The sequence below is a fragment of the Castor canadensis genome, chromosome 11, assembly GCF_047511655.1.
Source record: "Castor canadensis chromosome 11, mCasCan1.hap1v2, whole genome shotgun sequence".
Classification (NCBI taxonomy): Eukaryota; Metazoa; Chordata; class Mammalia; order Rodentia; family Castoridae; genus Castor; species Castor canadensis.
Genome location: NC_133396.1, coordinates 84,029,110 through 84,576,891, shown reverse-complemented (window position 1 = coordinate 84,576,891; position 547,782 = coordinate 84,029,110). Strand labels below are relative to the sequence as shown.

Here is a 547,782-nt window from a genome sequence, read left to right as displayed (position 1 = left end):
AACCTTCACAAAAAAGGGCTGGTGGAGTGGCTCAAGCAGTAAAACACCTACCTAGCAATTGTGAGGCTGTGAATTCAATCCCCAGTTCCACAAAAATAACAAAAAAAAAGGGAATGGATCCCTGATGCCATGGGTGGGCTGCAGAGTCAGGCTGGCACTGAAGCCCTGCCTATGTCTAGACTTCCAGCTATGTAAGCTTATGAGTAGGACTAGGTTCTGTTGCAAATAACCAAACCCACATAACAACGGTTTCAACAAGTTAATGGTTTATTTATTTTCCAGGTTAAAAAGAAAGAAGTGCAGAGATAGTGTACTGCCTACCTAGAAGCTCTGCCATCTTCACACCTACTTTATTCCCCTAGCCCAAGGTGGCTTCTCCAACTCCAGCTATCACACCTGAATCCTGTCAGCAAAAAAGGAGAAAAGTGAGTGATATGTTCCAGAAGATACACATAGCACTTCTCTTTGTATGCCAGGACTTAATTATACAGCCACACCAACTTCAGGCTGAGAAACCTTATCTTTTCTGGAAGACCACATGCCTGGCTAAAAGTAAGGGGGCTCTGCTTGGGGATAGAAGGGGGAAACGGATGTTAGGGAGTAACCAGCAGCTACAGCCACAGTGTGTCTGTCCTTTGTCCAAAGCAGTCTGACTTGGGTTCCTTTTACTTGCAATCCTAATTGATACAGCCTCATAAACTTCTTACCTGCTGTCTTCAATCACCTGCTGGAGGATAAAAACAAGAAGCAAGGCCTTCACTGGAGCATCTCAAGGTCTTTCCTTATTTCTCTCTCCAGTCTTGGGACAGCACCTGGCACAGAGAGGCACTTGCTACATATTTGCTTCATTGAACAAAATTAACTTAAGAGGACTCAAACAGAGGGTGTTCAACAGAAGCTTGGCTTTTTCACTTGTCAGCTCTGGGCTTTGGCCTGGCCTTGGCTTCCTGCTGTAAATGGGAGAAGTAATGCCTACCTCCACCGTTGTTATAAATGCTAGTGGCAGTCCAAACTGCCTGGCACACACCCACATGACTGACACACACACATCATGCAGAGGAGTTTTTTCCAGGTATAATTACTTACATTAGATGTTTGGAAGGAGCTTGGAAGTTGAGAAAAGAAAGATTTCTGGCAATGTTTCAAACACACACAAAGTTTGCAGGCCATTATTAATTCTTAGGAAAATAGAACTGCCAGGTTCAAAGAAAAGAAAACTCTGCAGAGATTTTTTTCATTCAAGCTCTGAAGACTTCTTCAATATCAAATAGTTATTTAGTGAGAAGACTGTGAATGAATCAGAGCATATGTATTGAATTTATCTTGGAGCCCTGTGGGTTTAAAACATAACTAGAAAACATGCTTTGCATTCTCTTGCTGTCTTAGTGCTGGAAAAACCAGAACGGTGATCTGCTGAACCCAAAATGACCAACCTTGAATTCAGCGAACAGACCCAATAAGAAAGAAAATGATGAAGAATCCCAGGCCACTTTGCAGGGCATTTAACACACTAAGGGCTTCACAATTTGCTATAATTTGTCAAATACTTTTAAAAATTGTTTTGTGGTGACACTGGGGTTTGAACTCAGTGCCTCACACTTGCTAAGCAGGCACACTTACTATTTGAGCCACTCGGCCTGCCCTTTTTTTGTGTTGGGCCTTTTTGAGATAGGGTCTTGAGATCTATTTGCCTGGGCTTGTTTTGAACTGAGATACTCTTGATCTTGGCCCCCTGAGTAGCTTTGTCATTTTGTTGTTGTTGTCGTCATTTGCTTGTTTTTATTGGTTCGGCTCAGAAACCTGAGGGAAAAAAACAAGATCATTCTGTTCATCCATCATTCACCCGTCAAGGTCTGTGAAGATGTTCCGTGAGCTGGGCACAGTGGCTCACTGATATAACACCAGCTACTAAGGAGGCAGAGATCAGGAGGCTCAAGGTTAGAGACCAGCCCAGGCAAAAAGTTAGTGAGACCCCATTTTAACAAAAAAATTGGGTGTGGAGGCATAAGAAGGAAGATCATGATCCAGGCTGACCTGTGCAAAAACCACGAGACCCTCCTCCAAAAATAACTAAAGCAAAAAGGGCTGAGGTATGGCTCAAGTGTAGAGTGCCTGCCTAGTAAGCATGGGGCCCTGAGTTCAAACTCTAGTACTGCCAAAAAAAAAAAAAAGCCATCTGATAAGAAAAGAGACCTCACAAATATGTAAAGAATTCAGAGTTCGCTTTTAAATCACTGTGTAGTTAAAGCTTTTAGTAAGATAGGTGAGAAGCAGATCTTAGAATGCTAATAGGGATCATCTGGTCTAGCCTTCCAGTTTGGAATTAAGGAAGGTGTCCCTCTGAGAGCTGACTGCTCTCAGGAGGGGGCCACAGCCAGCTGACAGAGTGTCAACTACAGGCAAGTCTCTGATGTCATAGTCTAGTATACGCTGGCAAGAATAGGGTTTAAGAGCTGGCACTGGTGGCTCACGCCTGTAATCCTAATGGTAACAGTAATGGTAGAGTCTCTGGTCAGAAGATTTACAAATTCTTTGTGTCCCACATGGAAGAATCTATGGCAGGACACGTGGATGGAAATGGAGCTTATTAAAAGCTAGGGAGGGGAATTACAAAAGGGAGCATGGTGGGGCCAGGTGGAAGCTGGAAGCAGAGAGAAAGTCCCCCTCTTTCCAGGAGTTTTTAAAACTTATGGTTACCTATGGGAAGGGAAGAACCTGGTGATTCCTAACCTATAATCAATGAGTGGGAAGGAGCACGGGTGGTCCCTGGACCAGGTGAAGGTGGTTTGATTTGTCCCAGGGTGCAAATAACCTACACTCATTTGCAATTGAAAAGAAGGCTCAGAGAAAGAGGAGAATGTTCAACCTGAAATACAGTATTAAGTCATATTTGTTCTAAGAGTCCTGAATTTTCCCTAATTCTAGCCTGCTTCAACTAGCTAGAGGCAGAGATCAGGAGGATCATGGTTTAAAGCCAGCCTAGGCAAATAGTTTGAAAGACCCTATGTTGAAAACACTCATCACAAAAAGGGGCTGATGAAGTGGCTCAAGGTGTAGACCCTGAGTTCAAACCCCAGTACCGGAAAAAAAAGTGTTTAAAATGAAAGGAAAAATCTATTTGCAAAGGCAATGTATTAGTTTTGAAGGGTTGCCAGTGCCCTCAAGTCTATGAAGTCTTTCCTCCTGGTGTTCCACACTGACAAGCCAGATCTCATGCCCAGAGGGGGAAACGAGCTGAGAGAGGCGAAGGGACATGACTGAGGTGTAAAATCTGCTCAGAAGGGGGTCCGCACTAAACACTCTTCTCACTCTACACACAGACATCACAGGCAGAACTATTTTGTCACTTCCGGTTTTTTGGCAGTACTGGGGTTTGAACTTAGAGCCTCTCACTTGCTAGGCAGGAGCTCCACCACTTGAACCACTCTGCCAACCTTGTCCCTTCTTTGAAAGAAACTCAAATTTGTTGTTCTGATGCTACCAGCTCCACTTGTTGAATGGCTTTGGGAGGCAAAGTCCCTTTTCAAATTAGATGAAAGGACTTACAGATGGTGCTCACTATTGTTTGCTTGTTTATTTATTTATTTGTGGTATTGGGGATCGAGCCTGCGGCCACACCCCCAGTCTCCTTTCCAGAGTTTTACTGATGAGGATGCTGCTGACCTCCTCAGCCTCAGGTAAGAGGGTCTGTGGTGATGCATCCTTTCTTCTCCCTCATGCATTTCCTTCTCATCTCCCTGTCACTCCCCCAAGGCCCTCATCACCTCACGTTTGGATGTCATAGTAAGTCCCCTGGGGCCCCTTCAGCTGCAACACTCCCAATGCAACACTATACAATGGTATTAAGTTCAAGGGTCAAATTTGACATTAAAATATCAAACTGTCACCAAAATGATCAGTGTGTTCTAACAAATGGGAGCAGCCCCTGTCAAATTGTTTCTCCCAGTACCTCATTTCTTCTGTGTTTTCTTGAACTTGTAGACCTAAGCCTTAATCTCTTTCCCTAAAAAAAGGCTCTGTTGGCCTGGGGGGCATGGCTCAAGAGGCAGAGCAAATAATTATAAGAAGAATAAAAAATAGCTCTATCCAATGAGGCTCTGCCCCAAAATGACTTTGCAGTACTGACAGCCTGTTGGTGCTTTGGGGACTCATGGAGGTTTATCTTTCCTTGGCCTTCAGTTCCAATGACCAGAACCAATGATGTGGTAGAACTGGTTCATATAGACTCATGGGAGCTGACCCTTAAATTTTCAGGAATATGGCAAAAGAACTATTTAAAGTATCCACTATTTCTTCCTTCCCAGTCTCCTTTTTTGAGAAAAGACATTCTTGTTTAAGATACCTAGATAGGGAGTTTCAATGGGACATTTCTATGTGTGTATGTACTGTAGTCATAATTGGTTCATCCCCTCTATTTTTGGGGGGAGGGAGGAGGATATAAGGAAAGGGTGTAGGAGGATGAACGTGGTGGAAATATTGTGTACTCATGCATGAAAATAGGAAAATGAGACCTGTTGAAACTATTCCAGGAATAGGGGGAGCGGGGATAAGGGAGAATGATGGAGGGGTGAATTTGACTTTGATATATTGTAAGAACTTTTATAAATGTCACAATGTTCTCCTAGTACAACAATAATATAATAAAAATGAATTAAGCAAAAAAGAAAGAAAATATTGACTATTAAAGGAAGAATCAGAGATTAAAGAGAAGTAAAAATAACTATAACTCTTTCTATATATATGTGTGTGTGTGTATACATATAAATATGAACCAAATGGCAAACACAAAAATGTCTTAATAAAAACATGAATTTATTAAAAAATAAATAAAATATCCATTACTAAATATTGAATGATATAAGCTTACAAATAAATCATATTAAAAACAAATATTCAAAATGCATAACTTTTTATTTTACTAATGCCTCACTTACTAGTATTTTACTCAGATCTAATATCCACTACCCTGAGATTATGTTGGTCTATTATGCCTGCAGGTGGAGATACCATAAAATAGTGTAAGGCAGTGTTTCCCTCCCCAGCTCCATATGCAGTGATATTACACTGGTGGTTGAAAATAGCCAGAAATCAGCCAAAGAGAAAGAATTTGCCTCCAAGTGTTGGCAAGTAGAAAACACTAAAATGAGGACTCTATTTCAGAAAGTCATTTTTTACGCATTCACTAGAACTGACTGCAAGGGACATGAGCATATCAAGATTACTGTTTTTAACACTCTTGTAAAATCTTGTTTATAATACCAAACCCTGAAGTGGCAAGAATGATCTTGCCAAGACAAGCAATAAGTAGCATAAAACAAGGGTGCATTTGGGCTCCCCCTTTCTTTCTTTTCTTTTCTTTTTTCTTCTGGGGATTGAACTCAGGGCCTACACCTTGAGCCACTCCACCAGCCCCTTTTTTGTGATGAGTTTTTTTGAGATAGGGTCTCATGGGCTATTTGCCCTGGCTGGCTTTGAACCGTGATCCTGCTGATGTCTGCCTCCTGAGTAGCTAGGATTACAGGCATGAGCCACTGGCACCTGGCCCCCCTCCCCCTTTCTTTTAATATAGATTTTAGTGTCTGAAACCACTTGTAGACAATGTGGACACACCCCTTGCCAGAATTAGCAGCAGATGTAGTCATATTATGAAAAACTAGAACAGAAAAAAACAGTTGGATTTGCCCATTTTTAAAAATGGGCAAATTGACTCAGTTGGTAGAACACCTGTTTTACAAGTGTGAGGCCCTGAGTTCAAACCCAGTACCACCAAAAAAAAAGAGTTTAACTTTAATCACTAAAGACAGTACACAAAAGTTACTGTCTAGGGCAGGCAGTCACCATATTTAAATGATCAGTGTCAATATGGCCTTTGATTCCTTCACTGGTATATTTGTGGCTAGTTTATCCCAGTATACACATAGAGAACAAATTGTTCTGGTAACCCAGGACTGGGGAAGTTCTTTACCTGACTGGTGAGTTTGGGAGGTGAAACTAGGCAAGCATGCCCAGGCTCTCTCTTCCTCTCTTTGGTCCTCTCTTTCTCCCTCTCCTCTCTTTTTTCCTCTCTCCACCCCTTTGGGAGCAAGCACTCATTACAGACCACATGTTGTCAGCTTGACTTTGTCCTACTTCTTTCAGAAGCCTGTGCTGCCCAGGTACTGCCTAGGATGGACTGTGAAAGGCTGTCTAATTCTAGGCCTCGGACCCAGGAAACTCCACAAACACAGCCCCATTTCCCAACTACAGATGCAGCCTTGCTCCCATCTTTGTCTTATTTCTTGATTGGTTCAGAGGAGCTGGGATGTGGCTCAGTGGCAGAGCATTGCCTAGCATGCACAAGGCCCTCAGTTTGATCCACAGGCCTGAAAAGGAAAGTCAGTGCTAGGAATCCAGCAGGGAAGGGGGGATTTGTTTTGGGACTTTCTGAACCCATCACAAGGCAAGGGAGATGTGGCTCAGAACTTAAGTATTCCAAAAACACTACTAAGAAATGTCGGTGAAACTGTCAACACTTGTCCACAATATATCTCAAATTAAAAGTGTTAGTGTTGCTGGGTGCCAGTGGCTCATGCCTGTAATCCTAGCTACTCAGAAAGCAGAGATCAGGAGATCATGGTTCGAAGCCAGCCCAGGGAAATAATTCTTGAGACCCTATCTTGGAAAAACCTTTCACAAAAAGGAACTGGTGAAGTGTCTCAAGGTGTAAGCCTTGAATTCAAAACCCAGTACAGCAAAAAAAAAAGTGTCCATGTTCTAGCAGGTGGGAATTTGGCTTCTTAATGGAGTCCTGGGTCTTGCTGGCCCAGCCTCAAAGCTAGTTCCAAAAGAAAATCCTGACTTTTCTTCATACTCCCTCACCACCTCCCCCCTACACACACACCCTGGCAGCTCAGCTCCAGGCAGGGTGGGGAGGCCTTTGATCTAAACAGGGATCCTGTCCAGATCCTTTTAAGTTTCACACCTGAACATTACCCCCTCCCACATGCTCAGCTGGGTTTCAAAGCAAACGCCTCTGCCCACAGTGGTAAATCCTGAGGTCCAGATGCTTGTCAGAAAAGAAAGCCCAGGATTGCGTTCTCCCACTTCTCTGAAAAGGGATAATGCTTTAATATTTGCTGTAGGACGTCTAGGAGGATGTCCAGGTAAACTGGACAAGTGATTTCACCTCTGTGTTTGTTGTGAAACTGTCAATGGGAACACAGTTAAAGCATCCTCCAGAACCTGCTGTCTGTGGACCAGCAGGAGTGTCTAGATCTTTGTATTGGAGAGACTGGGAGGTGGCTTGCTTCTTCTTCCGTCTGATGATGACTTAGGTTCCACTTTTCCATGTTCCCTCGGCTCTTGGGAGGCTACAGTTAAGCCTCAACCTTGCAGCTGCACGACAGCAGACACTCTACCAACACATACCTGCCCTTCTCCTCTTAGTCATGCTCTTTCTTCTTTTTCTCCCTCCTGTAGTGATTTTTTTTGAGATACTGGGATTTGAACTCAGGGCCTACACCTTGAGATCATTTTTTGTGATGGGTTTTTTTTGAGATAGGGTCTGGAGAACTATTTGCCTGGGTTGGCCTCCAACCATGATTCTCCTAATCTCTGCCTCCTGAGTAGCTAGGATTACAGGCATGAACCACTGGTGCTTGGCTCCTTTATTGACTTTAATATATTTATTCCTTATGAAAGCCATTTAAAAATTATTTTGGAAATAGAAGAGTGTAAGTAAAATTAAATGATTCTAAGATTATGTAAGGCCAAGGGGAGGAGAGGCAAAGGAGGAAAGAGGGAAGTTTTGAGACAATAGAGTTCCTGTATCTTGATTGTGATGGGGTACCTGGGTGTCTGCATTTATCAAAATTCATTAAAACTGCCAGGTGCCGATACCTCATGCCTGTAAGCCTAGCTACTTGGAAGGCTGATATTGGGAGGATCGTAGATCAAGGCCAGCCTGGGGAAGCAGTTTAAAAGACCTCATCTCCAAAAAAACCAGAGTAAAATGGACTAGAGGTGTGGCTCAAGTGGTAGAGCACCTGTTTTGCAAGCACAAAGCCCTGAGTTCAAAGCCCAGTCTCATCACACACACACAAACACACACACACACACACACACACACAAACCCACTGAAACTGAACAGTTAAAGTGGTATATTTTATTGTAAATAAATTATACCTTGATAAATTTGACTTATTCATCCAACTAATATCAAGTTTTTATATTCTTCCAGGAACCTTGCACAATGCTGGGGAGGAAGAGGGTATATAGTTGTATAGGTTGTTCACTGGACAGTGATATCTGGCCAAGGAGCAAGGAGGGGCTGAAATCTAGGCTGTGTCTGGCTCAACAAATCAATGCTCAGCGAGAGGCTGACTCAGAGGTAGAAGCAGACCTTCCGATTTCTTTTTTTTTTTTTTTTGTGGTACTGGGGATTGAACCCAGGGCCTTGCATATGCCAGGCAAGCACTCTACCACTGAGCTATACCTTCTAACCCCAAACTTTTCTGTTTCAGAAAAGGCATTGAATGGGTTCCTGGAAGCCTGATTCTGCAGCCAGAGTATAAAATGGATAATTCTGGACGGCTTCTACGGAGACAGCATTTTAGCTGAGGCCCCAGTGATAAGCAGGTGTGGGAGGAAAGAATGCTAACAAAGTGGCAGCCAGAGCAAGTGCTGAGAAGCAAGGGAACTTGGTTCACACAGTGAGTGAGAAGGCTGCTCTGGCATGGAAGGAGCAGACTAGAGGCTTCAGGGCAGTCAAGGGCATGACTAACTCCCAAAGCTTGAGAAATGACTTGGATACTGATAGTGCTTCAGCACATGTTACTTCTCAGAGATTTGGGAGTTGCAAGAGATGCCAGAGGAAAAAAACAAGGCCTGCCACCCTCTGGTAGCTAAGCGTGCAGGGAAGATTAGAACCCAGACTTGGCTTCAATTCCATCAAACCAAAATTTGCTGGTTGGTGCTTGTGTGAGGGCACCTCCTCCCTCCAGTCCAGAGCTGTTCACACACTGCAAGGTTCAAACATCAGAACAACTGGATTGCTGGGATTCTGTGGCCAAGAGAAACAGCTGATGTTTGATCACTGGAGGGGTCTGACCTGAGGATTAGCTCACAAGACGTTTGTCTTATTTTTTAAAAAAAGTTTCCATTCCTAAACTTGAGATTTAGCTTTTGGGGGAATTCTAGTTTTAAAGCAGTGAATTCTGAAGCAAATCCTACATCCAAAGATGCAGACATGAGAACCCGGAAGAGAATGACGGGTGGAAAAGTGTCAAGGACAAGGTCAGTGGGGGACAGTGCTGGTGATCTGACTCAGGAAGCCCAGCATCCTCTTCAAAATCCAAGAAAAGCAAGATTGGAAGGGAAGCCTTTAAGGGCAAACTCAGGGGCCACACTACAAGCTGTACCAGTCCCCATGTGACCGGCCAAGGCACTCACCTACCACGTGCCTTCTCCTGCCCCCATGACAGGTGAAAAGACTACCTGCCTATTCTGAAGTCACTGTTGGATGATTTGCTGGCTCACAAAACCAAAAGTCCTTAATCTACCTTTTCATTTCAGGAGCTACAGCTGTGCAATTAAACAGCAGAACACCAGCCCACAGAAATACACTACTAACCGCTGCTTCCCACTCTGTCTGCTTCAGTTCTAATACCGCAGGAATTAAACCTCCCACCTTCCACACAAACCTCAGTCTCCTACTCAAGCAGGTGAAGAGGTAATTACAAAAGCAAGGTTGCTGTTACAAGAGATGTTTTCCCCTGAGTGTGTGAACTTTTTGTTTGTGGTACTTGAGATCTGCTAGGTGAGCGCTCTGCCATTTGGGCAACACACACACACATACACACACACACACACACACACACACACAGTCCTTTTGAATTTAGTTTGTTTTTCAAATAGGGTCTCTCATGTTTGCCCAGACAAGCCGCAGACCACAGTCCTCCTACCTATCACCTCTGCCTCTGAGTAGCTGGTATTACAGACATGTGCCACCACACCTAACTTGTTTTTGAGATTAGGTCTTGCTAACTTTCATCCAGTCTAGCCTTGAACTGTTCCTCCTGTCTCCATCTCTCGTGTAGCTAGGATTATAACGTGCCTCACCATGCCTGGCAGGACTTTAGTTTCTTTTATTTTTTGTTTTCTTTTCTAAGAAAGTCCTTTATTTTTAGCTTGCAAATAGTTTCTTAACTGATTTCTGATCCAGACTTGCTCCGTGATGTGGAGCCTACACTAAAACAGCTTCATCCTTGAACTGAGTAGAGGAATTTAGGTTGGGCATCTTCAAACTTCTGCTGGTCCTTCCCCTCCAAGGGATGTAAACCTTTCCGTCTCAGCTGGGCTGGCCTCCTAATCCTCCTAGATGTGTGGTGGATTTCTTATAACTTGCTGCCAGCATCTCTTCTTTGTCTCCCTTTCCCTTCTCCATTTGACTGTCTCTCTCTGTCACTCTGCTCATGTGGCAGAAAATGGCAGTGAGGAAGTTAGTCTCTCAGAAGGTAGGACTCCTGTTTGCCATCAACAAGGTGTCACTGGAGCCCACAGCAGGGTTGTGGATGGGCCTCAGGAGCTGAGTGGGCCAGGGCTGGAATAGAGTGTGAGCAGAAGTCTCACTCTGTCACTGCCCCCAGTTTCTTCTTACCCGTCTGTAACGGTCCTCTCTCACTGTAGTCTAGCTCGCTCTATTTCTGTCCCCCATCTCCTAACATAATGATGGTCACAGTCCCACAGCTCCTCGGTTACAAGTCTTGGGTTCAAGAGAGCAGTTGTACAGAGCTGGAATCTTAGTCCAATTCTAAATTCCTGGGGAGACCCTTTGATGGCCTCTCCATGCCATGTCAGTGGTTTTCTAGACAGTCAGGCTATATGGACTGTCCCACACATGGCAGGACATTTAACATACTGGCCTGTCCACTGACTGCCAGTTACTCTCCACCCTACTGATTGTGACACTTGTGACAACATTCTTGCCCTCTACCAAATGGGCCTTTGGGAGACAGTGTTACCAAAGTTTGAGAACCACTGCAACTCAGCTTGTTGGACTTGGTGTCTGATTCTTAGACAATTCTAATACTTGTCAAAAATCTGGAGGGATTCCCCTAAGAATATGTCATAGAAGACAGAGGTGTATGAAACCCAAAATAATATTTTAATTTCTTATAGAGCTTTCTTTTATACCTTTTTTGTGGGGGAGAGCGCTGGGGTTTGAACTCAGAGCCTCACACTCACTGGGCAAGTGCTCTACCACTTGAACCATACCACCAGCCCAATATTATCATTTCTTTGTATTCAGTTCCCTGTGTTTGTTTCTAAGAACAAAATGTGTTGAATTTTTTTTCAGTCACGTCTTACTTCCGATAAATAGCTGCTTTGTTTTTCTCACACAGTGGCATAATGATGAAATCAAGGACGTGGTAAATGTTTAGTTCTCTTTAATCAGATAACGTAATTAGTAGACAAAACTGGCAAATATTTACTTGTGAGCTGGCATTCTCCTTTGGACTCACGTGGCCCATCACCAATGTAAACCAAATGCTCCTCTGTCGGGTGCCCCAGGGAGGATGGTGGAGTGGCAGGACAAGCAGAGGGAGGTCCCTCCAGCGGCGGAGTCTCTCACAGGACTCCGGTTTGGCCCGGGCCAGCTCTGCCTGCCTGTTTTCCCATTGTGAGCCTGTGATGAGTCCTGCCTTGGCTCAAGGACCACAGTTGAGTGTGGCCAGGTTCTGCATGCACGTGCACCTTAAGAGCACTCGTGGAAATGATGAACGCGTTGGCTTTAAAACTGCTTTTTAAAAATTGCTACTATGACTCTGAACATATGATTCTGAGCCATAGCCCTAGGACCCCTTAAGATTGCTGGGACTCCAGGATGGACCCTGAACTGACAAGAACTGATTAAAAAATCCAATTTGGCTCTGTGTGTGGGGGGGGGATCTTTTTTAGTTTTTAAATTATTGCTATCAGAAAAAATTTAAATTACACATGTGGCTTTCATTTACAGCATGCATGATATTTCTGTTATCTCATTCTGCTGTGGTATTTTAACCCTCTTAAAAATTAATTTTTCTGGGCACCAGTGGCTCATGCCTGTAATCCTAGCTACTCTGGAGGCAGAGATCAGGCGATCACGGTTCGAAGCCAGCCCAAGCTCAAGACTCTATTTCCAAACTACCCAACAAAAAACAGGGCTGGAAAAATAGCTCAACTGAAAGAGCGCCTGCCTAGCAAGTGTTGAGACTCTAAAGTTCAAATCCCAGTACCGCAAGAAAAAGAAATAACTTTTACTTGAAAAATAAAAACATTTTTCTATGTACATTATGATGTCTTCAAATACGATGACAGGTCGCATAGCAATGCTTTGGTCAGTGATGGAGCACATATGTGATAGTGGTCCTGTGAGATTGTAACAGAGTTGAAAAGTTCCTATCACCTAGCGACACTGTCACCATGGTAAAGCTATGGCACAACACATTCTCATGTGTTTGTGGTGATGCTAACAGTTTATACAGTTTCCATCCTGTACTTCTGTCTTTATTTCAAGTGTACTTTTTCTCTTATAAAAAGGTTATGTTGATGCAGCTTCTTGCATCTCATGTTTATAGCATCTTTGATTGCACCGAGAGGGCAGTCCTAGTGACTGGCCTGTAACTAGTGGGTTTGTGTAAGCATGCTTTGTGATGTTCACACAATGATGAAATTGCCTAAGAAGCATTTCTCAAAATGTATCCCTGTGGTTAAGGCACATGTGACTTTGTCAATTTTGTTTTTGAATGCGTGCAATAAACTAATAAATTATTCCAAATTGAATAGTGTCTTAAGTGACAAGGCCATGTAGTAAAAAGAGAACTGACTTGGGTAGTAAGAGATAGGAATTCTGAAATTAAAGAAAGACTCCATCAGTCCATATTGATATGAATGAATGGGAGAGAACTTTTCTGTGTGGCAGTATTCCACTGGACAAATGTAGAAGAAATTATAGATTGGAGAATGACCACTTGGCAATCACAGCATTAATAGTTATTTCAGGCAAAAACCACTGACAGATGATAACATTAGTGAGGAAAGTGTGATAAGAAATAGACCTTGAGGCAGGTATGGCAGGATATGTTTGTAATCCCAGCACTTGGGAAGCAGAGACAGAAGGATCTCAGATTCAAAGCCAGCCTGTCTCAAAATCAAAAAGAAAGAAAAAAGAAATAGAAAGAAAAATAGGTATCTCTTCACAAGATAATTTTTAATTGCAAAGATGAAAAAATGACAACATTCTTACAGAAAAACCAAGCACATACCAAGTGCTCAACATTTACAGCGCCAGAAATGGACAGATCAAGTTCACGTGCCTTCTGATATTATGCCTAAGATGGATATTATATCCCTGCTGTGGTATAAGTGTGTGCCAAAAATTCAGAACTTGAATTTAATCATAAGGAAACATATTTATAAGCCCAAATCTAGAGCCATTCTTCAAAATAACTAACCTGTACTCCTCAAACATACCAAGGTCCTAAAAGACAAAGAAAGACAAGAATTATTCCACATTAAAAGAAACTGAGCCAGTGAGGGTGGCTCACGCCTGTAATCCTAGTTACTCAGGAGGCAGAAATCAGGAGGATTGAAGTTTGAGGCTAACCTGGGTAAATAGTTCTCAAGACCCTATTTTGGAAAAACCCATCACAAAGGACTGGAGGAGTAGTTTAAGGTGTAGGCCTTGAGTTCAAGCCCCAGTACCACAAAATAAAAGTAGAGGGGACTGAAGAGATGCAACTAGATTTTTGTGAATCTGAGTTGGATTCTGAGCCAGGTAAAGAATTTAGTAGGATAAGTGACAAAAGGTTAATAAAACCCATGGAGTAGTTAATAGTGTTGTTTAAATGCTAATTTCCTGATATTATAACTAGACTATGATTATGAAGGAGAGTTTTCTTGCTTTTAGGAAATGCATGCTAAAGTATTTAGAGGTGAGGGGAAGAGAAATTGAGATTCTAGTTCCAGATCTATAAACTAGGGAGTGGGGGTGCCTAGGACAAAATATTTAATCCCTGGGCCTCAGTTTCCTCATTTGTAAAATGAAGAGGTTGCACTAATAACTGGTCCTCAAACTATGGTCCTTCTAAAACAACATCAGTTGAGAGGTTGTAAGAAAGGCACATTCTCAGACCCCATCTGAGGCCTGAATCAGAAACTCTGGAATGTTCTAGAAGCCTCAGATTTGAGAACCCCTCCTCTTGTTGAACTCTGTAGTTTTCAAGTTCTGTGGTTCACATTTGTCACTCCTACCAAGGACAGCCCTGAGTCCAAAAGGGCACCCCACCCTCAATCCATTCAACATTTATTTGGTGCTGACAAAGGGCTGGCCAGAGACCTGGGAGTGCCAGAACTGTGAGACACAGTTCTCCTCCTAGGCATTCCCACTGAACCTCTGCTTGCAGTAGGTGCCGATTAAATGTAAAGCACTTAATAACGCCACTTGGCTCAGGCAACATTAAAGAAAGCAAGTGATGCATAATTAAATTCCACACAGTGACTTGCTTGTCTGCCTTGGCCTCTTACAAAAATGCCTTGGTAGGTGGTTGCTGGAGGAATGGGCTGTCACTCATCCCTGCACCTTTCTGCTACCAGCAGTAGAAATTACTGTCCTCTCCACAAGTCATTGTTTCCTGGATCTTGCAGGTGCTATGAATCTCTCCTAGTGCCTTCTAAGTACTTGTACTAGTGCAGAGTTCACACTTGTCTGTTAAAGCTGGGACCTAAGAGACTATCAAGCTTGCTTCTGATTGACTAACTAAAGCAAAACTGAATAAAAATCTCCCCCAGCCTCACTGATTGGGTTAGTAGTGTGCCCCCATTCCTGGAAGTTCCACCCTCACACTCACTCCCTTGTCCCCAACCCCACCTGACCCCTAAAACCACTTTTTCAGTCCTGATCTTTCTTTAACTTCAATTTCTGATTTTACTTTTATGATTTTATTTATTGAAATGTATACATTCATATGAACAAAGGTGAAAAGAGGCTCTATAGTGGAAATCTGTATGTCCTATACACTTTCTTCTCCTGACTGTGCCCTACTATCCTCCAGCTTCAATTTCTGATATAGTTATATTTATTTTATATTAATCATGTTACATATTATATTATACTCTATTAGATTACATTATATTAATTATATTATTTGAGAAGGGATCTCACTATGTTGCCTAGGTTCACCTAGAACTCCTGGCTCAAGCGCTCCTCCTGCCTCTGCCTCCTAAGAATCTGTTAGTCAGACCTGTGCCAGGGCACTTAGCTTTTCCCTTCATGTCCTGAACCTAATCCCTTTTTTTCACACTTCATTTTTCGTTTTTATTTATTTTTGCACATTTGGTAATGAGAACCCAAACCCTTTAAGCCTTTTTTGTCTTTACCTGTAACATGGAATAATAACAGCACTCTCCTCGTAGGGCTGTTTGTTCCGCATAAAGCCATACTTACCAGCTTTAGCAGGGCCGTGCACACAGTAAGCCCTCGGTAACAACTCGTCACGGTGACACAGTGAGAGTATCAGGAAATGCTTCTTACACTGAATATTTGTGGATGGTTCCCCACCCACTCCCAGTTCCCTGCTTTTTCAAAATGGCAACATCTGGAGTTTACTTTTTCCCTTTCCTTCCCTTCATTCCAGATATTTGGCTTCATCTATCTTTATGCTGTCTTTCCCATTGGAGGATTTGGAGGGGTCTAGAAGAACTGGGAGAATTCCCTGGTGGGCTGCCTTGTTCTTGCAAGGGTTCATGGGCTAAGCTGCCAAGAATATTCAGCTGATGGGTCACACACTGAGCCCCCATGTCCCTCCCAACATGGGGTCTCTCAGTCTCTCTTGCAGGATGTCGCTGACATTAGTTCATTCCTGACATTGCTGTTTCCCCCTGGGCCAAATGACAGAGATGGATATATTTAGACACACGAGGTTTCCTGGCTGTCATTAGTACGGCTAATCTTCCCACTACGGTTTACACTTTCACCCTTGAACTTCGACAAACAAAAAGACAATTTTCATTTTCACACTGTGAATGTTTGTATGAAAAAAAAGTCTTTCCATATGTCAAGTATTCTAGTCCTTAAATATAAAGAACGGCTGTCTTGACCTTGAGGGTGGGGAGGGCCACTGAATGGCTGCGGGACTGTCCTCAGCCTGAATTTCTGTGGAAGGAAAGATGGCGCAGATGCTCACGCTTCTACATTGTAATCTGCTGTCTTGTCTGCTTTTCCACTCTTAGCAAATGGGTGTCCCCCACCAAAGACTGCATTTAAATCAATTGGCTATGCCATCCAAAAGTTTCCACAGTTAAGTCCTTAAATTAAGAAAATCTTTCTCATCCTCATGATATGTACTAGAACTGAATCTATGAGTACCTTCACCTGCTCTGCTCAATCACACGTGGACAGGGTGGAGGAGGACTTCCCCGCTGAAAGAGAAGTCTAGCAGAAACTTACAATCTTGCCAGATGAAGGGGTTAAAAGAGGAATGTCTTCTGAACCCAAGCTAATGCATCTGTCACCTGGTTGTAGCATTTCATATTTGATTTCTAGGAACATTACATTTATTATGTCATGGGCTTCAATTTTGCTACAGAAACTTCCTTGGCAGGAATACGTTGGATTCTGGCATTTCCTCTTCCAGGAAGCCTGCCTTGACCCTGTCTCCCCTTTCTTGGCCTCAGTTATTTTCACTGGGCTCCCATAACCCATAACCAGTACTAGACAAAAGGGACATACCTTGGACCATGTGTTTTTAGAAGCTCCCCTCTGACTCTCCCCTTGACCAGCCCTCCTTACAGGGCAAATAGCCCATGAGCCACAGGGCTTGATTCACTCAGAGCCCATTCTCTCTTTTCTGGACCATTCTCTGGGAACCCAAGACCCCATAAAGCCATCCTCAAACAACCCAGAGCCCTTTTCTCCAGGTCCATCCTAAAAGTGACCACACATCTAGTGAATGTACCCCATAAAGCCACACCACCTGAATGTCGCACTACTCAAGAGTGTCACCCTGGGGACCAAGTCTTCAACACATGAGTGTCTGGGAGCACACTTAACATCCAAATTACAGCAGCAAGATACTCCTAAATTTGAAAACAAAGATCCTTTCTGAAAAAGAACATTATGAAAAGTCAACACACACACACCCTTAAGCTGGAAAGTTCTTGATAGAAGAGACTAGGCAGAGTGTGAGGAAATTCATGAACCTAAATGTGGGGTCTCGCTGCTTATACCATACCTGCCTTTGGCAAGAGAGATACCAGAAGGAGTTGAGCCTTTGCTGTGTCTATAAGCAGAATGCAAACATCAAACGTTGTCCACAGGAGAAGGTCCAGACGACTGTTCTAGCATCTTTGGCTGTTCCAGCATCTGATTCGGAAGCAGATGTATCAGGCTATAGTAGCCTGGCGACAAGAGCCATTAAGACCATTTTCCATTCCCTTTGCTGTGATGCCGTGCTCACTTTTAATTGTGCTTTGGCTGTTCGTGCAGCTTTTGCATAGCAAAATAATGAGTTGATCAGCCAATGCAAGGGTTTTAGTCCACATGATGCTTCCTCTTCATGAATTAGTAATTTGGCATTCTGGCTTGTGTATCAACATCTCGGTGGGGTTCATAAGTATAAGCAAGTAACTAGAGCAGGTGTTCTTAACCTGGATAACAAGAACGGGCTTCAGGGATCCACTAAGCTCTGAGATTGTATGCAAGGGGTGTGTGTGTGTGTGTGTGTGTGTGTGTGTGTGTGTGTGTGCACATGCATGCAGTATGCATTTATCAAGGAGAAGGGTCAATAGCTTTCACCATGTTCTCCTAAAGACTTTCAAATGTACTGACAAAATAGAACTTCTGTGCTAGTAGCTGGTAGGGACTGGTGGAGGGGTCAAGTGGTAGAATGCTTGCCTAGGAAGCATAAGGCCCCGAGTTCAAACCCTAGTCCCACCAATAATAATAAAAGAATTTCTGTGCTTGTAAGACTAAAGTGACCACAATAAGATTTTATGCTGTACAGCAACAATGCCTGTGGTATCCCCTCCCACCACCTTTTTGGTCTTACTATAATCTTATACTAAGAGGATTATTTCATAACATAGTTTTATTTTTCTTTTATCTTTACAAAACATACTGGGAATATTTTTTCATGCTATTCTTTTATGACTCAGTTTTTTTAAAAAAACAACTTCCTAGAATTTGATTGTCAAAATTCATCACCTAAGAAAGATTTTAAAAGCTTTTTCACACCTAACCTCTAAGAGGCTTAAGTTCTAGGTGAAATGTTGACTTAGTTTTATTAATAGATGTCCAAGTGTGAGAACAAATGGCAACCACTATTATTGACAGCTGACATTTATGAGGCAGTAGTTCTGTCCCAGGGTATGTGCTAACTGCTTTGCATATCATGAGCCTTACCACAGCCCTGCCTGGGAAGTGGGTATTATTTATTTCCATTTAACAGCTGAAGAAACAGATACAGAAAACTTCATGAACCTGGTGAGGTCACATTCCCTCAGTGATGGAGCCAAGTTGACAAGCCACATCTGTTGGCCTTTTCCACTAACCATGATCTTTAAGTATTATTTTTAACCCTTAAGCTCCACTGAGGTGCACTTCTTCCACCCAAAGTCATTTCTCCGTTCTTGGAATCCCTCTGGTTCTTCAGCTGGTTGCAAACCTCCCACCCCAACACCATTAGAGTATTATCTAACTCAGGGGCCATCAAACTTTTTTCCACAAAGAATCAGTTATGTTTGGTTTTATGGCCCAGATGGCTTCTGTCACAACTACTCAACTCTACTGCCCACTGTAGCATGAATGTGACTACAGACAATACACAAATTAGTGAGTGTGGCTGCATTCCAATAGAATCTTATTTAGGGGCATTAAAATTGAAATTTCATAGAATTTTCATGTGTTACAAAACATTCTTAATTCTTTTGATTTTTTTCAAACCACTTACAAAATAAGCCATCCTTAACCCATGAGCAATACTGCCCTGTGGCTCACAGTCTGCTGTTTGCCCTGCACTTATGTGTTTACATAAGAAAAACCACTGAAACAAAATTAAAGTGAACAACTATGCCTTAAGCCTGTACTTATTCACCACAGAAGCTACGTTCAGGGCTAGACCCAAGTTATTTCTTTTCTCTTTTCTTTTTTGGCTGTACTAGGGTTTGAACTCAGGGCCGTGGGCTTGCCAGGCAGGTTCTCTACCACTTGAGCCATTCCACCAGTCCCTAAATTCATACTTAAATACTCAACAAATACTTGACTTATACTATTGATGTCTTTCATTCCCAAAGCCATATCCAAGAAGCCAGAAATCCAACTATGTGGCCTTTTTTCCACATAGGGAAGTTCCTTCACCCTTTTCCCTCCCTAATGAAATCTGCGAATGATCACAGCACTTTTTCAGCTCTGAGCACTGATAAGAAACATCCATGTGCTTGGCTAGCTTAAAGGTCAGAGGGATTTTGGCCAGGGGCCAAGGAACACAGCTGGTGAGAACTCAAGCTGTCACACACTTGTCACTAGCTCTGGTTTTCTAGTTCCTTCCTCATGAATTGCTAGATTATTTATCATCCTGATTTGTTGCGTAAGTAATCATTTTTAAAACTGTAATCCCCAACCAGGAGATATGTCATGACTCGAGGGGCTAACTTAGGGCCATGAGGACCGTGCTCTAGGACAGGCTGCTCTGCATCTTCTTGGGGCCTTCATTTCCTCATCAGTGTGTGGAGGGAAATAACAACACCCTCTTCTATGGCAGCACAAGGCCAGCTGAATTGGCACTGCGGACAGATAGCGCAGTAGCAGCTGTCAGCTCCTTTGTCTACTGTGGTTCACCAGGATGAACCAGTGCTGGCTCTTGGTATTATAAGACGGAAATATGCTGAGCTCTGGTAGATAGAGGAATGAGAGCTGTTTTGTTTTTTAACTTGCTTTAAGGCCCTATCAACAAGTTATGGAATTGAGCTGATATGTACTATTAAGCACACCTTTAGAAAAGCTGTAACATATGTCAGTGAGCTTTTTGTTTTGCCATTTCCATGTGAATTCACTGAAACCAGAAACTATAATTACAGTGATCTTTTTGCTGTCCTACCATTGCTCAAATGTCACTCTGCTGAACAGCCTGTGAAAATGGAGGCGTTGTGCCATTCTTTGTTAAGGATGGCTTGTGACATGGGTTTCAGGACAGATCTAGTGAAATCTAGATTTTGGAGAGGTCAGCTGTTCTGCAGGAATGGACTGCCGGTCTGATTTATTTCTAAGGTTTTTTTGTTTTGTTTTGTTTTGTTTTCTGTAAAGAATTTTTCACTAGAGTTAGTTTTCACCCACTTTTCAGATGCCTTAGAATAATCTGGTGTTGAAAACTCATCCAACAGCTGCCACCTTGCCTAGGAGGTGAGGAGCCTGCTCCCTCAAGAGCAAAACATCACTTGGTGTGAAAAATGTTTAAAACTGGTGAAGACAGAAGACAAAAGACAGCTTTATCACTGTTTGTTAACTCTAGCAAGGAGAAACTCTACTTAGGAGGCTCTGGACATTCTTCAGCAGATGGATGTCTTTCTGCTCCCAAAAAGACAGCAATCTCCTACATGGTAGATAATAAGAGATGGAAAATCGGTGGCTCTCAAAAGATGTTCTTCCAAACCTCTACCCACAATTACCATGGAGAAGGGGAGGTAGCATTTGGCTTTGTAACAGGAGCCTCAGTAACAACAGTCCAGGGCTCAAGGATGGTAGCAGTTGCCTTCTGTACCCAAATGCTACCTCAAGCCACAGATGGGCTAGGTGCACCGATGTATACAGTTTATAACATTTGTTCGGCGCTCGTGGCGCCTGAATGAAAGGTGCTTATAGGAATGTTGGTGATAGCTAATTATTATTATTATAATATTGTGGATAGAAGGTAGTTGTTCTTATATAAATACCTGCTTTGATGTTAGATACTCCCACCAGCAGTGACCATAATTTTGGTTGCAATCAGCTGTGGTTATTGGGATGCCTCCCCTAATAACCCCAAAAAAGCAGTTTACATGTTTCTCTGTGCCTTAGTCACTGAATCATTAACCAACCAAGAATTGCAGTCACTGGTATCACAGATCTTGTCAGTGTTGCTCACATGTGAAACCAGCTTCGCTGATGGTCTCAGGACACAGATGAACATGTTTTTCCCAAAATTTGGATTTGCAGTACTTGAAATTGAAAAGTCCACAAACTGTTTTCATTGAAAGTTAACCTAGGAGCAACTGGGTGCCAGTGGCTCATGCCTGTAATCCTAGCAACTCAGGAGGCAGAGATCAGGAGGATCGCGGTTCAAAGGCAGCCCTGGGCAAATAGTTCACGAGACCCTATCTCGAAAATACCCAACACAAAGCAGTGCTGGCGGATGGGTCAAGTGGTAGAGCACCTGCCTAGCAAGCGTGAGGCCCTGAGTTCAAACTTCACTACTGAAGACAAAAAAAAAAAAGTTAGCCTGGGAGAAAAAAGAGAAAGGAAGGGAAAAAAAACACAGTTCAGGGAAGTCTTAAGTTGGTTTTATTATTTTAACAATTATTGAGTCCCCACTGTGGCCAGACATTGGAGATACAAAGTCACCAAGGAGACTGCAGTGTGGAAGGACACACTCTTTGCGATAAGTGCCACAAAGAATCACACATGCAGGGATGCACACACTAAGAACAGCAGAGGTACAAAGAAGAAAAGGACTTTTCTATCTCTAGCCGAGTGGGCTAGTCTAAGTCAGTGAAAGACCAGAGTTTTGAGAATTTTGAAAGATGGATGCAATAGGTCCTCCAAACATATAAGCTGCCCTCATTGCACAGAAGCAGCAGTGAGAGCAATGTGTGGAAGTGAGAAACAGACCAGCCTGGGTGATGGTTGAAGAAACAAAGGCAGAATTCTGAAAAATGCCTAAGACCTGTGATCATATGCGAAGGGAACCCACCGAGGGCCTCTCCAACTCCACACCTCCCTGAAACCCTCTGACTCCTTCCCTTCCTGTCACAGTTGGACTGTGTCTTTTACCCACTTCCCACCTTCCCCATTTCACACGCCTTGGTAAGCAGCAGAAGGAAGGCTGGGATAGGTCTCCATAGAGGTGGGTGACACATTATCATGACTGTCAATCCACAAATACAGGGTTTGAGTTGAATTGACCTGCTCAGTTGGATTCACTCAGGTGCATGGTACAGATTATTTTTTGTTTTATATTTTTTATCTTAAAAATTAAAATTTGTAGAAAAATTATAAACAGTAGTAGTACTTGGTGCTCCAAACACTCTCCAAACATTCAACTACTCCATTAGTAGTTACCTGGATTACCAATTGGTACACATTACCACATCTGCTTTGTGCTTTCTACATATACACACATACACACATTAAAGTTGCTTTTTCCTGAACCATGTGAGAAAAAGCTGCAGGCATGGTGCCCCCACTCCAACTGCTTAATCCTTCAGTGTATATTTCCTATCGACAAGAATGTTCTCGTACAGAACCATCAATTAACATCATCAAGTAACCAATCAAACGATTAATATTTATCCAGCATTACCAAATAACTCACCAACTCCGCTTGAATTTCTTCTATTGTCCCAATGACATCTTGTGTAGGCAGGTCCCTTCAAATAGCTATCATTTCTTTTTAATCTCCCTCATTTTGGAATTGCCCTGTAATGTGGGTTTACATATTTCCTCATGATTTAGGCATTTGTAGCAAGCATTCTTCAGAACCATACTTTGCTCTTCTCATCACATCATATCAGGAGGCACAAGATGCCAATTTGTCCCATTATTGGTTTTCTTAATTGTTTTACTCAGTAAAGATGGTGCCTTCCAGTTATCTCCACTGAATGACTCCTAAGAGTCATTCTTAAGCGATACCTTAATGCTTCTTCTGTAAGAGAAAGCTTTCCTTTCTCCTCCATTTGTTCATTTAATTTTTACTGATGCAGCCTCATGGATTCCTTTTGTACTCAAAGCATCAAAGTCAGTAACTATTGCTAGGCACATGCCTGTAGTCCCAGTGACTTGGGAGGCTGAGGCAGGAGGAATGCTTGAGCTCAGGAGTTCCCACCAATCTGAGCAATATAACAAGATCCTGTTTCAACAGCAGCAACAAAAATATACAATAAATGCAAACCAGTAACTACTATCTATCATGACACTTCGATTGACCAGACTTGACCAGTAGGAGCTCCTTTACAGCTGGTCTGATGTCCTTTTGCTATGTCTCCATCATGAATTGAACATTTCCTTACTTTATAGTACAACCAGATATCCCTGTCCCATCACTTATTATTCCCACTCCAGCCCTAGAGTCAACCATTTCTTGGGTTCCCTTAAATGGAGAATAATATTTAGAAGCCAGGGTAAGTATGCTGGGTGCCATGAGGATATCCTCGCTTCCAGCCCTCCCAGCAGGTAGAACTAGAAAATACAAGTCTCTATCTACATATGTACCTATGTGAATGCCTGTGAGTATTCGTCTCCATGTACACACGTGTAAACACTGCACACACTCATGCTCTTTCACTACCTTTATCTATATCTATGTAAAGCTGTGAGTCCACACTGGCTCCTCTACTTCAGCCTAACACCCTGGGTTTATTTCTGGCCTTTCCCTTTCTCTATTTGTAATTTGCATCTAACAAGCAGCCTGACTCCATCATCCTCAATGTATTTACTTATTTGCTCAGTCATCCCTGTTCATCCTCAGGCCTCCTCAAACAGACACGTCCTCTCCTCCTCATGGGGGGAACTTTGAACAAACAATGACTTGCAGTGATCAGAAGGAACACTCTTGTGAATTCTGTCTGCTTCCCCGACTGTCTGGCCCCTGAGAACCAATGACGATCACAAGGTTTGCTTTCTTGCTGTTGCTTAGCAGAGTGAATGTTATTTTCTTCTTTGCCATGGTAGTGACCCCTTTAAAATGTGGAGTTGTTTTTTGTTTTGCTTTGTTTTCCTGTTTGCTTCTCTCTACTTCTCTAATTACTCATGGGACAGTAAAAGGATTAACTGGAACCATTCGAAGATATATGTAGAGCTCCAGGCTTCTCCCAGGACGAGTGCATTATAAATATTATATATCTATAAAAATCCCAGCTGGAGGCCAGAGGTCAGCTGATCCCAACCCATAGCTGCCAGATGGTTGTCTCTTCTAGTACATTCTCAGAGACTCAAACTCACTTCCTAGATATGCTCCTGAAGTCATCTTCCACAACTCCACTCTTCACCAGCCTCAGGGAAGATTGTAACCTTGGAGGCAGTGGGTTCCCTGTGCTACAGCTGCTGGTCAGAGTCTCCTTAATCTGTGTAGTGTGGCAATGGAGAACGCTCCCTCACGATGTCCTTACTGTCCTTAAGTGCAAAGGAAATCCTTTTCCCAGAGCTAAAGCCTCCCAACTCATTTAGATGTTTCCTCAGTCATTAAAACCAGATAGCTAGGTCACACCACGTTTGCCAGATGAAGTTGAAAGTGCAATTTCTACAGTTACTTTCAACTTACATTGGTAGGGAATTTGAAGAATAAGGAAGCCCATGGCCTTTTGCTCCAGAAGTGACTCTGAGAGCAGTGCAGAGAGCTGGCTGGCAGCACAATGCTTCACTGTGCATAGACTTTATTTACAGCCAAGGCTGGAGTAAAGGAACAGATGGTGAGAAAATCGGATTTAAGGAAGGGGCAGATGCGCCTGCGTGGGGAGCTCGGTAAATCTCCTGCCTTCTGTTGGGCATACCAGGGTGAAGTCTAGCTACCGTGTGGTTGCGTCCCACTTTGCTGTTGAGTTTGACTTGTTTGGATCTTGTCTCCGAGGATGGTTAATGCATCCCATTACAAGCATTTATCTCATCCCTCCCACGGGGAGTGTGTTTTTCCAGGGATTTGTGTGTGTCCTATCCTTTTAAGGAAAGCAGTTTCTTCATCATCCGTGTGATTGCATATCTAAAATCTCAAGAATATTTAAGCTGTCAGCCCTGCTTGTCTGTAGAGGGTGGGATTACATTTCTGTGATCTTGAAGACATTTACAAGGAGCTTACACAAGGAAAAATAAGCATAGGCATTTTTACTTGACACATTTATAAGCATGCAGCCCTCCCCCACCTGTTCCCACCCCTGCTTCATCTGTCTCTGATGCTTTTCCCTGTGAAGGCAAATCCATTCTAAGATGCTGACCCCTGCCATGTGTAAAATCGCTATTATACATGCAAATACTAAAGCCGTCCAGGATTACTTATCCTTTCCCCTAAAGAAAGTATATATTACTCTTCAGTTAAAATTTACAGCTGGACCCTGGGGAGCAGGAAGGGGAAGGGGAAGGGGAAGGACACACATATTCTCTTCCAGTGATCTACAGTTACACTCAGCCCCCAATTGTTCAATGCTGGCTAAAGTTACCAACATTTTTATTCCAAAATGATCCTATATACATTTATAGCAATTCTAAGGCCTTCAGAGTCACCTCCCCCAGTCATTTTCCTACATCACACACCTCAACAAGAAACTCCACCATTCCTGAATGTTACCAATTGGTCACTCCTAAGCAACTTCATATTCTGTGAAAGTCACTCTCAAGTTCATCCTTAGTGAAATATGGAATTATTTAAGCAAGACTGCTATCTAGTATTAAAATAATAGCCATGAGTTAAAAAAAAAATAGAAGCAACCTACAGGATTGACTGCAAAGTGCCATGAGACAATGTTTAAATGACATCCTTAGAACTGGTTTGACTTGACTCCTTGCCTCTCAGTCTGTGTCAGGCCAACTGCAGTTCTTGGGCAGGAAGCGATTCTTTTGGATGGTATCCAGGTTGTTCTCTTCAAACAAACTCCAGGCCTGCCTCAGCAGCCCCCTGGACCCACCTGGGGTTGTTCTCTGGAATTTCTAGGCAGCCCTGACATAACCAACCTTTAGAAAGCAACACTGGGATCAGAGGCCTGTAGCTTTCTGTATCCTCACATCCCATGGCACCTGGGTTCTGGCACATCAGTGTGGCTTCCTCACCCCGACAGCAGAGGACACAAAGGGCTCCCTGTTCCAGGCCTGGCATCTGAAGGCCAACCGAGGCCTGTCATGTTTCAGTGACAATTTGCCACTCTTTGCTAAGTGAGTTACTTTCTTTTACTGTATCCTCCCTCTGAGGCAGCCATCACTCCAATCCTCTACCTCCAATGCACTTCAGTTAACTGAGAAAAAAGCCCTACCAAGAAATCCAGGAAGAACCCATTACAGCCAGCATACCTCCTCACATACAAACGATCCTGGTATATTCAGGGTAGTTCAGGTCAGTGGGTCAGTGACAAAGAGGTCAACACAAGGACAAACCAAGACTGTGACTGATCCCATTCGGTAGCTTTACTTTTTTTTTTTTTGATGGTACTAGGATCTAGAACTCAGGATTTGTGAAGCAGGTGCTTTACTGCTTGAGCTATGCCTCCAGCTCTTTTTGTCTGGTTATTTTGGAGATAGGGTCTCCCTTTTTGCCCAGGCTAGCAATCCTCCTATTTCAGGCTTCCTGTTGTTGCTGTGGTGACAGTTACACTGCCATGCCTATCTTTCTTCCATTGAGATGGGGTATCGCAAACTTTTCTACCCAGCCTAACCTGGAACCAATCCTTCTGCCTCCTATGTAGCTTGGGATGACGGGTATGTCACCACACCCCGACATTGGTTGAGATGAGATCTCACAAGGTTTTTTGTTGGGCTGGTCTCAAAACTCGATCCTCCGGATCTCAGCCTCCTAAGTAACGAATATGTGAGAGCCACTCGTACCCGGCTTTTTTTTGAAGAGGGATTTGAACTAGGGCCTAGTTCAAACTAGGATTTGAACTCAGGGCCTCAGGCTTGCTGGGCAGGCACTATACCATTTGAAACCATTCTACCAACCCTTTTTTAAAGATAGGGTCTCAAGAACTATTTGCCTGGGCTGGCTATGAACTGCGATCCTCTTGATATCTGCCACTGAGTAGCTAGGTTTACAGGCATGAGCCAACAATGAATGCCCTGTTGTGCCTAGCTTTTAATTCACTTTTGATGCTTGAAGTTCACACTGGCTTCAAAAACATCACAGATTTTGAGTCCTTGAGTCCTGTGTTCCAGGAACTGCTCACTGCTGTGGGACTGTAACTTTCACTAGCAACAGCCACCTGGCAGGAAGCAAATTATATGCCTCCTTTTTTAGCAATCTTTTCTTTACCTGACACAAATATCCCCTTCATTCTGTGGAGTACAAGTTCACATAAGGATCCCTCCTGGTATGCTTTTTAAAAAATTCAGATTCCTGGGGTCTCCCTTGCTTCTACCATTTAGGTTCAATAGGTCCACAGTGGGGCCTGGGAACAATAGGCCCTACAGATGAAGCTGATGACAATGGGTTTGCAGGGGAGGATCCTAGACAGTAACCTTTGTCTTATCTTTCCACTTAACACAGCCCTTTCCTACTTTTTTTTTTTTTAGGGGCAGTTAGTGTTAGTGTTTGAACTCTGGGCCTCATGCTTGCTAGGCAAGTTCTCTACCACTTGAGCTACACCCCCAGTCCTATTTGTTTTTCAGATAGGGTCTTGCACATCAAACATCCATCCTCCTACCTCTGCCTCCAAAGTAACTGGGATTATAGGCACATACCACCACACCTGGCCCAACTACTTGTTTTAATTATCACCTGTATGTTAATAACTTCCAAATCTATAGACCTATTGTCCTAATCTTTCTCTTGAATGCTAGATTCCACGCCCAGCAGATACTCCTCTCTTAACATCCTGCAGATACTTTCAAGATAAGTTATGAAAGTAGATTCCCTCCCAAGACATTTGACATGAAAGGTCATTCTTTGAGGGCTTCTTAGTAAAGAAAGGTCTGTGTTTGGCCAACATGTGGAATCCACTCAAGGTAGAGAAAAACTTGTTTAAATTTCATGGAAAGTTTTAAATATGTTGCTAATAACTACATAACTCTTGCCACTCAGACCAGAAAGCAGTTTGCTTCCACACCCTCTAAATTTAGCACTGGTCTCATGCCCTCTGATGAAACTGTGAACAGATATTGAAATGAGTTTTCGCCTTCCTCCCCAAAGACAACTGCTAGGTCTAGAAGGGCAGCATTTGATAAGTCTGGGTATTTATTATCTGTCAGTATTCGTGTGTGTGTTGCTGGGGATCAAACCCAGGGCTTCCCACATGCTAAACAAGCACTCTACCTTTGAGCTACTCCCACCCCCAGCTCCTGGTTCTTTATTCTTTATTGCTTTTCAAATCAGTGTGGTGGTGATCCCAGCTGGAGAATCCGAGTTGCATTCACTTGTGGATCCAAATCTGCAGTAATCAGACTCCATTGTTGCAAGCAGCAGAAACTCATTCTCCAGTGCAAGGAGTTTATAGCAAGGCAAAACAGGGGAAAAGGAGAAGAATGGCCATGGAAAGGAACTGGACATCTTCAGATCTCAGCACCAGCTCCTGTAATAAAGTCTCTGATAGCGCTGAGCACTGCCTACACTCATTGACTTGTCTAAGCCTTAGTGTTATCCCTGCTTTGCATATGGGAAACAGAGGCAGGGGGTAGTAAGGTGATGTACCCCCCACCAGTATGGCTCCAGAACCCACAATCTTTACCCCCCTGAAGCAATTGTACAGGTTGTCCCCAGAAACAGACCATCTGGAGTGCCCCTGTGGGGGTGACTCCACACCTCCTACTTGGCTTCTCCTGCTCCTGCTGCTGCCAGCCACCACTCCATGACCTTTGCCTGAGGATTTTCACTTGCCTCCTCAGCACCTGTGTTTGGAGCGTAAATTCAGGATGGTGTTGAGCAGGCATATTTGGCAGATGCAAGGGGCAGCGCTGGTGCCTGTGATGGTTAGTTTTCTGGGACCCAGGGATGCCCAGATGGCTGGAACTTTATTTCAGGTTGTGTCTGGGAGGGTACTTGCAGAAAAGAATTGTATTTGAATTCCTCAGGAATACAGGTGGGCTTCATCCACCTTTTTGTTTTTGGCACCATACTGGGACTTGAATTCAGGGTCTCATGCTTGCTGGGCAGGCTCTCTAATACTCGAGCCACTCCGCCAGCCCTTCATCCAGTCCTTTGAGGGCCCGCAGGAGAGAAAGTTGCCAGAGGACCTCAAGTAGCAGAAGCAAATGCTCTGTCATAGCCACCATGCAGGAAGCATGAGGGACACCCCTTGTGCATTCCTGGGACCAGTGGGGAGAAATCTGAAAGGGCTGAAAATTCTGTGATAAGGAGGGAACAGGGGAACCAAAGAAATGTTGCTTTTTACTATTTTTTTTTTCAGTTTTATTTTTCTTTAGCTTGACAAATGAAAAGTGTATGAACTATGTTCTAGGCACTAAAGACATAGAGGTTAACAGAGACAAGGTCCCCGCTGGAACTTTGGGGTTGAAACAGACACCACCCACAAAAGGGGCCTTGGGGAGCCTCTCGGCCATTTGCACCCCGAGGCAGAAGTCCCCTCTCCGGAAGCCTAACCTCCAGGCAGTGACTCTGCTCCACGTTTTCACTGCAGGCCCTTTTGCTCTACAGTCAGCCTGAGTGTATAGAAAGCACTGGCCTAAAAGATGTTGCGATCTAGTCTCCCATTCTTTTTATTGGTCTTGGTTTTGTCCTCTGGACGTAGATAAAATAGGCCAAATTTCCTTTCAGCTGAAGCCCTTCAAATATTGGTTAATCTATCGCTCCTCGTCCTGGTTTCCTCACCACCCCCCTTTTTCTAGCACAAGCCAGACCTCCTTTCCTTTCTTACTCCCAACTCTTGCCACCTAACTTCTTTCATTCTGAGAGTTTGGCATTGGAGGACTTTTCTTTTTGGTGGGATTGGGGTATGAACTCAGGGCCTTGTGCTTGTAAAGCAGGCACTCTACCACTTGATTCACACCTCCAATCTGGGGCTTTTTTTACATAGACTATTTCTTCTTCACCTGTGCCTGTCTCTTTCCTACCCCTGCCATCTTAGACCCCAGCTCTTGGCCTTTGGTTTCCATCTCTGTTTATTGAGCTGGTTTATTGAGGTCCAAGACAAATTGGAATTGGACAGGTTTGTAGTAAGTGGTAGTCACAGATGGGTGACTGCTTTTCCTTTGAGGGTTTGTTTGTCCTCGGCTAAGCTTGTTATTTCTTTCCATTCAGATTAATAATTCCATGCAGAATTATTTAAGAAACCGGATCAGAGAATTCGTAGATGGTAACTCTTTAGATTACTAAAATAAAGTTTACTAAAGTGTATCTACCAGCAAGCCCTTCTACAGAGAAAGAGAAATGAACAAATGGACAGATGCTTCCTTGTTCACGAGTCTCAGTATCAATGTGATCCACTTTGGGTTTATTCATACTCATACCAAATAGATAAATAAAATGGGTGGTTTTTTCAGATCAAATTAGCCAAGTTTCAGTCATTACACTGCTAGCTTATTAATATTAAATAATATATAATCCCATCACACTGTGTAACATAATTAGCAAGAATTTATGCTGTGAAGTCATGACCCAGTTTCCTGAAGACATCTGTTTTCTAAAAGGCTTATTATTTTTTTTAAACTGAGATTAAAAGGAAGTACTCAAGTAGGGTTACCAGATAAAATGCATGACCTTCATTTAAATCTGAATTTCAGATAAACAGCAAGTGATTTTGTAGTATAAGTATCCTTATAGTGAGAAGTTATTCATTGTTTACCTGAAATCCAAATTTAATTGACATTCCTTTCTTTCTTCTTTCTCTCATCTTCCCATCTCCCTTTCTCTGTCCCTTCCTTCTTTCCATTCTTTATCTTTCTGTCCCTCCGTCCCTCCTTTCCTTCTTTCTTCCTTCCTTTTCTTTCTTTCCCTCCCTATCTCATTTTCTTTCACCAGCCCTCGTGCCATTTCCTCTCCCTCTCTCCCTCCCTCTCTCCCTTAAATCTGACAATCCAGCATCCAAGGCCTTAATCCAGTGATTCCTACTCCTCCACTACTAACCTCCCCTGCATTCTCTACTCTTTCTTTTCCCTTCCCTTCCTCCCTCCCTTCCTTTCCTCCGCTCCTCTTTCTTTCTTTTTTTTTTTTAATCTTCCTTTTCCAGGAAAAAAAAGAGACAGACTCAGATTTCTGCTCTCCTTTGCATGAATGGCCTCCCTAGGTGCGCTGAATGGTCTCACACCTGTTCCAAATAGCTTTCAGATTTTTGTCTTCATTGACAATATCTAACAGGTGTGTAGCTTTGTTGACTTCTATTGTGGGACTTTAAAATATATATAGGATAAACTGGCCGTAAAACTGTTTAAGCAACCTCTAAACTGATGACTAACAGGGCAACAGTTGCAAACAGGTGAAACCAGTCTCACTGTACAAATGATACAAAATGTAGCCTGGGTGGAGCTCTGTGACAGACATGATTCCTTGTCAACAGAGAGATGTGTGCTGAATGTTATCACCAGTGATCTAAAGGCCAGTTTAGTCAACCTGTCCCTTTTTTTCCACCTGAAAAAGATTCGTTTCCCTGTTTGTTTAAATGACTCCATCTCCTTTTCACCACCTAAGTTCTTGACCCCATCTGCAAAGGTTAAAGAATAATCCATGACTCATCCTCTCTGAAGGCCCTGGGTCATCCCACACATCAAAAGGCTTTATCTCTCCCAGCGTGAGGAGTGCAGAGCTGAGACTTGCCAGGGACCAACTCCTCCCAGCCAGCAAGGACCCATTGATGTCATTGTGCTGGCCACACTGTTTTTTTTTTTTTTGGTGGTACTGGTATTTGAACTCAGAGCCTACACTTGCAAGGCAGGCACTCAACCACTTGAGCTCTCTGCCAACCCTTTAATGTGTTTTTTTGTTTGTTTGCTTTCAGTACTGGGGCTTGAACTCAGGGCCTACACCTCGATCCACTCCACCACTCCCTTTTTGTGATGGGTTTTTCTGAGACAGGGTCTCAAGAACTATTTGCCTGGGCTGCTTGGAACCACAATCCTCCTGATCTCTGCCTCCTGAGTAGGTAGGATTACACATGTGAGCCACCAGCACCCAGCGAGGTGTTGAGTATTTTTGAGATACCGTCTCACAAATTATTTGCTCGGACTGGACTTCAAATCTCATCCTCCTGATCTCAGCCTTCCTAGTAACTGGGATTACAGAGTCACTGGCACCCAGCTGGTTTTGTTTTTAAGAAAGGGTCTCTCTATGTAGGCCAGTCTGGTCTTAAACTCACTGTGTAGCCCTGGCTAGCCTGGGAACTCTTGCTATCCCTGCTTCACCTTCCTGAAAGTGCTGGGATTACAGGCGTGCACCACCACACCAGGCTTCATTATTGTCGTGTGTGTGTGTGTGTGTGTGTGTGTGTGTGAGACTGTGGCTCAAGGCCCTGGTCTGGCATATGCTCAGCCAGTGTTCTACCACTGAGATACATCCAGCCCCTATTTCATTATTGTTTATGAATCTCAGTATTGAAACCATAAACAGAGGGAAAGAAGACATGTTGTACTTGTTGAGAGTAGGGCTGTACAAATGTCTGTGGTGTGGCTTTAAATTGCTAGATAATATTGTCAACAGTTTAGACAATACAAGCTGGTTCAATGAGCAGCTACATGCTTCCATCTCTGGAGACAATAAACTATATGCAGTAAATTGCTACCTAGGTTGAACAAAACATGACTAAGTAGTCTGTGAGACTAATAAATTTACTAAACATATGGTGCTTAGAAATGTTAAAAATAAACAGCTTAGAGCCAGGTGCCAGATGCTCACACCTGTAATCCTACCTACTTGGGAGGCCGAGATGGAGAGGAAAAGGCAGCCAAAGCAAAATGGACTAGAGGTGTGACTCAAGCAGTAGAGCTCCTGATTTGTAAGTGTGAAGCCCTGAGTTCAAGTCCCCCCCAAAAAAACAAACCTTAGTAGATCTCTGAACTTCAAAGAACAAACTTAAAAATCCAGTGAAGTTTGGTTCTCAAAATTTCATATACATAAAAATGCCCCAGAGATTTTTCTAAATACAACTACTGCCATGCTTCCTTCCAGGAGATTCTGTTTGGCAGGCAGTGCAGCACTGTATGGGAGAGCAGGGGTTCAGGATCCAGACTCATCTGCCACTCTTCTACCTATGCGACACTCAGCTCTCAGCTCCTCATGTCTGAGATGGGACAATAATGTCTATTGCGTGGAGTTGTGAGGAGTATGAGTTTCCATTTGTAAAGCACTGATTCTATGATCCATGTGTGTTAGCAGTTTTTTTAAAGTGGCACTGCAGGTGACCAAGACACTGACAATGCTCAATCCACACTTCAATGAGCACAGCACTGTGGCGTCGGGCTGACTGCGGACTCAGTTTGGACTGTGCATAACTCAGCTAATTTCTCTGTGCTTCTGTGTGTTGCTGGTCAAGCCAGACGAGAACTCTTAACTCACAGATCCAGTCTTTGAGAAAGGAAGTAGTCCCATTTCCCCCCAGACCTGGCAGTGCCCACCTTGCTCTGTGAGAAAGCTTGGAATGCTAAGAAATACATGACGAACAAGAACCAGGCCAAGACTGTGCACACCAGTAACACTCTTGTGGAGAAACACGAGTGGAACAGGAAGTTTGCAATCTTGGTGGTCAAGACAAGTCTGTCACACATGAATCTGTCAGCACACCACACGACACCTTGGACATGTCTCGCTATGTGGGTTACCTTGATGGCCTCAAGTTCAGGATCCCTCTCCAAATTCTTTTTCCCAGGGTCCCCCTGCTAGCTCTTTCTTCCTGACCTCTAAATGCTGGTGTGCCCCAGGGCACTGGCTTCTTCTCTTCTCAATCTGCATCCAGGACTTTTGCTTTAGATGAATTAGATGAAGCTTGTGTTTCTACTTTGACCTCTTGTTGAACTAGAGATTTTTATACATCCCACCATCTACTTGACCTCTGCATACCATGTCTGAGGGCTCTTATATTCAACCTATCCAAAAAAGAACTGAGTTTTCCCTCCAGCAGTACTCAGGCTTGAACCCACAGCCTCTGTTTTCTAAGCAGGTACCCTATCACTTGAGCCACTTCACCAGCCCTACTTTGCATTGAGGTTCTTCAAGATAGGGTCTCGCAAACTGCTTCCCCAGGCTGACCTTGAACTATAATCCTCCTGATCTCTACCTCCTGAGTAGCTAGGATTACAGTCGTGAGCTGCCAGTGCCCGGCTCAATAAGGAACTGTTAAGTCACATCCAGTGGTTCTTCTGTCCTCACAAACCTGCATTCACTCCTTTCCCAAGCGTTTTCTACCAGGAAAGGGCACCGTCATCTTCCCAGGCGCTCACACTTAACACCAAGAACTCCCTGTTGATTCTGCTCTCCTCAGAGCTGGCTATGTTCTCACCCCTGCCTTCTCTCCAACCTGTCACAGCTCCTACTACTCTCCACTTCACGTTAGCCTTATTTCTGTTCTGCCACATCTTTCCAGAATGTTTATGCCTCAGAAATTTCTCTCCTGGTTCCCTTTTCCTGAAACAATCTTCTCTTGCATTGGTTCATGGCTGGTTTCTGTTCCTATTCAAGTGGTAAAAAACTCCTCAACGAGGCCTGCCTTCCCCTGACACCATATGGAAAACAGCCTCCACTGTCGTGGTCATGCTCCAGCCCTCCACCCCGCCTTTTCATTTTTTAAATTATTTTTTACTTCTCGTAGCTCATTTCTCAACCTGAAGCTACACCACTTGTTTATATACATCTCTGTCTTCCACACTATAATAAAATTCTCAAGACAATGAAGACTGTCTTACTCAACCAAGTTCTAGAATAATGGCTAACTCATAGTGGGTTCTCAGGAAATACTTGTTACAAGAATGAATAAATGAGTATCAGCTATTAATAAGTAATACAGGGGATTGAGAAACCAGAAGAATCGTGAGTGTTAGTACACTAAAAAGAAAACAATTCTATTTGATCCTTGAAGGCAGAGGAGAAGGAGAAGGAAGAAAGGGCAAAGCAGATAAAGAAAAGTATAGGCAAAGTGCAAACATGATCCCAAGATTTGTGTGGCAATAAAAAGAAACTGACCTATAGATGTAAAGAGCTAGTGACAGATACAAAAATAAAACCCAGATTGTCTAGGTAGAAGAGGGGCAGATGAGAGCAAATGTTGAATGTGTCACCCATAGGAGTTATGTGATGCTGGTGTGACTTTTTCCAGTGGGTTGCAGGGTGTCAATGACATGTGTCTATCAAGTAGTGATTCTGGGAATAAAGCAATGTTCTGTCCCCAGTCCAAAACTTGGGCAAGCCCCCAGGGGAGAATAAAGGGCTCTACAACTCATTTCTCCATAGGCTGAGTAGAAATCCCAGGAAGAAGTCCCTTTGCTCTTGTCTCAGAAACTAGAGGTCACAACAGAATCTGAAAATGGGCCCAGCCAGAAGGATCTCTTGCGACTCCCATGGTCAGGCTGTAGTTGGTGTTGCCAATTACATTGGCATAAACATTGACTTCTCTCTGGGGGCACTGGGAGAAGAGGTGGAATTCCTGAAAACACATTGGAGATAGTATTGGGGAACTGCCAGATTTTTAATCACCAAAGTATGATCACAAGAAGATTTCAAATGAATCATCTCCCTGGTTTTTGCCACAGTTACCTTAAAAACATTGCTTTAGGAAGTGGAGTTTTGTTATGATTCAAAGTAATCCTTTGCAATCTTGCTCTGAAGATGCACCTGTGACCTTTTGAGAAAACCTGTTTCCTTCAGATGTTGTGGACTTGTATCAGTTGTATAGAATTGATTTACTGTGGAAACAACCTAGGTAAGAATAGCAAAAGTCCAAAGGACTCAGTCTTTTTTTTTTCCTATTAAGATCAATTGACTATTGGATGACAAAACCTGCTATAGTCGCCTGACTTCCACCTCCCTTTATAGATGAGAAAGGCATCTCACTAAATAGCACCCAAGCAACATTTTGAAGAAGGCTTCCTCGTTGCTTTGTTCCCAAGCCTGTAACTGGGGCACTTGAAAAAGACACAGGTCCACAAGGTCCTGAGTCATGCACCATGAGTGGTGGGAACACTGGGCTTGTGCTGTCCCCTTCCAGGGCTCCTCTCCCCCATTTTCTGATGCATTAAGAGGAAGAATTCATCTCGTGGTGTGACATCATTGGGTATCCATCCTCAGCTGGGTGCTTCATATATTTTCACTCAGTGAATTCTCACATCTGAAGGAAATAACATTACATCCGTGTTACCCCAGAGGACATTTGCTGTCCAGTCTGTTTATGTCCAATAAGAAACATCTGAACTCCTGGAACTTCCATTTCTAGACTCTGAACCTTTGCAGTAAGAATAGCTCTGTCTACCCCCATACACATGGAACCCTTTGCATTGAAATTGCTATCAAACCTAGAAATGGCTAGATCTCAATTATTTCAAACTAAAGTCCAGACAACAAAAGAGTATGCAAAGAATAAAGAAAAACGATCCCTTCCTCCTCCAGACAGGGGCCACATCTTCTTTGTTATTGTATTCTCAATGCCTAGAGTAAAGAGAAAATGTGTAGATTCATATGGTAGCTTTGGGACCCTACATTTTACAGTGTGGCCTGGAAGCTCCCTCAGACTACCTCTGAACTAAGTGACAAAAGGATCTAGGGCTGGGTGCTGGTGGCTCATGCCTGTAATCCTAGCTACTTGGGAGGCTGAGATGGGGAGAATCTTGGATTGAGGCCAGCAGAGAAATAATTCTTGAGGCCTCCATCTCCAAAATAACCAGAGCAAAATGCACTAGAGGTACAGCTCAAGCGGTAGAGTACCTGCTTTGCAAACATGAACTGCTAAGTTCAAACCCCAGTCCTACCAAAAAAAATTAAAAAATAAAGGCTCTGGTCCACCTCCCTGAGGTATAAGCAATAAAAACAACAAGTGGATTTAAAATAAAATGAATTTGGCCAGGTGCCGTGGCTCACACCTATAACCCAGCAACTCAGGAGGCAGAATTTAGAAGGATAGTGGTTCGAAGCCAGCCCAGGCAATAGTTCTGTGAGACCCTATCTTGAAAAACCCTTCACAAAAGTAGGGCTGGTGGAGTGGCTCAAGGTGAAGGCCCTGAGTTCAAACCCTAGTACCACAAAAGAAAAATGAACTTGATCCTCACCTTCTTTTCTATGTCTGTGTGTTTTAAAAACAGTGGCGTGTTGGTAGAATTCCTGGATGTTCCCACAAGCAGATGGCAATGTTCTCTTATTCTCATGTTACAGAACCAGCAGAGAAGAGGACAGTTGGGGGAAAAAAAATGATAGGAACAGGCTTAGACAAAGCACATCTGGCCAATTAACAGTCCTCTAGTTCTGACGGCTTTTGAAGACAGTATTTGCAACTGGGCTCCAGTGGCAGAGATCAGGACTGTGGTTCAAAGCCAGCCAATGAAAATGGTTTGAAAATACCCAACACAAAACAGGGCTGGTGGAGTAGCGCAAGTGGTAGAACGCCTGCCAAGCAAGTTCAAACCCCAGTCCACCAAAAAAAAAGAAGACAGTTGCAAGAATTATTTAACATTATCATCATATCATTGCAGTCTTCCAACAAATACTTGGTCAGTGCCTAACACAGCAAGCTTTGGTCTAAGTTCTTATTTTATAGAGATGAACAAATCAGAGTACTTGCTAGCAACTAGCTCAGAATGAAAACAGTGCACATATCAGAATTTCATTCCTTTTCTGGGCTGAATAATATTCTGCTGTACATTTTGTTTGTGCATTTTTTTTTGTAGCATTGGGAATTGAGCCATGCATGCTAGGCAAGTGTTCCACCACTAAGCTACATACTTGGCCTTTAAAAAGGGTCTCACTAACTTGCCTAGGCTGGCCTTAATTTGTGATCTTCCTGCTGCAGCCTTCTGAGTAGCTAGGATTACAGGTGTGTGGCACCATACCTTGTTGTATTCATCTCTTGATGAATATTTCAGTTGTTTCCACCTTTTGGCTATTATGAATAATGGTCCTGTGTGCATTGGTGTATAAAATGTGGATTTTTTACATGAAAATAAATTAAGTCATCATGCAAAATTTCCTGGATTTGATACCTGTACTGAGACTGTATCAGAAAAAGCCTACGGAAATGCACATTGATATATTAAGAGGCAAAAGGGCCTGATACGCACATCCTATTCTCAAATGCTTCCAAAAAAAAAAAAAAAAACCAAGAGGAGGATGGGAAAATGTTAAAAACTATATCCCCAATATAGTTAAGGTGGTACAGTGTATGTTAGGTATATTTTATCACATTTTTCAACATCCATGTTACAACTCAGTGACTTGTCCCAATAATGTCTATCATACCATTCCCCTCCAATCCAGTCCATTCCAGGACTGTGAGTTTTACACTTTGCATTTAATTATTATGCTTCCCTTAGTAGGGTTACCAATTCATCCCCGTTTGTCTGGACTTACTTGTTTTCAGCACTCAAAGTCCTGTATCCTGGGAAACCATTCAGTCCCAAGCAAACAGGGATGTTAGTCACCTTACTTTTGTTTGAACTAGAGTCTGAACTCAGGGCCTTGCACTTGGTAGGCAGATGCTGTACCACTGGAGCCACACTGACAAATCTTTTTTGCTTTGGTTATTTTTTAAATAAGGTCTCGCTTTTATGCCCTCCTTGGCCTGGATCACAATCCACCTATTTGTGCTTCCTTCATAGCTGGGATGACAGCCATGCCATCATGCCCAGCTTTTATTGGTTAAGATGGGGGTTCTCTAGCTTCTAGCTTGGGCTGGCCTCGAACCCTGATTCTCCTGATCTCAGCCTATCAAGTAGTTAGGATTCCAGGTGAGAGTCATCATACCCAGCCCACCCTACTTTTTAGTCTCCTTTGATCCAAAAACAATTCCTCAGCTTTTCTTTGTCTTTTAAACTTTTTTTTTTCAGTACTGGGGTTTGAACTCAGGGCCTCATGCTTGCTCGGCAGACCCTGAGTCACTCCAGCAGTGACTTTTATCATACCACTGTTTTTTTTAAGAGATCAAGCCAGTCATCTCATTGAATGTCCCTGTTTGAGTTTGCCTGATGTTTTCCCGGGTTGTATTTAGGCTTGGAATACTACATTGGGAATGTGTCCTTTTCAGAGTCTCAGAAGTAGAGCACACCTGCCCTGCACTGGTAATGTTACTTTTGGTCATGGTCAGGTGTGTGCCAGTTTCTCAGTCATGCCTTACTTCCTCCCTCCCCTTCTGTACTTACAGGGACCACAGTGCATGTCTCCTTGAAAGAGCCTTCACAGACACTCAACACTTTATAGAAAACATCAACAGCATCCTTACCCTTGACCAAGGAAAATACTTAAGAATTCTTTTTCATTGGTCATTGCAGAGTATAATAAACCAGTTTATCTCTCATCTTGGCCACTTTAAGTTTTTGAGATAACAGACTTTCCAAAATGAAATATTTCTTTGTAACCTCCCCTCTTTTTTTTAATCAACACATTATTCATGAAGAAGGCATGAGCTTCTATTTGAACTCTGCCTTGACACTTAACCTCAACGTGAAGGCTGTTTGGCAAAAGCACACCATTAAGTGTGGCTGAGACCTTTACACTTTTTTATTGACAGCCCCAACTGCCATCAAAGTTCACTGGGTACTCAGTAACCAGTGAACCCTCCGAATTTGCCAGCAGTCATAGGAGGCCCAGCTTAGTGGGGAAGAGGTAGGAGAGGAGCAAAGGCCTTGGGGTATTTGAAGGACGGAGGCCTCCGATGTTGGGCACATGTGCTCGGGTACTAACCACACGTTTATCACCTGAAAACAAGCCACATAATCTGTTTATTGTGTACACTGTTCACTTCCTGCCTTTCTGCTAGAATGAAGGAAGCTCCATGAAGCCAGGGAGCTTTGTTTTGTACACAGATGGCAGTAGTTGCTGGAACTAAGATTTTCTGGATGAAAGACTAAATGAACTTATTCATGAATGTCATCAATGTAATAAATTAAACTTAACATCATTAAAGCAGGAGATTTTAGGGCTGGGTTGTGGCTCAAGTGGTAGAGTGCCTGCCTAGCAAGCTCAAGGACCTGAGTTCAAACTCCAGTACCTTGAAAAACCAGAAACAAGAAATTTCATATTTATTTGATGAAGCAAATTTTTTCCTTAAAAAACCTGTCACCTGCCCTGGGGTGCCGTACTTGCTATAATCTCTGCAGATCTGCTCCTCTCTGGAATCAACTACACCAATTCCTTGGCCCAAGAACCAATGGACGATTGCTCCATTTTAAAACACCTCATTCAAGTTTTATTTAACTTTTCAGTTTTTATAGGTGAGGACAGGTGAGTTGAAGAAAAACAGCCTCTTTGTGTTTAACCTTTCTTGCGTGTTTTTCTTCATAAAGGCTCTTACCATTACTGCTTACAGAGATTTGAAGAATAGAGCTCTCAAACTCTAAGATTAGTGATGTGATCATTTTGTTTTCCCACAGGGAAAAAACCCATCACAATAAAAGGGCTGATGGAAGGGCTGAAGGTATAGGCCCTGAGTTCAAGCCCCAGTACCAGAAAAAAAACTTACAAGGTTAATTCTAACAACTCCAAGAGAATGATTTTATAACCATATTTTATTATAACTATTCATTTTAGTCAGACTGTCGCTACTGTATTTAGTTTTAACTGTGTATTTTGATTATGGGTTGCAATAAAATGCTGAGTTTGAACAAAACTCAGAGACATGAGCAAAAACTTTGCAAAAGGAATCAGAACTACTGACTCAAGAAAAAGAAGTAAAAAGCATCCACAGTGAAAAAGGAAGAAGTTAAATTGTGTCTGTGATGATACAACCTTATATATGGAAAACTCTAAATATTCAACCAAAAAAACTGTTGGAAATAATAAACAAATTCAGTGAAGTCCAAGTGTATAAAATCAACATACAAAAATCAGTTCAATTTCTATACACTGAAAATGAACTATCTGAAAAGTAATTAGAAAACAATTCTACTTACAATAGCATCAAAAAATATTTAAACCCCGACACATATAGCTCACACCTGTAATTCTAGCTACTTGGGAGGCAGAGATCAGGAGGATTATGGTTCAAAGCCAGCCCAGGCAAAATGAAAGCAAAACCTTAAAAAGGGCTGGTGGAATGGCTCAAGTGGTAGAGTACCTGCCCAGGCTGGCCTCAAACCTTGATCCACCCAATCTCAGCCTTCCAAGTAGCCAGGGTTACAGGGGTGAGCAACTGATGACTGACTGGCAGTGATTTTTTTACATGACACAAATAGCACCACAACAATAGCAAAAATAAGCAGTAGGATTACATCAAACTAAAAAGCTTCTGCATCACAAAGGAAACAATGAACTGAATGAAAGGCAGCCTACAAAGTGAGAGAGAATATTTGTAAGGCGTGTTTCTGATAAGGGGTTAATATCCCAAATATATCCAAACTTTATATCTGATAAAGTGTTACTATAAGGAACTCAGAACTCAACAGCAGAACAAACCACATTACCCAATTTAAAAATGGGCAAAGAGCCAGGTGCCCATGGCTCACGCCTGCAATTCTAGCTACACAGGAGACAGAGATCAGGAGGATGGAGGTTCGAAGCCAGCCTGGGCAAATAGTTCACAAGACCCTATCTCAAAAAAACACATCACAAAAGTAGGGCTGATGGAGCAGCTCAAGATGTAGGCTCTGAGTTCAAACCCCAGTACTGCAATAATTAGTTAAAAATGGGCAAAGGGCCTGAATAAACATTTTCCCTATGAAGATATGTGAATGGCCACCAGGTATGTGCAAGATGCTAACCACCAGGGAAATGCAAATCAAAACCACAAATGATATGTCTATCACCTCACCTTGCTAGAATGGCTGTTATCAAAAAGATGAGAGGTGGCAAGTATTTGGGAGCAAAGAGGAAGGAACCCTGATACAGTGTTGGTGAGGATATAAATTGGTGCTGTCATTATGAAAAACACTTTGGAGCCCCCTCAAAAATATAAAACTAGAGCGAATGTATTGTCCAGTAGTTCCACTTCTGGGTATATACTCAAAGCAAATGATTGGTATGGTGAAGACACTTCTGCATTTCCATGTTCATTGCATTACTCACCATAGCAAGATATGAAACTAACCTAAGTGTAAACAGATGAATGGATAAAGAAAATGTGAGATATACACATATATACATTCACAATGGAATATTATTCAGCTATTAAAAAGAGGGCCGGGAGCCAGTGGCTCATACCCATAATCCTAGCTACTCAGGAGGCAGAGATCAGAAGGATCGTCGTTTGAAGCCAGCCTGAGCAAGTAATTCTAGAGACCCTATCTTAAAAAAAACAAAAACAAAAACCATCACAAAAAGGGCTGGTGGAGTGGCTCAAGGTGTAGGCACTGAGTTCAAGCCCCAGTACCGCAAAAAAAAAAAAAGAGAGAGGGAAATCGCACCATTTGTGATGAAATGGATCACCTGAAGGACGTTGTACTAAGGGAATTAAGCTAATCTACAACCTCTGTTCTAGGGCCATAGTAAGTTACTAAGGACACAATAGCAAGGAAGACAGATGAGGTCTCTGTCCTGTCCAAACTGTATCATATGATTACATCATCAGTAAACAAGTAAATAAATGAAACTATCACAGATTGTAAAAGGAAATAAGGTGCCTTAAGAAGAGAATAATGAGGTGGAAATAGGGAATGTGTCCTAGCATGATGGAGGCCAGGCTCTCTGAAGAGCTGACCATAGAAAATCCAGCCAACCCACTGTGTTCTTCTTAGGAACCCCTCACAGTCCTTAGCACAGAGGCTGAGCACATAAGGTTTGCTAAATTGAAAAGGAAACTAGGAAATGTCTAGCTTAAAGTAAGAAGAAAGGCATTTTGGGGTTGGGGAATTTAGAAGTAGTGGTTAAAGGAGGCCATATTCCTTTGTCAGTTTTGAAAAAAAATCACTTAGCAGTCATTAAGAAAAAATGTGTGACCATAGGAACTGCAAAGTTCACAGACTTTAAGAGGCATTCCAAAAGAAGCCTCAGAAATAACAGTCAAATGTGTCACTGCCATAAAACCCACTCAAAACCAAACCCACAACAAAAGGGAGAAAAATGAGGCTGTTGTATGAAGCATCACAGAATTTCAAGGCTTCTCTGACAATCCAATAGTCATGTCTGTTTTTCTACAAATAATCTCCCCTGGATAACTCTGCTTGTTTTTATGAGCAATAAATAAGTAAAGAAAATAAAATTTCTATTTCTAGATGGCTCTTAAAAGATTGCATGTACCCATATGTGATCTTTAACCACATGGTCACGAGTGTGCTCTCTCTGTTCTTCACACACACAACCACACTCACGCACACAAAGGCGGGGGCCTGTGAAAAGGACAGATACAACTGGCTCCCAATTCTGGTTCTACAACTTCTCAGCTGTGTAATTTTAAGCAAGCTATTTAACTCTTCCTGATCTAATTTTCATCTATAAAATGCAGATAACATCAACTTCATCGTTTTCTGAAAGTTTCATTAAATGAGAGATGTTGAACCCTAAGTTATATGTAAACTCTCAGTAAATGGTATTTATTTATTTACTCACTTAAGGCTCATTATATTCCTAGGCGTGGACAAGACATAATCTCCTTTTGATTACCCTTTATAGTGTATGAAAAGAACAAATTTAGGATACTGTTAGTTTATGATTCTGATTGTGCTAGAAACATTCAACAAAAGCAACTATTTCCTTGACATATCAGAAGTAAATTGAAGCACAAAGAGCTATGAAATAATTTGAGGAGCTTAGATCAGAATAGACAAGGGGTAAGTTTAATTATTCCTGTGTAAACAATCAACCCCAAATAACATCTAGTCAGACCAGTCTTCTAAATGACCGGAGGGGCCTTGAGGGTCCAGTGAATGCTGTTGCCTGCCCTGGTTCTGCTCCCTCCTACATCCATGGCTCTAGTTCAGGGGTGCTTGTTGACTGGACTGCCCTTCACCTGCTCTCATCTAAATTCCATCCTTCTAAGTTTACCTAGTTACTCCATCTGCCATCATTGCTCTGTCATTTAAGGAAAACGGGGCTTCACGGTTTTTGTAATTTTATCAACAAACAACATTTACTGTGAAAAGCCTTAAACTTTTCCCACCCTTTGTAAGTTCCTCCCTAACTCCCCACCCTAAATCACTCTGCTTCAAATGTGGAGTAGTTGAGCCAGACATGGTGGTGCATGCCTGTAATCTCACCACTAGGGAGATAGAGGCAGGAGGATCACAAGCTCTACGCAAACTTGGGCTACATTGCACACACACACACACACACACACACACACACACACACACACAATCCATGTGGTTTCTTAGTTACTCAGTGCACATCCCATCTAAAGTCGAGATCATCTTTAAGATATCCTGCTTGGCTGGGTGTGGTGGCTTACATCTATAATTCCAGCTACTTGGGAGGTGGAGATTGGCTCAAGATCAGCCAGGCAAAAAGTTAGTGAGACCCAATCTCATCAAATAAGCCAGGTTAAGGGAGGTATAGATAGAAGGAGCAAGGTCCAAAGCCAGCCCTTGGACAAAAAAAGTGAGACTCTGTCTGAAAAAAAATAACTAATAAATAGGGATGGGAATGTGATGCAAGTGGTAGAGGCCGTGAGTTCAAATATAGACACCCCCCCCCCCAAAAATATATATATACCCTGCTTAAAGAGAAGAGATTGGATATCAATTCTTTAAGGTATAGCCAAGTCCTTACAAGTAGGTCTAATCTTAAGAAATGCTTTCATTAAACAGTTCATTGAGGTTTTCTATGGAGATAGAAGGAAGTGAGGGGTAGGGAAGGAAAGGGAAGGGAGAAGAGAGATTTTTACACTTCATTTTATACCCTTCTGTTATGACTGTAGCTTTTTCCCTTGTGGATGAATTATTTACATTGAATGAAAATCTGCTTCTCCCTCAAAGGACCCTTCCAATCTTCAAAGACAACTCTCTTGTCCTTTTTATGTCTACCCTTCTTCAAGCTAAGGCCCCCCACTTTTATTTTTCATGTTCCTCATATAAGGAAACACCTATCTTTGTTGGTTGTCTCTGCAGCCTCCATTTCTTCTTCCCTTTTCTCACTAGTCCTGGTTGCCACGCTGGGCTCCATGGTTACCATTCCTCTTTCCTGACTTCAGGGGTGGACGTTTGATCTAGTCAGTTGGATCAGAGCAAATCTCAGGACTTCAGCTAGAAATGCTGGCTCTAAGGCATGGAGCCTTGGGAATGGTTGATATCTGTCTTGGCCCAGGAGGAAGGGCCTATCCAAAAACCTCAATATCCAAAAGGGAGGTGGAGAGATGGAGAGAAAATCCGAGTCTTTCTTATATTGTGTGAACTTCTAGAAAAGCCTTGTGTAAAGGCAATGGTACTTCAGAATGTTGTGATTTCAGTTACAAGTCAATGAGTTATTTTAAGCCACATTTAAGTCACGTATTTTAAAATATCCTGACTGACACTTGAAAGAAGGTTCTTTTCCATGGCTTCCTTCCTTTGGACAAACTCCTCTTTGTAGATGACTGTCTTCCTAGTTTCTCAGAACAGAGCCTACCATTCCACATGGTAACTGACCAGTGACCATCACAGAAGGCCTGTCATGAGCCTGGATTAGAAGGTAGTGTTATGTCTGAACCTAAGACTGCACCTCCAATTTTGTACATCCCAATTCCAATAACCCTCCCCTGAAAACTACCTATTTTCACAAATGGTTTGTGAACACAGAAGCCCTAAATACCTGGAAGGACAAAAGAGAAAAGTATATTTTGAACTACACTGTCAACTTGTTCCTTCCCTAGAAAAAGTTTCAATGTCCCATCTGTTTCTGCTTCAGATTTCAAAGGAAAACTACCAAGTGCTTTATTGGTTCAATGTTGTCACATGTATTAACAGACTGTACTTTTTCAAATGTATAATTACTATACATATATGTTTTTTAAAAATAACATTTTTCTAACCAAAGTGACCACTGGGTTTTATAGCCATGTTGAATGGTTTCTGTCTACCATGAGGTAACAGACTCTTTAGTGCCTGGGAAAGAACACAGTTGTGTTGGGGCTCTGGAGTGACTTGTCCTTTGACTTATCAAGGTGTGAATTCTGGACCTCAGCTGGGCAGACCCAGTGAAATGCTCTCATGAAATGGATGGGTAAATCAGAATGCCAGTACGTTTATTTTACATGGAAATGATACTTTCTGGAAGGAGACAATAACCTGCCTGTCATTCAGAACACAGACATTTAGAAAGCTGAATTAGTTATCAAGACAATTGTCAAAGAGCATGAAATTAATGGAGAAGGAGCGTCTGTTCTCCCCTGGTAAAATCATCCTCTTTCGGGAGAAGCGTGGCATGGTCCTTGTTGCCTAATTTTCCTTTGCAGAATGACAATAGCTAATTCTTGCATACATGACCAGTTGTAATTCCAGACATCTTACCTATTAACCAATTTAATCTTTATAATGAACCTTTGTGATCTGGGCTGTTACCAGCCCCATTTTACAGATGGTGGTACTGAGTCACAAAAGGAATGAGTCACTTGCTAAAAGTTGTATGATTAAGTATTGAAACTGAGATTCACGGGCAGTTTGGATTCAGGATGCATTCTTTATGCTGTTATACGACTGTGCCTCTTGAGCACTGTGCTTTCTAGGCTGCACACCCATCTCTGTTGCTGCCTCATACAGAATATATCAGTTCCTTCATTCCCTATTTGGCACCACTCTCTAATAAATCTGATTCCTTATAACATTTTGTGTCTGAGATATTTTTCTTGAAAATTAAACATATCTGTATGTCATATACATAGATAAGTATATAACACATGTCTATAACTTCTAAAGAAAATAACGTAAAAAAAAATAATGTGGCCAGGTGCCAGTGGCGCACACCTATAATCCTAGCTACTCAGGAGGCAGTGATCAGGAGGATCGAAGTTCAAAGAAGCGGGCAAATGGTTTGCAAGACACTATCTCAAAAAACCATCATATTGGCTCAAGGTGTAGGCCCTGAGTTCAAACCCCAACACCACAAAAAAATACGTGTGTGAGAGAGAGAGAGAGAGAGTACACTCTTCATATCCACAGGTATATGATTCTAAGGAGACCACTACTGAGGAAAAACCACAGATGCTCAGGATGCATTCGTTCAGCACTCTAAAATTACCCAACTTTACCTATTTGGTATGTACAGTAGGTCTGAGCACCTATAATTTGAAGCCACAAGGCGTATGCTACATTACCATATCAAAATTACCATTGAGTACATTAATACTACTGACCAAAAACTAGATCTTATTTCATGCTCTTTATCTCAAACACTGTGGTTCCTTGATAAATTTTTCCCGTAACTCCACCCAATTTCCATTAAAGTCAACACATCTCACATTTTTACTTTATTGCTTCAATTAAGCACGTTTGCTTTTACCTTGCTTTGGGGCACCATTTGCTTTTTGGGCACCATTTTCACAAAATGAAGGGCTGGAAACACTCAGCAGATCACACAATGGTTTAGACAGACGTCAACCCAGGACTGACTGAGCGCTTCTCCACATCCACTGAGCTGTGCAATGCGTGCATGGGAATTTAATTTCTTCTGATGTATTTATTTGTTTCTTTATTTTACTGCCCCTGGTCAAAACCACATGCAATAAATCTGTGAATAAGGAGGGTTTAGTGTATAAAATCCTTTATCGTTGCCTCCATAGATACGAACGTACACCAACAAGTATGAGTAAAACCATGCTAGCATGGGCTGTCAGCCAGGACAGGAACTTTGTTTTACTGAACTGGACAGTGTGATGACAGCTGTTAGGACAGAAGTCTGCCATACTTTATCCTTCCCCAAAAAATGAAGTATGTTTCAGAGAGGTATTTGTAGTTACCATAAAAAATATTAAGAGCAGAGTGAGGAGTACACACTGGCATGATGCTTGGGTCTCCATCAGTGTGCCCACACCCTTGGCCATGCTTTCCCCACCCCCAATCTCTGCAAAAGGCCAAGGTTAGGTCTGGATTTTACAAAGCTAATCAGATCTTTGTTTCATAAGGATTGTTTTTAAACCACTGTTGTCTCAAAAACAGATTCCCTTATTTTTTTAAATGTAATTCTAAAAGAGTAGATTCAAAAGCCTAAACGTACAAAAGTGTATGCAGCACAGCAAAGTCTTTCCCACACCTAAGCCCTCCACACTTGGGTCCCCTCCTGGGAGGCAATTAGCAGTTTCCTCTTTAGCCTCCTAGAGATACTGTTATCATTTTCTTCCACATTTATTTCCCCCCTGGAGATACAAATACATACCTGGGGCCTTTTCTCAAAATCTTGTTTCGTCATACTTTCCTCTCTTTCCTATCCCTTTTTAAAAAAGACAAGATCAACCCTCCCTGGGGGCTTTTATTCCAAATGCCAGCCTGCTGTATGTAGGCTGATTCCATTTTCTGTTCCAGCTGGAAATAAGTTTGCACATGACAGCTGGTGGTCCCTATCACCTTCTGATGCATGATGGATGGGACCAGGAGGAGCACCCATTCCCTAAGATCATTAATTGCAAGATTTTTGCAAGCTCAAAATTCTACGAGCTGATGGTTGCTTCCAACTGTTCCCAGCTGTTACACTAGCTGAGGGATGGGGACACAAATGTCCTTCTGCAAACAATCTAGGCCAGCAGCCAGCCCACTGTCCATCTTCTGCTACAGCCTCTATAGCACTTTTTTCTGAACTTCTTTGATCTAAAAACAATATCCTAAACTCTCCCTGTCTGTTACTGGCCATGTGACCTGGCAGGAGTAACTTATCCTTGGTACTAAATTTTTGCGTGAGAGATTAGGAGACAGACTAGTCGCCACGATCTTTCAGTTGGCAGCCCCAAAATGCCATAAGAAAAATGGGATCAGTTGTGAATAGAATCAATCCCAGTCCTTTTCCCAAAGCACCTAAAATTTGAAAGAGTGAAGAATCTGACCATGACTTTGAAGCAATAACTGATATGCTTCCGAGAAGTTTAAGAACAACTGCTAAGGGGCTTGCCATCTTTTGTCTTAAAGGTTAAGAACTGCTTGCCACTTATCAGCAAAAAAGTTTTTGCCTTTTGCTATAGTTTGTCCCCACCAAAACTCTCATTGAAACTTAATCCCCATTGTGATGTATCAAGAGGTAAGATCTTTAAAAGGATTAGATAACAAGGGATCTGCTGTCACGATGGGGTAATTCACTTACGGAGTAACAGCTTGTCTTGATAGTGAATCTGTCATAAAAACTACTTTGGCTATCTCTTGGACTTCCCCATTCACTGTGTGATGCCTTGGAATTCTGCCAACAAGTAGGTGTTCACTAGATGTGGCCCCTCAACCTTGGACCTGCCAGTCTCCAGAACAATGAGCTGACTCAACTTGTATTCTTTGTAAACTCCCCAGTTGAGGGTGTTCAGTTATAGCAAAATAAAACAGACTAAGACACCTGAAATACTGGCAAGTAACATTTTTTTTTTTATCATTTCAAGATATTATGAAAACAGCTGGGTACCAGTAACTCACGTCTATAATCCTCCCTACTTGGAAGGCTGAGATCACGGGGACCATGGATTTAGGGCAGTCTGGACAAATAGTTCACGAGACCTCATCTCAGAAAAAAAAAAAAAACAGAGAAAAATGGACTGGAAGTGTGGCTCAAACAGTAGAGCACCAACTTTGCAAGTTCAAAGCCCTGAGTTCAAACCCTGGTCCCACCAACCAACCAACAAACAAAAAGCAGTTATTATGAAAACAGCATTAATTTTTTAAAAGGTGTAGCAAGGCAGAAGAAAAACCTTACCTGCATGATGTCCAGTTATCCTCTAATTTTCACCCAATATGAACATGATTTTGAGTCATCAGAGTGACAGTTTCAAGGTGTTCTTGATGCTTTAACTGCATCTCTCTGGGGAAGGCCAACCTGGTTGCCGTAAGGCTTTGTGGGTGGCAGTACACTAGGGTGCCATGCTTCCATGTGCACACTGGCTTATGAGTTCTGAAACTGAGTGTTGCCAGGGCACTCTGAGTGTCAGGTTGTCAAGATCCAGCTACACAAGTGGAACTCCCAAGAGACTGGTGTTCAAACAGGCTTGACAATTCACCTATTTGTAGTGGGAGATGTACTTTCTCCATAACCTGGAAAAGTAGGTCTGTTGTCTACTCAGCTCCTCTGAAACAAGGAAACTGGGGAGATGTTCTTATCCAGAAGAACATAGGAAAATGTTCATATCAAAAGATTCAATGAGCCGGTAATCAACGAGGTGAAGAGGATGAGGGAGGAGGATCATGAGTTCGAGGCCAGCCTGGGCTACAAAAAAAAAAAAGATTCAATGAGCAAGGAATGAGTAAAAGGACCCACATAGATAGGATAAGATGAACAATTCTTATTCTACAAAAGAGAGATCTAGACTATGAGGGTCTCGCATTTGATCTATTTATTTATTCAGGAAATATTTGGTAAGCCCCATGAGCAGATTGACTAAGGCTATCAAAGTGTAAATTTTATAGCCCCACCCAAAGGCCCTTTTCAGATCATTGGCAGGACCTTGGTAATATGTGCACACATTTCTACTGTTATGTAAAATTTGCAAAATTAAGTTTTATTGTTGTCATTGGTTGTTTTCTTTGGGGTTGAGGATTGAACCCAGGGCTCGTGCTTGCTAAGCAAGTGCTCTACCACTTCTGTTTATATTTTGTTTTTGAGATAGGGTCTTGCTCATTTTGCCTGTACAGCCCTAGACTTGCAATCCTCCTGCCTCTGCCTCCTAACTAGCTGGGATTACAGGGGCGGGACACCACAACTGGTAGAATTAAGATATTTTAAGAGCAGTTATTAAGACTACAGTTTCTTGGCACTCCAACTTCCCTCAGTCACACTTCCCTTGAGTAGGGTGGTGTTAAGAGCAGTGACAGGTATTTGGAGGATTTGGCAAGGGAAGAATTGCTTTCAATTGAGGATAGATTTTTGTTGGGTTTAGAAGTGGGCATCTCTTCTGTTAATAGTTAAGCGATTGGTGGCTTCGCCAAGTCAGAATGGTTCCTGGAAATGCTTCTGCTTCTCACTGAGCCAATGTCTACAGGCACTGAGATGCAAAGGTACTAGGCTGGATGCCATATTACAAATACAAACATACATGGAATGAAAGAGAAAGAAAGTTCAAAGCAGGAGCTAATTTGTAGGAAAATTTTCCAGTTGACACACATGTAGCATTGTAAGCAGAAGATTAATTTTTCTTTAATTAATACCCATTCAAAATGAAAGTTTTGGGCTGGGAGTGTGGCTCAAGTGGTAGAGCACCTGCCTAGCAAGTGCAAGGCCTTGAGTTCAAACCTCAGTACTCCTAAAGAAAGAAAAAAAGAAGGAAGGAAGGCGGAGGGAAGGAAGGAAACAAATTGAGAATGTAAACCTGTTGTTATATCGAGATATCTGAGTTTTTAAATGCAGGAAAAATGCATAGAAGTATTTTAGGCAGTTAATTAACAATGATATCATGTTGGGGTTTTTCTGTATTTTATGAGTATTTGTCAACTTTTAAAAATGCATTCATAAAATAAATAAATAAATAAAATAAAAATCCATTTGTGGCTGGGTATGGTGGTTCATGCCTGCAATCCTAGCTACTTGGGAGGCAGAGATTATAGGAGGATTGCGGTGGGAGCCAGACTACACAAATAGCTCTTGAGATCCCATTTCAACCAATAGCTGGGCACGGTGGTGCGCACCTATCATCCCAGCTATGCAGGAAGTAGGAGAATAGTTATCCAGGCTGGCCCTGGCATAAATTCAGGACCCTGTCTCAAAAACAACCAAAGCAAAAAGAGGTGGAGGCATGGCTCAAGTGCTAGAGGACCTGCCTGGCAAGTGGGAGGCCCTGAGTTCAGCCACAAAAAAAAAGAAAACTGCATCTGTGGTGTATTATTTTCTCCTTCAAAATAATTTGCTTTTGTAGTTAATATTGTATTTCCTATGTTTTCTGTTTCTTAAAGAAAAAATTTCAGGTCCCGCAAAACTTGAATCTGTCTACACTTGATTAAGCACTTGCCTTTTGCCCAGCTACATGTTATGTTTTAGGAGGCAGAGATGAGAAAAACGCATTCTGTCACCATCAAGTTTGCTTTCTAGTTGAGGAAGCAGGCACGTACACAAGCAAAGGTGGTGCAGAGTTGAAATTTCTCTCTGCAATACAGTAGATATGATCCTTGGACAAGACAGGCGTCTCCACAAGAAGTATCCAGTTTACTTCCTTTATATCAGTTCAACCCTGAGCCTCTGTCTTCCAGGCTGAGAGGAGATTCCAGGGGGGACCCTTTTCTTACCAGAGATGTGCAGAGGTACAGAAGCTTACCAGATACCTGGAAAATGAGGAAGGGTCTCATGGCTCCCCCGTCATAGTCACCTCTGTCGTTCTCATGGGCCCACAAAGGCCAGCAGTGCTCAACTTCCTCATGCCCAGTGCTCAGATTCCTCATTTTGGCTGAGGCTGGGCTCCTGGTGTTGAGGTCCTGCCCTCTTGGATACAGAATGTAGCTGGCCTTTGCTGGTACTTCCTGGGGAGTGCTGTTGAGCAGTGAGGGTCCCCTTGGCTCTCCTCCTTGTCAGTTCTGAGGGATTTCTGTACCACTCTTCTCCAAAAGTTTATATATATATATATATATATATATATATATATATATATATATATATATTTTTATGGAACTGGGGTTTGAACTCAGGGCTTCACCTTCATACCTGCAAAGCAGGTGCTGTACCACTTGAACCACACCTCTAGCCCATTTTGCTCTGGTTATTTTGGAAATGGGGGTCTCTTGAATTATTTGTCTGGCTGGCTTTGAACCAAGATTCTCCTGCTCTCAGCTCCCAAGTAGCTAGGATTACAGGCGTGAGCCACTGGTACCTGGCTAAAAAATTTTAAAGTTCTTTAAACTTTCCTCCAGGACAAGTAAGTATGAAAGGGCCTGTCAACCTACTCCAAATAGAGAGAAATAAAAAACATTGAAAATACAAATTAATATAAACTGAAAACAGTGGAGGGGGTGTGTGTGGGTAAAATAGGAATGGTGTGTAGGGGGGGTGGGATTTGACAGATCCACACTGCCAAATTCTCGCTTGCTGCAGTTCTTTAAGACAAGCTAAGCAGATTTTTTTTTTTTTACATTGCTGGGGTTTGAACTCAGGGCCTACACCTTGAGCCACTCTACCAGTCCTTTTTTGTGTTGTCTTTTTTCAAGATAGGGTCTCGCAAACTATTTGCCCGGGCTGACTTCAAACCCCAGTCTTCCTGATATCTGTGTCCTGGGTAGCTAGGACTACAGGAGTGAGCCACCGGTGCCCAGCTTAAGCAGATGTTCTGCGTCTAAGGCCCTTCTGGAAGTCCACCAGTCAGTTAGTTCAGGTTCTGTTTCTTACAATGGTTTTCTGGTCATGCCTCCCTGAGTCACCCTTATGAAATTCAAGGTGCTTTTAAACACACACTAAGTTAAGAAATTAAGAATTAATTAACCTATGACTCTTTCCCGTCCCTGCCCCCTCAGAGGTAAGGATTATCTTGAATTTTATAAACACCATTCCTTTGCATTTCTTGATTGTTTTATCCATACATTATCCCTACACACTAGATCGTTTAGTTTTGCATGCGTTTGAACTTTGTATAAATGGAATTATACGGTAGGTATTAATCTGTGACTTGTTCTTTTGCTAAAATTGTGTTCCTAAGATTCGTTCATATGCGTACAATTCACTGATTTCTGCCACTGTCTGGTGTGTTGTATGAAATACACCCCTATTAGCTTACCCGTGTTACTACTGTTGCATACTTAGCTTGTTTCCAGGTTGGCGCTTTTATGCATCATGCCACACTGACACTTCTTGCACACCTCTCTTGGTCACTAAGGTATTTATCCAGCAGGAGAGATGCTAGATTATAGGTTAGGCACCTTTTTAACTTTATTAGATAATACTAATCATTTTCTAAAATGATTTACTAACTCACAAGCTTATCAATCGTACAGGAGTTTCTTACTTTTGCGCGATATGCTTGCCGACAGTTGACATTGAGAGACTTTTGTTTTACCTTTAGTCAGACTGGTTGTACAGTAGTGTCACATTGTGACCTTTTGAGGATGATTTTGAAACAGGTTCCCGCTATGTAGCCCAGGTTGGCCACACACTCGCCATCTTCCTGCCTCAGACCCTGAATGCTGAGATTACAGACCTGTGCCACCACACACACAGTACATTATGGTTTTGTTTTGTTTTGTTTGCAGTACTAGGGTTTGAATGCAGGGCCTACACCTTGAGCTACTCCACCAGCCCTTTTTTGTGATGAGTGTTTTGGAGATAGGGTCTCGCGAACTATTTGCCCCAGCTGGCATTGCACTGAGATCCTCCCAATCTCTGCCTCCTGAGTAGCTAGGATTACAGGCGTGAGCCACTGGCACCCAGCTACATTATGATCTTTTTGTTTGTTTGTTTTTGTTTTGTTTGTGGAACTGGGGTTTGAACTCAGGGCCTCATGCTTGCTGGGCAGGCACTCTACCACTTGAGCCACTCCACCAACCTTCCATTATGATCTTAATTGACATTTTCCTGATTGCTAATAAGGTTGAGCATGTTTGCATGTTTATGGAGTATTCAGGCCTTCTATGAAATGCCTGTTGTAAGTTTTGCCTTTTTACTGTTGAGCTATGTGTTTATTTGCTTTGTAGGATTTTTAAATACATTCAGGTTATAAATTATTTGCCAGTTATGTTTACAACTATGTTTTCCATGCTTGTGGCTGTTTTTAACAACCAAGGATCTTTTTATTGTGATTAAACATATTAATCTTTTTCTTTTGGATTTATGTTTTTAATATCTTATTCAAGAAATCTTTCTCCACCTGGAGATCATGAAGATATTACTTTCTAAAGTTTTATAGTTTTGCCGGCACGGGTGGCTCATGCCTGTAATCGTAACTACCTAGAGATCAGGAGGATCATGGTTCCAAGCCAGCCCTGGCAAATAGTTCCACAAGACCCTATCTTGAAAAAACCCTTTACAAAAAAAGGACTGGTGGAATGGCTCAAGGTATAGGTCCTGAGTTCAAACTCTAGTACCAATTTAAAAAAAAAGTTTTACAGTGTTGCCTTTTACTTTTAAGTGTTTGCCCCACTTGAATTTGATTTGGGGGTCCAAATTAATTATTCTCTTACAGATAAGCCACTGTTCCAGCAGCATTTGTTGATTCTCCATGACCTTCACATCTGTTTGTCTATTCTTGAACTGATACCACACTCCAGTTTTATAGTGAGTTGGAAATTATCGTGCCTCAGTGCCTCACTTTCAACCCTGTTTTACTTCAAAACAGTTCTTGCCTTCTTGTTTCAGCACATATATTTTAAAATTATCTTATCAAATTCCCAAAAGGAAAAAAATATGCTGTATTTCTTTTCTTTTTTTTTTGAGTATGAACTCAGGCCTCAGGCTTGCTAGTCAGGCATTCTCACCGCTTAAGCCACTCCACCAGCCTTTTCTTTGTGATGGGTTTTTTTCAAGCTACGGTCTCTACTTGCCAGGGGCTGGCTTCAAACTGCCTTCTGAGTAGCTAAGAGTACAGTATGAGCCACCAATGCCCAGTTATGTGCTGTAATTTTGACTGAAATTGCATTGAATTTTTAGAACAATTTGGGTATCTTTCCACTTACAAAGATCATCTTTAATGACTTCAATAAACATAAAAATAACCTTTGAGATATATATATATATATATATATATATATATATATATTTTTTTTTTTTTTTTGGTAGTACTGGGGTTTGAGCTTAGGGCCTCACCCTTAAGCCATGTCTCCAGCTCTAGGGTATTTTCCAGATGGGGCGGGGGTCTCACTTTTTGCCCTGGAGGCAGCCTTAGACTCTGGCCCTCCTACCTACACCTTCTGAGCAGCTGGGATGACAGGCAGAAGCTACCATAATTTTGCTTTTTCTATCTGTTGCTAGCATATAGTGATACAATTCCTTTTTTATCCATCAGTCATGTTAAGCACTTTTAGAAACTCTAATAGTTTTACTAGTTCTTTCCTTCCAATCTTTATATTTTCATTTACTCTTTTCTTACTGCTCTGGCCAGGACCTCCTTTTTGATGTTAAATAGAAGTGGTGACAGGAGTGACTGTTGGTTTTGTCTGTATCTTTTCTTTTTCTCCCAGTACTAGGGATTGAATTGCATACAGTAGCCAATTGCTCTACCACTTGAGCTATATCCCCAGCTTGTAGAAATTTTAAAGAGAGTGCTTTCAGTGTTTCACCACTAAATATGATTATTGCTGTAGTTTTTTGTAATCTCTACATCAAAGTTACCATTCCAAAACATACTAGCTTTCATGCACAAGCATTTCATTATTTGTCATACTCCACGGGTTGGCTGGAGAGTTGAACTGGAGCAGCTCTTTATCCTAGCTAGTACTGGTAGAGCTAGCTGCAGTTAGCACAGGAGAATCCAAAGTGGCCTCCTGCAGCTGAGGTGGTTGGACTACCAAGGCCACTGTCTCTCCTCATGGTCTTGCTTCCTCCCGGACTCCTCCCTCTGCCTGGCCTGTCCAGCAGGACAGTCTGAACTTTCTTGCCTGATAGTTAAGGGCTTCCAAGTAGTTGAAGGTGAAAGCCATAGGCTTCAAAGCCTAGACTCAGGAATCACACAAGGTAGCTTCCATTGCATTCTGTTGGTCAAAGTAAGTCATTAAGAAGGCTTGCTTTTAAGAGGAAGGAAAACAGAGTTGACCTCTTGATGGAAGGCAAAGCAAAATGCTAAGCCCATGCTTTTCCAACCTAACACATGTTGTATCTTTGGTTGACTTGCTTAAAATTATTCTAAATGAACATTGGATTTTAGACAAATCTTTGTCTTTTATAATAATTCTATGATTATTCTCCCTTAATTTGTTAATGAGGTGAATTATAGTAGTCAAAATTTTTAAGAGTTGGGGAATGAACCCAGGGCCTCAGGCATAAACACACACTCTACCACTGAGCTAACCCCCAGCCCTATTGTCTGGTTTTCTAATGTTAAGCTATCTTGTATTTCAGGGATAAATACAACTTGTTGGATTCAGTTACAAATATTTTGCTTAGTATTTTTGCCTTTATGTTTGGAGGCAAAAATGGAAACTGTTTTAAGTTTTGTTTCTTGTTCTGTCCTTATTAGTTTTGATTCCAAGGTTATAATAACCGAATAATCTAAATTAGGGAATATTCTCTATTGCTATAATCTTGAATAAGTGTTAAAGATTGGAGTAATAGATGACCCAATAAAAGCTGGCTCCTGCTCCACCTCTTCTCCTCCTCCTCCTCCTCTTCTTCCTCCTGGCTACCCAATTTTAGTTAATGGTTATTTTCTCTCAACTTATTCTGACTTCTACTGGTAGTATTGCCTAATTTTTATTACATTTTCTCTCTCCATCATTTAAAAAGATCTTTTCTTTGCTGATCTGTAGTTACACTACATTTCAAATATGGTTTTTACACTTTTCATTTATCTGGCTTAGGATTTTTAAAAACCTCACGGAAGATGTGAGAAGAGATCAAAATTAGAGAGGAGGTTGAGAGTTAGATTATGGAGGCTCTTGAGAGTCACACTAAGAAGGTAGAGTTTTTTTCGGTAAGCAGTGATCTTTAAATTTTATAGTTTGTGCACATTACATAAGAATTTTTAAAAATATGTTCTTTTGTATATATATATATATATATAAAAGTTGGCATGTACAATTTGCATCAAAAGGTTAAATAAGCTTATTTCTTACTAATAAGAGAAATATATTAACTATTTTATGGACTAAAGTAAGATGAGGATTTACTAAAATTGGAACATATTTTATGGAATGCCTTGGGTCTATCACATTTAATATATATTTATATTTTGGTAGGATTATATACTATTTGAAATATAATTGTGTGCTTATTGAAAAACACATGCTAATTTTTAAGTAAATCATATATAACCTTTACATCACTTTTTTGAAATGTCTTTAAAATTTCACACTTTAAAAGACTAAGATTCACTTCAAATGTTTTGAATTTAGAATATCCCAACAAGAAATCAACACTGCTTCTAAATTGAAGCAGTTTCACCCTTCACTATAATATGGGTGAAATCCAAAAAGGCAGGAAGACCCGTGGATTTAGGGGGCTTTCATTAATCCTTAAGGAGTTTTTCCTGAAAGCAATTATATAGTTCTAAACAAATTCTACAATGTCACAATGGTTTTAGCTTGTGCATGTAAGAATTTCTCTTCTGATCTGGATGCTGGTGCCAGTCCGGGCAAATAGTTTGTGAGGCCCTATCTAAAAAAAAAAAAAAAAAATCACAAAAAAGGGCTGGTGGAGTGGCTGAAGTTGTAGGCACTGAGTTCAAGCCCCAGTACCACAAAAAAGAAAACCAAAAAATTCTCTCATATCTCTTTGTTTCTCTCAATCTCTCTGTCTCTCTCTCTCTCTGTATCTCTCTCTCTCTCTCTCTCTCTCTTATTCTCTTATGCAAGCAGACCTAGACCACACATTTACTTTTTGAAAGCGGATCCATTATTTTAAAATAAATTCTGGTTTAGATGTAGCTTGTTGAAAGTGAGCATGATATGGCAAAATGATACATTGTTTATTAAAATCCAATGTTTTTATTTTCAACCATGTAATCATGATTCAAGGTTACATGTTCTAGATTCTAAATGGCATTAAATTGGGCTTAACTAGCATTAAAACAAAAAACTAAGGGAATCAATAAGTTATCTATATTTTTCATAAGACACCAAGGTACTTAAATATTTTGAAACATCTATAAGATTTCATGAACTTTTCACTTTTTATTCAACATTGGTCATAATCACGAGGACAAACACTGAAGTACATTAAATATACATCCTAAAGGCTGGTTCTGATTTTTTGAGTTAACCCAATGTGAGCTATATTTTGCTAGTTTCTCTAATCTTTTAAGTTAGATAACATTACATATTACAGTTTATGATACAGGGGTTTTTAAAATCATTTTTACATTTACTAACATGTGTATACATTGTGTGGGCCAGTCACTCCCCTCTGCTTCCTGGCAGAACCTGTTTCACCCTCTTGTTCTCCAATTTTGTTGAAGAGAAAACATGAGAAATAATAAGAAAGGCATAGCGTTTTTGCTAGTCTGAGATAAAGATAGCTATACAGAGAGATTCCTAGCATTGCTTCCATGCACTTGTGTATCGTAACCCACATTGGTTCATCTCTACCAGACCTCTTCACTGCTTCCTGGTCTCCTTCCCATAGTGGCCTTGGCCAGTTTAAGATTACTACATTCGCTTCTATTCAGTGAGCACATCAACCACGTTCAAGTTTTAGGTTTCTTTCCTTTTCCCTATTCTTCCCCTGTGTATTTTCCCCTTAGCATGTGACCCATGTCCAAAAATATTACTCAATTGTTTTAAGTCTATAATCCGCATATGAGGGAGCACATGCGATTTTGGCCTTCTGAGCCTGGCTGACTTCGCTTAAGATGATGTTCTCCAGTTTCATCCATTTACCTGCGAATGACAAAATTTCACTCTTTGTGGCAGAATAAAATTCCATTGTGTATAAACAGCACATTTTGTTAATCCATTCATCTATAGTGGGGCATCTTGGCTGTTTCCATAGCTTGGCTATTGTGAATAGCACTGCAATAAACATGGGTGTGCAGGTGCCTCTGGAGTAACCTGTGTTGCATTCCTTTGTGTGTATCCCCAGGAGTGGGATTGCTGGATCATATGGCAGATCTATGTTCAGTTTTTAAAGAAGTCTCCATATTGTTTTCCAAAGTGGTTGTACTAGCTTATATTCCTACAAGCAGTGTATGAGGGTTCCTTTTTCCCCCGAATCCTTGGTGGCATTCTTGATGATTGCAATTCTAACAGGAGTGAGGTAGACTCTTAGTATGATTTTGATTTGCATTTCCTTTATGGCCAGGGATGGTGAGCATTTTTTCATGTGTTTGTTTTTTGGCTATTTGGATTTCTTCCTTTGAAAAAGTTCTGTTTAGTTCAGTTGCCCATTTCTTTACTGGTTCATTGGGAGTTTAGTTTTTTGAGTTCCCTGTATATTCTGGTTCAGTCCCTTGTGTCTGATGTATAGCTGGCAAATATTTTCTCCCACTCTGTGGGTGATCTCTTTTCTTTTGTTCTTTTCTTTTCTTGTGCAGAAGCTTTTTAATTTCACATAGTCCCATTTGTCCATCCTTTCTCTTAGTTGCTGGGCCACTTGAGTTCCACTGAGGAAGCCCTTGCCTATATCCATTTCTTCCAGAGTATTCCCTGCTCTTTCCTGTTCTAACTGCAAAGTTTTGGGTCTGATGTTAAGGTCCTTAATCCTCTTTGAGTTGATTCAGGGTGATAGGCATGGATCTAGTTTCAGTTTTCTGCATGCAGCTAACCACTTTCCCCAGCAACATTTGTTGAAGAGGCCGTCTTTTCTCCATTATATATTTTTGGTGCCTTTATTAAAAACAATTGGGCATAGCTGTGTGGATTCCAGGGCCTCTATTCTGTTATACTAGTCTTCATATCTGGTTTTGTGCTAGTACCATGCTGTTTTTTTGCTATGGCTCTGTAACATAGTTTGAAGTCGGGTATTGTGATACCTCCAGCATTGCTCTTTTTGCTGAGTATCGCCTTGGCTATTCACAGTCTTTTGTGTTTCCAAATGAACTTTAGGGTAGATTTTTCAATCTCTGTGATGAATGTCATTGGGATTTTGATGGGAATTGCATTAAACATGTAGATTGCTTTTGGTAGTGTAGCCATTTTTACTATGTTGATTCTGCCAAGCCACGAGCCTGGGAGATCTTTCCATCTTCTGTAGTCTTCCTCAGTCTCTTTCTTCAGTGGGTTGTAGTTCTCCTTGTAGAGGTCATTTACATCCTTTGTTAAGTTTATTCCTAGGTTCTTGATTTTTTTTGAGGCTATTGTAAATAGAATTGTTTTCCTGTATTCCTTCTCAATTTGTTCATTGTTGGTGTACAGAAAGGCTACTGATTTTTGTAAGTTGATTTTGTATCCTGCTACATTGCTGAAGCTGTTTATGGTGTCTGGGAGGTTTTGGGTGGAGTTTTTTGGGTCTTTGAGGTATAGGATCATGCAAATAGGGATACTTTGACTATTTCTTTACCTATTTGTATTCCTTTTATTTCTTCTTCTTGTCTTATTGTTCTAGCTAGGAATTCCAGGACTATATTGAATAGGAGTACAGAGAGTGGGCATCTTTGTCTCATTCCTGACTTTAGAGGAAATGGTTTCAGTTTTTCCCTATTAAGTATGATGATGGCTATAGATTTGTCATCTATAGCTTTTATAAAGTTGAGGTACATTCCTTCTATTCCTAGTTTTCTTAGAGCTTTTATCATGAAGTGGTGTTGAATCTTATCAAAGGCTTTTTCTGCAACTATTGCAATAAAGTGGTTTTTGTCTTTGCTTCTATTAATGTGCTGTGTTACATTTATTGATTTGCATATGTTAAACCATCCCTGCCTCCCTGGGATGAAGCTGACTTGGTCATGATGAATGATCTTTTTAGTAAGTTGTCAGGTTAGTTTGCCATTATTTTATTGGGGATTTTTGCATCAATGTTCATTAAGGAGACTGGCCTGTAGTTCTCCTTTCTGGGTGTGTTCTTGTCCAGTTTGGGGATGAGTGTAATATTGGCTTCATTGAATGAGTTAGTCAGTGTTCCTTCCCTTTCCATTTCGTGGAAAAGTTTAAGGAGTGTTGGTAACAGTCCTTCCTTAAAGATCTGGTAGAATTCAGCAAAGAATTTGTCAGGTCCTGGACTTTTCTTTTTTGGGAGACTCTTTATTGCTGTTTCAATTTCATTGCATGTTATAGATCTGTTTAGGTGGTTAATACCTTCTTGGTTCAGTTTTGAGTGGTCATAAGTATTAAGAAATTTGTCCATTTCTTCAAGATTTTCAAATTTATTGGAATATAGGTTCTCAAAGTAGTCTCTGATGCTTCCCTGAATTTCCTTGGTGTTCACTTTTCATTTCTGATTTTACTAATTTGGGTCTTTTCCCTCCTCATTTTAGTCTTTTTTTTTTTTTTTGGCAGTACTGGGGTCTGAAATCAGGGCCTTGTGCTTGCTTGACAAGAGCTTTACCACTTGAGCCACACCACCAGACTTTTTTTGCCTTAGCTATTTTTTCTCACATTTTTGCCCAGGTTGATCTTGAACCATAATCCTCCTGTGTCTTCCATGTAGTTGGGATCATAAGTATGTGCCACCATGCCCAGGTTGTTAGTTGACATGAGGTCTCACTAACTTTTTGCCTGGGCTGGCCTTGAGCTGTGACACTCCCAATCTACCTCCTAAATAGCCACTGTACACCACCTAGATGATATAATTTTTAATTGCCCATGAGTCTACCTTTATTTGGAGCACTGTCTCTTCCCATTTTATGAGAACTTGGGGCTGACAATCACAGCACTCCTGCTGATTGTCACCCTGCCTTGGTGACAAGTAAATGCACTAGGCCTGGCTAATCAAAGTAATCCAGCTTCTCAGATACAGTGATTGGCTCACACAATCCTAAATGAGCCAATCAAGGGCTTCCCTGTTACTTCAGCTAGAGCTAGGATAGAAGTCTACTTCTTTTCAAGAACTGGAAGGAAGTGCCTCTGGGGCACTCTCTTCTCATTTGCAGAAATATGTGAGGTCAACCCAGTGACAGACGAAGTTCTGAAAGGTGGAAAAAGGGGATCCGATGATGTTGCTTGGGCCTCTATATTTGGTTAATGTCTGCTACTGTGTCCTGGCACCCCAACACACATGTGTTCTAAAAATAATTTGAGCTGAGTTTCTGTCACTGCGACTGCAGGAGTTCTGATAAATGCAGCTATTGTTCTGATTTATTCATAGACACAACCATTAACTTTGAAAGTGAATACATTACAATGAAGCACATTAAAAGCATGGTCCAAGTGCCACTCGAACCCAGGCAATATAACTCAGCAATTAAGAGGTAGGAAATGGAGTCAAGTTGTCTGCTTGTCTGAATACCAAAAGTCACCTGGGACTGAGCAGCAGCTGCCCTTCCATAGGGAAGAGAAAGATAGAATAAGAGAATTTAGAAAATTGGGAGAGAGCTTCTCCCCCATCTCCATGATTGAGAAGAGCATTCTTTTTTTTTTTTTTTTTTTTTTTTTGGTGGCACTGGGGTTCAAACTCAGGGCTTCATGATTGCTAGACTGGCACTCTTACTGCTTGAGCCACTCCACCAGCCCAAGGGACAAGCATTCTTATGGGAACTTGGGGGAAAGGATATAATCTAAGGCCCTACAGTGAAGTTACCATTTCATTCTTTTCCATTACATACTATATTTGCAGTTTCTACCTTGACCTGGTGGCTGCCCAACCCAGAATATCTTTTCTGACACTACCTGAATGGCTTTTACCTCTCTATGAAGCTTCTTAGGATGGAGAGATTCATTTGGGATAAGATGTGTTCCTTTTTTTTTTTTTTGAGGTACTGGGTTTTTTTTTTTTTTTTTTTTTGAGGTACTGGGGTTTGAATTCAAGGCCTTGTGCTTGCTAGGTAGGTGCTCTGTCATTTGAGCCATAACTCCAGCTTTTTTTTTTTTTTTAACTTTACTTATTTTTCAGGTAGGGTCTTATGGTTTTGCCTGGGTTGGCCTGCGACCTCAACCCTCCTACTTATGCCTCCCTTGTAGCTGGAATTACAGGTATGCCTCCCATATCTGGCTGATGCATTCCATTTAAAGTACAAATCCTCTGGGAAGGCTAGTGAGAACATAGGCTTCAGTCTCAGACTGCCTGAATTAAATCCCACCTCCATCACTGACTACAGTATGATGACCAGGGCATGCCACTTTACTTCTCTGTGTTTCAGGTTCCTCTTTGTAGAACAGGCATCCAGGAAGCTCCCTGTGCCAGCTCTTACTGAGTTTAGCTGTTCATGGATCACTTAAATCAGGCCTCCTGACTGGTGGAGTGGCTCAGGTGGAAAGAGCACCTGCTTTGCATGAGGCTTTGATTTCAAACCCCAGTGCCACCAAAAAAAAAAAAAAATCAGTCTTCCTTCTCCCTAATCCAGCTGAGGACAGCTTCACTGAAGGAGTGGATGTTTAATGGGAGGACAAGGATGGGGGAGACTAGAGAGGCTAGAGATGAGGGGATGGAGATGTAGGAGTAGAGGAAGGGTGGATTGGAAACAGAGAGGATAGAGAAAGCTAAGAACTTTGCAAAGGGAAGCAGGTCTGCATGGGATGCTATAACTGGAGACTTTGGGCCCCTTGGATAAAGGACATTACTAATATGGAAGAGAAGAAGGGACAGGTGCCCAAATAAATAGAACATATTTCAAAGCATTGTCTAAGAGTTGACTTGCATCCAAAGATGGAGGAAGAAATTCTTTTTCCTCTCTCTTACTCTTGGACTAGTATCTTAATTTAACTACATTATAAATGATGTTGGAGTCGGTTGCTGTGGACAACCCTGAGATCCCACCCATCTTTTATAATGTTGTTTCAACAGGAACTATTTTCTGAGTTCCAAATAACAGGCTTCAGTGGTCTTTTGGAACAAGACCCATTTATAAGTTGGGGCCTGCCTGTTTGTTGAGTGGAAGGCTGCAGCTGGGCAAGTCAGATAGAGCTGGTGTTTTGCAATCAAACACTCTGGAGTTTGCAGTGGTGACTTGCCTGGACTAGTGACACAGCTAGAACTAGAGCCCAGGTTCCCAGGTCCCCACATTTCTAGTTAGTAGTTTTAGCTTTGTAATCAATGCTGTCCAATAAAATAAGAATAGTGACATGCATTTAATATGCCAAACAGCACAATGTGCTACTGAAGTGCTTAATTTTTTTTCTAAAGGTAAGAGAATCTCAATTTATGAACAGTTTCGGCCAGCTAGAGATTGGTAATTGGAGCTGTCTTGTCTTGTCTTCACATGAGCTGCAAGGTAGGCGTGAAGCAGAGGCTGGATGACATTTTGCCATTCTTTGTAGAGGGATCCAAATATCAAGTAGGAGGAGGTGAAAGGGGGGAGGAAAGTAGGAAGACCCTCAAGTCTTCTCCAAATGCAAGATTCTTTTATTCTATACTGCCTGATTTTAGTTGTCTTTTTCCCTTTGGGGTACTGTGAAAAGCTGGATCATGGTTATTCCTTACTGACAAAGATCAATTTGTATAATCTATGTAGGGCCTGTAGATATAGGAACAACTTTGCAGTAGGAGAGTGATTGGGAAATTTTCCATTTTCATTTATTCTTTGTTTGCAAGAAGTAACCCAAGTTCAATATTGCTGTTCTTTTCTCTTCTTCACAGCTGTAGAGCTAACCAAGGAAGGTGAAATGACCAGCCACCTCACAGCAATTCTCTAGAGAGACTGGGAGCTAAAGCCATGATAATTGGTTCCATCAGGGCACTATCTTCACTGATTAGTGGGCCATGAGCATCAGTGAGATTTATAATCTGATCAGTTTTAACAACAGCACAAGAGAACATTTGGACCAGCAAGCTCAGTGACAGGGCAAACCTTTAAGAATGACTGTATGCTATAGTAACACGTGAACTACTGAGAGAATAATAACAGCTACTATTAATTGGTCACCTACTTTGTGCCAGATACTGTGTTAGTCACTGTATATACATCCTTTCTGAACTCCACAGTTCATCCTGATGGAGATTTTATTGCCCCGTTTTCTTTCTCTTATTTATTTATTTATGCTTTATTGGGGCTTGAACTCAGGGCCTATACCTTGATCCACTCCACCAGCCCTTTTTTGTGATTGCGATCCTCCTGATCTCTGCATCCTGAGTAGCTAAGATTACAGGCGTGAGCAATGGCTGTCTTTTTTATTAGTGTACATTCATTGTACAAAAGGTTTCGTTGTGATAACTCCACACATGCACATAATGTATTTTGACCAAATTCACCCCTTCTATGACACTTTCTTATCCCACTGAAAAACTGAGGAGTGTAAGATTTCTGTGAAAAACAGAAACTCATTATATCAGCAAGGGAGATATTTTAGGAATATAAATAGCATAACAAATGGGGCAGAAAAATGTCTTCTATCTGATTTTAGTACAAACTATGGTTTGCCAAAAATCAATGAACAGGTTTATTAACCTGTTTAATAAACAGGTTAGCTTAAACTAGTTCAGGAACCCAATATGATGTTTTCTGTCCAAGGATGCAGTAAAATGGGAGTGGTTAAGACCATGGGCTCTGGAGCAAAATTGTCTCGGATCAAATCTGAATGCTCCCACTTCCTAGCACTGTGACCTTGAACTAGCTACTTAGTCTAGAACTGATCGAATCCATATAGAGTGTGTAAAAGGCACCCGGTACAGGGAAAGAATTTGGCAAAGATTAGTTAGCACTGTGCAGAAAAGCAAATGAATGATGTGATGAAACTGAAGGCATGGCTCCCCACTTTCAACAAACTTAGAAACTAACTAGAAAGAGAAGGAATGTGTTTCTAATATGTCTTAGGAATGGCTACAGCACTAAAACAGGGCTTTTAGTCAAGGTATACACTACTATCCCTAACAAAAACTGAGGAAATAATAATTAAAGATATAAAAGGATAAAGGGAAAGCTTTCTAGAGAAAGTGATATATGACCTGGATTTTTACCACTACAGAAATTTTAATTCAATGACTTTGGTAAAGTGACTTGTCCATTGTCAGTATTACTCATGTTAGTTCATTATATATTCAATGAAAAATCTTCTCAGCTTGGCTCCAGGAGCTTATAATTCTAGCTACTCAGGAGGCAGAGATAAGAAGGATCCGCAGTTCAAAGCCAACCCTGGGGCAAATAGTTCTCCAGACCCTATCTCAGGGGGAAAAAAACCACCACAAGAAAGGGCTGGTAGAGTGGCTCAAGCAGTAAGAGCACCTGCTTAGCACGTGTGAGGCCCTGAGTTCAAACCCTAGTGCTGCAAACAAACAAACAAAAAACTTCTCTGTGCAAGACACTGGGATTGTGGTAATAAAGAACTTCCCTCAATTTGAAGGAAACTTTATCTTCAAGGAGCTCATAGTCTCTTATAAGAAGTCACACATAGCCAGGGGGTAATGGCACACACCTGAAACCCCAGCTATCTGGGAGGCAGAGATAAGAGGATCATGGTTTGGGGCAGGCTGGGGCAAAGTTAGTAAGACCTTATCTTAACAAGCTGGATGTGGTAGCACACATCTGTGGTCCCAGCTACTTGGGAGGCAGAGGTAAGAAAATAAAGTGAAAAGCCCTGAGTTCAAACTCCAGTACCAAAAAAAAAAAAATATATATATATATATAGTGTCATGGAAGTATGATACCTGCTGACAACAGAACGGTTTCCAAAAATTTTATTAAGCACATTTTTAAAAATGGGTTAGTCTTTAGTTCACAAAGGAGCCCAGATACCAAATGTGATAATGTATATGAGGGGATGTAGTTTTAATTTTTTTTGGAAGGGCCTCTTGTAATACAGTACGTTTGGGGACTAGTTCTCCCTTGATTTTGCAGAATGAGAAATTTAATTAGGTTGCTCAGAGGCTGATGAGACCTCCACTAAATGAGCAAGAGATGAATCAGAATGTGAATTTATTAGATTATCTAACTAAACAACAGGATCAATCCTCTATACAGCCCCCAATTCTCCTCTCTCCACCTCTGCTCCTCACCATTCCTAGAAGACAGATTCACTTGGAGAATAATTTACATTCCAAGAGATTGATAGGTGATAGTCAGCTTGATATTTTTGAATATTTGTTTTAACAATATGACCGCTTTTGTGTATGGACAATTACTTTTCTTCTTCTTCTTCTTTTGGCAGCACTGGGGTTTGAACTCAGGGCCTCACACTTGCTAGGCAGGTACTCTTAACACTTGAGCCACTCTGTCAGCTCTTGGACAATTTCTTTTCTAGACTTCTCTTTATATAAATATATAAACACATTCTATTTATATAAATATAAAAATATAAATATAAATTATATTAATAATATAATAATATAATTAATATATTATATAATATATTTATATTTTATATAAATACATATATATAAAACACATTCTCTTTTCATTTGAAGAAAGTTTTTCTTGTATGTTTCAATTTCCAAGTTTCTAGCTTATTTTACATTGTTTATATTTTTAGTTTCTTTCCAATGACATTCAAAGAGAACATTTAATTTCTTATCAGTAAATTCTAAATCCTACTATAGGATGGGATATGTTAAAGGGCTTGCTATAGAAAACAAATACTATCCTAACTAGCTGAATTTCTTATTCCTGAGGATTCCATCTTCTTCCTGACTTCTTGTTTCTACCTCTTGTCCTAGATCTTGGATACTATTTTTAGACTTAGACTTCTGTTTGCAGATTATGTAACAGATTTTATATGGTTAATTGAGTAGGGTTCATATCTCATTTGAAACCTCATCCATTTGTAGCTAAGAATCCATTTGGCTGTCCTAGGGGGTTTAATGAAACCTGAGAAAATCATACTGGTGCCCTGCCTAATGTGAAATAGTTATTTGTATTCAGGTAGTATAAAATTGAAATGAACATCAAAGGAAAAGAAGCCAGGAAAGAACTCATGCCATGCTCCTAAGAATGGGATGGAGCTTTGTCCTTCCTGAAGTGGGAATGGGTGTTGAAAGATGAATAATTTTTCTGACACCACCAGGTAGCTATCTCTCTGAGACATTGCAGAAATATAGTAGAAGAGATTTTACAATGTGAGTTTAGTACCTAAGATGGGCTTATCATATGAACACTCTGGAAACAATGGGGGTGTGTTGATTAAATACTGCTCAGATAAATTTATCTGAATTCTTTTGCTAGGCAAGGTGGACCTACTCGGGTTTCTAGGAGCCTGGCCTGGACATGAGTAGGGCAGGGCTAGCCAGGGTTTGGTGCAGCAGAGAATTGGAAGCCATTTGAAAGACAGTGTCGAGGGACAGCTCTGGAACAAGGCAAACACATTCCAGTCCCAGCAATGATCTCATGGTCCTGCGCAACAATCTGGAAACAGAAAGAAGAAAATGGAGACACTGAACTGTGCAAGTCTAGTAATTTCATGTTAGCACCAAATTAGCTTCAGTGATTTAGAGAAGTGCTCAGAAATCATAATTATGACACATCACAAATAATATTACTTATAATACCTGACATTTAAAATACTGTTCAAAGACTTTTGCTTCTGTGATATTATGTAACCCTCAAAATAAAGATGTATAAAGCAGATGGGAAAATATTATTATCCTAATCCTGAAGTAATAGTAACTGAACACAGAAAAGAAGATTGAGTTGTTTACTGTGGTTTACTGGAGAACGATGACTAACTCCCAGATCACCATGTTTCCACCAAAATATTATTTCCACTGGGATAAATAATGTAGTATTAATAAATAAAGGGTCAGTTGTTAATAACGAGGATCAAAGTAATGTATGCATCACAGTTGATGTTCTAGCTTGGGAATGGTTTGGTGCAAGAAATAGAAAACTAGTCACACTAGCTTAAGAAACAGACATGGCTGACAACCACCAGGATATAAAAACAAGGAAGGCCAATGGGCCTGGAATGGGAAGCCTGGAATCATCTCTCATATGGCTTCTGTCCTTACTCAGCCTTGTATTCCTCTCTGGAGACAGCTTTCTTTTCCTTGTCTTTTTTTCTCGCATACATTGAGAGGTTTGGCTGCCAGGATAAGTGACTGTTTTAAATGATCCTATTTCAAATTTCTGGGAAAAGCAGAAAGGATGAGCACTCTTGAGAATGGGGGAGGAATGTTTACTGGTTCATTTTAGCAAGGGCTATTAGTGTTGACAGAAGTGGGATTAAATGGTGGGTCAAGGATGTAGCTCAGTGGTAGAGCACCACTTGCCTAGGGTTTGTGAGGCTCCAGGTTCTATCCCCAAGACCACAAAAAAATTATATGCATAATAACTAAGATAAATATATGATCAAAGCCATTAGTATTGCCCTATAGTTAAAAACTGAAAAAGAAGACAGTGTGTTTTCACTGATTATAATTAAATGACATTCAATTCAACAGCATTGTCCATTATAATACAGGATCTAATTTTGAACATTTCAACCAAAAATATCCTAATAGATTTAGTAATAATTTAGAGGAGAGCTACAAACTTAATTTTGCTTGAAAATTAACACATTTTTAAAATAAGATAAATGGAGGCACTAACTCAGTAGATAAAAAATATTTTAGCTGGGGCTGGAGGCCTGGCTCAAGTGGTTGAGCACCTGCCTAGGAGCTCAAACCCCAGTACAACAACAACAACAAAAAAATTATATATATTTAGCCAGCACAGGTGGCTCATACCTAGCTACTCAGGAGGTAGAGATCAGGAGGCTCTCGATTCAAAACCAGCCTAGGTAAATAGTTCACAGAACCCCTTCTCAAAAATGCCCAACACAAGGAAAGGTCTGGCAGAGTGACTCAAGTGGTAGAGCACCTGCCTAGCACCAGCCTAGCAAGTATGAGGTCCTGAGTTTGAACCCCAGTAATCACCATAAAAATTTAAAAATAGATATAAAGTTTAAAAGATGCAAAATGATACACAATGAAAAGTCTCTCTTTCAGCTGCACCCCCAGTCACAAGTTCTGTTTATTAGAAGTAATCACCATTATCAGTTCTGGTGTATTTTCCTAGAAATATTCTCTCTGAATATAAGCACATGGTTCCACATATTGCTTCTTCTAGTATATATTAGAAATTATTCCAAATGAGGGGCTGGAGGCATGGCTCAAGTGGTAGAGCGCCTGCTTAGAGGCCCTGAGTTCAAACCCCAGTGCCGCCAAATAAATAAATAGGGAAAAAGACAAGGGATGTTGGGTTCAGTGGTCAAGCATTTGTCTAGATATCATTCTATGTAAGTATAGCTACAGCAGCCTCGTTCTCTTCATGGCAGTACAGTGTTCCATTGTATGGATGTAATGTAAGTTTGGGGCCAGTGTTCTGTTGACGACATTTAGTATATTTCTAGTCTTCAGCTATTACTATTCTTGTATATGCCTCTTTACATACAACTGAGTGTATCTGTAGGTTAAAATTCTTGGAAATGGAATTTTATTTTATTTTTTTTTGGCAGTGCTGGGGTTTGAACTCAGGGCTACACTTCATCTTGAGCCACTCCACCAGCCCCCCCCCTTTTTTTTTGTGATGGGTTTTTTTTGTTGTTGTTTTTGAGATAGTCTCAAGAACTATTTGCCCAGGCTGTCTTCAAACTATGACTGTCCTGATCTCTGCCTCCTGAGTAGCTAGGATTGCAGGAGTGAGCCACTGGTGCCCTGCAAGCCCTTGTATGGTAACATTTTCATAGCATCCTAGTCTTATCTAATCAATGAGATGGTGTATCTTTCTATAGATATTCAACTTTTAAAAAATTTCCCCTTGTTCCTGCATTTTTTAATTTTTTTGGAGGAGGCAAAGGGCGAATGTGGGTGCAGAGTGTGGAGGGGAGATGGCTCTGTTTATTATGCTAGAGATTTTCCTAAAATGCTTGATGGTCCTAAACAGCTTGTTCATATTTAAGAGTCACAGACCTCTCCTCAGTCTCTCTGGTTTTATCCACCATAGAGCCAGAGTCCATTCTTCCTTTAGGTAGCATGATGAGGTTGAGTGGCTGATCTTTAGTCATATTTTTATTCCATCCCATTTTATAGAGGAATTTCTCATCCCTACTTTCTTCAGGACTTGGTGTCTTCAATTGCTAAACTTTCCAGATATCTTCTGTGCAAATTATAGGGCTCCTTTTTGCCTTTCACCTCTTCAGACAGTTTATTTTTCTTTGCTTAGCTAAATCAATTACTATTTATGACCCCTCTTCCAAAATCTCTCATTTGTTATCTTCTTTCTTACTTGTTATCTTCTGTTCTTTATTGTAATTTTAAGGAGTTTTGGAAGACAGTGTGGATAACATGTATATTCAATTCAAAAAGTTGGTACATTTAAAAACTTTTTTGAGACAGTGTCTCAATATATAGCACAGGGTGGCCTCAAACTCATGATCCTTCTTCCTCAGCCTCCCAAGAGCAGTGCCTCTCTTGTGAGTGTATTTCAAAACTAATAATATTGATTGGAAAGAAAACTACTGAAGCTTATGTAAGTCTTTGCAAGTATTTGTGTTTCATTGTAACCAAGCCTAAAGCCTGTTAGTTTTAAAAAGGTTTTATTTAATGTTCAGTGTGTGTGCTGGTAGTGTTTATATTACAGTGTGTATCAGTCAATAACAATTTTTGAAAAGTTAATATATCAGGCTGTTTTTATTTTTAAAGTCATTTTTTAACTGAAACTACAGTTTGAGAGTCAATTTGTGACTAATTTTACTATCAGTAGGCTTTCCCAAGTCTAATACTCAAATAATAATTACATGTTACAGATATGTTGGCTTTTAATGGCAAATATAATTGTCAGAATTCAACACTGAGCATCAAACCTGGGTATGTCGGATTATATGATAAGCAAGAAAGTCTCTCTTGCTAAGTGAAATCCCAAATACACTCAATACATGGTTCAGAAAGACATATAAAACAGTAAAAAATATATGAAACTTATTGGTTGCTCTAATAGAAGTACTTTAAAATGCTTATGTTACTAATTTCCAGAAGGATTAAGAATATTCCTTTCTGGAATGTGAAACCACAGATAGGATTGCATCTCTCCAGGGAATGGGCTCAGTGGTTATGCAGTAAGCCTTTCTCAACAGTAATGTGATAACCAACTCTATTACTGTGCTACTTTAGTAGAAAATTATCTCCTGCAATATATTTTTAATACACTTGGGTGGACAAAATGAAGCATTGAACCTAATGTCATTTTTCCCCTTTATTATAAACATATTTAGATTTTGAAAATAATTCAACACTTTGGAGCCCTTAAGTAAGCTTCCATAAGAACTAAATTATAGAAGTTGCTATTTCCAAATTAAACATACATTGTGTATCATCTTGGACTGATTATTGTTAGTCCAAGTAAGTATTGTTATTCAGTAAGTATTTTCCAAGCCTCAGTGATGTATGTGACATTGTGCTTTTAATTGACAAGAACACATAGGATGCACAGGTTTATAGGGAGGCAATATGGTGTGGAGACTGAGTCACACTACTTGGATTTGAGTCTCAACTTTGCCACTTCTTAGTAGCATGACCTTGAACACGTCATTCAACCTCTTTAAACCCCATTATCAAAGTGAGGTAAAAAATACCTACCTTTCAGGGTTGTTATGAGAACTAAACGAGATAATACAGGTCAGGCAATTACTGTAGTAGTTATCTGTTAGAAGTGCTCAATAGAAATAAATCCAGAGAGTCAGAGATTGTGCTCTTCAGGAACTTAGTGTGTAGGGGAAATGTAAGAAATGCACACATTGATAAAACTGTTAAGACATTACATTATAAGTTGCCCAAGTGAGAAAATACTAATTATAACCTTCACAGGGGTTTGGAGAAGGGATTTAGTGACATCCACATGGAAGGAGCAGAGGTGGGTCTTAATTCAGACCCTAAAGACACAAAGAAAGGTGGGAAAAAGCTGTGTTGGAAGGAAATGATAGGAATAGGTCATATTTGGTGAAGAGAAATGTGTTTGCTTACTGAATAAATAAGTCAAAGAATGGTTTGGCTAGTGTGTAAAATGGTTAACGAGGTAAATTAGTAGGATAGACTGAGGTTGTAGTAGTCTCTGGATGCCGTTTTAGTAAGTCACAAGGAACAATGGGATGGGAAGGGGTTGAACTGGGAGAAAGGGATGGGGAAAAATACGTGATATAATAACAAACAAAAAAAAAACTACAAAAAGCCAGAAGTAATCTTAACAATAAGGTAAAGAAAACAATATAAATATACTGATGGTATTAGAATGAAACATGACTAACTGGAAAGCTGTCATATCCATAAATAAAATGGAAAAACATCATATTCATATCAATTCTTCCTAAATTTACCAGTGTGGTATATTTTCAATCAAAATCCAAATATAACAGTTTTTAAACTTAACATTATTCCAAAGTTCTGAAAGAATAAACGGAAAAACTAAAATGTATTTAAAAAAAAATGGTGTAGGAAATGGTTTAAACAAAAGGCGGGGGAGTGTAGAGTTGCTAAATCTAAATCTGTTAGAAATACCTTTCTGCACAATTGATTCAGGCTAATTGCAAAAAATTTTAATTTTTAATTTACAAGGAGCAGAACTAAATGGATAAAGGATGGAAAGAGTTAAGGTGATTCTAAAGCCTGGGAGAGAGAAGAAATAGTGGGAACAATGATGTTAACAGAGGGATACTGACAAAGGTACCCCTTTTTCCAGTTAAAAAGAAAGCATCACCTTTCTGTTATTGTTTGGATAAGGAATATACATAGTTTGAGTTTTAAAAACAACAATAGACAGAAATATATGAAATAGAAAAAGTGCAAGTTCTCTATCCCATCCCCAATTTCATTCTCAGGGAGTAAGCCGCTGCATAGCTTCCCAGCTTCTTTTCTATGTCCAACCAACTTAAAAGACGAGGAAGGGGAGTCCTAGTATAAATAGTTCTCTTCAACCTTTCTCCTCATATTGGTTCATATGAGGCATCTTTTCATTGTATTGCATTAGTATTTACTCATTTCCCCCCTTGATGGACAAGTAGCATTTCAAAATTGGCTATTATGATGATTAATGAGTAGTCTTAACTATCTCTTTGAGAATTATATTATCTTTGTAGGCAAATGTTCGTGTATGAAACTGCTGAGTCAAAAGCTATGTACATTTAAATTTCTTCTCTGCTTTGGTAAATTGCCCACCAAAGAGATATGCTCATTTATACTCCCCAAGGTAGGAAAGACCTTGCTAAAACAATAATACAAATTTTACTAATTGGGCAATCTATGAGGTAAAACATAGCTTGCTTTAACATGTATTTCCTTGATTTTCAGTATAGATGAGTGTATTTTTCATGAGTCTTGTCAGGCATTTAAAATTTTCCTTCCATGGTATATCAGTTCTGAAATTTCAGTTCTGAAATAACCTCTGTAGTTCTGGCCTTGTAGAGGTCAGAGGAATGTCCTAATGTAGGCATCCTGGAAGCAATCAGAAATGTGGTACAGAAACCTGGGTGGGAATTCCAATGGAGCAGTTGATAGTTGTCAAAGTAAGCTCATCTGGGCTCCCTGAATAAACACAGAGAGAAGAGACTACAAAGCCCTTAGGAAATTCAGTTAGGAAGAATAGAAACTGCTTAGCAGTTGTAGAGACTATCCTCTGTCATAACTAGTTAAGGGAATTTAAATAAACCTCTTGAATCTTTAAGTCTCAATTTCCTCATTTATAAAACAAAAAGTTGAATAAAATAACTCTTCAGTTACACAAGTTCTTGTTTCTATCATTTTAATCTGAGATATGAGACAATTTCATAGAAGTAGTAAACAATTTAAAAAAGCATATGGGATTTGGCAGTGATGTAGTAATTTAAAATAACCATGATGGAACTAGGGCTAGAGCTCAGTGGTAGAGTGCATGTTTAATGTGCCCAAGGCCATGGGTTTGGAAAGTTCCCCAGCCCCACCTAAAAAATAAAATTACGATATTACAATCTATGTTTATTTTGGCTGTTCTTTAAATTTTTTTTGTTTTGAGAGGTCTTGCTTTGTAGTCCAGGCTGACTTTCAACTTGACATGTAAGCTAGGCTGTTCTCAAATTCTTGATCCTCCTGTCTCATCTTCCCAAGTGCTGAGATTAGTTGTGTACCACACTTGGCTCAAATTCTCATCTTTTTAAAACATTTTTTTGGAAATAACTTCAAATTTATACAAAGATTACAAGGACCACCCACTTTTTTATCCAGAGTTGCCTATTGTTAACATTTTATCATTGTTTTCTCTCATTACATATTACATATGTAATTAATGTAAATACATTTATTATATTTATGTTTTTTTTTCTGAACCATATATACATCCTAGCCCTTTACTTCTAAATACTTCTGTGTGTATTTCCTAAGAATAAGGACATAACCACAGTAGTTACCAATTTTGGTGACTTTAACATTGATGCAACACTTTAATCAATCTACCACTTGTTTTCCTATTAACCCAATAATGTCTTTCATAGCATTTTTTAAACTCCTCCAGGAAAAGATCCATTCTAGCATCTTACATTACATTTAGTCATCATGGCTCTTCAGCTGGGATATTTTCACAACTTTTGTCTTTTATGACACTGATATCTTTAAAGAATACAGCACACATTCTCCCCACCCCTTAAAAAAAAACTAAACAGAACACTCCTAGTTGGGGATCAAGCTGGTGTTTCCTCACTTAGATGCTGTGTCTTAAGAGAAGAACATCTACAAGCAAACAATGTCTATTTGCCTCTCATTTGTGATGTTCATTTTGGATACCCAGTTAGAGTTTTGTCTAATTTCTCCAATATACAATTACTCCTTTCTTTCAGCTAATAAGAAGTGAGAAAACCCAGTAAGACCACACAAATATCTTGCCCCTCTTCTAAATTTCTTTCTACATTTAGATCCATTGATGGTTCAAACCTTACCCAATCTTTTCCCTAATGGTTGCAAAGTGATTATTTTTTTCCAATTCCAGAAGCCTCTCAACATTCTACAAGAACATTCACTTTTTCATTCATTTTATCTACTTATTTTTTTTTTAGTGCTGAGGCTCAAACCCAGGGCCTCATGTATGCTAGGCTGTGCTCTACCACTGAGCCACATCCTCAGCTTACCTACTTAGTATTGGTATGGATTTATGAATTCCTTTTCAAAAATCCTAACCTATTTTGATATGTAAAAAAGAAACTATGGTGATAAATATTATTGACCAAAATCCTTTCCTTCCATTAAATATGAAGGATAATGCTTAAAATTTTCATGAGGGAAGGTGGACAAAGTGATAATTCACTTATCTGCAAACAAAGTTGGCTGGCAAATGCAATTATCCATAATTTAGAGGGAAATATGAAAGTAGGCAAAGACTTTTACACTAAGTAAATGCCCCCAATGTATCAGAGTTATTTTAGCATTTTCTCCCTTTTCATTTGTACTTCAAACTATTGGTCATTTGAGCTGGGCGCTGGTGGCCACACCTGTAATCCAAGCTACTCAGGAAGCAGAGATCACAAGGATCATGGTTTGGGACCAGCCCAGGCAAATAGTACATGAAACCCCATCTCAAAAATACCAAACACATTTGCTCCTGGGTTTTGGCACCAAAAAAAACAAACAAGCAAGCAAAACCCCAGCACACAAGAAAGGCTGGCAAAGTGGCTCAAGTGGTAGAGCACCTGCCTAGCAAGTGTGAGACCCTGAGTTTGAGCCTCAGTACCACAAAAAAATTGGTTTCTCATGCTACTGTAGCACGAGAACACAATTCAGAGGTGTGTGTGAATATGAGTGTGCAGGGTGGTGGTGCAGCAACAGATGCAGGAGGAGAAGGATGCAGAAAGATCAGCCACAAGTACTACCCAGATCTGTGACTCACAGCAACAGAGTAGGCCCTGACTACCCATCAAAGGGCAGGGAGTTCCTCTTGAGGACATCTTGGTGTCATGACTTTGGTTTCTCATTAACATACTTCTGGGTCATTAGGAATAGATCCAGCTATGCTGTATTTTATTAATTTAAGGCAGAGAAGTTAGTGATACTTTAGGGAAAGAAATAAAAGTGGTTTAAACTGTTTCTAATGTTTGAAGATGAAAACATGGTTTATCTAGAATATCTAATTATATCCAACTTCTCCACAGCTCCTTTCATAATGCTGTCAGATAAATGAGTGTTATGGAAACTGTCTTTAAACTTCACATTGAAACTTACTAGGGCATGCATTTATTTTCACACAAACTGATCTCCTCAAGAGTTGTTTTAGGGAAAGACTAATCGTCATTAAGTAAATAAATCCCTGCTGACCATACCCGACACAGTACCCCTGTGAAGAGTGGCTTAATTGTAAGTGACAAAACTAACATGGCGCTCATGCTTAAATGGACCGTTGATCATCTTTGTTCTTGGTATTTTAATACCTGTGCAATGTTTCTCTCAACTGGGAATCATGGCAGGCTGTCTTTGTATTTGTGTGACAGTTTTCTGGAGAACATCTGACTATCTCTTCAAAGTCCTCTTACTTATACTTGCCCTCAAAGTGAAGTTTGGGTATGGTACTTTGCCTGTATGTTAAATCAGAACACTGAAAATGTAAATATATAATATATATAAAAACATGTTTTTATATGATATATAATTGTCTTGTCACTATATATATGTATAATATAAAATAAACATTTGGAAAAAGACGTTAGTGGCTAGAGAAATAACAGAGGTATATTTTATTACTGAAATTCTGTTGGTTGTAACAGAATTCTTAGTAATCTTTCTTTACAATGCCGGTTGTATTCTGTTTTGACAGGTATAATAGGGTGAAGTGTTTGTTGATTTGTTTCTTGCTGTGGTGGGCTCTTGTCTTTGAACTGCTCGCTCTGTATCTAAATTAGTTCTTGGGCTAACCCCTTGGAAATAAACTGATAGTAATAAAATTGTTACATAATGATTCCTCTGAAATGACTTTTAAGCATATTGAATTCTTATTGATTTCTATTTTATATAATGGCACTTCTACTTTATACATTAGCTTTTTTTGTTATACTAAGACTTTGCATACTCCTTATCTTTTGCCAAAAGCTAATGGAACCCATAAAGCAACTTACAGAATTTAACTGTGATACAAGCATTCTGGAGAAGGAAATTTGGTGCTGGTATTCATTGTTTTAATTTACATATCAGTGGACAGGAGGGGCCATAACTTTGTAATATAACTCTCAAGCTATAGCCAAAAAACAAAATAAAACCAAAAAGGTTACTGAGAATGAATTTTTTTCTGTATTTTTAAGCAGAAACTTTGAATCTTATCAAGAAATTTGAATTTAACACAATTTGAACTCAGGGCCTAAACTTGCTAGACAGGTGCTCTACCACTTGAGCCAACCCTTTTTTGTGTTGGGTATTTTCAAGATATGGTCTCCCAAACTATTTGCTCTGGCTGGCCTCAACCCAGGATCCTCCTGATCTCTGCCTCCTGAGTAGCTAGGATTACAGGCGTGAGCCACAGAGTTGGGCAACACAACTCTTAAGGTTAATAACAATATGATTTTACAGGTTATCAACATGAGAAACAGATTTTGGATAGTTATTCAGAACTCAGAAATTCAGTAGGCAGAAGAATTTAATATAGCCATGGCTTGGCTCATGTGTCATATGCCTTTTTTTTTTTCAAAGTCTGAATGAAAACTTCACTGCTTTTACAGTAAACTGTGAAAATAATTTGCAGATGTAGGAACAACAGGTTCATTTGTTTTTATGAACTCTAATACAAGTTTAAGTAAGTCCAAGATATTTATACAAAATAGAATTCTCTGATGTCCCTCAGATTTCCTATTTCATAAGAGCGGTTAATTATTTGTGATAATGGTATCTATATATATTTATAAAATTGTGTTATTGTTGGCACACATCCAACCACCTTTTCCTTAATCTTTTACTAACACTAAAAAAAGAATAAACATTTACCCAACTCAATAGCTGGAAAGTTTTTTTTTCTCCAACTGCTAATTCAGTTTGCCTGCTGTTTCTTTGGGACTTGAATCAATTAACACCTATGGGAAAATTTCCTACATCCATCATACATGTGTACCCAAATCTTTACCAACAATCTATTCCCACACAAGCCCATTTAAAAAAAAATACTGTTTATTTTGTGGGACTAGGGTGTGAACTCAGGGCCTACACCTTGAGCCACTCTGCCAACCTTTTTTGGTGGTGGGTTTCTTCCAGCTAGGATCTTGAGAACTATTTGCCCAGGCTGGCTTGGAACAGTGATCCTCCTGATCTCTGCCTCCTGTGTAGCTACAATCACAGTTTGAACCACCAGCTGCCAGCTCCACCACAGTCTTTTTTTTTTTTTAAAGTTTATTTTTCATTTAAACTTTTTTTGGGGGTTGGCTTTTTTTTTTTTCTTACTTTGGTTTCGCTACTTCTCCCAGTGATTTTCCCCACGATGGGAGGCTTTCCTGAAAGTAAAATGGAACATAAATGAAACACTATGAACTGTCTTGCCTATTCTTGTTTTGTTTCTGTTTTTTACTTATCTTTGGGTGGGAGTGATTTATAGTAACTACTTGAGAGAAGGGTTCAAGGGCATCCGTGCTTCCCCAACTAGAGTAAAAGGTTATAACAGAAAGTAGGCAAAAGAGAAAATGATTAGCTTTCTTCAACATACAGGATTAATCAGTTCCGTTTAGTGGTTATTACAGAAACCAAATGGGAGCAGTCAATTTTGGTCCTTTCATGTTTTATTCTTAATGCTGGTACACAATTTTCCTTCCACATTCTCCTACTGCACTCTGCCTAGAGAAAGGCCTGCAGATCTGATTATCACATAATCATCTACTTCCAAATGGTCTAAATGACACCGTCTACAAAGGTGGTTCACTGAAAACCTTCCGCTAAGTCACACTGCATCAAAGGGTGCTAATTTTAAGTAGGCCACCCATAAGCTGTGCCCAGTGCAACGACATCCTTCTACCAGTTCTCTCATGCGCTTGAAATATTTAAGAATCACGTTCCTGCAATGATGCGAAAATACTGTTCAACTGGAACTCATCAATTTAAGATGGGGGGGCGTGCATGTGTGCCAAATTTCTGTCATTTGCTCATTAAGTCAAACGTAGCACCCAGCTTACACCTACAAAGGCCCGCTCCTAACACTTCCGGAATCTTAATGTGCCAGAAGTATTGATGGCCGCAATTTATGGCCCTAGGGCAGTGGGGTGACGCATCCCATTTGGAGCCCCTCGACTTGTGCGCCACGACTTCTAAAAGCACCGCCGGCGTGGGCTGGATATTTGATCTTGGGGCCAAGTGTTTCCAGACTTTGTTCTCGGGGTTGGCCTTAAAGGTGAGGTGTCGGGGGGGGGTGCTGGGGGAGCAGACGCCCGGGCGGGGTGTCCGGGCTGCGGCGAGGCTCCACCTGTCGGTCCCGGGAAGCTACCTCGCTCTCAGCCGGTGGGGCTGCCGCTGGCGGCGCGCGCGTGCGCGGCAGACCCGGGCAGAGCCGTTGGGCTCCGCAGGGCCAGGGGGCTCAGCGCCTGGAAGCGCGGGGCCGAGACCCCGGCGGCTGTGTGCTCGGGGACGCGCGAGCGCTCTCGGTCGGTGAGAGCGCGCGCCCCCGCTCCGCCCACCCGCCGGCGCGCGCCCCCGCCTGGCCCGCTCTCCTCCCCCACCCCCGGCGCGCACGGGGTGGATCCAGTGCACTCCCCTCCCCCGAGCGCCAGCGGCTGGCGCTGAATGAGAGACGCCGACTGCTCGGGTCGCCCGGCGTTCCCCCTCGGCGGCTGCGGGCAGTGGCGGTGGCGAAGCGTGAGGCCGGCGTCGTCCTTCCATCCCCTGAGGCGACGGCCAGGGCTGCACAGGTCGGTGCTGGGGCGGCGGTGCAGTGCGGGGGAGGGAGGCAGGCAGGGAGGGAAGGTGGGTGCGCTGCGCCCCCAACCCGGGCGGCGCGGGGGAATGGCGGCGGCGGTGGCAGCGGCTCCGGCGCTGCACTGTGGTGCTCTGCCGGGTGCGGGCCCCGAGGCTGCTCGCTTGCCCGCCTGGGCGCTGGAGGGCTGCGGAGCTCGGGCGGAGGACGCCTCCCAACGCCGCTGGCCTAGCGCCGGGGACAACGGCGACCCCCGCAGCCCTCCCCGCTCTCCCCCTGGGTGGTGGGGGTTCCCCCAGCCGCTCCCCGCACTGTCCCGGCGGCGGCTTCTCAGGTGAGCCCGGCGGGACCCGCCGAACCGGCCACACCCCCTCCCCTCGCCCCAGCGGCTGCACCCCGAAGCCCGGCCGGCGTGGGGGGGCCACCCGCGGACTGGCGGTCAGGATGACCTGTTGCGGGGTTCCTGCAGCCCGAGTCGCCCGGGGGCCCCCCCGAGCCGGGCGTGCGGACCCGAAGGGAGATTCCGGGCGTATCTGATCAAACACTTGTAAAGCCGCGATATCGCTCTGCAAATATCCGGGATGCAGGCGCCGCGGTCGGGCTTGGCGTTGGAGGGGATTCGGAGGTGGGGGGGGGCGGGGGGCGGGGGGAAACTCGGGTGGGACCCGAGCCTGAGTCTGCGCGCAGCTCTCCCGCCCCCCGCGGAGCGCCGGTCCCTCGTCCGCGCGCGGTCTAGACGCAGGCCGGGGTAGGGTCCGTGGGCGTGTTTGGGAAGAAGCTGGGAGCTGATAGGAGGCACCTTAGCACAAATGGTAATTTGTTTGAGCAGGGAGGGAGGGGGATGGGGGCGGGGAGAGAACCACTGAGGCTGGCTGTGGAGGAGGGGCAATTGAAACGAAATTTCTGATAAGAGAGCGCTAAGAAGTATTGTTTGAGATCATAAGGTGAAAAAACAGGTAGCAGTTCACTCAGCTGTATCTTGTATGTGTCCTGATTTTCTTTATTCCCTAACGCTTCGTTTTTTAACAGTGTGTTTATGAATTGACTTTTTTTTTTTTTAAATATTCATCAGATGGCCTGCTGTTACTCTTTGAAGATGGCACCATTAGTATTTGGGAAAACTTCAATCTGTGAACACTGAGTATTGCAGTGACAAAGATCATAGCTTGCTAGCTAGCCATGAAGCCTGTTCAACCCAGATAATTATGCTTCTACGGCTGGAGCATCAAATATAATAAGTGTATTACGGTCACTGCTGAATATCTTAGTCTAGACTTTAAATTATGAAGGAACTTGTATCGAAACAGTATTATTTTATTTAAAATAACCTCACATTAAGCTTTTTAGTCATGAAGTTTATCATGTAACTTTGAAGATTTGGGAAATAACTTGTCTTAGTAAAAACTGTAGATCAAATGTATTTTATTCATTACATGCCATTTTCAGTAAGTAACATAAATGTTATTTTGAATGTTTAATTTTCTCTTTTTAAATTTCAGCATAATTTCGAAATAGCGAGACCTGTCTTTTTCCCGTTATATTCCACCTTTCATTGATTTAAGGAATTTGACTTTTCAAAATACTCTAGTAGACTTGGGAAATACTGTTCCTTTTGCCTCATTATACCAAATTGCAACAGAAATTGAAACGTAGTGCTTACATACCAAGATTCTAATACACTTTTCTGACATTGATTTGTAGTATCAGTAAGAATTACAACACATTTTCTGAGAGAAAATGTAATTTAAAAACTGGCTTTGTGAATCATATTCACATGTGAGTAATGTATTCGTGTGTATTTAGGTACCTAGTATGTCTTTTTCAGCTTATGATGTCATTACAGTTGAGACAGCAGTTGTGTGTAGTGAATGATGCATTAAGCATAATTAAGCATTTTGCAACTCAAAATGCTTAAGCTTTTGTTCTGAGGTGTAGTTTATGCATTCATTTATCCTTCATTCTGTTGATAGTAAGTGTCTGCTTGGTGCCAGTCAGTTCTCTAGATGTTGGGGATACAGCAGGAAAAAGACATGACTGGGAACTGATGGAGCCTCATTGGTAAATGGGCGAATTCATTTAAAAGTTTATGAAGTAAAAACTCTTCTGATGCCTTTTTGATTAAGGATATTGCTTATATTCTTCCTTCTGAGAAAAGAGGAAATTATTACTTTTAGTGAACACAAGAGGGAATTATTACTTTTAGTGAACAAAAGCATTAAGACAGTTGTTTTAAAAATATGCTTGTATTTATACATACTGGGTATCTGCTTTCCAAGTATACCAAAGACAGATACTCCACCTGAAGTCAGATGATGCATAGTTTACATGTGGCTAAACAACTTATTTTTTTGGTTTATATAGTTAGATGTTTCCTGAAAATATTCTCTCTTGGCAGTTTTAATAAGGGAGTCCTTTTTTTATTGTTTAAAAAATTTATCGCCTTTTTTTTCTTAGTGAAACAGTGCCTTCTTGTTCTTCCACAGAATCAGATAATTGTAGTTAAAATCAGAAAAATCTGACAGGAACTGATCATTTTCTGTTGTGATTAACATATGACAAACATTGGTGTAGATCTGTGCAGATTTCAAAGTTTTTTTGTGTGTGTTATTTATATTTGAAGATTTTGTTACTTCTCACGGGGAGGGTTGTCAGTCATTATCATTGACCCCCATATAGGCATTATCACCTCCATTTAACTTGGGGAAACTAAGGTTCAGAGATGGTAAGCATGTTGCCAAGAAACCAGTAACCCAAATCCAACTGTGTAGCTCTTGCTAGAATGTGATGTTCCCCCTTAGGAGTGTAGAACTTAGTGGGGGACATCAGCATCTGGAACTAGCTCAGCAGTTAGATTACTGCCAGTCTGCTTTTCCAGAACCTTAACCCACACTGGTAATTGAAATTTAATTGAGTTTCATTTTGTTTTCTTTTTGTGAGTTAAACTTTAAAACTGTTTATTTTCTCTAAAAGTACTGATTGCTTTTGCTATATAAAATACAGGTAGTTTGGGTTTACCTTTAATGGTCCAGTTTTTGACAATATGTATTAAAATGAATCCTATTCTTTAATAGGAGATTTTTATTGTCTAATGACTGTTTTTGAGATCAAATGGTCACTCTTATCTGTCTACTATCCCTTTTTTGTTGCTGTTAGTTTTTCAAGTTTCAATCAAAAGATAATTCAGATACTTGAAACCCCCTCAGCCTGAGTGAGGTCCTTTGCAAAGGAAAATAAATGCATTGCATTTCCCTATAAATTGTTTCTTTAAATTCCCATTGATTCCTCTTTTGTGAGAGAATGAAGATTGTGATAAATTTTAGTATCTTGGAATTAAGCTGGAATCTTATCTTTTTTTGATGCTTTGTAATGGTATCTTTTTTTGGTTTCTCAAGTTTTATTTAAGAGCTTATACAAAATACTCCAGATAAATGAGGTTTTTTGGGGGGGGTTGTTTTGTTTTGGACAGTACGAGGATTTGAACTCAGGGCTTCTTGCTTGCTAGGCAGGTGCTTTACCACTTGAGTCATGTCTTTCCCTTCTACCCCAGCCCTTTTTTAAAAATTGTTACGCTGAGTGGGGATACACTGTGGTATTTATAAAAGTTTTACCCCAAAACCCTTTTTGCTCTGGTAGCTGGCATGAGCCACCCAACCAGCCCAGATAAATGAGTTTTTATTTTCTAATTTTATTTATTTATTTATGGTACTGGGGTTTGAACTGAAGGCCTACACCTTGAGCCACTCCACCAGCCCTTTTTTGTGAAGAGTTTTTTTGAGATAGGGTCTTATGAAATATTTGACCAGGCTGGCTTTGAACTGCAATTCTCTTGATACCTACCTTGTGGTCACTTAGCTAGGCTTACAGACATGAGCCACTGGCGCCCAGCTTATTTTTTTATTTTTTATGGTGGCGCTAGGGTTTGAGCTCAGGACCTCACATTTGCTAGGCAGGCACTTTTGCAGCTTGAGCCACTCCACCAGCCCCAGATAAATGAGTTTTAATCCTCATCATCCTCCTCTTCATTGTCCTGATTAATCTAGCAGTAATGCAATTACTCTGCTGTTAGCAATTACAGACAACCAATCACATAGGTTATTCTTCAAATATATTTGGGCCAGATATTTAAATACTTTTTGGACAAATACACCTCAGTCACTATAGTTACAGCCTCTTCATGGAGATTATCTTAGAGAAACTGCTTGGATTTGGCAGCATCTGTGATTCCATATTCTACAGGGTGAATTTCAGAACCATCTCTACCCCGCCCCCCCTCTTTGCCACAAGCTTTTTCACAGGTGCCATGATGGCAGCAGATTGATTGTTTTAGTCTGTGAGAGGCTTAAAAGTGGAAACTTTACCTTGAACTTAATTATACCCTTTTATTGTTTTACTTAGTCTTTTTTGTCTTGAACATGTTTTCCTTCTAAGTTTGATTTCCTTTGGTTATGGAAAGGCCTTTTCTGAAAACCCTCCCTAAATAGCATCCCCATCACACTATCTTTCCCCAAAGTACTGCTTTCTCTGACATTAAATTGTATATATTGTATTATATCATAGTTTGTAGTATATGCCTCTAGAAACTTTTGGTATGATTCTTGATTTCTTTAGTCTGCTTTGTTTGTTTTCTGCTTTCCTCTGAATATAGGGTTTATGAGGACTTGGTTTTGTTCACTGCTTTCATACTCACACATAGAAAAGTACCTTAGGTATTTGGAGAGTGAGTGAATTAATTGGTATTAAGTGGTTAAGACCACTGGGTGTTCTTTTTAAAAAATTAATACTTTAATACACTGTACAGTAAAAAAAAAGTTATGAAACTTATCACAAAAAGCTTATTCCCTGCCTCGTCTGTTTGTCATTCCTTCTTCCCCCAGGTACTGCTTTCAGAGTAGCCATTTCTGATACTTAGTTATTTCTTCTGATTCTTCCATATCTTAGCATTTTTTTATTTTCAGTCTTGAATGCATGATTCTACAGTTTTTCACTTTTTCATATTATTAATTGGCTTTATACCATGGAAGATGGGTCTGCTTTAGTATTCTTAATGCCGCCTTAAATTTCCTCTTACTTTTCTTTGCTTTAGTTTGTTGTATCATTGTATTGACTAATCAAAATGTACCTTATTATGACTTTGTAAATATGTTAGTAGTTGAACCTTGCAATATACTATGATTTTCTTGGAGTTAACTTTTTTTCTCTCCTATATTTTTCCTTTGTTTCCTTTTTGTCTCTCATTTTTATCTAAAAACTGTCCAAATACTTTCAAATGCATCAGGTAATTGATCAGGTTTTTTTAAAAATTGGGAAAGTCCTTCTTGAGAGTCTATATTCTTGCTCACATCTACCCTATTGCTCTGCACCTAGGCTCTATGCCTTGAGCTTGTTACTGTCATGCTTCTGAGAATTCTGCCTTTTTCCTGTATTGGAGCCTGTGCTGTCTGGATCCATGTTGTCCTCTTTTTCAGTTTACTCTCTTGTATTGGTGAGTTGCATCTTTTGGTAACTTAAAGAGTGTATGGCAAGGAAAACTGAGTTGTTATATTGCCGAAAATATTTTTCTTCTACCCTGACACTTTGTTAATAACCTGTCTGGGCTAGATACAGAATTTCAAGGTAAAAATAATTTTTTTCTTAAAGTATGAGGGATTGCTTTATAATTTTTTAGCTTCAAGTGGTTATGAAGAGTCTTAATGTCATTCATAGTCATCATTCTTTGTAACTTTTTTCTTTGTTCCCATTTGCTTTAGTAGTGGAGTTACTATAGAAATGAGAGACAAGGCAGAATATATAGAGACAGGATGGTGTTATAGAGTGTTCCTATTTACCTTGGTGTATGGGAATCAGGGTCATAAGCTGAGAGTAAGGAAGAATGGGAATATGGAATGGAGGTTTGAGCGACAAGAAAATATGACAGTCATTTATCAGAGAGTGAAAAGGGGAATAGAATGGAGTGTGATTGCCAGACAGCACAACAGGTTGACCTGAGAGAGGTCATTCTGAATTTCATGTTTCTGACTTTAATAGGAATACCTCTAAATTTCATGAAGTATTCTGTCTATTGACTTTTAATATGTTACTTACGATAACTTAAGGCTTTTTTTTTTTTTTAACTTAAGGCTTTTTTGATAGCGTTTTTAAATATATAAGTGTTGAGGTCATCACAACATTTCTGGGCAGCTCTTTGGAACTGTGCTGCCACCTTCTCGTTGCTACTGATCTGCTTTCTCTTCTGTTATCTCCTCTTCATGTTAACTAGATCAGCCTGTTCTACCAATGATAAAGCTCAAAAATAGACAAGAAAAGACCACTCCAGAGAAGTCCTTTAATGGGCCTAATTTTACAACACAGGAGGGTTGTAAAACCCTCCTAGCTGACTTGAGCCATTCACCCTGCTTACATAGCCAGAAAGTATTGCAAGAGTATTTGCACCAATCATGGCACAGTTCTTCATACAAAAAAAATCATAGGCTTTTCACTGGGCCACCTGGGAAAGTGCTCTCCCGTGGCCTTGGGTGAAATTGGTTGCTAGAGTTCACTGAGGCTTGTGATGGCATTCAGTCCTGCACAAGCTGCTTGAAACATTTGTGGCTAGAATAGTGTCTTCTGGAGCTGGAGTTGTGCTTCTGCAGCAAGCAGCTGTAGTCTCAGTGTAGTGTCCTCAAGATGTCTGAAGTGTTCAGAGCAGCTGGGCTGTCAAGTAGGGCTATTCAAGTTCTCTGCGCAAGACAACTGGGCACTAGGGAAGAGTTTAACAACTGTCCATTGGGGAGTCAAATCACCTGGCTTTCAACATCTTAGCTTATTTAAAGGAATAATAAACATTAAAAGGGATGTTTACAATAAAGGACTATTAGTAACCTTTGCAGTATTTAACAGTGTTCTTCTCTAGCTGAATACCTCTGGAGATAGTTGGGTCATTTTGCCTGTCTTCTGTAGACTCAGTAGAAATCAATATATACATCAATCAAAACATGTATATTTGAAGGAAACATAGGGGTAAATCTTCATGACTTTGGAATAGGCAAAGATATGACACCAAAAACAAGAACAACACGATAAATTGGACTTCATCAAAGCTAAAAAAAAAACTTTGTGCTTGAAGACAGCTGACAGAATAGGAAAAAAATATTTACAATATTACATTTGATAGGCATATTCAGAATACATGAAAACATTTAGTAATAAAGATAACCTAGTTTAAAAGGGGGCAAAGGATCTGAATAGGCATTTCTCCAGAGAAGACAAATAGTCAATATGCATATGAAAATTTGCTTGACACTGTTAATAGGGAAATAAAATCAAACCCACAATGAGATATCATGTTAAAACACTAGGATGGCTCAAATAAAAAAAGTTAGGCAATAATAAGGCAAGGATGTTGAGAAATTGAAACCCTCATGCATTGGTGGGAATGTAAATGATGCAACTCATTGGAATATGACCTGGCACCTCTTCAGATGATCAAAGTTACCATATGACCCAACAGTTCCTGTCCTAGATACGTAACCAAGAGAAATGAAAACATGTACCTATAAAAATTCATACTTCATTGTTTTTAGTAGCATTATTCATAATAGGCAAAAGATGGAAACAACCCAAATTGCCATCAACTGATGACATACCTGTGCAGTGAAGTATTACTCACCATAGAAAAGGATAAAATACTGATTCATGATATGGATGAGACTTGAAAACATTGTGTTGGATGAAAGAAGCCAATTACATAAGACCATGTATCATATGATTATATGTATGCAAAATGTCCAGAATAGAGAGACCTATTATAGAGGCAGGAAGCAGATAACTAGTAGTGTAGGGCTGGAGTAGAAGTATTGGGATAATGGCTAAAGGATGGGATTCTTCTTTGAGATAATGAAATGTTCTAAAATTAACTGTGGTGATAGCTGTACACATCTGTGAATATGCTATAAATCATTGAGTTGTACATTTTCAGTGGTCAAATTGTGTGATATGTGAACAAGATCTTACAAAATTAAAAAAAGAAAATGGGAATAATCAACAGATGCTCAAGTCCCTTGTATAAGATGGTATAGTGTTTTTGTATAACCTATTATACATCCTCCTGTATACTTATGTCATCTGTAGATTACTTATATGCATAATACAATGTAGATGCTATGTAAACACAAACAATGCAGTATTTTTGGGGAAAATGAGAAGGAAAAATTTGTACATGTTGAGTACAGATACAAACCTCACAGACCTGAGTATACAAGCAAGACCTGAGGGGAACGGTGCTCAGATAGTGAGTGCTGGAGAGACCAAGGATCTGTGAGATGGTGCGCGATTACAGCAGGATATGCCAACAAATCAGTTCGTTTGCTTGGATTTAGCATGTGCTCTGTGTGCAGCAAATTCATACTTTGCTGTTTGGAACTTGGTAGATTTTTTTCCAAATATTTTCAATCCATGGTTAATTGAATCCACAGATGCAGCATCTGCAAGTATGGAGGGTTGATTGTGTAACAAGACCTTGGTTTTGTAAAATGTGTGATAATGAAAATGTTAATAGTAGTTGTCTGTGTGATGGGATAGCAGATACTTTAATATCTTTTTGGTTGTTTGATCTTTTTTGTTAAAAACAATTAAAAATTGAGAGAGTAAAAGTAAATTTTGAAACTTCAGAACACCAGGCATGGCTGGATGCCAGTGGCTCATGCATGTAATCGTACTTACTCAGGAGGCAGAGATCAGGAGGATCATGTTCAAACCAGCCTGGGCAAATAGTTCGTGATACACTATCTTGAAAAAAAAAACTGTCACCAAAAGGGCTAGTGTAGTTGTTCAAGGTGTAGGCCCTGAGTTCAAACCTCAGTACAGCAAAAGAAAAAAAGAAAAAAAAAAAAAGACATACTACAGAGCCTTAATGACCAAAATAGCATACTGGCAAAACAAACAAACAAAAAAACCCCAAAACACATGCAGACACATGTAGTTTGATGTAATTCCATTTGTCTGTTTTTTCTTTTGCTGCTTGTCCCTGTGGGGTTATAGTAAAAATTAGTGCTTATACCAGTGTCTTGTAGTGCTTCCTCTATTAGTCTCAAAGTTTAGGACTTATATTTAGGCACTTGATCTATTTTGAGTTGAATTTTATAGAGTGAGAATGGTCAAATTTAAGTCTTCTACATATAGGTACCCAGTTTTCCCTGTACTGTCTATTGAACAGACTCTCCTTTCTCTAGTGTGTGTTTTTTGCACCTTGGTTGAAAATCATTTGACTATAGATGGGTGGGTTTATTTCTGGGATCTTGTTCTGTTCCATTGGTCTGCATGTGTTCTTATGCCAGTATGCTTTGTAGTATGTCTTGAAGCCACATATTGTGATGCCTCCAGCACTGTTCTTTTTCACTCAGGATTGCTTTTGCTGCGCAGGGTCTTTTGTGTATCCACATGAATTTTAGGATTTTTTGTTTTCCTAAGTCTGTGCAGAATGTCTTTGGAATTTTAATGGGGATTGTATTGAATCTGTAAATCTGGATAGTAAGAACATTTTCATGGTATTAACTCTTCCAATCCATGAGCATGGGAGGTCTTTCTGGTGTCACCTTTAATTTCATCATTTTATAATTTTCATTGTAGAAATCTCTGACTTCTTTGTATATGTTTATTCCTAGTTTTTTTTTTCTGTTCTGGATTTGAACTCAGGACTTTGCCCTTGCCAGGCAAGTGTTCTATAACTTGAGCCACACCACCATTCTATTATTTTATATTTTGTAGCTGTTGTAAATGAGATTGCCTTCATGATTTCATTATCCACAATCAGTGTTGTTGTTGTATAAAAATGCTACTGATTTTTGTATTCTGCACTATTAACAAACTGAATTTGTTATTTGGTTGTGGTATTCTTTTGGTGGTGTGCTTAGGAGTTTTTTTGTTTTGTTTTTATGTAGTGCTGGGAATTGAACCCATGGTCTCGTGCGTACTTTATGTATGCACTCTTCTACTGAACTATATCCCAAGCCCAAGACCTATTTATTTATTTATTTATTTAGGTGATACTGGGGGTTGAACTCAGGGTCTTGCACTTGCTAGGGTAGGTACTCATGCTACCATTTGAGCCACACGTCCAGCCTGGGGATTTTCTTCATACAGTATATCATCTGCAAATAGAGATAATTTGACTTCCTCCTTTTCTATTTGTGTGCCCTTTTTTTCTTCTGCTTAATTGCTGTGCCTAAAACTTCTAGTACTGTACTGAATAAGAGTGGTGATCATGAACCACCTTGTGTTGTTCCAATACACAAGCTTTAACCCATTCAGTATGATGTTGGCTAGTGTCATTAGTAAAAACAATTTCCTATGTCAAAATATGCAACTGATTTACATCCTTACCCCAGCTCCTTTTTTAGTAAAATGGGTACCTTCTATAGGATCATTGTAAGGCTGAATTACCGTGTGAATAAAGTGTTTAGCTGAGTGAATTCTTCACTCTTATCTTTCAGGATTTTGTGTAATTACAGCATAGCTTCCCTCATTTCTAGGGTACTCTAGATTTCTAGGGTCTCTGGATCTCTTCTAGTTCTGATTTAGATTTGTAGGAGTTGACTAGCACTTTTCTGGCCTTCTAGAATTAGCTTACCTGATACATTTGTATATTTTCTGTTGCACTTCTGCTTGTGTACCATAACCTTTATAGACAGTTTAGGGGTTTGTAGGTGGGTGATTAGTATATATTTCAGGTTTGATTGATAGAACTTTTATTCTGCAAGTTGTCATTAAGGTAAGCTCTGCTATTTTTCTCTTACAGCTTTGATTTGCTGATATATCTTTATAGGTTTGTGTGGTTTCTGTCTGATTATCTCTAAACTAGGGGGAGTAAGTCTATAAAAGAAACATTTTGAGGATAAGTAATTCTGCTTTTAACTTCTTTTAAGTCAGTAGCATTTTTCAGTGTTTTCTGTGAACATAGTACTTGAGAATGTTATCATTGATCATTGTTCACATCTTGGTGAAAGTCAAAATCTTATATGTGACACATGGTTAATAACATCAGGCAATGTATAAGATCATTAGCATTTCACAGGAGAGTAGCCTCAAAGAGGAAAGGAAGAATCTTTAAGGCTTGTGTTTCATTCATGTGGAAAGAACATACTAAATATTGGGAAACAGATGACTGAAGATATGGCAACAGGATTAGGCTTTAGATTGAAGTATTTACCATTGACAGGGTAGAAAATGTAGTTTTGTTTGATAGGTAGGACTAGATTATTTCAGCCCTTGGAAATAAAGCAGAGCATATTAGCATTGAAATAATAGTACATACTGCTGACCACTGACTTTCAGCTTCTTGCTCTATTTCCTTTTTTCTCAAGGCTTAAGAGAATTTGTGATTAAAGACTGTATAGAATGTAGCATTAATAATTTTTATGTTGGTTTTTTTTCTATTTCTATTACTTCGTCAAATTCAAAGCCTTCCTACTGCCATTAAAAGAGCCAGACGGTAGAGACAGGAACTTGTCTGCAAAGGTTTATTTATTTACTTTTTTTTTTTTTTTTTTTCCAGTACAGGGCCTAACACATGCTAGGTAAGTGTTCTACCAACTGAGCTAAGTCCCTAGCCCCTGCTAGAGGTTTTTAAAAATACCTATTTGGAAGTTTGAACTTGAAGCAACTAGCAATACTATTGAAGCCTTCTTTGCTGTACTTGTTTATTCAAGCAGTGTGAATTGGCTGTAGCATTGAAGTCAACAAATCAAGCTCTCTTATCTGTAGCAGTCCAATGTAGCCTAACAGATAGAGCTACAGGAGAGAACAGGGAATGATACTACTCCTGTCGCTTGGTTAGAACTACAAATGAGAGACAACAGTAGGTTTTTGTCCTGTTAGTCATAGTACCTTTGACTCAGCAAGCTGGACTTGTGACTTATGTCTTATGAATGTGATGATGTGGATTTTACGGTAATTTCGGCAATAATCAAAATTTGTATTTATAATTGCTTAGTTATTATAACTAGATAGATTAGAAGTACTAACCCCCCAGATCAGTGGTAATTTGTCTGACTCAGTGTCCTGGACATGTCATTGGTAATTCTGGCCTACCCTCAGTTCCTTTGAAGGAAGTCTACTTTTGCCACACTATAATTGGAAAGCAACAGACCTCAGTATCTGTTTTGTACTGTATTACAACAGATTGGTCCAACAGTAGGCATTTGACCCAAGGGCCACTAACCCAAAAGCCTTCTAACAATTTAGCATAGTCTGGTTAAGAAGATCATAACCAGTTATAGGAAACATAGTTAATTTGCCATTAAGTCATGGCAGCTAGAGGTAGAAAGGTGTTTTGTTGTATGGTCCCATAAAAATAGTTTAAGAGAGTGGAAAGGAGGTGTAAGAAGAAGGTGTGAGTTATGGAATTGCTAAAGGAGATGAGGAAGCCATTTGGTAACTAGCAAGGAGTAGGTCATATGTGCCTAGACAAGTACAAAATTTTGAGAGGAACCATGTTGTCTGGGAGAGAGACAGAGGAACAACATCATGATTTCTGGTTTTGTAGATACTGTTCTTTACTACTAGTTTGGCACCTATTCTTCTGGAGACCACATTCAGTTTTTTCCCTGGAGAGATTGATTCAGCTTTAGTGTCAGACTTTGGGCATTACAATTCTGGCTCTATCTTTTGCCAGCTGTGTGACAGTGGGCAAGAGAAGTTTTACCTCTATCACATCTCTCATCTGTAAAATGAACATTGTAGCAATATCTTACTTCATCTAGGTGAGGTGAGAATTGAGAACAACACATGCAAAGCTTTTAGAACAGTGCTGTTCACATAATGTGGAATAAATAGCAACATTAATCTATATAAAATGTTGAGTTGATTTGAATTGTTTTTTGCAACTCTAAGTTTTTTTGTTCTTTGGTTTTTTTGGGTACTACAGGGCCTCATGCTTGCTAGGTGGTACATGACTCACTGTACCATTTGAGTCATGTCCCCAGCATTTTTTGCTTTAGTTTTTGAGATATGGTCTCACCTTATGCCTGTGCCAGCCTGGTCTGCAATACTCCTTTACACTTCTTGTGTAGTTGGGATGACAGGTGTGTGCTATCATGCCCAGCTTTTGCTGATTGAGATGGGATCATGCAAACACTTTGCCCAAGCTGGCCTCAAACGATGATCCTCCTGTTCTCTGCCTCCTGAGGAGCTAGGATTACAAGATTGAACCACAGTGCTTAGCTAACAGATTCTTAGCTAGGGTTAATCTGCTTGCAGATTCATTTAGACCAATAAAACATTAACAGTGTGGGCTGGTAAGCAAAATAATATATAAGGCATTTAAAAATATTCTTTATAGTATACATAATAGCATTTGATATTGATTGATTGATCATACTGGTTTGTACTGAGTTCTTATACTTGAGCCAAGCCCCAGCCCTTTTGTATTTTGTTTTTGAGGTAAGGTCTCCCATACTTTACCTGGACTGGCCTCAGCCTCAAAATCCTTCTGCCTGTTTCCAGCTAGCTGGGATTACAGGCATGGAGCACTTTGTTCAGGTGAGTACTTGCTTTTATTTGTTGAGCACTTAGCAGATGGTTGGTTGTGTTCTAAGCATTTTATTTGTTTTAATTCATTGGATATTTGTGATAACCTGCTGAAGTAAGTACTGGTCATCTTCATTTTGAAGATGCAGAAACTGAGGCACAGGGAGACTAATCAACTTGCCCAAGGATATAATATGTAAGCAGCAGAAATAGGATTTGAGCCCAGGTAGTTTAGTTCTGGAGTTTCAGTTCTTAAATGTCTAATTCCTTATCTGTTCTTATTTACCTCCTTAAATGAAACTGGAAAAGTCTTTGTTACTATTATTTCTTCTGTACTTTCTAATGCTTGCTTTTCTCCTATTTGGACAAAGAAGAAACATACCTCAGGTACAGAAGCTTAGATGGGCAAGGTATGATACTATGTAGTATACTATGATAGGTTCTTATACTGTACATGATGTTGTACATGTACATAATATCACTTGAAGGAAGACTGGTAAGTTAAAGGATATATTCTGTAAACCCTAACTAATCCTATAAAACAGTCAAAACAAGTTATAGCTAATAAGCTAACAAAGGATGTGAAGTGGAATCAGAAAATACACTCATTAATTCAAAAGAAGGCATAAAAAGAAAATAGAGAACATTGGACCAGTATAAAATAAATAGATAATAAACTTAAAACTAACCATATCAATAATCATATTCAACATAAAGAGTCTAAACACATCAGTTAGAAGGCAGAGATTGTCAGGTTGGATTAAAAAAAACCCAAAAACAAGACCCAACTTTCTATTATCTGTATGAAACATACTATAAATATAAAGACACATAGTCCAAAGACTTGGACTGGGCCGACAGTCATTAAAAGAAAGGTGGTATAGTTATATTAGCATCAGGCAGTGTACACTGCAGAGAAAGCTGTTTCTAGGGAATAAAGGATATCTTTTACCCAGTGACAAAGAGGTCAATCAACAGAACATGACAGTTCTAAACATTTGGGCCCCCTAATAACAGAACTTAAAATACACAAAACCATCAAATAGAACCATCAAATCTACACTTTTAGCTGGAGATTTCAGTACTCTCCTCTCAATAAATGATAGAACAGGCAAAGAGAAAACCACAGGGATATAGTAGACTTAAACAATACTATCAATCAGTTCAAACTAATGATTCCAGAATCTCCACCCAATGACAACAGAATATTGCTCTTAATTCTTCTCAGGTTCACACAGAATATTTGCCATGACTGACCAGACTTTGGTCCACAGAGTATGTTCTCTGATCACAGTGGAAACACATTTGAAATTATTAACAAAAATGTTGTGTTTCTAAATAACTTACGGTTCCAGAAAGAGATCCAAAGGGGAATTGGAAAGTATTTTCAACTGAATGAAAATGAAAATGCATCAGAATTTGTGGATGCCATTTACATAGTACTTAAAGGAAAAATTTATAGCTCTGAATGCCTATATTAGAAATACAGAAAGATTTCAAATTAGTCACTTTCACTTCCATTTAAGATAGTGAAAGCAGATTAAACTAAAAAAATTGTGAGAAAGAAAATAATAAAGGTAAATATTAAAGTTATTATTTTTCTCTTTGTTTATTAGACAAAATCAGTGAAGCCAAAAACTTGAGTTTTTGAAGTAGAAGATGAATAAAATTGATAATGTAGACTGTTGCTGTCAGGAATGATGGGGATGACATCCCTGCAGAGGCTACATTAATAAAAGAATACTAAGGAAATGTTATGAATACCTGAATGCTTATAAATTTGCAATAGATTAAATGAAATACATTTTTTGAAAGACACATATTACAGCACTTCATTTGAAAAGAAATAGACAATCTGAATAAACCAGTGTTTGTTAAAGAAATTGAGTTTGTGATTTGGTGATTTAAATATTATCCCAAAACAGCAACAACAACAAAAAACACTTCAGGCTCAGGTGACTTCACAAGTAAATTCTCCTAACTGTTTAAGGAAGAAAAAAATGCCAATTCTATAAAAAAAAGAATTCCAGAAAATTGCAGAGGAGAGAATACTTCCTAATATATTTTGTTAGGCTAGCCTTATGCTAATACTCAAACTAAACAAAGATTTTAGGAGAAAAGATTACACAGAAATAATTCACATGAACAAAGATGCAAAAATTCTAAACATGTTGTAACAAATTTATTGCAGCTTATTATAAAGGTAATACATCATAACTAAGTGAAGTTTACTTCAGAATGGTAAGGTTAATCTTAACATTTAAAAACAGTCATTTGGGTTCACTTTATTAACCAACTTAAAACAACAACAAAACTACCACACAGTCATTTTAGTACATGGAACAAACAGCTGACAATTTATCATTCCAGACAGTAACTGAGCAAAATAGGATTAGAAAGGAGTTTCTTCAGCCCAATAAAGGGCATGTCTAAAAGTCTAAAATCTAGATAAGATTATGTTTAATGGTGGAAGATGGAATTCATCTCCCTGAGACCAGGAATAAGACAGGGATGTCTACTGTCACTACTATTGTTCCTCAACCTAATAGAGGTTGTAGCCAGTAGTCAAGCAAGAGATTGAAATAGAAGGTATCCAGGTTGGAAAGAAGTAAAAAGTGTAGAAAATCTGATGGAAATCTACAAAATCTCTAGAACTTAATAAGTGACTTGAGTAAAGGTGGAGTTTACATAGTAGTTAATATGTAAGCATCAGTTACATTTCTTTAGCAATAACAGCTTCAATTAAATTGAAATTAATAAAATCAATACCGTTAATATTAGCAATATGAAGTACTCAGAATGATACAGCATTGCAGAAGGAAATCAAAGATTTTAATAAATGGGGAAGTGTTCCTTATTCAGGGGCCAGTGTGGGCTAAGGTGATAGTTATCCCCAAATTTATCTGCTTATTCAATGTAATTGCAATCAAAATTCTAGAAGGCTTTTTTTTTTCTTTTGGTACAAGTTAAGCTGATTCTAACTGGAATAGCCAAAATAGCTTTGAGAAAGAACAGAGTTGGAGGGTTATTACTGTCTGATGACACAGTTTATTTTATGAGCTAAAGTTACCAAAATAGCATTGTATTGGTGTAAAAATGGGAAAATAGATTAATAGAACAGAATCTGTAAATAGGCCAATACATATGGACAACTGAATTTTGACAAGGTACAAAGACAATTCAATGAAGAAAAGGTAGTCCTTTAGATAATGGCAGCACAATTGAATGTTCATATGCAAGTAAATGAGGTTAATGTATGTCTTATACCGTATTCAAACATAAACTCAAAATGAATTGTAGACCTAAAGGCCAAACTTCTAAAACTTTCAGACAAGAGATAATTTCTTTTAAAATTTTCTTGGATCAGACAAAGGGCTTTTTAGGTTTGACACCAAAAGCATGATCAATAAAACATGCTAAAATAATTATCAAATTAAAAGCGTGTGCTCTGTAAGAGATAATGTTAAATGAATGAAGAGACAGGCTGCAGAATGGGAGAAAATTTTTGCAAATTAAATACCTGATGAAGGACTTATATCTAGAATACATAAAGAACACTCAAAACTCTGTGTGTGTGTGTGTGTGTGTGTGTGTTGTGTGTTGTGTGTGTTTTTTAACTGGAGTTTGAATTCACGGCCCACACCTTGAGCCACTCCACCAGCCCTTTTTCATGAAGGGTTTCTTCGAGATAAGGACCTTGAGAACTGTTTGCCCAGGCTGGCTTCAAACTGCGATCACCTGATCTTTGCCTCCTGAGTAGCTAGGATTACAGGTGTGAGTCACCAGCACCCAGCTTATAATTTTTTTAACTGTCCAAAGGATTTGATAGATATTTTACCAAAGAAGATATATATTAAGTACATGAATAGATGCTTAGTTTTTATATTCTAATATTATTAGTCACTACAAAAATGTAAATTAAAATCAGAGTGAGCTACTACGACGTACCCAAAAAGACCAGCCGTCCCAAATGTTGGCAAGGGTGTGAAAGAACTGCAGTTCTAACCCTTTGTTGTGGGGCTTATAAAATGGTACAGCCTCTTTAGAAGACAGTTTGGTTGTTTTACAAAGTGTTATAACTATTTCATTTGTAGGTATTTGCTGAAGAGAAAGACTTGAACACTAATGTTCACAGAAACCTTATTTATAATAGCCCAAATGCCCATGAACAGGTGAATGGATAAGCAAATTGTGATAGTCCATAGGACTTAGAAATAGAGAGGCGTGAGCTGTTGATAGATAAAGCAACAGAGATGAATCTCAGCCATGCTAGGTATAAGAAGCCAGGCGCTTTAGCTGTGTATATTCAGTATATTTATTGAAGAGATTTTTTTTCCCATGGGTGCATACTATATATTTTGAACATGTGCAGTTTATTACATGTCATTTGTGTATAAATCTGTTTTAAAAAGTTTAAGAAATGATACAGTAAAGATGCTACTGTATATATGAAATAAGATTATTTTTAAAATGTATAATATGCATTATTATGATACTTTCCATATAATCACTGCAAATACAAAGTAGAAAAAGTTGAATGAAGGGTTGTTCTTAGAAGTAATTAAGAAATAAGATTCATTTGGAGCACTGGCTTTCAACCTAGAGGACATTTGACTTTTACAACCATCACCAGCATCTGGCAGATGGAGGTCCGAAGTACTGCCAAACAGCATGCAGTGTACAGCAAACTCCTCAACAAAGATTAACCAGTCCAAAATGTCAGTAGTGCCAAGATGCAAACCTGGGTTAGAGCATCTGAAGTCCATTTAGCTGCTGCTCTTTTGATTCCTGTTATTATACAGTCCTGTGTCAGGTATGTTATGGGTGAAACAAATTGCTAAACAAAAGTATTCAAGAAAATTGTGTCTTAGGTCTTAGAGAATGTGGATGATGTGTTTATAAGACTCTTTGATTCATGAAATAATTATTTTCATATAGGGAGTTCTGTTTGGATATGTTGCAGCATTTGTTTTCATATCATGTGAAAGAAATGTTTAAACATTACCACTGCTATACACATAATTCCCCAACCTGTCTAATAGAAGCCATCCATAGAGTTTAACTTTAATTGATGAATTAATATTTAGCTTTTGTTTTTGAAATAGTGACTGTTTGAAGTTGAAATTGTTTCAGTCTGATTAATTTAAAAAGCCTATCTTTAGGGCCAGGTGTGGTGGTACATGCCTGTAATCCCAGCTGCTTGAGAAGCAGAGATAGGAGGATCAAAGTTTGAGGCTAGTCCACGCAAAAATTAGTAAGACCCTATCTCAAAAAACAGCCTGGGTGTGGTGGTTCACAGCTGTAATCGCAGCTTCTTGGGAAGGCAGAGGTAGGGAGGTTTGTGGTCTAAGGCTAAAATCATGAGACCCTATCTGGAATAAACTAAAAATAAAAAGGGCTGGGGGTGTAGCTCAAGTGGTAGAGTGCTTGAGGCCCTCAGTTCAAACTTAATTAGTCAAAAAAAAAAAAAAAAAACAAAAACAAAAATACACCAAAAGTCAACCTAGTTTATGCAGAGGCCAAGACCCTAGTTCTCAGGTGAGAAACTTCAGCAATTTTATGTGGTGACACTTAGATCTTAATAGTTTATTCTTTCTCTATTTTCTTTTTTTAATTTAAATTTATTTTAACTGGTATATAAAAATGAAAAATTGTACATGTTTGTGGGGTACCACGTGATATTCTGATGTGTGAATACATTGTATAATGTTTAAATCTGGTTGTGCATCTCTGTCTCAAACATTTGTCATTTCTTAAATACACAGTGCATTATCATCTTTTTCCATTTGAAAAGAACCTTAAGCACAGAGAAGGTAGATTTGAGGGGAAGAATAGGGAACGGCACTGATTTGGATTGGGTTGAAAACATTGGCCCTACAGGTGTTGTTTGTAAGGAGTGATATTTTTCCAAGTAGAGTAATACTTGGAATTTTGTGAATTGATTAGAATCTAAGGTACAGCTGGCTGCTACTGCAGACTTTTCTGTAGCTGCTGTGGAAGGCAAGATTTGGTTCACGTGTAGAGTATAGCATATTTGTGCATATTTTGAAGAAGCGTCTGCCTGTTTATGTTTCAGAACAGAGGTTGGCAGACTTCCTGTAAAGGCTTAGAGGGTAAATTTTCTAAGCTTTGTAGGCCATACAGTCTGTGCTGCAGCTATTCACTTCTGGCTTTGTAGGGTGAAAGCAACCACAAACAAGGCACACACATGGATGGGTGTGGCCGTGATCCAGTAAAACTTTATGTACAAAAAGGAGGCTAGATTTAGTTTGTCAACCCCTGCTTTAGGTCATCAGCATTTCCTGTTTGGGACATTTGGTATTTTCTGGTTAGTTTTCACAGTTGCAAATGGAGGAAAAGGATACCCTTTCACTTGTAGCTGTGTGCTGCATTTAATGGCTTTTACTGATGGTGGTATGGATTAACTGAATGACCTGAACTTTAAATGAGCAGTAGAATGATAAAGCAGCCTTAAGCTCCGTTCTCTCTCACAATAGGCGGGATAGTCAACAAATTCTGGTAAATTTACCTTTAAAAAAATTCTCTGGAATTAAGGTTTTACCTAATCACTTGGTTGGAGTAAAGCAATAATCTGATAGCTTTCTCCTAAGTTTCCCTCTCTTACCTATGTAATGTTGCCTAAGCTATCTTTCTAAAATAAAAGTATTGTGGCATACTTCTCTCCTTTTCTATACAGGGATTCCTAGTCACCCAGAATGGTGCTTGTTATTCCTGAGTCCCTTTAGAAAATCATTTGATAGCTATGGGCCCAGGGAAAGGAGAGTTTTTCAGATATGTGCTCATGTATGTAATTCTTGTACTCCTGGAGAGTTGGGCTGCTCATAGCCCTGGAGTGTCACTTATGATCTTTTGGTTAGGAAATCTTGACTCAGAGAACAATGCGCAGTCTTCTTTCTGTGCTGTTAAGTGCTTCCTGAGTCAGCTAAAGGCTACCTTTGCAGTTCACCTTTCATGTGCACATGCATACCTTTGTGGGTTTTCTGCAAAGAACTGACCAACATTCTCTTGTCATGCCAATTTCTTCCATTCTTAGGGCTTTGCAAACAGTATTTCCTTTTGCCAGTGTTATCCTTAACCATAAATGTCTCTTCTATCTGCTCAATTTCTACTTGTTAACACTAATCTCAGATAGGAGATTCTCTGTGAATATATTCTTCACATCTCCTTGGCAGACAATTATGAAGGAATTCAAGCAAATGAGACATGTAAGGGGAGGAAGAGGGAAGGATTGAAGAGGAAGTTTCTAGGAGTAATTCCTTGATCTTCTAGAGAGAACTCCTTCTTAACTTCTCTGGGCCTCAGTTTCCTAAGTTGAGTAGCACAATATTTATCTTAAAGTGCTATTAGAACAAATGAATAGTATTCCAGTCTCTACAGCACCTCAGTATTTATACAGGAAACTACCTTCTGGTCATTGCATGGCCAGGAACTTGTGCAGGAATAAAAGCATCTTTACATACTTTTGTACTGTCATTTCTCAATTAAAATGTACTAGTGGAAAACATGCTGTAAATGTATTAGAAATCTTTTGAAATTCTTCTGCTGAAATTACTCTAAGGTTTGTGTGTCCACAAGTTACTTCGTGAATACAGTCATCCTTGGTGTCTGTAGGGAATTGGTTACCAAAATCTACAGATACTCACTCATGACTCCTGTTTCAAATGGTGTAGTAGCCAAATGAGGTTGCCTACCCCTGTAATCCCACATACTCATACTTGATAGACCGAGATAGGAGGGTTGCAAGTTCAAGGCCAGCCTGGACAACATGTTGAGACCCTGTGCCGAAAAATAAAAATTAATTTAAAAAGTGTCATATTTTCATATAACCTCTTCACATCTTCCTACATACTTTAAATCATCTCTAAATTACTTATAATACCTAATCTGATGTAAATAGTTATACTGTGTCATTTAGCGAGTGATGACAAGAAAACATTTGTATATTTTAAGTTTTTCTTCAAATATTTTTATCTGCAGTTGGATGAATCAGAGAATGTGGAACCCGTAGTTATGTTATTATATGCACTGTTACTTTCAAAGTAAGTGTCTTTAATATTTGAGTACCTGATACTATTTTGCTAGTCAAGTGCTGATAGAATGGATCTCTGGTTCTTACAAATTGACACATAGGTTTCACTGCTCTGTGAGTGACCAGGAGAGGGGATAGCCTATCAAATTCGCAATTGTGCTGAGCACAGATTTGATCCTCGTTTGCCATCTAGTAGGCACAATTTTTAATCTCTACTGTTTCGTGTAGTTTTTTGTTGCCAGTACTATCTTCCTGCTTGCTCAAGGTAATCCCTAGAGACCAAAGAGAAGAAAATTGCAGTAGATCTAGAAGGAGGAATTTTGGGTAAATTAAAGACTAAAATGTAGACTTTGTGGGCAGTCTAAATTCATGAAGTAGATGAGTTTACTTTATAATACTTACGGTGATATGAATAAGTATAAGTTATCTCAGACTTTTAGAATCATTAAATGCCTGTAGGAGTAAAAAGAAAATTATACTTTAATGTTTTATGTGCCATGCTAGTACTCTCAAATTTGGGGATTCTTCAAATCCCTCATATCAAGACTCTGTTGTATTTGAAGTCATTGTGTAGGTATCCATTCGTTCAACCTTATGAATTCAATAGAAATACGTGATACCACCTCAGTCTCTTTCTCTGTGTCTCTGCTTCCTCTTTGATTCCTGCTGAATGAAACTTGTAAGATCCTTGTAATTTAGAAGTCCATTTATAAAGACTTTTTGTTGTTGTTGTTTTTGTCTTGTCTTGGGTACAAGAGAAAGTAAGTGAAGACTTTTCTTTTTCTGTCACAGGCATCACCCTTTCTACCTCTTTCTCCAGATGCAGTTCTTAATGCTTCTCATCTCTTGAATTTAGCTACCTATGTTGTACTTACACTATTGGTAGCCCTCTGCTGAGAAAGGATTTCATCTGTCCCAGCCTTTGTACATACTATTTTCTTTGTCATCTTGTTCACTTAGTGAACTATTAAAGTGGAGAGAGAAACTAGGTATTTCCTCTCTGTTATTCCCTTATTTCTCCAGTATTTAAACATTCAAGTAAGGATTGGTAGGGAAAGATAGTTTAGCTTTGCAGAAATGCACCAAGGATTAGCAAACAGATGTACAATTAAGACCTATCTCTGGTCAGGCAACTGTGGTGTCTGTAATCCCAACTACTGAGAGCCCATCTCAAAAATACCCAACACAAAACAGGGCTGGTGGAGTGGCTCAAGTGGTAGAGTGTCTGCCTAGCAAGCATGAGACCCTGATTTCAAAAAGAGATGGCACAGTAGCAATGCAGAGCTGTTCATATTAAGTGTCTGGGCCAACTTCGATTCCTATCTCCCCAGCAGCAGCAGCAGCAGTAATTGTTGAGTGAAGAACACTTGGGGTTATTTGCCCAAGATTCTGAATATCAAGATCTTCAGTGGTAGCTCCCACCAAGATTTATCCCAGAAAATTGCTGACTCTCTGGGCCTGGAGCTAGGCAAGGTAGTGACTAAGAAATTCAGCAACCAGGAGACCTGTGTGGAAATGTACATGAAAACTTCTGCATTGTTGAAAGTGGCTCTGGTAAAATTAATGACAATCTAAATGGAGCTTTTGTTCATGATTAATGCCTCCAAGGCTGCTTCAGGCAAACAGGTTACTGCAGTCATCCCATGCTTCCCCTTATGCCCAGACTCCAATCTTAGCCAAGCTTGTCACTAATATGCTATGTGTCAGGTGCAGATCACATCATCACATCACCATGGATTTCCATGCTTCTCAAATTCAGGGCTTTTTCGATATCCCAGTGGACAACTTGTATGCAGAGCCAGCTGTCCTGAAGTGGATTAGGGAGAAAATCTCTGAGTGGAGGAACCAAACAGTTGTTTCACCTGATGCTGGTGGAGTTGAGAGTCACTTCCATTGCAGACTGGTTGAATGTGGACTTTGCCTTAATTCACAAAGAATGGAAGGCTAATAAAGTGGACTGCATGGTGCTAGTGGGAGATTTGAAGGATTGGGTGGCTATCCTGTATATGACATGGCTGACACATGTCACAGTCTGCCATGCTTCCGATGAACTTCTCTCAGCAGGATCCACCAGAGTTCATGCTATCTTGATTCATGGAATTTTTTCTGGCCCCACCATTTCCCGCATCGACAATGCATGTTTTGAAGCAGTAGTAGTCCCCAATACCATACCTCAGGAGGACAAGATGAAGCATTGCTCCAGAGTACAGGTGATTGACAGCTTCATGATTCTTGCAGAAGCCATCAGGAGAACTCACTATGGGGAGTCTGTTTCTTAGCTGTTCAGCCATGTCCCTTTATAATAGAATAACTTCTGAGGCTTTTTAAAAATAAAACCAACCCCACCCTCTGTTTTCCCTTGGTATTTGATGACAAATTAAGCAAAAGACCCAGCTTGCTCCTGTGTAGCTTTGTACATCCTACATCAGGTATATTAGAATTCATTCTAAATTGGGGAAAACAGACTGAGATTAATTGCTGGGATTTCTAAGCTGAGTTGTCTCATTCTGGCTTCCTTGGTGATTTTGTGAATCTGCAGCTTTAACTAGAGCTCAGCTACTGTGATGTTTGAGACTTTTGAGGATGTTCTGTACAGCTGTTTTGATGTGGTTGGCAAATCTCAGACTCCTTTGCATGAGAATGCTTGGGGGTTTTTCTTTGTTCAGAACAGTTATCAACAAAGCCAGCCCATGTGTATCAAGTCCTCCAAGGTCTATGCAACATTACAGCAAGAGCCCTGAGCAATGCAAAACCTAGTCTAGGTGGCTGAGCACCCTGGGAGGCAGAAACAGGCAGCTCAGAGTAGCTGTCAGGTGGGATCTTGAGGGGAAGAGGAGGTAGGTCATTGTACCAAATGTTTCTTGGGAGGAAGAAGCTTAACTGTGTAGCTTGAATTCTGCTTTGTACCTATGCCTTTCTACTTGGTTTCACCTTTAGCCATCTTGACCTTTTCTTGGCCAAATCATCTTGGGCCCAACTGATCAGTACCAGCCTTTTGGAACACACTTGCTTCTTACTGTGTAATTGTCAACGTTCTCAGCAAATTATATAATTTGCTGTAACTTAATCTTTAGTCTACTACCACTATGCTAGTAGGTTTTAGGTGGTATCGTAGTCCCTTTTGACTAATTTAAGTATTTAATTTTCATCTTTCCTTGCATCCATTTGGCCTCTCAAATGACCTAAGAGTTGGTTTTTTTTTTTTTTTTAGTAAAAAAGGTCGATGTCATTGTCTGTTATACAGGAAACTAATAAAATGTCTGTGTGTCAAAACAAAACAAACTAAAAGCCCAGTTCTATCTCTGTCATTAACTGATTGTGTGAGTTTGGTCAGATCATAAGAATTCAGCATTGGATTTGTGTTTTCATATGTATAATCTGGAGATTGGGATAAAGCAGTGAATTAGCAAACTTTCTTTTTTTCCTTTCCTTTACCTTTTATTCCTTTTTTCATTCTAGCACATTTGAAAGCTATGATACTTTCTCATCACTGTAAATTCCTACAACCATGATTTTTCATGGAGATTGGGGGTAGGGAAGGTGTGGGGGCGTTCTTGGAGTTTTGGGACAAGTATTAAAATGAGGGAAGATCAGAGATTTGAGATACATCCCAAATTGGGATTTTTTTTTTTTTTGGGTGGTACTGGGGTGTGAAATTAAGGCCTTGTGCTTGCTAGGCAGGCACTTTACCACTTGAGCCACTCCACCAGCCTCAAGTTGAGATCTTTAAAGTACCTTCCATCTCTTAAATAATATTCATCTGTATTATTCTGTTAGCGTGAGTGAAAATATTTGTATGTATGTAGCTTAGTTCCAAAAAGCTGTTCGTGAGCCCATTTTGGCTTTCTAGTCCAGTTACCAAAAGTGACCACTATTGCCATCTGTTGGTAAGAATTGTACTTTTTTTTATTGGATGTGTAGTTTTCTTAGTTCTATGAAATTTTGCAAGCTGAGGAGCTCATGTATATACTTCAGGAGAATTTACAAAGTTTTTCTCTTACCCATCCCTTTACTTTGAAATAGTTTCAAAATAGTAGTAAAGTTATGAAAATAGTTTATTAGGGTACTCCACAGAATATATACACATATATACACATGGGATGTGTGTATATATTTGTATGCATATCCACTCATTATATAATAACATACATTAATTTTAATATGTAATTGCATATAGATGAAATTACTATATCTATTATTTTTATATATGCACACATTGTACATGTACACACACATATATATATAAATAAGGAATTGGCTTACATGGTCACAGAAGCTAGGAAGCCCCAAGATAATGCTGTGGCAAGCTAGAGACCTAGGAGAGCCGAGATGTAATTCAGCTCCTCTAACACTACCCTGCATTCTCTGATGGTCCATTGTGGCACACTTTTGCCAGATATTTAAACCTATTTCTGATTCAGTTGCATTTTCATGCTTTAATTTCCTATATAAGCATGTTGGGTTTTTTTTATTTCAAATATGCAATATTACGAATTTAAAAACTTTTAAGGGCCAGTTTTTTGAGTAGAGAATCTGCCCAAAATGTACACATTCCTGCCAGAAACAAAAACACATAAAACAGAAATGCTTGAAGCAGTTTATTTTTTTTTACTTGGAACGTCCTTTTGTTATTTGAATTACCAGTTAACTTATATTCCTATTTGGCTCAGGTGACACAAGAGATCTGAGTTCTTTTTGTATTAGAATTATTTAGTAAATTCCCTTCACTGACTTGTACGAAGAGATAAAGCATATTCTTTAAATTCATTCTAGTATAGTTCTCTCCATGATATTCAGACATTTGAAAGTCTCTTCCTGTATAAGTTATTCAATTCTAGGCCATTTAGGTAGGTATAAGGAAATAAAATTTTCCACATAGATGTGGGCTAGTTTACACATGGATTAGCCCATTACTTATATAATTTAGTACAAACCCAACAGAATTATATCTGGAAAGGCTTATGTGTAGAATCTTTCTAAAATTAATATAAAACAATTTTAATTCATTGAATAAAATTATTGTTTTTGCTTTTTTAGAGACAGAGAATCTTGTTGTGTAGCGCATGCTGGGCTTCAACATGCATCCTCCTTCCTCCTTCCTCCTTCCAAGTGTTGGGATTGCCTAGCTACAGGGGTGGTATTTTTCATTGTTTTTACTTCTTTTGCTTTGACTTCTTACCCTTCGGCTTGTCTTCCTTTGCGATTGTAAACATTTCTTCTGTAGAAATCATGTGACTCTTGAAGTTGACTCATACTGTAGGGAGTTACAGTATCTCTGGATTTTGCAATCTCTACTGTTTCCCCCTCCTAGCTATTTTTAACTTGAACAGAGTAGGAACAACCTTTTCAGTTCCCTTTTTGTCTCTTTCTGGATCTCCTCTAGCTGTTCATCTCTACTGTGTAAGATTAGCCAAGTTTTTATTGTATATCCTGCTAGTAGAAAACACCCCCAAAACTTTAGCTTTTATTATTATTGTGCTATATTGTGTATTCTAATGTTTAAAATAAATGATAGGATTGTCTGTAAAAGGAGTAGTAGTTTATCTCTTTTATATAAAAGCATGTTATTTAAAAAAAAAGCTATGGATAGAAGTTAATTTTGAACTTTTAAAACACTTTGGCAATGATCCAAAAATATTAGTCATCTTAACAATCTTATTATCTCTTCTAACTTCACTTTCATCTGCTATAAAGTTAAGCAGAAACCAGGACGGGTTTTTCTACTTTGAGAATTGCTAGTTTTTCATGTATGATTGCTTACTGGATGGACCAACTTTTTGGTGCATTTTTTGTTTGAGTTTTTATTTTTCCTCCTGTTGATTGAGAATATAGCTGGGTATGGAATTCTGAATTGATGGTTATTTTCTCTTAGCACTTTGAAGATACTATTCCAAGTTTCTGTTGGTGCTGTTGAGAAACTTTCAGTTCAGTTTTGTTCCTTTGTAAATAATTTGCTTCAACTCAACTAATTTTTAAAATATATAATATATACAGAGTATGATTCTATTTATCTTTCACAAGATTGATTTCTGAATAAGAAAAGTTATGTCTTGCACAAGTTCTGGAGGCTTCTCAGCCTTAATCTTTTTAAATATTGCCTTTCTTTCATTGTCTTTCCTCTGGAATTCCTCTTAAGATGGTGTTAGATCTTTGTTTTTCATTTCTTATAATCCATTCACATTTTCCATTTCATTAAGTCTTTGTGTATGATTTTTATACAGTTTAATTTTTCTGTTTAGTTCATGCATGCTCTCTTCAGTAGTGCTTAATCTGATAGTTAATTCTGCAATGACTGTTAATTTTAACGTTTACTTTTTTTACAGATGTTTGTCTTTATCATGATGTCTGTGTTTCTGATTTCTTTTTTAAGGCTAGTGATTTTAATCTTTCCTATTTTATGTACTGTATCTGATAATATTTTATGTGACGTTCTTGGGAAGTAATCCTAGTAAAAGTTATTACCTGTATTTTACTCACAGTTGGTTGTTTGCTTATCAAGCTGATAATATTTTTATATTGAGTTTGTGAGACTCCACATTTCCACCATATGTCTTGAGTTCCAGGAGTCTCACTGGCTTGTGAATGTATTTTATGTGAATTTCTTGTCTTGAAGGTCAATGTTAATAACATAAATTCAAATTCTATACCTGTGTGGGAGCGTACCTGGTATTATGAATTTTGAGGGTGGGTATCTTCTAGCTTCAGCATTAATCCCAGGCTAACACAGACAAAAAAGTGTCCTCATCTTGCTGTATCAGGATACATTTCTCCCTACCCCCCAGTACATCTAATCCCTGATGAGTTAGGCTTTGACCTCTCTGGCATTACTACAGGTGATGTATGGGGATGGGGTGGGAAGGAGAGAATATTTGTCTTAATTCCATTGCCCTTTCTTAGTAGCCTTCTCTTTTCTTTCCATCTGGTATCAGATTGAAGCTCCTGTTCTAAATTTCTCTGAGAGTCCAAAGAGTTTAAGATTTTTTTTTTCAGCTGTATTTCTGCTGGAAATAAAAGCCTCATCATACTCTGTTAAATCAAATTGTTAACGGCACTGGTGCAGTCTGTGATCAAACGACTTCCAAATTCTTTGTATCCCACTTGGAAGAATCCACGGCAGGACAGATGGTGTAAACTTACCAAAAGTTAGAGAAGAGAAATACAAAGGGATCAGGGTGGGGCCCAGTTGGAAGCTGGAAGCCGAGAGAGCATGTTTCTGCTCTTCAGGTGCTTTTAAAACCTATGATAAAAAGATAAAGTTAGGAAACCCAGTGAGTGGGGAGGGGCATGGGTGGTTCCTGGCCAGGTGAGGGTGATTCCTGAGCCAAAGTACGGTTAATCTAAGATGTAATGTTTTTTTCTATGAGTCCCAAACTTTCCCTACTTTAGTCTGCCTCAAAATGGCATCATTTGTAGTCTTGTGTGTGTTTTTTTATTGTTATTCTTCCTGTTTTGTTACTCTAGCATTTAATTTTATCCTATGAGTGATTGCTTTGTTCAGTCATTTACTTAAGTAGATAATTGAAGTCAAATATGCTGTTTGTTCCTGAATGCAAAGATGAAAGTTTTTTTATTGTTGCAATTTTTTTAAATAAGGGTTTTTAACGTTAATGAACTCAAAGATCTTTAAGGAGAGATAACAAACAGTGAACATTCATTCAGCAGTAGAATTTTGACAAAAGACCAGTAGAAACAAAGGCCTGAGAATAATGAACTCTGGGGGCAGCTTTGGACAGGGAACTCTGTACAACCCCAGATATATACCAGAACCTCTTCTTTTTAAAGTTGTTATTATAAATTGAACTTTTAAATGAGTGGCAAATAACAAAAGTAATCTTGCTTATTCCTGTACCAGAAATGGTTTTATGCATTTTCTATTAAATTTTTTTTTAGAATACCTCAGTACTATCTATGTCAAAAGCAAAATCTTCTCTTTGTTGCTCCTCAGCATTTTGACGGCTGTAATTATTGAAACAAAGTACTGGGAAATTTGAGACTAATTCCTCATTTTCTTAGATAAAAAAATAAAGCAATGTAATTTTACTTGTCACACAGTCTGAAAGTAGGTTTGCTTGCATGACACACAGGCTATTTACATCTTTGAGTCTCCCCAGGAGTGTTACTTAAAGTATACCTTTAATTTTTATTTAAAAATAAATACTAAAAAAATAAAAAATAAATGTTAAAAGCAAATTCTGTAGTAACTTTTAAATTCTGAATTGCAATTATGGTGTTCTAATTTTACCCAATTGTTTTTTTCTCTTGAAACTTTACAAGAATATTACAAGAAAATTTGTTATTCAACCTGTCACTGCCATTTTAATGTTTTTTACTTGTAATTGTCCCTTTGAATTTTTAAAATGTAGGTTCCCCCCCAACCAGACTTAAATACTTCTTAATTTGTGGACTATTGTTCTATATCAATTCCATTAAAACCTGACACCAGTTTGTTGTTGTCAAGTTAAGCTGGAAGTCATAGGACTAGAATGCACACTCTTACAAGTGTAATTCAAACACTGAGACATGAAGCATTCACAGGTAAGTTCAAATTATTTTATAAAGAAAAGCAGCCCACATATTGCTCTCATTTACAGATACCCATGATTTTAGTTAGTGAATTGTATACATTTATTGTACAACATACAAAAGAATAAAAGCTAAGTCTTACCGAGGTATTTTAGCAGTTGTAAGAAGAAAATCCAAGGGCACAAACTTTTAAAGCTTTTGTGTAAACTTAAACACTGTTAGAGTGGAGACTGGGAGGCAATAGAAATGTGTTATTAAACCAGAATTTAGAGGTTTGTCTAGTCAGATTTATAAGAACTTCCTCAAAACTGCTTCAAAAAGTGCACACACTGCAGTGGTTATTTGTCTCAAATCAGACAGTTAAATCTACTGCAGTAGTAAACATTTAAAATCTGTGTTCCCTAATGACAGTATTGCACTGTAGAGTTCAAACACAAGGGAAAGAGAAAGGTGTAGACTCAGGTGCTAAAGAAAGTAAAAATGAACAATAATGTCTCATGTACAAAGGCATTGAAGTTGCTTCTGACTTTCACTGTTAAAAAATAGTGTTTAAAATAGTGTTAAAAATATTGATTGAATTGTTTTACATCTTTTTCTCTTGTGAGTTTAATAAGATCATTTTCTAGAACTGAGATTTTGGACCAGCTGTTAATATGAGTATGTCAATTCTGTATTGTCCAAATGTTTCCAAAGAAATTGTACCACTTAATTACATTTCACTGCCAGTTTCCTTATAGTAGAAAACTGCTTAGCTTTTCTAGGGTTTTGCATAATATTTCTAATGATGATAGCATAATATTTCTAATATTTAGCATAATATTTCTAATGATGATAGTATAAATTATCTTAGAAAAGAATATGCAAGCCAGCCGCCAGTGGCTCATGCCTATAATCCTAGGTACTCAGGAGGCAGAGATCAGGAAGATCGTGGTTCAAAGCCAGCCCAGGCAAGTAGTTCTTGAGACCCTATCTCGCAAAAAACAACATAACAAAAAGGACTGGTAGAGTGGCTGAAGGTGTAGGACCTGAGTTCAAGCTCCAGTACTGGAAAAAAAAAAGAATATACAACCATTGTGGAATAAGATTAATAAGTGAGAAATTTTTGTTTTAACTTAATTCCTTATTGATTTATTTTAAAAAGCATTAGTTTCTTGTTGGGAATATCATTGAGAAGGTAGGCAGTTAGGTGGCTGAATGATTGTGCCTACAATTTGATAATCTGTTTCTGTGAACTCAAGGAAGAAAATAAGTCTACACATTTCAGTATTTCCTGTTTGGGGATTATACTGCTTGGAAAGAGCCAGTATCCTTTTTTTTTTAAAGGGGAGAGTGCGAATGCCAGTATCTTTGTTTTGGAATTTAAACCTCAAAGACAGCCAGAGTAATGATCTTTAGAAGTTGAAGCAGATGAATTTAATGAAGAAAATAATTGTGGTGCTTACAATATATCTTAGTTAAATTCACCCCTCCATTATTCTTGAATAACAATTTAAAGCAGGCAGAGAAAACTTGATTCTGTCTGATTATAGTTTATAAATGCGTTAATGTTATTCCTACTTATATTACCTCTTTTCAGTAAATAATACTGATAGAATTTACGTATTTAATATGTAAAGTAGGTTAAAGATGTTCAACAGTTTAAATAGAATCTTTTTCTTAACACTAGGGGGCACTCTTCATTTATGCATTCATGTCATATGTAGTCTGCATAGAATATGAAATTATTTGAAATCATTTCATTGCAAGTTGAGTAGCTACTATCAGAGGGAATCAGAATCAGCTTTTTTAAAAATTAGGATATATTCGTTGTGTGGAGGCAGGGATTCATTGCGACAATTCCAAATAGGCTTATATTGTACATTGGTTAGATTACCCTCTCCCCATCCCACTTCAGGCAGTTGCAAGAAGTTTCATTGTTCTATTTCATATATGAAGTGCATCCACCATATTCCTCTCCGTCATTCACCCTCTTCCCTCCCACAAGTACCCCACATACACTGTACCAATTTTACAGTTCTGTCTGTGGTTATTAACTTCTAAGTCCGTGTTCAAAGGGGTTTCTTGATGTATTCCTGCTGTGATTAAACCTTACTTCGGTCTGTTCAACACCTTCCATTATTCTCCCTTACCCTTTTCCTCCCACTTCCATCTAGTTAGTTTTGTATAGCAGTGTAAATATAAGTTGATTCTCAATAGTATTGTCAAGAATAACTTTACTGAATGTGAGCTAGTATATATTGGAGGGAATTACAGTACTTCTGTGCTTTATTCATTTTCACATTGTAAATAGATTCTAAATGATTTTAAAACCATATTCAAATATATTTCCTATTTAGAAAAATTTTAGCATGATTTATTACTAGCAGGTGTTTAGGCTAATCTGAAGAAATGAAGATAAATTTAAGATGTGACTGAGGCTGTTATCATTAGTAATAATTTTAAGCATTTGAAAACCAGGAGCATATTTCATTCCATCCAGGAAACAGATTTTAGGCATTATCATTCATTACATTTGTAATTAGAATTGTAGTGACGCTCACCATATATATTTCTGATTGCCAGAAGGACATTTCTCAGGTTTTGTCTTCATTATTTAGAAGTATCTGTGGAATTAGTAGGTAGTAATAAAATCTGCATATTCACAGCATCATCATCTGTGCACACTTATTATGAGCCAGTAGTTTTAAGGGCTTTTGTGTGTATTAGCTCATTACTCCCCACCACAGCTCTTGTGAAGTAGATACTTATCGTTATCCCTGTTTTATAGATTAGCAAACAACACAGAAGAGTTCGTTTACTTGGTTCAGATGTAGGCATCCTTGTTTTGGAGGTTTTTTTGTGTTTTTACCTCTCCATAGAAAGGAAACAATTGAAGGATTATATTTTTGCATTTCAAACTCAGTTTTTAGTTTGAGTGTAGTGTAGAATACCTAATTTAGTGTAGTGTAGAATACCTGATTTATACACACTTAAAATTTATCTTACGGAAAACACTGTAGAAACTTAAAGTTGAAAAGGGACCTTAAAATCTATTCATTTCTGTCATTTTATAGAGAGGAAGAAATTCTGTGAGAGAGGTAAAATTTTACTCAGTGCTATATATAGCAAGTTAATTTGTGGAAAGATACTAGAATCTTAAATATTCTGATTTCTATAAAGTGGAAAGAAATGCAGTGCTATGGAAAGAATATTCAAGTAGAGTTTTAAATAGCTTGAGTCTTGTTCTTGGCTCATTATTTACCCACCTTTTATCCCCAGACGCTTTGCTTCTCGTGTTATATGGGAATAGTAGCATTATTGTTACATTATGTTGTATGAATGTAGTTACATCTTCTCTACTTAGTGTTACTTGTAGTTGTGAAAATCAGTGACATAATGGATTGAGGATATTCAACAAACCTTAAAGCCCTGTAAATATAGACATGCCATATATTTTGGTATTTTTGTGACATGTCTCATAATGCTTTTAAGTATTTGTGATACCTTGGTAAACTGGGTCATTAGTAATTGATTTAGACATGTCATTTGAACCTCAAAGAATTTATTCTGTATGACATATGTTTCTTTGCCACATGGTTTTTATACTTTAGTTAAAACTAAAAATGTGGGGGGGGGGGGAAGGGGGAAGAAATGACCCAAACACTGTATGCACATATGAATAAAAGAAAAAAAAATATTAAAAATGTTACGCAGTTTGATTTTTTTTTTTCTCACTGTATTCACTTAGTGAATGAAAAGTACAATAACAACTACACTGCCCATTTGGTGTTTCTAATCATTTGAAAATAGCATACACAATTGTCCTCAACCTAGATTCAGTGGCTAAAATTAAAAACAGAGTTTAGCAAAGTTGAATTATTTTTTTCATGTGGTGAGCATGGGTTTGTTTTCGTAAACTTGGGAGAAGACACATTGTAACTTGTCCTTTTTTTTTTTGTCGTTTCTGTTTTTTTATAGGAATAATGTATTTGTGGCCTTGGACATGAAGTTATCAGTCCTCTGTTGCTGTTAACATAGGGTCAGGGACTGATGAGGGAAGCATGGACCTAATGAACGGGCAGGCAAGCAATGTTAATATCGCAGCTACTGCTTCTGAGGTAAGACATTTAAGAAACCTCATTGTAAGGTTTCTTACTTGGCTTTCTGAGTTTTCAAGCATTATAGTTGGTCACATTTTAAAATCAGGATGTGAGAAAAAGAACCATATAAAGTTTTTAACTTTTAATTTTGCTATTCATATGTTCACTGTATATCATAGAAACAGTTAACCCTTATCTACTTAAGATACTTGAAAAATGCTTAAAACCCTTTCTTTGGTGGTATTAAAAGGAAAAAATTCTTTTTAGGATATTCTTACATTTTTTTTTTTTGTCTTTTCTTTTTTGGTGCTGGGATCAAACCCAGGGTCTTGCGCATGCTAGGCAAGCGCTGTACCACCAAGCTACCCTCTTACATGAATTTTAAGGACAATAGTACAAGTGAGACAAAGAAAAACTCTTTTATGTGGAATAACTAACTTTTAGACTTCATCTGGATTCCTTGATTTTAATCTGGTTGGAGGAGATCAAAGAACTGTCAGGCTGGAAGATTGGAAGGGCTTCCTCTGCTGACGTAGCTTAGATATTTAAGATGGAGATAAAGTTTAAACTAGGTGTTTACCTCTTTTGCTCATGAATTATGATTTTATTTCTGCCTCACCTTTTTCTTCTTTGCTTTGTCTTCAGATTTTGAGTACTTTCCTTAATAATTTTAACATCTGTTTTCTATATTTGTTTTTTTTTCCTTTTCCTGTATGGAAAAAGAATACTGTTTATGACTCACATATTTTTACCTCACAGTTCTTTAGTAGCATTTCATAGTTCAACCTTTTTTGTTTGTTTGTTTTCTTTTGTGATACTGGGATTTAAATTCAGGGCCTACACTTTGAGCCGCTTCACCATCCCTTTTTTGTGATTTCCCCCCCACCCCACACACTAGCTTTGAATTGTGATCCTCCTGATTACTGCTTCCTGAGTAGCTGGTACTAAAGGCATGAGCCACCAGTTACTTCAACATTTGTTCTCTCACTTCTGTTAATAGCACCATATTTTTGTAGCCATCGCGGTTTAAATCTTTAGACTTTTGTTGTTTACACCTTTCCCCACCACACCGTTTTCTCATTACAGCAGAGTCAGCAGAAGGTAGACGTTAAACTCTTAAGGAATATAATCACGGAAGTGACATCCCTTCACTTTTGTCATATTCTGTTAATTAGAAATAAGTCACATACCCTGCTCACACTGAGGGGAGAGAATTATACAAGAACGAGAATACCAAGAGGTAGAAATTCTTGATGGCTGTCTTGGAGGCTGCCTGTCCAACATACTTCATCTCTAACTTTGTCACTTTAGAACTACTACCATCCTTGTTTGGTCATTTTATTATTTCTTTGTGTAGACTATTGCAGTGGCCTTTCAGTTTGGTCTTTCACTTTGATTTTCTGTTGTTTCTGTTCTTTTAACTGAAATTTACCATAAATATTTTAAAATCCTAGGTCTTAAACTTTATCTTGTCCTAAAACTGTTGGTGGTTACTCATTCATTGCCTACTGATTGAAGTTCAGAAGCCCCCACAGCCTTTCATTCAAAACTTTTTCTCAAAATGGCCCCAAATTTTCTTTCTGATGTATTTAGTTTCCACTGATGATCTATTGAAAGTTAATGTTGTATTGAAAGAATTAATACATTTTCTTACGTTTAGATATTTTTCTAATACTTAGAAAAGCCATTGGCTTTTCCTACTTATGTTACAACTTTGCCCCATCAGTTTTTCCACCTAGAATTTCTCTTCCCTTTCAGTGTGCCTCTTCCTTTCACAGCACAAAAAAGAAATTTTGTCTTTCAAAACATATTTCAAATGCTGTATTTTTAAGAAAGCCTTTTCTAATCGCATAAATGGATGCAAATTTTCCTATTTTTGAAACTATCACTTAAAATTGTTTCTGTATAAATTTATGCATAACTTTTCTTCCCCCTTCAGACAGGAATTACATTTGTATATATATTTACTTGGTGTATTATCACCATACTTCTTGAATGTGCTATACGTATGTATTTGTTTAGTATATTTGTAACTATATAGAAACACATAATCTAATAAGTGGTATACAAATGTTTATCAAACAAAATAGATCATTTCACTTGCATAAAATGTTCTCTTGACTTTCCTAAAAGTGTATGAATTATCTCAAATTTCAGAATAATACAATTTGGTGTATTCAAAGTAAGGGTGAAAATGTCTGCCTTTTTAAATACTTCTGCTGTGGCAAGAAAAATTAGAATAGGTATTTTCAACTTTCATTTAAGATACAGATCTATTAACACGTCAATATATATATTTCTCAAAAAAGTGGTAAACTTATAACTTGGTGCGGTCAGTACCATCTGTGTTTAATCTGTGCTTAAAGCTTCTGGTACCCATAAGAGAGCTATAGGGAACTTCCTTTTAGACTTTTAGAACTATTGTTTTTGAGCCTTGCTGTTCTCTTGGTGAATATTTTGCTTAATTACTGATTAGTTTCTTATCATTATCTCTTTATTATTGGTATTGGGGAAGCAGGTTGAAAACCATCAGTAGTAATTTTTTAAGCCTCCATTAATGACTTTTAAGAAAGAAAAAGGGGGTCTTGGTGTGTGACTCAAGCAGTAGAGCAGCTGCCTAGCAAGCACAAGGCCCTGAGTTCAAAAAATAAAAGGAAAGTGCGGAAGTGCTTATTCTTATTTGATAAGCAATAAATTGCCTTTTGTTTTGTTTTGCTAATTTGTCTTGAATGAGTTAAAAAATTGGCAAAAAATACCAGTTTATGTTCAAAGATTAATGTGTTTTCCTGACAGAATATAAATATAGTTCTTTGGACAGTTACTGGATTGGTGTCTTCACTAACGTTAACTAGTATCTATCTATTTGAATAACTAGTAGAATACTACTCCAATACTTAACATTGTGAATAAATTTCTATGTTAGTCTTGGGACATACTGTAAAACTAGTCGTAGTCAACTGTGACTATAAACAAATCATAATGAAGGAGATTGAACACAGGAAATAAAATATTCTGTCTTATTTTGGGAACTTCTGGCTTCTGCTGGTAGTTATAAAGAGCTTCTCATTATTTGTTCCTTTCTTCACCATAGGAAAAAACCTGAACAAACTTAGTCTGACTCTGCTTCTTAGCTCTGTCAGAGAATTGCTGTTACAGACCATACTGACAGTGATGACCTTGAAAACTAGAGAGATAGGCAGATAGAATCATAGCTCATCAGGAGCGGAAATCAGTGGAGCAGGAAAGGCTATGAATTAACTAATTGAGGAGTTGTTAGAGGTTGTGTGGACTAGGTTGAGAGCTAAAACTCCTAGGGGCCTCGTCTTGGGCTTGTTTCACCTTTTTTAGTGCCTTTAATCACCCCTAGGTTGCTCACCAGGTTTTCACAGTGAAGATCACAGAAAAATCCCCTAGCCAGGTGTGGGAAAGGGGTGAGTGGGATAGCTATTTTGCAATACACTCAGAGGAAAATAACCATTTAAAAGTGCATGCCTAGAGCATTGTGTTGTCCACCTACCCTCAAGGGAAATACCAGGACCTAACCTACTTAGGGAAAGAGACCCAACTATTAGCCTCTTTAGGCTTCCTGTCTTAATCAGAGTGAGAGGGACAGAAAAGCACTTGTGAAGGTCAGAGTCCAGGGACCACAGGCTCAACAAAAGACTAAAACCTAATCATAGGACCATAGAATGCTTCTCCTCACCCTACACTTTACCATCACAGCAACAGGTTTCTTGCTCCTGTATGGTAACATAATCCTACATGGATTAGAGCTGAAAAAAACTCCCAAGGTTCAGAATACTTTAAAAAAAAAAAATAAGAGTTTCTAGAGAAACCCAAATACAACAGAGGAGAAAAAACAAGTAAGGATGTGATAGGAAGTTGAATACTGAGATATCTATAGCAAAACAAAACTGTAAACACACAATTCCTAGCATATAAACACAAAACCCTTACATGAAAGGCCTATTTAACCTCAGTTTCTGTTACACAATGTATCGTATCTGGTGTTCAGCAGAAAATAACAGAGCGTACTAAAAGGTCAGAAAAAACATAGCCTGAAGAGGTAAGTCATGCACGAAGATTACATTGTGGAATTATCTGACAAGACATTCAAATGACCATTATTAATATAATAAGGATTAGAATTAAAAAGTAGACGGTAGCAAGAACAAATGTAAGAAGGGATATTGAAACTTAAGAATCACAAAAAAAAAATGCTAGAATTCAAGAGCATTGAGACAGAAATGCAGAATGCTGTTGATGAGGTCCCTAGTAGGTAGCCAAGGAAAGAATCACTGGGATTGAAGATCTGTTCAGTAGAAACTTCCCAAAGAGAATAATGCAATGGGAGTTAGGGGAAAGGAGTAGCCAACGACTGTGGAACAATGATACCAAAGTATAAATACATATAATTGGAATATGAGAGAAGAAAGAGGAGTAGGTGAAATATGTAAAGTAATAATGGTTGAGAATCTTCCAAAATTACGATCCCTTCTATTATAATTGTCATGACTTCTTACTTGATATTTAGCTGCTAAGTGAAAATGAGGTGAAGTAAAATTAAGGCATAATGGCAAGGGCTCAAAACAGATGTATAAACTGATCATGGTGACACATGGCTGTGATCCTAGCACTTAGGCTGAGGCAGGAGGATTGCAAGATTGAGGCCAGCCTCAGCTACATAGTGAGATTCTGTCTCAGGAAAACAAAACAAATGTGCAGCCACTGATGAGTTGGTGTATGTTTATATTTACTCTCACTATTGAAGCTGTTTGTGCATATGTGTGTGTTGCTAACTTGTAACCTGATATCCTACCACCATTTAAAAGAGCCTGTTCTAAATGTTCTTACACTACTGATCCTCTGAACTCAGCCAACTGGTACAGAATATGCTTACATGTTATAGCACAGATGAAATAGAGATTTAATAGTAATAAGATTTTTAGGCTCCAAACTACGTTTTGTTCTGCATGTAGAAGCAGCATATTCAAACTTTAAAAAAAAAAAAAAGCACACTAATTTATAAGAAAAGGAAGGACAATACCAATTGTACTACCAAAAACAGGCATCCCTTAACAAATAAGAATGTAGAATATATAATGGAGTTCTGAATATTTTTTTATGGCTTATGCTGATGAAAATCAGTTTCCAAAATTATAAATACAGTTATGCCCTGCATAACTGCATTTTGGTCAGCACTGGGTTCACCATACATAACATTGAATTTCTGTTGAGATTCTGTTGAGGTTCTGCTGAGATTGTGTATGTAGTGATGTCGTAGCCATTTTAGATTGTGTAAATACACTCTGATATTTACACAGTGACATAATTGTTTAACAACACACTTTTCAGAGTAAATCTGTGTCATTAAGTGATGTATTACTGTGGATGTATAACCTCCCCTGACTCCCCCCACCTCCCACCCCTGGTGCTGGGGTTTGAACTCAGCGCCTACATCTTGAGCAACTCCACCAACCCTTTTTTTGTGAAGGAGTTTTTCTAGATAGGGTCTCCTGAACTATTTGCCTGGGCTGGCTTCAAACCTCGATCCTCCTGATCATTTCCTTCTGAGTAGCTAGGATTATAGGCATGAGCCATCAGCACCTGGCTCCCCTGTTGTTTCTTTACTCCATTTGAGAACCACTGAAATAAGTAAAATATTTTAATTCTGTAGCAAATGACAGGATGTCTGGAAACCAACACATGACAGAAGGACTTACTGAAGAATCTGAAACTCTAAACTCAATGAATGGTAGATTTGAAGTTGCCTGGTCTTTAGCTAGTTTTTTCCAGCTAAGCAGCATGTTCTCCTCAGCTTTTATACAACCTCTATTTACACACTGCTCTTAGTTCCCAGTTCTTAAGGCCAGTCTAGTTCCTATGTCTCACTGTAGTGTTTTCTTTCAATTTAACAGAAAAGTAGCAGCTCTGAATCCTTAAGTGACAAAGGTTCTGAATTGAAGAAAAGCTTTGATGCTGTGGTATTTGATGTTCTTAAGGTTACACCAGAAGAGTATGCGGTAAGCCTCCTACCTCTCCCTTCTCCAGTTTTTGTACATGATTTACTAATTGGTTCTATTAAATTAGAATTCGAGGCCCTCATGGAGATTTTTTTTTTTAAGTTGAATATGGGAATTGTTGAGAGTAGCATGATTATGGAGCAAGCAGAGGACTGGGCTGGTGGGCAGGTGGAGAGTAAGAAAACTGTAGTCTTATTTGAAGCCGCTTCAGAAGTTAGGCCTTCGATTTTGTAAGTAAATAGTAAGTACTTACTTTTGTTGCTACCTGTACTGTCTCCCCAAGCTAGCTGTACTTTAACAGCATATCTGAGGAGTATTTTTTACTGTTTTAGAAATTAAAAAATTAAGAAATGAATATGAAGGCATCATTGGAATACTATGAAGCGTATCTAGAAAGTTTATTGTTTCAACTGACATAAATGTTCACTTATTTACCTTCTTATTCTGCTTTCATTTGTTAATAAAATATATTGATTTTCTGATATTGAAACTGCTTTTGCATTCTAGGAATAAATGTGCTTAATCATACATGTAATTCTTTGATTTATTGTTGAATATTGTTTTATGTCTGCAACCATAAAACATAGCATGTAAAGTCCATAGATATAATGTATTGCCTTTATTGTAGATTCATTACTTTTATAAATTAGTAAGAAAACCTTTTTATTGATACCAGATTTATATTACTATGTGAGGAATAGTAATTTAATCATCATAGCAGGAACACCCTATGAACCAGTAGATCTGATTTCATTTTTGATTTCGACTTAATGTGTTTACAGTGTCCAAATTTTTTATTTTACAAATTTTCTAACTTTTGTTAGCTCAAGAAAATACAAGTGGGCATGAGATAATTAGAAATAGTTGTATTAAGGGCTAAGTTTTCATTTTTCTGTGAGCCCATATAAAATTGAGTATTCAATAATATTTCAGTATAGAATAGAGTTTTTGTTTAGAATATATGTTACATCATAGAGTTCCAAAGAAGAAATTGTTATTTTTTTACTTTTATTTTAGGGTCAAATAACACTAATGGATGTTCCAGTATTTAAAGCTATTCAACCAGATGTAAGTAGTTTCAAGAACGTTTTTTTTAAATGTAGAAAATGATCAATTACAGTATCCTTAATTAAGAAGTTTAAGAAATGTCCAGTTACATTTCATATTGATTTTAAAATGTTTAAGGCTTAATGATGGAACTGATCTGTATTATTCAGGCTTTAGAAACTCAAGTGGTACCCATACCTGCACATTGAGTCATAAATGGGACTATTAGAATCATCTTGGTTATTTCTGCTGGAGGAAGGAATAGACTTAAAGAAGTGGAATGATTTATTCATGGCTTTGATGCTTTTTTATGGGAAGGCAGAAATTAGAAACTGTGTTTTGCCTCCCTTCAGTAATCTTTTCCCTTTATCTTATGTAACATGACTATTGACAGTTTAGAGAGAAGGTACCAAGGAACATATTTTCTTTTCAATTAAAAGAACACTATGTATTTACTCACTGTAAGCAATGTGTGTACTTAGTATTTGTAATATTTTCATAACTTAGATATGATAATACTTCCATTTTTACTGATGACAGTAACATTTACTGACGGCAGTGACAATTGTCCTTGATACACAGCTGTCTTAGTCTGTTTTGTGCTGTTATAACATAATGATACTGGGTCCTCTGTACAGAAAAGAGGTTTATTTAGCTTACATTTTTGGAGGCTGTAATTCCAAGATGAAGAGGCTTGATCTGTTTGGCCTGCAGGAAGGACTCTCACAACATGGTAGAAAAGTGGGAAAGGAATAGGCTGCATATAGCAGGGCCAAGCACACTAGGCAGCTAAACAACCTGCTTTTGGGAGAACTAACTGACTTCTAGAGTCTAGCTTAATTCTTTCTGGGGGTGGTACTCCAATGACCTAACCACCTTCTATATGGCTCCACCTCCTAAAGCTTCTACCACTTCCCAACGCTGCAGTACAGGAATCTGAGCCTCTTGCACATGAACCTTTGGGAGACACATGCAAACCATATCTGAACCATAGCAACAGCTATGGAACTGAGTTTCTGATTCTAAAAATTTAACAGTTTTTCTGCTCTTACCAATTGTGAATATAAATAATGATTTTTGTACCCCAGACTAAAGACTCTGGTAATCCTGAAATTCAGTACTATGATTATATATATATATAAATTTTTTTTTAGTTCTTTGGGAATAAAATGTATATTTGTTGTGGCATATATAAATCTATAGTGGTCCTGACACTGAAATGACTAATGAATTTTCATCTTTTATGTGATATGAATAGTATTAGTCATGTGATTTTTCAAGTCATTTATTTCATATGTTAATATCTCAACTTTGTTCACCTATAAAATGAAGGGGTGGATAAAAATGATTTTCAGCCCGTTATTTCTACAAATCTGTTTTCCTAACTTTTCTCCTGTACTATAAAGGATTCTCAAGATAGAACTATTGGATTAGCAGTAGACAAAAAGGAGCAATATATTTTATAAACAATGCACAAATAGAAAATGGTTTTTGTATTGAAGCAGAAAAAAAAGCTGAAATATTCATCTCCTCACTTCCTGAACAAAGCCAAATTAAATTCTTTACAAAAATTACATTCATGTCATCTTAGACATGTATTTCCTTTCGATTTTTTTTTTCCCTTTGTTTTTTGCGGCATTGAGGTTTGAACTTAGGGCCTCATGCTTGCTAGGCAGGTGCTCTTACTGCTTGAGCCCCTCCATCCAGCCCTATTTTTCCTTTTGAATAAGCCACATTTATATCACTGTTTGGCCTGAGGGCAGTGCTGACCAATGGAAATACAATGTCATTTCTATAGCTGAACATTTTCTAGAAGCCACATTATGAGGTGAAAAGAAGTGAAGTCAATTTTGAATGATTTTAGTTTTTTTGTCTTGAAATCAGTAGAAGATTATTGAGGTACATTCTTTTTCTGTATTAAGCCTTGAGTAACCTCATTTCAAGTGCTCAATATTATGGCAAGGGCTTCAACATTGTAGATCTCTGTTATACTACTAGAAGACATAGACTTCACGTCTAAGGGAATTTGGTATTCCTCTAGATCAGTGAACAGTACTTTGTGAACTTCCCTTGACAACCATCACAGTGATTTTTTTTTTTTAACCTTCTCAATGTCTATCCAGTCTCTCCTCTACTTCTAACCTCCCAATCTAAGAGATCATTTTCTCTCCACTGAATTGCTGCAGTACCCTCTTAACCTGACATACATGCTTCCACTCTGACTCCTCAAAACTGTTCTCTACCCATCAGCCATGGTAATCTTTTCAACATGTAAGTGTGCTTAAAACTCTTCAATGATTTCCCGTTGCGCCAAAGGTAAAGGTAAACCATCATAACAGGATCTCTAAACCACTTCATAGTTTTGCCTTTTCCTTCCTTCTCCAACCTTATTCTACCTCTTTCTGGTCTAGCTACAGTGGCCTTCTTTTAGTCCTTGTCACCACTGAGCCTGTGCACATCCTAGTTAACTCCTCATCTTTCAGTTCTCAGATCAAGGTTGACTTTTCCAGGTAAGCTTTTTTGTTTTTCTTTAGGCTTTCCTAGCATTGTCTACTTTTTCAGTGTTCTTAGTTGCAGTTTTACATTGGTTTATGTTTCAACAAATGTTTACTGAACACCTGTTATGTTAGGCATGGGTTTAGTTGTTTAGCATTTAGTACCATGGATCTAATATTTGAATGAAGTATACTAGGCAGTGTCATGAAAAATGTAAAGTCGGGGGAGATAGGAAATGAGAATACTAGAGTGCGAGTTGCAATTTTATTTATATTTTTGTTTGTTTACTTATTTTAATTTTGAGGACAGTATTGGGGTTTGAACTCAAAGCCTCACTTTTCCTTTCTCTTCTTTAAACTAGTTTGGGGGCAAATTACTGTATGTTTTGCTACCTCCCCTCCTTTACATCAGTGTCCAGCACATAGTTCTGAGTGGTGCTCTGTGAATTTCTTTAATTTTACTTATTTTAAAATTTTGAATTACAAAAAGTGTTGAAATCATATGACAAGGAGCCAGAGGACTCCTTTGCCATTTGTGAGTTGTGGCACTAATATGTTTCTTATCTTTGACGTAATTTTTTTTTTTTTTTTTTTTCCAAACCAGAAGAACGGATATTTGGGCTAGCTGATCTTTAAAGCACCTTCTAGATCTTTGAGAAATTTCTGGAAGTAGGTGACTTCAGGATAAGAGCTGCATTTTGCTCAAAATTGCTGGGATCTTTAAGAGAAGGTTGAGGGGAAGTCACTAGTCAAATGTTTATGGATCGGGGTCTGTCTGAAAGTTACTAGTCAAATGTTTATGGATCGGGGTCTGTCTGAAAGGTAAATTTCGCAAGGGCAGGAACCTTAGTCTGTTCCATTCACTGGTGAACCTAGTACCTGGAATAATACCTATTACCCTGTTCAAAATTCAAACTTGATAAATGGCCATTCCAAAGCTTCATACTGTGCAGCATATAGGCATACCATTTCCCATTGTTTATCATGTTTGGAGTAATTTCTGCAAAAGTCTGTGAACAATCCAATGTGACTTCTGTAAAGTAACATTCTTTTTGTGGAAAATGAAGTTTTCTTCTGTAATTTAGAGTATTTTCAGTTTTCTTTTCTAATATGAATTCTCCAGTGCTGAATAGGGCAGAAGTTTACCTGAAAGGCTTTGCACATTCATTAATTTCTTGTGTGATTTTAATATTCAATTGAAGCTTGGCTCTCATTGAAGTTTCTTCACATCTTATGTACATGGATTTCCCTAATATGATTTCTCTTTTGATGATGGTTTATTTTGTTTTAGAAACCTTTTACACATTCATAGGACCACTCTCCGTGAGTTCTTTCAAATTGAGGAGTTGTTGATTGTATTCTGAAGGTTCAGCATGTTGTTATATTCATGGATTTCATCTGAAGACTTTGCCACATTTATACCAACAGGGCTTTTCAGAGTGTGTTTTATATCATTCAGCTCAGGCTGAATTATAACAGAAAGGTGGCTTGCAATCCAATTTTCTCTTCAGTAGCAATTCTCTAGGCTTCCCCACACCCCCCATAAATCTTAAAGGATGAACTGTGTTTAAAATCTATACTGCAGTCATTACAGTGGGTAATGTTTGCCTTTTTTACAAGGTTCTCAAGTGTTAATAAAGTGACAAGTTCTTCCTGAAATTCTTCTAATAGATACTATACTCAACAAGGAAAGTTCCACATTTTAACTCTAGTAGCTCAACACAGTCATTTAAATTACATTTCTGTATCTGCAGGTTCTGCATCCAGATATACAAACAACCACAAATTGAACATACTTGGGAAAAAAATAAACCTGTAATAAACATGTACAGACTTTTATCCTTGTCGCTATTCTTTAAGCAAGGCAGTATAATAGCTGCAGGTTGACAATCCTTAATCTGAAATTTGGAGCATTTTTGGGTTTCAAGTTTTCAGATTAGAGATGCTCAATTGATAGTCTACACAAATGTTCCAAAATCTAAAAGCTCCAAAATGTGAAATACTTCTGGCCCCAGTCATTTCAAGTAAGGAAACATATTAGATAGCAACACTTCACTGAAAATGGGAGTGTAAATTTTTTCAGACCTTTAAAGTTTAGGAATATTTATCATCCCCAACATTTCAGACAGGGAACATTCAGCCTGCATTTATATAACATTTACATTATTTTAGGTATTAGAAGTAGTCTAAAGATACTTTACAGTATATGGGAGGATATGCATAGGTTATATTCAAGTACTATTATTTTATATAAGAGATTTGGTATCTGAGGGTAGTCCTGGAACAGTCTCCCAGTAGGTACTGAGAGAAGACTGTATGTTAGTGAGAAGACCTTAAATACAAAGAATAAATAAGTCCCTTCTGTACAACTATGGTTCACTAGAGATTGAGAAAGAATAATGGTTAAATGAGGTAAAATGTATACTAGTTAATTATGAATCTTATTTCTGAGACACAATTGAGATTTTTCTTAATGATATGTGTAAAAGAGCTTTCTTTGTGTAAACTTTTTTGTGTTTGCCAAAAGACTTCTTGTGGCAACATCCAAAGATCTAGCCAGCATCAAGTATATCATAATTCTGTCCTGCTGTCATGAAAGTTATGATTGCATTATAATTAAAATGTAAGCAATCCACAGATATAGTGAGGTACCTGAAGATAGCAAAGACATGTAAATTTGAAATTTTTCTTATAGTCTGGAGTAAACTGTTATTGTCAGTTTGTATTCTTGCTGTTCGTTACTATGAACTCCTTAGTATATAGTAAGATAAGGTTTGGATTAGGACTAGAGAAAGTAACGAAGAAAATTGTTGTTTTAAAGAGTAGATACATTATGGCATCCTGGGAAGAAGAAAATAGTTCTTGTCTGTATCTCTAATCTCATTATTGAGGCAATTTTAACATACTGAGAGGAGGGAGAGGAAGAAAGGGTGAGTACATTAGAAAAGAGAAAGGGTATTTTTAGTTTATCTTATTTCATTGGAGTTGTATAACTTCAAAATATGTTTTGAATTAAAAATACTGGGATGTTAGTGAGTGCTTTATGTGTGGCAGACTTCTTTCTTCCTGAATGCAGATGGATACACAATATCCCTTTAAAGCTTTCTACTTTTGAGTAGAAAGATAGCTCAGAAACAGTTACCTTCTCTTCATGTCCCCTATCACAATTGCTTCTCCCACCCACAGTCTTTTGGACTCCATAGCTTTTCTTTTCCTCCCTTAATCTCTTGTCTACATGCTATATTGGCCTTTTCTCTTCTTCTGTCTATAGGTATCCCTACATCATCACCCTTAGAACAGTCCTTTTAAGAGTGTTGGCACCTACAAGATGAAATTTAGATCAAGAATTTCACTTTACAGATCAAACCTACAAGACGTAAGAGAAGCTGTGACTCCTGTGAATTCAGTAATTCTTTCATAGGGTAGGTGGTGAGTGATCAGTTGTGGGGTTTTACCTTCCCATGTGCTTCCAAATAAATGCAACTGAATTTTGGGCTAAACACTTTCATGGTTCCAAATGGATCCATGAATATTCTTTCAAATACATTTCAGAGGCTGCTAGGAAATTGTCTTTATATATCTGCATTATTCAAAGATTCTCTTTACTGCCTGAACTTAAAATTGCAAGTTAAATACATTGGAACAAATTTTAAGGAATGTTAAGGCTACTATGTATTTCATTTAGCCTTTGGAGGCTTATTTACATAGTATATTTAAACCAGTCCTATTTTTACATCAGATCCTATAAAAAAGCATCTTTCGTGTGACTAAGTTTATTCAACTTTGTGCTGTTCATGTGAGATGTTTTAATATATAATATATCTTGTGACCAGGGTGAAAATTTTCAATATGAAGATGACAGTTGTGACAGAATTTATTTCTGAGATTGTACTCTAGTGTGTCTTGGAGGAAGAGCTTAGAGTCTGAGACAAAAAGAGATAGAGACTATAGGAAAGTTTTAAATTTCTCTTTTTCCTCTGAAGACACTTAGTAATTTTAGTACATGAAATAAACTGATAATACATAGATTAGCAGGAGACAAACCAAACAAAAATTTGTTCCATGTATAGGTATAGGAGCCACACCCAAAGTATGAGTGAAACTCAAGGAAAGGGCCAGAGGATTGATGCTTCCATACTGTATTTACATTACACACAAAGTAATAGGGTGGGTGGACGCGGCCACAGTAAGTTCAGGAGATAAACTGCACAATCATCAAAGGTTGTCTTATCTATGTAAACAAAGTTTTCAGGTAGCAACCCTCTGAAGATATTCATGGTCATCTGTTTGGGCCAGATGTCAGATCCCCAATTTCTTCTTCCTGTGAAAAGATCTCTTGTAGACAGAAAGAAGATCTGCATCCCCTGCTTACTTTACTAATACAGATTTTTATTAGTAAAATGTTTTGCTTTGTTCCCCAGGTTATCCTGTACTTCTAGGCTCAATCAATCTTCTCACCTCAACCTTCCAAGAAGCTGGAACTGTAATAGGCACGCACCACTATGCCCAACTCAAAAAGATTTTTTTTAATTTCTAAATTTTATTTGCAAAAGGATATTTTTTTCAAAGCCATTCCTATGACTGCAGAGGTCTGCAGTTTCTCTGAATAACCAACTTGAAATATACCAAAGAAGTACATTTGGATGGCCTGTTTTGATCTCTCTTGAGACAAAAGTAAAGCAGTATTTTTCTCACATAGGAACTTAAGTGACTATTGGGAGGCAAAGCGAAAAACCTTTTAAGACTGGGTAATCCTGAATGCATGTCAAGATTTAAGAAAGTAATCAGTGAGTTCCTGGAGTCTTAATATAGCTTCATAATCCATTAGATGATTTTTGTTATTTTTTAAGCCTTTTATTGTGAGATAATTAAAAATCTATAGAAAGTTGTACTATAGAAAGTTGTAAGATAGGAAGTTGTAAAAATAGTGCAGAAAATTCGCATTTACCTTCCGGTCAGTTTTTCTCAACAGTTAGTCTTTCTTAACTGTAGTACAATATCAAAATCAGGAAACTCACATTTTTAAAATATATATCTATGTAGTTCTATGACATTTTATCTCATATGTATATGTTTGTGTGTATATATGTATATTTATACACATACAAACACACACACGCGTTTGTCTGTACCACCACAGTCAAACAGATGTGTTGACGTGTTCATCACCAGAGTTCTTCCTGTGCTACCCTTTCTAGTCCTACCCATCCCACTACTCCCCACACCCACCATCCTTAACCCTTGGCAACCACTGATTAAGTCTCCATCTTTCTAGTTTTATTTGTTGTTGTGTCAGATAGGGTAGTAATTTAACATTGTTTCAAAAGGGAAAATGTTTTATGGAGTAGAAACTATAGCCTTACCAGTTTTGTTTTTAAAAACCCTCCTGGTTTTTTTTTAATTATAAGCATCTTTAGAATGGAGAGCTCCAATAGCATAGTAAACTGTTTGATCCCAAATATCATGACTGTTCATTGCGCTCTTTTTTTTTTTTTCAACCCTCCTCTCTGTTTCCAACAGAGTTTTCTTAAAGTGGGACAGCATTTTTTCCATTAAATGAATTATGCTAAAAAGTTCTAAAAGTTGAATGGATTTTCTAAAAACTTAGGATTTTTTGAGGAGTCAGAAAAGCATTTAAAGGGGCTAGGGATATAGTTCTGTAGTAGGGGCTTACCTACCATGTGCAAAGCCCTGGATTCAATTCAGTACTTCCCTCCCTCCCCCCAAATAAAAAGGAAAGAAAAAAAATTTTTTTAATGTTAAAAATGAAGCCAGGTGTGTTGACACACAGCTGTAATCCAAGCATTTGGGAGGCTGAGGTAAAGAGGATTGTGAGTTTGAGGCCAGCCTGAGTTACATAATGAGACCCTGTTTTAAAAAAAAAAAATAGGTCATAATTCACTAATATTTCTGTCTAGGTCTCTTATTTATCATGATATATTGTAATTATAAAGATAGGATCAAATGAGTTGTTATGAATAAAGCACTATGACGTAGTAATTTCTGTGTATTAGTATTAGCTGTTCTATTACTGCTTTTATTAAGACATCTGTTTTCAGGATGGAACAAACTTTTAAAACATAATCAGTGTATTTAATTACATAGGACAGGACAGGTATATTGACTACTCTAAACGAATAAAAAATGGGCCATATACACATATGTAGAAGACTAGGAAGATATTTCTCTATGTTTTCTTTGAGTGGTAGACTCAACAGGTGACTCACAGCCCTCTCCCTATTCCTGTATTTCTCTGTTTGACAACAAACATAATTATTCTCATAATTGGGGTAATTGAGGCAATAATATATAGAAAGAGAAAGAAATATACCTAGTTTGATAAGACTGTTATGAAACTGACAGTCATTGTTAATGGTAGTATAAATGATTCATTATTTTGGGAAGGGGGTGCAATTTAACAAGTTTCAAAACATTAAAAAGGTTATGTGCTCTTTGACCTAGTGATTTCACTTCTAGGACTATATCTTTAGGAAATCAGAAATGTCAGAAAAGATATAAGGATGTTCCTTATTTGTAACAACATTGCTTATCGTTGGAAAATGAAATCACCCTTACATGTAGATATCTATAATTGTGTCAGATGACTACTTTGAATGGTTTTGATAAGTTTAAATTGTAATCTGATGGACACACTTTGATTATTGCATTAACATAAATTTAGAAATTACATTAATTTTATCTGGGATTCTTATGATAAATCATAATAATAATGGATCAAACTAGCTACTATGTATAAAGCACTTAGGTTGACATGTAGCAGTTATCTTGAGAAGAATCCACCAGTATTTTGTCTACAAAGTATGTTTGCCTAAGTTATTTTAGGCAAGTGATTTTACTGTCCTATATTTTCTAATAAAATTTGCTTAAAGTCATTTCAGAAAAGTACAAATTGTCTTTAATGTTTGAAATTCCTTATTATAAGAAAACTGGACTGTTTTTTAGATTTAATTTTCACCTTATTTTTCCAGGAGCTTTCAAGTTGTGGATGGAATAAAAAAGAAAAATATAGTTCTGCACCAAATGCAGTTGCCTTCACAAGAAGATTTAATCATGTGAGTTGTTTATAAAATTTTGGTCATCTCTGAAATTTAGTTCCTCAGTAAATAAGTTTTCTTTTGTCTTTTCACACCAGTTATAGAATATTTTCATTTTATTTATTTATTTATTTGGAAGCAGTGGGATTTGAACTCAGGGCCTCATACTTGCTAGGCAGATACTTCACCACTTGAGCCACTCTGCCAGCCCTGTGTTGTGAAGTATTTTCAGCCAGTACTTCTTTAAATATTGTCTGTATTTATGATCTGTACCCGCCACCCCCAATTGCTATTGGAAATTTGTTGGAAATTGACAGTCTTGTCTCTTAACTGTCTCTATCTTTTGTTTATCTCTGTGCTCCATTTGGAGGACTTCCTCAGATCTGAATTTCAGTTCACTAATTTCCTTCAGATGTGTGTTGGGGGGGGCGTTGTTTTGTTTTTGTTTCTGGTTTTGTTTTGTTATTTTTTGTGTGTGTGTGCAGTGCTGTGAATCAAACCCAGGGCCTCACGCATTTGAAGCAAGTACTCAACCATCAGGCTACCCAACCCTTCAGATATGTTTTATCTGTTTGTCACTATGTTCCTTTACCTTAATGTCATGTTCTTTTCATATTTTTTCACTTTAAAGTAATTTTGGACAACTTATTGTTTCTGTATTAATATCTGAAATCCTTATGGATACTCTTTTCTCCATTTTTTTCTGTTAATCCTTACTCATAAGAGCTTATTTGTTAGGAGTTTCATAAGTTTAGATTGAAAGCTCATTTCTGTATAAGCTTTGTGGTCATTGCTGCTGTCTTAGATTAAAGGTATATCCTTTCTGGGAGGCTATTTGGTTTTGTAGTACACAGGTCTATCACAAACGGAAGACTATTTTTTATGTTAAATTTTTGGTTGGAGAATATCTGTATTTCTCTGTAATGGAACTTTAAACTCCAAATGTAGCTAAGGTCTTTTATGAAGGACTAATTTTTTTCTCCTTGACTACCCAAAAGCCTAGATTAATATGAACATCTGTGTTGTCTTCCCTTTTCAATAGGTGAATGGTTTTGTTCCAGTTTTTACTGAGATTGCAGCCCTTGTGGAATCCTTAGATAGAAATAGATGAAGAAGTGAGAAGTGTGAGGTCCTGTGTCTTTTTCTGAAAGAGTATTAAGTCCAAGCCTGTACATCACTAAGACAGGAAATCCTCCAAGGACAGTTGCTGTATCCACTCTTGTAACTGATGCTTTGCCTTTATTTCCTTCTTTGTGTTTGGCCTCAGCAAATCCTTTATTGTCCTTCCAACTCAGATTGTGTGTGCATGTTAATTTTGTTATATTTAATCCAGCATTTCTAGGACTTTATAGTGAATAGATTCTCAGGTTATTTGAGTCACTGTACTCCCCCAAATGGAAGTGAGGTTAAGCTTTTTAAAAGGAGATTGAAGCCGTTAATAGGAGCATAGGAAGAACATGTCTTGTACTGAATTGGTTACTTGAGCTATATAATAGTTATTTAAAAACTTTTTCTGAGGTGGTCAGGGTTTATCATTACAGTAAAAGTTTTTTTTTTGCAGGATGTCCTAAACTGTTAATATGCCAAAGTGTTTTGTAAATCTTCAAGAGAATTCTAGAGTGGCATTTTCTAGGACTGGTAGAGTGGCTCAAGTGGTAGAGCACTTGCCTAGCAAGTGTAAGGCCCGGAATTCAAGCCCCAGTACTACCAAAAGAAAAACAAAAACAAAAAAACCCCGTGATATAGAGCAATGTTTTCTAAATGTCTTTGGCCGTGTAACTTTTTTTAAAAATTTTTTTATTTTCTTTTTGAATTAGCATGTATTAATATACATGGGGGGGTTTGTTGTGATAATTCCATACATGAGCACAGTATACTTTGAACAAGTTCACCCCTCCATTTTATTCCCATCCCCTGAATAGTACTCACGAATTTGACATTAGAGTTTAAGCAGTCATATTATTCTTAAGTAAACCAGGTTGTTAGAGTCAAGTATGGCACAATACACCAAAAGCTTTTATTCTTAATCCAGATTGCAGTTGATCCCCTAATAAGCCTTATTATTACATATACTCCATTACTCTGTTATCTAGTAAGGTGTTACAAGAGATCTGAACTAGGAAATTAGAAAGGACGTTAGGAAGAGTTGTATAGAGACACCTGTCTGCATATTTACTTTTAAAATGTCTCAGTGGACAGCATCCAATTGGGTCTTACTGTTTATATACAGTCTGACAATCTTGCCTTTTAACTTGGACTTAGGAAAAAAACGAAAAACTAGTTCAGAGAGTTTCCATATTCTCCCAGCTCCATGTCAGCATCTTCTATACCAATAGTATAGTTGTCAGAACCAGGAGATTCATGTCGGTACAATGCTGTTAACTAAAGACCTTACTCAAATTTCTTCAGTTTTCTCAGTAATACCCTTTTGTAGTGTTGTTCTAAGATACTGTTTTGCATCCCACATTGCACTTAATTATTACTAGTTTCAGCAAAAGGGTTATTTTTCATTCCGTCTCTTCTTAGTTTTTTTTAATTGACAAATTGTATACCTGTAGGCAAACAACATAATATTTTGTTACATGTCTGGGTTGTAGAATTGATTAAATCAAGCCAGTTAATATCAGTCACCTCATGATTACATTTTTATATTAAGAGCACTTAAAATCTGTTCTCAGCAAATTCATGTACATGATACATTATTATTAATTGTCATTAGGCCATATAATAGATCTTTTTTTGTTTGTTTTTGTTTTGTTTTAGTGGTACTGGGTTCAGACTCAGGGCCTTAGGCTTGCTAGGCAGGCACTCTATCATTTGAGTCACACCTCCAGAATTTTTTGCTTTAGTTATTTTCTGATAGTGTCTAGCATTTTTTCATGGGTCACCAATAATGTATAAAGGTTCCTTTTCCCCCATATGCTGTCCAGCATTAGTTATTTGTTTTCTTTTGGGGTCATACAGGAATTTGAACTCAGGGCCTCATGCTTGCTAGGCAGGCAATCTACCACTTGAGCCATTCTGCCAGCCCTTTTTTGTGTTTGGTATTTTCAAGATAGGGTCTTGTGTACTGTTTACCCAGGCTGGCCTTGAACCTTATCCTCCTAATTGCTGCTTCTTGAGTAGCTAGGATTATAGGTGTGAGCCCCTGGTACCCAGCTATTGTTTGTTTTCTTAATGGTTGCCATTCTGATTGGGGTAAAATTAAATTTCAGTGTCATTTTGATGTGCATTTCCTTTATGGCTAAGCATGTTGAACATTTCTTCATGTATTTATTAGCCATTGTATTTCTTTTGAGAACTTTCTGTTCAGTTCTTTTGCTTATTTGCTAATTACATTATTGTTTTAATGTTGAATTTTTAAGCTCTTTATATATTCTGAATATTAATCCTTCATCTGGTTAATAGCCTGAAAACATTTTCTCCCATTCTGTGGCTTGTCTCTTGATTCTGGTAATTGCTTCTTTTGATGTGCAGCTTTTTAATTGGATGCAATCCCATTTGCCACTTCTTGCTCTTATTTCCTGGGCAGTTAGAGGCCTTTTCAGAAAGTAATTACTGATGCCTATATTCATCTGTTTTCCTATAGTAGTTTCAAAGTTTTAGATCTTACATTCAGATCTTTGATCCACTGCTTGGAAGCGAGAGGGCGGGGGGAAGGGGGGAGTAATGACCCAATCATTGTATACATCTATAAATAAAGGAAAAAAAATCTTTGATCCATTTTGAATTGGTATCTTGTACAAGGTGAAAGATAGGAGTTTAATTTTAGTCTTATCTGTGTAGGTAGCCAGTTTTCTTAGCACCATTTGTTGAAGAGGCTAGCTTTTCTCCAATGTATGTTTTTGCTCTCTTGTCAAAAGTCAGATGGGTATAGCTATGTGGGTTTATTTGTAGGTCTTCTGTTCTGTTCCCTTGGTCTGGGTGTCTTTTTATGCCAGTACCATGTTTTTTTCGTTTTTTAATCTTTTGTTATTGTTATTGTTGTTATTCTGGCTCTGTAGTATAATTCGAAGTTCAGTATTGTGATGCCTCTAGCATTGTTCTTTCTGCTCAGAATTATTTTTGCTATTCTGGGCCTTTGTATTTCCATTTGAGTTTTAGGATTGATTTTTCTTTTTCTGTTTCTGTGAAGAATGACATTGGGATTTTAATGAAAATTGCATTGAATCTGTAGCTTGCTTTTGGCTGTATAGCTCTGTGTGTTAGTAGTATAGCATTGGTATTAGTTCATTACAGGTCTGGTAGAATTTGGCAGTGAATCTATCTGGTCCTGGGCTCTTCTTTGTGGGAGACTTTTTATTGCTTCAGTCTCATTGCTTGTTGTACACCTACTTAAGTGGTTTATATCATCTTGGTTTAATTTTGGTAAGTCAAATGCATCCAGAAAGTTAGCCATTTCTTCTAGATTTTCCAGTTCATTAGAACATGTTTTCAAAGTATTCCCTAATGATCCTCTGAATTTCGTTGGTGTTTGTTGTGATATCCCCCTTTTCACCTCTAATTTTATTAATTTGGGTCTTCTCCCTCCTTTTGGGTAGTTTGGCTAAAGGTTTATCAATCTTGTTTATCTTTTCAGAGAACTAACTTTTTGTTTCATTAATTCTTTGTATTTTCTTTAGTCCCCCTCTGATTAATTTCTCCCCTAATCTGTATTATTTTCTCTGCCTACTAGGTTTAGTTGTTGTTTCTAAGAGTATGAAGTGCATCATTAGGTTATTTGATATCTTTCTGGTTTTTTAGTGTAGATGCTCATAGCTGTAAACTTCCTATGTATCCACAGTTCTGGTAAGTTGTCTTTCCATTTTCATTTGGTTCTTGGAATCTATTTTTTTTTTCCTCATATTTTTAACAACCCGCTGATCATTCGGCAGTGTATTGTTTAGTCTCCATGTTGTTTGAATTTCTTTGTAGTTTTTTATTGATTTCTAGTTTTATTCCTTTGTGAGCTAATAAAATATAGGGAAGTATTTCAATTTCTTTATATTTGTTAATACTTTTCTTATGTCTTAAAATTTCTGACCTAGTTGGAAAAAGTCCCATGGTCTGATGAGAATGTTTTATGTAGCTGTTGAGTAAGATAATCTGTAGATGCTATTAGGTGCATTTGGTCTATAGTGTTGTTTAATTACAAAATTTCTTTGTTGGGTTTTTTTTGGTTTTTTGGGTTTTTTTTGCTCTGGATTACCTCTATCTTTTGGTGAGAGTTGGATATTGAAATCATCTACTATTATTTATATCCAGTAGTATTTGTTTTATGAAATTTGGTGCACCGTTGTTCAGTGCATATATATTTGTAATTGTTATCTTTTCATGGATTATTCCCTTCAATATAAAGTGATCTTTGTCTCTCTTGAATAATTTTGGTTTGTAGTCTGTTTTGGCAAGATACGAGTATAGCTACTTTTTCTTGCTTTTAGACTCCATTTGCTTGGAACTTTTTTCCTTATCCCTTTTTAGCTTTTGCCAGTGTGTTGTGCTTTTTATAGTCAACAAATGGTTGGATGTTGTTTTTCAGTCCAATCATTAGTCTATGTCTTGATTGAAGAATTGATAACAAGATCATTCAGCATTATTATTGAATGGTATGTAGTATTTCCTGTCATTTTGTTGTTATTGTGATGTTTGATTCATTCCTAATCCTCATTTGTTTATCTACTCATCTAATGGGATTTATTCTTTCCCGAATTTTCCTCTTTTCACTTATCCTTCCCTTCTGTGCATATGATTCCTTTAAGTATCTTCTGAGCTGGTTTAGTGACCATGAATTCCTTTAGTTTTTGTTGATCATGGAAGATTTTTATTTCTCCTTCAATTATAAAAGGGAGCTTGCTGGATGTAGTAGTGTAGGTTGATGGTTGTTTTATTTCAGAACTTGGAATTTATCATTGCATGCTCTCTTTCCTTTTAGAGTTTCTGTTGAGAAATCTGTTGTTCTGATGGATTTTCCTTATATATATGACTTGTTCCTTTTCCCTTGCAACTTTCAATATTCTTTCCTTGTTCTGTATTTCCAGTATTTTTTACTATAACATGCCTTGGAGAGGTTCTTTTGATCTTACCTGTTTGGTATCCCAAAAGCTTCCTGTACTTGAATAACTCTTTCTCAAGATTGGGGTAATTTTCTGCTTTTATTTCATTGAATGTTATCTGTGCCTTTAGTTTGTACTTCTGTACCCACGATTTTTAAGTTTGGTCTCTTAGTGGTGTCACAGAGGTCTTGCGTGTTCTGTTTTTATTTTCTTAGTACTTTGTCTTTAAAGTTATTAAACTTTTCATTTTCAGAATTTGTTTAATTTTTTTCTCTGAGTTTCTGTATCTTTATTGAAGTCCTTTCATATCCTTCATTGTCTTCCCTATTTCATTCAGCTGTTTATTTGCATTTTCTTTGAATTCATTCAGGTGTTTATACATGTTCTTTAAAATTTCATTAATCATTCTTAACATTCTTTTGAGTTCATTGTTTGAAATTTCATCTACTTCACTATCATTCTAGTCCTTTATTGTGGAATTGTTGACTTTTAAAGAAGATGTGTATTAGAAATAAGGGCAAAATAGTTTCTGCTGGGTATTGAGGCAGGGGAGAGGGAGGGGGTGGAGTGGGTGGTAAGGGAGGGGGTGGGGGCAGGGGGGAGAAATGAACCAAGCCTTGTATGCACATATGAATAATAAAAGAAAAAGGAAAAAAAAATTAAATAAAAACAACAACAAAAAAAAAATAAAAAAATAAAGAAGATGTGTTACATTGTTTTTTCATATTACTTGAGTTTCTTTGTTGGGACTTACATATCTGAGGCTAACTTTAGATTGGAAGTTTTAATCTTTGGTGTGCCTTCAGCTGAACTATTCACAATGTTTAGACAGGACTGGGTTGTGGTATATTTCTTTACACTGGACCAGTGGTGTGGTTCAGTAGTCAGATATTAACTCATCATATTCAAGACTCTGGGTTCAGTCCCCTTCTCTACTCATCTAGTGCAGAGGCAATCACAGTTGAGAGACACACCCACTATTAGAATACAGTAGTCCCTAATGAAGAATAATCACAGCCATTACTTCAGTATCTTTAGAGGAATAAAGGAGCAAAGATAGTACTTGGTCAACTATGAAGACATTAGTTGGTGTCAGCAGTAATGGAAAGAAGATAGGGATAATACTAATGAACAGCACAAAATTATAAGGTGGGGGATGAAGGGAGGATACTAAAGTAAATAGAGAGGGCTAGTGAGAAAGAAGGAGATAGAAAAGAGCCAATTAAATGTATAGTGAGAAAGGGGAGTAAGCAATCTGTCAATCTAACAACCTGCCAAAAATAATGACAAAGGAGTGTGAATGAGGAGACAGAGAAGAACAGATAAGAGAGAGAGAGAACTAAGGTAATTATAGATGGAAAGAAAGTAAAATTGGGGGAGGTTTGTACCAGAGGGAGGTAGAAGAGATGCTTAAAAATCGAATGTTAAAAAGTCAGTATTGTGACTCATGTATAATTACAAAAAAAGGGAGAAAGGAGCAAAATAGAAGGCAAGAAAGAGAACAAAAATAACCCCAAACAAAAAACCGGAAAAAGACAAAAAACAGTCAATATTTTCTTAGTTGCTGGGGAGGAGAGTTGGCTACCTATCCTCCCAGGCAAGGTTTTTTTGTTGTTTTTTGTTTTTAAGTCTGAATGGGTTAGGTAAGCAGGGGCTGTCTGGTTTGGAGATTTAGCTCAGTGGCAGTGTGACCAGGGTGCCAAATAGAAAAGTAGACTTAAAATTCTGTTTGTAAATTCTTGTGCTGACTCTCAAGGGCCAGGCTGTCAACTTCCCTAATTCCAGTTTCACTCCTCACTTGACCTGTGGTGTCTTCCATGTATATCTCCCATACTCACTCACAGGCTGTTTTTCTCTAGACAAGTGAGTGCAGTGTTGGCCTCTGACATTGCTTATGGTCTCTATGATCATGCCATTTAGTCCACACCTAGATTACCAAGACATGCTTGTGACTAATGGCAGGGCAGTGCTGCTTACCAGGTCTTTCTTTTGACATAGAGTCGGCCACCCTGGCCCAGGATGTCAACTGCAGTAGCTGCACTCACCGGCTCTTTCCTGGATACCTCTGAACTTTATGCTCATTCCCGCCAACTGGCTCCCTTCGGTGTGTTTGTGAGATGAACTGTGCTGCCAGTTCTGATTCCCTTAGCTCTTGTGGAGGAAGTTTGGTGTGAGAGTAGCTGTTCAATTTGGTGCATCTGTGAAGAGAGATTCTAGGGGGTATCATTCAGCGGCCATCCTACTGCTATTCTGTATTTCCTTATTTCTTACTTCCTTTAGACCACTTACTATAAAATAAAGCATAGATCCAGACAACCACAAAACAAATGTAGTATTTAATGAATTACTGTCAGGCAGTTATCTTTGTAATCACCATCAAAGTGAAAATAATTACATGTCCAGAGTATTTCCTACTCTTTCCTGTATCAACTTTAGAGTCTGTGGTCTGATATTAAGATCCTTGATCCATTTTGAGTTAATCTTGGTATAGGGTGATATACATGAATCTAGTTTCAGTTTTTTGCAGACTGCTAACCAGTTTTCCCAGCAGTTTTTGTTGAAGAGGCTGCTATTTCTCCATCGTATATTTTTAGCTCCTTGTCAAAGACAAGTTGGTTATAGTTGTGTGGCTTCATATCTGGGTCCTCTATTCTGTTCCACTGGTCTTCATGTCTGTTTTTGTGCCAGTACCATGCTGTTTTTATTGTTACTGCTTTGTAATATAGTTTGAAGTCAGGTATCGTGATACCTCCAGCGTTGTTCTTTTGACTGAGTATTGCCTTCGATATTCGTGGCCTCTTTTGTTTCCATATAAATTTCACAGTAGATTTTCGATCTCTTTAATGAATGTCATTGGAATTTTGATGGGAATTGCATTAAACATGTAGATTACTTTTGGGAGTATAGACATTTTTACTATGTTGATTCTACCAATCCATGAACATGGGAGATCTCTCCACTTTCTATAGTCTTCCACAATCTCTTTCTTCAGAAGTGTATGTTTTCCTTGTAGCGGTCATTCCCACCCTTTGTTAGGTTTACACCTAGGTATTTGATTTTTTTTGAGGCTATTTTAAATGGAATTGTTTTCATATATTCTTTCTCAGTTTGTTCATTATTAGTGTATAGAATGCTAATGATTTTTCTATGTTGATTTTATATCCTGCTACCTTGCTGTAGGTATTGATGGTGTCTAGGAGCTTTTGAGTAGAGTTTTTTGGGTCTTTAAGGTATAGGATCATGTCATCTGTAAATAGGGATATTTTGACAGTTCCTTTACCTATTTGTATTCCTTTTATTCCTTCTTCTTGCCTAATTGCTCTGGCTAGGAATTCCAGTACTGTGTTGAATAGGAGTGGAGATAGTGGGCATCCTAGTCTAGTTCCTGATTTTAGAGGGAACAGTTTCAGTTTTTCTCCATTAAGTATAATGCTGGCTGTAGTTTTGTCATATATAGCTTTTATAATGTTGAGATACTTTCTTTCTATTCCTAGTTTTCTTAGAGCTTCTATCATGAAATGGTGTTGGATCTTATCAAAGGCTTTTTCTGCATCTATTGAGATGATCAAATGGTTTTTTGTCTTTGCTTCTGTTGATGTGGTTTATTACATTTATTGATTTTCGTATATTGAACCATGCCTGCATTCCTGGGATGAAGCCTACTTGGTCGTGGTGAATGATCTTTTTGATGTGTTGAATTCGGTTTGCCATTATTTTATTGAGAATTTTTGCATCAATGTTCATTAAGGAGATTGGCCTATAGTTCTCCTTTTTGGAGGTGTCTTTACCTGGTTTTGGGATAAGTGTAATACTGGCTCCATAAAATGTGTTAGGCAGTTTTCCTTCCCTTTCTATTTCGTGGAACAGTTTAAGAAAGGTTGGTGTCAGTTCTTCTTTAAAGGTCTGATAGAATTCAGCAGAGAATCCATCAGGTCCTGAACTTTTCTTTTTGGGGAGACTCTTGATTGCTGCTTCAATTTCATTTTGTGTTATAGATCTATTCAGGTGATTAATATCCTTTTGGTTCAGTTTTGCATGGTCATATGTATCTAGAAATCTGTCCATTTCTTTAAGATTTTCAAATTTATTTGAATATAGGTTCTCAACGTAGTCTCTGATTTCCTGGGCTTCCATGGTGTTTGTTGTTATCTCCCCTTTTGCATTCCTGATTCTACTAATTTGGGTTTTTTTCTCTCCTCATTTTAGTCAGGTTTGCCAGGGGTCTGTTGATCTTGTTTATTTTTTCAAACAACCATCTTTTTGTTTCATTAATTCTTTGTAAGGTTTTTGTGGTTTCTATTTTATTGATTTCAGCTCTTATTTTTATTATTTCTCTCCTTCTATTTGTTTGGGGATTTGCTTGTTCTTGTTTTTCTTGGAATTTGAGATGTATCATTAAGTTGTTGATTTGGGATCTTTCAGTCTTTTTAATATATGCACTCATGGCTATAAACGTTCCTCTCAGGACTGCCTTTGCTGTGTCCCATAGGTTCCGGTAGGTTGTGTTTTCATTTTCATTGACTTCCAGGAACTTTTTAATTTCCTCTTTTATTTCATCAATGACCCATTGTTCATTAAGTAATGAGTTATTCAGCAATGACCCATTGTTCATTAAGTAATGAGTTATTCAGTTTCCAGCTGTTTACATGTTTTTTGTCTTTACTTTTGTTGTTGAGTTCTAGTTTTGTTGCTTTGTGATCAGATAGTATGCATGGTATAGTTTCTATTTTCTTATATTTGTTGAGTCTTGCTTTGTGCCCTAGGATATGATCAATTTTGGAGAAGGTTCCATGGGCTGCAGAGAAGAATGTATATTGTGTAGGAGTTGGATGAAGTGTTCTGTAGACATCAAGTAGGTCCATTTGATGTATTGTATATTTTAGATCTAGGATTTCTTTATTGAGTTTTTGTTTGGATGACCTATGTATTGATGATAATGGGGTGTTAAAGTCTCCCACAACCACTGTGTTAGAGTTAATATATACTTTAGGACCTTCAGGGTATGTTTGATGAAATTGGGTGCGTTGACATTGGGGGCATATAGGTTGATAATTGTTGTTTCCTTTTGGTCTGTTTCCACTTTTATTAGTATGGAATGTCCTTCTTTATCTTGTTTGATCAGTGTAGGTTTGAAGTCTACTTTGTCAGAGATAAGTATTGCTACTCCTGCCCGTTTTCAGGGGCCATCGGCTTGGTAATTCTTCTTCCGGCCTCTCATCCTAAGCCTATGCTTACTTCTATCAGTGAGATGGGTCTCCTGTAAGCAACAAATTGTTGGATCTTCCTTTTTAATCCATTTCGTAAAATGGTGCCTTTTGATGTGGGAATTAGTCCATTAATGTTAAGCATTAGTACTGATAGGTATGTGGTGATTCCTGTCATTTAGTTGTCTTAGTTGTTTGAAGGTTTGATTGAAGTTACTCTCTACTTTCTTGCTTTTTCTTTTCCTGTAGTTTGGTGCTGCCTGCCCTTTCATGGTTATGTTGGTTTTCACTTTGTGTGCAGAATCCCTTGAAGGATCTTTTGTAGTGGTTGCTTTGTGGTCACATATTGTTTTAATTTCTGCTTATCATGGAAGACTTTTATTGCTCCATCTATTTTGAATGATAATTTTGCTGGGTAGAGTATCCTGGGTTTGAAGTTATTTTCATACAGTGCCCGGAAGATCTCACCCCAAGCTCTTCTTGCTCTTAATGTTTCCATTGAGAAGTCTGCTGTGATTTGGATGGGTTTACCTTTGTTATTTGTTTTTTCTTTCACAGCCTTCAATATTCTTTCTCTCCTTTCTGTTCCTGTTGTTTTGATGATATGCCATGGGGTACTTACGTTTTAATCTGGTCTGTTTGGTGTTCTGAGGCCTCTTGCATGTATGGGAATAGATTTCTCTAGATTTGGGAAATTTTCTGTTATTATTTTGTTGAATATATTACGCATTCCCTTTGCTTGCACCTCTTCTCCTTCTTCAGTGCCCATGATTCTCAGATTTGGTCTTTTGATATAGTCGGTGAGTTCTTGCATTTTCTTTTCACAGGTCTTGAGTTGTTTAACTAATAGTTCTTCTGTTTTTCCTTTAATTACCATTTCATCTTTGAGTTCTGAGATTCTGTCTTCTGTTTGTTCTGTTCTGCTGGATTGGCCTTTCATTTTGTTTTGCAGTTCTGTTTTGTTCTTTTTTCTGTGGTTTTCTATATCCTGAGTTGCTTCCTCTTAAATGTTGTCTATTTTCATCCTGAGTTCATTTATCTATTTATTAATTGTGTTCTTTGTTTCACTTTGATGTTTATACAGTGCTTCTATGGTTTCTTTTATTTCTTCTTGTGCTTTTTCAAATTCTCTATTTTTGTTGTCTTGGAATTTCTTGAGTGTCTCCTGTACATTTTGGTTGACCATATCCAGTATCATCTCTATAAAATTCTCATTGATTACCTGTAGTATTTCTTCTTTTAGATTGTTCTTGTGGGCTTCATTGGGTTCTTTGGCATACTTTGTCTTCATTTTGTTTGAGTCTGGATCTGAGTATCTGTTTTCTTCATTTCCCTCTGGTTCCTGTACTAAATTTTTGCTGTGGAGAAACTGGTTTCCCTGTTTTTTCTGTGTTCCTGTCATTGCCCTTGGTGTTGTTATTGTCCCTGTACTGTATGCAATTAAGTATTTTCTAGCTTGTAATAATAGCAATGGTGATATTTAGAATGGAACAGTGAGAGGACATTGAAAGCAAAGAAGTTAGAAATGGAAAAACAAATAAGTAGAAAAAACAAAACAAACAAAAATTTCAAAGATATCAACAGGGAGAGATAGTGTACTAATCAACAGTAAGCTGCGCAGGCATTAGAGAGACAGAGGATCGAAAAAAATTATAAAAAAAAAATCAATGAAAAAAAAATCTCCAAGTTCAAATGCAATGAAGTTTCAGTCTTAATAATCTTCTTCTTAGTTCTTTAGCCTCCAGTACTGGAGATGGTGTCTCAGAAGTAGTTCTGTCATCTCATCAAAGGGGAAGAAAATTGAAAACAAAACAAAGAAAAAGAAACCCACACAGTGTCCCAAGTTCAAATGCAATACAGTTTCAGTAAATTTTTCAGCATGCAGGTGTAGTTCGGTTGTTGTTTCATCAAAGGTAGGGAGAAAAAAAAAAAGACCCTGGAGACAGTTCTGTGAATGGTATCTGAGGCTGGGGCTCACCTGCCTGCTGCTTTCAGCCTGCTGTTGCTGGAGGCATTATTTATGCAGATCTCAGGATGGAGTTTAGCACTCACCTGGCCCCGTAGGCTTTGTTTACTCAGAGTTCTCCTGTGTGTGAGCCTCTGCTACAAGCTTTCCCCTTTCCAAGCACACTGGGGGAGGTGACACTGCACTTGCTTTCTCAGGCCTGCGTGTTTGTTTACAGCTCATGTGAGAAGTAGGTCTTCCCCACTCTCCTGTGGAGTTTTCCTCCCACCGCCACTTTTACAAGCTTTCCCATTCCTGGTTGCTGGGCATGTGCCGCTGCTCCTGCCTTCTCCATCCGGCTTGTGAGTGATTTCCCTTCCCCCTCTCTTTGGCACTCAGGGCACCCCAACCTCTTTTCTACGTGTCTTTTTTGTTGTTATTGCTTATTATTCAGTTTTTTTTTTTCTTTTTTTCCCTGGGTGGGGGTCGGTCCGTCCAGGGGGCTATGCTGATCTGGCCCAGGGTTGTCTGGGGGACTACTGCGCGCCGCTTAGCTCACCTTGTAGTCTGTGTCTTGTCAAGCCATCTGGTTGCTGCCATGTGGTGGTGGCACAGGAGCCCTCCTGGTTTCTCCGTTTAACGTGAAGTGAAGATGCTATGCACAGGCTGGAGGTGTGGAGGCGTCAAAGTTTTGCCTCTTCTTGGTGGTTTTTCCTGTAAGGTGTATCTCCAGCGTCTCTCCTTTATTTTGCTTTAGGAGGCACGCTTTCTGCTTCCTCCCTCTAGCCGCCATCTTGGAATCTTGTCTCTAAATTACTGTTAAACAAAGTCTTGGTGTTGGTTATTCTGGCTCAGTCTTCTCAGGTGTGGTTGGTGTTAACCAGGAGTGTTTTTAGAGCACATATACTTAGCCTTTTCAACATTGTCTCAGAAGAGTCGGACTTCTTAGATTGTAGCTCAAGGTTCCCAGAGAGAATGTTCCAGCAATTAACACAGGGGCTTCATGGTCTCTTAGAGTTCATTCTGGAAGTCAATATCAATTTTATCCTCTTCATGAAAGCAGTCACGAGCTTGCTCTAATTCATTGAGAGGTGATACACATCACAACTTTTGATGAAAGGAGTGACAGAATTAATGTTTTTAAATCACCCAAGTATTAGTGTGTTGTTCAATTAAAGTCAAGTAACCATGCAGTTTAGATTGAATTCATAGTTATATTTGCTAAGGTTTTTATTTAAATAATTATATAACTTGATTCTTTTTAGAAGTAAGTCTTACTAGGATCAGGGAGATTTGTTACCATTTGTAGCTCAAAATACACACATGTTTATAGATTTGCATATGTTGAACCACCCGTGCATCCCTGGGATGAAGCCAACTTGGTCATGGTGAATGATCTTTGTGATATGTTGTTGGGTTTGGTTTGCCATTCTTTTATTGAGGATTTTTGCACCAATACTCATTAAGGACATTGGTCTGTAGTTCTCCTTTTTGGCTGTTTTGTAATGAGAGTAATGTTGGCTTCATAAAACGAGTTAGGCAGTATTCCTTCCCTTTCTATTTCATGGAACAGTTTAAGGAGGATTGGTATTAGTTCTTCTTCAAACATCTGATGGAATTCAGCAGTGAATCCATCAGGTCCTGGACTTCTCTTTTTTTGGGAGACTCTTAATTGCTGCTTCAATTTTGTTTTATGGTATAGATCTATTCAGGTGATTAATGTCCTCCTGGTTCAGTTTTGGATGGTTGTAAGTATCTAGAAATCTGTTCATTCTTCAAAATTTTCAAGTTTATTAGAGTACAGGCTTTCAAAGTAGTCTCTGATGATTTCCTCTTATGTTTTCCCTCATATGTGGTCTTTAGATCTAGGGGAAATACAGCAATGTTGTAGGACTTGGGTTGCATGACAAGAGGAGAACATATACAGGAGGTACAGGGTTAGATAGAAAACCCAAAACATGAAAGCAGTTGATGTCCCCACTCCAGAGGAATTAATACAGAAACTTTAAAGTGACAAAGGTCAACATGAGAAGGAGATCAGGAACCAGTGTAAAGATCAGTTAGAGATGAATCAACCTGGGTTGTAACACACTTGTACATGGAAGCAATGCTAGCAATCTCTCTGTATAGCTGTCCTTATCTCAACTAGCAAAAACACTGTATCTTTCTTATTATTGCTTATTTCTACTCTTCAACAGAACTGGAGAAAAGCACAGAACAGGTTCTGCCTGGAAGGGAGCAGGGAGGTGACAGAGGGTGGGGGTGGAGGCTGGAGGGAGAAATGACCCAAACAATGTATGCACATGTGAATAAATGAATAATAATAAAAATTTTATTCAGACACTTTTCTAAAGAAAGTACATATTGAAAATGGAGAAAGCTTAATGTTAGTAAGCAACAAATAAAAATTTGCAAAGTAAAAAATATATATATACTGTTGACACCTGTTTACAAATGAAAATGGCAAGAAAAACCTGAAATACTTGTCATTTTTAAAAGTGAAGAAATACAAGGTATGACATACCTTTTGCACTAAGCTTTCTAACCACATCCTGTTTTTAGATTTTTGTAAAATTGAACCATCTTAACAGTGCTTTGCTTTTATTTTTGTAGTACATGACTTAAAGTGGTAGTTCATGATTTATGTATGTATTATATCATGTAATAGGCAAACTGTATTAGATTATTTAGTAATATAATAAATCTGTGTCTTATGATAAATGATTTTTAATATTTTTAACCATGAGTTTTTTGGGGTTTTTTGGTGTTACTAAGGTTTGAGCTCGGAGCTTCATACTTGCTAGGCAGGTACCCTACCACTTGTGCCACTCTGCCAGCCCTTTAATGTTTATAAAAGAAACCAAAAAGTTAGTTTCATTGAAATAGAAAGCATTATAAAATTTTTGAAATGCAACCTTAATTTGAGAATGCCTAATTTGGATATCTACTTTTTACATTTTATTTTAGTTATAATAAAACCATACCAACATACACACAAACACACATTTTTTTTTTTTTGTGGTACTAGGAGTTGGACTCAGGGCTTCAGGTAGGCACTGTACCACTGGAGCCATGCCCCCAGCCTTTTTTGTGTTGATTATTTTTGACATAGGGTTTCATATTATGCCCAGATCAGCCTGGACCTTAGTCCTCCTATTTGTGCTTCCCCATGTAGTTGGGAAGACAGGTGCATGCCACTATTTCCAGCCATTGGTTGAAATGAGGTCTTATGAACTTTTTGCCCAGGCTGCTCTGGAACCACCATCTTTCTGATTACCACCTCCCAGGTGGCTGGTATTATCGGCTTGAGCCACTGTGCCCAGCCAATACCTGGAATCTTCAAGATTCTGCTCAATGTAAACAGATGGCAGTGTAGGGTTTCACAGCCACAAAAATGTGTAAGTTGTGTCAAACAGTGTTTGATTTTAGAGCATACCTAATTCTGCCAATATGTTTCAGAATATAGCAAAAAAAAAAAGACTGGTGGAGTGGCTCAAATGGTAGAGTGCAAGAGTGAAACCCTGAGTTCAAACCCCAGTACCCAAAAACAAACAAAAAACCTTATTTGTATTTGCATATAAATTTTTTGGTTTTGGTGGCACTGGGTCTTGAGCTTAGGGCCTCATACTTGCTAGGCAGACACTCTACCACTTGAACCACTCTGCCAGACCTTGAATAGATGCTCTTGATGTACCACTTTGATTATGTTGCAGTCTCTTACAAAGCTCTTTTCCCTAAAAATTTATATTAACTTTTACACATTAATGAAGTTTTATATGTATGTACACACACATCTTTGTCTCTTAATGTGAAGTGTATACAATATTAGAAGCTTGGTTATGTCTTGGTGATGAGCCAAGGGAAAGAAAACATTTGTAAGCACCCATGGGAAGTTCATCAAGTACTTTCTATCATTAATCCTGTCCACCTGTTTTTTAATTTCCATCTGCAGGTAAGCTTTTGGGTTGTTAGAGAGATTCTTCATGCTCAAACATTAAAAATCAGAGCAGAAGTTTTGAGTCACTATATTAAAACTGCTAAGGTAAGAAAAACTTGACTTTTTTTAGTTCAACCATTCAGAAATGTTGTAAGTGAATATCTGCCTATGGTACTTTATTGCTTACTGATGCTGGAAGGTAAGGCTTGTTGATTAACTCAAGTTTTTGTCTTTGTTTTTGTTTTTGAGACAGGTTCTTGCTTACGTAGCCCAGGCTGGCCTTGAATGCCCCCGATCCTGCCTCATCTTCCTGAGTGCTGGGATTACAGGCCTCTGTCACCATGCTGACTTCATGTTTTAAATTGAATGCCTATTTTCTCTGTGTTATCCTTTTACTTCTCTTGTTTTCCTCTCGTTTTATATGTTTCTTCTCTCTGAGTAACTAAAATTTATGATTTACTTCACTGAGTAAGTAGGTGGGCCAGATTATGATAAGGTATTATTTATAAAATACTAGGCTATTTTGAAAGTGATAGAGAAAAACGTACAGAATTCAGTAGGAGAATACATACAATTTTTTTTCTTCTGAAATAGATCACCCAGTCATACGGAGAATAGACTTTATTCTAAAAAGAACAGTATATGTGATGTTACCAACCATGTTAACTGAGCAGTTGCTATATGACATAGTTAATAAATACAGCTAGAGAAACAGAGCATGGATTTCAAGGATAATCAGAATTTAGAGAGGAGAATGGAACAGGACATTCCACAAGAGGGTACTGAGGGTACTGTGACAATTCCAAGTTTATGTTAAATTCACTAAGAGGTTTGATAACTATAGCCATATTTATTCTTCATGATTGTTATAATACATAACTTAATTCACCTGTAAACAAAAGATGGTAGAATAAAGTGAGAATACCATGTTTACAGTTGTAAGTCATGACTCTTCTCATACTGTACTTCAGCACAATGGTATTCTAACATTCTGTGGCACTAGGTGGCAGAACTGACCTTTTAAATATAGAATATTTTGCAGGCGTGTTATAAAAAATGTTAAGACATTCTTTGTGATATGTTAGATAAATATTGGTTTTTAGCTAATAGAAATAAATGACTTTTTAAATCAGTTCTGAATTTCCATTATTTATTGATAGTTTTGTTAGTTTTTTTTTCTATTTACTTGCATGTTTTTGCTCATCAGACCTATCCCATATTTCTCATCAATTCGCGTAATTCTTCTGTATTCAGTTTGCTATAAAACTAAAAGCTCTGTCTTTGGTCGTATCAGTTGGTGGTCTCCAGAGACATTGCCAGTAGCATTCTTTATCACCACGTGTAAAGAGATTTAAATGTATGAAGAGATTTGAGGAATTGATTCATGTGATTGTAGGGGTGGCAAATCTGAATCCTGTGGAGCATTGCCAACACATTGGAAACTCATGTGGGAGTTGAGGAGTAGTTTTGGGCAGAATTAGTTTTTATAGTTCTTTTTCATTTTTTTTGCAGAGTATAACATGGTGCCTAGTCCATAGTAAATGCTTAACATACATTTATTGTATGAATAATTTCCCAACTAGATAATATAACCTGCCTGTGTGAAGGTTTATGTCCTATTTCGTTATATATTATTTTGGTTTTATTTGCTTTCTTTGAGTCTTCAATTAAATGCCCCACCCACAGCAATTTTTAGACCAAAGTTTATCTGGTAGAATGGTTAGGACAATTCTAAAATGACTGATTTTTAGGCATTACCTTTGAGATGTAAGTATCAGGCAGTATGACAAAAAAAAAAAAAAATCAGGGAAATTGGCAGTAGATGTCAAGTGAATCTCTTGGCAAATTGGTAGAAGCTAGGAGTTTGCTATCTGCAGAGTATAAAAGCAGTGTCCCAAAATAAATAAGAAACAGTGTCTGGGTTTTCAGAAGAAGAAAGCAGGAAACTGAGGAATCTATAGACAGTAGGAATGAACCCTAGCTCTGGAGTGATAGGACACCAGATCAGGATCCTGGGTAGATACTTTCTTGAAATTTGGAAGGTAAAGCAGAGGCTTAGTAACATTTCAGTTTAAAGAAGGAGACTGCTTACTAGGGCCAGAGTACATGATCATACCAAGCTGTAACTTTGGCTTTTTTAAATATATTACCCAGTTAGAGGTAGATTAGTCCCAGAGCTTAGGGATAGTGCCAGAGTAGAATATGAAAGTTCTGTTGTGGGCCAGAAACAATTTACTAATGCAGTGGATACTCTAAAAGACAAATCTGAATAATGAGAGTAATAAACACTAGAACATTACCACTTTCCTAAATTGTATATTATTCTGTATTTTTCTTGTGTCCATTTAAAAAACTTTGTCCTTCTCCCCCTTTTTCTTAAATCTTCAGAAATTGTATGAGCTCAATAACCTTCATGCACTTATGGCAGTGGTTTCTGGCTTGCAGAGTGCACCGATTTTCAGGTTGACCAAAACATGGGCGGTGAGTAATCTTCCTTAGTTAATGAAAGGTTAGACTTCCTGTGGGAAGTAAAGATACATTTCTTTTGTAATTCTTAGTAAGAGTAATGTTATGGTAATAGATGAAAATTTTTAAATTACATTGCACTTTGTTCTTTGAAGCCTACATTTTCTCTTTTGCAGCATTCCATTGACTTTGTCTGGTAACTTGTAGGTAGATTACAGTTTGGTGCTTTGCTTCTGCTCTTTAGAGAATCATTAAGTTCTTTGGCAATTAATTAGTGTTTCATAGTCACATAGGAAAGTATGAATGCAAAAAAACTTGCATTTAATCATGCAAAGATTATGCTTTTTGTAAGTTTGAGGAAGATCTAAATCTTTCAGAAGATTTACTAATTTCAGCTTCCATTAGTTGTTAGTCTTAAACCTTAGGCCATAATGGAGAATTTGATGGCAAACATGGAATTATGCAGTGTTGCTGTATATTTTGATATTACATTAATCATACTTCTATTACTGTGACAAGGTTAGAGTATGAATTTTAATATCTGCAAATGTTTGTATCTTCATCTTTGAGTATATTCAATCTTTCTAGGTATTTTTCGTTTAGATTTTACACAAATAAAATAATAGATTCATTCAAATTTGTTACTTTGTGTGTGTGTGTTTTGTATTTTTAAGACAGAGTCTTACTGTGTAGCCTAGCCTGGACTTGAACTTACATTCCTCTTGCCTCAGCCTCCTGAGTGCTGGGATGACAGGTGTGCAACACCATATCCAGCTTAGAGTCTATTACATTTTTTTTAAACAAAGGATTAATGTGTTTTAAAGGTTCTGTGCTAAATACATTATTGGCTTTACGAACTTATTTTTTGTTACTAAAATAGTACTATTTTTAATTAACCAAGTACTCCTTTGCTTTTCCCAGTGTCTGAAGAGACTACACTGGGTAGATTTGCATGTCAGGGCAACACTAGTGTGGAAGAGCTTGAGATCTTTTCATTTGTATCATAGAAATACCCAGATGGAACATTTTCCAACTCTACAAGTTCTTTTTTTTTTTTTTTTTCTTTCAATAATGATGGGCTTATTCTTTTCTTAAAATTTTAATTTCATGGAGTAGAAATGATTACAAATATACAGATATTAATTCCATCTTTAAAGTTTCAGGGAAAAGTATAATACTCTGAGTTATATTTTCATTTAGAAATTTAATACATTTCCTTCAAACTAATTTTTATTTTCCTTGAAGGTATTTTTGTTAATCCTCATGTATTTGCTGGAAAAGAATATTTTACTTAACAACAGCTCCATTAATCTGAAGTAAACTTTTGGTGTTTGTACTTTTTTTGGTAAATATTCCAAATTGTGTCAGATACTAAGTACTTAATGTATAGTAGTGAATGGTATACAATTCCATTCTTACATAGCTGACATTCTTCTAGAGAAAAACCAACTCAGTAAATGATACAGTGACAAATGTTCTGAAGAAAAAATAAAAAGGATAGAAAGGAAGGCAGGATCTTAGGCAAACAAAAATGTCTTTTTCAAGAATGGAAAACGGGTCCTGTCTAGGGGTTGGTAACTGTGTGTGTGTGTGTGTGTGTGTGTGTGTTGAGGGAGGGTGGATATAAGGAAAGGATGTTAGGAGGATTAATATGGTGGAAATAATTATACTCGTGTATGAAAATAAAATAATGAGGCCTGTTGAAACTGTTCTAAGAATGGGGGAAGGGGAGGATAAAGGAGTATGATGGAAGGGTGAATGTCACAATGTATCCCCAGTAAGACAAAAAAAAGGAGGGGGGAAGGAAAGCAGGACAACACTGTTTTATATAATATGGAAAGAGCATCTATCATTGACAGTTAGGTAGTATGTTAGGCAATTTTCTAATACTGTAACAAAATACCTGAAATAATCAGCTAAAGGAGGAAAGATTTATTTTGGCTTGCACTTTTAGAGGTTCCAGTCAATAATTGATAGGCCCTATTGCTTTGGGACTATGGCAAGGCAGAACATCATAATAGGAAGGCTTCTTGATACTGGTCTAGACAATTATTTTTGGATATATCCCCAAAAGTACAGGCAACAAAAACAAAGAAAGAGATTGCCAAGACATTCTTAAGGAAGGAAATGGGGGGTGAAGATGTGGGCACTTGCCCTAATAGATGTCAAGATTGTTCTGTAATTTGGGCAGTGTTGGATTCAAGCAGGTTTAGATTTAGCTACCAGTGAAACAATATAGAACCCAGAAATATATCCTTGCTTTAGAACTCTGATAATTTATAAGTATTACAAATTGGTGAAGAAACGAGGGACTATCTATTAATTGGAGCTGGAAAATAGGTTATTAGTTTGGAGAAAAGATGAACTAGAGCACCTGCATCATTTAAAAAAAATCATTGTTGATTCAGTTAAGGACTTAGATGTGAAATGCAGAACTTCAAAGATTTTAGGGGAAAACATAAGCGAATGTCTTGCTGGACATGAATAGTTTTCTTTTTTGGCATAGGCAGGGGAGTTTTAAAAGATACGATGCTGAAAGCTCCAGTAGTGAAAAAAACGATGGATATAAGTTTTGCCATATTCAAGTGAGAATTTCCGTTCATCAAAAGATACTTGAAAGAAAACTGAAATGATGTCAGAGGAAGAGAAGATACGTACAACAATTATAACTGAAGACTTTATATCCAGAACATATAAGGAGCTCTTCTAACACAAAAATAAATTTAAAAAATTTAAATGAGCACTATAAGGATATTTTGTGGAAAGAAAGTACACAGAAGCAATGAAAATGAGTCAACTGTAGCTACTTAAAATTTCATGGCTGAAACCTTAATATCAAATGTTAAGTAAACAAAGCAATTGTTAGGTTAGTGTATAACTCAGTAGCAGAATGTGCTAGTACCTTGGCACCACCCAAAAGAAAGCAACTACCAAAGATTATTGACAATATATAATACTCTTTAGTCAAAAAAGAAGTAAGACTTAAGGAAATTATAAACTCAAAATAGTAAAATGATAAACCTAGGATAGTGGTTATTGCTTACCTCTTAAAGACAATCAAGGGAATTGGATAGGAAGGAGTATTTGGTAGGTGTGTTATTGGTATGTAGGTAGGAAGTACTACATGTATATTTGTTACAAAGTTGAAAAATAAACCAATTTAATGATCCTGTTAGTCTGGTTATTGATTTATTATAAGAATTGCAAAGTGTTATTTACAGATATATCAGGCCATATAGTTCTTTTCCACAATTTTATGTTTTCCCCTTAAGAGTTCTAAGTAATTACTTTCTCTTGATATTGTTCCAGTGTTTGAATGACCGATTTAGGGGGAAAAGAATACAGATTTATTGTTACCCTAACACTACCATAACCATTCCATAACTGTTTTTGCAAGTCTATGAAAAATGTATCCCAACTGTACTGTTTGTAATACTGGAAAGAGCAGTGGATTAGGTGCAGAATACTCCATCTCCACAAACAGACTTTGAGACTCTGAAAAAAGAAAAAAAAAAAAAAAAAAAGAACATGCATCTTTGTGAGTAGATGACTGAGAATATTAGTATATTTCTCTGCTTGTGAACCCTGTGATCACCTTTGACTCTCAGTCTACTTATTTCTAAATTAATACTCAGACTTTTCTGTGAACCCTGTAGAAAAATTAGTAAGAATTGTATAGAGGAAGTGTTTAATATTTCAATCTGAAATGAAGTCTTACTACATACATAACAATGAAGTAGTAACTATATGTTTAAAGAAGAATATTTCCAGTCTTTTGAAGTGATTCAGAAACATTTCCTGAAATTTACAGTTAATACCATTATGCATGACTGACCTTGCTTATCTTTGTAGCCCTTTGATTATCTACATTGATCTCAAACAGGTAGGCTACAGATTGGTGCCTTAAGCTTCTTAAAACAGCATGTTAGTTACGCTGTATGTGATAAAGCACTGATCAAGGGGAGAATGTCAGAAGTCTTAAAAGTAAGGAATTGCAGGTTTTAACAGTTATTATTGGACTAGCCACTGGTAGATTTGTTAAGGAAATTGTTACTTACTTCACACAATTTAAGATTTCTTAATGATTATGTAAGAGTTATCTTTGAGGAGGCGGTCAAATACAGTATTTGGGCATTTGAGCTGAATGTGAATATATGATTATTTTAAATTAGGAAAATATTCAAGAAAGGGCTACAGGCATAGGTCAAATGGTATAGCACATGCCTAGGAAAATGATCAACAAAAATAGTAAAGATGAGAAATAATGTGCTGTAATTTACTAGTTAACTTGTGTAGAACCAGCTACTTTATAAATAATTTGAGGTTTTTTTTCATTTATTCATATGTGCGTACATTGTTTGGGCAATCTCTTCCATGTTGTATACTAATATAATAAATGTATAACAAATATATAATTATATAATAAATAATTATATAATTAATTCATATTGTATAATTAATATAAGTAATTATATATAAAGACATGTCTGACTTTGTTTTATTTATTACCAAAATATAATTAAGGAAGGTATAACTTTGAAATTAGAATCCAATTTATAGTAAATACAACATCAGTTCACATCTTTGCTGCAGTAAGATGGGAGTTGTATATAACTTAGGCTTTTTTTTTTTTTTTAGTTATTAAGTCGAAAAGACAAAACTACCTTTGAAAAATTAGAGTATGTAATGAGTAAAGAAGATAACTACAAAAGATTGAGAGACTATATAAGTAGCTTAAAAATGACACCTTGCATTCCCTATTTAGGTAAGTTATGTCACTGTTCACTATTCTCGATTGTTGCTCTTCTTAATTGGTAATTTATATGAAACTCAGAGTTTTAAAGTGTGTATTTTTTCATTACTACAAGATTGCTAAACTGAAAAAATTGACTAAAGAGGTAGTTACCTTATTGCCTGGAGTGTATTTTTATATTAAATAAGCCCTTGAGATTTTTCATAGACTATTATGTATCATTAGCAGTGGGCCATATGGTAAAATGATATCTTTTAGCTATTTTAGTTAATACTTTTTAACAAAAGAACCAGTAGTCTGTAATGAAGTTTAATACATTAACTGTGAAGACATTAATTAAAGTTCTTTTATAGTTGGTACATATTTTAGTGCGAATTTTGAAGAATAGTCTCAATGAATATTGGTGGTGGTGTTTGCATGGGTGACATAAGTTATTTAACTGAAAATTTAGCTGAGTGCTGGACTCTTCTGTATTTTATGCATCACATGTCTAATTTATGTCCTTATGTGTATTTTACAGTATTTACCCATTCTAAGAACTATTTAATCAATAACATAGATTATTTCCACAAAATATGAATAATTTCTTTTGTTAGGTATTTAGGATTTGTTAGGATTTATATATAACTAACATGCATTAAAATAAGTTAATTTGATCCCATGTAGTAAGTAATTAAATGATGAACATTTGTTTCTTTCTAATATCCATGCTTTTCTCCCCATTTCTGTCTTTTTTTTACAACTATCCATAGTTAGATTTCAAGAGAGCTATTTCTGAGAGTAATGTGAAAAGTCTGCTGTTTAGGCGACTCTACAGTGGTAACTTTGAAATCGTTACATAACACTGACTGGAAGAAAAAGGACCAGGGAGCATGGATACTTCCCTTGCTGTAGAGTACCAACATTAGTTCCCAAAGAAAAGTTGAACTCATTAGAATATTGTGGGGGCACCATAGAATATTGTGGGGGCACCATAGGAATGGGGACATGTTGAGTAACTAAGCATAGTATAGTTAATGGCTGTACAGTATGTATTCCATTTTTTACTATAGCCTTGGCTGAGCCCATATTTGAAAATGTAATTTTGGAATAAGTTAGAATAGATGAGTTTTGAAAGTTACATGTTCTTAATCCACAAGAACATAAGCTTTTTATAGCATAGAGAACGTTAGACTCAGAATTGGTGATCCTTAGTTGCAAAATGTCTATATTGTACTGAGTAGTTTTCAAGTCATTGAGTTGCCTTCTTTGTACCTTGTTCTGTTTACCTAGAAATAGCATGCGTAGAATCAGAATCATGGTCTTTTGAAGGCTGAATGGGGCCATATTAATGTCTTTTCATTCACTTATTTCACTTTTGAGAAAAACCCATGTCCAGAAAGGTACAAACCTGGCTTATATTCCAAAGACCTAGCAAGTGACAGGTCTGCAATTCAGAGTCTTGACCTAGCCTGATTCAATCACACCAGCTAAACTCTCATTCTAAAACTTACTCATTTTGTATTTGCTTTTTCCCCTCATTAAATCATGTTTCCTCACTAAATTTTCGTAATTTATCTTCTAGAAAAGATTAAAATTTCTTTTCATTCCAGTTCATGGGTCTTTGTTTTATATTGTTCCATAGCAAAGACGTGGTATGAACATACAGCTCTGTATGTGTGCATGTACCTCTTGTATATTCATGCACACTCATGCACATACAGAAAGCAGGAATGAGAAGAAACCACTTTCATAGTGGTTCAGAAGAATCTGGAAAGGCTTTCCAGTAGAGACCATACCTCTTCTCTCCCAGTCCTGGTACCTGAGGCAAACATTGAGGTGCAGGTGTTAATTTGGAGAAAATATTAAAACCCTTGTGTTTTCTTTCTCTTCAGTTTGGTTTCTAATGAGTCCACCTTAGCTCCCTTTCTTTTTGCATGTTCTCATGACTTAGAATCTTATTTTTCACTATCCCATGTGTTTTACTTGGTGCCTTACTCTTGATTTCTTTTGCTCAGCACACTGTTTACCTCCTTTCACTCAGTAGAAATTTTTCCAAAATTTCATAGTTCTCAGACCTCATCTTGATTTTGTTATTGACATGTTGGATAACTCCTCCTTGGAATTCTCCACAAGCAGTACCCAGCTCTCTTAATTTACTTTCTACACTTCTGGCTTTTGTTTTATTGATTGCTCTTCCTCTGCCTTTCTCTTAAATGTATTCTTATAAAAGTGTCAGTCTACCTCTTTTATATTATAATCTTAGTGGAGTGGTCTCATTCAGGTTTTTTCCATATATTGCTTGTATCCTGGATGTATATATTGTATCCTGTCTACTTAATTCTGGGGGCCTTAGATACTAAAACATTGATTAAGGTGACCCCAATTCAGCATATGCACCAACATGTTCATCTTTCCCCCTTCCTCCAAACCTGATCCTCTTGCTTAGTCTACCAATGATCATATCAGATTAGCACTATGTACTTTCATACATCACAAAAGTAAGCATTTAATAGATATGTGTTGGTTTGTCTAATTAAATGATCTCATTCTGGCTTTTCTTGTTCTAGTAACTATTTGCTTTAGTTTATGTTTAAATACGGTAAATGTATTTGTGTGGCATATTTGCATGGGTCAACTCTTTACACAGTCCAAACTTTCTTTTGGTACCTCCGATGGCAACTTATATTTGTTTAGCACTATGCTCGTTGCTCAGTATGTTTCATGGAATAAAGCAGACTTTGTCCTGTCTCTATGAAATTTAACATAACTAAACTACAAAATCTAGGGTTCACTGCATTTCTTGTCCTCCTTCTCAGCTTTTTATATTCTCTAATAAAATTAGATACATATTTCTGAGGGTTATTGTAGAATTAAAAAATAAAAGGGAAAATGGTAGAAAACATAAGATGATAAAATGGAGAACATATACTTTAATATCTGCGTGGTTTTATATATTGATAGTCTTCATGTAACTTGTTCCCATACTTTTATGTAAAGAGTATCTAGACCATTTGGCATAAACATTTAGCATACTTGAAAAAGTAAACATTTGTCATATAAGTTACTATGACTGTTTCCTGCATGAAAATTGGCCTTTTAATGTAGTGACCATTTTATTTGAAGCAGATCTCCAGAGTAAATATAATTCAGTCCATCAAAACATTCTTGCTTTTCTTAAGAAAGCAAATCTCTTGTACAACTTACTGGCTATTTGATTTACATCATAGACAGATGTTTCATTTTTCTTCATTCCTGATCTTTAGTACTGAAGTGTGTTGAAGAATGAACATGTCACACTAATTTACTGACTTTCTCATATTTTGTTCTCATTTAAAATTAATTTGGACTTTTTTTTTTTAAGTTGTGCTGATTTCACAATCCTTTCCCCAACTGGCAGAGTGGCTCAAGTGGTAGAGCGCCTGCCTAGCAAGCGTGTGATCCTGAGATCAAACCCTAGTACCACAAAAAAAAAAAAAAATCCTCTCCTATTAATATTAAAATAATCCTAGCAAGTTGCTAACAACCTAAGCCTTAATATGATGCTGTGTATTCGAACTTGCCCTGAAGGTAATTGAAATATTCATTACACAAATTGGTAGCTTCGTTTAACTATTCTTCAGGTGTACAGAATTTACATAGTGCTGTCCGTCTATGTAAATTATGTCTCTAGAGGTTCTCTAAGAATGTATCAGCCGAAAGAATCTGTAACACATAGAGGACAGGTAATTGCTAACCATCTCTTTCTTATTGTGTGAGATGAACTCCAAACTAATAGTGTTTTCCCTGCTAAAAGTAATAACCAAAGCCAACCATTCTTTGTGAAGCTTATAAAAGGTGCAGGGGTTTGTATGATAAAACTCTCATTTCTGTATTGCCAAATGTATCTGTAATTCAATGTGGATTAAATTATAAGAAGTAGAAAATGTTTTCTTGGCTCTCCACTCGTTATCTCTTGAAAAATTGTCTTTTCTGTTGGTTTGCATTCAAGGTAAAAATTAGCTTGGACAGTATAGTGAAAAATTCTTAGAACTAGGATGTAATTTGTCTAAAGAGGAATAGTTTGGCAAATCTCGAGGAAAAAAATTTTTTATGAGGATTATTGCTTTAAATCTGAAAATCATTAACAGCAATCATTTGTTCTTGTCACTGGACCACAGTCTTAAGAGGTTTGTTGAAAACTTCAGCATGAGAAGTCTTGCTTTGCTGTAGAGAGAAAACTAGGACATTATACAAAAGTAGTTTAGTACTGGTGGAATGGCTCAAGCAATAAGAGCATCTGCCTAGCAATAGTGAGGCCCTGAGTTCAAATCCTAGTGCTGCAAAAAAAAAAAAAGTAAGTTATATGAAGCATGATAAATTTGTTTTCTAAATTTCATTTCTACTTTATTCATGTAACAGAAAGATGTAGTGGCTCAACCAGGTTAGAATGCTGTCTGGGAAAGAAGGCATATTTTTAAAACTATGAAAATGAGTAAATTATTACAGTTCTGTATATTACTTCCATTTAAGAACCAGCAGAGTTACAGAAAAGTTTTTGTAAAACTATTGTGTAGGATTCGGGTACACTGTTTTGATGTCTTATAAAGTCGGCCCCTCTCTTCTCCCCACTTTAATTTTCCGTTTAAACATCAGGTCTTCAGGCATAGTACAGTGGCTCACAGCTATAATTCCAGCTGATTGGGAGGCAGAGATTGGGAGAATTAAAGCCAGCCCTAGGGCAAAAAAGTGAAACCCTTCCTAAAAAATAACTAAAACAAAAAAGGGCTGGGGTCTGTCTCAAGTGGTAGAGCACCTGCCTAGCAAGCATGAGACCCTGAGTTCAAACTCTGATACCACCGAAACAAAACAAAAAATCAGGTTTTCATGGAGGGCTTCTTTTGTTTTTAAAGAGAAAAGTTCTTTTATAATCCTCCCCCCAACCCCTGGCCCCGGTTATTTAAAAAAAAAAAAAAAGTTTTATTTCTGTAATGATATTTTCACTGATCTTGCCCCAACAAGAGTATAAGCCCTTATTTGCCTTTGTTCAAAGTTTTATAGCATGTAAATAAGTATTTAATGTATACTTGTTGGTTCATCTTCCTTTTTTTCCTCCCATTTGTTCCTTCAACTTTGTTTTAATTTCCATTTAAATAAATAAATGTATTAGTATGGCATATTTACAGCATAGGTCAACTCTTTGCATCCCCAATGAAGGTTTCTAAGGCATACCTAAATTTAGCAGGAATCTTTAGACTTTGATTCATTTTTGTTTTTCAATAGATTTTGCACATACTGGTTGACTTGGTGAATACTGATTTCTCAGATTACAGTTTATATTGTTTTATATTGGCTTTAGAAATTACTAACCTATATTGCTATGTATTTTTGAAAATGATTGTTCTCAGTCACAGATAATTCAGCCAAGTCCTAGTCTTCTTAATATTTTCCTTTCACTTTGATAGAATTTTACTTGGTTAAATAAATATATCAAATACTCTTGATGGTGATCTTAAAATGCCTATTGGTGAGAAAATGTCACTGGTTGCTAATGTTTTTAAGAGGTTTATTCCGTTTTTGTTTTTTTTAGTTTAGTAGGTAGTATACACTGTGGATTACTTGACCCTGTTGTTTTGATTATGAATTGTACATATTGTACTGTAAAATAGCAATAGAATGCCTTCATTTTCTCTTGGATCCTGAGGATGAGCTCAGATCAAATGGCAGCTAGCCCTAGCTTTTTCTTTGACTAAAATTACATTTCCATTTTCCATTACCTCACTATTATTTATATACTTAAAATTTCTCTAATGTTCTTTTTTGATATATTTCCTGAAGATTACTTTAGACCAAAGACTTGTGGTGTAAAAGAGTTCAGGATGATACAGATGAGTTGAGGATGAAGTTGTGTTAATTTCACTGGTTCAGTTCTTTTTTCTTTAAGAGCTTATACCTTAAAAAGTAGCAGCTGTATAGATATGACGCTTATCATAAGCAGAATCAGATTCCTCCAATTTCAGCAGCTTTGTTGATGTTTCTATTTGCCAATACTTCTATAATTTGTTTATTATAATTTTTTTGAGTATGCCTTAACAGAAAAACAATAATTTTAATAACAATCAGCATTTAACCATATGTGCCTGATACTGTGTAGTACACAGTATATATATATTATATATATTGTCTAACACATCTTATAAAGTGGGTGATAATTATTATTTATATATTCAAGTGAGGAAATTGATGCAAGGAGGTTAAGTTGACTTGCTAGAAAGATATGTGTTATGATTACTTCATATTTTAAGGAAAGCATTAAGGAAGACATTAAAATGTTGGGAGTCTGGCTAGATAAATTTTGGTTTATTCATCAATCTTTCTATAGAATTGCAAGTTGGTAGCAGTTAACCTCATAAAATTGCAAAGGGACGCCTGGCTTTGTAAGTGGAATCACTATTGTTTTCACTTGTTTATCTTCACAGGTGCAAAATAAGGCTGAAAACTGTTAGGGTATGGAAATAATCTTTAGCTTACTATTAAGACTGATGTAAATAACTATATAAGTCATACAGTTAATACAGATTACTAAGTAATTTAAAGCATGTTCATGATTACAGAAGCTTTTACAGACTTGCTGTGTTATTACTAGGAGTTCTAAGAAGTAACAGTGCTAAAAGGAGTGGCTCAGAGTTAAGTGTACATTAAATTGAAATTCTGGACCATACTATCATGGTTGGAGTCTGATAATGTTTATTTGTAATTATCTACAAAATTGCAAGGCAATTTTCTCAAGTTTTAGAAATCTGACTCACATTTGTAATCTCAGCTACTTAGGAGAAGAAAATTGGGAAGGTTACAATTTGAGGTCAGCCAACACAAAAAGTTAGACTCCCATCTCAACAAATAAGCCAGGCATGGTAATAAACATCTATAATCATATCTAGATGAGAGAGGCATAGGTAGGAGGATTGTGGTCCAAGACCAGCCCCTGGCAAAGTGTGACACCCTATCTGAAAAATAACTAAAAAAAAAAAAAAAGTGTGTGTGTGTGTGTGTGTGTGTGTGTGTGTGTGTGTGTGTGTCTGTCTTAGGTGGTACAGCATCTGCCTAACAAGCTAAAGCTCTGAGTTCAAACCCCAATACTGCCACAAAAAAATCTACTTTAGGCAAACCAAGTATTCTAGAACATTAATGGTCTTTCACTGAGTATAGAGTAGAATCTAAATCTTTCATAGGATAACCTTCATTGCATTTATTAATAATAACTGAAAAATCCACCTATAAACTAGCTTGAAGGCAAGGTTATATGAAATCAGTGTAAGTAAGGCAACTCCATCTTTATTCCTAGGTAACATGCAAAGTAGCTAGTGGTTAGTCCTTACCTACAACACAAGTGGCCTGACCTATTCTCTCAATACTCCCTAGACTGAAGTTCCCACTTCAGATTGTTGTTGCCTTTATTTTTCATTTTTAAACGTTTACTACCTGTTCTGAGCATTGGTGTCTCACGCCTGTAATCATACTAGCCTTTCTTGAAGCTGAGATCAGGAGGCTTGAGGTTCAAGGCCAGCCCGAACAAATAATTCTTGAGACTCCCATCTCCAAAATAACCAGAGCAAAATGGATTGGAAGTGTGGCTCAAGTGGTAGAGTGCCTGCTTGACAAACACAAAGCTCTGAGTTCAAACCTCAGTCCCACCAAAAAAAAAATAGTAACTATCTGCTATCACAGTTGACATAACTTTATTAGGTTTTCAAGTGAAGATGGCGGATCAGTGTAAACTCATTCCCGAAACCTGGATATTGTTTATTTTAGCACATTCATTGGTCACTTAGTCTACGCAAGGTGTCTCTGATATTGCAGAAAGCATGGCAGTAAGCTTTGTGAGAACTGTGGAGCGGGTCGGCATCAGCTCTGTGAAGAGTAGAATGGGTCCAATGAGTAAGGGAATTTAACATTCAGCCCACTCTTTAAATCTGTATATTGAGTTACATCTTATTCTAGTTTTAATAATATTCTCTGAAAATTCTATTAGAATTGTCTTTGATTGTGTTTTGGATGTTTAAGTCAAATGCTTGAAGATCTGTCAGTAAATGGGATGCCATGCTAAACTTCATTCAGTTAAGATTTATAACTATTAAATGCCCAGTTCTTCCTAGGAATCTTAACAGCAGATTTTTTTAAAATTGGGAGTGGGGTCTGGGAGAAGGGGTAAGAGAGACATCAAAACTAGTTTAAGATGATAATAGGTGAAGAAAAGAATAATAATAAGGCTATAACTTTCACCACAGGTTTTATTTTGAGCTGTGGCAGATGAAAACCGTTGATCTAGTTGATGAACTTAAGTTGTTCATAGTTATCTTCCGGTTAAACCATTCCTGTGGATAATTTGCCTCACACACTTTAGTTCTGGTTGGATTTTCTGTTTGCTTGAGCAAAAATCTTGAGAGATTTCTTTAAAACTTTTAACTTTCAAATTTTAATTAAGGAAAGGTAAGCTCTACGCAGTGAGTATGTTTCCAGAGAAACAGTTGTTTCACAAGACCCTAATAAAGGGATGGATGGCAAAGATGAGTTAAAGGCAGCATGAGGCTAAGCACTGCTTCCACATACTCTGAGGTGGAGTGAGCAGTTTGGACCAGTCAAGCCCCTGTTTGTTTGTGGGTTCTACTCTGAAGCTATTGAATCCTCAATATTAAGAAAACATTCTTAGCAATTTCATGCAGTTGTTTCAGTGCCACCTGTAAGTATGCACTTAAACTTGTAAAGCTGTCCTAGCTTTCTGACTTGAGGAACAGATAAGACTTTTGCTCCAGTACTGGGGTCAAACCCAGGACCTCACACATGCTAGGCAAGCTCTGTACCTCCCCGGCCTGCAGACAATTATAGGGAAAAAGATGTTAATAAGTACACCTAGAATTATAATTCAAGTATATAAAACATTGGCACATTGAATATTTTACATTTTTGCAATAGCAGTATCTTAATGATTTTATAATTACATTAAAAGGCATTTCAGATTTTGGTGTTCAGCATATATGAAAAGTCAGTTGCAAATTTGTTTTTAGAATGCATTCTTCTATGTATTTTAATACTCTTGAGTCACAATTCTTTTGGGAAAATCATTATTCTCAATAGTTCAGATTCAGTCATTACATGTGAAAGGCACAAGTTCAATTTGAAATTTCATTCAGTGGAAAAATGAATTTTTCTATGGGCAAAACTAGAGATTTCTCTAATTTCCTGTCTATATTTTTATAAATAAAATGCATTACTTGGCTGAAGTCTTAAAATTATTTTTTCATTGCAAGCTAGAGCAGTTTCATAGTTTTTAAATAATTGTTAACTAGAACATGTTTTCAATTTTGATTTACAATAAAGCTAAGATTTGTTTCATATTATGGCAAATATTTACATTTTAGAAAACTTTACCTGTATTCAGTCAATAAAAATTTTAAAACAACTAGGATATGCATACAAATAATCTTCTGCAGTACACTGAAGGAAGAGGAAACCATATTCATAGATGCCTTTGTAAAATTCATTTTAAAATCACATCTGTAGAAACTGCAAAGTAAGAGACATGTGACACCTGCATTTTGGAAGCTGAGAAGTGGAGTTGTGTGTCACTTAGGTCGGAGCCACCTCAGTCAATAGGTTTCACCATCATCCGCACTGCTCGCAGGGAGTACGACCCGCCTCTGTACTCAGCCCAGAAGATTCCGTCCTGGTACTTGCTTCTGTAGTGACCACCTCTGTACCACACTCCATTGAGGTTGGAATGTGCACAGGCATTGTACCACCAGCCTCCTTTGTGAAAGTGGGCACAGTTTCCTTTAAGGAAAAAAATACAAACATCAACATAAAAGTTCCTTCTAAGTGTGTTCCTTTGCCAACAGTCAAAAACTTGTGCCTTTGGAACAATTTTAATTTGAGCTTCCCTTACTGATTTCAGTTACCTTTAACTTAACTTTCTTTCATTTATTCTTAAAAGATCACTTGAATTTCCTTTTTATTTTACTTTTTGCTTGCTTAATATGTGCTTTTTAAATAAATAAATTTAATATACATGTATATTAAATAGTAAATATAGAAAATATATCTAATGCATATAGTAAATATATAATATAGTATATAAAACATTAATATATATATACATGTATGTTATATATTTAAATTTTTAGGCAGCAGGATAAATAAAATGCAGTGCGTGTGAGCTATACAGATAAAGAGACTAGGAAATAAAAGATAAAATTGCTAAAGAATATGGTAATGTTTGGGAAAATTTGAATTCTCAAAACAAAATACCAAAAAAAATAAAATAAAATATTGGCCAAGCATGATAGTAGCTACAGGGGAGGCAGTGATTGGGAGGATCACAGTTAGGGGCTAGCCAAGGCAGAAAGTTAGTGACACCCCATCTCAGCAGAAAAGCATCTGTAAGCTCAGCTACATAGAAAGCATAGATAGGAGGATCATGGTCTGTGGCCAGTCCTGGGTATAAATGTATGACCCTATCTAAAAGCAACTAAAGTACAAAAGGATTAGAGGTATGGCTCAAATGGTAGAGCACCATTTAGCAAGTGTGAGGCCTTGAGATCAAACCCTGATACTGGGGGGAAACAAAAAGTAAACAAATAGCTCTACCAATAATAAAATGGATTTCTGTAAGCAAAAAGACATGTTTTATGGTGATATCTCTCCTCCCTCTTTTACCTTCATTGAAATAGATTAAAAGAGGGACTTAGGCGTTAATTACTAAAAAATAACAACTGAAGAGAAAAGTCAGTTTTATCAGTGCTAGAAACCTGAGTTAAAAAGACAAAATACATGAGAATTGAAATTGAAATTATATGGATGATCTAATTATTAGCTTTTTGTGTGTGTAGTCTTGTCTAATTAGTTCATTCTAAGGAAAATATTAATTTCCCCTTTGAATTAAGTTTCAGTGTCATTTTCCTGTTCCCTTCTAAGAAGTGCTCTTCACAGTGTTCCAAGTCACCTGCCTCCTTCATGTCTATAGATTTTTATTCAAATGTTGCCTGTTCATAGTGGCCTTTCTCAGACACCCATATTAAACAGCACCCACTCCAGGCTGTGATGCCCAGTACTTTGTTCCCTTACTTGGTTTTATTTTTCTTAGGGATAGATACCATTTCTACCTAATAACCCTTGTTAGAAGTAAGCTCGAAGGGGCAGAAACAGTTCATTGCTTTGTCTCTAGCACCTATAGCATATGGCATAAGGTAGGTGTCTAGTTAGTATATGAATTTGAATTGGAGTTTTATTTCCAAACGAATGTGGCTTGGCTTTATTTTGTTTTTTCCTAGAACCTGTTCTTCCCAAAGACCACACTTTGGAATCACCTTATAGAAGACATCCTAAAAGCTAGGTTATATTCCCTTTGTGTCCGAAATGACCTTTTCTGAAAAAATTTTAGAAGCATATACTTTAACAGTTAGGTTCTACTCAATGCATAGAAGGTGGTGGTTGTACAAAATTGTGTTCTCTTACCTGCATACATATCTTTGTCTCTGTCCAGCGTAGTGAATTGTTTGCCATTGTGCCACATCATGGAATCCCCCGCATTGCCCTGGTAAGTTCCCAGGCGCAGTCTGTAGAATTCACTTTCAGGTTCCAGATGAAAGCTGCTGTATTCTGCATAGACCTTTTTATCACTCCAGTCTTCTAATTCAATCAACAGTTTATAATTATCTTGATTGCTAAGCATGTAGATATTTTCCAGTCCAAGCCAATATTCCCCATCAATATTTCCAAACCCTTTCTGTTAATAAACAAAGAAACAGATAAATGTAGTGAAAATTAACATTATTACAGAAAAGTTTTAAACATTTGATAGTGTACTTTTAAATGGTAATGTGAGTTTCTTTATAGTGGATCACCTGATTTTTATAAACTCCACACTCTTTTACATTCAATCAAAATGATAGGTGTTTTAGAATAAATTATCTTCTTTAGTTAAATAAAATTAGTAGCTATAAAAAGATAAAGTACTACAGTAATCTTCAATTATGTTTGAAAAATAAGTTAACTGTCCTATTTCAATAGGTGTTTGACATTGCAGAATTGCAACAAAATAGATTTAGTAAGTCTGATCTTAACATTGTAAATGTGTCCTCAAGTGGATCATGTTAGAGGATTTTTCTGTCACTTGTGCAAATTCCTTGTTTAGAAATTTTATATAGCTTCTGACATAGTTATATTAGAGTAAATCCTTTGTTGCCAGTAAAAGTTCACCTAAGACTGAGTACAGTACAGTAAGCCCACTTTTTTCTTGAATTTAGTACATGTCGTTTTGACCAAGCATGGTCAAAAAATAGTAATAAATTTAAAAGATAAAAAAAAAATTCAAATAAAGTGTTAAATTCCCAAATGCACATTAGGCACCTCAGTTGATGCCAAGAAGCTGTCAGTCTGGCGGCATCGTCAGGTGTGTTTAAATCATCATGTGGTCTGATGGGTGTTTTCCTGCCCCTAATTTTGTGACCCAAAAAATAAGGTAAAAGTAAATGTGCAAGTGATAAAATGCAGTTTTGAGATTTGTTGAAAGGTCGTGTGTCTTTATGGAAGTTGGATGATGTTATGTGAAAAATGAATCCGATATCTGAAGTACAGCACTGAACTCCTGCTTCCTGAGCATTTTTGGTTTTTCCTTAACAGTGCTCTCCTTAGAGCCATATACCTGCCAATACTAAGGCTCTACTATAATCACATTTCTAAAATACAGTCTTTCTTGCCATCCTTAAACTAAAGTTGTAGATGTATATACCACTCATAAATTTAGAATTAGAAACATCAAAAGTATTAACAAAGATCGGTTATTTATCTTTCTCAAATTGATATCACATGATCTGGTTCTATGTGAAAATCTAGTTGTATATCATTTCCAACAGCATTCATCATTCCATAAACTTAAAATGTGGTTGTCAGAAGTAATTAGTCCAAGAATGGAGGTCATTTTTAAGTCCTGTACTTCATAGCGCTTAAATGCATTTGATGTTACAAATATGATCATTAAAAAAAAAAAACAGCAGTTGTCTTAGGAAGTAGAATTAAGTAATCTTTGCAAAGTGTAAGTATGTGTGTCATCCAGACTGAATAAGGTCATTTTAAAGTGTAGTCTTAGTTTCCTTTTTGCATTTTAATTTTGACTTTAAAAGCTGAAAATCTTTTTCTTTTTGACAGATACAGATAATAAAAATCACCTGGGTAGTTGTGTTTTTAACAGTATAGCTCATTTATTGTCTTGCAAGGCCACTATTGCAAGAGCCTACCTGGTTCTACCTCTGTGAGGTCTGAATTCAGTGATTTACCTTATAATTTTCCCAGTTTCTGAAGAAGTTGACAGAGCCATCTGTTCTTTTCTGAATAACAGTCCAACCTCCAGGATCCAAACTGTTCTCACACCATAACTGCATTGGTCCATGGCTGTTCTCAGGCTTAATCATGTAAATCCCACTGACGGAATGCCCAGCTTCTTTTGCTCGCTGACAGTCTTTGAATGGTCCTGTAATTTAAATATCATGCATTACCAAGAAACTTAATGTGAAAAGAAGGATATTAAAATAGTTTTTATTCTCAAGAGTCTTTATGTTGCTCTTTACAGATAACCACTTTTTATTGTGTACATAATACTATAATAAAAGTTAGAGTAAATAAAAGGATTACTCCAGTCTCCATTGTTCGGAGCATTAACTTGTTTCCAGTCTTCTCTGCTTTGTCCGTATGTATGCATATTTATATTGTTATAATCCTAAAATATGTAGAAAATTTGATTCTATATTTTTAATTTAACAAACACTTCCATGGAGCAGTAGTCTCCATTCTAGCACTTCTAATGCACATTCTAGCTGTATAATGGTCCTTGCCATTGATCTATCAATGTCTTTTCCTCTATCATTGCACTTTGAAGTTTCATTCGATTTTTGTCATTATAATTAATACTGTACAAAGTGACTTTGTTCTTATTGGCTTCATTTTTTTTTTTCATATTACACAAATGCCATGGAATTGATCTACTGGATCAAGGAAGCATCAACATACTTACATATGCTCATAGTGCCCAATTTACCATTTCTGAAATTTTATTTCAGTAGAATACACTTGTCCCTTAAGATACTCGATAAGAGTGAAGTACCACAGTCTATGAAGTTTTAGAAATGCTAAATATTATATTTCCCTGTTGGAAATTACAATATACATTCATATACCAAAGACTGAGAAGCCTTGAAATAAAGAAATTAGTGTTTCCCAAACTTAGATAAGTTTCCCCATACAACACTTACCAACAGACCATAAAGAATACATTTCTGGAATGTTAACCTAAGCACCTTTCCTAAGTGTTTGGCAATTTCTTTGGAATCTGACAGTGACCCTTTGATAGTTTTCACATGTTCCACACATAAAAGAGGTATGTTTAGCTTGGACTTAACCCATTTTCTTTTAATCCCAGCACTTGTGCTCTGGACCGCTGTGCTGCATCTTCTGTTCTCTTGTCATTTCATAGTTTTAGATACCCTTTTTATTTTTAATCAACTAAGATGTTCTACCATTTTCTTTTGGTGGTACTAAGGTTTGAATTCAGGGCCTCGTGCTTACTGGGCAGGCACTGTTACCAATTGAGGCTCACCCCCAGCCCCTCAAAATTTTTTTAAGTTTCAAAGCATTTTGTAAACTCATTTGTAAAATCTCTCATTCTTGAGTGTGTGATTTCCATATTTTGGGATCTAGAAAATGATAGTTTCATCTTCACCAATGATTTTAGTCTTTTTCTTAGAAGCATGAGAAAAAAATGTTTCAGAAATAAGAATTAACCTAATGATCAATTAGAACAGAAAAAACCCATAAAAATTTCAATTGTCAAATGTTATGTTTTATTAGAAATTTAAAATTTCTGACATGCATTTAAAATTATATGAAAATAGAAGTTAAGTACTTATAAAGATTTCTGTTCTATAAGATTAATAGGATTGCTGAAATTTTGAGAAATGTTTTATATATATTGTGTCAAGAATACAGTGTCCTAGCCAGGCACTGGTAGCTCCTGCCTATAATCCTAGCTACTCAGATGGCAGAGATCAGGAGACTCAAGGTTCAGAGATCAGGAGGATTGAGGTTCAAAGCCAACCAAGGCAAATAGTTCATGAGACCCTATCTCGAAAAAAATCCATCACAAAAAAAAAAACTGGTGGAGTGGCTCAAGGTGTAGGCCCTGAGTTTAAACCCCAGTAGTACTGCCAAAAAAAAAAAAACAGTGTCCTTTTGGGTCTAAGTCCCAAAAATAAAATTAATGTCATTAAATGCTTAGGCATCTATATAATTAGAAGAGATTCTTAGAAAATGTGAACTCTTCCTTCTAGATTTCTCCTTGAGGCTGGAGACCATTTTTGTCTTCTGACTTCATGTCATGCTGTTTCAACTCCTAGTGGATCAGTAGTTTTTTTCAGGAAATTAATCAGTCTGCTCTCTCATTTTATTTTATTTTTTATTCACATGTGCATACACTGTTTGGGTCATTTCTCTCCCCTGCCCCCCTCTCCCACCCTCTCCTTCTTTTTCCTCTCTTTCCCCCTTGCTTCCATGCAGAACCTGTTCTGCCCTTATCTCTAATTTTGTTGAAGAGAAGACATAAGCATAATAAGAAAGACAAAGCGTTTTTGCTAGTTAAGGATAGCTATACAGTGAGATTCCTAGCATTGCTTCTGTGTACAAATGTGTTACAACCCAAGTTGATTCATCTCTAACTGATGTTTACACTGGTTCCTGATCCCCTTCTCATGTTGACCTCTGTCAATTTAAGTTTTCTGTATTAGCTCCTCTGGAGTGGGGACATCAAACGCTTTCATGTTTTGGGTTTTCTACCTATCCCCATACCTCCCATATGTGCTCTGCCCTTATCATGTGGCCCAAGTCCAACCACATTGCTATATTTGCTCTAGATCTAAAGTCCACATATGAGGGAGAAGATACGATTTTTGGTCTTCTGAGCCTGTCTAACCTCACTCAGAATGATGTTCTCCAGTTCCATCCATTTACTTGCAAATGCTAAGATTTCATTCTTCTTCATGGCTGAGTAAAATTCCATTGTGTATAAATACCACATTTTCTTGATCCATCCATCAGTATGGGGTATCTTGGTTGTTTCCTTAACTTAGCTATTGTGAATAGTGCTGCAATAAACGTGTGTGCAAGTGCCTCTGGAGTAACCTGTGTTGCATTCCTTTGGGTATATCCCCAGGAGTGGGATTGCTGGATCATATGGCAGATCTATGTTTAGATTTTTAAGAAGCCTCCAAATTTTTTTCCAGAGTGGTTGCACTAGCTTGCATTCCCACCAGCAGTGTATGAGGGTTCTTTTTTCCCCACATCCTCACCAATACCTGTTGTTGGTGGTGTTTCTAATGGTGGCTATTCTAACAGGGGTGAGGTGGAATCTTAGTGTGGTTTTGATTTGCATTTCCTTTATGGCTAGAGGTGGTGAGCATTTTTTCATGTGATTTTTGGTCATTTGAATTTTTTCCTTTGTGGAAGTTCTGTTTAGTTCAGTTGCCTATTTCTTCATTGGCTCATTGATTTTGGGAGAGTTTAGTTTCTTAAGTTCCCTATATATTCTGGTTATCAGTCTTTTGTCTGATGTGTAGCTGACAAATATTTTCTCCCACTCTGTGGGTAGTCTTTCCAGTTTAGAGACCATTTCTTTTGTTGTGCAGAAGCTTTTTAATTTTATGAAGTCCTATTTGTCCATTCTTTCTCTTAGTTGCTGGGTTGCTAGGGTTCTATTGAGGAAGTCCTTGCCCATACCTATTACTTCCAGAGTGTTTCCTGCTCCTTCCTGTACTAACTTCAGAGGTTTGGGTCTGATATTAAGGTCCTTGATCCATTTTGAGTTGATAGTAGTACAGGGTGATATACATGAATCTCTTTTCAGTTCCTTGCAGACACTTTTCCCAGCAACATTTGTTGAAGAGGCTGTCTTTTCTCCATTGTATATTTTTGGCACCTTTGTCAAAAATAAGATGAGTATAGTTGTGTGGATTCATATCCAGGTCCTCTATTCTGTTCCACTGGTCTTCATGTCTGTTTTTGTGCCAATACCATGCTGTTTTTATTGCTATTGCTTTGTAATATAGTTTGAAGTTGGGTATTGTGATACCTCCAGCATTGCTCTTTTTGCTGAGTATTGCCTTGGCTACTCACTGTCTCTTGTGTTTCCAAATGAACTTTAGGTACATTTTTCAGTCTCTGTGATGAAAGTCATTGGGATTTTGATGGGAATTGCATTAAACATGTAGATTGCTTTCGGTAGTATAGCCATTTTTACTATGTTGATTCTACCAATCCATGAGCACAGAAGATCTTTCCACCTTCTGTAGTCTTCCTTGATCTCTTTCTTCAGGGGTTTGTAGTTCTCCTTGTAGAGGTCATTCACATCCTTTGTTAAGTTTACTCCTGGGTATTTGATTTTTTTTGTGTGTGTGTGCTCATTTTAAATTCAAGGAAATTAAACTATATGCAAAAATCAAGAGAGCCTCAGTTTCTCTACTCCATGTTTTGCTTCATAGATATTTTACTGTTTTACATTTTTAGAAATTATCATGTAATATTCGTAAGCATTACAGATTACCAATAAAAAATATGAAAAGACTTATGATATCTTTCTTGGTTTATATTTGCTATTACATTTTTTAGTTTTAGAGTTTCTGTGCTTCATTTTTCTCTGAGATTTCCTTATATTTGCATTCATTTTAAAGGCCTTGGAAATAGCTATAATAATTACTTTAAAATTCTCACCCTTTATGTTCTTAGTTTGCTGAGAGTTTTTTTTTTTGATTCCCCCATGGTTTATTTTTGTTTTAAGATAGTCTCCACAGACACATAGCCTAGGCTGCTCATGGTTCTCCTGCCTCAGCTTTCCAACTCCACCATGCCCAGCTCAGTTCTGAGCCCTTAACATGATGACCAACAAAGTGATCATCATCAATAACTGTTAGTCTCTTCTTTTCTCTTACATTCCTGCTTATTTAATAAGTAGTATTTAACATACATATGCTTATTTAATTAAGAAACTATATGACTAACTTGAAGATTAATAGTCATTTCACAGCAGAGAAATAATATATTTCTGAAAAACCTCACATTTTACAAATTCATGACTAGAAATAGCAAATGATTATAGCCAGTATATACTTTGTATTCATCTGCAGTTACTTACAGCACAAAGCATTAATATGCTTGGGGGAAAATCCCATATAAATGCATATGACCTCTTTTACTAACATTATTCTTCTTTTCTCCCAGTCGTATATTAGCCATTTCACATCACAGAGGCATGCATTGCAGTCAAGTCAGAGAAGGGTAGAGACTGTATTTCAGGTAGGATAAAACGTACAGGGCTTTAATTTTTGTATATGAGAGTGAGGTAGAAGGAAGCAAAGTATGGCTTTCCACATTATTTTTTGTAATACAAGGTAATACATTGTTTGCTTATAGGCAAGGACATTCATTACCTTTTATTGTGTCTCCACAGTTTGAGTTCACTTAGACATTCATGTATTTGTTGAACTAAATGATTCCTGGTTTTAGAAATCTGCATCTACTACAGGCTAGATTATTTAGGCTCAAGGGAAAGAGGGTCAACCTTAAGAGTCAAGTGGGAGGTGCCAGAGATGGCAAGAAAAGTGCCACTTCACTGTAAGGCAAAGTATTTGATGGAGTTGAGCAGAACACACAGTAAGAACCTCTAAGAAGTAGCTAATAGAATCAAGGGATAGTTTGTTGTCTATATCTGAGCAGATTTATTTGTTTCTTTGTTGTTTGCCTTGCCGGGATTTCAACTCAGGGTTTGTGCTTGCTAGCTGGAACTACCACTTGAGCCATACCTCCAGCCCCACAAGCTGAATTTTGAAGAGTAAGAGTTAGGCTGTTGAGGGTGGGGGCTGTGATCAGGACCACATGCGGGTAGCATATGCTGAGGCCTAGAGATAGAAGAGAGCTTAGTCTTACAGAGCAGTTGTAGGTTTCCACTGTCTGAAATACAAATGATGAGAATCATACCTAGAGCTCTTCAGGTAGGCTGCAGAGCCTGTCTTAGTCATTTGCTTAATTGTCTCAGTTTAAAAGTGCAGTTATGGTTATTTCTAAAGTTAGCAATATTTTTCTCCTAAGCTGTCACTTTCAGAGAAGTCAAGGTCATCTGAGGAATGTTGTTGTTATTTTAAAACCTCTTGGTACTGTAGTTAATGCAATTGAAGTGGTTTTGTTGCAATACACAAACATTTCTCTCAATTCAGAATTTTGCATATTCTGAGTTACCTTTTTTATTGCTTGTTCTGTGACTGTCAAGTTAATAAATGTTTACTATATGTTCATTTGAGTGTAGTTTTTGATAAGTTTACATTTTACGTCTAAGTATATATTCACAAGTTTGAATTGTATAATATTTGGAAAGGTCAAGGTTTTGGATATAGACAGAAACCAGGTTGAGTACCCCTTATCCAAAATGCCTGGGACCAGAAGTATTTCCAATATTGAAATTTTTTTTGCGGGGGGTAGGGGGTTAGGGAAGGGATTTTGGAATGTTTGCATAGACTTTACTGACTGAGGTTCTACTGCCAGTGCTCAAAAAGTTTCAGATTTGGGGACATTTCAGATTTTCAGGTTGGCCTGTATTTGCTTAGCTCCTGTTCGTCAAATACCGTTTGTTCCATAGAACTGGGTACTTTCCTGCTAATTAATAGGCACTCCATGTTTAAGCAAATTGGAGAATTGTAGACTTTCTGAATCCAGCTTTGATTTGATAAAATTTCAATTTATACAAGTTTAAAAGTGTCTTCAACTTTAGTTTTTACGAGGCAGTGGCCTCATGTTTATAGTTGCGATACCTATTAGACTTAGTAAAATACAGCCTCAGGAAAATTTAGTTGAAATCCTCTTCCAGAACACATGGATAAAATTAGCTTTTTTTCTTCTTTGAATAAAAATAGTAAATATCAGAATTTAACATTTTTTAAATAAATGTACCTTTAACCTGTCTTTGCACAGTATACTGTTGCACTTGGCAGAAACATTTTCTCATTTTTACTTGTATGTCTTACTTTTTGCTCTAAAATTAAAGAAAAATTGTTCCCCTGTTAAGTGTTTTTCTTTCTATGTGTCATATAAAGCATTACTTAACAGGAATTGCTAAAACTACTAGTAAAAAGTTATCAGCTCTCTTCTTTTTGTTCTTTTTTGGGGCAGTACTGGGGTTGGAACTCAGGGCTTCCTGCTTGCTATGCAGGTGTTATATCACTTGAGCCACATCTCCAGTGGTTGTAGTTTTTTTTGTTTTGTTTTGTTTGTTTTTACTGGCTATTATTTTTAAAGGTAGGGGTCTCAACTTTTTGCCTAGGGTTGGCCTCAGACTGCTGTCCTCCTGCCTACAGCCTCGTTGTAGCTGGGATCACAGGTGTATGCTACTACACCCAGCTTATTAATTGAGATGGGGTCTTGATAACTTTTTGCCCAGGCTGCCACCATCCTCCCACCTCCCTAGTAGCTGGGATTCTGCAGAAGTGAGCCACTGAGCATGACCCAACATATATATATATTTTGGGGGGGGGTGTAGGGGAGACTTGGCTTTGGACTCAAGGCTTCATGCTTCTTAAGTTACACCTCTGGTCCATTTTGTCCTGGTTATTTTGGAGATGGGGTCTTGTAAAATATTTGCCTTTGGATCTCAGCCTCCCAAATAGCTAGGATTACAGGCATGAGCCACCAGCACCTAGCCATGGTTTTTTTGTTTTGTTTTGTTTTGTTTGACATGCAGTTTTTTACGTCCATTTCAAAAGACAATATAAAATTGTCATATCACCTTTTTAATGAAATGGTGATGAATTCCTCATTTATACCCTTCCCCAAACATGGCAACTGCCATTCTACTTTATCTCTGAATTTGACTACTCTTAAGTACCTTATGTAAATAGTCACACAGTCCTTGTGTTTTTTTAACTGGCTGAACACCCTTTAAAATAATAAAAATTATTATATATTATCACATGCATTTAGAGACTTTACAATGACTGGACCTACATGTAGAGTACAGTATACATGACTTTACGTGGCATGAGCACACATAAATGCAGCAGTAGCCATCCATCTTTGTCCTTTTCATGCAAGTGTCCAGTTATTAGGCATTTTTTCTAGACATATAACCATAATTCAGCACATTAAATAAAAAAATGAAAGCAAAGCAGATTTACTGTTGCTTGTAGTAATGTGTATTTGGTAAGGATTAGTATTATAACTAGAAAAGGGCATTAAAATCCTGTAGTTCAGTCAGTACTCTCCTCCTACAAATGAGAAAACAGAGGGCGACCAAAGTGGCTAACGCAGTGTCACATCATACAGGTGATGGTGCAGTCAGGCCTTCTAAATTCTGTTTTCTTTCTCTTACTCGTTTACTGGTTAGTGTGATAGTTCTTGTGGTATAGCTAATTAGCCCTTGAAATTGAGACCACATTTATGGAATAAAGTAACTAAAAAAATTATTGTTTTCTTAATAAACGAATAATAAAAAGCTATCCATATGTTCTTTTTGGGGGTGGAGGGACTGAAGTTTTTCCTCAGGGCTTCACATATGCAAAACAGGTGCTCTGCCAGTTGAGCCACACCTCTGGTTCATTTTGCTGTGGTTACTTAAGGAGATGGGATCTCACAAACTGTTTGCCTGGTCTGGCCTCAAACCTCAATCTTCCCAATCTCAGCCTCCCAAGTAGCTAAGATTTAGCCACTGGCACCAAGCTTGTCCTTAATCTTTACATTAAAGATTGCTTTATTGGGAATATATACACCATTGTTTGACTAGAGCAAAATATGTTTAAGGAAATCCCTAAGATGGGATTTAATTAGAGTTTTCTTATATTAAAGCTGAATATATAATAAACCTAGAACTGATCTTTTTCACTTTATATAGGTATTTTCTTTGTTCATTAGTATACAAATAGATCAGTATTTTCTGATAGAATTGGTGATACTAATACCATCCACTTAAGATACAGGGCCCATTTCAAATACTCCACAGCAGTTATTCCACACATACACAATTATACACTTCATCAGTTAAAGATCCACACATCTCAATTGTATGTATTTGTAAATTACACAAACTACTGTACTTATAAATTGTTTACTTTAGAAGCTTACATTTAACATAATTTTTAAAAGAATATCAAAAATAAATTTTTTCTTTTGTGTCTAATGGATAATTTTGTACATCTTCCCTTTGAAAATTAAAGGGATTGAGATATTATTAATGATTGTCACTTAACTAACTTAATTATATTCTTGGTCTGTTGCTACTGTTAGAACCATTTAGATCATAGGAATACAGGGACAGAGACCATGGCTTAAGTGATAGAACATTTTCCTATGCAAGCACAAGTCCCTTAGTTCAATCAATGTCCAGTACCACAAACAAAGCAAAACTCCCCAAAGGAATCCAGTAAAGTATAATGTATTCGATATTTTCTTGAAGCTCTTTGGAATGACAACTTTAAGAGGCTCTATAAAATGTTATCAAATGAGCTAACATTTATTTAGCAGCTGCCAAAGACAAACAATATCCATCTGCTAGGAGGGAACTTATAATATAGTTACGAGGCATTTTCCTTAGCTGTATTCTGTGTACGTGTAAAGGTTACTGATAACTCAAGAGGGAATATATGAAAGACCATGTGTGTATCCCTGAAGATGAAACGTCACTTCAAGCCTGTGATAGTCAACAGGGTTTCAAGGAGGGCTTTCAGTTTCATTCATTCATTTGGTCTAGGCCCTATGAATGAGCAGAAGTCATGGGAAATACTTAAGAGACAACAAATATATTGATTTTATTAGAGCAGATAGTTTTCATGAAGGAAACAAATGGAAGGAAAGCTAGCAAAGTAGTCTTGATTCTTTAGAAGACGATATTGTATTTAGACTTTTTCTGTTTGTAGTGGGGAATTGAGAAGCAGAACTGTAATGTATGGGTAGTTTAGAAAGATGGTTTGTTGTCATATAGAATACATTGTGATGGAGAAAGAAAATGGAGTTAGACCATTTTCTCTCTCTCTCTCTCTCTCTCTCTCAGAAAGTCTGTTTTCTAGGTACTACCCTGGGTAATTTGAATCTAAGTTAATAGTTCTGGCTCTGAGTAAAATTGAGGGACATGGGTAGAATTCAGTTGACCAAGTGAAAGTATCAGAGAACAGTCACGCTAATTCAGAAATGGTTGGTAACATAAATCAAAGTGGAAAATCGAAATCATTTAATATATCTGTTTTACTTGCAAAAATTTATCCTACAGATATAATCATAGAACAATAAAATGAAAAGGTTTTTTTAAGTTAAAAGGATATTGATTACTGTATTCATGAAAGGAAAAAAAAAAGAAGTTTATTACCAAATGTTAACTGTTCATTTCTGAATTTTTGGTTTATTCAGTGAAGCATTTTTTTAAAGTTTATTATCTTCTAGATTTTCTTCAGCTGATACATGTTTTGGGAGTTTGTTTGCTTGATTGATCATTTAGAATTGTGGTCTTTCTGTGTAGACCAGACTGGCCATTGAACTCAAAATCCTCCTGCCTCTGCCTCCTGAGTGCTAGGATTACAGGAGTGCACCACCACACCCAGTTTGTATTTTTTAAACGGTGAGTTATTTATTTCTAAGAGGAAAGGACCAGCCTGGGGAAACGATTATTTTAGGTTTATATACTGATTCATTTATTCATTCCTTAAGTGCCTTCAGTATGATGAGCACAACATGCCAAACCTGGTCCTAGCTAAATGCCAAGATGGAATAATGAAAAAGAGGTTCACTATCTTAAGAAGCATTCAGACCAGCAGGGAGGCAGACAAATAAACCTCAATAACATCATTGTAATATCATAAAGAAAATATGTTCAAGAAACAACCCGTGATTTGAGGAAAGAGACATCTAGGGTATGTTTGTGGGAATCTGGAAGAGCATAATATTAGCCTTGATACTTTCAGTTAAGCTTTAATCTGCTAAATTGACAGAAGAACTGGAAGTATTTCAGTAGAGTAAACCATAGCCTGAGAGCTAGTGTGGAATATCCAAATGCAGACACCAGCTTTGGTTAGAATAAGAGGGAGGGCAACATTCAGGAGTCATCTGAACAGTACTTGAAGATGTTATGAGACCTGTAAAATAGAGTATCTTGAGAAAGATGCCAACAAAAGACCTAGACAGGTAAGAAGAATCAGAGTATTAACAACATGGAAGCCCAGAAAAGCAGAGATGTGAGTGTTTCATGGCATCCATTGGTATACAGAGAGGCAACCACTTTGTGATGTATTTTTTTACAGTATTTTTTTGTGTGTGTTTTGTTGCTGTTTAAAGTTATTTCATAGTTTATGTATAGTTTTCTGTCCTGTCTTCTCAATAAGTACATGAGTGTGATTTACTTACTTACATTTTTGCTTTTGTATGTTTGGATTTCCCCCTCCATTCTAAGGAAGCAAATCAGTTTACAAAAGGTTCAAGAGAATGGTTTTTAAGAAAATGAATGTAAGTGTAAAATAAAGATACTTGTTCAGAAAGTTAGTAGTGAATGTGCTAAGATGAAGTTAAGAAAAATTGTCCTTTTTTGGGGGGGAGTGGGGGGGGGAGGGCATCTAGGTCCAAGACTGATAATAAATGAAGAGAAGAAGGAATGAAATTAAGAAACAGAGGTAGAAATCCTAGGATCAGTTGAGGTTTTTTATGGTAATGAAAACTTATTTGGATGCAGGGCACAAATTGGTTAGCTTTGGAAAATGTGTTCCTCTGTGTGTTATTATATTTTCCATTAGGAGGATGCCTTGGGAGGAAAGTGGTACTGGGATTTGAACTCAGGGCTTTGCACTTGCTAGGCAGGAGCTCTACTGCTTGGGCCATGCCTCCAGCCCTTTTTGTTCTGATTAGTTTTGAGATAGGATCTTAACTTTTTGCCAGGCCAGCCTAGATCTCAGTCCTCATATTTTACACTTAATAATGATACTAGGATGACAGACACAAGCACCAAGTTATTGGGTAAAATGGGGATTCTCAAATTTTTTGCACTGGCTGACTTCAAACTACGAACCTCCCAATCTCAGCCTCCCAAGTAACTAGGATTTTAGGCATGAACCACTGGTGCTTGACTGGGAGGATACCTTTTCCTTTTAAGACTGAGGGCAAGAAGGCTGGATTTTGTACAAATGTTTTGCGGTAGGAAAGAATGAAGAATCCAGGACCTGCTTAGACTTTCTCTTGGCATTGCAGTAGACTTGAGAAGAAAAGCAGAACCTTAAGTGTTGCTTTTGAGAAGAATGATGGTAAAAGTAGGCAAGAGGGAGATACTACAAGGATTGTTGGGCAGTACTGAGGAGCTAGCTGGAAGCTGAAGGGATGGCTGTGGAGCTGGACCCTGTAGGTTAGGAGTGCATCGCAGACTCATTCTTGCTTCATTGACAGTAACCTAGACTGTAATAATTTGGATGCGAGACTATTTTAACAGAATACAGTAAGTTTTTATAAACTCCTAGAAACTTAGAACTAGGAGAGGACATATATTTAAGTTCAGTTTTTTTAATGATGGTACTGAAGCTTGAACTCAGGGCCTATACCTTGAGCCACTCCACAAGTCCTTTTTGTGGTGGGCTTTTTCAAGATAGGGTCTCACAGACTATTTGTCTGTGGCTGGCTTCTAACTGCGATCCTCCTGATCTCTGCCTCCGGAGTAGCTGGGAGTACAGATGTGAGCCACCAGCACCCAACAAAAAATAAGCATTTCTTATGAGCTTTTCCTTATAAATCCTGAAATATATTAACATCGTACTTCTATTTTTACCAGTAACAAGTAACTCACCTTCATTGATGAAAGTTACTGGTGGTATCTTGAAAGGGCTTTTGGTGGGAGAAGTTGCCAGGTCAGGTGGTGACATTAAGTCTCTGGGATAACCTGGATCCCTCTGTATCTCATTGCCTCCTAGCAGACCCGGAGTGTACTGATGACTGGTAGGAATGTGTTGTGGCACCACCTGGACAAGAGGGGGAGACACGTGGGTGTCTTGTCGGGAAAATATCCTCAAGCACTGCTCCTCCAACAAAGTGATCATCACAGACTGGTTATTCACAAGATCAGTCAAGGAAGCATATTTCACCTCTAGTTCCTTGTACCTTGTCGCCATCTTCAACATTTCTGTGGTGACATTGAGGATTTTATTTTCCAACTGGGAAAGTTCAAGTGAATTATCCCTCTTACGGATAATCTCATGTAATAGTTGCATATAGAGTTGGGTAACACGAGAATTCATGTTACGGCTTTCTTTTCTCAGCAGCTTTACCTCATTTACAATGTTTCCATCTACATCCACCACCAATTGCAGGACATCTATCTCTTGCTTCTGCCTGGAGAGCACATCCTTCAGGTTTTCAAGATCCATCCTGGTGATCATATCTTTAATGGTACCTGCATCTTGCCCTTTGGTGTTGACACAGATTGGCCCTGTTATTTTTTGTTCGGGTACCAGGAATGTGTATGCACATTTCTTTGCTTCCTCTTTGCTATCTGTGGCACGAGGGTATCTCCTCTGGGTTATTTTTTTTATTTTGAACTGTCCTCTGCAATGTTCAGAGCCCATTTGAAGGAAGAGTAGCACACCTAGAGTCCAAATAAAAGCCTTCATTTTGAAATGAGGTTGGACAACGACGTCTTTTGAGAAACAAATCAGTGAAGGGAAAAAGTAAAAAGAATTCATATTAATGAACATTTAAAGTCAGTAGTGTAAAAAGCATCTAAGGGAAAACTTAGTATTTACTTGATATTAACAAATTAGAATTAACGTACTGATTTCTTAAGTTAATATAAAGTTATAGTACTTTAACATTTAAGAGTAGATTTTCAGAGAGTAGCTCTCCCAACAACCTCATAACTAATGCTTTTTGTTCCCAAGCTCATTGAGTAGATTTTGATTGGTGCCCATCCTGTGCAAAGCCACACTGCTAGGTGCTGTTGGGACTTTTGAAACCTTAATAATGTACCTTTCTTTAGAAAGCTCACTTTAGACTTAAGGCTGTCTCTTAAGACTATGAAAATGGTACACACTGCTTATAAGGTGTTAACTAAACATGTTCTTGCCTAACTAGTATTGTAATTACCAGGTAACTTTACTAATCAGAGTTTTAGTTTTATACCATGCAATCTCAATTAAATTGGTCCTCTGCAATAAATATCATGTTTCTTACCAATAAAAGAAACATTTTAGGCAAATACGAAATCAGACAGTTACAGCAGCATACATACATACATCTATATATATATATATATATATATATATGGTTTTGTAGTATCTGCTTTTGGAATTGGTGACAGGTTTAAGAATGATAGAAAGTTCACAGCCATTGTTGTGGGTCATTGTGTTTCCTGAAATATAAAAATATGTATACTCTAAGCTTATAGATGCTTCAATAGCTTATTAATAAGGGGTTCTACTAAATTTTATTTTAGTAAAATGTTAGTGATTTTCCACAAGCATTACCAAGAAAAGAAATGATCCATAATAAATATAAGGGACCTCTTTGCACCTGTGTGAATGTTGGAGGCCACGGCTACAGTGATATTAGAAACAGGTCTAGAACCCTGTTTCTTGGCCCCTAGTCAGTATTTATTTATAGCAGCAGTACATGCGCTGAAATGTGTGCTTGGAGTGTTTTATGTTCACTCTGGAAGATGAGAAATACTTGTTCTTTATAATCCACTTCTGAGGAAACACCAGAACTTGTTCCAAGAGCCAAGCCTGCTGTTTTTTTCCTTAGTGACCTCCCAAAAAAGTAGGAGCAAAAGGATGGGGAAGGCTTATTCACTCCTTCTGGTTCATTAGTAAGTTGCTGTATTACAGCTCATCTTCCCAGCTCTTTGCAAAACTACTGTTTTTAAAGGATGGTAGTGGATATCCTAAGAGCTTTTCTATCTACTTTTTGACCTCAGTACGTGTTTCTTTTTGTTTTGGTGAGACTGGAGTTTGAATTCAAGGCTTCACTCTTGCAAAACAGGCACTCTGCCGCTTGAGCCACGCCTCCAGTCCATTTTGCTCTGGTTATTTTGGAGATAGGGTCTTGTGAGGATTTTCTCCTGGGCTTGCCTTAAACCTTGATCCTCCTAATCTCAGCCTCCCAAGTAGTTAGAATGACAGGTGTGACCACTGGCATCCAGCTTTGACCTGAATACTTGTTTCTTGAATTGAGACGCCAGATCCCAGGTCATTTATGCCTGTAATTAACACTAAGACAGGAACAATAGTTAACACCTATTGGGTGCTTTTCATTGCCAGCACTATTTTAGCCCTTTACATGTTATTATTTATTTCTCACCATGACCCTGTGAAGATGATTATGATGATCCCCATTTTCAGATGAAATTGGCATCCGGAAGTTAAGTACCTTACCGGTAATCACACAGCTTCTAAGAGGTAGAATAAGAACTTGAACCCAGGTAGAAGACTCCAGCGTTCATGTTTTTATAACCCCTGCCACTATATGGCACCATATTCTAAACTATTTCCTGTCAACACCACTGTGACAATCCCTTATATTTAGTAGTGTTTAACACGTTAACTATTTGCATGTACAATAACACTATGAAATAAATGCTGTTATTATTTTACAAAGAAAGTCCGGAGAAGCCAAAATACTCACAGTATTCAAAATTTCTCCTCCTATGTTTTCTAGACCTATGATTTTTATTCTAGCCATGTCATAATTACAGAGGAGTCTTTGTGTATGTTTTTTGCTTTTTAGTCTATTCCTGCCTTCTCATTGACCTGTTATTTAGTTATGCAAAAGTATTTGCAAACCATTTTTGTTAGACTTTGTTTCCTTCATTTTTATACCCCTAAATTTTGCTGTCATTCCTTTCCATACTTGTGTATTCTGTCATAATCTGACTCACAAAAACAGTCCTATCAGTGAAGCATATACTTTACAGCTATGGACATAATGATTGCTGCTACTTGTATTATCTGAGAACATGTCTTATTGTTTTTGGTGTTTTCAATTGAGTAGTATGTTGAAATGGATAGAAAATGAAAGTTAAAAGTGGGATGAGTAGAGAAGATTACTTTTTTTATACTGACTTAATCAAGATAGGGAGGGCGAATATAATAATATAAAGTAGCACCCTCTGTTGCTTACTGATAGCCAAAAGCATATATGAACGAGTACATTTAGCTTTTTATGTTGCTGTACCTTGCCTTCTAACATTGGTAGAAAACTTAATCCTGAAGAGTCATGATTCTGTTTTATTAAAGAACAAGTTTTATTATGCAAGAGTTGCCTACACTAAAAACTGATAAAAAGATTTCCAGGTTCATGGAAATTAGGTGTAGTTTATTTAAAAAAAGAAAAAACTGGAAGCAGTTTTTTTTTATGAGCATTGGCCTCCTGCGTAAATGTATATTATTTCTCCTACATATTTAACTTACCAGGTGCTAAAATCCACTTGTTTCCATCATAATAATACAATGGAAATTCTTGATTATAAAATTATTTAAATAATTCCTTTAATGAAATAGGCTACCAAAACAGGGAAAATTCAGAGAATGCTGTGCAACTTCAAAACAAGTAGATTTTTATAAATGATAGCCTGATTATCCATCTTATATTAATAATATCAGACAGATTTTTACAGAACGCTGAGAACTACTGTCCAAGACTTTGCATCAGTGTTGTCACTAAAGAACAAGAATGGAAATGTTAAAATACTGATCTGAATTAAAATTAGAACATGTTGCTTTTACATATTCGTTGGTCTTTGTGCTTCCCATAAAATTAAGTCATAAGGTTTCAGTTACCATTAAAGGCAGTAACTCAAAGTTATTTGTTTCTTCTCTTAAAATAATTTCCCTTTATCCTTGCAAAACTAATGATTTTGTTGTCTCTTAAGCAGAGCAAGGAGCCACATTTCTTAAGTAGTAGACTACGTACGTCATTAGTAAAGAGCTGGTTTTTAAAATACACTTACTATTGCATTTTCTAAAAATATTCTTTTATTTAATGTTTTCCCACATATGTTAAGTTTTAAAAGTAAAAGATCCATAAATCTCTTATACCTCATAAAACCTTTCTGTATATGTTAAAATTTTCCTCAGTTCCCAAGAGAATGTTATGAATTAGTTGCAGAATATTTAAGTTTAAATCTATGTCTTTGCTAGATGATTTTTAGAAAAGAAAAAGGTCTTCTATGCAATTGGTTTAATTTTCTTGGTACTAGTTCTTTTTGTTGCTAAATTGCTAGCTATTAGATAAAGTAAAAGCCAGGATTTACTTCCTTTTGAACAGTAAACTCATAGAGGCATTTAATGGTCTGTGTCATGCCCTGAAAGCAGCATGAGGCAATGCCATTAATTTATGAAGCACTGAGGCTATGTTAGATGAAGAACTTCTAGATTGAGAAATACGTTGTATGAAGAGATTTGAGAACAATCTCATACTTGGATGTGTTTCAGAAAGGAATTAATCTGTGTGATTTGAGTTTCAGATTAAATGCTTGCCTAAGAAGAACTGAGGTTTAATGTGGTCCTGCACTTTTCACAGCAAGCAACAACAGAGACAGGACACTATTTCAGATGCAGTATTGTGTGGAAATTTTATCAGAATCTCTTGTAAAATGTGTTTAGCAGGTATCTTCCCCAGTGTTCAGAGTTTTGAATCTTTAAGCAAAGAACATGAAAGCAAAGCTGAGAAACATCTAAGTATTATTATTATTTACTTGTTGAAAATTCTTCCTGTTAAAAGTCAGAAATCTTCAGATTATAAACAGTTATTTATCTTTCGTGTTAAAGCTTACTACTGGTAACTAGTAATTTTATTTTTATTCTCATAATTAAACAAAGCCCCAAGGTACTGAAAGACACCTCTTATGTATGGTTACCAAAATTATTTCTATCTAAATATTGTATATTTTTGACCTCTTAATCATCTTAAGTAATTGTATCTTCTGGGTTCATACTTTCTGTTGTTAAGACTGACTGCTTAGCTAATACATTCCCTCAATTTCAACCTTTTAGAAGATTTCGATTTTTATGTGTATCAATAACATTGCTTCTCCAAGTAATTCAGTTAAAGCAGTTTTAATCTGTTACTCAAATTAAACTACTGTTACATATAAATGTGGAAAGTTATTTAAAATTTTGAATTAGGAAATACTATAGATGTATCTTAAATGTATATAAGAATTTTGGTTAATACTTGGTTATACTGTAAATGAGGCTTTGTTACAGTCTTTTAGGTGTTTTTACTTCATCTTAGCTTTGTTTTATAACCATACTTTGACATATTTGTTGTTTATGTATATCTTTGCATACATATGCTGTAGCTATAAGAGAAACTAATCATGTTTACAACTGTTTACTTTATATCTCTTTGTTGTTGATTCTTGTGCTAAAATCCTTATACATTCAATCTGTTAGTTATTAAAATTTCTTTCTAGTGTTACTAAAGCATTTGTTTTCAACAACCTAGCAGATATGTATCAGTCATATATACTAGATCAAGCAACAAATAATACATTAACCTTCATAGAGTACTTAACGACTAGTTTTTACATAAGTTGAAAAACACAGCCTTTTTCAGATGATACATTGCAGTATATTTCACAGTTCTTTAATAGACTTTGAAATTTCTATTACAAATGTAAAATAATTGTGCATTTTGGCATATATAGTATTTTGAATAAAAATAAAAGAATCATTAAAATACCTTTTTGTGTGTTGATAAAGCGAATCCAGAAACTTGCTGCCCTTATTCTTGATTTTTAAAAATCAGTGTAGAAGTTTGTTCATCTCTGACTTTAATGGCAACTGCATTTTTGTTTTGGATTCCTGAAGTCAAGCAGTAATAACGAACTTCTTTTTACAGTACTAATTGAGTTTGACAAGCCACCTCTGTAATCTTAAGTAGTGTAGTAGACGTTCTGGTCTGTAGGCTGTCTCTAATCCCGCAGAGAAAGCATTGTGGCTGTGCTCTGTCTGCCACATGGAGAAGTGCAGTAACCAGCTGCAGCTGACACAGGCTATATACACAGTACCCCTGAATAGTGATTCCTTCTCTCCGTAGGCTCACTCAAGTTCAGCCCACATATTACGTCACCAAGAAATTGCTGGAGACTGGGGGGAAAATCTGCTCCTCAGGATTTCCTCTCTGTAGCCTTAAATAGGGTGGGAGTAGTAGGATCAGCGGGAGGTTGAATAGCTCTGAACAAGGGGAGATTGTGTGCAGGTTGAAGGAAGGGCACCATCTGGAAACAGACTATCATAGTTCAGTGGGCAGTTATAAAACAAACATTTTAGTCTGCTGACCCAGAGAGCTTTTAAGTTGAATACTGAAAAAACAGTACTCCGCTCCACTTTTGAAGTAGTTGCAGGTTGATGAGTTTTTTGTTAGAAAGAACAGGAGCTTGACTTCATCAGGAGGCAGCCACCTAAATAATACTAATTCTTTATAACCCAGAAGAGTTTTTAAACATTTTACTTAGTGAGCTGCTATTTCAGAAGATTTTTAAACTGGTTGGTATATGTTATAGTTTACTATGTAACATTTCTTAAATAAAACTGCTTTTATATATACACACTGACCTATCTTGTCTAAATAAGGTTGATGTGTTGCCATTTAAAAAAACAGACATAACCCTGAACTGAGTGAAAAATAAGGGAGGTCTGATTCCCCACCTCACGTGCACTCACACAAATCTTTACCCTTTTCTGGTCCAGATTCTTCCATGAAAATAGGGTGCTCAAGAGAAATTATAAAGTGTCGAATACTGACTATGCTATTATATTTTATTAAATCAAGAAATGTTAATTCAGTAGCTGAGGAAACACAGACTTGGGCATTTTGAGTAACTTGGCTTAATACTTAGAGATAAGCAGGTACATCTGGGATTTGAACCTATCCCCAAAGCATTATGCCACATTCTCAGGGGTTATGTCGTTGCCAGGTGCTGCTTCTAGATAAAACTTTTGGGCTTCTATTTCCTGTTCATACCATGTGCTTTCCATTGCCCTAGCTTGCTCTATCTGTCTCACTGGTCTGTAGATCCACATCTTTTATTTAAAGTCTCAGCCTAATTTCTACCTCTTTCATAGTATTGTTTCTTTAAATTCTTAAGTCATACATAGGTGTGCCAGGAGTTGCAAACTAAAGGCCTGTAAAGGCAAATGCTCAAAACAAGAACGAAGCAGGTCATATAAATAAGTGAAGTAAACCAGAAGGTAACAGGAAAATGAAGGGTATGACGAACTGACATCCTCATGGTTTAGTTAAAGGGATCTGCACCTTCTCAGTGGTACCTCATTGTGGCTATGAAGGATTATGAGACAGTGTTGCTAGATACTCCCATTTCTCAAGAATATTCTTCCTATGTCTTAGCTGATTTTAAAACATTGGAGTTGATGGGCTGCCAACCTCTAGCTTCTGATTTAGGTTATATAATATATTGCTTAATCATTCAGTGATTGTTCTTATTCACTAGTAGTTTAATTTGGATAAGATATGAAATAGTAAATTCCCTCTGAGCTTTTTAATTTGAGCAATTTTAAGCTTTCTAACTTGAGAAACAAGTAGTATCATTAACCAACATAGGGAATTGGAATGGCACATGTTTAAGAACAAAAATAATAAAGGTTGGTTTGGGTTGTTAAATTGAAAATGAAAGCTAGGAGCTCAGTTCTGTCCAGAAATCTAAAAAAGTCAAGAGACCAGTAATTGGGTGTAACTACACAACTAAGATCTACTAGCAAAAGTACATGTTGAATGAGATTTAATGACAGACCATGAGGAATACTAACTTCTAGGGAACATGAGGAAAAAGAAGAATCAAAGGAAAAAGGGCTAGGGGATGTTCAAGCTGGGAAAATCAAGAAGTAATGATTGAAACACTACAGAAAGATGAGGTAGGAGAGGAAGACCAAGAGAGATGTTTAAAGATTTATAATAAGAGGGTCATCAATGCCTTTCCCAAAATAAGTTTCAGTATTGTGATAAAGAGGTCAGAGTATTTACTGGGTTGAAGGGAACCAAGAAGATAAAACCATTTGAAAGGATAATTCAAAGTAATATGGATATAGGTAGCTAAGAATGCTGCAATGAATTGCCAAATTGGTTGACATCCACAGGCCAATAGTCACTTGTGTCCTGCTAGACATAATTCATAGACATTATTATGGTCAACCAGTCTTCAACTGGTTGTAAAGTAGGTCACTGGAGACAGAATACCTAGTAATCATTTTGCCCATTTCAAAGTCTTTTACCATTTTTCCTGACCCATAAAAACTTTAATGTGCATCATATAGTACATTAAAGGTAAAATAAAGGATAAATAAACAAATATACTGTCTCTTTTTCAAGGTGTTTTTTGAAGGGAAGGTAGTGAGGGTGCTTTGTTGAGGAAAGGATCAGATTTGAAGAGGTAGATATGTCTTTTTTAAATAGGAGAATTGAATGGATGCATTGGCTCTGGGATAAGGAGTCTGGGGGTGGATGATAGACGAGACAACAGTGGATGTTTGGAAGGAGGCCCTTAGCAATTACATTCAAAATTACAGTTTGGGCCTGGGGAATGGCTCAAGTAGGCAAGAACAGAGTTCAAATCCCAAAATCACAGTTTGGATTTGGATTTAGAAAGAAGAAAAAGGAATTTTCTTCTGAGATTAAAAGTGGAAAAGACCTCGGCTGTTGGTTCATTTGAAGACAATGGAAAAAAGTATTTAGGGTAGATGGTTTAGGAATACTTTAAATATTTACTAATGGAAAATGAGTCGTACTAGGATGAGTAAAAGGATTGACATTCAGCCTTTTGTGTTGTATTAAATGCCACCTGTTGTCAAAATACTACACAAGGTTTTCTTTTTTTTTTTTTTTTTTTAAAGTGCAAAGTAGAACAACTACCTTAAATGAGTTTATAGTTTTGAACAGATAAGAGTAAATTTAAATAGTTAAGACTTTGGAAATAAAAGTAAGTGAATGGTTACAGATAATGTATAAGTTTATAACAGAGTATCGTTTTTTAAAAATTTAGGCTGATGACCCCCTTATTATAAATCTACTCTAGGGACACAGGGAGATCTAGTGTGTCCCTTACAGTTGCACAGCTTTAGGCACATGCTTTTAATTGTAGGTTCTGTTCCACTAGACAAGTTTCTAAATTCTTTTCTTAGGATTTGTAAGAAAACTAAAGATACTGAACTGACTATATATAAGATTTTAATGGACAGAGATATGTCTAGAAAACACTCAAGGTGGGAGAGAATGGCAAACATGAAAACGGGCTTAGAAGGGAATGGATATGTCATTTTGGTTGCATTTACCCTGAGGGTTCGTGAAGGTGGAATAATAAGGCAAAAGTAGGAAAGTATTTTTTTCTCTCCAGCTATCAGTTGTCTTACACATTTTACATGTGCATAGTAAACTCTAAAGAAATATTGTTAAGTGAGTGGCCTCTGTGTTCAGGACCAGTACAACCATTATTTTGGGAGATGTCATTTTTGTTGGTGCAGAAAACATAAAGGGATTGGAAAGGTTAACTCCAATTTGTAGTCACATAAACAATTTTAGAAATCTCATTCTTTTTTTGAATTGTTTTATTATTCATATGTGCATACAAGGCTTGGGTCATTTCTCCCCCCTGCCCCCGCCCCCTCAATACCCAGGAGAAACTATTTTACCCTTATTTCTAATTTTGTTGTAGAGAGAGTATAAGCAATAATAGGAAGGAACAAGGGTTTTTGCTGGTTGAGATAAGGATAGCTATACAGGGCATTGACTCACATTGATTTCCTGTGCGTGTGTGTTACCTTCTAGGTTAATTCTTTTTGATCTAACCTTTTCTCTAGTTCCTGGTCCCCTTCTCCTATTGGCCTCAGTTGCTTTTAAGGTATCTGCTTTAGTTTCTCTGCGTTAAGGGCAACAAATGCTAGCTAATTTTTTAGGTGTCTTACCTATCCTCACCCCTCCCTTGTATGCTCTTGCTTTTATCCTGTACTCAAAGTCCAATCCCCTTGTTGTGTTTGCCCTTGATCTAATGTCCACATATGAGGGAGAACATACGATTTTTGGTCTTTTGGGCCAGGCTAACCTCACTCAGAATGATGTTCTCCAATTCCATCCATTTACCAGCGAATGATAACATTTCATTCTTCATGGCTGCATAAAATTCCATTGTGTATAGATACCACAATTTCTTAATCCATTTGTCAGTGGTGGGGCATCATGGCTGTTTCCATAACTTGGATATTGTGAATAGTGCCACAATAAACATGGGTGTGCAGGTGCCTCTGGAGTAACCTGTGTCACATTCTTTTGTGTATATCCCCAAGAGTGGTATTGCTGCATCACATGGTAGATGAATGTTTAGCTTTTTAAGTAGCCTCCAAATTTTTTTCCAGAGTGGTTGTACTAGTTTACATTCCCACCAACAGTGTAAGAGGGTTCCTTTTTCCCCCGCATCCTCACCAACACCTGTTATTGGTGGTGTTGCTAATGATGGCTATTCTAACAGGGGTGAGGTGGAATCTTAGTGTGGTTTTAATTTGCATTTCCTTTATTGCTAGAATGGTGAGCATTTTTTCATGTGTTTTTTGGCCATTAGAATTTCTTCTTTTGAGAAAGTTCTGTTTAGTTCACTTGCCCATTTCTTTATTGGTTCATTAGTTTTGGGAGAATTTAGTTTTTTAAGTTCCCTACATATTCTGGTTATCAGTCCTTTGTCTGATGTGTAGCTGGCAAATATTTTCTCCCACTCTGTGGGTGTTCTCTTCAGTTTAGAGATCATTTCTTTTGACGAACAGAAGCTTTTTAGTTTTATGAGGTCCCATTTAACTATGCTATTTCTTAGTTGCTGTGCTGCTGGAGTTTCGTTGAGAAAGTTCTAACCTATACCTACTAACTCGAGAGTATTTCCTACTCTTTCTTGTATCAACTTAAGAGTTTGGGGTCTGATATTAAGATCCTTGATCCATTTTGAGTTAATATTGGTATAGGGTGTAATATACATGGATCTAGTTTCAGTTTTTTGCAGACTGCTAACCAGTTTTCCCAGCAGTTTTTGTTGAAGAGGCTGCTACTTCTCCATCGTATATTTTTAGCTCCTTGTCAAAGACAAGTTGGTTATAGTTGTGTGGCTTCATATCTGGGTCCTCTATTCTGTTCCACTGGTCTTCATGTCTGTTTTTGTGCCAGTACCATGCTGTTTTTATCGTTACTGCTTTGTAATGTAGTTTGAAGTCAGGTATCGTGATACCTCCAGCATTGTTCTTTTGACTGAGTATTGCCTTGGCTATTCGTGGCCTCTTGTATTTCCATATAAATTTCATGGTAGATTTTTCGATCTCTTTAATGAATGTCATTGGAATTTTGATGGGAATTGCATTAAACATGTAGATTACTTTGGGGAGTATAGACATTTTTACTATGTTGATTCTACCAATCCATGAGCCTGGGAGATCTCTCCACTTTCTATAGTCTTCCTCAATCTCTTTCTTCAGAAGTGTATAGTTTTCCTTGTAGAGGTCATTCACATCTTTTGTTAGGTTTACACCTAGGTATTTGATTTTTTTTTGAGGCTATTGTAAATGGAATTGTTTTCATACATTCTTTTTCCGTTTGCTCATTGTTAGTGTATAGAAATGCTAATGATTTTTCTATGTTGATTTTATATCCTGCTACCTTGCTATAGCTATTGATGATGTCTAGAAGCTTCTGAGTAGAGTTTTTTGGGTCTTTAAGGTATAGGATCATGTCATCTGCAAATAGGGATATTTTGACAGTTTCTTTACTTATTTGTATTCCTTTTATTCCTTCTTCTTGCCTAATTGCTCTGGCTAGGAATTCCAGTACTATGTTGAATAGGAGTGGAGATAGTGGGCATCCTTGTCTGGTTCCTGATTTTAGAGGGAATGGTTTCAGTTTTTCTCCATTAAGTATAATGCTGGCTGTAGGTTTGTCATATATAGCTTTTATAATGTTGAGGTACTTTCCTTTTATTCCTAGTTTTCTTAGAGCTTTTATCATGAAATGGTGTTGGATCTTATCAAAGGCTTTTTCTGCATCTATTGAGATGATCAAGTGGTTTTTGTCTTTGCTTCTGTTCATGTGGTTTATTACGTTTATTGATTTTCCTATGTTGAACCACCCCTGCATCCTTGGGATGAAGCCTACTTGGTCGTGGAGAAAAATCTGTTTGATGTGTTGTTGAATTCGGTTTGCCATCATTTTGTTGAGGATTTTTGCGTCAATGTTCATTAAGGAGATTGGCCTGTAGTTCTCCTTTTTGGAGGTGTCTTTGCCTGGTTTTGGGATAAGTGTAACACTGGCTTCATAAAATGTGTTTGGCAGTTTTCCTTCCCTTTCTGTTTTGTGGAACAGTTTAAGGAGGGTTGGTATCAGTTCTTCTTTAAAGGTCTGATAGAATTCAGCAGAGAATCCATCAGGTCCTGGACTTTTCTTTTTGGGGAGACTCGATTGCTGTTTCAATTTCATTTTGTGTTATAGATCTATTCAGGTGATTAATTTCCTCTTGGTTCAGTTTTGGATGATCATATGTATCTAGAAATCTGTCTATTTCTTTAAGATTTTCAAATTTATTTGAATATAGATTCTCGAAGTAGTCTCTGATGATTTCCTGTACTTCCATGGTGTTTATGGTTATCTCCCCTTTTGCATTCCTGATTCTACTAATTTGGGTTTTTCCTCTCCTCATTTTGGTCAGGTTTGCCAGGGGTCTATCAATCTTGTTTATATTTTCAAAGAACCAACTTTTTGTTTCATTAATTCTTTGTATGGTTTTTTTGGTTTCTATTTCGTTTATTTCAACTCTTATTTTTATTATTTCTCTCCTTCTATATGTTTTGGGATTTGCTTCTTCTTGTTTTTCTAGGAGTTTGACATGTATCATTAAGTTGTTGATTTGGGATCTTTCAGTCTTTTTAATATATGCACTCATGGCTATAAATGTTCCTCTCAGGACTGCCTTTGCTGTGTCCCATAGGTTCTGGTAGGTTGTGTTTTCATTTTCATTGACTTCCAGGAGCTTTTTAATTTCTTCTTTTATTTCATCAATGACCCATTGTTCATTAAGTAATGAGTTATTCAGTTTCCAGCTGTTTACATGTTTTTTGTCTTTACTTTTGTTGTTGAATTCTAGTTTTGTTGCTTTGTGATCAGATAGTATGCATGGTATAGTTTCTGTTTTCTATATTTGTTGAGTCTTGCTTTGTGCCCTAGGATATGATCTATTTTGGAGAAGGTTCCATGGGCTGCTGAGAAGAATGTATATTGTGTAGAAGTTGGATGAAATGTTCTGTAGACATCAACTAGGTCCATTTGATCTATTGTGTTTTTTAGATCTTGGATTTCTTTATTGATTTTTTGTTTGGATGACCTATCTATTGATGATAATGGTGTGTTAAAGTCTCCCACAACCACTGTGTTGGAGTTAATATATGCTTTTAGGTCTTTCAGGGTATGTTTGATGAAATTGAGTATGTGGACATTGGGTGCATACAGGTTGATGATTATTATTTCCTTTTGGTCTATTTCCCCTTTTATTAGCATGGAATGTCCTTCTTTATCTCATTTGATCAATGTAGGTTTGAAGTCTACTTTGTCAGAGATAAGTATTGCTACCCCTGCCTGTTTTTGGAGGCCATTGGCTTGGTAAATCTTCTTCCAGCCTTTCATCCTAAGCCTATGCTTATTTCTGTCAGTGATATGGGTCTCCTGTAAGCAACAAATTGTTGGATCTTCCTTTTTAATCCATTTCGTCGAGTGATGCCTTTTGATGGGTGAATTAAGTCCATTAATGTTAAGTGTTAGTACTGATAAGTATGTGGTGATTCCTGTCATTTAGTTGTCTTAGTTGTTTGAGGGTTTGATTGTGTGTACCTAAATTGAGGTTACTCTCTACTTTCTTGCTTTTTCTTTTCCTGTGGTTTGGTGCTGCCTGTCTTTTCATCGTTAAGTTGGGTTTCACTTTCTGTGTGCAGAATACCTTGAAGAATCTTTTGTAGTGGTGGCTTTGTGGTCACATATTGTTTTAGTTTCTGCTTATCATGGAAGACTTGTATTGCTCCATCTATTTTGAATGATAGTTTTGCTGGGTAGAGTATCCTAGGGATGAAGTTATTTTCATTCAGTGCCTGGAAGATCTCACCCCAAGCTCTTCTTGCTTTTAATGTTTCTGTTGAGAAGTCTGCTGTGATTTTGATGGGTTTACCTTTGTATGTTACTTGTTTTTTCTCTCTTACAGCCTTCAATATTCTTTCCCTGGTTTCTGAACTTGTTGTTTTAATGATGATATGTTGTGGGGTAGTTCTGTTTTGATCTGGTCTGTTTGGTGTCTGGAGGCCTCTTGCATCTGTATGGAAATATCTTTCTCTAAATTTGGGAAATTTTCCGTTATTATTTTGTTGAATATATTACGCATTCCCTTCGCTTGCACCTCTTCTCCTTCAATGCCCATGATTCTCAAGTTTGGTCTTTTGATGGAGTCGGTGAGTTCCTGCATTTTCTTTTCACAGGTCTTGAGTTTTAATAGTTCTTCGGTTTTTCCTTTAATTACCATTTCATCTTCAAGTTCTGAGATTCTGTCTTCTGTTTGTTCTATTCTGCTAGATTGGCCTTCCGTTTTGTTTTGCAGTTCTGTTTCTTTTTTCCTGAGGTTTTCCATATCCTGGCTGGTTTCCTCTTTAATGTTGTCTATTTTTGTCCTGAGTTCATTTATCTGTTTATTAATCGTGTTCTCTGTTTCACTTTGGTGTTTACACAGTGTTTCTATGGTTTCCTTTATTTCTTCTTTTGCTTTTTCAAATTCTCTATTTTTGTTGTCTTGGAATTTCTTGAGTGTCTCCTGTACATTTTGGTGGACCCTATCCAGTATCATCTCTATAAAATTCTCATTGAGTACCTGTAGTATGTCTTCTTTTAAATTTTTCTTGTGGGCTTCATTGGGTTCTTTGGCATAGTTTATCTTCGTTTTATTGGAGTCTGGATCTGAGTATCTGTTTTCTTCATTCCCTATGGTTCCTGTACTAATTTTTTGCTGTGGGGAAACTGGTTTCCCTGTTTTTTTCTGTCTTCCCATCATTGTCCTTGGTGTGTTACTGTCCCTGTACTGTGTGCAATTAGATATTTTCTAGCTTGTAATAATAACAGTGGTAACATTTAGAATGGAAGGGTGAGAGGAGATGAAAGCAAGAAGTTAAAGAAAAGGGAAAAACAGACAAGTAGGAGTAAACAAAACAAGGAATCAAACAAGAAAGTTTCAAAGGTATAAACAGGGAGCGTTAGTGTACTAATCGACAGTAAGCTGAACAGGCATTAGACAGAGGATTGAAAATAAAAAAATAAAGATAAGAATAAAAATTAAAAATGAGTAAATGAAAGAAATATATATGTAAATAAAACAAAATGAACAATAGAAAATAGAAAAAATAAATAAAAACCTCCAAGTTCAAATGTAGTGAAGTTTCAGTTTTAATAATTTTGGTGTCCGTCTCAGTCTCCAATCCTGGGGATGGTGCCTCAGATGTTGTTCTGTGGTTGTCTTATCAAAGGGGATGCATAAAGTAGAACTAAACTGCACAAAAAAAAAAAAAACCAACCCACAAAGTGTCCCAAGTTCAAATGCAATACAGTTTCAGTAAGTTTTTCAGCATGCAGGTGTAGTTCGGTTGTTTTCTCATCAAAGGTAGGGAGAGAGAAAAAAAGAAAAAAAAAGTCTGGAGACAGTTCTGTGAATGGTATCTGCTGCTGTCAGCCTGCTGTTGCTGGAGGCATTATTTATGCAGATCTCAGGGGTGAGCTTAACACTCACCTGGCCCTGCAGGCTTTGTTTACTCAGAGTTCTCCTGTATGTTAGCCGCTGCTACAAGCTTTCCCCTTTCCAAGCACACTGGGGGAGGTGACACTGCACCCGCTTTCTCAGGCCTGCGTGTTTGTTTACAGCTCACATGGGAAGTGGGTCTTCCACCCTCTCCTGTGGAGTTTTCCTCCCTCTGCCACTCTCACAAGCTTTCCTGCTCCTGGTTGCTGGGTGTGCATCCCGGATCCCACCGGAGCCTCCCCGCCAGCCCGGCTTGTTTATTTACAGTTCCGGGAAGGATTTCCTTCCCCCAATCTTCAGTGCTCAGTGCGCCCTACCCTCTTTCCCACGTGTCTTTATTGTTCTTATTGCTTATTACTCAGTTTCTCTTTTTTCCCCGGGTGGAGGTTGGTCTGTCCAGGGGGCTATGCTGCTCCGGCCCAGGGTTGTCTGTGGGAGTACGGTGGTACTGGTAAGCTCACCTTGTCCGCGTCTTCCCAAGCCATCTGGGTGCGGGCGACTGGCAACCTGGGGACCCTCCTGGTTTCCTCGTTTAATATGAAGTGGAGATGCTCTGTACTGGCTGAAGGTGTGGAGGGGTCAAAGTTTTGCCTCTTCTTGGTGGTTTTGCTTGCAAGGTGTGTCTCCAGCGTCTCTCCAAGATTTCACTATAGGAGGCACACTTTCTGCTTCCTTCCTCTAGCAGCCATCTTGGAATCCAACCCTTATGTGTCGAAATCTAATTCTTGATTTTTAAAACATAAGATATTTCTATCAGATTGAGGTAATTTACATATAGTTGAGACCCAAATGATCATAGTTATCAACTCAAGGCAAGGAAATAAGTTTAATATTAAAGGGAAACAGGAAATGCTTCTTTTTTTCCTTTCCCACTTCTCCCTACTTTAATACTAAAATAAACCCGTGCTAAAACTTCTTTTAAAAAAATAAACTTCCTCAAATGAGGCACTGGTTAGGCTGGCTGACTTCTTTGGACTATAATAAAACTTGGAAAATATGTAATGGTTGAATAAATATAAAAACTGAGATTCAGAGACTAAAATGACTGGCTCCATCATACTGCTAGTTAGAGGCAAAGGTAGTTCAAGAGCTTGTCTGCTTATTGTTAAGTCCCATATTGCTGCAGTTAGTTTTTCATTGCAGCCTTAAACTGTACTTAAAAGACAATAGAGGAAAATACTTAAGAACAACATATTTGTGTATCTGACCCCAACTCTGGAAATCGTGGGCATTTTATTAATATGTTAATTATATATTCTAAATATGGCATAGATTGGAAAATATCTGTACATGTGAGCGCTTTCGCTTAGTTTTGCTCTTCCAAAGTACAAGTCAGAAAACACTTACCTAATTTTGTTTCAGGTATTTATTTGTCAGATTTAACATACATTGATTCAGCGTACCCATCAACTGGCAGCATTCTAGAAAACGAGCAAAGATCAAATTTAATGAATAACATCCTTCGGATAATTTCTGATTTACAGCAGTCCTGTGAATATGGTAAGTATTCTGGGGGATAATGCCTAGCCATTACCATTACCATTGGTTCCCTGACCACCTCTATGACTACTTTCACATAGCAGGAACATCAGTTTGCTATTTCTGTTGTAACATGAAGGACAACACTGATTCTCTTATTTCAACATTCAGTATTTACCTTTTTTTTTTTTTTTTCTTTTTTGAATTGAGTTGTGATCTGGCTATATTTCTCAGGCTGGCCTTGAACTACTGAGCTCAAGTGTCCTCCTACCTCAGCCTTCTGGGTAACTTGGATTATAGGCATGCGTCACCATGCCCAGCTTAGCATACTTTTTATGTTTTTAAGAAAATGTTTAAATTATTTAAAATACTTGGTTTATGATATTGAAAAACAGAGTTATGTTATCTAATTTATTTCAAATACATATGTCTTGAAGTTAACTTTGCATATATGCATATATACCTTTAAGAAAATTTCAGCTTCCTAAAAGTGCAGAGGTAATAGACTCTTACTGAAAGTTAAAAAGTCTTATTCTGTCCTTTTCCCAATTTTTTTTTAACATAACACCAAATTATAATGCTAACTTAATCTTGCTTGAAATTTGAGTGGGGGGTACACATTTAAAACTGGAAACCAAATTTTTTTTTAAAAAGTTAACTCTTTACTTCTTACATTGAACTAAGGCTTTAATATAAATCACAGTGAAATCTCTGACTTTTAAATGAAATTTCTCAAACATAAGGGATTTTATAATTTTAGCTTTTTTTAAAAACACAAAATCTGTTGTACAAGCAGCATGCGACTATAGTTTTCTAAATTCTCTTTAGTTTTACTTTAGAAGGACAGAGTTAGGTGCAGTTTTGGTGGTATCTGACCTTAATGTACCTTTAATTATTTATCTCCATTTAACTTTTAAAATTTGGTCAAGATATACTTTATTGGATAATTGCTTTTCACATTTTGCCTAGATATTCCCATGTTGCCTCATGTCCAAAAATACTTGAACTCTGTTCAATATATAGAAGAACTGCAAAAGTTTGTGGAAGACGATAATTACAAGTAGGTTGGAACTTCAAATTTGGTTTGTACTTTGTTCTCTCCTCCTCTTTTTCCAGTTGTTCACTTTTCCATCACCATGCATTTAAACAGTTCTCCATCATGTGCAAATGCCTAATCCAGTGATACATTAACAATGGTAAAGGTACTTTTGTGTATTTTTTTAATTACTTGATATTATTGAACCAATATACAAATACCTCATTTGTTCCTTAAAAAAGTATTTTATCTTAAGTTGTAAAGAGCTGATATTTGATCATTCAGATTTAAATTTCTTCTTTTCCCTGTGTATTCAACCATTGAGTCTTTATGGAAATTTATCATTTAGTAGATAAAAATTAATAAAATAATCTTCAAGATAGAAACATTACTCCTTTTTTAAAGGTAACTTTTGGATACATCTTTGAGATTGTTTAAGATGGATTTTCATGGATCGAGAGAATATGGCACCTGTTGTGCCATATTTAGGTTATTGAATGTTTCTTCAATATAGCATTATACTTACTCTTCTGTGTTACAGAAAGTTCTTTATTAAAGATTTCACTTTTGTAATAGTTGATATCTAGTTCTCTGCCCTTACCATCCACAGTAGTGCCCAGTGACAGGAGTGGAGGCTTAAATTGTTAACTTTTCATCTTTCAGTGGTATTCCTTTATTTTATAAGTGCTGTTCTTTTTCCAAAGGGTTGGGGGAAAAGATTGTATTTCTCTTCAGACTTCTCACTTTTCTTTTGGCTTCATTTGTTAAATTAAGACTTTCTTAGCTTTTTTGTTTTTGTGCTTTAATATGATAGGGTTTATTGTCCAGGCTGTGCCTGAACTCCAGGGATTAAGCTATCCTCCTGCCTCAGCCTCCTGAGTATCTAGGACTGCAGGCACATGCTACCACACCCAACATTTGCTTAGCTTTATTATGCCAGTGCTTCCCAAACTTTCAATTTTTTTTTACATTTTTTTATTATTGTATTATCGTGCTGGGAGTACATTGTGACATTTACAAAAATTCTTACAGTATATCATAGTTGAATTCATCCCCTCCATCTCTCTCATTTAGTGCACTCCCCACCATTCCTAGAGTAGTTTCAAAAGGTCTCATTTTTCCATTTACATACACGTGTATGTATTTCCACTATATTCAGCCTCCTATACCCTTTCCCCACATCTCCCCCCTTCCCGCCCTCCACCCAGACAAACTGGTGCTAATCCTCAGTCAGGACATGTCTTACCTTCCTGTTCTCTGTTTTTGAAAAGAAGACATTTTTGTTTGTTTAAAATAGCCAAGTTTTCAAACTGAACTGTATGCCTTCCTCAAATATTTTTCCAGTAAAAGGGCATGTTTTTAAATTTTATCCAAGTAAAAATTTGGGTTTTTTTTTAAACAATCTTCTAAAACCTCTGTAGAATAGCATTAGTCCCATTGAAAGGCTAGAAATTCTGAAAATTAGAAGTTGTCTTTTCTTCAAATATTAAATTAGTTCTAAATATGTATTTAAATGTGTCTAAATTTTATTAATGTTTGCAAACATCTTTATTGCCATCTATCCCTATACCATAATATCAACAGTTTATGTTTCAAACCTTTTATCTTATGGAAGAAACTTACGTGAGACCAGTGATCACCTTTATATGGGTGGAGTTGTTTCACAAATCTGTTTCCACAATTGTGTCTTGAGTTTGATGATCTCTGTGTCTTACATCTCCCACTATTTTTCCCATCTCTAAATTTAGTGTTGTAGAACTTGTACCCAACAAATGTGTTTTGTCCAGTGAGATATAGGACAGATATCTTAATACTGAAGACAGGAGAAGCTTTTAAAAATTTTTCTGGCTGAAGAAACAATGGATTTTTTTTAAGTTAGTTTATTAAGTAGAATTGAAGTCTAAGAAAATTTTGCACAATTACAGAGGATGATAAATTTTTACTGACTAAAGTTAAAAGTGTAATATTTAGTAACGCTAATATTTATTTTATTGAAAGGATAGCTGTGCCCAGTGAAACCATTAAGTAGTAGTTGTAAGTGTTCATAAACTGACGTTATCAGATTATTTTCATTTTTATAAGAAGGGCAATGCTGTTAGGTTGATTTTTGTTTTCACGAGTGGCTCTGGCCAACTCAGCAGCCTTCTGATTGTATTCATTTAAGAGACATTTATTAAGGTCTTGCTGTAGGCCACTTACTGTGCTAGTTGCTGAGATTATAAAAATAAAATACTGTTCTTGCCCTCAAGAAGCTTAAGCTAACACAAGGCACATCCAAAGAACAGATGGTTTCAGAACAGAACATTCGAACAATGCAGTCAGTCAGTGGTGAAGGCCCTGATTTCGATCCTCAGCGACACCAGAAAAATAAATTAGTTAAAAAAATGTTTTTATGATGAAAAGTATTTAAGTAGAAATGATACTCGCTTATCCAAAAGCCTCTGTTTTTAGCAACTTCATCTATGTAATCAGCCAGTGTAGATAACACAAATTACATACGTGTCTTTTCAATGTGGATGAAAATGTTTGTACATTATTTAGTTTTAATACTGAGTATGTCTTTTCCCCATGAGTCGGCGTCATTGTAATTGCGTCATGATTTGGCTGCATTACAAGTAAGCCATGACACTCAGCAGCAGCCACTGCTTCTGCTGTTATCCTGCTTGCAGTTACTAGGTGCTACAGGAGCAGCATGACTCACCCAGTAAGCTCTCTTTCTATATGGGCACTGTGTAAGGAAATGGGAGTTGTTCTGCTGTAAGATTCAGAGTGTCAGGAACACAAGGTCTGCCTTAGTCTGTTACATAGCCATGCTGAGCACAACACAAAGCAGATGTCCAGTAACATTTATCGTGTGAACAAATGCAGTTAGTTTGCAGCCTAAATAACTAAATTGCTCCAAAAAAAGAAAACAAGCCGGGCACAGTGACTCACGCATGGAATCCCAGCTACTTGAGAGGCAGAAATACAGTTCGAGGCCAGCCTGGGCAAAAAGTTTACAAAGACCCTGTCTCAATCAGTAAGGCAGTATGGAGGTACATGCTGTATGGCCAGCTAGGTAGCAGGTCATTGGTAAGTTTGCAGTCCAGGCCAGTCCCAGGCAAAAAGCATAAGACCCTATCTAAATAAATAAACTAAAATGCGAAAAAGGGCTAGAGGCATGTCTCAAGTTGCAGAGCACTATAAGTCCTGAATTGAAAACCCCACAACTGCTAAAAGAAGAAAGAAAATGAAAAGTTCTGGGTAATTACTCTTCTGTTCATTATATTCATTTTTACATTGTCAAATAACTGGAATATAATTGCATTTAATTCCCTCTTAGGTTATCTAGGAAATAATTATTTAAGAACGCATTAGATTTACCATTCGTGCTGCTTGTGTTTTGTAATTTCATTTAAAAATTCCCATCAGGGAGCTGGGTTCAGTAGTTCACACCTGTAATCCCAGCTAAGAGGGGGACAGAGATTGGGAAGATTGCAGTTTGTGGCTAGCTTGTGCACTGCCAGGCACAGTGACTCAAGCCTATAATACTAGCTGCTCAGGAGGCAGAGGTTCAGAGGCTCTCAGTTCCAGAACAGCCCAGGAAAAAGTCCAGGACACCCCATTTCAACTAATGGTGAGGTATGGTGGCACACAAATAAATGAATTGCACTCAGGCCAGCCCAGGCATAAAGCAAGACCCTGTCCCAAAAATAACCAGTGCAGTAGGGCTGGAGGAGTGGCTCAAGTGGAAGAGGGCCTGCCTAGTCAGTACAAAGCAGAGTTGAGCCCTCAGTATTGCCAAAAAAAGTTAGTGAGACCCCATCTCAATCACTAACCCAGGGTAGTACACATCTACAGTTCCAGCTATGTGGATGCGCAGGAGGAGGACTAGCCAAAAGGAACACAAGGCTGTATCTGACAAATAACTAAAGCAAAAAGGGCTGGGGGCACAGCTCAAGTGTTAGAACACCTGCCTAGCAAAGTGTGAGGCCCTGAGTTCAAACCCCAGTACTGGCAAAAAAACAAAAAAAGGAAGAACTTTTCAGTCAGTAGAGTGCTAAACCATTTTTATTAATTTTCAAATTCTTAGTAATGTCAAGTTTCTCATATTATACCAGTGCATTCACTTTATTTATTTGGCAGTACTGGAGATTAAACTTGGTCTCGTGCTTTTACTCTACACTTGAGCCACACCCCCAGTCTTTGTACTTTTTTAGTTTGGTTTTCAGGTAGGGTCTCATACTCTTGCCTGTGCTAACCTTGAACCATGGTCTTCCTACCTCTACCTCTTGACAGGTATCAGAGATTACAGGTATGCATCACTGTGCCCAGCAATACCAAAGAATTTTCTATTAACTGCTTTAGAATTCTGTTTCCCAAAATTGCTTGACTGGATAGGAAGCAATTACAAATTTTTGAAATTTTCAGTGTTGCAATTAAATCAATAAGCTCATCTAGTAAAGGTTCTAAAAATAATTTGTATAACATATTAAATAATGTGGACATTTGAGAGTTTTCATTTAAGAGTAAGTTAGTCTTTTAGTTCAGAAAATCTCTTTAAATGTGTTGAATTATTTGGTACCTTTGGGATAGTTGGGAAGACTTTTACATTTTTAAACACTGTTTTGATGTTTTTTTCTCCTCAGCATTTATTAAATAACCTTAAGATCAGCTTTTTCTGAAAAAGGTAGAGTACTTAACATCTTAGTGATGACTCTAGAAGCAAAACATACAGCTCAGATCTTAAAATCCTTAAGTTTTTGTGAGAAAAATACATGATCCTCATACTCTTTTGTCAAACGTTAATTATTTCATGTGTTTTGCTTTTTTTTTTTTTTTAATTTAGGCTGTCATTAAAGATAGAACCAGGGACAAGCACACCTCGCTCTGCTGCTTCCAAGGAAGATTTAGTAGGTAAGTGCATGGATTTTTCCCATAACTAAACAAAACACTAGATCACTCTTAAGAGGAAGCGTACACCCCAAAGTGTATTGTACTCAGCACATCGTATGCTGCTTGCAAAAATTTACTTTTGTATTAAAATAAAATTTGCTTATAGTTTGTCAGTAATACAAATAAATGTTATTTAATCAAGGAAAAACTGTAATAAGACAATAAAGAAATACTAATATTCTATTCATTTTTTAAAGTATTAAGAATATAGTTCTAGGTAGTTAAAGTTTTTACACTAGAAATTTATGTGTTCTAAGTGGAAAATTCTATGGCTTTGAATGATAATAGAAGTCAATTTTAATGACTTCAGTTTTAAAGTTTAAGTCAGTTTTAATTTTTTTTGAGTTAGTCCCTGCTTCACCCATTGTGTTATAATAGGGATATTCTATTTATACCACAAATAATCAAAGAACATAACATTGAAGAAATTAGTCATCATTTTAGAAATAATTGGTAAATATCTTTTTCTAATCACTAATATAGACCTAGGAAATTCTTTTTTATATTCTAAAAATTTGAAGGGCTATCTAATAAGAGGTGAAGAAGCAAGGAAACAAGTCATGACGGTATCTGGAGGAAGAGTATTCAAGATAGAGGAAGTTACTTCATTCCAAATCTATGCACGTGCAATAGAGCCTCGCTATGTAGGAGGCTGGCTCACAGTCTTGCCTCACCCTCCTCCCAGGTGCTGGTATTGCAGGCATATGCTATCATGCCCAACTTCTTTTCATTCTTTTTTTTTTTTTTCTTGAGTAATCTAGATATATTTTGTGGGTCAAGGAGATAAAGCAGATCATATGGGAAATGGTAATTGACTTGTTCCTAGTGCCTAGTCCCAGTACATCCTTAAAGAGAGAAAGTCACTTCCAATTTAATGCCACAGTGAGGACATGAGGGAACAGAAACATAGGAACAGAGAAGGGACATCACTGGGGCAGCTGAGATGTAGGAAAAGTCAAACAGGAAGTCTGTAGTTTTCCCTCCTTCGCTTGCTTCTTGTCTGATATCCGGGACTCTGTGAGTCTTTTGTGCCTCTTGCAGTCTAGGCCTCATGTTCCCTCCAGGAAGAAAGTGCCCTTACTGTGTCTCGCACACAACAAAACACCCGTTTGTCCTCTGTGGTCACAGAGCTCAGCTGAGGGAAGATCTGTTTCTTGGATGGACTAACAGTCATGGTGATTCAACTCTTCAGTGATGGGTTGTATTCAAAGTCCCCACCTCTATAGACATGTCCTATTCAATACAGCTCCTTCCCTGGGGGATGGCAGATCCAGCAGATGGCAGATCATCTACCACTGTTGATGGAGTAAGCAGAGACTGCACTACGGAAGAACAGGGTGTATGAGGGCTTCACCAGGCCAGGATCTGATTCCTGCATCTGCACCTGGGGCAGGGCTTCTGGAGATAGAGAGCCCCAGTCCCTAGTGAGTTCATATGCATCTTCCCCATATCATTGAGCCTGAATCCCTGAGACAGTCATATTCAGAAGCCACCAGCAGGAAACAAAGACACACAAGTGTGTCAGATTATTGTGGATGACATCGTTGACTCTCCCAGAATATACCTGAAGTATAAAAGAGTATGAATTTAAATGATTCTGCAGCTTCATCTGCTGATGTATTCGGGTATTTGCGGGGGGATGTACCCCGCATGTGAGTACACAAGAAGGAGTGCAAAGTTTCTTATTACCGTCTCCCCTGGGAGGAGGCTGCTGGCTGCTCTTTGGAGCACTCAGCCCTGTCTCTCCTGTCAGCCTCACCATAACTAGGGTCTTGATCTGCTAGGAAGGAAATGCGTTTAAGGAGATGAGCAGACATCCTGACAAGCACAATACAAAAACCATACACACACAAATACAGAGAAACACAGACATGTGTATACACATACACATGCACAAATATATTCTAAAAAGTGGGGCAGAGTGAAAAGGTCATAACTCATAGGTTAATTTTCCTTAGGTTAAATCTAGGGCTGGAGATACTGCTCAAGTATATGGCATGACTGCCTCATGACCATAAGACCCTGAGTTCTGACCCCAGTACCACTGAAAAAGAAGTAACTCAATCTACATTGCTTTATGTGTATTTCATTGCTCCTCCTGTAACCTTTTGTTGTTTATTCATTCAGTTGGTTTTTTTTTTTTATGCTTCAGTTGGTATTTTTTTTTCTTTTATTCATATTAAAATGTTTTGCAAAGTACTGTGCCTTTTAATTGTGTTATATTCCCATAAGCTTGAACAATATCAGTGTAGATAATAATTTTAATCTCTGTGCTTGACCTTCCCTACACATTCTTTATCTAAGAGGCAACTTGATGAAAGCATGAATAAAGAACCACTGTATAAAATCACAAGTATTGACTAAACCTAGGACTCAGACGAATTGGGTTAGTCTAGATTTTATCTGTGTAAGACCCTGAGCTGGTCTCTTCTAATTCTGCATCTTCCTGTATAAGTGGAGAAAAAATTTATACTGCTTCTATATTTTAGAAGAAAGATAGGGAGAAAAGAGACTTTTGTATGGTTTGAGATTTGTGTTGTAGAACTTGGAATATAAGTCATAAAACTCTTCAAGTCAATTATGTAGTAGGTAATAGTACCTACTATTATAATAGACAATACTAAGCGTACTTTGTATCTTACACCAAAAGATTAAAAATAAAATAACCTTTGAAACCACGAGAAAATTTCCTTGCTTCCCTCAGGTTCTGAAGTGGGGGCATCACCACAGAGTGGAAGAAAGAGTGTAGCTGCTGAAGGGGCCCTGCTGCCACAGACGCCCCCGTCCCCCCGGAACCTGATTCCTCATGGACACAGGAAGTGCCACAGTCTGGGTTATAAGTCAGCATTAAGTTGTTTTATTATTTATTTATTTATTTAGTAGGAAAATATATGTCTATATTTCTGTTTACTTTATTAAACAGAAATCAGTATCTTTGCATAGTTGCTTTTGCTCATAACACCAGTCTTTCTGATTCAATAAAGCATCTCGCACACCTAAAAGCATTTATTTCCTCCTTTACCTGAATTGAAAATTAGCTGGCCTTAGCAGTGCCTTCACATTTAAGGGAGATAAATGAGCATTACAGAGAGCCATCATAAATAAAATTGGGCTAGCAATATACCAGTAGTTTTCCTTTAAAGTCACAACCTCTGTAACAGGACAGTCATTTATCTTAACCAAAATAAGTAATAAAGTCTAAAATATTACTCTCTTTATTCTTAAATATGAAGAAATTGGTTTTTGTTGTTGGTTAACTTCATTAGTTTTGCAATATTCTCAAAAAAGGGCCCATTGCTTACCTTTGGAATTTTGGGGGTTTTTTTGTAAAAATTCAGTAACTATTCTCTAAAAATGAATGTGAAAACAATTTTTGGTGGACCCGGATGTCAAGAAGTAAAATATGCTCTAGTTATACAAGGAGATATGACCAGGTTTCCTGAATAATTTTCCCTAAACTGTTTGAGGCTGTCATGGTAATATCCATATGTTCATCATTGTGAGAGTTCAGAAGTAAGTTCAGGATAGTAGATGAATCTTTTATATCTTGAATCTTCATGTAAGCATGCCTTTTAGATCTTGAATTAATAATATAGTAAAAACTGTGAAAATTATTTTTCATCTCCAGTTTCATTCATAAAATGAACACAGCAGAGTTTAAGAGTGCAACGTTCCCAAACGCAGGGCCAAGACATCTGTTAGATGATAGCGTCATGGAACCCCATGCACCATCCCGAGGCCAAGCTGAAAGTTCTACTCTTTCTAGTGGAATATCAATAGGTGAGAAATGTTTTCTCCGAGAGCTCCCACTTACATAAAATGAGAATTTAAACAAAACTCAACTAAAAAAAAAAATTCATGAACCTTTCCACAAATGGAGAAAATTTGATTTTTAAAACCTCACCATTAAATATCAGGTGAGAGTAGTAATTCGTGATGGCTTTAAAAGTGCTGATGGTCAAAGACTAACTCCAAAAGAGAAGGTATTGAAACACTGGTTAAAAAAAAAAAAAAAAGAAGGTAGGCTGGTTGAATTGTGATGTGGGAATGAAGAAAAGTGTGAAGTCAGTATGAGTCCAAGTTATTTGAGTTAACCTGCTAGTTAGGTGGTGTTGGTGTTAGCAAGGCAGTGACGACTGAAAGCGCATTCGTTTGTGGGCAGTAAGGTATTTATGAAGGGTGGCTGAGTTTGGGGAATCAGGAGTTCAGTCTTGAACATGCTTGGTTGTTGAATATATGAATCTGTAGATCTGAATGTGTATGTTACCAGATTCGTAGTATTTCAAGCTATGAGAGTGGTTGAGGTCAACCAAGGAGAGTATAAGTAAATAAGAGAAAAACATTCTCACATTTATTTAAATTATTTTTTTAAAAAGAAGGATGGGCCATGAAAGAAAACTATGAAGGGGAGACAAATAAAATAGGAGGAAAAAACCTGAGTGTGGTATCATGAAAGCCCAGTGTCTCAAAGAAGAGGGAAGGACTGGATATATTAATATCAGATGCAAAAAAAAAGAACTAAGATGCTGTGTTGGTCAGCTTTCCCTCATTGTAACAAATACATGAGACCAGTCAACTTATGAAGTGATTAATTTTGATCACTTGGCCCTGTTGTTTACACACACACACACACACACACACACACACACACACCCAATAATGCCAAGCTGGGGACCAAGCCTTGAACCATTCAGGGTCATTCCAGATCCTAACTATAGCAGATTGGTGCATACCTATAATCCTAACACTCAGGAGGCTGAGGTAGGAAGATTTCGAGTTTGAAGCCAGCCTAGGCTACACAGCAAGACTCTATCCAAAAACAAGGTGTGAGGGGAGATGAAACTATAACTAATACGGATAAAGAATTAATAAGGAAATTGGTCAAGATTGGTCACGCTGACGAGAATTGCTTCATAAAATGGTGACAGCAAATCTGGATTAAAGTAGATCTGAAAATGAGAGGTGAAGAAACAATGAAAAGGAGCACAAAATTGGGACCAAACTGGAAAGAGATGGGAGATTGAGAGTGGTAGGTTGTTTTTACTTCCTAAACCTTATTTTCTGTATCCTCTGGAAAGGCATTATTTCTTTTCATAATTAGAAAATATATCCATATTATGCTATTTTTATTCTTAAACAAATAAGAGAATGGCTTCCTCTGTGATTAAGTACTAGATTGCTCAAGGGCTAAGCCTATAATTGATATGATGGTCCTGATATTGGTGAAAAGTCAATAGAAAGAGATGCAGAAGGACATTGATGTTCTTATACATACTGACTTCTTTAGCCCTTGAGAATACCAAGTCCTGAAAGTAAAATTGCTTCATAGCCCTCCAGCATCATTCAGCAGTTAGTTATTCTGATGTTCCCTTTTTATATAAACATCACTAGTTAAAAGGTTTTTTGTTTTTTGGGTTTTTTTGGTGGTACTGGGGTTTGAACTCAAGGCCTTACACTTGCTGGCAGGTGCTCTATACCACTTGAGCCACTCTGCCAGACCAAAAGACAAAAATTTTAAAGTTGAAGATAAACTCATCATCTGCAATACCTCTTAATGTTCTAGTTCATCTGTGTACAAATATTAGTCTCAACCTAAAAAACAAAAAGCAAAACCAAGCAATTTTGCAGAAAATAACTTTTTTCCAGTTAATGGTTTGCTGCATTAAGCTGATACTCTAGTAAAGAGGAAATTGTATATTATTAAATTGCAATTAAAAAAAAATTTAGAGATTCTGTGCTTTTCAGTCTTGTTTTAAAGACAAAGAAATGAATTTCATTAAGCCTTTTATTCTGAGGGAAGTACAGGTTTCAGTTAGAAAAGGAAATAAATATGTCATGAACTTCTCAGGAGTTCATAAGTATTTTGGACCTAAATTATGACAAACTTAATAAAGAAAAATTCTGTGCTCTCTATTCTGATGCTAGAAAAATTGTTTTATAATTAATGCATATGAGCTATAGGTAGATATACAAAAATGTCTTAGGCTGTTAGTTTTGTAAATTACTTTCTAATATGTTGCAAAATAAAAACAGTAATACTAGAATAAAAAATTAATATATGGATGTTAAGCCATAGTGTTACTCATTATTTTATGAGTACAGTTAAAGAATTTATTTTATCCAAACTGGAAAAATAATTCTGATATTTAAATAACAGAGTAACTTTTGATTTTAGGTAGCAGTGATGGTTCTGAACTAAGTGAAGAGACCTCCTGGCCTGCTTTTGAAAGGTAAGAGAAATTATTCATTTAAACTGCTTTGGATTTATTTTGTCTGTTTTAAATGATATGATGAAATGAGTTTAAAGAGATATTACTATCCCTAACTGACTAAGTTTCTTGCTGGTAGGAGAAATTAGAAGTTGGTATTTAAGTCTGGAATTGTAAGGAAGTAGATTGGCTATTGATACTCTATATATGTTTATTTGATGTCTTTACATGTGTATTTGAATTCTAAGTGCATTTAATTATAACTTAAAGTTTCCAGTAATCTTATTAGTAATAAAATTTCAATAATAGCCATAGTTAAATGTTCAAAATGAAATCATTCTCTTAAGCCTGGGTAACTTAAGTAATTCTAAGGCATTTTGGAATGGCCAACTTTATTCTGTGCTATTTGGCAAGGGCAAAAATGACAGTAAATTTTAAATTGAAGTTTGAATTTAAATGGTCAAGCAATACTATAAATTATGCTTTCTTCTTTCCTTGTTTCTCTTAGCTGTAAACCATCATTAGTGTGAAGTTTTCCTATATTGATCTTGAAGTGCAAGATCTCTCTGAGAATGTAGCCAGTTAATATAGTTATTTACTAAATGTTCATTAGGATCATTATATTATCTCTCACTCCTTCAGTACTACTATTCTCAGACTCATAAGACACTTCACTCCTGACCAAAATAATTGCTCCCTTTTGTATGTGAACTAAGCAATTAAAGGATGGGGATACCGCTTAACAGAGAGCACTTGCCCTAGGACATTCAGGGTCCTGGGTTCCATCCCCACTATAAGGAAATTAAAGGAAAAAAACAAAAAAAAATAAATTCCTAAGGAACAAGAGTTCTGGGTATTTTTGTTTTGTGTATGTGAAGCACTAGTGTATGGCTACCACTAAGCCATGTCCCCAACCCCTAGGATCATTGTTTAGGTTAAATGTCACATGAAAACTGGAGTTGAAAAATATTTAGTTACCCAACTCCCTATCAATCGCTTTTTAATAGAAAAGTTCGAAATTAAATTATATTTGAATTGGCTAATTCCTGATACAACTTCGTAAAGATTTCTACCATTGTGTTATTAAGGTTTAACCCATAAGCACTGGATCTGAGTGTACTTTTTTGATCCTTTGTATTCTAATTTTTGAGTGTTCCCAAGTTTTATTCTCTTTGTTGGGGGATTCTTAACAATTTATTCTTACACATTGTTTCTCTTCCAACTGCTAAATTTAGGTTTACCTGAAATGAGGAAAAGACAAGAGTTGCCTTGGGTGTATTCTCTGAGATTTTACAAACTGTCTTTCCCTCTAAAACAGTGTAATGCCGTCAGGTCTTGAATAAAGAGTATATTCTCATTTTTAGATTAAAAGTTTCTTAGATTGTTCATGGTATAAGTGACTAACCCAGAGTGGTATTGTGTTCATCTGTTCTCTTCCCAGTGAGTAAAAGACAGTTTTTCATGTTACCTTTATGTCTCAAAACAATATTTTTCTTGTATGAAATGTTCTGCTTTGCAGACATTTGCAACTAAAAAGATCTGTACTTGCGCTGTGTTTAAATCAGTAGCTCTTGAAACATTTTGAGACCAGTTAAGTGACTTCTGTCTATCAAAATTAAACATGAAATAATAAAAAGTGAATGCAGGGGTGGAGGATAAAGGAGAATGTTGCAGGGGTGAATTCAACAATGATATATTGTAAGAACTTTTGTAAATGTCACAATATATCCTCAATACAATAATAATATACTAATAAAGAAGTGAATGTATAGCTAGGATTTAAAATTCTGTGGATAATGAACTTAAAGATAATGCTTATTTCTTTTTCTTCCTTTCTTTTTTTGTTTTCCTTGCTGGGGATCACAAGCGTGTCTTGAACACGCTAAGCAAGCGCTCTGCCATTGAGCTACAGCTACTCAGAATTTACTGGGGTTTAAACTTGGGGCCTCCCTCTAGCGAGGCAGGGGCTCTACCTCTTGAACCACATTCCTAGCCCTTTTTGCTTTAGTTATTTTTTGAGTACGGTCTCATGTTTTTTCTTGGGCTGGCCTGGACCACGATCCTCCTAATTGCTGGAGCATGCCCAGCTTACTGGTTGAGATAGGGCCTCACTAACTTTGTGCATGGACTGTCCTCAAACCTCGCTCCTTCCAGTCTCTGCCTCACAAGTAATTGACATTAGAGGGTGAGCCACCATGCCTGGTTTAGTTCTCTAAATTTTGATACACCATTTTCTCCTCTTATTTCCTAGAGAGGCATCAGATATTTTATTGCTTAAGTTGCTAAAATACTTCTTTTCATTTTAAGTATATCAGTGCTACTTTTGGCTTTTCCCAGGCAAAGGTGCGCGTGTGTGTCTGTGTGTGTGTGTGCGCGCGTGCCATTTGGATAAAACTCTGCCACTCATACCATTGTTATCATTTATTATTGGCTTTCTCAGTTTATATAGAAATAAAATAGTGCCTGTATTTATTACTTAGTTCTCTTTTATTAGTTTTCTTTGATATACTATAAAAGACAAAGAGGTTTTCCATATTAATTTTATGTTTACAAGCCATGTTGCTTTTAGGTGTCTTCATAGGGACATATACTAAAAATGTTTATACAAATCCAAGCATTGTATTTAAACTGAATGCTAAGAAAAAGAATAGAAACAAAAGGATTTGTGAAGTATTTTTCAGGTTCTTATATTATTAGCCCATAAATAGCTCTTTAATTTTTTGGCAGATTTATGAAAGTTAAGTATATATGACTGTAATAAACACCTATACATATCTCCAGGGTCAATAGTGAAATAAGTTTTTGGAAAGTATGCTGCGTGCTTTTAAAAAAAAAAAAAAAGAGGATCAGTCTTATACTGTCCCTTTGTAAGATTTAGAAAGCTCTAGTACATGAAAAAACTATTATACTATTCTAGGTGTTGATAAGTGTGTGGATAAAAGTGTATGTAATTATATACAATTTATAATGGAATCCAACAGGAACAGATTGTACCATTCTCTCGGCCCGGTGACAAGAGTGGCACGAAATGGCTATCGAAGCCACATGAAGGCCAGCAGGTACAATTTCCCTGCATCCAGGGGTCACAGTACTCCCCTCTGGTGTTGGTGATTGTCTTACATGGGTGTGGTCTGACATTATTTCTGTTCTTTCTCAACTAATTGGTTTTAAAATTAAACTAAACAAATTGCCCACAAGAACTTTCTTTCCAAGATTTAATGTAGAGATAAAGTTTGTACAATTCCTTGTGATCCTCAACGTTAACTGCTAAAACTTGGGTCTTTATGTCACATTTTTTAAGTGCTTCCAAGTTGGTAGCCTTTTAACTGCACAGGTCTTTCACATGCTAGTGATTGGATAAGCAATGTAAAAATCTATTATTCTTAAACTGGAATCAAAGCATTTACTTTGCCAGTACGTTTATATTTAGTTTGTCTTTTTTTAAGAATTTTTTTTCAGATCTGAGTTTAGACAAATCTGTTTCATTAAAAAATTTTTACATATTTCAGCCCATTAGCTTTTCATCTGGTTAAGCTGGGTCTTCTGCACTGTGTTAGCTGGGGAAGCAACTAAGGTTGGATTGATTGAGAATCTAGAGGATACAAATGGGTAGTTAACCAATTCAGAAGACAACAAAATAGTAAACTTCAGAAGCAAACTCTGTTCAGTGGTGTCTAATCTCCTTGTGTATACCTCCCTGAATATAAATAGCTACTGCTTAAAATTTGTAAGTCACTTTGAAGACACCTAAATAATCATAAAGGAATAAACTGGAAAACTTCTGTTTTTCTTTGCTGTTGTAGGAATTCTGCAGCTCATATCAAATCTTCAGAAATTGGCATTTTTATCAGTGTATATGTTTTAGTTGGTTCATGTAGAAGTCATTCTTGTTTTAAATATAGGCTCTTAAATCAGTTGGAAAGATAAAAATGGTTATTTTGTGATTTTTTTTTTTTTTAAGATAAATGAAAAGGAAATCGTGCGTTTGGGGGAAAATTCCTTTGTCAGAGAGCTGTTCAGCCATAATCAAGCACTTACTCATTGGCAGCATTTAAATGTCATTAAAATGTATTGCAAAAAGCCAGTTTTGAAAAATGTGTTGTTGTTACTAGTTTTTTCACCTATTTTACAATTAAGCATGAGTTTTCTTTTTTTCTTGTTGAGCTTCTTGTATTTATATTTTCAGTTTTATATATTTAAATACTTTTAATAAATAGAATCCTCATCTCTCCTACCAGGACATAGAGTGTCTAATGGGAAAAATAAAGTTACAACAATGATGCAGTATAACATGATAAGAAGAAAAAACTCTTAATACTTAATCTTTATTAAAGTGAATTCCTGCATTCTTTCTAAATTATACTTGTTCAAATTAGTAACAGTGTATGTTTTTTAACCATCTGCTAACTTTCTAACTTGCTTTTATGACAGCTTATAATTTCAAATCAATAAACCTTTAAAATTGTCAGTTTCTTCTTTGCTTTGTAAAAAAAGTAGCAAAGTTTTTAAGTTAAGAATAGTAATATTTTATTTAACTACCTACTTCATGACTATTACAGACTAAAGCTCTTCTTTTCTTCATTTCATCGGTATAGTTCTGCAGAATCAGAAGATTTGGCAGTGCATTTGTATCCAGGAGCTGTTACTATTCAAGGTGTTCTCAGGCGGAAAACTTTATTAAAAGAAGGCAAAAAACCTACAGTAAGATCACATTATATTAATTTTTTACATGTCTAAAAATATGCAAATGCACAGGGCACTAAAAGTGCTAAACAATTGCAAAAGAAGCAGATATGTAGTAGATCTGGGGTAATTTAAAATGCACATTTTCCTTGGTATTTCTAAAGGCATGACACCTGCCATGTAGATTTCAGGTGAATCATTTATTAAGGGTGTTTAAGCCAGGGTACTCCTGTCCTTCTCTTTACCTCCTAAAGGTAATTCTTACACAAAACTGTTTCTTAAGAAAATTCTCAAAGTATATTAAGAAATACTGTGAGGACAGGGCATGGTGACTCAGACCTGTCAACCCAGGGGATGGAGGCAGAGATGCAGGGTCAGTTTAAGGTTCAAGGTCACCCCAGGCATAAAGTTAACAGCCCATCAGCCAATAAGCTAGATGCGGTGGCTCTTAATCCCAGCTGTGTGGGGACATAGATGGGAAGATTGTGGTCCCAGGCCCACCCCAAGCAAAAGCTTGAGACGCTATCCAAAAATAACTAGAGCAAAAATGGCTGGGGGCATGGCACAAGTGGTAGTGTACCTGCCTAGCAAGGGTGAGCCTTGAGTTCAAACTCTAGAAATACCAAAAAAAAAAAAAAAAAAAAGTAAAGAAAGAAATATTGTGGTAATATTTAGGAAATAGAGTAACCTAAACAGTGAAATTTGACCAATTTTGTCTTATCAGTTTATTTAAATCTCTATAATCCAGTTTTGTTTGCAGAGAGTAAATGTCCTCCAAGCAATAACTAAGGAAAGAAGTTTAATGGAACAAAGCTTTTCATATGTAACAAAGAAGTTTGTTATTTCCCAATACCTGCATAGTAGTTTGAGTACAAAATTTTTTTTCTTTTCTCAAATAACATTATAATGTTTATCTAATTTAAAATATAAAACCATCCACTTCATACTCTTGAAGATATATATAAAGCCTTCTTAAAATACAAAAATGGTTTCCATATAATTTTATTTTGCGGTTTACATTAGTTATCCAAACACACGTACAATCAGGAAGCTATAGTAGGCCATTCAGCAAACTCTGAATAGCTGTCAGTTGTGGCATTAATAGACCTTTTGTGTGCCTAGTGGTAAAAATAGGCCAGTGAACGAGATGAGACAAAGTGTCTGCTTCGTGGAAATACATTCCACTAAGAAGTAGAGGGTAAGCCCTTAAAAATGAGGTCATGGGATGCAGAAAGATGGTTTGATAGCAAGACACTTGAGTTTACAATTTGTAAAGAAAGTGAATTAGCCTGGTGAAGATAAGATCTAGAGTGCAAGAGATAAGGGCCTGTGTGGTTGAAGCATTGAAAGTGGAGGAGAGAGAGCTGATGAGTTGCTTGATGATGTATTATATATGATGTATAAAAGAAATGGTGGAAATGAAAATAACATCTGACTGGCAACTAATCTTAGGTGGATGTTGAGAACATTTTTTTGAAATGGTGGTAGGTGGGGGGCGGGCAGGTTCACCCTGACCTGCTTATTGAACATTCAAGTAGAGCTGCCAGTTTAACATTTAACAAGTGCAGTTCATGAGTTAGTTAAGTAGAGGGATGGTGGCCAGGGAAGTGCTTTAGTAGTCATTAGCATACAGACAGTATTTGAAGTTTGGGAGTGGGTGACACAGTATCTATGAAGGAAATGGCACTGGGAAAGAAAACAGGGCTGAAGATAGAGCTTTGTATAATCAAAAGTCTGCTATAAGAAGAGTGTAAAGGAAAGCCTAGAAAACTGTTATCCCAGAAGCCTAAGTTTAAGAAAAGGAGTGGGACAAGTATAGTGGCACATAGGTGTAGTCCCAGCACCTAGAGGATTGTGAGTTTGAGGCCAGCCTGGGCTACATAGGGAGACCTTATCACAAAAAAACAAACAAAAAATGAAGCCAGACATGTTGATACACACTATAATCCCAGCCACTTGAGATGTGGCAGTAGGAGTATCTCAAGTTTGAAACCAGCCAGGCCAGACAAAGGTAGTGGTATTGAGATTCTGTCTCAAAAATAAAAGGACTGGGGGTGCTTAGCTCAAGTGTTGGGATGCTTACCTAGCATGTGCAAAGCCCTGATTTGGATCCCCAGTACAAAAAAAGAAAAAAGGGAAAAAAAAAAAAAGGAAGAAGTGGTCAGCTGCGTCAGGTGCTGCTAAGAGGTTAACTGGTAAGGAAAGGATTGGATAAATGTCAGTGATCAGTGACCTTGACAGCAGCTGTTTCAGCCCGAAACCTCACAAATGAAGTAAGTTGAGTAGAAAATGGGAAAAATAGACATAAAGGCAGGAATTAGACACAACCTTCCAAGAAGTTATGCTGTGAGAGGGAGCAGAAAAATTGGATAGTGTCATAGGAGTCAGGGTCTGGGCAAAGAGGATTGAAGTAGGAGATGTTAGAAATCAGGGCATAAAAAGAGAGCTGAGTTTGCCTTCAGACAGAATCAAGGTTAACTAGTCTGCAAACAGGCAGTTAGGTGAAATTGGTGCTAGGAACATGAAGTTGTCAGCAGCTTTCATCTGTTTTTCTCTAAGAAGTCTTCAGTAACATCTGAAGGGCAGGCAGAGTAGTAGAATTTTGAGGAAGGATGTGGAGTAGTTGTCTGCAGAGGAAGAGAGCATACTGACTAGGTTGGGTATAAGGAAAGTAACTTCCCATTGCAGATTGAGCATAAATTTATTAGTTGGCATAATTGTGTGATTTCTCTAATAGTATTCTGCTAGTATGATACAGTGCCAAGTAATCAGATGGTTAGATGTGACTAGAGTTTTATCAAGGTAGAGGAGCTATGAGATTAAAATGTTTGGTAGGGAGTGGATAGAGTGCTGGCCCATGGAATATATTCCAGAAAGGAAAAATAAGGCAGTGGTAATAACAGGTAGTATTAGAAAGTGACAGGATTGTTAATGAGATCGAGAATTAACTGAATAAGAGTATTAGAGTTGGAAGTCATAGGTAACTCTCAGGTTAGGACTTTGTGGCTGAAGAGTGGCTTATTACTGCTAGAGGTAGAGACTGAGAGCCAATAGTGCTTAATATATTACATAACTATATTATAGGAATTTATGATGTGTGTGTATCTCTCCAGGTGGCATCTTGGACAAAATATTGGGCAGCCTTGTGTGGAACACAGCTTTTTTACTATGCTGCCAAATCTCTGAAGGCTACAGAAAGAAAACATGTAAGTATTCTTCCTCTAAATTTTTAACATTGTTTCACAGCCTCTTTGTAGATATAAAGAAAACAGTCCCAACAGGATGCAAGAAATGTTTAGTTTTCCCATATTCTAATCTAGAAGTTCTTATACTTATTCCTGGAATGAATACTGTAATGGAATTATTTTTATTTAGTAAGACCATTCCAAGGAAAGTCTTGGAATAACCTCTATTTTGAGGTTTCTTTTTTGAATACTATTTTTCCTTTGCAGATATCAAAATTGCACGTTACAAAAATCTGTCTTGGCATCAAAGCTTTCTCAAGCTGAGTTTTCTGGTTCAAAACTGTTGCCTTGTAGTCTCAGTTCCTAGTATGTAAAATGTGAAAACCTGGGACCAACATCTGGAGTTCTTTGTATGTCAGTCTCTGGTACGGTGACTTCCCCACCAGTGAAGAAGAAAGAGTGATCACAGCAGTTTTGTCATATCAACATTCTCGCTTTGTATTACGTAAAATAATACAATGCTCGCAATGCTGTTTTTGTCAGGGTAGAATCTTCTGCAAATCTCTTGCATGCTGTTTTGTTTCATATGCCAGTGATGCACTCTTTAAAAGGAAGAACAGTTTCCCACGCTACATTAATAGAATGCTTTTGAGAGGATCTTATTTCTAAACCATGTATTGGGGAGGGGGGAGGGGATTAAATGATTTACCCTACTGAGGAAAAAGTGAGCCAACTAAAGGAAAAATGTCAGTCCTTTTTGTATTTAAAAGTTTTGTAAGTGATAGTGCATAATTCACAGAAGCTCTTTATTCTCAATTTTAGTCCTTTAATCAAACCAAAGTTATGGAAGGGGACATTTTATAGGGGCCATAAGATCTCATAGCCTGCCTTACCAGCATTCTCCCTGTCACTGCCTAAATTTCATATTAATCATTGCTTGCTTTTCTTTAGAGTGTTACCATCTATGTTTCCCTAATTAATACATTGTGGTTTTGAATTTTGTGGAGTTTATTTTGTGGGTAGTGCTAGATATTGAACTCAGGTGTCTTATGCTCTACACTGAACTACACCCCCAACTCCCAAAATCTTTTTGTTTGTTTGTTTGGTTTTGGGGATTGTGGGGACAGGGACTAGAATTTGAACTTGGGGCTTCATGTTTGCAAAGCAGACACTACCGCTTGAGCCAAACCTCCAGTTCATTTTTCTGTGTTTTTTTTTGTTTTTTTAAGATAGGACCTCTCAAACTATTTGCCTCAGGTTGGCCTCAAACTGTGATCTTCCCAATGTCAGCCTCACAGGTAGCTAGGATTACAGGCATGAACCACCAGCACCCAACTTTTTTAGGTTTTTTGGTTTTTGGGTTTTTTGAAATAGGCTCTTGCTGTGTAACACGGGCCAGCCTCAAACTCAAGGTCCTTCAGCTTAGCCTCCGAGTGCTGGGTTACAGGTGTGTACCACTGTGCCCATTGGAATCATATATTCTTAAGCAGTGGCTTCTTTGTTCACTATTATACTTATTTAGATAGGCACTATACTCAGGTAAAGAACTTAGTGATCATGGAAACTCATTCTGTGCATATTTATTTTTTGTACTCTATTTGTGTAGTCAAATAGTTTAAAAATGAAAGCATTTTCATCATTAAGTAATGATGTGTCCAAACCCTGCAGGGTTATACTGATCAGTTTCACTAGAACATTTTACAGAGTGATTGACTCCAGTTACTACTGCTGTACTCCAAGGGGGAAAAGGTTGAGATGGTTAAATTAAGTCCTTTGTCTTCAGATACAGAGAAGTAATTTTTCACACACCATTTTGAGATACTTGTTGACTGGGTTTCACTTAATGTTCACTATTATAAAGAAGTAGCTTTTCAAAATAAAATTTGGGGTTATCTTTCCCTAGCTTTAATTAGAGAACAAATTAGAGAATTTATAACTGAATTTGTCATATATGTATTATGACAAATATACATATTTGTATATGTTAAGTATGATTTTCTGTTTGGCACTGCTACTTATGCATACTAATATATACTAATATTATAGTTTGGAGTTGACTATATGAGGTTTCTAAATAATATATATGAAATAATTTAGAAATTATAGTGGGTTGTAAGAAACTAAAAATGAGAACCAAAAAATACTATATTCTTCATCTTTTCTAAATGAGACTGTTCTGGACAGCATAGAAGGCCTGGAGACAGGACTGTGTCATTATTTGGTATTAATTTTGGGATGAAAAGTGATATGAGACAGAACTAAAAGCAACCAAGGAAAAATGTTTTTAAATTTTTTCAAAGTTAAAATACAAATAAATTGGAAGAAAAATACATGCTATAGATTAGCAACAGATAGGGATTAAAATCATAAGTAGATACACCACCACCTATATTGTGTTCTTTCCAAAATACTTAACCCGAGTCTTATTGTTAGAAAATGGAAGGCAGAGAGACAGCTTAAACACCAGCCCAGGGTTTATTGTTCGGACAGAAGCCCTGTGGAGAGGGACCCCAGCAAGAGAGCTAGAGCCCACTGCCACACACAGGGTAGGGCTAGATACAGGGGGCTAGTGGAAAAGTACCAGGAAGGTCACTAAGGGATACCATTGCTGGGCAACCAAGAAAACTAAGTTGTAGTTACTCAGCTGTCCTTGGCACCCATCCAGGGAGTTAAAGGTTAACAACTGTCCCTTTGTCAGTCTTTGGGGTTAGGTGGGTAGTCCTAACCCCAAGGGGGGGAGGGGATCCTGTTCTAACATGGCTGTCCTCACTGTTAACCCAAACACTTACCATGATGTAATCAAATTCCCTTTGTGGGATATTGTTCAAGACATGCCTGGATTCTTAAAACAGATCAAAACTTTGCAAGTGGGATTATGGGTTGAGGGCAGGAAGACTACTCTAGATTGAAAGATACATGATGGCTAAACGCAATGTGTGTACCTTGGTTGAAACCTGAAGTTAGATATTTTAATATTTTCTCAAATACACTTTTTTTAAATTTGCTGTTGAGAAGTAAGCTTGGGAAGAATGGTTGAGGTGAGAGAAAAGAAAATATTTTGTTCCATCTCTATTTTTGAATGTTTAAAAATGAATGCATATTGCTGTGTGGTGGAACACTCCCAGTGCTTGGAAGGCAGACGCAAGAGGATCTCAAATTCAAGGCTAGCCTGGGCTACATATCAAGATCATATTTAAAAAAAAAAGGAAGGGAGCATAGTTTTTAGTGAAAGTGTATTGTTTGTAAAAAAAAATAATTTATTTATTTGTTTGCAACTGTTTGAACCTATCATTACATGATAATGAGTGAATAAATATTGTTTGAAATTTTAAAAACCAAATACACCCTTGGGAAAAAGTGTGTGGTATACATACGTACATACCTCCCATGACTCAGTACAAATAAAATGGAAAAAGGAAAATAAAAGATGAACTGCAGATGGCTGATAAACATGCAAAAATGATCAACCACAATAAGTTATCAAAAATTGCAGATTAAAGAAGACACTTTTTGTCATTGGACAAAAATCTGGAAGTTTGATGATACTGCATTAGCCATGGTATAGGAAACATGGATTCTCATCCATGATGATCAGAAACATAAATTGGCATTGCTTTTATGGGAGGCAGCCATAGTCAGTATTTACCTTAATAATGACTGCAATTCCTCATCCAAGGATGTGTCCTACAGAAATCCTTGAACAAATACACAAAGACGAGTATATATCTTTCTATACATAAAGCTGTCTGTGGTGTTTCAACAGCAGAAATCTGAAAACACCCGAGATACTTAATACCAAGAATACTTCACAATAAGGAAACAGTTACTAGAAGATAAAAATACAAGGCACAGTATTAGCATATAGAAAAACCAACAGCAACAATGACACATAAAAGCCTCTGATCAAAAAGGCCGCTGACAAGTTAGACAGCTTTTTCATGTTTATTGGTTATTCATGTTTTTTCCATGAAGATAAGTATTTTGCTTATTGTAATTGTTAAAAGTTCTTCATATGTCCCAGATAAAAATCTATTAGCAATTAGAGGTTGTGAATATCTTCTTCCAGTTTGTTTTGACTGTTTAATCTCCTTATGATATAGTTTAGCAGCCTTTTTTACATACTGCTAAGTTCAGTTTGCCAGTATTTCAATTTTTTCATTTATTCATGAATGAGATTAACTTCATTTCTTATTTTATGGTAACCTTTCTCAGGGTTACAAAAAGTATAAGAGAATAGCTAACTGTAAAGGTAACAAGCATGCTAAAAATATGCCCCCCTCCTCTTGTTTTTGAGAAATACTTTAAGAATTGTCTAATAGCATTGCTGGTTTATGATCTCATCAGGTTTAAGAATGTAAGTATTTCCTAAAGCTATAGTAGTATATCTAGGAAAAACAGCATGGATGATATTATCACATTCACTGACAGTGGAGAACAAGACCCAGTGAATCTGGGAAAAGTCTGGAATGTAGGAGGCTATCCAAAGGCTGTGTGCCTCAATGCAGCTTAGTAGTGAAAAAGTCCCAGGCTGACCTGGACCAGAATGAAGTCACAAGTTTTCTCTCATTAGGATTGAAAACACTGTCCTGCCACTTAACTTTTATTTAGAATGAACCATAAGACTCCTTGATTTGTTCACAAATTATCTTTTTATCTCAGTTCAAATCAACATCAAATAAGAATGTATCTGTAGTAGGATGGATGGTGATGATGGCTGATGACCCAGAGCATCCAGACCTCTTCTTGCTGACTGACTCTGAGAAAGGTGAGTTGTTAGAAAGACCAGGGGTTAAAGTATTGTGTATACATAACTTTTGATGCCCAAACCCAGTTTAATTGAGATACTCAAGGACGAGTTTGTGTGGTTTTATCTGTTGAGAAGAGCCGATTTTCCATACTTCATGGGAATAAGCTTGAAAATCGAAAGCACAAGTAATCCCTACAGGGATTGGGGGGTGGGGCAGGTTTGAAACTTTATCACTTTAAAATCTGAGATTATACCCTACTGTAATAGGGTGTTATTCTCAAATTCTGTAAGTACCAGTTTTCCTTTGAATAACTTATTCTGTTACTCTAATTGATCATTTGGCTCAGATCCTTAAGTTAATTAAAATACTTGACATATGATATATAGAGACATTTATGAATACAATAATTGACTATTGACCTTGAATTTGTAAAATGAATGGGAAAAACTGGAGGATGGGCTGTGTAGCATCACATCACACCTCCTGGCCCTGCCTGTTCCTTCAGTGGATACCACTGGAACCATCAGGAATGATCCTGTAGTGGTTGCTACTCTTCCTTCATAGCAACTGCCAGCTGTTGACAACACAACAAAGGAGGTCAAGAAAGAAATCATCCACTCCAAAACCTTTTAGTGATTTCACAACTGCAGTATTATCTTTTGTTGATGTCACAACTATATATTGACCTCTATTTATTCAGATGCCATTTTGAATCAACATACTCTGCTTTTAGGATATTACAGAGTTTTAAGTAAAAACTTAAGTCTATATGTTGGATACAAAAATGTCTTGAGGTAAAGTGATTTACAGAGTAAGAACTCCCTACTCAACATTCTTAATTTACAGCCCCTCAAAAATCTAAAACATTATTTATAAAGTGCATTTTAAAATGAGATCATTTTCATTGGATTTTGCTAACAAATTTGTTTTCCTTCAGTCTTCCTTAGTATACTTAACAGAACTATTTCATAGTAACTGAGGTTTTTCTGACGTCTATACTGAGGTCTTTGGCGGGGAGGGGCAGGGTAGGTACATTGTCACTGTGACCAGCTTAATTGTAGGGATGCTTTTTATTCAGAATGACCAGATGTCTGTGTCTGAGTTCAGCAAACAAAACAATAGTATCTGACTTACTGAACATTTGGTGAAGAAAGAAACAATTGCTTCTGAAAGTGAAAAAGGTTTTTGAATGTTAGACTCTCAAAAAAAAGCCATATAATGCTTAAATAAAATCAGGCTCTTGAGTCAATGAATGCAGTTATAAAGGAAAGAGTCTAGATCAATGAAAAAAGCAAATCTAATCTTAGAGTAGCTTATAGTACGCAAATCTCTGTTTATTCCCTACTCATATTTGTAGCCATATAAAATATCCTTTATTATGTGACACTCTTGACACACTGATAGTCAGTTACAGGAGCTACTGAATACCCACAACATAGGTGATTTCTAATTTCCTAAAAGAGAAGTGGTATCTCCTTAGATTTTCACTGAGAGCCCCAGCAGAACCAGAGATCTGCAATAATCTTGGCAAATAAAGGCATAGCTGTCGTTTAAGTGGTAGAAATATTGAAGCATTTTAGCATGTAAACACTTGGTACTAACGCTTACTATTTAGATAGTCTTGAGAAGTATCAAGAGCCATTATCTTGCAGTTTTATCCACACATACAAATCTAGAGAAGCCACACAATTATTTTACTTAGATACTATTTTTAAGGAGCCATAATTATAGTGACTTTTGTGGATGTGTGTTGTATGGGGAACCCTATATTGGGAAATTGGGTATAAATGAATAGAAATCTGAAACTGAGAACTGTACTCATATTTGGTTCACTCTTTTATGTCTAGCAGAATTATGTGGCATAGTCCTTAAATTTTTATTTATTTTCCACTCGCTTTTGATAATTTTAGGAAATTCATACAAGTTTCAAGCTGGCAGTAGAATGAATGCAATGCTGTGGTTTAAACATTTGAGTGCAGCCTGCCAAAGTAACAAACAACAGGTGAGCATTTCTCTGAATTCTCAGAATAATCCGTAATTTGGTAATATATTGAAAAGTTCCAATGAGCAGTGAGTATACTAGTTGTCGTTTTCTTTTTTTCAACAGGTCTCATAGCTCTAAGGTTCAGGCTGACCTGAAACTCATTATATAGTCCAAGCTAGCCTCAAAGTCATGAACCTCCTGCCTCTGCCTCCCAAGTACTGAGATTACAGGTTGACTAAATTTCTTAATGAAGTAGGAAATGATGTGGTTTTTATTCATCTTATTGACAACAGTCAGTAAGACATGAAGTCTACATTTTAGACATAAAACTAGTAAACAAAATTTCAAATAGTAAGAAATATAAAACAAGCATAATATGATATAGAATTAAGAAAGTAGAAACAACTTTAGGTAAATAAGTTGCATAGCAGACCTCTCCTTGACATGATATTGACATGAATGATACAAGGAACAGGCCACGTAAAGATGAGTGAGAGCAGAGAGCTGAACCACAAGAGACCCTGAAGCTAAGGTGCTCAAAACAGAAAGCCAGTGCTGGTAGAATGTAAGCTCTAAAGGGTATAAACTAGGTAGCATTTTAATTAAAACCATCCTAATTTATCTTTAATCTACAACTTGAGGTAGTTTGTGGAGTTTAAATGAAAAGCCCATTCTTTTTTAAGTATTGCTGGAGTGGGCTTTGTTGTAGTAATTTTAATTATATATAAAGGACCAATAGCGACATTTGGCACCATTTTTAGCTCAATTTCTTTTACCATAGTAGTGTAAAAGTGTATTTTTTTTACTGCTAAACAAGTCAAGCAGATGCACATAAATGGGTTTTTTTTTTCTGTATTTGCAACAATCAGAGTGGTAGCAGATTTATAAATAAATAAAACGTGAAGTTTGAAACATTTTAGAAGTCTGACTCAAATGCAAAATACCTTAAATCACATTCAAGCAACTTGGAAAGAAATGAGATCTTATTTAAATATGGATTTCTTATAACCAGACTTGCACATGAGCATTCGATTGCATTTGATTTATAATTCAGTTATGATTGTATTGTGCAACAGGATTTTTCATTCACAAGCTAACACGTGTAAGATGCTCATGGTTTTGAGTATAACAGGTTAACAGGTTTCAGAAAGACTGCTGACTAGGGAGAGCTGTTGGGTTGTATTAAAGGCTGAGATGGAGAGCACTGCCGTGAGAGTAGCTCTGCCAGCACAACTTTGGGAACCTGCTTTAAGGATTAAGAGTGTTTTCTGTAGACCTTAGAAGATTCAACTAATTTTTTTAAAACAAAGCATATTTTAGAGATTGCTGTTGAATTTCACACTTACAAGAAATCAGATTAAGTACAAAATAATCTATAATCAGTGAAGTATTACATAACCTATTAATTTTTCAGTCATAAACTGTCAAATCAGAATTTATCTAATGAATTTATTCTTTCAGACTTACTTTCATGATGATTTCACAGAGAAGTCCTTAATCATGTTTCTTACAGAATTGTCTGTACTGGTTTTTTAAATGTTCATGTAGGAATTCATTATAACTTAAAATGGATTATGTCAAGCATTTTCCTCTGGAATTTCACATTACACATATTGAACTCTTCTTTCCATTCATTTATTCATTTCTATAAACAAGAAAGATACTGTCTCTGCCCTTTCCACATCCAAATACCAATTTACTTGAAATAACTAATCTCAATGATTTTTCTCTAAAATGTTCTAGTGTGTTTTATTCATTATTCATAATTTATTATATTACCTTCTATCAAATTCCTTCTAAAAGATATTTATAGCTGGCGCCAGTGGCTCACACCTGTAATCCTAGCTACTTGGGAAGCAGGGAACAGGAGGAATACAGCTCGAGGCCAGTCCAGGCAAATAGTTTTCACAATCCTGTCTCAAAAATATCCAGTGCCAGAAAGGGCTAGCAGAGTGGCTCAAGTGGTAGAGCGCAGCTTAGCAGACATGAGGCCCTGAGTTCAAACTCCAGTACCACCAAAAAGTAAAATAAAAAAATAAAAGATTATTTAGGTCTGAAAGATTTGGGCTTGCCTAAATAACATGGAAAAGATAAGAAATACTAGTTGAAAAACAGCTTTTAACAATCAGTTTGTAATTTTTTTTTTTTAGGTTCCTACAAACTTGATGACTTTTGAGTAAAAGCCTGAGAAAGAAGAGTTGAACCATTACCCCTTGGTGGGAGTGGGGACCTGAAGAAAGGGCGCCAGTTGCAAACCATCCCGTGCCAGAAAGAGCCCTGAGCTCCATCTCAGCTTGGAGTTCTGAACCAAAAAGCACTAATTTCAGGGAATGAAGTGAGATATATTCCAAGAGAACAATAGAGTTGGCAAAACAAACTGCCATGAACCATGCTTCTTATCTCTGAACTGACCTGTGGAAACCACTGCCTTAAAAGAATGAAAGGAAAACCAACATGATACACCAAATAGTGTGTGTGAATCTTATGGCGGTGCTGTGTTTGGAATAGATTGTAGCTAATTTGCATTTATTTTAACTTTGTACTAATTTTGGAGGGAGGAACCACCTTTTTTAGATACACTTTAAAAAGGAAAAACATTTCTTATGGATTACATCAGGAACTGGCTTTGAACTAATATAGTAGGGATTATACCAGCAGCCCCCTCTTCCTCCTCCCCCACCCCCAGCAAGGTTTGTTCAGCCTGCAGAAGTGTGCATCCTCACTTGTTTCCTCACAGCAAGAGTGTGGGAATTACAAATGTTGATAATGTAAATTGTGGTTTGTTTGGGATTGAGGGGGGGTGGTTTTTTTGTTTGTTTTGGATGAGGAGAGATCTTTTTAAACACTAATTTCTGAATTTAGTACATACGGGGAACATTGTTTCCTGTCGGAGGCACAAAAAACAAAGTGTTCACATGCCAGAGTTTTTTTAAAGTAGGCCCCAGAAAACATGGTTGTTTTTAACTGGGTTTAAAGTTTAGCTTCCTCTATGAGTTCATTGTAGGTCAGACCACATATCTGGTAGAGAACTATAATCCCAAAATAGTTTCCTGAGGTTTTACATTAGTTAGGTTTTTTTTTTTTTTTTCAAGTTAATTGGATTATCCTTTCTCCCAGTCACAGATGATTTTTATCATCAAAGGCTGGTAATATGGATATTTTCTTTAACAGTGTTTAATGTGCATAATGCCAGAGTTATTTTTTTATTCATTGTTGGCTTAAGATTCAACATCATATTCGTTTAAAAGATTCTTTATTCGTGTGTATGTATTTTACCATAAGACAAAATAATTTTAAGAGTGATAAAGGCTAAAGTTTGAGGTTCTACAAATTTTAAGTCTCATGCCTTTCCTCCTTATATGACTTACCATAAGCATACCAAACCATTTTCCTAAAAGCTTACTTATAGGTCCCTGACACGAACCATAATTTGTCAGTAATTGACCAAGCAGTCTTAAGAGAGCTCTTCTATGCAATAATGCATTCAATAGCTAACAAATGCTGACCTTAAAAATGAAAAGTTTGAAGATGAGATACCTTAGAATAAAAAAAAGAAAAAACACTTGAATAAAGATTCTATTGAATGTTACAAACTTGTGAGGCATAAATTTTAGTAGTGGCCCAGAATAAGAAAAGCATTTTGACCGGTACCTATTAACCGACTTCTGTTACTTTGGGCCTCACGTGAAGTTCCTCACACTTGTATTCTTAAAGAATTGTATACTTCTTTAAAAGTTGTATTTTACCCTTAAGTCAATTAAACTTAAGTAGAAAATACTGCATATACAATAAGTAGCTAAAAATCTCTCCAAAGGAAAGCAAAAAATCTTTTTCTGAGTGTTTTTAATTTAAAGGTTTCAAATGTGTTTCTCATATAACAGTTAGAAGTACATAGTGACATAGGCTACAGAGTGCAAGTATTGCCTGTGGTGAGTGATTTTTCAATTAATCTACGCTTAACCCATGTTAGGTACACATAGATACCATCTGCATAGCCAGCAGTATTACTGTGTAGACCTTGCACATCTTTTATTTTGCATTTTTGAAAATTTCTTTATTTTTGTTCATAAATAACATTTTTAATAGTATATGTGCTTTTTAAAAAATACTGTAAGTTAGAACCCTGTGGATTTTTTTCTTACTATTTTGTCTTGAATAAGCTAAAACAGATACATATTGGAAGTTAACTATATCTGTGGAGATAGCAATTCAAAGTCAGAGCCTGACATCACACAGTTTTGCCAAAGAGAGAGCACTAAGATGGGAGATGGGTTTGATATTTTCAGTTCTAAACATTAATGGATGCTTTATAGAATAAGAATGGTGTCCCATATTTGAAATTCTGGCCTTTGAAATTCTTAAACTTCAGTAGAAATAATTTTTCTGTCATCAAATTTGTTCATTCAAAAGATTAGTCATAGCTTTTTGGGATTATTTTAGCATTTGAAACAAACTGAAGCGAGTGAGAAGTGAATTGAAATAGTGTGGGTGAGTTTTTGATCTTCAGTTCACAATATGATACCTAATTATAATCCAGGCAATGACAATATAAATCACCAAACTACACTAAATATTTGGGTAGTTTATTAATGAGAAAGCAAAACTTCTTATAAAACCAGCCTTCAATTGTAAATTAGTGACTTAGTAACTCAAAACGCCCATCAGCATCAAGCTTGTTTCTAATGTAGCCAGGAGGAACTCATTAGAAATTCAAGAAAATTTAAGTCATTTGTGAGCATAATGACTGGCATATTATATAGCGTGGGTGGTGAAATAAAAATATTAAAGTTAATTGCATAATGATCTTCCCAAGCACTGTTTTTGGTTTCATTCCCCGTGTTCGTGTTAGGACTTTTTTTCAGAGTATTATTTTTATTATAACCTCTAATCTCTAAGAACTGAAGAGAATTGATGAAACACATGTTCCTCTGTTTTCTTCAGTGTGTGAATATCATTTGTGTAAACATTATAGAAAGGGATCCAAGCAGTTTGAGTGGTTTTTGTCTCCTAGGCATGTGCTTCAATGACACATACTTTCCTGTGTGGAAAATTGCAATTGCAGTACCTTCTGTATAGATTGTATTGGTATTGGGTAACTTTATGTCAAGAGTCAGGGTGTTTATAGCTGCAGTGTTTTTGTAAGTGGCTTTTATTCCTCTTCTAGAAGATTTATAAAAGAGCCCAAGAAATGCTATTGCTATGGGAGGAAAAAATGTTTACAGCCTCTAGCAGACCTATGCTACTTGAAGCTGGTACCTCTTAGGAGCATCCAGTGAGTTTGGGTATTATTAGCATCCACCTGTCCAAGTGACTTTAGCCTGTTTTTTTTTCCAAGGTTAAATCTATAAGCTGTATACGTTTATTACTGAAAACAAAACTATGGGGCATCATATTAATTGGAAGTAAATACTAATAGTAGATTTAATACATTGGCTTTTTAAAAAAAATATATCCTCTGTTAATTTCCTTCCTGGTTTTTGAGACACATTCCTTTACAACCAACTTTTAAACCACCAAATTATCTTCTGTAAACAAGGACTACTAGTGTTGCGTAACAGAAGATGATCTTTAATAAAGAGTCTGCTTGAAAGGCTTTTAATTGGATCCCTCTTTGAGAATGAAGATGCACAGCGGAACACTAGTACTACTGTTGCATGATATAAATAAGGCGAATGATGAGGTTTGTCTGACTTCTTTTAGTTACCTTTTAGGGATTTGCTTTTATTTCATCCCTTTTGTATTATTTCTTTCAAACATTTTACAGTGAGAGTGGTATTCTGTGTTTTCTAAGCCTCTGAGATACAAAAATGGTAAATTACTTTCTTTTGTGAACCTTCACCTTTTCAGAATGATTTAAGTACCTTTTTATTTTGCTAACCTAAAAATGGCTTGTGTCTAAAGTGACTTCTATTTAGAGGGCCCTAATGAAAGAGATCTGTGCATAGAAACCCTTCAACTTACTGAAACAACTTAATTTCACCTGTATCTCCAGTTTTAGTATAGGGAAAATTTGACCAGTGCCTTATCAGTTTGAAGACCAATTTTTAGGGCATTGAGCATGACAATAACCATTTGGCCTCTTCCTCCTCTTACCTCAGGAGTATGTTGGCCCCCTTTCCACAGCTTAATCCTGCAGCAAGCCTAAGGAAGTCTGATGGCAGTTCTCCTTGGTTACGGAGTCTTTTAGAACAAGCTCCCACCTCGCTTCTGTCTTTTCTAGGTAGGAGATTAAAAGTAAATCCAATCAAATCAAACTTTAAATAAGCTAAGCACTCTTAAAAACAACTTTGAAGAACATTCATCCAGCTGGATTCAATTTCTTTTTTCTTTTTTGTTTTGAAAATAGATTTAATGATAAGGCCTTTTGTGAAATCTCTAAAAGAACAAGATACATGTAGAACAATTTGTTGGGGTTTTATTAGAGCCATTAAAACACTGAATGACAGTCCCTTTGGCCACAAGTGAGATTTACTTCAGTTCGTTCTTAAGTTTCAGAACAAACAAGTACACATTTAACCTTGCAGTTACTGTTTACTTGAAAATATTGTGCAAGTGAAAACTCCAACATATAAATTAAAGGGAAATTAAGGGACTAAATTAGCTTTCTCAGTAAAAGCAAGGTTTGGAAATACTTTGCTTCTCTGAAATGATTGGAAGACTTCGAGCTACTGTTGTTTATCTGCACTAGGATCCTATCTTCACGTTTTTTAAAGGGCTAGTGTGTTCCAGGGTAGACAGACATAGTCTTTAAACCCAAATGAGAGTTAACTGGTCCTTGAGGGTTATTAGAATTTAAAATGTGATTCTAGCCATTTGGACAGAAAATCAATGTTAGGGTTAAAAGAATATATAATTAGAGTGCTCTGGGATGAAACTTTTCTCTCCCTTAACAGAAGAGCAGAAAAATTCATAAATACTCACTTGTGCTCTAAATACCGGCTAACAAATGTTGTTTGCCCTGAAGATGCCACCTGCTAGAACTCCTCACAACATAGTCCAGTAATTGCATAAGTAGGACTGTAAAATAGCTGATAAGTTACCAAACTCTCAAGTGTTTTAACACCTTAATTGGTGACATTCATTGCTTAACAGCCAAGGGAAATACCCTGGGGAATTGGGAATCTGGTTCACAGCATAATCTAAAAGAGACTAAATGTGTAGGGAGAAGTACCCAATGATAGCATACAGGAAAATGCAAGCCATTTTTATTCTTTATCCCAGTTAACTTGAGGTACTCTAATGATGAAGCACTTAATTGCATTATGACCTCCTTGAGTGATGTGCAACTTGGTTCCTCTCTCATTTTTTGTTTCCTTTTAATATGCAAATGTGAGTGTGTGACCTTCATTCAGTGTGTTTGCATAAGCTAACTTTAAATGAATTTAAGAACAGTTTTCTGAAATATTTCTATGGAAATAAATCACTTAAAACGATAGATTGTGTGAGGATGTTTTGTTAAACTTTTATCATTAATTTTTAAAGTGCAAATCAACTGTAAATTGATTTTTTTTTTCACCTTTCAAAAGTAGTCATCAGAGATTGCTGCTACAGGAAAAGTTCTGGCTGAGTAAATTTTAGTTGCCCTTTTCTAGCCCAGAATGAGAATGTACCCTGTCATGCATATAGAGGGGTTTTGGGACATAAATCATAAGTGTCTAATAATCTTCACACTGTGGATATCAGCAGTCCCCATTGCTGATATGAGGTCCTAAGACCTCATTACAAATACTGTGTTCATAGGTTTTAAGACATGACATTTTTAATTCTACCATCTCTGAAAACAGAACCTGTTGTCAGCCTATGGAGCTTTAAATCAGTAGCAGTGTTAGTCTCCTGGAAGACATTGGCTGGGTATTTGTTACACCCTACCTTACAGAATTCCACATAAGCCCAGAAGATTTGGGAACCTCCTAGCTAGGGCTAAATGCCCAGGGTAACCATAACAAGTTTCTTACCTTGTTTAGTGGCCTTTGAAGAGTCTCGTTGTTTTACAGGAACCACAAGAGAGTGACATTTCACCAGTGGTGTCCACCTTTCTTTAGTTCACACAGTGCCAACTTTGTCTTATAATAATTTTCCAGATACACATATTTCTAGGTTCCATTTACTACCATATTGTCTTCATTACTGGGTAGATACCTTAAATATCTGTTGACATAATTGTGTGTTCTTCAAAATTGCCTCAGATATTCTTGATGCTTCCCTGTGAATTCTAGTATCAAACTAGTCATGTTCCATAAAAACACTGTAGTTTTATTGGAATTGCTTTGGATTATAGATTGAGAATTAACAATTTTTAAATGTTTTACTCGTTTCACCTATAAGCATAAAATGGCTCTCCATTTATTTAGGACTTTAGATACTCTAATAATATTTTACTATTTTCTCTCTAATGGTATTTTACATCTTTTACTTATGTCTGATAAGTTACTTTTTGTTTTTACAGTGGCTTTTTTTACATTTCCTCACTGGTTATTACTGTGCATAGGAATGCTATTGATTTTTACATTCCATCCTTATATCCATTAACCTTTTTGAAATTGTTTAGTTCAGATAGTTTGTAGATTTTCTTGGAATCCTGTTAACTGCAAATATGAACAGTTGTCCCTTCCCAATTTTTTTTATCTCATCTCTCTTAATTTGGCTGGGACTGCAGGACAGTACTAGGTTAGACAGCATGTCAAAGAATGTTAATTACCCAGTCTGAACCCTATGCTTGTTCTGTTACAACATAGCCCAGATATATTGTTTTTCATTTTATTTTTAAGCAAACAGATTTTTTGCTTAAATTTAAACTTAAATTTCTGCTTTTGTGTGTGTGTGCGTGTGTGTGTATGTGTGTGTGTGTGTGTGGTACTGGGGTTTGAACTCAGGATACACACCTTAAGTCACTCTTAGCCCTTTTTTGTGAAGGATTTTTTTGAGATAGAGTCTTGCAATCCTTCTGATCTCTGCCTTCTAAGTGGCTAGGATTATAGGCATGAGCCACTGGCGCCTGGCTTTTTTTGTTGTTTTTAAATGCATGTTTATACTCTGAGGCAGAAAATGGACATTTACTTTCAGCCACCACTGGATCACTCATTAATGTTATCCAGTGTCAATACTAAATAAAAAGGTTGGAGGCAGGGCTCAAGCAGTAGAATACCTTGTCTAGCAAGCACAAGGTCCTAAGTTCAAATCCCAGTACCACCAAAAAAATTAAATGAGATACTGAGCCACAGGATATTGCAAATCTAGGGTATCAACTTGTAATTAAATCACTTTCTCTATGCTATTGGTTCTCAAGTTGTCCCTCAGGAGATATCTGTCAGTATCTGGAGACGTCTGGTTGTCACAACTGAGGATTCTGCTAGCACCTAGTAGGTAGAGAGACGGGATGGTGCTAAATATCCTACAGGTGTAGGACCCTCACCCCACCCAACTCCAACTAAAAATTGTCTGTTCCAAAGTATAAGTAGTGCCCTGATTGAGAAACCCTGTTATTACTATATCATAAACTCAGGATATTGATCTTGGTGGTTAGGAACATGTGCAGCTTATGCTTGGACTTTAACTCTTCCCTTTTTCATAGAATTTAGCCTGCTGTATGTAGGACAAGAGAAACTTAAATACCATAGAGAATATTTTCACGGCCTGAGCTGTTATGTGTTGAAATATCTGCTGATTTAAAAGCTGTGTATTTTCATCTTAGGCAGACTTAATGTATTCTAAACAAGGATACATCTGCAGAAATACTTCTCTTCCTCTATGGTTCTTATAGTTCTGGAAGGACACAATAGGCTATGAGTATATCAGATTGGATCATTTGTTAAGCTAATCTGAGCTTTAATTAAACCTGAAGCTTTGTTTTTTGTTTTTGTTTTGGTGGTGTGAGCACATATAAGATTGCTGTTGCATTGATGTGTTAAAGTAGGAAAAACTGTTGAAATAATTACTAGCCAGTGTGCATTAGGGCTTAGAAACCAAGCCAGAGGGTGGCAGGAGATATGCAAATAAGCCAACCCTAAGGTGGTGAGGCCGATAACACCAACTGTGAGGTCACCACGAAGCATAAAAACCCAAGCCTCACTACCACGCATGGCTCCCCACTGAACGCCAGAGACCACCGCTGTCAGGGCCGGTCCCGAGGCTCTGACATAGAGGCGGCCGCCACTTGAGAGCGTGCCCCTTCTCCTGATGACCGCTGGGTGTCGCCAGTGAACCGTGAGACTGAACCTGCACTGAAAACCACCGTGAGGAGTTTCCCCGGGGCTCGGCTGGACCCCCTCATCGGCTAAGAACCATCGCAGGTGAGCGAGGCTTGGAGAAGGCCTGAGTAAACTCCTGGCTGGCTAGGGTAGCAGAGACGGGCATTAGGATCTGTGGGAGAGTGCCTTGTAAATTTGTTTAAATAAAATCCTGTTCTCTGAAATAAGAGTCTCCTGAGTACTGTTTACCTGTACTCGACTGACTCATAAGCGCTCACGACAATTGGTGTAGTTGGTAGGATCTCACAAAGGGGATTATGATCCTGGCTTTTTGGCTTTTTATAAGCCCAGCACGAGAAAGGGCGATCCAGACACAAATCTTGGTCCAGGAACTGATTGAGGCATTGGAGGCACTTGAGCAAAGGAAAAAGGAAGGGTGCAGGGAGCAGAAACCTTGACCAACCACCTGTACGAAGCCAACCCAGCCTTGTTGGGGAAGAGTGGGTAACTTGGGTGAAGCCACCCCTTGCTCCAGAGCAAAGAGAGCCCCCAACGCTGAGATTCTCTCGGAGGGATTTTAGAATTCACCCCCAGTGAAAAACGGCAAGTGGCTATGAGACAGTGGATAGCTAAAAGATTGTATAGAATTGGAGGCTGGCTGTTAGACAAACAAATTTGGGAACTAAACACAGCCGGATCCATTCGTTGGTACTTAGGGAAGGCGCTCATTAAGAGAACATTTACCCTAGCCACCTGGTGGGAACCTGAAGCCTAGGTCATGGCAACCTCCAGCAGTAAAGTATGGGAGAAGCTGAGAAGGAAATGGGGTAAAATTAAGACAAGGGTAGAGAGAGAGCCAGGGTCCGCTTGGAAGGATGCTAACGCAGAAATGCTAACGCAGGAAAAATTTAAAGATTATCCTAAGGGGACAGATATAACCATTCCCCTAACAGACCCATACACTGTAAACCCCATAGTGAAAAGGGCCCAAAAGGAAGAAATAGCAGCCATATTGTGCAAAATGATAGATGACATAGATATTGACCAAAGAAGGGGAAAACAACTAGTCAATAAGGTCCTAGGCAAGAATAACCCCTTCATTGAGGCATGCCCAGCAACAATTTGAAAGGTGACTTACACCCCTGTAAAAGGGCGTGTGTGAGGAGTCAGGAGAGACCACCATAATAAAAAAGAGATCTCTGACAAGAACTGAGTTGCAACAATATAGAACAGAATTTGCCCAGAAAGGAGAGAAAGATGTAACCTACCTAGAGAGAATATGGTCTAATGGAGCTGATATAGAACTCTCGGCAGCTGAAATGAAACAGTGGGCAGGTATGATAGGAAACCCCCACATACACAAGGGACTACTGGTGGCTCTGGAAGCACGCATAAACAAGGACCTTGTTTGCCTGGATAACAGAGGCGTAGAGGAATACAGTACCAGACGTGAATATGTCCTCTGTAGAGACAGAGGCAGTTCAGTGGAGGAATTTAGATGAGGCCATAAAACTGGTAAGGAAGGTAGGGATTTTATATAAAGTTTACCACCCCAAAATTAGGACACCATTGGGGGCACCAGTCTCAAGAGACATGAAAAAGATAATTATAAAGGGAGCTCCAGCACATTTAAAAATGACCTTAACAGCCTTAGCACAGGCAGAAACTTTACAGGACATCACAGACTTTATTAAGGAAGTGAGAAACTTAGAAAAATGCAAGGTACTGTCCTTCCCGGTAGAGAGGAAAAGAGAAGCTAAATGGCCACCAAAACAGATTACCACCTTTATGACTGAAATACCAACGTGCTTCAGGTGTGGTAGGCCTGGAAGGGAATGTCATTGCAGGCAGAGACAGAATTTCCCAACCAGACCCCAACCACAGGGTATATACAGATCCCCGTTTCCAAAAAATGGGGGAAGCCCCTCCGGGGGCCAAATGCAACAAAAAAGGCCAGGATGGAACAAATGGCGACAAGTGATGAGGAATATCAGACCTTTGGGGGACCCAAACATGAGCAGAGGCCCAAGGCTGGAAACACACTCATGGGGACCAAGGTTATGAGGCCAGGCAGCAGAGACACCCCAGACGTCAGGCCCTACATCCAACTACTTAGGACTTGTCAATGGACAAACCACTTCCTAACATTTTTAATTGATATAGGAAGTGAAGTCACAATTATCACATCAGTGCCTTGCACCAAACAACAAGATCCTATACAGATACAGGGAGTAAATGCTGTAAATATTGCTTATAGATGCCCAATAAGAATATTAATGTATGATAGAGAGCCTATAGAAATAAATGCAGTCTTTATGTCCGCAGCAACTGACTTACTGGGAATGGATATTATTCCACAAATATTTGGTACATGGCTACCTTTAAAGAAAAATAAAATGTTACAAGTAAATCTGGCAGAGGTAAAAATAGAACCAATACTACTGCCAGAGATACAACCTTCCTTTACTAAACAATATCTGTTGAAGGGAGGACATGATGAAGTGACAGCATGCATAAATACCCTGATAGACAAAGGAGTCACTGAAAGGACACAGTCCTTTAATTTTAACAGCCCAGTCTGGCCGGTTGAGAAATCAAGTGGCACCTATAGATTCACTGTGGACTTTAGAAAGATTAATAAGCTTTCACCTGCAATGCCTGGTAATTTACCAGATGTATAAGACTTATTTTATAGAATACAAAGGAGCATACACGTGGTTTGCATTGGTGGACTTATCTGATATGTTCTTTGCCTTACCGCTGCACCCTAAATCTAGAGAAATGACCACCTTTACCTGGAATAACAAACTATCAATTTAAAAGATTACCACAGGGATATAAGAACAGCCCCATCATAGCGCATGTGACACTACAATGATCACTAGACAAATTAAAAATCCCAGATGAATGCTTAGTACTGTCATATGTAGATGATATAATTATAGCTGGAAAGAGCAAAGAAAAGGTATCAAAATTACTAGAGGAGACAGGGGAGACATTAAGGAAAGATGGGTGGACAAAAAATCCAAATAAAATACAAAACCCACAAGATTCTGTTAAGTTCTTAGGAGTAATATGGATGGTGACAGGACCAAAAGTCCCCAACACAATCCTAGATAAAATTGCCAATTTAAAAGCACTAACTAATAAAATGGAAGCGCAACAAACTATTGGATTGTTTGGATATTAGAGAAATCATATCCCATATTTACAGATCCTATTACAACCCTTGTATCAGGTTATTAAGAAGGCCTCTGAATTTGAATGGGGCCCACAACAAGAACATGCCTTTAAGGTAGTAAAGGAGTTGATAACAACTCATAGTCAGTTATATACCATTGCACGCACTGACACTGTGATTCTGGATATTTCTTATCAAGCAGGATATGGAAACTGGAGTGTAATGTGTAAACGAGGTTCACGCACAGTACCCATATCATTTTATTGTAAAGATTCCCATATGTGGAATCCAAATATACAATTTTTGAGAGACTCACTTGGATGCTCATGGAGGTGGTGAAAACGGTGTGCCTGGTCCTGATGGATCAATGCCTATTAATCCGTAGCCCAGCATCAATATTGGACTGGATCAACATGAAAGGGGAAGCCCTAGCCGGAACCCCGTCTGAACCCAAGGTGTTACAATGTAAGTGGTTCCTCTCTGAGTTCCTCAATAATCATAAGATCATGGCAAAGGGGAAGACTGCACTCTGGGTGGAGGAGATTGCCTCAGCCCTGATGGTGCCTGGACGCTGGGGGACAGAGAGAGATGGGACAACTCGCAAACAAACGCCTGGTTCACTGATGGATCATCCATGCTGTGGGGTGGCAAGCTGCATTGGAAATCTGCAGCCTGGAGACCCACAGATGGGCAAATCCTCACAGACCAAGGCACGGGTAGATCAGTGCAACATGCGGAGGTCCATGCAGCCAGATTAGCAATTGAACAATCTCACAAAGAAGGATATAAAATTGTTAGGATAACTCTTGGGGATATACCCAAAAGAATGTGACACAGGTTACTCCAGAGGCCCCTACGCACCCATGTTTATTGCGGCACTATTCACAATAGCCAAGTTATGGAAACAGCCAAGATGCCCCACCACTGACGAATGGATTAAGAAAATGTGGTATCTATACACAATGGAATTTTATGCAGCCATGAAGAAGAACGGAATGTTATCATTTGCTGGTAAATGGATGGAATTGGAGAACATCATTCTGAGTGAGGATAGCCTGGCCCAAAAGACCAAACATTGTATGTTCTCCCTCATATGCGGACTTTAGATCAAGGGCAAACACAACAAGGGGATTGGACTTTGATCACATGATAAAGCGAGAGCACACAAGGGAGGAGTGAGGATAGGTAAGACACCCAAAAAACTAGATAGCATTTGTTGCCCTTAATGCAGAGAAACTAAAGCAGATACCTTAAAGCAACTGAGGCCAATAGGAGAAGGGGACCAGGAACTAGAGAAAAGGTGAGATCAAGAAGAATTAACCTAGAAGGTAACACGCACGCACAGGAAATCAATGTGAGTCAATGCCCTGTATAGCTATCCTTATCTCAACCAGCAAAAACCCTTGTTCCTTCCTATTATTGCTTATACTCTCTCTGACAGATAGTTTCTGTCAGGTAGCAAGGGGTAAGAGGGGGGTAAGTGAGGGAGCAGGGGAGGAGGGTAAGGGAGGGGGCGGGGGAAGGGGGAGAAATGACCCAAACATTGTATGCACATATAAATAAAATAAAAATTTTAAAAAATAATAAAATAAAATAAAATAATTGTTAGGATATATTCAGACTCATGGTGCGTGTGCAATGGTATTGCAGTATGGTCAGGGAAACGGAAACATACCAACTGGCAGATAAATGGCAAGGACATATGGTCTAAGGAAGATTATAAAAATGGACGAACTCTCCGAGTCTATTAGCATCTATGTGACACACATGGATGCACACACAAGAAAAGGTGATCCAACATCTCAGCATAATGAAAAGGCAGATAAGTTAGCAGCTGTGATAATTACCAGAAATACACCTTGGCAGGTGAAAGACTCCACACACCATTCTGTGACCTTATATAGGAAAGACAACTGGGCAGATCCGTGGCATGTGCATAAACAAAAAGGACTGAAAATGACCCTTAAAAGAGGACATAGGAGTTGGGTAATACAAGATAAACCTAAATGGACTAAAATGAATACATTTGGGAATCATAAGACTGAACAAAATGAGCAAATAAAATAACAAAAACTCAAGATATGTACCCCATCAATACAAGAACTAAGAGACCTCAATGAGGCATTAGGCCATTGTGGCATACATGCATTATTTACTTGGGGATAATTAAGGAATGTTGACCTGTCTTGGACAAATGTAAACAGGCCGTGGAAAACTGCACAGATTGCCCAATGACAGTCCAAAGATTTAGATATAGAGCCACCAGAATTGTATAAACCTAACTGCTTCAATGCTATAATATAGATTTCATAGGACCATTACAAACACGTAAGGGAGATTATGCATGCACAATGGTAGATGTACATTCTGGTGTAATGCTGGCAAAAGCACATAAGAGACCTGACACTATGGCCACCATATACACACAATGCTGTTGGTGGGCCATTATTGAGTCAGATCAAGGCATGCATTTTACTAGTCAGATAGTCAAGAAATGGGCTCAGGAGATGGATGTATGTGGAATCACCACCTAGCATACAACCCACAGGCAGCAGGTAACACAGAAAGACATAATGCATTATTAAAACTGAAACTACAGTATCTGAAGGATCTGCCACTGAGTAGAGCTTTAGAGATAGCCTGTTACGAGCTCAACTCTAGATTAAGGCTTGGCAGACCCTCACCCTTTGAAAGTGCCATCCCCAGACCATTTTTTAATCTGGGGGTGGTAACTCAGGGTAACAAGGTACTCCTACCACACAAGGTTACTTTGAAAGATCACAATAATAATCTCTCTCCACAGGGGACTATGTGCTCAGGAGCGCCAACACTGTGTGGACTACAGGGAAAAAGGTGACCTTAAAATCACTAAAATAGACAAGCTGGTGCCACGATGCCATCTTTAGCATCACGCTGCCTGAATTACATACATACTACTTACCGCTGCATTCTTTTGCTCATTACTGTAGTTATTCCAGTTTGGGTAGGAATCACAGTAGTTGGCCATTATACCCTCTGCCATGAAAGGAGATGCCAGGGCAATGCCAATACGCAATACCACCAATGGTACTAACCTCATGTGCAAGAAATTTACTAATCACACTTTGTGTATCCTGGATCACTGGCTCCAGTGATGCTAGATCTACCACCACCATTAAACCCACTAAGTACTTTCCTAAATGAAACTCTACCCACCCACAAACCTAACCCTACACTTAATTCCTCAATTTTCTTGGTCCCATGGAAATGCTTAGACATACAGCCATTTTTAAAGTATAGGCCTTCCTATTGGGCTCTGCCAACACATTGCTGTGCTAGAGGAAAGTGGGTGGCTCCATTTTACTGCAATGACTACTTTGAAACCAGGAATTTGTTCCATTTCCACCTAATGGGCAGAAAGCTATTTCCATCAGCCAGTCATGTTAAATCGAGTCCTGCAGCATGTGCTGAAAGTGTTTTATGGAGGAATGCCGCTACTGAGTCAGCCATTTATACTACGTATGCAGCAGACATTAAACTTAACACCATAATTTGGAAATCTCCAATTTACCATATATTCAATAACACCAAGGGATCCAGTTCTTACACCAAGATCTACACTTGTGATGATGCTATACTGACATCATTCCCTCAAATCTTCTTTTCCCCATTGTTCAGACAAGAATTGGGAACTGAGAATGAGCAGGGTGAGGATTATGAGTATGAGGACAGTGAGAATGAGGAGGAGGAGGAGGAAGGAAGCGATACTTAAAGTATCCATAGTACTCCCACAGTATTACCACAGGATAGACTTAGAGAACCTATACCAAATTTTGCTCCCCCAGAAGGCAGGAACACTTCGTATCTAGACTATCCCAATGAGCCATATGGGGATATATGCCCAGAAGCAGCTATGAATAAGAGTATCCCATGGTTCATGCAGAAAATGATATCAGGATAGTAGTGTGTGTTGCTAACTTCCCAAGTTTACACTATTACCATGGCAGTTCCTATGTTAGCACACCCAAGCTGACCAACCTGTCCTTCCCACGTATTCCAGCATGGATGGACATACTCCCATTGGGTGTACACCATTGGAGATTCCCAATTATTTTAACTGAATTACTGCCACAACCATTTCCACCAGCAGACCCTTCTTTTGCAGCTCAAATACCGACCAATTACGGAGACAGACTACACCAGCAGGAAGGAATTAAAAATTATACTAAACAGGAATTGATATTACAAGACCATTATCATTGTGTCTTGGGATTTCTTACATTGGTAAACACTACTGTGGATTTACCAAAGCCAGAAGAGGTACCCAAACATAATGCGCCTCTACAGAGTGCTCATCCCAAATTGGGTAACGACACCACAGGAGTGGCCATAATGTCATTCCTGTGTGCACAAAATTTCTCATACCAAGACCTTTCCAATGATACCACACTCCACCAGATAAAATTGAATTCTACCACTGATTCTGATGCAAATGTAAAAAAATTTACAATATCTCTGGCATCAGTTTATCCAAACCTATATTCTCCATTAGCTGAAATAGACTTTGGCATCAAAACAGCCTATAAATTTTATAATAGAACAGAAGATGGTAGTATTACTGAAAGTGTGGCTAGTTTCAATTTTTCATTACCCATCTTTCTGAATAAGACTTTCCTCGTCGCCTTTTTTAACCATACAGGGCAACCCGCAGACACTGGTACTGCACCCAGAATGGTGTTCTCTCACTTTGCAGGGAAAATGAATTTAACAGTGTATGCCTTAATGAATAAGACACTATACATAGAATAGGCACAATCCCAAGCAATTTAGAGTGTGATATTCCAACATATATACATGAAGCTCAATATATACCTAGACAAGTCCTACCATATCAATCTAACATAGCTGAACAACCTATCCCCCTAGACTTAGTAACACCAGTTACTAGAACTACCACACTTAATGCTCAAAAGTTAAATTATGAATGGCTACCAGGATCACTTAGGGCTATGACAAATTGGACAAACATTACATAGTATGAGATCAGTAATTATGTGGCACCCAATTACACCTTAGATGGCTTGATAACCTCTAACCAAGTCAAGAAATCTGCTTGCACAAGACCTTTATTTTTATGTTAAACCTATATATAAAACAGCACAAGCCAACAACCATACATTATGGTGGTGGTCCAATGCAGAGATGTGCACGCAGGAACTAACTAAAATACACCATTGTGGTGTCCTGTATGCATTCTCCTTCCTATTGCCATGGAAAGGAAGATGCCATACAGTGGACTTTGTAGCCCACAAACCTAGATGGAGAAATGATACATCCAGTGCAACGCCAACAGAAGGAATGTCAGTTTCAATGCCTGATTGGGACACAATATACCATTCAGAAACTTCATTTAAAAATGTTGGATAAAAGACTTTTCAGATATACCATGTGTACTGTATAGAGGAGGCTGGAACAAGACACTTAAATTTTCCTCCATACATTATAAACCAGAGGTTCTCTTCGTACCAAGAATATCAGAAAATACTTCTGATACACATAGACATATCATCTGGAGAGAACCCCTGATGATTTTACCATTGACTTACACCTCTTTAAGAATACTGCCTAAACCCAGGACAAGAGAGCTTACACTCACAATAATCTCAATAACATGGTGCCTAGGGAAATGAAATGTAAAGGTTAAAGCTAGCTTCCTTTTCATATGGCCTAAGTCCACCAAACAGGAAGCCCTTACAGTTCTTTATGGCATGTGTCATCGCAGCTGTAGTAGCAACTGTGGTTAACAACAACCTTAACAGCACCACTTTTCATAGCCCTGGATGACCTGAAACAGGTTACAAAACACCAAGCTGAGCCAATAGAGGCCCTATCAAGAGGTCTGAGTCAATTAACACAAATAGTACATCACTTAAAACTAGAAATAGAGTCCGTCAAGAATGCTCATCTTCAATCTGACAAGTTGGCAGCAGGAAGATTTCAGTGGCTTAAAGAACAATGAATCCTACAGGAACATGAAATAGAATGTCTTAAGGCCCAACAACCCTTAGATGCCATGATGGATGAAATTAGGATATTGTTCCAAACAGGCCAAGGAAGGGAAACAACACATTTTAAAACTATATTAAATGACAGATACCACTCAAGTTGTATAGATGGATATTGCAAACTACATCTCTTACAAATTTTCTTAGACAATGCAGTCTCAGCCCACTACACAACGACAGTCCCAAGAAAGTTAGGAGATAAATTTGTAATACCACAATCCACACTTTTAGTAGTGGGTGATAAATCAATTAATACTACATACTTTTACCCGAGAGACAGGGCAATACCTATCACACAAAACATATATATTACACCAGAACCCATGTTGCATACTGTACATGAATTAGACCTAGTAATAACACCCCTTAGAGATACAGCCACTTCTCTAGGGAACAATATATTTTTAGTATGCTCAGGTGATAATCACACCATACAGTATTGGTACAGAAATATATCATTTAATACTAAGGATAATGACACTGAGGCTCAAGACAAAACCTATGATACCTTTGTTGACAGAACCCAAGAAAGACCAGAAGGATGCATTATCCTAGAGAATGCATACAAAATCAATGTCACCTTCAGACACCAGCCAAATCCAATTTTCAATATCACCACATAGTCAAGACAGGTGTGGGATAGGAAAGTAATATCCACACCACATTATTTCTCATTTTCACAAGCAGCAGCTCCAGATACTTCAGCAAGAGAAGAAGCAATGACAAAAGAAGCCAATAGACAATTAGATATTATGAAGGACTTCATACATAAAAATGCAAAACAATTTGTAACCATGAATGATGCAGTCCATAAGGAATTTGAGCACATGGACAAACAATTGGTAGAAATAAAGAAGGCAGTGAACTTGGCTGAGACAAATACAATGGCATTTATCCACAATAGATATACACCCTCTCACTGGTCAACAGGAGATGTGTTAATAAGACTTAGAAATTTGACATTTCTTGTATCACCTTTTGGAACCCCTTCAGGCGGTTAAGAGATTTATGGCACTTTGCAGTGCTCATACTTATATTGTTTATAGCAATAAAACTACTTTCCCTATATTGCAGGCATTCTCAAAAGAAAAGTGCCGATTTGGCAATTTGGAAACTAGTTGCCCACAACAATGCACAGCTTCCATGCCCTTGATTACAAATATATGAATAATAGGAGGAAATGGAATTCCCAAACCCTTGGAGGAAATTATTTTGAAGAAATGACTTGGAACCACCTCTACCACACATATGCAATGCATACAGATGCTTATTTGATTATTAATAGGATGTTAAGTTTATGCACTATGAGTGTAGATTTTGTAAGGCTAGATTTGCAATATGTAATGGCTGGCAAAAGCAAAATACATACAGAGAATTCCTAAAACATCTTAAAACATGATCTAAACCCTCACAACACTTATGGGCATAAGCACCGCTACCAGGCGGTAGGCACCCTCCTTACATTTGGGGTAAGTTTGCACCTCTCACAATGAGTGTACACATATCCTTCAATTTGGGGCTATATGCTCCATAATCAACCTGAAACACTCTTGTGATTAATAGAATCCAAATATTACTCTGTCAAGCCAACCACGGATAACCCCATAGTCCTCCAACCGTTATTGGAGCACATTACCATCCGTGTGATTTTTAAACCAATCTTGATACATGCACTTAAACAATACCTTTCATTCCTTAATTGGAAAAAATACTTTGACACATATAGGAAAAACAAAACCATAGAGTTAAAAACCCTTTACAAAAGAAATATAGGATGGAATTTTTGTTCATATTGCAGGACTGAACACCCAGTAGGACAACACCATAGACAACTAGTAAGCAATACACTCAATGCTTAAACCAGAAATAACTCTTATAGTCCTAGACATAACATTTTCTATCACATACACACTCCTCTTATTCTTATTCTTAATCTTGAGGCTCTTTACTATTGATAGATATAGATTTTATAAGTCTTGATAAATAATGTTAAACGAATTCTTCTTCACTCTATTCCTCTTCTATCTAATGGGACTAACGTGGGGATATTTGGCAGGCTTATGTACTGCAAGACACACAGGCCCATCACACTTTTTACCATCATGCTCACAGTATATTCCATCCACTACTTATGTAATCCCCACACACCAAAACAAACACAAATAGTCAGGCCCATGTCCCACCCCCCTGTAGATAAACACAAATAATCACACAAGAGACACCATCAACTCCTTCTGGACAACGAACACCTTCAACATCTCAAAAACCAGAAGAAACTCTCTCCAACCACCCATTATATGTGATCCAGATGAACAGCCCATTGATCCAGTAGAACTAGGACCCACCTTTAATTCCCCTGCAACATGTGTCATCATTTCCAGTGCGGGTACCCTATGCTACTCAGCACTTGGAACCTTCATCGACAGACATGAGGCAATCTCCAGACTCAATGCTGGACCTCCACAACCCCAATCAGATGTAGGAGCAGGCACCAGGGCAAGAATCATTAACAATCAACTGAAGGCTGTGGACTTCAAGGATGACATAATACTACAGTGGAAACTTGAACATTGGTTCAACTTGGCAAAGACACAGCCTCAGTGGGTGGCATTTATACCATTCCCCCATCAACACAATGGACTGCATGGACGTACTTACAAAAATGGGCTGCAGAGGAGATTCACCCACATCCATCAACTACAGGATTTATCACTTTCTTCACTGTTTCCCACTTCTGCCGGGTGGTAACACTGGTCCACTTCCACATGTATGACAGGCTGGGCACGTGTCACTACTGGACTAATGAATGCTACACAGCATGCTATATGGGACATTGGCATCCCATCAGTTGGGAAAAGGCTTTTTATTGCAGCTTTCACATGGACATGAAAGGAGAATTGTTCCCATTCATGATGCTAATTAACTCTTCCAGTTTACCATGGAACTTGTCCCTGAGGCCCTATGCTGAAAACTAGGACCTCAAGTCCACCTCAGGGAGTGGACTGTGGTGAGCACATATAAGATTGCTGTTGTATTGATGGATTGTGTTGTGTTAAAGTAGGAATCTACTATTAGCCAGTGTGTGTTAGGACTTAGAAACCAAGCCAGAGAGTGACAGGCAATATGCAAATAAGCCAAACCTAAGATGGCTGGCCCAATATGCAAATAAGCCAACCCTAAGGTGGTAAGGCCGATAGCACCAACTGTGAGGTCACCACAAAGTATAAAAACCCAAGCCTCACTACCACGCATGGCTCCCCACTGAACGCCAGAGATCGCCACTGTCAGGGCTGGTCCCGAGGCTCTGACATAGAGGCAGCCACCACTTGAGGGCGTGCCCCTTCTCCCGATGACCGCTGGGTGTCGCCAGTGAACCGTGAGACCGAACCTGCACTGAAAACCACCGTGAGGAGTTTCCCCAGGGCTCGGCTGGACCCCCTCATCGGCTGAGAACCATCGCACGGTGAGCGAGGCTTGGAGAAGGCCTGAGTAAACTCCTGGCTAGCTAGGGTAGCAGAGACAGGCATTAGGATCTGTGGGAGAGTGCCTTGTAGATTTGTTTAAATAAAATCCTGTCCTCTGAAAAAAGAGTCTCCTGAGTACTGTTTACCTGTACTCGATTGAATCATAAGCGCTTGCAACAGGTGGCATAAAAGTACTATATCCTCATTGCTGAGAGCTCAAGCAATACAAAAAGCTTTTAAGAGCAGAAGTTGCATGTCCAGCCATCAAACTACCCTCTCCATATTTAATAGAATATTTATCTTTAACTCAATTCCTGTAATCCTAGCATAATTTCTTCCTGACTCATACTCTGAAAACTTGATCATCAAAAGTTCTAACTCTCCAAAACGACCCTCATATACACTCTAGTAGTGTCACAGCTAAAAGTATAAAAATAGTCCTTCCTCTAAATAGACTGGTGATGCATTAAAAATTTTATTGCATAGAATTAGATGTAATGTCAATAAAATATCTTTGCGTTGAAAAGGCTTATTTGCGTAAAGTAGGTTACATAGAAAATCAGAGAGCATCTTCGAATGCTAAAAAATTAACCGGCATTTCTGCCTTCCTTATAACAGATAAATAATTCCAGATGTCAGAGTTCTTTAGCCAAAGCATCTATTAGATGAGCCATATGAAATTGTTAGTATTTAGCAACTTTTGATCTATAAAATGGCAATTTCTTACAGTTCATCCTAGTATTTTCCTTAAAGGGCCAAATAAGTCACAAGTCATAATTTTATTTCAGATGGTAACAAACAATAAAGATTAAGGCAGAAATTAATGAAATAGAGACTAAAAAATTATACAAAGTATCAATGAAACAAAAAGTTGGTTCTTTGAAAAGATAAATAAGATTGATAAGCCCTTAGCCAATGTGACTAAAAGAAAAGGGGAGAGACCAAAATAACTAAAACTAGAAATTAAAAAGGGGTATTACAAAAAAAGAAAAAAAAATCCAGAGGATCATAAGAGATCTTTAAAAGGCAATTAATACTGAAAAAATTTGACTACAATAAAACATAAGGCCCCCAAATTTGAGAAAGGGAAACGTTTTTTCTGATGGTGGTGAAAATTTTTGTCATTCTTTTGTCTTATTTATTACTGGAAACTGAAGGATTTTGCCCCTTAGTTTTCATTTTGAGATGTACAGTTTTTCTCACTTACCTAAGTGGTATATATTCTATGGTGTATTTTAATTCCCTGAGTTAAAACATTGAAATTACACTAGGCTAGGCATGGAAGGAGATTCCAGGAAGAAATGGAGTAGAAATTTCCATCAGTCTGTTTCCTAGCTAGACAACAAATCCTCTGCACAGTAGCCCTCCCTTATTTGTGCTTTCACTTTCCACACTTTGTTAATTGCAGTCAACCAGAGTCTGAAAGACATGGAAAATCCCAGAAATAAATTTTAAATTGAATGCCATTCTGAGTTACATGGTGGAATCTTGCAGTATCCTGCCTATAGTGTGAATCATCCATTTGTCCAGTGTATCCATACTGTTTGCATTACCTGCCCATTAGTCACTCTGTGGTTGTCTTAGTACCACAGTGCTTTTGTTCAAGTAACCCTTGTTTATTATTGTGGCCCCAATGTGCAAGAATGTGTGAATCTGTGATTCAGATATGCCAAAGAAGCTATAATGTGCTTCCATAAGTGAAAAAATGGAAGTCATCCACAATAAAAAAAGAGAAAAATCAGATTGTTAAGATCTACAGTAAGAACACGAAATTGTGAAGGACAAAGAAATGTGTGCTAGTTTTGCTATCAAACCTAAAACTGCAAAAGTGTAGTCATCATACACAGGTGCTTAGTTAAAATGAAAACATCATTAAATTTGTTTATATAGAGAGAAAACAGTGTATAAAAGGTTCAATATTAACTGTTTCAGGCATCTACTGAGGATCTTGGCATATATCCTCAGTACTGTAACTTGGAAGTCTGGATTCTACTGAAGGCTTGCAGTTTCTAGGGGAATGCTTGAACAGTAAAGTATGATTAATTTTGAATTTTAACTCTTAGTGCAATAACAACTGTCTATCCCCCAAGCACATGGCTGTGCCTGTGCTCCCTGGAGCAGCTTTCAAGAGTTAGAGTTGGGGCAGTAGGTGTGGCTTAAGAGGTATAAAGTGGCTGCCTAGCAAGTGCATGGCCCTGCCTGAGTCCAAAACCACAGTACTACACTTTGCCTCCCCACACAACCATAAAGAGTTGGCCATAAAGATTCTGACCTCAGAGGTCAGTACTCTGATTGCTTCTGATCACAGCTGCAAGGGGAGTGGTGGCCATTGTTGTTGCATCTCCTCCCATTGTTTCAAGTCTCCTCTCCTCTGGCTGAAGTGACTTCCGAGGGATTTAAAGAGCACTCTTTTTCCCTACCTCCATTTTTCTTTCATGCTTTTTGGCAGCCAGACAGTAAAGGCTGATATATTTTTTTTAAAAAAACAACTGCATATAAGGGAAAATTAGAAAGTGACTGTGCATACCAGGTACAGGCCAGGCTGCTTCTTAGCACAAAGACGGCCTACAACATCAAACAATAACAAAAGTTCCTTCCACTTCTGGGAAGGGGGAAGAATCCAGAATTTGTTCATTATTAGATTAAAATGTCCAGATTCCAGCAATTCACGGGGGATGCAAAGATAAGTATGACATGTTCAAAGGGGAAAAAATAGCAGTAGCAGTCTTTGAAATAGTCCTGAAAGCAGATCTACTATACAAAGACTTTAAAACATACTTAAGACTTTGAAGATGCTCAGAGAATTAAATATATGGAGGATGTTGCAGGGGGAGGGTTGTATTTTTTTAATGTATGAACAAAATGGAGATGTCAAAGAATTCCTAAAATTCTAAAGCTAAAAAACACAATAATGGAAAATTAAAATTCTCTACAGTGATTCCAAAGGCAAATTTGAACAGGCACAAGAAAGATACAGTGAACTTAAAGATAGAACAATGGAAATATTGTATCTGAGAAAGGAAAGAATAAAACAGAAGAAAGGTGAACAGAGCCCATGGGAAATATGGAACATTATCTGGAGAACAAGAGAAGGGGGCATAGCAAATATTTGAAGAAACTGAAGACTTCCCAAATTTGATGAAAGACAAATAGAAACATAAAAAAATGCAATGACTCTAATATGAACTCAGACCCACACTGAGATATTAATTAAACTTTGGAAAAACAGAGTCTAAAGCAGATGGTTGTTGTGAAGTTGTGTACCTGTGATCCCAACACTTGGGAAGCAGAGACAGGAGGATTGTGAGTTTGAGGACAGGGGTGCATAGTGAGACCCTATCTTAAAAAAAAAAAAAGTGACTGATATAAGGAATCCTCAATAAGATTATCACCAGATTTCTCATCAGAAAATTTGAAGGCCAAAAGTCAGTGGGTCTTTAAAGTATTAAAGGGAAAAAAAGACAACCAAGAATCCTATGTTCTGCAAAACTGACTTTCAAAAGTGAAGGAGGGTGGTAGGGATGTGGCTCAGTGGTGGAGCACATACCAGGTGGCCCTGGGTCCAATTCCTGAGGCAGGGTGGGAGGGGGGCAGGTAAGAGGGGAAGATTAAGACATCCCTAATAAACAAAAAGTGAAGGGAAGTTCATTACCATTAGGCATGCCCTACTGGAAAATACTGAAAGGAATCCTGCAGGATGAATGGAAATACATTCTATAGTAACTCTATACAAGGAAATAAGGACCTCAGTAAAAAATAAAAGCAGGGGTAATTATAAAAGCTAGTATTGTAACTCCACTTTTTGTTTTCTATGTGATTTGAAACTAATACCTAAAAATTATTAGTTCAAAAGCTATTATAACTGTGGTATATAATTCTGCATTTTGTTTTCTACATAGCTTGAGGCTAATGCACTTAAAGAATATTTTGAGTTACACAGTGAATATTTGACAACCAAAAGGAATGGGGACTGAGCTGCAAAGAAGTGGTTTTTATATTGTATGGAAGTTAAGTTGATATTAGTGCAAATTAGTTAAAACTTTAGGATGGTAAATAGAATCCAGATGATAACTATGAAAAAAAAATAGGTATACAACCTACACAAAAGGAAATAAGGAATTTAAAGATTGGGCTACAAAAAAAGGTAACACAAAAGAATGTAGGGAACAAGAGGCAAATAGCAAAATAACAAGAAGAAAAGCCCTTATAAGTAACTACTTTAGGTATAAACAGACTTAACTTTCCAGTCAGAAGGCAGAGCTTGGTAGAATGGGTAAATGCATGGTCCAACTATATGCTATCTTCAAGAAACCCACCTTTTTCTTTCTTTTTTTTTTTTTTTCTGTGGGACTGGGGTTTGAACTCAGGGCTTCATGCTTGCAAGGCAAGCGCTCTACCACTTGAACCACACCTCCAGTCCAAGAAACCCACCTTGATACAAAGACACAAATAGGTTGAAAGTGGGAGGATGAGAAAAAATATTCCATGCAAATAGTAACCAAAAGAGAACATGAGTTGCTATGATAATATCAGTCAAAACTCTTTAAATCAAAAAGGATTACAACCTTAAAAGGTTTGGTATAGCAAAAACATAAGAGCAATTAAAGGAATAAAAGGCATCCAAACTGGAGATGAAGTAAAATTATGTCTGTTCACAGAGGACAGATCTCTGTTGAAAATCCTAGATTGCACACCAAAAAATTATGACAACAAGGAGCAAAGTAGCAAGATAAACACAACACTCAAAAATGTTATATTTCTATATATACTAATAATGATCAATTTGAAATGGAAATTGTTAAAATAATTCCATTTATAAAAGCATCAAAAAAAAATACGTTGCAAGAATCTCAACCTGAGATACAGGACACTGAGGCAGTTTAGCAGGAAGCAACATTTTATTGTGCCCACACAGACCCAGCAGACTCGTGTACAAAGGCTGAGCCCTGAGAAAGGGGTCTCCCCTTATGTACCTTGCAAGCAGGTTACAGAAGCAAAAAGCAAAGCTCAACCTACACATGACTGCACGTGACTTCATTGGCTATTTCATTTCCCCAGTGCTATATGACCTTCATGTTTCAATTCTTTAAGTTTTATCTCTCTGCTTTGCCATCCCTTCCCCCTGCCTCATGATCAGAATACAGTCTGTCTGTTTCTCTTCTGGCCCTCCTCCCTGCTACATCATTGCCCCCTTTGATGCTCAGACCCACCTAGGATCAAAGAGCATCATCTTGATCTAGGGCTTCATATTTTTATAGCATCCATTATATGGGCAGCTGTTTTTTTTTTTTTTCTTTCTTATATATAGTGGCCTCTATAATGGTCCTGATAGACCAAAATACCAGGGGGACCAGGCAGGGTAAATATTAAGCATGCTCCTAGGATAAGACCCATCACACTGCTTTTATGACAAATGTAGTCTCTATTGTTTTCTTCGGGACTTTTAGTATCATTTATTAGTAACCTCATTAATCTAGGAGTATAGGCAGATTTAACATCTGACCTGTTGGTGGGTACATGATACAAAGTATGGCTGTGTGGAGGTCCCAACAATGGCTCTCTTATAACATTTAGTACATGGGGATAAGCTCGAAGGGTCAACCCAAAATGTAAGAGTCCAAGTGTGTAGAGGAGAGCTGGGGTGTGTCCCATTTTTGAGCTTCCTCCATGTGTAGACTAGTCAGCTTTTGGAGTGACTAGGGCAGGGCTGTCATCCCATTGCTTATGGTCCCCTGTTGTCTCCTGGGAAGCTGAGTCCTGCTGAGGAAGAGCACTGGTATTCCAAAGGGAGATCTTGGAGGGTGAGGCTGAGTCAGGGATACATTCCCACTCTGGAGAAGCTGGCTTTATTTGGCTGTGGTGGGTCCAGGGAGCAATTTTTTTTACTTTAACTGTAACAAAGACAACAACAAAAGGGCCCCTCTAATGGGTTTTAATGGTTGGACATTGTATTTTTTTACCCAGACAGTATCTTTTGGTTTTTTTTTTTAAACTGAGTAGAATTATGATGGCAACAATATACTATCAATATATATGTCCAAGAAAACTCATTGTTTTAAAAAAGTTAAAACTACCACATTTAAGTATCAAAGGACATATTTAGAGCCAGTAAAAATAGTAATTTTGTCTCTAAGTAGAAGACCCTGTCTAAAAATATGAGTTTGTATCTGGTTTTAATGCCGGATAGCCACACATGAATAAGAACTACTTCCTCAGTTCTCCCGGCCTTGGTTATTTTTGAGAGGTCTGGCATGAGTGACTCCATTTGAACTTTGATGGCATTCCCCCCTTGTCTCCAAACTGCTTGTCTCTGAGCAGTCTCTTTTGAAGATTTGTCTTCCATCTGAGTACTACTTAGGCCCAGTGCTGCTTAGCTTCTGAGACCAGACAAGGCTGTGGACTGAAGATCTTTTTTGATTGGTCATTTTCTTTCTTCATCATGATGATTTGCTCTTTTCTGGATTTTGTTTGTTTGGTTGGTTTTGGTTCCACACTGCGGGGTGGGGGGTAGTAGGGGAGGTGGAATAATGAGCAGATCAGGTGGGAGTTAGTGCCAAATAGACCCTTTTGGTCAAATTTAAGCAGCAAAGAGGCTTGGAAGGAGTGGCCCTTAGGCAATGGGCTTGTCTAAAACAAGGATAATACAAAACAAAATCCAAAAACAGATGTCTAAAAAGTTAACCTGGTTGACACATAAACACTTATTAGAGTCACTTTTTGTGGACTTCATTCATTGTAAATGCCCCAGAAGGATTAGAACTATAATGACAAAAACTTAAAAGAGCCATGGTTAAAATTTTGATGGACAATTTAGCAACTAACAGAACAGAATATCAATACCACTACTTTTTGTTACTGTGTTTATCTAAATTTTGTATTTTAGAAGGCTTGATATACTTGAAAAACATAAATATATTTAATGTAAGGAACCAGCAATAGTATCATAGCTCTATAGAGGTTATATTTACATATTAGTTCTTAAAGTAAAACCTTAGATTTTTATCAGTTGTAGGGGGGAAGAACAGTTTTAGTAAACCCAAATAGCCCAGTCACAGACACATATAGGGTACTGACTGTATTAGAATTACCCAAGACAACAGTTGTTTAACCATGAGGTCATCTAGAAAATTTTATATAAGTTGTTAGAAAATAAAATGCATGGAAGAGGCAGAGAAACGACTCAAACACCAGCACAGGGTTTATTGTTTAGGCAGGAGCCCTGTGGAGGGGGACCCCAGCAAGAAAGCTAGAGCCCACTGCCACACACAGGCTTGGGCTAGATATAGGGGCTAGTGGAAAAGTACTAGGAAGGTCACAAAGGGATATTGTTGCTGGGCAACCAAGAAAGATAAGTTGTAGTTAGGTCACTGTCTGCCCAACTGTTCTTGGCATCCATCCAGGGAGATAAAGGTTAACAATTGCCTCTTTGTTCGTTTTTGGGGTTAAGTGGGGAGTTTTTAGTAAGCAATCTGCAAGGGAGGAGGTGATCTGGTCCTAACATGGCTGTCCTCATTGTTAACCCCAACATAAACCAACTCTTAAATGAACATGACTCAGTTACCTTAGTAGTTAAAACCCTGAAAAAAATCACCAGAGAACACAGGTAAATATTTATGGGGAGTAGGTGTGGAGTTAGGAAACCTAATGGCCAAGAATCATGGCTCAGATGTTGATAAGGGATCACATCTCAGATTGTTGACATTAACAGATGGCTCATAATGTACAGCAGGATCCCACCAACCTGTAGTAAATGGAGGCCCCCTAAAATAACAGGCCAAATCTGGTCATATATATATGTTACTTGTTGAAAATAACTCATAAAACCTTTTAACTTAGAACCTTATATTTGTATGGAAAAAACAAGAAAGCCATCTTAAAATTATTTTTTGTATAATAACAACTTATAGAAAGCCCATTTGTTAATAGATCCATGTATTATAAGAGAGAATTAAACCCCAGATTTTATTTTTGACAGAATGAAATAGGCTAAGGTCATTTTTAACTACCCAAATTTTAAGATTCCTGTCCAGGTTGTGGCCCCCCTTTTTTTCTTTTTTCCTCCCTCTGGTCTAAGCCAGAGTGTTAACTCCTGAATGCCTGTATCCTAGTGAGACCTGATTGAAATACATTTGAAAACCTGTTTGGTTTTTTTTTTTCAAATGTAGCAGAACAGAGCAATAATTGTTTTTACATTTACTTTATAATAAGAACCATCCTCAAAATGTTTACACATTTAAATGTAAAAAACTTAAGCAGTTTGTAACAGAGATCTTTAAAAAAAACACCCTGGTTTTTTGTTACCTTGAATATCACATTAAACTTATAACAGCAGTTTAAGAACCATTTTGAAGATGCTTTCATATACACACACACATAAAAGTTTTATAAATTAAGTATGCCAGGAAAAAATGTCAACTTAAGCATGCATAAGATGAGCTGGAATTCCAGGAGCAAATTAAATTTTGCACAGTGCTTTAAACAAATTCACACACACACACACACACACACACACACACACACACAATTAGAGTGCACTCTCAAAAAGAGAAAAACATTTAAATACCCAGAGGGCTCGGTGGAATGGTGGATGATGCATCTGTTCTCTTGGGAGTCTCCCCCTTTGGAACTGAATTTTTTGTTAACCTCAGTTGTGGCTGTTAGGAAAAATGCCGCTCACAAAGAAAGCTCATAAGAAAAGTCTCACGTCCATAGAGCAAAGTTTAATGGCAGGCCCAAACTGCCAGGCTGGCCAGGGAAAAGATGGCGCAGCAGCGAACCTGGGCCAGGCATGGCTTTTACAGAAGGGGGAGGTTAAGGAAGTTAGGGCATGTGCAGCAGTCTCTGGTAGGGGTGGGGCTGTCTTAGAGCACGGGAATTTCTGTTAAGGGGCAGGGCTGCCATTTTGGACGATTCACAAAATGGCGACATTATTGTTCTATCATTCCCCCATTTTTTCTTTAATAATGATGGGGGTAGGGGCTGAGGATCAGGAATTGGGGTGAAGCGTCAGCCTCTTAGCTGCTTCCTGCTGGCAGGGGGTGCTGTATGGGGCAGGATCCTCAGGCTCCTATGGCGTCCTGGATGGGGTCTTCACAGTAGTTTTTTTCAGGCAGTTTTGGAGAAGTTGATACCCCTGAAAGTACAACTGGTTAAATTTTTGATTAGCAATAGCAGACATGTAGCATGATACAAGGGAGGAAGGTTAAGAATAGGAGAGCAAGAACATAGGCACTAGGATGGGCATTGGCCAGGAGAATCACTGTGAAATGTTGTTCCCTAGAGGATTCCAAGAGTCTTCTAACTCTCTTTTCCATTTTTCTAATTGTTTCTTGACAGGTGCTGCACTGGGGGATCCCATTGAGCTTGACAGCAGTGGGTGTTGTGGGAATGATCAGATGAGGGCTGGTCCATCAAAGTCCCAATGGAGAGGGTAGAAGATCCTTTAGGAGAAAAAGATTCCCTGGTTTAATAGAAATTGTTAGAGGATGGGGCAGGATCTGGTCTGCATGCTTTCTGAGAAGTTCCCTGAGAAGGTTAAGGTAAGGCAGGTAGTCAGCCAGAGGAGCAGAGTCTATTGGAGGCAAGTTTTCTAAGAGAAATTGGTGGCCATACATTATTTAAGACCCAAGTAGGAATATTAGGAGGAGACACAATAAAAAGGTGTCTGCTCAGGGACTGCATACCTAGGGATCTAAATTCTGCAAAATCCTCTAGCTCCCAGGAGCTGCCTATGGTATGGGGTTGGGGAGGGGTGGAAGATTGGGTCAATGCATTCATGACTCAGGGAGTGAGTCTGTCCCTTTAAGGCCTCACCTAGTTAGGTGACCTGTGGGAGGCAGGAGCTTCCAGGATTTAAATGTAACACTCTTGGATAAAAGAGAGCTCTAGCTTTGTAACATTTGTAAATGTTTGTACCATATTTAGATAAAGTATAACATAACACTGTTACGAGGTGGTCATTTAAGACACATAATCAAATATGTAAATGAACTCTGATTTAGTAGTACTTAAAGCTTGATAAGATCAGCAGAAAACACAAATAATTTCTTTGATAAAATCTTTCTCTATAACAATTTTTTGTAGATGTTACTCAGAGCAGAACAATATTAAGATAACCTTGTTATTTTATAGACATAGAGAATCTTATTTTAGTTTGACATGACCCTGAAAATCTTTTAGGCAACTCTTAGATTATAGTCAACTTTAACTTTATCACACACCGAAGCTTTTTATTATACACTTTCAAAACTTACTCAGACCTTTATATAGCATACTAAACCCTTTGATGGCTTGTCTTTATCCCTCCTATTTGAAACAATATTTAGGATAAACCCTTCTTTATAAAATCCTTTTTCATCCAAAAACATTTCTTTTTCCTTTAACTTCTCAAAAAATACATTTACTACCTATCTATATCCTTTTTAGTTGTTTACTTTGTAGCTTGTATTTTTAAATTAGCTTTTATAAGAATTTTAAATTTATTATAGGGACTGGAGTAACTAATTAGTAGCCCTTGTTGTTTTAAGGAATTGATAATAGTCATAAGGCCTCATCATCTCTCAGGCTTGAGGGGATATTGTTTTGGGTGTGGAAACTGTGAGGGATTTTTGAGTTTTATTTGAATAGGGAGGGCTGTCCTGGCTCACCCTACACTCATCTCATCAGTCCACACTGTGGGATCTATTTGTTCCTGAAGGAGGGGGCAGCAGAGATAGCTGCCTGGGGGGAGGAGAACTTGAGCTTTTAATTGAGATAGTAAATCCTGTCCCAGCAGGGACACTGGAGTTTTAGGTACTATAAGGAAAGGGTGACAGAAGAGGAGGTATCCCCAAGAGCAGCCCGGAAGCCGGGTAAATTAGTGCTCTGCTGCTTGCCGGATTTGCCCCAAACAATAATTTTTGTCATTGGACCGGGGACCAGGAGAAAAAGGTAAAACAGAGAAACAGGCTCCACTGTCTAGGAGGAAAATGACCATTCACTTCTCTACCATTATGGCTACCTGAGGCTCCTCAATATTGATATTTTTTTTTTCATTTTTCTTTTATTATTCATATGTGCATACAAGGCTTGGTTTATTTCTCCCCCCTGCCCCCACCCCCTCCCTTACCACCCACTCCACCCCCTCCCGCTCCCCCCCTCAATACCCAGCAGAAACTATTTTGCCCTTATCTCTAATTTTGTTGTAGAGAGAGTATAAGCAATAATAGGAAGGAACAAGGGGTTTTGCTGGTTGAGATAAGGATAGCTATACAGGGCATTGACTCACATTGATTTCCTGTGCGTGGGTGTTACCTTCTAGGTTAATTCTTTTTAATCAATCCTTAGGAGGTGGCACCTTGCCTTCTATCTGGTGATGGGGGGGCACTTAGACCTCCAGTGGTTACCCTTGCAGAGAGGGCAGGGTCCCGGTTGGGGGCAGGGCTGTCTCCCGGGCTGTCCCCCCTTAAGCATTCTCTGCAGAAGTGCCCCTCCTGTCCACCATGGTAGCAAGTTCAGGATACAGGCCCCAGTCGGGTAGGGGCAGCAATGAGGTCATGTCTCTTATCTTTCTCTCTGTTAGTAAGGTCCCGGACATACAGACATAACTATAAATACAGACATAGCTAGTTGTATTACTTAGTTCAATGACTTTTTCCCTTCAGCCACAGACTTGAGTTTTTTACAAATATTTGGAGCTGACTGTTAGAAATTTACCTTTGAGGAGAACCTCTCTCACCTGTGACTCTGGGTCCACCATGGTATGTTTTTTGATAGCATCCTTAAGCCGTTGTATAAAGGTAAGGGGATTTTGTTTAGGGCGCTGCTGTAAAGGAAAGTTGTTATTTTACATTGACATCTGACACTCTGGAGAGCAGGTCTCTGAACTGTTTTGGGCCTCAGTTTCCTCATTTGAAGAATGAGGGATCTGGTCTAGGTTAAACTACTTTCTTCCACTATGAGATGGCTGAAGTGACATTAATGCTACTTATCTTCTTCACCATTTTTTTAATTTAGTAATGCTGGGGAATTGAACCCAGGGCTTTGCACATGCTGGGCAGACATTCTCCCATTGAGCTACTTCCTCAGCCCCAAATATTTTTTTTTCCTTTACTTTGGCTGTACTGGGTTTGAACTTAGGACTTTATGCTTGTAAAGCAGCACTCTACTTCTTGAGCCATATCACCAGCCCCCTTTAGCATGGATCTGTCAAGGGGACTGCCTGTGCCCCGAAGGTAGGCACATTTATTCCCTCATTTCCAGGTCCCACTAGTATTGGGGCTCATTGTAAATGGTAATCATTTCCAACCTGAGTGGCCTGGGCCAGAACCCATTGCTTTTCTAATATGAGTCTGGTCTAGTAGGAGCATAATAGCATTTCATGTCAATTGAAAGGTTTGGATCACAGAGATAAAGGCTTGAATGTATTTGTCTGGGCATCAGTAGATCTGTTTAGATGTTTTTAAATTTCCCTTAGATCTGATAACTGGAAGGGGACATAAGACTTGCCCTCTTCCTACCATTGCCTGTTGAAGAGGGAAGCACTCATTAAGAGGTTCTGAGTATTGGGGTGGCTTAGAAGGTAAAAATTTGTATAGGGGACCTCAGTTTACTTTTTTTTTACTTTTATAGAAAAGGTCTAATTGGAGTATGGTATTGTAATTTAAGGAACCCTGTAAAGGTCACTTCTCTTGGTCACCCAAGGCATATTGAGGCCAGGCCTCAGTACAAAGCTTTCAACACCTACAAGCCAGAAGACTAGAAGGTGCAGATTCCATCTAGAAAGAACAAAATGTTAGGATCCTGTCTTTTAGCTAACAGCAGACAGCCTCTTTAATAAAGGCTACTTTTTTTTCTTTTATTATTCATATGTACATACAAGGCTTGGGTCACTTTTCCCCCCTACCCCTACCCCCTCCCTTACCACCCACTCCACCCCCTCCCTCTCCCCCAAACCCCCTCAATACCCAGCAGAAACTATTTTGCCCTTATCTCTAATTTTGTTGAAGAGAGAGTATAAACAATAATAGAAGGAACAAGGGTTTTTGCTGGTTGAGATAAGGATAGCAATACAGGGAGTTGACTCACATTAATTTCCTGTGCATGTGTGTTACCTTCTAGGTTAATTCTTTTTGATCTAACCTTTTCTCTAGTTCCTGGTCCCCTTTTCCTGTTGGCCTCAGTTGCTTTTAAGGTATCTGCTTTGGTTTCTCTGCATTAAGGGCAACAAATGCTAGCTAATTTTTTAGGTGTCTTACCTATCCTCATATCTCCCTTGTGTGCTCTCGCTTTTATCTTGTGATCTAAGTCCAATCACCTTGTTGTGTTTGCCCTTGATCTAATGTCCGCATATGAGGGAGAACATACGATTTTTGGTCTTTTGGGCCAGGCTAACCTCACTCAGAATGATGTTCTCCAATTCCATCCATTTACCAGCGAATGATAACATTTTGTTCTTCTTCATGGCTGCATAAAATTCCATTGTGTATAGATACCACATTTTCTTGATCCATTCATCAGTACTGGGGCATCTTGGCTGTTTCCATAACTTGGCTATTGTGAATAGTGGTGCAATAAACATGGGTGTGCAGGTGCCTCTAGAGTAACCTGTGTCACAGTCTTTTGGGTATATCCCCAAGAGTGGTATTGCTGGATCAAATGGTAGATCAATGTTTAGCTTTTTAAGTAGCCTGCAAATTTTTTTCCAGAGTGGTTGTACTAGTTTACATTCCCACCAACAGTGTAAGAGGGTTCCTTTTTCCCCCATCCTTGCCAACACCTGTTGTTGGTGGTGTTGCTAATGATGGCTATTCTAACAGGGGTGAGGTGGAATCTTAGTGTGGTTTTAATTTGCATTTCTAAAGGCTACTTTTTAACAAAGGAATAAATCATCTGTAAAGTTAGAGAAGGGCATTCAGAGGGCATCTCAGGCCAATAACAGTACCATATGGGACAACTAGTGTTAATATTTGGAGGGAAAAATTTATGTTGAGGTCAAAGGTATAGAAAATTTTAAATGAGAAGTTTAGAGGAAATCAATGTGAGTCAATGCCCTGTATAGCTATCCTTATCTCAACCAGCAAAAACCCTTGTTCCTTCCTATTATTGCTTATACTCTCTCTACAACAAAATTAGAAATAAGGGCAAAATAGTTTCTGCTGGGTATTGGGAGGGGAGAGGGAGGGGGCGGAGTGGGTGGTAAGGGAGGGGGTGGGGGCAGGGGGGAGAAATGAACCAAGCCTTGTATGCACATATGAATAATAAAAGAAAAATGAAAAAAAAATAAAAGAAAAGAAAAAAAGAAAAGAAAATTTTAAATGAGAAGTTTAGAGACCACAGTAATGTCCATTTTGCTATTTCTGGGACTATAACCTTGAGCTAACAATTGGCTTACAAGGGTTGGGTCTGATGTCCCAAGGTGTGAGGTGGGGCTAGGAGCAGGACTTGTGCAAGGTGCCACTCCCTCTACTCACACCTGGGCCAAATGACCCTGACTGCCTAGGCCTGATCCTGCAGCCTGTCACCCCTCCCCCCTTCCTGTGTACTCTGTGTGCATTTATTCTAGGGGAAGTGGCAGTGGGCTGCAGCCATCGCCACGTGTGGCTGGTGGCCCAGGATGTGCTGGGTCTTCTCTATGGATTTTCTTAGCTATGGCAGGTGTTTTTGCTGTGTCCAGAAGCCAGCATCCTGTGCACAGGTGTGCCTGTTTGTTTTCCCTCCTCCCCTTGTAGGGGCAGAGTTAGGGCGTGAGCATGGCAGCCACAGTTTTTTGTAAGCGCTTTTTGTAAAGCAGCTGATTTAAAGTTACTTTAGACTGAGAAGCCTGGCAAACTAGTTGGAATAACTTAAGTCATAAGGTACCATATTTGAAATTTTTTATGGGAGGCAGGGTCCCATTAAGCCCAAGGAGGGGAAGGCAGACAGAGACAAAGGACACGTGGTGAGACCATGGAGGAAGCAGAAAAGGTGTGCTGACATCTTAGGTAAGGGAGGGGAAGGTAGAACCTGGAGGCATGACACATGCCTGAGGGATTAGCCATCACCTGCATCTCTAGGTTGCTCCCATTGACTGGTACTGGAACACTTTCAGCAACATGAACCCTCCACTCTCCGATCACTGAATAAATCCTTGGCTTGGTCTCAGCCCACAGGGAGGGAGCATGAGCTCTCCAAAAGCTGGAATCTCCATGAAGCCAGAGTTGGCAAGGAGTGGCTGGTTTAACACCATGACGGCAAAGTCCCTCAAGAAGATAGGAAGAGATAGGCATGGTAAGCAGTGCAAGAAGTCTGTTTACATGGGGAAGGAGGAGATTCAGGAGAGGAATTGGTTGATTTAGAAACTGATTTGGAGACTAATAGAATCTGTGCAGGGGAACAGAAAGTATAGAGGGAAGGTTTGGTGCAGAGATAGGGAAAGGATTGGATGTAGGAAAGTCCCTTCCATTTACCAGCACACTCACAGAGATTGTATAAATCCCTTAGAATATTGGGATTGAAAGTGCCATTAAGTGGCCATTTGGAGGCATTGTCTAATGGGTATTAGGGCCAGACCTGATTACAGAGAAAAATGAGCTTTTGTGGCTTGTGATCAGGCGTAGGGCAGAGGGGCCCAAGGTTGGCCAGGAGACATCCCAATGGGGAGTCTGAAGGAATTTGGGATGGTCCAACTCCCATGTGAGGCCTGACCTGAGGAGAGATATGGCAGGCGTACCCAAAATATCAGATCCTCAGGAGAGAGAGAGAAATGTGGAACACAACATACAGAGGAAACGTCTTCACCACGGGGGTCCACAGTCCCTAGTGGGGAACCCAGTTCCCAGGGACAAGAGCAAGCTGCAACCTAGTGCTAGGGTTTTGAGGAAATGAGAGAGAGAGAGATCACAGCTCTGCCTGCGAGGAGGACTCACCGAGGGAGAGAGGACCTTGAGGGAAGATTGGCTGGTGGTGGATGGCAGTTGGAGGCATGCTGGGGTGGAGGAACTTCCCTGTAAGCTAGTGAGAGAGTGGCCTTTTTTTAAGGATCAGGGGTCCTGGTAAAGCAGCTCACATCCCAGAGGAAGGGAATGGGAGTTGAGAGAGAGAGAGAGAGAGCAGGATGGGGTGGGGGAAGCTGGGAGAGCAAGGTCAACTCACCCAATCTGAGTCATGGCACCAAATGTTAGAAAAATGCCTCTCACAAAGAAAGCTCACAAGAAAAGTCTTACATCCATAGAGCAAAGTTTAATGGCAGGCCCAAACTGCCAAGCTGGCTGGGGAAAAGATGGCACAGCAGCAAACCTGGGCCAGGCATGGTTTTTATAGAAGGGACAGGTTAAGGAAGTTAGGGCATGTGCAGTAGTCTCTGGTAGGGGTGGGGCTGTCTTAGAGCATGGGAATTTCTGTTAAGGGGTGGGCCTGCCATTTTGGTTGATTCACAAAATGGCGACTTTATTGTTCTATCAGTGGCTATTTCCTGGGAAAAGGTCAAACCCCCATTAACTCTCAGAGGTGTCTAACACACTTTTGCATAGCACAGTATTTCTCTCCCTGAAACTGAGAGACAGGGCTTCACCCCAAAAGGCAGTTACTAGCAGTTTCTGGGAAGTGATCAGTCACCCCTTCTGTCTCCTGAGGCAAGTCTGAATTTGAACCCAGGTTCTTAGCAATCTGATGAGCGGTGCTTCCAAGCTAGTTCCTGTGCCTCACCAGGTTCCATTGTGCATCCAAGGCCTTCAACCCAACTTGCCAGGGGGACGAATCCCCGCTCCAGATCAAGCTGTCCATTGGCGCCTGGTGGGATCTTCTCCGGTGGTCTGGGGGATGCACCCTGGTGACAAGGGAGGTGACAAATCACCATCTCCACAATCCCAGGAACAACCCCCCAAGAAATGTTGTGAGAATCTCAAACTGAGATACAGGACACTGAGCAGTTTAGCAGGAAGCAATGTTTTATTGTGCCAGCACAGACCCAGCAGACTCGTGTCCAAAGGCTGAGGCTTAAAAACAAAGGGGTATCACCTTACATGCCCTTGCAAGCAGGTTAAAGAAGCAAAAAGCAAAGCTCAACCCACACATGGCTGCATGTGACTTCATTGGCTGTTTCATTTCCCCCAGTGCTATGTGACCATCTTCATGTTTCCATTCTTTAAGTTTAATCTCTCTGCTTTGTCATCCCTTCCCCCGTCTCATGATCAGAACATAGCCTATCTGTTTCTCTTCTGGCCCTCCTCCCTGCTACAAATACAATACTTAAGAAGTAACCAATGAGGGGAAAGATGTGTATAATGAAAACTATAAAACTGCTGAAAAGATATCAATAAATGGAATTATCCCACATTCATGATCTGAGATATTTAATATTCTTAAGATGTCAATACTATCCAAAGCAGTCTACAGAGTCACTGCAAACCCTATCAAAATCACAATTTTTTTTTACAAAACTTGAAGACCCATTCTAAAACTTGGGGGACCCAGAATAACCAAAACAATCTAGAAAAAAGATCAAAGCTTCCTGATTTCAGTACTTGCTACTAAACTACATAATCAAAACCATGGCAAAATAGACTGGAGGTATGGCTTAAGCAATAGAGGGTCTGTTTGCAAGAGCAAAGTCCTGAGTTCAAACCTCAGTCCCACCAAAAAATAAAATAAAATTAGAATGAGAAAACCAAATGTGATCCTGAAAGATGTTAGCCATGACACCTACAGGAAAAAGAAAGGTGTAACAGATGAGGCTCGGAACATTGTCTCACTGTGTGGAGAAAAGTCCTGTCAGATTCCTCCCCCACACCAAGTGCATAGATGAACTCCAGATGAGCTAATTTGCAAATGTGAAGCTACAAAGACAACAAAAGGACATCTCTGTGAACTTGAATGGGAAAGACATTAAATCCCTCAGCTTTTCCATTGACAACACAAAGTGGAAGTAAATGCTTGGAGTTTATAAAAACAAAACATTCATGTTAAGAAAATACAGAGAATTTTTGCAAATCAAGAAATTTTTTTAAATGGGCCAGAGGACACAGACTATTTTTTTGGCAGTAATGGGGTTTGAACTCAGGGCCCCACTCATGTTAGACAAGGATTATACCACTTAAACCACTCCATCAGCCCTTATTTATGTTGGGTATTTTTGAGATAGGGTCTCAAGAACTATTTTCCCAGGCTGACCTTGAACCATGACCATCCTGATCTCTGCCTCCTAAGTAGCTAGGATATAGGTGTGAGCCACCGACCCCTGGGTACGACCAGACGATTCACATAAGGAGAAAAGACACAGCCTCATTAGTGGAGAATTTGCTTTGTTATTGCCCAACTGTCAAAGCCAAGTTCGGCATTCAGTCTAGGTTCAGAAACCATCAGCATCTGTTGAGGTGTGGCAAAAGAAAGACAACCTAAGAAAAAGTGTGGCCAGTTGCAACGAGAACTGAGACCTCCAATCTAGCCAGATTGGCTAGGGGACAGCTAAGGAATGTGCCAGTCCAAATCAAGATCATTGGCTGGATCTGGACAACAGTCTTGCTATGAGAGTCCTTGCTTTTACTTAAAATTGCTTCTCTTCTATTTTCATATTTTTGTTCTTTTTAAAAAGAGGCTTATGTTCTGTTGGTTGCAATGGTCCCTGAGTGCCTCATTGGTGGCAGGAGAGCTTCTGCATTCCAGAGACTTGCAGGGGCACACATGCTGATTCTGCCTGATGTGACCCGAGTTGCTGGATGAGCTCAAGCTTATTATGCCCATTCCTTCTATCTGAACCCCCAGCAAAGAAAGGACAGTTCACACAAGCCACACCCTTAGAACGAGGCTACAGCTATGAGGCTACACAACCAGGAGTCTTGTGGTCCAGGCAGAGACTGGGTTCCTTAGGCAGTGCTGGCTGAAGGGTAATTTTGGGTTTGGGTGTTTTGTTTTTCTCATTCGTGCTGAGTAGTTAGGTGCTGGTGGCTTGGGGAGAGCTGTGGTAGCCACATGCCTCCTTAACTCACTCGCCATGGCAAGTGGGGAATGGGCTGGCCGTGGCATTGTAGTGCTGGAGTGTTTGCACACTGGGGTGGCATGTAGAGCTATGCAGGAGGAAGCCCCTTGGAGAGGTCAACTGCAAGGATGGGGGCCCAAGTCCAGGGTCTCAACAAAGTCAGAGGTGTTTGATGTGTTAGTAGCAATTCCTCTGTTGATACTACACACTGTCCTTGCATAAATGAGATAAACCCTCACCTAGTCCAAAAAAAAAAAGAAAGGACAGTTCAGGGGACATACCAAACGATGAGACTGTTTCATAGCACAGGGAAGAGGGTTTTCCAGTAACTTTATCTCCCAGTAGTTTAGAGCCTGACAATAGATGCTCATTCCCAAAGGAGCTGATGAGATTTCCAGCCTAATTTAAATCATGGGAGTGAGATACCTCCAACTTCTCTCTTCTCTGTCACGTCTATTTTTAGAATGTAATCTTTCACAGTAGCCTTTTTTCTTTTTCCATTCTTTGTCAGTGTGTGTCTTATTTTGGATTTCTACTTAATCCTTTGTTTCTAATAATTTTCATTAAGAATGGTGGGCTTTCAACTTCAATTTAGAATCTCCTTGGGAACTTTTAAAATCCCAATGCCTAGGCTGCACACCAGGCCAACTGCATCCAAATTTAGGACCTGGGCAGTAATGATCTGTTGAGAGCTCACTGTCAATGTGAGCTGGAGGCATCGCCCAGATGGGAGACCCAGTATTTTGGTTGCTGTAAACATTAGAGAGTTCAGTTTGGAACTGTGGTTCTTAGACACACAGCCAGTTTCTATGGTCCTGGGGCAGAGTCTAAGAATTTGGTTTCCTAACAAGGTTCCAGGTGATGGTCTGAGGATCACACTTTAAGAACCACTGGAAACAAGCAATTAGTTCGAAAGAGACACCGGCCAATCCACTCAAACTGTGCTGGGAGTGTGAATGGGGCACAGGGAGAGCCCTGTCATAGGAGCAGGGTCCCAGTTCTTAGGAAGCCAGGAGACAGAGGCAGGAGAGCTCACGATGGACAGCAGCAGTGGAACTGCAGGCAGAAGCTGGGGCTGAGAACCCCATACTCCACATTGGATCTGGGGCTGCTCACCTAACCTCCCTGAAGTGTGGTGCTGACTTTTGCAAAGTTGGAACAATAACAGTATTTCCACTGCTTGCAATGACATAGTTACAAAGGAATTGTCTCAGACCATTATCCCTCCAACAATAGCACACATTTGCAAGCAATAGGAAAAAATCACCTTGTGCTTCAATGCATTAGGTAGGGCCATTCCAGTTCACCAGGGTCCCCACCACTCCCTTTCCTTACTGCCTTGGTGTCGTGACATGGAGCTGAGATCTGAGTCTTCCTTCCATTTGATGGGCAAGAAGAAGGCCAGCTGGGGTGCAGAGCTGGTCCTGAAAGGACAGGAGGGGAAGCTGAGAGGAGCCCAGGTCCTCAGTGGTTTTCCATGCTGTGGAACTAGCCTAACCCAGAAGAGCTTTACTTCTGGCCTTCCTGACTAGAATGATGATCGTTTTCTAAAGAAGAAGAAAATGAAAAAGGGGAGAAAGAAAGGGGGGAAATGAAGAGAAACAAAGTAGATAGAGAAAGAAGAAAAGAGAAGGAGAAAGGGAAAGGAGAGAAAAGAAGAAAAAACATTTAAAAAGCCAGGCCATTTTTAGGAATTTTATATTTGCTAGTAAGGAATAATATAGTTGCAAAAAATACTTCAGAGCTGGGTGTGGTATTTCTTGCCTGTAATCCCAGCATTTAGGAGGCAGAGGCAGGAAGATGGTGAGTTTGAGACCAGCCTGAGCTAAATCGAGAGCCCCTGCCCCAATAATAACAACAACAATAATGGCAATAATAAACTGTGATAAATTTCTTCTGAGATTTCTTATTGTGCACCCTAATTTATTTATTGTTAAACGTGTAGGAGCTGGCAGAGTGGGTCAAGTGCTAGAGCACCTGCCTAGCAAACATGAGTCCCCAATTTCAAACCCGGTACATAGCCAGGTAATGTTGATTATAATGGACTCAGAACACTGGAAAGAAACATACATTCCTTGTGATTTTTTTTATTATTGTTATTAAAGAGGGGAAGAAATGGGACCTTCACGGGTCATGAAGGTGAAACCTCCCAAACCAAACTGGGATGCACAGGTAAAGCAATGGGGTCTTGGCCAGGCTGCATCCTGTGCCATCTATAAGGCGCCCTGGTCACCTTCTGCCCTAGAGTCCACGTGAGTGGTGGCTCTACTAGAAATCAGACATTTTATTCATTTGCTTTGTTAAATCAGACCCAGGTCCCTGCTGGTTCTTGAGTCACCTGGAACATGGACAGACTGCCTTTCAGGGTCTGTGGGGACCACAAGGACCTGGGTAGCAGCCAGCCTCTCCACTCCCTGGGGACCCTGTTCATTTGTTCACAGCACCAGCTTCTTCAGAAAGACAGGATTCTCCCAAGCAAGTAAAGCCAGATTGTTTCCCTCTTTGCCTTTGTTTTGATGTGTCTTAAAATAATTAAGCTTTTACCCTCAAATTTTTCCCTTGTGCGTTGCAGATGGAGCAGCATCTCTCTCAGACAGCGCACCAGGGCGAGGCACGCTACTATGATGTCCAGTAAACAGTTGCCAAACAAAGCCAAAAGTCTTGCTCAAATTGAACTCTCGTGTGTATTTGTTGTTCTTCCATCTACGCTAAGCTATGTAATTGCTGTCAAAAAACGTGACCTCCTGCATGTCCCTGCAGTGTTTAAGAAGAGTGGCCCCTTGAACCATTGCCAGTGACTTCTTTACAACATCTTAATTCTCCATTCGCTGGTTAGCAAGTCCATGGAGAAAGAATTTCTGCTGTTTTTCTTCTTGGAAAGTATGCACTTAGGAATGTCCAACAAAAGCCAGGATGTGCTGGAGGTCAGGGTCCCACAGTCAGCAGGGACACAGCAAGAAAGAATCAGGAATGGCCAAGTGTCTGGAGAGTGACTATTGCATAAGATAGCACCCTGTGTCACCCAGCAATTGAGTCCCCTGAGATTACTGGAAAGAAGTAACTATCTGCTCATCGTGCCATCCCTGCACCTAGAATTCAAGCTTACCCTAAGCAAAGGTGACAAAGTAGTTGGTGTCCTGTCCAGCCACTTCTAGTTCTGCCTGTGTCTCCTCACTAGGGTCCTACGGACACCATTGTAAGTTCTCCAGGGATTTTGTGAAGCTTAGCTATTTCATTCACTATACAGTCATCACTGCCTTGGCTCTAATCTGATTCATTTTGTACATAATATCTCATTTATTCCTTGCAACAACCCTCTGAGGTTTACAACTCAGGAAGAATTACTCCATCTAAAACTCAGAGAGGTTTGGGAATTTGTCTACAGTCACCCAGCAAAGAGGTGGAGCCAAGGATTCAAACCCTCGCCCTGTTCTCAACCCCAGAGGACGCTGGCTTTCAGAGCCATCACTTGCAATATTGTGCCCAGAGCTAGTAGCACAAAAACTCATTAGGAATTATGTAACCCAAAGAAGGAGCAGCCCTCGGCTTCCTTCACTATGTATTCTTGCTAATGATGGCTTCTAACTGAAAAAAAAAAAAAAAAAAAAAAAAAACCCATGTGCTGTCAACATGGAAATGTAACCTTTTATTTTTCACATCTGTGCTGGGCCTACTGACCTCAAACCATGCTGCCTGTGATCCCTGGAGTTTTACAACCTCAGTACCAATTCAGAACACCAAGCGGTTGGCACGAATGATCCTAAACTGCTTAAATGTGCTGCCCATGCTGGACTAGGAAGGATCTGCACATCAATCAGAAGTGCTGTGGCCTAGGGGTTGGAGAATGCAGGGTGACAGTAGGGAGATAGGTGGGTGGTGGGTAGGATTTCGGGCCAGAAGAGACCTGGCTGCAAGAACTGGAAGTGCGTAGTTGAGGCTGGGAAGAATTCACACTGAGATGTAGTCAGGCATAAAGTTGGAAAAGGGGATTGCAGCCAAATTGCTCCAGCAGGACTGCAACTACCAAGATGAGAAGCTGGGGGAGGGTGCTGAAACCTAGGCATCCTCCAGGTCCCCTGGATACAGGACCTGTCCAAAGTGAGAGCAGGGAAAGAGCGTGAGAGGCGCCTCTGACACATGCACCCAGGAGCACTGGCCTCTGCGAGGCAGCCCGCCTAGGAAGGCTGATTGCCTGGCCTGTTGGTAGGACACACTGGTCCTTCTTGATGACACAGTGCCCTGTCTAGAGAGAGAGTGAGACTCCTTTCCTGTTCCCCCCATGATCAGCTGCCCAGGTCACTCAACTCCTCCTGTCATCCATTCTTAATCTCCCAAGCTTGTGTCTTCATCTGTAAAATCAGCATGAGGTGGTTCTTCCTTCCCCAGGTCACTGTATGGTTGATACCGTGAAGCACTGGGCCTGGTGCTAGAGCGACTTGCAGATGGGAGCCACTAGTGTGAGTACTCTGCTCCTGTGGGTTTGTGAGGACATGTCTGTGATTAAAAGTGGCCATCCTGCTCTTTCTGATGAATAGCTGACTATAATATCAAGCAAGTTTGAAGTGGGACCTCTCTCTGGGGATCCCAGGTAGATAAGTTGAACATAGACAACTTTCTAACAAAAGGCCAAAGTCCTTCTATTCTAACAGTGAAACATGGCTGCATAGTTCCTTGTTTTGTAACACTGCTGTACATACAGACTTTCCTTCCCCCATCATGTCCTATATCCACTCTGTAACAGAGTCCCTGGATGCAGATTTAAGGTGCTTTTGGATCCCTTTGTGGAGACCAAAAACTGGGATCACTGGAAGGGCCCCTCACACAACACTCTGATCATTCCACCCTCCTATGCACTGGGCACAGAAGGAGGGGAAAGTCTTACCCATTTCCATAGATCCACCAGATGGAGTGTTGTGTGTTTGACATATGTCATGGTGTCCAATGCCAGTTCCAGAAGATGAGAACAATTATCCACATTGCTATAAATGAGAAAATAGGGTCTTGGTTAAAGAGTCTTTCCCAAACTCATGCATCTAGCAGACTTTTGGTTATAACACTGGGACCATTGAAAGTAGTATGGGATGACGAGTAAGTTCAGACAGAAATCAAAGATCAAGCAACATTTTAGCTTCCGTTTAAACTTTTTACAATTGAATTCCAAAGAAGATAAATAAATTATATTTGCACTCCTCACCATTTCATATATCTTTGCTTACAAAGCCATTTGATTTACTAATTGTTCCTGAAGTGTGAAGGAAGGACAGTGCCCCAAGCCAGCAAATCTTATAAATCTGAGAGGGGAGAAGGTGTTTATAAGAAAACCAAAATAGTGGGCTGGTGACTGGCTCAAGTGGTAGAGAGCACCTGCCTACCAAAAGCACAAGGCCCTGAGTTCAATTCCTTAGTGCAGAGGGCAGGAGGAAGGAAGCCAAATATATACTAATAAACTAATAATAAACTAATTTTTTTGGTGGAACTGGGGTTTGAACTCAGAGTTTCCTGCTTGCTAGCTAGGTAGACACTCTATACAGCTTGAGTCATAGCTCCAGCCCCTTTTGCTCTGGTTATTTTGGAGATGAAGTCTTACAAATTATTGGCTTCAAATCTTGATCCTTCCCATCTCACCTCCCAAGTAAGATTACAGGTATGAGCCACCAGCATCTGGCTGTACAAGTACAGTAGGCAGCAGGTGGGCACCATAACAGCTGTGGGAGTGGCGTTGCCAGGCACACAGTGCACACTACCATCTGGGTCAGAAGGCATCTGCACCTAGATGCAGGTCTACTATCAGATCTGGTCCTTGATTTCCATGTTTCAGAATCCCTTGCAATCATTCTACACAAGACTGACCAGGCCCCAAACTCACACAGAAGACTGCTGGAAAAACAGAGTGCCCCTTGCTAACACCCAGTGAGGGGCACATCTTCCCAGTCACTGTCCAGCGTTCCTCTTTCCGCTGTGAGGTTAGGTTCTCATTGGAAAATTGCTTGGTACGTAGGAAGGAGAGAAAGGGGGCTGTCTCAGATAGTGGCAGATCTGGAACACCCCCTCCCTCTCTCCACCATTTCCTCGACGCCCCTGGATAAACACCAGCAAGATTCTTTCTCCTTACCTCTCTCTTTCTTACCTTTACTGAAGATCTTGCCACTTAACTCTCATCAAATACTGTGCTTTATACAACTTACTTTGTCACTGTTTTATGTAATTTAATCCTCCAATACATTTTGCGTTATCTCGTCTTGATGTAGCAAACCATGAAATCTTTGGCAATGCGTTTTGGAAAACCTTCCCCAAAGTGGATTGCATCAGCAGATGGTCAATCTCACTTGTAAAACCTCACCCTTCAAAACTGACACCTTTCCAGCTTGTTTCCAAAGTAGGCGTGCTCTCAATTGCCCACATAGACAACAAATGTAATAGATTCTAGAAGTACTAGAAGATTCTGGAAGGAAAGAGGAATTGAATTCATATTGGCATGAAGCAGACTTGACAGCAGAGCTAGCCCGATACAGGTCCTCAAATGTGGATCAAAATACAGATACCTCAACCCCTTGGATCTCGTGGTAAGAGAGGACTTCCTAGCCTACTTTCATATTGCCATAATCAGTTCAGGCTGCTATATAACACAATACCAATAGACCAGGCAGCCTAAGCAACCCTAGAGGCTAGGTATTTCTCACAGTCCTAGAGGCTAGAAAATCCAATGTGGAAATATCAACAGATTCTGTTCTGCTAAGAGATCTCTGGCTTGTAGGTGGCTATCATCTATGTCCCCATATAATGGGAACAGAGAGAGCTATAGACTTTTCCCTTTTTTGCTTTTTTTTTTTTTAAATAAGGGATGTCCCCACTCCAGAGGAACTAATACAGAAACCTTAAAGTGACAGAGGTCAACACGAGAAAGAGATCAGGAACCAGTGTAAAGATCAGTTAGAGATGAATCAACCTGGGTTTTAACACATATGTACACAAAAGCAATGCTAGGAGTCTCTCTGTATAGCTGTCCTTATCTCAACTAGCAAAAACGCTATGTCTCTCTTATTATTGCTTATTTCTACTCTTCAACGGAGCTGGAGAAAAGCACAGAACAGGTTCTGCCTGGAAGGGAGCGGGGAAGGAGGCAGAAGGTGGGGTTGGGGGCAGGAGGGAGAAATGACCCAAACAGTGTATGCACATGTGAATAAATGAATTTTTTTTTTAAAAAAAAAAGGTACTAATTACTCATGGAGTCCCCACCCTCAACCCTCATGTAAACCTAATTACCTCAGAGGCCCCACCTCCAAATACCATCACATTAGGCTTCAGCATATAAACTTGCATGGCACATTCCATAGCAAATACACAATGAGGTTTTCATATCCAGTATCGTCTACTAAGTGGGGAGAAGATGAAGCTTTTAGAACATGCAATTATTATGGAATAGAACCCAAACAGTGAGACAGGGACTTTCTAACCAGCTCGTTAACTGAGCTTCAAGTACAGGATTAATGTCCCTAGATAAGGGGACGTGATTAACTGAGGACTGTCCAGGGTCTTTTCAGGCCACAATTAGAGACAAGACCAGATGTTTCCATTCCTCATCTGCACTGCTGGACTCTAAAGCAGTGCCTTTCTCCAAAAAGGAAAATTAAAAACACAAATTCTCAAGTGGTTTGATAGTAATTCAGCCCAGCAAATTTTACTTTCCATTAAAAGTCACCAGCTGTCATGTGCTTAGCTTTAAATGGAAATAACCTGCTCTCCACGAACATTTTTCAGTTGATGTCACTTGTGAGCTTTATTTTCTCCTAATGAAAAATGGATTTGCATTAGTATGGTGCTTTGGTGACAGAAAGCCCCTGGACAAAGGCCTGCCTTGGTGATCTGCCCCTTGCCCCGAGGACAGCTAATTGCTGTAGCAGTCAGCTTGGAAGACTGACACTGCAGTCAGACAGAGAAGTGGGGGGACAAAAAGGGGATCATGATAATGCTCTGTCTTCCTGCAGGAAGAGTGTCACGATGTGTCTTCCATCAAAAAAAAAATTGATTAAAAGCTGTTTAAGCGTTGAGGAGGTTTTGGAGAGGGGAGTAAATCTTTTAATGTGGTTAACGGTTTTCAGAGAGGCAATCCTTCTGAGCCTCTGGCCGTGCATTTCTCGGGGCCAGTCGCCTCTGAGGCCTAATCCCTCCCAGATCCCTGCTCCAAAGAAGCATCTTGGTGGGCTCCACTATACACACAGGGCTCTTAGCATCTCCTGTCTGTGGCAGTTGGAACAATCTCTTCATGACTCTCGAGAGCAAAAAGAGCCACTAGGCTGAAGTACCATGGAGCCTGAACCATTCCCACGGTGCAGGCAGGACCCTGATACACAGAGAAGGAACTCACTGAGGACCCCAGAGACATGGGAGTATTAAAGTAGGCAATATACAGAGTCAGCACTGAGCAGGCCCCAAACCTGCAGGCTGGAAATGAACTTGAAGCTGTCCTTAGGAGGGCTCTGTCACCTGGCTGGCCCCTACCCATGAGCACATGCATGGACACACAAGCATCACACCCACCTCGGGAGAACTCCATGAAACAGCAGCATTCAAACCTGGAGCTCTACCAAGGACCAGGCCAGCCCAGGAAAATGTCCCCTAGCCCCAGTCTCTAGCTCACAGCAAGGGCTTAGAAGTGTCCAAGAATTTGTGAATAATGTTTTTGACAGACACCAAGGGTTTTTCCTCCTCCTGCATGTGGAGAGCTGGGGCTGCCCCCCGGGAAGACTCCCCTGGCAGCTCCTGTCTGAGCAGCTGGGGCCAGTGCCAGGAACACTAAATTCTGGCTATATTTCCAGCCGAGGCCTGGTTACTTTAGAATCCCACTCCTCCCCTGTCTTTTCAAGCAGGAGCCAGCCAAGGTAGTCGTCATATTTCTGAGCTTCCCTGCTGCTTGATTTATGTACACACAGGCCAGAGGTGAATGTTCTGGGGGGTTGGGGGGGCTGCACCCTCCGGTCACTCCAGTGGGGTCACCCAATGGGGTCACCCAATGGGGCCCTAGTTTTAGGTTCAACTCAGCTCAGGACTAGGGAATAAAGATAAGCACCTCTCTCCTTTTCATTCTCTCTCTCTCTCTCTCCCTCTCTCTCTCTCCCCTCTTTCTCAGCCATAAAAGGAATGAGGCTTCGTTTGCCCTTTCACTGGGCTTCACCTAAACGGCCTTTTGGAAAAATTTCCAGCCTTCTTCTTCAGGACGTTGAATGTGCTCTCTTTGGCCAAAGAGAAAACGAGTAACAGATGAAGCCCTTGTGGAGGCCGAGGAGGCCAAAACCGAAATGTTAATCACCTCAAAATATGCACCGCTCCTTCCAGCCTCTCCTGGCTCTCCTCAGAGGATCTTTGGTTGGAGACTTTTCCCAGGGGGTGGAGGTTTGCCGCAGATATTAGAGAACACATTTGAGGGTCCAATGTTGCAATGACAGGATAATTGTCAGGCAGTGTAGTTAATGTGCCTGTTGTGGTGACTTTGACTGGCTGAAATACTGGCTCAGATCTTGGTTAAACCCATACTTCTACCACACTCCCTCCAGAGTGCAGGATGCTGTCATCCAAGATGAATAAAAACGCCTCTTTTTATTCCACTGCATATGAAAACATGAGCTCATTGGAATATATTTAGAGTGAGATTTGGCAGCCTGTGCGTGTTTATAATTCTTGGACTTGAGGCTCTGTTGAGTGTCAGAGGCACTCTTCCCTGCTCCCTTGTTTTCTTTCTCTAAGAAGGTGAATGTGGAATCTGAGCACTTATAATCCCCTTCACCTAGCTAAATGACCGACAAATCCTCTGTATCAATGGCCAGCTAGTAAACCCAAGTCTTTGGGGTGTTCTCACAACCACGCAACCACTGAAGAACTCCCCAGGTCCACTCATCAGGCCAGGTAAGGTGTGCCCTGGGCCTGAGCAGGACACCTGAGGCTGCCAGTGCTGCCCTTGCCTCAGTTCTCTGCACTAAGACTTGGTCTGTTCTATTGGACAAAAGTGTAAAGTGACTATGGTCACTGAGTTGTTATTACACAGACTTGGGATTCCTTCTGGGGATTTCAGCAATAGCATGGAAGCAGCACAGGCCATCTGCACTTTCCTGCCTGGCACTGCCCTGCCAGTGATTCTGACTGGATTGAGCTCAGATACAGCTGAACATCAGAGCTTTAAAAAGAACTATATTCCTAATTGTATTTTTTAAAAATTTATATACACATAAAAAAAAGACTTGGAAGAACAGTCAACAATATGTCAATTAACTATCTCTAACAGAATTTAAATTGACTGTCTCTCTAACAGAATTAAGAGGAATTTTTATTCACTTATATACTTTTCGGTGTTTCCTCGAAAAGTGTTTTGGGCAACAGAGCAAATTGCAATGATAAAGTTATTAGTATAAGGGGGAGGGTTGTTATTTCTTACTTAAAAGGAAGATGCACTGAATACCCAAAACTGAGCTCATCTTCCTCGCTAGCCCAGTCTTCCTCCTGCATCCCCAATTCCAAAAACAGTACCACATCCGCACCAAGTGCCCATGCTCAGTGAGCATCTGGGCCTCCTTGACCTCCCTAAATCCATTCTTGCAGTTACACAGTCTCCACTTTCAGCAGGAAAGTCCAGTTCCCCCTGCTCCTGTCCACACAGGTGCCTCTCACACTGCTCTCTCCATCCCAGCTCCCCATTCTCTCGCTTCCTTCTATGATGACGGAGGGGCTACTGACCAGGCTCTCGCCTTGGAAGCTGCAGTATGGCTGGGCCTCCACATGGAGCATGCTGTACTCATGTCTTCTCTGAACCCAGGCCTGCCCCTGTCACTGACCTGTGCGAAAACCTTCAGTGGCCTCTTCTGGCCTCTTCTACTTGCCAGAGAGCACACTAAGCAATCTGCATGGTTCACAAGTCCTCAGTGATTCAGCCCTGCTCCCTTTAGAGTCTCTGGTCTCCCAGCTCCTTGCCCTGCCCTTCCTGCCCACCATATGCAACCACTGGAGGTCCTCACATGTGCCCCTGTCACCCTAACTCAAAGCCCTGACCTGAGCTGCTCCAGGCTTGGAGTGCCCTCCCTTCCCTATCCAGCCATTTTCCCCAGGGTTCCCTCTTGTCATGCGAGGTTCCACTAGTGCCTCCTCTTCCAACATGGCTTTCCTTTCCCACCCCTCCTCACCCTGTCTGTTCTGTGCTCCTGAACACTCGCATGCCTATCTTTGACTCGCAGGGGTGGTTCTCTGGTCTGTTTGACAAGAACTGATGTTTGACTCCCTTGAGGATTAGGAACTTTCATCTTTGTGCCTGTCAGCATCCCACACTGCCTAGCATTTCCCACTTAGGCAGTGAATGGATAATATTGATTCTGCACATGTACACAGCTCTGTATGGTTTTTTCTAGAGTGCTTTTATGTATGTTTGGGGTTGGATTTTGTGCACCCAGAATTGCAATCACAAGTACTGCCTGCACCATGTGCATTCCCACTTCAGCCCCTGGGCCAAGTGGGGAGCCAGGAGATGGTGAAAGTGAGGTACAAAGTTATCAGGGAGAGGAAACCCTGTAGCCCCAGTCGGAAATCCACATTTCTAAACGTCTCCCATACATGTGCTACATCCAGAGTCTGTGCTGGGTTTGTTGCCCACAAAGAAATGGAGATTGCCAATTAAAACCCTGCCTTCCTCTATTTGGGACATGTTCTCAAACCAGGAGATACAAAGAGGAAGCCATTGTACTCAAGGCTGTGCAGTCTTCTACAGTCAACATATTTTCAAAGAGGAAGTGGACTCAGTGTGTATGGATTTCATGTCTCTGGAGGAAATACAACTTCACTAATCCCTTCCATTTTAATCAAGCCTGGGAGGGGAGGGCTGCCAGGGGATTCTTTCCAGGATGTACTCAGCAGGGAAATGCAAAGCCACCTGCCTTCTGACTCACTGGCCTGCAGACCACATCCATAGACCGTTCACAAGGCGGTGACCATACTGTGGCTCCCGGCTCTGGGGATCAAGCCAGATTTGTGGGATATTTCTCTGAGGTAGAATGACATGAGGAGGTTTGCCTTATTCCTGGCACAACTGTAGTCATCCTCACCTTATTCCTTCATTCAGCCTGACCCAGCTGGGCCTCTCTCCACTCAAGCAGAGCAGAAAGGCATATCCACCACCCCTTCTTCCCTGGGTCTTGCCAGGAACAGGGCTCAAATCATCCAGAAGCTAGACTGGGAAGCCCGGGAAGACACTGTCCCATAAGAAGCAGGAAGTCACAGCTGAGCTCAGTAAGCTCTTAACCAGCACCTGTGACACTGCAGGTGTTATGCTAAGACCTGGCTGGGTGGGGATACATTAGACATGGTTCTTTGATCAGACAAAAGCACATGCAAGCACCCACAGATAACCAAGACCTCCAGAAGATGGGGGCAAGAGATACAAATAAGGGAGTTCAGGAAAGATGATCTCCAATTGGGAAACAACTGGTTTCTTGGTGAAGGTGGCATTACTTAAGCTGAAACATGAAGTGAGGACAAGTTTGGACAAGAAGAATTGTTGGTTGGGGCTGGAGGGAGGTGTAGGCGTCATAAGTTGCAATAACTATTATCAGGTTGAGTTGCATAAACTTACTGATATCTTAGTGGTTTTGACCCATGACAATTTCAGAGGGTTCAGCTTAGCAGCTGCAAAGTGGAGGTGGAAAAACACAGGTTGCATGGAGAAAGCAAGGCAGAAGTGATCAGAGTTTTTCAGCACCCAGCAAACTTAAACGATGTTTAATTCACATTGATGTATTGATAGAAATTTCCCAGACTGGCATTTCCTACTTTCTCAAAAGGAAATGATATTGCAAGGTTTGTCTTCTATGCAAAGATCATCCAAGTTAGACTTTGTACTTTACCATCAGACTGAAGGACCAGTCTTTACAATCATAGGAGGGTAGGAGTGCACCCTGAGTCTGAAAGATGCGAGTTTAAATCCCAACTCCACTACTTAGGAGCTGCGTGACCAGCTTCACAACTTTCTGAGCCTCCCAGCTGGACAATGGTCATAATAATGATTATTCTCCCTTCTTCACAAGATTGCAGAAATGATTAAAAGAGAAGGTGCCTGTGTGTAACTTAGCACAATACTTGGTCCATAGGAAGCACCTAATAGCAGTTTGCAGGGTCACAATTTACATGAAGAGACACGGTAAGGACAGAGAGGTGACACCATGTCCACAAGTCATAAAAGGAGTTTCACCTTTTGTCTTAGATCCAAAGCTTGTTTAGATGGAAAGGTAGCACCTAGTTCAGCCATCCGTAGAAAGCGGGCAGAAGACACAAGAAAATATGTGGCTCTTTGGTTTCTCTGGCCAGAAGCACAAGAAAAACAGGAAGCCCAGCCCGATCCTAGTAAGCCGTTTGTGCTCTTCGTGCTCAGAGAGAACCTGCTAAGGACTTTCATGCCACAGGTCTCTCCTGGCAGGCGCTCCTGGCTCGGAGGTGAATTCTTTTCAGCTACAAGGTTTCTGCTACCAAGTCAACCTCCATGGAGTGGTTCCCGGGAAAGCTGAGTTCGTATCAGCCATGGCACCAGAGGCTGGGGAAGCACACGCACTGGGCTTTCCAGGAATGGGAATCTTGGCCACTGGGAGAAAACCTAAAATCCAGTAGGTCAGACTGCTGAGGGCACATCCCAGCCAGAGGCCCAGCATCAGGACAGGCACATGTACGCGCCTTCTTTCCACCGCACAGGGCAGTGTGGCTCATCTGTCACCTCATCCCAAAGCACTCTCCTGCTGGGACTGAGACAATGTCTTACCACTATCAGGAAGATTGGCTTGTGTATTTTCAAATAATTGCCAATCAGAAATTTGAAACAGCTGGGCACTAGTGGCCAGTGTAACCACGCCTATAATCCTAGCTACTCAGGAGGCAGAGATCAGGAGGATCATGGTTCAAAGCCAGCCTGGGCAAACAGCTCATGAGACCCCATTTCAAAAACACTCAACACAAAACAGGGCTAGCAGAGTAGCTCAAGAGGTAGAGCACCTGCCTATCAAATATGAGGCCCCAAGTTCAAGCCCCAGTACCACCAAAAAAAGAAGAAAAAAGAAAGAAATTTGAAGTAGAACGCTTAAATAAACAGGATTTGTGTTGGGACTGGCTTTGAGGAATAAACGGTGCTAGACGATGGTCCCCCTTAGTGCTGCCTGTTCTTGGTGTCTGTCCCTAGGGCTGACTCAGCTGGCATCCTCTTGCTTTTCTTTCTTTCTTTTTTAACTCAGAAGCTTCAACTTGAGCCACTCCACGAGACCTTTTTTGTGATGAGTTTTTTTGAGAGAGGGTCTCAGGAACTATTTGCCTAGGCTAGCTTTGAACCTCGATCCTCCTGATCTCTGCCCCCTCAGTAGCTAGGATTACAGGTGTGAACTACTGGGACCTGGCTTTTCTTTTCATTTTAACACACATACCCCATTCCATGCCCAACAACAACTTATGGCCCTGAGGGCTGGAGCAAATTCAAAGATCGTGGGGCAGTTTCATCTTTAGGGAAGAGAGCACCTTTGAAACCTTCAAGAGCAGCTCTTCTCTCTGCTACTCCACAATTTTTCCCTGCAGCTTGAATTTTTGGCTCAAGCCACTATTTTCAGTGCTGCTGACAAATGGGAAAGTGGCTCTGGCTGAGAGCAGCAGCAGGGCAGCTGGCAGTCGAGGTCTTGGCCTGGTGTATTGACACCTGGGAGCCATCCAGAGGCCTAGGGACCAGTTCACAGGCAGGATTAGTTCCTCCCTCCCCTATAGAGGTAACCTTGGCCCAGAGCACCTACCAGATGGAGTGAGGCTCTAGGCCCAGGGCATAGGGTGGAGCGAGGAAGTTCTCCTTTAGTTCCTATCCTTGTCAACAGGCCCCTCTCTTTCTACCTCTCATCTCACCAGAGAAGTTCTGTAGAATTTTCCTCTAATTTCACAGAGGAATTCACCCACCATGTGGGTCCGTCATGACTGTCCTTGAAGCACTAAACCACCTTCAGTGGCCAGTTCTGCAGCTGCTTTCAGAGGAACCCATCCCAGGCTCTTGGAATTCAGAAATGAGCTCTGATTCAGAAGGACCTTGAACTGCAAGAGAAATGATGGGAAGGATGTGGTAGGAAGACTGCAGTGTCTGAGGACACCTAGCACACCCAAGGGAGAGACTGCATGTGCTGAAGCCCAGGCTGAAGTCCTTCTCCAGGAGGTGGCATTTGAGTTGAATCTTGAAAAATGGAAAGGAGCCAGGGAAAGGGAAGTAGCAGCTGTAATCCCAGCTACTCAGGAGGCAGAGATAGGAAGATCTAGGTCCAAAGCTAACCCAGGCAAAAGCATGAGATGCTATCTGAAAAACTAACACAAAGTAAGTGGGCTAGGGCATGGCTCAACTGGTAGAGCACCTGCCTAGCAAGCATGAGGTCCTGGATTCAAACCCCAGCACCACAACAGAGTTGGAAGGAAGATTTTCAAAAATCCAGAGGATAGAAACCATGGCTCCTTTGGCATTTCCAGTATGTGAAAATAGGAAGTGACAGGAGATGAGCCTGGAAGGAAGGCAGGAGCCAGATCAGAAATGGCCTCATAGTTAGGCCCATGGACATGGGCAGGGTGAGAGGTCACTGATTTGTAATTTCTATACTAATTTCTTTGGTGTAAATACTTGTCCTTTTGGTAGGTTTCAGTCTAGCAGTGCTTTAATATATAGCTCACAAAAATTCCTGAAAATTGAACAATGAGCTACTAAGAGCAAAGTCCAACTCACTACTGCCTCAGCTGTCATTCCCTCCTGCTTGCCTGTCACAAAATTCCTGCAGTCCTTAGGGTAAGAGGACCACATTAAGTCTTCGGTCTTACCTTGCCCTGTCCATGGTTAGTCCCTCTCTCTACTACTCATAGGTACAGGTGTGGACATTTTTCCTGGAGTTTCACAAATATCACTCATCTAAGGTGTTTATAGGGTAGCCATTGTGAAAATGGAGAGAACTTCACAGCAAACAAAATACTAAACTGCTTCCTTCTTCATTTCTCCTTAGCCATTCCCACCATCCTGGGCTTTGATCTTCTCCATATTGCTCTGTCCTCACTCTCTTCAACCTTTACTGAGCCATTCTCCCCATTGACACCCTCTCAAAATCCTATTCCATCAGAGAACACCTCCAGCCACTATCCCCCACACCAAACCTGTACTGTTTGGTGCAGATTCAAGACCCCTGTTGTTATTCCTTGTCTGAAGAGGTCTAGGCCTGGACAGGAAAACTATCTACTGTTTATACCTGGCTTACTGTCCATTTGTTAATCTTTTGAGTTTATAATAATCATCCCTCCTTATCAACATTCCTCTAAATATTCATATGCCAGCAACATAGCTAATACATTAAAACTTCACTTAAAACCATCACATGTCACTTTACATTTATTAAAATGGCCAAAATCCAAAACACCAAATGCTGGTGAGGATATGGAGCAACAGAAATTCTCATTCAGCTGGGTGCTGGGGGCTCACACCTGTACTCTTAGCTACTCAGGAGGCAGAGATCAGGAGGATCACGGTTTGAAGTCAGCCCAGGGCAAATAGTTCAAAAGACCCTATCTCAAATAAATAAATAAATAAATAAATAAACCAATGCAAAAAACAGAGCTGGTGGAGTGGCTCAAGTGACAGAGCACCTACCTAGTAAGTGTGAGGCCCTGAGTTCAAACCCAAGTACCAAAAAAAAAAAAAAAAACAGAGAGAGAAAGACTGTCATTCATTGTTGGAGGGGTAAGAAATGGTATGGCCACTTTGGAACATAGTTTGGTAGTTTCTTACACAACTAAGCAGACTCTTAACAAAAATCCCAGCAATCACGCTTCTTGGTATTTACCCAAATGAGTTGAAAACTTATGTCCACACAAAAGCCTGCACACGGATGTTTATAGCAGCTTTATTCACAATTGTCAAAACTTAGAAGCAACCAAGATGTCCTTCAGGCGGTGAATAAATAAAAACCCAAACAATGGAATATTATTTAGTGCGAAAAAGAAATGAACTAGAAAGCCATGAAAAGCCAAGGGAAAAATGTAAAAACAAATTCCTAAATGAGAGGCCAATCTGCAAAGGCTCCACACTGCATGATTCCAACTATATGATATTCTAGAAAAGGCAAAACCATGAACACAGCAAAAAGATCAGTGGTTGCCAGAGGCTAGTGGGGTCGGAAGGGTAAATAGGTGGCACATAGAGGATTTAGGGCAAGGAAACTATTCTGCACGTTAAAGTGGATATGTGTCACAATACATTTGTTGAAAATGTCTAAACACACCACCAAGCATGAGCCCCAATATGAACTATGGAATTTGGGTGCTGAGGATGTTTTAGTCTAGGCACCACTGGTGCTGTGGAAGGTGATAGTGGGAGGGATGGTGAGTGAATGATAACGTGGCTTATTCAGGAACTCTTCATACGTTCTGCTCAATTTTGCTGTAAACTTAAAACTGCTTTAAAAATAAAGTGTCAGAATTTTCATAAATTTAGCAAATTGAATTTTCACAAACATTTAACACTAATTATAAACTTAAACACTTCCAAACATTTAATTAAATTCATAAATAGCAGTCTCTCTTAAGCTCTTGAAATGTATTAAAGATACAAACAAAAAAAAATAGCATGATTCCAAAGCTGTTTAATACCCTCCTGCCAAAACTTGTTATAAGAGCACTAAGACTGAATTTCACTTTTTTTTCTTATCCTAAATTCCACACCTTCCTGGGGTGCCAATTTTGACACCTCCCTAGGATTTTAGTGACTTTACCAAATACTATTTTTACCTTTAGGGTTTTTAACAATTTTACCAGAGCACAAGAAGAAGAAATTGCTGGGGCTGCAAAGTCTGGATTGGCTGAGCAGCTGATTCTGGGTTAGGCTGTGAGGCTGGGCTGCAAAATCCAAGCAGACTGAAGCAGGGGAGGTTCAGGTGTGTAATTAAACTTCATTGTTTCAGTAAGACTTTTCAAGTCCCCACCTTTTCCTTTGGGGAAGTGTTTGGGTATGGTAACATTGAACTTCCCCCCTCTTGCTTGGCCTCCAGCGGTATAACCTGTTGCCCTGTCATCAAAATGCACTGGCCAGACTTTAGCACCATCGAAGCCAAGTGTGGCCTACTGGCCCTGCACGGTAGGGCTACAGTGAAGTTTCATTGTCTAAGAAGTTTCATTGCATCTGTCTGCTCAGGGCTTCTCTCTAGACCACTGCGTTTATGAGGGTCACTCCTTTACTGTCATCGCTTGTGACTCTAGGGCTGAAAAGCCCTGTCTTGGGACAGTGAATCCCTAGAGGGTTGTCTCAGGGTTCCCTGAATTACCCAGATAGAAATGAGCAAAGGTCTATCCTTTATAAACAGATAAAATCAACAGAAGAAAGAAGAGGCCTGTTTATATGAAATGCCCTACTTACTAAAGTCAGTACAAATGAGCATACCCCATTCATTATACCCATGCTCCTTTTAATCTCCAGCCATTTCTCTGTACACTTAAACTTTTTTGAGTATTTTAATGAACCCACAGTCTTTCTATGGCTCAACCCATTCCAATTAATGCCCAAAGTGTCCAGGGTAGGCCCGGGAGCCCCTGCAACTGGCTCTTTTGGCCTTCCTTGCACACTGCTGACATTCTGGAAAGCAGTGTTATTTTCTGGCCACGGGGAGATGCGCTAGGCCCATCCTGGGATTTTTTTTTCCTTGCCCAACACGTGAAATGAGCTGTCCTCCAAGAAATTCCTTTAGTGAAGAGTGACATTTATCAGACCAAGTCTGGTGGCTTGGGATGCATGTGGCTGGGAGGAGATGGGGTGGGGACAAAGGGCAGGATGGCTGGTGACAGAGACAGAAAGCTATTTGTTTTAAGGTTATGGTTCATACCACTCTTTCCAACTTAGTACAACTCAATGTAGCTTCTACTTTTCGGCAGAATGAGCCTTCAGTGACCTTCAAGACTTTTTCTACCGACTAAACGATAAGCTATAGATTCAACACTCACCTGTTCTCCGCACCAACTCCTGCAGGGGGAAGGGAGCTAGACAGAGATTTTTTTCCCAACAAACAGAAACTGCATCACCATCCACTTTGCTTTTCCATGTTTCCCTGAAGCACACTTTCAAAGGGGTGGGGGGTGGGGACACTGACCAACTATATTTGGATGGATGAAAACCACTGGTGGCGGGTATGGCTGGTTTTGAGAATGGGCAAGGTAGAGACAGAACAATCATGAGAGTCACTTGCAACTCTCATTCAGAACTAGAGCCTTGAACTAGGAAGCTGCAGCAGAAGTGGAGGAGGACCAGGAGCCAGGATCATTCAGTGTCTGGATAAAAGAGCTGAAGGTGTTTCACATCAGTCTGGTTCTGCTCTCCTGGTAGTGGTGGTACTGGGGACACAGACATGTGGGGGCCTGGGTGAGCCTGGCTTTGACCTGTTAAGTTTGAGGTTTCCTTCCCGATGGAAACATCCAGCAGCCTGTTGGATGTATCTGTTAGCATTTCTAACATGAACCACAGGCAGAGGAAACCTCCCAAGCTCTAGGCAGGTGTTTCAGGGCTGTGTGTTGCCAGGGCTCTCTCCAGGGGCCATCCACAGCTTGGACTGTTTGCTTACACTGCTTGGGAAGACTTGGAGACTCTTCTGTTTTCCTAATCCTCATTTTGTCTGAGTCCTTGCCAGGAATCCCTGATGTTTTTACTTAGCACCAGAGTTCCAACCAAAATTAGCAAACAGCCCAGGAGATTGGGACCCAGAACAGGGGCTGACCACTTCTCCCCATTGCCAACCCTAAAAAACAGGGAGGGGACCTAGAATGAAGGTCACAGAGGCTCTTAGAGCAAGTCCTGGCCATTCTAGAAAATGTTCCCTGCCTCCCATGTTTGCTTGGTAGATTCTGGGGCTCTGCACAGACAACAGAGGCAAAGAAAAGAGAGGGGTTTGAGGACAAGACCCTCTGCCAGCTCTCCTCAGCTGGTAGTGCTGTGGGGTGAGCTAGTCTGAGCATTGCCTGTCCTGAGGACTCAACCTCAGCCAAGGTGGTAGCCCCACTCTCAGAGAAGTCACCACTGTGGGACTGTGCTCATCTATGGGGTTTTTTTTGTAGGTCTTCAGGTTTGAACTCAAGGCTTCACGCTTGCTAGGCAGGCAACTATGCTCATCTGGAAGCGAGTGCTGCTTGAGTTGAAACGAGCCCTTGGCAGCCTGTTTTCACTCAGAGCTTGGACACCACAACTTGGATCTTGGTTGTTTAGCTAATCTAGTGTTAGGTTATTTTTCTTCCTCCTTTCTTGATTGCAAGCAAATGCCAAATGCAATCAGCCCCTTTATACCCCACCCCTGATCCCAGAGCCACCACTGTTCTCTGCACTGAGCCAAAGTCAGCCTGGAAAAGATCACCGCCAGGCTAAAGTTGGCCCAGATCCCCTGCTTGCAGCCTATTCCTCACCTTTCTCCAACCAGGACCCAAGTGAGCTTGGTCTCCTCACTTGTCCCACCCACCCAACACACTCCCCCTGCTCATTCCCACTTCCCAGCTTGAGTTCTGCCATCCTCCCTGCTAGGGTGCCCTTCCCAGGTCTTTATACCAACAGGGGTCCCAGCTGTCCCAAAGCTGAGCTTGGCTGCCATGGCTTCCAGTACATAGTGACAGGGTCCTTGTGACCTCTCAAGACATAAAGAGAATGTGACATAGACCCTGCCCCCAACTTATACAACATAGATAGAAACTGTGCCTTAAAAAGGGCAACTAGATCACCAGGAAAAAGTGGTAAGTGTTTGAGGATTTAGATGGGTTCAGTCTGATGAGAATTTGTAGAACATACGTACACATGTATGGAAACATACATAAGTATGTACAGTTTTGATGCATCGGTTAAAAAGTAAAAATCAAAACACGACAATTAGGAGGGAAAAGCCATGCCTCTTGTGTAGAGGAAGTCCTTAGGTAGACTTGGCCCTTTGCCTTCCTCACTATCACCTTGCCACCACCCTGCCACCTCAGTGTCTCTTCCAGCCTGAGTTGGGGTATGGGCTAGAGTTGGTCCCAAAGTGCCAAATGCTTCCTGAATTTGTTGAGAAGTGACTTTTGTTAAGCCTCTCTCACTCCCTAAGGTCTGGACTAAACCTGTGAGCCCCACTTGCTTCCACCTCAAGAGCGTGTGCATCATCCATCCTGAGCCTTAATCTCTCATCTGCAAAATACCCACCTCATTGTGTGGGAGGAGGCAGCAAGATCATTTTCATGAAGCATTTAGCATCCGGCACCCAGTAGTTATTCATCAGGGCCAAGCTAGCACTCTTGTATTTATTACATTCCCTCCCCACCCCAACAAGACTTTCAGGAAAATAAAGTGTTCCATGTCCTCTCCTCCTGGCTTCTGAAATTATGCACAGACAGGTGCACTCTTCTTCACCCATCAGTTCTAAGTTAATAGGGATCAGAGGTGGGGTCTCTTCCTCATGATCAAGTGTTACAAATTCATTCAGGGAACAGAGCTGGCATTTTCAGAGCCAGAGACAATGTGGAAGTTTCTCCTGATGCCTGTGGCCCAACTGCCTATTGGATGGTGGCCGGGAAGCACCTGCTTTGTGAGCTGGTTCCCATGAACAAAATGAGAGGTAAAAGTTGGCCTTCCTCCACTTTATCTTCAATCCTTCTCCTGCTCACCTCTTCCAGTCCCAGGGCCTGCTCACCTCTTCCAGTGCCAGAGCCTCTCGCTTGGCCTCTCTGCCCCTCCAAAACACACTTGAAGAAATTCCAGAAGAAGAAAATGGCTGTACAAAGATGTTCATTGCACATTTATAAGACTAACCTCAGTCTTTAGGTACTGGGGAACAATTTAACTAAGGCACAAAAATTATGAAAAAAGACTCTAGGTGTTAGAATTAATCGACCTCAAGCCAAGGGTATGAAATGTGATTATAGGCTAGTTCTGAGTAAAAGAAGCAGAACAAAAAAGTTACTTATAAACACTGTGCTAGAACTAAATAATGTGTATTTGTCTAGCTAAAGATTAGAAAGAGGCAAAAATAAATGAAAATGATTGTGTAAGAGGGATAGGATCATGCATTGCTTTTTCCCCTTTAAATTCTTTCAATGCTATTGCAAAGTTATGTTAATAATAAAAATGTCATATAAAATTAAAAGTGCCAATACATTGTCACATTCCAAGTAAGTTCGTGTCAAGAGGATTGTGGCTTGCAGCTCCCTTCTCCTGGCTGTGTATTTGGATATGAAAGAAGTCCTCGGGGAAGGAGACCTCTTCATGGAAGAGGGACTCTAGGAGACGAGGTCTGGGTAGGCGGAGTAGAGCAAAGTCTGTGCTATGCCAGCCCCTGCCATATCTCCTCACAGGGTTGGAGAATTCAGGTCCAAGAGACCTTGGTGGCCATTAAAACCATCACACTTTTCTGGACTCTTCCTGTGGGCCAGTTCCTGGGTGCCCAATTCCATGGAACAGACAGACAGAACAGGCTCAATCTAAGCTGTGGTATAAGTTCCAAAGTCAGGAAGAGAAGACCAATGAGAAAGGAGATTGTGGCAGATAAGGAAGGGTTCAAACAAAATAGTCATAGCCCATTGATATGCTAGCCACCCACTACCCTGGGCCCAACAGACCAAACCAATATGAAGTTTAGACCTAGTAACTAAGGTTTGCTTGGCTACAGGAGACCTGATGCATTATTAACTAGCCTGTAACTAATAACTGGTTGGTTGAGTAAGCCGTCACAAACTAAGTTGTCCTTTATGATTTACTCCCATTTTTTATAAATGTTGTCTGATAGTGTTGGCTGGAGTTCTAAGACCCTGCATTGGTTTTAGGAACTGACCCCACTCACAAATCATTTTTGTTTTACTAAAATAAACTGTACTAAATTTAATTAGTATAAAAAATTTCCTTTTAATCTCTGCCATGGGTAATAGGAAGAACATTGATTAGGACTCAGGATGATGGAACTGGGTTCATGTCCTAGTCCCACTGGGTATTACATGTCCTCGGCCTTGACCTCTCTAGAATACAATCTCCTCATTGGCTCAATGAGGACTTTGGGCTTGTTAGTAGTTCCTGCATCCACACACGTTAGGATCACCTGGAGCCCTATCAAAACCAATCAGAATGATGTCTGTGCCTCAAGGGGTCTAATCCAACTGGCTTGGGATGAGGCTGGGGGATGAATGTTTCTTTAAAGTTTCTCAGATAAACTTTTCTCAAATTTGGCCACATATTGGAGTCACCTGGTCAGTCAGCCTTCCATCACTGTAACAAACATCCGAGATAATCAATGTAAGAAGAAGAAAGGTTTGTTTTGGCTCATGGCTTTGGAGGTTTCAGCCTATGGTTGATTGACCTGCAGGTTGGGGCCTGTGTTGAGCGAGGCAGTACGTCATGACAAGAAGGTTTGGTGAAGGAAGTCACTTAATCATTGTTACAGGAAAGCAAAGAGAGAGGAAAAGGAGGGTCCAGTGGAATAGGAGCCAGGAGTGGCCAGCGGTACCCCGGGCATCTTACAAAGCTGAGGTCCCTGTAGTGGGTGACGGGCCTTCTGTGCTGCCCACATGAGACCAATTGAGTGCCCAAATGGCAATAGGTTTTGTGGGGCCATATGTCTGGGTCATCATCCCTGCTGCAGCAACCACAGAAGTTGGGAGGCAAAGTAGAAGGAGGAGAGCCCGAATGCTGCTGACCTCCTCAGACTTGGGCTTGGGGCTTGATCTGAACACTGAGTGACCTTGGATAGATCCCTCCTCCTCTCATTAGCTCACTCTTCATTCAGGCTTTCCACTGACATTGATCAAGCAGTTCGCCAACCCTGGGGGGAAAAGGAGTCAGACACCATCCCTGCTCTGAGGAGCCGGTTGTAGTTGTCAGGCTGGGTTGGCCCCCCAGGAGGGAGGGGCACATTGTTGCGAGGTGGATCAGAAAAGGTCAACAGTGGAGGTAGAGCCTGAGCTGAGGCTTGAAGGCGTCTGTGTAGGTGAGCATCGGGTGGAAATGGGGTGGCATGCAGGCAGGTTGGCATCCTGAGCAAAGGCAAGCACTTTGATGGCAGCACCAGGACGGTGCACAGGGGAGGCCTAGGCAGGGACCCAGCCATGCACAGGATTTCCAGCCCTATCTTGGTGACCCAGTTTCCCATGCACAGAAGCTTAAGATAAGACACATAAGGTCACAGTGATGGTATGTCTCTGTTTGTCTCCATCTCCCACTATGGGACTCCAGCTTCACTGTTATCAACCATCTCAGAATCCATGGGATTCAAGGCAGTCCTCAGCCCCGTTCTCCACAAAGGTGTTCACTGCCAAGGGCTCCCTAGAGCCCAAAAAGGGACCTAGGACACTGTGGATGGTACCATGTCCCATTATGTAGCCCTAGTGTTGAGCCCTGGGGTTCCACTGCACATTTAGAGAAGCCACTCCAATCCTGGCCTTCCTGCCAGGATTCCCCAGAGGCATTCAAGGCCATCCCTCTCTTTAGGACAACGCCCACCCCCAGCCCTTTCCAGCCCTTTCTTCCCTTAGGCTGGGTTCTCCCCCAGGAGGCTCCATGGTTCTTCCTAAAAATGGCCCCATTATCAAGAATCCTGGGACCCACACATACAGAGAGCACTCAAAACCGCGTTCACCAGAGAGTTTACTCCATACATTTTCCTTTTCAGGAAAAGCGTGGAAGGCTGAAAATTCCTTTGTCATCCTTGAGCAAGTCAACTTCTTGGAAGTCACAACTTGAGCACTGAATGAGGTGACATGTCACCTCCACAGAAGCACCAGTAGCTGTTGGACCTTCATAGCTCAAGAGACTCATGACTAGCCTGTGAGGTAGGGGTCCTTATTGTCCCATTTCCCAGGTAAATGGATTGATATGATTTGCCCAGGTTGTAAGAGCTGGGATAGAAAATCCAAATCCACATTTTCTGACCAGAAAACTGTTGGCTACAGCCGCAGCTGACAGCATTTCTGAAACTATGAAGTGTTCCACAAATGTCAGGCACTAATAATTATTATTACTTCCACCTCCTGGAGCTTGGCTCGAATCTCGGCACAGCTTGGATATGAGAACTGTTGTAATGCACACTCGGCCTTCCCTTACTGGCTCTTCATGAAGGGCCACCATGGGTTGCAGAGAGAGCTATTGCGAGACTCTCCTGGACCCAGGCTCCAGCCCCCAAAATTGTGAGTCCTATCCAGCTTTGCTATCTGGCTGTCCTGACTTCAAGTGGGTAAGAGGACAATGAGGTGCCACAAGCTGCAGCCACTGTTGCAAAGAAAATACTCAAGGAGTATGAAAAACACAGGATGCATTGGGTCCCTGGCCTGTCTGACCTGGTGTGGGGCTGGGATGTGACAGGCTCTGTGAGATGCCCCATTCAGGCATCTCCATAGCTCAGAGCTATTCAGGCTTTTCAGAGTTGAGTCTTATCATTCTCTTGAGGTTTACTTTTGCCAATGTGAATTTCTGCTTTTAGTGTGGGGAGAGAAGGAGTAATACAAAAGACAGAGAAAAGTTGGGGAAGGGCTTGAAAATTTTGGAAGTCAAATACTCCCCAGGAAACATGTCAATGTATAAAAGACCAAGAAACATATGGATTGAATTTTCCCAAAGAATACACGTGCATTTAAAAATTTAAGGGCAAGAGTAGGGTTTTGGATCATTTTTCAATGATTGGGTGTTTTTCTCCCAAAGCACATTTTGGGGAATTTTACTGGCAGTCAAACCACTTAAAACATCCTGAGATGTTAACCAGACATGGAGTCATTCAGGTAACCCATCAACCCATCTTGGCGGGGTAGTGAGATGTCTATTCTGTCCCTGCCACGGAACACACATTCCTGCTCCATCTCTGCCCAGAGGCTACACATGCACTGGCAGCAAAGGGCAACAGCAGGTGTGCACAACACCAGGCTGCACACTTTGACTGTGGCCTGCTCAAGGTTGCTTGTCTGGACTCACCTGACGATGTTGATTAAACTCAAATGGAACCCACTGAGTCTGATTTACTTCTTAACCTCTCTGGATCACAACTTCCTTACATGAAAAATGGGAATAATGATAGCACTTCCCTCATAGGGCTATTAGAGAATTAATGGGATGAGTGTATGCAAAATGCTTCAATCTGTGCCTTGCAAACTTCTAACTGCATAGCATTCAGAAAATTATAGCCATAATAATTATTATATGTAAAATGTATACCAATATCTATAGTGGTATTCTTATTTTATTTTTATGGTGGTACTGGGGTTTGAACTCAGGGCCTCACACTTGCTAGGCAGGTACTCTACCACTTGAGCCATTCTGCCAGCCTCCTTTAGAGGTATTCTTTAACTCAGGGCTTTATGAAGATGCTAAAAGGATTCATTGACTATGCAATAAATACTTGTTGAGGGCCTGCTGTATTAGTCAAGATCAGTAACAAACATCCCCCGCATCAGAGTGACTCTGAAAAAGATTCTTTTCTCTCCAGTTCTCCCTGGGCATCTCAAGTTGCAGAACTGTGTTCTACCTGGTTCTCAATGAAGGATGAGGACTGGTAAAGCCACACTACCCTGCGAGGTGGTGCAATCACCATGGGAAATTGTGGCAAGTCACATGCCAGCTCTTAAACGTTCCTTCAGGAAGAAACACACGTAAATTTCATTCACTGTTCCAGGAAGAGAAAATAGTTCAGAGACCAAAAAAAAAAAAAGACACAAGGCTCTGACACAAGGGCAGATCCATTTTTTGAGCAACTTCTATGAATCAGGCACTGTGCCGGGAACAAGTTATGGAGTGAACTCCCTGCACCCACCTTGGCAGTTCAAGCAACACTTTCATAAACATGTCTGTGTGTCATCCAACAAGTTATTACTTCAAATGTTGAATGTGACAAGGCCAGTCTATGCTGCATACATTAATTTAGGTCTGCCCTGATCCCTGCCTACCCCCAGTGACAGAATGCCCTAAACTAACACTGTAGGAACTTTCCTTGAACCAGCTACAAAACCATCTAGTCACTTATCACCGGTATTCTTCTCCACCTCAGCTGCCAGGATGTAACAAGAATCTTCGAGAAGGTCATGTTACAATCCAGAGCCTCCTCTACTGATTCTCCAGTCTGGGTGCCCCATTATTAAAGGAAGTGAGACCATTTACTCTGCTCAGAGCTTGCAAATTGCTTGTGTAATTATCTTTTCAAATGTTTTTTGCCAAGGTTCAAGTCTGTCTTTGGAATCTCCCTTTTTTTCCATTTTTAAAATTGATTCAACATCTGCCAGTCTCCCAGTAGCTCCTGCCTTCTCCAAGTCTCCTCACGGAGGACCAAGCAAAGATTAGACATGGCCCTTGTGGGGTCTCCCTAAGCTCTGGGATGTGTCTGAACTTGTTTAGGGGTGCAGGGCATGCCCTTTTTTGCAGGTAGGTAATGTCTTCAAGTTAGAATGTGAATGTTCTCTCACTAAAGTGTGGTGGCCTCATGACCACCAAAGGCAACTGAGGCCTTACGTATCAGTTCCCCCGCAACAGGAGAGTTTTATACAATGAAAGCAAAAACCAGAAGTACCCACTGGGCTGTCAGCTCCTGGCATTAGTTGAAGAGATTATAAGTATTTTTAGTGGCAAGCAGAAGAGTATGAGCCAGATGCGGTACACATCTGTAATTTCAACTACTCTGGAAATGGAGGCAGGAAGATCAAGAGTTCGAGGCTGGCCCAGGCAAAGTTAGCACAAGACCCTATCACCAAAAAAAAAAAACAAAATATAAACAAAAGGGCTAGGGACATGGCTTAAATGGTAGAGCTCATGGCTAGCATGCATGAGGCTCTGAGTTCAATTTCTAACACTGGTGAGAGAAAGACAACTGGGCAAGGATGAGGGAGTGGTCAGACCTGGGGGCCAGGGCACAGGAACTAGGATGCCCTATCTCAGCAACAATTTCTACATCCCATCCATGGCATCAAAACTCAGGAAACCTTCAAGGAGCCAGCCTGGGTTTAGACATAAAGGATGTCAGCCCCAGCCAAAATAGCCTGGTACTGTGAGTACTTGGGCAAATTATGGAACCTCTCTGGGTGTTAGCATCCCATCTGTAAAATAGGGACATTACTCAATTCAGGAATGTTGTAAAGATTAAATGAATTAATACCTCTAAATGCTCAGAGCAGTGCCTGGCACATAGTATTGTGTTGTCTTTGATGATGACTGATTGTTCCACAGCCCCTGAATTCTGGGGAAAGAAGAAAGCCTTAGTAATAATTTAAACTGGATTTCCTGTCAAGTTGGTGGGGTAGAAACATGGACTTAGGTTAAAGTCAACAGGAAGAACATAGAGAAATGTGATCTTTCTTCTACACTTGAATTTATGAACCAAGATTCTCATCTTTGCTATCTCCTCTGTCAAATTGTAATTTCCCACTAAAATTATTTTACCTTCTGCAGCAGAGAGCCTGTGGTGGTTCTGATATCTACTAGCATTTACCAATGCTACCAATGGCTCTACCCCTTTCTTCTTCATCTTTCCTACTAATCTTTCAAACAAAACAGTGGCCTCCCAAAGATGTCTACACCCTAAACGCAATCCTAATCCTACATCCTAATCTGCAAGTGAGTATGTCACAGGGCCAAAAGGATGTAGATGGAATTTAGGAAGATAAGGCTCCTTTTCAGCTCTCCTTAAAATAGGAAGATTACTCTGGACGGGACCAAGGAAATCACCAGGGTCTTTGAGAACAGAAGAGGGAGGCAAAAGATGGAGAACCAAAGAAGCCAGCATGAGTAAGACATGGTGCCATATTCTTGCCTTTGAAAATGAGAAAGGGGCCACAAGCTAGGGAATGTGGACCGCCATTTAATAAAAGTTAGAAAAGGCCAGGAGACAGGTTCTCGTTTGGAGAACCACCCCTGCCGACATCTTGACATTGAACCCGACAAGACCTTTGTTGAATTTCTGACCTACAGCACTGTAAGATTATAAATCTGCATTGTCTTAAGCCTCTAAGTCTGTGATGATTTGTTTTACGGCAATAGCAAATAAATAAACAATACCACTAAACCAAAATATGAAATCAAAGCAGTTGACTTTTGCAAAGCTCAGCTTTAGCACTCCCAACACTGCTCTGAAAGTGTCCTCGCCCTTTTCCCAAGCCTGCCCTTGCCTCTGCCCCTCCCCAGAGCCAGTAAGTGTCCTTTCACATTCTAGCCTTCAAGGAGCACTGTGCTTTGGTCATTCAGACGTGCCCTTCCTCTTCCCTGAGGACATCACTGGATGTCCCCAGAGGACTTGTTTCACAGCCTCCAGATTTCTGTGATCAGATTTCTGTCCCACATTCTCAGGGTCACACCTGTCCTTCCCTGGATTTTCCAAAATCTTTTCTAAGGGCCAGGTACATGTGATTGAGTAGTAAAGACCCAGTGCTAGGCACTGACACCAAGACAGTCACTCATAATCCATTGTGTGGAACCATATGAAATTGCCTTTCTCTTAACTAAAAAAAAAAAAAAAAACAGGTATCAGTAAATCTTAAAGGTTCAACCTAAGGAGAAAGAAGGTTTATAAATAACTACAAATTTGAGAAATACAACAGAGGGAGAAACAAGGAGGAGAGTCATGCACAGTGGGGCAAATAAGAAAACAGTAATGAGAAATGTTACACAGAAAGTAAACCAGACCCTGCAGAGGAGCACAGCTGGTGCCAATTAAGGTTGGGTAGTCAGGGAAGCAGGCTGTGACTTGGTGGGCCACACTCACAAGATTGGCCTGCACCCTGTGGAAAGCTCGGGAACCAGTAGGGATAGTAGACAAGGTAGAGGTTCAGCTCATTTGCTCTGGAAGGAGCGTGGGGCTCAGGGGCAGGGGCCAGGCTGGAGACAAGCTAGTTAGAGGGGATTCTTGCAGTAGCCCACACATGGAAAAATGGTGGCCTGGATTAAGACCATGATGGTGGACTGGGGAAGAGTGGAGCTAATTAGTGGAACAGCAGGACTTTTGGTGGCTGGTAAGTGGCAGAGGGTTGGCTAGGATGGGAGAGGAAGGTGCTAGGGAAGACTCTGGTCTGTTGTTAGGGGACCAGATGGTTGTGCCATTTCTTAAGATAAGGAACCCAAGCAGAGAGGCAGATTGGGTGACCAGAGATGTGGGTAAAGGAGATCCTAGTTTTAGAAATGAGTGCCGAATATAGCAGCTGCTCTAGACACATGATACCAATGACCCATGTCTCCTTGCATCCCTGCCCTGTGTTGTCCTCTCCCTGTGAATCTGGGCTGGGCCTTGGCTCTGTTTAACCAATAAAATATAGCAAAAGTGCTGCTGTGCCAGGTCCAAGCATGAGGCCTAAGAAGGCCTGGCAGCTCCTGCCTCTCACCTTGGAGTCCTGAACCACCATGGAAGAAGTCTGGCTATCCTGCCAGTGCAACCGGCACCTCTGGCTAGACCCAAAATATTGTTACACATTAATCAAGCACTTCCTTCTCACTTCCCCCCAGCTCCTGAACCCACAATATGCTCTCTATTTCTGTGGATTTACCTATTCTGGATATTTCATATAAACAGAATCAGATAATGTGTTACCTTTCATTTCTGGCTTCTTCACTTAGCATAAGTTCACCCATGATCTAGCATGTATCATTCTTTCTTATGGCTGAACAATGTTTCATTGTATGGATAGACCACATTTTATTTATCCATTCTTCATTTGATAAACTTTTGGGTTGTTTCCACCTTTTGGCTATTGTGAGTAATATTGTTTGGACATTCATGTGCAGGTTTTTGTTTAAATACCTACTCTTGAATCTTTGGGGTATACTCTAGGAACAGAATTGCTGAATCTTACGGGAACTCTTTGTTTAACTTTTTAATGACCACCAAACCTTTTTCCACAGTTGCTGTAGCCTTTTACACTCCCACCAGAAAATAACATCCTTGCTGACACTTGTTATTTTCTGGTTTGCTTTTTCATTATGATGGTCATTCTTCTGGGCGTGAAGTAGTATCTCCTTGTGGTTTTTTCAATTCTCTAATGGTGAGTAATATTAAGTATCTATTGATTTGCATGTTGGCCATTTGTATATATTCTCTGGAGACATTTCTATTGAAGACCCCACTGGGCTGTGGCTCAAGTGATAGAGGACATGCCTAGCAATTATATTATTATGAGGCCACGAGTTCAAACTCCAATAGCACAAAAAATAAAAAAATAAAGACTCCAATATTTCAAACCCTCTAATCCTCACAGACCACTGAGAGCAATGTCCATGTCTTTCTACAAGAAGACACTGAGGCTAAGAGAGGCTAGGCTGCCCCAACTCCAGTGGATGAGGGAAACAGAGTCTATCCAACCCTGAAGCTCATACCACACCTCCTCCCACACTTTCACGTGCATAAATGCTAAGGCCGAATGAAAATTGCAAAGCGTGTGGAGGAGGGGTTGTCACAAAAATCTGGTGTCCCCAAGGAGATGTTGGGGTAGGAGTGGGGAAGGGATTCCATGTGGGTTTGGGGTGACAGAAAGATGGACAGAAACAGTGAAGACAGAATGCCAGGGGCAGGAACCAGCATGGCACATTGAAGGGGACCAGTGTGGTCAGGACTTTACAACAGAGAAGGACACAATTGGTATGTTCAGTGGGGACCCCCAGGTGGAGGTCACTCAGGTTTTGAGCTCTGGGCTCCCCTGGGCATCAGGAATTCTCCAAACTTGCCCACGTTTTGCTCCAGCTGTAGATTCTGGGGTAGGCTCGGACAGACCCAGCCTCACCCAGGGTCACAGAAGTAGAGGCAGTAAGTCCATGACCTGTAAGTCAGCCCCAGAAGCTACAGGAAACTGGGAAGTTTGAACGATATTTGTTAGACTGTTGACTTCATCAGAAGTCAGCATCAGAAAATGGCTTCCCAACTCTGTCTTTGTGCATGAGCCTGTGTGTACATATGAGCTCTGACACCCAGTAGAAGTTTACCTCTACCCCTAAGAAGTGCAAAGTGACCTTGTTGGGAGGGCGGGGGGGGGGGGGCAGGTGAGGAACTGAGAGGAAGGAGTTCTGATGATCCTAGGCTAGAGGAGAAATAAGAACCAGAGCTGCCCTCAGGCCTTAGCAGGCAGCCTTCCCCTCTGGAAATGATACTGAAATATTTGTGCCTCTCTCTTCTCCTGGGGCTTCCTGTTTCCTATTTGGTCTCTGGTTTCTAAGCAACGCTGAATACCCCCAAACTCCTGAAATGCACTGGTCTGCAAGTGTGTGTGTCTCTCTCTCTGAAGCACACATCTGTAATGAGTTTCCCATCTGCCCATCCATTCTGCTGTCTCCAGAGGACAAAATCAATTGAAGATGCCTTGTGGTTTGAGGTGTGTGCATCTCTCCCCCTTTTTAGGCTCCTATGGCTTAATGAATCTTCCTGCAAAATCAGTTTGGCTGGATGGGAGGGGGCTGGAGATTTAGGGTTTCTGCTTTGACTTAGTAAGCATCCAGTCTGGCAGGATCTCAGCAGCTCAGAAGCAAGGTGGGGGAGGCAGCGCTGAGCTCGGCCCATGACAGCTATTGGCTTGCTTCCTCTTTCCTAGGACGGAGCAGAGGATGGCTTGCTTGCAGGGACTCTGGTGGGCTTCAGGGCACTTGAGACACTCTTAGATGCTTGATGAACTTGTTTCCAAGTGCTTGTGGGAGTGCAATACAAAATTGAGGGGGGGCAGAGTTTTTGAAAGATTGTCATTAATTCTTTATAACATTATAATAGAGGTGTGCATAGTTTCCAAAGTTAAATATTACTTCAAAGCATAGAACAAAAAATAATGGTCCTCCACCACTCCTATCCATCCCCGAGCCTCAACCCCAGGGCAGCCTCCTTTAGTTAGTTTTTTTCTCTTGCTAGTTTTAAATTTTTACTTCCATATTTAAAAGGCTATTAACCTTGATCTACTTTTCAAGTTAGACAATTCTTGTTGACTTCTACCACAAATGATAAGGATTTAACTCTCTTCTGCATGCACACCTTCCTGCACCCACACACACACTCTCAGACTCTGCGCCTCATGGTAAACTGCTTGAGTATGGAGACAGGATAGATACTGGGCACCAAAACACAGCCAGAGGGGGGGGAAAAAAAAACCACAGCCAGAGGAGGGAAGTAGATCTAATATTCTAGAATTGGCAACAATTAATTATACATTTCAAACTAACTCCCTAGCAAGCCTGAGGCCCTGAGTTCAAACCCCAGTACCGCCAAAAAAAAATAAATTAACTAACTAACTAGCAGAGAAGAGTTCAAAGGCTCCTAATAGGTGGAAATAATATTTGAGGAGCTAGAGGAGAGAATTGTCTTATTTGTTCATTACACATTAAACACATCGCAAACAACAGCCATGAACCCCAGAAATAAGTACAAATATTATAGGTCAAATAAAATTTTTAATAAAAGATATAAAAGTATTCAATACAATTGTTATCAAAATATCACACTGTACCTTATACAGTGTAATTGTAATGTATCGATTTTTAAATAATGCTAATAAAATAAAAATCAATATCCAGTATTGGTACTATTATTAGATAGATACTGTTCCCAGTTGCTGAATGACACCAAGGGACATTTCCCTTCCTGTACAGAGTCCTATCCTCTGCCCACACCCACCCCCATCAAGAAGGGGGGGAGATGGTGGGGGTGATCCAACCAAGATACAATGTAAGGCTATTCAGAATTATCACAACTAATCCCCCTGTACAAGGAACATATGCTAACAAAAATGGAAAATAAAAGAACTGCCTTTTTTGGTTGGCTTTATTCTCTATACACCTAACATACAGTTTTTTCTGCCCTGATGCCCTTGTGACTCATAAGGGTAATGGGCCACTTTGGTTTTCCTCTGATACTCCCTGCCTCCCTCCCAGCCTCCTGCTTCTCCTGCTGGCTCACAGCAGCAGCATCTAGGACCTCCCTCAACCTTATTTTGGAGTTCTATCTCCTGAATGTCTTTCTTTCCTCATTTCAGTAAGGTCCTGAGCGAAGAGTGTGTGAGAACAAATTGTTTTCAGGGCTCATATATCTGAAAATGTCTGTCGTCACAGGAGTCCAGGCTGGAATAGAACTTGAGATTGGAAGGCACTGCCTCTGCAGTTCTTTTCCTTTTCTTTCTGGCAGTACTGGTACTGGGGTTTGAACTTAGGTCCTCATGCTTGCTAGGCAGTGCTCTACCACTTGAACTATGCCACCAGCCCTTTTTGCTGTGGGTTTTTTTGTTTGTTTGTTTTTTGTTTTGAGAAAGGGTCTCACTTTATTCCCAGGCTGACCTGGACAGTGAGCCTCCGATTTATTCTTTCTGAGTAGCTGGAAGGATAGGCATGTACCACTACACTCAGCTTTTATTAAAATAGGGGCTCATGAACTTTTTGTTTGAACCCAGGCTGGCCTAAAAGCTGCAATCTCTCAAGCAACTAGGATTATAGGCATGATCCACTGCACCTGCTAATTCTGAAGGAACTGTTCCCTTGTGCTCTACCTCCCAGTGTGCAGTGAGAAGTTTCAGTCTCTCCTCACTGTTGGTCTTGCATAACGTCACTTTCCCATTTCCTCACCTAGCTGTGGGTTCATTGCTGCATTCTCAATGTTCAAACAGTTCAAGATTAAGTGGCGCGGTGTGGGTCTTTTTTCATCCTTGCTGCTGTAACTCTGGGTGACTTCAGACTTGTGATTTATAGCCTCAATGGTGAAAATGTTTCATCCTCTGCACTCTCCCACCAGAAGCTCTGCAATATGATCTTTGACTTTCTGGTTTTCCATTATTTTGAATTTTTGTTCTACTTCCTGGGAGATTGCCCCAAGTTTATCTTCCAACACCCTGACTGGATTTGACTATCATATTTTATATTTCTAAGAGCTGCTTCTTCTTTGCTGGATCTTTCTTTAAAAAAAAATAGCATCCTCTTTGTTATGAATTATTTTCTTTTTGCTGGTACTGGGGTTAAACTCATGGCCTCATGCTTGCTAAGCAGGTGCTCTACCACTTGGGCCCTTCCACCAGCCTTTTTTAGTATTGGGTTTTTTTGAGATAGGGTCTCATGAACTATTTGCCAGAGCTGGCTTTGAACCATGATTCTCCAATCTCTGCCTCCTGAGTAGCTGGCATTACAGGGTTGGGCCACAGGCACGTGGCTCCTTTTTTGTGAATCTTGATCTTTCTGATGGCCATTGTAACTATTTTTCTTCTGCATCTCACATTGCCTCTGATTCCTGAATTCCTTTTTTCTGCTTATTTTTTGTTAGTTTATTTTAGCTCTATCTTTAACATTGAGAGTTGTATAGTAAGGATAAAAAAACACATAAACAAAAAACTTTTTTAACTAATAAAATATGTAAAGTATCCCTTTAGAAACAATGTAATAAAAATGTATAGGCTCTCCTCAAGGAAAAAGATCAGTGGGTTTTTCTTTTTCTTTTTTTTTTCAGTAAAATGCTTTGCTAGGTAACTTCATTAGTGTAAAATTAAAAATCTCAAGTTATATTGCATTTTGCTATATACTTTATTTTCTGAGCTGTTTTGGAAACTCCTGACACCCAAAAAATAAAAAAATAAAAAATAAAAATAAAGCTTCATTTGCATTGAAGCTTGTAAGATACATATAGTAGCCAGGCACCAGTGGCTCACACCTGTAATCCTAGCCACTAAGGAGGCAGAAATCAGGAGGAATGAGGTTCAATGCCAGTGTGGGGCAGATAGTTAGCAAGATCCTATCTCGAAAAAACCCAAAACCAAAAAGGGCTGGTGGATTGGCTCAAGTGGTAAGAGTATCTGCTTAGCAAGTGTGAGGCCCTGAGTTCAAACCTCAGTGCCACAAAAAAAAAAAAAAAAAAATATATATATATATATATATGGCACACCGTCATTCTTGAATTAGTTACCAAACTTGTGGAAGCTTATTACAGCTACACGAGTAATATTAATGATTCAAAGCTGATGCTTTTATAGGAAGCATGGGTTTCAAAACTCAGTGCATAAATCTACTAGTTCTCTTAAAGCTGCAGTGGCTGTCCTAAATACAGTCATTCCTGAGCACATTCCCCTAAAACCTGCATGGAAAGCAAAGTTTGCCTTTGCTTGTTTGTGAACTAATGATTTCCTCCCATTTGGGTGGCTTGAGGCTGCCTGGGCACTTGAGTGGAGCTGCTCTGAGGATAGGGACAGGACATGGGTCTAGCTGGGCTTCTCTATAGTGTGACCAAGCCTGAGACCTGGTAGTCTTGTTGGGGGTCTTTTCTCTTGACCTGGTCAGTTTTTCCAGACAAAAATCCCCCAATCTCCCACCTGGAAGGTAGCAGGGGGGCTACTCAGAACCAAATGGAGGAGGGTCTCTGGATTCTTAGCACACAGGAGAGGACATGCATTAATTGCCTTGATTTCAGTGTGTGACTTTCTCTGCCATTCTCTGTGCCTGGTGTCCTGGAAACCAGCTCTGTGTAGTCTGTTTCTCCAGAGAATGAACTTCTGTCACCTGCCTGGGGTTGGGGAGGGGAGAGGTGGGCTCTGGCTGCTCCTGCCCTCTCTGCCCATCTCTCCCAGCATGCATCTCAGCCCCTTGACTTGCATAAGGAATAGCTGTTCACATCTCTTGCTTTGCCCTTGGGAGTTTATACTCCTTCAAGCCAGTAACGTTTCTATGCTGACTGAAGCTTCAATGCTCACAGAAGAACTGTAATATTTTTTTCTGTTTTCCCAATTGATGTATCTTAGTATTCAGGATTTGGAAAAACATCTAATTTCCCTAAAAATGCCCAAAATATATTCTTTCATGGAAACATTAGGCTGGAGTCAGGCTTTGCCCGACTGCTGAAGGAAAAAGTGAATGGGATCAGGAGGCACTGGTACCTGGTCACCTCTGGTTGTGGCAGCCCCTTGGTCTCACATACTCCACAGTCACCCATCATTAAGCCTCGTGACACCTACACAACTCCTTATGATTCCCCCAAGGACCACCTGAAAGCAGTCAAGCCCCCAGCCTCACTACTATTCAAATAAAGCGTTCATTGAGCACCAACTATATACCAAAAACTATGCTAGCAGTTGGTAACATGGAGCTAAATAAGGCATAGCCTCTGCCCTCACAAGACTTTATCCCATCCAAGGAACAACCTACCACAGGGTCTGGTAGAACCACTAGGGAAGGTGGCCGTGACCCCAACCTCTCTCCTCTCTTCATCCCAGCGCTTCAACCCCCAGCTCCAGGGATGAAAGGCTGTTTTCCTTGGAAATGTGACAATAGTCTTCAACCCTTTGGTCACAGCTAACGGTGCCTCCTCTACCTCTGTGCATGACTTCGTCACTCTGTGGCACCCAAGGGGGAAAAGGAAGGTAAGTGCAGGCTAGCGGGGTCTGATTCATTCCCTGTCTGTTGTAGTGGTCAAATCAGTGGAAAGCTTAGAGGCCGCATGCCCCTTGGTGTTGCCCAGGAGTGGCCGGGGTCTGACACCTGCTCTGCCTTCCTTCTTGAAGGGGATGAATCTCCTTCACCAGAAGCAACAAGAACTGGGCAGCAGAGAGTCAAGAAGGCAGGTTGATTCCTGGAAGAGGGAGGAAGGGAAAAGGGGAGGAAAGAGTGGTGGGTCCCAGGCAGGGGTAGATTTAGCACAAAACTAAAGAAGTTTAAACCTTAGGACCATTGCTTGCAAGGTCCCTTCCAAGTTCCTGGGAGAAAGAGTGAGGCCCAGGAGAGCAAGTGGTTTAAAAATGTATAAAATTTGGACAGGTGTGATATATCAGCCACAATCAACTAAGACAATAGTCTTTTCCTCTCTGACATCTCTTGGTCACATTTCCTATCATGTTGGGTGGTGGTTGGAGGGCAGTGAGCATTTTGTCTGGAAACTGAGTTGAGAGTACATTTACTTAGGTGAGTTGTAGTCACTTAGTTAAATTTAACTCAAATCAGACCTGAGGATGCCTCTGTACCGAGGTGCTATAATATAGCACTCCGTACTCTACTGTGGTTCATAGACTAACCAAAAGGCTAACTTAGGAGGATGCCACAGGTGGTCCCTATGCAAATAAGACAAAACACTTAGTGGTAACCATTTAGGCAGTTTCTGATGTCACTGCCGTTTTCTGTCCATAAATGTTGTCTGAATATGTTGTAGCTCTGGAATTCTTTGAACCCATCTTGATTCTAGGACTGCCGAGGTCTAGAATCATGAATAAAAGCTAGTTATGATCTTTAAATATAGCCGAGTGTGGAGGCACAGGCCTGTACTCTAGCACTTAGGGGGCTGACTCCAGAGCTCCAGGCCAGCCCGGGCTACACAGTAAGGCCCTGCCTCAAAACAAAAGCAACCACCAAAATCTTGACATTTGTTATGATTTTGGTTTTCTGACATTTCCTAATAAAGTTTAATCATTTCTAATACCACCCCTTTCTCACTGTAGGAATTACTTCTAGGAATATCCCTACTGGCCACTGTAACTGACTTATGCCAAAAGGTCATATTGAACTGTGACTGTGACCTTCAAATCCTAGCTCTGGAAATGGATAGGAAGTGCCAGAGAAACAAGGCTCAAAATGTATGAAGTCAGAAGCTAGTTTTTGAAAAATTCACTCAGCCATCATGATTATGAAAGGCAGGATTTGAGTCTTACTGATGTCTAGTCAAAATTTCCTTCTGTCAGGATTGTGTCTCATCAGAAATATAGTTAATAATGCAGCATATGGAAGTATAAACGCTTTTTCTTCTTTCTTGGGATGGACAATTCAAATTCTTGAGTTTATAACCATAAACCTGTAGTAATATTGCCCCAAATTTTGATCAACCATGCTAGAGGAAAGACCAAATTATCTTTCCGTTCTTTCCACAGAAAATGGCATTATAAAATTGTTGGTATATGAAATTATCATCAAAAAGCATATGACCAAAATGGAAAAATATTACAGAGGCATGTCAGACAGTTTAACATGCTATTTTTCTCGATCTTGTGAAGTTTGTGGCATTTATCTGCCTTTAAAATTTTATAATTTGATGTAATCTATTTTCTCATTCTAAATCAGTGTTTACCTGCACATCTAATTTTTTAAATTTTAATTTTATGTTATTTTTCTTAAAGAGATCTGCAAACTATATAAGCTTTAAACCCTACAAAACCTATATCTATGCCTGGCCCAGGTGTGGAGCCCAAGGGTTTATACCAGCAGTCAATCTAGTCCCTCGGGGCCCTCTGTGCTCCCTGGCCTGCTCCTCTCATAGGCCCCCATCCTGCTCCTCATTTCTTGGCCCTGGGAGTGATCAACAATTTCAGGCTTAGGAATCCCTCGCCTTTTTTGGCTGCAGGAGGGTATATGAGCCAGTGAGACATGCATTTGCTGGGTTAGACTTCTAGGGGCTTTTCCCCAGCAAGGCCTTGCCTGGCAGGGTGCTTGGTCATTGCTTTGGGCACCTCCCATCCTTCTGGTGTAGGGCAAGCCCTGGGTCTTATGGTCTGAGCCCATGGCCACCAGCAGTACCCAAGGCCGAGTCTCTTGTAGTCATTAAAACCAGGACCAGCAGGAGTGTCTGTGGCAGACTGGGGTCCCCAGATGTTCCTTAGGAGCATAAACTTGCACAGTTCAGACTTCTTCCCTGCTGCCTGTCCGGTCCAAATGAATGCTTCCTAGTTTCTGATCAGCCAGAGTATGGATGGAGCCAGCCTGTGTAGGTCATCTGTGCCACCTGATGGCTCCTCTCAGGAAAACAACGTGGCTGATAAGCCGCACGCTGCTTTTGCTCCCCTAGCCTCACCTCTTGGTCCCTCTGGTCTAAAGGGCCACAATGCTCCCAGCCCCGGGAAGGCTTTTGCACAATTAGCTCAACTCTCCAGTGTTCTCTGTGGGGCCCAGAGCTGTCCTCCTCCAACCCAAGCCTGAAAGGACACTGACCCCTTGTGGCCACATGCAGAGGTGCAGCATGGAGAGAGGGAAAGTCCTCAAGAGAGTCCTTTGCCCCTTTGACCTGAGCCAACTGATCCTTTCAGGCCCTCCCTGACTGGACCTGACTCCATCAAGGCCTGCTGAGTCCTCTTCTGGTGACAGCAGGCATGCTCAACTCTGTGCTGTTATTGGGCTATGGTCTCACTGACCATTTGAGCTCCAATGGGGGAGGTGGGCAGGAGAGGTGCAATGAAGGGAGAGGGGGCCAACATGAGAAGAGCTCGAAGAACAAGATGGATTTTTCCAGGGAGAGAGGATAGTGTGTTTCTCACTCATCCTCAGCCAACCCCCACCCGAGGCAAGGTCCCAAACATAGAGGGTGCTCCTTTTTTAATGTGGACCAAACAAACACAAACATACCTGCAGTCCAGGTGAAGACCCAAGCCTGAGCAGAGGAAGGCAGGCAGGCAGGCAAGGAGGGCTAGACAGTCTTTTTATTTATTTATTTATTTATTAAATTTTTATTATTCATATGGGCATATAATGCTTGGGTCATTTCTCCCCCCTGCCCCCACCCCCTCCCTTACCACCCACCCCGCCCCCTCCCTCTCCCCTCAACCCCCACAATACCCTGCAGACACTATTTTGCCCTTATCTCTAATTTTGTTGAAGAGAGAGTATAAGCAATAATAGGAAGGACCAAGGGTTTTGCTAGGATAGCTATACAAGGAGTTGACTCACATTGATTTCCTGTGCGTGGGTGTTACCTTCTAGGTTAATTCTTTTTGATCTAACCTTTTCTCTAGTTCCTGGTCCCCTTCTCCTATTGGCCTCAGTTGCTTTTAAGGTATCTGCTTTAGTTTCTCTGTGTTAAGGGCAACAAATGCTAGCTAGTTTTTTAGGTGTCTTACCTATCCTCACCCCTCCCTTGTGTGCTCTCGCTTTTATCTTGTAACCTAAGTCCAATCCCCTTGTTGTGTTTGCCCTTGATCTAATGTCCGCATATGAGAGAGAACATACAATTTTTGGTCTCACTCAGAATGATGTTCTCCAATTCCATCCATTTACCAGTGAATGGTAACATTTCGTTCTTCTTCATGGCTGCATAAAATTCCATTGTGTATAGATACCACATTTTCTTGTATAAGTACCGCGCGCTAACCGATTGCGCCACTGGAGCCACATACCACATTTTCTTAATCCATTCGTCAGTGGTGGGGCATCTTGGCTGTTTCCATAACTTGGCTATTGTGAATAGTGCTGCAATAAACATGGGTGTGCAGGTGCCTCTGGAGTAACCTGTGTCACATTCTTTTGGGTATATCCCCAAGAGTGGTATTGCTGGATCATATGGTAGGTGAATGTTTAGCTTTTTAGGTAGCCTCCAAATTTTTTTCCAGAGTGGTTGAACTAAGAGGGTTCCTTTTTCCCCCGCATCCTCGCCAACATCTGTTGTTAATGGTGTTGCTGATGATGGCTATTCTAACAGGGGTGAGGTGGAATCTTAGTGTGGTTTTAATTTGCATTTCCTTTATTGCTAGAGATGGTGAGCATTTTTTCATGTGTTTTTTGGCCATTTGAATTTCTTCTTTTGAGAAAGTTGTGTTTAGTTCACTTGCCCATTTCTTTATTGGTTCATTAGTTTTGGGAGAATTTAGTTTTTTAAGTTCCCTATATATTCTGGTTATCAGTCCTTTGTCTGATGTGTAGCTAGCAAATATTTTCTCCCACTTTGTGGGCGTTCTCTTCAGTTTAGAGACCATTTCTTTTGATGAACAGAAGCTTTTTAGTTTTATGAGGTCCCATTTATCTATGCTATCTCTTAGTTGCTGTGATGCTGGGGTTCCATTGAGAAAGTTCTTACCTATACCTACTAATTCCAGAGTATTTCCTACTCTTTCCTATATCAACTTTAGAGCTTGTGGTCTGATATTAAGATCCTTGATCCATTTTGAGTTAATATTGGTATAGGGTGATATACATGGATCTAGTTTCAGTTTTTTGCAGACTGCTAACCAGTTTTCCCAGCAGTTTTTGTTGAAGAGGCTGCTATTTCTCCATCGTATATTTTTCGCTCCTTTGTCAAAGATAAGTTGCTTATAGTTGTGTGGCTTCATATCTGGGTCCTCTATTCTGTTCCACTGGTCTTCATGTCTGTTTTTGTGCCAGTACCATGCTGTTTTTATTGCTACTGCTTTGTAATATAGTTTGAAGTCAGGTATTGTGATACCTCCAGCATTGCTCTTTTGACTGAGTATTGCCTTGGCTATTCGTGGCCTCTTATGTTTCCATATAAATTTAACCGCAGATTTTTTCAATCTCTTTAATGAATGTCATTGGAATTTTGATGGAAATTGCATTAAATGTGTAGATTACTTTTGGGAGTATAGACATTTTTACTATGTTGATTCTACCAATCCATGAGCATGGGAGATCTCTCCACTTTCTATAGTCTTCTTCAATCTCTTTCTTCAGAAGTGTATAGTTTTCCTTGTAAAGGTCGTTCACATCCTTTGTTAGGTTTACACCTAGGTATTTGATTTTGTTTGAGGCTATTGTAAATGGGATTGTTTTCATATATTCTTTCTCAGTTTATTCATTATTAGTGTATGGAAATGCTATTGATTTTTCTATGTTGATTTTATATCCTGCTACCTTGCTATAGCTATTGATGGTGTCTAGGAGCTTTTGGATAGAGTTTTTTGGGTCTTTTGGTATAGGATCATATCATCTGCAAATAGGGATATTTTGACAGTTTCTTTACCTATTTGTATTCCTTTTATTCCTTCTTGCCTAATTGCTCTGGCTAGGAATTCCAGTACTATGTTGAATAGGAGTGGAGATAGTGGGCATCCTTGTCTGGTTCCTGATCTTAGAGGGAATGGTTTCAGTTTTTCTCCATTAAGTATAATGCTGGCTGTAGGTTTGTCATATATAGCTTTTATAATGTTGAAGTACTTTCCTTCTATTCCTAGTTTTCTTAGAGCTTTTATCATGAAATGGTGTTGGATCTTATCAAAGGCTTTTTCTGCATCTATTGAGATGATCAAGTGGTTTTTGTCTTTGCTTCTGTTCATGTGGTTTATTACATTTATTGATTTTTTGTATGTTGAACCACCCTTGCATTCCTGGGATGAAGCCTACTTGGTCGTGGTGAGTGATATTTTTGATGTGTTGTTGAATTCAGTTTGCCATTATTTTATTGAGGATTTTTGCATCAATGTTCATTAAGGAGATTGGCCTATAGTTCTCCTTTTTGGAGGTGTCTTTGCCTGGTTTTAGGATAAGTGTAATACTGGCTTCATAAAATATGTTAGGCAGTTTTCCTTCCCTTTCTATTTCATGGAACAGTTTAAGGAGGGTTGGTATCAGTTCTTCTTTAAAGGTCTGTTGGAATTCAGCAGAGAATCCATCAGGTAGTGGACTTTTCTTTTTGGGGAGACTTTTGATTGCTGCTTCAGTTTCATTTTGTGTTATAGATCTATTCAGGTGATTAACATCCTCTTGGTTCAGTTTTGGATGATCATATGTATCTAGAAATCTTTCCATTTCTTTAAGATTTTTGAATTTATTTGGATATAGGTTCTCGAAGTAGTCTCTGATGATTTCCTGGACTTCCATGGTGTTTATTATTATCTCCCCTTTTGCATTCCTGATTCTACTAATTTGGGTTTTTTCTCTCCTCATTTTAGTCAGGTTTGCCAGGGGTCTGGGAGATTCCAAGATGGTGGCTAGAGGGAGGAAGCAGAAAGTGTGCCTCCTATAGTGAAATCTTGGAGAGACGCTGGAGACACACCTTGCAGGCAAAACCACCAAGAAGAGGCAAAACTTTGACACCTCCACACCTCCAGCCGGTGCAGAGCATCTCCAATTCATGTTAAACGGAGAAACCAGGAGGGCCCCAGGGCCGCCAGTTGCCTGCACCCAGACGGCTTGGGAAGACATGGACAAGGTGAGCTTAGTGGTACCGTGGTACTCCCACAGACACCCTGGGCCAGAGCAGCATAGCCCCCTGGACAGACCAACCTCCACATGGGGAAAAAAGAGAAACTGAGTAATAAGCAATAAGAACAATAAAGACACACAGGAAAGAGGGTGGGGCGCAGTGAGTGCCTTAGATTGGGGGAAGGGAATCCTTCCTGGAACTGTAAATAAACAAGCCGGCAGACCGGAGAGGCTCTGGCGGGTGCAGGTGCGCACACCCAGCAACCAGTAGCGGGAAAGCTTGTGAGAGTGGCGGAGGGAGGAAAACTCCACAGGAGAGGGGGGAAGACCCACTTCCCACGTGAACTGTAAACAAACATGGCGGCTGGCAGGAGCAGCAGCACCGCCCAGTAATCAGGAGCAAGAAAGCTTGTAAAAGTGGCAGTGGGAGGAAAACTCCACAGGAGAGGGGGGAAGACCCACTTCCCACGTGAGCTGTAAACAAACACGCAGGCCTGAGAAAGCAGGTGCAGTGTCACCTCCCCCAGTGTGCTTGGAAAGGGGAAAGCTTGTAGCAGTGGCTCCCATACAAGGAGAACTCTGAGTAAACAAAACCTGAGGGGCCAGGTGAGTGCTAAGCTCACTCCTGAGATCTGCATAAATACAGCCTCCAGCAACAGCAGGCTGACAGCACTGGGCAGGAAAGCCACAGCCACAGATAGCCATTCACAGAACTGTCTCCAGACTCTTTTTTTTTTTTTCTCTCTCTCTCCCTACCTCTGATGAGAAAACAACCGAACTACACCTGCATGCTGATAAACTTACTGAAACTGTATTGCAATTGAACTTGGAACACTTTGTGGGTTTTTGTTTTTTGGTTTTTGGGGGGTTTTTTGGTGAAGTTTTGTTCTACTTTATGCGTTCCCTTTGATGAGACAATTACAGAACAACATCTGAGGCACCATCTCCAGGATTGGAGACTGAGATGGACACCAAAATTATTAAGACTGAAAGTTCATTGCATTTGAACTTGGAGGGGTTTTTTTTATTATTTATTTTTTATTATCTATTTTTCATTTTGTTTTATTTTATTTATATATATTTCTTTCATTTACTGATTTTTATTTTTATTCTTATCTTTATTCTATTTATTTTTTATTTTCAATCCTCTCTCTGTCTCTCTAATGCCTATTCAGCTTACTGTCTATTAGTACACTAACACTCCCTGTTTATATCTTTGAAACTTTCTTGTTTGATTCCTTGTTTCATTTTCTCCTACTTGTCTATTTGTTTTTCCCATTTCTTTAACTTCTTGCTTTCCATCTCCTCTCACCCTTCCATTCTAAATATTACCATTGTTATTATTACAGGCTAAAAAATACTTAATTGCACACAGTACAGGGACAGTAACAACACCAAGGACAATGATGGGAAGACAGAAGAAACAGGGAAACCAGTTTCCCCACAGCAAAAAATTAGTACAGGAACCAGAGAGAAATGAAGAAAACAGATACTCAGATCCCAACTCCAACAAAATGAAGATAAACTATGCCAAAGAACCCAATGAAGCCCACAAGAATAATTTAAAAGAAGACTTACTACAGGTACTCAATGAGAATTTTATAGAGATGATACTGGATATGATCAACCACAATGTACAGGAGACACTCAAGAAATTCAAAGACAACAAAAATAGAGAATTTGCCAGGAGTCTGTCGATCTTGTTTATTTTTTCAAAGAACCAACTTTTTGTTTCATTAATTCTTTGTAAGGTTTTTTTGGTTTCTATTTCATTGATTTCAGCTCTTATTTTTATTATTTCTCTACTTCTATTTATTTTGGGATTTGCTTGTTCTTGTTTTTCTAGGAGTTTGAGATGTATCATTAAGTTGTTGATTTGGGATCTTTCAGTCTTTTTAATATATGCACTCATGGTTATAAACTTTCCTCTCAAGACTGCCTTTGCTGTGTCCCATAGGTTCCAGTAGGTTGTGTTTTCATTTTCATTGACTTCCAGGAACTTTTTAATTTCCTCTTTTATTTCATCAATGACCCATTATTCATTAAGTAATGAGTTATTCAGTTTCCAGCTGTTTGCATGTTTTTTGTCTTTACTTTTGTTGTTGAGTTCTAGTTTTATTGCTTTGTGATCAGATAGTATGCATGGTATAATTTCTATTTTCTTATATTTGCTGAGACTTGTTTTGTGCCCTAAGATATGATCTATTTTGGAGAAGGTTCTGTGGGCTGCAGAGAAGAATGTATATTGTGTAGAAGTTGGATGAAATGTTCTGTAGACATCAAGTAGGTCCATTTGATCTATTGTATATTTTAGATCTTGGATTTCTTTATTGATTTTTTGTTTGGATGACCTATCTATTGATGATAATGGGGTGTTAAAGTCTCCCACAACCACTGTATTGGAGTTAATACATGCTTTTAGGTCTTTCAGGGTATGTTTGATGAAATTGGGTGTGTTGACATTGGGTGCATATAGGTTAATAATTGTTATTTCCTTTTGGTCTATTTCCCCTTTTATTAGTATGGAATATCCTTCTTTATCTCATTTGATCAATGTAGGTTTGAAGTCTACTTTGTCAGAGATAAGTATTGCTACTCCTGCCTGTTTTCGGGGGCCATTGGCTTGGTAAGTCTTCTTCCACCCTTTTATCCTAAGCCTATGCTTATTTCTGTCAGTAAGCTAGGTCTCTTGTAAGCAACAAATTGTTGGATCTTCCTTTTTAATCCATTTCGTCAAACAATGCCTTTTGATGGGAGAATTAAGTCCATTAATGTCAAGTGTTAGTACTGATAGGTATGTGGTGATTCCTGTCATTTAGTTGTCTTAGTTGTTTGAAGGTTTGATTGTGTGTACCTAAGTTGAGGTTACTCTCTACTTTCTGAGGGCTGGACAGTCTTGACAGAAGCTTTGGGTTAGGCTGAGGGCTGAATTGAGTTTTCTAGGAGCTTGAGTCCATAGACCCAATTCTATGCCCTTTCCTTGACCTCCCACTGTCTGCCCTGGGTTAGCAGGAGGAGTTTGGGAGAGAACAAGGAAGTTGTAACATTTCTTATTCCTAACGTATCAAAATTGGATCCATAATATTTCAAAATTCAGCTTTGGTTGACACGGTGATGAAGCTTTCAGAAGAGGAAGTTGCCATGCTAGAACAGATAAGAGAGAGGCTCAGCAAAGTTAAATAGCTCTATCTCAGGTCACAGCCACTCAGTTTGTAAGAAGTGAAGCTGGGGTTTGAGCAATATGATAAAAATACCCCATGGCCAAGGACACTGGCCCCAGAGTCTGTGTCCTGTTCATGATACACTGCAGTTTCTAAAGGAACAAATGACTGACTGGCTCCTGTCTCGCCCACCTGGGTCCACTCTCCCCTGCCTCAGCAAATCAGGTCCTGTCACCTTGCTCTGGTGTCAGGTTAAAGATGGAGCACTGGACTAGGCCTGTGGCCTCCTGCTCCGCCCCTTGCTCTGGTTACATCATTCTCCACTCTTCTCTCTGGCCATGGGACCTCAGGCAGTTCCCCACCCAGCCCAAGCAGGACACGCAATGAGTCCCCTGAGGCTGCTGATAAAATACAGATTTTGATTCTCTTGGCCTGGGCAAGCTCTGGGTTCTGAATTTCTAACAAACTCCCCTGTGACGCCAATTCTGCTAGACCACGGATGAGTAACTAGATGCTAAAGGCTATCATGTTCCCCTCACCTTTGACCTCTGCAGAGACTGTTCCTTTGATCTGGAGCTTTTACTCCTCTTCTCTTTCCTTCTTTCCTGTGTCTCACCTGGCTGCTAAGACTACTTCTCCAGGACTCAGCCTAGATCAAGGCCTGCTTTCAGACCCTCTTGAGACTTTAGACTCCTCGTCTGTCCATTAGAGACAAACACAAACAGGTGAGATGATATCTGGGATTTTTATTTTATTTTGGGGGGGCCAGCAGCACTGGAGCTTGAACTCTGAGCCTCAAGCTTGCTAGGCAGGTGCTCTACCACTTAAGCCACTCTGCAGTCTGTTTTTTTGATGGGTTTTTTTGAGATAGGGTCTTATGAACTATTTGTCCAGGGCTGACTTTGAACCATGATCCTCCTGATCTCTGTCTCCTGAGTAGCTAGGATTACAAGTGTAAGTCACCAGCACCAGGCTTGGGATGTATTTTTAAACACTCAAGAAAAAGAGTAGGGTGTAAGAAATAGATAAAGCAAGAATGGCAAAATTTATCTATTAATATTGAAGGTGGGAGGTGGGTATATGGGAATTCATTGTATTAGCCCCTCAATATTTGTTTGGTTTTTTTTTTGTCAGTCTTGGAATTTGAACTCAGGGCCTCATGCTTGCTAGGCAGGCATTCTACCACTTGAGCCACTCTGCCAGTCGTTTTTCCCCTCAATATTTATATATGCTTGGATGTTTCCAAAATAAAAAGCTTAGAGGTACAAAGCCCTCAGTTCAAATCCAAGTCCCACCAAAAAAAAAAAAAGAGAAAACGCTTAAGAATTAAACCTGGGTTAGGTGCCTTTTCCATGTGTCTCCTCAGGCAACTTTCCCTACCTGTCCCCTCTCCTGCACTCTAGCCCTTTCAGCACTGCCTTGTGAACTATCCTAGGGCTGAGATCATACTGTGTTTTGTTCATTTGTACACCAGCCTGGAGCACATGCTTGACACAGAATTATATCCCACTAAGTTATGTCAGTTGGCAGAAAAGAAGCAAATCATTGAAAATATATGCTGAAAAATAAAACAATGTCTATCTTGTGTTAGAGCTGTCTGCCCCTGACATTCTCTGTGAAGGTCACTGTCTCAATAAAGGCTTAGAGACCCTTGAGAAAATTGGTACAAATAATTAAGAAAGCAAACTTAGACACTGGACCTCTTCCACGTATTAGGGAGAGGATGGATGGCTATGTGAGTCAAAGCTGTCGGAACATAACCAGTAGAGACTTGCTCATTCAGACATCCAAAATGAGCCCCGTGTCTGAGCTTTGGATCTGTCTGCCATGAGGGAGACACCTCTTCTCTAATGTAGCTTTTTACATGAACTTATAGGAATGGAAGCTTGTGTTTGTTGGCCAAATGAAAGAAGCAGAGGTGTGGTTTTTCTGGGGAAGGGGTATTGTTTTGTTTTGGTCAGGGGTAGCCAAAAAGCAAGAAGAGAAAATAAGACACTGGAAGTTGATGAGATATCTGTGTCCCATCCCAGTCGGATGAAAGGGTAAGGTAGGGTTGGAGGCTAAAAGGCTGTCTTTGTGGTCCCTGGGCACAAGCACAGTGATGGCGACAGGCACCCACAGGAACTCAGGACTGGATGATGGGCCATTCGCCACTCCACCCCACCCCCACCTGCTCAGACCCAGTGCTCCCTCAACACTCTGAGGGCTCCTGGTGTCCATCAGCAACAGGGGACAGCAGAGTCTCTTTGCTTTTCTAGCTTGAGCAACGGGGTGAACAGAGGTGTCATTCAAAGGCATGAGAAACACAGTGAGAGCAGCAGCTTGAAGGAAACATGGTGAGTTTACCCATGCAGACTTCATAGCAGTCTCTTCAGTGTGTGTGAGAAACGGCCTAGGGCTACCAAAGGTCCCTCGGACCAGGTTCACCAGGTCCTCCAACAGGGAGCAAGCTTCCAGGTCTCATGCCCTAAGAGGCAGGAGCCCAAACAGATTCCCAAGACTAAGATGTGGTTAAGGGTCTGAGAGACAGATCATCAGAGGAGTCAGGATTGTCATGGCAAGGCCAAAACTTCTGAGGCTGACAATAAGAAATACAATGGAGGTCTCTCATAGCATATCCTTGAACCAGAGCTGCAAAGCTTACACAGTATGATTATGTGTTCAGATGTTAGCTGGCCTCCACTAACCTGAGAGATGTCTGTGACTAGGCTGGGTGTCTTATCCATCTCTGTATGCTAAGTCCCCAGCACAGTGTCTAAGTCAAAGTAGGTTGCTGAGTCAAAGTTGAAAAAAAAAAATCAATGAATAAAATGAACTGCTTGGAATGGTGTTGATTTTTGCTTTCCCTCCAAGCTAGAAAGAATAATGGAGTCCCTCATCGTCCATGTTGCTATTTCTCTCCTGGTTACTGTGCTTACACAGCCTTTAATAATGCCCTTGTTCTCCCAGACTTCAGGGAGTTTGGAGCTCAGTCATGAGGGAAATTTTCATTTGTTTTCCGTGAGAAGTCAACCACAGCTCACATCTGGTGGGCTCCGTGAAGTCCTCATCATTAATGGGATTGTGTATGTTTCCCCTTCCAGACTGTAGAGAAACAGACCTTCCCATATTTCTACTAAGAGGAAGTTTAGTCTCACCTAGAATCTGGCTGCTGGGGACTGATTTTACGTAGGCAGGGCAGACTAACAAAATAAGCAGAGCAGTGAGAGGCCCTGCTGTTTGGGGAGATGCTGATTTAGAAAGGAGAGTGGGCACTAGGTGACATCACCTATTTCCCACCTATCAGATATGCAACTGGAGTCTTTCTCACTGGTTGCTCCATCCTCTCTTCTCACTGCCTCCAGAGGGCTTGAGAACCCGCTTTCCCCCATTCTTTTTTTGGTAGTACTGGGGCTTGAACTCAGGGCTTTGAGTTTGGGAAGTAAGTACTCTACCACTTGAGCCACATCTGCAGCTTTTTTTTTTTTTTCAGATAAGGTCCTATTTTTTCCCAGGGCCTCAGATCATAATCCTCCTACCTATGCCTCCCACCTAACTGGGATCACATGCGTGTGCCAGTACACTGGCTTATTGGCTGAGATGGGGGTTACACTAACTTTTTCCCCAGGCTGGCCTTGAACCATGAGCCTCCCAATCTCTATCTCCTCATGTGGAGAGTGGATTATGAGAAGCCTATGAGAACTGGACATAAGCAAGGCGAGATGCAGCTCAACTGTTTTTCCTAAGATTATCTGTAGGCCCAGATAGGCACAGCCCTGGCCACAGAAGAGGGAAATGCAGAACAGCTGCTTCTAAGTTGTTTACATTCAGAGAAGCAGGAGCTCAAGTGTCTCCTGTTACAATGTCATGCCCCTCACCCAAGAACCACACCCCACCCTGTTTACCACTGGGTATAAAAGACTCCCTGAAGGAGGATGCAAGGCTTTTGCTTTGGGGCTTTTGCCTTTGCTTTGAGGCTTTTTGCTTTTTGGCTTTTTGATGGGGAAGGCTTTTGGGCTTTTGGCTTTTTGGTGTGGGAGGCTTTTGGAAGGGAAAAGAATTGCTGAAGGAAAAAGAATTGCTGAAAGGGAAATTGCTAAATGGGAATTGCTAGCAAGCCTGAGGGTCGAGGCTTTAAGAAAGGTAATGAGAGAACATGGGACAGTGCAAGTCTGCACTGAGAACTTTATACATTAGCTGTAGAAAAGCTAAACTGAAGAAAAGCTTACAGTGCAAGTCTAAGGACTGGGACTTTAAGGCTTATGCATATGCAGATTTTAGGTGTGGTTTTAAGAAAGCTAAAGAGACAGTGCAAGTCTGGGAGCAAAGTCTTTGAGAGAGTATGCTAAAGAACAACTAAGAAAAAACATGGGACAGAGTGAGTCTAAGGAAAGAGGTTTTAAGCAAGATTTTAAAGAACTGTAAAGGAGTAAGGCCTTAAAGAATAAAGATAGAGAAAAGAAGCAATGAGAGTTGTGCGTCTCCATCCAAGCACCCAACACACCTGATCCCACTTTCTGTCTGTCTGTCTGTCCTTTTTTCTTTCTGCATCTCCAGTCACCCCCAGTTAAGCCCCAGTTAGGTTCAGTAATAACCAGGAGTGAGAGAAAGCTCGCTCCAACAAAGGAGCAAGAGAAAAAGCTCACTCCATCCTCAGTAGCTAGGATTACAGGCATGAGCCACAATGCCTGGCCTTTTCCCATTCTTCTCCGAATATCTTTACTGCTTGCTCATTTCACACCCAACCTTATTCCTCCTACTCCACATCAAATTTATGAGCAGTGGCAGACTGATGACCTTTAAGCAATAGTCATTCAACAAAGACTTATTGAGCCCCCAATATGTATCTAGCACTGTTCGAGGCATGGGGAACAGCACAGTAAGATAGACAAACTTCCTGACCTTGTACAGCTGTGACTGCAAGGGAGGAAATGTATCATTGCTAAGTGAATGCTCATGCCCAGAACTCAAGAGCCCATCACTGCAGGAGTGTGTGTGTGTGTGTGTGTGTGTGTGTGTGTGTGTGTGTGTGTGTAGAATGCATGTGCCCAGAACCCATGGCCAGCACCATTCCTTTTCTTCAGCCTTTACTAATCCTTGCTCCCGAAGCTGGGATAGGAGGTGGACACTTGGATGATTGTCTGCTGGGCGTGTCCCTGGGACAGCTCTACTCAGTGACATTTGTAAGACATTTGTGTTACAGTTATTGAAGCAACTATCTTCAATATCTAGAATAATCTATTGTGCTGTGTTTGCTGATTGAAACTAACTGAATCTACTACGTTGGGCCCATTTAAGTAGGAATTATGTATTATTTGATGGAAAATTGACTTTAAAATGTCCAAGAGCCTGCCAAATCCTGGATCCAACCTATTTAGCCATACTACTTGTATAAATTAAGTTGTAATATCAAGGTCACTGCCCACCAGTGGGGGAAAATACTAGATGACATTTAACATAGTGAGGTTGAACATCCCACAGCTTCCAGATGGCAAGGAGATGAATACCATGGGGATGGTTTTTGAAATAGCTCCAGCTGCCTTTGGGAAACACTGTGCCTGAGATGCTGGGTTGGAGTTCTGGCTGCTCCCCTCACTACTTGTTGCAATTGTAATGTTTAAAAACAATGCTTCAGCCAGGTTCCAGTGGCTCACACCTGTAATCCTAGCTACTTGGGAGGCTGAGATTGAGAGGATCATTGTTCAAAGCCAGTCTAGGCAAAAAGCTTGAGAGACCCCATCTCCAAAATAGCCAGAGCTGGAGGTGTGACTCAAGCTTTGCAAGCACAAAGCCCTGAGTTCAAACTCCAGTCCCACCAAAAAAAAAAAAAAAAAAAGCAATTCCTATCATCAGAAAGACTAAAGTTTGCAAACTGGCTCAAGCAAGAGGAGCAATGGAAATGCTTTTGCACTGCTGCCGGAGTGTGAGGACAGCCACTGTGGACAACCGGTAGTGTTCACGAAAGGTGAGCACACGAGCCAGCAGCCCCATGCCTCAGTGTGTAAGTGAAGTGCACACACGTGGGCATGAAGTGACACGTAGAAGGAGATTTGTAGTAATACCTTTGTCATAACCCAAACCGGAGAGACCCCAAGTGCTCAGCAGCAGTAGGATGGGTAAGAACCCTGTGGTGAGGCCGCAAAACGGAGAACCCCACAGCAAGAAGGATAAGTGGTGTCTACAAACACTTGCAACCAGGTGATGACTTCCCTAAGCAACGTGTGAGCAAAAAAGCCAGACAGAAGAAAAACACGAGTGCGTGCTTCCACTTACATAGCCATTACTGCGGAGTTCACAAGTGGGCAAAACTCACCTGTGTTGCCTTTAAAAGCCAGGATGCTGAAGACCTTTGAGAGAGACAAAGATAGACATTGGGAAGGGGTAGGTGGGGCCCTGGATTGTTAGTGATGTTATATTTCTTTGCTGGTTGCTATGTGGGCGCATTTGCTTTGTGGTAATTTATTTATCTTTGTGAAAATTTATTTCTGATTTTTAAATGTTTTTGTAAATATATTTTACTTCAGTAATTAAAAAAAAGAATTAGGATACATTCCAAAAACACAGGTGGTATAGGTATGACATACATATTTGGATAAGGTAGGGAACCCTAGGCTGAGAGCAAGTGGAACCCCTTTCCAGGGACCGCCCCCCCAATGTCCCATATGTACCAGCGGACTGTGAAAAACCCTCAGGCGAGAAAGGGGACTTCGGTAGGTGGGCTAACAACCCAGAACTGCCCAGGTCACATCTCATGACTCCAGGACTGTAAGCAAGGTTTCTGAAAAGACTGCACCCCTTGTCCCCCTGGCACCCCCAAAAAGCAACTCTTGCCCCTAAGCCAATGTCAGTTTTGTCTCTAAAATGGACATTGGCAAAATTGAGATACTTCATATGGCCTCCATTTTTGTGCAAAGAAAGGTCATCACAGGAAATAACAAATGATTAAACAGGCACCTCATCAAAGAAGATCTCTGATTGGCCAATGAGCATCTCCAAAGATGGTCAACATCATGAATTATCAGAGAAATGAAAATTAATGCTGCAATCCATATCACTAGACTTCTACCAGAATAGCTAAACTGAAACAGCCTCACAACACCAAGTGTCAGCATGCAGGCCACTGTGCAGTTTGCATTGCTGGGACAGCCGCTGGGGAAGGCGACAGTGTCTACTACCTTAGCTAAGTGTAGCCAGCAGGTCTACACCTGGTTCTGCCCAGTGGAACCAGAGTGTTCTCATGTGGGTGAGAATGTCACAGCAGCTTTATTCTCATGACCCCAAGCTGGATTCAGCCCAAAGGGCCATCACATGACAGCAAATAAACATATTGAGACGTGTTTAGCACCACTCAGCAATATGAAAAAGAGTGAGATGCTGTGGCACACAGCAACCTGGATGACTTTCCCATGCTGTTGAGGGACGAGTAAGAGTGAAGGGTCCTACTCATACCGAATTCTAGAACAGGCAGCACTGATCTATGGTGAGAGCAGTCAGGGTGCTCCCTTTGCAGGGCTGTGAGGTAGCCACAAGCAGGAGGTGCTGGGAAAGTTCTATATCTTCATCTGGATGGGAGTTACCCAGATGTAGGTGTGCATTAATATATATTTTATATATATATATATTTGCATAACTTTACATATATTATATAAAATTTGAATATGTAAAAGTCCCTCTAGTTGTATACCTATGGTAGTGTACTAAGATGACATGGAAGTTATACTTCAATAAAAGCCTAAATTAGAAAAGACAAGTGAAAGAAAGATCTGAAAATTCTGTTCTCTGAAGTAAAAAATACAATGGTCAATTCTTAAAAACTAAAATCTTCATAATCCACAATCTACTTTTACATATTTATCCTAAAGAAACAAAGCTTATTTAACACAAAAACCCATGTGGGAACATTTATGTCAGCATTATTCCTACTTGCCCCAAACTAGAAATAACCCAAATGTCTTTCAGTGGGTGAATGGGTAAATCTCTAATGAAATACGACACAGCAATGAAGAAGAGTGAACTCTTGATATATGCAACTGCATGCAACAACACAGATGAATCTCAAATGCATTGTGCTAAATGCCAACCCAATCTCAAAATGCTGCATACTATATGATCCTTTTTTATGCATTCTAGAAAATAATCAGTAGTTGCCAGAGTTTAGGGATAGTGGCAAGGTCTGGACACAAAGGGATGGCACAAGAGAAATCTTTGGGTATTGGGATTGGTCTATATCTGCCTGAGATGGCAGTTATGAGAATCCATGTGAATAAAAGGTACATAGGACACACCAAAAACAGTTAATTTACTGTATGCAAATAAAATTTTTTACAAAAGACAAAAGAAAAACCATGCACAATACAAAACAAAACTCTGCCCCTCCTTGAGGACTCTGCCTTCACTCCTCTGAGCCTTTGCAAGAAGGGTGATGGCTGGGCTGGTGGCCATTCCAGCTGGTGTAATCCCAGCTACTCAGGAGGCAGAGATCAGGAGGATTGAGGTTCAAAGCCTGCCAAGGCAAATAGTTCGTGAGAATCTATCTTGAAAAAAACCCATCACAAAAAGGGCTTGTAGAGTGATTCAAGTGGTAGAGCATCTGCCTACCAAGTGAGAGGCCCTGAGTTCAAACCCCAGTTCTGCCAAAAGAGGGGAGGGGAGGCAAATGGTGGCGGGCCTGGTACTGGGCAAACATTCGTAAGCTTAATTCCTTATCCTATGGTTGACATGGCCTTGGAATGACCACTGTGCTATGACATGCCATTTGGCTACTGTGTGTTTGCTTTTTGAAGGGGGTCAGAGGGGCAGGGTCTTGCTATGTAGCCCAGGCTGGTCTCAGCCTCGCCATCCTCCTGCCTCAGCCTCTGAGTGCTGAGATTATAGGCATGTGCCCCCAAGCCCAGCTGTTTGCTTTTTAGTCTTTGGGCCTCCTCACACAAAAACAGTTGTCCTGCCATCAGGACTCCCCAAGGGAGAATCTGGTCTCAGAGGTGATGGACAGTTCAGAGTGTGGTCCTAGATGGGAACTTAGGGTCCATCTTACTCCTTCTGCTCCATGAACAGACCCCTCTAACCCATAACCCATGACTCCCTGGTGGGGCCAGGGTGTGAGCTGTCTGGGAGAGAACTAAGGCCGTGCCTTCATTGTCATGCAGTGCCTACCCTGTGTACATGGTGCTTGCTCTGCTTAGAACTCCTACCTCTCAACTCAGGGCCCTGCCCCTGCCCTCCTCAGGTCTCTGCTACCCCGTGTCCATCAACTGAGCCAAAATCTATCACCCTATCTTCTAGCACTTTGTGCATTCCAGTCTCCTAAGTACCCACCAGTGCCCTCTGTCCACCACACTTGTCCCTGCCTGATTTGGAGCCTTGGCCTCTCTTGGACCACTGCCTGGCTGAGCAAGCTTCCAGTCTACCCTACCCCTTCAACGCTCCTCCTAGGATCTCCCTTGGCTCTCATCTGGGCAGGTACAGTAGAGCCTGAACGGCCAGCTCCCTGCTGTGTTTCCCAGTCTCCACTCCTTCTCAGACACATCCCCAACACTCCTGGGAAGCCTGGACCCCGCTTTCCCACTCCTCCACGACTCTGCTCACAAATAGCAGAACTCTTCCATGTTCTGATCCCAGTGCCTGATTGCTCCTTCCAGCCCCCTGTCTATTAGGCAAACACTAATTTTCTTTAAGACCCTACTCCAATGCCACCTATTCTGTGAAGCCTTCCCTGATCACACACCCTCCTCCATCTGTCCCAGGAACCGTCATTAATCTAATGAGTAGCTAAGGCACACTTGCTAGGAATCAGGACAGTGAGTGGATAGATAAGGACCCAAGGCCCTTACACTATCCTGGGTGAGAGTGATAATAATCACATAAATGCATAGGGTAATTTCAGAACAATCAAAGTGACAGGCTAGTGATAGGACGGGAGTGGAGGCCATGTGGAAAGTGCCACTTATGTAGAGACCTCCATAGGCTGAGCACGTTGCATTCTTTATGATCTGTCCTGGGAAGGGCTACCAGACTTAGCAAATAAAATTACTGCATGGGACATTCTCATTCTAAATATTGTGCTTTGTATGACAGTCAGTCAATCTACTCAGAGGTCCCACTGCGCTGTGAGGTCAGAGAGCAAGTACTGTCAGGACCCAGCACCCAGCACTGGCTGGCTGGAAGTAGGTGACCATAAACACTAGAAGGATGACCTGCTGAGCAGAGAGCAGCATGTGCGAATCTGAGCTGCAGTGTGGGAAGTGTTAGACGCTACCCTCTGTGCCTACTGCAGGGCCTGGCTAGCCCCAGCTGGGGGGCGCCAGTAATCCTAGCAACTAGGGAGACTGAGTTCAGGAGGATCATGGTTCAAGGTCAGCCCTGGCAAACAATTTGCAAGACCCCATCTCCAAAATAACCAGAGTAAAATGGACTAGAGGTGTGGCTAAAGAGTTAGAACCTGCTTTGCAAGCTGAAGCCCTGAGTTCAAACCCCAGTACCATTAAAAAAAAAGAAAAGAAAGAAAACCCAGCTTCACTCAAGTTCCCGGGGCTCTCCCAACCACTCCTCTGTTGGAACTGTAGAGTTACACAAGGAGGTGGTGGGCACGTGTGTATAATTTGAGTGAGTGACATGAAAGGATTGAATTGTGATTCTGGTTCCATGTGTCTAGTGCCCCACTGGGCTGGGATCCTCCACAGGCCACCATAGGGGTCTATTATTGTCCCTAGGCCTGGGGTGAGCTGGAAGTCTCTAAAGAGCAACAAGCTGACCTGATTGAGATCAAAGCTGCTACCTTAGCGTGCTTTCAAGCACAGCCACCATGCCCTCTGGAGGGCACGATAGGCAGGCCCCTTCCACCAGGCTTGGCAGGCGGTGGCCCCCAGGCCAGTGAATGAGCCCAGTCTTCATCTGGTCATGAAAGGAGTACTGTCTGACCAGAGCGGCCGAGGCCCCTGCTGCTTTCAACTCCAAGGGCGAGTGTGGCTGCATGACCTCTCCAGCTTTGAGAAGGACAAGGAAAGGACTGTGTGAAGCGTTTGACTTCTGACATTTTTTCATTAGTACAAACTATTGGCTGTTGAAAACCTTGCATTTGCTTGTGAATTGCCCATCTGTATTTGTGTATGGAGGAGGGTAAAGGCTTGAAGGATCCAAATTGTTTTCCTGTTCTTGGGAAGTTTCTCGAGCCCTCAGTTTTTCATTGAGCCCTTACATTTACTTGTGGGTCATTACATCATTCTCTAGTGTATTTTATAGGCTGAGTTACTGAAAGCTGCCTTCTTTCATGGTTCATGCTGGAGTCAGATAGGCCAAGACACCACCCAGCGCCTACTAGGTGTTAGAGCATGATTTTGGATGACCACACCCATTCCACGCTGGAAGGAACACAGAGAGATTGTATCGTATGCATTGGTGTCAGAAATGAACTCAGAGACATAAAGTTAGTTTCTAGCATACTACTTACTCATATGCAAGGGAAACCTGTCATAGATTTCTTTCATATAGCAAAGGTAAAACTGGGAGTAAACTGCAAGAAAGTGAAGACAGAAGGAAAAAGTGCAGACAGTTGGAAACAATGCCTTTCCTTGGATATGCTGCTGATTAGCAGTTGGCCAGCGAAGAAGGCAGGTGAATGCTCTGCCCTTGACCACTGCAATTAGCATCTCAGAAGATATTTCCAGTTGTTTATAAATTCTTCAGAAGCCCTTGGAGTGTAACTGTGCTGCATATGTGATAATCTGTCTCTGGGTTCTGACTGGCAGGGTCCTGGGAGGCCACAGGTCTGCCTGTGACCTTTAGAAAAATTCTTAATAGCAAGCAAATGCAAACACCTCAATGTCCAATAAGGACACAGACTAAATACATTACAGCATACCCTCAGCATAGCAAAGATCTTCTAAGATGTTGTAGTGAGCCAGTGTGGTGGTACACACCTAGAATCCCAGCACTCTGGAGACTGAGGCAGAGGATCGTGATTTTGAGGTCAGCCTCAAAATCATACACACACACACACACACACACACACACACACACACACAAAACCATTGTGGTTAAAAACTATGTAATGATGTGGGAAGTTGTATGTGGTATATTGTTAGGTTAAAAATCAAAGGTAGGTTTTAGGTTTGGTGATATGGCTTAGTGGTAGAACACTTCCCTAGCATGCATGAGGCCCTGGGTTCAATCCCTAGCACTGCAAAATAAAAATAAAAAGTAGACTTCAAAAGAATATATATCATATATATATATACATATACCAGGCATGGTGGTACCCCTCTATAATTCCAGCATTTGGGAGGTTGAGGCAGGAGGATCTAGGCCAATCTGAGCATTATAGACAGACTCCATCTCAAAAGAAAAAAAAAAAGAATGTATACAGGGAGTTCTAGAAAAGATAGCAGAATGAAAGAAAGAATACCTGTATGTACTTTTGGTTCCTCCCCAAACCCCACTAATACAAGAAAAGAATTATTAACTCAATAAAATACATTCTTTATTAGATGCTTAGCAGTGGTATTAATAAATGTAAATTTTTATAAGGCATAGCAAGTAAATAAAAACCCACTTTAAAGCAAGACAAAAGAAACATAAGCATAAACATGAGCTGAACTCAGTGGTACATGCTTGTAATTCCATATACTAGGGAGGTGAGATCCCGAGGATTGAGGTTTGAGGTATTTGGAGCACAAAGTTAGCTAGACTCCATCTCAACCAATAAGCCCAGCATCGGAGTGTACACCTGTGATCCCAGTTACAGATGGGCCATATGTAGGAGGATCACAATGCAAAAATTCTGAGACCCCCACCTGAAATATAATGAAAACATGAAAAGGAGGGGGCCTGAGGGTATGGTTCAAGTAGATAGCACCCACCTAGCAAGAGTGAGGCCCTGAGTTCAAAATCTCAGTACTGCCAAAAAAAGAAAATAGAGCCAGGGCTGGTGGCTCACACCTGTAATCCTAGCTACTCAGAAGGCAGAGATCAAGAGGATCATGGTTCGAAGCCAGCACAGGCAAATAGTTTGCAAGACCCTATCTTGAAAATTCCCAACATGGGAGGCAGGGTGGGGATAAGAAAAAGGTGAAGGAGGGCAAATACAGGTGAAGTATGTATTCATGTGTAGAAATAGAACAATGAGACCTGTTGAAATTGTTCTAAGAAACAGGGGAGGGAAAATAAAGAAGATGAATCTGACTAAGATATATTATTAGCAGTTTAGTAAATGTCACCATGTACCACTGGTACAACCATAATATGCTAATAAATAAATAAAAATACACAACACAAAAAAGAGCTGGTGGAATGGCTCAAGTGGTAGAGCACCTGCCTAGCAAACATGAGCCCCTGAGTTCAAATCCCAGTATCATAAAAAAAAGATGAAAAAAAAAGAAAATAGAAATATGCACAGTAATTTGAACAAAGAAAGTATAATATGAAGAATTATTTTTATACTTATTTTCATTATTGTTGTACTGAGGGTACATTGTGGCATTTACAAAATTTCTTACAATATATCATAGTTGAATCCACCCCCTCCATCATTCTCCTTTATCAAATAATTATTAACTATAGCAGTACATTGGAGTCAGAAGGAGTTAGCTAATAAAAGTAGACAGAACTCTACAGAAGATAAGAATGGCTGAGATGAGGTGTTGGAGGGGCACAGTCGTAGTTCACTGAGTGGCAGAGAAGTCAAGTCCTCCAATACTGAAGGATAATAGTGTTTCAAGGTTCAGTGTCATTTTCCCAGAGCCCATAATGAAGAGTAGATTTGGAGTTGAGAGTCTGTAACTTACTGACTACCACAAAGGTCTTCTAGGACCATGTGAGCAGAAAATGAGATCATATACACGATGCTCTTGGCACAGGGGCTTGTCAAACAAAATGAGCTCTCAGTTGCGTTTCCTGTAACAGGTGGTTATTAGCTGTCGGCAAAGGTCTTTTGGTAAAATCGTAGGCAGGTAAATGAGTTATCAAAGAAAGATAATTTCAGCTGATTTTAGATTCTCCAGAAGGCCTCAGGAGTGCATCTGTGAGGTTTACGAGGCAGTTAATATTGCTGGTGATCTGAAAGATAAATTTCAGTGGGGAGAGAGTGAGAAGAGAATGTCTCCTACCAAGTATGAGACAGCCCGGGAAAATGCGGGAAAGCCTACATGAGTAATTACAGCGGTGATGGAAATGAGCCATATCCAAAGAAGACACTCAGATCCTCCTCCCACCAGCTTCAGTCATGGCTGTGGGTAACCCACCCACTCGGAAAGGAGCTGGCCTTCAAGGGGCAAAAGTCTTTCAGGACAGAGCACCAGGATCTGCCTTTGTACACTGCCTTAGTTGGGAAGCATTGGCTGTGTGTCGCAGACTCTGACTAGCAATTGTTTAAGCAGCCAATGAAAATTGAAAGTAGACAGCTCCAGGTTTGATCATTGAGTAACTTAGAAAGGATCCAGGTTCAGGAGTGTGGAGCTACTGCACAATCATACACTACCAGTGTGTCTAAATTGGTGCCACTGCTTTGGAAAACTGGCACCATCTCTTAGTGCTGAATGTAAGTATGCCTGGTGACCCAGCAATTTTGCTCCCAGGTAGACCCAAGCATTCTTCACAGCAGAAGAATGCCCGCTGCAGCACCATTTGTAACAGCCCAAATTTGGAAACTATCCAGATGTCCATCAAGAGTAAAAGTGGAGAAATAAACTGTAGCGTATTCTCCCAGTGGAATTGTATTCAGCATTGAGAATGGATCATCTATAATGATAGACAACACAGATGAACGTCACAAGCATATGTTAAATGAAAGGCAGCAGACACAGATGAGTACTGTGTGGAAAAGGACTGTATTGGTCAGGGCCTAATCACATTCCACCTGTATGAAGTACATAAGCAGGAAAACCTGTCTGTGATGTCAGATGTCAGGACAGTGTCTCCCCTTGGGTGATTAGAAGACGCTAGTTACACAGGTGTGTCCAAGTCGTGACATTTCATGGAACTGTATGCTTGTGATCTTCTACATGTATGCTACATTTTAGAAAGTGTCTGGTAGTTTCTGTAGTTCACTTCTGTTTGTTTGGAGAGTTGGCCACATCTTCAGGTTTCTACCCTCATGGATGTAAATGTGCCGCCAAATTATAGAGTTGCATCCAAAAGCAGGAGGTTGGACGCTAAGATTCCACCTCACCCCTGTTAGAATAGCCATCATCAGCAACACCAACAACAACAGGTGTTGGCGAGGATGCGGGGAAAAAGGAACCCTCTTACACTGTTGGTGGGAATGTAGACTAGTACAACCACTCTGGAAAAAAATTTGGAGGCTACTTAAAAAGCTGGACATCGATCTACCATTTGATCCAGCAATACCACTCTTGGGGATATACCCAAAAGACTGTTACTCCAGAGGCACCTGCACATCCATGTTTATTGCGGCACTATTCACAATAGCCAAGTTATGGAAACAGCCAAGATGCCCCAGCACTGACGAATGGATTAAGAAAATGTGGTATCTATACACAATGGAATTTTATGCAGCCATGAAGAAGAACGAAATGTTATCATTCGCTGGTAAATGGATGGAATTGGAGAACATCATTCTGAGTGAGGTTAGCCTGGCCCAAAAGACCAAAAATCATATGTTCTCCCTCCTATGTGGACATTAGATCAAGGGCAAACACAACAAGGGGATTGGACTATGAGCACATGATAAAAGCGAGAGCACACAAGGGAGGGGTGAGGATAGGTAAGACACCTAAAAAATTAGCTAGCATTTGTTGCCCTTAACGCAGAGAAACTAAAGCAGATACCTTAAAGCAACTGAGGTCAATAGGAAAAGGGGAACAGGTACTAGAGAAAAGGTGAGATAAAAAAGAATTAACCTAGAATGTAACACCCACACACAGGAAATCAATGTGAGTCAATGCCTTGTATAGCTATCCTTATCTCAACCAGCAAAAACCCTTGTTCCTTCCTATTATTGCTTATACTCTCTCTACAACAAAATTAGAAATAAGGGCAAAATAGTTTCTGCTGGGTATTGAGGGGGGAGAGGGAGGGGGTGGAGTGGGTGGTAAGGGAGGGGGTGGGGGCAGGGGGGAGAAATGAACCAAGCCTTGTATGCACATATGAATAATAAAAGAAAAATGAAAAAAAAAAAGCAGGAGGTTGGTTTTTAACTGTTCTTTCTTTTCTTTTTAAAAACATCTTAGGCATTTTAAAGTGTATAGTTCAGTGGCATTAAATATATTTGTAATGAGCAACCATTGCCTTCAGCCATCTCCACAACACTTTTCCTCTTATAAAACTAAAACTCTGTGGCCATTAAACTATAACTTTCCATTCCCCTTTCTCCCCAGCCCCTGCTAGCCCCCATTTTAACTTCTGCCTCTGAAGATTTTGACTGCTCTAAGTTCTCATATAAGCACCATGCTTCTTGTTTTAATAAAGAAGAAAACCTTTTCCAGCCAATCCTCCCCATCCCGGGATTTCTCCTCAGGTCTTCTTGGTTGGGATCAGGTTCTAGCTGCACAGAGCCTGGAAAATCAAATGTCTGAAACATCCAGCTCTACCTGAGCCTACCCCACCAAGGGGAAGGGGAAGTAATAAGTACAGGTGGGAAACCAATGGCGTCTATACCACTTAATAAGAGCCATGTGTGCTTCTGAAAGGGCTAATCATATCAACCAGACCCGGAGAGGCATTCTGAACTCCTTTCTGATAGAGAACACTAGGCCAGGTAAGAGGTGTTTCTATCCAAATCCAGTGTCTACCATGGAGAATTAGACTTGGAATCCAGTTCTAATTCTGGGTCTACTCTTACAAGCTGTGTTATTGTTAAGTTATTTCAATTCTGGAGCTGTTTCTACATCTGTAGCTTGAGGATACTGAACTAAATTCAAGGCCAGTTCATCCTTGCATGAGGCTTCCTTACTGTGAGGTCCTTGAAAGGACATTGAACTTCTTTTGCTGCTGATATCAGATGATGTTGTTCAACTGTCATTGTTAGATGTTTTCTCTTTTGGTGCTTTTGAAGTTAGTTCCCTTCTTTCTGTAAGCACTTTTACACTTTTATTCTCCATGTACCTCACGGTAATTCTCATTCTCTGCTCTCTCTCTCTCTCTCTCTCTCTCTCTCTCACCTATTAGAACCAATGAAGGAACAATTCATCATCCACCCCCTCCTCAATATGCATCTTAAGCAGATACCAGAAGGGCCACTCAGCATCAAATGTTTGGATATAACCAATACATTCCTAGACCTAATAAAGAACTGGATTTGCCTGAGAATAACTCCATTACCCAGCTCATCACTGACTCCACTAAACAGTAGTAAGCATCACAATTAATGATGATGACAATTTAGGCTCACCAAGTGGGCACCCTTATTTGGAGAGCTGGTCAAAGTTCTCTAGACCCAGTTAGCTAGTTTGGAGTTCATTTCATCTTTGACCAACAGATATATATTGAGTGTCTAATGTGTACCAGATACTCTGCCAGATCCTAGGTATACAGATAGGAATAAGACATAGCTCATGTCCTCAAAGAGCTTTCTGTTAGTGTGGAACACAGAAGATTTCAGTACAAGATAGAAGAAATAATGATTATAAATCTGTATCGATGGATACATGACACATAAAAAGATAGACTTATATGACATTAATAACACAAATAAGGGGGAGGAACGAAGCTATATATAAGCAAAGTGGGTTTTTTTCTTGAAATTAAGCTGGTATTAATTTGAACTACATCATTATAAATCAACATATTAATTGTAATCCTCAGGGAAATCACTAAGAAAATAACATTTATAACTTTATATATATGTGTGTGTGTGTGTGATGTGTGTGTGTGTGTAGTTTAAGAAATAAAAAGGAACTAAAATTATTTGCTAGGAAACAAATACTGATTTAACATGAAAAAAAGCAGGAATGAGAAATAAAGAAATAAAAATGTCATAATACATACAGAAAACATATTAAAGTGGTGTACACAAAGTGTTGTGTCACTAATTACATTAATTGGATTGAATACTCCAATTAAAGAGGAGCTGTTGGCAAGATGCATTAAAAACACATGATCTGACTATGTAATGTTTATAAGAGACATGCTTAAGATTCAAGGACACAAACTGTTAAAAGTAAAAGAATGGAAAATGATGCAAACAATAACCAAAAGAGAGCTTGGGTGGCTACACTAGCATCAGACAAATAAACTTTACCACAAAAATTCTTGCTAGAGGCAACAAAGGGCATTTTATAATGACAAAAGTTCAACCTATCAGGAAGATCTAGGAATTAGAAACACATACACAGATAATAGTAGAATCCTCAAATTATGAGCATAAAACTAATAGAATTACAAGGAGAAATGGACAAGTCAATAATAAGTTGGGAACTTCTATGCCCCGTTTTTAATAATAGATGTCCTAGACCACGAGAATATCAAGAAGGAAATAGGAAATGTGAACGACACTACACCAACTGCACTGGAGATCGCCGAGCATTCTATCCAGCAACAGCAGAATACACACTCTTCTCAAGTGCACGAGGAACATTTTCCAGGATAGTTATGTGTTAGGCCATAAAATAGGACTCAATAAATTTAAAGGGGCTAAAGCCACACAAAGTTGTTTTCCAACCACAATGATAAATAGTTAGGAATTAATAACAAAAGGAAAATTTGGAAATTCACCACACATGGAAATTAAACAGCACACTAGAAATAATCAAGGGATCAAAGAATGAATAAGAGAAATTAAGAACTACTTTGAGATGAATACAAACAAAAGCATAACATACTAAAACGTATAGGATGTAGCTGAAAGAGAGAGAAATTATAGGTGTAAGTGGCTATGTTTAGAAAGGAAGAAAGATCTCAGATCAATATAAGGTAGCAGGAATGCACAAGGTAATAGGGGAGTTGAGAGGTGGGGGTTCTCAGTTTTTCATGAAAGACATTTTAAAGGATGAGTAAGGAAGAAGAAGGGGAGCCAATTCCTGGAGAGACACCTTGAGCAAAAGCATATAGGCATGAACCCGCATGGGGCATGCAGGAGAGCTGTACGCAGCTCATTTTTTTCCAGAGTGTAAAGCATGTAGAAAGCTGTAGCAGCAAGTGGGGCCCCGGAGGTTTCATATGCCTTCTGAGAACTTTGGGCTTTATTCCTTGGGTCACCAAAGGCTCAAAAGCAGCTGTATGATTTAGATTTCCTTTTAGAAAGATCTTTCTAGATGTAGTTTTCTTTTTTGGTAGAATTGGGGTTTGAACTCAGGACCTCACACATGCTAGTTAGGTGCTATACCACTTGAGCCAAGTCCTGTTTGCTTTAGTTATTTTTCAGATAGGATCTCACATTTTTGCCCAGGCTGCTGGGATCACAGGCACACACTACTATGCCACTACCAGCTTTCTGGTTGAGACAGGGCCTCACTGACTTTTTTGTCCATGCTGGCCTTGAACCACAATCCTCCAGATGTTTACCTCCTGAGTAGCTGGGAGTAGAGGAGTGAGTCACCCCACCTGGTCCTAGATGTACTTTTCTACAAGGATATCTGCACAGGGGTGAGGTGAGAAGACTGGAGGCAGAGAGACCAGGAAAGAGACTGTCTTAGTTAATTTGTGCTACTTTACCAGAATACCATAGACTGGGGATTGGTGGCATTGGGGAGGAGGGTGGCATAAACAACATGAACTCATTTCTCACAGTTCAGAAGTCTGGAAAGCACAAAATCAAGGTGCCAGCAGGTATCAGGTGTCTGGCATGGGCCCACTTCCTTTTTTACTGATAACCATCTCATTGGGTCTTTGCAGGGCAGAGAGCAGAGATCATCTTTTTCCTGTTTTTTAAAGGGCACTGAGCCTGTTCATGGGAGCTCTTCACTTGTGATCTAACTACCTCCCAATTTACCATCACTCTAGGGATTTAAGCTTCAACATATGAATTTGGGGGTTGGGGCACAACATTCAGCGAGTACCATTAAATCTGATTAGTCAGGGTTCTCCAGAGAAACACAAACAACAGAATCAATCTCTCACACTCCTCCCAACCCCCGGGGCCTTCAGCTTACTAGGCAGGTGCTCTATCACTTGGGCCATGCCTCCCAGTTTGGCACATAAATATATATATATATATATATACACATATACATACATACACATATATATGTATATGCATATATACATATATTATATATATATAATCTTGATCTTTTAACTAAGATCAACTGTAGGAAATTTATTGTAAGATATTGGCTCATGCAATCATGGAGGCTAAGAAGTTCCACAATCTGTTATCTGCAAGCCGGAGACTCAGGAAAGTCAGTGGTGTAGTTCAAAGACCTGAGAACTGGACAGCCAATGGCCTTCAAATCTGAAATCCTAAGAACAAGAAGTACCAAGGGCAGAAGCAACAGGACAGAGAGCAAATTCAACCTTCCTTTACCCTTTTGTTCTATTCATAACCTGAGCAGGATGGATGAAAGCCACCCACATTGGGCTATCTGCTTTCCTCAGTCCATCAATTCAAATGCTGATCTCTTCTGCAAACACTTTCATAGTACCACACAGAAACAGTACTCAACCAGATCTGGGCATCCTGTGGCCCAATCAAGTTGACTTGTAAAATTAATCATTGCCATAATCCAGGTGAAAGATACTGGCATGTGAACACTGCATGGGGGAGGACCTGGGGAGTAGCTGGATACAAGGAGGGTGTCTTTCACACTGGCTTAAACTATTTTTCTTTTCCTCCCTTTTTCTTGTGCCAGGTTGGTATTATCATTTCTGCCAGGGCTTTGCTAACATCCCTAAAAATCCTTGTACACACCCTTCATAGATCCCCTATACTCCCTTGCCTTAGGGACTTCCATGCCTACGTGTTATGCTACCCATTTCTCCCACAGGGTCCCCAAACACTAGACATGGCAGTGAGGTATTGACTCATTTTCCCCTGGGCTTATAGTCCCACTGTGTCAAGCACCTTGTCTTCTGTTTTGGGCCACCTCTGTGTTCCACATACATCTACCTTCTAGGATAGGGTCACAAACCATAAGCGAGAGGGCCAGATTTCAAGCCATAGGTGTGTTTTATTTGGCCTTCTCAGTATTTAAATACATACATACATACATACATACATACATACATACATAGTCATGCACCACACAAGACATTTTGATCAATGACAGGCTACACAGACAATAGTGATTCCATAGATTACAGCGATGCTGAAAAATTCCTATTGCCATCTTAGTTTGTGTAAGTACACGCTATGATGTGTGTATGGTGATGAAATTATGTAATAATGCATGATGATGACCCATCACAGCTTGTGTGTGTGTGTGTGTGTGCACGTGTGTGTGAGATAAATCCAAGTGCCTTTGAGAAGAGTTTAGTTTTCTGATTTGTCACATTTCCTGACACTTGTGGTTGTCTTACCCTTTGTCTGTTTTGCTCATTTCCCTTTGTGCCTTGTCCTCAGGCTTCCACATATTTAGGCCCCACTGGAGAGAGGGATGTAGGGGCCTGTCCACCACAAGGTGTCATTTTAACTGCACAGGGCCCTGGCTGCCCAGTCACATCTTGCTTATCCTCATTCACAGCAGGATGCATTTCTCTGGAGAGAAATGACTGTTTCATTTTGTTTGTTTGTTTGTTTTTTGTTAGAAGGTTTTCCAAGAAACCAATCCATTTCTCTCCAAAAATAAAAAAACAACTGCCCATATATTAGATTGAAACATATACAACTGCCAATGCTCAACTCATCTTTGCCCTATAATGATGGCAAATTCACATGATTCAACCTATTATTTGGTTGCAAACTGGACTAAACTGGGAGCTTTTTTATATCCCTTTGCTAGGACCCCACCCCACGACAATGAACTTCAAATCTTTGAGGCTAGGAGCATGTATAAATGGTGCTTCAATAACCCCATGCAGCCAGCTGACAAACTGCAGCTCCAGCATGTCCCAGGGGTGGCTTCTGCTGGACTCCTTACCACATTACCCATGCATGGTGGATGCTTCCTGCCTTTGAGGAAGTTTGCGAAATCCAGAATTTCCACATTGCAATTATTCCATACAGTAGTTAATGCAATTATTGCATGTATTAAATTGAATTAATAAAAATTAAAGTGCTTCCATCACACACACACACACACACACACACACTCACACTACCCATGTGGGTGTGGTACCATCCTCAGTGTATCACAAATCACTGCCTTGTGAGAATTAGCCATCTGGAATCTGTAGAATGATCTCTGCTCAACCCATTGAAGAGCCAACAGAGAGAGCCACAACAAACAGGACAAATGTTCAAAGACATGGCCTTGGACACTTACCGAGGAGTACTCCGGGACGAAGTGTACACTTGGGGGCGGCTCATTAACTTACTGCTGTCCACACAGCAGTTAAGTGAGGCACAACTTTGGCAGTCATATATTCCTCTGCATTCTCACTGGCTCTAGGAGTGTGACTTTTCCCTCAGTGAATTTTTCTTTTGCTTTTAATATGCAAAAAGAAGTGGTAGGCACCGAGCTAAACCCACACCATGCAGAGGTGAGCAAGGCCTGGTCCCCAGCCCCAAGAAGCTTGCTGGCTCAGTGGAGCCCCCATAAGCACTGTCTCAGGACTCCTGTGATGCTCCTTTCACCACTCATAAACTGTACTGTGGTTCTAGGGTTCTTTGTCCAAATAGATAACTATTAGAACTAAATAGAGAAATCTATATTCAGAATTTAAAATAGTCCATATTACTTTTTATGGTGATGAAAACGTTCTAAAGGAAGATTATGATAATAAGTTGCATGACTTTGTAAATATAGCAAAAGGCCTTGAATTATACACTTTAAACCAATGTAAGTTATGCCTCAATAAAGCAGTTCTCTAAAAAATATTACTAGAGTGGAAAGATAAATGAAAGATTTTGATCACTTTCAGAACCCATGGCCTGAATGTCTCAGCAGGGAAGCTGGGCTGCTCCTGAGATGTAAGTGGTTCCCTCCAATGGCACTGACAGAAGTGTTGTGTGAAGGGTTAAGTGACAGTCCATTGCCATAAGCAAGGGAGAGCTGAGAGCAGCTCTGCAGAGCTGGTGGCAAAATGAAAGAAAGGTGTGTGCTCCACGGGAAAAGAAATGCAGAAGCCTCTGTCCATAGAGTTCCACGCAGAGAACAAACTGCCCAAAGGCAGCTGAGACAAAGAATGTGTTCCTGGCAGGAAATGAAGGGACATGTGATATCTGTGCGTCCTCATGCACTGACCTTCCCTGTCACCCTCTTCCTGGGTTTCTGTAATAGTGTGATCGTTCCTAGGATTCCCCTTAACTTTTCAATGTAGAATTCGAATTCACTTAATTAATTTCAGGGGCTCCATCACTGTGGGTATATTAAGTGGTCTGGAGTCACTGTGTGTGTGCTGCCTTCATGTGTGTGGGCACCTCAAGATAGTGCTTTCTTAGTCCTTGGGACTACTGGGATGCTGTTGAGTCCTGGGCTTTGACACATAGGCAGAGACTTGGAAATCTGAAACACTTTTTAGCAAATGCTTACAATAATGAAGGGAGCAGATGAGAGGCCTCTGGTGCTCGGTTCTCTGCCTCTGGTGCTCGGTTCTCTGCCTCTGCAGGACCTTCTGGATTCCAACTTCTCTTTCCAGTGTGGCATGTCTACTGTGCCTATGAATGGTATTGGACTCTCAGAAGACACAGATGTCAACACAATGCTGTCCTTAGCATCAAAGGCTATATAATCTGTGGGGAAGGCATCAGACAGATATCCACAGGCTTCCGCACAAACCATACCAACAGAGAGGTATGGCTTTCAGAAGTTGAGGAAAGTATGGACTGCTGGAAAGACCATGATAGTTCGTGAACACGTGGTACTGAGAGATGTTTAGATTTACTTTGACTGGGGGTGAGGTAAGGGTTATGCAGGAAGAATCAGTGTGACCACTTTCATGGGGCAGGGAAAGGTGAGCAAGCGAGCCCTAAAGAGTGACAGATGAGGAGTTCACACAAAACAGGCCTGCAGAGACACACTGATACTGTAAATTCCAGCAGCAGAGATCCTAGTGTATCCTTTAGGCCTAGACAAGTCTCTGGTGGGGTTCCACACTAGAGCTAATAACCAAGATCACTCTCCTGAGGACATCCACTGACGTTGGCTGGAGAGGGACAGCTGAGTTCCTGCTCTGGTTTCAACTCAATGTGCTATAACACATCAGTGTGGAGAAGGCACTCCATGCAATAAATCCACAGTCTTTGTCTTTAAGAGCCTTGCAGTTTAAAAACAGTGGAGAGAAAAGCAAAAAAGAGGAGATCAGACAAAGACACCTAGAACCACAGAACCTCATATGATTGGCAAAAGGAGCACCATGAGAGTCTTGACAAAGACCCCGCCTAGTGGGGTCTATAAAGCTTCTTGGGCTAGAGACCAGGCTTTCTGCATCTCTGTATGGCTTGGGTTTAGCCCAGTGTCTGGTACTTGGTTCACATTCATTAGATGAATGAATCCACAAATGAATGAATGAATAAACACATGAACACTTCTGCCATGTGTTATGTGCCAGGATGTTGATTACAAGTTCACATAGTACTGCCTAATTGTGGTTCATATTGTTCCACTCCTCTCCATTCTGATTTTGCTCACCTCAATCCTCTATCCCTGACAACAGCAGCCCACACTATCTCCCTGGACTCTAATTCTTTCAGTGATGACAGAGTCTGTGCTGCATAATTTAAAGATCCTCTATTCCTCTCAGCTGCTTCCTGTGTGCTAGTCATGCAAACTTCCTTCTTAAATGATTGCATCCATCACAACACTGAGAATATGTTGACTGTTGATGCTATTACAGGAGTAGGGAGCAGAAGCTGACATCATGGTGCGTCAGGCACGGTGCTGGTGTTGTGCACATGGTCACAAAGAGCCTAGGTGATGTAGTTTGGTGAAGGGAAAACTGGAAGACAGAACAATTTTGCTGTCTGAAAGTCTTTGACACAGAGACCCCAAATCCATGGTTCTCCATCTCTGAGGACAAAAGAGGAAGTTGTCTGTCCTACAGCATGTAGGTTGGATGGATGTGAAATTAAGCACTAAACTGGGTTGCCTCCAGAGGCCATGCGCCCTTCCTCTTGGAAAATCCTTAAATACAGAGGGGATCATCTGTCCAGGAAGCTGAGCCTGAAGGATAAGCTGACTTTTTCCTGAGCAGTGACAGTGAAGAGTTCACCCTCAATGTCCTCATCAGAGCTACAGGGAAGAAAGGACACTTTGGGTGCAAAATGTCTTAGAGGAACTTTTATGATCTCCTGATAGAAAGAACAAGGTCCAGGGAGATTAGCTGATTACAGGCAGACAGATGTTCCTATGTAGAGAAATAAGGTAGGTTCTCATTACCATCTAGCTCATTTCCCCAAGAATTACATATCCCCTGATCAGACAACAACCCTCCAACCTTTTCAACTATATCCAGTACAAGGTTAACATGGTGCCTTCTGCATTAGACTCTACTCATTGCAGTGACCAATGTTTCCTACAATGATTAATGGTGCTTTCTTAACTAGGTTGTCTGGAGTGGGTGTAAAGGCCAATTCTCTAGGATATCCTGATAGAAAGTGTTCCATACACACATGAATAACAACTAATTTCGCACAATAATTTGCAAGTATCCCCCCCCCACAAATTCCTAATTTAAATCTCCCAAAAACCTTGTGAAATAGATAGTATGATTTACTCCCATGTTTTCAGATAAGGAACCTAGGCACAGAGACATTAAGTGACACACTTAATATCATGCAGTCAGTAAGGGAGAGTTCACTTTGCTACTTAAATAAACTACATGACCTAGAAAAAAGTGAGCCCAGTCCCCTGCCCCCAAAGAAGTACCAGTCCCTGCCCTCCACACAATTCTTATTCCAGGGAGCAATGTGCATTATAATATGTCACGATCTGGCACACTCAATGCAAACTTAGTAAATAGTGAATGAACGCACACAGTGGGTGCTCTCTTGAAGTTAGTGGAAAGCAAACAACTCAAAGGCGGGAAAATCATTCAAATCTTTTATAAGGTGCAAGACATTGGAGACTAAGACGCGACTGATTTGCCCACATAGGACTGACTTATAGTCCATTACAAGAAACAAACATAAAACAACTAATATTAAACGAATCGATTTTGTTAAGTGCTACTGAGCGTGTATCAGAAAAGGAGCGCTACTTCATCCGAAGGGAGCAATTTGCATTCAGGGTTAGGAAGGTTGGCCTTTTTAGGCTACTGAAGGATGCATTTACATAGGCAGAAACTCCAAGCAAAAGTAAAGACAAATTAAAAGAGCAAAAGGAGGAGGAGGGGAATTGCTTCTCACAAATAGAACTTCACGTAGTGGACGGCAGTGTTGCCTTCGGAAAGAAAAAGTTAGGTAAGAGGCCAGTTTATGTAAGACCAGCAAGAGGAACAGACTAGCAAACACTCAGTTAAGCCCGGCTGGCGAGGAAATGAAGGAGTTAAGGTGGGCGGTCCTGAGCTGGTCCGGTAGGCCCCGCCCATCGGAGGGCGGGGCGGGGGCGGGGACTCTCCAAGTGCCCTCTGCGATTGGCCGCGGGGAAGGCGTTACGCTAGGACCGTACCAACAGCCGGGGGCCGAGAAGGCGGGGGGGTGGGTGTGGAACGACCGGCTCAGCGCGGGGAGAGGTGGCCAGGGAATGGCCGGGCCGGAGGCGGGCGGGAGCCGCAGCGGCGGCAGCTGGGGGCGGTGAGAACGGCTTGGGGCTGCCCCTCCCCGGAGGAGGCGGGGGCGGCCGCGCCGCACCGCACCGTGCGGGCGGCCATGGAGCTAGCCTAGGGCCCGACAGGTGAGCTGCGTGGAAGCAGGGGAGGGTGCGAGACCCCCTCCCGGGCGCGGCGGGCCGGCGGGAAAGTGCGGGCGGGGCGCCGTGCGTGGCGGGGCCCGCCTGGGGGCGGGGCGCCTCCTGAGGGGCCGGGCGCCGGTATCCGTAGCGGTCGCGGGCGGGTCCCGGGCTGGGGACCGCGGCTGCCTGGGGACTGGCCCGGGCCGCGCGTCTGTGCGGGCGGTTGCCGGCTGAAGGGACGTGGCCTTGGCCCGCCTTAGCCGTGGGCCCTTACCTGGGGCCGAAGTCCCGGTGACCAGCGAGCGCTGTCCCCAGAGGCGACTGGCCCGGGTGTACCGCCCTCGGGTCCTGCCCAGAGCCCGTGGTGGCGGCCCGGGGAGGGGCGCGAGCTGGCGGAGTCTCCTCCTCCATCCCCCCGGGCCCTCCTCGTGGCCGAGCAGCGCGAGTGACCTGTAGGCCCGAGGCCGGAGGAGGGGACACGGTGCCCGCCGTCCCCTCAGGTCTGCGCCCGCGCCGCACCGGGCACAACTTAAGGAATGACACGATAGTCCAGAGTGGGTTGCGCTGGAGATTGCATTTCCGGGTGTGACGGCCCGGCGATTAAGAGCGGACCCAGATGTTGTGATGAATGTAACAGTTGTCAAGCTGTGTCCTTGATGGTGGGGTCTGATAAGAGATTAATCGGGCTTCTGTAGGTGCCAGGCTCCGGCTACGAAGAGAAAAAGAAGGATGTTGGAGGGAAATTGGAGGGGACGGGGCATTCATGGTCTTTTATGGAATTTGTCCTTTTAAAGGCCATATCATCATTGGGATGGGTAAGGAATTTATAATTTGGGAAAAAGAGAGATGCTTAATATTGCCTCTGGAGTCTAGGGCCAGGTATTTGTGCCATCCGCTTCCAGCCAGTTTTCCTCTGGAGGTTTGTTTCTCACCTGGGAAGTTAGTAGGGCTGTGGGATCTTTTAGCTATTAAAACCTAGGACTTTATAATATAATCTGTAATCAAGTAAAGTTAAGATTGTCGTTTTTTAACCATCCCTGACATCCTTGCGTTGTAAATTCATGCATCAGTTTCACTGGGGTCTTATCTATCTGTATGTCTTATCTATCTATCTTTATTTTAATCAGGCTAGTGATTTCAGTGTGCTTCAAGATTACCAGCATTTTCTGGAGTTTATGCAGGATCCTTGAGCTAAACCAAGAGCTCTTTCATACATATTATCATCCAGAAATATCCTTGAGAAACAGGTTTTAAAGATACTAAATTACTTGTGTAGACTCAGAATCAACCTAAGGTAGATTTAAAATTAAATTATTGTGTTGAATTAATAACTTCTCTGAAGTTTGTGAAGATGTTGGACTTTGGTCCCCAGAACCATACAGTGGAGTCAGGCAACAGGATATCCTTCCACGTTTGAAATTGCTTATCAAAGGAGAATAAAAGGGCATATGCAAGTAATTCAGACTCTCAGCCTCACTCACAATAAAGTACAGCAATGAAAATGGAGGTAAAGGGTGATCAAGAAATCTGGGAGCTCATAACTTTCCTACTAAAAAGGTGGGGTCGATTTGTTTTGTTTCTTTACAACTACTAAGAAAATAGCTACATTTTGGTGAAAGAATGAAGACTTAAAAACATATGTCCTGCTTTTCTTTCTAGGTATTTTGGATTAGGGAACAAACATGACAGTTTTTATCTTTATTTTTCATAATCCTTTATATCATAGAATTATTTTATGCTAAGCTGATAACTCCTGGCTTTTAGTCAATTCTCTTGGTTTCCATTTCTAGATTCCAACTCTTTCACACAGCCTTAAAGCTTCTGCTTTTTATCACTTCTGAATTTTCAATTCCTAAACAAAATTTTATTTGTTTCCTTTACTTCCAGGGTAGATGTCATTTTCCTATACTTCGTGTGACAGTAATTTCAAAAGTATAAACAGAAGCCAGCTACTTCAGCTCTTAAATTAATAACTATTTAAAATAGCTAACCACAGTGGCTGTCTCTTGGTGGTTGCTGCAATCTCATAATAAAAGCAGGAGGCTGCTGTTTATATTCTGATTGTTGCAAACAATAAAAAGGAGAGTCTTCTAAACTCTGGTATCAGGTCATCTGGGATTGAGTGCAGGGGTTTTGTGGGTTGGGGTAAGGAGCACAGTGACATTGAGGTCCTACAATTTGTTCTAGTACTTAGGGTCTGATAATGTAGCTGTGTAGGAAGTATTTGTTGGTGGGATTTATGAATGAAAAATAGTATGAGGCAAGCAAAAGTATTCTAGTGCAAATACTAGATTGTTTGGTTCCTCTTTTTATTAAAAAAAAAAACTGTTTCAGATCCCTATTGAAAATGTGCTACTGAGATGGGTGTCTGTAAAAGGTGCTGTTTGCTGGAGCTGCCTTTAGATTCAGTCCTGTGATTGTGTGCTGGTGTAGCCAGCACAACAGGACCAGGCTATGGGCAGGTGCAGCTGCACAAACTTCCTTATGTCACTTATTCTGGCTAGGCTAACTGGACAATTGGGTTGATAGTCAACACTTTTGTATTAATAGAAGAACTTAGAGCTTTTGGTAATGACCATTTCAGCAGCATTGACACTGTCCTCTCCTCCCTTATATTGGGGTTGAGAGAAGGGGGTTATTCCCTGGTTTTTCCAACAGCTCCTCCTTCTACAACACTCTCTCTTTCTTTCTTTAGCTGCTTCTGTATGAGTGTGCAGAGCAAAAGTCCTTACTTTGCTACTGAAACCAACTTACACCTAGAAGAGAATATCATGCAAAGAACTTACTTCTGATTTGGTCTTTCTTGCCAAAAACAAAAGGAGAAAGGCCTATCTCTGGATCTGAAAAATCTTGGGAGTGCATCTGTCGTCCTGTATGAGGTACGAAGTGGAGACTGATGCAAGAAAGAGACATAGGGCTTTGGTGTGTGTTTGAGATCTGTACTTTGTGGCAAGATAATGAGCCCTTTAGAGAGGGTGCTAATTTGGGTACATTATAAAAGGAGGTCAAGGAATATGAAATTATGAATGTGAATAGGAAAGAACCAAGTACAGGATGAAGCAGTAAAGGCTATTATCCCATGCTCTCAAGTGTTGACTGTCTGTGTGTGTGTATAGCAGTGCCTTGTTTACCTAATGTTGGGACGTAAGGTATGTGCAAAAATTTCTATTTTAGCTATACTTTTAAAAACATGTTTTATTGATATTAGCTATACTTTTCGTGGAAAAAAGTCTTACAATGTATTGTATGCCTTGTTTCTTTTTTAACAATATAGTTTTTAACCTTTTTTATTGGAGTATGATTACTAGTAGTGATTCAGCTAGACTTTAAGGTGATTGAGAAGTATAGATTGTTTGCTTCCTCTGTTTTTTGAATGAATTGGATCTGCTTTTTTTAGTTATCCTGTCTCTTCTTTCAGGGGTGGGGAAGCTGTATAGTTTCTGGCCTTCTGTGGAGTAAAACCCCAGATCACTCTGTTTCCTGAAATTGAGTGGAAAGCAGCTAAATAGGCTTAGTTAGATTCTGTGGACTCGTCTCTGAATATTAATATATGAACCTTGTAACCACTGTTTTGGTTCCCCAAAAGCCTTTTTGGTTCATTTCTTGTTTCTTACCCTTAGCTTAGGTAACAAACTTACACACTGTCTAGGTGCATTTATGTCTGTACAGTTCTTCCTGTAGAAAAAAGAAAATAATGTGGAAGTACTATTGTTGGTTATTTCGGAAACCATTGTCAGTAATACCTGAAGATCTGGTCTCAGCCCTGTCTTGTATCATTCTTGGTCAATGTCTTCTTGGACTTTCTTCTTTGTTTCTCTTAACATTTCCAGACTCTCCAGTCCTTACTCTCAATGCTAGTCAATATCAGGAACCAGGTTAACAGCAATAGCCTAGAAAGATGAACACAAGGTATGCAGCAGGCAGCAGCCTCAGCGATTTTAAGTAGAATGTATAAAGTTGGTAGTAGATATTTCTGTATTTTTGTATGGCTCTGTATTTCTGGACTCATTATAGGACTTACTTCTCCATGTCTATGAAAAAGGCTGTCTTTAAACCAAAATATTGCCAGTTCAGAAGAAATGCTTATAAATATAAGTCTCTCTCCCTTGCTCTTCACTTCTGTTATTTAGCAAATAGGTATAGAGTACCTCTCTCATGCCCTGCACTGTGTTAGGTTATTGGAAATATAAAGAACAAGTAAAACCATCTGTCCTCAAGGAACTCAATATAGTAGAAGAGACAAATAGGACAAAAAGTGTGTGTGTGGGGTGGGTTGTGTGTATTCATATTATAACAAAGTGATCATGCCTGGAGCCACCCAGTCATCATTTCAGCACAGACCTGTTTGAGGTTCTCTTATTTCTAAATATGATTTCTTGTGGACTGTCAGCTTGGTATACCCAGAACATACAAGTGAGGTGCTAGATGGGTCTGGTAATAAACCTGTGGTGAGGAAAGAGGATTGTTTGAGCCCAAGAGTTCATGGCCAACCTGGGCAAATACGATGAGAACCCTGTCTTTAAAGAAGAGTTCTTTTGAGGCATTATCATTATATAAAGTATGTATATCTTTCCAAGAACTGTAGCGAGTTGAACATTTAAGACAGAAAACATGAAAAACCAGAGGAAAATATTATTTGAAATTCCACATTCCCCCACTATGCAGGAATTGCATTCTGCAATGTGGCTTCAAATGGTGGATATGTGCTGACAAATTTAAAGGTCCTCTGTTCCTCTCAGCTGCTTCCTGTGTGCTAGTCATGCAGACTTCCTTCTTAAATGATTGCATCCATCACAACACTGAGAATATGTTGACTGTTGATGCTATTACAGGAGTAGGGGGCAGAAGCTGACATCATGGTGTGTCAGGCACGGTGCTGGTGTTGTACACATGGTCACAAAGAGCCTAGGTGATGTAGTTTGGTGAAGGGAAAACTGGAAGACAGAACAATTTTGCTGTCTGAAAGTCTTTGACACAGAGGCCCCAAATCCATGGCTCTCCATCTCTGAGGACAAAAGAAGAAGTTGTCTGCCCTACCTCATGTCTCCTTCCTGTCTGCCCAGAGGGGTGCAGTTTTTCTGTACCATGTGCTCCCTGCGATGATATTGTGCTTCATCTCGGACCCTCCCAAAAGTATGGGAGCTGGTTGAACATGAACTGAAACCTCTGAAACCATGTGCCAAAATAAATCTTTCCTCCTTTAAGTTGATTTGCTTAGGTATTTTGTCACAGCAACAAAAAGTGGCTAACATCCAGTTGAGAGTCTGTTTCTTCTTGTGTTACTTTTAAGAGACTTTCTAATTATGTATCTTCCTAAACATCTACAATAATGACAGAAAATAAATAGAAATGGCATATAACTTTCATAATGAACATATTGCTTCATAGAAGGCATTGAAAATCATTTACAAATATGACCTAACAATTTATCAATCTAATCTTTATTTATGCTAAATGGTTAATTTAATGTTTCCTCCCTCCCTGAGAGAACTATTTTTTCACATAATTTATTTTCTTATATTTTCTCCCCTGATATATTTAACAATCCCAAAAGAGTTCATAGGAGGCAGAAGAATGAAGAATGTTGTACAGCTACCCCAAAATATAATTGCTTAAGACAGTGGTTTGTTTTTTCTTATAATTATGTGGTCGCCTGGTCTCAGCTATTTGGTTCCTGCTTACATGGTGTAGTTTGGGGTCATGTGTGTTGCACTGTTCAGCTGAGTGTGTTACACTGTTCACCTGGGACTGGAATACCTTTGTCACTTCAGTTAGGATGGCCAGCATAGCCAGAGGCTGTAGTCGGTCACTCATTTAGTAGTCTAGCCCAGCCTTTACATGGTGGCTAGATCCCAAAAGAGTAAAAGTGGAAGCTGCCAGGTCTCTTAAGGTATAGGCCAGAGCTGGCATGTTGGTGCTTCCACAGCATTCTGCTGGTCAAAGCAAGTTACAAAGCCAACCCAAAATCAGGGAAGGAAAACAGACCCTTTGATGGGAGGATTTATTAATGGCTATCTTTGGAGATAGTCAACAAGAAAATCTTAAATTCAGATCTTACCTCCCCTTACACTTACCAAACTTTCACAGTTTTGCTGAAACCAGCAGTTACCAAAGACATTGGTAAAAGGGTCCTTATAATGCATAAATATGATTACATACTAGTTATTTAATAAATTCCATCCCTTGGCCACAGATCTTCAATTTTTCTAGTCCTGTGTGTGAAATGTTTGTAACTGAACATTTATTTACCTCATGGTACTTTATAATAGCAGGAACGTTATATTCCATTTATATGGTAAGAACCCAGTTTGACCATTGAGTTGCAAACACAAAAAGATGAAGCATTTATTTACTTTTACTGAGCCTTTCACTTTTCATTATTGTGAATAAAGATTGAGATTTCTTCTCTGTAACCTCAGAAGTAGTAGAATGAAGTTATCAACTTAAACCAGAGGGAGGTTCTAAGGAACTCCCTACTAATGAGACTTGGAGCCGCACTAGTGACATATAATGACCCACAGTAGAGTTGTATGTATTGGGGCTATGTGTTCTCATGTTCCTTAGCAGCCACATATGCGAATTTTTATCACACAATTTGTTGACCTCTGCATCAGCAGTTTTTCTGTATATATTCCTTGAGAATCAGTCAGATTCTTGAACAGAGGACTTTACACTAAGATGTCACTTTTTTCTGTGGAATCTATGTATCTCTTCTGCAGAAAGTGCTTTACAGTCATAACTTTGTCCTTATAAAACATTTATCACACACGTAGGATGGTGATGGTGGTGTGTGTGAAGAATGAAAGTAAATAAGCTTGTGTAGCAAGCTCCATTAGCTGATGGAGCTGAGAGTAAAACTAGGGTTCAGTAGGAAAATTTCTTAAAAAGGTCTGCTTTCTAGAACTCCAGACTGGGAGTTTATGCCAGTTTTTAGTGTGAAAACTAAAAACTATTTACAAATGTACCATTGTACTGTTATTTTTATAGTTAACATTTTTTTGAGTTATTACCTTGAATCTACTTTTTCTTTGAGGTTGGCTCTATTCCATATAACAGAAACATTAAAATAAATGACCATAATATAACTGGACAGTGTTTCACTGTGTGAAACATTTATGGAGGAGGTGAAGGCATGAAATATACCAAGCACACTCCTCTGGGAATGCTAGGGAGGTCTGAATAGTTTAGAACATACCTGGTGATCTTGCTTTTATTTCCTTAGTATCTGAAATGAGGAAATCTTAAAAATCTGGTTTGCAAAAAAAAAAAAAAATCTGGTTTGCAGAATATATAGTATGCTGCTGTCTCAAACAAGAGATGGTAATAGGTAATATAGCCTGCAAACACTCTCTTGGGTAGTCTCTTTCAAACATAAGGGAGCAAGGAGGATCATTCTAAGGAGTCAAGATACTGAAAGGGGAATTAAGAACTGTATGCAAGGTGTTATTCAAGGCAGAATGTAGTTAAATGCTGGTTGAAAGGAGGGAAAAGTTACCATTGAGTGTGAGGAGGGATCATCAACAACTTTGGACATGGGTCTTGAGAGAAGGATTAGGCTTTAAACGGAAGAAGATAGGAAGAAAGAGAAAGAGGAATTTGGCAAGGGCAAAGGAAAGGACCAGCACATGTGCAGTTGGTACATATGGTTGAACCCAGAAGAGGAACAATGAGTGATACCTGGCTTGAAGCTGTTTAGAGTAGTGTCCTAATAACTTGGTAAGGATATTTTAGAATCCCAAGTGGTGGAGGGATTAAAAAATGATTTTGATTGTATTAACTAGGCTGGAGTTTAGAGCCTGAAGGCCCAGAACTCTCTTCTTTCCGGGTCCAGACGGAGGTGCTGAGCACTACAATAAGTTAGTTGGTGGCTGTGGAAATGAAGGCAGTGGTAAAGAACAATGCCAAATTGCAATCTGTTCTACCTGGGTGTGGTGACTCATTCACAAACATGAAGACTCACTCAGCCTTTTTTGTAACCTGCCCTCATTCTGAATCTTCAAAGGTAAATAGCGATAATGTGTAACAATTGAATTTTTCAATTCCCCTTAATATGCATTTCTATCCTAGCTGAGTGGATGAATTATTTGAATTGATGAGTGTGTCCTTCTGAGGTCTTTTCAAAAAGTAATGAAATTTCAAAACTTGCAGGTTGCAAAATTGGACCATTTTGTCTTACATTAATTTGGGGCTGCTAAAACTTTATGCATTGGTGGGGTTTTTGTTGTCATTTTTTTTGGTGGGACTGGTGTTTGAATTTAGGGCTTCATACTTGCAAAGAAGGCACTCTATTACTTACACCACACCTCCAGTCAATTTTGCTCTGGTTATTTTGGAGATACTTGCCCAAGCTGGCTGCCCTCCCGAACTCAGCCTCCCAATAGCTAGGATTACAGGTTTAAGTCACTAGTGCCTGGCTGATGTTTTTTGTTTTGTTTTGTTTTAGGACAAAAGTAAAAACCAACAAACAAAACAGGGCTGGGAAGTGTAGCTCAGCAGTAGAGCACTTGCCTAGCATGTGCAAAGCCCTGGGTTCTATCCCTAGCACCACAAACAAAACAAAACACAGTCCTAACCTATATTCTCTATGTTTGGATGTGCTGTGTGTATATAATATGAGGGCAGGTTTTCTTTATTCTGCATGAAATGGAGAACTTTTTTCGCTGGCCTTTGTGCCAGAACCCAGTGCTATGTACATCGGTAGCTATCTGCATCTGGAGGTGCTGAGGAAACCATTGCTGATGCAGCTGGATTTCCTTTTGTCACTGAAGCCTGAAATGTGTATGGTGGAACAAATAATCGAAAAAGTTGTGTGGCTTCAGTCATGTTAGAACTAGCAAAAATAATCTGAAATCTCTCCTAGCACTGTTATCAGTAATCACAGGGATCTGCTTTACTGAGTTCCATACCAAATTTGAAACCATCACAATTACATTTTAGATGCTCTTGAATGGCCTTTGTTTCAGCTAATAGTGTTATGTACTTCCTGGGAGATGATGATGAAACCAAAACAGGTGGCTAGGGATAATTAGAACTTGAATTTAACTCTTATTTTTTTCTTCCTTCTTGAAAATGAACAGGAAGGGAATGGTTGGTTAATCACTGAGAATGAACTCCCAACACCTGGCTTGAGGCAAGCTATTGCCCCTAGAACACAGTGTTGCACTTGGGTTGTTTCCAGCTGTTATTAGGGGAGCAGTCTCAAGTTTAGATGGGAGTATCTCAGCCCTAGTCATTGGCTCTGTCTTTTGTATTAGTTTTATTTTTTCAGTTAATTGTTTGAGTTGTTAAATGAATTGAGGAGCAAAGCAACACCCTGTTATCTTCTTGTCATCTTTTTCTTGCCCCAATGCTGTGCTGTCTGTAGGCATATAGCAGAGCAAGCTGGTGCATGTTTTTAAATGGCCCTGTGGAGTGGAAAGTAACCTCTCAGCATGCAAATGAGACTGAATTGTATGTTCTTGACACCCTTGCAGAAATCTTGCATTTGGAATCTTCTAACTTGTGAATTGCTGAGTGTGGTCAGCCCACACTGGAAGCAGCTCTTCTTGGTTCTATGGCATTAATATCTTGCTGTGTGTCTGACCATTGTGCGATAGTACCAGATTTTGTTAGTTTTCTAATCACATTGTACTAATAGCCAGATGGTATAGGGAGATGTTTTTCCTTTACTTAATTTATCCAGATTTGATTATTCATATTTTATAGGGATTTTAATTTTGAAAAATAATTGGTGATGGGCTGGTTAAGTAGAGATAACATAATTGAGTATGGTACTTAAAATACATGAGTAGCAGCTGCAACCTGCCCAGGATTGTGGGGTGTTTGGATTTGAAAAGGGGATTCATTACTCTCCTCTGCAACCATTTTGATATTTTAAGGATTTCTTGTCTTTCAAGGTATCATAAAAACTTAAATTTGGAGAAGAACTGGAAAATTACCAAATACTGGTGGTTTTGGATATTTAGAAATTGTTTATGGATTTTGAAAGGTAAAAATGAAAGTTAAGGAACAATGTATATCTGAACGCTTTTGCTTTTGTTTTTTTCCTCATTGTTTCAGCCATTATTAGGCACGTATTACTAGGCATGTATAGTCAGCCAGATGACTCCTAGATGGCTCTACACACAAATTAAAACAGGAATATTTGCCTTAATACTTTCAGTGACCCAGTTCTTACTTAGGTTCTTCATAGTCTAGTTTATTTTAAATTATTGGATCTTCTCAAACTCAGCATCTTAGAGGCTTGCAAAATGTTTTAAGGGTAGAGGACAGAATTCCTGATTGAATTTGCTTTGTCTGTGGGCTTGCAGGAATTGTGGAGGCACTGCAGTGAAGAGATGTGTGATCATGGACTCTCCCTGCTGACTATCACCACCTGCTCTCCTTGATAAGTGAGCAAGAAAGTGGATTGGCAAGAAGGAAAAGAGGTCAACATGAAGCTGAAGCAGCGAGTCGTGCTGTTAGCAATACTCCTTGTCATCTTTATCTTCACCAAAGTTTTCCTGATTGACAACTTAGATACATCAGCTGCCAACCGGGAGGACCAGAGGGCTTTTCACCGAATGATGACTGGTTTGCGGGTGGAGCTAGTGCCCAAGCTGGACCACACCCTGCAGTCTCCTTGGGAGATAGCAGCCCAGTGGGTAGTGCCACGGGAAGTATACCCCGAAGAGACACCAGAACTGGGAGCAATCATGCATGCCATGGCCACCAAGAAAATCATTAAAGCTGATGTGGGTTACAAAGGGACACAGCTCAAAGCGTTACTGATACTTGAAGGAGGACAGAAAGTCGTCTTCAAACCTAAGCGGTAAGTCTTCATCTCAGAAGCTATATGTGGTAGTTGATTAGTTCATTTAACTTGGGACTTAAATAAGGGCCTTTATCTCCTTTCCTTGGTTCTCTTTTCAATAAAATGAAAGAGGTAGACTGGAAGAGCTCCAAAGTCTTTTCTCATTCTGAAGACTATATGATTCTTTGAGTAGAAGAAATTTATAAGAAAATGTTTGGTTCCTTTAATACTGAACTTCTTGACAATTAGAGCTACCCTTGATTTCTGACATATCACATATGTACTGGGTGTTAGGTAAAGAGATACAAAACAATTTGTTTAGTAAATAAGCAGCTTGTCATCCAAAAAATGTGCAGCTAAAGACCAAATAATCACATGCCAGGGTGTTATAGAGTAGGAATTACCCCCAGAGTTGGAATAAGTTTTAGATGGGTTACTGAAGTCCTGTCAGTGCTAAAGAATTGATTCTTTACCTTGGTTGTATTTGGTTTGTTTGTTTTTAAGCAGTTTTAGGTTTGTAGAAAAATTGAAAGAATAGAGTCCATAGTCAAATTAGAGTTCATTCTTTGTTGTGTTGAACATTTTTTTGGGTTTGACAAATGTATAATGACATGTCTATCACTGTAGCAGCATCATATAGGATAGTTTCCTTGTCCCCCACATCCTCTGTGCTCTGCTCTACTTATTCATCCTGCCTTCCCAGTCACTGAGCCCCTGGCAATCACTGATCTTTCTGCTGTCTTCATAGTTTTGCTTTTTCCCAACTATCACATAGATGAAATAACAGTATAGAGATTTTTCAGATTGGCTTCTCTCACTCACCAACATGCATGTAAGGTTTCTGTGGCTTGATAGCTCACTTCTTTTTATCACTGAATAATATTCTATCGTATGGATGTACCACATTTTATTTTTCTATTCATCTATTGAAGGACATCTTGGTTGCTTCCACATTTTTTGGCAATTGTGAATAAAGCTGCTATAAATATCCATTTGCAGGCTTTTGTGTGGACATAGGTTTTGAACTCATTTGGATAAATAACATAAAACCTGATTGCTTGGTCATATGGTAAGAGTTAAGTTTTGTTAGAATCTGCCAAACTGTCTTCCAAAATGGCTGCATTCCCACCAGCAATGAATAAGAGTTTCTGTTAACACCATATCCTCACCAGGGTTTGGTGGTGTCTGCAATTTGAATTGTGCCATTTTAATAGGTATGTAGTGGTATCTCATTGTTTCTTCATCTGTTTAAGAAGTAGGACATTTTAGTTGCCTCAATAACTAAGTGGTTTATATGTTGTAGCTGCCCCTTTGGACTGCTCTGGAGAACTACAGAGATAATTGTGTAGTAATTCTAAGGTAAAACAATTTTAAATGTTTTCTGTGAGTAAAATATAACATGATTATGATTCACATTCTTTTGCCAGGAGTTAGTTACCAATTAATGTTGTCAAAGTTTGTGTACTAAACATTTTTTCATTCCTTGGTGGAACTTTTGAGTGAATTACATTCTTCAGATTTCTTGCTGGAGTAGGGGAAGACGTATGGGGGAAAGATGTAGAAAATTCAACTCCCTGTATTACCCAACTATCAGTAGCTGGAAGGTGAATCCATTTGGGATCCAGAAATGGAAGGAATTAGTCTTTACTTGGAGCTGGGAAATCTGATATATGGAAAATGAAGAAATTAAGCAAGTTAAACAATGCAGTAGAGCTGGCAGAGTGGTTCAGGTGGTAGATCCCCTGCCTAATAAGCATGAGGCCTAAGTTCAAATCCCAGTACCAAAAAAAAAAAAAAGGGCAATAGAATCAGGCTTTGTGTTTCATGCCTGTAATCACAACATTTGGAAGGCTGAGACAAGATAAATCGAGAGTTCAAGGCCAGCATGTGCTACATAGTGAGACCCTTATCTTAAAAAAAAAAAAAAAAAAAAAAGACTTTTAGAGAATAGAAAATAGAAGAGTCTGATTGGGCCAGGTTTTATGGTACATGTGTATAAGTCCAACCCTTGGAAGGCTGAGGTAGGTAGATGATGAGTTCAAGGCTAGCCTAGGCTACATAGCAAGACCCTGTCTCAAAAAATAAAAACAAAAAAAAAAAAAACCCAAAACCAACTGATAATGTGGAAAAAGTATGGGCCTTGAGGTCTAATTTCTGTTGAGTGTACAATTTTGCCAGGCATCACACAAAGTGTTTTTGTATCTGTTAACGCTTTTAACCTCTGAGTTAGTTCTGTTCTTATTTCCAGATAGGAAACTGGGGCTTAAGTAACTAACTTGGCAAGATTACCTCATAATAATTAGTGGTATTTGAACCCAGATTTGTCTGTTTTAAGCAGCTCACACACTGCCACATGCACAAAATTCTCTTTGCTTCCTGTAAGTGTTATGATATGGAGCACCCATCATCAAAAAACCACTAAATTAGTGTTGAAGTGTCATCCTTGACCTCTTAGTTTGCAGCCTCAGAGAGTAGCAGCATAAGTAAAGTGTGGGAAAAAGGAAAACTAAAACTACAAATATAATTTGTATAGAAAGAAATGAGTTATGAGACAGATATTCCTGATAGTATGTAGTGCAGACCAGGTGCTTTGCACATGTGGAGAGAGGAGGCCATATTGGTGATTAGCATGGTGGTGACAACCGATAGGCACTTGAACCTTAGTCACTACTTGCTTTCTCATATCTCTCATTGCCTCTGCAGGCTTCCCATTACTTTCCTCTTCCAGATCCTCATGAAAACCATTTCCATTCTTCCAGAAAATGCTCATGTTATCTTTCTCCTTTCTACCTTTAAAATCATCCAGGAATTTCCATTGCCCACCAAGCAAAATCCAGTGTACAGTCTAATGACCCAAGAACCTCACAGTTTGGTTCTTTGCTCTGTGTTCCTGTCAAACAGGGTCCCCCTCCCATCTCCCATATCATCTCCTGAATGGTCCTTGCTGTTCCAGCTCCAGGGCAATCTCCTTACCCACCCAGCAAGGCATATGGTCCCCTGCAGAAGGAGGCCTGTGTTGCTTTACATCCAGTACTGTCACAGGCTGGGGAAGGTAGTATAAGTTTAAGTATATTTGCAGATATTGACTCCAGTACTTAAACACCCAGAAAAATGCTATTCTGACCCATGGGGCCTCACAAGCTATTTAGTCTTGTGGTAAGTGCAAGTTAATGTCCTTGGTTAGAATCTGATGTCCTTCACTAGAAGGATAGGAATAATTTATTGGCAGTTACTGTATGAATTTTGCTGCCGTGGCAGTTACTTAAGATGGATAACTTTCTGCTGAGAGGAAGATCCAAGTCCTCACTGCTAAGTCAAGACACACACCTTTCCTTAATAGCCTTTGTGGTTCCAGCATTTCTGGAGACTGGTTGTCCATATCCTTCTCCTCTCAGAGATAGAATATATGTACAGGTAGATGACATAGTTAGGAATACAGTGACACTATTATCTACACATTTCTCCTACATTAGAAAAATAATATTTTTTCAGTGTAGTTGTATCCATTCTGGATGTAAACTGGTTTTTACAGGCAAAAGCTGCAGTTATTGTGGGAAAAAAGACATAAAGCAGGGGCCTAGAACTGGGTAGAAGTGAATGAATGATCTTAGAACATGCTGAAAGGGACCTTGGAGATCAGCTAGTCAAACCATTTATTTTACAGGTGAGGAAAATGAGATCCAGAATTCTGACTTTCTATATTTCATACAGCCAAAACACAAGCTGAAGAGTCAGACCTCCAGACTCCAATGCAGTCCTTTTATTTTGATTCTTATTCCTCTCCCTTCCTTGCTAGCTCACTCCCAAAGTCCCTGGGTTCCTCCAGGGTTTTACATTTCACTCTGAGCAGCTAGTCTTCAGATGTATTGGAGAGCTCTCGTGTCTTTCTATGACTCTACTAAAGTCCTGAAAAGAGTATTCAAGGACTGTTCCCCAGCTTTATGGACAGCTTACACCTGTAATAGAGAGAAAAGTGATTGTTAGAGCATCAGCTTTTTCTGCAGTGGTATGTAAAAATTGACTAATTTAGAGGCAGTCAGTACAAACACAGGGAGCCAAGGAATTTGCACTAGGAACAGCGACAACCAAAATACATGATATATTGACCATCAGAAAAGGATGGTGCCCATCCAGATGGTAATACGTAGCTGTCTTATAATACGAAAACTTCATCTCTGTCCCAGAAGTTGTGTTCCTAGAACATGCATTTACTTTGTATTCTGAGGTCATTTAAGTTGAAGATCACTGCCTTTTATAGTACCATTTTGTACCTCCCCATAACTGTTTCAGCATTGGAAATCCTGCTGTCCTTAGTGGAACTGCTCTTCACTTCAGTTTCAGTTTATTTCTACTTTACAGTCCCTGGTTCCCTTGTAAAGTCTAACAGGTTTCCTTTTGATTCAGGAATGCAGGTAAGTAGTTGAGGTCATAGGTGAATCAATCTCTCTCTCTCTCTCTCTCTCTCTCTCTCTCTCTCTCTCTCACTCACTCTCAGGATTTGCCTTCATATCCCAGGCTAACCTCAAACTCACAATTCTCCTGCCTCTGCCTCCTGAGTACTAGGATTATAGATGTGAACCACCACATCTGGCTAAGTTCTGTCTTTTAAAATGATTAGGAGAAAGACATATTCAGTTTTCATTATCCTTTTATCATGCATATGGTATAAAATCATCTGAATGAAGTTTAAGAGACCTTAGAAATTACCTCCTAGTCCAGCCTATAGTCTTGTAGATAAGGAGTCTGAAACCAGAGAAGAGAAAGGTTTTGCTCAAGGCTATCTAATCAAGTAATGACAGTCACAACCAGCTCTCACTGTTGTCCAGGGTTCCTTCTACCATAACACAATAAACTTAAAAAGAGAGAAAAGGAATGGTTATTCAAACAGTTTTCTTTCAGAAGTACCTTTGCCTTCTCATTAACAAAAACTGAGAAGTAGCAGGACTGTTTTTCCCCCAAGAAATTTAAACTACTCCTATGAGCCTTATGATAGTCATTCTGGTAAGCAAAAGTTTTCTTTTATTTCTTTAGCTCTCTCTAATAAATATTTTAGTAGACATTTTTTAAGCTCCAACTCGAGGCTTAATGCTGTGCTGACTATACAAAGATCATTCTTGCCTTCCAAAAAATTACCTTGTAGTTGTACTTATTCACTGAAAGCCCTTTAGCTGGGTAAAAATAACATCTTCCATGCTTTATTCATAGAATGACTGCCGAAGCAGGTGTAGGACTCTAGTTTCCTTCTCTACCTCATCTTCACACCATCTACCATCAGCTGTGTTGGCCCACAGTTGTTCTCAAAGTTGGAGAGAAGGTGTATATGGAGCAGAATCAGGCTCATTAAGGTGTATTTTCTACCACTTCTATTGTCATCATTGGACTGATGTAATTCATGTCTACACCCATGCTTGCCATTCCTTTTCCAGGTATAGCCGAGATTATGTAGTAGAAGGGGAGCCATATGCTGGTTATGATAGACACAATGCAGAGGTAGCAGCCTTTCATTTGGACAGGTAAGTGTAACCCCAGTAGGTAATGTTCACTTTGCTTCCTTTTAAAAGTCTCTCTTGAAGAGTACTTACGATCTCCTTCTAAAAAGTGACACAACTTGGACTTCTTACCTATTTTAGGTAGCTGATTGGTGCCATTTTAATTCTGTGAGTACTTAATAATTTGAGTGACACCAGAAATACCAAACTAAATATTCAAACTTCGCTCCTTTTGCCTCATGCTGACACTCCTGTTACTATCATGAATTATTATCATGAGTTATCTGTTACTACCATGAGTGAAGTTATTATTGGTAAATAAAATGTCAGAATGAAAACCAGAGTTTGAACTCAAATCCCCGGATTGAATTGACCATTAATTGGGCCTGGCAATCATACTATTTTGTTTTGTTTTTGCTAATAATAAGTAGTACTGACTTATCCCCATATACTGGAAACAGATAACATGAAATAATTAATTTTGTTGTCTTTTATATAAATTATGTGCAGCTTCAAAAACCAGAGTAATTCCAAAAGAAAAAAATGCAAATTCCAATCTATAACTGGGGAAATTAATGTATTTCTTTAGCAGGTTGCTAATCAGCAAGCTCTTAGGTGAACTGTTTGATATCCCAATTACTCCCCTTACCAGCCATTTCAGTCTGGCATATTAATAGAGTTTAACAGATATGATTTATAATAATTTTTAAATGAATCTATAAGGAAACCAGAAATCTTTTTCTTGATTAGGAAAGATTTTCTTTGTGTCTATACCAATCCATATATATGCTAAAAGTCTATTAGAAAATGAACATAAGCAGTCAACAAAATCGTAGTAATTATCAGATGCTAATAAAGGTGAGAACAAGGTCATCTTCACTAGAAATTTTTAAAAATCCATTTGAGACTATTGACTACTATTGTCACCTGCTGAAAGTGGCAAAGATTTTTTCAAAAAGGATACTGGGTTTTTTTGTTTGTTTGTTTGTTTGTTTGGCACTGGGGTTTGAATTCAGGGCCTCACACTTGCTGGGCAGGCATTATTACCACCTGAGCTACTCTGCTAGCCAAGGATACTGTTTTATTGACAGGATTACATTGAGATTCATATGCTGCTTATGGTGTTATTAATTTCAATCTTTCTGTTTAAGAACTCTGACATTTTACATAAAAAATCTTAATGTTCATTTCCTTTGAATGAATAACTTTATGCACTCGTCTAAAATATTTCTAGGAAGATATTTCTAGGAAGTACTATAGAGAAACACAAAAATTTAAAGATGTATATGCAACGTCTTAGCTATAATATTTTGCAGTAGTGAAGAACTAATAGCAACCTGCGTATCTCTGATAGGGAAAAGCTAAATAAATGTTTATAATGCCATGAATTTTTGCTGCCTCTTTTCAGGCGTAGTAGCAGATAGTTGGCTAAATCCTACTCCTTGCATAACGAATGGCACACTAGAGTCAGGTTGTCCAAGACCTTGTTTATTCACCTATTTTCTTCGTTCCTGTTTCCCAGTTATTGGACACCAGCAGGTCATAAACATCCTCATTTCCAGACCCATATTTTGTATTACCCAACATGATGAATTTTTGTTAATCTAATATATGTAAAGTGGTATCATTGTTATTTTATTTTGTATTTCCTCAGTTAGTGGCAAATTTTATCATAATATACCTGTTTATTCAGTATGGCGAAGTATTCTTTCTACAGAAATGATTACTTTTGATGTTAATTGAACATAATGTTTCAGTTTATGACTTGTGCTTTAGGAGACTTATACTTAAAAGTTCTTTCCTACCTCAAAGCCAGATATTCTCTGCCCCCCCCACCCCCCAGCTCTTTTGTTAACTGCCACCCAGCGAGCCTCTAGAGTGCCACTGTGATATTGCCACTCAGCACTATACTGGCTGCTGTGCTTTGGACTAGCAGAGGTCAGGTGGAAAAAGTACTTCCCACCTTCTGTGTCCATCTATATCTCCTGATTCTTTTCTACTATGGGTCATATTTCTCCCCTACACTCAGATTTGGCTCCCCTCTTGCCATGGGGATTTCTTTCAGTTTTTATGTTATTTTGACAAAACCATTGATATTCTTGCAGCTTTTCTTCTTCTTTTTTCTTTTTTTGTAATACTGAAGCTTGAACTCACGGTCTCATGCTTGCTTAGGCAGGCACCTACTTCTTTAAGCCATGTCCCCAGCATGTTGTGGTTTTCTAAGATTTAGGTTTAGGATAGAATCAGTTCTAAACAGTGGATTATTTATTACATAGGCATTTTTGAGGTCTTTCTAATGACATAGGGAAAAGGTTGGTGATACAGTGACGAGCCGAAAGCAGCTCAGTTGTATTTGTGTACTTAAGGAAGTGAGTATGTGTTATACATCCATAGATGTAAAGGAAAAATGTTTATATGCCAAAATATTAGTAGCATTTCTGGCTTGTAGAATTATGGATGAGGTTTATTTTCTTCACTATCAATTTTCTGTGGGTTCCAAATTTTATATCTCTAACTTTTCTTCAGGGAGTGTATGTGTGTATACATATATATATACATATTTTAGCCCAAAACTGTCATTTTTTTAAAAAAAAGATTGCTTTCAAACTTAAGGTAATACTTAACCATTAGAGAGAGAGAGAGAGAGAGATCTTCAAATACATCTTTACGATGTTCTGTTAGTTTATTCTTTTTTATCAGTCTGCATAGTTTTGTCAGTGTGCTGTTTTAGCTAAAGCTTGGGCCTATGTATGAATTTGTCAGTTTTTCTAATGCTTTGTTAAAATTTGTTTTACATTTTTGTTATGAAAAATTTCTCACTGAAGTAGAGAAAATAGTATAGTGAGCCCATATCCCCACTCCCTAGAGTTAATAGTTGTTCACATGTTGCCCAATTTGCTTAATCCTTTTTGCTGAAGTTGTAAAATAAATTATAACTATCTTGACATAAAATTCATATGTACTTCTAAAAAAACAAAATTTGCTTACCTACTTACAATAGCTTTACATAGCTAATATGATTAACCATAATTTTTAAGACCATTATTTAAAGTACACCCCCAAAGATTTTTATCTTCTCTTTAACCTTCCAAACCAGGATTCTGGGTTTTCGCCGAGCCCCCTTGGTGGTTGGCAGATTTGTAAATCTGCGGACAGAAATCAAGCCTGTTGCCACGGAGCAGCTGCTGAGCACCTTCCTCACTGTAGGTAAGAAGACTACTAGACAGGGGCTAGTGATTAAGTTAGTGGGGCATCATTGAGCAAGCTGGTTCATGTCTGTTAGGACTTGAAGAAGTCAAGGGAATGCAGCCTGGTCTCAGGTTAGTGGGGGAATTGGATATATAAGTAGATAGCAGGAAACTGAGAGTTTTCCCCAGTGCACACTCTTAAGTAGGAAGTGAAGTCACTTACTGATAGTGAAAGCAAGTGATAACTATTTACTTCTGCTTGGTCTTACCATTAAGTCTGAAATGAGGAATTTGACCTAAATTGGTTTTTGTATGCATATCATTGACTCAGTTATTTTTTCATATATGTGTGGTTTCTTGGGAACTGCCTCCTTAGAATTGAGGAACCATTAGGGCAAGTCTGTAAGAGGATCAGAAATTTCCTTGTAGGGTTGCATGTGGAGGATCACCACTGCCTCTTACTAATCTGCAAGGGTTAGTGTATTGCTCATTGTGCATCAGCCTGGCTCGGGTGCTTCTGGCTCAGGTTGCCATTATCTTACTCTGAGGTAAAGAGGACCTAACGTAAAATTCTCACTCAAGGAGGGCAGATATGGTGGATGTACTTTGTGTACATGTATGAAAATAGAACAGTGAAAGCTGTTGAAATTGCTCTAAGAAGAGGGGGAGAGGGAATGTGGGAGAATGATGGAGGGGGTGAATCTAATTAAGATATATTGTAAGCACATATGTAAATATCACAACGAATCCCCCCTATACAACTAATACATGCTAATAAACAAAAATACTTTTAAAAATCCTCACTCCTGTTCTCCTTGTGGACATGATGAGACTGGGAAGAATTCAGGCATGTTATGGTGTCTTGTCTCAGTCTCTCCCTGATAATGCTTTTTCAATGTGATGGTGTCCTGCTTTATGGCACAAATGTTGAAACAGACATTGCAAAATGAACTTCACCTTGCTGTTTGACAGAATGAATGGATTTATATTTAAAATGAGGTAAAAATGAATATTTTTAAAAGGCTTGTGAAAGGTTCATCATTCAGAATTTAAACTTCTAAGGCTCAGGGGTTTTTTTTCTTATGTATAGCCAAAAGCATCTGATACTGATTTGTTTCAGGAATTTTCTAATCACTGTTGGTTGTTCAGTTTTATGCTAGGCAAACATGAATTCCTGATAGGATGCCAGGATAGAGAGAGGGCAAGAAGAAGCCAAAGTCCTGTTTGCTAGAGACTCACAGAAGGTTAACTTTCTACACTGTGTGAGTGTGAGAGGCCAGAAAAAAAGCTTGCAGAAGAAGTTATTAACACTTGAACTAAGTGTTGAATTATCAGTGTGAGTTACTGAAGCATCGAAGAAGAAAGGACATTGGGAAGAATAATAGGAAGTAGAAACAGGAATAAGGGCAGAATGCCTGACAGTACTGGAGGGCTGGTGCATGTAGGGGCTGATGAGCTTCTGAATGTACTCCAGTATAGGGCAGGTAAAAGGATTTGGCTGGAGGTATAATTTTTTAGTAACAGACTGATCTTTTTTTTTCTTTTATTATTCATATGAGCATACAAGGCTTGGGTTATTTCTTCCCCCTGCCCCCACCCCCTCCCTTACCACCCACTCCGCCCCCTCCCTCTCCCCCCACCAATACCCAGCAGAAACTATTTTGCCCTTATTTCTAATTTTGTTGTAGAGAGAGTATAAGCAATAATAGGAAGGAACAATGGTTTTTACTGGTTGACATAAGGATAGCTATACAGGGCATTGACTCACATTGATTTCCTGTGCGTGTGTGTTACCTTCTAGGTTAATTCTTTTTAATCTAACCTTTTCTCTAGTTCCTGGTCCCCTTCTCCTATTGGCCTCAGTTGCTTTTAAGGTATCTGCTTTAGTTTCTCTGCGTTAAGGGCAACAAATGCTAGCTAGTTTTTTAGGTGTCTTACCTATCCTCACCCCTCCCTTGTGTGCTCTCGCTTTTATCTTGTGATCAAAGGCCAATCCTCTTGTTGTGTTTGCCCTTGATCTAATGTCCGCATATGAGGGAGAACATACGATTTTTGGTCTTTTGGGCCAGGCTAACCTCACTCAGAATGATGTTCTCCAATTCCATCCATTTACCAGCGAATGATAACATTTCGTTCTTCTTCATGGCTGCATAAAATTCCATTGTGTATACATACCACATTTTCTTAATCCATTCATCAGTGGTGGGCATCCTGGCTGTTTCCATAACTTGGCTATTGTGAATAGTGCCTCAACAAACATGGGTGTGCAGGTGCCTCTGGAGTAACCTGTGTCACAGTCTTTTGGGTATATCCCCAAGAGTGGGATTGCTGGATCAAATGGTAGATCAATGTGTAGCTTTTTAAGTAGCCTCCAAATTTTTTTCCAGAGTGGTTGTACTAGTTTACATTCCCACCAACTGTAAGAGGGTTCCTTTTTCCCCGCATCCTCACCAACACCTGTTGGTGGTGGTGTTGCTGATGATGGCTATTCTAACAGGGGTGAGGTGGAATCTTAGTGTGGTTTTAATTTGCATTTCCTTTATTGTTAGAGATGGTGAGCATTTTTTCATGTGTTTTTTGGCCATTTGAATTTCTTCTTTTGAGAAAGTTCTGTTTAGTTCACTTGTCCATTTCTTTATTGGTTCATTAGTTTTGGGAGAATTTAGTTTTTTAAGTTCCCTATATATTCTGGTTATCAGTCCTTTGTCTGATGTATAGTTGGCAAATATTTTCTCCCGCTCTGTGGGTGTTCTCTTCAGTTTAGAGACCATTTCTTTTGATGAACAGAAGCTTTTTAGTTTTATGAGGTCCCATTTATCTATGCTATCTCTTAGTTGCTGTGATGCTGGGGTTTCGTTGAGAAAGTTCTTACCTATACCTACTAATTCCAGAGTATTTCCTACTCTTTCCTGTATCAACTTTAGAGTTTGTGGTCTGATATTAAGATCCTTGATCCATTTTGAGTTAATCTTGGTATAGGGTGATATACATGGATCTAGTTTCAGTTTTTTGCAGACTGCTAACCAGTTTTCCCAGCAGTTTTTGTTGAAGAGGCTGCTATTTCTCCATCGTATATTTTTCGCTCCTTTGTCAAAGATAAGTTGCTTATAGTTGTGTGGCTTCATATCTGGGTCCTCTATTCTGTTCCACTGGTCTTCATGTCTGTTTTTGTGCCAGTACCATGCTGTTTTTATTGCTATTGCTTTGTAATATAGTTTGAAGTCAGGTATTGTGATACCTCCAGCATTGTTCTTTTGACTGAGTATTGCCTTGGCTATTCGTGGCTTCCTGTGTTTCCATATAAATTTCATGGTAGATTTTTCGATCTCTTTAAGGAATGTCATTGGAATTTTGATGGGAATTGCATTAAACATGTAGATTACTTTGGGGAGTATAGACATTTTTACTATGTTGATTCTACCAATCCATGAGCATGGAAGATCTCTCCACTTTCTATAGTCTTCCTCAATCTCTTTCTTCAGAAGTTTATAGTTTTCCTTGTAGAGGTCTTTCACATCTTTTGTTAGGTTTACACCTAGGTATTTGATTTTTTTTTGAGGCTATTGTAAATGGAATTATTTTCATACATTATTTTTCAGTTTGCTCATTATTAGTGTATAGAAATGCTAATGATTTTTCTATGTTGATTTTATATCCTGCTACCTTGCTATAGCTGTTGATGATGTCTAGAAGCTTCTGAGTAGAGTTTTTTGAGTCTTTAAGGTATAGGATCATGTAGTCTGCAAATAGGGATATTTTGACAGTTTCTTTACCTATTTGTATTCCTTTTATTCCTTCTTGCCTAATGGCTCTGGCTAGGAATTTCAGTACTATGTTGAATAGGAGTGGAGATAGTGGGCATCCTTGTCTGGTCCCTGATTTTAGAGGGAATGGTTTCAGTTTTTCTCCATTAAGTATAATGCTGGCTGTAGGTTTGTCATATATAGCTTTTATAATGTTGAGGTACTTTCCTTCTATTCCTAGTTTTCTTAGAGCTTTTATCATGAAATGGTGTTGGATCTTATCAAAGGCTTTTTCTGCATCTATTGAGATGATCAAGTGGTTTTTGTCTTTGCTTCTGTTCATGTGGTTTATTACGTTTATTGATTTTCGTATGTTGAACCACCCCTGCATCCCTGGGATGAAGCCTACTTGGTCGTGGTGAGTGATATTTTTGATGTGTTGTTGAATTCGGTTTGCCATTATTTTGTTGAGGATTTTTGCATCAATGTTCATTAAGGAGATTGGCCTATAGTTCTCCTTTTTGGAGGTGTCTTTGCCTGGTTTTGGGATAAGTGTAATACTGGCTTCATAAAATGTGTTTGGCAGTTTTCCTTCCCTTTCTGTTTCATGGAACAGTTTAAGGAGGGTTGGTATCAGTTCTTCTTTAAAGGTCTGATAGAATTCAGCAGAGAATACACCAGGTCCTGGACTTTTCTTTTTGGGGAGACTCTTGATTGCTGCTTCAATTTCATTTTGTGTTATAGATCTATTCAGGTGATTAATTTCCTCTTGGTTCAGTTTTGGATGGTCATATGTATCTAGAAATCTGTCCATTTCTTTAAGATTTTCAAATTTATTTGAATATAGGTTCTCAAAGTAGTCTCTGATGATTTCCTGGACTTCCATGGTGTTTGTTGTTATCTCCCCTTTGGCATTCCTGATTCTACTAATTTGGGTTTTTTCTCTCCTCCTTTTAGTCAGGTTTGCCAGGGGTCTATCGATCTTGTTTATTTTTTCAAAGAACCAACTTTTTGTTTCATTAATTCTTTGTATGGTTTTTTTGGTTTCTATTTCGTTGATTTTAGCTCTTATTTTTATTATTTCTCTCCTTTTATTTGTTTTGGGATTTGCTTGTTCTTGTTTTTCTAGGAGTTTGAGATGTATCATTAGGTCATTGATTTGGGATCTTTCAATCTTTTTAATATATGCACTCATGGCTATAAACTTTCCTCTCAAGACTGCCTTAGCTGTGTCCCATAGGTTCCAGTAGGTTGTGTTTTCATTTTCATTGACTTCCAGGAACTTTTTAATTTCCTCTTTTATTTCATCGATGATCCATTCTTCATTAAGTAATGAGTTATTTAGTTTCCAGCTGTTTGCATATTTTTTGTAACAGACTGATCTTAACACAACCCTTTTGTTGCTGTGATGGTGGTTTTGGTTTGGTTTGTTTTGGTTCTTGTTTATTTGAGACAGGAACTCGAACTCTTAAGCTGGCCTTAAATTCAGTGATCCTCCTGCCTCCATCTCCCAAGTGCTGAAATTACAGATATGCTCTACCACAACTAGCTGCTGTTGTGGGTTTTTGTTTGGTTGGTTGGTTGTGGGTTTTTTGGTAGGACTGTGTTTTGAACTCAGGTCTTTGTATCTGCTAAGCAGGTGCTCTACTGCTTGAAGCATACCTCTAGCCCATTTTGCTCTGGTTACTTTGGAGATGAAGTCTTGGGAACTATTTGTCTAGACTGGCCTTGAACCACAATCCTTCTGATCTCAGCGTCCCAAGTAGGCAGGATTGCAGGTGCCTGGCTGTTGTGTTTTTAAGACTTTATTTTTTTAGAGTAGTTTTAGGTTCAGAGGAAAGTACAGAGGTTTGTTAAACACTTTGTGCCCCCATATACTTAGCCTCCCTCATTATCAAAATGCCACATCAGAATAGTAAAATTGTTACAATTGATGAACATACATTGACACATCATAATTACCCAAAGTCCATAGTTTATGTTGAGAGTCAGTCTTGGTGTCATACATCCTGTTGGTTTGGACAAATACACAGTTACATGTATATCATTATAACATCATCACATAGTATTTTCATTGTCTTAAAATCAGCTATGTTCCATCTATTCATCGCTCCACTCCCACCTATTGCCTAGTAACCACTGGTCTTTTTATTGTCTCCCTAGTTCACCTTTCCCTAAATGTTCTTCAGGTCCATCCATGCTGCCACAAATGACAAAATTTCACTCTTTTTTAGTGGCCAAATTGGATTTCATTGTGCACATATGCTGTATTTCTTTATTCATTCATCGGTTCGTTGACACTTGGGTTGATTCCATATCATAGCTATTGTGATTAGTACTGTGATACACATGAGAGTATGGAAATCTCTTCAACATACTGACTTCCTTTCCTATAGTAGTGAGATTGCTGGATCATATGATAGTTCTACTTAAAATTTTTTGAGGAACCTCTGTCCTGTTTCCCATAGTGGTTGTACTCATTTACTTTCTCATCAACTGTGTATAAACTTCCCCTTTCTCTGCATCTTTGTTTTTGCTTTGTCTTTTTAATGATAAACCATTCTAACTGGGCTAAGATGATATCTCATTGTGGTTTTGATTTTCATTCCCTGATGATTAGTGATATTGAGCATTTTTTAACATATTTACTTATTGTTTGTCATGTGTATGTATGTTTCATTTTGGTTTTGGTGTTTTTGAGACAGAGTCTTGCCATATAGCCAGGCTAGCTAGCCTTGATCTTCTGCTTTGGCTTCCCAAGTGCTTGGATTAGAGGCTTATGCCTATTTGAACTATTTTTAAATCAAGTTGTTTGGTTTTCATATACTTGAGTTTTAAGAATTGTTTCTAGGGTAGGGGGTGTGACTTAGTAGTACAGTGTTTGCCTAGTATGCTCAAGCCTGGGTTCCATCCCCAACACTACAAAAAAAAAAAAAAAAGCTTTCTGTATTTTGGATAATAGCCCTTTATTGGTTGTATCTTTTGCAGAAATTTTCTCGCAGCCTATGGTTTGTCTTCTCATTCTGTTGATAAAATTATGTATGACTAGTAAGTTGGTATATTATAATGACTAAATTCTGTATAGTCCTTGCAACTTGAGAGAGCACTTCCATACTCCTACCTTATTAGATCCTCTTTTCAGAGAGTACAGTAGGGCATAGTGGCACACACCCGTGATCCCAGCACTTGGAAAGCAGCGGGAGGTGGTGGCAGGAGGATTGTGAGTTCAAGGCCAGCCTGGGCTCCACAACAAAACCAAGAAAGAAAGAGAGAGAGAGAGAGAGAGAGAAGAGGAGAGAGAGAGAGAGAGAGAGAGTTAGAGAGACTCCATCTAAATCAATAGCTGATTGAGGTGTTGTACACCTGTCACCCCAGTTACATGGAAAGCATAAATAGGATTGCAGTCCAGTCCAGGTCAACCAGGACAAAAATGCGAGCAAAAAGGGCCTGGAGCTATGGCTCAAGTGTTAGAGCACCTGCCTAGCAAGCACAAGGTCCTGAGTTCAACCCCAATACCACTAAAAAAATTATTAATAATAGCACAGTAACATGTGCTTTGTTATTTAAAACATTAAATAACAAGATCTAGCAGAGATCCAGTAGCTACCATAATTTAGATTATGAGTATAAATGATACTTTGATATATCTGCAACAGTGCTATTGCAATATGAAAAATTATCATTTCTTTTACTAACAAAGTCACAGGTAACAAATATTGTGGCTCCTACCATCATAGTTCATAGAAATGGTAAATTTCAGAAAGAGGTTAGTGAAAATGAAGAAGTAATTTTGTTCCCATGCTGAGTTCACCTTGTTCCAGGTGGACAACTGAGCATCAACAAGGGTGACTAGAAGTAAAGGAAGAGTATGAGCTGAAGTGCTAAATGTGGGGCTGGACCATGTCACCGCAGAGCCAATATGCCATGCTTAGGAGATGAGATACTTCTTGGGTGCTGGGAGGCCAGTAAAAGGGATTGAACATGGCAGAATGAGATTTGACTTACAAAACTGAGTGTGCTGCATTACCAAGGATGGGTTGGAGAGGGGAAAGTTGAGAGCTGAGATTACTTGGGACTGTTTTAGTAATTTCATATGCAATACAGTCAGTACTGAAGCAATGGCAGGATAGAAAGATAAAGAAATATTCAAGAATTGGAACATGAAAAATTTGGGAAACATTTTCGACCAGGAGGAACAATTGAGTAAGAAGAAAAATAAAAACTTAACGACTCCCAAGTTTCTGTACTGGGTGACGACTAAGTGAATAATGACCCTGTTAACTCTCTGAGAAATATTCAGAAAGGAACAGATCCAAGGAGCTGGAGCAGAGGAAAATAATACATTTAATTTTGGATATTTTGTTTCCTTGACAGGGAAACTGGGAGTGTATGTGGACTAGTCATTTACAAGCTAAAGAAGAGCAGTCTGAACAAAAGACTTAGATTTTATTATCACAGTTGGTAGTTCACTCAAGAAGAGCACGGAGACTGCTAAGGTGATCAGAAAACTTGTTCCAAAAGCTTAATATGTCCAGGAAACAGTCAGAGACTCAGAGCCTCACGCTTATGACACTGAAATGGAAATATTGAAGTCTGGAAAGAGATGGGGCCATATTGTTAATAATAACTAGCCTGCATGGATAGGTCTCTGACAGCCTCACTGCAATGGGTTGTCTGATTCACTGTTCACAACCCAACAGTGGAGCAACTGTTACTAGCTCCATTTTCTGGAGAGGATTCTTAGAGAGGTGGAATTACATGCCCAGAGTCTTGCAGTCACCTGACTAAAATAGCTTATATGTTAAGGGCTGAGGTGTGGCTCAATAGTAGAGTATAGATCCCTAGCATTGCCAAAAAAAAAAAGAAAAGAAAGTTTACATTTTTACTCTAGAAATCTGCCCCAGACCCCAAACTCTTAACCAATATTCTGTACTCCCACCCTTTCAGTTATGGAGATTATTCTTATTTACCAAACTCAGGAGTTTGAATTTTATTCTGTAGGTAACAGGTTACACCCACTAAGCAGTGTTTTGTTTGCCTTGTTTTGTTTTTTAATTTCTTGAATCAGTAACACATTTAAACAATTCAAAAAAATTTTTTTAAGTATTAAAAGTACTACAAAGCCAGGTGCCAGTGGCTCACACCTGTAATCCTAGCTACTCAGGAGGCAGAGATCAGGAGGATCATGTTAGAAGCCAGCCCAGACAAATAGTTCACAAGACCCTATCTTGCAAAAACTCATCACAAAAAAAAAAGGGCTGGTGAGTGGCTCAAGGTGTAGGCCCAGAGTTCAGATCCCAGTACCATAAAAAGTAATTAATTGATTGATTGATTAATTAGAAAAAGGGCTACAATGACAAGTTTTTCTTGCATCCATCCAGTTCCTTCCCCTTCTCCCAGTAGTAGATTCTACTAGCAAATTTTTATGTCTTTTTGTATGAAATATGAATGCATATTTTTATGTAACTGTAGGATTCTGTACAACATATGGCACACTATACATGCTTCTGCATCTTATTCGTTTTATGTAATATATCTTAGAAATCTTTCCATGTTTCATATAAGTGCTTCTTCATTCTTTTGTTTTACCAGCCTCAAAAATGTTCCATTTTATGGAACTACCATAATTCATTTCACTAGTTCCTTATTGGACTTACATAATGTTATGTTACGTTATGTTATGCCAGTACACTTCCTTACAACTGGCATGTCATTGTGGTCCAGGCTTTTCTTGTGCCTTCCTTTCCTTAGCCCTGGAGTCAGCTGTTTCTTCAAGGATTAAAATGGTCTTTGGAAGCTGTTATGTGAGTGATGTGAGTGTGCCTATTACTACCTGAATGTTATTGTTTCCAAGTTTCATTGAAGGACACAGTAGGAATGTATGTCTGTATGTTTGTATATACAAAGATACATGCACACATCTGTATCTTTTTCTGTATCTCTGGATATGTATTAAAATCATCAACTGAAACAAGTATCTCCAGTTCTGAGTCATGATAGGTGTTATACTGGTCATTATCCTTTTATATATGTTAAACTTCCTTTTCCATCTGTGAGAAAGCTGATTCTTGTCTCATTTTCTATTTAATTTGTTTGCTCACTCCCCCCTACCTATCTTATATAACCAAACTGAGCACATGCCCCTCTCCCTCCCTCTCCTGGGCATTTTGACCAAACCCTCAGCCCTGCTGAAGAACAAGATACTGCTATTCTTTAAGCAAAGTGAGTTTAGAAAGACCCTATGATGGTAGTTGATTTCTAGGCGAGAGACTGGATAGAAGGGAGACACAGAGAAAGGAAGATTTACTTTCTAGTCTATATCCTTTGTACCTTTTTTGATTTTTAAAACACCATCTGCTTCTAGTATCTATATAGGAAAATGTGTGGAATATAATAAATTCACATTTTTCATTTTCTCAGTGCCTTTTTTGTTTGGGGGAGAAATTGGAGTCTTCATTTTTTTCCTTACATGTATTTGGCTTCTCTCTGTCTTTTAGGTAACAATACTTGTTTCTATGGAAAGTGCTATTACTGCCGGGAAACAGAGCCAGCTTGTGCTGATGGAGACACAATGGAGGGGTCTGTCACACTTTGGCTTCCAGATGTGTGGCCTCTGCAGAAACATCGACACCCCTGGGGGAGGACATACCGAGAAGGCAAACTGGCCAGGTAAATGCTCCTGTGAGCCAGACCAGGTGCCAATCCTGAGTAGGAATCAACTGTTTTGTCCAAGGGTAAAAAAGAGTTGTGGAGTCAGGGGCAAATCTTTAGGCAGGAACTCTTTTCTTTTTTTAGCAGTGCCAATGTATTAAGTCAGCTTTTAGTCACTATGACAAATAACCTCAGGCAAATCAACTTTAAAGGAAGATTTATTTGACTCACAATTTCAGAGGTTTCAGTCCATGATCACTTGGCTACGTTACTTTGGACCTATGGTGGCATAGTATATCATAGCAGAAGTATGTGGTAGAGGAGGCTACTTAACTCATGGTGGCACCCTTCAAAGGCATGCTCCCAGTGACTGAACTTCCTTCCATAAGATACTGCCTCCCAACAGTGTCACACCTTGGGAACCAAGCCTTTAGCACATGTTCTTTGGGAAAACATTTAAAATTCAAACCATAGAATTCTGCCTGTTTTCCCCAAAGACTTATGCACATTTCACAATGCAAAATGCATTCATTCTATCTCCAAGAGTCCTGAGAGTCTTAACTGTTCCAGTATTGCTAAAAAGTGAAAATCCAAAGTCTCCTCTAAGGCTCAAGGCAAACTCTTAGCTGTAAGCCCTGGTTTGTTTGTGTTTAAGTTACATACGTATAAGATACAATGGTACAGGGTAAATAGCAAGGATTGGACCAAGCATTGAACCCCAGTGAGGCCAACATTAAATCCTCTAGCTCCATATCCAGAATCCAGGGTACATGGTAGTACACTGTGAACTCCAAAGAGGTTGGCCATCCCTGCCCTTAAGGCCATGTTGGCTACAGTCCACATGACCACTCTCTTGGGCTGGCTCTGCTCATTGCTTGCAGCTTCCCTAGGTGGCAGGTGTTCCACGTTTCTCACACCTCTGACTTCTTGGAGTCTCTGTTGCAACTTTAGCTGCACTTGTACAGCTTTCCGTATTGCCCTTTTGGTGGCTGCTTACAGAAACTGATCCTCCCACATGGGATCTCCCAGGCCTTCCTTTGAAATCTCAGTGGAAGCTTCCAAGACGACCCCATAATTCTTATATTCCATATAGCTTAAAAGCCAGCATCACATGTACAATGACCAGTTCTTAGCCAGGCCCACTTAGACCACAGCAGCTTCCGAGCGTCTTCATGGCTGAACACAGGGAAACAATTCTCTGGGCCCTGTGTTGAGCCTTGGATGGGTGGGATCTTGCTGATTCCTGAGATGCCCTTAAGGCATCGTTCTATCCCACTGCCAAAGTACTTTGCTTCTTGTTGATGCTGTTGATCTCCTCACACCCTCCTTGACTTGAACTTAATATACACTTCTTTGTTTTTCAAGATTCTCACAGTAAATTTGGCCAGGAACATCCAGTAATTGCCATGCCACTGCCTTGAAACATTCTCCACTATCTAAACCATTGTGTCACCTTTGAACTCAGCTCTCTCGTGAAGTCTCAGGGCATAGACAAAATGTAGACGAGTTCTTTGCCAGAATGTAAGCTGAGTGGCCTCTAATCCACTTCCCTGGAGAGCCCTCTTTACATCTGAAACCTCAATCAGCACAGGTTTTACCATCCTCATTCCTATCAGCCCCCATCGGGATCATCCATTAGTCTCTGCTTCCAGCATTCTAAGCTTTCTTTAGCCTGCTTCTCTAAAGAATTTTCAGTGTTAGCTTTTTCAGTGTTAGCTTTCTGTCGCTATGACAAAATACCTAAGATAAATGGAGGAGAAATTTCTTTTGTCTTACGGTTTCAGCCCAAGTTTGGTTAGCGCCATTGTTTTGGGGCCTGTGATAAGGCAGAACATCATGGTTGGGAGTATATTGTGAATAAAGCTCATGGTTGCCAGGAAGAGATGAGGGGAGGGCTGGAATCCCAGTATCCCTTTTCTGGGCATGTCTAATGATGTGATTTCCTTCCACGAGGCCCTATTTCCAGTAGTATCACAGACTGGCAACCAAACTTTAGCACATGGTCTTCAGGGAGTTTTTATGGTCATAACTATAATAGCCAGGTGCAGTGTTGGTGCTTAGTAATCCTTACCTCCAGGTGGGAGTATGATGAGAGCTACTGTGATGCTGTGAAGAAAACATCCCCATATGACTCAGGCCCACGCCTCTTGGACATCATTGACACTGCAGTCTTTGATTACCTGATTGGCAATGCTGACCGTCATCACTATGAGAGCTTTCAAGATGATGAAGGCGCTAGTATGCTCATCCTTCTTGATAATGCCAAAAGGTAAGACCAGCAGGCCTATCTTTTGTCAGTTTCTGTATAGAAAAGTATATTTTCTAGGGTGTTATTAGTCAGCTTTCAATCACTGTGACAAATACCTGAGATAAATAAACTTCAGAATGAAATGCTTATTTTGGCTCACAGTTTCAGAGGTTTTGGTCCATGGTTGGTTGGATCTATTGCTTTTGGGCCTGTGGTGAGGCAGAAGCATTGTGGTGGGGAGTGTGTAGTGAAGCAAAGGTACTCCCTTCATGGCATCTGGGAAGCAAAGAGGAAAAGGAGCCAGGGTTCCTATACTTCAAGGGCACACTCCCAATGGCCTAACTTCCTTCCACTGGGCTTACCTCCTAAAGGTTCCACTACCTCCAAATAATATCACAGCTTGGTGACCAGTCCTTTAGCCTATGAGCCCTTGGGGGACACTTCAGATCCAAACTATAGCAGATATCCTGGAAACCATCCAGAACACAGTTGTTAGAAGATGTCCCTTTTTTGGCCTTTTCTGTTGACATTCTTTTCTGCATGGTCAGGGATTTCAGGACTTTTAAAAAAATGAAAAGCTGGGCTGGAGGCATGGCTCAGGTGATAGAGTGCATGCTTAGCAAGTGTGAGGCCCTGAGTTTGACCCCCTCAATACTGCCAAAAAAAAAGAAAAAGTGGTCATCCTCACAGCCAACTGGAAGCCAGAGTCCTTAATTTGTCATCACCTACATCAGATTCTTTCTTGATTATGATGTTTTCAGAACCTCAAATCTGAGAAATGTAGATTTAACAGAAAATGGAATTTACTTACTACTAAATATATTCCTTGTAAAGGTTTGTGCAGTTTAAACATTTGATTTGATAGTACGTTTTGCTATTTTTATGGCAATTTAGGCTCAGACTTGCTTTCATGACAAGAGCAGTTGCATAGTGATTATATATAAAGACAAATTACTTTTGTCTTGAATAAGACAAGTTTCTCACTTTGAATAAATAGAGTATCCTTATTTTTTTGGTCTGAGTTATTTAGAGAGCACTTTGTGTTTCCATTTTGCACTCTGCATTGTTTATAGTAGCCAGTTTAGTGTCATGCTTTTAGTTACACTTAATATTACAATTTGCTAAGTAGAATGCTTCCTTAGAGCCCAGAATTTTCCAGACCCCAGGTTAACTTTGGATACTGGGAGTATGCTGAGACACTTGTGGCTCCTCAGCAAAGACTTCTTGGGCAGCATTTGTAAATGATCCTACCATTACCTGTTTCATGAGAGTACAGAAAGTAAAGGGCTGGCAGACACTGCCTTTCCCTTCAGCCCATCACAGCTGTATGTATTCCTGAAAATTTTTATCCTTGCTTGTAAACATGATCATTTTGTTAAAAAGATTGTATGTACTATGACACACATGAGATTTTATATATATCAAAATAGTTCTTATATTAATCCATTCGAGCTATTGTAACAAAATAGCTTATACTGGATAATCACAAACAGCAGGTTTTTACTGCTCACAGTTCTGGAAGCTGGGAAGTCTAAGAACAAGGCATGGGCAGATTGACTGTCTAGTGAGGGCCCATTGTCACAGGCGGTACCTTCTATGTATCTTCACATGTGGAAGAGGTGAACAAGCTCCCTTGGTCTCACATAATGACACAAATCCCATTCCTGCGGGTTCTGTCCTTGTGACTTAATCATCTCCCAAAGGCCCCACCTCTTAATAATACTGCATTGGAGATTAGGTATCAACATGAATTTGAGGGATGCAAACATTCATACTATAACAGCTGCTTTGTCTTTTATTACTAGAGGGCTAGCAGACTCTGCAGGCGTTAAGGCAAGCTCCAGAAGGAAAGAAAGATTGATGATTTTTCCAGAATCACCTCTCTTTCCTAACTTTGAAATACTGCTAATACCGTTTTTATGTCTGCTTTGAATCAGTGTTCCACAGCCTCTGTTAAAATTCCATCAGCAGTTTGTCCAGTTTGAAACTGTTCTTATGTACACATGTGGAATAGATACGGTAATTTTGGAGTAGAACAAGTGTAACTCCTTTTTACAAGTAAGGGCCATCTGCTTGTTTGGGGAAACCTAATATGAGTAGCCTTTATTTCTTTCTCCACCCTTAAAAGCTTCTCAAGTTTGGGGGTTTTCATGGTCTCCCTTTGGTCTGCAACGTCTATGCTATGTTGCCATAATTATGGTCCAGCATGTTGCACTATCTTGGCAAGAAATAGGGTCCTTGTAGATAGTTTATTTGTTGTTTGATACTTCAGCACAGGCTGAAGTAATTCTGTGCCTAATTGGTCATGCCCTGCTTATTTTTAATTTAAATGATCTGTGCAGTTGATGGAGCATGAAATTATCTAGGATCACAGTTGAGTTTCTTTCAGATTTTGCTTTTGCTTTGATACTGAGATGGAAACTAATACACCTAATTCATTTTCAGCTTTGGGAACCCTTCGCTGGATGAGAGAAGCATTCTTGCCCCTCTCTATCAGTGTTGCATGTAAGTTATGCACAGCAAATACATGTGCCTGCATTGCCTTCCTTTCCAGGCTCAGGTAACCGTGCATTAATTTTCTTGGCCTTAAAACTTCCTGATTCCTGAGCAGTGCTTTTCATACTTTCCAGTCCAGAATCCTTGGAGATCCTGAGATGGGAATCAGGGAAAGGTAGAGGCAGGTAATCCAAAGCTCAGAATTCATTTTGAATGAATAGAAGTTCATAGTGTATTTAGTAATATATATGTGGTTTAATATCAGAATATAATCAGTCCCCTTACCCCCAACCCTCGCCAAAAAAATCTTCTAGTAAAACCTGTATTCTTAGTTACTACATTTAGTTTAGCTGTGTTTTCAAGTCTTTTTACCCATTACATACCATCTGGGGTTTGCATATCTCAGTTTGAAATTTTCTAAACCAAAAGTAACTTTCCATAAGAACCTAATAATTACTTTTAATCTACATCAGAGAACAAAGAAATTGAGAAAAATGAGATTAAAGCCTGGGACTGTGCTGGGCACTGTAGCTCACATTTGTAATCCCAGCTATCCAGGATGATCTTGGTTCAAGGCCCTCTTGAACAAAAAGTTAGTGAGACCCCCCCCCCCCCCGCACTCTTAACCAAAAAAAGCTGGGCGTGGTGGTGTCCTTGCGCCTGTCATTCCTGGTTATGCAGGAAGCATAAATAGGCAGGCCCGGGGATAAACACAAGATCCTATTTGAAAAAGAACTAAAAGCAAAAAGGGCTGTGGGATGTGGTTCAAGTAGTAGAGTCTGCCTAGCAAGTGCGAAGCCCTGAATTCAAACCCCAACACTGCCAAAAAAAAAAAAGAGAGAGAGAGAGAGACTGGGCTCTAAGGAGCTCTTGTTTCAGGTCATTGATCCTGGTCTTGTTTTAACATATGTACATCACGAATCTGCTGGGATTCACCTTGCATGACTGCATAGAAAAGCAGATCTAGGAGCACCACTTAACAGTAGTCAACTCCCAGAAACTCCCCTGACACGGAAGACTGCCCTCTTAGCAACTGGTCTGTATTTTCTTTTCGTTATCTTTACGGTGCTAATGATCAAACTCAGGGCCTCACACAGGCAAGGCAAAGCAAGTGCTTTGCCACTGTATACCCCAGCCCTCTCTCAGTTTTTTAATAGCAACAAAACTGTGCAGAAAATAACATTTATGAAGACATCCTTTAATGATCTGGAAGATAGCAATACATATAATCAAATATTGAAGAACAGTGTTTTTGTTTTGATACTATTATGAATCTGATCCAACCAGGAGACAGAAAAGGCACTGTGCTAAACAGGGGTATTGACTATAAGAAATTATTAAATTTTAATACAACAGTATAAAAGAAAACTGGGGATGAGGGAGAATACTCAAGGAAGGACAGACTTAGAAAAGGATCCCTGAGAGTCTCAGTGGAGAAGGTATGATTCACCTCACTGAATAGCAGTGAAGTTTGCTGGTTTTCAGGAGCTGGGGGTACAGGCAATCAGTAACTGGAGTCATGGCCTGCAGAGGAAGGGATGGCCCACTAGGAATCCTCTGGGCTACCGGTAAAGCACATTTATGAGCCTTCAGAGTAAGTCAGGATGGCAAGGGCCTTCAGAGCCTTGGTTTCTGTGTCTGGAGGTTCCCAGGAAAGTTACAGCCAGTCCTAACTGAGGCTTCAAGGTCACCAAGGGCTCACACCAGGGACTGTGGCTGGGACAGAGCTCCCTTGGGTGACCTCCTTCCCACACCACTGACCAAAAGAGCCCTTTCCTCCTGCAGTGTCCCCCTACTGAGAAAGCTTAAGAGGAAGGATGCTTAAAAGAATTCTGTCCGTTTTGGAAAAAGGATATATGGAGGGATAAATGTGGAGCTCAGAGACAGTGAAGTGACAACGTAGTCACTCGGGGGAGACTCTGGGCATTCGTAGTATGATGTAGAATAAGAAAACAGACCAGCACCTGTGCTTGTCTGTCCCTCTGTGCTTTATGAAAAGACCAGTCTCCATTACTTCCTAAGTAGTTGTAGAACAGGGTCCTGTTTGCAGAGCCAGACATTTCTGCCTACCTCATCATCTCCACTTTGCCTGTAGAGAGGCTAGAACTTTTCTTCTGAAATAAAAGATTTCTTCAGTTGGTGCTGCTTTAACAGAATACCACAGACTGGGAAGTTTATCATGAGTAGAAAGTTACTGGCTCACAGATCTGGAAGCTGAGAAATCCAGTATCAAGACACCAGCATCTGGGGAGGCCTTCTTACTATTGTCACGTTACTGAGGGTGGAAAGGCAGAGAGGGCAAGAGGAGCCACCCTTTTATGACAGCTCTGTCCTCATGGCCTGATCACCTCTTAAACATCTCTTTTCTTAATTCTGTTACAGTGGAAATTAAGCTTAGCATGAGTTTTGTATGAAACCATAGCAAGCACTTGGTGAAATAAGGAAAATAGGTATCCTTAAAATAAATTTTATTCCAATCTGTGGTAAACAAGTGTATGTGCTTAGAGTGAGTAGACTGCAGGGTTAGAATACAGCGTGTTATTGGCTGAGCCTGGTGGTTCACACCTTAATCCCAGCTACTCAGGAGGCAGAGATCAGGAGAATTTCAGTTTGAGGCCAGTGCAGGCAAAAAGGTAATGAGACTCCATCTCAACAAATAATCTGGGCGTGGTGGCAAGCACCTGTTGTCACAGCTGTCAAGCTACATTGAAGGGGTAGATAGGATTGCATTCTGAGGTTGGGCATGGGCAAAAACCATGAGACTCTATCTAAAAAGTAACTAAAGCAAAAAAGGGCTTGGGGTGTGGCTAAAGTGGTAGAGCACCTCCCTAACAAGTGCCAGACCCCTGGGTTCAAACCCCAGAACCACCAAAAAATAAAAATACATGAATTCTTTCCTATTAATAATAGAATTTTTTAAAATTTAGAAACACGAAGAAGGAAATTAGAAGTCCCCATTCGTGTGTGAGGATGACTCCTGTCACCACTGCAAAGTACTACCTTCTCATCTGCTGTCTGCTCACTCTAAGCACACACACAGTTTCCCACAGATTCAGAGCAAAGGTTTCTCCTCTAACTTCCCCTTGTGCCAACATTATATCATGGGCATTTTCCATGCATTAATTTTCAAAACTATTTTGAATGGCTACATGGTATTTCCTTGAATGGATGAATCATATTTGTTTAATTATTTCCCAGTTGTTGAACATTCAGATTGGTTCACATTTTTCCTGTTACAAATAGTACTGTAGAGAACATAAGTAAATCTTTGTGTATATCTCTGATTAATGACCCAGAAAAAAATAACAGAACCTGGTGTGTGTCTTGTTCATAATGCAGAGTAATTCTGAAACAAAAATTATTTTTTTTGTTAAAATATTTTACTTTTTTTTTAAACTACAAATCGGTTTTAAATTCTATTTGATAGTGAGAAGTTTTATGTAACTTGTCTTTAAACTTTCTCTTCCAGCATTCGGGTTTCTACCTGGAACAGACTGAACTCCTTAAAGAATGGAGTGCTAAAGTCTGCCTTAAAATCTGCCATGGCCCATGACCCCATCTCCCCTGTGCTCTCTGATCCTCACCTGGATGCAGTGGACCAGCGGCTCCTGAGTGTCCTGGCCACTGTGAAGCAGTGCACTGACCAGTTTGGGATAGACACTGTGCTGGTGGAAGACAGGATGCCTCTCTCCCACTTGTAATTCTCAACACAAAATAAGTGAAACTTATTTTTACAAAGATAGAGAAACAGCACAATCAATTCCAAATGGTGTGAGATGGCTTGGGAGTGACCAGCAGCAAGTCCTGGTGGTAGAGGACAAGGTGGCCTTGAGTGGCTCTGGTGTTTTCTATAGTAGAAGCTAAAGTAAAACCCACAAGTTTCAGAGCATGAGTGGTTCCTGCGGGATCACCTGACTTCCTCCAAGGTTGACCATCCTAAGAGTGAGCACCAGCATCAGTCAGTCTTTATTCTTATGCCAAAGGACAAACAGAGGTGTGACATTTGGATAGGTGAATGCTGGGATTGGTTCCAGAGTGTATATTTTGAGGTGAACCTTGCAGTCCTTTCTCCACACCTATGGATTTTATGGAAACACTTTGAAATCTCTTGTGTCTTTACTTCACCAGAGCTAATCAAATTAGAGAGCTTACTTCCTCCTACCGAGTGACGACAAATAAGACCTTGCATTCTATTGAGCCAAAACAGTATGCTCTGTTGTAGAGAAGGGTGAAAGCAGAAGATGTTCAGGCTTTTCATAACTAAGTAGTGTGGTTTTGATGATCTCAGGGAAGGGAAGAGGAAAAAGAAAAAACTCACTTGCTAGGATCAGAATCAGGACAATGGTTGAATTAGTGAATAACATGTTCCCCTGTCTTTTGGTTCCTAAGAGTATAAAAAGTAAAAAATGACTGTCTAAGTAAAATCTGCAGGCCCACAGTGTGTCCAGATTAGCCAAAAAATTTTCTCTAGAGAAATGATTCTTATGGAAACTGATTTTTTCCCCTGTTTGTTACAGTAAGCATATCCTTCCCAAATTAACAGCTACACTACAGGAGATAGCATGCACCCTGCTGGTAGCCAACCTTATGATTCAGGCCACCATGCAGAAGACTGGAATCAAAGGTATTAAGTCTTCTGAGCCTTGAAATTAAGGAGATTACCAAAAAGAGCCTTAAGATTCTGATTTGTGTCAAATCCTAATTTCATTTAGTTTCATTTGCAGTTCTAACCCATAATGTAATAGTGTTCTTCATTCCCTCGGAGCACTCTTAAGTGTAGGTTGCTGAAACACAGGTTTACTTCTGTGTTTTGGCAAAGTGATTTTGACGTGTAAGCAACTGTAGTAAATTAAAGGGAGAGGGAGCCAGGTCTCCCTGTCATCTGATGAGGGCCCACCCACTCATCTGTGCATGTGGAGCTTGCATCTCTCTCCTGCATCTTGTTCAGATGCTGCTCCAGTTCTGTAATACTTTTAGGGAGAGAATTAAACAGTGTGGTTGAACACAGTTAATACAAGCTATTGGAGAAGTTTTAGGCAGCTATTCTTATGCCCCAGTTTTCTCATGTTGAAACCAAGTAATCTATAACTACTTTAAAATAGAATGAAATCAGGAAACTTATACTTTGTTTATGCATTTTGAGGTGGATGGAAGAATTGGCTGAGTTTTTAAAAGGGTATTTATTTTAAGAAGACAAATATTTTAGCGCAAAATACAGAAATAGTGTTAACAAAAGGAGGCATTGATTGCAATTTTAAGTCTTGCTGTTTTGTGTCCAGGAAGATTCACAGTTTGAAAATACCTTGGTTAGTGTTCACCCCTCAGCTTCTGAGAGCCAAATGGCAGGAGACAGTAGAAAGAATGTCGGCCGGCTCTGCTCTGTTCTCCCCAATAAGTGTTAATTGAACTAAATGATGGATTAGTGTTCTTTCAAACGCATGTTGCCTTTAGTATGCCGCACTGACATGAATAAGAACTCCTCTCAAACTGGAAACTTCATTTGTAATGTGCAAGGCAGAAATTTTGCTGAGGAAAAACACAGGAGTGAAAGTATCTCATCCTTTCTTCAAAGCAGTTGTAGAAATTATATTACATCCTTTCTATTTTTAAACTCATGATATTAAAAGGTATTCAGATGCACAGTGGTTAAAGTTAGAATTAAGCTAAGAGTGGTGTGACACGACACTGAGAATATAAATTTATGTTCTAAGTTGGAATTGGATTAAGCTGAAAAAACAGCCATAAGCTTATTAGTCCTAAAATTCCCAAACACTAAGTTTGTTTGAAAAAGGTAGATATCTTTTTTTAAAGTTGCGTAACACTGTCCCCTTTTTGGTTTGTTTATTTATTAAAATCTAGGGCTAGTATAAAAAGTCACTAGAGTGTTTTAGTCAGCTCTAAGTTGGGTATGCTTACTGAACTGTACATAGTACATGGGTACATTTTAATATTACAAAATGAGGAAAATCAGAACCGATTGCTGTTTTCTGCTCTCCTCCCACTTCTTAAAAGTGTGTATCCCAAGTTGGAACGGGGACATTTGGATGGAGAGCTTTCATTCTAAAGCTGTTCTTTAATATAAAGCTGCATTATGGTTTGGGAGAGGGGTATAAATAATTTTCTTGGCAAAACAATAGGCTCTGATTTGCTCAGAATATTGTTCAATATATCTTAAGGCATTTTTCCCTGTGTGCACTCAGAATTAATGTCTCAAATTAAATTTAAGAAGAAAATGAAGAAATTCAGGTACACTTGTTATATATTATTTTGGGAAAGTTCAGCCCTGTACTTGGCAGTTTCTCAATGTCACCTGAAGGCAGCATCATCATCCAAAGAAACCCATCTTTTCTTTAAAACAGACTGTAGCTTTTCCTTCCCGTATGCCATACTCCTTCAGCCTCCCTTCTCACTCTTCCCTAGATCTTCTTTGACCAGTAAGTGACCACACCTCAACGATGGTGAAACAGCCACTGTCACCGAGTTGTCTCATGAGTCATCCTGTGAACATGGGCTTTAGGACACATGGGTAAAGGCATATACATTAATATAGCCATGTGTGTATTCTAGCAAGGAAAACAGTCATTTCAACACAAGGAAATACTGACCTATGTTGCAGAAGGACTAAGAGAAAAGGTTCTTAGTCTCTGTAAGTAGACCCTAAGTGACATAGGGACCATGTATTCAGCAAACATCTGAGCAATTCTGGTGAGCCAGCACTGGCTGTATGCACAGTGAGCCAGGTGGCGTGACTCAGTGACACTTGATGTGTGGGCATGCTGGCTTCTCTCCCTTTCATTCCTCAAGATCTAGTGGTGAACAGGGACTGGGTACTGTACTGTCACAGGTTTTTAGGAACTGAGGTGTTCCTCAAAAACACAAAACATTGGGGGAAACTGGGAATAATTTACTGGAAAGCTAATTTATTTGTCTAAAGGAAGGAGTAGGAGTCAATACCCTCTTTCATCTGCCAAGGATTTCCTGTCAGAGCTGCTGCACAAAAAGAGCTTTTATTTGGCAGGACACCAAACAACAGATATACACCCAAATTTCTAATGTTCTGTGGGTTTCAATTCTGGAAAAAAATAAAGATTTTAATACATACTGAAGTGTCATCTTTTCCTGTTAATCTTTTCTCTCCCTTTCAGGATTTCCCCACCCAATTTCCTGTCTCCTACCTGTCTCGAAAACAACAGATTGCATCTTTTGCCCCCACTTAAAATTCCACAAGGGTTGCTTCACAATACCCAGGGGATAAGACCATTACTTTACCTTGCTGATCTTCAGACGGTCCACACCAGGCTGTAACTAGTGAAGTTTCCCATAGGACCATTCTTTGGTTCTTCTTGTATATTTAGTAATTAACTCCAATCCTGCAGCTTCTTAGAGATAAGGAATTATGGTCAGCATAGTGTGCCATATAGGCAGGAACAAAGGCCAGTTGCCCTGGTTAGAATTCTTAGAACACCACATCTTTAACTTTTGATATGGAAATCCAGCCATAAGCTCAAGCAGACAACTCAGCAGAGTCTTAAGATTTGTTCTTGATTTGTAGCGTGTTGAACCAATTCTTGTGCTTTGGACTGGAGTACATGTGGAGGCAGAAGCCTGGTCTGTGTTCTTCACTGACTCATCACGTACAAGTCCTTTTGCAGGCTGGATTTCAGAAGTCATTTGCTTCTCAAGTATATCAGACCGACTGGTATTAGGCATCTGGGAGTAAAAGAAAAGGTTGTTACTGGGTAACTTTACCCAGTGCACTTACCTGTAAATGTGATTTCTAAACTGACCTCATTTTACAAGATAGACAGGGATGGTTAGAACCACTTGTTTTTCTGCAGATGAGGTTTTGTAAGGTAAGTTACAGAATAAGCCCCAGGGAATGACAGTGTTAAATCACAGTTGGTGAGGTGTTTGGGCACTGTGACACAAGAAGACCGTGACTATCCCCTCAGAGCCTCTAGTCTAGTTCCAGGAGAAGAGAACTTGTAAGGCCCCGAATGTCTCTGGAATAATTCAAATTAATTGCTTTGGAAACAAGGAGCAGGGAAGAAACATGGAGGACTGGGTTGGGGTAGGTGGCACCTGACTGAAGGGGGAATTGGGCCAGATTTGACACGTGATGTGTATAGAAACCATGACTCTGGAACTGCACAGCTGTGTGCTTAGAACACAGCTGGGCCTCCGGTGCCAGGGTCACCTTCATCAGAGAACATGGGTTTGCCTTGTCTCTTCAAAGGACAGTTTAGGACCTCTGTGATACATCAGTGGCCTGTGGCATATCATAGATGTTAAAGGAACCCAAGGGCATACAGATGGCTGTAAAGTGTTCATTTTTTTGTTGTCTTAGTTTTTTTTTAATTTTTTTTTTTTTAACTTAGAGCTTTGTATTCAGCGATTGTTTTCAAGGCAGATGGTTCTGACTTCAGTGGGGCTGGGAAAGATGATGCTTGGCGAGGTCCAATTCCATGACCTCAGTAAAGGTGCTGTGCGCATTTCCTCTTAGACCTTGCTCAAATGCAGGTTTTGATTCAGTAGGTCTGGGGTGTGAGCATGTATTTCTGACAAGCTCCTAGGCAGTGCCCTGAATCCTTGGACCACATTGAGTAACACCTCCATGCTGAGCAATCATAGCTGCCTGTAGTTTCCACAACAGCCTCTAGATGTCCCTATGATCAAAGCTCTTAGTCCTGGAGTTGACAGCCACTACCTCCAAGCCCTAAGGATGAAATGTGAGTTTATCGAAATACTAAGAGACTTCCCTAAATCTGGTCTATGGGTATGCTGTTTCTGTGTGGAGCTGAGGCTGGTGAAAAAAGTTTGCCTTGACTTTTTTAGGAAATACTTCGAAATCAAGCTGGAGCAAGGACTTCCCAGCTATCAATTTATTTACTATGAATTACTAAGTCCAAAGGATGTCAGAAATTAGCAGTTAGCACTACCTGAAAAGTACAAGTTGAGATCATTCTTTACACATTCTTAGAACTTGGATTATTTTTGATAAACTCTTGTTATTAGCAATTTTTTTGTAGGGGGTTAGTGCTGGGGATTGAAGCCAGCATATACTAAGCAAGCACTCTACTACTGAGTTGTTATTAGTAATTTTAATCACTATAAATTCACCTATAAACACCAGTATTAACAAACCATTCAGTCTTCTTCCAGTAGACTATTTTATATATCATGACTGTAGAGGAAAATGAAAGTTAACGTGTAGTGCTTATGAAGCTTTTGTGGTACTGGTCTTTCAGCATCCCTATGAGGTGACTGTCTCATGATGAGGAAAGTAAGGAGGGCAGTTGGATAACCCCAAAGTCATCCAAATAGAAAATGGTAGTACCCACGCGGTTAATTCTGTGCCCAAATATTTGTTGAATGAGTTAATGTTTTCAGACTTCAAATAGGCATAGTAGTGTGTGTCAGCTTTCTATCACTGTAACAACTTAAAAGGAGAAGGTTTGTCCTGGCTTATGGTTATAGACATCCCAAGTCGTTGCTTATAGTCCTGGGGGGTAGGGGCACGTGGTGAAGCAAAACTGCTCACCCATAGTCGAGGCAAAAAAGAAAAAGCGGCGTGTCACAATCACCATCAGAGCATGCCGGCAGTGACCCAACAAGTTCCCACTAGGACCCTCCCCTTACAAGTTTCCACACCTCCAATAAGGCCATGCTGGAGAACTCACCTCTAACAAACATCTGGACCTTTGGGAGGCACTTGGGGCAAACCAGAGCATGGGTAATCCTCAAGTTTGATGCAAGTCATGCTGTACTGGTGCTGGGGCTGCTGCCCCGTGCAAGGGTTAGGTTCCATTCCGACATCATTCCGAGTGACATGTAACATTACTTTTCAGCTTCACTCTCCTGGCATACTAACAAAGGCAGCAGTCTGGTTTCTCTGGCTGTTTGAAAGGAAGGACAAGTGTGATGACCTGCCAGCCCTGGCATGGAATGTGTTAAGAATGAGCACGCACACGAGGCCATTTGCCTGTGACATTTGTGAGGCGTAGTGCTGGGATTCCCCTTACATCTGGAGAGCCCTCTTAAAACCACTAAATATGTGACTAGCCAAGTCCTCTAGTCTTCTTGAAAGCAGCTTCCAGCTAGGGCAGGATGTGTTGAGCCATTGAATGATTTTGCAAAATGCATTAAGCTCTTCTGAAATCTAACAACCTCCTGTGTTCCTGGTTAAGAAGAAGGGAGCCCGAAGGAAAGATGTGCCCAGGTATTTGCCAGTGGAGTCTGATGGCTGCTTATACTCCCAGGCATTTGAAAGCTGCTGCATTTTCATAAGATGTAATTTTCATGTGATATAATTACTGACAGGAGATGGCATGATTTCCCTGTGATTCAGGGGATTTCCAAATCCCAAATACCTCCAGACTGGAGTTCATAGCTTCCTCTTGTACTAGGTGGACTATAGCAGTGGAAACCTGCTGGTTGTTTGCTGCTCTGTTTCATTTCCCTCGGTGGAGGAGCCAGGGCTGGCTTGGCCAGACAGGCTCCCTTCTGCAGGAATCTCAGGCCTCTTCCCCACTCAGCTGACTCCCCCTGCCCACAAAATGCTCCTGGCTGGCATGGTTTTGAGGCAGGATCCTCTAAACCAGGATTTGAGGCAGGGAAACTATATTATTTTTTATAAATATTAAAAGAAGACCCAAACTTATATTGAAACCAGGAAGTAAAAACTTAAAAAATACTAGAGCAGCTAGCTTCCCTCCCATCACCTCCTTTTAGATGTTAAGTTACAAAACTAGGGAGACAAAGGAGCTGTCTGCATCTGCCTTCCCCTCTGAGATGTTAAGCTGCAAGACTCCTTGAGTGGGTAGAAAGATGGAAAAATGGAAAGGGATGTCCAGCAAAAGGAAGTGCTAACACACCTATTGTCCCTGTGTTTTGGGTAGGACTGGATCACATCCCAAGTTTTAGAGTACTAAACAGCACCCTTCCTGGCCACCCAGAACCATTGTCTAATGATTGGGGGTTGCTACACTATACTCCGCATATAGAACCCACAAAAGAGCCGCCATTTTTGAGCTTGTCTCTTACCCCTGCACTTCTATCTAGCAGGTGATGCTTTTTCCTCTTTTTAATTTTTTTCCCTTTTATCCTGCTATATTAAAATACATCCTTACTAAACCTTCCACCTTGTGAGAGTGTCCTTTGAATTCTTTTCATGATGGTGGATCTCAGTTACCTATGATTTGGGGTGGAAACTGGGCATCTGAGGGAACCCCCTCATTCAGTAATAGTTTCGCCAGCTTCCTTTATCAGGTTGGCAGGAAGTTGACCTCCAACAATGGGCAAGGCACGATTGGGTGTCTTTATTTGGTGGAACTTCAGACAGATCACCAGACCTGCCCAAAAGTAATAGATCGACAGTGGCCATCTTAAAACCTGATGTCACCTTCTTTGCCACCACAGTCACCCCCAGAAAAGACTGCTTCCTGGAAGCCTGTGGACAGGGCCACCATGCACACTGGGGACATCAGGCTGGGTTTCGGTTCCCCGCCCGGGTCACATGTCAGACGCGCCCTACCCGCGGATCGGTCGTCGTAGCGGCAACTCCAATCCCCGCCGGCCCCTGGATCCCGGAGCGGAAGCCGCGCGGTCTGCGGAGCGCAGGGTGGCCATGCCTGGCGGCCCGCGCGCGCCCCGGCTCGGCCTCCTCCTGCTGCTGCCGCTGCTGTTGCCGTCCCCAAGCGCGCCTGGACACCGCGCCGCCGCCGGGCCGAGGGAGCGGGCGGGCCGGCCGGGCTCCCCCGGGGCCTGGCCCGGCGTCCAGCGCCTGCGGGAGCAGCTGCGGGCGGCCGCTGCCCTCTCCAGGCGGTACTGGGCACTTGTCAGCTGCCAGGTGTGGCCCGAGCACTGCGAGGAAGACAGTGAGGAGGACGCGGGGACCCCGGGTAAGAGCGCACCCGCCGCCCCTGACTCGTACCTCCACACCCTCCCCTGGGGCAGCCCCTGGGTACAGCCAGGCCATCTTGCCCCTCCTCCCATGCTCCCCACTCCTCTGCTGTCCCCTAGCCCACCCGGACGTTGTCGGTCATGCTGCTCCTTTCCGCTTTCTTGATGACTTTGAGGGCAATCCTCTGTAGACAAAGCCGGTGACTGTCGCCTGGCCCCAAAGTACCTGCTGCCCCTCTGCTGCTGATGGAGGCGGTGCTGGACACGTGCAGGAGACAGAGCCTGCGCTGGGAGTTGGGACCTGAGTTGTGCTTCTGGTGCTTTCACTGACATTGTGTGCCCGGGCTGTCACATCCCTGGCATGGTTGAAAGAATCTTGTCCCTGTCTCACAGCTCTTCCTTTCCCAGGCTGGAGCTTTCCCCAGTGGTCCCTGGAGATGCTGAGCACGTGGTTCTGCAGCTTCCAGGACTGCTGCGAAGGTGGCCGGGACTGCAGGATCACCAATGACTTCCCAGGTGGGAGCAGGTGTGGTTGCAAGGGGCCAGCGCCTGTGGGGAAGGCCTGCAGGGAAATGGCTGGAGTGCAAGTGACCTTTTGTCATTCTGCCCAACCTCCCCCCAAGCAGGGATTGCCACAGGTGGAAGTCAGGTCTGCCCTTATTTGAGGATTTTGAGAAATAACACCCTCCAACAGTAGGAATGAGGTGACACCAGCTTTAATAGTGTCATTCATGGATGTTTGCATTCTTCCATTAGGAACAGAGGCCAAATCACTTCCATCCCCTGTGTGTGTAGGGGGGAGGGTGGATGTGGGGGGTGTGCTGGGGGGAGGAGCAGTTCGTGTTGCTGGGGATCTAACCCAGGACCTCACACCTGATAGATAAGCAGTCTGCCATTGAGCCTCACCCCCAGCCCTCCATCCTGTTTCTTGAAAGCACCAAGTTACTTAGATGTCAGGGAGCAAAACAAAAGACCCTTTTTACCTTTAGTTTTTTTTTCTTTTGTGATGGTGGGGACCCCTTTTACCTGTAGATTAATGCCTCAGAGATCATTGGGACCCATGGGAATGCTATGAACATGTCACAGCACACTGCCAGCTGTAGGACAGTCCCTGATTGTCACCTCTATCCCTGAAGGATTCCTCTGCTCATCTGTCACCTCACCATGCCATCCTGGACTGGGAGTGGGTCCAAGGAAGTATGATCAGCATTGAGCCCCTGTGCTAAGAGTTTTACAGGGACAGACTCAACCCAGAATAGCGTGTGACTCTTCAAGAGTCAGGCCCAGGACACCTTGTCTCTCTACACAGAACAGCAAACCAGTAACAGAACTAACTAGAAATTTGGGGTTGTGATTAAGTGTCCCACTCTAGCCAGACCTAGTAATACAGCTTGTAATCCCAGCACTTGGGACACTGAGGCAGAAGAATCGCCAGCTGGAGGTAAACCTGGGCTGTGTAGTGAGACCCTATTTCAAAAAAAAAAAAAAAAGCGTTCCTTTATAACTTTGAGCCAAATGTTTGGGGGATGGAACATGGGTTCCCTGGTTTCTCAGTGAGGATTCCCTGAGAAAAATAAGGTGGTTTTTTGTTTGTTTTTTTGGTGATATGGGACTTAAACTCAGGGCCTCACACTTGCTAGGCAAGTGTACCACCACTTGGGCCATTCTTCTGGTCCTTTTTGCTCTGGTTATTTTTGAGATAGAGTCTCACTTTATGCCCCAGATCAACCTGGCATCATCCTATTTATGCTTCCAGCAGTAGCTGGGATGACAGGTGTGCACCATCACACCCAGCTATTGGTTGCAGTGGGGTCTTGAGAACTTGTTGCCCAGCTGACCTCAAACACAATCCTCTAGATCTCCACCTCCTAAGTAGCTAGGATTGCAGGTTTGAGCCACTGATGACCACAAGAGGTTGTTTTTTATTATAAACGAATTTGTACTAACCATCACATGGAGAGAAAATGCTCTACCATATGCCCGTGAGTTCCTGCCCTCAATGAATCCCCACTAACAATCTCCCTTGGGTATTTTTAAAAAATTAGTTTCTGTGGCTTTATTTGCAGATTGCAGGTGTAATTTGCACTGAACTCTGGGAGGGTGTTCTTTAGCCTTAAGAACAGAACCTCGTCTGATTAAGGAACAGCAGTTTTGTGCTTTATGAAAGTTTCCTCTCTTTCCCCCAGACCAATTTCTTGCCCAGAATTCACTTGCTTCTGCCTAACTGAGGCCCACCAAGATATTTGGTCACTTAATGGAAAAAGTACCAGTGACACAGTGTGTCTGTGGGGACAGAATCTGGCACAGGACCATCTTGGACTCCACATAGCTCAGGAAGTCTGGGTTTGGATTTTGCTGGTTCAGGATAGGACCCAAGTAGGCAGTCAGCAAGTTACCGCTCTGCCCTTAACCTACCCCTGGTCACACCAGGGCCTGGATGTCCAAACCATTCTGTCTGGAGAACCAGAAGTGGCTGTGAAGGATTCCGAAGTCTCACCCTTCCCGGCTGCCAAACTTTAGGCAGTCCCTTTCAAATCTCAGTTTCCAATGCCTGGAAACTGGGCTGATTGGCCAGGCCTTACCCCAGCTGGCAGCACAGCCTCCCTCCCTCCAGATCCTGTAAGCTCTTGGCAGAGAGGAAACGGGCTTGGCTTAGGGAGGGCTTGCCCACAGCAGCCACTCTGCACAAGTGTGGGCTCAATTGAAATAGAATGAAAAATGGGCTTCTTGAACATTCAGGAAGACCTGAAACTAAGGGATAGGACACCTTGGGGTGTGGGCAGGTCCCTCCACCACACTGCTCTGTGCCACCCACTCTGGGGTGTGTTCAGAAAGGGCGATTCTGAAAACTCTTCAGAAAATACCCTTTGAGTCTCTTCTGTCTCAAGCTCTGCCCTCTGCTTCTTGTCCTGAGGCCACACAGGATGAATAACTGATCCCACCTCAGAGATGCTGGGCCACCCACTGGTGGGCACACGGCTGTGCGCCTCTCACTGTGGTTCTCTCCTGTCCCTAGGCTTAGAGTTGGACCTGAGTGTGCAGCTGCATGGCCAGCACCTGGCCCGCGAGCTGGTCCTAAAAGCAGTGAGGGGCTACTTACAGATGCCCCGGCCACACAAGGCGCTGGTTCTGTCATTCCACGGCTGGTCTGGCACAGGCAAGAACTTTGTGGCACAGATGCTGGCAGAGAACCTGTATCGGGACGGGCTGAGGAGCGACTGTGTCAAAATGTTTATCGCCATGTTCCACTTCCCACACTCCCAGTTTGTGGACCTGTACAAGGTGAGGCCGGGCGCTGCTGGGGAGCCTCGCCACCCCGCGGCTGGGGCCACAGTAAAGCAGACCCTTCTTGCAACCCTTCCTTGCAAGAAGGTGGGCTCTAGAGAGGCCGGGGGGGGGTGTGGAGGCCAGGCAGCTGCTGTGGCAGAACCTGTGACAGAGACCCCTACTCTGCCGTGGCACACAGGAGGGAAGACTGAGGCTCTCAACAGCCACAATGCCGATGGAATCGTGGGCTGGCTTTGTGTCACGGCAGTACTGAGGTGCCACAGGAAACGCGGGACAGAGACAAGCACGATTGTTACCGTACTCTCCCACCTGGGCACATCTGGGCAGAACATTCCTTTGCTGTTCCGCCACTCAGGAGACGTAGTATTTAAAACCAGTCAGCAGGTGAGCAAACTCTCACTTGCAGTAAGACAGAGCCCACTGCACCTTTGGCTTTCAGTTCTAGAATTCAGAAGACGGCCTCTGAAGGTGGAGGTTGCATAAGCTACTGGGCAGTTTCAGTGAGGCCTTGGAGGGCAAGGGCAGGGCGAGCTGTTCTGAAGCCCAGCTGTCCTAAGGTTTGTCCCAGGAAGAATAACCTGGCTTTGACTGTGGCCTCAGCTGTGAAAACTGATGTGTGCACACACTCACACCCTACACAACTCTGGTGAGTGGGGACTGAAGTCAGACTCCCAGGAGCTAGAGATGTCAGAGAATGCAAATTCTGTTGGAAGCTGTGCCCAGATCTGGTGAACACCACAGAGAAGCATCTGTTCAACTGAGGGTTCAGTCCTTCCTGGTGTGGGGAGCCGAGAACCACCCGCTAAGGGAGTCCCCAGGCAGGCCCTCAGCAGGCTTGCTCCCTTGGATCTCAGCTCAGTCTGGGTGCCTCTGCTCTTGGGAGGGCAAGGCAGGGGACTGTGGCTGCCTCTAGCTCTTGAGCCTGTCCTGCTTCAGTAACACAAGTCTGACTCCTGCCCCTGGGAGAGTGAGTTGGCAATAGTTCCCAGATGGGACCTACTCCTGGAGTGCAGAGAGCAAGGCTGGAACTGGGGCCTCTTCCCAAGGGCTTCTTCTAGGCCTTGCCCTCTACCCAGGCTAAGGCTGCCGCATGCCAGGTAAAGGAGAGTCACCTGGGAAGCTTGTTAACTAAGAGCCTACCCAGAGCCTTGGACTGGGTAGTTCTAGAGGGCGGAGCCCAGCTGATCCACTGCAGATGGCTGGGGAATGTGGTGTCCTCACCAGGTGGAACCATGCTGCCCAGGTCCCAGCAGCTGCTGTGTTCTGTGCAGGAGCAGCTGCTGAGCCAGATTCAGGAGATGCAGCAGCGCTGCCACCAGAGTTTGTTCATCTTAGACGAGGCCGAGAAGCTGCACCCAGAGCTGCTGGAGCTCCTTGGACCACACCTGGAGCGTCAGGCCCCTGAAGGCCACAAGGCTGAGGCTCCAAGATCCATCTTCCTCTTTCTCAGGTGAGGGCTGAGGAGCAGGCCCAGGAGGGCTGAGGGGAGGACAGTACCAGGCTTCTGTGCTCAGACAGGTGGCTGAACCTGGTGCTCAAGAGACTAACACAGGGCTGGTGGAGTGGCTCAAGTGGAGCAAGAGCGCCTGCCTAGCAAGCGTGAGGCCCTGAGTTCAAACCTCAGTACTGCCAAAAAAAAAAAAAAAAGGTACAGACTAACACAGACCCTGGCCCAGAAACAGAAGTTTTGCTGCCTGGAAGCCGGGCTGGGATACAGGTACCTGGAAGCCCCGATTCCCTAAGGGAGTGGGGCCCACAGCCTAGGCTGGTGGATTAATCTGCAGGGCACCTAGGGCAGCTTCCTCGCAGAGAGCCCCTTCTCAAGGGGAAGGTGTGCGTTGAGCTCTCAGCTCTTGCTATTAGGCATGCAAGGCCCCAGACAGAACTTAACCACTGGGCTGTGCTGCCCAGCTTTGTTCCACTGTGCACCCAGGGCTCTCAACATGGCTGTGCAGGAAGCAAACTTGGAAGTGACTTGACAACTCTGCCTTTCTATGGAGGCTCCAACTCGCATGCTTCACCAAAGCTCTTGCTGACTCAAGTCAAGCCAATTGATTTCCTCTCTGGCCTCCTCCATGCTTACCTCCCGCTGCTGCACCTGCTCCAAGGGTGATTTTCCAGGGCTTTTTAGGGTGCACCTAGTGAGAGTTGGAAAGTGGTGTGTGTGTGTGTGTGTGTGTGTGTGTGTGTGCAGAGAGGAGGGGGAACTGTGGACCCTCAAGACACAATGGAGCAGGTTTAAACCACTGCTGGGTCGGGGTATCCATAAGGACGACAGGTCCTCATGGGTGTGTAAGTCAGGCGTCGGGAGACATACACCGAGCCTGAAGTAAGACCCCGGTGTGATTTTTAAGAGGAAAGGTATCCTCTGTTATGACTTCAGGGTCCAGAATCAGGAGATGAGGACCATCAATTCTTCAGTCAATGCCTGTTTCCCAAGTTCTGTACTATTTATTGTCTTCTTAGGCAGCAGGCTCAAATGTCCTGCGGCTGCAAATTAAGTGGAGGCTCCCAAATGCAGAGTAGTGCCCCACAGCTTCTCCCTAAGGCCTTCCAGGTAGAGGAGGGGACTGGGAACCCTCTGAACCACCGCTGCAGCCAGTCCTTCCCAGGAGAGGAATGAAGCCTACAGCAGGAGCCCCTTCCACTTTTACCAGATTCCGGATTCTATTTTGGCTGCACTGGGGTTTGAACTCAGGGCCTTCACTCTTCCTAGGCAGGTTCTCTACAACTTGAGCCACTCCACCAGCCGTTTTTTGTGTTGGGTATTTTTCCAGATAGGGTCTTGTGAACTATTTGCCTTGAGAACTGTTTGCATGGGGCTGGCTTAGAACCACGATCCTCCTGATCACTGCCCTGGCCCTGATGCAACTGACCTTTTCCCCACTTGGGGCTTCTCAACTTGACAAACCTTCACCAGGGCCATGATTGCTGCTGTGATGCAGTCACCCTCCTGTCTCTAGGCAAACATTTGCCTTTGTAGTAGTTTGGTCATCCACCAGCTCGCAACTCCAGGGCCCTCCCATCCCCTGGACAAAAATGCTCTTTCCCCCAGTGACCTGACAGCAACCACGTGGTGGCACATAGCCGATTGGCCAGGGTGGAGGCAGGACTGGGGAAAAGTCACTGTGCTAGACTACATCCCACTACCCAACAATGGCCACACTTGCAGGACACATACCTGTGACAGGGACACAGAGGGCCACTTAAAAAGATGTTGCCTTGCGTTCCAGTGGCTCTGGTGCAGCTTTCCTTGTGGGAGAGGCTGTGGGATGGACTGCCATAGTTCATCCCAGCCCACCCCCGATGGGTGTGGTGGGAGTGCTGATGGTCACCGGTGTGGGTGCCCCTCAGGGTTCTCAGGTGTCCTAGTGATGGTGGGGAAGACATGTATTTGATATTTGAGTCTCCGAACTTGGTTTCTGCCACAAACTTGACTTTCTTTCCCCTTTACAGGGAGGATTCTTACTTGAAGGACAGGCATAGCAACTAAACTGCAAGGCAACCAAGTCACACTAGGGTAGGACCTGCAGTTTAATCCTGGAAAACATCCTAACTCAGGTGTGTAGAGGCACAGTGGCTCTGCCAGCCAGCACTCTCGTGGCATCTGATGGTGGATGACAGGTCTCCAGGCAGGGCGTGATGCCTGATATGCACACAAGCCAATGTTTTAGCACAGGGTTTTTGCAGAGTGAGCTTTACTGGTGGCTGACCCACAGGAGGCGGAGACAGCTCACATCTCTCCAGCATGGGTGGCCAGGGCGGGAGAATGGAGGCTGCTTGGTTGTAACTGGGAGTTGGCAGAATCATTCATGCCTGGCCACAGGTCCAGCTGGAACTTGTGGATGATCCTGGTTTATCCTGCAACCATTGGTGCCTTCCCTTGCTTCTACTCTAGGATCTCCTTCCTTGGGTTCTGCTTGTGGGAGACTTGGTTTTCAGGCTCTCCAGGTTGTTTTAGGGCAGGACCTAGGGTTCTGTGCCTATGCCACGAAGAACAACAGAGGTAAGGAGCAGGGAAGTTGCTGTTTTATGGCTCAGATTTAGAAATGGCAGTTGAGTCTAGTTCATAGTGGGTTTGGGTGCCCCAGCTGATCCCTCTTCTGGGCTGGAAGAGTTGGAGTGCATGCTGTCTAGGTACCAGAAGCTACCGCCGACTACCTCTGTCCATTTCTACCAAGTATGGATGACACTCTCTCATGAAACTGCAAGGAGAGGAGAGTCATTAATGCCTCTTTTCTTTCTTTCTTTTTTTTTTTTTTTTGCTGTACTGGGGTTTGAACTCAGGGCCTCATGCTTGCATGCTTGCTAGGAGCTCTACCTCTTGAGCCACTCATTAATGCCACTTTTCTTCGAGCTAATGTCAGCATTAAGAATAGAAAGAACTTGGAAAGACAGGAAGAACTACATGAATTATTCACAGGCCTGTACCTCAGCAGGTAGAAAATGCTCAGGGCTTATTTGTTGACTGCCTGGAGGGCCCCATAGATTGTTTGGTTCAATTCTCTTATTTTACAAATGAGGAAACTAAGATGGATGGGATGATGCGTGCCTATAATTCCAGTGTTTGGGAGGCTAAAGGCCTGGGCTAGGGCTACATATGTCTCAAAATGAAAATGAGACAAACAAGGAAGCTAAGGCACAAGGATTTTTTATTTAATCCCTCTCTCTTCTTTCAGGAAGACTTAGCATTTGGTGTTGGAGCTCATTACTGATTCCTTGGTCACTCCACATGGCAGGTGGCTGGGGAGGATATAGAAGGGAATTGAGGTGCTCCAGGAAGGAGGGGGGTAGTAGCAAGGGAATATAAGTCGCCCAGAGGGAATGGAGGACAGGGGTTGCCAGAGCCCCAACCCTGAGGTGCTGAAAACTAGGGGAGCAGTGAAGAAAGAACTCCCTGGCCTGTCTTGTGAATGAGATAAAGCTTGAAACATGGTACAATCAGAAGGGGGAATCCACTGGAGACAGTGTAGACAAACTACACTAACAAATACTTACGAGCACATCCTGGCCAGCAGCTTAGGGTTGGTGGTTTTCTGGGTAGAGATAGGAAGGCACTGGGATCGGTGCCCTGGAGCAAGCAAGTGACCTCCCTGATCTCCCCATCTCCCCCTCTCCAGGCCTATCCTCCTGCCCATGCAGACAGACCTACCTGCCTCCACCTCCTGTGGGGAAGGCCAGCGGTGGGAGCAATTCATTTGTTTGGGTGGGGGATAGTCTTGCTTCTGCTGCTGCAAGGTGTGTCAGGAAGCAAGTGGGTGTCATAAGCAGCTTCTCCACCTGTAGGTATTAGGGAAGTCTGGCCAAGCAGCTGCCCTGAGCAAGGCATAAACACTGTCTGATTTCTGCTGGGCTCCTCCAGCTGGGAGGCCCTGGGCCACTAGGCTCAGCAATGTGTAGTCTCGGCTCAGCTCCCAGGTAGGGAAGGGTGCCTGCTCCAACCTCTCTTCAGCAGAGCAGGGAGGCAAGCAGGGGGAGCCTCACCCACATCACGTACCCAAAAGCTAAATGAGCACAGAGGCGAGGGTGTCAAGGGCATTCAAAGCTTAGGAATGGAATTGTGGGATCCCCTCTCCTCCACTTGCTGCCTGCCCTCCCCTTTCTTTCTCCCCTATTCTGCTGGCCCCTGGGAATAGCAGGGAAAGAGCGGGGGAGGAAGGGGAGGAGATAGGAGAGGAGGAAGTGCTCCAAGTCTCCAGTGTGGCCGCCCACCTTCTCAGTTGGTGGCTCCCTGGGTTTGTCTTCTCTTCTCCCTCCTGCCTCTAACTCAGTTCTTCAGACCTGTGATTCTCAACCCCTAGAGAGATCACAGGTGGCAAAACCAAAAAACAAACAAGCAAACAAACCCAACAACAAAAAACCTTGGATAAAACCAAACCTCCATTTCCACCCTTCTTCAAGGGAGACAGCAAGCACCTGTTCTTTGACCTCTTCTCATGTCCACGTGCAGGAGGCTTGTCAGTAGTTTTCTAGACCATCTTAAATCCTCCTCCCCCTGCCTCTTCTCCATCCCTTTATCACCTCTAAACACAGAATTTGGAGGAGGGGAGCTCTGGGACCAGCTTTCTGCACCCACTCTGTGCCTGTCAACTCAACCTCTGTAGCCCTGGCATGATCTTAGGACATAAAGCTAAGCAGTTGCCACCCCCACTCCACAGCTCATACCCTGCAGTGGCTGTCTGCCTCCTTCCCCGCTGTGGCCACTGCTCATACTATGGTCACATCCCTTTGCTATGGCCATGCCTGGCACACACCCTTCCCGCTGACAGTCACTACCCAACCTGTCTGCATGGAAGCAGCACCCTCCCATGAATGGCACCTACATTAGCACCCATCACACTGTCACGGAATCTCACGTGTGTAGCCTGTCGAGGAAAAGAAGCCAGTCTTATCGTCTCTGTGCTCCCCGCATCTAGCACAGTCTCAAGTGTGTTACCTAAAAGGAGTAAGAAAGGGAGAATGGGTGGCAAAGCAAGACAGGGTCTTTCTTTAGGCTGCTGGGGAGCTCAGGCCCAGGCCTTATGGCCTCCATTCCTCCAGGCACTGGACTTGGTGGTCAGGCAACCCATGTGGAAGGAAGTATAGTAACAAGGATGTCTCTTAACCAGTTCTGATCTCTTCCAGTAACCTTGGGGGCAATGCCATCAATGAGGTGGTCCTAAATTTGCTCAAGGCTGGACGATCCCGGGAAGAAATTACGATGGAGCATGTGGAATCACACCTCCAGGCTGAGATCACAGAGTCTGAAGGTAACTGGCCGGTGCCCTGCTCTGGTGTGAGTCATTGCTGGAGGTGATTAGTGTATCTGCTGACTGAGATGACAAGGGAGCTTGCACCCCAGAGGACACATCAGAAACACTCAATTTCTGGTGGCACAAGTGCCAAGAAAACCTAAACTCCTTTTCTGAAAATGCTTTGCAAGTCAGTGGCACTGGCGCTGGAAATACATACGGGCTTTGGGCTTCGAAGCCTGTTGCCTCTGCGGTTCTCACTGTGAGAACCAGGGTGGGTTGGCTTCCTGCCATCAGTGCCAGCCAGGCTCCTCTTCTGTTGCACTGTGACACATACAGTCACCGTGGTGTGCTTTCTCTAGAAGAGACACAGCCACATGGCTCCAAATAAGCCTTCCTGGAGCTGGCTTAGGTTTGAGGACAACCTAAAACTCCAGCTGGGCTTAGACTCCATGTAACTCTGGGTCTTGATTTCAGACAGTGGATTTGGCCACAGCCATCTTGTGAAGGAGCTGGTTGATTTCTTTGTCCCCTTCCTGCCACTGGAGTTCCGTCACGTGAGGCTGTGTGCTCGCGATGCTTTCCTGAGCCAGGAGCTCCCGTACACAGAAGAGGCTCTGGATGAAATTGCCAAGATGATGACCTATGTCCCCAAAGAGGAGCAGCTGTTCTCCTCCCAGGGCTGCAAAGCCATTGCCCAGAGAATTAGTTACATGCTGCCCTGAAGGCTGCATAGGCTTCCTCCTCCACTAACCTCCAGATCGGCTAGGGAAGCATTTGGTGTCCACGATCACTAACACAACTCATGTGTAAAATGGAGGCTTTGAAGCAGAAGCAAGTCTTAAAAATCACCTAGTGCCTTAAAGACCTGCATTGCACAATGTGGGCCAGGAGGCTGGAGGACATCAGTGGGGAGATTGGTAAACCCCAAAGGCTCCGTAGAATTCTGGCTGTGGTGTCCTTGGCAGTACAGGTACGGAACAGGGAAGAAGGAAGTTCTACTGCCCAGCAATGGGGAACACACCTCACATGTGGGCTGGCTTTCACATTCTTACTCCCAGAAGAAAGCTGAGCAGATGAGCAAAGAGCCTTAGGCTAAAGGGAAAGGTGCATGGGGAGATACTTCAAAATCGCATGAGTGTAGGCTAACACTTGTTCTGCTCTGCAGACTGAAAAACAAAACCTTTTAAAAAAGTAATTAGGGGCCTTAGCTGGATGTGGTGGTTCATGCATGTCAGTCTAGCACTAGGGAGGTAGAAGCAGAAGGAACTTATGTTCAAAGCCAGACTGAATGGCATAGCAAGACCATGTTTCAAAAACCAACAAAAATGCAGAGTGCATGCCTGCCGAGTTCAAACCCCAGTACCATCACCAAAAAAAAAGCGTGGGGGGGGTGGACTTGACATGACATTGTTATAAAGATTAAAATTTGTATTTTTTTAATATCCTTGGCCTACTTCCTCACTGAGACCTCATAATGTGCTCGCTTAGTAAAATTTCAAATGCCAGGTAATCCTGATGGGGACCAGTAGAGATGAGGTGAGGGCCAGCAGGGTGTGTGGCTGGTCTGTTTCAGTTTGCTTTGGGACCATGCTGGCTGAACCAAGTTATGCCAGCCTCTTCCTAAACAGGCTTCCAAGGCATGGTGTGCTTACATGTGAAACCTGTGTAATGTGCTTTCCACCTCCCAGGTTTGGTCCCCTTTTCTTGGTTCTTCCCTTCTACTGCACTTCTGGAATAACATACCATTTGTCATTATGTCAAGTTCTCTTTTGAAGCCCTCCTCAACCCTTTCTCCTTTAGCCCTTGTAAATTAGAATACCTTTATCTCCCCATGCAACATTTTTTTGGGCTTAAGCACTCAACTGCCAAGGTTGGGAGTACCTGGCCCAGTCACATTAGGTACTCAATAAGCATTCAAATAAATGAATTAAAGCAGCTTAGCTTCACACCACCAATGGACAAAAGTAAACTAGGCCTACTGGCAAGTCAAATGGGGCAAGTTTTAGCTGCTGGCTCACTATCCTGCAGTCCAGAACTCTCTAGAAGAACATGCAGCTGCTGCCCGAACCTAGTACACACCCAGCTCTAAACTCTTGATATACTTTGGAGGGTATGGCATGTTTGAATCTGAGACATAAAACGGTCCATGTTCTCTTAGAACTAGCCAGCCATGTTTGGTGTCAAGTAGAGGATCTAAAGGACCCACCTTGGAAAGACAAGCAGCAGTAAAACGTAGTTCCAGCCACCATCTCCAGTCAATTGTGGCTCTGCCACTTAACCACTGTGAGACACTAGGAAAGCTACTCATCCTCATCCTCGTTCTCACTTCAGCTTCCATTTGGGCATCACTACATGGCCCACAGGGCGTGGGGAGAATCCGTGAGCTCATCAGTTGCTCTTAATCTTTCACATGGTATCCCCTCTTCAGCTCAGAAGAACTGACTTGCAGAAAAGTAATGTACCTGTCTGAAAAGAAAATGCAAATGCTGGGCCCAGGAGGTTGAGGTCTGTTTCAGAGATCTGGGGAGGAAGAAAGCAGTCTTGCTGTATCTTCTCCTATGAAAGCCTTTTGTGCCCCATGAGCCCACTAAGATAGAGCTTTTAGATGAAGAAATAGCCCCTCTATCTTCCTCAGGGAGTCTTTAATAAACCTGACTCTTTCTACCAAGTTCTGTCTCCCAGGCTTTCCATGAGCAGCATGAACATTTAAGTCTGGTAACACTTAGGACACAGCTTTAGGTAAATAAAAACAAGTCATCTTGCTCTCTGTACACAAAAGTGTGGAGTTTCCATACCAAGCAATTCTGTTTCGTGGTGGGTAAAAACTGGGTCGTCTGCAACTGGATTGGACATTAACTACCTACAGTTACTACGGGTTATGGGCTCAGTTTCACAAGACTGTCCCCCCTTCAGACGACAAGTAGTGGGTCCCCAAGTTATCTGCACCTTCTACCAATCTTGGCTACAAAGCTAGGGCTCCCACCACCCCTTTCTCAGGTTTAATAATTTACACAGAACTCAAGAAAAGGCTTTTGTGTTGCAAGTCTATTTACAAACTATGCATATGACAATTAATGTCCAGAGTATCGAAGGAACTCAACAAATAATCCAATTTAAAAATGGGCAGGGGCTGGAAGAGTGCCTGAAGTGGTAGAGTGCCTTCCTAGCAAGCTCAAGGCCCTGAGTTCAAGCCCCAGTACCATCCCCCAAAAACAAAACAATAACAAAAACTGGGCGAAAGATCCATAGAGGCATTTCTCAAAAGACAGGAGAAATAGTCATAGGTATATGAAAAAATGCTTAGCAGTCCTACTCAACAGGGAAATGCAAATCAAATCCACAGAATACCACCTTACCCAACTAAAATACCTATTATCAAAAAGATCTTGCTGTGGATGTGCAGCATACTGGGGATATAAATTAGTACAGTCATTATAAAAACAATATGGAGGTCCTCAAAACATTAACATTACACACCAGTAATTCTAAGACTTGGGAGGCAAAAGGCATGAAGATTGTGAGTTTGAGGCCAGCCTGGGCTACATAGGGAGACCCTGTCTCAAAAAACCAAGGGCTGAGGATGTGACTCAGTGGTAGAATGCTTGTCTAATATGCTAAGGCCCTGTGTCTGACTCCCAGCACAGCAAATAAAACTCCACATAAATAAAAACATGAAAAACATCTCATTAGTTATTACTAGGAGAAACTATAGAGAAAGTGCTTCAAAACATAGGAATGTACAAATATTTTTTGGACTAGACCCCAACAGCACAGGAAAAAGCAAAAACAGACAAATGGGATTACATTAAATTAAAGGCAACACAGCAAAGGGAAGAAGAGTGAAGAGATAATCCACGGAATGGGAGCAAAGGTTTACAAACTATGCATCTGAGTTAAAAACCAGATTATGTACAGAACTTGAAAAATTCAAAAGTAAAACCCCAAATAGCCCCATTTAAAAATGGGCAATAGACATTTCTTAAAAGTAGACAAATGGTTGGCAAGCACATGAAAAAATGCTCAACATCACTATCTAGGAAATGCAAAACAAACCCACAAGATATTACTTCACACCAGTCAGAATGGCTGTCACCAAACGCTAAGTACTGGTGAGGATGTGGAGAAAAGGGAATCCTTGCACTGTTGGTAGGAATGCAAAGTAGTACAGCCACTGTAGAAAACAATATGGAGGTTCTCAAAAAATTAAAACCTTATGATCCAGCAATCTTGTGGGTTTTTTTTTTTTTTTTCAGTACAGGGGCTTGAACTCAGGGCCTTCACCTTAAGCCACCACACCAGCCCTATTTTTGTGAAGGGTTTTTTGAGATAGGGTCTCTCGGAACTATTTGCCTGGGCTGGCTTTGAGCTGCGATTCTCCTGATCTCTGCCTCCTGAGTAGCTAGGATTACAGGCATGAGCCACTGGTGCCCAGCATGATCCAGCAATCTTATTACTGGATATATACCCAAAGGAAATGAAGCCAATGTCAAAGAGACATTTGCATTCCCACGATTACTGCAACATATTCACAACAGCCCCAAAATGAAAACCACCCAATTATCCATCAAATGATGAATGGATAAAGGAAATGTGGTACATATACACAATGGAATGCTATTCTAAACCACCAAAAGAATGAAATCCTAGCCAAGCCTGGTAGTTTCTCAGTACTTGGGAGGCAGGGGGATTGTAAGGTCCAGGCCAGCCTGGGCTACCCAGCAAGACCCTGTGTAAGGATAAATAGAAACCATATCATTTGTGACGACATGGATGGAACAGATCATTGTTATGTGAAGTCAGGCACAGAAAACACCGCACAATCTCACTCATGTGGAACACAGAAAAGTTGATCTCATAGAAATTGAGGGTTCGATGTGAACTGCCACTGAGAACGGGAGGGAGGGGTGGGAAGAAGTTGGTCAACGGGTACTAATTCACAGTTACGAGCAAGAAGTTCTGGTGGGCTACTGCATGGTAAGATGACTACAGATGACAATGTCCCGTGTATTTCAACAGGCTAGAGGAAAGGATTTTCAACATTTTTACCATGAAGAGGTTAAGTGTTTGAACAGATATGTTTAACTTTATTTAAACATTACGCAATGTATACATGTATGAAAACATCATATGGAACCCTATATATGTGTAAAATTTTTATGTATCAACTCAAAATTTTAATAAAAGATTAAAATGCACTTTCAACAGGACTGCTTTATTTTTTATTTTTTTGGTACTGGAGTTCAAAGTCAGGGCCTCACATTTGCTAGGCACTAGGCACTCCTCCAGGCCTTTTTTATGTTGGATATTTTCGATAGGGTCTTGTGAATTATTTGCCTGGGCTGACGCTGAACTGTGATCCTCTTAATCTCCTGCCTCCTGAGTAGCTAGAGTTTTGGTGTGAGCCACTGATACCTGGCAAAGGACTGCTTTAAATACATTCTAATGTATAATATTCAAATGTGCATACATTCTTTGGGAATGATGAAAACACACACACACACACACACACACACACACACACACACACACACACACACACACACACAAAGTAACCTAAAAATATGATCCAGCAATACCACCACATCCAGGGGAAATAAAGTCAGTCTGTGAAAGAGATATCTGCTCTCCTGTGTTTACTACAGCACTATTCACAATTGCCAAAAAGATGGGACCAACCTAAGTTTCCATCAACAGATGAAAGGGCAGACTTTGAGCACATGATAAAAGCGAAAGCACACAAGGGAGGGGTGAGGATAGGTAAGACACCTAAAAAATTAGCTAGCATTTGTTGCCCTCAACGCAGAGAAACTAAAGCAGATACCTTAAAAGCAACTGACCCCAACAGGAAAAGGGGACCAGGAACTAGAGAAAAGGTTAGATCAAAAAGAATTAACCTAGAAGGTAACACACACGCACAGGAAATTAATGTGAGTCAACTGCCTGTATAGCTATCCTTATCTCAACCAGCAAAAACCCTTGTTCCTTCCTATTATTGCCTATACTCTCTTCAACAAAATTAGAGATAAGGGCAAAATAGTTTCTGCTGGGTATTGAGGGGGTTGGGGGGAGAGTGAGGGGGCGGAGTGGGTGGTAAAGGAGGGGGTGGGGGCAGGGGGGAGAAATGACCCAAGCCTTGTATGCACATATGAATAATAAAACAATAAAAAAAAAACAACAGATGAAAGGGCAAAGGAAATGTGGTACATATACAAATGGAAAACTATTCAGGCATACAAAAGAATTGAAATCCTCTCATTTCATGGATAAACCTGGAAGATACTGTCACCCGAAATAAGCCAAACAAAAAACAGAAAGACAAATATTGCATGATCTCATTCATCTGTCAGATCTAAAGGAGCTGATCTCATCTCAGAAGCACAGCATAGAAGACTGGTCACCAGAGGCTGGGGAGGGCAGAGGAGGGACTATAGAGGCAAGCCTGTATGGTAATACCCACAAAGTTACAGAAAAGTGAGTTCTAGTGTTAGACTTTATAATAGGGTGACCACAGTTACCAACATTGTATTGAATATTTCAAAAGCTCTGGAAGAGAGGGTTTTGAACGCTATAACCAACCAAAATAAATATTTGAGGTTATGGGTATTCTGAATACCCTGATTTGATTATTTTGGTATACACATGTATAGAAGCATCACACTATACCCCATAAATATGCACAATTTATGTGTTAAAGAGAAAAAAGTTTTAACTAAAAAAATAAAGAATAGAATATTCCTTTTTGAGGGTCTATACTTAGGCTATATTAATGCTACTCTTGTTCAAAACACTTTTAGAACCTATTTGGAGTTGTCCTCAGAATGGATTTTGAGAGAATTAAACTTCCCTTTACCTTATTTTGGAGATACACACACACACTTATCTACCTTGTTTACAGCAGCCCGGGCTCCAGATGAAGCTTGGTGTAAAAAATGCAATCCATCAAAGGATGAGTATTCACCACCCCCCACACCACAGCATACTCTAAAGAGTGAACCAGAGGGATACTGACTAAAATCAGCTTCTTTATCTTACCGACATTTACTTTATGTAGAGAGAGAAAGTCTGCTTAGAATACCTATCAAGTAAAATCATGGGAGAAATACTCCAATCTCAAGCCTACTTTGCCAATAAAATATTACAACCTTTATTTAAGACAAAACTCAACTTGCAAACCTTGTGAGACAACAGGCAGAGATCAGTCCCTTTCAAGGGCATCATTTATTTACATCAAGTTTAACACTGTTAGCAGTTCACAGTCAGACAGAGTGAGAAAATTAAATTAGAAAAACAACTGAAAAGATATTACATAACAATTAAGAACAAATACCTGACAACACTGGTAGTGTGACCCATGACTGACATGTTTTCAGTTAGAGCCCATACTGTCTTATTGTATACTGGGTCCCCTTAGCAATGCACACTGTGCCCACTCCAACCTCGCCCTCTGTGCACCACATAGACCTGCAGAGTGGAACCTTTGGTATAAATATTAGTTTTTAAAGAGTCTCAATCAGCAATGTTTTAGGACAGAGTTCTATCAACCACCATGAAATGTTCAAACTTTTTACCAAATAAGATAAAAATTGGCGTTTCTCCACTGATAGTCATTATAGAATCAGATTGCAAGAAGGAAAAGTAAAGGGTCTACAAGGGAAACAGGATTTGTGTACACAGTAACAGCTCAGTCAGCCTGTTCATGGCAACACACCGGCCACACCTCCTCCTCCACTCCTCCTCCTCTACTTAATGGGCACAGTGTATCTTCACTTACAGACATAAACTTGTGCCCTCCACATAGATCTGAGCTATGAGGGTGTTCAAACATACACCACAAAGAACTGTAAGGTAAGCACTCATTGTTTGTTCTAGTTTCTAATCAAGGTGTTTTCTCAAGATATCAGAAAATCCTTTGCATGGTAGAGTACAAGTGACATAGTGAGAACTAGCTATCAAGATGGAAACTGGTTTACCTGGCCCTCATCTGTCAAAAGCAGCTCTGTCTGTGGCATTCTCGCTACTCACAACACACAGCGTGATACTTAAGAAATGTGCAGAGCAGTAGTTGGGATTCATTACTAATGATCCTAAAGCATTGCAGCCTTCTGCAACATCTTCTGAGTCAAGAATAAGCTTATTTGGCTTACCTATATATTCTTTTTATTGTGTTATAAATGCTGAAAATCAGGTACCCATATATGTGAAAATTTTATTAATCACAAGTCCCATCCTCCAACTAAATTTTATGGTGCCTAAATACATAATTTAAAACTTCTATTCTGAAGCTCAGAAGCAAGTCTAAGCAAATTCCAATCACAAAACTTCCTGTACTGCCTTCCACAAAGCTTGCTGGCATTTGACAGTGTGCCTCCACCATGTCCTGAAGGGCTGAGTAGCATGCTCGGGCTCTGTACACAGCTGAGCAGCTTGGCGTGACAGGTAGGATCCAGAAACTTGAACAAAGACTCTCACAGAACAGACACAAAGGACTGCACCATAATTCTGCCCTGAAGATGGTGCATATGCTCTGAGGACAAGATTGTACTTTCAACTTAAAGCACACACTTTCCTGTTAGATAACCGCACTCAACATGCTGCCTGTCACCACTCGGAGTTAACAGGGCCAGTTAACAAGATACAATTTTTCTAGGAGAGGTAAACAATTTCAAACTTATAACTGTACACAGAAGCAAAGTGTGTACATGTGAAATGAAGGGTCCAGTGAGGGCCTCCTTCCCTCGGCTCAGCCAGTGGGATGGAGAAAAGGGCAGCAACCTACCAGCACTCTGGAGGAGAACCCTTCAAGTCAGGGAGTCCCACTGACTGGACGTTTGAGCCTGAAAGCTCACTTCTACCAGACCTAGTTTAATCAAGCCAGTCAATGCAGCAGACAAATCTGTTCCTCTGTAAGACCCATGAACCTATTTTTAAAGGCACAAATCTCTACTGGTGACCTCTGCCACTCCAAGTCTGCTTAGAATAAAGACAACGTGCCACAGACCTCCTTATCCAGGGGGAAGCACTGAATCTTCTTGTCCTGACTACACAGGAGAGAATCTTTCCTAATTTCCTGGCCTTTGGAACTAGGATATTTAGTCAGAAACAAAGGAATTATCATCTCACATACTCTCACAAAGCAGAACATGCACCTCAGGCGGGTGGAATGAAAAGCAGCAGCCCAAAAGCAAAAATTTGTCTGTCTGCACATCAAAATAACTCTCACAAGAGATAAGGTGGAGTTCAGAGTCACCTGCAGAATCAATGCTGTGGAGCAGGGTGCAGTGCAATCTACAGTCCTGAAGTCCACCGGTTCCTCAGTAACAGGAGCATAGGGAATGGCAGTGAAGACCGGCAAGTGTAACTGTACTGAGCAGGGCACTCCAAGAACTACTGACTTGCCCCCCAGAGAGCCAGCTTTGCATGAGATCTTTTAAAATCTAGTAGCTGGAAAACTGAAACCCTACACAAATGATGCAGACACCCTCACTGTTAAGAGTGGGCTCAAGGTCTCGCCTCTCTGACTGATGAGACTATAACAGCAGTGTCCTCGGTTGTAACATGGAAGGACAGACACTTCTTGGACTGCCTTTCTCTAGTTCTTTAAAATGCCCAACAAATCTCCAACTGAAGCAAGCATTTTCAAAATGCTTGACAGGAGCTAAGGCAGAGATACAGAGAGCCAGAGTCTGTCAATACATCAGAAACTCAAGGCCAGAGACCTAACTATATAAAAAGGACTGGCCATAACAGGTGCTCAGGGAGAGATGGACCCCAGATCCAGATGGAGCAAGTTAATGCAAGCAAGATGATGAAACCTCCAAATTATTAAGAACAAAAATATGGACAACCCTGTCAGTTCAGTATGAACTCCTGGTAGGCGACAACCACATAGCCTGCTAATGACAATGATGTCAGGAGCAAAATGGGAAGAAGTGGGAGAGATTAGGGAGAAATGTAGCTGTAACTCAAAAGTAGCCACCTCTGCAATTTACTCAAGTATTTTATAATCTAGTAGGTAAATTAAGTTCAGATGTTTCTTAGAAAAAAACAAAAATAGATAATAAATGTAAATGCCATTTGTAATTGGTAGGAAATTGAGAAAAACAATTCCCCAAGTGTACTGATTCTACGGCCATCCAGTCTCCCCGACTCCCACCCCCAAACCACACAGGACACAGGCTTAAAAAGACACTGTCAACACCAACAGGTAACAAGTCTGCTCTTACCACATTTAAGATGCTAATGGTTGAGCATGAGGTGGACAAATGTTCAAGAGTAAGAGGGCCTTCCTTGAACTAAGGTTCCTAGAACCCAGGAGCTTCTGTATACTGAGGTGAGTTCACTTTACTATTTTTTTTTTTTTGAGACAGGATCTCACTATATAGCCCAGGCTGGCCTTGAACTCACAATCCTCCTGCCTCAGCCTCTCAAATGCTGAGATTACAGGCATGCAGCACCACATCAAGTGACTTTATCACTTTTTAAAGGTGAGAATTAAACAAAAAAGTTGGTCCCAGTTTTCTGAAGTTACTCAGCTCTGAACTATAACTTTAGCAAAACATTTGCTATGCCTGCACGTATTCATTTAGATCATATTTATAAATGCAATAAACTGTAGGGGTGAATCTATATATCTAAAGTTTCAGGCTCTCTGCAGGTGAAAGCCTTTAGGCCAATCAGCAATGATCAAATGTTGTAACTTCTACATAGACATTCATAATACAACTTTATATTACATTTGATACTTTCTCAAAGTGCTTTCAAATATATTATCTTATAGTCATTAAGATGATACTGAACAATATTTTTTTTAATTAAAAAGGAATGTAGGACTAGTTTTTTTTGAAAGAAAACCACCAAAAACTTGAGTTGTTATTCCTTTACTACAAAGTGCGGATTGTGGGTTGCTGAGGTCAGTCCAAGAGAATGACCCCATATGATCTTTTCAATTACTGAGTTCTACTGAATGCTTGTTTTGCTAGTGTTGCCATCACTCAACGTTCAAGCCCCTAAGATCAGAGCGTACCTGGACTATGTGCTTCAGAAAGTGTGCAGCACGTGTGGGCTGATTGTCTATCCGAGCCACTTTTTCGCAGTGTCTCACAAGGCAGCAGGTATGGTGGAAAGATCCCGTAACTGTATGTTAGGAGACCAAATTCCAGCCTCGACTCTGCCACTAATTGTTCGCAGATAATGGACAAGTAACTTAACCATCCTTTCCTCTAGTTTCTTACTCTATAAAAAAAAGGCTATTGACAGTTTTCAGATAATGCTGGGTGTCTGAAACACCTGTTGAGACTCATGGAAGACACATTGGTTGAGAATTTAATCCACTGGGAATTCTGATCTAGAGTGGGGCTATTTTATCAGTTTTTCTTAAAAGACCCCTAGGGAATGATTCTGTTGTACATTCCTGGATTAGGTGTTAATCAACAATAGTAGTTGACATTTATTGAGTGCTCACTGTGTACTAGGCACTTGAGCTAAGTATCTTACAAACACTATCTCAATTAATCCTTACAACAACCCTGAGGTAGTTATTATCCCTGTTTTTAATGAGGAAACTGAGGCTCAGGAAGGGTAAATGACTTGCCTTCTAGACTAGCTTTAGAGCCTGGAAGCTAAACCACTATCTATACTGCATCCTTTAAATTCAAAAGCTCTGTGATTTTAGTTAAATAATTATGAGCTATGCCTTGGCAAAGACAGTATGTTTTATTAATTAGGAACTGTTTACTAGCCAACTTTCAATTGAGTTGTTAAAAAATTTTCTAATTTAAACCTAAAAATGCATTAGGGAAAGGGTCTCCACAATAATGACCTTTATGTAGATGTCATCTATAAAAACACTGAATACAATTTCTCACATAACAGAGCTCATAGCTTGGTACCAACTTCAATTCACTGTAACAGCATGTAGAAAACACATCTTTTAAGAAAGGGCAAAAATTTTAAAGGTTGTATCTCTGGAAATCATGATGGAAGTCTGCAACTCAAAATTTGAAATTTTAATTTACACAAAGCCTTTCAAGAGAGCACTCAAGGTAAAGCACAATCCAGATGTATCCAACATGAAACACTACACCTTAAAGCAGACCTAAACTGCAATCCCATCACCGGTGTGTGAAAGGAATTGAGCTGTGGCAACCCAGAGGGGTACGTACATATCGCCACTTTAGAACTGGCTGTGCGCAGCATGAGGGCCTTTTTTCATGCTTTCTGTTTTGCTCTCAGATTCGATAAAATTAAACTACACTTTTAGTTTCTAGAAGCAGTTTTCTGTGCTTTGAATTTAAACCTTTCAATTTACATGAGGCTTTCTTTTTTTAAGCTCATCCTTCACAAGTAGAAAAATGAAAAATCTAAATGGTACTTTTATAGCTAGTTGACAGTGCCTCTTTAACCTGAACCCTAAGCCCTTGACCCCTGAAGTTATACAGGTCAAGCATGATGTGGATGGGCTGTGCTACAATAGTTAATGCTACTCATGACAGTGTCAAGAAAAAAAAATATGAATTTACTGAGCACCTACTGTAAGCAAGACAGAACTAGGTGCTGCCCTGAGTAAGACACAGTCCTAGCTTACCACCCTTAAGAATGTTTATTGGTGAGAAAACCAGGGAACTGAAATACACTCAGTAGTGTTTCTCCAAGGCTTATTTTTCAGAACTCTTAAGAAAAAAAATAGAGCCCTTGCTTAAAAAATAAAAAAATCCCCTGAAAACAATTATAATCCCTTAATGTACATCCCACAATGACAGGGATAAACTTAAAAAGCAGCATAACATTTCAAAAATTTAGCTTTCTCCTCCCCACCTTTAAATGACTAACTGCCAAAATAAGTTCAAGTTTATGGATGTAAATGATGATGGGCAACAGTAAGAAGGTGGGAGGAAGATTGTTGGTTTTAAAACCCAAGTTCTTTTCCAACAACAACAGCAATGACCCGCTCACTAGGTGCTTGTGCTGCAACCATAGGCAGCACTGACAGGGATCACCAGTACCGACCAGGATGATCATTACCATCTTCTCCATTCCAATCCTCTTTTAACCTGAGCCTCCTTTGGAGCAGCAGTGGTAAGAACCAAGGTTTCCTTTCTTTCTAATGAAAACTAAGTTTCTTCCTTGGTCAAAAATGCCAAACTCTATCCAAAACAGTTTCTCCTTTAGTATTCTAGCCTAATTAATAAAAGCTCAACAGTTCTAAATTTCATCAGTATCTGCTACTTGGCAAAGGAGAATGGAAATCCAATATAACAGCACTAAAGAGCTCCCCAGAGAGGTTCTCAAAGGGGTAGCTATGCACTTATTTGCCAAACACCCTTGAGATCATGTACTGTTACCTTCATTTAACAGATTAAAAGATGGGCTGTGGTTTGGCAGTGCATCAGTGACAGAGCAGGGAAGAAAACTCACTACTTTATAGAGTCAAACTTCTATTTTTCTACATTAATATTCCTTTGGAAAAAGAAATTCAAAATATTTTGGGTTCTCTTTGGGGAATGCAGTATTCATAAAGCATTAAAAAAAGAACAAAGTATTAACTGGAATTAGACCTGATACCAAGAACATTAATAACATGTAACCCATAAGATTCAGTTCCATGCCATGCTAATTAGTTTCCATAATTATAACTGAGTGGGGAAGGGAAATGCCTATTTTTCAAGGAAAAAAACCTATTTAGGGTTAAGTCATTAAGTGTTCAGAGTCTAACTGGTACTCCCTAAAAGCAACCTACTCCTTCAATTATGCAATCTTAAATAGGGGTGAAATGACAAAATAAATAAAGAATATTCCCAATATGAACTTCACAAACAAGCACAATGATAGGGGTGAGGGAAATACGTGAGTGGAGAACAGCATGTGAGAATAATGTGGATGTAGTCAAAGCCCAAAGAGAGAGAATACCTTTCCCTACTGTCTACCCAAATTGGGCTTATGGTGAGAAGGAGGGAAAAGGTACAGAGAAGCAGATATTATGTCCAAGCCAGCTTCTCCTTTCAGTCTAAGGCTTCCAGGCCTGGCTATACAGTTTCAAGAAGGGCCTATCTCCTTAATATATTAGTTAATAAAGAAATGCACAACAATTCAAGTCCTTGACTAGTAAGTCAGCTGTGCAGGGGTATTGCATCAGAAAGGCTTCCCCTGTGGGAACCTGTAAGACCACTAGTTTCAAAATCAGTGTTAGTTAAACCCCTGAATGCTGCCAGGAATAAAGGAAGACAGCCTGTCCAGAAAAAGACAGAGAAGAACCACTAAGGAGATCCTTACACCTATGGTTTACAGATAGCCACCAACAAGCAGAAAGTTGATCCTGGTCCATTAGGAAATAATATAGTAGAGACTAGAAGTGACTGCTTATCAATCTAAGATTTTTTGGAGGGAGACTGAAAAATCTCCCTGACTAAACTTCCCAGCATTCTTTCCTTCCTGCACCAACTAAGACACCAATGGGAAACAGTACAGGAGCATACAGACACATTTCCTAGTTTTGTATTCTAACAATCTGACTTGCAGTTCTTACTACAGCAGCAATGATCTGTGGAAGCAAGGCCACTTCCAACAGCCTTTCTTCTGTTCCCCAAATTTATTAGGTAAATTGGAGCACAAGCACCCTTAGAACCCACGAGAGCCCCAGGTCAGTCCCTTTTGTGTGGTGCAGAATGATTGAGAGCAGTCCAGCCAGCACCTCACATGGTTCTACGTAAGGATGGGCTGCACTTCCTCCTTTATGACATACACATGGCTCCCTGATTTCCCAATGCAGTTTCCAACCTTGTCCACCACTGCCCTGCCCCCACCTAATTTATTTCTCCTATATTTATGTGGTTTGCTTTTTGTTATTTTTGAGATGAACCTGTAAACGTGAGAGCTCAGGGATCTGAGGTACTTCACATAAACACACTCAAGTATCAGTCTTTCATTTTTGAAAACAAGAACACAGAGAAACAAGTCCCTCTTCCTCTCCCCTCAGAAATGTGTGCATCTTCCCACTAGGCTAACAGTGGCTACCTCTGCACCACATCACTGATTTCCTGTACACATGACAATAAGTTATTAAGGACAGGGTTTGCCCCGGGCACACCAGAAACTGCTGAAGACACTTGCAGTTCCTGCAGGCTGAGTTCCAGCTTGCTTACAGCCTCTCGAAAGGCAAATTTGTTGCGAGTTTGAGGGATGCAGTCCACATAGCCTGAGCAGTAGTCCAACAGCTGGTGTCCAGTGTCTACCAGTTGGCTATTGGGCACAGGTTCTGTGATTGCACTGGACAGTAGGTCAGCACATTCCAACAGGGCCTCTTTGCTGATTTTGTCTGCTGAGATTTTCTCAGTAGCCTGTTTCGTTTTTCTCAGAGCCACTTTAGTACCTGCTGTGCCATTGGCCATTTTGGCTGGCGAAATGGAAGATGTGGGCAGAGGCACTTGAGGTGGAGGCATCACTGGCCTCCCAAGTTTCCCACTGCTGGACACGGCCCCTGGAGCTGCCTTTTTTCCTCCCTCCTGTGTTTCTGAAGTGGGCTGTGCAGCAGTTGGGGCAGCTGGCTCTTCTACAGGGTCTGAGCATACGGATGGATGTTGTAGTAGTCTCATCACTGGAGGTGGGGGTGGGGCACACTTTGGTTTTACCCGTCGGGGTCGGTCCTTGTCTCCAGAGGATGTGACCTGATGCTCAGATAAGAGCTTGAATTTATTCCCCTGAGAGTCTGTGCCAATAAGCTGCACGTCAGCTGGAGTGTGTTTCAAAGTGGGTGAGATAAGGACTGGCACTTTGTGGTTGTGAGTGGTTGGGAGGACAGCCACAGCCTTGGCTGGAGAAGACCAGCCTGGCTGCTCTCCATCTTCTGGGACTCCAGCCATCCCCAGTCGTGCCCCACCATTCCTCTCCTTGCCCTTAGGAGCAGCTGCCACTCCAGGCACCCCCATCCCTGGAGAATCCTTCTCTGTAATGGCTGGATCCCCGGAGGGGGCTCTTGGAGGAACAGCTGTGGCTCCTCTGGGCAATAGTTTGGCTTTTGATCTCTCCCTGGCTGGAGCAGTACCATCCTCTGACTTTTTTGGAAGCATGTCATTGGCCCTGTCCACATTCTCTTCTGGCTGAGAAGAGGTGGACACTGTCCTTTCAAGCTGGAGTTTGGACCTCTGGCAGTTCCTGGGAAGGGTCATTGCCATCCTATCCTGCTCTGGAAGCCCTGAGGACATGGAAGATGTAGAGTTTGACCTTGGAAAAGGCTTGGAGGTGTCATCACTGGCTGTAGGCTTACCTGCTCGTAAGCCCAGTGTCTTTTTGATTAAGCGAGGTGTAAAGAAGCCTGTGATGCCAGACCACCCACCCCCAGCAGAACCACTGCCCCCACCTCCACTACCATCGTCATTACAGATATTCCTCTGTGCAAAGCTCCCCCCATAGCACTTGGGTGGCACCAGATTCGCCTCTTGCTGGGCAGGAGTGAAAGAGAACCCATCAGCATGCTGTAGAGAAGCAACAGATGAGAAGTTACCCGTGAGTTCATATTTCTTATGGGGCTGATTCTCCATTTCTCGAAAGGAGCTGCTGCGTTTAGGGGGTGTGGGAGCATTTCTCTTCTTCATGAAGGAGCTGAAGAAGCCTCCCTTCCTATCCCTGGTGAAGCATGTCTCTTTGGCATCTTCCAAGAGGCTGCTGGGTGACTTGTCTCTTTGCTTTCTAGGCAACGCTGGGGACCCACTGGACGCCTGTGCACTTCTAATGAACCCTGATGAGAAATAGTGCATTAATAATGTGAAAGACAAGAAATGAATCATTAGAGTGACTGGTCTGAATTATGAAAGTTTTATTTTATTTTACTGCAGAACTGGGAATTAAACCCAAGGCCTCATGCATGCAAAACAAGTGCTCTATGCAGCTCCCCCCATCCCCGGTAATTGTAAAAGTTTTTGCAGCATCTAACAAATGTCAGACGTCGGCATTACTCAGAGGCAATTTAAAAATACATTATCATATCATAGTGATTAGTGTTCCAAATGGGATATAGGTGTAAATGGGAGGAAATAAACTGCTGGTTATTATCTCAGTATTAATTCTTTCTCTAAAAATGAATGCATCTGGCATTTCCTAGAGACTCAATGAAGGAGTTTTTGCCACAACTGAAAAAATGGTAACTATTTGAGAAAAGGGAGCATAGCAGAGCTCTATGTTCAACAGACAGACCTACCAGCAGTGGCAATGGAGGGCCAAAGACCAGAACAGTAGGAAAAACAGATGCCACACAGGCCTCAGGGAAGATGGGCATGAAATGGGCATAGCAGAATCAAACTCCAGGGTTCTTAAACAAGGCAGTTTCTATTCTATTCTACTTGCCTCAGGACCCTTACCTGGTGCTGAACTGGACGCAGGATTTTCCATGGCATCTTGTGCCCCTTCAATGTTCTCTTTGTTCTCCACCTGTTTCTTCAGGGTTCTCGTCTTGGAAGGAAGTATAGGTAATCGGGGCAGGTATGGAACAACAGACGATGAAGAGGCAGCTCTCCCAAGCTCCTCAGCTACCTCTGTGAAAAGACAAAAGGACTAATAAAAAACAATTTATGACAAAGAAAAGGAACTGTTTCTTTTCAAAAAGGCAAACTGAAAAAGAAATGGAGTAGAAAAGTGAAGTACATAAATGCGGCCAGGTGCAGTGCATGCGTAATCCCAGCTACTTAGAAGGCTGAGGATGGAGGAGCTTGAGTCTAGAAATTCAAGACTAGCCTGGGCAACTCAACAAGATGTCGCCTCAAAAGTAAACAAGTAAAACAAATAAAATAAAAGACAATAAAACATGGGTTGAAAAATGCTAAATTTCTTTTTTTCATCAATGTAGTAATTGAAATTGCCTTTTAAAACTGATTGGGGTTTGTATTCTATTCAAGAGAAGCAGAAATATTAAACTAAGGATTCAAGAGAAGTTAACAAAAAGTACCAATATGCACGACTTCTAGCACTTTGAGTTCACAGGAAATAGAGCTCATAGAGAACCAAGAGTACTGTGACAGGTAGCTACGCCTTCAGACCCCAAGGGCCAACATGCAGAAGTTCCATGTCACAAAGTGCAAGCATGAAAATATTTTTCATTAAGCTCTCTTTTCCTTTTTTCTTACCTGATGTGTAAATCAGTAGAGGAGCAGACCAAGATCAGTATGTCTGCCGGGCATGGTGGTGCATGCACACCCGTAATTCTAGCACTCAGGAGACAGAGAGAGGGGTCTGAAGCCAACTTGGGCTATACAGTAAGACCCTGCCTCAAAAAACCAAAATCAACTTGCCTGATTTCCTCTTCTAACGTTTTTAAAGTTGAACTCTGCTTAACTATGAAAGGAAAACAAATCTGAAAAATATGTATAAAATTGACAGTGTCTTAACAAATAAATAAAAACTAAGAATCCTGTAGTTTTAGCTCTCTAGGAATGGGCCTTCACTTCTTATAACAAAAGTAAGTTTAAGTTTATTGTTTGACTTTTTTTGGTTTTTTTTTTTCCAGTGTCTCTCTATGTAGCCAGGCTGGCCTTGAACTCCTGCTTCAGTCTCTTGAGTGCTGGGATTACAGGGGTGTACCATTATATCCAGGTGATTGTTTGACTTTGGCGTATATTTAAAAGGCATCATATACAAAAGGAACTTCTTATATATGTTCATACACTTGTTTTTTAAGGAAAAGTTTATCTCTGTTGATAGCCTAATCTACTTTTTCTCATATTCTATGCCAATATATTTAAGAATATAATTTTAAGTATTCAATTACATTAATTACTTTATTGACAGTCCACCAGATGTTTAAGTTGTTCTTATTTTTATTTTTTTTCGTGGTACTGGGGATTGAACCCAGGGCCTCAAACAAGTGTTCTTACCTCAAGGCACATGCCCGCCCGCCCCCTTTTGTTGTTTTGTATTGTTTTTGAAATAAGGTCTTACTAAATTTGCCCAGGCTTGTCTCAAACTTTATATCTTCCTATCTCCGGCTTCCAAGTATCTAAGATTAGAATTGTGCACCAACACACCCACTGTCAGTCTTTACAATGATAAGTATTATAAAACTACACTCTGATGCAATATCCTTGTAGCTAAATCTTGTTCATACTCTTACTTCCTTAAGGGACATATTTCCACAAATGGAATTTCTAGATACTGCTTTTATGATTTGGTTTTTGCTTTGGTAGATGTAGTTTAGAGAACTGAATTTTTTTTTTTTCCCTTTTTTGATGTTACTGGGGTTTGAACTCAGGGTCTCATGCTTGCTGGGGAAGAATTCTACAACTTGAGCCTTGCCCCAGCACATTTTTGCTTTTAGTTATTTTTCAGGGAAGATCTTGCATTTTTGCCCAGGGTTGGCCTCAGACCAAAATCTCATATTTGGGAGACAGGTGTTGCACCACCATGCTTAGCTTGTTTGTTGAGTTAGAGTATTTTTAATGTGGCTCTGTGGTGCAGTGAAGAGTTGGGATATTTTTATACTTATTTTTCCTTCTCTGTACCATAAGTGTTGATAAAGAACTAAACTTACTAATTTGCCTCATGAAGAGACTAAACTAATTTTGAATTAGAATGTAATTTCAATATTAAATATGAGACAGAAAAATAAAACACAGTTAAAAAGTCCAAAAAGGCAACAAAATAATAAAGACTAAAAGTTTATCTTGAAACACAGTCATGAAGTATAAGAACTGACCATTTTTGAAATGTAATTATCATCACTATTGCCACCCAACTAGCCACCAGTAAATCCTCCAGATTCTTACCTTCAGAAATGCTAGAGTCATGGAACATAGTTTCAAAAGCTTGATGGGTTTCAGCAAAAGAGGGCCTGTCGGCAGGGCTCCACTTCCAGCCTATGTGACAGAAGATGAGAATATCAAAACCTCCTTGTCAGAATTATACAGTCAGCAGCATATCAGATAATGAAGTCCACTCATCACAACATGTGCTTATTAAAGTAAAGACACAGCATGTTCGCAGTGGTAGTAATGCAGCTGCTTCTTAGTTCCAGACTCAAAGGTGTAAGAGCCCATTTCCTAATAGAGGCACTACTATTTATTCTGGGCTCCCATTCCCTCTACTAAAAGGATGAGGAGAGGTAGGATGAGGAGATGTGGGAAAGTAAGTTAGAACATGACAAGTTTTCTTCTAGTAAAAACGTGCAATAAGTAAAACCTGTCTTCAAACTCAGTCTAACTTATAAAAAATCAAGTATAGGGCTAGGGGTGTGGTAAAGTGCCTGCCTAGCAAGCATGAGGCCCTGAGTTCAAACCTCAGTACCACAAAAACAACCCTAAAACAAAGAAATGAACAAATCAAAAACCAAAAAGAATCAAGTATAAATATTCAGAAATATAACATCAGAAGGAAGCATAGTATTCACATTTGACAAAGGACAGTACAGAACACCAATGCTCAATGAGAAAATAATTTAAAGACTATGTTCAAGCACAGCTGCAATTTAATCCACTACTCACATTCCTACTTCTCATCTCAGTCAGATGCTTCTGTTTATTCATTGTAGAGGTTACTTTTATGCATTCTTATATAGTCTTTAGCAATCATTCTTACCTAGTAGAAAGCAGTCCTTCCCTAACTTAATCTGCAAATTCAATTTCTGATTATCTTATTAAAAATACAAATGTTTTTGAATCACGGGGGCAATATTTGGGCTACACAGCTATTGTTGAATTACAATATGGTTCAATGGTGTATCACACTGTGCCTGCAGGCAAATCAATGACAAACTCTTTAAATGTCACTCTAATAACACTGAGGGCTGAAATGTTTCCAATTTGTTAACTATTCTGAATTGCTGGTGTTTCAAAATTAAAATATGAAAAATACTCACATGCTCTCATAAGTTCATAAACCTTAGGGGGGCATCCTTCAGGTTGTTCCATGCGATATCCTTTTTCTAGTAGATCATAGACTTGAGACAGGTCAATACCTGGATATGGTGACATTCCATATGTAGCAATTTCCCACAATAGTACCCCAAAAGCTGCATGAAGGAATTTAAAAAAAAAAAAAAAAGAAAGAAAAGCTAGTGTTTCTTCTGATTTATTATTTTCTTTATATCATTAACTTCTCTTTAAGTTTCTGGGTCAGAATCACACACAGTTTCAACAACATTAATATACCCTGTACTAATTCTTACAGCGTAACATCTTTTTTAAGATGTTTTTCACAAGAACATTGCAGAAAACTTCGACAGTTTTCTTTAAACTGCCCAACTTTTATTTAACTTTCCTTTACTACAATGAGGCATAAAAAACTATAATCATATAAAAAAATCTGTGGTATAATCCAACTATTCTTAGAATAGTCTTTGATTTATTTAATGAGCTTCATGATTTTTAAAGTCAGCTAATATCAGAGGATTAAAACAAAAACTGAGATATTTGAAATCAGATAAAATAGTAGGAAAAAATTTTTTCTTGTTTTTGTTAAGACTTTGATTACATCTGAGTTTGAGAATCCTAGTGGCCCACAATCCAAATTCCAGTCTCGTTCTACTTGTCCAGGCAGTAGAAATAAGGTCTGTGACAAAGACAAGTTCTAGCTGAAACCTTATCATGCCTTCCTTGAAAACAACATACTGTGCCACACAGCACTCTGGAAATGAGCACTAAAATCTAATGTGAAAAGTGGGGAGCTTTACAAAGCATTATTTAAACTCCGATGCAGTATGAGAGCTACACTTTGACTTTTCTCCCTTTCTTTTGGTGGTACTTTTGAACTAGGGCCTTGTGCTTGTTAGGCAGGTGCTCTACTACTTGGGCCATACCCCTAGCCCTTTTTGCTTTACTTATTTTTCAAGTAGGGTCTCACATTTCTGCCCAGGGCAACCTGGACCATGATCCTCTTATTTATGCTTCTTACACAGCTGGAATGACAGGCGCACCACCACCTTCTTGGTTGAGAAAGAATTTTGTTAATTTTTTTCTCCCAATCTCTGCCTCCTGGGTGGCTGGGATTTCAGGTGTGAGCCACAGTGCCTTGCTACCTATCATCCATCCATCTACCTACCTACCTACTTCTTCCCTTCCTCCCTGCCTCCCTCCCTTCCTTCCATCCTTCCTTTTTGATATAAGGTCTCATTATGTTGCCCTGGCTGGTCTCTAACTCATAGGCTCAAGTGATCTTCCTGCTTCAGCCGCCAAAGTAGCTGGAACTGTAGGTATGTGCTACTGTGCCCAGCGGTGGTACCTTTGTGTGTATGGGTGTGTGACGCTGGAGACTGAACCCAGGGCGTTGCATATGCTAGGAAAGCACTCTACCACTGAGCTACATCCTTAGACCTTGTTTTTTTGGGGATAGGCTCTTGCTTCATGGCTCAGCCTGGAACGTGCAATTTTCCTGCCTTAGCCTCTCTCTCAATTGCTGGAATTACAGCTGTACAGTCACACCTAGCTCTTTTTTGGGAAGGGAGGTGGATTTCCTTTTTCAGCATCATATAAAAGAGAAGTTCTAAAGAATTAAGGTTATCTATAAGGAAAAGAAGTGACATATCCAGGAAAATGTCCCAACCTTACCCCAGACATCTGATTTAATTGAAAAGGTATTGTAGGCAAGACTCTCTGGTGCTGTCCACTTAATTGGAAATTTGGCTCCAGCATGTGCAGTATAGGTGTCTCCAGTCATCAGTCTACTTAAGCCAAAGTCAGCCACTTTTACCACATGGTTTTCTCCCACTAGGCAGTTACGTGCTGCAAGATCTCTGTGGGAAAGAGAACCCAAATGTGATTCTATTCAGATAGTGAGAAAAACGACCACAAAAGGCTCTATTCTTGGTTCTTTGTGCTATAAGCAGACTTAAGAAAAAAAAGTGCAACTGACAAATGTAGTAGTATTTGATGATAATCACTAACATGATAAAAGGCCACTAATTTATATTTTTTGCAGAATACTCATCAAGAGGCAGTCACATAATGCTAGAATACAGAGAGCTTTAGAGGTGAGAAATAGATGCTTTTCTACAAGACTTTAAATATTTTACTAAGATAGAACGCTATTTTTAAAATTCAGCCACTAGATGGAGCAAAAGGATCTTAGATATAGTGCTGTGCAAACTAGTGATAGCTTTCTGTTTTGATAGTAAAAGGCCTCTAATACTTTGAACAGAGCACAACAGGCTTACAAGTTGGAAAAGGCATTAAAATGGGTCCTGTGAAAGAGAACGACTTTCTTTAATCATCTGAAAATTTCTGAGAAAGTTTTTTTCCCTTTATCTTCATGTCAAGCAAGATGGCTTCATGGTTGGTCATGGGAAATGATTAGGTTTTACACACCTGTGGATGAAATTCTTCTTCTCTAAATACTCCATTGCAGAAGAGATCTGAGTGGCCATGTAAAGCAATACAACTGCAGTCACCTCTTCTCGGTTGCATTCTCGGAGGTAATCAAGCAGATTCCCATATGGCATGTATTCAGTCACAATGTAAAACGGTGGCTCCAAAGTACACACGCCTGGCATGAAGGATAAAGCTTGTTTTATTAATATAAATACAAGCATCCAAACCACTGTGGCCAAGAAAAATCTGACAATTTTTATGTCTATCTCGGCAGGAATCCTCTCCATTTTTACCACGTTTTCTGAAATTAATATAGGAAACATTAAGAAGTTGGTTGACAAGAGAATGAATCTTTGCTTTCATTACATTGTTCTACAGAAATTCATATGCCTTTAAGTATTTTCCTATTTAAGCAAAAAGCAGAGTTACTGAATTAATTTCATATGGTGTTAAAAAACCTAAACTTCTGTACATTCCACAATTCCCCTCCTCAACTGCAAGCTAACAATGCTCACCTAAAAGTAACTTATGCAAATGTTGAAGATTATGCAAGCTCTGCCTGTACTAATGCTTTGAAAAAAGAATTGTTTCATACTCAAGGATTTCATGGATATATGGCAGATTCCTTATTTTAAAAAGAAACAAGAAACCATTTCATTTTGCATAGTTTGACTCAATTTGAATATCCAAAGAAACTTGCCCAATTTTAAAAAGGGAAAAAGGTTTAGTCAAAAATTTCTTTGCAACTTGAACAGGTGAGAGGCCAACATTGCCAACTTGGGTAAGCTGATGAGTATGGTCACTCATGAACTTTGAATGTGGGGCAAACACAGCTGGACAGTTTTATTTGTGTGTGTTTGTGGTATTGGGGCTTGAACTCAGGGCCTACACCTCAAGCCCCTCTACCAGCCCTTTTTTGTGATGGTTGTTTTTGATAGGGTCTCATGAACTATTTGCTGGCTTCAAACTGCAATCTTCCTGATCTCTGTCTCCTGAGTAGCTAGGATTACAGGCATGAGCCACTGGTGCATGACTGGGCAATTTTATGTATTGAAATCAACCCAGGCCACTGTCTTTTGCTTTACATTAAAATGGTAACTTCTTTTTTTTTTTGTGGTGCTGGGGGATGGTTAACCTAAGGCCTATGCTTGCTAACAAAGTGCTTTATCTACCACTGAGCTACACCCCAACCCATGATAATGATTTATTGAATAGATTCACACCCAGAGTTTCCACCACAGTGATTCAAAAAAGGGATCTGAAGATAACAAGGGGCTCGGGGCTTCCTTACCTAAGAGTTGTACCAGATTAGGATGCTTGATTTCTTTCATCACTGCTGCTTCTTTTAAGAACTCCTCCACCTCCATGGTATCTTCCTGGAGAAAAAAAAAAAAAAAGGGAAAGGTTAGAAAGCGGGGGCGGGGGGGGGGGAGAGGAGGCAGTCAAACTTCCACTTTAATCACTGAGTCTACTCACAATCCTACTTCACCTTGAAAGGTAAAAGGAAGTAGCTTTTGAATATTTTAACATAATCACTTTAAGAAATTTTATTACAACTTAATTAACATTCTACAAATAATATTCTTGAATTTATCCAATATTACAAAATGGAGTAAAACTTAGCAAAGTGAGAAAAATTCAACAATCATGTCTTATAATCAACCAAAACACAGGCAACTTTGGATAATTGTTTTCTGACAGGTTAGTTCTCTAGTGTCTAGGTAACACCATGAGTGAAGGGACAGAGCAGTTGGCTGTTTATGTTTTTATCTTCCTGACTGGACCATACACTTCTTAAGGAGCAATGCATGTATGCAAGCCTCACATTTTGTCTCACACACAGAATATACTTAATCAGAACTAATATTCACATCATAGCTGAGGAATAGTCAGGATAAGTGACATACCAGAGTCACAGAAACTCTGAGACAATCTTCAGAGAACTGAATGAGTGACAACTCTGTAATTTAATACTAGAATGCTTTAAGAAGAAATAGAATAGTATCAGGAAATAGACTTCTGTGAATTTAAGAAGAGTGATCTAGACAGGCGTGGGGATGCATGCCTTTAATCCCAGCACTCAGGAGGCTATAGCAGGAGGATCAGGAGTTCAAGGTTAGCCTGGGCTTTTAGTGAGACCCTGTCTTAAAAAAGAAGAGGAGGAGGAGAAGATGAGGAGATCTAATTCCATGGATATAGGAACAAGAGGCAGAGAGAACAGAGTAAGGGGCCTCAGGATTCTTAGATGATGCGTGAAGAATTCTATCCAGAATAAGTTGTCATCACAAAGCAAAGCAATCAACAAAATTTGCTTCTAAACTCTACATCAACACCCTCCAGAGACAAACCTTTCCCACATGTGGGCTTAGCTGCACTGCGGTGAATAATCTTCCTCTGCAGTGCCAGCAATGGCACTAGGGTTAATCACCACAATTTGCTGAAATGTTTGGCACCAGTGGGTGGACAGTGTTCCAAAGTTAAAGAAGGGCACAGTGATATTTCTAAGTGAGTCAGCACACATACAAAAAGATGCCTGAAAACTGTAATTCTCAGAAACCCACCTTCAACGTTTTCACGGCAACTGTAAGGCTGTATTTCTTCCAGACACCAACGTAAACCTCTCCATACTGACCACCCCCTAGTTTGTGCTTCATAGTAATATCTGTTCGTTCCATTTCCCATTTGTCATGGATGGGGGACACACCATAGACTGTTGGTTTATTACACTTGGGCGCGGGGTAGTGTAATGTTGTCACCAAACCATCAGCCACTGTGGAATGATGGTGAACAAGCTCTGCCAAGGTGCTAAAGCGGCTCTCAGCAGTCACATATACCTGGTGAGACAGGAGAAAAGCTGAACAACTTGAAATGAGATCAGGAATTGTTTTTCACAGACCTGGAGATATGAAGATAGGATATTATCTTAATTAGGTAAACAGAAAGTTAAATAATCATGGCAAGGAGAAACACAGAATTGCACTTTAATCTTATTTAAATCTACCTTCCTATTCTTCCTCTAAGTTTTTCCTTGGGGGAAACTTCTAACACACCTCTATGGGCCATTGAGCTCACTGGCCTTCATACAATTTCTAAGGAACAGATTAGAAAACCCCAAGGCGGGAGTGGTGGCACACTAGGGAAGGTGAGACAGGATGATTTGGAGTCTAAGGTCAGCCAGGCTATAAAGTGAGACCCTGCCTCAAAAACAAAAAAACAAACAAAAAACCCAAAATATTACAGAATACTACAAAATATTATAGAATCCAAATATATGAGACAGGTAAAAAGAGAGATGTTCTGATTGAAGTGGGCAAGCAGGGGCTGGCCTCCTGTAAAAGTTAATTATCAACTCAGAATCTTTCATAAAAAAAATGACAACCACTGATTTAGATTTTTGGAAGGTTAGAAGGGTATTATAATTTTTATTTAATCATCCCATAATTAGTTATCTTATACTTTTTATTTAATTATAATGTGCTTTTCAGCCAGATGCTGGTGGATCACTTCTGTAATCCTAGCTACTTGGGAGAGTGGGATAGAGATTTGACGCCAGTCCAGGTAGGGAGTTTGTGAGACCCCATCTCAACTAACAGCTGAGCACAGTGGTGTTTGCCTGTCATCCTCTCAGGAGGATGAGATTGGAAGGACTGCAGTTATAGGTCAGCTCAGGTGGGAACCCCCATCTCAATAACAACAAAAAAGCTGGACATGGTGGTGCATGCTTGTCATCCCAGCTACTATAGGACGCAAAGCGTAAAAGAGGAAGACCATGGTCCAGGCCTGGCCAAAAAGTGGTACCTTATATTTAAAATAACCAGACCAAAAAGGGATAGGAGTAGCTCAAGTGGTAAAGCACCTGCCTAGCAAGCGCCAAAGCCTGAGCTCAAACCTCAGTACTGCCCTCCCCCCTCAAATTACAAATGTATTTTTGAATGTCTAGATCATTAAAAATAAGAGCCACAATTAGATATCAAAGAATTATTAACAAAATAGTCATTAATTTGTTATAAGCAGTAAGAAATATACAATAATACAGCTATCTTTACCCCAAGGGAAGTCAGCTAGCTAGCCAGTTCATTAGCTTGTGTGTTTGCTCTCCCCCTCCCTTCTTCTCTCTCCCCTCTATTTATGCATGCATGACTTGAATTCATTATCTTCTTATACAAATGTATACAATATATACAATAAATAATGTCTCCCATGTAAACATCACCCACACCAAGAATTTTAATACCACTAGCACCCCAGAAACCTCCCTAGCAAAGGTAATGACTTATGCTAACTTCTAACACTTGTATATAGTTCTGCCTCAACTATATACAAATGAAATCACACAGTATGTATTGTCTGGTGTCTGCTTTCTTTCACTAGGCTTTTTATTGCTACAATCTAATTTACCTATCACAAACTTACCACTCTAAGGTATAAAGTTCAGTAGTTTTTATATATTTATACAGTTGTCCAGTCATCACCAATATCTCACACTAACATATTTTTATCATCCCCAAAAAAAACCGTTAGAAATCATTCCCATTTTCCGCCCCATCCCAGCCCTCTAGCAACCACTAATGAACATCCTTCAATCAACTTTATGTGTATGAGACTCATCTGTAGCAGAGGCTAGCAAACTTCTCTGGAAAGGGCTAGAAAACAGGTATTTTAGGCTTGTGGCCATAGATCTCTGTAGCAACTACTCAGGTCTGTCTAGTTACAGTTTACGTATTACACATAAACAAATGAATGTGACTGTATTCCAACACAAATGCATTTATTAAAGCAGGCCATAGGTTTTCCTATGATGCTGTATGTAGGACTCAATTCATTTCTGTTGTAAGATATTCCATCTTATGAATATACCATAATTTATTAATCCATTCTACTGTTGTTAGATAGTTGAGTGCTTCCAGTTTTTGACTACTGCAAATAATGTTGCTATGAACATTCCTATACATGTCTTTGGGCACACATATGTACTCATTTCTGTTGGGTGTATGTTATGTTCTAGATATGAAAGTGTCCCCTACAATGCTCATGGGTTGAAGGGCTGGTCTCAGCTGGAGGATCTAATCATTGAGATATGATTAGATCATGAGGGCTCTGACCTACTCAGTGGATCCCACTGATGGATTCATAACCTGACGGCCTTCCCTAAAGGGTATGCACTGTCCCCAGATCCTTCCTCTGTCTCTCTCTGCTTCCTAGCAGCTTTGTTCCCCTCCATGTTCCCTGCCAATGATGTTCCGCCTCAGTACAGCCTAAAAGTAATAGAGCCAGCTGTCTGTGGCCTAAAACCTCTGAAACAATGAGCCAAAATAAATCCTTCTTCCTTGAAATTGTTTCTCTGTGGTATTTGTCACAGGAAAAAAAGAAAAAGCACAAACATAATAACTGGTGTGTTTCTTATGAATTATCTGGTTCTATTTGTTTGGGCCCCAAAACAATGTACTATATATGGCAGAGCAAAAAGAGAAAGAGAACTAGTAATTTACTTACTTCCTACTTTGTACCAACTTTTTATTTTTTTTTTTTTGCAGTATTGGGACTTGAACTCAGAGCTTCATACTAGGTAGGCAGGTGTACTACTGCTTCAGCCATTCCCCCAGCCAAACTATTATGTTTTATAAAAATTGTTTTACTTAAATCTTACAATAATTCTATAAAATGGAAGTTGATAATAGGGAAAATGAGGCTTATGTAAGGTCAGAGAGTAATAAATTGTATAGTTACAAAGCAAACCTGTCTGCTTGCTCTACAGCCAATGCTCTCTCCCTACTACGCATATCATATGTTGGGGAAGAATGAAAAAATTTACTGTTCAACAGAAGAACTCCCATAAACTCAGGTTCTGTAATTTATAAAATATAACAGTTCCATTCTTACACATCTGTTCTAACATGGCTGGTCTTCCCGACATGCGAACTGCTAAGTGACTGAATGATGTACTTATATTAACATATAGTAATGACGGAAACAAGTTTCAGAAGTCTAAATTCTTACTCTGTGGACTTTCTAGTACAGATTATTTTTGTTTTAAAAGATATAGAATTATCTTATAAATTCTGTTCAATGTATTGGGTGTGTATTTTTGTGCACTGAAAATTAGAACACCTAATATATATATAGCAGTTCCCTTCATTCTTCACCTTCAAATCTAACTTATCCTTAAACTATTAATATATTATTTTAACTGATATATATTGTCAATTAAATATATCAATTAACATATTATCATTTTAACTGATAATATATTAATGCATCAGTTTGCACTGATGAATTAGTTTGAAAAGAGCAAGCTCTCTCTCTCTGACACGACAAATAGTCCAAACTGTGTCACAAAGTTAGAAAATATCTTATTTCATAAAAACTATTTTCTACTTAGGCACTCTGAGTACTGTTTTTATAGTGTAGCCAGTCCACACCTGGAGGTCGTTACTGGCCAGTCTTACCTTGCCATCTGTGGTGGTATTGATCCTGTAGTGATACACACGCCCCTCGTACCTGAGGGAGATGGATAGCTGCCCAGGGCTGCTCTCACTTTCTCGAACCAGGAAACTGCCGTTGATTAGGCTGCTGAGTAGGTACTCTGCTGCACTGCGTGACACGGGTCCATGGTACCAGGAATGTTTTTCTAAGCTGTTCACTGGGGTGATGTAGTTACTTGGCACCCAGCCCTGTCCATTCTTAGAACGAACTTCACTCCACTCGCCATTTTGGTTGTAACCAAGGACTCGCAGCTTTTCACCTAGCCATCAGGTTATCACAGAATGAAGAATGTTAAAAGACGACTTCAAACTGAAGCAGTATATTGTCAAACTTTGAACTCAATGAAAAGTGAGCCAAGACCTTTGTCAAACTTAAATTTTTTTTATTATACTTTGAATTAGTATACATTATTAATACGTGGGGTTTCATTGTGCTAATTTCACACATATGCATAGTGTACTTTGAACAAGTTCACCCCCTCCATTATATTCCCACTCTCCTTGCCTTTTTATACAGTTTTATACCAACCCCTGCCCTTTTATATAATGTTTTGGTAAGTTTCATTATGCTGTCTTCAAACATATATATGTAGTGTATTTTGGTTCTTTCCCCCTTCAGCCTCCTTTCCTTTCCATCCCCCTCCAACAATGATCCCCCTTCAGACCACCTCCTTTCACATTCATAACCCCATCATCACCATCACCACCAGCATCATCATCATCATTTTAGGTCTAGGTTCTACAAATGAGAGAAAACATGCAATATTTGGCTGAGCTTAGCTTATCTCACTCAACATGATGATATCCAGTTCCACCTATTTTCTGAGAAATGATGTAATTCCATTTTCTTTATGGCTGAGTAATATTCTGTGCAGTTTTTTTTTAAAAAACAAGAACAAAGTTGTTTGCTTACCATGTCCTCATCTCTTCAGTTTGTAGCATAAACCACAGGAGCATAGTAAAAAATGGTTTTTCTGTCATTTACTACTATAGGTTTAATTTTCCTTTCTTTCTTTTTATTTTCTGAGACAGGGACTTGCTATGTAGCCTTAGCTGATCTGGAACTTGCTATGTAACCCAGGCTTGTCGACCTCACAGCTTTCCTGCCTTAGTCTCCCAAGTGCTGGCTACTACAGATCTTTAAAGGATTTTATACCACCTAAAAATTGTCCTCAAGAAGCTGTTATGATGCCATACAAAGACAGAAACGTGGCTGTAAGAGCACTTGCCTACCAAGCATGAGGACAAGTTCAAACCCCAGTATTAGAAGGAAAAAAGGAAGGAGGGAGAGAGGGAGGGAGGAAGGAAGGGTAAGTAGGTTACTAAATCACTAGAAAATGACAGTGCTCAAACTTCAAAAGAAAACAGCCTATAAACAGGGCTGAGAGTGTGGCTCAAGTCCTGGAGCACTTGCTTAGCAATCAAAGTCCTAAATTCAACCCAATACAGAAAAAAAAAAAAGATTAAAAAACATATATGGTTCACTGTTAATGATAATCAAAGATTAGGGACAATACATGTGAAACAGAGTGACTTTTAACTTTGACTTGGCAAAAAGCCATCAATGTAAGCAAACAAATGAGTAAAAAAAGACCAAAGAGTCTTCAGCAAGCAAACTGTTTAGAGGAGCAGGAAGTGGGCAGCAAGGACTCCCAAGCACACGTTTCCAGGACTCAAGGTTTAAAAGCTTTAGTTTCCCAACTTCCCTCCTATTCCCCAGAATGAATGAATCACTCTTGTCCATTCCTCTAAAATTAGTGTGGAAACGGAAGCTGACTCTGAAGTTCAAACCCGTAATCCTATTCAGTCTGTCTTTGCCATCAACATCAGTGTCCCTGATTTCTCTAGTATTCAAGTTTAGACTTCAATATACATTTTGTCCCTTTTCTTCTTTGGCAAAACAGGGAAGGTGAAAGAGGTATCATTAGTAAACGTAAACGCTAGTCTAAAGAATCCTTGTAGTACCTTAGGCTCCTATCTTTAAGAGACACAGTCTTCCTATAGAGTTCACATCTACTTCCTTAGTGCCAGAGAGCAGAAAAAACAAACCAACCAAAAGTACAAGCCCAGAACTTACTGGACAAAGGCTACTGAGGAAAAACTAAAACATAATTATTCTGACAGCCATCAATCTTTTTCTAGTGGCCTACAGAAATGTTTACCATAGAACAGCTTTCTATTAACCCTACTATCTCAAGACCCCTGAATATGGGAAAGCACACACAGATGCACTTCCACACATAGTGTATGTAATATATACTGTACGCAGAGTACACAATAGATAGGAGTGTCTGGTGTGGTGGTGGATATGCACAAGTGTGCAGATATATACTAGCACACTGTATGTACAGAAAACAGAATCTCGTTGGAAAAAAACTTTGTTGCTCTGTAGGTTTTCTTCATTAAGCCACAAGAACTAGAAGTAAAGACTAAGCTGCATAAGTGTGCTTTTATTTTTTCTTCCTTAAACAGAACTGGTAACTATGGGCCATCAGAACTGGGATAGAGTGCAACACCCTAGGTCTTTGCTTGTTTTCTTCTTTTTTGGCAGTGAGGAGACTTTTCTACTCTGGAAGTTTTGGGGTTTTTATTTTTCCGGATGTGGGGGGAGGTACTAAGGTTTGGTCACAGGGCCTCACAATTGCTGGTAAGTGCTCTACCACTTGAACCACTCCACCAGCCCTCTATACTAGAAGTTCTGACTACTATGGAAATTGATATGGAAATGACTAGCAGAAAACATTGATCTACCACTTGATCCAGCAATACCACTCTTGGGGATATACCCAAAAGACTGTGTCACAGGTTACTCCAGAGGCCCTGGCACACCCATGTTTATTGTAGCACTATTCACAATAGCCAAGTTATGGAAACAGCCAAGATGCCCCACTACTGACGAATGGATAAAGAAAATGTGGTATCTATACACAATGGAATTTTATGCAGCCATGAAGAAGAATGAAATATTATCATTTGCTGGTAAATGGATGGAACTGGAGAACAACATTCTGAGTGAGGTAAGCCTGGCCCAAAAGACCAAAAATCGTATGTTCTCCCTCATATGTGGACATTAGATCAAGGGCAAACACAACAAGGTGACTGAACTTTGATCACAAGATAAAAGCGAGAGCATACAAGGGAGATATGAGGATAGGTAAGACACCTAAAAAATTAGTTAGCATTTGTTGCCCTCAACGCAGAGAAACTAAAGCAGATACCTTAAAAGCAACTGAGACCAACAGGAGAAGGGGACCAGGAACTAGACAAAAGGTTAGATCAAGAAGAATTAACCTAGAAGGTAACACACATGCACAGGAAATCAATGTGAGTCAACTCCCTGTATAGCTATCCTTATCTCAACTAGCAAAAACCCTTGTTCCTTCCTATTATTGCTTACACTCTGTCTTCAACAAAATTAGAGATAAGGGCAAAATAGTTTCTGCTGGGTATTGAGGGGGTGGGGGGGAGTAGGAGGGGGCGGAGTGGGTGGTAAGGGAGGGGGTGGGGGCAGGGGGGAGAAATGACCCAAGCATTGTATGCACATACGAATAATTAAAAAAAAAAAAAGAAATGACTAGCAGAGATGAAAATATTTAATAGGTGCTTTCTTCAATAGAGGAATCCTAGAAAAAACTTTCTTCTGGTTATTGTGTTTTGTTTTGTTTTTTTTGGCAGTACTAGGGTTTAAACTCAGAGTCCTGTGCTTGCTAGGCAAGTGCTCTGCCATTTGAGCCACACCTCCAGCCCTCTTTGCTTTTAGGTTATGTTTTAGATAGGGTCTCATATTCTCGCTTGTAACTGGCCTAGACTACAGTCCACCAACCTATAGTCTCCCATGGAGCTGGCACCACAGCACATGCCACTGTGCCCAGCTGATTGGTTGAGATGGGTCTCGCTAACTTTTTGTCTAGGCTGGCCATGATCCTCCTGATCTTTGCCTCCTAGGCAGCGAGGATTATAGGCAATGCACCACCATGTCTGGCTGATATGGGGTTTTGAAGGCTGGCATCAAATTCCTGGGCTCCTGCCTCAGCCTTCCAGTGGCTGGGACTATAGACATAGTCCTGCAAAACTTTTCTTTTTTAATTCAAGCAAAACATCATCTTCAAAGAAGGAATTAAAAATTTTTCTTTGTAAAATATATTTCATATTTTAAAATAATAAAATAGCTTTATCATGGCGTCATCTTATATTAATAAGAACCTAATATAAAAGCCTGGAATTTCAGGGTTTTTTAAGAGAAACCACTGTCGGTCATGATGATAAAGGGAATTCCAGTCCTTGAGCAATACACTAGTATTAGTGCTTTTACAAGTGCTAACTGAAAAATTTAATAGACTACCGGTGTTTCCTTGGTGACTGAGCTGTCTTAGAAAATACTGAGAACAAAATTATATCTAGGAAAGAATGCTCTGAGTCATTGTTTTGTAAATTATTCTACTGAAGTATCAGTAAAGGTAAAGTAAAGTGCACTGTTGTCCAAGGAGACTGTCACATGGCAGAACATTTCTTTGAAGTTCTTTGTTGTACCCTCTAACTTTATGTAAAATTTTCCTTCAACTGCATAAACACCCTCCTCCTCCACATGCACCTATCATCACCATTCTGCCCCCAATATTACCCAAAATCTTTAAGTAAGGATGACACTAGGAGATAATGCACTTTTACTTTTCCGATGTCTTTGAAAACTCCTGGCACATGCAAATGTGCAGTCGTACCCACTCTGGAGCATATCTATACCTCAGTCTGAGAAACTAACTTTTAAGACTTCCTGCTATTCGATGTTAAAAATTGAGTATAGTGGCTAGGGATGCAGCTCAACAGTAGAGCTTTTGCCTAGCATGTGAGGCTCCAGGTTTGATTCCCAGCAGCACACACAAAAACACACACAAAAATGATGCATATAAAAATTTTATATAAGACTAACACTTCTCCAGTGGAAAAGGCCTGTCTTCTTGATTTGGTACAAGCACTCCCATTTAATACCTCATTCTGAACCTTACAGACAAAAGGCACCTGTTTGGCAATAATTTAAGTTATAATTTCATAGTTAAAAATTATCCTGAAATACACTTTTTTCCCTGTGGAAGGCTTTGCAGATTTAAAAGGTAAGACTAGTCATCTAATTCATGTGCACGCTGAGAATGTCCTCATCCTTTTATTCTTCAACAGATTTTCACTATTTTAATCCTTGTTCAAAAAATAAATTAAAAGATGATTCTACCTGGTAATGTTCTTAGTGGTCCCTTTTATGAAAGTTTGCCCCTGAAGCCAGGCACAGTGGCTCACACCTGTAATCCTAGCTACTTGGGAGGTGGAGACCAGGAGGATCAAGGTTCAAAACCAGCATGGGCAAGACCCCATCCCAACTGATAAAAAAAAAAAGAAAAAGCTGGGTATGGTGGTGTGCACCTGCCATCCCCGTCAAGTGAGAAGGAGGATTATTGTGGTCCAGCCCAGCTGGACATAATAAATGTGAGCCCCTATTTAAAAGTAACTAAAGCCAAAAGGGCTGGGGGTGTGGCACAAGGGTAGACCAAATGCCTAGTAAGCATAAGGCCCTGAGTTCAAACCCAGTAATGTCAATTTTTTTTCCTCACTGAAATAACTACTACTCTCTTGAGAATATTACTACAATACAAATTCTTCCTAGTATTCCTTTTACTAACCCATTAAAACACAATGGGGTAGATATTTAAGTTGTCAAAAGGTAGTACACAACAAAGTAAGAACCTTGTGTCAGAATGTAAACTCTGGACTACTGTCTTTATGCAGGTAGTCTTGCTCCAAAAATGAAAATATTGGCTACACGAAACAGTAATGTGCTTAATGATATAGTTAGTTTACATTTTGGGTTCAAATTTTTAATCTCACTGTGGACTGTTAACAGTTCTCAGAGAGGCAGTCAACTTATACACAACCCTTCTGAGTAGTATGGAGTCTGGTGGTATAAGTCATTTTTTGTCACAATTCAATTAAAATAGCATGTTAAGTCTTACCTTTGTGGTAGACAAATACTAGCATATTTCATACAGTACAATATGGACATTTTTTAAAGTGCTTTCATTTATTTTATCCTACATTTTAGGGCAGTATCTCATCCACAGATGAAAAGAGAATGAACCAAAAGTACCTGGGCATAGGCCATTCATTTCTTAATTACTAATGCAAACTGGAAAGTGAGAGGACGCTACATAGAAGCCTCACCTTTAGTGATGCTGAGAGTGTTATCACCACTTGCTACAAAATCATAAAGTGCAACGAAGAGATTAGGGTCACTCTCAGTGGCTCCAAGCAAGTTTTCCTTGGAGCTCCATCTGATAGCTTCATTCAGTGCCTGGGATTCAACATCACAACCATAGGGGCGGTGCAAAGCTTCTGAAAGACACAAAAAGGAAAAGCCATTCACAATGAGTCTAACAGCCGAAAATTCATTTGAGTTCAGCATATACACAGTATTTCAGCTACAGGCTTACACTGACAACTCCAGAACTGTAGAGTTTACTGAGTCATAAAGAATCAGTGAATATGTACTGTATCAGCTAAACCTGAGGCAGTAATTTACTTGCTGAAGATATAACAAGGTAGTCAGAGAAAAGACCACAAAACGAGAGTTTAGCTCTGATTTACATGCACTCACCAAAATCAAGCCTAAATGAGTAGCAAAGGCACAATTTTCTCAAAGTAAAAAACAGAATTAAGAACTGGCTACTAGCGTTGTAAAACATAGGCTATTTCATTGTGGTAATGACTTTGAATTAAAAATGGTAATGTTTAGTAAGTCCTCATAAACTACTTCCCTTACTCTCTCTATATAAAACATTATAGAAAAAAGTTTTTCATAAATATATAAGTATTGTATAAATCCAGACCCTTTATTTACATATAAAAATTAATATAAATAGTGCTTCTAGCAAAACTAAAATTATCTGCTAAACAAAAGAAGCCATTTTTGGGTTTAATACAAAATATTCTTGACATTCCAAAGAACTTTTTTACATCATAACTTATAACTGTTCATTTTTAAAATAACTTTCTTTTCCTAAGCAGATTTTTGAAAAATAGCAATAATTTAATCAAAAGTTCTAGAAAATACCACCATTGAGTATTTGAGTTTCTATCATAGCTGAAGTCTTATAATACCTGTTTCTTCCTCAAGGCTTTACAGTTCCTAAACCTATTTACACTATAAATAGTGACCCTTGTGCCACCTTACTTAAAGATACACAAAAAATACACTGCTGTTCCAGTAGTGGTTTTCTTCTGCCAAGGCAAACTATCCACCTATGTCTCTCTCTACGCATTTTTAATTTAAAATTGGTTTTTATCATATTTAAAAGGAAAAAAAAACCCTTGAATCTGTGGTTTGGTTTTGTTTCAGCCCATTCCTTTTTCTCCATCTTTACGTGCAGTGCTGTGGTTCAGATTCCCAGCAGCTCTCACCTGGACTACCGCCTCCAGTCTTGTCTCCCTCAAATCCATCCTCCACACAGCTGGCAAAGTGATCTATGTAAGACAAAAATTTGATGATGTCACTTTTGTTAAGCCCATTATAGCTGGAATATGTTCCCATCCTACTTTTCTTTGGGCTGGCTGACTTCTCACTTTACAACACTCTATACAATCTATCATCTCCCTGGGAAACCTCACTGGCCTCCTCTCTGTGTGCTCAAAAGCATGATACTTCTGTTTCCCAAATTTCACAGTATATTCCTTAGAGATAAAAGTTGCTTTTTTCCCTCTCTCTCAAGGGTTCTTAATATGTGCTCAATAACTGTTAGCTACATGAATACCCAACTTATATAAAAATATAAGTGATAGGAAACAATGAGAAGTACCTTAGTCTTAAAATCACATTAACCATTTAAAAATTAGCTTCATAACTTTCTGTATGATATAGACAGAAACTCCTATTATAGGCTGAATCTGTAATTCTCCAGGAGTTTTAGAATTTATTTCACTTCATCACATTCCTTCCTTCTCTGAAAAGGAACACATGTTAAAATTCCAAAGTTAATTAAATTTTGTTTTGCATTAAGAATACAATGACGGGGCAGGTGTGGTGGTTCATGACTGTTATCCCTGCTACCTGGCAGGTGAAGATTGGGAGGATCACAGTTCAAGGCCAGCACAGGTAAATAGAGACCCCACCTCAACAAAGAAGCTGGGTATGGCAGTTCATACCTATAATCCTAGCTACACAGGAGGCTTAAGTAGGAGGATCACATTCTGAGGCAGGCCCTGGGCAAAAAGTGTGAGACCCAATATGAAAAATAATTAAAAGCAAAAAAGAACTGGGGAGTGTGGCTCAACTGGTAGACTGCCTGCTTAGGAAGCATGAGGCCCAAGTGCCACAGTAATGCCAAATATTTATATAAAACTTAAAGATTTGTGTTCCTATGCACAAAATTAATTTAAGCAGATACGCTGGTCTTTGTTTAAGCACAGAGTTATAAGGAATTACATGTACCAAGACATCCAACTTAGGATAACCAAATTAAGAGAACATTATAATTTAAGAAACATTCTTGAAATTGGTCACATGTACTGTATTTTTCTTTATTCTAATGAAAAGATTATCTATTCCGGCAGAATTTCTACTGTGCTACAAAATGCCAGTCCTTTATTGAAGTCAAAATAATTGCCCAAAACAAGAATACCAAAACCACTCACATTTGTCAGGGTCCGTACTGAACACCCTGTGATGCACACTGATAAATCTTTGTCAATGACACATTACCATGTTTTTAATTATTACTCTAATGATATTAAATAGTTTTAATTACATTTCATTGTTTTTAGATAGGACAAAATCCCCCTTATCTGAAATTGTACGAGGAAGAAAGCAATGTTAACTCAGAAGAACTTTTGTTCTGTCAATGACCAAAGTAGAGACACTGTAGTACTAAGGAGACACCGAAGCCAACTTAAACCTTCTGAGGACAAAAAATAACAAACACCATATGTTTACACCTTACTTTGTGAAGCCCAGTATGAAAAATGTACGATTTACAAAACTAATAATGTGAGACAAAATCTACTCTATGCTAGGTAGGCGTTGTATGGGGCTTCAGAACATAAAGCTAGAATTACTAACAACACTATTGGAACTTACTGTGCAACCTCTACCCCAAATCTGCTTTGCCCAGTGTTCCCCACCTCAGTTAATGCTATAATCCCATCTTTCAAGTACTGAGGCCAAAAACTTTATAAGTCACTTTTGCTCTTACATACCATATCCAAGCCACACAGAGCTTCTACTGTCACTGCCTTCCAAAATATACCCAAATCTACCCATCTCTCACCCTTTCCACTACCATCAACCTATTCAGCATAACCTCACCTACACTGTAAGGAGGCTACTGACCTCCAGGCTTCTACACATGCTCCCTGCTGCTATTCTCAACATGCTGTCATCTTTTAAGGTGCAAGTCAGACTGTGTTATGTCTCAGTTTAAGACTCTTAATGGCTTCCCAAGTTTACAGCAAAAGCCCAACTCCTTAAAGGGCCTAAAAGGCCCTTCACAATTTCACTTGCCCAGTTCATTTCCTAATACTCTTTTCCTTACTTGCCTCATTCTGACCACTAGTTTTCCTGCTGGTGTTTGAACATAAAAGGCAGATTCCTGCCTCAGCACTTTCACACTGGCTTTTCCTTCTGCCTAAAACACCTGTCCCCATGACATCTCACTCCCATGTTCCCTACCCTCCCAGTATGACATTTTCTGACAATTCTATTTTAAAGTACATCTATTCCTAACACTCTCACATCCCCTAGGTTTCCTTTCCTGATTTATTTTTTGCCACAGCTCTTGTTACCACCAGATATACAATTTACTTATTATATCCATACATATTACCTAACTCCTCCAATAAAACATAGGTTTTAAGGACAGAAATTTTTGTTTTATTCAATGAATAGTGAGCCTAAATCAGTGCCTATATAAAAGAGGTTAAAAAATATTTGTTGAATGAATAAATCATGAGGTCTGCCATATTCATAAAGGATGCTACAGGAGGACAGAATATAAAACAAAACTCTGGAGCTAGGCAGCTTCAGACTGTAAATTGGATAAGTACTTAAACAGGATGAACAAGACTTCTATACTGATGACTGTCAATGTGCAAAGACACGTCTATAACATGTGGCACATACATTCTGGGGAGGAATTCCAAGTCCAAAGGAGAACTATTAAAGGCAAGTCAGCTCCTAAAAGCCCTAATATTTGACAAAAGAAGAAAACAGAACAAGACCCAAAGCAACAATTTTATGTTAATTTAAAGGATATATTCAGACCAGACAATACTATATTTCCCTCAAACATAAAAAGTAATATAGTATAAAAGTCATTGTTGAGGCAAAATAACTAAGAGAATCACAACTTGAAAAACAATCTTTCTCGATCCTACTTCCCTTCTTCCTATCTTTGGTTTTAGGGTCCTTTTTTGAATCAAAAGATCTTCCTTCCTTCCTTCCTTCCCGCTAACTCTCTTGTTCTCATAGAACTGAGGGTCAGTTTCCTGTCCAATCTGTCTGCACAGGATATCCACTGAAACGCCATCCTACCCCACTAAAGTACACCAAACAAAGAGAAAACATTCTAAAATTTCTCTAAGGCCAAGAATGTATGTACTGGCTCATAAAAAGTTAAAGAACTAAATGGACGAGAACAGGCTGAGGAATAAAGGAAAATCTAAAACAAAACAAAGGCCCGCAGAAAGAGCAAGTCAATGTCACAGTGCTAAGCAGAGAGTCTAATCTATGCTACTTTCTTCATCAGTTAAGACAGACACGTCTGGATGATTCAGATGTATCGTGCCGCCTCAATGTGAGTGTGTAGGCTGGGAATGTTTTATTTTTGAACAACTGTAAAGTGACTGCTGTATATTAGGGTAACAGATTTTAAGTAACCCCTGCTACTCAGGTAGGTCATGAACTTCAGAGGAGACCAGAGAAGAACCTGCATATTACCTGTATGTGTAAAGGACTCTGGCAGCAGAAACACTTTATGACAACCAAGAAAAGGTAACTGTTCTTTTTTTCTACTGATATGCTTGCAGAGTACAACAAAAATAAAGCAAAACACAAGTAATAGCTTGTTCAGAATCAAGTATCATTAAATAAGTTAAAAATCCAGAATAAAACTGAAACTCATATTCAGAGGTAATTCGGAAACAATGCCTAATTTTATTCAAAACACCTCACCAGTTCATCAATTCAGTAAGTTTTATCAGTTCAGTTAAAAATCTCAGGTAGTAACTGGAGAAATTAAAATATAGTATTTTTAGTCTAGGCATGTTTAAGTATTTTATAAACACATCAAAATTCTATTTTATTTGACTGTATATTCTCTAAGACTTTATTTGATTACATAATTTTAAAATACCACTTTTAAAAACTATGTTAGTGGATAAATTATTCAGTAGTTTTCAATATAGCTTAAGCTCTTCAATTAAGAAATGTATATTAATATCACATATTATTAATATATTCTTCTATTAAGTATTTATTAAGATTCTACTATGAACTACCAGAAAGAAGTACCTAACCTCTCAGTGACCAAGAATGAAGATGCTAACAGCGGTAAGTGAATTTTCTCTTATCTCCATTATGGTGGTTATCCACCCTCTCCAAGTTAGGTCTCTGATCCGTACCTGTCAGGTCGGGTGTTGCAGATTCTGAGGTCTCACTACACAGGCAGCAAGGCAGTGTGTCCTGATCTCTGCCATAACTACGAGGTTTAAGTAGAACTGTGCCCAGGACCATATTCTGGCCACAAGCACAAAAATTAAACTGTTCTATGTAAAGAGGAAGTCTTAGAATTCCACTCTCTGACAAGCAATACCACATGCTTGTGACATTTACTCATGTACTCAGTGCCTAGAGGGAACCAATAAAACGGCAAGCATTTGCAAAAGGCAGGGTTGGGTGGGAGGGTAGAGAGAAACCTAAAGGAAACATCTAGTAACCAGCAAGTCTGAGTCAGAATGGAGTTTCTTCAAACACTCTGGGGATATTTTAAACATATGTAAACAAAATAAAACTACACAGGCTATTTCATTCACACACATAAGTATCAAATAGCTTAATAATACAACTAAGGATCAGTACATACAGGAAGGTTTTCATTCCTAAGGAGGTGATACGGTAAGACTGTAGAGAAACAGGAGAAAACCTGTTTACAATAAAACACAAAGCATATTTTTAAAAGACTGGAACGCCTAATAAGACTCATCTTTTACATCACTCAAGTTAGCTGAAGAAACCACATATCCAAAGTCAAAGAAACAGTTACAATGTGATTCAAAAACACAGCCCAGAAACCAGGAAATAACTTCTGCTTTCACTAACATTCTAGTTTAATACAGATTAAAAACATGGCACGATGATGTTCAAAACTTTTCTGTTGTTTGGTTTGTTGTTGTTGTTTTGGTGTTTTAGGGCAGTGTCTCAACTATGGAACCTAGGCTGGCCTTGAATTCCCAAATGCTGGAATTATAGGCATGACCCCTCCCCCACCTCTGGGGGCTGAAAACTTTTGAGTATTAAAAGTTTTAAGAACTTGTGGGACTGGGCACTGTGGCTCACAACTGTAATCTCAGATATTCAGGAGGTAGAGTTTTGGAGAATTGTAGTCTAGGGAGGCCAACTCAATAAATGAGCTGGGCATGGTGGTATATGCTTGTAATCCCAGCTACTCAGGAGGCATAGGCAGGAAGATTTTGTTCTCAGGCCAGCCTGGGCATAAGCATGAGACCCCATCTGAAAAATGAAGTAAAAAAGAACTGGAAGCATGGCTCAAGTGGTAGAGCACCTGCCTAGTAGGCATGAGGTCCTAGACTTCAAACCCAGTACCACCAAACAAACAAAAAACCTTGAAAACGAGCGTGCCTTAAAAGACTTAAAACTAATAAAATTTATAAATAATGATGACTTTAGCAGGTGACCTACAGAAATAATACAAGACTGTAGCTGAGAATACTCACTGATTGACTTATAAGCATCTATAGTGTACCAGGCTATAGATGTTGTTCTAGGTCCATAAAAGTAGCAGGGTAAATCTCGGACAGCTGAACTGAAACAGTCCATGATAAAGTTTAAAAATACATTATAATTTAACATTAGCGGAAGAATGACTGATGAAGGTAACCATTAGCAGTTTTAAAACAACAAAGCTCATGCTGTCAGTGAAACCAACCTGTTGATACTCAGGACTGTCACCATCATGGAGAAAGCAAGAATTAAACGACTATAGGTCACCTCAAATAATGACTCAGATTTTCTAATACCATGTTTAATTTCTCCTTCTCTAGATTATGAAAAATTTCTGTAAATTTCTTCTTGTGGGAGTTCTTTGTAAAGTTTAAGTGAATGAAACTGACAATCTAGCAATCAGTATGATATTTTTCATGGAACAGGAAAGGGAGGGGGAGGCCTTCCCCCTTCTGGTAGAGTTAACCCCACTCAGGAGTTTGCAATTTGCCTTTCCCAAACATTGGCAACAGCTCATTAGCTTGTTTTGGCTACCAGTCAGAAGCAGTTTGTACATTACTGGTTATTTGCAAGAAGAGAAAGAAAAAGAAACAGCATCAAAATACAACACTGATGTGAGCGTATTTTATTTTATTAGACTATCGCTGAACAGGACCACTGTCCACTGTGAGATACAAAATGACACTATTGGGCTGGAGGTGTGGTTCAAGTGGCAGAGCGCCTGCCAGACAAGCAGGAAGCCCTGAGTTCAAACCCCAATACTGCACACCCAGCCCAAAAGAAAAAGAAAAAGAAAGTGACAATCTTCTACTGATAATGGTTGAAATTTTCCTTGATGTTCTCCTGTAATCATCAGTAGCCAGAAGTCAATTCTCCAATCTTGCTAATATCAACAAGATGCAAATTTAGGAACTCTTTAATACTAAGCACATAATATTCAAATAATGCATTCTAAGTTTTTACTTTGGGTGTCAGCTATAACGTGTTTTGTGAGTATAAAATTCTCAAGTGTTATTTGTAAACAATCACTATTTTGCTGGCAAAGTGGCTCAAATGGCAGCACACAGGCCTTGCAAGCATGAGTCCCAGTGCTGCCAAAAAAATTAATTAATTAAATAACCACAATTTTGAAACAAAAAGAAATGAATATACAACCTGGAAATAATCCACTTAGCAGTTGTGAGATTAATTTGAAATTTTTAGTAATGCAACTCAAATATGTTACTATTATTAGATAGGAGGCATAATTACATTATTTCCATTCATATTTATATTGAGGTATAGCATTATAAAGGAAACTGATTATAGAATAAAAATGAAGTTGGCTCAGTAAATGTTTATGTGTATAAAAAAAAGAAAATGAATGTCCCAATTACATATCTTTGTTCCAAATAATCTACTAGTTTCCATTGACACAGTTACCTCAGGAAGTCTAAAACCACTTCCTTTTGTCCTGTCATTCTCTATATAAATTTATTGCTCTTTCTTAAAGATGCTACAGAAGCCAGGGTTCTAAGCACTGCTTTGAATTATTTTCACTTAGGTTCCTCCTACATGATGTGCAGTGTATATTAATAAGCTTGTTAGTTTTTTTCTTACTAACTTGTCTTCTGCTACAGAGGTCTGTCCCAAGTAAGAATTTATAGGACTTGTGGAAAAATTTTATTTGTACCCCAACAAAGGGAACATACTCTCATTTCTTTTGGTAACTACCTTTCAACTTATTTCTACTGATGTAGAACACTATTTCTTTATTGTTTATTTTATAAGCTGTTAGTGGTATAGTCAGTAAATTGAAACAAGAAACAGAAAATACACAAAATACAACTTCTACTGGCACTTTTATGATTGGATACCACAAAGAAAACAAGTTTCAGACCTATGCAGGTCCATAATTTTAAACAACCTCATTAAAAAGAGCTATCATTTTTTATAACATCTCTTGAGGCAGAAAGCCCTCCCAGATGAACTACCCCACAATATCCCAACTTTCTCCTTTCTTCTATCAGCATGAAACAGAACATAACAGATTCAGACACAGAAAGGTACTTCACAGACAGACGTCCTTTACTGTTTCAAGATCTAGTGAGACTCTGGAAAAAAATTTGGAGGCTACTTAAAAGCTAAACATTGATCTACCATTTGATCCAGCAATACCACTCTTGGGGATATACCCAAAAGACTGTGACACGGGTTACTCCAGAGGCCCTGGCACACCCATGTTTATTGCAGCACTATTCATAATAGTCAAGTTATGGAAACAGCTAAGATGCCCCACTACTGATGAATGGATCAAGAAAATGTGGTTATCTACACACAATGGAATTTTATGCAGCCATGAAGAAGAACGAAATGTTATCATTCACTGGTAAATGGATGGAATTGGAGAACATCATTCTGAGTGAGGTTAGCCTGGCTCAAAAAACCAAAAATCGTATGTTCTCCCTCATATGTGGACATTAGATCAAGGGCAAACACAACAAGGGGATTGGACTATGAGCACATGATAAAAGCGAGAGCACACAAGGGAGGGGTGAGGATAGGTAAGACACCTAAAAAACTAGCTAGAATTTGTTGCCCTTAACACAGAGAAACTAAAGCAGATACCTTAAAGCAACTGAGGCCAATAGGAAAAGGGGAACAGGTACTAGAGAAAAGGTTAGATCAAAAAGAATTAACCTAGAAGGTAACACCCACGCACAGGAAATCAATGTGAGTCAATGCCCTGTATAGCTATCCTTATCTCAACCAGCAAAAACCCTTGTTCCTTCCTATTATTGCTTATACGCTCTCTACAACAAAATTAGAAATAAGGGCAAAATAGTTTCTGCTGGGTATTGGGGGGGGGAGAGGGAGGGGGCGGAGTGGGTGGTAAGGGAGGGGGTGGTGGCAGGGGGGAGAAATGAACCAAGCCTTGTATGCACATATGAATAATAAAAGAAAAATGAAAAAAAAAAAAAGAACGAAATGTTATCATTCGCTGGTAAATGGATGGAATTGGAGAACATCATTCTGAGTGAGGTTAGCCTGGCCCAAAAGACCAAAAATCGTATGTTCTCCCTCATATGTGGACATTAGATCAAGGGCAAACACAAGAGGACTGGCCTTTGATCACAAGATAAAAGCAAGAGCATACAAGGGAGATATAAGGATAGGTAAGACACCTAAAAAATTAGTTAGCATTTGTTGCCCTCAACACAGAGAAACTAAAGCAGATATCTTAAAAGCAACTGAGGCCAATAGGAGAAGGGGACCAGGAACTAGAGAAAAGGTTAGATCAAAAAGAATTAACCTAGAAGGTAACACACACACACAGGAAATCAATGTGAGTCAACTCCCTGTATAGCTATCCTTATCTCAACTAGCAAAAACCCTTGTTCCTTCCTATTATTGCTTATACTCTGTCTTCAACAAAATTAGAGATAAGGGCAAAATAGCTTCTGCTGGGTATTGAGGGGGTGGGGGGAAGAGGGAGGGGGCAGAGTGGGTGGTAAGGGAGGGGTGGGGGCAGGGGGGAGAAATGACCCAAGCATTGTATGCACATACGAATAATAAAAAAAATTAAAATTACAAAAAAAAAAGATCTAGTGAGAGACCTTAAAATACGTTTAACTCTAGTATCATCAGTGAGATGAAGAAATGCAGCTAATGCCAAAGCCAGATGATTTCTAAGCAGGCAGCTGCCTTCCCATCCTCAGCCTTTGCCCCTCATGCTCCCAATACAGCAGCTGCCAAGAACTCTAAGATGGCAAACACCAACTCCACATTATGTCACTTTACCCTCAGCACTCACCTCTTTTCCTTTACTTTCACGAACTCAAAATTGGCTATTCATTACAAAAAAAGTATGATTCCTGATCTGTTAACATGATTCATTTTCTTCTGGTTTCTGTTTGTTTTGTGGTGCTGGGATTAAATCTGGGGCCTCATGCATGCTTAGGCAAGTGCTCTACCACTGAGCTATACCCCCAAACTCCCCATTTTTTTTTACTTTTTAAATCTAAGCTTGAAGCCCTGAGCTCTGACATTCAAAAAGTAGTCTCTGAGTTTACAATTATCATTTGTAAAACAGGAAAACAAATGGTAATACTTCATGGGGACCTTAAATAAGATTAAATGTATATTAAGTTTAGTAGAGATCTTGACACAACTTAAAGTCTTCTATATTTGTTTTTCTAAGAAGAAAAAAACAATATAAACAAAAGTAAAGGTGGGGGGGTTTGTTCTAAGTTCAAGACCAGATTAAGACATGTGGGAATGAGGGTAATCATTAATACTTCTTCAAACCAACACCAAATATGTGTTCAACATTTATGCAGACAGAAGCCTGAACATGCTTAATGCCTCCTCTGTGGTCCTGAACAATTCATCTCTAGCCCTAAACTTGGGAGTCCCACCCCCGCAAAAAGCCCTGCAGTTAACCAGAACTACCAATCTCAGTAGACTATCTGCATATTCTTTAATAGTCCAAACTGCTTATCAAGTATTTCCCAAAGCTACGGAGAATACTTTCTCTGAGAGCATTTTTAGCAAAGAATTTCTCCACCTTCTCACAGTCCAGTGAACCTCAAGAAACCAATGCTCAGTAGAGGGAGGAGGCAGCACATCTCTTAACATAGCAAGGTAAATTTGTTTCATGAAGGATTTGTCCCGAAGAGAGAGAGAGAGATCTCCTTCTCTCTCTTTTCCCCCTCCCCCCACCACACACATTAAAAAAAGGTGAGATGTTTGTGGGACAAATGATTGATGTTCCTGACATTCAGAAAACAGAATTCTGACTCCTTACAGTAAGCAAGTGAGAAGTGTAGTAACACTCTAAAAAACTCACTGGATGACCTGCAGTTAGATAGAATAAAAAAGCCTGCTGTAGAGAACTAAACTGAGATGATGAGGGCCTGGCCACCTAATGAAAAATGGAAAATAACAGCCTGTGGAAGTTGACAAATCTTTTTTTTTTTTTTCTTTTTCTTTTTCTGTACAGGGACTGGACCCAAGACTACTTGAGCTACGTCCTCAACCGTTTTTTTTTTTTTTTTTTTGGCGATTCTGGGGCTTGAATTCAGGGCTACACCTTGAGCCACACCACCAGCCCCTCTTTTTTGTGATGGGTTTTTCCTAGACAGGGTCTCTCCAACTATTTGCCCAGGCTGGCTTCAAACTCCAATTCTCCTGATCTCTGCCTCCTGAGTAGTAAGGATTATACGTATGAGCCACTGGCACCCAGGTTGTTTTTGTTTTTGAGATAGGGTCTCCCTAACTTGGCCCTTGTTGGCCTGCCTGCAAACTCCTCAAATAGCTGGGATCACAGGCATGTGCCACATACCTGACCCACCCTCACCTCCTGAGTGCTGGGATTACAGATGTTCACCATATTGCCCAACTCAATATATCTTTTGAAGAACAAATCTGTTAATAACCTGGAAACAGAGGATATAGGAAACAAAGATTAACTCTCTGGCTTGAAACCAAATGACTATGAAGAAACATCCAGAAGACAACAAAGAAAGGTAAAAGACCAAGAATGGAATATAAGTGTGGTATATCTATTAAGGTCACAAACTTAGAAGTTACTGATATAGTTCAACATTTTATATGAAAGATAATTTCTATCCTCACTCCTTTTATCCTCTAATTCTATGCATTTTTCCTAGATGAAGTCATTCAAGCACCCATTCCTTTTCACTACAGTAAGCCTGCTTCATTCATGGGTGTATTATATATGGCTTTGACCATGTACAGTCAAAAAATAGTGATATATTAAAATAAATCTCCAAAAATTTTTAGCTCCTGTGTACGCATTTACACAGCTCAGTCGATGCAGAGAAGCTCTCATCAGTCCCACAATGTCATCTGTGTTTAAACCACTGTGTGATATACTGAGTGTTTCCCTACCCTTCATTTCGTGAGAATCTGCCTCCCAAAAAGCAAGGCAAAAGTGAACTGCTTAACTGAAGTGATCCAATGAAAGGCAGCATGTCTTTAGCAGAAGCTGGGCAGCATTATGGGAAAAAAGCGAATCAAGCGTCTGCAGTACAGTGCTGAACTCTGCAGGAAGTTTCCTTAACTCCATGGATGGATGCATGGTTTTTCCTTAACAGCAGTCTCATTCAAACCACAAACCCCTGGGTTTCAAGTTTCTACTGTATAAACTCTAGGCTATTGTAGCTGCCATAACCAGCAATCTAATTATTGCATTCTTTTATAGTTTTTGAGGCCAGAAACCTTAAATCAGCACTCTGGGGACAAAAATTGGGGGGTCAACAGGACCACATCTTTGTTTGGAGTCACTAAGGGAGAATCCAACTTGTGTCTTCCAGTGTTTAGTAGTGTCAGCATTCTTTGGCTTGTGGCCACATCACTCCAAGCATTAAGACAAGTATCTTCAAATCTCCCTTCCTCCCCCTCTCCCTCTGCTCTATCTTCACACGGTCTTCTCTTTTGTATCTATGAACTCTTCCTCTTACACATGTGACAGCCCAAATTGTTAATACAAAATAAGCTCCCCATTACACCTACAAAGACCACACTGCCTCCCTTTTTTTTTTTTTTTGGCTATAGGAAGTAACATTCATAGCTTCTGGAGATCAGAGTACGGATTTTTTTTTTTTTTTTTTGAGATGTCAACCTACCACAGCTCCCAAATCCCACTTGAGTGTTGACTTTTATATATATGTACAGTTAAGACATCTTTTAAAAGCAACCAAAACTTGTCAGGCATGGTGGTACGTGCCTATAACCCAGGACTTGGGAGGCTGAGGAGAATCTCGAGTTCAAGGTCAGCCTAGGCAGCATAGTGACACCCTGTCTCAAAAAACAGAATAAATAACAACAAAAACTTATTTTGTTCCTACTTGCAGCTCATTTTGTTGTGTATGTGTGTGTGCATGTGTGTGTGTTGTTGTTGTTAAAGATCTATCCCAGGTATCTAACAAGAAACTACCATCATTGTAGACTCCTTTCTTCTCTAATTCTCTCTACTGCTAAATCCTACAGTTCTATCTAGCCTTAACTATCTCTCAGACCGATCTGTTCTCCAACCATTACCACTGTCTTCGTTTTCGGCCTGCTTTTTTTCCCTCCTTCTTAACTATTCATCTATCTGCCCTTCCTGGCTTCTATCTCACTCTGCTCCAATCTAATATTCACATTACTGCCAAATTGACATTTTGCAAAAGCAATTCTCAAGTTATGTTTCTACTCAAAGCCTCTGATGGGCTCCATATAGTACAGTCAAATTCCAAAATCCTTAGCACAGCATATAAAAGATTCTCCATGGTCTGGTCCTTGCTTATCTTTACAGTAGTCCCTTGGTAACCATGAGGGATTGGTTTTCAGAACCCCTGGAGATACCAAAATCTGTGGATGCTCAAGTCTCTTATATAAAATAGCATAGTATTTGCATATAACCTTGGTATAGCCTCCCACATATTTTAAATCATTCTTTGATTATGTACAATACCTAGTACAATGTGAATGCTATGTAAATAGTTGTTATACTATATTATTTAAAATCTGACAAGAAAAATCTGTACATTTTCAATACAAACACAGTTTTTCCCGAATATTTCAATCCAGTGGTTGAATCTGATGCAGAACCCACAGATACAGAGGGCTAAATGTACATCTCTACAGCAGTTCTCTAAAGATTCTAATTTCTATACCTTTGTACGTGCTAATTCTCTTTTCCTAAAATCCTCTTTCCTTCCTAGTGAATTCATTTAACATTTGATTTCTATTTCAACTCTTCTGTTCCATGTTCTGGGAAGTGTTTTCTCCCATACCTAAGATAAAATTTGTAATTCTATACTGTATTACAATTATGTGGATTTGTATTACTGTTATTGCTATTTGTCAACCATGATGGTACAAGACTATAACCTCAGCCCTTGGGAGGCCTAGACAGGAGGATCTTGAGTTCAAGATCAGCCTAGGCTACACAGTGAGAACTTGTCTCAAAAATAAAAAAATAAATAAAAATAAACAACCATCAAAAAAGCAAACAAAGCTTATTTTGTTCCCATTTCTGACTCACTTAATTTTTGTGTGGTATATGTGCATGTATATTTGTGTTTTTCTGTTGTTAAAGGAGGAAATATTGCACAATACAAAAAAATATAAAGTACTATTATTTATACATTTGATCTTACTCCCACTTCTGCCTGGCCCCACCCACACTACACCCCACTTAATGGCAGAGATTACATGCCTTATTTTCCTAGTATATGTATTCAATGAATATTTGTTGACATATAGTTATTTTCATTCTTACTAAAGCAAAAGTTGCCCATATACTAGTAATAAAGACACAGTAATGAAGTAATACACAGTAATACACAGTAATGAAGACAATTGAGAGCAATGATAATCCCTGTCCTATGGTTTAACAGTATCCCTAAATTTCACATATTAGAAATTTAATCCCCAAAGTCACATGTTAATGATGTTGAGAGGTGCGAACTTTGAGAAGTGATTGAGCCATGAGGGCTCTGCCTCCATGAATGGACTAACACATTCAAGGATTGATGGGTTATTTTAGGAATGGTTTTATCTGGTTCGATTGACCCATCTCACTATGGGTGCTCTCTGCCATGCCATGACTCAACAGGAAGGCCTTCATCAGATACTGAGCAGATGCCAGCTCCATTCAGATCTCCCAGTTTTCCAGATCAGTGAACCCAATAAACCTTAAAAATAAATAAGTAAATAAATTAGCCAGTCTTTGGGTATTTACTCATAGCAAAAGAAAATGAACTAAGAGAATCCCATTACCCAGAAATAATTACTGGGCTGGAGGCCTAGATAAAGAGGTAGAATGCCGCCTACCAAGTGTGAAACATGGAGTACTAACTTCAGTACCAAAATCATTCAACCAACCAACCAGTAAGATAATTACTGATGAAATGTTTTATATATCTTTGTCCAGTCTTATCTAAAGTACACTGATAGCAATTTTTAGTCTTAAGGCTAAAATTAAAATATAACCTACCAATTCTTATAACCTGAGATTTAGAACTTGGGAACAGAAGGAATAGAGACTATAGATTTTTTGGAACCTGTACTGATTTATTCATTTAGGTTTTTGTTCTACAATCAGTTTCCTACCTATAAATCTATAAATAATGGTGTTCGGGTGTGTGTGTGTGTGTGTATGTGTGTGTTTTGCCTGTGATCAAACTCATGGCTTCAAGCATGCTAGGCAACCACTCCACCATTGAGTGATACACCATTTTAAGGAAGAAATTCAAAGCAAACTTTATCAGTGGCTAAATAGTTCTTATACATTTATAAAGCTATTATAAAGCAATATATAATTATTTCACTCATCTATCAACTTTTTAACAGGCGAACAAAATTTAAAATATATATAGTTGGAGGCATGGCTCAGATGATAGAGTGCCTGTCTGGGAAGTGCAAGTCCCCAAGTTCAAGCACCAGTACCGTCAAAAACAAACAACAAAATAAATATGTGTTGCAATCTATTCCTAAAGTAGATCACGTATTTCCATTGTGTGGCCAAAATACAAAAGTGTAAGTAATTCAGAAATGTATTTTAGTTAATGTATTTTAGTTGCCTTATGATTTTATTCCTCTTTAAACATCAAAACATCATGCTTAATTGTGTATTAATCTCTATAAATAAGAATTTGCTGAAAGTCTCTTCTCTTCTCACCTAGCAATTCATTTTTCTCACAAGGACCAATCAGGATCTTATGTGTTCTTTCCTTTTTTCTCTTATTTCTTCTCTTTCCTTTTCTGAAAGGAGCCTGATAGGTAGCTCAGGTTGGCCTTGAACTCTCCACCTAAGTGCACAACCACACCCAATGAGAATCTTATCATTTGATTCCACCCTCAAGAAAAAGGAATGCTTGCTATGATTTATTATAATCAGAAACCCCAACTGAGCCACATTTACTGTGTTTTCCTCCTGCCTCTTAGGTGTGGGTTTTTTTGTGGTTGTTGTTTGTTTTGGCATTCTAGGGTTTTTTTTGTTTTGTTTTGTTTTTATATTATTGTTATACTGGGGGTACATTGTGACATTTACAAAATTTCTTACAAAATACCAGTTAATTCACTTCCTCCATCATTCTCTTTTATCCCCCCCCCACAGTAGTGGGGTTTGAATTCAGGGTCTCATGTGTGCTAGACAAGCACTCTACCACTTGAGCCACACCCCCAAGAGGGTGCAGTCTTTTCATCCAACTAACGAAGTAAAATCTGCAATTCAGTCCTAGCTAGCCATGTTTCTTCAATTGGATTTGAGGTCAAAACTACTGCTGATGGTAAAAGGCTATCCTGCCTTGCTTAGTTCCATGTACCGATGTCATCCTTGAAAGAGGATGAGTGATCTAGGGTAAGGCTTAGGAATTCTTATGTTCTACACAAAAGAACCTCTTAGTATCATCTATCTAATATAGCACCCGCTTCCCATAATTTCTTACATTCTCATTTGTCCTCCTTTTGAAGATGTACTTGTTACGACATATTAAGGTAGCTGGGAAGAACTCATCTAGCCACGTGCAGAAATACTCTTTTAAGCAGACAGCTGTTTGCATTCCACAATAAGATCATTGCTTTCCCTCTGCATTAATCACTGTATCTTACATACACACAGCAGGCACTCCACTATATTTGACACATTATAATTTTTAATATCATTACCCATATCCCTAACAGTCATTATTATTACCAACATACAAATGCTCAGAAATGTCAAGTAATTTAAGTTCTAGGGGCTGCTCAGTGAAACCAGGATTCAAAACCTAGGCCTTATATAACTCCACAGCTCATGCGCTTTTGCTATACCAGATTACCTCTCTAATGCAATAAAGAGTAGTATAAAAAGAAATAAAACTGTCTTTGCCATATCTTGGATCTTGAGTGTCCTCCAAAGGCCCGTGTTGAGGGCTTGGTCCCCAGCCTATGGCACTACTAGGAGGGGGTGGATGGAACCTTTTGGAAGTAGTATCTACTTTAAGGAAGGAAGTTTATTGTGGGTGGGCTCCTGAAGGGGATATTGTGACAGTGACCACTTCCTGTCTTTTTCTTTGCTTCCTGGCTACCACAAGCTTTATAGTAAATAGTTTTATTACACCTCATGTTCCCCTCATGATGTTCTCCCTCGACATAGGCCCAAAACCAAATATCAACCAACCATGGTCTGAAAACTCTGAAACCACTAGCCAAAATAAAATTTTCTTTCTTTAAATTATTTACTTTAATTATTTCATCACAGTGACAGAAAGTTCCCACAGTCCTTCTTTTTTACCTTCTAGAGAAGAAGGTGAAGAAAGTGAGATTCCCAAAGTGACCTGATCTTTATTCTCCATCCATACACAGAATGGCAGTTAAGAGTCAAACCTAAGGGACTCATCAGAATGACATGTATGTGCTTACCAACCAGTCTGTTCCATCAAAGGAAACTAGAAATGCCCACCATTTATTCCCAGTAGCAGAGTAATCACAATTTTTTCCAGAATTAATGCATGTCTCAGAGAGAACTTTTTAAAAATTTGTATAGTTCATGCCAGAACTTAGAATCCATCCAAATATATAACCTTCTTTCTAATGTAGCAGGACAACTTTCATCTCTTCTTAGAACCACCTTATTTTAACCATTTGCCTAGCATGTGCCAGCACTGCAAGAATGAAAAGAGTCCTTAAGAAGTATTCAAAAAATAAAATAAAGAATCGTTAACAGTAAGAAGTGGTAGTGTTTCTTCTCCAAGACAGCTGGGCCCAGACTAAGAAAGGAATGACTGTGTATTTAAACCATCCCCACCATCCCCAAAGCTTGACTCATCTCATCCTTTTTGGTTTTGCTAGATTTCTTCTGACTCTATCTTGGTGGTAGGACAAAGAGGGCAGAATATTGTGCTCGCTAATAAAATTTATAGGAGAGTATAAGAAAAAATGTAAATCAGACATCAAAACTCTTCTTGAATATTGAGTAAAATGGGGGATGTGGAAGAATAAGTAAGATATAGAAAAAAAGCAATGTAATGCTAACTTCATAGCAAAAAAAACTTAAGTTCTGAACTTCTAAGTATCTAGAAGCAATTTAGAAGACAGAGAAAGGGGAAATTAACATGTAACAGCTGTTGAGTACTTGAAAAGTAAGTCAGGCACTTCACACTAATCTTCCCCTTAAGTTTGCTATATACTATTCCCATTTCTCTGATGAACAAATCATGCATGTGTTAATCAGTTTTGTGCCACGGTGACAAAGTAACAGATAAGCAAACTTTTAAGGAGGAAAAGTTTAGGCCCTGTGTTCAATCCCTAGTACCACAAAAAAGAAGATGAATCTTCTCCTTTGAAACAGTTTTAGGCCAAAAACCCAGCACTAGGGTGGCCCCAAGTCAGGTCTGTCCACTTGTCCCAATACGCCAAATAAAGACATGAGTAATGGTGAAGGTCAGAAAAAGGAAACTTAATTAACACAACAGAGACAAGCATAGAGAAGAGGAAAGGTACGCATTTCCTTAGATTTAAGTAGATGAAGAACTGGGGTAGAGGAGAGAAGTATACAGAATTATTAAGCAGTCCCAGTTGCAGATGTATTCTGGTGGCCGTAGGTGGTACAGTAGCTCATCCTCTCAGGATTGGTCAGAAGGAGATTTACTACAGGAAAAGTCACTGCTGCCAGGCAGGTGTTTTGTCCTGCAGAGGCTCTGCTGTTCCTTTCTTTGGGGGTAGTTTCCATTGTAAAGATGTTATCAATTAGTCCCAAAGTGATTACAGGAGAAAGAGAGACTCAGAGTACAGGAGACAGATTCAAGATGGAGGCAGGAACGCCAAACTTCTATCCTGCTTTTAGTTAATTTGTGGTTCCAAGTAAGGAGTCAGTGCCATTCAGCAAATTAGTTTCTAAGTTTTGCTCTGCTAACAAAACCCCAAAATGAATGACTCCCTAAAGTGGGTTGTCCAATTTCAGCACACACCAGAATCATCGGAAGGACCTGCTGGGTCTCACTTTGAGTTTCTGATTCAGATGGTCTGGGATGGGTCCTAAGAATTTGCAATTCTTAGGGCTGGTGTAGTGACTCAAGTGATAGAGTGCCTGCCTAGCAAACATGAGGTCCTGAGTTCAAGCCCCAGTACCACAAAAAAAAAAGTTTAAGGGCTGGCAGAGTGGCTCAAATGGTAGAGTGCCTACCTAGCAAGTGTAAGGATCTGAGTTCAAACCCCAATACTGAAAAAAAAAAATCTTCTAATCTCACTCAGAAGTGGTACTGATGTTACTAGTCTAAGGTTCAAACTTTTAACCACTGCCTAGAACTTCCTTTAGAAATAGGGTTGTAAAGTCATAAACAAAACACTGTTTTGTGGCAGTAGGGGGCTTTGAACTCAAGGCCTCATGCTAGGCAGGCCCTCTACCACTTGAGTCACCCTACTGGTCCTTTTTTGGATTGGGTATTTTCAAGATAGGGTTGCAAACTATTTGCTGGGGGTTGGCTTCAAACTGTGATCCTCCTGGTCTCTACCTCCTGGCCAGGTAGGACTATAGGCATGAGCCACAGGCACCCGGCTCAAGATAACTTTAAATGTTTATTTCAAGACTTAAAAACTAAAAGCATTCCTAGCAAGCATGAGGCCCTAAGTTCAAATCTCAGTGCCACAAAAAAACCTGAAGTATGAGGTCCTGAGTTCAAATCCCAGTACCACCAAAAAAACCAAAAACTGTCATGTACTTATGTGTTTAATAAACAATGACTATTTATTGTGTGCCATACTATGCAGCATGCTAAGTCAGAATTTCCCAAAGCATGTTCCAGAAAAATAGATTACAGAGATGTCACAAGTCAAGTACTATACAGTTAAGTAAGACCAGAAAAGGCTAACTACAGTCCTATAAAGAAATGTCTAGCTTGTTAAAATTAACATGGAGTAGACCCATGGAGACCACCATTGAGGGAAAACTGAATGCTGAGGATGCACAGAGCTCAGCACGCTAAAAATCACTCAAGTCTATCCATAAAGTACGTACAGCAGGTCTGAACATCCATACCTTGAAACCACATGGAGTAGGCTGCATCACCATCAGAAAAATTACCACTGAGCACATTAATACTGCTCACCAAAAACTAGATCTTGTTTCATGCTCTTTACATAGAATACTGCAGATGCTTGATTCATTTTTCCCTTAACGCCACCCAAATTCTGCTAAAGACATGCCACCTTTCAATACATCTGAAATGTTCACTTGATCAATTCAATTAAGCACATTAAGTGTCCTTTTTGGCTTGGGAGAATTACCATAGCTTTTAGCTGGTTTTTTTGATACCATATGCTTTTTGGGAAGCAAATTTTTACAAAACAAATGGCAGGGAAACAGTAAACCATGCAATGATTTAAACACAGCTGATGATAACGCAGGACCAACTGAGAGCTTCCCTTCCCTCCCTGAGCTTCCTAATGTACACGTGAGATTACATGTGCTTGGCCAAAATCACATGTAGTAAAATCCATCAATAAGGTGGACTTAATTGTACTCATATTTATAGTAACCTTCAAAAAAACCAGCTACAGCGTGTAGATTCCTTTTCTCATACACTGTTTTCACTGAGCATCTCAAAAGACTAATAGTCCAGGAAACTGACTCTGAGATATGAATTGAAAGAAAGGAGAATGATTTAAGATATAGCTGTGAGTCAAGCACTTTATATACATCAATTCTTGCCAGGTATGGTGGCATAGGTCTGTAATCCTAGGTAGGATACATATACGAAGATCATATTATAAGGCCAGTCCCAGGCAAAAAGCTAGAGACCCTTTCTAAAACATAGTTAAAACAAGAAGAGCTGGTGCATGGCTTAAGTGGTAGCACAAGGTCCTGAGTTCAAATCCCAGTACCAACAAAAGTCCCCACTTATTTCAATCCTCATAATAATCCTATCAAGTAATTAACTTGTCCAAAATTATGAGATGAAAGACAAATCCACAATTGACAGTTCCACTTTGGGCCTATAAACCTAGCTACTTGAGAGATCGTGGTCCAAGGCCAGCTTGAGCAAAATAGTTCACAAGACCCCCATCTCCAAAAATAACCAGAGCAAAGTAGATTGGAGATATGGCTCAAGAGATAGAGCACCTACTTTACAAGCATGAAGTTTTGTGTTCAAACCTCAGTCCCACCAAAAAAAAAAAAAAAAAAGTTGGTCGCTGGTCTGCCTGACATTCTATGAAATCATCTTTTAATAAGAAATAGGAGGTGTGATTCAAGTGGTAAGAGTGCCTGCTTTGTGAGCATCTGCTCTGCAAGCACAAAGCAAGCCCTGAGTTCAAATCCCAGCCACTCAAAAAAAATGGAAAAAGAAAGAAGAAAGGTGATAAGAATAAGTAACATTACTTAATGATGATGTACTAAGGCCAAACAAAATATGAGCTAAGGTACTCAGAAAACAACTCATTTAAAAAGCTGGCAAATCACTTCAATAGACACTTAACCCACAGTAACAGAGGCTCTGGGTGTTACCTAGCACTACAAAAATCAACACACAAGAGTTGGGGCATGGCTCAAGTGGCAGAGCAACTGCCTAGCATGCATAAGGCCCTGACTTCAATCCTCAGTAGGGAGAAAAAAAAACCACCATGAGTACGACTAACTGCCTATTACGAAGGCTAATATGAAAAATACCGGGGCTGGTGGAGTGGCTCAAGCGGTAAGAGTGCTTACGTAGCAAGTGTGTGGCCTTGAGCTCAACTCTTAATACTGCCAGAAAAAAAAAAAAGTCACAAACACTTGTAATGCAGCAATTCCATTCCTGCCTGAGTACTTATATTGGAGAAATGAAAACTTTTTTTTTTCTTTTTCGTGGGACTAGGGTTTGAACACAAAGCAGGTGCTCCACCACTTGAGCCATACTTCCGGTCCATTTTGTTCTGGTTATTTTGGGGATGGGGTCTCTCAAAAAGTGATCCTCCCAATTTCAGCCTCTCAAGTAGCTAGGATTACAGGCGTAAGCCACCAGCACCTGGCTGAGAAATGAAAACTTAAGTTAACACATAAACCTGTGTATAAATGTTTACTGTGGCTCCATTCAAAATTGCCTCAAACTGGAAATAATCTAAATGTCCAATAGAGCAAAAGATAAAGTGTGATCACTGGATGGAACAGCAGTGGGGGATGGGGGAAGGCAACAGGAATGAACTACTGAAACATCCAAGTTGAAAGACTCTCAACTGAGTTTCCCAAAGAAACTATTCTCAAATGGTTATTTAGTCTGTGATTCCATTTATATGACATTCTTGAAAAGACAGAAATATAGTGACAGAGAACAAACTGGTAGATGCCAGGAATTAAGGATGGGGAAAAATGGTGACTACAGAGGGATTACTATATGAAGTCTTTTGGGGGTAATGGAATTTGTTCTGCTGCTTGTGGGATTATATGAATTTACATGTGTTAAAATTCTCACAATCTGCTTGGTATGATGGCACACACCTGCAATTTCAGCACCCAGGGGGCTGAGACATGAGGATTGTGAGTACAAGGCCAGTCTGAGCTATACAGTGAGAACCTGTCTCAAAAAATAAAAAAAATCACAAAACTATACAATAAACAAACAAAACCAATTTTACAGTGGTGATTTTTTAAATAAAGAGAAAAGCAAACTATTGAATCGAATGAATCATTTTCATATCGGCTATATGAAAAAAGTCATACTGTAAATATTTCACAGAACACTAAATTTTAGCAATATGCAAATATGAAGCCTAATCTGAATTTTAAATTTCCAAGCTTATTTTAGATATAAATACCTTCTGTTCATAAGTGTGACAAAGGTTTAGGTAAGAGTAAAATCTTTCCCAAACACATATCCTAGATCTTTTCATCTTAGCAGAAACACATCATTGCCTTGTGGTCAAGGCCAAAGATGATGAAATATCTAAGGGACAAATGGAATGTGCCAATCCTCTTTCTCTCATGGCATTCCCAAAGTCAATGTAGCCAGCACCTGGTACAGTGACTTCAACGCAAGCTCAGAGCTAACATTCCTCAGGAGGGACTCACAAATGAACCTAGATCATTCCTAAAGATCTATAACACAATCCTTTGTAATCTAAGGAGTCAGCTGCTTCAGCTGAGACCCTGGGAGCATTCAACAAATGCTTCCACATACACTATAGCTTCTGTGCATGAAATGCATTTGAAGATGTCTGTGTACACATCAGAAACTAAATGAATTAACTAATTTTTCAATGTATCAATTATTAAAATATTTATTGGCAAGGTGAGCTTGTGCACACCTGTAATTCCAGCTAATTGAGAGGTGAAGACTTGGACAATCATGGTTTAAGACTTCCATCTCAACAAATAAGCCAGCTATGCAGAAGGCACAGGAAGGAGGACTGCGGTTCAAGGCTGGCAAAAAGCACAAGACCCTATTTAAAAAATAACCTAAAGCAAAAACATAGCTCAAGTGATTAGAGCACACATCTAGGAAGTGGGAAGCCCTGACTTCATACTCCAGTACCAGCCAGGAAAAAAAAAAAATTATATATATATATATATATATATACACATATATATAATGTGTATGCATAGCTAGATCAATCTCCACTTGTACCATGGATAGATATATAAGTAAACTGGAAAGATGAGATCTGTGCCCCAAGTACCACCTCCAATGTAAGACTCAAACAAGTCATCTAGAGCAGACAAAGTGAATGAGGAAGAAGGCATTCCCAGGTAAATGATGACTGATGACAAAATGACACCATAACACATGTTGGAAATGAAAAAAATATTACAGTCCCAGGATTTCTGATTATTTTTGGTGCAGAGGATGGGTGCTTGAAATGAAGGGCTGAGAAAACACAAACAGTAGAAGTAAGCAAGGGATCTTGGGAAGCCTTGAATGCCAAGCCAAAAACTAACTTCATTCAGCTTTATCTTGTTGGAAATCAGAAGATGTTAAAGAGCTATAAGAATTTTAAGAGTTCTTCTCTTAAACCAGTATGTATTTTTAACTTCCAGGGGTGGATTCACACATTTACACTAAGGAAATACAAAATAACACACTAGCCCACTGAGACAATAGCTCAATAGTGATTCCCAGGCTTAATGTCACAAAATAGTCACTAAAAAAGTGTGTTCAGCATAATGTTAACTGGCATTTGTATTAAATGCTTTATTTCTCACAAATCATTTCAACTTACTATGTTAACGACCACAGTTAAAGATTGAGGACATTTTTGAACTGAAAAAGTACTCTTCTTCCAGCATCCAAATGACATATGAGAGAGAGTGACTACTTTACTAATTGGCTGACAACTGTTTGAATTACTTTTCTCTGACCTTAATTCCATTGCCTCAGTTTAGAATCCCTTCATTCCTCACCTCCGCTTCTGCACTGGTCTTTATGTAGCATCAATCTAACATATATAAACAGGTAGATTTTTTATCTAGACACCAACAAATCTGATCACATAACTATTACATTTAAAGATTTCCAATGATTTTTTTCCCACTGCATTCAATGGGAATGTACTTGATGCCTTGGAGGTGGGAAGGGGAGGGTGCTAGGTTGATTTACTGCTCCTGAAAGAGATGGTAGGGATCCACTTCTCCCTGGGGCATTTTAGAGCACTGTTACTGGTAAGAATTTGTTATGAGCACCCTTCTGAAAGTTTATTTTTCCTTTAAGTGTGCTAAGATGTCAGGGACTAGGGAGACTTAACCTCCTAATTGACATCCAGACCCCTAATATCCAGCCCCGGTTGCCTTAAACCATAGGATTACCAGCCGGGCAGCCCTCATCCCAACATCCAAAGTGCAACTCCAATTCCAGAAGACACTGTCCCAGCAAGCAGCTTGCCTAAGGACTTTTGTCACAATAGCCACTTCCACTCAGGCCACAGGGGAGCACTTTGGCCCAACCAAAGGTCTGTGATTGTTGTAAACACACTCCTCCATTTGCATAAGGAACTATTGTGATTGATGCAAACACAATCTTTTATTTGCCATGACTGGTGTACATACTCTTGCCATTCCCCGCCTCCACTTTTCTGGCTATATAAGCAGGCTGCTCAACTCAAGTTTGTGAGGAGCTGGGAGATACCCTCCTTTGCTGTAACATTAAGTCCCAAGACTTTCTCCCAAGTGGTCCTGCTTACACTTTTGCTGAGCTGGTAACAAGAAAAAAAAAAGAGAAGCAGCAGCCACGGTAGGAGAAGTGGCAGAGGTGGCAGGAAGGAAGCTGCCCCAAGGGCAACAGCAATGCTGGCAAGTGGTTGCTGCAGCAGCAAGAGCCATAGTAGCAGAGGGGACCTGGCAGGAGCAGCCTTGCCCATGGGCAGGTGAAAACTGACAGAAGCAGTGGAGTTGAGGGGAGGGGAGGGGAGGGTAACAGTAGAGGTCCAGTGGTAGAGAGAGAGCCCTGACAGGCAGCAGTAAAAGTCAAACTCATTTTTACTAACAAGTAAAAAGGCTGATTGGAATTAGTAGGAGAGAGGGTCCCTACTCATGGCATGAAAGCTGTTTAACACTTAGGGTCTACGGCCCCCTTAAAATCCAAGGTCTGAACCCCAGGTGCATCTGCTGCCCTAGCTGTCAAAAAGCCCAGGGCTGACTGCTGCTATCCATTGTCATCCATTCTGCTACCTGCAAACACCTGCCAAAGGCCCTGAATAACTGCAGGAGCTTCTTTTCACACCTGCCCAGGATTTCTATCTAGGTAGAGCAGCAGTCAGACCCCAGTCAGACAGTTTTTAACATTCCTAGCTTTTCAGTTCCTCCCTATTATAGAATTATATATCCATACACTCTGCCATAAGACTTTTGTAGCACTCCCACTAGAGTAGGCAAAGTATATTTCAGGGTTCCATTAATGTTGGGCTTGGTCATATGACCTCCTTTGCCAACAATGTGAGCAGTATGCCAAGTTTTTGTTGTTGTTTTGCAATTCTAAGGATCCAACCCAGGGCCTCATGCACGCTAGGCAATGAACCATTCTACCACTAAGCTACATCTCCAGTTCTTGAATGGAAATTTTGAATAAAGGCCTTAACAGGCATCATGTTCATTTTCTTCTTATCCCTGCTGTGTTCCTGCCATCTCCATGAGAAGATTATGCGATAGCAGAAAATAACCTGTGAGCTTGAAGCCAAATGCAGCTGAACCCAGCCATGTTCAGCTGACATTGGCCACATCCCAGCTGACCAAAAACTCATAGGGGAATAGGGTAAATTTCCTTTTAAGTCATTGAGATTTTCAGATTACTTACTACATAATATTATTGTATCAATAGCGATATAATTCATTTTCAACTAAATTCTACCTTTAAATATCAAACATTTGTTATTTTGATTATGCACTAATAAGTTAAAATCCTAAATCAATAATAAAAATGCTGAACACAGAAAATAAACATTCTATTTCAACTTATATACCTACCTTAGGTACAGAGAATTTTATTGTTGTGGGTGGTCAGTACAACACAATTAGGATAAATTTCTATGGCAGAGGTGGAACAGAAATATAAATCCAAAGAAAACAGGCATAATTTACAACTTTCAGCTGTTAAAGAGCCGTTCATGGCTTTCATTTTGTTATTTTTTTGGTTTGTGGGTAGAGAGGGTTGTTTTGTTTTGTTTTTGAGATGGGGTCTCACCATGCCACTCAGGTTGATCTCAAATTCATGGGCTAAAATGATCCTACCACTTCAGCCCCACCTAAGTAACTGGGACTACAGGCATGCCCAGCTTGCTCGTGTACTTTTTAAAATAGATAATGGTTAAATAATAAATTGCTGTGGTATTGAGATTCCTGGATCTGTTTAAAATAATTATGTGATAGTTTTATGTTAAAATGTCATTATTTATAACACAGGAAGGGGGGAGAAATGACCCAAGCATGTATGCACATATGAATAGTAATAATAATAATAAAACCCACTGGAAAACATAATTTGCAATTATTTAAACCTGTAATGAAAAAAATTTGAGATGTCATTCAAAACGTGTAAGAGAGTAGATAGCCATTTCTTCTTGTAATATATAGTTCTATGAAATTTAATACATGTGTATATTCATGCAATCATCATTTGCTTGTGCAGGATACAGATTAGATAAATTTCCCTCATGCTATTCCTTTACAGTCACATCTTCTTCCTACCTGGGTACCTTTTAAGGTCTTTAAGAAATATGTGAATACAAAAATATGAAGAACACATAGACACTGAGTTAGTTTCTTTGTTGCTGTGACAAATACCTGAGAGAGAAACTTACAAGGAAGAGATATTCATTTTGGTTTGCAGTTTCAGAGGTTTCAGCCCACAGCCAACTGACTTCATTACTTTGGGCCTGAGGTGAGGCAGATATATCATGGCAACAGGAGTCTGTGGCAGGGGCTACTTACCTCATGGCAGCCTGGAAGCAGAGAAGCTACAGAGTGAGACAGGAAGGGGCAAGGGCAAGACATAGCTCAAAGACACTCTCCCAGTGTCCTACTTCCTCTAACCAGGCCACACCTTCCAAAGTTCCACCATCTCCCAACAGTCTACTCATATTCTGAATCCACTGATGGGTTAATCCATTGATGAAAGCAGAGTTCTCATGACCCAATCACTTCCAAAAAGTTCCACTTCTGAATACTGCTTACATCAGGGACCAAACCTTCAATACATGAGATCGTTGGGAGGACACCTCATATCTAAAACAAAACAGACACTAATGTCATGACTGCATAGTTCAATTACTGAGGCTTTAAATTTTCAATCAAACCTTAGTTCATTTACTAATGCTAGTAGTGCCAAAAATATCTGGTAAAAAATGGTAGAAACTGACTCTTTGGATCAAATAATATACATTATTCAGTCAATCAGTAAAGACTTGAGTTTCTCCACAATATCCACACAAGATGATAATTTAATTTCATCTGGAAACTAATAACTTTACACAGAAATGTTTGGTTATACTGGATAGCATTAAAAGGCCTCAAAGCTAGAATTTTTTCTCATTTTTCTGCTTGTCTGATTTGTTTCAGAAAGTTGAGACTTAGAAATGAAACTCGTAAGACAAAAGCCATATAATAGAAATTAAACAAGTATACACAAATAAAAATAAGCCTTTTTGCACAAAATGGGATCCAACCAGTCTTTCTCAAAACATCCGGCATGCATCCACTAAGAGAAGTACAAAACAATACCAACAAGCCTTAAAGTTATCAAAAATATAAGTGAGGAAAGTCAAATATAGGAAATAATCTGAAGTAGTTCTTGTTGAGTTATTTAAGAACATCATTTTAATTCTATCCAAGTCTATAGAAAAATCTGATAACAAAGTTGGATTATTTTAGTCATTGTAACCAAATATTAAATAATATCTTCTCTTAAAAACCTCAGAACACAGTATCTGAGAATAGCAATGGATTAAACAGAAAGTGGGGACTTAAATAATTTGTATTACCACTAATTAATAAAATCAGAAAAACTCTGAGCAACTACTGAGCCCAAGGGACTACCGTTCTGCTATGATTGATGATTGCCTCTATTAACTATTGACCATCTGAGCAGCAGCATCCAGATGATTTCACTACATCCTAATATCACATTTTGTGCTCCACTTACAGCAGGGTTTTACTGTTAGCTAGATATGATAAGGAGTACAAAGATGAAAGATAAAAAGACTCTGCTTTCGAAGAACTTAATTTTTAAGTCAGAGATTTGTTTACAGTTGGTTCATTTTACAAGGTTATGAAGTAAAGTATAGTGTGTGCTTAATTATGCCACACTAAGGTAAAAAGAAATACAAAATTCTGTAAGGAGCTCTCTGAAACCTCCAAGAATGACTTTTTATGTTCATGTACCCAGAAAACTTGCATAATTTATTTTCTCATTTCTGAAAAACAAAAAAATCATTGATCAAACTTGAAAAAAAAAAAACTTTCAAACCGAACTATCATTGGTCACAAATGCTCCTTATTGATGGCTATAGTATTTTCCCAAGAAAAAGAAAAAAAAATGGGATGGGGGAGTCCCAGTTTGGGCTACAAAGTTTTTTAACCTCACTAAAACTAACTGCAGAGCTAAATCCTCAAATAACTCAAGTTAAAAGTAAAAAGCAAATTAATTCATTCTAAAAAAACCACAACTAACAGCTAGCTCATCAGCATTTTCAAATAGTAAAAACTAGAATTAAAAGTTGATACAAGATACACTTCAAGAAAAAAATGCCTTCATCAGATCTAGTCCTGGGAAGATTATAAAGCAGGTTCTGATTGACAAACACACTCTCCTTTCCTGACCTCTCTTATTAACTTTGCCCCATTATCTCCCAAGAACTTCAACCCCTCATGATACCCCCCTCCCATTTTCAGTCTTTTTCTACCTTCTTAGTGACTTTATCTTTGATGGGGAGTGGTAACGAGAAAGAGGATGGATTTTACCTGAGTGACATCTAAACAATGACTGTATATGTGACTATAAAAAAAGCAAAACATAAATATAAAACAAAAAATACAATGCTACTTACCCTCTCAAAACAAAAACCTGGCTACTTGCAAGAAAAAAATGGTTTAAAAATACTAATATGCCAGCAGTTTTTACATTATTCCCTATTAATAATATATTCACTCATATCAAATTTTATGTAAAGAAGGAAGAAGAAGATAGGCATGGTGGTACACAACTGTAATCCCAGCACTCAGGAGGCTGAAGCAGGAGAATTCCAAGTTTGAGGCCAGCAAGGGCTACATAGTAAGTTTGAGGTCAGACAGAAGAAAGGGAAGCAACTGGCACTTTTTATATACTACCCTAAATATCCCCTATTTGTGATACCTAATTGAATGCATGGTTGCAAAATCTGTGGATTTGGAAGGCCAGAATTCCCTTACTCCTCCCTATTCATACTTAGGATCAAGGAATAAGAAATTTACCCCATCATCAAACATGAAGATCACTATCTTTCTAGTAATACAATTCTTCTGATTAGTGACATATTCCTCACTGATATTCCCTGTATCTATATGTACACCTAAAATGTGTTTGAAATCTTTTAAGAATATATGAATGAATATTAATTACTTCATTCAGTTCATAGTTTTGTTTTGTTTTTTTTAAATGTCTACAACTTTTTTTGGCAGTACTGCTGAACTCAAGAGCTTAATTTGCAAGACAGGCACTCTACTCCTTGACCCACACCTCCAGCCCTACAACTTTTGTTATATTCTCAATTTTCCTATTGATTGTAAGCAAAAAGGTGAGGAAATACAGAACAGTTTAACCCTTCACTTCCCCTTTATTACTCTCTGTGAAATTTCTTAGAGCACTTTTTATCTAAAAGCAGGAGAAATGTATGAGATGGTTTGGTTTTAAGTTTTTTTGCTGTCATTGTTGTTTGGGTTTTTGTTTTTAGCAATGAGTAAGGCAGAAAACATACATGAAAGGCCATAGCAGCAATAGGATGTCAAAGTCAATAAAAAGGGGCAAGATGTTAGGCCAGGCTGATAGATACTCCACTAGCTGCTTTATCTAATTCCTTGGGTTCTTGAAGGGGCCTTCGGTTCCCTACCCTGCTCCCAGAACAGAAAAGCTACCACCAGTCACTTGGAACTAGTAAAAGCTAGAGTTCTATTGCCAAGAATGTTTGAAAATAAAACTTAGTACATAACTGGAGGCTTAATCAGATTAGAACAGACAAGTTGGAGACTACCTAAAGGAAATAAGTTAGGTATTTAAGGAACTACTCTCCTTAAAATGAAGTCCTTAAGGAATAAACATCTAGCTCTTAATTTTAGACTCCTGGCAGACAGGTATTCCAGGAAGTTTTACTACAGAGCAGTATGCCACAGACTTGTAAGTCTAATAAGTGAGAATGTGAGCTCATGCCTCAGGCAGTGAGGCTAAAGGCTGATGAAAGGGAATGAAGAGGCTTCTTAACACAGCAGATTATACACTAGACAAATTCTTACCACAGTCTCTACATTCAAAAGGGTTATAAAAACTCCTTTTTAAACTATGCATACTAGAGATTGCTTAAAGTTTTGTTTAAACATCTCATTTTGGGAGACAAAAGCAAATATGTGGCATATTCAAATGCTATTCAATAAAACAAAAATAAGGCCTGGGAGCATGGCTCAAGTGGTGCTAAATACAATGCCCAAAGCCCTGGGTTCAAACCTCAGGACCACAAAAATGTAATAATAATAATAATAATAATAATAATAGTGCTTTTATTAGCAACAGTCAAGTTTTACTTTTTAACGTTACATTTTCCGATCATAGGAAAAATGCAAGCAGTTGAGCATTTTGTACAATTATGCTTTTGATCCTAGGAGTGAATCAATGAAAAACTAAGTTTTATTTAGCACCCTGGTCTTGGGAAAGAGATGGATGAGTGAAGAACAGATTCCTATTTCTAATTAAAAAAAAACCAAAAAAAAAAAAAAACCAAGGATTAACAACACTGTAAGAGGGGAAAAACCTAACAAACAACAAAACCCCAACAGAGCAATGAGCCCTGGTTGTAAGCCAGGCCACTACAATAAGCATCCCGATTATTCCAAAGATGCTCTGAGATCCAACCCAACCCTTCAAGCTTCTGCCAAATAGGCACAAACAGCCAAGTTAAGTTCCAAGAATAGTCTTGACGTACTACCCCCCACCTTCCAAGTACAGTCATCCTCAGAGAGACTGTAGGTCTCTGAAGGAGTGGGTGTCTTGCCCTAGGACTAACTAAAGACAGCATTCAGAAGGGTAGTAGAGAAAGGAACATGGGTTTTAACGACAATTAATTCATTTAATTCAGGGAAGGTGGCTAAAATGGCTACTTCTTTTGTAAATCTGATCTCTCGCCAATGGTGCTAAAAATCAACTTTTAAAATACTTATATAAGGGCTGGTGAAATAGTTCAAATGGTAGAGCCTAATAAGCATGAGGCCCTGAGTTCAACCCCCAGTACCCTTCCCCACCACACACAGCAAGTATAAAAAGTGGCTAGTCTTTTCCCTGTAAAGTTGAGGTAGAGTATTAACAGACAGGTTATATAACCAGTTCAAAAGTGGCTTTTGGATCTCATACATTTTATAAGAACTATTCATAGTCTTCTCCTGAGTCATCAAGTCAAGGGGAAAATTCCTACTAAAAATTCTCTTCCTTAGTGTTTTAAGGTATACTGGGGTGTCATGGCCTTCTAACAGAATGTTCATAATACTGATCCAGGTCTCGAGTTCCATATTCATTGTATGTGTAGTACATTCTGCTATGTATTTGAGGCATTAGCATCCCTGTGAGGATATACTCACATAGAATGGAATATACGAATTACAGCAGTAAAAGGTTAAAGTTCTATCATGTCCAAATTCTACTAAAGTAACAACTGCATTAAAGCTTCCACCAATTTGAGTTCCTTACTCTTATTCCCATTAAATACTTCTATCTCAAATTTTCCTTTGTTCTAAGAACTACTCTTCTTTTAGGTATGAAATTTGCAGTCATTCTTGGTTTTTGGGTGTTTTTTTTTGGCAGTACTGGAGTTTGAACTCAAGGCCTTTACCTTGAGCCACTCTACCAGTCCTATTTTTATGATGGGGTTTTTCAAGAGAAGGTCTCATGAACTATTTGCTCCAGCTGGGTTCAAATTGCTATCCTCCTGATCCCTGCCTCCTGGGTAGCTAGGATTACAGGCATGAGCCACCACCTGGTTTTTGTTTTGTTTTTTTAATCTCAAAGTTTCATTAAGTATCTAGAGATAATTATCTTTATGCAAATGGTGCTACATTCTTAAAAATCCATGCTTTCTTATAAATGCCAAGTATTTATTATACTATCCTACATAATATCCCTCATGTGAAGAGCATATAGTAAGACTTTTTTTTTTTTTTTTTTGGCAGTTTGAACTCAGAGCTTCGCACTTGCTAGGCAAACGCTCAACCACTTCAGTCACACCTCCAGACTTTTTGCTTTAGTTATTTTTCAGGTAGGATCTCAAGTTTTTGCCTAGGGCAGACCTCAAACTACAATTCTCCCACTCTCCATCTCCCCACTAGCTGGTGTTACACATGCACCACTGCTCCCAGCCTAGCAAGACCTTTTTGACACAGATTGTGTGAAGGGTAAACTTCTTAGTGGCTTATGACTTTACAGACATAGAGTATATGTTAATAAATTTTAAGACAATTCTATATAAATGTAGTACCTGAAAAGTCTTTGATAAACTTTTAGTTCATATCTAACAAATGAGAATTAGAAAGTATTTGAGGATTTCAATGTACTTGTATTGTTAAGCACATAAATAAGTTCTGCCCTCATTGTATTATTAAATTGCTCTTTAAAGGGGGGAAGGAAGATAGAAGCGCTGCAAATGTGAACATCATGGAAATTCATTATAATGCCATAGTCATAGAATTTTAGACCAGAATTTATACATAATTTAATTCATGCTCCATTTTTAAAGCTAACATAATGAATAAGAGAGAGGTTAAGCGACTCATAAAGTCGTAACCAGTTTAAGACTTGTAGGTAGAATTTATCTCAGAATGAATTCCTCTACACTGCTGGTAGGAATTAAATGGTGCAGCTACTATGGAAACAGTTTGGAGTTCTTCAAAAGCTAACAAAATTACCATTGGACCCAGCAATCCAACTCCTAGGTATATACTCAAAACAACTGAAAACAAGGACTCAAACAGATACTTGTATGCACCAATGTTCACTGGCAAATTGTTCACAATACCAGAAGGTGGGAAAAACCTAATGAATAGATACACAAAATGTGGCACCACTACAGATAACAGAGTATTAAGCCATAAAAAGGAAAAAGTTCATGGCTGAACCTTGAAAACATTATGCTAATTATTTATGATTCCATGTACACAAAAGATGTAAAATAGGTAAATTCACAGAGACAACAAACAGATTAGAGGCTACCACAGATGGTAAGGAGGAGGAATGGAAAGTTATTGTTTACTGATGACAGAGTTTCTATGTTAGTTGATGAAAAAGTTTTGAAAATAGATAGCAGTAGTGGTTGCACAACATTGCAAAGATAATTAATGCCACTGAATTATATATTCAAAATGGATAAAATGAAAAATTTTGTTATATAAATTATAACAATGTATATTTTTCTTAAGAGTTAATCTCATAAAAGCTGATCTATAGGCAAATAGCCCTGGCACAGAAAAGTTGGCATATACCAGGAAAAAAATGATTGGAGATGTTAATCCTACACCCTAATTGGTCAACCTTAAAAATTATCTAAAATCTAAACAAATTTGGATTCTGACATAATTGTTTACATAATAAAGTCCCTTCCCTTTTTTTTGGCCATGCTGGGGATGAAACTCATACATAATAGACAAGCACTCTAGCACTGAGCTACATTCTCAGCCCTGTATAAAAGTTTTTCACTGTACTTAGCTTCAGACCAAAAAAATCCAACATTTTTAGTGTGCTTACAGTTTCCTTAACTATTGCTTTTCCTAAATATTCTCACAATTAAAATTAGGAACAGAGAATAAATGCTTACAGTAAAATAATTAAAATTATGGGTTTTAGAAAGGAAGAACTTTTAAAAATTTTTTTATTTTATTCATATGTGCATAAAATGTTTGGGTCATTTCTCCCCCCTCTCCCCCATCCCCTCCGTTACCCCTCCCCCTTCGCTCCCACCCTTACCCCCCCCCTTACCCCTTGCTACCAGGCAGAAACTATTCTGCCCTTATCTTTAATTTTGTTGAAGAGAGAGTATAAGCAATAATAGGAAGGACCAAGGGTTTTTGCTAGTTGAGATAAGACTAGCTATACAGGGAGCTGACATGCATTGATTAAGGAAGAACATTTTTAAAAAGCTTTCTTACAGAACAAGTCATTTATCACTGACTAAGGCGTTAATTCTAAGGAGAACCCAGATAACACAACCTTTGATGTCAGAGTTGAAAGCAGCATTGATGAGACGAACTGGAGATTAGGAAACACAACTGCATTAATAATTACATCTTCAGCAGGAATAATGAGCCATCAGTTTAATATGTACAAAACTCAGGTATATTCATCTAGAAGGGTAAGGCTTATATAATCCTGTCCAATTATTTAAAGCTCTCAGATAATTCCTCCACATAAATGTGAACTCTGCAATTCTAAACTGCCTATCAAAACCCCAATACTATAACTGGCAATGACATTTACATTAATTACAACTGTTACAAAATATACTCATTGGAATACTGACTGTTTCACAAGTCAAATGTCTAAGCAATTTTCATCTTGAAAAGGCAAGGAAGGGCTAGCTCAGAGGCAGAGTGTTGTCTAGCAAGTGGGAGGTGCTACATTCAAACCTTAGTACTACAGAAAAAAAGTAAGAAAATGAAATTAAAAAGCTAGGAATATTCAATATATTACAGTACAGACTGTAAATATCAGGAAACAAGAACAACAGCTATCTTAAAGGGTTTTTTGCTAATACAATGTGCCTTTGAAGAACAGGTCAAAGTTAGGGGACATTAAGACAAATAAGACCTGAGTCTCTGGCCCTCAAGAACCTCATATACTGGTCCAGTGTGGTGGGTAAGGCCTGTAATCCTAGCTATTCAAGTGGTAGAAATTGGGAGGATCATAGTTTGAGGCTAGCCTGCGCAGAAAGTTCTCAAAACCCCATCTCCACAAATAAGCCGGGCCTCGACAAATCTCAACAAGTAAGTCTGCACTTTGATACCAGTGAGGCAGGCCGTGTACGTAGGAAGACTATGGTCCAAGTCTTCCCTGAGCAAAAACTCCATATGTGAATAATAACTAAAGGAAAGATGAGCTGGGGTGTGCACCTGCCTAAGCAAACATGAGACCCTGAGTTCAAACCCCCGTACCACCAAGACAAAAAAAAGAACCTCACATACCAACAGGAGACACAAAAATGCAAGTCAGCCATTGTAATATAAGAGATGTAACCTGAATGTGTCTACTCGTAGAGTGAAAAGCAGAGGCCTCTTGAAAGAGCATTCTTACCCTGAGTCTCAAAGAGTTAGCCACTGAATAAAAGTTAACATGTAAAACAACACAACTGTGACATATATACATGATATATATTCAATTCAATTATTCAAGAAATACTTATAGATTACCTACTATGTACCAGGGACAGACTCCATTAAAAAATTATATTTTGTGTGTATTTATTTCATGTACATTTTAGTATGGCTAGCTGAACCTAGAGAGCATGTATGAGACTGGGTTTGCACCAAATTATGAAAGCCTTGGATGCTCTGCTAGGAAGTTCAGACCATGTCCCTAAATCAATGAAAACTGGTAAGCATGGGAGTAACAAGATCAGAGTTCTATCCACCATGACTCACACTTTCCCATCCATCCCCTCCAAAGAGCTGGGGGGAAGGCTTCTGAGAGGGAGGAAGGAGCTGCTATGTATGTCCTATTTCACAGATACTGCATTATCAACAATCAGTTTCTAGGCTCTACCACTATTCTACTTCCATGTTCTATCATCAGACTCCATTCCAGTAGAATAAAAACCTTCAGTTCTAGCAGCAGATAGTAGACAGACAAGGTAACAGAGAGGAATAATGAGTTCCTCTGCCTGAAATACAGAAGGGTCATTCCAAGGGAACTATTCATATTTCAAACACAATTATTATACCAGCAAAATAAAACTAGAGCATAATAAAACATCTGGTAAGACGGCAACTTAGGTTGTATTTTGCCAAAATTTAAAACAAAATATTAAAAAAAAAAAGATCTGAAATTTAGTCCTACCATTTTTCTACTCTGGCAAAATGATAAATATCAGTTCATATTATATTCAATAATCCCATCATTCTTCCTTCACATTTAAATAATTCTTCAAACTCTTCTTTCTACACAAAGATAAATGTGTAAAAACACAAAGAAAAAGCAGGTTGTTACTCATTAGGGAAGGGAGAAAAATCATATCTGAAATAGCAAACATTCAATAGCCAACTACCCTTGAGATTTGTAATGGTGCAAACTTTCACCAAAAAGAATGCACATGGGTTTGGCAGACACATTCTAATAGCACAGCTGTCTGCCCAGGCTTGCTGCTGAAAGAATATTACATTCCTTTTTGGTCTGCCCTCCACCTACCTTAAGTCTCTTTACAAAAGGGAATTTAAATAAAACTATCATATGTAAGCCTCTGGTGTATTTATGTTTTCAATAAGATCAAGCTAGGTAATAACAGGAGAAATGAGCCTCTCTAACAGTACCCTTAATCTTTGAAGATCTGATGAGGAAAATAATTTTGTTCATATTTATTTCTAAAAACTCTTGGGCTGGCGGTATAGCTCAGTGGTACAACACTTGCCTAGCACGTGAATGTGGTGCTGGGAAAGCCCCGATGAATGTGGTTGGGAAAAAAAATACACAACAATCTGACTGGCCTTTTAATTCAGAACTTTCAATCTCAAATGATCCCTTACCACTGCCTACCTGGTAATCATACTGTATTTCCCTAGCCCACTCACTCTCCACACATATTACAGGCTCTCTCCCCTCGTTTCAAACTACTAATACCTTCTTCCACCTCTTTCAATTAGCGGATGACTTGGCTTAGAAGATTAAAGCAACCAGAAGAAAACTGAGGGATTACCAGTACATCCATCCAGACAGCCTCTTCCCAGAGCTGTATGCCTGGCCTTCCTTGCTACAATAAATTAACAACTATTTCTCTAATTGCTATAGCATTAATTCCCCTTCTCTCCCCACCCTCAGATCACTTTCTTCAGCATATGAAAACGCTCTAACTTCTCCCATCACAAGAACTATAATAGCATAGTGCCAGGCTGACCAAAAAGAACAAAGACAGTACAAAATTAATAGGGCCTTTGCAACCCCACATCTCTATGAGCAGGAAACAGGCTCAGAAAATGACTCAGGTGCAAACACGGGCTACTGAACAAAGAGCCCTGGAGGAGTTAAATGACCTCTATAAAGTAATACACAACTAAGTAAGTCACAGAGCTGGGATTTGAGCCCAGAAAGGCAACATTCTTAACCAATGTCTCTACTATGTGCCATAGCCCATACATATATGACCCCATTTAATCTTTGTAATTCTGTGAGGTAAGCACTAGTATTATCCCTATGGTACAAATGAGAAAAACAAGCATTAGCTACAAAACATCTACTAATCCCAACACTGTGTTTTAAATCATCTATATTATATTCAGAATTGAGAAGACAAAAGTTGCAAACAAAAAGATAAAGAATCAGGCATGGTGGTGGACACCTGGGATCCCACATACCTGGGAGGCTACAGGCAGGAAGACGGCTTGAGCCCAGGAGTTTGGAGGCAGCAAAAGCAACATAATGAGACATATTTCTTTGGAAAAACAAACAAACTATAGATAGATATAGATAGATATAGACAGTGTACGTGTGTATATATATACTGTTTCTTTTATATGTATGTATGTGTGTGTGTGCATATTCCTTATATATGATGACACTGTAAGAATACATTATATACGACAGGTGCGGTGACTCACACCTGGGATGCTACCTACTGAGAACAGGAAGATTGTGATTCCAGGCCAGCCTTGGCAAGAAGTTTCTGAGACCCCTATCTCAACCAATAAGCCAGGTGTGGTGGCAGATGCCTGTGGTCCCACCTATGCTGGAGAGTATAAGTAGGACATTCGTAGTCTGAGGCCTGCCCTGGGCAAAAATCGAGGACCACCCCACACCTGAAGAAATAAAATCAAAAAGAAAGGAGGGGGACTGGGGATGTGGCTCAAGTGGTAGAACAACTGCCTGGCAAGCACAAGGCCCTGAGTTCAAACCTCAGTTTTGGAAAAATGAAAATAATAGAATTTCTAAATCCCTAACCCAACATACAGGCTTGAATCTGATAATTACTTTTTTTCCTTTCTTTTCTTTCTTGTGGTATTGGGGACTGAATTTCAGGGCCTCATGTTAGCTGGATAGATGCTTTATCAGTTGAGACACACCCCCAGCTCTTTTTGCTTTAGATTTCAGATTTTTTCCAGTTTGTTTTCCCATAATCCTCCTAAATTGAAGACCTGGGAGAAGGTGGGATTACAGACATGCACCACCATGAAGCCTCGCTTGTTTTTGATAAAGTCTTTGCTAGTTTTTTTTTTTTTTTTTTTGGCCTGGGCTGGGCTGGAACCACAATCCTCCTATCTTTACCAACCCAAGTAGCTGGGATTAGAGATATGATCTGCCCTGAAAATTGTTACTGATGCTAAGTATGAACACTCAATTTATTTACTATATAATAAAAACAATCTTTCTTCATTTTTTTTTTTTGGCAGCACTGGAGTTCGAACTCAGGGCTTCACACTTGCTAGGCAGGCATTCTACCAATTGAGCCACGTCACCAATCCTTTCTACTTTGGTTATTTTGGAGATAAGGTCTTGCTTTTTCTGAGGCCAGCATGGACCACTGTCCTATTTTAGACTCCCTGACATAGCTAAGATAACAGGCATGTGTCAGCCGTGCCCACCTTTTCTTCCAATGAGATGGGTGTTGTTAGCAATCTCGGCCTCTCACATAGCTTAAGATGACATTTGTGTGGCACTGCTATTGGTTAAGATGTGGTCACGGGAACTATTTGCCTGGGCGAGCCTGGAGCTATAATCCTCCAGATCTCAGACTCTCAAGTAGCTAGAATTACAGGTGTAAACCACTAGTGCCTAGTTTTAGGAATTTTTTGTTTGCTTGTTTTTTTATGTTTGTTACTGGAAACTATCTACTGAGCAATATTTATTAAGTGCAACTGATTTTTACACTATGCTTTCCAGTTAAAACCTGTAAGGAAAACAAGGCAGGTATTAATGTTTCTCTACAACAACTTTTCAAACCTTGAAATAGATTATGACTAATCAAGTACTACAATGTATATTATGTAGAACACTATGTGTGCATCACCATAAAGACAGGATGGTGGTTGCTTAAGTGAAGTGTTCTTTCCTTTGTTATTGTTGATTGAGACTTTCCTGTCAATTACTTATTTTATAACCAACTGTCAGGAAAGCTGGCCTCCGATTAGTATCAACCCTACTGAAGAAAACAATTTCTCTCACAGCTCTTCCACAAAGAACACACTTGGGGCTATAAGCTGCTTTTATTTTATCCTCCATTTTGCTGGAATTACTAGCTATGCCAGTTTATATATGAACTGCTACTCTAGAGTTCATCTGTTCACATTTTAACAGCTTCATTAACTCAAAGTTTTGGAAATGGCAAATACTCTTTTGTTAGACATTAATAAAACTTCATTTCCACAAATCTATAAATATCTGGCTGGCTAAATATTATCAGTAAGGTTTTAGGAATAAGGGTATTTAAATTATTTATCAACTTCTTTAAACTACTGTGAAAGTTAAAGCATATTAAAACATTCTTCGCTATTTGTTAAATCAGATGCCCCAATGAGCCATTTAAAGGCAACGTTTTAACAATCTACTTCCAGGTTTTTTGTAACTCAAGAAAAGTGAATGAGATATTTCTATTCTAAAAAAAAAAAAAAAAAGTGAAGTATTCCATAAATCAGACATCCTAGACAAACTAGTTCTTCTTATTAAATTTAATAAGGTTCTATAAGTTTTTAATAGAAAAAGTTCTACGTATACTTTGCATAGTTAATACTCCTAGATAAACTTAGATATACAAAATGTTAACTCAAATCAAAATAAATTTAAGAAAGTCATAAATACAACCACAACCATAAAAGCAGAAATTGAGATTAAAAGGTTTACACAAATAATATATTCCTAGAAATTACAGGTTGACTTTCACTTGGAGGATGACAATAAAACAACATAAAGAGAACATCTTTATACATGTGTACTCTTTAAGCATGTAAATTGATGAATCTCAAACCAGCAATGTAACAAAAAGAAAGTTAACCCCTTTCTTAAGAAAGTTAATTATATTAACATACAATTGAAATAAAAAATTGTAAGTCAGCCAGGCATGGTAAACCATGCCTGTAATCCCAGCCCTCCAGAGGAAAAAAGGCAGGAGAATCATGAGTTCAAAACCAGCACAGGTTATGTAGCGAGACCTTGTCTAAATAAAAACAAATATTAATTCAAAACAAAACATAAAGCAAAATGTTGTAGAGCACTAAACTGGAAGACAGTTTCATCTTTTCTCTGCCATGATTGTGTATGGGAATATACCATTACGTTTCTATTTCTCCACTTGTAAAATTAAAAAGAAAAGATCACTCTAAAGTTATTTCCAACTTGAAAGTCTTAAAATTCCATGAACCAAACAGAGGTGTGTCATATTTTGTTTTCTTATTTTAAATAGAAATAAAAGGTAGTATTGTACTATTTTTTACTAAAATATGTAGTTGTAGATAAAGACTGGTAAAAATATTCATGAGAAGTGTTAATTTATTAATAAGAACACACTTTGCTTTCCTTGATAAAGTTCCTTTTGTGAACACTTTAACTTTTTTTTATATTACTTTCTATACTGTCAACTTCAAACATTTAAATCTACTTTTCAGTCATATTTTAGAGTCTAGACAAGCAAACCAAATTCATAGAAGTGTAGAGAAAATTAGTGATGCCTTTCTAGCCTATAATTACTTCATGAGCAACATAATAATCTTGGAATTCATTTTCAGAGGTCTTTTTGAGCATACAGGTATGGCTATGCTAATAATTTCAGTATTTTGATACACACTGGAGAAATAAAAGCAGTTTCAAATTCAAAATGCCATCTAGTCAAAATGGAGTGGAAAAAATACTGAATTCATCAAAACTATGCAACACTGCCTTTTTTGAAAGGCCTAAGGAAAAAAAAACGTACTGCATGGTATAACTATAAAAAGGTATTGGAGTTTCTTTTAGACAGCTTATATTTCTGCAAGATGCAAGTGATACTTGGAGGAATATATACAAATTAAAATCATAACAGAATTTAACTATAATTCCTAAAATTACCAATTGAAAATTTCACTCATAATGAATTTATATTTATTTCTTATTCTCATTCTTCAAATCTAGGGGCGAAATACCTAACTAAATTTGGGAGAAAACTAATTTTTCTGCTTTTATCCTTGTCCCCGAGAATTTATTCTCCACTAAGCAGCCAGACTGAACCTTTTCAATCTGAACCCTCCAATAGGCTCCTATGCCACTCAGAATAAAATCCTAAATCTTTATGATAGTATGCAAGCCCTGCATAAAGTGGCTATCAGCAATCCCACTCAACTCATTACCTTTTCTCCTTTTATTTATTATCCTCTAGGCTTTTCCACCAGTCAGTCCTCTAGTTAATCTAGCCACCTTTGCCAGCATATACACTTCTGCTTTAAATATCCTCTCCTGGCCAAGCGCTGGTGGCTCACGTCTGTAATCCTAACTACTTGGGAGGCTGAGATCAGGAGGATTGAGGATTGAGGATAACCAGGGCAAATAGTTCTCAAGACCCCATCTCCAAAATAACCAGAGCAAAATGGACTGGAGGTGTGGTTCAGTGGAAGAACACCTGCTTTGCAAGCGTGAAACCCTGAGTTCAAAGCCCAGCACCACCAAAAACAAACAAACATCATCTCCTGAATTTTGCCCTTCATATCCTTTCCCTGGAATGTGCTCCCCACCCCCACCCCGAATGCCACAAGTTTGTCACCTCCAGCCAGTAATTCTCCACTGAATGTTACCCAGAGGCTGTCTTCCAAGCTTTATATCCAAAACAATACCTCCACTATTACCCTGTCCCTTTACTCAGCTTTATTTTCTTCCTAGAACTCAGAATATAGTAAATACATACTCAGTTAGTGCCTGGATCCACCCACTACAATGTAATCTCCATAAAGGCAGAGACTATGATTTGTTCACTGTTGGATTCCCAGTGTCACAAAAGTACTTGGTAAAGATGCTCAGTATTTGCTGAGTATGCAAAATTTAAAATATCTGACTCTGGAATCCATGTTGTCAACTTTAATTATTTATGCATACAAAGGAAGTCCTTTAAATAATAAATGTTAAAAGTATATTTAATCTGGGAACATTGATTGTCTCTTAGGGAAAAGAACTGAGTAGCTGGAAGGAGAGAGCAATAAGGAGGTTAAATGTGTATTTCTTAAGTCTTGAACTACATCAGTGTGTTAGCTTTTCAAAATTAAATAAAATTAAAAATTTTAACTTAAAAGACATAACATTGCTTGAATTACACTAATTTTCCAGTTCAATTCTGCATTCTCGAGATGTAGAAAACTAATGCAAAAATATGACAGTTTTCATGTCGTTCAAGGGTGTTTTAATAAGATTCTTCAGTAATTTTTCAGAGCACAAGATATTAAATTAAATGCTCCCTTCTAAAGTGTTCCCTACTCTTATATTATATCTTAACTAGCAACCACCTGTCACTATGAAGTCTTTAGCTATATCCATTAGTTCATTCACATGGGGTAAAACAGTTATCAAACTTCAAGTGTATATGGGAGGAGAGAGAGACAGGAATTCCCAAAGTATTTTTCTTACTTCCACACACCACTCGACACAACTCTTCTGAAATCAGATGTAAATTTCCCTACCAACCAACAAAGCAATTCTGACCAGCTGGTAGCCTCCCTACAATTCAACTCAGTTCTGACACTACCTGCAGATAGCATCACATTCCACAAGTGGAGGGTTCAGTCCCACAGATCTGCTCCCCACTTCAAATGACAGCCACAAGCCCAGGATGACTGTGCTTCTGATTGCCAGCCATAAATTAAGGTTTCCCCAACACCAACCTTTGGTTTGACCAGTTTTTTAGAGGGGGTTCACAGAACTCAAGAAAATATTTGACTTATGTTCACCCATTTATTATAAAGGATTATTACAAAGGATAAGATCAACAGATGGATGTAAGAGATGCACAGGGTGAAGTATGAGACAAGAGGTACGAAGCTTTTGGAGTTTTATGGAGGCTTCACTATGTAAGCATGACTGAGGACTAGAAGTATAGCTCAAGCTGTAGAGCACCTGCTTTGCAAGCCTAAAGCCCTGAATTCAAACCCCAGTTCTACCAAAAAAAAAAAAAAAAAAAGAGGATGAAGGACGATTGATTAAATCACAAACCATTGGTTGATAAACTCAACTTTCAGCCCCTCTCCCCTCCCCAAAGTTTGGGAAGTAGGGCTGAAAATCCCAAGCCTCTAGAATATTCTTTTTTTTGGGGGGGGGGGCAATACTGGGATTTGAATTCAAGGTCTTGGGTTTGCTAGGCAGGAGGTCTACCACTTGAGTACTTGCACCACACCTCCATTCCAAAATCATTTTCCCTTGGTTATTTATTATTTTATAATTTTTTTGAGTGATACTAGGGTTTGAATTCACCTTGCTAGGCAGGTGCTCTACCAACTGAGACACTCCACCAGCCCCCACCAAGTCTCTATAGTCATGCCTGGGTCTTACCTTAACCATCCCCTTCCTGAAGCTATCTAGGGGTCTCCAGCCTCCAGTGAATTCATTAGCATTCAAGACATTCTTATCACTTTGAAGATTCTAAGTTTCAACAAACTTCTTTGTTTCGGCAGTACTAGGGTTTGAACTTAGGGCCTTAAGCTTGCTAGGTGGGGTTTCTACCACTTGAGCCTCCTGTCCTAACAGCTTTTTTTTGGCTAGGAAACAAAACAAAGATCAAATATGTGTTTGACAGTATCACATAAAGTTTCATTATTATCAGAAACTTTGTCACCAAACACTGCACCAACAAAGACTATTCCAGGATATGCTCCAGTGTATCCAGAATATAAGGTCATAAACCTGGTAATAGGGCATAGTGGGAAAAGGATTTAGAAGGGAAAAACAGAATCCAGTCACTTCTCGCTACCCCTTCTAACCATGAGTCCCCTCTTAAACTGGAAGACACTCTAGTTTTCTTGGAAACAGCGGCTCTTGACTGGTATGAAGGCCACAGGATAACAGTCAGTATCAGAAGAGGAAACTTAGAATGATGAAAATGAAACCTTTTATGGGCCAATACTAGACCTAATGGTTTTTCCAGCACTTCATACCCTTATTACACCAAAAAGACTGAGAATTATAAAAGTATAATTACAAAATAAACACTGACTCTGTCAGGTATAAGGAAAAAACTATTGTACTTAATTTTCAAATTCAGAAAATGCTGCATGCTTGTCCACCTTAATTTTTCTGTATGAAATCACTTTATATACATATTTACCCATCACCTAAATAATCTATATTTAATAGATTTAACCCATATTCACGTTAAATATTAAATATATTTAATATATATTTAATCTAAATTCAGATTAAATATATTTAATCTATATTCAGTTAAGATTTCTGAAAATTCTTAAAAGAGTTTTCAAAAATTACTAACAAACATCCTAGGGCCAGGCACACTGGCTCATGCCTATAATTCTTAATTACTCAGGAGGTGGAGATAGGGAGGATGGCAGTTTGAGGCCAGCCCAGGCAAAAAGCTGATGAGACCTCATCTCAACCAATAAACACTGGACATGGTGGTGCACACCTGTCATGCAGCTACACAGGAAGTGCAAATAGGAGAATCATACTCAAGACCCTATTCAAAAAATAACTAAAGCATTAAACAGACTGGGGGCATGGCTCAAATAGTAAGAATGCCTGCCTACTAAGCACAAGGCCCTGAGTTCAAACTCTAAGAAAGAAACAGTCTATGTAGTGTAAAGACAGAACAAAATTTGAAGTTTTGACCATCCACTAGAAACTATCATAAAAATTAACTTTTGGGGGCTAAGACTACAGCTCAGTGGTAGAGCACTTGTCTATCACAACTTAAAAGATAAATGAGAACCATTATGTTTTTGTACCAAGGAAGGAAAAAAAATAGAAAAATTAGTTTTTCTACAGGGCTCAATGAAGTCATCTGAGGTAACACTATCAGAAGAAGTGGCAAAAAAATTACACTATGAATTTTCACATTTTAAAAATAAGCAAATCCCACCTAAAGTACATATTATTGTCAAATTAATAGCCCAATCAGCCCATATGAACAAACAGGAAAGCACTAATTAGATTAAGTGAGAAACAGTTTTTAAGCTGTAGTGGTAACTGGATTTTCTTCCTAAGTACTGGAGTATCCCCTAGTGGACTGATGAGGGACCATTATTTTCATTTACTAAACTAAACTTTCTAAGTCTTTGATACCATCTAAGAAGTACCTTTTTTCTCATGGTCAAAGCAATGTTAAGTGGTTTTTGTAAATTTCATAATTTTGAATTCAAGGAGGGTCCTGCAAGGTCAGAAACCCATCTGTTTCTAACAACCTCTTCCAAGAATTCTCTTCAATAAAAGCATGAATTTAGAAATTTAAAACCAATCTACTTCAATCATTTCCTAGTAACATAATTTAAAGCAAAAGAATTTTCACCACTTCACTAATCTAAATGTCAACAATCAAATCATGAGTATTCACCAAAGTACTTTCTAAAAAGTATACTGATTACCAAAAATGAGTTGAGAAACTACTGATAAGGGCTGGAAATTTTTTTTTTTTTACATATTGTATCATTTCTACTAACATGTAGAATAAGAAGAAATTATTAAAAACAGATAAGTGAAATCCACTGAACCACAGAGGGTTCTGCCATCATCTTTTAATTCACTGAAAGTAATACTCCCACATGTCCTCCTTCACAAGGCTTTTGCCCATCCTGTTCTGAAAAGGTGCTCCGTGCCCCTATTCTTTGAATTACTTAATTCTTACCTGTCCTTCACATCTCAGCTAAATCAACAAACCTCCCTGACGTAAGTAAAATTCCACTATAATTGCTTCTTATACTGTTATGTATCCTACCTTTTCTTGAGTTGCTTACATAATTAATGTTATGATAGGGTAATTTAGAAGGTTCTATTTCCTTAGAAGGTAGTTAAGACAACTAACTGAAATATGTATAAACCATTAAAACAATGCCAAGCACCATGTTATTATATGTATTAGCCCCATCAAAACCTATCAGATGATAAAATGTGCTTCTGTTACCTAAAATTCTTTAAATTGGGGTTTTATTTTGTTAAAGTAGACATCTTATTATCAACTACTTTTTCTTGTTTTGTTTTTTGCAGTGCTAGCAATCAAACCCAGAGCCTCCTCACACATGCTAGGCAAACATTCTACTACTAAGCTATACCCCCTCAACCACTTTTTCTTTTTTAAATAAGTATTAACATGGTACGAGCACTGTTCTAAGGTATTCCTTGTCAAATTCTTTTATACTTCTCCCTTCAAGAGGGGAAGCTTATTTCCTACTCTTTAAGTAGAATTGGGAACTCGATCCTAACAAATGGAGTTAAGACGGAAGTAAAGCTGTGTCTCAGGTCATAAAAGGCTATGTGGTATTTTATTCTTTCTAGGACCATCTGCTCTGGGGAGATGCTAACTACTGTTCTGAGGACACTCAGGCAGCCCTGCAGAGCGGCCCATGTAACAAGACCTACGGCCTTTCACTGGCAGTGATGTGAGTCATCTTGGAATAGATTCTTCAGTCCTGGACAAGCCTTCAAGTGACTGGAGCTCCAGCTAACAACTTTACTTGGAGAGACCCTAAGCTAGAACAGCCCACCTAAGTCACTCTCAAATGTCTGACACTCGAAAATCATGTGAGATAAGAAATGGTGGTTGTTGTAAGTTGCTAAATTTAGGGGTAATTGGCTACTCAGCAACAAATACAACTAATATGCTGTGTTTAATATGCCTGAGAAAAAAAAGAGTAATGATAATAAATGAAGAGACTAGGACAGGATCAAATAAGACCAACAACAGAAAAGCAAACAACTTAATTCAAAATCACCCAGGGACTTGAAGATTTTCTACGCAAAGATATACAAATGGCCTATTAGCACATTAAAAGGTGCTCAACATCACTAATCATTAGAGAAATCTATATTGAAACCACACTGAGATACTACCTCAGAATCATTAGCATAGCTACTATTTTTTTTTTTAAATTTTAAACAGAAAATAACAAATGCTGGTGAGGATGTGGAGACAATAGAACCCTTGTGCACTCACTGTTGGTGGGAATGTAAAATGGTGCAGTCAGTGCAGAAAACAATATTGTGGTTCTTCAAAAATAGAATTACTATAGGGTCCAACAAGCCCACATGTGGATATAAACCCAAACAAATTGGAAGTACTCAAAGAGGTATTTGTACACTTATGTTCATAGGCGCAATAGTCACAATAGACAAAAGTTGGAAACAACCCAAGTGATCCACAGACAGATGAATGGGCAAACAAAATACGGTATAGACATGTAATGAAATATCATTCAGTACTAAAAGGAAAGAAATTCTAACACATGCTATAAGGTAGTTGAATCTGAAAGGATATTATGTTAAATGAAATAAACCAGATAAGAAAGGACAAATGTTGTATGATTACATTTTTATAAGGTACCAGAGAATAGTCAAATTCAGAGACAAAAAGTAGAATGGTGGTTGCTAGGAATTTCAGAAAGGAGAAGGGGGAGTTGTGGTTTAATGGATAGAGTTTCAGTTTAGGAGGATAGAGTTCTAGAGATAAATGGTGGCAATGATTGCACAACAAAATATACCTACTGCCACTGAACTGTACACCTAAAATTTGCTAAGACAGTAAATTTTGTTATGTGTACAGTATTTTGTCACAACTTAAAGAGATCAGATTTTTTTAAAGAATCAAGTAGAACTTACAGAAATGAAAAATACACCTACTGAAATCAGAAATTTGATAGATTAAACAGTACATGTGAACAGCAAACAGGAACACTCTGAAGAAATAAACATTGTTGCACAGTGATACAAAAATTGAAACTATACAACAGAGATTAAGTGACAGGAGGACAAAACAGATTAAGTCCAACATTTGTCTAAATAACATTCAAGAAGTAAAGAACAGTAAAATGGGAAGGAGGCAATATTTGAAGATATAATTGCTAAGATTTTCCAAAATGCCTGTATTCTCAGGAAGCACAAAGAATTGCTAGCAGGACAAACAATAAGAAATGTATACCTAATAACTTTGTAGTGAAAATGCAGGATGCTAAAGACAAAAAGATTTATAAAACCACCAGATGGAAATGACAGACTGTCTCCAGGAAAGTCAATTATACTGACAGTTACTTTCTCAAAAGGAACAATGGGACCCATGAAATAATAAGACACTGAAAAACCTAAAGATTATATCAAATACACTTCAAGGCTTACTACAATTTTGAGGGTGACTTTGTCCCATCAAAAGAATATAAGTTCATTGGGTGTGGTGGTGCACATCTGCAATCCCAACACTCTGAAGGCTGAGGTGGGCAGATCTCATGAGCTCAGGAGTTCAAGACCAGCCTGGGCAACACAGCGAGATGTCTCCCCACGCCCATCGAGAAGAAAAAAAAAAAAAGATTAAAAGCTCACCATCGTATTATAGTGAACTAATTCTTAACCTGACGTGCACATCCAAACCACCAGGGAGTGTGTGCTTTACCTCCAGAACATGCTTACTTGGTTCAATAGGAATACATTTAAAAAAAAAAAAAAAAAAAGAAGCATTTTCTAGGTGATTTTTGATACACTCTACTGGTGAAGCAGCGAAGGCGGAAAAGGTAGAGAAAGCGGTCACATAATTAAACAAAAAAAATTGGGAATCTGGGCAAAAAGCAAAGGAGAGTTCTTTGAGCTATTTTTCTAACATTTCTACACTCCTTGGTTACTGAAACTTACTAACACACAGCTCTCAACTAAGTCATGACAACCACCGTAAAGGTACAGAAAGCATAAAGTTTCTATTAAACCCATGTACTTCTACACCATGGTGCTTTGAGTCACATTAATATTGTCTCATTCCACAACTATATATTTCCATAAAGTATAGAACCTTAACAGACAGCTGGAGATCAAGATGCAGTTTTACAAAGAATCTTTAAGAGATTTTTAGTCACAAATTAAAAGGGTTCTTCCCCCCACCCCCTTCCTTCAGACTGCAAACTTACTTTTAGTTTTACTTATTCTACCTTTTACCCTATTCAGGGACAACACACACAAAAATACTCATTGGATGCTTCCATGTAGAGGCTTTATATGAGCATGGTACATTCCAGTTGTAAATGTACTTGATCTACTACTGTGTCAGGGGTTCCCAACATCACCCCCAGGTTTGATGACTCACTAAGAGGACTCAGAGAACTGAGCACATAATTGTACTCATGGCTATGACTTACTACAGTAAAAGAATGTAAAGCAAAACCAGCAAAGGGAAAAGGCACATGGAGCAAAGTCTGGAAGAAACCAGACACAACCTTCCAGCCTTTCCCCACTGGAGTTACACAGACTTGCTTCATTCTTCCAGCAATGAGTTACAACATAGATAAACTTGTCTCCAAGGTAAGCTCATTACATACTTAGTACTCAAGGTTTCTCTTTGGATCTGGTCATATAAACCCCTATGCCTACTCTGCCTCAAAATATCAGACTCCCAGAAAGCAGGTGTTCAGCATAAAGCATATTTTTTGGACAAATAGTTTTGGCACAGTTGCCTAGCCTTTTCAATTCTGGGAATGGTGGGAACCCTCCTAAAAAACTCTTCCCAGATGTCAGCCAAGGGCCAGCCTTGCAAGTAGGCCTTCATAAGGATAGGAATCTCACGTCTGCTGTGTAACCTCTTTTTGCCCAATTGAAATGCTCTCCTTGAAAATAACATGGTTTTTCATTGTTGTTGCTCTGTTCTTGGTGATCCCTATTTCCTGTCCAAAATGTGTCCCCACTATACTGTCACCTTAATTAAAATTTCCTTTCCTAAAATCTGTATATATGTATTTTTATAACTTATCAGCTATTTTATGCCCAACTTTTAAGACTCTTACAAGTAGAGCCAGGCACAGTGGCTCAAACCTATAATCCCATCTACTCAGGTCACCGAGATCAGGAGGATGGCAGTTTGAGGCCAGACCGGGCAGAAAGTTAGCAAGATCCCATCTCAACCAATAAGCCAGGCAGTGGTGATGCACACTGTCATCACAGCAACTCAAGAGGCATAGGTAGGAGGATGGTGGTTCAAGGCTGTTCCTGAGCAAAAATACCAGACCCTATCCAAAAAAAAAAAAAAAACACTAAAGCAAAAAGGGGTGTGGGTGTGGCTTACATGGTAGAGCTAGAATACGTGAAGCTCTGCGTTCACACCCTCAGTAACATACACAGAGACCTGCATGTCACAATGTACTGAATACAGAATGGATGATTAAATTCTCTAAGGAGGATATGTTTAAGATTTAAAGATGGTTTTTAAAAAATCTTAGCACACTGGGATACTTATCATTTGATGCAATTTACATCATAAAAGACATGATGTTAATACTTGTAAGAAAGAAAAGAAAAAATGTGTGCCTTAGTTCCTTCCAACAGGTGTCTATTTATTGCCAGTTAATAAGTACATTTATAAATTAACTACTAACACTGTGGGAGTGCTATTCCTTTATAAATCACCACCTAAAAACTAGACAGGAAGCCCACGCTTCCTTCTTCAAGAAAATTAAACTCATGACATTTGAAAAGGAATGAATATAACCTTGCTGTACTCCTCCACATTTTTGTTTTCAATTGTTAACAATGCCTTAGATTAAGTATGTTCTGTTCAAAGGGTCTCACCAAAAAAAAAAAAAAAAAAGACAAGGAAAAGAAAATCACACAGATATTTTGTTCAGTTTTGAAAGTAGGAAAGGACTTTATCTCTATACAAAGTTGTACTCTTCTTTAGATTTTGGTTATTCCAGCAAATAAAGTCAACAATGGACTACATATGAATTAGTGAATGATCTGCACCCTGACATAACTGCTTAAATGTCTTCTGCTTTTCCCTACAACCATTTCCATTAATGTATGTTCTGTCCTTCAATAAACTTAACATGAGCTCAGCAGAATAGAAAACTCAGAAGCCTTCAAGGAATTTGATTAAAGGAAACAGAAATAATAATAAAAATTTTAACACAGAAGCATTACATGTTAGTGTGAAAGTTAATGTGAAAAAGCTCTAAAAAAGAATTCAAAACAAAAATCAAACCTTTTCTCCTTCATTTAGTATTTTTAAGTTTAGAAATACCGAAAGTGAAAAACATAATTAATTTTTAAAAATTGTTTTAGGCATGGTGATGCATGCCTGTAATCCCTGATAGTGAGGAGGTAGAAATCAGGAGGTTTGAGGTTCTAGGCCATTCCAAGCAAACAGTGAGACCTACCTCCCCACCACCATTTCAACAAATAAATTGGCCATTGTGTGCATTCTGTAATCCCAGCTATAAGGGGGCACAAAAAGGACAGCTGTGTAAGGCCAGCCCCTGGCAAATATATGAGATACCGTCTAAAAAATAACTAAAATGAAAAGGACTGGAGGTGTGGCAAGTGGCAGAGCCCATGTCTAGCAAGGCAAAGCTGTGAGTTCAAACTCTGGTACCACTGGAAAAGAAAATAATAAATTGACCTTACGTTCTGTATATGTTTTGCTGGGCAATACAAATGATATTAAAAAGGGAGTCACCAGAACTTTAATGGCTATTCTCTAAGTGGGAAAGTGGGTTTGGGGGCTTTTTAGTGTTGCTTATGTTCTTTTTTTTCCTGTAATCAAATATACTGCAGTTATAACAGGAAAAATTTTTTTCATTTCCCATTATAAAAGTGAAGGGAAATAATAGTAAATAAATACCTTATAGGTAAACAGTAAATAAATGCCTAATTTTTCTTTTTTCTAGTATAAAGAGAAAGCAAGATCTCTATATTTTAATAAACAGTTTATACTTGAAGAAGCAATGAAAAAACTTTGCATAGTTCTGTTGACTTTGTGAGCCATCCCCTTAAAATTCAGTGATTGAAAGTAAATGCAACAGAGCTGGGGATGTAGTTCAGTGGCAGAGCAAGATCATTCGTAAAAGCCTGGGTTTGATCTCCAGCACCATCAAAAAAAATTTTAAATAAATAAATACAATAAAACTAAGCCCTTCAGGAAAAATTTCCAAATGAAAATGAGTTAACATGTTCTAACCCCTCCATGGCAGTACAGCCCTGGCACTGAGTCCTCCTGTCAAAGTAACTTCCTTAGATCATTTTTCACTTTTAACTATTACTAAACCAAAGTTTATCCTTCTCAAAGTTATCAACCCTTTTTGCCACATCACAAATAACAACAACAACAACAAAAAAAAAAACCCACATTTCTATTCTTTTTTCAAGAGATCCACAGAATCCCACACATTGAGAGGCACCTTGGCACACTACACTGGAAAGCAGTAGATTAGTTAAGTATGGTCCAGCAGTGGGCCATGCCACTAGTTATACATTGCTTCATTTAGTAAAAATAGAAGATAAGAAAGTTACTTTGTGACAGGATGTTTTATAAACTATTCGAGGTATTGTGAACCTGTATTCCCAGGCTACTGGAAGACTCAGGTAGGAGGATGCTTGAACCCAGGAGCTAAAACAAGCAACACAGTGAGACCACCTCCATCCTCCCCTTTCTTTTTATAGTTTTTCTGGGTGGGGCTACATTGTGGCATTTACAAAAGTTCTTACAATGTATCAAATATATCATACTTGGATTTACCACCCCCCCAATTCCTGGATCAGTTTCAACAGGTATCATTTTTGCATTTATATACATGTGTACACAGTATTTGCACCACATTCAACTTCTTATCCCCTTTGCCCACCACCTCCCCACCCCACTTCTTTTTTTGATGGTACTGGGGATTTAACTCAGAGCCTCTTATTTGGTAGGTAGTTGTTCTGCCACTTACACACACACACACACACACACACACACACACACACACACACACACATTTGTATTTATTTTGTTTTTTTGAGACAGGGTCTTGTTGCTACCTTGGCACAGGGCTAGGGCTGGCCTCCTCTTGGCTCCACCTAGAGACTCATGTTTTTAAAAAACAAAGATTGGGGGGAGAGAGACTAGGAATGTAGCTTAGTGGTAAAACACTTACCTAGCATGTGTGAGGCCCTGCATTAGACCCTAACACTGCAAAAGTAAGTAACTTTTTTAAATACTTAAGTAAAAAAGTTGTTTTTTGGGGGGCGGTACTGGGATTTGAACTCAGGGTCTTTATACTTGCTAGACAGGTGCACTACTACTTAAGCCAGGGCCCCATCCCTTTTTTGCCTTATTTTTTGGGATAGAGTCTTGCATTTTTTGCCTGGGGCCAGCCTCAGACCAAGATCCTCCCACCTATGCCTCCCAGAGCTGAGATTACAGGCATGAGTCACCACATTCAGCCCCAAAACTCCTTTTTATACAATATCTTCTCACTGTAAAAGAAAAAAAATCAATACAGTAATACTATTAAAAATGAAGTTCTCTTTTATATCTCTACTCTTACCACTCACCATCAAGACTAAAAAAAACACTAGTGAGTTTTTTGTTTTTTTTTTTTTTTAATTTCAGGTGTGAGGGTTCATGCCTGCAATCCCAGCTATCCAGAGGCAGAAGCTGGAGGATTCAGAGTCCAAGGCCAACTGGGCTATACAGCAAAACCCTGTTTCAAAAAATATATTTTTATAAATGTATAAAATATTTACAATATATTATAAAAGATATATAAATTTATATATATTTTCATTCACAATTGTCAGGACCAAGAGAAACCTCCTCTAAATCTGAATCAGACTCTGAACATCAGAGACTCTAGAATTTCAGATCAATGTAGTTACTAAATAGAAATCTGTGTTCTCTTCCTAAGAGATGGAGTTATTGGGTTGCATATAACATCAAGAGTAACCCAAACATTTAGTAACCAGCAGACCAAACTATGGTAGTCATTATAGCTCTGCATTCAATATTTCCAGCAGCCCTCCCAGGCAGAGTAAAACTGTACTTTCCCCATCCTCTTGACATTATTTTTATTACCATATATTAATTATACAAAATAATAGATTTCATTATGGTATTTTCATACGTATTTACAATGTACTCCAATCATATTCATCTCACCCCCTTAACATTTTATGAGGTCATATGACTTGCTTTGGCCAGTGAAATAAAGGAAGAAGTGATGCATGTCCTTTCTGGCTTTTAGTATCCAGTAGTACTGATTTCCTACTCTCTCTCCCTCTGCCATGCCAACTGCCAGCATTCTAGAATGATGGTCAAAGAATCTATCAGTCTAAGTTTCTGGATGGCAAAAAGTGGGCATAGGTCCCCTCCCACTCAGTGCCTTCCCACTATTCCACAGTGGACCTCTAGTGTGAGTGTCAAATAAATTTTTGATGTGCTAATCCACTAAGATGGGGGGGAGGCATTATTGTTGTTACCAACCCATAACCTATTCTATCCTGATTAGACATAGCAAGACAAACCAACAGCTTATAAAGTTAACACAAAAAAATTAGCAAACAAGAATAGCCAAGAATATTCTCAAAACTAAGAGCAATGAAAAAGGACTAGCCCTATTGGATAACAAAAACAAAAGAAGAAAGCTCTAACACTTACACTGACTGCATACTAATTACTGTTCTTAGCACTTTACATAAATCAACTCACTTACTCCTCACAACTCCATTGTATTATAGTATTATAGGGTCCTAACAGTAATATTTTACAAATAGAGACACTGAATTATATGGAGATTAAGTAACTTGCCAAAGGCCACACAGCTATAGAAATGCTACAGACAAGATTCAAAACCCGGCAGTGTAGCTCAAGTCTATATCCTTACGATGGTGCTATACTGCATGTTGCAAATGTACAATAATTAAAACAGGATGATGATGGTGCATAATTAGACAGGAAAAATCAATAGAACAGAAAGCCCAAAAATGGAATCAAACGCACACAGAATATTAGTACAGGTTAAGCATATTTAATGCTCTAAAATTCCAAACACCCCAAAAATCCAAATCTTGTATTTTGGGTTTTTAGAACATTTCAGACTCCAGAATTATTGATTAGGGATTCTCAATCTCTGAAATCTATGCAAATATTCCAAAGTCTAAAACACTCCAAAATCTAAAACACTGCTAGTCCCAAACATTTCAGATAAGGATACTCAATCTACATACAAAATGATAGATAAAAGGTATTCAATAAATAGTTATTTTGAAATCCCCATACCCTGTCTGTCAGCAAATTCCAATTCTAGGCATTTGTTCTACTGCTGTACTAGCACATGTCTAAAGTAATGCATTCAACATTTCTTATCCTTGCATTGTAAACAACTTAATTATATAACTCACCAAAAATGCAATCTATCCATTTTTCAAAAAGGCAAGTTCTTTATTTACTAAAATGGAAGAACCTCAAAAAGATAAATCAAGCAGGAAAATAACAAAGTAAATGAGGTACAAAACACTGTATATAACACATTTCCATTTGATATAAAAAAAGGAGGGAAGGAAAGTACATAGATAAATAGACAGACATATATACCTATATCTGGAAATACATACAAGAAATTGGTATTCTGGACTGCCAAAATTAAGACATCTAGGAAAAAAGGAGTAGCAAGAAAACTAACAGTATAACAGTACCTTTTGAATTTTGAACCACTGAAATGTACTGACCCTTTAATAAACAAACAAATGATTTAAATTTTAAAAGAAAGCCATTTAGCAGCAGGGATAAATGCCAAAAGAATATATTGAGAGTTGTCATGATAAAGAGGGGCTGAGCAGCCATTATTCTGCATAGACAAGCAGAAACCAAGAAAGCCAGCTGGAAGAAAGGAAAACTGAACAGATGCACAGAGCAAAAAATATGCCAAAACCTTGCAGCCCCTAAATGAGAAAGGCAGAATATGCAGTCTTGATTTCTAAGAGCGTACCAGCATCAGTTTCCATGAGGCCCAGCTGTATGATTCCTGTCCACAGAGTGCCATGATTACCAGTACCCCCACAAATAACATACCCTCCCACCCCATCTCAGGCCCAGACAACTACCTTTTCTATCTACATGAATAAAAAAGGTCTTTTAGGATAATTTCAAAGTGCCCTTTGTGAAAGAGGAAAGAAAGATTGTGATTTACCTAAATAAAGTGCTGAAAACATCTATTCAGAATGCTGGTTTGTAAAAAAAACAAAATAAAACACCTATGTACATGTCTAAAAGCATACAAATTTGATAATTAAAAAAAGGCATAGAATATGTCTAAATATCACATAAAACCTTCTCCTAAGATCTCAAAATTGTCTCAGCCTTTAACATTTTTCAAATTGTTTCTTAAATGTATTTAGAACTACTTGAGAGTAGCTGGGGACGTAGCTCAGTGGTAGAGCACTTGCCTATCATACATGAAACCCTGGTTTCTATCCCCAGCATTGAAAGGAAAAAGAAAAAGATAGAAAATGAAAAAATGAACAGACTGAGAAAGAATATAGGAAAGCAATTCCATTTAGAATAGCCTCAAAAAAAAAAAAACCACCTAGGAATAAACTTAAAAAAGAAGTGAAAGATCTCCACAATGAAAACTATAAACCACTGAAGAAAGAAATTAAAGACTACAGAAGATGGAAAGATCTCCCATGCTCATGGACTGGCAGAATCAATTTAGTGAAAATGGATATATTACCAAAAGCAATCTATATGCCCAATGTAATCCTCTTCAAAATCAACCCTAAAGTTCATCTGGAAGCACAAAAGACTGTGAACAGCCAAGGCAATACTGAGCAAAAAGAGCAGCACTAGGGGTATCAAAATACTCGATTTCAAATTATACTACAGAGCCATAGCAATAAAAACAGCATGGTACTGGCACAAAAACAGATATGAAAACCAGTAGAACAGAATAAAAGACCCAGATATGAATCCATGCACCTACACCCAACCTGATTTTTGATAAAGGTGCCAAAACATATGATTTAAAGACAGCCTCTTTCAACAAATGTTGCTAGGAAAACTGGCTTATCTGCATGCAGAAAACTGAAATTAGATCCATGTCTTTCACCCTATACAAGTATCAATTCTAAGTAGATTAATAACCTTAATATAAGGCCTAAAACTTTGACGGTAGTGCAGGGAACTTACACAGTGAAACTTATAGGTGTAGGCGACAGCTTCCTATATAGAATTCAAATGATTCAGCAACTAAGAGAAAGGACTGACAAATGGGACTACATGAAATTAAAAAGCTTCTGCACAACAAAAGAAATGGTCATCAGATTGAAGAGGCTGCCCACAGAATGGGAGAAAATCTTTGCCATTTATACATCTGACAAGGGAATAAAAACCAGAATATACAGGGAGCTCAAAAAACTAAACTCCCCCAAAATTCAATGACCCAATGAAGAAATGAGCAAAAGAACTGAACAAAGCTTTTCAACGGAAGAAGTCCAAATGGCTAAAAACACAAACACCCCTGGCCATAAAGGAAATGCAAATTTTGATTCATTAAGATTCTACCTCACTCCTGTTAGAATGGCTATCATCAAGAACACAAACAACAACGAATGTTGGTCAGGATGTGAGAAAAAAAGGAACCCTCATACATTGCTGATGGGAATGTAAATCAGTACATGGAAAACAGTATGGAGGCTCCTGAAAAAACTAAAAATAGAACTGCTATATGATCCAGCATTATCACTCCTAGGGATATAACCGAAGGAATGTAAGTCAAGTCACAACAAAGGCACCTGCACACCCATATTTATTACAGTATTATTCACAATAGCTAAGCTGTGGAAACAGCCAAGATGCCCACTAATGATGAAAGGATTAAGAAAATGTGGTATTTATGTACAAAGGAATTTTATTCAGCCATAAAGAGTGAAATTTTGTCATTTGCAGGTAAATGGGTGGAACTGGAGAATATCATCTTAAGTTTAGTCAGGTTCAGAAGGCCAAAGGCCACATGTTTTCTCCCATATGGGGAATATAGACCTAATACAAATACAAACAATATTATGTAAAACAGGTCTGGCTAAGGGGAAGTCACATACAAGAGGATGGTAAAATAAAGAAGAAGGTAAATATGGCTGATAAACTCTTTATACAAGAATGAATTTTTAAACCTGTTGAAATCATTGTAAGAAGAGGACTAAGGGAGAACAAAGAAAAATAGAGGAGATGAACCAATATGGGTTATAATATGTAGAAATGTCACAAGGAAACTGCTGTATAACTATCTTAAACAAAACTGTCTTTTTTTGTTTGTTTGTTTTTTTAAACAAAATTGTAGAACAGGAAGGCAGAACAGGTCCTGTCTGGGAGATTGGTACCAGTGTGGTGGGGGGAGGATGCAGGGAAAGGGCTCAGGACAGTGAATATGGTGCAAATACTGTGTACACATATATGTAAATGGAAAAATGATGATATATTGTAAGAACTTTTAAAATGCCACAATGTACCCCTGGCCAGCACAACAGTTAAAAAAAGAAGAAAAATGAGAACTGCTGAAACTATTCCAGGAATGGGGGGATAAAAGAGAATGATGGAGGGGGTGAATTCAACTATGACATCTGATATGAAAACTTTGTAAATGTCATAATGTACCCCCAGCCTAAAATAATAAAAAAAATTATTATTTTCTTGGTAACAGCCGATTATCTAGGTTTGTTTTATTAATATTTCTTTTAGATCTAAAATATTAGAAAAAGGCACAAAATAGTATATAAAGCCTAGTTTCAAAATGAGCAAGTCTGTTGTGTTTATTAACACCAAATTAAGTATATTAGCTACATTGTATTTGATTTTTCCTTTTATTATATTATCATGAAGACTTTGGGATGATAGTGGAACATCAGGGCAGGGCGCCAGTAGCTCACGCCTGTAATCCTACCTACTCAGGAGGCAAAGATCAGGCAGATTACAGTTCCAAGCCAGCCCCAGGCAAACAGTCTGTGAGACCTTATCTCAAAAATACCCAACACAAAACAGAGCTGGAGAAATGGCTCAAGTGGTGGAGTGCCTGGCTGCAAGCACGAGCACAAATTCAAACCCCAGTACCACAAAAGAAAGAAAAAAACCAGCAGAAAATTTAAAGTGAAGCTCTGCTACCTACTAGCCATGCGGCCTTAAGGCAGGAAATAATCTAAGCTAAACATTTCTGTCTATAAAACTGGAGAGTATGTATGAGTCTTACAGTTGATTTGAGGATTAAAGAAGATAGAAGAATAAAGCATTTTGTATATAAGCACCCAACCCTTAAAAAACCATCATCCCACTATTAAAGCATAATAGTTAAGAATGTAACTTTTAGACTTACACATGTGTTGTTTTGAGAACCATTTCTGCCATTTATCAGCTAAGAATTAAAGATAATTAAATCTTTGAGCAGAGTTGGCACATAAATGTTCAATAAATATTATTCTATAATAATTATATTATTACATAATAATATCAGAGGCAAAAAATAGATGCCAACAAAGGATAACTAGATTATTACTAGAAAAACAGGTTACATTCTAATTTTTCTGTGCTCTATATGGGGTTTGAAGCATGCTACCCCCCAAATATGGCACCTTGGCATTTGAGAAAACAGAAAAAGCAGAAAGCTCTGATTTTTCTCCTGCCCTTCTAGAATTCTGACTTTCTAGTCTGAAGCAGTCCTTAATAAGATCAGAAGGCTGAGGCAGGAGGATTGCCATTTGAGGACAGTCTGGGCTACATAAGACCAAGTCTCAAAAAAAAAAAACTCTTGCTAGGTTCTCCTCACTTTATTATCATTCAATCATTCTCCCTTTGTTTAATTATACTTCTGCACAACTGTCTACTCTTTAGCTCTATGCAAAAAAAATGTGCAGGGTTTGTCTCATTGGACCTTCATTTCTGAAAGCTCCAGTGTCACACAAATCTTAAAAACGTTTGCACACTTTTCTCCTATTAACCTGCCTTTTGTTATAATATTCTCAGCCATAAACATAGTGATGACTGAAGAACAGGTATTACATTCTCTCCTCTGCATCTACCAATAGGATATGTGTCCATGGTTACCTTGTTTCAACTCTCCAAGTATCTGTTTACCTGTCTGTAAATCAGTGCATTAGAATACACTATTTCTAAGGTTTCTTCCAGTTCTAAATTTTTATACCTGTTTGTCTAGCAACCAAAATCATAAATTTTATCTTAAAAACAACCAATATGCTTACACACATACATAAACACACACACACACACACACACACACACACACTTACTTGCTGGGGAACAAACCAACAGGAGTCAAAGAAATTCAGATTCAGAGAAATGACCAAAACTGGCAAGTTCTGTAATTACAGTTTGAAGATTTTATGTTTATAACAAGAAGCACGTTAAATGCAAATATTTTAAATGAGAAAAATAATTGTAAAAGGAACACCCAATAATTAACGAGAAACAATGTTAGAGTTGCTACAAAAAACTGAACTACCTATCCAGCTCACAAAGACTCTTCTGAAATGCCCTCCTCATCCAGTGGTAGGCCAACAGCAGCCTATACATTCTAAGTTAGTGGTTCTCAGCCAGGGGAGGTTTTATCCCCACAGGGACAACTAGCAACATCTGGACACATTTTGGTTGTCAAAACTAGACATGCTACTGACATTTAGTTGGTCAGGATGACAATTACAGGACAGGATGCTACTAAACATCCTGCAATACACAGTTCAGCCTCCACAACAAGGAATCATTCAACCTACAATGTCAGTGTAATAGGAGTTGAAAAGCCCTGTACTGGCTTATGTGGCTGCTAACCAGTGTGACACAAGTGGAAATTTGGAAAAAGAAATAACATTTATTATAAAGACTGTACTCTTTATCAACACAGAGGGGTAATAAAATAGGAAGTGTAATATGAACTGAATGTCTAAGAGAAGAATAAAATGAGCAAACAGAAGCCAAACCAAGAGACAGAAAATAAATACTGGTTGTATTTCTAGCAGGTTTCTACTTCCTGTTACTGGACAGGCCCAGCTGCATTCTTGTCTTTGAGTTCCCTGAACTCCCACTACCTCTATGTAAATTCTCTATGTATATATTTCATAAGCTGGTCTCTACTACTTGTAACTAAAGAGTTCACCAACACATATTTCTCATAGGAAACTGCTTACGTAGAAGACTCAACTACTGCAGAGTGTACAATTGTTCAACACAAGCAAATCAGAAAAGCATTTGATGAAATTTAATAAAAACGAAAAGCCAATTGTGAAATCTAAAAAAGATACCAATGAGAACTGATCTATACATATAAGGACTTCAGAGGAATTAGAGAAGGCAAACTCTGTGGAAACCAGTAATCAAATAAGCAAAATGTCCTAAACTTTAATGACCAAAACCCAAAGATACAGGTACAAAGATTCAGAAACAATCCTTTCAGACAGACTTCTCAAATATCTACCTATCAAGCTCTTAAGCTTTAAAATGAATACCTTTCAAGGACAAAAGTAAAAAGATTTCATACACTGCCAAGAAGGAAATATATTCAAGTATAAAAGGTAAGCATAATCTCAGACTTGAGAGGGAAACAACCTGGTGGAATATTTGCTCAGAGCTGAAGCCACCCTGACAACCACAGTCCATGACTTTTCTCTTTTAAGACAGTTGATAACTTCAAGAAACAAAAGACTTGAAACAATTAGGTTAAGTGCTCATAAAAGCATTAGAATTTTTCCAAAGAGCAGAGCTAATTACAGAACAAAATAAAATGGAAAACGAAGCATACAGTGATAAAGATAAGCCTTCACTTGAAGTACAGTTAAACTAAAAATAGGGTAATTAAAAAATATATACAATGAAGAATAAAGGCAAATTAAAATCAACTTTTTAAACAATAAATAACTATAAGAAAAACTTAAGTTGGTTCAAAACACCTCTGTTGCCTAAATTATGCACTGTACCATACCAGGTATAATATCCCTACATGTATAATTAAGAAAATAACCTCTTTCTACTTGCTGAGTAACTCAATTCATTTAAATACTTACTATCTATTGTGTGCCTGCCACTGTACAGGGACACAGTGTGAACAAGTTCCTGGTCCCAAAGAACTTACCATGTAAAGCAGCACTGTCCAATAGAAATTTAATTCATCTCTCTCATATGTATGTGTGTGTATGTGTGTGTGTGTACATATAGTATAATCTCTCATAATACATATGTAAATATAAATACAAATTTTATTCAGATATGACTAACGGAGAGCTGGAGGTGTGGCAGAGCACCTGCCTAGCAAGTGCAAAGCCCTGAGTTCAAACACTAGTACCACAAAAAAAGGTACTTCGCATTTGTTTCCACACTGAATTTTCAAATATTGTGCATTTGTATATGAGAGACGAGTTTGCTATATTGCCCAGGATAGTCTCAAATTTGTAATCCTCCTGTCTCGCCTTCCTAAGTAGCTGAGATTATAAGCACGTACCACCAGGCCCAGCTTCAGTATGTATTTTACACTTGTAGGTGTTATCAATTAGGATAGGGACACTTTAAGTGCTCAATAATCACAGTGGCTAGTAGCTGCATACTAGACAATGCCATTCTATGGCAATCTTTGGCAGGAGACGGACAGATGCTGCTGTTTTGTTTTTCCATTTTAAATCTTGTTGTGTTCTTTGACTTAAAAAAAAAAAAACTGTCTTCATGTATTACTCTGATAAAAGTAACAAAAAAGTTTTCTGGTCAGAGCAAACAGAAACTCCAAACAGAAACTGGAAGCAATCTATCATCAATATGAAAAATTTGAAATAAACTCTGATTTTACAATGGAATCCTAGATCTATATGTATTTCAACATAGCTGTATGTCATAAATATACACTATAGTAAAACAAAAAAGTTACAGGATGATACTGTACAGTATAGAATATATGTAAATCTTTCAAACCTACAGTATGTAATATTATAAATAAGGAATAAACTGTAACTACATAAAGAAGGATAAACAACATCTGGGAAGTGTTAACCTCAGGGAAGGAAGAGAAGTAATGGATTCCAGGTGCAAAGGTTATTCAATTGTCTCTATAATGTTTTTTTTTTTTTTAAAGTGACAAAATATTAACACATATTAAATCTGAGTGGTGGGTATCCAGGCATTCTTCTATGTTATATGTTTTCTATATGTTTTCAAATATTTCTTTTTTAAAATAAACTTTCTTATACACTAAAAATACACTTTAGTTTACCAACATTAAAAAATTGCCTTTTGATAAAGATTTTTATAAAAGAAAATAATTTTTTGTTTACAGAAAATATTTGAGACCTCCCTAAACTTAAATATTAGTTTCTCAGTATTAATCACTGTACCCTGAATCTGACCTTAGAATTAAATTAATGCACTACCATCAGAGTTATAAAAATAGACTGATTCCAAAGCTAAACCACAAGCCCATATGCAATCAGCACAGAATCCAAATCTCTTATTTATTCTGTGCATACATCTCTTCCATAAAGACAAAACCTATGCTCAGAATTCTAATCAAATGATCTCACCTGCAAACACAGCATTGTGACAATGAATTATCACCAAATTCACACTAGGAAGGTATTTGCCAAATTCAATGTTCCCCTAAGTGCAAAAATGCAAACAAATCAATAACTGCATACTTTATTTTAAATGTCAGCCACCAGTAGTGACAATAATATATGCAAGTTAATGTGGACAAATAACCATAATTTCCCAGGAGCTGGTGGCTCAGGCCTATAATCCTAGCTACTCAAGAGGCAGAGATCAGAAGGATCCAGGTACAAGGCCAGCCTGGGCAAAAAGTGAGACCCTCTCTCGAAAAAACTCAAAAGAAAAAAGGACTGGCAGAATGGCTCAAGTGGTAGAATGCCTGACTAGCAAGCATTAAGGCCCAGTTCAAATCCCAGTACTGCCAAAAACAATTAGTAAGCTTCTCTAAAGGTATATTTGTTGTATATGTATGTGTACATATACATATACATACATGTAATGCAGAAAGATTACACTTACTATAAGACTTACAAAACACCAATAAGTCTAACAAGAACTGTGCAAAAACAGTATGAAGAAAATGAAAACTTCTTTTTTTTTTTTTTTGCAGTACTGGGGCTTAAACCTGGGGTGTATACCTTGAGCCACTCCACCAGCTCTTTTTTTTGTGATGGGTTTTTTTTGAAATAAGGTTTCTCGAACTATTGGCCCAGGCTAGCTTCAGACCACAATCCTCCTGATCTCTGCCTCCTGAGTAGCTAGGATAACATGCATAAGTCATCAGCGCCTGGCCAAGAAAATGAAAAATCTTTTACTGGGAAAAAAAAAAAAGATTTGCCCGGATTTGTCAAAGGGATGTCAGGTTTTTGGACACAGAACACAATAAGGCAACAGTATCAGTGCATCATGAAATTAACCTATAATTCAATAAATCACTATCAAAATCCCATCAAGATTTCTAAATTTTAACAACCTGATCCTACAGCTCTTTGGAAGATATAAGATGCAACAACATCCAAATAAATTTTTTAAAAGTACACAATGCTTAGAGAACTAGCCAAATAAACAGACACACTATATAAGTTTATAATAATTTTTTAAAGTATGCTAAGGAGTATTTTTTAAAGTATGTGTAGAAAACAAATATCAATGACAGAATTTTTAGATGGCCTATGAAGGGTATGGTGGTACATGCCTGTAATTCCAGATACTCTGGAGGTTACAGCAGAAAGATCATAAATTCAAGGCCAGCCTAGGCTACATAGTGAGATCCCACCTCCAAAAAAAAAAGAGTCCTGTGTGTGTGTATGAGAATTTAATATATGATCATTAGGGCTCTTTAAACCAATGGTGAATTGATGGACTATTAACTAATTAGTAGTAGTTCAATATAAAAATATTAAAGCAGTTCCAGCCTTAAATACATAAAGATTTCAGGCAGATTAAAATTAAAATAAGAAAAATAATACCATGGCTAAGGTTTAGCTCAGTGGTAGAGCACTCACGTAGTATGTGTGAGGACAACGTTTGATCCTCAGCACCACCAAAAAAAAAGTTTAAAAAAAAACCAATCTTAGACAGATGAGGTGGTACATACCTATAATCATGGAGAGTTTGAGGCCAGCTTGGACTACACAGGGAGACCCTGTCTCAAAACAATAATAAAAATAATACTCTTACAAACAAATATTCATCAGTAAGAAAGTAGTAATAAAACTAGAATATGTAACACTAGAAAGTTGTCAAAAACAATGAGAAATCTATACAGATAGATTTCTTGTATAGAAAGGTCTATTATTTATATAGAAAGGTCTTCCAGACATGTTAAATGGAAAAACAAATTTAAGGAGAAAATCCATACAGTATGGATATATTTTATGAAATGGCCGGAGAAACAATACTATGTATACTTATCATACCTGTACACAAAGTTCTGGGAAAACACTTATAAAAAAATACATATTAGGGCAGAAACGTCACAGGGAACTTTCATGTCTACTCTACATGCTTCTCTGCTGGTAGATTTCTTTTTTACATACTATCATGTAATTAAAATCCAAATTTCAAAATTAATCAAAGGAGGTTACTATAACAAAACCCTTCATTTGCCAACCTTTCTTTTTTTTTAATAAGAATAAATGAATAATAAAACTGTGCTTTGTATGGTTTGTATTCCAAAATTTTTTGCTTAGTAATTACCTGGAACCACAAATGCTAAGTGATAATCTTAGGTTCTAACTTAGTATTACTTTAATTTGCTGGAATAGATGTTATGTTATGTTATAGATGTTATGTTAAGAAAATTGTACCAGTATATACTGTGCATTTATTAAGCTTCAGAACATCTTCTTTGACCTTGACCATATCAAGTGAAAGCTTTCTAAACTCTCCTTCTCCTTGGATAGCAAACCAGGGACTTCAGCAGGCCTAGGCCTGCTGAGCTTTGTGTCCTGCCGGATCAAAAGTCAATACTGGCAGAGATCACCCTAGAGGAGCGAGAAGTACCACCACAGCCAACTCAGCACGAAGCAAAGTGAGGGAAAAGCCTAGTGTTGTTCCCATGTAAGCAACCCACATTATATTTGGAATAGTATTATATTAAATGTGCATTTATCTGTGTTCTTAAGTGAAAGTTCAATTGAAAACAATATTGAGAAAATGTTCTAGTTAGTACAATAACCACAAATTTACATTCTAAAATAATGCATGCAATCTAAAAAGGCAGTGATTATCGAGTGTTATTATACAAAATACCTCATTTCCACAATGCACACAGTATCCTTTTTAACTTTTTAAATGAGGATATTCATTAACATCTACCTGAGCAACATTTTTTTGAACAACAGTCCTGTCAAAATTATACCTAATAATTCTCTCACAGAACCTTTAACATGGGCAGTTAGTGTAGAATAACTGAATAAAAATAGAAAAAAATGCTTGAAATGTTAAGTTTAAATTTTTTTTAATTCTCCTGCTATATTACCTGGGAATAAAAAGGTCCTTATAAATTGCATATTATAATAATAAGCTAAATATATCACTTTAAGTAGCTAACACAAGATCATTGAAGTACTTCATTTTTAATATTAACATGCTATAAAATAATGCCCCTTCCCACAAATTTACACTTATCTTCAAGACAAATACCATAGCAGATAAGCTCCTATATCTGAATATCCTAATATCAAGAAAAAAAAAACATGAATAAAAGAAATAAAAAAACCCCAGCTACATATGAAGTTGTATCAAGGAAAATTATTACTAATCAAAATTGTCATATATAATGGTTTAGATTATTTGTTTTGGGAGTTTTTTGTTTGTTTGGGGTGTTACTAGGGATTGAATCCAGGGCCTTGAGCATGTTAGGCAGGTACTCAACAACTGAGCTATATCCCCAGCCCTATAGAAAGTTTTTAACTGACATTAACTATTACAAAAATATATAGGGATGGAGGTGTGTCTGAAATGGTAAAGCACCTGCCTAGCAAGTGTGAAGCTCTGAGTTGTAATCCCAGAACCACAAGAAAAAGAAAGATATAAAAAGATGTATACGTGAAATAAGAAAAAAATGTTCCATAATTGCTCAAGAACACCTATTATGTGGCAGGTGCTATGTGAAGGATACAAGACAAAGAAATCAATCCTTACAACCTAGTATCTTAGACTCCAAGAGCATTCACACAAATATTTATAAAACCAGCACATCACTCCCTACATATATACAGTACTATCAGTCAGTAGTTCTTTCAAACCTACCAGTGAGGACCACTATTAATACCAGAGGGTATAGGTTGCTAATATTTATACTCTTTTCTATATCTATAAAAAAATATGGCTTAGTGCACTCAATTCTCCTATAGGAGTGAAATATATTATCACTAATAACCTATAAGTCTCCATTTGTGTGCGTATGTGCATGCACACGCATTGCTAGGAATCAAACCCAGCATCTTGTGAGGCTAAGTACATGCTCTATCACTGACAGACCCCCAGCCGTTGCAAATCTTACTGACAATTTTCTAAAAAGCCAACGGGGTGGATGAGACGTTATAAAAGTCTTTAATAAGAGATTTGCTAGCACAAAGCCCTAAGTTCAAACCCCACTTCCACCAAAAACAAACAAAAAAAGTCTTTAATAAGAAATATTAGTAGCACTGCCAGGCATGATGGCTCAAGCCTATAATCCTAGCTACTTGGGAGGCCAAGATTGGGAGGATGGCAGTTCAAGGCCAGCCCAGGTAAAAAGTTTGTGAGAACCCCTCCCGCAACTCAACCAATTAAAAACTGGGTGTGGTGGTTCATACCTGTCATCACAGTTATAGCTAAAAAGAGAAGCGCAAGTAGGAGGATTATGATCCAAGCTGGCCCAGTTATAAATGTAAAACCTTATCTCAAAACTAACCAAAGCAAAAAGGGTTGGGGGTGTGTTTCAAGTGGTAGAGCACTTGCCTAGTAAGCAGGAGGCCCTGAGTTCAAATGCCAGTATTGCAGAAAAAATAAATTAGTAACACTAAGCCTAGATAAAGGCAGTAGCTCAGCTAGGCACCTGTATTCCTTCCTACTCCAGAGAAAGAGATCAGGAGGATCACAGTTCACGGCCAGTCCCAGGCAAACAGTTCATGAGACTCTATCTTGAAAATACCCAACACAGCCAGCCACCAGTAGCTCATGCCTATAATCGTAGCTACTCAGGAGGTAGACATCACGAGGATCATGCAGTTCGAAGCCTCAAAGCCAGCCTAGGCAAATAGTTCTCGAGACCCTACCTCAAAAAAACCCTTCACAAAAAAGGACTGGCGAAGTGGCTCAAGTGTAGGCCCTGAGTTCAAGCCCCAGTACCACAAAAAAAAAAAAAAAAAAACCCAATGCAGAAAGGGTTAGTGGAGTGGCTCAAGTGGTAGAGAGCTTGCCTAGCAAGTTTAAGGCCCTGAGTCAAACCCCAGTAACACATACACACACACACAAAAAAGATATAAAGCACTTAGACTATGCCAGGCATACCTTAATAAATGGCAATTATTTTATCACTCAGTTCTTCCATGAACTAAAGCCTACCCAACTCTAGCACAAGACTGTCCTTCTCCCTGACAACTAGTCCACATGCTTTCAAAAGTACATCTCTCAGTCTGGTGGAGAGATTCAAGTGGTAGAGCACCTACCTGCCTAGCAAGCATGAGGCCCTGAGTTCAAGCCCCAGTATCACCCCCTATCTGTACCAGAAAAAAAAGTACATCTCTCAACAGGCCTCCAGCATATAAACTTTTAGAGAAAAATCACCAAAATAATAGTATAACACTATGATCACTTGTGTGTGGACACTAACAACAAATGGACATTCTCATTAATTTTAAGTTAAAGAGAACACGTGAATTATGTTTTTCTGTCAGTCTTTGAATCACTATCCATCCACTATTCTTCATTTCACATTATCAGTGACTTTCAAAGTACAGCTCCCAGCCAGCAGCATTAGCAACATCTAGAAATTTGTCAAAAATGCAAATTCTCAAGTCCCCGCCTCAGACTCAAACCAGAAACTCTGGAGGTGGGATCCAGCAATTTGTATTTTAACAAGGTCACTGTGCTAAAATTCAAAACAACTGTTTTATAGCATTTGGTGACATACATAAGGGGGGAGGGAGGGCTTCTACATTCACCTATTCCAGAAGAGATCTACTAAGATTTATGAGGTTAAGTATTTGAAATCTCTATATGCATAATGCCATATCAAGAAAAAGCCCAATTTGACTCACAACTTCAAGAATATGAAAGTCCTACCACCACAGGCTTCTAAAAAGAAACTTTACAACCAGAGGTTAAAATAATACAAGGAGACAAAACAAAAACAAATGGTTTTCAAGGAAGGTTACAGTATTTGTTACATTAAAAAAAAGTTTTGTCTACAAATGTCATTAAATATTAACTAGCACATAAATAGCCAGCTTAGAATGAAGTCTCTATCATATCAACTTTACATTTGCATTGGCTAGTATTTCTAGTTCAACTCAAAAGGAAGAGGGAAAAAAAAAAAAAACAACCAGCCATAAGAACCCACTACTCTTCATAATTCATCCAGAAAGAATTGTGTACTTCCACAGGAAGATACACGTAAAAGTGATTTCAAAATTCACATACCTTTTTGCTGCTTTCTGAAAGTCCTCTAATAATCAAAAATCACTTGATAAGGAGAGAAAAAAAGACTTAAATGTAAATACTAAGACACTTCTCACTTTAGCCTGCCATCATAATGGTAACAATAGCAGGTAGCTTACCAGACCACTTCCTATAGAACACAATATTCACATAAGGACAGCAAAACTTATTTACTGAGCACATGTGCCTTGCAATTCCTTAAGAGCTTTACATAATTTTATTACTCAATTCTTTCAACAACCTGTTGAAGTGATAAATGACAAAACAACGTCATTGTTTGTTTTTTACGGGTTTTTGTTTTTGGCAGTACTGGGGTATGAAATCAGGGCCTCATTCTTGCTAGGCAGGTGCTCTAATAAGGCAGCATTTAAATTCAATTCTGTCAGATTCTAAAAAAGCATTTGTTTTTTAGGGTTTTTTGGTTTTGGCAGTAATGGAGTTTGAAATCAGGGCCTCATTCTTGCTAGGCAGGTGCTCTAATAAGGCAGCATTTAAATTCGATTTTGTCAGATTCTAAAACCCTCGTTTGCTAAATCTCTACACAATGTCAAGACTTTAAGGAAAAAAAACCAAAAACTTAATCCCAGCTCTATCACTTAACAGCTATGTGACTGTGGGAACTCACCTAATTTTCCTAACTCTTCCTCATCTACAAAGTGGGAAAACTAATACCTGCCTCATTTATTTTATAGAGTAACTGTAAAGGTCAAATAAGATGAAAGACATAAAAGGTCTTTATAAGTTAATAATATATCTGTAACTTACACAGATTTGGAGATTAATAAAAAAATCCAAGAGCTGATTTCTTTTTTACAACTTTAATTATCAGAACAGGGGGAAGCTCAGAGGTAGATCACTTGCCTTGCATGTGCAAGGCCCTCCATTAGCTCCCCAATATGACTAAATAACTGATTAAAAAAAAAAAAAGATGTTTAGTTTCACCACTGCTGGCATGGTGGTACACACCTGTAATCCCAGCAGTAGGGAGGCAGAAGGATGGCTGGGGAGTTCTAGACCAGCCTGGGCTACAATGAAAGAACCTGTCTCAAAAAAAAAAAAAAAAAAAAAAAAAAGAATCTGATCGTTATACCAAGTCACCATATCTTTCTAGAGTGTCATTTTCAACTTGTGGTGACCATACGTTTTATCCTTTAAAGATTAAAACATGAACTAAAAAGCCAATAGAAAAAAAAAACAGACAATTTAAATCGATGTTTTGCTGAAGAGAAAAAGTTTATTATTTAAAGCCTCCTAGTTTATGGTTAATTTTAATAGAATTTTCAGAAAATGAGAGGTGAAATCATTTAACTGTTGAAAAGTATGTCAGATACTGAAAAAAAAAAAAGGTATGTATTCAACCATAGGTTACTAGTCATAAACATTACCTCACTAAAAAGCTTCAACTGCAAAGTTTAGAAAAGTCATATAGCAAAAATCATCCTATGATTTTATTCCTTCTAAATTACATTCACAAAAATACTTTGGGCAAGGCAAATTATTAAAATAAGCTTACTCACATATTATTAACAATGAAAAAAACTGCCATTTGGGATAAAGAGAAAAAAACAGACTAATTAACTGGATGTTACATGTAACATGTGACTTACATTAAAACCTACATGTAAAGAGCCTGTCAGACCTAATTTTTGTGTATGAAATTATGCGCTAATACCTCAATATTATAAACTCAAAACTATTTATACTGTTCTAGGATCTAGATTCTTCTTTCACATAAAGGTCTTAATGGTATGTCTAATGAGGAGCTTCCGAATTTAACTCATTTATTCTTCCAATTGAGAATCTGCCTTTTTTTTTTTTTTGGCAGCACTAGGGTTCAAATTCAGGTCCTCACACTTGCTAGGCTAGCACTCTTACCTCTTGAGCCTCCACTAGTCCTTTTTTTGTGATGGATGTTTTTCAAGATAAAGTCTCGTGAACTATTTGCTGGGGGCTGGCTTCTAACCCGGATCCTCCTAATCTCTGCCTCCCAAGTAGCTAGGATTACAGGCGTGAGCCAGTGGCACCCTGCCTGCCACATATTTCTTAACAGTAGTTATCAACTAAGTATTTAGCATTGTGGAGACATTTTTGCTTGTACCTGAGGGAAAAGAAGTGGGTGCCACTGGCATCTAGTAGGTAGAGGTCAGGGATGCTGCTAAACATCCCATAATGCACACAACAGACAGAAACAACAAATTATCCAGTCCAAAATGACTCTGATTTAAACAAAAATTTAAACACCCATATGTCTAAAAACAGTACTTCATCCACCTTTGTTTTCTATATTATTTGCTAATTCCTTTTTTTTTTCCTATTAGTCTTTAGCAACACTCTTACCCTATTCTCATCCCTTCAATCAGCTTCTAATTTCCAAACCTGACAATAAAAGTATCAGGATCCCAGTTAGCCAGGTTCAAAACCTTGGTGTTACCTTCAATTCATCCCTGTTTTAAATAATAATAATAATAGTAGTAACAAACACTGAGCTCTTAGTATGTGACAGGCATGCATATACTAACTCATGTAATGCTAGGAACTATTATTATCCTCATTTTGCAAATGGAGCATCCAAGGCATAACTTGCCCAAGGTCACACAACTAATAAGCAGCTGAGTCAGGTTTCAAATCCAGGCAATATGGCTCAGAGTTCACGCCTTCAACAAGTTCTCCAAAGTGATCTCTCCTTTAATCCTCTAGGTTGAATTATGAAGTCCTTTAAATTCCTCAAAGAGAGGGCTTCTCAGAGTCAAGTACAATAATACGTGCTCAAAAAACCTTGTGTTTACTGAATGAGCAAAATATTCCTTGAACTTACCCCTCTGATTTCTACTTCCTCTAGCCCACTACCTTCAAAAACCAATCTTTTAGCATTTCATACTTGAGTTTATTGATAGACCCTATGAACTAGCTATCAACTAAACTAACATAAATTTAGCTGCTGTATTTCCCATAACCCACTTTTATCAAACCTACTCAAAGTTTCTTCTCACTACTTAATTAGAATCATAAATGTAAAGCGAAAGGGTATCTCTCATTTTACAGATAAAGGAACACAAAGATGGCAGCTGGACATCCATGGCCATAATTCCAGCACTTGGGAAGCTGAAACAGGAAGACTGGGAGTTTGAGGCCAGCTTGGGCCTTGAAACCCTGTCTCGGCAATTAAAAAATCACCAAGTCAGATACAGCAAGACTAGAACTTGACTCTTCTAAATTTTTCTCTTGGATTTTTTTTCCCCCGCAACTCATAAAGCTACTTAACCCCTGACAGATGTCTCCTCACTGTCCCATCAATGAACTACAGCCATTCCCATTGTCCTTGCTCAAGTTTTCTCTTGCTCAGCTTGCTCTCATTTTCCTGCTTCATATATCCAAATTCTGTCCAACCTTCACAATCTCTTCCTATTCCATTCTTCATGACTTCCTACTCTAAAAATTTTAGGCACTGAATACTAAAGAGGATTATTGCTGCCACATAGCCCAAGTTTAATGCATAGAAACCTTTCGCACAAAGCAAAGCTACTTGGATGAATTTCTTCTCTAAAAACTATTAATTCAGGACTGGCTTCAGTGGCTCGTTCGTTCTCAGTTACCTAGGAGGTGTAGATGAAGAGGAAGCCAGAACCAGCAAAAAGGTAGTGAAACCCCATCTCAACAAAAAACCTTGGCTTAGTGGCACACACCTGTCATTCCAGGCATAAGTAGGAGGATCGAGGTAGAGGCTAGTGGCAGCAAAAAACACAAGTCCCTACCTGAAAATCAGTTAAAGCAAAAAGGGCTAGTAGTGTGGCTTAAGTGGTAGAGCACCTGCCTAGCAAGCACAAGGCTTGAGTTCAACCTCAGCATGACCAAAAATAAATAAAACCTATTAATCCATTCCTATGTTTTAGGAAGTGATTCCAATAAAGACTAACACATACTGCACCTGCATAAAATATTCACATACCTTGTTTTGTCACTCAAGCACACATTTAATAACAGATATGTAAACCTAGGATGGCCCAGATCACCTATATCTCATCAATTAAGAACTCAGTTTCTTCACAAGTCCAAACACAGAACCCTCTAGCACAACTCACTTAAGTTGCCACAAATCCTTGGGTTCATCTTGCTCTGAATGCTACCATCTACCATTACTTCCTCCAAAGATCCATTTCTAATGAGGAGTTCACACCTTTTCTTCTTCCCCTTCCCTAAACTGTGTGGGATAGAGAAAGAATACTCACCATCTTTTATCTTTTATTCTTTTCTAAATGCATCCTCAGTGAAAAGCCAGTTGGCTACTTCTCATCCAATTTCAATTATCCAATCGTTTCTATAGAAGTCATATCTACATCTCCAGTCCCTCTCAGGTCTTAGGGTATTTCAATTGCATGCAAGTCAATTTTACTTTGTTTCCTACACACACACACACACACACACACACACACACACATTCATTCATTCTCATTCTCTCTCTCTCTCTCTCTCTCTCTCTCTCTCTCTCTCTCTCTCTCTCTCCCCCCTCCTCTTTCTTCCTCGAGAAAAGTAGTCTCAAAAGTGGTGCAGGGCTGGAGGCATGGCTGAAGTGGTAGAGCACCTGCTTAGCATGCCCTGGGTTCAAACCTAAGTTCGAAAAAAAAAAAAAAAAAGTGCAAGTACACTGCTGAAGAAATGCAAAAGCAAAAAGGATCCGCTGGGCTGTCGGGGGGAAAATAAAAACTCTTACTATATTTATTTTTTTGTTTTGTTCTTTTGGTGCTGGGGATAGAACTCAGAGCCTCACTCATGCACTCTACTACTGATTCACAGTCCCTGCCCTATACTTATTTTTTCATGTCTTCCTTTCTTAGGTTTATATGTTACATATTAGCACAGTAGCCTCTGTATTTAACTGATAAAGACAACAATATATAAACTATTAGAATACATATACAAAATCTTTACTGCTAAGAGTGTATGACATAAGTTTAAGAGGCAATTCCAAAAATACATGGAACCAAATGGGGCTCCTGACCAACATGCAATATATGCGAGTAGGTACGCATATGCACATATACACAAACACGCACGAACGCGGCACAAAGAAAAACTCTTGTTCACATCCATGCCCACCAGCCTGTAACTCCTGCCAGTCATCTCAGTCTCCTGTGGTGTACTCCAAGGTGCAAACAGGGAGGTTTTGGAAAAGCCCCTCCATTTCCAGTTTGGAGGGAAACGAATGTCAGAAGTAATGAGATACTTCCTTTATCGTTCCACCAGAAAGGTATGTACGGGTACTGTTCCTCACAGTTCACCCTTCTGACACCACATCGCCTGACTTCTGCACATATCTTACATGCCACAATCCCTTGACATTCAGTTCCTGTTTTCCAATTCTTAGGGGCACAACTCAGGTTCCCTACCGTCACAACCGGCTCATCCTCCCACATTCCCTCCCTCATCCTTCCCTCCGCTTGGAAACACCATCCACCCTCTTACCCCAGTCTCAGGGCAGAGGACAGTCCGCCCACGGTCCCTAAGACCACTGCCTGTCGCTCTCCGCCCCCAGAAGCTGCCAGCCAGCCTGGAGACGAGAGGGGGAGGGGTGTGACTCGCCTCCCGTGACTGGCCCAGATGGCAGCAGATTCCGCCCCCACGCCCAGGCACCCCTCCACCCTCGACTCCCCTTAGGGCTGCCGGTCCGCCGGGCATCCAGCTCCGACCCCACCCCCGACCTCCCCCGCGCCCTCACGCCGGCTCCCGGACACGCTCACCATGCTGGGTGAAGATATTGAAGCCGGTCTCCGTGGTGCGCCCCGCCGGGTCCCGCCTGCGGCTGGAGGGCCTGGCTGCACTGCTGCCCCGGATCCCGCGCGGCGGAGGCTGCTGGAGCCCCGGAGCCTCCCCGACACGGCCCACCTGCTGCCCCATCCCGGCGCTCGCGTACTCCCGCGCCCCCGCCGACCCCGGGTCACATTCCTCCTGGGCTCCGGCCTCCGGCTCCTGACGCGTCTTCGGCCTCTCTTTCCCAGCCCCAGGCCCCCCTCGGAGCAGGGTCGCCGGCGGTTCGGCACCCGGACTTCTCACCGCAGCCGCAGCGCTATCTCTACGACGACTCACAGACTCTCCTCCCTCCCCCTCCCACGGCTCCGCACCCCCAACGCCGCCGCCGCCGCCGCCGCCATCTTTAAACCACTGAGCCTAGACCAGCGTGGGGCAGAGCGTCTCCCGCCCCCCGCCCGCCAATCACCTACGCTACTCGGAGGGCGGGGCTATGTGAGGCCGCGCCCCCCTCGCCACGCCCCCGACGCGTTGAGTGGGTGCTCCCACCGCCCACTTTGTATGCAGGTCTGCAGCTGCTTCAGGTTCTGCAGACCCTCGCTTCCTCCGCGGCAGTCTGGTCTCCCACCGCGGTCTGAATCCGCCTTAGCCGACCCGCTCCCACGTTGGGCTCCACACGCTACCGCCTTTTGGGGCTGGCGGATCTCGGGCCTTTCCTGTCCCACCTCCACCTGTCAAATCAAACGAGAGCTGGGTGCTAACCACGTGTGCAGCTCAGTAGCAAACACTGCTGGGGCTGCTGAAGCCTTGCTCTTCTCTGCCATTTAATAGAGGAACACTAAAAATCCCAGGGAGGATCCTGTTAATCATCCTTGTCAGCAGTATACCTAAAGTCAAAATTCAAATTGTACAAAATTCACAAAAAGATAGGAAAATATTATCATTTCATTTTAATTGTTTGAAACTATTTTGGTTTTTTTTTTTTTGCATTACTAGAGTTTGAACTCAGGGTAGCACTTGCTACCTCTTGAGTCACGTTCCCGGCCTTTTTTTTTTTTTCAGTACTAGGGCTTGAACTCAGGACCTACACCTTGAGCCACTCCACCAGTCTTCTTTTGTGATAGGGTTTTGTTTTGGGATTTTTTTCGAGATAGGGGCTTGCAGACTATTTGCCTGGGCTGGCTTTGAACCACAATCATACTGATCGCTGCCTCCTGAGTAGCTAGGATTACAGGCGTGAGCCACCAGCACCCGCCTCCTCCCCTTTTTGCTCTTAGATATTTTTCAGTCTGGGTGCTATTTTGCTCAGACAGTGGTCTTCCTATCTACACCTCCCGCCTCACTGGAATTACAGTCATGTTCCACCACACCTGCCTTGTTTGTTGAGATAAGATCATGCTAACTTTTTGATCCAGCAGGACTGGATTCAGATGTGATCCATCTGAATCACCACCTCCTGAGTAGCTGGGATTACAGGCGTGAGCCTCTGTGCCAACTCGAAGTTATTTCTCAATGTTAAGTTGCATTGGCCTGGGTTATGTGTGCTCTAGTTTCATTGATAAAGCAATTGTAGCCCCTTGAATTCCTCCTTTGCCATCTATCTAACCATGTGTTTCTGTTTTTTTCACAATGCTTGATGATAAAGTTCACCTTCCCACTGGCATGCTTTATTTACTGCGCACATAGTCAGGTCTTCTTTGAATGACAAAGGAGAAAAAAAATACATCTTCGACATTGTTTCTGAGTCAGAATTTGCCCATTTTTAGGTGGATTTTCTCTAAAAAGACTGAATTAGGGAGAAGTGATTTTTTTTCATATGCAATTCACTCACTATTGCTTCCACTGTGTATTTTTGCACCTTAATATTCATCTAACGTTTTTAATTATCAAAGAACTTGATAATGCTTTTCCTTCTGCCATTCCTTTGGTTTCCTTATTTGCTCTATAAAAGGTATTAGTGACTGTAGATACTACTGGAAATTTTGCTTAACATTAGAGAGGATGAGAGCCATTGCAAAGAATGAACAGAAACAACCACTGGGAAGACAGGGTTGGGGAAAGAGGTGGATGTAACTCTCTCTTAAGTGTCTTTCATACAACCAGACTGGGGTGCTCTACCACTGAACTACATCCCCAGGCTAACTCTAGATGAACCAACCATCCACTGACATAATATCCACTGTTAGAAGAGCACAATGAAATTATTCCATTACCATCCAGGGCATGACCAGAAATAACTAAATTTACCCCTCAAAATGGGAAGAGAAACACTACGTTTTAATATTGGATGGAATATGAATTTTTATGTAGATCTAAGTTTTCCTGCACTTAAAATACTTTTTTTTGGCTAAGCGTAGTGGTGCACACCTGTAATCCCAGTGGTTGTTCACACCTGTAATCTCAGCACTCAGAAGACTGAAGTACGAGGATCAGGAGTTCCAGACCAGCTGGGCTACATGGGGAGATCCTGTTTCAAAAACAAATAAAACTTGGCTCTGATACTTATTAGCTATTTGATTTTGGACAAATATCTAAGCTTTGTGTGTCTCAGTTCATCATATAGTACCTACCTTACAGGGTATTATGAGAATTAAATTGGCTAATGTGTATAAAGTACTTAAAACAGTATTTGGCATATACTAGTGTCACGTAAGTGTATGTTATTAGTACAAAAATATAATGTTTTTGGAGTTCATAAACTTTTATAAGGCTAACTTCTTCAAGTCGTATGTACTTAGATCTTGGAACAAATTTTACAGAATTTATTCAGCTGAGCCCCCTTCACCTGCCACCCTGAATATAACTAAAAAAAATACCAAGACAGCTACCTGCATCTGAACATAATACCTTTATTTTGTATGTGGACTCCCCTACCATTGATTCTTTTTTCTTTTTTCTTTCTGCTTGTTTTTTGTTTTGTTTTTTGAGACAGGGTCTTACTATGTAACTCCAAGCTGGCCTCAAACTTGCTATGTAACCTGGTCTGGCCTTGAATGTGGACCCTCCTGCCTCAGCCTCCTCAGTGCTGAGATTACAGGCATCAGCCAACATGCCCAGCCCACTGATTCTTAAGATCCTATCTAGACTACATATCTTGTAGGTAGAGACTCAGGATACATGTGTTGTCTTATAAACATTTTTCACTCTTCCATTTTCAAAGTGAAATTAGAACTTTGAGAACGGGGACTATGAGGCAGTGAATAAACTAGTGACTACCTTGCCTCAATGTCACCAAGCCCAAGAGATTTGCCTGACAATTATTTAAGGTTCTCAGTGGTCTATACCAGACCTCAATATTTAAAACAATTCTAGTGGTACCATCTCAACCTGGATTGAAGGCAACTGGGACGTCCAGGCAGGGGTAGAAAGCAGGGTACCACTTTATGGTAGAACATCTGCCCAGTATGTACAAGGCCCTCAGATCCCCCACAACACAGAAAAAGAAGAGACAGGGCTGCTGCATGGTGGTGGCTTGAGCCAGCCTTACTGCTCAGCAGCCTCATCCTCCTGATAAAAGGAGCAACAGCACTCTTTGCTTGTGAGCAGTATTGCACTGATCCTTGTCCTTGCCAGTCTGTCTTTCCAGGCTCTTGCCATATTTGCAGGACTGGGCATGTGGCTTAGGCAGTAGAGCACCTGCCTCGAAAGTACATAACCCTGAGTTCAAACTTTAGTACCGCCAAAAACAAACCAAAAAAGTTTTGCAGTATCTCTGCATCTTTCTCTTGTCCACATCTGTATGAACAATGTTTTGTAGGGCACCATTGCTCTCTCTGCTGGATTCTTCTACTAGCCTCTTTCTAGATTCTTCAGTTTAGCACAAAGCAATTCACTAACAGAAACTCTCATTGCTTTCACCTTGCTCCTCCTCGTCATCATTTTGTACAAAGTGCAACATTTTCACCTTCTGTTTCAAAATTACTTTCCAATCTATAATTGCCTAATGTTCATCTCCTGTGCCTCCATCCCCCCACCTCGCCTATGACAGCCATATGCTGTTTATCCAATCAGCCTAATTCTGGATTGTCCCCTTTTTACCTAGGACTTTTGTAATAAGCATGTTCTCGCCAGTCTAGCTCCACAGTGCCTCCCTTTAGTATTCAGGATTCTACTCAGACCCTGCCTCCTTCACAAGAGAGTCTCAGACTTACTTACAGAGACACAATAGGTTCCCAGGAGTCTACCCAGCCTATACTTAAACACAGCTGCAACAAGTTTTTGCCTATAAAATTAACTTCCCTTCCTCTGCATCCTCCAAATATGTTAAAATTTGACACAAGGCCCATGTCATAGGATTGAAATCTACATTTTTTTTTTCGGTACTGGGGTTTGAACTCAGGGCTTCACACTTTTGCCAGGCAAGCACTCTACCACTTGAGCCATTCTGCCAGCTCCGATATCATTTTTGGAATCTACATTCTTTTTCCTTTTTTTTATTCCATAGGGTTTAAAAATTCTTTTGTACTTAGAAGTCACTTAGCTCCTGGAATCCCCTCTACTAACTCCAGTAGGGAGTCCATTTATTTTGAAGGGGTCTAATTATTAAAAATTCCTTCATAAAGATAAACCAAAACACGAACCCTTGAATTTTCACCTGTTTCATCTCGGGTCCTAGTTCTACCGCATAGCTACACAAAACAAATCTCACCTTTCTTCTACATGACAGTCCTTCAGATATTTAAAAGCTGCCAGGCTTCCCCAAATCTTTTTTTTCAGTGCATACGTGCATATGCTTGTATAGTTATGTTTATTTCTGCATATGTTTAGGGCACAAGATGCAACTCAAGGGGTAGAGTTACCTGGCTAGCAAGAGCAAGGCTCTGAGTTCAAACCCTAATACCACTAAAAAAACAAAGCAAAACAAAACAAAAAACCCACCTATATTTATCTAGCTGGAGCTGAAAATGTTTATACAGATAAGTGGGAAGAAAAAAGTCTTGTATTTTTATGTATAGCATTTGTCTTAAGTGTTTATGCATGCAATGCTTTGAATTTTACGTGTGCTTTGTCTCTGTGTCATAGTAAATTTTTCAAGGCCTACACAGTGCCAAACACAATCCCACTTACAAATGGACCCTTTAAAAGTTGTTTTGGATGATGATAATGAGCAGTAAGAAGAGGAGGAGGAAAAGAATGATTTTGTCTGACTGGGATAGAAGTCATTCTCTTTCAAGGTAAGGAGATGGATTAAATGACCCCTTGTTGTTCCTTTAAGCCCCAAGAGTCGATCACTCAATATTTCTTTGATTAAAAAACCTTATAAATTATTAAAGAGACTATTTCAAACAATTGGCAAAGTGCTGTATAAATGGTACTAGTAGCAATATCTATTCATTTTAAATTAATAAATTTGTACTCACTTCCTTTGAAATGATGATAATGAAATAGCTGATTAAACAATCCACTTTACATGTAACCTATCCTCAGCTACCATGCAATGGCTTGGCCCTGGATTGGAATTTATGTGGAAAGGGCTCAGTCATCCATTGCTGCAAATATTTAGCAGCTTAAAACAGCAGTGGTTTATTGTGTCTTGTAATTCTATGAACTGGCATAATCGTTGTGATGATCTTACCTCAGTTCACTCATATCACAGCATTCGGCTGGAGGGTTAGCTGGGCAGGAAGGGACATGGTGGCCTTATTCACAAAGCTGGCAATCAGTGCGGCTGTCATTTGGAATTTCTGGATTCTTTTACATAAGGCCTAAACCGCAGTACCTCAGAATGTGTTTGCATTCGGAGATAAGGTCTTTAAGAGGCAATTGAGTTAAAATTAGGTCATTAGGATAGGCCCTAATCCAATGGGACTGATGTCTTTACAAGAGGAAATTTGAGGGTATAGTTCAGTGGTAGAACCTATGCATAGCATATTTAAGGCCCTGGATTCCATCCCTAGCACTGCCCAAAAATAAATAAATAAATAAGCAGGAAGCAGAAATTTGGACACAAGGGAAGAGCATATGAAAATACAGAGAGAGAATGACCATCTACAAACCAAGGAGAGGCCTCAGGAGAAACCAATCTGCTGACACCTTGACCTCAGACTTCAAGCCTCCAGAACTGTGAGAAAATAAATTTCTGTTGTTTCTGCCACAGGTCTGTGGTACTTTGCTGTGGCAGACCTAGCAAACTAAAGCATCTCCCATCCTCCAACAGTTGAGACTGCTTGTAATTAGTTTTCTAGGGCCGCTGTGAGAAATCACCACAGATTATCTCAAACAACCCTTGTGAGGTTTATTATCTCACAGTCAGGAGCATGGAAGTCCAAGATCAAGATGTCGTGAAGAGGGAGAATCTGTTCCGTGCCTCTCCCCTAGCTTCCGGTATTTGCTAGCATCTTTGGCATTTTTTGGTGTGCAGGACCATCATCACACTTATCTCTATGTTCAGCTTCATGTAACATTCTCCTTGTGTGCTCCTTTTTGTCAGGATATCAGTCTTACTGGATTAGGATTCACTTTGGTGACATTGTTCTACCCTGGTTACTTCTGTGAAGGCTTTATTTCTTTATAAAGCTAGGACTTCAGCATATCATTTTGGAGGACACAATCCAACCCATATCATGGGAAATCTTAGAATTCAAAGCATCTGAGATTTGATGAAGTAATGTTTAGAATCCATTTTTGATTTAAGTTAGTTTGAGCTGATTTTCTGTCATAATAATAATAATAATCAGTGTGTGACCACACTGATTTAATGCAAATGACTCAGGCATAACTGGTAAATTGGAGAATGGTGTCAGCAGAAAAAATAAGTTCTATTACTTCATTCTCAGCATGTCGATGCTTTGAAATGATCAGCAAGAAACTCTTACAATTAAAGAGGAGCTTTAGCAAGTCTTCACGTGTAGAGGTACTTTCCTTTATTGTGAATACAAGTGCCTTGCTTTATAAGTGTTGTCCTTTTGTGAATAAGGGACCAGTTTAGTGACTTTGCAAACCATCACATTTTCCACTGAGCCCTCTAGATGAGTGCAGATGAAGAAGCTGAGGAGACATTTCCCTTTTTTTTTTTTTTTCCTATTAAGGGAACTTGCCAGACCTTCCTCAGCATCTTTGCTTCCTCTCCAACTTCATAACTGCATCTCTGGTGACTGTTTTCTGCAAACAAGGCAAGCTGAATGTATTTCTCAACATTCCCTTTGCCTTAAACGCAGTCATCTTTACTGGCCAACTCCTACTAACTCTTCTTCTCAGTCTAAGACTTCCCCTGGGAGAACTTCCCCACCTCCTTCATTACCCATTTTCAGCATGCTGTGTTTCCATAGCAACCCATTATCAACCATCATTTATCACACATTAAAATAACTTGCTCAATGTCTACCTTCCTTACTAGATTCTAAGCCCTATGAGGCCAAGGAGAGGAGTAGTCCTATTCTCCAGCTTATCCCAGCAACAGTGTCAGGTATACACGAAGTGTTCATTAAGAAGTTGTTAAATCAAAGAGCATTTATAAGCCTCTATTTTCTATTTTTTCTGTAAATAATTTTATTGAATATATTTCTTTTGAAATTTTAAATTGAAAACTCTCAAAGTAATAAATTCTCACTTGAGGAAATTTAGCAAATACAGAAAATTATAACGAAGGCCAGGCACTGGTGACTCATGCCTGTAATCCTAGCTACTGAGGAGGCAGAGATCAGGAGGATCATGGTTCGAAGCAAGCCAAGGCATAATAGTTCGTGAGACTATCTCAGAAAAACTCTTCACAGAAAAAGGCTGTTGGGGTGGCTCAAGTGTAGGCCCTGAGTTAAAGCCCCAGTACTGCAAACAAAAAAGAAAATTATAAAGAATGCAAAAACCATCACTCAGACATAAGTATTTTTGGCATTTTTCACATCCCAAATGGGATGAGGAGGGCATCCCCAAAGAGAGACAGTCTTTTATGACCTGCATTGTTCGAAAAGGGTGAGAAGGGCAACCACAAGAAAGAAGTCGCCCAATATGAAAATCACAAGTACTAGGAAATCCATAGATAGGACAGGAAAAGTCTCATGTAGAAGATGCAAAATCTATGTGGCATCTGTCATGAGCAAGCTATGCCAATAATGTAGACTGTCCAGACTGTATTAGAATTTATTGAATGTCAATAGATTTGCAAGCTACATCAGTTTCATCTGTTTTACTTCACCAAGTACTCCTGGTTTCACTTGAAGTTCTGACCATAGCAAACACAAGTTCTTTGTTCCATTCCTTATCTATAACACTCAAATCACACATCACACTCCCCACAATTATATATAGGTTACAGAAAGCTGAAAAGGATAAACAGACTATAGGAGTTAAAGGTGCAATGAAAAGAGTCAATGCCGGTTGTCAGGTATTGGATTAATGAACCAATTACAGAAACATCAAGACTAGAGATCTGGACAGTATCAAAGAAGGCAGCAGTGACATCAAGGAGGATCATGCTGAACTATGACTAAGGACAACTGGGAGATCACTGCCTGGTGATAACCACAGTGGAGGCATCTCTCAGGCAGAGGCTCTGACTAGTACAATGAAGGGGTCTGTGACAAAATTATGGCTCAGTGTGCCATACTGCAGTCTGATGTGCCTCCCCATATAAGTATCTGTGTGACTCTGGTCTAGTCTGATAAGTTTGGTGTTTCCAATAGCTGATAGTTGTTTTTCAACTGTATCTTGTTTTGTTGTGTGTCTTGATAAGTCTGATAGGTTTGGGTATATACGCTTATTACCAACACTTGATGATTGTTAACTTGTACAAACAAGGTGCTAAATCATTCTACCTTGACATTGGTATCCAAAATGGAGTGATTCAGGGCAAGGCACAGCCTGCTCTAAACACATCTCAAAAAAAAAAAAAATAGAAGCTAAAAACAACAACACTGTTTTTAGTGTCAACTGGATCCAAAATAAGTTATCTTCCTTCTGTCACCTCTGGTTGCTGCTCCCCTCCCTTTTCCAAAGCCCCAGGCTGATGTTTTCTACCTTGATTAGCAGTTCACAATAATGATCTCCCCTTGTTGCCTTACTCTGAGAGATGCAATTTAAATGGGCAATTTATGAGCCTTGAAACAATCTGTCTTTGACTTTGCCTGTGGAACATTGTTTAATTTTTAATACTCTTGGTTACGTTTCCTAATAGTTCAATAATGAAAGAGAGCATTAACAATACTTGTGGCAGCATAACCTATATAGTTGTACAAAAGAAGGCCAAGCAACTGTGTCACATTAATGACAGAAGAACCCATATTTGACAGGATTAAGGAGATGAATAACCAAAACAATATACTGCTTACTTAGCAGAAAAGAACTTGGGATTGAGCAGTGAAAGCCCTAACTTGAAGATGGAATCTTGCTCGTTCAGGATGAAAAAGGCAAGTGCTTCTACTCAATCAATCAAGTTTTTTCATTTCCCCAAAAGACACCAATGCTCAGTCTAAAATACTTGCTGCTGGATTTGTTTGGGCATTCCATGCCTACTAACATGGATTATTACTACATGTGTTATTGTATCTATTCCTTGATTGTTCTGTGAAACTGAGTAGAGTTATATTTCCTGGTTTAGAAGTTGCAATGAAAATGTCTTGTTGGCAAACAAAAAGGAAAAAATCTGATGACAGATGGGTTGGCTCCTTACAGTGCAGAGCTGAATCTGACGAGCCCTACCAACAATTATGCTTTCTGCAATCTGTCAAGTGGCACCTCTCATCACAGGAACAACGACAACAGCAAAATGTTCTTCCTAGCTTTTAGAGTCTTGAGATATAAAAAGGGAGTTTCAAATCACTTTGATGTTTTGAGTGAAGATTTTGATTAAGTGGAAAAGCACATAAAATAAAAGATTATATCTTGTCCAAAGACAAAGTGGACTTCAGTTATCTGTCTGCATATTTGACTAACAGTATAAATGTAAATATTGGTAAAGTCCATTGTCTTTAAACTTCTTACTAAAGAAACTGAAAAAATTCTACCTGCTAAATGTCTTGTACTGCATATCTTTTACAGAACACTGCTTGAAAAAGGTGTGTGTATGTGTGTGATTTGTTTACCTGTGATTTTGAAACATTTGTAAATGCTCTTGTCTGAATGTTTGTGACCCTCAGAATTTCATATATTGAGGATTTGGGGCATGGCTAAGTGATAGAGTGCCTGTCTAGCAAGTACAAGGCTCTGAGTTCAAACCCTAGCACTGCCCAACAAAAAAATCATATATTGAAACCTAGTCCCCAATGCAATAAATAGTATTAAGAGGTGGTGTCTTTTAGGGATGATTAAGTCATGAGGACCCTGTCTTATGAACTGTATTAATAGTGCCCTTTTAATAGAGGCCCAAGGGTGCTCTTGGCCTCTTCTATCATGTTAGGACACAGCAGGAAGATCCTGTCTATGAAGCAGAGTAAGCTCTCGCCAGACACAGGATCTGCTGACCCCTTGTTCTTGAACCTCCAGCCTCCAGAACAAAAGTGAGTAAGAAATTTCTGTTATTTATAAATTATGCAGTCCAAAATATTTTGTGACAGCAACACAAATGCAGTAAGACACTAATAAAAGTTTGTGGTAACTTTTTGGTTTCTTTGAAACATGCAGAAAAAAATAAGTTTATTCATGTCACTGAACTAGAAGGAGTTAGCCTCCTTAGATATATATCTATAAGATGATTCTCATTGTTGCCTGTCATGGAAAAGAATTAAAATGTTGGGCTGCCATAACTTCATGCTTTCAAAGTATGAGACAAGAAGAATGTCCACATCTAATTTGCAAATTACTTTGAGGATAAAAATGGAGAAAAGGATTACAATACAATGGAAATTTATATGTTATTTCTCTAAAAACTATTCAATGATCCTTAAACAGGCCATAAGGAGTCTGAAACGGGGTGTGGAGTGAGGACTGAGTTGCTCATTGTTATGTGTAGGCTACAACAAAAAAATCACAGTGGAAAAAAATGACTAATTTTTTGGAAATAAGACTGCATTAGAACTTGGGAAGGAAAGTATCATCAAGTTACACAAGATGCTTTCAATTTGGGTACTAAAACTCTTTATCTTATTTGCAACCCAACTTTGATTTCACAAGTTCAAATTGCCTTTATTTCAAAATCATTTTCACTAAAAAAGACTTTTAACTTATGATGTGCTTCAGAATATGTAATCTTTTCCTTACATCTGGGCTGGTCTTATAGTTTGCCTTAACCACCAGATATGGCAGATTGACTCTGATTTTTTTAATGTGATACTGGGGCTTGAACTCAGGGCCTCCTGCTTGCTAGGCAGGTGCTCTACCACTTGAGTCACTCTGCCAGCCCTGACACTGATTTCTGAGTCTAGGTCACAAAATACCTTTCATCTTCTTCAACCCTCAAACCTAGAATATTCCCTCTTGAAATGCAACTGCTGGAAGGTGTTAAAACCAGAAAGTGACAGGTGTCAAACTTAAGGGAAAATTGACATCAGTTTCACAGTTACTCTATGAAGTGATTAATACAATTAGCATGATTGTCAAGTTAATATATAGGAATCTCTTATATGGAGATAAAGAATGGGAATGGGAGAAACTGATGAAGATAGAAGTAATCCTAAGAAGTTAGTCAAGTTAGCAAGAAGAAAGGGACTTCTGAAAGCTAATAATAAACCTAGTTTTTTTGTTTGTGTTTTTTTTCTGAGGCAGGGTCTTGCTATATAGCCCAGGCTGGCCTCAACCCCAGGTTCCTTCTGACTCAAAGGATGCAAAGATCTGAGGATTACAGCTTTGAAGTACCATGCCAGGCTAAACTTAATTTCCTTATACAATTAGACATTTAAAAATTAGAATTATTTAAACATTTTCTGAATTCAAGGACTGGGGATGTGTCTCAAGTTGTACAGCACCTGCTTAGCAAGCATGAGGCCCTGAGATCAAACTCCAGTACCACCAAATAAAGATTTTTTTTTTTTTCTGAGCTCATAATTGGCACAAATTCTTCTAGTAAATAAAAGGAATTTAAATTTACTTGTCAGAAAATTTCCCTAGGACTCAGTTTCTTGCATTGTGAGTTGAGAGTTGTGTTAAATAACTAGAATACGGATACTACTAAAAAATTTAAGTACAGTCCTGAGTGTGAGTACCAGAAGGTTTCTTTTCAAGCACGAGAAAGGGGAACACATGGTCCCTAGCTTTCAGAAAAAGGACACTTGTCAGCTGAGGATGTGGAGATTGATAAGACTTCCCTTCTCAAATGTCATTGGTAAGATCTTTGTGTACGTCAATTTGAAGCCCATTATTCTAGGTAATGTCTTATAAAATAGGAAAATGCAATGCTATAACTATTGAAGAACTATCTTTAGCTATGACTACACATCTATTTAGAAAATGTAGGATAGTCAACTAAAGAGTTTTACAATTGATGACAAAAGTCAGAATGCTAGCTATAAATATACATAAACTCCTGTACAGGAAGAATAAGAAGTTAGAAATAGAATTGTGAAAAGTTAAAAAGCAAAAAGTGAAAATAAAAAAGTAGGGGCTGCAGGGGCACCGGTGGCTCACACCTGTAATCCTAGCTACCCAGGAGGCAGAGATCAGGAGGATTGAGATTCAAAGCCAACCCAGGCAAATAGTTCCCAAGACTCTATCTCGAAAAAACCCATCACAAAAAAAGGGCTGGTGGAGTGGTTCAAGTTGAAGGCCCTGAGTTCAAACCCTAGTACCATGAAAAAAGAAAAAAAAAAAAAAAGGTAAGGACTAAGGGTATATATTCTTAGCCGGATGGATTGACGCATGCCTGTAATCCTACATGCTGCAGGTGGAGGCAGGAGGATCATAAGATCAAGGCCAACTTGGGCTACATAGTGAGATCCTTTGTCTCAAAAAACCAAAACAATGTAAAAATCTCTTCTCTTCCAGGAAACCATAGTATTCTGGAGAATTCAGACTGTGTGGTGTGATAAGTGCTAAGGCAGAGGAAATGACCTAAAAGCCGGAGGCAGGGCAGGGAAGGCTTCTCCTAGCACAGGAATCAGGAGGACTGGAATGAGTCAGCCCAGGAAGCTGGGGGTGGCAGAAGAAAGCATCCTAAGTGAGACCTAGAGAGTTGTGAAGTTTTCTGCCACTTTTTTTTTTTTTAGCATCAGCAATTATCTGTGAGTGTTTGCTATGAGCTGCACAAATGATGCAAAGAGCAGAAGATAACTGTGTGAATGACAACAATATGGTGGGAAAATAAGAGATAAAAAGTTAAATTTCAGTCACTGGACACAGTGGTACATACCTGTAATCCCACCTACTCCAGAGGTAAAGATCTGGAGGATTGCAGTCCAAGGCCACCTCAGGTGAAAACATGAGACCCTACCTGAAAAATAACTAAAGCAAAAAAGGGCTGGGGGCATGGCTCAAGTGGTAGAGCACCTGCCAGTAAGCTTGGGGCCCTGAGTTCAAAACCCAAAACCACCAAAAAAAAAAAAAAAAAAGAAAGTTAAATTTCACACAAGAAGGAAACATAGTGCAAAAGTTGTCATAACATTTGAGCTACACATTCAGATAACTTGGGGGAGTGCTTTTTTGAGCTAAAGTCTCATTATGTACCCTGGCTTGACTCAAACTTGAGACCTTTCTGCCTCCACCTCCTAAATACTGGGATTACAGGCATTTGCCACCACACCTGACTCAGGTAACTTTTTTTTTTGTGGTTCTGAGGTTTGAACTCAGGGCCTTGAGCTGGCTAGGCTGGAGTTCTATCACTTGAGTCACACTTCCATCCTGTTTTTTGCCTTTAGTTAATTTTCAGGTAGGGTTTTGTGTTTTTGTGGGGGTCCAGAGGAGCAACCTGGACCACAACCCTACTATGTATGGCTTCCTATGAGCTGGGATCACAGGTATGCACTAATACACCTGGCATATTGATTGAGATGGGGTCTTACTTTTTGCCCAGGCTAGTATAGAACTTCCCAAGTAGGTGGAATTAAAATGTTCTATTTCAGAAAAAATAAATAAATCAGCATAAAAGTGAAAAAAAAACAGTATAATGCCCCACACTGAGATTTATCAATGTTAAATCTGCCACACTGGCATTGTCTGTCTCCATATGTGTGCACATGTCCCTTTTGCCAAACAGCTGAAAGTAGTTTGCAGACCTCCTCTTGAACTACTTCAGCCTACATCTTCCAAGATCAGGTGCATTCTATACAGAGCAATGCACCAACCACACCTAAGCAATCAACACTGGGCCAGGTGTGGTGGTGAGTCCCAGTTACTTGAAAGGCCGAGGACGGAGGGTTGTTTGAATCATGAGTTGCCAGCCTAGACAACATAACAAGACCCTGGCACAAGAAGTTGTAGGAGGTGCCAGCTGCCAGTGGCTTCCACTCGTAATCCTAGCTACTCAGGAGACAGAAATCAGGAGGATCATGGTTCAAAGCGAGATCTGGGCAAATAGTTCATGAGACCCTATCTTAAAAATACCCAACACAAAAGGGCTGGTGGTAGAGTGCCTGCTTAGCAAGCAAGAGGCCCTGAGTTCAAACCCCAGTACCACCAAAAAAAAAAAAAAAGAGGAGGAGGAGAATCAACATTAACTCAGTCACATCAACCAACACTCAGTCAACACTCATTTCTCAACTGTCCACAAAACGTCCTTTATGTTTTCCCAACCCATCTCATTTTAAATTTCTTCTGTACCCTGTAATACTTCTACTAGGCCTTGAAAATAAATGTAGCTTCTGTAGGTGTGTTTCTTCCCTTAAAGATTAGCTGTACACTAATATTTATTGTAGTCAGGTTTATTGGTTGAGATCTGTGATTTATGGCATTTGGAGAAACCTTTCCAGATAGACAACACTTCACCAGCAGCCTCTAGATGTCTCCCTTGGACAGAGGAACTCTGTAGCTGGTAGCTACCAAGACTTTTAGAGCACTCACCCTTGAGAAGATATATGGTCCTCCATTCAACAAGAGCAAAGAGGCTAACGAATGTCTCAGATTTCTAAACTGAACATAGTTAACCTTGACTTAGATGATTCTCGAAGCATTTGACCCACATGAACAAGGTTTCAAGCTGTGTGAATGTGAAGATAATAAAGAAAGTGACAGGGCAAAAATAGACTAGTGTAAGAGTTCACAGACTTGTTTCCACCACTTATGATCTCTTTATAAAAGGATCTTTTTATTGCTCAATACTGTGCCTTTGTTATGCTTGATTAGATCAGCAGAGATGTGAAATGGAACAAGTCTAAATAAGAATCCATATGAGAGATGAGAAGAAATCCAGAAAGGGTGAGAGTTACCAGAGATAACAAAGAGTAGTGTGTTGGTGGGTAGTTGCTATGATCAACTACTTTGGGGGAAGATTTATAAGGGATCATAAGACAGTTTGTGATGCTGGATGGTGTAATTCTACTTTGCCACCTTCCCTCACATTTGTACCAGTTATAATAAATTGTTATTTGCTGAATACCAATTACTGTGCATCAGACACTATACTAAGCCCTTTGGGCATGTCTCATGTAAGCTAATAAACCTGTGAACTGCTATTACCCCTGTTTTACAAACTTATGCTGAGAGAAGCAAATAATCCAAAGTCACCCAGTAAGTAAACAGCAGAGCGAACAGAGCAAGGATTCTGTGCTTGGCTGAGCCCAGAGCCTGTGTTCTTCTGTGCTCTACAGCACAGTCTTTTGTTATCATGTTGGCAGCATACTCAAAAGCATAAAGTGGCCAGGCAACCCACTTTCAGGTTCTGGGTTGCTTGCCAAAATTCTGTTTGTCTTGGGAGTTGCAACTGTGACCTTGGTGTCATCATGTCCTTAACATTGCAGAGTTTTGTTGTGGTTTTGTGGTGCTGGGGATCAAACTGAAGGCCTCACACCTGCAAGGCTGGGGCTCTCCCATGGAGCTATGTCCCCAGTCCCAACAGCATAGGGTTTTAAACAGTCCCTACGTGTCTTCAGAAAATAGCGATTTTTAGCACTTCTTCATTCATGCAAGAGATGGTACACTCACCCCTCTCTGGTTCTCTTTCTCTGTCCTTTAAAAGGTATGGCATTGAGGTTGCCCACCTTCCTTCTTTGAGAAAAGAGCATCAGTGAGAAAATGAACTATGTTAGCTATGGCTGATTCAAAGAAATGTGAACCACACACAACTGGAATGAACTCCTTGATCAGTGTAATGAGCAAATGACACCTCCCTCCCAAAGATGTCCTTGTCAGCATCTCTGGAACCTGTGAACAGTTCCCTTACATGGTAAAATTGATTTTGCAAATGTGATTAAATCAAAATCTTGATATGGGGATACAATACTGGATTATCCAGATGGTCCCAAAGTAATCACATGGGTCTTTTAAGAGGGAGACAAGAGATTCAGTGTGCCGGGTGCCAGTGGCTCATGCCTGTAATCCTAGCTATTCAGGAGGCAGAGATCAGGAGGATCATGGTTCAAAGCCAGCCCCGGCAAATAGTTTGCAAGACCCTATCTCAAAAAACTCTTTACAAAATAGGACTGGGGAGTGGCTCAAGGTGTAGGCCCTGAGTTCAAATCCCAGTACCACAAAAAAGTAAAAAGAGATTCAGAGTAAGAAACAGAAATTGGTAGTAATGAGGGCCACAAGCCAAGGAATGCAAGCTGCCTCTAGATGAGTGAGAAGGCAAGAAAACAGACTCATTCTTAGTGTTTCTAGAATTTGTTGCAGCAACTAGGAAATGAGTGCACTCAGTACAGAGAACCAGGAAGTCATACTTGCTGCTCCATGTCCTTCAGTCAGACCCGTGTACACATGTAGAGCTAAGCTTGGTTCTGGAAACCCAGTCATAGCACAGTCTGACTGGTGGCAGAGTTGTCTTAATTCTATATAGAGAAGAAGCAAGAGCCTCCCAGATCTTCAATAGTGGTCAAAATTCATATTGTTCTTATCTCGTGTCAGGCACTGTTCTAAGGGTTTATGTTGGGCTGGAGGCATGGCTCAAGTGATGGAGTACCTACCTAGTAAGCATGAAGCCCTGAGTTCAAACCCCAGTACCACCAAAAAAAAATTTGTGTTTGTTTAAGGATTTATGTCTATTATTTAATCCTCACAACAGATGAGGAAATCGAAGCACCAAGAAATGAAGACCTCTGCGTCCCTGTACTCCTGCTTTATTTTTCTCCACAACTCTGAGTTGTGTTCCCTACAAAACGGAGTCAGAGGCAAGGGTTAAGTGCCAATGCTTTCTTTGGGAACAGCAAAGCCAGAAAAGCCAAGGGGAAGAGAAATTTCTTACTGCAGAGACACAGCAGGTTACTTGGCCAAGGTCACTCGGTCATACAGGCGAGAGTGGTGGAACTGAGACGTGAAGCAGTCATTCTGGTTCCAGAGGTCACGATCATGACCGATATTTTACGTCATACTACGGTCCTTGGAAAGAACCTTTCAGTGCCGCTTTTTCTCTTTTGGTTGCTCTCAAGTTTCTTGATTTCTCGCTGTTCCAAATGCTGAATATCTTCTCAAGGCTCTTGTGGTCCTTTGGGGAAGGAGGAGTCTTGACAAATAGAGGACGACACAGTGCCAGCACTCGTTCACCTCGTTCCTATTGGCTGAAAAAACGCAGTTCCTTTATGTTGATGATGTGCCCATACTCAATAATTTGGAAATAAAATAGATTTTTAAAAGATTTCATTTATAATCTTTTCTAGTTAATGGTTTTGTATAAACAGCGATTTGAAGTCTTTAAGTGCTGTTGTAAGTGTAGGATAGTCAGGAATAGACTCACAGGATGTGAAAGACCCTCTGAGATTGTAGTTCTGCTTCTGTTATACCAATCCCTTCCTCTAGGTTCACACTCCTCTAAATTATAACTGCAAGGATCTGAAGGTGTTCTGTCTGTGGGGAGCGGATTAAAGCCTATGAGAACTGGACACAGCAAGGTGAGATGCAGTTAATTGCTTTTACCTGTAGACCAAGGTAGGCACAGTCCCCGGCCACAAAACAGGGAAAGGCAGAACAGCTGTGTCTCCTAAGCTGCGTTCAGAGAAGCAGGACCTTAGATCTCCTGTTGCAATGTCATGCCCCTCCCCGTGGCTCCACCCTGTTTGCTGCTATAAAAGACCCCTGAAGGAGCAAGGGTTTTTTTTTTTTTTTTGCCTTTTGGGGGCTTGGCTTTTGGCTTTGGGGAGCTTTTTGCCTTTGAGTAATGGGAAGAAGCTTTTACTTTGGGCTTTTTGGTGTGGAAAGCTTTTGGAAGGGAAAAGAATTGTTGATAAAGAATCAAGATAGAGAAAAGAAACAATTAGGGTTGGGTGGCTCCACCCGAAAGCCCAACACACCTGACCCCAATTTTCTGCCTGTCTGTCTGTCTATCTGTCTATCCTGTGTCTTTTCTGAATCTCCAGTCATCCCCAGTTAAGCCCAGTTAGGTCCAGTAATAACCAAGGAGCAAAAGAGAAAACCACACTCCAGCAAGGGAGGAAGCACAAGAAATAACGCCCTCTTCACTGCCCTGCTTCCCAAAACTCTCACATAAGGGTATGTGACAAAGCCTCATTTAAACCACTTTAGGAATTTAGATTTTTTTCGTGTGTTGCTGGAGATTCAACCCAGGACCTTGCACACGGTAGGCATGTGCTCTACCACTGATTTAACACCCCCCACACACTCTCCCACCTCCTTTTTTTTTTTTTTTTTTTTTTAAGACAAGGTCTTGCTGTGTTGCACAGGCTGGTCTTGAACTCATGGACTCAAGTGATCCTCCCACTTTAGCCTCCCCAGGAGCTGGGGTTATAGACACATGCTGCCAGCTGTAATTTTGTTTTGACTCTTCAATTTTTTGCTTTTGTTTCTGGATACAGGATTGTTCTATGTAGCCCAGGCTGGCCTTGAACTCTGATTCTCCTGTCTCTGCTTCCCAAGTGTTGGGATTAAAGGTGTGTACCATCATACCTGGCTACTTTTTAATAAATATTTACGTAGAACTCACTATATGCCAGTGTTCAAGTCCTTTATAAACAGCAGTTCACTTACTCTGTATAACAATCCTAAAAGTATATACTATCATCACTCCCATTTTACAGATTAGGGGATGGAACACAGATTAAATACTTGTCCAAAAGTTACGCACCTGGTAAGTAGCAGGGCTGGAGTTTGGACCCATGTAATTTGTCTCCATTGTTCACATGCTTACTCAGTTTATAATGAGGTCATCTTCAAATATAAGCATTATTATTATTATTATTATTATTTTACAAAAGGTCACTTCCATACAACCTAATCATATAACAGGAGTTAAAGAGTACGGGAGGTCACTTAACCTTTAGCTCTCACATGAATCCAATTCTACACTTTAGAATTCCCCTCCCTGGCTGGAGGAGTGGCTCATGCATTAAGAGTGCCTGCCTAGCAAATGAGAAGCCCTGAGTTCAAACCCAAGTACTGTCAAAAAAAAAGAATTCCCCCTCCTAATTTGGTAAAACTTCGTGTCACTATATAGAATTAGCCTGAACACTGAGGTTCTTATTTAAAAAGAGTTGATCTTCCAAATCTGAAGTTGGTCCTGGAAACAACCATGGCCTTTTAAGAGCATGAAGCAGGTAGGATTTAAGGTTCAGTCAGCTCTCCTGTACCAGCTCACTGAGGGAAAGAGCTCCAGGGAGGCAGCAAAGAGGAGCCAATGGGATGAGGCACAGTTGATCAAACAGTTTTGTTTTGTTTTGGGTTTTCTTGGCAGTACTGGGGTTTGAACTCAGAGCCTCATGCCTGCTGGGCAGGTGCTCTACCACTTGAGCCACTCCGCCAGCTCTTTTTTGTATTGGGTATTTTCCACATACAGTTTTGAAAACTATTTGTCTAGGCTAGCCTTGAACCTCAATCCTCCTGATCTCTGCCTCCTGAGTAGCTAGATTTACAGACATGAACCACCAGCACCTGGCTGGTCAAACCATTTATCTACTTGAATTCATTTTCTTACCAATGGAAATATTTTCAAGTCAAGGTAATATTTTAAAAGTACTGGACTTGAAGCCAAAGCAAAATGAAATACTTTTCTCTACAAATGAAATGAAGATTAAAGAGCATAGCTAACCCTTAGAGCTAGATTGACTCCAATTCTTATTCCTTTCTCTTTCCCTTACGTCTCTCTCCCATTTAGACTGTGGTGCTCTCAGTTTCTGTAGCAATCTGAACATGACACAGACAGAATCAGATTTCCTGGAGATGGAGAAATGTTAGTATCCTCTCCTCCACCTCATCCTCCTTTTCCTACTCTCCCTTTTCCTCCTCCTCTTCTTCTCCCTCTTTTCCTTCTTCTTTCTTGATTTTTTTTTAAGTTTCAGCAAGGATTTATTTTAGTATAATAGGATAAAGTTAGGGAGAAATGGAAAAAGGGGAGAGAAAACCACCTACTTGAAATGCAGCAGTGGAAGAAGAGTTCAAAGTGGCAGCCTTTTCATAGGTTTTATATTCTCTGAGCTGGGGAGATTCTCAAGATCATGTCATCGAATAACCCCTAATCATTAGAGACAATGGTTCTGGGTGGCCAGGATGGGTACTGTTTATTCTAAAATAATGACAGATGTGGTTTAGGCCTATCCAATGCACAAGGACGATAGGTGAGTTTCAGGGCTTCCATTTGCCAGACACTCCCTCTACTTTTCTGCTCTACCCATTCAAGCAGCTTTACAGCTTCCTAGCATCTCCAAGGAGAAGGCAGATGCAGATAGCCCCTGTATTTCTCCCTGTTCTTGTAACTTAACATCTACAAGTGTGATGGGATGGAACTAATTGCTCTGGGTTTTCAGTTTACTTCCTGATTCTAATTTCTGGCCCTTTTAATATTTATTATTTTAAATTTCCCTGTTGCCTTATCTATCTATTTTGCCCCATTTTACCACTAAATGACTTTGGTCCCTTTTAATCTTAAAAAGGGTTGCAGAGCGTTGAAGTTCCATTTTCTATGGCTGCTTCATGCTAAGAATGGACTACCTAGAAAGAGAACCAAAAAGTTATTTCCTTACTTTGGTTAAGGAATGACATGGCAAATTTAGTTGGCAGGAAACTCAGTTGATCAGAATCAGGACCAGAAGACATCAACTCACTCTTCTAAGGAATAAAATTCTTCAGTCTTTCACGAACATGGCCATTTCTGCTTTTGCTGTAAGGAGTCAAAGAGAAATAGGTTTCATTCTTAAAATGTGAATCCAAGAGCATGTCTTTGGATGTCACAGCATCTAACAGTTTTGAAAAATAAGCCTGCGGAATTTTCCCCACCTTTGAATAAGAAATTTTACTATCATATCCTGCCTTTTAGTTACTTATAAAATGAAAGGCTTATCTAAATTTGGAATTCCTAGGGTTAAGGCAGAACCAGGAAAACCTTAAGTTTTGAGAGGCTTTTATTATTTCCTAGTTTACTCCTGCTATGTCTCATAAATAGGCCTAGTTATTACCCAGGGATCCAAATTTTATAAAACCCACTGCCAATAGACTTTAAGCTGCCTTTTTTTTTTTGCGATGTCCCTAATTGTAATAAGGCCTCTCTTTCCTCAGAGATAAGAGCTAGCTCCCTTGGAGTTATAATGTGGCCTAGATTATTTTACCTTTTGTTGAGAGACCTGTGTCTTTTGTCAAGAGACTCAGTACCCTGCTGACCCCAAGTAATTACAGTGATCATTTATATAATGGAGCAAGGTTCCACAGTTTAAAGTTAAGGACCTTAGATTCTTTGCTAAGGTTTTTCTAGTTGTTAGTCTTTTTCCAAGGCAGTAAGTTTAGAATCTGACACATTGTGAGTTGTAGGAGAACAAGACCTTTAATGAGTCTTCTCAGCTATCTCCAGCATCAGATTAAATGTTGTTATCCCTTGAAAAAATAGAACCAAGATTCTAATTATGATGGATGCCTCATGAGGAGAGAGATTCCACTGCAAGGAATAAGACATCCAGTTAAACTGCCAATGTCAGATACCCATGCATAACAGCCCTTTTTTCATAACCTGTTGGCATTAGTTACTTTTGGAAGGGTTAGCAGAAGTGACTCCATTTTGTTGTTTTTTGATACAGGATCTTGTTCCCAGGAGTTTCAGTTGGGGTCATTGATTCTTGTGTTTCCATGAGAGAAGATTTTAAGCAAATTGTGAAACAGTGAAAGTAATAGCAAAGTTTATTAAGGATAGTAATGCTTATTGAGAGAAGGAAGAATATGAGAATATGCCCCCATAGAGGAGAGTGGGCTGTCTTAGAGGGGAGATTAATGACACACTTTTTGTGTCTCAGCTTTACTGGGGTTTATAAATCATTATATCTCATCACAAACCCTAACATGGTCCTTCTGCAACAAGCTTTTAGCCTTCTGTTTTTGCCCTTATCTGCCTGTTTCCATTCTGGACCAGTCCTTTGCTTTTAGGAGAAAACCCTATTTATATACAAAATCCTCTCCCATCTAAAAGTACTCTTTTTCTTCATAACCTCTGTGTATGTGTGTGCGTGTGCGCGTGCGTGTGTGTGTGTGTGTGTGTGTGTGTTGCTGGGGAATCAAAGTCAGGGCCTCAGACATGCTAGAGAAGCACTCTACCACTGAGCTACACCTCCAGCCCCCAAATTAATAGCAATTCTTTTGGCAGTACTGAGATTTGAACTCAGGGCCTCTTGCTTGCTAGACAGGTGCTCTACCACTTATGCCCACACCTCCTCTAGTTCATCTTTACCTCTCCCCATCTACTTAATGGTTCCTTTTTACCTTGTCACCTGTCCACACATAGCTCTAGATATTATACAAACTTTGCTGATCCTTGAATTTTTAAAAGGGTGTCTCGCCGGGTCCTGGTGGCTCATGCCTGTAATTCTAGCTACTCAGGAGGCAGAGATGAGGATGATCACAGGGATAGTTTGTAAGACCCTATCTTGAATGTACTCAGCACAAAACAGGGCTGGTAGGGTGGCTTAAGAGGTACAGCGCCTGCCTACCAAGTGTGAGGCCCTGAGTTCAAACCTCAGTACTGCCAAAAATAAATAAATATATAAAGTTTTTCTCTTTGGTCTTAGGAGTCTAAAAGTTACAGAATGTTGTATTCCAGTTAAGAAAACAAAACTTCCAAACAACCTTGAACAGCAAAACTATCTTAGTACAAGCATGAAGGTAGAAGGGAGAGAAACTACACAAACAACTTTGACTCTTTACATGCTAGCCTTGTAGTTCCAGTTTAGGATACAAAAGGCATGTAATTGTTGGGTCTTTTTAGACACATGAAAGAAGAGTCAATCTTCATTGCTGTGCAAGTATTGCAAGATAACAGCCCAGAATAAAACTGAAAAGATGTTCAGTTTTACTCCCACTCTTACGGAATCAGAGTGACTAAAGTCACCTACTCCTAAGCAGGGATCTCCCCAAGTCTCCTGGCTTGGCTTACCAAAATATGTCACCAGATTCAGGTGACTAAGTCTGGGGCCAGAAAGTTCTGGCATCCACTTATAAGTTTAAAATTATGTCTTGGCATCTTTAAGAAATACTGCTCAGGTTGCTATTGTTAGAACTTGTCTTCAAACATTGACTTTGGAATTAATAATGCAAGACAGGACTGTAAAATAATGGGGGGGCACTTAGGGGAGGGGGAGTGGAGTAGATGAAGGTGAGGGAATATACGTATATGACATAGAACAGTGGAACCTCTTGCTTTAAGTAGAGTGGGACGTGGTGGGGGGGAGACAGTGGTGGCAATTTAAGTAATGTACAATGTAAGGCTATGCAGAATTGTCACAATGAATCCCCCACCCCGTATAATGAATACCCTAATAAAAATATGAAAAAAAAAAGTTGTACTTTTGCTAGAGATATTTTCCGTGGCTTTGATTACAAACCCCTTAGAAAAGGATCCAAACTTGTGGGAATTAACTCCTGGATCTGGCTTACTAATCTTCTGTTCCCAGAGGAGGGATGTGGGAATTCACTCTGCTTTCCAGTTTCCACACAAAAATCCCAAGGACTTGAGATCCACAATGGAAAGAATTTCAAGGAGTCTCACAAAAGAGAGTCTCACAAGGTAGAAGTGTTAGCAAAGATTTATTCTATATAGCAGGATAAAGTAGGAAGAAATGGGAAAAGGGGAGAAAAAGCACCTTCTGCTTGAAATGCAGGGATGGGAGATGAGCTCTTCATTTTCATTTTTGAGACAGGGTTTCTCTGTGTTGCCCAGGCAGATATAAACTCCTGGACTCAAGCAATCCCTGCTCTCTCTCAGCTTCCCAAGTGCGAGAACTGCAGGTGGCAGCCACCACACCCAATTATACACTATTTACAGGAAGTGTACAATCAGACAGACATTTTCCATCCCACACTTAACACCATCAATGCTTTCATTCATTCTCTCAACAAATATTTATTGTATGATTGCTATCTGTCAGGCCCTGTTTAAGGCAGCTGGAACATAGAAGTTGCAAAACAGGCTCTGTACCACTTGAACCACACCTCCAGTCCAGGGATCTATAACTAAACAAAACAAATATTCCTGCCTTCATGGAATCTATATATTGTTTCAGGAGTGCTAGTCATATTTCTGATACCCTATTGTTTAAACAACTTCTCTCTGGTTATTTCTTTAGAGTATATATGGCAAATGTGTTTTTGTGTAAAGCCTCTATCTAAACTGTGTTGTTAAGCTGGGTGCCAATGGGCTCATGCCTGTAATCCTAGCTACTTAGAAGGCTGAAATTGAGAGGATCAAAGGTTTGAAGCCAGCCAGGCAAATAGTTCAAGAGATTCCCAACTCCAGAATAACCAGCATAAAATGGACTGGAGGTGTGACTCAAGTGATAGAGTGCCTGCAAGCATGAAGCCCCGAGTTCAAACACCAGTCTCACCAAAAACAAAACAAAACAATAAATAAATAAACTGTGTTGTGAGATGGTATTAAAAATTCTACTTGGCTTAATGTTTATCTATGGGTTTCATAATGCACATTCACCCCTACTCTAATGTACTACAACCAGAGGGACATTTTGCTTTCCAGGTAGGGTTGCCATATTTAGCAAATAAAAATGCAGGTGTCCAGTTAAATGTGGATTTCAGATAATGATTTTTTTTTTTTAGTATTATTATGTCACACATAGCCTATACTCTTAGCTTTTCTGGTAACCCTACATTCAGGTTTTGCAATGTTTGTAGACATTTTTGGTTGTTGCAACTGGGGGTGGGGTGGGTGCTCTTGGCATTGAGAGGGTAAAGGGCAAGACGTTGCTAAATATCCCACAACACACAGGATAGGCTCCTCACGACAGGGGACTGTCAGATCGAAGGAGTCAATAGTGCTGAAGTTGAGATTCCCTGCTCTGATACCATGGTTAACAAAACAAGAGAAATGGACCAAAATCACCCAAAGATTCCCCTGCCCAGAGCACAACAATAGGGGATTTGGACCTTTAAATATCACTCAACTTACCCATTGTTACAGTATGCTTTAACTGCATCCTGAGGAAGCAAGAAAAGAAACCCTTACCTTTTCTTGTCCTGAACTCTCACTGCATGTTATACTCACCGAAGTTAATATTTTACTTTGTGTGAGGCACACATTATATTCTCTCTTAGGCTTAAGTATGGAGGAGATATTTAACAAGAAAGGAAGGAAGGAAGGAAGGAAGGAAGGAAGGGAAGGAAAGGAAAGGAAATGTGGGTCCCTGTCTGCCCCTTGTCTTAGAGAGGTTAGGTCTGGAAACTTATGTTGGCCACCGTTAAAATGGCAAAACGTCCACTGGCAGGGCAAGTGACATCCTCAACAATCACATCCACAACCTGGAATATGCAGAGACCCCCAGGAGGCAATCAGGACACCAGCATTCAAAAGTGAGTTGGTCAGCTGTCTAGGAAAGATAATGTAACTAGAACTTTTGTGTTTGAAAGTTGAAGATAAAAGTTGCCTGATTTGTTCAGTCATGGATCACTCACTCTTGTGAGCTAAATGGGCCTGGTTCACAAATGCACAAAGGGGAGTATTTCAACCAACACTGACAAAGGTGACCAAACATCCTGGCTCTCCTGGGACTGAGTGGTTTCCTGGGACATGGGACTTTTCATACTAAAACCAGGAAAGTCCCAGGCATACCAACTGACTCAGTCCTTCTGTGGCATCTGCCCTATAAAGTCATGGATGCCAAGATCCAGGAAAACCAAAACTAGTAGAACTCCATTGAGAACAACCTCAACTGGGCATGGTAACTCGTGCCTGTAATCCCAGCTACTCAGGAGGCAAAGATCAAAAACATAGAGGTTTGAGGCCAGCCTTGCCAAAAAGTTAGGGAGACCTCTCCCCCATCTCATCAAAAAAAAGCCAGGCGTGTTGACAGATGCCTGTGGTCCCAGCTTTACCTATACCAAGGGAGGTATGGGTAAAAGGATTACATTCTGAGGCAAAAACATGAGACCCTATCTAAAAATAACTAAAGCATAAAGGCTGGGGGTGTGGCAACAAGTTAAAAGAACCATTTCCCTCAAGGATCTGCCATGGCCTCTGCTGAGGTCAGTCAAGAGTGTAGCGGGGAGGGGTGGCAGTGTGGCTCAGTGGTAGAATGCTCATGTAGTTTGAATGAAGCCCTGGGTTCAATCCTTGACAATGCAAAAAAAGAAAAAGAAAAAAAACAATGTTCCAGAATTTTTTGCCAGTAGAGCTAAAGCATTAGTCATAGCAATAGCTGGTACCAATGAGAAACAAAAGCAAAAGTGGACTAGTCAACTTTAAGGGCTGTCCACTTAGGTGTTTTATTAGTTAACATGAAGTATTTTCTTAGGCCAGTGATTCTCAAACTTCAGGGTGTATCAGGACCACTCAGGGGCCTTCTCTGGCCCCATAGTTGCTGACTGAGCAGATCTGGGCATGGAAATTTGGATTTCTAACATGTTGCCTGGGGATACATGTTCTGGTCTGAGAGGCCACACTTTGAGAACCATGCCTTAGATGAATCCCCAAAACTTCAGTGGACTAACCTAATCTTCAATCACCTAACAGTCTGAAGTATGTATTTGTGGCTAGGTAATTCTCTTGGGCAACTGTCTCCTGAGAGGTGATGCAGCTATTCAAGTTGCTTAGTGTGGTTCTGCCATCTTGAACACATGGTTTCCAAGATTGCTTTGGTGACCACTGTCTTCTAGTCATCACGAAGCAAGGGAAAAATCTGAAGGATCACTACTTGGTGGTTTTTACGCATCAGGCTTACAATTTACTAACTGTATTAGTCAGACTCATGACCATACCTAGCTGTAACAGAAGCTAGGAAAAGAAGTTAGTTATATGCCCAGGAAGAAAAGGACTCTAGCACAGTCAGCTCTTCTGCTCATCACACATATATCCATTCTACCAGGTGACCATACATACCATGTCATACACTCTTCTCGTTCACCACCAAGGGAGCCAACCCCAAATCCCTTTCAGTCATTGCATCAAGCAAGCTCAAAATATAGGATCTCTGAGACTGTTCAGTCTTTTCTAGTAGTGCTCAATATGGCTTCTCATGATCCAATGACTTTTGAATTAGGAAAACAAGTTATCTGTAAATTGTCCTTTTCTCCCCTGCATACAATGGTGGACCTAGGACATACTATGTACAAAATGAAAACAAACAAAAACAACTCCCATTCAGAAAGAGGAAGAATGGTAGATGTATACTTGCTTGTCCTTAGCAATTATGAAAAACAGCTGGGAAGGCACTGGGATGTCCCCCTTCTTGAGATGGGAGAATTGTTTTCATTATACCATGATCCTACCCTTTGAGAAAAAGGCATTTCACCATTTTTCTCCATAGCCCCTGACTCCATCCTCTCAGTGTTGGAGTTAAAGACCCTCCAGTGCCAAAAACAGACACACAAGAAACAGAGGAAATCTTGACAAGGCAATTTCTTTTGATCAAAAGGGCAGGGAAAGCAGACACACATGCACACAGTGGCTCCTTCTTATACCCCAAGTGCAGATGTCCCTGCCCCTTGTCTTGGATTGGTCCAGGCCAATCCCCTGAGATAGGGGAGGAAAAAGTAAAATTAAAACAATGATAACATTTCTGGGCATTTCTAATGCCTTTCCTCTAAGAAATAAATGACTGTATCTTTATTTTCCTGACTCATGAGCTTCTAAGGTAAGCTATGTAGTTCAAACATAACTGCCAATGACTTATTATAAGTTACCATTAGGAAGTATTCCTAATAAAGTTCCATTTAATGGGGTACTGAAAAGAAAGTCCTGGTGGTTTAATCTAAACCTTAGTAGTCTTGTGTTCAAGGAGTTCCTTTAACAAGGTATGCTCTTGAGCTGGTTGCTGGTGGCTCACGCCTGTAATCTTAAGTACTCAGGAGGCAGAGATCAGGAGGATCGAGGTTTGAGACTAGACCAAGCAAATAGGTCATGAGACCCTATCTCGAAAAAAAACCTTCACAAAAATAGGGCTGATGGAGTGGCTCAAGTGGTACAGCACCTGCCTAGCAAGGATGAAGCACTGAGTTCAAGGCGCACTACTGTTTTAAAAAAAAAAAAAAGGTATGCTCTTGTTTTTAGAAATAGGGGTCCCAAATATTACATGTACCTATGCAGTGAACTAACTTGCAGGCACAATTAAGTGGTTTATATCAAAAGCCTTTCAAAAAAATAAATAAACAAGGAAGTCATATGTCCCAAATGACTGTAGTCTTTAATTCCTTCTTGGTTTTTTTGGAGAACCTCCCCGTACATACTAAGCACCAGCCCTACCACCAAGTCCTCTCCTCCACAGCTCCTATGCTTTAATTTCTACTTTAAGTTAGGCATGTCAGAAACAAAATAGTTAAAAAAAAAACACTAGTCAAAGACAAATTCTATAACTTACTAACAAATATCTAGTGTTTTTATCTTAACTGGGACTCTTTAAGTACAGATATTATTTCTAAACTAGCTCCTTCTATAACTTTATGTATGATTGTGACACTCACTGTAAAACTGGCCTGTCTGGTTGTTCTTTGGAGTTGTCAAAGATCAATAATCCTTTAATGCCTGGCTGGGTACCTTACATCATTAAGTTAAGGTATTCTCAGTGATGGTGAGTTAGCGTGGTTGACCTTCGCTGTCTGTTTTTTTTTTTTAACATTACAGTTCCCATGCTTAGTAACATACTGTGAACATTCTCTTCTAGGATCCTGGAGAAAAGAAATCCCTTAGGATGTGTATTTATTTCTCTAGTGTATTTACATGTTATTTATTTTACATTTGGCAAAAACATATTGCAAATCATTCCATTTACGTTGAGTGTAATGGTTCACGATAAGATTTGTTCCTTGACTTTGGGTCGGGGCAGAGCTTCAAGGCTGGGACTTTGTGGTTTCTCATTTTTCAACAACCAGGGTAAACTTCTTTATGTGGCAGCTGGGTTCCGAAAGAGCAAAAGCACAGCTGTCAAGAATTGGAAGGCTTAGGCAGTGGAATTCACAGAATTTATTGATCCCAGCAAATCACAAGGCCTGTCCAGATTCTAGGAGGTAGAGACAGAAGAAGTGACTCTTCCTGTTGATGGATGAAGGCAACACCTTGCAAGGGCTGGGACCACAAGGACTTCAAGATACTTTGGGAGCCATTGTTACAAATATCTACCACAGTTGAACAGTGCAAATTATTTTACTACATACGGATTGGATCAACTAAAGACAAACTAGAATCTGGGTTTTTTCCTTTAGATTTTTCCAGAAAATTCTTTATAATAAATCCAGCAAATCTCTGATCATTTTGAATGTATTCTTAAGCCAACTCAAATTGTTTTTAATGTATCTAGAAGGCAAGACTAAACATTGATGAGAACTTTGCATTTTTCTTTTCTACTAGAGTTCTGTGTCTGATGTATAGGGTTCTTGTATTGAACTGTCAGCATTATCAGCACTATTTGAAAGCTAGCTAAAAGGAGCACTTACACAAGAGAGAAAAGGAGTAATTTTTATTCTTCATGAGGCAAAAATAGTATGCATTTTAAGCACAGTGAATTTTCCTTGCATCTGTTCTTTTTTTACTTCTGTTGAACACTGGCTCATCCTATACTTTGAAAACAATACCTACATCTGTTTTGAGGTGTTGGTGAATTTCAATGTGAGTAATATTTGGAGTTTCTCTTCATATTGTCCCACCACCTGCAGGATGCTCATAATTACTTTCTTATCTTCCCTGAAGCTAAAGTGAGGCATCGTTGAGTCCTGTGTAGCAAATTCAGTTTTGAAATTTCTTAACTCAGCTGAAATTAAATTCCAGAAAAGAATGAAACTGCCTTTGCATCAATGATTATAAAATGGAAATTTAGGGGATGAAAAAGGATTACAGGGATCTGAATACACATGGAATGCAATGACTGGGATATTTCTCTGCACTCTGACTTCTTTTTCTTTCTTATGGTTTCTGTAGACTTTGCTTTTTTCCCTCCCTTATTTCATTGATGTCAGGTTGTTATGTGGGTAAGAACATAAGGGTTAATTTAAACGTCTGCAACATGCAAGTTTACTCTAGATAATCTCTTCGATACTATGATTATATTTACCATCATGGGAAACATTTGTGATTCATCCTGGCAAGTTTTGACTCTTTAATTGACACCAAAATATGTTTTATGATCTGTTTTCTTTCCTAACTTCAATTATAAGAAGGTTATGGAATCTTAATTATGAGATTCTAATTCTTGGGCTATGGGTATAACTTATTGTAAAGGACTAGCATGTGCAAAGCCCTGGGTTCAATTTCAATCCCTGGCACCAAAGAGAGTGGAGGAGGGAAAGGAGGGAGAGAAGGGAGAGGAGGGAGAGGAGGGTTCACAAGCCCTGCTCATTATATATGTAGCCTCCTACCTCTGATGTGTATTGTGGGTTTGATGTGAAGTTTCCCCTAAAAGGCTCATGCGTTGCTACCCAGCTGGTGGCACTACTGAGAGGTCAAAATAATAGGGTCATATTATCTTGGACTTTGAACCTCCAAAACTGTGAGTTAAATAAGCCTTTTCTTCAGAAACTAACCTGTCTTAGGTATTTTGTTACAGCGATGAAAAAGTTGACTTATATAGGAACCTGTATAAGTTAACCAACTCTTATCTTTCACTAACTGACTTCCTCAGGATTTATTGTCCCTAGCCAGACACCCTTATCATTTCCTCACAAATTTATCATTCTTGACCTGAAAGGTATAAAAATTTTGTTTTGCCATTTCTTTGGCTCTTCACTGTCTTGTGAGGATCACTCTGTATACATAAAAAATTAATAAAACTTGCGGCTTTTTACCTCAATCTGTCTTGTGTGAATTTTTTTTCTAGACCCAGCTGATAATACCAATTAAGAACTGACGGGTGCCAATGGCTTACTCTTATAATCCTAGCTACAGGAGGCAGAGATCAGGAGGACAGTTTGAAGCCAGCCCAGGCAAATTGTTCTCAAGAAAACTATCACAAAAAAAGGGCTGAGGGAGTGGCTCAAGGTATAGGCCCCGAGTTCAAACACTAGTACTGCAAAAAATCAGAGGCTCAGGTACAGCCGGGCGCCTGTGGCTCACAACTGTAAGCCTAGCTACTTGGGAGGCTGAGATCATGAGGATTGCAGTTCCAGGCCAGTTACAGCAAACAGTTTGTGAGACCCCATTTCCAGAATAACCAGAGCAAATGGGCTGGAGGTTTGGCTAAAGTGGTAGAGCACCTGCTTTGCAAGTGTGAAGCCCTGGGTTAAAACCCCATACACAAGAAAAACAACCAACCAACCAAACAAACAAACAAAACAGAGACTCAGGCAGAATTGTGAGTTTGAGGCCAACTTGGGCTTTATAGTGAGATCCTGTCTCAAAAACAAACAAAAAAGAACAGAGATGGTCATTAGCATCCACTACAATACAATATGGTGGGTAGAGAAATTTCAGAAGAAAATCAGGTTTATTTTTAGGACAGGAGATGAGGTTTTGCTTTCTCAAAAGGAGGGCTCCTGGTGACACCTGGAATATGGTCAGAAAAGAAATGGATTTATTTTGGGTTTGATTATATAACAAAGTATATGTACCTTATAGAACTAAAAATAGAACACATCAAAACAACAAAGACAACATGGAAATTAGTCAAAATTAGTTGAATCAAACACCAAAATGCTTCTATACATTAAAAGGTACAAGCCAGGGGTTGGGTACTACTGGAAGGGAGAGGGGCAGGGGGAACAGAGAGGGCCAAAGAGGGTAAATATGGTCGACGTACTTTATATACTTGCATGAAAACAGAACGATGAAATTTGTTGCAATCATTTTAAGAAGGGGAGAAGAAGGAAGAGGGAGAATGATGGAGCAGGAGAACCTAACCAAAGTACATTGTAAGCATATATGGAAATTTCACAATGAAACCCCCCTGTTTAACTAATATATGTAAATAAAATGTTTTTTTAAAAGACCGTGAAGCCTTGTGGGGGATGTTAACCTGGATTCTTGAACTGAAAGCACTTGATTGAAGAACGCAGAGTTCTGGAATTAAAGTCCAGTCTGTTTCACTAAATTTGAGCATCCCAAATAAACCTGCTTAGTTTTAGTTTCCTCATCCACAGAACAAAAAGGCTGGATGGTCTCTGACTCACCATTCTGTGACACCATTCACCAGACTTTCCTTTAGCTCTCAATCCTGTCCTTAGAACCTTTAATTTTTATTGAAAGATATTTCCTCCAGAATTAACTGGCTTGTGCATTTAGCAAAATGATTTTTTTGCATTTCACAATTGCATGGTCGAATTTAAAAGAAGAAATTCATGTGTCATACCATCTTTCTATAAAAAAAAAAAGTGAAGAATGGATTTGCTGGTTTTAATTAGGATCACTCAATTTCACAGACTTGCCAGAGGCAAGGCCTCACAAGCCCTGCTCATTATATATGTAGCCTCCCACTTCTCTTTCTTCACCTCCTCCTACTTCCCCATATTGCCTTTGCCCTGACCCCAGGTTGCTTCTGCTTTCTCAATACTTGCAGTGGCCCAACACCCACCTCTTCCCAACACCTTTGTGCTCACCTTCTTGGAGAGGTGCCTCATTATTAAAATTCTTCCTTACAATGTCAATTCTTAAAGTTCCAAACAGTGGATATAATGAAGAAAACTATTTGATTAAAAGAATTTCATATTCAGTTGTTTCACCAAAGTTTAATGGGTGGAATTTCGGACTTAGCAACAATGTGAAAGAATTTTAAGGAGTTGAGGGAAGTTTGGGAAGGTAGAAGTTATAGATAGGACCTGCCTACTTTAAAGCCTTGCTACTTAGTGATTCTAGGACCAGCATCAATGAAATCAGCTTTTACTTTGTTAGAAAGGCAGAATCCCAGCTGGACATGGAGGTAAATGCCTGTAATATTAGACTTGAGAGGTTGAGGTAGGAGGACTCCAAGTCTGACTAAATTAAAAAAAGAAATACAGTATCCAAGGCCCACTTGTCAGTGTTATTGTTAGAAGATACAGTGAGGTGGTGATGGTTTATAAGTATCTTGAAGTTTGAGAAACACTGGCTTATGTTATTTCATGCAGATGAACAAGCCCCCACCCCCTTTTTGTGGGACTGGGGTTTAGAACTCAGGGCTTCACACTTGCAAAGCAGGCATTCTGCTATTTGAGCCACAGCTCTAGTCTGTTTTTGCTCTGGTTCATTTGGAGATGGGGTCTTGTGAACTATTTGCCCAGGCTGACTTTGAACTGAGATTCTCCCCATTTCAGTCTTAAGTAGCTAGGATTACAGGTGTGAGCCACCGGCACCCAGCTTACCTCCCCTCTTTAGTTTGAAGTTGGGTCAACAGATGCTTCTGAGAATCTGTATTCAGTGAAGACAACTTCATGTTTCTAAGCAGCCTTTTTCTTAATTATTGACCCATGGCATAATTGCTACAAAGAAAGACTAAATTACAATTTAATACACTTGGAGAGGAGGAGGCATTGTAAAAATCTTTCCCTTGATGCAGTTTTGATGGGGAGCATAACAGCTGAAATGAGAAAATTATCAAAGCAAAAGCAAATGGTTGACTAAAAGATTTTAAACCATATGACAATTAGGATTTTTTTGTTTTGTTTTTGAGGCAGGGTCTTGCTATGTAGCCTAGGCTAGCCTTGAAGTCACGATCCTCCTGCTCAACGTCCTCAGAAGAAGCCATTGTTTTAAAGTGCACTCCTAAAAAAATTAAGAAAATAAAGTGCACTCTGGTACTAGGAGTGCACAGATCAGACCAAACCTAAATGGAGTTACTCGTGCTAAGTGCCAAGTAATCAAACTGAACTTTGGAATGGACTGGTTTTCCCAAATGAAACCAAACAGGAAATTCAGAGTATTGCTCTGAAGGGGCCAATTTACCTGGATTGTCATGGTAAGAAAATTCCCTGTTTTCATCCTGTAAGGAAAATCTACTTAATGTTCCCTGTTTCTGCTTCTTCTTTTAAACCAGATCTCACTATGTAACCCAGGCTGGCTTTAACCTTGAAATCCTTCTGCTTCAACTTCCCAAGTGCTGGATTACAGGTGTGAGTCACCACAGCCAGCTGTTTCTAATTTCTTTAGACCTTTTCTATATGTAAAGCCACTGCCTTCTGCTCAGCTCAGCAGAATACACTTTCTATTTTATAGTGAGATGTTGCCCAATTGTAGATTTGTAAATAAAGGCTAATTCGATCTTTAAGCTAAATTTGTTGTAATTTTGTCTTTAAACAGGAGTACAGAATCACTACACAGCTGCTAGGACTACTTATTGAAGAATGGAGGATGAGATTAGCTTGCGTTTACATTCAGTGTATTAAAAAAGGTAGCCCTAATCCAACTAATTCTGTAAGATCCTTTTTAACTGCCATCTCCTGGCTGGGTGAAGCCTTCTCTGGCTTGGTCAGGTGACCAACTCTACTGGCTTGCTCAGGATCATTCTGGCTTCCTTAATGAAGGCTCTGCATCCCCTCTCCAAAAAATCTCTCAGCCCCCAGCTGTGATGGTTTATATATTAAACTGTCACCCCAAAGTCTTAGATGCTGAAGACTTGTTCCCCAGTTAGTGGTACTATTGAGTGGTGAGTTCATCATGAGGACACTAACTCCATCGACAGATTAATCTATCAGTCAGTTTATAATTATTAGGAAGTGGGGCCTATTTGGAGGAAGTAAGTGACCAGGGATGTGCCCTTAAAGAGTATATCTTGTTAGCAGGTGTTCTGGTGTCTCACGTCTGTTAATACTAGCTACTCAGGAGGCAGAGATGGCAAGGATCACAATTCAAAGCCAGCCCAGACAAATAGTCCTCAAGACCCTATTTCGAAAAAACCCCATCATAAAAAAAGGGCTAGTGGAGTGGCTCAAGGTGTAGGCCCTGAGTTCAAACCCCAGTACCCTCAATACTGTAAAAAAAAAAGAAAGAAAGAGTATATCTTAGAAAAAAACAATCAAAGAGTATATCTTGTTCCTGGACCCTTTCTCTCTCTCTCTCTCTCTCTCTCTCTCTCTCTCTCTCTCTCCTTCCTGCTGCCAGAGGTGAGCAGCTTTGCTCTACCATACCCTTCTGCCATGATGTACTGTCTCACCACAGGTGAGACCTTTTCTATATGTAAAGCCACTGCCTCAGAAATAATGCCAGGCCTCATGGACTGACACCTCTGAAACTTCGAGCCAAAATAATTCCTTCCTGTCTTAAATTGTTTTCCCAGGTATTTTGTCACAGCAACAAAAAGTGACTAACAGACCAGCAAATGCAAATGAGAACAATTGCCCACCTACCTACACTCCAAGCACACTCCCTGCTTTGAGCTTCTTTAACTCTCCCAACTCTCACAACTTCTTTGGCACTTGCCAAATTCTGTTTTACACGGTGGTTATTTGTGTACAAGAGATGGTTCCAAGATTTGCTTGTAAACTGATTATAGGCAGAGGCATGTCTTTCACCATTTCTCTTATTTCACGTGGTATTAAACCAGTGTTGGGCACATAGGAGACACTCAAGAGTTTGAATGAAAGAACCCGTTTGAGAAAAAAGAATCATTGCCAGTTGGAAGTATGTCTATCATGGAATTCATGGAATTCCTTTTTTTTTTTTTAGGTGCTGGGACTTGAACTCAGGGCCTACACCTTCAGCCACTCCACCAGCCCTTTTTTGTGATGAGTTTTTTCAAGACAGGGTCTCTCAAACTATTTGTCCAGGCTGGCTTTGAACCTTGATCCTCTTGATTTCTGCCTCCTGAGTAACTAGGATTATAGGCATGCGCCACCATCGCCCAGCATACCGTGGAAT

At 39.5% G+C, this 547,782-nt stretch overlaps 6 protein-coding genes, 1 long non-coding RNA gene and 1 pseudogene across 17 annotated transcripts; 4 read left to right on the top strand and 4 right to left on the bottom strand.

Annotated features, from left to right (window-relative positions):
* The first annotated feature begins 80,806 nt into the window (after positions 1-80,806).
* On the top strand, positions 80,807-234,086 carry Ralgps2 (Ral GEF with PH domain and SH3 binding motif 2). 4 transcript variants are annotated; one of them, XM_074047353.1, is made up of 20 exons: positions 80,807-80,913; positions 115,463-115,602; positions 121,503-121,607; positions 122,625-122,675; positions 132,139-132,222; positions 149,338-149,427; positions 151,711-151,803; positions 156,427-156,553; positions 199,755-199,892; positions 200,841-200,931; positions 205,736-205,803; positions 208,547-208,682; positions 209,471-209,622; positions 212,018-212,072; positions 215,033-215,110; positions 216,647-216,752; positions 219,848-219,940; positions 224,579-224,684; positions 226,578-226,669; positions 228,802-234,086. In XM_074047353.1, exons 2-20 carry the CDS (start codon positions 115,546-115,548, stop codon positions 228,829-228,831), a joined length of 1,752 nt encoding a protein of 583 aa, XP_073903454.1. In that variant the 5' UTR covers positions 80,807-80,913; positions 115,463-115,545; the 3' UTR covers positions 228,832-234,086. The 4 variants fall into 4 exon arrangements, with proteins under 4 accessions (XP_073903454.1, XP_020030331.1, XP_020030334.1 ...); XM_020174742.2 differs by lacking the exon at positions 80,807-80,913 and adding an exon at positions 81,289-81,427; XM_020174744.2 differs by lacking the exon at positions 80,807-80,913 and adding an exon at positions 105,689-105,819.
* LOC109693440 (ribose-phosphate pyrophosphokinase 1-like) lies at positions 104,349-105,515 on the top strand (annotated as a pseudogene).
* Positions 153,001-188,605, bottom strand: Angptl1 (angiopoietin like 1). 2 transcript variants are annotated; one of them, XM_020174747.2, is made up of 5 exons: positions 188,276-188,605; positions 182,388-183,233; positions 169,831-170,024; positions 168,011-168,281; positions 153,001-166,330 (listed from the first exon to the last, which is right to left on the bottom strand). In XM_020174747.2, exons 2-5 carry the CDS (start codon positions 183,205-183,207, stop codon positions 166,143-166,145), a joined length of 1,473 nt encoding a protein of 490 aa, XP_020030336.1. In that variant the 5' UTR covers positions 183,208-183,233; positions 188,276-188,605; the 3' UTR covers positions 153,001-166,142. The 2 variants fall into 2 exon arrangements, with proteins under 2 accessions (XP_020030336.1, XP_020030335.1); XM_020174746.2 differs by lacking the exon at positions 188,276-188,605 and having other exon boundaries at positions 182,388-183,298.
* A 20,333-nt stretch (positions 234,087-254,419) lies between the features above and the next one.
* Positions 254,420-347,322, bottom strand: LOC141413640 (uncharacterized). Its single transcript, XM_074044782.1, has 6 exons — positions 347,291-347,322; positions 342,819-342,915; positions 342,481-342,734; positions 273,341-273,437; positions 266,190-266,310; positions 254,420-258,967 (listed from the first exon to the last, which is right to left on the bottom strand). Exons 1-6 carry the CDS (start codon positions 347,320-347,322, stop codon positions 258,846-258,848), a joined length of 723 nt encoding a protein of 240 aa, XP_073900883.1. The 3' UTR covers positions 254,420-258,845.
* Fam20b (FAM20B glycosaminoglycan xylosylkinase) lies at positions 342,046-383,914 on the top strand. 4 transcript variants are annotated; one of them, XR_012438807.1, is made up of 8 exons: positions 342,046-342,209; positions 352,517-353,016; positions 358,425-358,511; positions 361,585-361,694; positions 371,916-372,087; positions 374,147-374,338; positions 376,763-376,877; positions 380,283-380,416. XR_012438807.1 is itself a non-coding variant. In XM_020174753.2 (8 exons), exons 2-8 carry the CDS (start codon positions 352,640-352,642, stop codon positions 380,512-380,514), a joined length of 1,230 nt encoding a protein of 409 aa, XP_020030342.1. In that variant the 5' UTR covers positions 342,046-342,209; positions 352,517-352,639; the 3' UTR covers positions 380,515-383,914. The 4 variants fall into 4 exon arrangements, 3 of the variants coding, with proteins under 3 accessions (XP_020030342.1, XP_073903453.1, XP_073903452.1); XM_020174753.2 differs by having other exon boundaries at positions 376,763-376,822; positions 380,283-383,914; XM_074047352.1 differs by lacking the exon at positions 342,046-342,209 and adding an exon at positions 342,568-342,706 and having other exon boundaries at positions 376,763-376,822; positions 380,283-383,914.
* Positions 382,699-388,486, bottom strand: LOC141413858 (uncharacterized). The gene is made up of 3 exons (XR_012438808.1): positions 388,347-388,486; positions 386,494-386,709; positions 382,699-384,523 (listed from the first exon to the last, which is right to left on the bottom strand). It is a non-coding gene; the product is annotated as an uncharacterized lncRNA (long non-coding RNA).
* Positions 388,198-403,931, top strand: Tor3a (torsin family 3 member A). The gene is made up of 6 exons (XM_074047350.1): positions 388,198-388,713; positions 389,123-389,230; positions 391,731-391,996; positions 393,274-393,452; positions 398,627-398,751; positions 399,211-403,931. The coding sequence occupies exons 1-6, from the start codon at positions 388,329-388,331 to the stop codon at positions 399,456-399,458; spliced, it is 1,311 nt and encodes a 436-aa protein (XP_073903451.1). The 5' UTR covers positions 388,198-388,328; the 3' UTR covers positions 399,459-403,931.
* Positions 403,932-409,038: 5,107 nt separating this feature from the next.
* Abl2 (ABL proto-oncogene 2, non-receptor tyrosine kinase) lies at positions 409,039-512,022 on the bottom strand. Of its 4 annotated transcripts, none has more exons than XM_020174754.2 (13): positions 511,646-512,021; positions 435,941-436,003; positions 434,705-434,875; positions 428,462-428,757; positions 424,577-424,849; positions 423,307-423,391; positions 422,013-422,190; positions 421,257-421,441; positions 419,570-419,722; positions 418,482-418,571; positions 416,085-416,258; positions 415,232-415,465; positions 409,039-414,922 (listed from the first exon to the last, which is right to left on the bottom strand). In XM_020174754.2, exons 1-13 carry the CDS (start codon positions 511,800-511,802, stop codon positions 413,742-413,744), a joined length of 3,240 nt encoding a protein of 1,079 aa, XP_020030343.2. In that variant the 5' UTR covers positions 511,803-512,021; the 3' UTR covers positions 409,039-413,741. The 4 variants fall into 4 exon arrangements, with proteins under 4 accessions (XP_020030343.2, XP_073903450.1, XP_073903449.1 ...); XM_074047349.1 differs by lacking the exon at positions 511,646-512,021 and adding an exon at positions 440,153-440,376; XM_074047348.1 differs by having other exon boundaries at positions 409,039-415,465; positions 511,646-512,022.
* Between the last annotated feature and the right edge of the window lie 35,760 nt (positions 512,023-547,782).

What these genes read in the sequence shown, in the direction of transcription:
- Fam20b (XM_020174753.2), top strand. Translation starts at nt 352,640, where the DNA reads ATGAAGCTGAAGCAGCGAGTCGTGCTGTTAGCAATACTCCTTGTCATC. An exon ending in GAGCACCTTCCTCACTGTAG is followed by an intron (nt 361,695 to 371,915) that starts GTAAGAAGACTA and finishes TCTGTCTTTTAG; the next exon opens with GTAACAATACTTGTTTCTAT. An exon ending in CGAGAAGGCAAACTGGCCAG is followed by an intron (nt 372,088 to 374,146) that starts GTAAATGCTCCT and finishes CCTTACCTCCAG; the next exon opens with GTGGGAGTATGATGAGAGCT.
- Ralgps2 (XM_074047353.1), top strand. Translation starts at nt 115,546, where the DNA reads ATGGACCTAATGAACGGGCAGGCAAGCAATGTTAATATCGCAGCTACT. An exon ending in ACCTTGCATTCCCTATTTAG is followed by an intron (nt 156,554 to 199,754) that starts GTAAGTTATGTC and finishes ATTTTGTTTCAG; the next exon opens with GTATTTATTTGTCAGATTTA. An exon ending in GCTGACTGACTCTGAGAAAG is followed by an intron (nt 224,685 to 226,577) that starts GTGAGTTGTTAG and finishes TGATAATTTTAG; the next exon opens with GAAATTCATACAAGTTTCAA.
- Angptl1 (XM_020174746.2), bottom strand. Translation starts at nt 183,291, where the DNA reads ATGTTCATTAATATGAATTCTTTTTACTTTTTCCCTTCACTGATTTGT. An exon ending in AGTAACTTTCATCAATGAAG is followed by an intron (nt 170,025 to 182,387) that starts GTGAGTTACTTG and finishes TTTAAATTACAG; the next exon opens with GACCATTCAAAGACTGTCAG. An exon ending in GAAACTGGGAAAATTATAAG is followed by an intron (nt 168,282 to 169,830) that starts GTAAATCACTGA and finishes GTTTATTAACAG; the next exon opens with AAAGGGTTTGGAAATATTGA.
- LOC141413640 (XM_074044782.1), bottom strand. Translation starts at nt 347,322, where the DNA reads ATGAAGCACAATATCATCGCAGGGAGCACATG. An exon ending in CACCGGGACTTCGGCCCCAG is followed by an intron (nt 273,438 to 342,480) that starts GTAAGGGCCCAC and finishes TCTCATTTATAG; the next exon opens with CAATGTGGATAATTGTTCTC. An exon ending in TGGATGCACAATGGAACCTG is followed by an intron (nt 258,968 to 266,189) that starts GTGAGGCACAGG and finishes TTTCTCCTAAAG; the next exon opens with GATCTTCTACCCTCTCCATT.
- Tor3a (XM_074047350.1), top strand. Translation starts at nt 388,329, where the DNA reads ATGTCAGACGCGCCCTACCCGCGGATCGGTCGTCGTAGCGGCAACTCC. An exon ending in GGAGGACGCGGGGACCCCGG is followed by an intron (nt 388,714 to 389,122) that starts GTAAGAGCGCAC and finishes TTCCTTTCCCAG; the next exon opens with GCTGGAGCTTTCCCCAGTGG. An exon ending in TCCATCTTCCTCTTTCTCAG is followed by an intron (nt 393,453 to 398,626) that starts GTGAGGGCTGAG and finishes GATCTCTTCCAG; the next exon opens with TAACCTTGGGGGCAATGCCA.
- Abl2 (XM_074047347.1), bottom strand. Translation starts at nt 440,348, where the DNA reads ATGTGGTATTGCTTGTCAGAGAGTGGAATTCTAAGACTTCCTCTTTAC. An exon ending in GACTGGAGGCGGTAGTCCAG is followed by an intron (nt 434,876 to 435,940) that starts GTGAGAGCTGCT and finishes TGTGTCTTTCAG; the next exon opens with AAGCTTTGCACCGCCCCTAT. An exon ending in AATTAAATCAGATGTCTGGG is followed by an intron (nt 419,723 to 421,256) that starts GTAAGGTTGGGA and finishes TCCTTCATGCAG; the next exon opens with CTTTTGGGGTACTATTGTGG.